Source organism: Tiliqua scincoides, chromosome 4 (assembly GCF_035046505.1).
Source record: "Tiliqua scincoides isolate rTilSci1 chromosome 4, rTilSci1.hap2, whole genome shotgun sequence".
Classification (NCBI taxonomy): domain Eukaryota; kingdom Metazoa; phylum Chordata; class Lepidosauria; order Squamata; family Scincidae; genus Tiliqua; species Tiliqua scincoides.
Genome location: NC_089824.1, coordinates 82,792,285 through 83,369,000, shown reverse-complemented (window position 1 = coordinate 83,369,000; position 576,716 = coordinate 82,792,285). Strand labels below are relative to the sequence as shown.

Here is a 576,716-nt window from a genome sequence, read left to right as displayed (position 1 = left end):
TTCAATGTATTTCAGTTCACTAGCACTAGCAGTTCATGCACCAAGATTTATCTCCATAGTAAGAAATTAGTAGTTGTTTAAAAAATGAAGAAAAACATATAAAATGTGTACTCATCTATAACTAGATGACACGGGGCGTTTGACACAGTCCCTCACCAAAGACTACTGAAAAAAACTCCACAGTCAGGGAATTAGAGGACAGGTCCTCTTGTGGATTGAGAACTGGTTGAAGGCCAGGAAGCAGAGAGTGGGTATCAATGGGCAATTTTCACAATGGAGAGAGGTGAAAAGCGGTGTGCCCCAAGGATCTGTCCTGGAACCGGTGCTTTTCAACCTCTTCATAAATGACCTGGAGACAGGGTTGAGCAGTGAAGTGGCTAAGTTTGCAGACGACACCAAACTTTTCCGAGGGGGGAAGACCAGAAGTGATTGTGAGGAGCTCCAGAAGGATCTCTCCAGACTGGCAGAATGGGCAGCAAAATGGCAGATGCGCTTCAATGTCAGTAAGTGTAAAGTCATGCACATTGGGGCAAAAAATCAAAACTTTAGATATAGACTGATGGGTTCTGAGCTGTCTGTGACAGATCAGGAGAGAGATCTTGGGGTGGTGGTGGACAGGTCGATGAAAGTGTCGACCCAATGTGCGGCGGCAGTGAAGAAGGCCAATTCTATGCTTGGGATCATTAGGAAGGGTATTGAGAACAAAACGGCTAGTATTATAATGCCGTTGTACAAATCGATGGTAAGGCCACACCTGGAGTATTGTGTCCAGTTCTGGTCACCGCATCTCAAAAAAGACATAGTGGAAATGGAAAAGGTGCAAAATAGAGCGACTAAGATGATTACAGGGCTGGGGCACCTTCCTTATGAGGAAAGGCTATGGCGTTTGGGCCTCTTCAGCCTAGAAAAGAGACGCCTGAGGGGGGACATGATTGAGACATACAAAATTATGCAGGGGATGGACAGAGTGGATAGGGAGATGCTCTTTACACTCTCACATAATACCAGAACCAGGGGTCATCCACTAAAATTGAGTGTTGGGCGGGTTAGGACAGACAGAAGAAAATATTTCTTGACTCAGCGTGTGGTCGGTCTGTGGAACTCCTTGCCACAGGATGTGGTGCTGGCATCTAGCCTAGACGCCTTTAAAAGGGGATTGGACAAGTTTCTGGAGGAAAAATCCATTATGGGGTACAAGCCATGATGTGTATGCGCAACCTCCTGATTTTAGAAATGGGTTATGTCAGAATGCCAGATGCAAGGGAGGGCACCAGGATGAGGTCTCTTGTTATCTGGTGTGCTCCCTGGGGCATTTGGTGGGCCGCTGTGAGATACAGGAAGCTGGACTAGATGGGCCTATGGCCTGATCCAGTGGGGCTGTTCTTATGTTCTTAACTACCAAAAACAAATTATCCTCTGCAACCTTCTGTTTCAACAGAGGGTGTTGTGAATGTGGAAGTTGGCACCACAAGATGTATTCAAACTACCCACAAATCTGTATTAAAAAAATCCTAAACATTCCCTTTCAGGGTTGATTGATTACACTGGAGAGTATCTAATCACTTGATTCTATGGTTTGGTTTTAGTTGTAGTGACAAAAGCATGTTATGCAGTTTTAGGCTGATTTGAGGAGGACACCTGGAGATCAGAAAGCTAATAGAAAATGTCAAAAACCATTATGAAGGAACTTGAAACACATTTTCTTGAGGAAATTGTTTTTGTTCTTAATCATAAAGCAAAACAAACAACCTGATCCCCAATCACTGGAATGTGTTACTATGAATTATCTCCCAACATTCCCTAGAAAATATTGGCAACATCAGCTAATTCTGGTTACATGTGATAAGGTTTCATTAAAAGTAACAAGTTAACATTCCCTTAACATATAAACTTGAGATGTGGGTGGGTCAGGTTCTTCTCCCAGGTATTCATTGACTGTTTTTGTAAAAGTTGGTTTGATATCACTATGCAGTACATTGCTTCCATGTGTAATGCACATATTAGAAGGTGTTCCACGTGGAAAAGGTGAGGTGTAAAAGAATATTTGAATGAACGTAGATAGAAGAGGTAGCCAAAAGGAAATCATCAGTATGCTTTGCTACTGTAAATGTTCTTCATGTTAATAAAAAGAAATACATTTTTCAAAGTACAGGTAAAATTAGTAAATATTAATCCTTTAAAAATGTGTGTGAATCCTTTATGATGAGCATTGCATGTACCTGTTCACTTTCACAACATAATCAAGATACAAGAAACCTTTATTGGCTTATTTAAAAATTAAACAGTACGAAACAAGAGATTGGATGGAGGGATACATGAATCAGACAGTTCACCTCCAACCATGACCAACCAGGCCTTGCTGCCACGTATTAACCATTTGTGACCTTCATAGAAATACGTCTCTTAATTATCATATTTATATATTTGATGCATCATGATGCTGTTTGTGTAATTTCTTTCCTACGTTTGATTTTTGTTGCTGTGTTGTGTTAACCACAGTGGTATGATCCATGCCTGACCTTTAGAATGCTTTCTTTGTGACATATAAGACATCCCCTCTGTATGTGCCTATTACCATTTAGTCTGTACTTACTGTGGTATCTATAGTTACATGTGATACTAGTTTCTTCCAGGCTAAAAAGTTGTCAGGATAGTGTATCCTGCAGATGCTCTCTCCTGCTAGATTGATACAAGTTTTTCCTTGTTGTGGCTGCAGTTTAGATAATGTGCAACTTCTTCATTACACTACAAAAATTGTGCACCAAATCTGCAAAGAGCATGTCTTTTAGTGCATGCGTGTACAAGAGAGAAATTCCCCTCACTCCTGTAGCCTCTGAAGAAGCCCCTTCACAGGAGGTGTGACACTGACAATCATTTTTTCCAATCAATCACTTGCTTCTATTGACATTCAGGCATTCAATTTCATCTCTACACTGAGTAATTTCCAGAGGAGAAAGGTCTTGTTAGTTTCACTCCCTGCAGTTTTTAACATTTGTGTTCAATTCTTGGAGCTCAAACAGGTTGCAGCTTATCTACTTTCTGTTGTAAAAGCTGCAAACAGCAGGAGGTGAAGCTGACAAGACTTAGGGCCCAATCCTATCCAACTTTCCAGCACTGGTGCAGCCACAATGCAGCTCTCAGGTAAGGGGACAAATGTTCCCATACCTTGAGGAGGCCTCTGTGACTTGCTGCCCCACCACAAAATGCAGCACACACCCCATTGGCATGGCTGCACTGACATTGGAAAATTGGATAGGATTGGGCCCTTACCCCTCACCTCTGCAATAGTGGGGTGAGTCTTGTCAGTTTCTTTGCAGTTTCTTTGCAGCATTTGTGGACAGTTCTCAGAGCTTAAGCAAGATGTTGCTCATCCAGTCATATTCTCTCTCTCTCTCTCTCTCTCTCTAACCATTAAACATAAGATTTATGCATCTAGCTCTTGGTATTTTTTTTCCTTAGGAATTCAAGCAAATAGTGATAAATCTATGTATCATAAGAGTTCCTAGACTGCAGGTCCAAAAATGCATGTATTCTACAGTGAAAATGTGTCTTTAAGATGCCACAGGTGGTCTTGTTCTTTTTGCTGCTATGAGCTAACACAGCTATGCCTCTAGAACACCCAGGACCATAATATGACAATGCCATCATTGTACTGGCTCAGCCTCAACAAGATATTACAGAAACAAACAATCACAAGGGCCCTTTAGAAGTGTTGACAGACAAGAAGTAGGAATCGACCACAAGTGATGACTGACAAGAAAAAAGAAAGGAGCTGGACACAGTTTATGATGATAGCAAGCCAGAAAGAAAATCTGAAAGTGCACTGCTATGTCAGAAAGATCCACCTTGAAATGGAATACAAATATGCACATGGAAACATACATCTGATTCATTCGACATGCTACAGGTGAACATACATTGTTGTCCTGGGAACTCAAATTAAATTACTGCACAGTAGAAATCAATTACTTCACAAGTGGTCTGTTTATGCCAACAAATCTGCCATTTTGCATTTATCTTCTCGTAGTTTGTGTTTTTGAGGTCAAAAACAAAACACAATTTTCTGTACTTCTTGTGTCAGACCAAGTTCAAGCTGGTATGAGTGTGTCAGAGATCCAAACTGTCCATCAAGAAAAAAATTGAATAATAAGTTCCAAGTAGAACGCAGAAAGATGAATTGTGTAATATGAACCTAGAATAATCCAAACTACCCTAAGGAGATACAATATTTTTACAATTCCATAGCTCAGGCAGGGTACTCAGGCCTCTACATCTGTGGAAACAATGGAGCTGCCTGTCTTCTGGATACACAGAAAGCCTGTTCTTGGAGTACTATAGCATTTTGTGACCATATGCCACAAAATCATGGAATTGCATGTATAAGGCTAAAGTCATAGATTAGCAAGTTCACGCATATACTACTCTACATGTTAGCACTTAGAAGATTCAGGTGGATGAACCAATGTGACTACTGCAAGAAAGGCAATTCACACATTTTCATCATCGAAAGGTCTCAAGGCCATCTTAGTCCAAATAAAAAGAGGGCAGCACCAGATAATCAAGGAACAAAGAGAAAGAGATGCATAGCTTCACACTGGTGCTTAAAAAAAAAAGGTACTGAATCATTTCAATGAATGAATCTAATTTCAGATTAAACCAAATGGGAACTTTATTTTTAACATCATTCCACATCAAAAGTCAAGAAGAAGCAACCCTCTGGTTTTTCAGTTTTAACTGGCATACTGATGAGAAGGAATGTTGTTTTAAAAAAATAACTGATATATCCTCCTTTATATATGTACCTATCCACATAGTGTTCCTCATCACACAGAAAAAAAGTGGATCCTTGCATCCCATGAGAAGAAAAAAAAAAGGCAAAAAATAGATGAATATATTTAAGTTAGCCTATAAATATTTCATTAAGCAGGTATTTTATCCATGTGATGCACATTTAATAAATAGAAAATTTACATCCCACCCTTCAATTCTTTTTACAAAAATTCACAAACAAGCTAGCATTAAAATCAAATATAAAACAGAAAAATAAAAATGAGCAACTGAAAACTTCAAAGTAGCAACAAGCTACATCACAGTAGTGAAAAACCCAACATACGATTGAGTTGCATCACACACAAGTGTTGGGTTCCAAAATCAGCAGGTAAGGCAAAAATCACATCTATTCAAAATTACCCTTGAAAACCCCTTAAACCTGACAGATACATATAGTTTCTTTAAAAACTATAATCACACTACAAGAGGCATGTGGGAACAGAGACCAACAGGCAACCACAGATTTGTATCTCCAGTCTCATACTTGCTCTGGGGCATGCACTCATTATGTAGAACGGTGGGTAGAATAAACCTGTGCATTGTTCTCTCTCTCTTTTTGGGAGCATGTAGTTGAATTCACCCAAGTTAAATGCATATGATGTAAATGGACTGTACTTCACATTCAAATATCATGCCAATGCAAGATCCCATGAAAGTTATATGGTCATGACTAGCCACACAAGAAAAGATGCAAAGCTTGTATCTCTGAAGAAGTCACCACCACTGAAAAGGCCCTATTACACATGGTAAACTTAAGATGGGATGAACTTACAGAACAGGTCCACAGAGGAAGAGCTTAATGGGTAGAGAGGATCATACTGGAGAAGGCAGTCCTTTAAGTATCCAGGACCTTATTTAAGGTCAATAACAAATTGGTCTTGAAAACTAATTGGGAGCCTCTGTAACAGCTGTAAAAGTGGTGTTAACAACCTACCAACAGGGTATGGCTATGGGCAGGGTGACAAGGTACGGTGGAGGTATCTTTAAACACTATATAGAAGAGGGAAATTTGGCAGGTGCAGTTTTTTTAACCCTTCCATGTTGAGCTGCACTAGCCAAAATTCCCTCTCCTATACAATGGTTAAAGGGCCAGGTAATGTATCTTCATTGTATCTGGTCACCCTGGCTATGGGGCAAGTGTCATGAAAAGTTATTGTGCTTTAAAATGGCATTATTCCACTGTGCAATGCAGTATTCAAATCTGGATGAAACCAAAGGCCAGGGCATTCTCTCCTTTTGGCAGTCAGGTCACTCCCAGCAGAATGCATTAATATGGAGGATGTGGATGGGGAAGGGAAGCTACAATGTGTGACCCTGAACAGGGATCAAGCACTCAAGTGGCCTGTTGTCTTCACTTGGCCCTCCAGCAACTAGAAACATACATTTTGTGAGCCAAAATTTGGGAATTGTGGAAAAAGGCACCCTTTGGCATAGTTTCAAGAGGACTTTGAAACTGACACTTGCAAATGTTGCACTTGTATGTTACTCATTTCCATTTTGCTTTGCACTCCCTACTCAGTTGGGCCTCTCTTTGTTCTTCCACTGAAGAAACCTGTCTGTGGAGAGCAAAAGTAAACTATGCAAAGTCTGGGGCCAGTGGCAAGGCGAGGCAAGGCAGGCCTTCCAAAAACCTGCTGCAAGCATTTCCCTTGCTGTTTTGCTGGAATGGCTTAAAGCGTCAGCCAACTGGCAAACACTCATGCCCTTTTTTTCTTTTTTTTTTAAATCAGCCGAGAATGAAACAAGAACATTTTTATAAGACTGTTTTGAAAATTATATGCAAAGGAAGCAATTAAAACATGTGCAATCATTTTTGTGATGGTGAAGACATGTCGCAGTTGACATCCGCTTCAAATTTTCCCCAGTGAGTTTTATGCGGCAAAGGCTGCCAAGCAGACAAAAAAGATAAGCCGCACGACACACCATTTTAATTTAAGAATAATGGCACAAATAGGTCAGCAAGTTTATAGTGCATGGACTTATGCTATGCTGTGTTCTCTCCAGGCCTTCTAATACAAAAAGGAGGATTTTGTGCAATGTACAAAAAAAAAAAAAAAGGTTGCAGTGTGTTTGATCAGCTTTAAATCCTTCAAACTTCATTAGGGCCTGAGCATTCAAATTGAACCTCTTGGGGACAGGGTTTATTTACATGCATAATTCCAAAGTACAGCTCTATTTGGCAATCAGCATTGATTCAACCAGTATTCCACTTATTTGAGAGCTATCATTTGAGAGCTATGGTTATATTTGCTTCACAAAATGCACAAATCATTCTCCACCAGGGGATCATGACCCAAGTTTTGGTGGATTGTGAAACTGACAAGGCAGATTAAGCTATGTGCATCAAGAGTTAAACAATATGCTACTGGGGGAGGGGGGAAGCACTGCTGCCCAATCACCGTTATAGCCATAGAGACTTGAACGGCTTGTAAAGTGAAACTTTTTTTTTTTAGGTGGGTCCCAGTGCTAAAACATTTGGGAACCACTGCACTAAAGCATTTTGGATGGATTTTGCATACTCAGGTCTCCCTTGGAAAGCTCAGAGTAGTTTCTCTGGGGTTCTCAGAAGTGCTCAGTTCAGTAGTTCTGTGGTACCAGGTGCCCTCCTATCAGGCTATTGATACGGTGAAAATGGTAGGATGGGTTTGTGGAGAAAGCACCATCTCCAAAATATCTTTCTGATATTACTACATGCCAGACATTCTTCTGGTACATTTCAGTTTTCCCAGTCGGAAAGGAGGTGAGTAAACTGACAGCATTTCAAGGAGTATTTATTTTTATTTCTAAAAAAATTTTTCCTAAATGTGCAGGAATGCTGTTCAGAGAGACTGCAGTAAATGCACTTAAGCCCTATTGAGATCACCACACTTATATGCACAGTGAAACAATTAGATCTCGTTGATGTCAATCAGATGTAGGCATTTTTAATTTGCCCTGTGTTGTGTACCTTATTTGTATGTTTTTCTTCCATACACCCATACTCATTTATCAGAAAATTAAAGCCAAGTCACACATCTACCTCCAGCATGGTAATTGCTGCATATGTCAGCTGGAACCACAAGCTGAGCCAGTTGTATGACTCATGCACACAGAACTCTGTGTGGGTCTATTTTCTACACATCACTATGAGAAGAGTTGGTCAAGCCCTCACAGAAGATTCAGAAACCAAATCCGCACCAATTTCTGTGTTGCTTTTCAGCAGCCACATGATTGTTTCAGTGGATAGTACTGTTGGGCACACACACCAATCATAACACAAAAAATGGTCATATGACTCAGGGCGCAATCCTAACACTGACTTGGGCCGGCCTGGGAGGGTCGCAAACATGCTGTAAAGTACGTTTGCACCTCCTGACGAGGAAACCGCGTCGGTGCATCTAGATGCGCTAACGTGCGGAGGCTGACGTAAGCTTCTGCACCGGCTTCCCAGCAGCCGCTTGTGTCGGTGTACCCATACTGTCACAAGTGGCAAAGGTAGGCATGGGGGGGCGGGGAGGAGGAGGGAGAGAGGCATTCCTGGGCAGAGGGAGGGCCGGGGGAGAGAGGGCGGGGGAGAGAGGGCGATGGGTGGCCCTGGGGGTGGGCGCATGGGGAGCTGGAGGCAGGGCTGGAATCCGGCAGTTATGCCAGATCCCATCTCTATGGAGAATGGAGCGGCTTCAAGTCGCTCCGCTCTCCTCTGACTTGCATTACTCCAGAGGTGGCGCAGGTCTGAGGAGACCCATTGGGGCCAGCAGCCCTTAGCCAGGGGTAAGGGGAAGAGTTTCCCCTTACCTCTGGCTGAGCATGGATTACAAGGCATGGGGCAAACAGGCCTCCAATTGATGCTACCACTGAGAAGACCCTGCTTCTGATAGACTCCTGCTATAAATCCACCAGCAAGGGCACCTACAGCATGGCCTCCAATGATAATTGAAATGTATAGAATTAGACATATAGCATTCCTATGGCCCAGTCCTAGTCTGCACTGGCACAGCTGGGCCTTTGCTGTATCCAGCACTAGTTGGGAGGCAGCTGGAGGTCTCCATGCCCCAGCTTTCCCTATGGGGCTATTCAGATCTCCACCAGCTTGTCAAAGTCCAAACAACCCAGTGTAAGGCTGCCAGCCCTAGGAGGGAGGATAGGAAATGGTGGAGAAGTGCCCTTCTGAGCTACTGCCACAAGCAGGTACAACAGTGCATATGGCACTGGCTCCTCGAGCTCTGCTGCGCTAGGTAAGTAAGGGCATTGTGGACAGTGAGGGAGAGGGCAGGGAAAATTTTGAGGGGGTGGGTGGGGCCGGAAGGGCAGGAGATGGGTCCCAGTGGAAGTAGCTTGCACCAGGATCCCATCCTGCCCCTTTACTCTCCTCAGACCAACTATATAGGCTGATCGAAGGAGATCCAAAGGCCACAAGGAGGCCTATGCAAAGGTAAGTAGAAAATATATTTGACCACCCCCCCTCCCATGCTGGATGCAGCATGCACCCCATAAGTGCAGCTACATTGTTAATAATGGTGGGAGAAAGGATTGGGCCATTAGAGTATTGCTACTTTGTTACTAATTAGCTACAGGGACACTGGTTTAAGAAAAACAGTTATATGCATATGTATTCTCAGCTCTTCTCTAAACATTTACTTCCCCTGCTACTTGTTATGAATTGGGGACACCCTAATGTGTTTTGAGGACCTGTTTTTATGAAAACACAAACAAGGGCTAGAAATTTCTAATTCCAGAAGTAAAATTCTAAACAATGGAAACAAGAGGGAGGATGAAGGACTGTGGGTGGCAGAAAAGGAAAGCACCTTTTCCAGAAAAAGTAAAGTTCTAAAAGTGGCTAGGCGGACAAAGGAGAAAAGTGAACCTGATGCCAATGCAAAATGAAGAGTTCATCAAAAGATAATATTGTTATCATGAAAATTATTACACAACTGCAATAACACACTTCTATCTCCGAAAGTCAGTGGAAGCTTTTATACAACTAACTATGGTGTCCACGGGTGCAGGTGTTTGTGGTCAGAACTGTGATCAGGGCTAGGAGTAAAATCCTCCATATCCCCTGCCACAGTTTCAGACCATTACACCTTCCCCAGTTCTTGTTCAAAAGGGAAAAAAGGCAAAGTAAAATGAACTATAATGTATAGTTCGACTCTTCCTGTGAAGCAATACTTCAGGCAGCTGATTTGAGACAGGGCTCAATTTCTTACCTCTAATCTCCAGTTGTGAAGATCATTTTAAAAATGAGCTCCAATTCAAAACAGAAGTGCATGATTTTCATGCGTGGCCTCATTTCACTGAAGAGAACTGGACATATTGTTAGAAACAATGATTAACAAATACTGTAGAAAGTAGATGCAACAAGAATTTTTTTAAAAATCCACACAAATCCAAGTCTTATACTGTGACCCACTTTCTATAAAACAAATTCATTGGTACTACAGGTTGTTACAGAGTTAGACTACACTTCCCAAAGAAAATGGCACTAATGGAATTCCATTGACTTAGGGCCCAAACCTATCCAATTTTCCAGCACTGGTGTAGTTGCAATGTAGCCCCAAGGAAAAGGAACAAATGTTCCTATACATTGAGGAGGCCTCCGTGACTGCCTCCCCACCACAGGATGTAGTACATGCCCCATTGGCACAGCAGTACCAGTACTGAAAAATTGGATAGGATTGGGCCCTGGATCACCATGCATTTGACCTTTCAATTGGATCTTGACAAAGAAGCAATAATGTAATTAGGCTGTAATCCTATAGCACTTTCCTGGCAGTAAGACCACTGCATTCAAAGAGACTTATTTTTGAGCAGATATACATAGGCTTGTGCTCAAAATCTTCCATTCATAAGTTACATAGAATAGAATATTCATTTGGTAAAACAATGTTCAGATTAACATGATCACTCATCTAGACACTATGACATTGTAGTAATATTGTAAATAGTAGAAATCTCCACTATTTATTTGTAGGCCAGTACTAAACCAACAGATGGGAAGTGATCTGAATATCTCAGTATAAGCTGATATGAAAATCCTTCCTTCTAACCATGTTTTCCATACTTTCAGCGATAACTCAGATGGCCTTTCCTAGGTTGTGTGAATGGTTCTGAATCCCAGAAGGGGCTTTTCAATGAATCAATTCCCTGATATCACTGAGCTTGAGAATCAGCAGCCCCTCTGCAACTAATTTACAGGGGCACAAGAAGATACGTGACAGCCAGGGTCATAAAAAGTTCACCTCTTCATATATATGAACACATGCAGAGAAATATCTGATTGCACTAATAGCTTTTATTACTCTTAACATGTACTCACTTAAGCCAAACAGGTGAAACTGATTTATGCCAGATTTTTTATGAGCCCAAGGGCCAAGCAAGTGAACCAGAATTTTGTACAATGTGTGACAAGGCCCCAGTTTCTTCTGGTTCTCATCCCAGTTTGAAATTTGTGAGAAAATTCAATTTGAGCGAGCACCTTTCCCCCCCCCATCCCCAACTCCAAGGCAAGCTCACGGCCACCTGAATCAAAACCAGATGTGCTTATCAGGCCTAAAGATAACAAATTGCAGCTTGAGATCCTGTCGATGGCAGACCACCAGAGCACGGGTTACAAAACTCACTCGACGCGTGAAATTCTAGTCCGATGCATGTTAATGCTCGGCAGATCTCAAGCCAGGTCTCCTCTAATTTGTGTGTGTGTCAATTCTGCAAAACATTCCTGCATTATAAACTGGTCATTTGAGACTGTTTAAGTAAAAACCAAAGGCTCCATTACCCTCCAAGTCCCCCATTCCTTTTTACCCCTGAGCTGACAAAGATTGGTCTTTTCAAGCCTGCCTGTAACAGGGGATGGCTTGTTTTGGCAAGGAAAGCAGGTGCCTTCCAAGCTTGGAGATCTGGAGTGTCAGCAGTGACCCAAGGTCTTGGGTGGCCAGCTTCACGCTTACATTTCCCCTGTGTCAGCTGATACACCTACCACCCACGCACTGAAAGCTTCCAGCGAGTTCAGAAATGTTCAAAGGGAGCTGACCTTTTCCTCCTCCCTCATCTGCCCTTGCCAGCCCATTCCTCCAGTCCCTTTGGAGCAGCCTGGGCATATTAAGAATCTCAGGCTTTTGCTTCTTATAAACAGCAAGTTAGGGGAAGTATTTGAAAACCCAGAATCTGTAACATTAGCTTTGTGAAGATTATTAAAATATGGCCGTGTAAACAAATGATGCCTTGAATCCCTAGAAGGTTCTTCTGTGCCCTGGTCCTAAGAGAGGGTTGGGAGGGATTAATGGAATATTTTTCCAAGCCAATGTTACTTGGTGTTGCCAAGCAAATGGTGTCAGTTTCACTGCAATAGTGACCTATTAGTTTGTTACCTTTTCAACATTGTCTTTTGTCTTTGGGAAGGGAGGGTGTGTGCCATGATGGGTATGTGCAACCTCCTGGTTTTAGAAGTAGGCTACTTTAGGATGCCAGAATCAAGGGAGCAGCAACAGGATGCAGGTATCTTATTGTCTTCTGTGCTCTCTGAGGCACCTGGTGGGCCGCAGTGAGATACAGGAAACAGGACTAGCTTGGCCTGATCCAACAGTGCTCTTTTTATGCTCTTATGTATCAGTACTAGTCAGATTTTCAGTGACACTTTCATTCTTTTCCATAACAGGGAAGGCTCATTTATGAAGTAGAAACAGACCTTAATCTACTGTCTCTAGTCAGTTTGATAGCACCAAATCCTGATACTAAACATATTTACTCATAATGAAATCTTACTGCCTTCAGTGTCATGAGATTTCCTTCCAAGTACCTACCCTTGGGATGACAGCCTAATGTTGCTGCTGTCCTAAACATACTCAATGAAACATATGTCCCATTGAATGATCACTGTAGGACTTTATCCTGAGTTAACAGATCCCTTGCATTTGGAGCTGGGTTGAAGATGACCTTGGTTGCCCAGACTGATAACCTATACTAGAGAAAGAAGAGCAACCATGTTGGAGATACCCAGGTATAAATCAATCTCACAGATAAATCAAGGGCAAGTTTTGAGCCCAAATCATGGAATTTTCTATGATTCTTGGATAAGTTGGGGGAGGGTTTAAAACTTAGGGGGGGTGTCTGACTAAGGGCGCAATCCTAACATCGACTTGGGCCGGCCCAAGTCCCATGGGCTGGCCCGGGAGGGTCGCAAACCCGCCATAAAGCTAATTCTGCCAATAGAAGTGCTGCTGTGATGGCATGCATGACAAAACTACCAGTGCATATGGCTGGCAGCCACATGTGTGACCAGTGGAGAGACCTCCTACCACCAGGGTTGGTACGTTGTTGGTGGGGGTGGGTGCTGGGAAGAAAAGGGCAGATACAGGGGTGTGGGGTGTGTCTGGGCCAGGAGGGAAATGAAACAGGGGAAGGAGGGGTGGATCCTGCACTGGTGTCCTAATCCCATTCTTTCCCTTGTTCCCCTATTCCCTCTGCCTTACTCTCCTCAATTCTATGCTAGCAAAATGGCTGGTGCAGCTCTGAGGAGACCCATTGAGTTAACAGAGGTTCACCCAAGGTAAGGGAATGAAAGTTCCCTTACTTTCGGTCTTCCCTCCCTGGATGCAGCGTGCTCTCTGTTGGTGCAGCTGCACCAGGAGGAAGGGATTTGGTTAGCATTGGGCTGTTATGTTGCAACTCTATACACACTTACCTGGGAGGAGACATACCTAGGACTGTGCTCTGAGGCTCAGATCCTGCATATAAGTAGGCTTAACTGGGGCTGCAATGGGACTTACTTCTTAGTAAACATGCACCGGATTGAGCTCTGGGAGTAGTTTTCATTTAAATTCAATGGAACTTGCTTCTGAATAGATATGCATCAGATTGGCCTGTAAACCAAGCTGAAACAACTTGTGATTTGCCAAGGCAAACACACATTGCCAGCCTTGTATTCTGGTCTGTCAGATGTTTGACACCTCTTCCCTATTATTGCAGTCCCAGGCAGATATCAAAAGCAGGTTTATTGAGTCCCTTGTGACTACATCCATTTGACATGTCAGAAGTTGTGCAGGTTTTCTCTACATTCAAAATGTGAACTCCATGTATGATGGGAATAGATTCTAAGGGAATAATATGAAGATGCATATATAACAACAACAGCATATTGTACATGTTCTGCTAATATTCAGGAGATTGAAAAAGCAACCATTATTATTTGAATATAAAATTTTAATAGTACATTCCATGCTCCCAGCCAAATCATTATTGGGGGTTGTCATTATTGGGGGCACTGCCCACAACAGACTTCAGATGTTACCCCATCCATATCCAGTTTGCTGATGAGAGGCTTCTACCTAAGGTGGCATGGTACCTAAGGAGGTTCTACCTGGGGTGCCCTGGTACATTTGAAGGGGGGGCTACAGTTTGAAAAATGTATCTGTCCTTCTTGTAAGAAGAGCTCCTAAGAGACCCCCCCCTCCGCAAAAAAGGTTGAGAATGGCTACCTAGATGCTCCCATGCCAACAGGTTTCATTGGCAACAGCCAGGAAAGCAGGGGAAGAAAGGACTCCTTTCACTTTTCTATAACCCTGATAGCTTAGGGCTGTGGTTGCCAAACTTTTTCGACTGACAGCTCCCTTGACCTACTGGGCCATTGGCTGTGGCTCCCCATTAGGGCTACAATCCCATACATTGCATAGGGTGGCAGGTTTTTTGCAAGGATTCCGTGGCTCCCTTGGCTGGTTTCTGCAGCTCCCTAGGGAGCCACAGCTCACAGTTTAGGAACCACTGGTTTAGGGAATTATCAAAGAATCCCGAATTCTTGAAAACTCTGGGTGGCATGGTGTGTGAGAAAACACTGCAGTGAATGGTGTGTATGCGAGAATGAGAATCTTCCTTTTTTGGCACACTTGGGTTATGTCTTCAGACATTTGCATGGAAGGCCAACATTGTGTGTGTGTGTGTGTGTGCGTGCGGTGAGCATGCACACATGCAGCCCATCCATAATACCAACTGAAGCAGTTGACTCAGGCAGAAGATTCATAAGGGGTGCCAACCTCTGTCTCCCCAACTTGCCTCTACTGCACTTCCTCCTCTTTGTCCTCCCTCTCCCTGTATTGGAAAAGGAAGAGGGGAACAGAGAGGAAGAGGAAATGTGGAGGGGAGGACTGAGCTAGAACATTGGCAAATGGGAGGAGCAGAGGTAAGTACATCATCAGGTAAGAGGATGTCAAGAGCATGTGGCAAGCCACCAAGGTGTCAGGACATCTTGGGCCAGTCCTATGTGCATGCACCTATTGCTCCATCCAGGAAAGAACTGGCTGAATGGTGAACATCTGAACTGGCTTAGGGTTGCCACCTGTTGACAGAAGAAAGCCCATCTGCCTTTCATGGCATTTCCTGGAGAAGTTTAGCAGGTGCAGCGTCTTCCATTACAGCTCCCCGCCTTAGTGAGAACAAACACTTGCCAAACCTCTCCTTGACATGCCATTATTAAAAGGACAGGAACGCCCAGCAAGACTAAGCTTCGGCTAGACTCATTTAGCAAAAAATACAGCTTTCCAACATTTGGGTGGAAAGAAAACCAGTAATTGCAAGTGAAATCTAAAATGCGTCCTGATGATAAATGGAGCACGACAACTGGCGTCAACTATGCTGGTGAGGAGGAAATAACATTTGCAGGGATGCAAACCTATTCCCTCAGCTTTTTTAATTGACCAAGAAAAAAAGCCTCTCATAAAATCCTAAGAAAATTATACTTTGGCTCCTCATGCTTTGCCACTAATGATAGCCTCAGACAACCTTTGGAGGGAGCAAACCAAATTTCCGGCCTCACATTTAACTGAGTCCTTGTCGAACAAGCAAACATGGACTAGTAGTCCATAAAGGAAGAGGAAGATATACAGGGTGTCCACAAAACACTCCCTGATTTCAAACAGGTATAACATGCAACTTTATTGTAATAATCTTTCACAGTTAGTAGCTTCAGATGCAGGATTTCATTCAGTTTCATGTGGTATAGGGTAGCATTAAAGGCACTCAATGTGCGCCCCTCTGGTTGCTCGGCAAACATCGATGCGATAGTCCAGTTCGGTCCAGACGCTCTGCAGTATATCTGGAGTTATCATGCGAACTGCTTAAGTGATTGAAACCTTCAGCTCCTCCAGGGCTGCAGGTAGTGGTGGTACATAAACTGTGCTCTTCACGTACCCCCAAAGAAAGAAGTCACAAACAGTTAGGTTCGGTGACCTCGCAGGCCACTTGCAGAACACCTGATCATCTCGTCCAGCACAACCAATTCATCTGTTTGGCAGGTGCTCATTGAGAAATCTCCTGACAGCAAGATGCCAGTGCGGCGGAGTACCATCTTGCTGGAAAAGGTAGTCATCACCCTCAGCAGCTTGTTGTGGAAACATCCAATTGGTCAGTATCTCCAGGTAACTTTGACCAGTAACAGTTCCTCCCTCAAAGAAGAAAGGGCCATACACTGTCCTCTCTGATACGGCAGAAATGAAATAACTGTTGTTAGAGAATTGGTTCACAACATGTTTATCAATATATTTGAATTAGTTTAGATATCATAGCATCGTGAAATCAGGGAGTGTTTTTGTGGACACCCTGTATTCAGCAGCTGCTTAAAGGAATGCAAAGCAGGAAAGTTGGACTAAAGGGATCCAGAACATTTCCTTACTGTCTGCTTGGCTACCCAGTTGATGTGATTGCTGTAGTAACCGGTGTTAGAAAGGCTAACTCCCTCATGTTTAGCAATGTTGGAAAATCCACACCACTTCCTTTGTGAAATGTGAAGCAGTAGATTCCCTGTGCTATTCCAAACAGATGCTGACATCTAAGCTGTGGAGGATGAGAAACTGAACCCATCCTAACACTAACCAATGAGAAATGGTCCCGATTCCCTTAAAGCCAGTGCCTCAAAAAGGCTTTGCTCCAATGCCATTTTTCTCAAACATGCAGTTCTATCCATCTATCCATCACATTTTTATACCACACTTCCTCCAAGGAGGTCAGGGTGGGGCACATAGTTCCTCTCCTTCTTATGTCCTCACAACAATCCTGTGAGGTAGCAGAGGCTGAGAGATAGTGATTGGGCCAAAATAACCCAGGAATTTTCATGGCTGAGCTGGTGTTCGAACCTAGAACTTCCAGGTTTAAGTTCAGCTTTGAGTGAGGGGTCAGCAGGATAATGCCTCTGGTGTTGCATCTGTACCAGGGCTCATATATGGACCAAGGCACATGGTAAAAAGGAGCACATGTATCTGAGCATGTTCAGAGTGCCTTCAGGGATGAAAAACCATCAGCAGCTCTCACATACCTGGGACCAATCGGGGAGAGCTTCCAGGATAAATGGTGTGGTTTCACTTTTAAAAATTTAACACTACTCAAACATGACTGCAACCTTACGAATCCTACCAAATTCCCTGAGCAGAGTTCTTGGTTGGCAACCTTCAGTCTCGAAAGACTATGGTATAAGCCTACAGCACCCGGTATTCCCAGGCAGTCTCCCATCCAAGTACTAACCAGGCCTGACCCTGCTTAGCTTCCGAGATCATGGTATAAGCCTACAGCACCCTTCAGAAAAATTGATATTGGTAGTACTGGAAATTAAACTAATGAGAAAGAACAAGCTACAATCTCCAAGTATTTCTCCATGTGCACATGTTCAAAACATAGTGGGGTACTTCATTATGATAATAATGATAATCCTATTCACTGCATTACCTCTGGAGGAGGGCTCTGACCACAATATCATGGATTGCATCAGGAGCACCATCCCAGGGCCCACACCTGTCAGAAGAGCCACCTGGCCTGGCCAATTCTTGAAACCTCAGCACAATGCCCAGTTTATTATGGGGCTGGGGGCTGGGGGGTGGGGTGGAGGGAAGTGGCCAAGAGCAGGACTTTCCCTCAGGGGCCTCAACAATCTGACACTGAATCAAAGGCCAGGACCACTTTCCAAGGTGCAGAAACTGACCTGCCCTTTTAGGATCTGTTTGCCTTCTGAAGATCGATGAGTTGACAAAAGTAGCCATTAAGGTCAAACTGTTAACTGCAATGTTTTGATTTGTATGTATGTTTCTTTCTTATGCACAAATACTTGTCACTGCCTCCACCTACCACTTATATTTTACTGAGGAACAGAGATGAATCCTAAATACAATCCCTGGTTTGAAGTTTTTGCTGAGATATTTTTGTCTGGATAATAAACCGTCAAATGGAAGGACCGTTTCAGAGCTCTGACAAAGTTAAATGGTGGACACAAATCTGAATTCTGGAACTTCGATGCATCCATAACTTAGTAACCAGAGATTCTATAGAAACCAAATAATACGTTGCATTCCTTCTCACACTTCCTCTTCCTTCTCCACCTCCCATTTTCTTCCCTCTAGCCATTTTTTAATCTATTTCTCTAAGCCTCACAATGATCTCATGCCTGGTTTTTGGCCTCTAGGGGCAGAGAAGAAACTGCTGCTGATTTCTTATTTCTCCCTGGTCCCAATGACTTGGTAACGTCCAAGTCTCTAATAGTTTCTTAATGATGGCTGTGATTCAGTTGGGAAATGATTGGCTAGTCTGCACAGGGGAAAAAAAAAAGATGAGGATTATTTCTTTCTTAGGAAAAGTTTTCCCATAATGCCAAGAAAGACTGTGGGGGGGGGGTGTACAAAGGCTATAATCACACATCTAATTTGTAGGAAATATGAATGATCATTGCAGGCTAACCAACTGTTATGAAAAAAGGTGTACACCAGAAACAATTGCTCTCAGAACTGGATTTTATATCTATAGATTTGTTGTCGGTGGCTTGAAGGACTCGGTCTTGGACAGTATGCTAAATAAATGTAACATTGTGACAAGATTAATTTCTTGTCTCTGGATAAGTATCAGAGATGCTCCAGTCCATACATTTTCCTTATAAGGGTGTACACCGCTGATGGGAGACACACAACAGGATGCATTTTCCTTTGTGAAGATCATGCAGTATCTATTATACTGCATCCTGTACACTAAATTCATTGGAGACCAATGACTTTCTAAAGAATACAGGTAGCATCCACACCTAGCTCTTGTGCAATGTGGGTAAGCTCAAGCCACCTTCCCCGTCCTTTCTGTCCAAAGTACCTGCAAAACTACTGTGAAAGGTCAGCAGCAACCTTCCACTGTGGCAGGGGATGTGGCATGGAAGGAGGCTTCAGGAGGTGAAAAAAATCACGGTTTTGGAATATTAGCAGTTCCCACCCCTATATTCCAGTTATTCTCCCATCCCCTTGCAGTGTTTCACCATGCCACATCCCATCCATAGCTGAGGATTCTCCAACCCCTAGTGGTGGCTTTTCAGGGATATTGGGACTTTTGGTTTCAAGGGGTGAGGTGGGATAGAGAAGATGGCATGTGTTCACTAACATTACTGAAAATCATGCTTTATATATCCAGTAAACGATTATGTATCCAGTAAAATTGTTTATTTGCTGTTTTCATATTCCTGGGTTTTCATTTTCAAAACGAGTCCACTTCTTTTTATTTTATTATTTTGTATTTGAGTGATAGCCCAGCCACTTTCAGGGTGAACGATAGAATTGCAGCAGAAAAACATCCTGCACACAAACTAGAACAGTTAAACCCACTGAATTCTCCTTGATTTCAATGGGAAAGTTCAACATGTGATCATTTTCTCCATCCCCTTCGTTCTTCTTCTTTTCCTCCTCCCCTCCCCCCTCTCTCTGCCTGACAGTACTTAACAGTTAGAGCAGAACATCTGATGAGCAACCTCTTCCATCCAGTAACTTGGCCAGCTAAAGAAATAACAGCCCATTTTGTCTGTCTAATATGGTGACACGAAGATAAATAATGTGGTGAAAGACGGAGTGTGGAATTACCCAAAAGTGAAGGACTAGGACAGGGTAGATCATCAGCATCCCAGTTTTTACTAAATTTAGGCCAGGGAAAGGAAATAGCTTTCACAAAAATAATGTGAACTGTTGGCCAAGATCTTGGGGAGGGAGGGAGGGAGAGAGTGAGAGAGTGAGAGAGAGTGAGAGAGTGAGAGAGTGAGAGAGAGAGAGAGAAAGAAAGAAAGAAAGAAAGAAAGAAAGAAAGAAAGAAAGAAAGAAAGAAAGAAAGAAAGAAAGAAAGAAAGAAAGAAAGAAAGAAAGAAATGGAGGGTCAGAATAACTGAATAATTTTTTGTAACAGAACCAGCCCTAAAAAATATTTAAGGAAATGGATATAAATTCATAAGAACTTTGAAAAGCCCATTAATTCTGTACACTCGAATCATTCATGTATGATCAGGAAAGGTAGGTTCAGGAAAATTGCATAAATCTAATCCACACTCTTGAGTGCTGGAATGTACATACATAGTTCTTATGTGAGCAGGTTTCCCATTCACTTCAGTGGAAAAAACAGCTTCACATGAATATATAGTCGGCCCCAGGTATCTGCAGGTGATCTGTTCATGAACCCCCTGTGGATACTGACTTCCATGGATATTGGAATCCACTGAAAGAGTCTTCCAGTTGTGTCCAGGAAGTATAGTGAGGATGTGGGTCGGGACCTGCATTGAGTGAAATCTGGGGATCCCGGACCTGTGGATAAGGAGGGCCCCCTGTACTATTGCTCAAGGGGAGCTTTCCCAATACACATCCCTTTGCCAAGGATACGGAACCCCTTATAGGTAGGACAGCTTTGTTCATGCTTCAGAGTTTTTGCTTTTACACAACATGAGTAAATCAGAAGAAAATAATGGAAAACAAATAGATTGTCCTGTTGCTTTCTTGGTTCTTCGCTATGTTTCCACCCAGAATTATGAAAATATCCATGAGCAAAAGGAAGAAACAATGACATGTATATTATATTAAATACTGTTGTTGTTGTTGTTGTTGTTGTTGTTGTTGTTGTTGTTGTTGTTGTTGTTAATAATAATAATAATAATAATAATAATAATAATAATAATAATAATAATAATAATAAAAGTTCTGATTTGACTAAAGGCTATGGCGTTTGGGCCTCCTCAGCCTAGAAGAGAGACGCTTGAGGGGGGACATGATTGAGACATACAAAATTATGCAGGGGATGGACAGAGTGGATAGGGAGATGCTCTTTACACTCTCACATAACACCAGAACCAGGGGACATGCACTAAAATTGAGTGTTGGAAGAGTTAGGACAGACAAAAGAAAATATTTCTTTACTCAGCGTGTGGTTGGTCTGTGGAACTCCTTGCCACAGGATGTGGTGATGGCGTCTAGCCTGGACGCCTTTAAAAGGGGATTGGACAAGTTTCTGGAGGAAAAATCCATTATGGGTTACAAGCCATGATGCGTATGTGCAATCTCCTGATTTTAGAAATGAAATAGGTCAGAATGCCAATGCAAGGGAGGGCACCAGGATGCAGGTCTCTTGTGATCTGGTGTGCTCCCTGGGGCATTTGGTGGGCCACTGTGAGATGCAGGAAGCTGGACTAGATGGGCCTATGGCCTGATCCAGTGGGGCTGTTCTTATGTTCTTATGACTCCAAGTGTGTGTGTGTGTGACAAAGCTTCCATTTAGGGAGCAGTAGTAGAGGCCAGAAGCCAGATACAGATTTTTTAAAATTTTTGGGTTGATATTGTAATCTTTATGAGTTCAGTTTCAGTTTCTATATACCACACTGAAAAGATGGAAGATGTAAAATAAAGCTGAAAAAGGGCTTACAATAATATTATGGCCTGTCTTCATTGCTATGTTCTCTGGAAGGGGTTGTCTTATGCAGCTTTAGGAGGAACACATTAGTGTGCAGTAGTTCTGCATAGTAGAAATACTGCAGACCCAGAACTTTTAAAGGTCAAAGTAAATTAGCAATCACTGAATTTCATTTAAACCATTAACATTCAAATTCAGAGCCCTACATGCTCCCTGGCATTCCTTTGCTTGTGTGCATACGGACTGCCACATGGTGGAAGCTACACACGCATATTCCTTTGAATGTCTTGAGTTGTCCCCACATCAAAATAGATAGGGCAGCAGCAGTCACATAGGAGCATTCAAACCAGCAAGAAATGGCTGGATCAGGGTGCTGGGGTGCAAGGGATTCACTGTAAAGTATGTCACACATCATGAGCTGTCCATTTTGGTTTATCATTTTAAGCAGGGACTTGAGCCATAAGCAGCCCAATCATATACAGAGCTTATGCTGATGGATCTCATGATCCATCAGCGTTAAGTCCCAGACCAATGGCAGGAATGCTGTTCCACCATTCTGTGGGCCGCAGCCAGGAAGGGAAACAGGTGGAAGCCACGCATGGGTGACAGTGGCCCACTGAAAGCCCACTTCAATCAAAAATAAACTCCCTTTAACATAGTTTTTTCTCAGGTTAAATAATCAGCGTACAGGTACTCATTTTTGAGAATTTCGTTGCAAGCAAAAAAGTTCAGTATTGTTCTGCATGAAATACTGTATACCTAAGCTGGTTCAAAACTGGTTCAAAGTATCTGAACTGGTTGCTGAATCACTTTGTAAATCATTTTTACTGAATTACTTTTACTCTGAACTAGATTAGAGAGTTTAAAAATACTGATCCACCTGAACCAGAACTGAACCAAATATTTTAATAGTTTGACTGCTAACTTAAAATTAAAGATATTTTCTTGATAATCCTAAAGAAATAGCAAATCCCCCATGGACTTTAATGAAGCTTAAGCAACTCGCCCAAGCAAAGCCAGAGTACTTGGGTTATAAATGAGTAGGCTGTAATCCTGTGTCCACTTAAATAGCTCAGGGGCTTAAAATATGCATAGGACCAAGCTGGCTCAAATTCAGGCATCCATGCTCATGGATCATGCTGCATGCGTGTATTAAACTCCAATTTAAATAGCAACATACATTTACCTCACAGCCCACTTCTCAGCAAACTGCCTTGCAATTTTTTAAGTATGAAGTGAGACGGTGTGGTTGAGATTGCGGCAATAAATTATTACGAGTTAAAAACTCACATTGCATTCTGAATGCAGTAAAATGAACATTAAATCTGTGGTTTTCGTACCAGTAAATAGTTCCTCTTATATTACAAAATAACGATTCTTTGTTCAAGCTCCGAAAGTAGAAATTAAAAATATATGTGCACATATAAACATAAATGTACAATTTAGTTCTTATAATAAGGTTGCATTATACTATAAAACAATTTAATATATAAATTCAACCCTGTCCCCATTTTTAGAAATTAATGTGAAGTATGATGAAGCCAGAGAGGTGCCCCGGCATCACATTGAAAGCAGTAAAATATTATTTGCCTCCCTACCTCTTGCTAATTATTTTCCAGTAACAGAAATATAGTAATAGGCTCTTGCATTTGCCAACTAAATGAAAGTACAAAGTATAACTTGTACGAGACCATCAGGCCTGGGAGCACCTGCATATTCCAGCAGAATCAAGGGGCCCTTCCTAAGAACAATTATATTCATTAGAATTGCTATATTCAAGGGTTTTTGTGAGAGATTTGCCTGGTATTCTTCCCCTGATGTGCATGTCAAAACGGATCACAGCATGATCACTGATCCCCAGCTGTAATATTGACATCTCTAAAACTTCATCATATATTTGATATATCTCCCTTCTAGCCTGTAGATTGCCTGCCTGCTTGTCTAGTTATAAGCTTTCTGCTTACACTGTTTGGTTAAAATAAGACACTTTATGTTGTATGGATGCTTCTGCATGTGTGAACTGGCCTTCAGCATCACTCCTCATCTGGAAAAGAAAAATGATGGGTTTTCTATAAAGATTAATGAGACTTTAAAGTATTCCAAAGGGAGAATTGCAAAACATTTTGTACACCAGAGCCCATACATTTGATAAGAATGTGTGGGATTTCTTTCCTGGCTATCCCAGCTGTGGGCACACCAAGCAGATGACAGGTTGATTTATGCAGCAAGCAGATTTATAAGAATGGTATATCTATTGGGATACAAATATTATAGACCGATGTCCCTAATAGACTAGTAACATAGCAGGAAAGGAACATAGATGATTTCACAATATGTGTAAAAGCTGCATGAATGAGCATCTGGAGAAGTGAAAATGACAGCTTGGTGTGATATATGTACCTTAAAATGTTTGATACATTTTGCAAATGGCTTGTCAACATGGATTTTCTTTAAATCCCTATATGGTAATTTTCAGCTAAGACTAGATCTTGATTTAAAAAAAAATTGGGCCAGACTCCTAAAAGCAGATTGGAATCAATCATGCTTGGCAATATTACTGACTAAATAGCCTGATTATAGTACAAGTATGAGTGAAGACTGGCATTGCCTCATAATATACCTGGCCGGCCAAGTTCTATCTTCAACTGCATCAACACAACGTGCAGTGTTCTTAAAATGGGCACAATTATTTTATGCTCATTCCACTGCTTTCTATATTGTATTCCATATTCAGAAATGTCTTCTTTTTATGACAGCTGGACCTTGCTCAAATGCCAAAAGGTTGCAAATTAATGCAAGGCATTATGGACAGTTTTTCATCATGAGCAAAGGGGTTAATTTTTTATGCATGTGTTCATTTTACTTCTATTTTTGTTCTTCTGTTTTACGATTTCCAGATTTATCTAAAGTTAAATTCCTGGTTTTAATATATGTTAAGTTCACTATTCTATCATGTTCCCATAAAAGTTCACTTGCAGGGCCCTTGAGAGGGAGTAAAGGGAGTAATTTGTACTTGGGCCCAGGGTCAAAAAGGTGGGCCAGGAGACAAAGAAATTTCCTGGGATCCTATATTTTTTCTATCTCACCTGGACTCACGGCCCATGTGGGATGCTGGGTTCACAGCTGCTGTGGCTACAGAAAGCCATATGTGCTGGGCCAAGGAATGCATACATGACACTCCATGCATAGTGTCAAATCTGGGAGGAAACTGGCCTGCTACAGTAGCTCTTTGGCATGTACATCCCCTTGCCATGATGAAGTGTATAGGAGCTCAGGGACACAGCTACAGGGCTGCATCTGCTGCAGAAATTTGTTTAGGTGCTAACACGATACTTTCCATTCTAGTGTGAGCCTAAATATGATGATAATTCTCTGCAAGGATTTTCTATATTTAAAAGATTTTAGAGAGGCTTAGGAGTGCATTTGGTTTTCCATATTACTGTATCTAGATGTAACGCTGCATGGGCTGGTGGACCTGGGCTCTGCATTGGGAAGCCCAGTAGACCTGGGCTTCAGAGATTTTTCCGCTGTTGCCACCTTCTCCCTGCCCTGTTTTGCCTCCTTCCCATCCCTGTTCTCCCGGCCCTTGTCATCAAACTCCCCCTGCTTTGTTTCATCCTCTCCCCCTTTGGGAAGGGGCCCAAAAGACACTTGTACCCCCTGATAAAAATTCCTCTCAGAGGTCCTGGGCACACACATCCTTTATTTCTGCTCCAAACCCTTCATAGAAAAAGCATCTGTCATAGAAAAGCCCTTCAAAACTACTTCATTTATTGTTGGTTTGTTAAGGCAGAGCTTCAGGTTAGCTTTTGTGAGTATTGCTAAGCATGAAAACAAACAGGAGAAATGAAAAAGGGGGGGGGGAATCATGATGAGCCAAACGTGCCTTGCCACAAATGAATAACAGCATGACCAAGCTCCCAGTTCCAAAACCAAACAGAAAGGAAAACTGTCTCCATCATACATTTCTAGAACCCTTGGGAATTAATTTATGCTTCGATAACCATGATCACCTGGTACACAAAGGATGCAATGCTGCCCTTGACTTAGGCCAGCACAAGTCCCTTGCACCAGCCCAGAAGGGTTGCAAACGGGCCGTAAGGCATGTTTGCACCTCTTCAGGAGGAAGCCGGGCCAGCGCTCCGAGAAGCGCCGGCCTGCAGAGGCTGACAGAAGCCTCCGCACTGGCTTCCTCCCAGTGCCTCGCATTGGTTTGGATGTGCTGATGCAAGGATGAAAGGTGGGTGGGGGAGGGGGGATGAGGCAGAGGGAGATGTTCCTGGGTGGGGGGAGGGCAGGTGGTGGGCAGCCCCAGGGGCAGGCAGGTGGGGAGTGGGAGGCGGGGCTGGGATCCAGTAGTTATGCTGGATCCCAACCCCTTTCCCAGGGAGAACAGAGCAGCTTCAAGCCACTTTGCTCTCCTCAGACTTGTGCCACCTCAAGAGGTGGTGCAAGTCAGAGGAGACTCATAGGTGCCAGTGGCCCTTATCCAGAGGTAAGGGGAAATGTTTCCCCTTGCCTCTGGCTGAGCCGCCTGTGGCCACAGTCCTGCGCTGGATACAGCGCAAGCCTCTTGGTTTGCCTGTTCCAGCGGAGGATAGGATTGCACCCATATTGTGTTTGTGCCCTTAAAAGTATACCTGACAACTCTTCATGTGGAAGAAAAATGTATCATGTGAACTAGCTCATAGATAGGAAAATAAGTTCAAAGTGTCATTGGGGAACTTGCTGAGTTCTACCAGATGGGACAGACTGAGAGTATAGGAATTTGGAAAAGCAACAGTTGGAGACAGAAGTGGATGGCAGAGGATATTTACAGCCCAATCATCTGTGAGATGACAAGCTGCACCTGCTGAAATTCCTCCCCTCTACAGAATTTTTAAAAGTTCAGGAGCCCTAAAATTGAAAGGCTGGCCACCCCTGATCTAAATAGAAAATACCATTTATTAAGGGTGTGGCAAGGCAGTTCATCCAAACCTTCCATTTTATATGTGCTGATAAACCTACTGTTTTTCTGGAGGAAAATTCCATTATGGGTTACAAGCCATGATGCGTATGTGCAACCTCTTGATTTTAGAAATGGGCTATGTCAGAATGCCAGATGCAAGGGAGGGCACCAGGATGCAGGTCTCTTGTTATCTGGTGTGCTCCCTGGGGCATTTGGTGGACCGCTGTGAGATACAGGAAGCTGGACTAGATGGGCCTATGGCTTGATCCAGTGGGGCTGTTCTTATGTTTAGCAAATCCACCTTTTGTTCCACTAGGCAATTCTTTTCATTTTCTGGGTAATTGGCCATAACTTTTGATAGAATACAGATATTCCAGTGCAGTTTGTTGCATTGCATTCTGCATTAAATTACCTTTCCAATGATATATAACATGATTGTATTATTCATACATACCAAGATTTTCACAATTTTGTTCATTAGTGTCAAGCTTAGCTTGTTTGCCCCCTAAAGCTTGATGCCCGGTGCAGTTGCTACCCCCTACACCCCCTTAGCTATGCCACTGCCAGGTTGTGACACAGTGAGTATGTATTGTCATGTGTTGCCAATTTCAATTTTGAAAGTTGTGATGAATTAACTGCATTCCACAATTTTGTGTCTTCTTCTTCTTCTTCTTCTTCTTCTTCGTCTTCTTCTTCTTCTAACTGAACCTTCCTTAATGCATTTGTAATTCCGACAGATGTTTGGCAGAAAGTACCCAAGGACAAAAATTTGGCCAATATGTTCAGGAAATTAGGACATTCTATTCTGCAGTTGCCATCAGGGATTTTCCAGGAGATGATGCATCCTCTGCCATCAACCTCCCTTTTTAGACTTACACCCCCATCCACACACACACCCTATTCTTGCTGTCTGATTTTATATGCACATAGACAAAAATATCCCTATTGAAAAAGGATATAGCCTTTATTTATATATGCGCTATATATAAATACAGGCTATATCCTATTATAATATATACAGGCTATATCCTTTTATAATATATATATATATATATATATATATATATATATATATATATATATATATATATATATATATATATATATATGGAAAATGGAAATGGAAAAGGTGCAAAAGAGAGCGACTAAGATGATTACGGGGCTGGGGCACCTTCCTTATGAGGAAAGGCTACGGCGTTTGGGCCTCTTCAGCCTAGAAAAGAGACGCTTGAGGGGGGACATGATTGAGACATACAAAATTATGCAGGGAATGGACAGAGTGGATAGGGAGATGCTCTTTACACTCTCACATAATACCAGAACCAGGGGACATCCACTAAAATTGAGTTTTGGGCGGGTTAGGACAGACAAAAGAAAATATTTCTTTACTCAGCATGTGGTCGGTCTGTGGAACTCCTTGCCACAGGATGTGGTGCTGGCGTCTAGCCTAGACGCCTTTAAAAGGGGATTGGACAAGTTTCTGGAGGAAAAATCCACTATGGGGTACAAGCCATGATGTGTATGCGCAACCTCCTGATTTTAGGAATGGGTTAAGTCAGACTGCCAGATGTAGGGGAGGGCACCAGGATGAGGTCTCTTGTTATCTGGTGTGCTCCCTGGGGCATTTGGTGGGCTGCTGTGAGATACAGGAAGCTGGACTAGATGGGCCTATGGCCTGATCCAGTGGGGCTGTTCTTATGTTCTTATATATATATATATATATATATATATATATATATATATATATATATGCCTTTTATAATATATGCTTTCCTCCTAGAGCAAGGGTGCCCAAACCCCGGTCTGGGGGCCACTTGTGGCCCTTGGAGGCTCCCAATCAGGCCCTCAGAGAGCCCCCAGTCTCCAATGAGCCTCTGTCCCTCTGGAGACTTGTCCCTCTGGAGACAGTGCTGGCCCGACGCACTGCTCTCAGCATGAGGGCGACTGTTCGACCTCTCATCTGAGCTGTGGGATGAGGACTCCCTCCACTACTTTCTGTTTCACGTCTGTGATATTGCTGTGGCAGTGAAGGAAAGGCTGGCCTTGCTTTGTGCCAGGCCTTTTATAGGCATTGAGCTATTCCAAGACCTTCATTCATTCATATATGTTACATCTCTAATATATTCATTTATGTAAATTTATTCAAATTGTAAATTGTAAATTAATCCTTTCTTTTTTGGCCCCTGACACAGTGTCAGAGATGATGTGGCCCTCCTGCCAAAATGTTTGGACACCCCTATCCTAGAGAGAAAAAAGACCCTTGCTGCTGACATTGACACCATCTCCTCCTCCTTACCTACTTAACAGCGAAGGTGGGCAAGGAGAAGCAGAGCAGAGCAGAACTCCCTCCAAAGCAAAGCCCTCCACTTCCTTGAGCTCCAGCACCACCTTCTTTCTCTGTTATGTCCTACTGAAATAAACAGGACAAACAGAGCATACTGGAAGGCCAGCATGGTGGACAGAAGTAAGCCTTGCTTGTGGGCTTCCCACAGGTAGCTGGTGGACCACTGTGGGAAACAGAATGCTGGACTAGATGGGCCTGATCCAGTAGGGTTTTTATTATGTTTTTATGTAAGGAGCCTGTTTGTTAGTCTTCTCCTCCTTGTGACATTTCTGTTGGCCTCTGAAAAACTGTACAAATAATGTATTTTGTTTTAGGTGTTTAATAATAGGGGTCTACCTATTTCTACATAAAATTTCATTTTAGACTGTCAAGAATTATGCAGGGACAATTTAATTTATTTGAAACCTAATTCATATTTATTGGTCTTACAAAAGATGTAGGACCCACACTTACACAACTGGTAAATGTTCTATCTCATAAACTTTCAGCAGTGATTTAGATGCCATAATGAAGTCTGAAAGGTATTTTTTGTGCATTTACAGTGGGGGGTCATATAATATAAAGAAGAAAATTAGGGGCCATTTCATAGCTACAAATATGTCCAAGTGATTTACGGTATTTGCAGGACTCAACTTTTTATGATTTTCTATTTTTCAGTATAGTAATTTCACACATTTTTTAAAAGTACAGTCAAATGTCAACAGCTCTGCACTTTAAAAATATAACAAACACTTCGTTGAATAGAAAGTGTTCTACATACAGAATGGCACTCTTGATCATTATGGTGTCTTCTTTGATGTGGCTTGGAACCAGAATACCAACATACTGAGGAATGGTTTGACACAGGGCTGTATACTTCAACTCTTTGGTTCTCTCACCAAACTCACTTTGAAGATGTGGTTGACTGGCCTTACATATGCACAATATAGCCTGGTCTTTTCTGTCATAGTAAGAAGTGTTAATAGGATCAAGGGCACAAAAGTTTCAGGAATGGATAGAGTTCACTTTGGGTAGTGCTGTGATATGGAAGGAATTAATGATACCATGAACTGTGCCTTCTCCTCCCCCATCCAAAGCAAACTTGCAGCATCTCATTTAGGCCTTGACATATCCCTGCCCTTCTTCTCCTAATGAAATGTAACCAAAACATTCACAACACAGAGCACACAAAACCTCAAATTAATTCAGCTTTCTGTAAGTTGTGTCATGCTTTGCTAATGACTGGCTAATGGCTGAATAACAGGGAAAGCAGGGTTGGTACACTCAATTTAAAAATGTTATCAGACCTAACTGCATCATCTTCAAAGTCTTTTTTTCTCTTTATATTGCACCAACTATGTATGTTAAACCCATTTTTGCCTAGCCCACAGGCGCACACATTTGAACCCTGTTGCGTATATACAACACTGGGCAGAAACGGTTTTAGCCCAGTCCTCAGCTGCCCAGAACACAGGGCTGCCATGGCACCGAAACGGCTGCTGTGGCGTCCAACACACAACTGGGCAGCCCACGTCAGCTCCTGCAGCGCTGGCCAGCAGTGAGTATTTTTGGGATGGGGGAAGGCAGGGAGTGGGTGGAACAGGACAGGTGAAGGCGGGAGGAGGAACCAGCCGGGGAGGGGGGTGGGACCAGCAGAGCTAAGCTCCGCCGTATCCTATCTATCCTATCTTTCGTGTTGGGCTGCAAAGCCTGACACGAAGGCTCTCAAGACTGCACCGGCAAAATAGCCAGCGCAGACTTGAGAAGCCCCATAAGAAGACCTCCAGCAGCCACAGTGCTGCTACTGGATGCAGTGGTAGCCATTTTGGTACTGCTGCACCCAGTGCACCCACCAGGGAGAGGATCGGACTGCCCATTTGTTACTATTGATGTTTGAAGGTATCGTGAAGTCAGTTTTGTTTACTTCAAGGTTTAGAGAAGAGGAATGGTTAAAATATGGGAGAATTAGGGTCCAATCTTATCAGTGCTAGTGCTGCTGTACCAATGGGGTATGCACTGCTTCCTGTGTTGGGGAGGCAGGCACAGAGGCCTCCTCAAGCTATGGGAACGTTTGTTCCCTTACCTCGGGGCTGCATTGCAGCTGCACCGGTACTGGAAAGTTGGATAGGATTGGGTCCTTAGTTTTTAAATATACATCTAGGGAACAAAATCAAACAAGTGCAGGCAACATGAAAATAAATAACAGAGGGCATTAAACATTGCAGTAAAAGATATACTGTCTCAGGTGCTTTGGTGGTTGTGCGTCATTCAGACTTCTCTTGAGACTGTTTAAACTTAGCTGCTGCCTAAATATCCTCTAGAAACCATTAGTCTATATGAAATGTAAAGCCATGACATTCTTTCCTAATGACAAAGTCATTTAAATGGATAGTTTCAAAGACTTATAACTAGTCTTGTGCCAGAGATATTTTATAGAGAAACTAGCCTTGAACTATACCTTCCTTAAGTATAGCTTCCAATAACTAAAATAAAGGTGTCTCAAACCCTTAGGACTGGAAAAAATAAATGCTATGGAGAAAAGGTAAAATAGTTGACTTGATTTAAATAGTTGACTCATATTTAATTTTAAATATTCATGACATGTTATATCTGGTGGGCCACTATGAGATACAGGAAGCTGGACTAGATGGGCCCTTCCCTTGATCCAGCAAGGATTTCTTTGGATGTGAAAGTACTGAAGTTTAACTAACACAAACTACTATTATGATAGCACAATTTCCTTTCTTTTGGGGCACAAAAGCAGTCAAATGTATGACACTGCAATATAACTATGAAATTGCTACTGAAAGCATTACTAACAAATCGCAATAAATGCTGACTTGTTGGATAAGGCAGCAGAATTCAATAAGCTCAGAAGAGCCTGTGAGGTATTTCTTGACCTTGTAACCCAAAGTTCTAACCAAAACATTTAATAACAGAAAATAGCGATAGTCCTAGTTGCCGCATCTCCATAGAAAGCAACCAGCCAATCCCACGTGATTGAAATCAAACACCAACATTCCAGTCTGCTCTTGGAATCTGAGAATAAACCTGTGGGAAATGAAAATAATAATGTAACTATCTTTTTTAAAAAAAATATACTATTGCCTAAACAGAGTCAGTCAGCAGGGACACCAGTTTCCACACTTTAACTCATTTTAAGCAGATGCCTGTTTAAATGTGCTGCAGTACGGAAATGCTTAAATGTGAACAGATTATGTGAAGCATGTATTTCAAATACACTAATGCCGTGGTTCCATTTCAGAGGTTTGTTGGAATGTACATAGGTTGAAAAAAGCTAGTGCCTGCGCAAATGCATCACAATGGACACACTGCACCTGTGAGGAAGTGTTGATGCAGACATCCGTAACTCAAGATGCCTGCAACTCAGATGTCTGTAACTTGGGGACCCAGTGTACATTTTCCTCTCTATAGTCAATGAAACACAGTCCAATGTGCTTTACTGCAGGGCCATCCAAGCCTTTGTGGAACATTGATAATGACGGAACTTGGAAGACCAGTGGAGACTTGTCGAAACTATCTTGTTTGCATAAAAATCCATCTAAATTTGTTCAGAAGCCAAATAAAATACAGTTGGGTAATGGGTTTGCCTCAAACATAAAACCCCATAACAGCTCCAAGTTTATTAGTGCCCATTTACTGAACAAACCTTGGCAGTCAAGCTGATTTTCCATTGGCATTAGGAGAGTTAAAGCAACTACTTGGCAGTCCAACTTTCAGCAAGCCTGAATCTAATTCGAAGGCTCTACGAATCTCTGTTTGGCTAGATCTTTGTTTAAAGTTCAACAGCTTCATTGAGTGGAGATATTGAAAGAGACAGAAGGGAGGGGTGAATGGGGGAAAATGCAGCTATATTTTATGGCACAGATACCAACTTCTAGGTTCTGCAGTCAGGATCAGTGTTGGGTGGACAAATCCCTCCATCCATTTTGGAACAGAGTCATTTACATCAGATTAATTTGGAGAAGTCTGCCAGACGCCCTAGATTAATCTAATTTAAAATCAGCCCCCATCCACAACTGGCAAGGTTTCTAGGCCCCATTATGCTCTTGGTGATATCCTCAGGAGTATGACAGGGCCTAGGGGCTTCCCTGCCACCCCATCCCTTTCCACAAGATCTCTTCCCCCCCCCCCTTTCAAAACTTCCCTAGGCAAAAGGGAATTGCAAGGGGGAGACAACAGAAACCACTGAAACAAGTTTAGGCCCAGATGCTGTTGAAAGCATGCATAGCCATGTCTAGGCACCATGCATCTCAGTCCCTCATTGCTGCAACACTTGTGGCAGTGGTTTCCAATTATTCCTGTGAGTAGGGTTGCCAACTCTCACTGTTGCTATATTTTTTTCCCAATATGAGGGTAAAGGCAAGTATGGAGAGAGCACTCACAAGGACTGACATGGATCAATGTAGAATCAGCCCAGACTGAGGACTGGGTCCAAACCTAAGCTGATCTGTGGGCATCTCAAGAAACGCAATGCCTGAAGTGCTTCCCCAACTTCAGAGTCTACCCTTTTACTACTGGGTAGATGCTTCCACTGAGCCTGACACAACATCTAACTGCTGATTGCATATAAACTAGATGTGTATCTGCAGCTGATTATTCTGAATCCTTTTAGGAAATTCATCCCTCCTCCAGCTTCACTTTCTTGGCTAATGATTCCCTTTCTGATGCACAATACTTGAGGCTGCCACTATCTTGACAGTTTTTCCACTCAAAATTAAATATTTTACCCTGGAGTTAGGCTTTTCCCCAGTGCAAGCCAACATTCGCTTACCTCATAGTAGCTGCATTGGTCATCAGCATTTTGTGGCCTGGTCTTTTCTCCACCAAGAAAATTGTACAGGTGCAGCCTGTTTATCCACAGATTTTACATCCATGGATCTGGCTCAATAAGGGTCCCGAGACTTGCGCTGGACCAGACTAGGCCCCACCTGAACCCTCCAAAAGGGGCCGGAGCTATGCTCTGGTCCCCTCTGGAGGGCTTTCTGAAGCCTGCAGCGCATGTCTGCCCAGAGGCATAGCTAGGTCATTTGACACCCGGGGCCCATAAATTTTTGTCACCCCATATGACGTAATTATTTGATTATTTATTATTAATAACAACAACAATAATTTATTATATTATATTATTAATTAATTCACATTTTTATACCACCATTCCTCTAAGCAGCTCAGAAGGGTGTACAAGGTTCCTCCCCTTATTTTGTCCTCACAACAACCTTGTGAGGTAGGTGATACAGAGATAGTAATAGTCATGACATGAAATGAATAATAATAATGGCCAGAAAATAAATGCAGTAAATATTTCCCCACAAGCAATAGATGAAATTCTGCATCAAATGGTATATAACATGATGGTATTATTCCTAAAAGATTTCCAGAATTTTGGTCACTAGCGTGTCACACCCTCCCCCCCACCCCGATGTCTCATTGGCCTGTTCTGAGTTAAGGCAGTGGTTCTCAAACTTTTAACACTGGGGCCCACTTTTTAGAATGACAATCTGTCCAGGACCCACTGGAAGTGATGTCATGGCTGGAAGTGACATCATCAAGCAAAATAAAATAATTATAAATAATTAAATTAAAGAAAAACAGGTAATTAAATAAGGGGAAGCCAGACCTTTTTCACCAAGTGAATTTTCTCTGTAGCCTGCCTGCAATAATACCCCACCCCCCAAAATCAGTGAGATTTTCAGCCCTCCCCAGTGCCCACCTTACCATTTCAAGCCTCTGTTTCATTCTGGGGGGGGGGGGGGGTGCTGCCTTTTGGACCATTGGTTGAGCTCCACATTCATCAGATTGGGACCATGCAGCTAGCCTTGCATTCCCCTTTGCCTGACTTGACCAGTAGCCAAGGCAGGTTTGCTTACTCGCGAGTAAACACGACCGTGTGGCTTACTTTCACTTTCCATAGGGCTGAATACATTCCTCAGCTTGGAGGGAGGGACTTCCTTCTTGGGTGTTTTTTGGGGGCTGCTTTCATTGGATAGGAACCATTCTGGTGTCATTGGATTCCTCTCAGCCTGCCCTTTCCGTCACACTAAGGCATGTCACCCTGCTCACGAGTAAACGGGTGATATGGCTCGGTTTCACTTTCCATAAGGTTCCATGCATTTTTTGGTTTCCGGTTTTTTGGCTATAACTTTTGATCAAAAGGAGATATTTTACCCCAGTTTTGCATTGCATTCAGCTGGAAATTCCGCATCCAACTATGGGTGCAATCCTAACCCATTATGTCAGTGCCACTCATCTGCAGTGATGAGATGCAGTTAGGACTGCAGTTAGGACTGGTGATGAGATGATACACCAATGATGCATAGACATAACATTGATGATGCACAGACATTGCACTGATGTTGTGCTATTGATGCGCTGATGTCATGATGCTGCTGTGTTGGTGATGAATGTGTCAGGGTTTCCAGGGATGCCATTGGCATTGCTGGGCAAGACTAAAGCAGCATTACTGGGAGGGCTGTGCTGGGATAGCGTTGCCTGTGGATGGATTTTGGTTATGAAGGATGTCACACCAGCATCTGTGCAAAGTTGGTGCAATGTTCAAATATGATTGGGCTGCTATTTTCTTTCTAGTTGAGCTCTCTGACAGAGAGTAATTGGGTGTTACAAGATTCAACTGAAACGCAGGCTGTTTGTGTTTTCTACAGACTTTTCAAAGGATGCTGGGCAACTCCTACTCTTTCTCGTGCTACATTCCTGCAGTATTCACTGCAAACAACATATTGTCACATGTTGCTAATTGGGGAAAGAGGCACCTTCCCAAATTGTGCCCTCTTATATTCATTAGGGGGAGAGCAATTGCCCTTCTTCGCCCCACTATGGCATCTTTTCCAGTGGCCGTTGCCTTTTCTGTATTTGTTTTTAGATTGTGAGCCCTTTGGGGACAGGGAACAATTTATTGATTTAGAGCCCAATCCTATGCATGTCTACTCAGAAGTAAGTCCCATTAGAGTCAATGGGGCTTACTCCCAGGAAAGTATGGATAGGATTGGGCTGTTATTTTACTATGTAAACCACTTTGTGAAAAGCAGTATATATATCACTATACTTAGTAGTAGTAGTAGTAGTAGTAGTAGTAGTAGTAGTAGAGGAAGAAAAAAGAGGCCTTGAAGAATATATAAAGCATAGCCAAGAGGACACACAAAATGGTAACAATGAGAAATTATTAATATCAATGAAACAAAGCAGGCTTATAAAAAAGAGCAATAAACAACCAAGTGGAAAAGTGGAAAAATAAGCCACTGCATGGACACCTATTGCACAATACACCAGACATAACTATAGTCAACAAGAAAGAAACACAAGTTAAAATAATTGATAGCAACACCAGGGGATAGCAGAGTGGAAGAAAAAGAGCTGGAAAAAATAACAAAATACAAAGATTTACAAGTAGAATTGAGAGGCTGTGTCAGAAGAAGACCAAAGTGATCCCAGTGGTGATTGGTGCACTCAGTGCTATTCCTAAATACCTTGAAGAACACTTGAACAGCAGAGGGGCCATAGAAGTTACCATCCACCAACTACAAAAAGCAGCTTTACTGGGAACAGCTTACATCTTGCGACAATATTCATAACAGCAAAATAGGACAAAAACCAGGCATCCCAGGTCCTTGGGAAGAACTCAATGTCTGGATCAAACTAACCAGTCAATACATCTACCTGATTGTGCAAAAATCTAATAATAATAATAGTAAAAAGAACTGGAGAAAATCACCAAGCATAAAGACCTACAAATAGAAATTGAAAGACTGACACAAGAAAGGAAGAGTAATCCCAATAGTCATAGGGGTCTTGGGTGCTATCCCGCAACACCTGGAAAAGCACTTGGACACCACTGGATGAGCACCAGCACCATCAGTCCATTATAAAAGGCCACCTTACTAGGGACAGCACATATACTGCAGCGATATTTGTAATGCAATATCATGAAGACAAAAAATAGTTACCTACCCTAGGTCCTTGGGAAGGACTCAATAAGTGAATATATAGAAAATCCAGTAAAAAACGTGACTGTTAAAATTTAATAATAATAATAATAATAATAATAATAATAATAATGTTCTAGGACTGCAATCCTATCCACTCTTACCTGGGAGTCAATCATATTGACTATAATGGGACTTACTTCTGAGTTGACATGCATAGGCTTGGGCTGCAAGTATATAATGTATGTTTCCTATAGTCAGCTGTTTAAACGAAGCAAAAGTTTTGGAAATTTGCCATTTGCAACTTTGACAATGGGAGAGGTCTGATTGCCAGATGCAGGGGAAGGCACTGGGATGCAGATTGTGTCTGTTGTCTTGTGTGCTCCCTGGAGCATTTGGTGGGCCACTGTGAAATACAGGAAGCTAGACTAGATGGGTCTTTGGCCTGATCCAGCAGGGCTCTTCTTATGACACTGTTTTTTCATGTGATAAATGCAGGTACAACTGGTTGTTTCTAGAAATTCTATAATGTACCAGCTTTCACATGCAAATTCCTGTCATCCTGTGCAGAAAATACCCGTCAACAAGAAAGGAAATTAGGGGCGGATAAATATGTCACTTAATTATTGCATAAGCCAGCTGTGTTCGTAATTTAACCCTCGAGCTAATATAAATTATATTGCCTAATTCACCTGCATCTTAGTGAGATTTTACCACTGATTTAAACACTAACAGGAAAAAGGAATATTAATGCCATTGTTACTGCTCATCATAGCCATTGTGCTTTTCATACATTGCAGTTGTGAGTTCTTTCATTCTTACCCCTAAATATAATTGCCTTGGTCAAGTATTGCAGTGGAGGGTGGGAACAAAACCTGAAAGTTCATTTATTTATATACTATGATTTGCTATCCCATAAGGCAGTGGAACTTTTCCGGCTTGCGCCTCCCCTGATCCTTTTAGCCATTGGCCACAGCTCCCCATTACAACACCTCACCTCAGTTACCCCCCAAATGGGGATGAAGGTGTTATAATTATACACTAGAAACAAAAAAACAGCTGCCAGGACTCTGAGGCTGCAATCTAACCACACTTACCTGAGAGTAAGCCCCAGTGAACAAAATAGGACTTACTTCTGAGTAGACCTGGTTAGGATTATGCCCTGAGTTTGTTAGCAGTACACCTGGAGGGTTTGGGAAAGGGAGGGGGGAAGTGATGAATTTGCTGGGGAAGGGGAAGACTTTGTTTTGTGTGCATCTGCTAATTGCAAACTGATGCAAACTGAGACCTAGAGACTGTTTGGCTGCAATCCTAACCCCACTTTCCTGGGAGTAAGTCCCATTGAACATAATAGGACTAGACCTAGCTAGGATTGTGCCTAGCTAGTAGACCTAGCTGAGTAGGTCTAGCTAGACCTAGCTAGTAGACCTTGAAGGTCTAGACCTAGTAGAGTAGACCTAGCTAGGATTGTGCCTTTTGTCTTACAATAGCAGCCAACAGAGTACCCCCCCCCAAAAAAAAAGGAGGCAGGAGGAAAAAGGGATGGATGAAAAGAAATGGGGATTTTTATTTTTAATCAATTTTTGGAGACAAAGTCATCAAGAGTAGCTTTTTTTCTTTTTTGAAGGGGGAGGAAAGGTGAGGATCCTGGGTTAAGAGAAAGGTGAGGATCCTGGGTTAAGCTGACACAGACCCCACACCTATGTAGGTCTACTCAGAAGTAAGCCCCATTTGAGTCAATTGGGCTTACTCCCAGGAAAGTGTGGAAAGTATTGCTGCCACAGACAGCAAGATTACAACTCACCCCAAAGCAGATGGGGGCATGCTCACACCCAGCATGCAGGTGCCACCCCTGTTTCCCCTAGGCAAACGGAGGGATGCAGGCAGGGGCATTTAGACACGCCCACCCCACTAGGGCTGGCTCCCTCCTTCGCTGAGCTGCAAACTCTACCCTCCCAGTTTGAAGCCTCTTCTCTTCTCCTCCAGCCTTGACCAATCCCAGAATGCCCAGGGCGAGGGGCACACTGGGAAATGTAGTCCTTGGGGCAAGGTTGCACATGGAGAGAGCTCCATGATGAGATGCGGCACCTCTGCCTGCCCAGCCAGCCTTCTCTCCCGCTTCCCCCCCCCATGTTTCACACGCCCTCCCAGCCTCATGCTGCCCTACCCACCTTGTTCACAGCTGCAGAAAAGCAGCAAGGCAGCAGAGCAGCCCTTCCCTCCCAGATGCCTGGGGATGCTCCTGGAAGCTAGCCACACCTCACCAGGGAGGTGGGACGCACAGATTGAATACTCAGCCATAAGATGTAGCATATGCCTGGTAAAAGAAACGCAATTGTTATACTCATCTGTTAAACCAAAAGGCCTATTGGATTGTTCTTAGTGTTTTATAACACAACATCAAGTTGTATTTGATACAGAGTTATTGATAGTCGTAAAATTTAACTGCAAAATTACATAATTGCCATAATATACATTTTATGAGGGAGAAAGTATTCATTAAAAAGACTTTATGAACAAGTAAAATCATGATTTTTTTTTTTTTAGAAAGACAGTATCTCCAGGAGGATATTTTGAATCAACTATCATTCCAATGAATGAATCAGTTCCAACTGAGGTAATAATTCTTAATTCTTTCTGGAATGTCACAGGCAGCCCAAGCCTGAGTTGTACTGAAATAGGCAGGCCCACTGGCCTGCACCATATATAGCGCATGTTAGGAGGTGGCTGCCAAACAACTTGGAGTAAATATTTCCCCTTACCCCGTGTCATGTGGCAGCCACCCCTATGGGGCTACTCAGATCTGCACCAGCAAAATTGCTGACACAGATCCGAGCAGCCAGGGTAATGCCAGGCTCACCTGGAGGGGGGTTAGGATCCAACTAAGTTGCTGAGGCTGGTCCACCCTCCTCTAGGGCCTGTCCACCCACTGGCTTGCCCTCCCCTGCCCCAAAACATCCCCATTCCACCCTCTTGTCACCTCCACCACCATGCAGGCCGCCCTTGGTCGATGCAAACTTACCTTGTTCCAGGACCACAGATTTTGTATTCTACCTCCATGAGCCAGCCCACATCAATGTGCTGGCTCAGCCAACTGGAAAGGAGGCCAAACATGCTTTATGGCTTGTTCATGACACTCCCAGTGCAACACAAGGAACCTGTGCGGCCTATCTACAAGGTAGGATAGTGCTCTAATGTGTGAGTTTCCCAAAGGTGAACCTTGCATCTTTTTCAGTTTACTATCTCTATTCTTACCGTTATGACAAGTTCTTTATTATTGTTATTACTATTCTTATTTAATCTGCTTGGATCTAAACTTTTGTTCTACTGACTGAATGGAATTCCATTGGCAGACAGGGATGCTTCTGCCTCCCCCTTCCCTTTGCTCTTTCCACTAGAACAGCCATTTTCAGCCACTTTGCTGTGGGTCACTGGTGTGACGTGAATGGTGTGCAGATATGCCATAGGAGTTTGGGGGAGGTCATTTATTAGTAGGGCCATTGAGGATGTGAGCCCCTCCACCAACAGCATGGTGTGCCAGTGTCTTGACAATTTTAGTACCTTGACAGTGTGCCGTGAGATGAAAAAGGTTGAAAATCATTGCTCAAGAAAATCTGCTTGAGAGTTGGGAGGGTTTGCAGAATAGAATGGGAGGGTTTGCAGAACAGGATGGCATGCTGCATGAAGGGCTGCAGCAGGAAGGATGGTTGGTGAACACCCACACAATCAGAAGTGTCTTCTGTTTTCAAAAGAACAACTTGTTTATTTTGTTTACAGAATCTTTGAGATATAGTATATCAAGGTATCATACAGAAATGAAAGCAGCCAAGAAATAAATAATCAAGCACAGATACAAAACAAGATAGCAAAATGTATTTTACCCTTGCAAATACAATTAGGCATTGAGGGCGCAATCCTAACCCACTTTCCAGCACCTGCATAAGGTCAATGCAACTCCGAGGGAAGGGAACAATCATTCTCTTACTTTGAGGAGGGCTGCATGAGTGCCACTCATCTGCAGGATGAAGCACACGTCCCAATGGCACAGCTATGCCAATGTGGGAAAGTTGGTTAGCATTTGGGCCTAAATCATCTATAAACTCTAAAAGCAGCCTCAAAGGAGATAAAGATTGTGGAAGAAAGAAAAGGGCTTTGCTGAAATTTTCCTGATCAGCCCCTTATTCTGTTACCTGCCTGTTGAGAGTATTTTGATACATTGCTAGCTGTTATGACATTAAAGAATGGACAATCCAAGTTCCTGCTTCTGATCATCTATCTGACTGGGCTTATTTTTGGTGGCAAGCTAGGTGAATGGCTGGGTGGCAGAAAATGTGAGCCTCTCAAACAGTGTCATTAATTATTTTATGAGCATATCTGAAAAATCTATTCCACATTGTGAGGACTAAGCCTGAAATGTCGTATTTCTTCAGATCAATCCCTTTCTCCGCTTTCTGTCTCTCGCAAATAGTATCAGAGAAGAATGCCTTTTCTTAAGTCAGGGATTTCCAAGTTGACTGATGTCAACTCCCTCCCTACAGAATTCCCTTTTGGAGATCAGAGACAGTGAAAAGGAGATGAGCTTTGTGAGTCTTTTCTCGCAGCACGATGCCATCAACTAGATTTTGCTGTTGGCCAGGACATGATAGATGGTGATTCGTCTCAAGTTCACAGCAAAGATTGCTTTAGCCTGTGTCCACCCGGCTAGCAAAACAGTGGTCCTTGCCAAGATAAACAACTCAAGGTACAAACAGTAACAGTAAGCAATAACTGTGGTGTGAAACATTCTCAGGAAAGTCCAGACATCAAGGATGCTGCTTGGAATATCTTGAATGTCCTGAATTCTTTTCCAGTGAAAAAAGGGCTGCCCAACAGCAGTGTGGGAGACAGCAGCCAATGAGAAGTACATGAGCCCTGGAGAGCATGCCATCAATTTTGGGACTGTGGCTGATGGAGGGGAAACGGGAATGTATATTACAATGACTTCTGACGCCAACTGCTGTTATGCACAGAATAGGTTGCTAAAAAAACAAAGCCTGCTATTAATAGACGTTTTTTTAAAAAAGAAAGAAAAGAACAGGACAAAACAGTTCCTTGTACTTTTTAATCCTTTTCATCTGAGATGGCAAGCGGCCCATAACAAATTTGGTATGGCTATTGCATGGGTCATTGAAATAAGCTCATATGCTGAAACAGTAGATTAGGAGGAGGAAAATTCATGACTTTTACTTTGTTTCTTGATGTATAGATTACTTTCATGCTTGCTCACATCGCTAAACGTCTAAACACTACAGCCCAATCCTATCAGGCTAGTTATGACAGCAAAACAGAGTTCTGAGCATAGTACACCAGCAGCAGCCATTTTTGAGCCACTATCACAAATAATGGTGACAGTCAGCAACCTGTTCCAGAGCAGGTAAACCAGCATGGGGACTGAGAGGGAGAGAATCTGGGGGTAGGGTGAGAGAGGGTTGGATCCAGTGGCAATGGCGCCTGCTGGATCTTATCCCCTCTTTTCAAAAACCTCCCCACACCTTTCCCTTCCATACATCACCAAAATAGGTTTGAGGAGACACATAGGTAAGATACCTTTTTATGTACCTTCCGTTTGCCTCCAGTTCCCCCCTTCCACCATAACATACAGCCTGTGCCTTTTTGCCATGGCTATAGCCCTAAGGATAGTGTAGAGATTAAAATTGATGCAGCAGGTGAAATGGTGCAGTGATCTGAGGCTCTCTTTAAAATGGATGAATTTAGACTCCATGGAAACTAACAACCCAACCCTATTGAAAAAACCTCATTGCCAATGCAATTGTACCACCAGAGCACACACAGCATACTGTGAGGGCAGCAGGCCCAGAGGTCTCCTCTGGGTAAGGGAACAAATCTTTCCTAGGGATAAGCCCTGCATTTCTGCCCCCCTGGGTCTATTTGGATCTGCACCAACTACATAGCTGGCAGAAGTCCAAGTGGATCAAGGCTGGCTAGGAGGGTAGGATATCAGCGGTGCCACTACCTCTGATACCACTCCCTTCCGGACTCCACCCACCCTTCTCCCCACCCCAGTATCCCCCCTTTCCCCTTCCCACATTGTTCCACCCTCCCCTGCTTTCCTGCAGTCACCAGAGGATTTTTGATGAGCTGTTGACACATGCCCTTTGTCACTTGCTGCTTGCAGTGGCGACCCAGCTGCACTAAATGGTGTGTCACATTTTACAACAGCTGTAAAGGACCTTATGCTGCCAGAATGCTAGTTCCAGCAGTGCAAGGACCTCATAGGATTGGGCTGTGAAAGAGTCAATGAACACGTGGATATTCACATATCTTCATCACATCTTAGAGAATTGCCAGAATCAGTTATCATTGTCCTCAATGGCTAGTAATCTCAATTTGTGCCAAACAGGAAACCCTGCTTCAGTTAAATTCTAATTCAAATGCCATTTAGATTTAAATGATGATGAGCAGCAGAGCTTTCTCAGCAGTGGCATCTTCACCATAGAATTCTCTCCTTAGGGAAGCCTTTCAGAACAACTCTATGTTAACACGCAAAACACTGGCTAAAATTTTTGATTATACAGTTTGGGGGGCTTGAGGGGTCCTCCTTAAATGGGTTTTGCACCTTTTCTGTTTTCCCTTGTAAATTTTAATATCATGTTTATTGCCTGCTACTTTTATTTGACTTTAATATTTTATTTGTTGTAAGCCATCTTATGGGCCCTGACTTGGGTTAAAAGGCAGGCTAGACATATTAAAATACAGAGATATTCTATTCCTATGGAAAAAATGCCATAACATAGACCAGTATGCAAAAGCAAAACAAATTAGAATTGATTCTAATTAACTGCTTTCAACAGGGCTATTTCTGGACAGTGGAAAACTGATCCAAATGTTTTACCTCTACAACAGTCATTAGGTGTTTTGCTACTTCAGCATTTCAATACTCTACTATTCAGCATTTTGCCTTTTAATATGATTTGAAAATAACAAAACAACAAATAACATAACATTCTTTGTGAATAATAAAAAATAATAATATAGTACAAACAATGTGTGTGGTTCATATATGGTTGTCATTTGTGGAGAAACTAAGGGCACAATCCTAACCCACTTTCCAGCACTGACATAAGAATAATACAACTTCAAGGTAAGAGAACAAACAATGCCTTACCTTGAGGAGGCCCCCATGCCTGCCCCCCAACTGCAGGATGCAGCACATGCCCCACTGGCACAGCTATGCCAGTGCTTTAAAGTTAGTTAGGACTGCGCCCTTAGGGTCCAATCCTATCCCCGGCCATTACATAGCACTCAGTGCCACTGCAGGAGCATATGCTGCATGCTATGGGGGAGCCACCCCACCCCATCCCCCATGTTCAAGAAAAAAGGCAAAAAAAGTCGTTGGCCACTCAGAGCAGCTGCAACCACGCTGAACGCACAGTAACCCAGAAGTATTTGGTGATGGTATGGAAAAACATTAGAGACAAGCTGTGTCATGGGGGGAGGGGGACATGGGGAGAGTTCTGCATCTTGGGGAGAGTTCACACACACACACACACACACACACACACACACACACACACACACACGATTAGGTCACCCTGCAATCTGTGATAGATTATGATGTGAGAGTGCGTGTGCACCTATCCCTGCATTTCTAAAATGAATTTTCTCATGTGGATTTCCCTGTTTGGGAACACAGAAATGCATGAATACAATCTATAGAAGATCTGGAGGAAGGAAGATCAACACTTGTCTGTTTGTGCAGTTGTATCTCACTATGTAGGCATTCCATAAAAGGGGTTACCATAGGAGGGAGTATGAATGGGAATATTGTTTCAAGGCTTATTTGTAACGTGTGTTAGACTGATCAAATTTGCAGTTTCTCAACCTGGGGTTAGGCTTATGAGACGGAGGTGGTCCTCTTTGAAACACTTACATCACATGTGTCGTGTGGGACTTTCCTCATTCATGGCCCCAGGCAGCAAATACCAGCTTGTGTTCACAGGATTGCCGGGTAGTTAATCAGAAACTGATAAAAATAGGACATATGGACATCTTAGGAGAGGTTTAACAAGCTTACTGAAAAATCTGTACAATGTTTTGATGGAAATCAGCTGCAAAAACAGTGAAATGATTTAGGAGACGGGCTTTTTGTGTGTGTCTTACAGTTTATGAAAACAAGTATCATCTTGTGACAGTAATTTTATTTAATTTGGAATGAGTGCATATTTGTGTGTGTAACATACCACATTCAGCCAACAGACAACAACACAAGATATTGCAGTCAATCGGATTCTGTCTTGTGCAAAAATCAAGGTGACCTCGCACAGTTAATGGGTAAGATATTTGCCCTATGGCTCAGCATTCTGCCATAGACATCTGTTGTTACCAGGCCCCACGTGATTATTTTACTAAATATGAAAACTGAAGGACTGGCGTATTGCCAGCCCCAAATCATAATAATAGTGACTAATTACGTCCTTACACAGCCTTTTATTTTTCTGGTATTATTTATAGCCACCTCTAGCTTTTGGAAAGGTGGGGTATAAGTGTTTTAAATAAATAAGTAGCTGTCATTTTTGTCAGCTTTTGGAAAGGAAGTGACAGTAGAACAGGTTAAAACAAAGGGCAATGAAGGGTAGTGCTGGATCAGGTATGAAGAGGGAGCGGGTAATTCTGGCTCATATCCAGATCAGTGCGTTATAGTCATAATAAAAAGGTACTAAAATATACTGCATTAAAGTTTCTGTTATACCTTTGAAATAATTTGTTGTGTCTGGCATATACAAACTGCTTTAAATCATAACCAGGAATCCACTGTAACAAATAACCAGCTAAGCGGATAGATGATCAAAACCAATAATTGCCAAAAAATAATTCTGAAACCACTTTTAGAAAAAGATTTATACTGGAATGGCTTGGATTTAAAGACCAATATTGCAGAAATGTTTACCTTTTCTGCAGTGTTGGGAAAACCCAGCAGGGCTTGACTCAAGTTGAGTTGCAGAGTCACTGCCCCCCATGACTCAACTCGAAAAAGAGTCCTAACGGGGGCACTTTAGAGTTTCCAACTCTAATGGACTTGTCGAGTCACCCCCACCCCAGCTGCGGAAAAAATGGGACTGCTGCAGGGGAGTGTGTGTGTTGGAGCTCTCTTTTTCTCACTCCCCTGCTATCCCTGCCCATCTGTAAAGAGGGCAGGAGGGGTGGAGGGATGCCAAGAAAGCGGGGACAGAAGTGGTAAGAGGATGGTCATGAGCAGCAGCTGGGAGGCTTACCAGGACGAATCGATCCTTGGCAGACCTACTCAGAAGTAGTCCCAATGTAGCTGGTCGTTCAATGAAGGTCCCTCCCCCAAGTAACAATGGAGTCAAGAAGCCGCCATGGGGTTGGAAAGCAGAATTGGGCAAAAGAGTTTTATCCCATCTCCCTGGGTTTCTGACAAGAAACTCCTTGGACTCCTCCTCCAGCTCTCCCTCAGCCAATAAAAATATCCAAATGCCCATAGTTTGTCCAATGATCATTGGTTCCTTCCTTCCTATCAGAGATGGGGAAAAAGAGCCCACTCCTGCCTCCCCACCTCCCACTGGATGCATTAACCCTTTCCTGCCTCCTGACTAGAACTTCCTGCTGCTCACTGTTGGAATGCTTGCCCCACAAATTTTTCCATGCCACAAAAACAGTAAGCAAGCATCCCCAGACACAGGCAGACTTGAGTCAGCATGTGTGGGGATGAGTGCCAAGTCAGGCACAGTGCAGACACAGGTTTTCCATGCAACAAAGGCACGTTTACGAGGCCCTAGCACTGGCAGAGCACCAGTGCTAACATCACCGGCCATCCCTGGTCTAGCACCGGTGGATCACTGGTGCTCTACCGCTTGGCGGTCACATGGACTACCAAATGGCGGAGAGGTAGGTAAGCACATGGGGGGGAGGCAGGGAGGAAGCATTCCAGGATGGGCAGAGGGTGGGGAGAGGGGGGAGGAGGTGTGCCGGGGAGAGGGAGCAAGGCGGGAGGGAGGTGGAACTGGCCGCTGGCCCAACCCGGAGGCTCTTGATTCTACCGCGACCCAAGGGTTGCCGTAGAATTGAGTAGCCCTATTGTGGGGCTACATGCCTTCCCCCAGGAGCTGGCGGAACTGCCCAGAGAGTACTTAGGATGCTGTGGCAGCCATTTTCAGCACCATGGTAGCCCCATGCACCAGGCAGCTCAGGATTGGGCTGCTTGATGGTGAGTGGGGGGGGCCACTTACACAGTGCATTGCATTGCCTGTAATACTTACTGCACCACCCACCCATAGCTACCCTATTGCAATACAATACAGGAAAGCTGGGTTCAAGTCACCCATTTAAACAATAGGTTTATTATACCATGGCACCAATTACTTCTCTTAAGTTATAAACTTTTATAGTTTTACAAGCATTTTTTATAGATGTTATTTTTGTCATTTCCAGGCTGCATTTCAGAAACCAGATTTCTATACTTATTATACTTCTGTTGGCTGGATAAGAAGACAAGACCTAAGTCATGCAGTGTGCATGAACTGGGCAAGCTGTCCTTTTATAGTCATAAAGAAAGTTGGACCGCAGTTTGAGAAAGAGACAATTTGTAATCCTGCTGCAATGCAACATTCCAGACAAGCCCTTGGAGAGTTTCAAAGCTCACAGTGCTGGCAGTTCTCTCGCTCCAAGAATTTGAATGCTTAATGCTGGTGCTTTGCAAAGTGACCTGGTAAAGAAAGCATGGCAAAGGGGAAGGATTAGCAGTCAATGGGAAGGCAAACCAGGCAAACTCCCTCTCTGCCTAGGCTAAGTGTGAGCTCTTGAAAGGAGAAGACACGCAGAAATCGCACTTTGCAGACTCTCACTTTCCTCTTCAATGAATCTATTTCAAGTACTTTTCCGTTTAATAAAAATAATAGAAAACAAAACCCTGGTGGAGTATCCATCATTACTGGCAGGGGATTGTAGAAGGAGAGAGTATATATATGGGAGTTCCAAGGGAACCCGGAAGTAGCATGCAGTAATATACCTATGTAGACAGCAGGGCCACCTTTAAGCCAATTGGACCAATTGCTTCCAATTGGGTCCTGTGCCTAAGGGGCCCTGCTGGTAGGGTAATCTACTCTAGTCTTGTCAAAAACACACAAGAACACATTGCAATGGGCATTTTGAATTTTTTTTCTAAATAAAACGTAAAATCAATATTTTTGCTAGATCATTTCATAGTCACTAAAACAAGTGGTTTGTCCTATTTCTTTTTTAAAGGTACTCTACACATTTTCTTTGTTTACTTGTAGGCTTACATGGGAACAGAAACCCCACATGTGCCAAGACACAACCTGTACATCACAGCAGCTGCTTCCACTCAGTCTGCAATCTTATACGTGCTTTCCTGGGAGTAAGCTCCACTGAACACAATTGGGCATACTTCTGAGAAGATGTGCTCAGGGCGTCTGTAAGATTGCAATGTAGGAGACAGTAAGATTCAAAAGACTACTAAATGCATTTTTTCCTCTCTCTTTTTTTTTTTTACATGATCCTCCCACAAATCGTTTGTAGTGTTATACATATGGGATGGGACATCAATTGACATCAGAAAGCAAAAAATGAAATTTTCCTCTTTGATTATATGTTGTAGATGCAGACTAGAACATCTTCCAATAAACTTTTTTTAAAGAAAAAAAGAAGAGTATAAAATGAGTACTGCACAGCTTTGGGGGACAAGTAACTTTTAGATTGGTTAAATTAGAGTAAATTAAATTAGATTAGCTTAGACACTTGTGGATGAAGCTTTGTTGAATGATATAACAGCAGAGTTGTTATGGCCTTATCCTATCCAACTTTCCAGCACTGATACAGCCATGTCAGCTCATTCTGCAGTTGGGGGGGGGGGGGTAGTCACAGAGGCTTCCTCAAGGTAGGGAAAGGTTTGTTACCTTGGGACTGCACTGCAGCTGCATTGGTGCTGGAAAGTTGGGTAGGATTGGGCCCTCTGCCTCTAAAGATTAGGGCCAGGAGGGAATCACAATTCATACAATGAGATGTGTGTGTGACAACACTTCTGAGCAAACTGTACAGTACATGTTGAAATACACACAAGATGATGTGAAGATGTAGGGAAAGGATTTGTGACACACATCACTCACAAATGATGTGATGGCCTCTATCCAATAGATGTCAATGATGTAAAGTCCACAAGATACTCACAATAGCAATTGATGTTGCTGAGGTTACATCATGGATAGCAGCAGTATGTTGTGAGAGATTGCTGAGAAAATGTGATTTCTTCAAACAGAACAACCACCTGGAGGAAAAATTCCTGGACCACCCACAGCAGCCTAATGACCATGGCAGCATAAGGGGAAAAGATATTGGAATGAAACCTACAAACTCAGGCATGAGTAAAGGCAATATGCCAATATAAGCACACATTGGCTATAATTTGTGTGCACGAGAGCACATGCTAAAAACAGTAGGTTGGATCTAGAGCAGTGCTTCCCAAACTCCTACAAGGGAGCTGGGAGCACTGTAAGTTGTTGCGGGGGAGGGGGGAAGGCAGCAACATGATCCCAGGATCATATCTCCTGTGGGGATATGGGGGGGGGGGTCAAGGGGATGCGTAAAAGTGTAAAAAAGTGTTTAAAAAGAGAAAAATGGCACTCCTGGTTTTGTCATGAAAACTGGAGGTGCCTGGTTTTTTTTGTTTTTTTTTAGACTTTCGAAGGCATGGTGACTCCTGCAGAGGCTCCTTGCACCCCCCAGAACTGCAGCACTGGCTGCAGGTAAATAGAAACCCCCCTCCTGTCCCCGGCAGCAGCACGATCCTAGGGATCACATTGCTGCCTTCCCCCCTCCCTGCCTCTTAAAGACGCATTGGCCAGTGCTTCCCAGTTTGAGAACCACTGCTCTATAAAAATGTAAGGTGAATTATGCTTAAGTAATTTGGCTTTCTTGCCTCCTTCCCCATAGCAGCCACCTGTGCCTCCCTCCCAAATCCATTCTTGAGGGTTGGGTTGAGGATTTACTTCTGGTTTCATGAAAGTGTCTTCTGGTTGTTTCCATTGGCCTGTGGAGGTCAGCAGTTGCCTGGCCCTAAAGAAGGAGGTGGGTAGCAGTGCCTATTGCCACTGAACAGGCGGATTGCAGGAGGAGGACCCCTGATAGCCCATCACTCATTTCTCCTGCTTTGTCCCCTTTTTCCTTTTTCAATCTGGGGTTTGGGAGAAGGAGGAGGATCCATGGACGTGAAAAGATGGGACAGAAGTGGAAACCCCCTGCCAATCTACTGCTTTGGGCAACAAGCTGGCCTCATGGATGGATCAGTCCTAGGATGGGTCACAGAGGAATGCAGAAGGTGAGAACTGGGAGGACTACATTACAGGAGTGCAGGTGTCTTTCTGCTTACGGCAGGCACCTTTGAGCCCAACCCAACAATAGGAATGGTCCCATTATTTCAGATTTATTAGGTAGCCCAATCCTAACTAGAATTGGGCTGACCTTTACATCAGCATAACACAGTTCTGCCATCATAAATGACCATATGGTGGCACAAGCATCACACTGGTGGGGGCCATTTTGATTCTGCTGCTGCCAAAGGTGGCAGTTTCTGGGTTTGGCTGTCACTGCCAGCTACCTCCAGAAGTGAAGGTAAGCCAGTGGTGGGGGTGAAGAGGGCTGGGGGTGAGCGGAATGGGGTGGGGATGGGGGTGAAGGGGAGTTTCTGGGTGGGTAGGGGGCAAACAGGAGGTGGAACAGGAGAGGGAGGAGCAGATTTTGGCAGCACCAGCATGCACCAGATCCTAACCCCATTCCCTGTTGCCTTCCCTCTTCAGCTGGCACAGATCCCAAGGAGAAAGGATTGGGCTCAAAATTAGGTAATTTCAGACATTTCTGTTCTTCTCTTGTAGATATCATGATTTGCAACAGCACATGCTGTTGCTTAAGCAATTTGGCTTTCTTGCCCTCCTTCCCCATAGCAGCCACCTGTGCCTCCCGCACACACACATACACACACTTTAGAAGAGTTCTCTTTTGCAATAGTGGCAAAAAGGAGAATATCCATCCACTACAGCTGCTGCTTTTCTCATTCCCATCTCCTGGTAAATGCCCCTGTAGCTTACGGAGTGATGATGGAGGAAGCCAAAGGTATAGTGGTCCTTCTTTGGTGGGGCTCTAAAATTCTGAGGCCCAACATTGCTTGTCTGTGGAATTTTAAAATGACACCCAGCTGAAGGAAGGGCCACTGATTTTCCCCCTCCTTCTGTTCAATGGTGGAGATGTTTACCAGGGAGTGGGGGAAAGTAGTGACATGGAGGAGAAATCTCCACCATCTGCTTCCCAAGTCAGAGGAGAGCGTTCCTTCATATCACAACCAGATGAGCTCTGAGGGAGACCTCATCCCTCAGTCAGTGAATGCTTGGGCAACCATTTATCCCAGCCCTAACAAGAAAGAGAGAATCACCAAGCACTAAACAATTACTGCACTTAAACAATTGATGTGGCAAAGAGACACTCAAATATTCTATGAGATAAGAAAACACACATGCTAACATGTGTTTATTCTAAAGAAAATGCCCATTACCTCTTTAATTTCTGTATGTATAGTTTGGGCCTAAGTCAGACAAGGTAGGAGAAATTTGGGAAGCATCAATTCACAATGTGTTCTTTTTTAAAGTTGAATAAACAACAGAATGGGCATATAAAGACGAATTCAGAAAAGATAACATAAAAACATGCCAGTGCCTAACTGAAAAATCAGTTATCACATTTTTCTGTTGTTCTGTAGCAGAGAGAAGTGAGTGGAGATGTATAACAGACAGCCCTGTGACACTTTTAACCACTGTGGTGTTTTTTCCCCCAGGTGTCAGCCACATTCTTCCTCTTTCTAAGGCTCTTAAGAAAAACACCTGATTTTTATTTTCTGGGATATTTCAAACTCTGTTATAATTGCAGTTTTGAGAGAAAATTCAAAAAAGCATTACATTGTCAGAATTCCCTTAGAGTAAAATAGATGTGGTGGAATAATCATTTCTCTGGAGACACTGAACCTTTCTGTATATCATTATCATGATTACTCAGATAAATCGCCAAAAGTCTGTTCACATTAGCTTGTCCTAATGCATGTTCTTAACAGCTAGTAATTGACCATAATAATAATAATAAATACAGGTATTTATCTACCGCCTTTCTTGGTCATCAGATTTCTTCTCAGACTTTAATTCAAGGCGATTTACATAGGCAGGCTGTTCTAAATCCCTGTAGGGATTTTTACAATTCAAAAAAGGTTTTATCTTTCAAGAACCACAACATTTCAGATGGATCTTTTATGATGTGGTATCACATTCTGGCCTCTAGTTTCCTCCCATGCAGGCTGACAAGCAGCTCCTTCATCTCTCACTTGAAGGGCGGCCAACGAGCAGGTGGAATAACTCGGCTCAGCTTGTCCGCTGCTTCAAGGTCTCGCCATTCACAGTGCTGTTGGCGATCTTTCGATGTTATCTTCAGGCAAACGGAGGCTCTACCCTCTAGACCAGACCTCCTGCCCTAATTAGAATGATCTTCTGTGGCTGGGCTATGTCATTCCCTCTAAAAAGAAAAATATCCTAGGATTTCCTTTTGCCTTGAATGGACATTAGGGGGTGCTATTGTACTGGATGTCTCAAGTACCCAAACAATCAAAAATCTGAGTAGGGCAGCTCTATTATCTCCACAGTACTGTGCTCTGTAGTCCCATAAAATGTAAAAACATGAGTTTCTCTTATAAAATCAGTGATTAGTTCAAGATGTAAAAGCTTCTGTTCAGCTAGCAGTGCCATTGCACAAGATGTATATATTGCTGGTATCTTATCACTTCTAATGATAGATTATGAAAGATTTTCAGTGTATTAGGAGACTATAGGAAAGAAAAATTTTGAACCTGAGTTTGTATGGTTGTAACAATTTACGACATATAATATAATAATAATATAATATACAGTATTTATATACCGCCTTTCTTGGTCTTTATTCAAGACTTTATTCAAGGCGGTTTATACAGGCAGGCTTATTAAATCCACGCAGGGATTTTTACATATTGAAAGAAGGTTCTCTCTTTCAAGAACCACCACATTCAAGATGTTACACTCCGATCTGGTTTTAACATTCTGGCCTCCATCCTCCCACACTCCGAGCAGATGGAACAGCTCAGCTGCAGCTTGCCGGCTGCTTCAAGGTCGCACGGTGCCGGTGGCCTCGAACTGGCGACCTTGTGGATGTTAATCTTCAGGCAAATGAAGGCTCTACCCTCTAGACCAGACCTCCTGGTCTATTTATGACATATTTGATTGTTCATTATTTTTCAAGGATCTTAATGCTCAGATTCTTTGGTCTGATGTTCAGAACTTATCCCCCACATCACATATGGTTTTTCTTTTACTGCTTTATCCAGGAATACATGCCACTTGTATTACTTGCTTTGACGTAACTTTTTCTGCAGAACATTGAATCAGTGCAGTGGGATGGATGGCCTAAATAACTTCAGTGTTGCTTTATGTTTTTTGTTTTGCTATGCTGCTTTGAAATGTTTTTAACTGAAAAGGATGATATACATTTTAGAAATAATTAAATAAATTTAAGAAACTTTGTATAACACACAATTCTTTTAAAGTTCATTTTTCTGCTTTTTTGCTGAAGCAGGTATCAACATACCCGTACAATTTGGAGCAGCCAGCAAACCTGCACCTGGGTTTCATAAGCTCTCTGCTTCTATTGTCCTAAGTCAGTCCTCCCCAAACCTTGGCTGGCAGTCCCAAGCTTAAAATGTTTGCAGTCAAGCATAACCCAAATGCTTATTATAATCTCTTTAAGATGTTACTATAATGTATTTCTTTCAAGAATGTCACATATCTGAAGGCAGTCTTTTCCTGGATGGATAAGAGCTAGGAAAATTCATACAAGACAGGTGCTGTTGGCTGGAAATTCATCAGTTTGAAGAGGCTTACATGTTACCAAAAGGGCTGTTTTGTTTAGGGGAATTAGTACACTACCCTTACTGGAACCTCAGGATCGCAGGCTGGATAACAAGACGGCATAATGCAGAGAAATTCTCTTTAGCTTAAAGAGGAGACTGGGAGAAAGATAACTTTTAATAAAAGATTATAGCTTTATTACTAAAACACAAAGGTAAACATAATGCACATGGAAAAATGATAGGTATATGTTCCTTGGTCCTAGTACTTGAATCTAGTGTACCTAGCTTTCATGGTGGTTGCGTGTAAATGTATTTGGTGCATCCGAGGAAATTAGAAAAGGAAAAGGTTGTAGGGAAGGATTTTAGGGGTCCCTGGTCTGCCAAACCCAGTTGCTAACTAAGGATGGGGAGAGAAGGGGAGAAAGGGGGGGAAGAAGGAAAGAGTTTCAGGCGCTAGTTTTAATATGGACTGATTGTGTCCAGGCTTGACTACTGCAGTGCACTTTATGTGGGGATGACCTTGAAAACAGTACAGAAGCTTCAACTCATACAATGGAGTTCTCTAGCTATTAACCTGAGTGCATTGTTATGAACCAGTATTGTAGCATCTGCAAATTTGCTGTTGAGCCTAATTCAAGGTGCTGGTTATTACCTTTAAAGCCCTAAACAGTCTAGGCCTGAGTTGTCTGAAGGATCACTTTCACCTACATATTCCTGTTCTTCACATCATCCCAGTTTTCTTCTCTGGTTCACCATCAACACAAGGTTTGTTAGCATCACCCAGGAACATGGCTCTTTTGGTGGTATTACTGTGTCTATGGAACACAGTGCCAGAGGAGGTCCATTAGATCTCCATATTGACAGATCTCCATATATGACAGGTCCATATCTCCATATTGACAGATCTCTTAATCATGTCCATTAAAAAGTAAGTTCCACTGTGTTCAATGGAGTTTACTCCCAGCGAAGTATGTATATGATTGTGGCCGCCTTGGTCATGTGCTACAGCATGAGAAGGGATGGATATAAACGAATGCTTTAAGCACTCTCAGAAATCCTTCCTTTTTCCATATTCCTTTTAATTGATTTGTTCTATTCTTGCTCAACTGTTTTATTGTTTGAATTTTAGTGTTGCCGGAAGTTTTGAATTTTTGGATGTTGCATTTTTATTGCAAACCACTTTATGCAAATTTTTCTTAGGAAAGTGGTATTAAAAACAATGAAATAATAATACATGATAAGAACATTAGTTCCAATTCCTAAAGAACACTTATAGTGGTTAGTCTTTTGCAGTAAAAACAACAATGAAGAGTTCTGTGGCTCTGGATGAATCAATGTATTGTGACATAAGTTCCTTTAATTCCCATCAGAATTAACTTATAGGCCCCTATTTATTTTTTTAGCTATTATATTTATTTGAAAAATGAAAAGTAAAGAGCAATACAGTTCAGGTCACAGCATGTTTCTCCTTGGTTCATATCTGTACACTTGATTCCCTACTGACAGGAAATCTTAAGAGGCCTGATCCCAAGAAGAATGAGGCCTCTTCAAAACCTTCTCAGATGACATGCACCCACATGGTTTCTCAACCAGAATATTTCTTAATGGGATAAGATAGCACTTTCACCACATTCTGACTACACTATCAAGGCTCTCTTAAAGCATTACACATAACATTGGTCCCCATGAGTTCTATAGTCAATTTTTAAAACATGCCTTTGCAAACCCAGCCAACTTCTCCAACTCCTGCCCCAATCTACAAAATATTCAACTCCAATAAAACTCTTCTTGAAAATATGTCTCTAAAAGCCCTACAATTTTGGTAAAAGTTATTTCTGACTAACTGCCTATGGTCTGAATTTTGTAGATCAATCAGAGATGTAAACATATTTGAGGCAGGAGAATGAGCTTTACGTAAAAAGAGCCTAGTTGGTTGAGTTCTCGCTCTGTGTTTCTCCGTCATTACATTTTCTTTCGTTTCATTCTTCTCAATTTCATTCAGTAAAGGCGGCTGTATTTACATCTGGGCTTCCTTTCCAGATGGGACATTATTAATAGATATACAGATTGCATGCATACACAAACAGTGTTATGGGCTTGGTTTCTTTCAATCTGGACTGTATCAGTTTTGTTACATTTTATTATGCTTCTGGTTTTCATTAATTTTTTAAAGTCAAAAGTGGAACATTGGACATCTCTCTTTCCCTTCTTTATGCAACGTTCCCTCATTCCATACCTAATGGCTTCTATGCCACTGCAACGTAGGTCTTTGAAGGGTAGGGGGGTTGTGAATAGGAGGTGAGACAAGGGAGTGGGGCCGTGGGGAGACTTGTTTGCCTCAGGCTTGTTAACTTGAGCATACTCTCTCTTTCTCAAATTTGTTTTCTCAGCTGGTGGCACACTGCACTACTGCCCCAATGCCATCAGTCCTGTGGAGAACAGTTTCATATGGGATCTGAAGTAGTTTTTAAAACAGAGGTGGAGGCCGAAGAAAAAGAGAATTTAATAACAGCTTGGAGGCTGAATCTCTATATTTGCTTAGCATGTTGAAATATGCGCTGTGTAAACATTGCACATTCCACCTGCTGAAACATTTGCCAAACAACTCACAAAAAGGACTTGCTTCTTTTACAAAATAGTTCACATTTTCCTTGCTTTGCTTTATGAGCCGTTGACTTAATATGCCATCCCACTGCCTCTGCCCTTCAACTGACATGCCTCAACTATTATAGATCAGTACTTTCTGAACCTAGACTGTGTTTTTGGAAAATATATTCCACCCATGTTCTGGGAAAGATCAAGATGGCATACCCATCACTCCCATGAAAACTTCCAGCCAGGCAGTGACCAGACCCGTACCTACTTAGCTTTGGCAAGTTTGCTAGAATCTAGATCATTTGGCCTTGCACCATGTCCTGGTTGGCAACCTTCAGTCTCGAAAGACTATGGTATAAGCCTATAGCACCTGGTATTCCCAGGCGGTCTCCCATCCAAGTACTAACCAGGCCTAACCCTGCTTAGCTTCCGAGATCAGATGAGATCAGGCATGTGCAGGGTAACAGTTGAAAGAAAGATTCTTTTTCATTCTGGAACACATTTGTGTTCATCTGCATGACTGCATTGCAAATTCCTGTCATTGTAGTATTTGGGCACTATTTGGGGGGGGGCGAGATCCTAATTTTTTTCCTAGAAGACACATGTATATAAATCATTTGCCTCTTTTGCCCACACATGAGAGTGCAGTGTCTCCCATGGATGGGGTATATCGTCAACGGAGAAACAAAGAGGGAAGTGCAAACCACATTGGACTTCTTCTACCCTCCTCCTTACATTCCCCCCAAACTTCTGAAGTGTGACCCTCAGGGCCCAATTCTATGCTGTCCACCACCTTGTGCTACAGCAATGCCAAAATGGCCTCTGCTGTATCCTGCAGGGCAGGAGAAGCAGCCACAGATCTCATCAGGGTAAGGGAACATCAGTTCCCCACAGCCCTTATGGGTTTACTTGGATCTGCACCAACAAAATGCTCGTGCAGATTTGAGAAGCCCATGTTGGGCTTTCAGGTGCAGGAGGGGGGATAGGATCCAACAGCAGCCTTTGTCACCATCCCCACGCCCTCCCAGGCCTGAACTGCCCCACAGGTTGCCCTCCCCTGCCCAGAAACAGCCTCTCCACGTCCTTCCCCACCCAGTTATGCCTTCCTGCCAAGAGGCTGAGAACTTACTGTTCACGGGTACCCAGCATCCTGACAAATGGCACTAGCCTTCCTGCTGGCACCTCTCCCTTCCTGGCTACCGCAATGTGCCTTATGGCACATTTGCAACATCCATTGCCTGGGCAGCACGCATGCGAGTGGCACTGCTCAGGCAGAGGATTGGGCTGTAAATGATCAAAACTAGCCCACACCTTGAGAGTTAGGCTTTCAGATAGACTCCTAATGTCACAGGGTAGTGGGGGGGGGGATATCTCAGCTACTAGACCTCTCTTTTTGAAATGATGCAAAGTTTGCAAGGAGGAAATTATTTTTTTAGTTGTTAAAATGTATGGGTTTCTCCTGACCTTGACAGAATTAAGAATCTTTGCTGGATAGTTTGATCACTAATTGTGTTCTTATCTTTATTTTGTGCAGTAAACTCAAAGATTATCTACACTGATGAAACAGATAATGTTTGTACCCTGATAGTTAATACGGTATAGTGTTTGATGGACATTGAGCAGAAGAAACCAGTGGGGTATAGTGGTTAGAACATATTGAATTTACACAGCACAGGTTTGGGTTCAAATCCCTGCTCAGCCACAAATCTTACAGAGTGACTTTAAGTACAGTACCTGTTAACCAAACCAACCTCTAAGGAATGTAGCAAGCATAAAGGGAGAGAAAGAGCCATGCATACTTTCTAGTGGAATAAAAATGTGGCAAATAACTAGGAGCGAGCAGCATAGACTCTTCCCCAAGGTTAAGTTACAGTTAAGTAAGATGCAACTGATTTTTACCGCCCGCCCCCCCCCCCCCCAAAAAAAAATTGCCCAGGTGCTAATGTTGGGTATCACAAAACTGCAATTTATAGTTCTTTAACAAATAGCCAAGGCGGAAGGATGTGAAGGCTACATGGATACATGATTCTGCCCACCTGTTACCTTGACCATCAATGAATGGATGATTTTAGGCAAAAAAAACTATTTCTCAAGCTCACCTACAGTATGTGTATAATACTACTGGCTTAATTTTGGGGTTTTGTCAGGATTGTAAAGATTACCAAGGAATATGCAATGTGCTTTGAACACTTGGAAAAGTACTACATAAACCCTAGGTATTATGATGGGCTACCGCTACCTTTCTCCTTTGAATTTTCATAAAGAACCACTGCCCCGCATCTCTGAAGAAAACCACAATTTGCCCTAGTAGAAACGTCTGCCCTCCTCAATTACAAAGCCAAGCCATGTGCAATGGATTCTTTGCCTCCTTGCAGCAAGTACGTTTCCTTTAAAGCATTTCATCCCTTTTTATCATAATTTGCTAATGCCTGAAACCTGAATCATGCAAAAATATCTCCAGCTCTTAAAACACTCTTCCCCTTTCTTCCCAGCAGGGCAACTCTGCCTCAGAACTAAATGTGAAGAAAGAGAGGGAGGAGGTAAAGGAAATAAATAATTCACTACACCCTTCCAGGCAGAAAGAGACATTCTAGTAATCAGTCAGATGCAAGAAGGTCAAATTAACAATAACAAAAGGCGCAGCATAATGAAGTTGAGGGCGTAGTCCTGACTGGGATGCCAGTTTCTCTTGCCAGCAGAAACAAGAATGAAAAGCAAGGTAAAGTGATGTCATCAAGAGATGAGTTTTAATCCCCTCAAGGCAGGTGATTTTTTTGCTTGGAAAATGCTCTGACATATTAACAATTGAACTCAAATTCTGTCCAGTTCTACAGTTGTCAGAACCTATCTTACTGAGGCATTACCCCCTCGACTGAGCATATGCATAGCGAATATTACAGGCACAGCCCTATCTCTGGATATAGTTAGGTGGGTGAGTATGAGGCAGAGGTAAAGGCGCACTTATGTATATGTATTAATTCCACAAGAGGGGTCATGAAACGGGAACATTCAGTATGCTTTTGAAGGGATAGCATTTCATCAGAAACAGCCAGGAATAAGATATGATTTGGTAACTTTGCTAATCCATTAAGTATACATCAGGCAAACAAGTTATTATTTGGAACATTCTTCTAACAAGGAAACAATATCCCACTGAGTTTAGGTGTGGTGGATTCCAAAACAGAGTATGACTTTCAGTGGTTTTATGCCATGCTGATTTTGATTTGAAAGTATACGAACCATAAAACAAGAATAACCAGAAAGCAACTTGTAATCCTAATAGCATTATTATGGCCTACAAAGATTCTAATCATGGCACACCATCAAATTTAAGGTAAATTAACTTGTAGTTCAGCTGAATCCACGTCATCTACAACTATTTTAAGCCTATAATCACTGGCCGTCCAACTGTGAAGCAAAGTGAAGTGGATTGCATCAGCAACAGATTGTGAGAGGCCCACGGGAGTGACAGATTCAGAGTATGTGTCACTAGGGCCCCACGAGAGGGGGTGCCCAATGCTATTGTTTCCCACCACTGATGCATCAGCACCAAAATGGCTAGCACTGCATCCTGTAGAGGGGGGCAGTTGCACAGGTCTCCTCTGGGTAAAAAAACAATCATTCCCTTACTTCAGGACTTTTCAAACTGGGGTGTCGCAATGCCCCAGCCTGTGGGCCCTGGCCCCTGCCCCCTTAAGAGGCGGGGGCAGCCTGGAAGCAGGGAGGAGGCAGCGCCACTCGAGGGGCTGCAGGGGCTTGGGTACATGTACCCAAGTCCCTGCAGCCTCCTGGGGGTGCCGGGAGCCCGGCGCAACCTGCAGCAGGGCTCCCCGCAGCAGTGAAAGTAGATGTGGAGCAATCGCACTCCACTTCCGCTTTAGTGGAGGCGGGGCACGTAGTGAAAGTAGATGTGGAGCGATCACACTCCACTTCCGCTTTAGCGGAGGCGGGGCACGATTGCTCTGCATCTACTTTCACTGCTGCGGGGAGCCCTGCTGCAGATTGTGCTGGGCTCCCTGCACCCCCGGGAGGCTGCAGGGGCTGTACCCAAGCCCCTGCAGCCCCCCTGAGCGGCGTGATCCTGGGGATCGCCGCTGCCTTCCCCTGCCCCTGCTGCCTCCTCCCACCCACCCACGCAAGAACTTAGTGCCCATGCAACCCACGCAAGAACCACCGCCTTACTTGGAGCTAAGCCTCCACAGTGCATGGGGGTCTAGTTGGATCTGCTCTAGCGGAAGCATTGTAGCAGGCCCATGTGAATCCACACCATGGGATCGGGAAGGAGGTAAGGATTGAATGGGTTCTGCTTCCTCCACACTCACCTCCATGCTGAACCCAATCTGCCCATCCCGTGCCCCGTTGCCACTCTGTTTGGGCCTCCCCCCACCCTGTCTGTCCGTGGCTTTTTCTGACACATAATCTGCCTTTAGAAGCGTATGCTTTCTAACGAAGAATGTACCATATGCCATAGAATCATATATGGAATTCTGACAGCTCAGTTCTATAAATGTTTACTTGCAATTAAGTTTCACTGTGTTCAATAGGACTTACTTTTTGTAAGTGTGTATAGGATTGTAGCCTTACTCACCCATTAAGAATACAAAACGTGATAGAATAACTGAGGGCAGACTTGAGATTACTTAAGTCACCTCACTGACCTGATAGCAAAACATGCCATTACCATAATATTTTTCTATATTCTATTATTGGTATACTACAATGAGTGCCATTGATGCCATTTTTCTCAAATCCCAGTGAGCATAGTATTGTAGAAGCAAGATGAAAATCTGTACAGTTATTCATTATATAAAACATAGCTTAGAACCATGGCTATTTTGAGGGTTATTCACATGAGGTAACATACTGGAAAAATGATAGCACAAAATAATTTACTGTAGAGTGACTGCAGACACTATGAAATAAATGAGACATCTTGGGGGTCTTTGCTTCACTGACCACTCATTGCTTGGCATCTGCTTTCAAATATGACAGTTATTCATCACATTACAATTATGTCACCAGTGTAGTTTTGGAAACTGTTCATATGTGATGTGAAGCGTTTTCAGTATAGGATGTAAGTAGGCAAATTCATTTACTGCTTTAAATATAGCTTCCTTCCTTGAGGCATGCTGAAATTTATTTATCCAAATTTACCTGCTGGCAAATCCAGGTATCAAGAGTCTGCCAGCCCAACCCACCACCACTGCACAGCGATACAGCAGCACCAATGTGGCTTCAGCTGTATCCTGCAGGGGAGTTTTGGCATGTTGAGGCCTCCTCCCTGCAATAAGGAAAAATTTGTTCCCTTGCCTGGGGAAGGCCCATGCCAGCCTACTGGGTCTATTCAGATCTGTACCAGTGCTATTGCTGGTACAAGTCCATAATGACCCATGAAGGCGAATCAGGCCTGGGAAGAAGGTTAGGATTTGGCAGTCAATGCTGCTAACTAACCTGCCATTTCCTAGGCCTGTTCCAGCCTCAGTGGCATCACTAGGATTCACGTCACCCAGAGCGGTAGGCCTGCGCGGCACCCCATGCAGTGAGCAGGGCAATGCCCCAGGTGGTGGGCGTGGTGATGTACAATTGCCCCACCCCCATTGGTTTTTTGGCTCTACCTTTTCTTAGAACACAGATATTTCAATGTGGTTTGTTCATTGCATTCTGCATAAAATTACACATTGATTGATATATAACATGATGACATTATTCTTCCAAATTCTGATTTTAGTGATTTTGAAAACTTGCAGAGTTACACACACACACACACACCCCTGTGTCAACTTACTAACAACTTATTGCAGCGGTTCTCAAACTTTTAGCACTGGGACCCACTTTTTCGAATGACAATCTGTCCAGGACCCATTGGAAGTGATGTCATGGCCAGAAGTGACATCATCAAGCAAATTAAAATAAATAATTATAAATAATTACATTAAAATAAAATAAATAAATAAATAAGGGAGGAGCCAGGTCTGTTCCACCAAGTGAATCTACTCTGAAGTAAGTCCTATTGTGGTTAATAGGGCTTACTCTCAGGAAAGTGTGGGTAGGATTGCAGCCTGTGAGCCCAATCCTATGCATATCTACTCCAAAGTAAGTCCCATAGTGCTCAATGGAGCTTACTCTCAGGAAAGTGTGGGTAGAATTGCAGCCTGTGAGCCCAATCCTATGCATATCTACTCAGAAGTAAGTCCCATAGTGTTCAATGGAGCTTACTCTGTAGTCTGCCTGCAATAACAACCCCCCCCAAAAAGAATCATTGAGATTTCCAGCCCTCCCCATTGCCCAATTTAAAGTTCTTCTATTTCAGGCATATCAGGATAAAGACCCACTTGGCTTTACAAGTGCAAAATAGAGAACATTCCCCTTACCAGTTCAAGCCTCTTTTTTTGTCCTTTTTGGTGGGGGGGTGGAGGCTGCTGTCTGTGCACTCCAGCTCCATCGGATCAGGACCATTCTGGTGTCCTCACATTCCCCTTTGCCTGGCCTGACCACCAGCCAAGGCACGTCTGCCTACTCGCAGGTAAACGTGACCATGTGGCTGCTTCACTTTCCATAGGGCTCAATAGACTGCAGCTGGGAGGGAAGCAGGGACCTCCTCCCTTTTGTGTTTTTGGGGGCTGCATTCATTGGATCAGGACCATTCTGACGTCCTTGGAGTCCTCTCAGCCTGCCCTTTCCGACGGACTATGGCAAGTACACCTACTCGCGAGTAAACGCGCAATACGGCTCACTTTCACTTTCCATAGGGATTCATTCATTTTTTATTTCCAGTTTTTTGGCCATAATTTTTGAAGGAAAGGAGCTATTTCAATTCCGTTTTTTGCATTGTACTCTGCTGGGAATTCTGCATCTGACAGTGTATGGCATGTCATGGTAGCTCCTAAAGCTGCAAGTTTAGTGCATCCTCCCCCAGGACGCGTCACCCCCCATCGCGTACCCCAGTGCGGCCCACACACTCCGCACCCCCCTAGTGATGCTACTGTCCAGCCTGCTCCCTGCTGCATCACCCTGTTTGCTCACTCTGGTGATGTTGCATGTGCAACAGCTGTAAAGCACATCAAGCTGCCAAAACACATGTTCTGGCAGCATAACCTGCCATTAGGAGCAGGCTGTGAATTTCGTGGTTCTCAGCACACCAATACATGTTTGTATGTTCCCAAAATTTCACTAACAGTAAGTGTGGTTTGTGTCTTTGTTTTTCACATAAAAATAGAAATGTGTTCATCACTTTTTGTTAACCTGAGACACAAATAACTCACTGAAGGGAAGCTTAAGGGCACTGCTGACCCACATCTATCTATCTATCTATCTATCACATCCCCCCTTTTTGTCAACTACCCATTGCTAGGAAAACACAGGTTGGAAGTGCTGACATGTCTCTCAAAATATGTTTGGGTCTGACTGTTACCTATACCATGGTTTATAGCAGTTGAATATGGAAGTCACAAGTGAATTTGGCAGGGATCAGAGGAACCACTTGAACATTGCCTTCAGATAAAGAGCCATGCATGCGACCTTACTAAAAGACCAGGAAGAGGGAAAGAGATAGTCATCCATTTCCTTAAATTACAAAATTCAGGCTGCAAATCTATAAACACTTTCCTGGGAGTAAACCCTATTGAACACAGTGGCACTTACTTCTGAGTAAACATGAATAGGCTTGCGATGTAAAATATAGACAATAGGATCCATTAGTACGCCTGTGGATGTAGGCTCAGAATCAAATCCCCTTGATGCATCTTGTACATGTATTTACTATTTAATTCACTGCAAACACTATTTCTCTTCAATGAATGTAGGATCAAACACACTGAAATCTACAGCCCACTCCAAACCTGTGGAATCAATGGGATGTTCTTTTTTTCCTCAGAACTGTTATATCACACTTGCTCTTACATCCAGCATCAGACTTTTTGCCTTGGGACTAAAGAATGGAAAATGTGTTATCAGAAAAAATCGTCACACATTAGTCAGCAACAAAAATGTACTGATAGAAGTTAAGCTACAAACCAGAAGCAAAAAAGAAGAGCATTACATTTCAGCTATGTCTTCAGTTCTGGAAAGATTGTACAGAACTGGCGTTGGTGTACAAACATGATAGAGAAAGGAAGTCTGCAAAACTTCAATTAAAAAGAATAGGTCATTTAATTCAAACCACATATATATACTTTGTTCCCTCTCCAAATGTCCTCTGACAGTAAAAAAAAAAGTATCTGTGCTTTTAAACACACACACACACACACACACACACTCTGAGTAACATATTTTAATAAAATTGCTCATGATCATATAACTAGCACGCTAGCATAGAACAAACATACACATAAATGCTACAATGATCATTCATTATTTAGGTTTGAATCAGGATGCGTATACTGTACAGCAGTGTTTCTCAAACTGTGGGTCGGGACCCGTTAGGTGGGTCGCGAGCCAATATCAGGTGGGTCCCTACTCATTTCAATATTTTATTTTTAATATATTTGACTTGATGTTACTATGGTATGTGACTGCATTTGAGGGAATGTGACTCATCTTTACTTTTAACAGGCTACCATGTATATGCTTTAACAATGATAGTAAATGGAACTTATTCCTGGGTAAGTGTGGATAGGATTGCAGCCTTGAATTGTTAAAAATTTTCCTGCTTGATGATGTCACTTCTGGTCATGACATCACTTCTAGTGGGTCCTGACAGATTCTCATTCTAAAAAGTGGGTCCCAGTGCTAAATGTGTGAGAACCACTACTCTACAGTATATATTTAAGGTTAACATTGTCATGTAACATAAAATTGTCACAAGCTGTACTTCTCACATTTCATGGCCAGAAGATCCTAGGTGGACATTTTTTCTGTATACCTCAGTGTGTGTGTGTTTGCACATGGCTGCAAACATTCACCTACTGAAGATACCATGCATCTGATGAATGCTTCTAGTTGAGGAGAGCTTATACTACCATAAATGTGTGAGCCTTCGAGGGTTGCAAGACCCTTTTTTCTGCAACAGAGGCATTCCTTATCATTTCCACAGTTTCAACAACTTGTTTAAGTTCCTATAGCCAAATGGCATGTTGGGTATGTAGCTTGAATAGATCCATGCAGTGTGGCACACACTGAAACGGTTGTGTAATTACTTCTGCACGTGCCCAGCTTGCAACTGAATTCAGCTTTGTTGGGCCATGGTGACGCTGCCAAAACTTGGAAAATCTGAGTTGAATAGAGAGTTGGGTGCATGTTGAAGCAATTATAGGTCTGCTTTACCACATGCCAGATGTTATACCCATGATCCATTCAATGTACATTTTTAGCATGCCAGTTGGGTGCTGTGAATTGACCCTCTGTCAATCCAGACAAAGAGCTGTGTGTGCTAAATGCAGTGTTGCCTCTCCATTTCAACAACACAAAAGAAAAAAGGTGCAACAGCACCCAAGCAGAAATCTATTCTAATTCCTTACCTCCTTCATATCAACTCTTTTTATTATACGTACAGAAAATAAAAAGGTGGGAACCAGTATTTTATTACAAGGTTGCAAAAATAGCATTTGGATTGTCATATTTATCATTCCAATATAGAATTTTAAAAAGTAATTTAATTTTCAATAAATCTTTTGGTTTGCTGTCTTCCTTCAAAAACTATTCATTAATGTGTTATTTATTTTTTAAAAAATCTATTGACCATATTCTTTGAAACCATTCCAACAAAATTGAGCATTCATCTTTTTCTAACTTGCTCCACACAATTTTGCTGCTGTATGTAAGCTCAATTTTAGTCCTTTGGCAACTTGCTCCTCTGATAGCCCAACAATATTACTTTTGCATCAAAGGGAAGGAATATTCCCCAGTGAATCCTATGATCTGCTTCCAAAATGCAGATATAATTGAAAACTTCCATCATATATGAATAAAATCAACATGCGCAACATGAGATTGCCAAAGGTATCATATGTCAAATTATAAACACACACATTTCAGTTGGGAAAGGGGTCAGATACCACTGTAATTAAACTTTAAGAAAGTTTTATTTAAGAATAGAACTGATGAAATCAAAATCTCAAAAATCTCAACATTATTCTAAAAAAATATTTCAATATTATTCAAAATCTCATGTTTTAAAACTCTTTATCCTATGTCTCTAACCTTTTTTTTAAGTAATGAGACAATGGAGTGGATATTTTGTATAACGATATTCTTTCTAGAATTCCTTAGCTTTAAATGTACTGTTTACTGAGGAACAGTATGTACTGATGTACTAAGGAGAAGAATGTACAAATTTGATGGAGCAATTCTCTGCATGTTCACTCAGAAGTAAGATCTGTGTGCCCAATGGGACTGTGTTTATTATTGCAACCTAAATTTTAAAAAAACAAAACTAGTTAACTGCAGAACACATGGGTTATGCTGTGAAATTCTACCATTAATTTAGGGTCAGATGGTATTCCAGGACCCATCAAGGACCCATGGTTCATCTTTGGCTTGACTAAATCCATTTGGTGGAAACAGACATTTTGATAAAAGATGTGGAAATAGTACTATTGGCATGATGAGTAGATATTGCACAATGTATCTTTCTCAGCTGCATAATCCAGAAATTGACCTGAAGCTAAGCAGGTCTAGAGCCCCGCAAATTGCAGCTCTCAATGGGAGATGTCTATTAAAACTGGGTTTTAGAGGAAGAGCAGAGTACAACAGCAATAAATGAATATTATTGAAATGTTTCTTTTTATGGATAGAAAAGTATTTACTATGGATAAGTTTAACAGAAAGAGTCACGCTAATGCACCTCAAATGGTTACGCATTACAACTATCAGTTAAAACATTACAGCTTAACAGTTCCATTGTATCATGTGACTGGATGTAGTAGTGCAACAAAGGAGGGGTGGGGGAAATGGGTAGCACAGTACTGACTTCTAAAAATTCACTAGAACTGGGGAAAGTGGGGGGGGGGGAGGAAAACACATAATATATCTTGGGAGAGGTAATGTCCTGTTATTGTTAAAAACTGCTGGGACCTCATTAGTGACTATGAAAACATCATCTGCAAGTTCTGTGAGGTAATAAATCTATAGTGGCCAAGGAAGGGGGGACAGAAGAAAACAAGAGCAAAGAAAGTTCTGGTCCACTTTTTTCTTCTTACACAGCTGTAAGTTAGGACTTTCCGTGTCTGCGAGCCAAGCAGCTTCCAGAAACTATTACTGATTATGTGAATTCAATGGTCTTCTGAGGAATGATAAGATAATGGGTTTCTTTCTTTCCAGGACTCTAGATGACAGACAATTCCTGACAAATCTGTAGTCCTTCCTCTCTTAGCCCCTCTGTTTCTTTGGCCCGCTTGCCTGACAGCGAAGAGCTGGAAGACACCTGAAGGGTCAATTACCTCAACCCTTGTACTTGTGCCAAGATGCCTTATAAAAGGCTTATTGAGACACAGTCTACCTTTATAAATATATTTCAAGGCTGGATATGACCAGGAATTTCTGTTAATAGTATCTTATTTTTAATATAAGAGGGTGTGAAGTTTGAACAAAACCAAAAATCATGACTCCTTGCAATCTATTCTGTAATCTGAAGACATTGTGCCAATTAAATATGTGTGCACAACCTGCAGGATTTATTGGGTGGATTTTTACAGGCTTCAGAAAGGTTTGGATAACATATTAGATTGTGGATGTCAAGATGGATGGGTTGGAAGAATAGTCAAAGCAGCAACAACTGGATCAGATGCCTTAAGAAGAGACATAGGGCATGCTATCCACGAGAAAGAAGTGTCATTCCTCAGTTCTTTGGAAGTAGGACTAGCCCACAACCTCCTGACATTTTACATGGCATGCCAAATGCTGCCCCCTTTACCTGATGTGCCAGCTTCTACTCCTCCAGCTCTTCAGTATTCTTGCCCAGCACTCTCCTCACTTCCACTTCCTCTCTGTTTCCCTCTTCTTTCTCCAATCCAGGAAGTGGAAAGAGAAAGATGAATAGAGGAGAAAAGTAGGCCAATAGAAATAGTCTCCACCAATCTGCTGCCTGAGGTGACCGTTTCATTTGGCTTCATGAATTGAATGGCCCTCACCAGGGCCTCTGAGACAAATTTTAACAGGGGGTACAAAGTTTCTTTTGGGCTCCTTCCCAAAGAGGGAGGGGATGAAACAGAGTGGGGGGGTGGCAATGGTGGTGGGCAGAATGGGGGCAAAACAGGCTGGGGAAAGTGGCAACACCCAGAATAGTCTGGAGCCCAGGTCAACCAGTCTTCTCAATGTAGAACTCAGGTCCACCTGCCCGCCCAGTGTAGGCAGCTAGATACATTAATATGGAAAACCAAACACACTCCTAAGTCTCTCTAAAATCTTTCAAATACAGAAAATCATTGCAGGAAATTAGGATAATTGTATTTAGGCTCACACTAGACCAGGGGTGTCCAAACCCTGGCCCGGGAGCCACTTGCGGCCTTCAGGGGCTTCCAATCCATCCCGCGGGGAGCCCCCAGTCTCCAATGAGCCTCTGGACCTCCAGAGACTTGCTGGAGCCCATGCTGGCCAGACCCAACTGCTGTCAGTGTGAGGATGACTGTTTGACCTCTCACCTAAGCTGTGGGACGAGGGCTCCCTCCACTACTTGTTGTTTCACGTCTGTGATGCAGCAGTGGCAGTGAAAGAAAGGCTGGCCTTGCTTTGTGCAAGGCCTTTTATAGGTCTTGAGCTACTGCAAGACCTTCATTCGTTCAAATTAGTTGTATCTCTAATATATTCATTTATGTAAATTTATGCAAATTTCAAATGTAAATTAAGTCTTTTTTTCCCTGGCCCCCAACACAGTGTCAGAGAGATTATGTGACCCTCCTGCCAAAATGTTTGGACACACCTGCACTAGACTAAAAAGTGTCCCACATACACCAAAACTTACTTCTGCAGCAGCTGTAGCCCTGCAGCTGTGTCACTGAGCTCCTCTATACTCCTTCATGGTAAGTGGATCCACAAGCCAAAGAGCTATTGTAGCAGGTCAGTTTCCTCCCAGATGTGACACTGTTAAGAAATATTCCTTAATTCCTTAATTCCTGGGCCTGATGTATATGGATTATGGCAGTAGTCACTGCCATGTGCCCACGGTAATGCCCCCAGCATTCCACGTGGGCAGTGAGTCTGGGTGAGACTGGAAAATGTCAGATCCCAGGAAATTTCTGGGCCCCCTCCTTTGACTCCTGTGGCCCCTTTCTGACCCTGGGCCCAGGTACAAATTACCCCTTTAACCCCCTCTTCAAGGCCCTGGCCCTGACTGGAAGGTCTACCAAAGGCATATTTTGTTTTTTTCAGCTTCTAGGAGATTGTGTCTGCACTCCTAACCTTTTGCTCACAACGTTACGACCAGATTATTTTGCTTTCCAGATGGAACTGAAATACTCAAGAATCTGAATATTGTTGTCGAGATTCTGCACGGTGTGGATACATAAAAGCCTAAAGACAAGGAAAAAATGATAGTTGAAGCTTCCAGGTGCTGGTGTGTTTTAAAATATCAGAACACCAAACATCTCAATTATTCCAGTCAGCTTGGCAATGAAAATAATCACAGATAATGCCTTTGATAGATATTGTTATCCATGCCAACAGTTAATTTTATCCATATTTTTGTGCATAGAATTCTGCTTCCTGTGTGATACATTCAAATACAGACAGTGAGCAATCTAGAATGAAATGAAGGCAGATCAGTGACTGTCAAGTATGTGTTTAGCCTTGTGCTGTCTACAAGCTATGTGTCAAAAATTATCGTGTTGCAAATGGTTGCCAAGAAAATAACCAAATAAAGTCCTGCAATTAAACATCTCTTTCCAGTAAGATTAGACATGTAAAGTCCAGTAAACTGGACTGATTAATACTGATAAATAATGGGTAAACTGATTAATAATACTATCAGTCAGTCTACACCAGGGGTGTCCAAAGTTTTTCGCAGGAGGGCCACATCGTCTCTCTGACACTGTGTCAGGGGCTGGGGAAAAAAGAAATTAATTTAAATTTGAAATTTGAATAAATTTACACAAGTTTACATAAATGGATATATTAAAGATGAACTTATATGAATGAATGAAGGTCTTGCAATAGCTCAAGGCCTATAAAAGGCCTTGCACAAAGCAAGGCTGGCCTTTCCTTTGCCACTACTGCATCACAGACGTGAAACAGCAAGCAATGGAATGAGCCCTCACCCCACAGTTTATGTAAGAGGTCAAACAATCGCCCTCACGCTGAGAGCAGTTGTGTTGGGCCAGTGTGGGCTCCAGCAAGTCTCTGGAGGGCCAGAGGTTCATTGGGGACTAGGGCCTCCCTGAGGACTGCATTGGGAGTCCTTGAGGGCCGCAAGTAGCCCCAGGGCCGGGGTTTGGGCACCCCTGGTCTACACAGACAAAGGAAATGCCTTCTAAAAACACATTTAAGGAACCATTCTAAGAGCCCAATCTTATCTTCCTCCCCCTATTGGTGCAGCTATACCAAAAAAGGTCATGTTATGGGGGGGGGGTCAGGAAGCTTCAGAGGTGAAAAGGAATTTAAATCTCCTTACACCTCTGTAAACTTCCCACTCCACAATGTGTCTTGCCAGCGCTATAACCCAATAAGTTCAACATTCATTTAGGCAGCAAACTTAAACACACTTACTTGTGAGTCAGCCCCACTGAAAACAGTGAGATTGACTTCTGAATAAGCAGCCTTAGGAATGCACTGCTCAACTGAATCCCTTCAAAATGATGCTTCAGTTTTTTGCAGGTTTTTTTTTTTTACTTCATTTATGAATTCAGAAGAGCCTGAAACTTTTGATTGTGGTCCTCTTCCACAAGTTCACTGTGCTTTAGGAACTGCTTTCTCATGGTGAAATTCTATGTCACTGGTGAGTATGTAAGAATGTATCAATTTTGACACATGTGTGAGTCACAAGAGGTGAGTATTTCTCATCCAATGCACACCTCAACTGGAGAGATCCACTAGACCAGTGCTTCCCAAACTCATGCAAGTGTCTGCAGGGGAGCGACTATGGCAGCAATGAGATCCCTAGGATTGTGCTGTTGCCGGGGGGGGGTGTGTGTTTTCACTTCACCTAAGTATTTTCACTTTTCACCGAAGGGAATGCCGGCCTCCAGAAGGGTGTGGGGAACCCCACAGACACCTCTGCGAGGCTCTCCACGCCTCCAAAACATTAAAAAAAAAAAAGACAGAGATTGAAACCACTTCCACTTTTCAATTCTGAAGTGGTTTTCAATTGAAGTTTTTTTACTGTTTGGAGGCTTGGGGAGCCCTGCAGAGGTGTCTGCAGGGCTCCCCGCACCCCTTGGAAGTTGGCACTCACTTAGGTAAGTGAAAAACCCTGGGGATCCTGGGGATCACGTTGCTGCCTTCCCTTAAGAGGCAGAGACAAATGCTTCCCTGGTTTTGACCCACCAGTTTGAGAATCACTGTACTAGGCATATGTGTGAGTATGTCCTCAGAGCAAATCCTTACTGTTGTTTTATTCCCATTTTACAGACAGATACTCAGGCAAAAAGATAGGAAATTGCCCTACAAGTTTATTTATAGGAATAATAGGTGCTATTTATTGGAACATGGACTCATGACAGCAGTCTGCTTCCCATACAATGCATCCAGTTGGCTGCTGGTCACTTGGAGGAAAGCATTTGAAACTGGTCACTAATAACACTTCGGAGCAAATTCCATCCAATTTTATAGTGCCAGGGCAAATCCGAGGTAAGGGAACAAACATCTCCTTAACTTGAGAAGGCCTCCATGACTGCCCTCTCCCACAGTTGGATGCAGCGCATACCCATTGCCATGGCTGCATTGGTGCTGGAAAAGTTGGATAGGATTGGGCCCTTTGTTACTCAGGCAAGATGTCTGGAACATGAACTTTAAAGAAACTGAAGTCAATGTGATGATCAGAAAGAAACCGAGGAGGGAAAAAAAAAACAGCTTCCATAACAGCAGGCACTGGCATATCAGTACTTAAGTGTTTCATCCATTTGACAGCTGAATTCTTATGTCTTCTAGTTGCAGCATTTTTAATACCCAGTGAAAGGATGGGTTTCATTTACTTGAATTTGTTAAACACTCCTCTTAATTTCAGTAAAGCCAAACATTTATTCCTTTCACTGTAATGCTGGTCAGGTAATTCACAAACCTTTATTACAAATATTCTCCACAGAAAAAGTTAATAAACTGTGGTAGAAGGTGCTGCCAAAGATCTTTTGCAAATCCATCAAAATGGGCTGGAAAAAAAGTCAAACTGAAGATGAAAAAATAGTAATTGGGCTCATGTGCCAGTTAGTAAGTCCATCCATAATGTGAGTATTTGGAGAAAATGAGCACTCTTAATGACTGCCAGAAGTTTCAGCCCACCCTGCGGCTCATCGACGGGTGCTGCTGAGTCCCTGCCAAGTCTGTGACTATGAGCCCATTTTGAGCTCATATTCAATAGTCTTAAAATGTTCCTGCTATGTCAATTATTGCTGTTTTGAACTGTAGACAATGTTGAATCTTTGGGGTCTGATAACGCTTTTGCTAGTGCACTGGAAGAGGATTTCTAATAAAGTGAGACATCTCACCTTGAAGGACATCTGAAAATACCTAGATTGTGAATCACTGACATGGAAAGCCATGCATGACACTCTCTCTCTCTCTCTCTCTCTCTCTCTCTCTCTCTCTCAAAACAACAATATTGTGACCTTTGGCAACCTCTGAGATGACTCACACAAACTGTTTAACTTTCACAAGTACTTGGGTAATAGTGCCCAAAAGTTCATGAAAGAACATGTTAAATCAAGTCATTACTTTCGGCAACAGAGCTCATGTTCCTGGTTGTTTGCATTTGCACATGGAAATGACACAGAGCTTTCTCTCATTGAGAGGTTTTACTACTGAAATCCTAGCTGTCATTCCCACAGAGTCACTAAGGATAAGCCATGGCAGCTCTCTGACAGACAAGCCTTATTTGTTGGTGACAAGGGCCTAGTTGCATAGCCTTCCCAGTCTGAAAAACCTCCACAGAGTTAATGCGATCTATATACTGTAGTCCCAAATATTTCCAAGATTTTCATTTTGAAAATGATTTTTCATTTTATCTTTAAAAGGATCTTTGCATTTTTTTTTTACCATTAAAGCAGTGTTACTTTGTTGGAACTTCTTGTGCTAGATACAGACATCTGTTAAATATAATATTGTTCAGGGAAGAAGAAACCAGATGGTATCTAATATACTGTATGCTTTATGCAAAACTGATCCATTTTTTTCTCCTGGATTCCTATCCTTCTGTAATCCTCTTTGAAACACAGAAATCCCAGAGAAACTCTCTCTCTCTCTCTCTCTCTCTCTCTCTCTCTCTCTCTCTCTCCTTGTTTTTTTTTTTTTTAACAAAACAAAAGCCATCCAAACAAGAATCAGTGGCATAGCTAATGATCATGTAGCCTGGTGCCAAGCTCAAAATGTTGCCCCAGAAGTGATGTCACAACCGGAAGTGACGTCAAGCCAGGGCTTTTTTTATAAATGAAAATTGGGAGGAACCCACCTCCTCCCCCCCAGCAGCTTGCCACCTACTTGCTCTGCTGCCTCTCCCTAGTCAGTGGCATAGCTAAGGCATCTATCTGCAATCTAGGGTCAAAGAAGATTTGTAGCCCCCCCCCCAGACAAAATCAAATTGATTAAGTAAATAAATAAAAAATGTGCCCCTGATAGGTTCAAGACACTGTGCTGGGGTGAAGAGGGATGGTTATTCTCCCCTTGCTAAATATAAGAGAGGCACCACTTGAAAAAGTGACTTTTACCCAGTTAGCAGGGATAACTGTATTATGATACATGGAAATGAGAGCTGACTCATATTAACACCTTATTGGTTTCATGCTGTATCATGATAACATGTCATTGCAACATGTCAATAACATGATAATATGTCACTGGCTCTCAGAACAAACAGTCTCAGGTCAGTTTTGAGTTAAGGAAATCTACTTTTGTTCCATAAGACAATTGTATTTTCATTTTCTGCTTAATTGGCCATAACTTTTGATAGAATACAGATATATCAATGCAGTTTGTTTCATTGCATTCTGCATTAAATTACCTTTCCAATGATATACAACATGATGGTATTATTCATAATAACAAGATTTTCACAATTTTGGTCACTAGTGTCAAGATCAACTTGTTGCTCCCCTAAAGCTTGATACCCAGTGCAACTGCTACCCCCTGCACCCTCTTAGTTACGCCACTGACAAGAATGAATAAAATGAAATATAATAATCAAAATATCATAGTCATGATTGTACAGTAGAATTCCATGAGAGTGTTGTCTCTCCTCAACAGCTTGATGCAGACCTAATGTTTTTCATGGTCAAACCTAAAGGTTTGCACAATTGTCTTCCCAAGTGCTCCCCTCTCACCTAAACTTATCATCCTTCCTTTGAGTTTCAGAGTTGGCTGTGTTAGCATTATTTCTTTGTGGGCATTTTTTTTATTACCATGGTTAGTCCAAGTCACAGTTTGCAAATCCATTTCTAATCATGGTGGTAAATCATGGTTAGCTTTAATCCTGGTGTACATGTAGCACTATAGTTCACTCCAAAAGTGGGGATGCATGCCTATCAGAAAGGGAAGGGATAAGACTTTACAATCCCTTGGAGTGCTCCTGATTTCATAACCAGCTACATTATTGAGCAGTATCTGTACCAAGTTAATTGGACTGGTGCTGAACAGGCTTCAATTTTAATCTTTCTCAGTGGAAGTAAGATGCGATATTATTTTTCCATGAGAGAGAATTATTTGTGGTCTCTCTCTCTCTCTCTCTCTCTCTCATATCTCTTTTTAAAAGCAATAAAATAAATAATACTGGGGGAAGTAACCACACCACAATGTCGACACTATACCAATAACAGGTGGAATCTAAGGGCGCAATCCTAGCTTGCCCTTGGGCCAGCGCAAGTCCCTTGTGCCGGCCCAGGAGCGTCACAAACATGCCGTCAAGCACGTTTGCACCTCCTCTAGAGTCGGCTGGGCAGGCAACACAGGGACACGCGCAGACTCATGGAGGCTGAATCCAGCCTCTGTGCTGACTCTGACAGGGAGCCTTGTGTTGGTCAAGTTCAGCCAACGCAAGGCTCTGGGGTTTGTAGGGAAGAGGCAGGGAAGAGGCAGGAGGGAGATGTTCTGGGGCGGGGGAGGGTGGGCAGAAGGTGGTCCCGGGGGCAGGCAGATGGAGCGGGAGGTGAAGCTGGGACCCAGCAAATATGCCAGATCTTAGCCCCTGTTTCTGAGCATGTGGAGTGGCTACAGGCTGCTCCACTCTCTTCAGACTTATGTCACCTCCAGAGGTAGCGCAAGTCCAAGGAGACCCAGTGGGGCTGCAATGACTCACCCAGAGGTAAGGGTAAGAGTTTCCCCTTACCTCCGGCTGAGCCATTTTGGACCATTTTGAGCCATTTTGGGCAGGCCTCTTGACCTGCCTGTTCCAGCGCAAGATAGGATTGTGCTGCACAATGTATAAGATTCATAGGGGAGCCAAAAGGTAACATTTGAATTGGGACTAACAAAATATGTGAAGTTTGGAATAAATCACTTGTATTTACCTTTAATCAGTGTTCGTTTAGCACACAATGTGACATGAACAGAAGTACCTAGTTTCCAATATAGTGGAATGTGTTTCTTGATCTAGCCTTCTTCCTGATATGCTAACTGTGTACTTGCAAGATTTGTTTTTTAACACATTTAAATTTGATTGTCCCCTTGCTGTCTGAAGTGGTACAGCCCCCTTTGCCAACTCATTACTCTCTCAGTCCACTATATGTGTAGCCTAGGTGTGATCCTTCAACGTACCTTATTAATTTGCAAAGGGATCTGAATACCTTTGACAGAGTATCAAAATTGTGTAGACAGAGTACAGTTTTACTGTTTCAAACTTAGAAGTGAAAGAGTGAGCAAATCTAGGAAGAACACTGAATTACTCTGGTAATTTTTATTATGGTTGTTGCTACGTGCCCAAACACACAATTGATGAGTCACCTTACTACAAATAGAATAAAAGACAGAAGCATTGCAGATTAACGGTGGCCTACATCCTGTAAGGAGATTTCTAGTGGCGAGAGCAAGATAAATTCAACAAGAATGTTTCCATGTGCTACTGGTGAAACACACTGCATATTTTGTTTCAGTTTACGAGGAAGGAGAAAGATGAATTGATTAGCTCTGTATGTTCGTTACAAAGAATTTAGCAAAGCATTAAGATTTGATTCAACAGACTGGGAAGGAAGGCAGGGGATACAACAAGGAATACACATTTCCACAGTGTCACATACCACCTGTTCCTGAGGGTCCCCCATTAGTTGCTCAGGAGCAACTTTTCATAGGGCACATCGGGCTGAAATAGGATGGACAGGGTGGGAAAACTCCCTTCATTAAGCTTCTTTCAGCTCATGCTAGTTGAGGTACAATCCATTGTCCTTAGCCTGGTCATTTAAAAAGAACCCTTATTCCACTCAGTGAAATGATATTCTGTATATGAGGAGCAGCACAAACCCTGAGGAGTCGGGATTTTTTGTTTTAAAAGGTGACATTCCTAACTGCACAAAGGGAATATGGACTCACGCACCACTGAGTCAGAAGGATGTTCCCAAAAGATGCAACCTGACACCAGAGTTATTAAAGCGACAGGAAATATGCAGTTCTGCTAAAAACAAGACAGACATTTTGGGAAGAAGCTACTGTCAATTACTCTGTCATTCCCGCAGAAGTGACAGCTTTCAAAAAAGCAGCTTCTGGGAATTGTGCCATCACAAGCTATTTTGGACACCTGAATGTACGTATAATGAATATTTATGGAGTTCTCATTGTAAATAGTTAGCTTTTGATATTTTAGTGAGAGAGAATCTTGTGTTTGTGGATTATGTGGAAAATTATTGCATTCAATGTCACAAGTTGTCATCTGCTTTTTTTTTTTTTTGCCAAGAGCAATTCCATTATCCAACTTTATTCTTTGACACATCCGATATTTTGGGCAACAAGTGCTTGGGCAACAAGATTTATGAGCCTGCTGAATATGAGAAAAACCTTCTGTCCAGATGCCGTAACTGCTCTGTAATTCAAATCTCAGTTTGCTTCAACACACAATTTATATATGTGTATTTTGAGGGAACAACTTCACAATAAGGGTATTTAGAGCTGCTGCACCCTGAGAATCTTGTCAGATTTATAGGCACACACAAAGTTTCTGTCACTTGTAAATCGGGGTCAAGAACCTGTCTGGGTGGAGGAGGCACAGCCAACACTTTCCTGAAATCTTTCCCTGTGCCAGGAAACTCTCACCACACCCACGACTCCTACAACTGAGCCAAGGTGGTCCAGGGACATAGGCTGCAATACAAGGCACGCCTGTGGAAAATAGTTTTATTAAGCATATCCCGTTCTTTCAACCTTCCATTTCACATTGCTAAATGAGATTTCTTTAAAAACATTAAGGTAGTTCAAGTTTCTGTTCAGTGTCCAGTACAAAAGAAACCAAATTAAAACAAAACAAAGTACTAAGAAAAGTTTGAATATTACAGATTGATCAAAACAGGCTTTATTGGGGTAAATAAAAGATGAGGGCAAGATCCAGCTTAATTTGAACATTTTAAACCCTGCTGATTTTAGCCAGAGAGTTTTAAACATATTGTTACTTTCTTATTACGCATACACAAGAAATTTATACTACCTGCATTCTAGCTACTCTGCTATATCTTCTCCCAGAGAACCCTGGGAATTGTAGTTTGATTAGAGTTCTGAGAATTATTTCTTAGAGATCTCAAACTTTTCTCACCGAACTATAGCATCAAATGTCAGGAAATTACTATTAAATGAGTGTAAGACTATGGTGTAGATATATATTCATTGAGATAATAGGACAATTTCTCTTACAGCCCAGTCTTACCTAACTACTTGTGTGGTGATACAGTAGTGCCAACATGGTGTCCACTGCATCTTGCAGGGGAGTTTTGGCCTCCAGAGGCCTCCTTCGGGAAGAAAGCATTTGTTCCCTTCCCCCAGGGTAAGCCCCTGCTGTCGCCAACTTGGACATGTGCCAGTGATATTGTTAGTGCAAGCCTGCATATAGGTTGGGCCCAGGAAGGGGGGTTAGGATTCTTTTTGGGCCTGATCCACCTTCCTCCCCATCCCCTATTCTGCTCACACTCTGTCCTGTTCCACCCACCCCCCTCCATCTCCCTACTGCCCCTAGCACAGTCTTACCTGTGGTGGCAGGCATTCCTGGTTTGTCACAACATGGACCCAGTTGCTCACTTCCAGAGCAACTTCTACATATTTAAATTGACAACTTTGGTAAAGGGCAAAGTTTTCCCCTGAGGGCTGGGGATAAGAATAGGCCCTCAGTTTGGCTGTACTTGTCGTAAGAGGCGACTAAACAGCCACCGGGCAGATGGGACTCGTCAGCCTGGGAAGGCAGCTCATCTGAGAGAAGGAAAACTCTGATCCCAAACCTCCACTGCCTTGTGGCTACATCCAGTTATGGAAAAGGCTTCAGGAGTCAACCTCGAGGCAAAATCCGGAGCTGGAGTCCCTGAGGCAGTTCAAGGCTGAACACAGTCACGTTCTGGCAACTCCTGCGACGCCGCTGGAACCAACCGTATTGGCTTCTGCCTTTCCATTGGACCATTTCAGCGATGTGGAGAGGGGGGATTTGCTGCATGGGAAACAGTCTATCCTCCATATCTACTTTACCCAGGCTTCGCGCACTGGAGAGGACACTCTGTTCCAGAACACTATTCAGAGCGCGATACCATAGTCTTCCGAGACTGAAGGATGCCAACAAGAGGTAAAGGGCAAGAATATAAAGGGCAAGAAATAGAAATTGCAAATATTTCCAAATCAATAGCATGATAAATAATAATAATACAGGTATTTCTATACCACCTTTCTTGGTCCTCAGATTTCTCCTTAGACTTTATTCAAGACGGTTTACATAGGCAGGCAAATTTAAATCCCCATAGGGATTTTTACAATTTGAAAGAAGGTTTCTATCTTTCAAGAAACCACAACATTCAGATGTTTCTTTCTTGATCTGGTCGCACATTCTGGCCTCCATCCTCCCATGCTCAGAGCAGATGGAATAGCTCGGCTCAGCTTGTCAGCTGCTTCAAGGTCGCACGGTGCCAGTGGCCTCGAACCAGCGACTTTCGGATGTTATCTTCAGGCAAATGGAGGCTCAACCCTCTAGACCAGACCTCCTGCCCTCCTGCCCAGACATGATCCTGTGCATGTCTACTCAGAAGTGTCTCTCTGAGTTCCAAAGTGTGTAACAGATTGCAGCCCAAGTGTACTTTGCATAATTTGTTTGGACACCATGTGTGACTATTTTTACATGCATTTTTGCACTTATTTCCAATAAATAGCTTTACTGGAGTTGGCTTCCAAACAATAGACAGGATAGAAGGATACTTACCAGGCTGACCCCTTTGTGTGGTTGCTCTGTGCTCCCTTCTCTTCCTGGCATGCAGGGGCTTTCAGTTTAATCACATGAACTACCCCTCTACATGTGCTGCTAATACTACTTTAGATGTAGAGAATGAACTGTGCCCCCCCTCCCCACACAATTAAGCTAAAAAGACCTGGAATGCCAAGACATAACAGTAGTGTGAGCAACAGAAATGTGTGCAGAGCTGTTAGTTCAATAAGCATGATCCAAACCAGCCCTCTGAGATACTTAAGTAAAAAGTGAAGGGGCTCTCAAATGTTGCCAAAGGAGACTTCCCAAGTCAGGCACATTAGTAATTAGTCAATTTTTCCTAAATATAAAATGAACAGAAAAAGTTCTAATACTTGGTGAAAAAGTATTTCAGTGAAATACAGGTGAAAAAACAGGTCAAATTGTTTTGGTGCCTGATGCAGAAAATTCTGATGATACCCCTCCCCAACCAGGACATTAAAAGTATCATAATCAAACTATTGACCATTTACTCTTCTTTATGGTTTTTCAATGCCTCAGCCCACTTAGGGCCCAATGCAAACGGGCCTGCGCCAGCCCAGCACCATCACACAGCGTTGCAAATGGCATGCCTGTGACATTCTGTGCCAGTCTGGTGCCGGCTGAACCAGTGCTGGGCAGAAGATAGGGGACCACTGCTCATAGCTCCAGGCAAGTGCTGGGCGATGGAATGGTAACTCAGGGCAGAGAGGGAGGCATTTTGGGGTGGGGGGAGGGAGGGGAAAGATGGGGCAGGGGGTGGGAGGGGGCAGAAACAGCAGCAGGCCCTGCCACTATTTCCTAACACTACTTTCACCCCTTCCTATCATAACACTCCTTCCAGGGAGGCTTGACATGGGTCTCTTCGAATCGGTGCCTGCTCAATTGTGGGTGCAGTTCCAAGGAGACCCATCGGGGCTGCCTGTGGATTACACAAGGTGTAAGGGAGCATAAGTTCCCTTACCCTGAGTAGCCCCGGCACTGCTTCCTGGCCCCATGTGATGCAGTGGTAGCCATTTTGGAGCCATTGCAGCCCTGGGTGCTGGGAAGCATAGGATTGGGCTGCCCATGGCTAGGCAGGGATGGGCTTGCCCTAAAATATATATATTTTAGGCTGCAGTTTTCTGTCTCATTTATAAAGTTTATTTAATCATACTTTTTAATGTGTTTAAATGTAGGAATTTTATTTTATAAAAGCAATATGCAAATAGATTTCACAAAGTTTTGATAAGCACTAATTTTGGAGGAGTGTTTTGGTTCTTGCAGAAGCTGCATACTCTGAATCAGGAGGCTCCCCCACAAAACTTACTATTGAAATGGATGTGTGTGACTGCTAAAGGAAGCTGGGTATGGCAGTCTCAGGGCCTTTTGCAACCACAATGTACTTTTTTGCACATTCCTAAGGAATGGTTTGAAACAATGTACATGTAGACAGTGGGAAGTGTACTGTGAAAAGGTAAAGATGGATATTAGTGACACATGCTCCATAATTTAGCTCACTCAGAAGGGGTACGTCTGTCTAGTGAATGGTACCAGTAGATATATAGGTGTTCAAAGCACTTCATGTACATTACCCGAGTATTACATGTTAGGACAACTGTGATTTCCAAAGGCCACCTAATGAGTCTGTGAATCAGATCAGAACTAGAGATTTCCCAGCCTGCAACTCACTGACTTTTGAAAATAAGAATTCAAGTGTTCTCTGAAGATACTGACTGAAGGCCTTTGCCTGGCTATATCTGACTGAAGCATTTGTCCTTCTTTAGAACTTAATCCTTCTATCAATTCCACAGGGTGGATCCCAGCAAAGTGGCAAAAATTAAGTTTTCTCTTGGCAGCAATGCAAAAATAATGCTGATATGTTTGATGTGTCCAAACTTCATAATAGTGTTTTGCATCAGCTGCACGCTGTGTCCTTATTATTGCAGAGCAAGGTCTTGAAAGGGTAACATTTGGCCATTAAAAGGGCACTGCTAGCCAACTCACCATGACAAGGCTTTATGTTCTGCTGTCCAAACACTTGCTGAAATTAAAACCACATGAGGTACAAAAGTTTATTCCACCCCCTTAGGTGGAATAACTATGCACAGTATCCTCTCCTACTTGGGAGCCGCAAGGGACGTTTCACATGTACTGTGAGTCTCCACAATCTCTAGATCTGCCAATGTAAAGTTCCAAATGAAAACAATAGCATTCAAAATCCCAGCATGGCTTTAGGACCACCCTCATCCAATTAAAATGGCCTTGGCAATTATAACTTTGTTCCCACATGCTTCATCATAAAGGAAGAAAGAAAGAAAAGAAACTGTGCAGGTCAGTGCTTCAAAGTCACCAAAAGAGTTTGAGTCCCTCCTATCAGGGATTCAAATCAGACAGAAAAAACATTCATACAGTTACTGTATTGAATAATGTATGTCCTTTTGCTGATGTTAAACACCAGCATTTCATAAGAAACTCTGACTGAAAAACAGCTGAGGTGTGATGTGAGAAGCACATTAATCTTTGAACTGTTGGTTTAGTGTTAACCCTAGTCTTCTATTCTGAGGAAGTTTGCTACCCCAGAGGCAAATCTCTTGCAAAAACCTGAAAGTTAGTTGTTCTGCTTTACCCTTTAAAACATGGTCTGCAGTACATTGGTGCATAACATATCCAACCTATACCTAGGTTCCACAAACCATATCTTTCCTGTTAGTAAAAATACGACTGTGACTAGAAATGTATCCAATATGCAATTGATATGCAGTGTTTCTCAAACTGTGGTTCAGGACCCACTAGGTGGGTTGAGAACCAGTTTCAGGTGGGTCTCCATTCATTCAATATTTTATTTTTAATATATTAGACTTGCTATTACCATGTTTTGTGACTGTATTTGGGGAAATGTTACAGACCTGTACTTTAACAGGCTACTATGTATATGCTTTTAACAATGATAGTCGATGAGGCTAGTCCCAGGTAAGTGTGGGTAGGATTACAGACTAGGATTGTTAAAACTTTTCCTGCTTGATGATGTCACTTTTGGTCATGACATCACTTCTGGTGGGTCCTGACAGATTCTCATTCTAAAAAGTGGGTCCTAGTGCTAAATGTGTGAGAACCACTGGTATATGGGATACATCCGTATCCTGGGCAATGTAAGAAAATTGGGGACCCAATCCTAGCGTTCTGACAGTATAAGGCCCTTTATGGTGGTGCAAATGCTGGGCTGCCATAATACATTTCTGGGCTGCTGCCACAAACAGGCAGCAGCATGCACAGCAGCGGCTCCAGGAGCCTCTGTTGGCACTGGTAAGTTGGTGGTGGAGGTTGTCATGAACAGGGAGGGAGAGGGCAATGGGAGTTTTGCATTTGGGGGAGGGGTTGGATGGGGAGGGGCGGGTCTTGGAGTTAATGACATATACCAGATCCTATCCTCTCTTTTTCCCAAGCTGACTTTCCCCACTCTCTTCTCTGACAAATCCCAGAAAATGGCTGGCATAGATCTCAGGAGACCCATAATCTATCAGGCAGCCTACCAGGGGATAAATAAAAAATATTTTTACTTACCTCCTGCTAGCCATCCAGTTACCCTCCACCCACCTGAATCTGTGCCAATGGTAGGGGATATGACTGGGCAGTGGAATACACAAATTTCTCAACTTATTTTCAAGGGTTTTTGCAAATTAAGGTGACCCTAAAAGGTGTTGTAAATGACAACTCTTACTATAAATGATTAACCACAACGGATAGCCTGAAGAAGATGCAGATCAACTACTCTCAAGCAGGCAACCATTTCAGCAACAAGCAAGCTTGCTTCAAGAAGAAATAAAATATCTCACCTTTAGAAACAAGTGGAAATGGAACAATGTTCCAGTGTAATGCTGTACAGTTATCCTATGCCTATTTACCTAGGAATAAGAGCCATTGAAATCACTAGTATATACAGGACTTCTGAGCAGACATTTATAGCATTGTACTAGTATTGGCAACCTTCAGTCTCGAAAGACTATGGCATCACGCTCTGAAAGGTGGTTCTGGCACAACGTCTAGTGTGGCTGAAAAGGCCAAACCGGGAGTGACAATCCCTTCCACACCAGGAGCAAGTGCAGTCTGTCCCTGGTCTGTCTCCCTGGCTGTGGGCCTTCCTTCTTTGCCTCTTAGCCTCAGACTGTTGGCAAAGTGTCTCTTCAAACTGGGAAAGGCCATGCTGCACAGCCTGCCTCCAAGCGGGCCGCTCAGAGGCCAGGGTTTCCCACTTGTTGAGGTCCATCCCTAAGACCTTCAGATCCCTCTTGCAGATGTCCTTGTATCGCAGCTGTGGTCTACCTGTAGGGCGCTTTCCTTGCACGAGTTCTCCATAGAGGAGATCCTTTGGGATCCGGCCATCATCCATTCTCACGACATGACCAAGCCAACGCAGGCGTCTCTGTTTCAGCAGTGAATACATGCTAGGGATTCCAGCACGTTCCAGGACTGTGTTGTTTGGAACTTTGTCCTGCCAGGTGATGCCGAGGATGCGTCGGAGGCAGCGCATGTGGAAAGCGCTCAGTTTCCTCTCCTGTTGTGAGCGAAGAGTCCATGACTCGCTGCAGTACAGAAGTGTACTCAGGACGCAAGCTCTGTAGACCTGGATCTTGGTATGTTCCATCAGCTTCTTGTTGGACCAGACTCTCTTTGTGAGTCTGGAAAACGTGGTAGCTGCTTTACCGACGCGCTTGTTTAGCTCGGTATCGAGAGAAAGAGTGTTGGAGATCGTTGAGACAAGGTACACAAAGTCATGGACAACCTCCAGTTCATGCTCAGAGATTGTAATGCAGGGAGGTGAGTCCACATCCTGAACCATGACCTGTGTTTTCTTCAGGCTGATTGATTGTACTATAAATTGTACTATAAATATCTGATCTACCCCTTTGACACTCAATATACCTAATGAAAGAGAGGAGGGTGAAATGCTGTGTTAGTTTTCCTCTTTTTTGCTATGCGTATCTAAGTAATGATGACTTTTTCTCAGCAAAGGTGGGAAGGCTTGTGCTAGAAAACTCTGGTCAAAGGATGAGCATTAATATTTGCTGCTCAGTAAACAAGGTTGTTTATATGTTATGCAGAGACAGTAAGTTAACTCTAAAACACTGTGTTCTTTCAGATACAAGTGGGACACTGGTATCCACTGATTCGGTATCCACTGATTTGACTCACCACTGATACCGAGATCCACATTTAAATGACTTGTAACAAGGAAAAAAGCACCAAAATCCAATCCTTTGTACTGTTAAATAATTATAATTATTTCCATTAGATTCCATTATTCTCCCCATCTAGTGACTGAATGGAGTATAGTGTCTATATTTGTGCATTCTGGGGTGACAACAGAGGAGCAAGAAACCTGGAAGTGAGTCTTTAAAGCTATTTTTCCACTTTGGCATCCACTGATTTTTTTTTAAATCAAAAAATTTGTTAGTAGATTTTTTAGTAGATAATGAGGCACAACCTGTACTTACAGTTTAAATGACATTCTTTATAATTGTAAAGTAACAGGTTCTATCACATTTGTGAGTTTGTATTTGTCTCATCTTTACAAGATATGGAGTGAAATGTTTCTGTATACTTTTATTTTTTGAGAATGCAGTGAAATACTTTTATTGGGCCAGTTACTATCTCTCAGCCTCACAGGGCTTGTTATGAGGACAAAAGAAAGAAGGGAGCCATGTATACCACCCTGAGCTCCTTGGAGGAAGAATGGCACAAAGGTGTGAAAAATAAAAATAAATGTGAAAAATCTCCTATGCAAAAGTCTTCTCAGGGTAAAGTTGAGGGATGGGAAGGCTTTGCAAACTGAATTCCAAGATTCATAGGTAAGTTTTTATTTTAAAAAAAATTTATATATATTTCCTTTACAATACAACATGGTCTCCAGGCACCATGATTTTTGAATGATACCTTGTTGATCAAGTGATTTCCGAGATAAAATAGGTTTCAGAGGAAAATAGGAATGAACACTTGCTGCTTATAACATATAATATCCTTTATTGAGTGAACTCCAGTTGCATATATGAAACAAAAGAAGCCTTCACAGTTCAGAAATACCTCATTCAAAAATCAGAGCAAAACTAAAAACCTTTTGAGTTCCTAAGAGCCAGAGGTGATAGTATCACAGATGGTTCTGAGAGTGAAAGATCTGTGAATAGATCATGCATTGTAACAGAATGGGTCTGGTACACAACTAATGGTAACATTATTTAAAATTTCTTTCTGACATGTGAATAAGGTTTGTTGAAAAATCCATAATTTTGTATTTGTGTATTTTTCACAATGCCTATTCATGATTAATTATTTAATTACAGTTCCTATGTATTCTTAGAGATGGCATTTCGGTACTTGTCAAATGAGTGGTATAATGTTCTCATATTTGTTCTAATTTAATTCATCAGTCACATTGAAGTGATCTGGAAAAGGAGAAGTCAAACTAGAAGTTTACTTTCAGTCCCCCTCCCCCAAGAGAAACTTTCTTGTTTGAAATGCTTTGAAAATCAGATTTGCAACAAACTATTTTTAATATTTGATAGTGCATGCCATTTATATCTCCTTGTAGTTTGGTGCAGTCAGCCCTTTGGTGTGCAGGTCACGTGGATGTTGAAAATGAAGCAATGGCAATACTGAATTCTTCCAACCCCCCTCTCTTGACAGACACTGATGACATCATCATCTGGCTCCATAGTCAGGAGGCCCTCAAAAAATTCTACCAGGACTTCCACAACCAGGACTTCCAGTCTGCGATCAGCTTGATCTGGATCAATCAGTGCTGCTGGTTCATTTTCTGAACAGTGCACATATAAAGGACCAACCTAATACTGGAGTCCCTGCTTCAAGGGGCTTACAATCTCAATATTGACATGAGAAAGACAACAGTGGGAAAGATGGAGGCAGAGGAGAACAACTTCTCAAGGCAGGTGGAAGGGGGAAGAATGGGGTGAAAGGAGGGCCAAAGGGCAGAGTGGGCCTGGAAAGGGGATGGAGATGGTGGTAGAGGCTGTCACTGGATCCTATCCCCCTTTGGAGCTGTGGTGGCCCTACATGGGCCTCCTCAGTTCTGCACCAGCTCAAGAGCTTGTGTAGCTCCCAGGAAACCCATCAAGCCCACTCACTCTACATGGGGTAAGGAAACAGATGTTCCCTTACCCTGAGGAGAACTCCAGCAGGTCCCTAGCCCCACAGGATGCAGTGGTGGCCACTTTGGCACTGCTGTACTGCTGGGTGCCATGGAAGCTCAGTGAAGACTTTTAATGTCAGACTGGCACCCACATACTGGTGCCTTCTACAGGACAAACATCACAAAGAAAACAGAACATAATTGGTTGTCACTTGCAGCTCCCACCTAAAACCACTCCAACATATTGCCAACCATGTACAGCTCATCCTGAACAACAGGACATTCCTTTATCACTAGACCTGGGTGGTAGACCTATCCAGGTCATGCCACTCCTGGATATAGGAGGAGTGCAAATTTTTAACTTTGCAAAAGACACAAAGGTGGTGCAAGGGATCTTCATACCCCCTTTGTGCCACCATGCAGCATCTGCTGGGAGCCAGGGAAGTCTGGGGAAGGAGATGGGATGGAGCAATCACGCTCCACTTCTGGTTTAGCGGAAGTGGTGTGCAATTGCTCCACTTTCACTTGTGAAGCTTTGGGGAGCCCTGCGGACAGCTGCGCAGGGCTCCCCATACCCCTGGGAGGCTGCAGGAGGCTCTGGTAAATGTACCCAAGCCCCTGCAGCCCCCCTGAGCGGCACAATCCTGGGGATTGCGTCGCTGACTCCTCTCTGCCTCCTGGCTGCCCTCGCCCCTTAAGGGAAAACAGGCTACAGCCCACAGGTTGTCTGAAAAGCCCTGGAGTACAAGATCACCTTAAGAAAAGCTAATCAGACATATGGTCTCACAGTTTAGAGATTCAGATGTACACGTGGTTGGTCCTCTTTTGTATATGGTTTTCCCTCCTCTATTTCAGTGGGGGGTACAGTATCTATATGTGCCAAAGAATGCATATGTGGGTTGGACCCCTCCACTGAAATAAATGAAAACATTTTTGAAATTGGTAGTACTTTGTGTGCACTTCAGAGTTCTTGTGAGCATACAGTTTCTACAGCCTGAAACAGATACCTGGACAGGAAGGAGGATTGCTCACAGTTATGCCTAGGAATAGATACAGTATTTGGCTTTTGCAGAAGTAAAATATAAGGGCTTCTAGATATGTTAAAGTGATCAGTGACATCATGCATCAGGCTTCCCTGCTCTTTTTGTTATGAGACCCAGGCTGACCGGATAACTGTCACATTGAGCTTACTACAGCAGTATTATATTCTTTTGCATTTGTCTGGGAATTAAAGTTTGAGCCTAGCTAATGAGCCTTCATACAGCATTCCATGTCAAGAACAAGAAGAACTAGAAAATCCTTCAGCCGATGCTTTGTTCACATTAGATAGTAGCATATTTATGACTTGAACATACTATGGAAGACAGTATTTTGGCATAGAGAAAAGCTAGAATTTGGCTTCCAGAAAAGCTGCAAGGATAAGGTGGAGTCTGAAGTCATATCACAATATAAATATTTGTAAGAGCTGGTTTTCCAAGTCACTATTAACATAGAGCCAGTGGCGTAGCTAGCAGGGGGTGGGGGCGGTCCGCCCTAGGTACCAGCCTGGGAGGGATGATACCACAAATGACCAAAATCATTAAAATCGTGGTTTTTAGAAATAATACCAACATGCTATATACCATTGGATGCAGAATTTACAGCAGAATGCAAAGAAAAAAAATGGAGTGAAATATCTTTCTATCAAAAGTTATAGTAAAAAAACCAGAAAACAAAAATGCATGGAGCCATATGGAAAGTGAAACTGAGATATATCATGGGTTTGCCTACTCATGAGCAGGCCTTAGTTCATTGGAAATGGCAGGCTGAGAGGAATCCAAAGACACCAGAATGGTCCCAAACTGATAACGCAGCCCCCCAAAAACACTCAAGAAGGAAGTCCCTCCCTCCAAGCTGATGAATGTATTGAGCCCTATGGAAAGCAAAACTAAGCATTTACTTGCAAGTAAGCATCTATGCCTTGGCTCCTGGTTACATCAGGCAAAAGGGAATGTGAAGCTACCAGAATGGTCCCAATCTGATGAACATGGAGCTCAGCAAATATTCCAGAAGACACCCCTCCCTGCATAAAAAGAAAAAAGCAGAGGCTTGAGCTGGTAAGGTAAATTTTTTTCTATTTTATAATTGTAAAGCTAGGTGGGTCCTGATAGTGATATGCTTGAAATATAAGAACTTAAATTGAACTGGGCCCTGGGTAGGGCTGAAAATCTCACTGAAGCTTTTGTGTGTGTGGGGGTTTGTATTGCAGGAAGGTTACATTCACTTGGGCTACATTCACAAAAATTCACTTGGTGGAACAGGACTGTCTTCCTCTTATTTAATTATTTGTTTTTCTTTAAGTTAATTATTTTAAAGGTGTTATTATGACACAGTATGGAACAAATGAAATGTTAATGAGTCATCTCCCTTTTCCATGTATCAGAGTTAATACTCAAACTCCTATTCAGTTGTGCAAGTGTCATCAAGTTGACCACTTTTTTTGTTGGTTACTGTTTGGTTTGTAACCTATACTATTCTACAGTAAAATAAATAAATGGGGTTGACACCCCATGGCTGACACAATGAGTTACCAGTGACACCAACCCTAGTGATGCCACTGGTGTGAAGGTTGGGTGTTGGTGGTCACTGGCTTACTTGACTTTTAAAGTGGATTATAAACATTCATGGTGGACTATAGTCTATCAGTGGTTATTGAACATGATGGTTATATTGAACCTTCAGATGCAGGGACATTATGTTGCTGAGTTAGGGACAGATCCAGAGTTTGTGTTTGGTGGGGCAGGGATGAGCATTCTTAACTCCATTCTTAACTCCAGAGCCCAGGTCAACCAGGTGAGTAAACCTGGGCTCCCAGCTGAACTTTGGCCTCTGTGGCTGAGTAAACCCAGGCTCCTGTCTGGACATGGAGCCCAGATCTACCTGCTGGGTAGACCTGGGCTCCCATTCTGACCACCCTCTTGAGCCATCTTTTCCAGGTGGGTATACCGGGGCTCCTGCACCAAGAGCATCAGCCAACCCAGATATTGCAGCACATCAGCAACAAAGATATTATGAATTTGGGCTCTGTAACGTTAGTATGGAGTAACATTATTACCATTGCAGAATACTTTTTTCCCCTCATAGCATCCTGAATCAATGGCAAAACTTACATTCTCAACCCTCCCTTATCCCATTACATCAGCAATTTTCAACTTTTTTCATCTCACAGTACACTCACAAGGCACTCAAATTCTTAGGACACACTATTGGCTTTTTGACAATTGGCAAGTTCTTTCACCATTCACCACCTCTGTTTGCTTGGATTTTTTCTTTATATCAGGGTTCCCAACCTAGTGTCACAGAAATTCTGAGAAGGGATGGCAGGTGCCACCACAAAACAGCTGTCACAGTGAATGTCCTGATGATGGTATTTCCACCCAGCTGGGCCACCTGGATTTTGCTGATCTCATCAGCCATCTCTGCTTGGCCCTGCTCAGTCCCTGCCATCTTCTACAGCCCAGGCCTTCTTGGGTAAGTGAGTGACCACCAGTTAGTGGAATGCTACTCTCTAGCATCCGTCCTATTGACTTTCTATCTCTTGTCCTTCATTCTTTTCCCACCTTTCTCTGTTTTCCAGCAAGAGCAAATCAAGCAGAGTAGGTGTGGCCACCCTGAGTATGCCACCTGCAGAGTTAGAAACATTAGGTCATGCTGTGTAAGGAGCAGCAAAGAAATCAAGCAAACCGTAAACTGCTGTGGAGCCTTCTTTGTTATTTAAATGCTTTACAAAAATGTACAAGGCAACTTTGTGTGTGCCATGTTTGTTCCCTTACCCTAGGGCTGCATTGCAGCTGCATCGGTACTGGAAATTTGAATAGGATTGGGCCAATAATCAAATAACATAACCAAATAACTTGCCAAGATGCAACTTGGTGATATCCTACTGGAAGGAGGGGAACAGTGAGTGGGAAAGGACTGGGAAATGCAACAACTGCTTCCTTAATTTAACAACAGATTTGAAGACTAAGCCCTATGATCTGGCTACTTCTCCAGCCTTCTGTTAGAAAGAGGATAACAGAGGTCCTACACAGCAAGAAGTCAAGGAGGACTGAATAAGAGGACTGAATAAGAAAATGGGCAGGAAAAGCTGTATCAACTGCACCTGCTGATTTAGATTTTAAAATAAAGGGGAAATCTCCAAAGGGTGGCTCTACGTGGCAAATCATCTTATTCCAGTTTCACACACGCAGCAACTCATGTCACTGTGTGGGATAAGCCATTCCCTCACATGAGAAGTGCTTGCTAATCAAGGGCTAGTTTACAACAATGCACTAAATACACATTCTTGAGATGGCTACAATTAAATTGTACCCATTAACTCATCAGTGCTTTTAGCCCTAAAATAGAGAGAGTGGGGTTCAGAGCTGTCATTTCTTGGCTTGCAAGCTTACCATTTTATACCTTTTTCATAATGACTTCTCATAGCTCCTTCATAGGTGGGTGGACAGATGTTTGCAATTATGTCCCTATATGTGGTCCACAGGTATTCCAGAACTAAAGGGTCTGGCTCTTTTTAAAAATATTTTCAAGAAACCAGCTGCCACATGGCTTCTTACCGCCAAACCACACCAAGTGGAAATATACTAAAAAGATGGGTAGAGTGAAGTACTTCTTTAAAAACAGAAAAATGACTCATGCTCATAAAATATAATTACTGTAGTAATTTCTTTTAAATATACTGGCTGACGAAAGGGGGGAGAATTTCAATTGCCTGTTCATTAGAGGGAATTTTTCCTTTCCATAGTTCTGTGTCCATAACTGGCACCACTCGCAAAACTTCTGATCCCAAAAGAGACTTCCCAGATCTGGACACTTGCTGGAATAGCCTAACTTCAGTCCTATGCTGTTCTCTTAAAAGACATCCAACTGAAACCAGTGGGGTTATGCTAGCCATGGTATAACTGGTTTGAGAATTGCAGACCCTAAATGAAATATCATATTGTACCAAAGTGTGCCATCGGGTATGAAGACAAGCCAGGCTTGGAATTTAAAAATGCACTTTAATAGCTTGTGATGTTTAATATCGGAATCATGAATATGCTCCAAAAACCATACTGACAGAGCAAAAGTATTTTTTTTAATCAGGGATGGGAAACTCCACCAATTAAAAAAATATATCATGCATGTCATGGCGAGGTGTCTTCTGGTATTACAAGGTGATTCCCTTCCTGCTCCCGCTCCAATTTTACAATATAGCATTATTTCCTTGTGTTTTTTCCCTTGAGATGTGAATGATTCCAAATGATCCTCCCTATCCATTAAGGCAGGGGTGGTCAATAGGTAGATCGCGATCTACCGGTAGATCGCAAGGCAAAATGAGTAGATCGCGGAGTGCCGACCCCCCCTTCAGGTGCCTCTGGGAGGAAACGCCGGGAGTAAGGCCCATTGTACTCAATGGGGCTTACTCCCAGGTAAGTGTGGCTAGGATTGCAGCCTCACAGCCTAATCCTAGGCATGTCTACTCAGGAGTAAGTCCTGTTATACTCAGTGGGGCTCAAGGTACACCAACATACATTGTACACATAAATGTTATATGTTATGATGGCGCGAACATTGTAAAAAAACTCTGGTAGATCTCTGGGCCTTGCTGGGTTTCAAAGTAGCTCTCGAGCCAAAAAAGTGTGAGCACCCCTGCATTAAGGTCTTCTGCAGGGGTCTTGCTCTGTATCCCACTTCTTAATTTCTTCCATTTTTATCCCACCTTTCCTCCAAGAAGCTCAGGGTAGCAGTCTCTACTCTCCCAATTCCACTTTTATCATCATTGGCATCCTTCAGTCTCAGAAGACTATGGTATTGTGCTCTGAATGGTGGTTCTGGAACATTGTCTAGTGTGGCTGAAAATGCCGATTCAGGAGTGACAATTCCTTCCACACTGAGAGCAAATGTAGTCTGTCCCTGGTCTGTCTCCCTGGCTGTGGGCCTTCCTTCTTTGCCTCTTTGCCTAGGTCTGTTGGACAAGTGTCTCTTCAAACTGGGGGAGGACATGCTGCACATCCCTCCAAGTGGGATGCTCAGAGGCCAAGGTTACCCATCTGTTGAGATCCATTCCTAAGGTCTTCAGATCTCTCTTGCAGATATCCTTGTATCGCAGCTGTGGTCTACCTGTAGGGCGCTTTCCCTGAACGAGTTCTCCACAGAGGAGGTCCTTTGGGATCCAGCCATTGTCCATTCTCATGACATGACCAAGCCAGCACAGGCATCAGTTTTAGTAGTGTATACATGCTACGGATTCCAGCTCGTTCCAGGACTGTGTTTGGAACTTTGTCCTGCCAGGTGATACTGAGGATGTGTCAGAGGCAGCGCATTTGGAAAGCGTTCAGCTTCCTCTCCTGTTGTGTGCGAAGAGTCCAGGACTCACTGCAGTAGTAGTAGTAGTAGTAGTAGTAGTAGTAGTAGTAGTAGTAGTAGTAGTACAGGTATTTATATACTACCTTTCTTGGTCCTCAGATTTCTCCTCAGACTTTATTCAAGGCGGTTTACATAGGCAGGCTATTTAAATCCCCGTAGGGATTTTTACAATTGAAAGAAGGTTCTGTCTTTCAAGAATCACAACATTCAGATGTTTCTTTCTGACCTGGTATCGCATTCTGGCCTCCATCTTCCCACACTCAGAGCAGATGGAATAACTCGGCTCAGCTTTGTCAGCTGCTTCAAGGTCGCACGGTGCTGGTACAGAAGTTTACTCAAGACGCTTTACTCAAGACGGCTTTTTTTTTTTTTTAGCTCAGTGTCAAGAGAAAGAGTGTCAGAGATAGTTGAGCCGAAGTACGCAAAGTCATGGACAACCTCCAGTTCATGCGCAGAGATTGCAATACAGGGAGGTGAGTCCACATCCTGAACCATGACCTGTGTTTTCTTCAGGCTGATTGTCAGTCCAAAATCTTGGCAGGCCTTGATCCATGAGCTGCTGGAGATCTTTGGCAGAGTGGGCAGTGACAGCTGCATCATTGGCAAAGAGGAAGTCACGCAGACATTTCAGCTGGACTTTGCTCTCAGTCTGGAGAGGTTGAAGAGCTCTCCGTCTGATCTGGTCCAGAGATACATGCCTTCTGTTGCCGTTCCAAATGCATGCTTCAGCAGGATAGCTAAGAAAATCCCAAACAAGGTTGGCACAAAAACATAGCCCTGCTTCACTCCACTTCGGACATCAAAGGGGTCTGATGATGAGCCATCAAAGACTACATTGCCCTTCATGTCCTCATGGAAAGACCTGATGATGCTGAGGAGCCTGGGTGGACATCCGATCTTGGGGAGAATCTTGAAAAGGCCGTCCCTACTGACCAGGTTGAAAGCCTTTGTGAGGTCTATGGAGGCTACAAAGAGTGGCTGTCGTTCCCTGCATTTCTCCTGTAGCTGTCTAAGGGAGAATACCATATCAGTGGTGGATCTGTTGGCTCAGAATCCACACTGCGATTCTGGGTATATGCTCTCTGCAAGTACCTGGAACCTCTTCAAAATTCCACTTTACCCTTCCAATAACCCTATGAGATACATTAAGCTGAAAGGTAGAGAGTTGGTGGCTCAAGACCAAAATGGCTGCTGCTGCATCATATGGATGCTGGGCAACCGCCAATGAATAAACATTCATCCCCTACTGCCAGTAAGGTAAGAAGCATCGCAATGGGGCTACTTGACTCTCCGCCAGCTATTCAGCCAGTGCAGGGTAAAGTAGACCCATGTCTGACCAGGAGGCGGTCCTGCCCCTTGAAGTAATGTCATGGCCAGAAGTGTCATGAGTGGATATCATTAACCTTGAAGTGATGTCATTGAAGTGACATCAAACAGGAAACATTTTTAACACTCCCATATAGCCAAAGCAAATCAAATCAATTAATTAAATAAATTGAAAGTTTACAAGAATGAGTTCAAGAATTTATTTAAAATAAAGAACACTCCTAATCTCCCAAGCTGTTGCTGATCTGATTTAAAAAATTCTCCAAACATCCCAAAGGCTGCAATCCTAGTCACACTTGAATAGAATAAGACCCATTGATTATCATTGTTAAAAACATATACATAGTAGCCTGTTAAAAGTATAGATTTGTAACATTTCCCCCAATGCAGTCACATATCAAGGTAGCAACATATCTAATATATTAAAAATAAAATATACATTGAAATGAATGGGGACCCACCTGAAATTGGTTTGTGACCCACCTAGTGGTCCCAACCCACAGTCTGAGAAACACTGATGTAGTTTAACTAGTTTCTTTAGTTAGTTAGCTTCTTATATAGCTATTACAGCCAACCTGGAAAACTTGTCTCTCAGCACTCTTAACATTCAATTCTTTGAACTTACTGAAAAGCAGTCTATAAAACACTAAATAAAATAAGAAAAAAATGGGAGACCATATTCCTTGTAGGAGTTTGATGATTGAAAGTATGTGTGGGTGGTTGTAAAACATCCAAAATTCATGTTTTGGGTTTATCTGTGAGTTATTGGCCATCTGAGATGTGAAAGGAACATCTTGATAAATCAATAGTCATTGTTTTCTGAAATTAAAATGCTACAAAAAATGTAACAGCAAGAATAGGGGACTCCAATTTAAAAAAAAACAACAACACTGGTGAAATGAAGGAAGGCAGCTTGTAATGTCCATGGCGGGTGGAAACCCCACCCCTTGGGGTGCGACCGAGCGCAGGGGGCTTACCCTGTCGATGAGAGTTGGTCGGTGGCAGAAAAAAGGACAGGAGGCATACACAGCTGTTTTGCACAGACAGTTTACTTGCGTCAACCTCTTGACATTCATGGGGCCTGTTACGGCACAGGCCCCTTTGCCTTACACAGACTCATGCCATCAGCGCATGATAGGCTCTTTCCCCATTCCTCCCTGGCCCCTTGAGGTCTCGGGCTGGGCTCTCTGGCTGGTGCCTGTTGGCCAGGGGAATGGGTTCCCGATGGCCGCCGTGTTGTTGTCCGGGGTCAGCTTAGCTGTCCTCAGGGTGACCCCTGGTACCTCCGGGCTTGCCCCCTGATCAGCCAGCCTCCAGTGGAAGTAGTTGGCTCCAAGTCCTCGGGTCTGTACCTTCGCTTCTCCTGATGTCACCCCCAGGGCCTGGGCAGGTCTGGGATCAGGGAGCTCCCAGCCCCTCTTTCCAGGGCTGAGGTAAGCAAAGTTCCTTTCGGGGCCTGGATCATCTGAATAAGGCCGGGGTTGCTACCCCCTCTGGCCTTCCCCTGGACCATGCTCCCACCTGGAGAGGAGTGCCCTCTCTCTAGGCTGCCCAGCCTCCTTATGAGGCCAGTCTGGGGCTGGGCCAGCCCCACCCCTTCTGGCCACGTGGCTGCTTGCTGCTCCCAGGAGGCACTAGGCCCTACTCCCAGGGAGGTGTCCTGCCTGGGACCCCAGTCCTGATAGTGCTTACGCCCTTCCTCCCCAAGTCCCTCCTAGGTCTTACTCCTGAGGAGTTCCTGGCCACCTGGGCTGGACCCAGGTTACACAGCTGTATTCAATTTTCTTGATCAATCTTTATTTGAAGATCAAGACTAGGAGTGCTTACAGGGGTTTATTTGTCTCTATCGTGCTCTATTCGTATATTTGGAAATAAAGTAAATATTACAAAAAGTCATAAGTGTTTAGTATTCTTTCATCCAAAGGAAACCAAATCCTGCAGGACTGCCCCAGAACTTCTTACTACTTGGCAGAATTCATTACAATATTTTTGACAACACAGAAAAAATGTTAAGTGTAGATATCACGGTCCCTTCACACCTTTGCAATATTTATGTTCATTATAAGTTTTAAAAGACTCAGCGTCCTTGCAATTGATAGCTCATTATATATTTCCGGTATGACCAATATGTGGTTGCTTAAAACAGTGAATGTAAACTTTGAGTGCCAAAATACATGCCTACCTCTTTTGCAGTCTTGATCATGGTTTTATAAACCATGTTCATCTGTTACATAAAGATCTTTCCCTTCAGAGGGAAAAGGTGACCTAGATACTGAGTGGGAACAGTATAGCAGGTCTCCTAAGCCTGTTTTGATGTAACAGATACATGTTCATGAACAGATACAGGTCTGATACAGGCCTATCACCTTATGAGAACTAGGACCCAAACTACATGTTGGGTGGGTGAAATCAGAATTGGTATTCTGTTACGCCCACCTTACTGCTCAACTCTCTCCCTGCCTGAACTGGCTGGGGTGATTGCTCTGTGTTATGACTGTTCCTTTTTAGATCCACTGGACCTCTCAGCAGCATTCAACATCATCAGCCATTGTTTCCTTCTGGGTTGTGTGGCTGGGTTGGGCCTGAATCACAGTTTTGCAGTGGTTCTGGTCCTTCCTGGCTGACAGATCCCAGAAGGTGATGCTGATGGACACTTGTTCAGTATCCTGGACCTTGCACGTGGGATGCTGCAGGATTCCATGTCCCCTGAGTTGCTTAACATCTACATGAAAGTGCTAAGAGAAGTCACTAAGGGAAGATCCAACTCCAGACCCAAATACACCATCCTGCCTCTCATGTGGATGACATCCAGTTCTCTTTTTCATAAAATCCTGGAGATGCTGTTGAGATTCTGATGAGTTGGTCGAGGTGGCAGTGGACTGGATCTGAACCAACAAGCTCAAATTATATCTGGACAAAACAGAGATTGTCTTATTTCAGAGATCCATGATGCAGGTGCTGGACTATCAACTGGTTCTGAATGGGAATGATGCATTCCTTCTGCAAGAGCATGTTTGCAGCTTGGGGGTTCTTCTGGATTTGTTGCTACTCCTGGATTTCCAAGTGATGCCAGTAGGCAGAGCGGCCTTTGTGCAGCTTAGGCTGATGTGCCAATTGTGGCCCTATCTGACTTGGTCAGACCTAACCACAATGGTCCTTGCGCTAGTGGCATCAAGACTTGATATACAATACTGTAGCATGCTCTACATGAGCTGCAAACCTGGCTGGAAACTGCCAATTAGAACAGAATCAGGTGGCCTGTGTGGCCATGCAAGGGCATGGCAGCTTGACTCTGTTGGACCATTTTGTCTGTAGCTATACTGGTTGCCAGTTCATTTCCAGGCAAAATTCAAAGTGCTGGTTTTGAACTTTAAAGCCCTTCGTAGCTTGGGATTGGGGTACTTGAGGAAAGTCTTCCTTTTATATGAACCAGCTCATTTCTGAAGGGTACCGGAAGGCTTCCTCCTACACGTGCTGTCCTTGATCAAGGTCAGGTTGTTGGTAACAAGGGGCAGGCCTTGTCTGTGGCAGCACCACAGTTATGGAATTCCCTCCCTTTTGAGTTAAAATCTACACCCACCCTGTGATTCTTCTGGAGGGGGCTAAACTTTTTGTTTGGCTTTTCCTCCATAATTTGTTAGTTTCGGTTTAAGTTTTGTTTATTTTCTTAGATATGGTTTGCATTTTCTGTTCTTGCTAGTGTTTTTCACTGCATACAGCTTTATCAGTGTTAATTTCTTTTTTTATTGTTCATTAATCGTATTTTACCACACATTTTGCCTCGTATTTTATTATTTTTGTAAGCCACTTTGGCACCCCATTCTGAGGAGAAAGGCAGGATAAAAACTTTTTCATATATTGACTCTATGAGCTTCATTTACATACCCAAAGCATCGTATTGGTCAGAACCTTCATCTTCATTAGTCCTGAAACTCCCAACTTCCATCTGAAGGGCAAAAAAACAAAAACAAAAAGGCCTTTTAAAAATCAGTGTTTGTTGATTTCTCTTTTATATTCCCTTCACTTTTGTCTCATAAAACAGTCCAAGGTACTGGGCACACTGATTAAGGAGTTTCTGCGGCTGTGAAAATTGGACTGATGTTGCTGTGAAGTTTCTGCTGCCTGTTAATTTTCTTTTATATCAGTGCATTTTTCTTTCACTTTTGCTCAAGAGGCAACCACCACATCTGCTGCAATAGCATTTTGGTAACCACCAGAAACAGAGAGCTACTGCCTGCAGGATGATCTTAATCAGATTGTATTTTCCCTGTAAAAGTGTGACTGAGTAATGGGAATGGTTTCTAATCATGCAGAATGTCCCATTTTAATCTTTTCTTCTTGGCCACTTAAATACCATTTCTCCAGAATGCGTGGGCACTTCTGCCATGACAACTTTGCAAACAGGTTGGCTTGCACTGCCAGCAGCCTCACAGTTGTAGCACTCATGACTGCTGTTATGGTGAAGAGTCAAGCGTGGGTGGAGGAAGGATTTAAATAGGAAAAACTAATGGTCCCAAGAAAGGAGTAAAATTCATGCTTCAATCAAGTCTGTTGGAGCTACTCTGGGGGCTGCCTTTAGGGGCTATACCTTCTCTTGGCATATTCCCTTTGGCCTAGGGCAGCTGGGTGAGGAAAAACACACACTGACATGACTTGATCTCCTCTTGCCAAAGAAAAAAAAACACAATTTTTGGACAGGATTTTGGAAAGCAATAAAATCAAATTCAGTTCATAACACATGCTGTTTGATCAAGCAGAGCCTCCCCTTTGCCTGCCAGTACTCTGCCCAGGGACTGAGAGATATGTTTTAGAAAATGCCTAGCTTTCATCTACATTGAAATGGATTATTTCATTTTGCATGAAAGTAGAGGCTGAATACAAGGCCAGATATTAATGGCTTATATCATGGAGCCCTTATTCACTGTACACCTGGGTACTGGGCAGTGCAACACCAGGCATGTTTATGCAGAAGTAAGACTCATTGAGTTCATTGGGGTTTACTCCCATATCAATGTGCACAGAATAGCTAAGGCAGCAGTGCTGCTTGTAGAAAATAAGGGTGGAAATCAGTGGGACTTACTTCTGAGCAAATGTGTTTAGGATTGCACTGTATATACACTGGTAATTATTTAAGCAAGCTTCTTTAGGAGTCTGGTTTAATGTTTGCTGCTGCTATGTTTAAGTGTTTTAAACTGCTATGACTTACCCAGTTTGATGTTGTATTTTATCTTTTTTGCTGTGTTGTTATAAATCTTGATACTTATTGGATTGGTAATTTTTGTGGGTTGCCTTGTTTAAAAAAGCCAGGGTGATGGTAGCATTAGGAATATCTTCAAGTTATGCAACTTCCTCCATTTCATTCTATATAATCAAAACACAAGCACTCCTAATTTGAATCCTGTGGTTTTTAACAGCCTGCTCTGCAAGATATGAGAGCTGGCATGGTGCAGTCAATAGTGAATTGGGTAAGGGAGCCAGAGGTTCAGATCTCTGATCAGTCATGGAGACTGCTGGATGTAAAGGTTTCTATCCATATGGTTTGTGCCAATGCCATGTCTATTTACTATGCAAGTGACTGACCTCTCAACGAATTGGCTGTCTCATGCATGGTTAAAGTGATTCAAAATGAAGCATACAGGCAGAAACATCTACATCAGGGGTGCCCAAACTTTTTGGCAGGAGGGCCACATCATCTCTCTGACACTGTGTTGGGGGCCGGGGGAAAAAATAATTTACATTTCAAATTTGAATAAATTTACATAAATGAATATATTAGAGATGGAACTTATATGAATGAATGAAGGTCTTGCAATAGCTCAAAGCCTATAAAAGGCCTTGCACAAAGCAAGACTGGCCTTTCCTTCTCTGCCACTGCTGCATCACAGATGTAAACAGCAAGCAGTGGAGGGAGCCCTTGACCCACAGCTCACACAAGAGGTTGAACAGTTGGTCGTCATGCTGAGAGCAGTTGTGTCGGGCCAGCGTGGGCTCCAGCAAGTCTCTGGAGGGCCAGAGGCTCATTGGAAACTGGGGGCCCCCTGCGGGCCGGATTGGGAGTCCTTGAGGGCCTAAAGTGGCTCCAGGTCCAGGGTTTGGGCACCCCTGATCTACATGTATCTGCACTGGTATAGGAGCAAGTGCAGAAACAGGGTCACTGACAAAGTAAAATGTCAGTCCAATGCTAACCAGGATCAGACTAGTGTGCACAGGCATTTACGGTCATAAAATGACTTCCAAAGGCATGTGCAATACTTCACTGACAGCCATTTTGCATGTGCTGCTGCAAAAGGTGGTGGTGCAACAGTACCTCTTACTTTCAGCCCCTCTAGATGTCCCAGAATAAAACCATGGTTGATGGTATTGAAGGCCCCTGAGAGGTCTGGAAGAATCAACAGGGGTATGCTCCTCTGACTGTTCCCCAGCATAGGTCATCTACTAGGGTTCCAAGGCAGTTTCATTTCCAAACTCAGGGTGAAAGCAGGATTGGAAAGAATCCAAATAATCTCACTCAGAACAACCTAGAATTGCGAGGCCATCGCTGACTCCAAAGTTTTATTTTGTCATTTAATTAGACAGTGGGCAATAGGTTTTCAGATTGCCCAGGTCCAACGAAGGCCTTTTTAAAACTTGGGGTGCACCACTGCTTCTACAACAGGTGGGGGAAGAACACTATCCCTCAAGGAGGTATTTACACCCTCTGCCTCCTACTTCTCCAACCTATGCTAGGCAGATTTCAGCAACCACAGTGAGCGAGGTAAATGAGCCCAAATGGAAGACATCAACCCTCCCAGTGCTTTGTCCATATACTCAAGCAACAAAAACTGAAGGGTATCTATCTGAACATGACAAGTTTGTGCTTGCCATAAGGCACTTTTGCAGGCCATAGTGCTGGTGGAGCACTGGTGCTAGTCCAGTGCTGGCCGGCATAGGATTAGCACCGATGGAGCACCAGAGCTAACCAGTGGAGAGGTAGGTGGGGTGTGGGAGGAGGTGGGGAGGAGGCATTCTGGGGTGGGGGGGTCAGGAAGAGGGCAGGGAGGGAGGGTTGTTCTGGGGGAGAGAGCAGGGCAGGAGGGAGGTGGGACCCACGGAGCTTTGCTCCACTGGATCCTGAGCCTCTGTGTTGGGCTGTCTGATTCTACACCGACTCTCAGGTCACTGTATAATTGAGTAGCCCCATTACGGGGCTCCTCCCTTTCCCCGGGGGAAAGGGACAAAAGTTTCCTTCTCCCCATGAGATGGTGGTAGCTGCCTGGGATGCACTGAATGCAGGAGCAGCCATTTTGAGCACCGCAGCAGCCCTGTGCGCTGGGCAGGTCATGCTTGGGCTGTAAGTTGGTGTAGATATCTGCAAAATACTTAGCAAATTGGCCATTGAGGGCTCCATATCTTGTTCACCTGGGCCAGAATGAACTAACAGCACAATCCTAGGCATGTCTACTCAGAAGTAAATTTTCTCAACTTCAATAGGCCTGACTCCCAGTCACATGCATATAGGATTGCAGCCTAAAGGCCTAACCCTATCCAACTTTCCCATGCTGATGAAGCCACAATGCAGCCCTTAGGTAAGGAAGCAATGTTCCCTTACTTTGAGGAGGCCTCTAGGACTACCCCCCTCCACCTCTAGATGCAGCATGTACATGCCATCGGCATAGCTATACCAGCACTGGAAAGTTGGATAGGATTGAGCCCTGTGTCCCTTACTGCTCTGCAATCTGGCACAGCACAGACGCAGTGGTGGTGAAGTATAATTTCTTTGCTGCCACAGAGTAGGCCGTAAAATGGACCTCAAATTTCTGGAAAACAATTCATGTTATTTTTGTTTTTAAGATAATGTAAAAAGATATTTTTAAAACCACTGGATTTTTTTAAAGTTTAAAAAGCTACCCACTAGCATAACTAATTAATCTGCCAGATCTTCCAGTGCCTTTAAAAATATTTCTCATGTTTGAAAACTATCCAGAATGCTGTGTGTGTACCTAAAATGTCTTACGGAGCCAAATGTAAATGCTGCGGTATGGCCAGTTTAAATCTAACTGCTGAAATATCTTGTAAGGAGCTATAACATATATCTGCAGCAAATCAATCAAACATTCTTAATTCAACTAAGTAATGAGTATCTCATTCATGGGTCATTTGGATAACAAATTGAGGCCCCTTCCATGAGAAACAAGTTTCTCAGGTCGAACATCCTGTCCAGACAGCAAATACAATGGGAAAACAAGACTACTGTAAAAGCTGCAATGAGACTCAGGAAACGCAGCATCCGGTGTGTCCATGAAAATATGTTGATGACCTGGAAAGCCCTGACCAAAAAAAGTGCTATGAAGCAATTAAGCAATTTGTCAAGAGTCCATTTGGCTTTATCATTCAGTCTAATCTAAGATTGTTTATAATGCAAGTAAACCAAATTATTTGAGTGACTAACCTTTGAAGCCATTCCACCATGACAATAAAAATGAAAATTTAGGAGGTCATTAAAAGTTTTTGCATCTTGGACACTTTTGCAAATAAATTCTCACATATATTGATGTGTGCAAACTGTAAAGCATCCTATCTAGAAACCATTTTCTTAGATAGTGCATAGAAAATGGTGGGCAAACATTGTCCTGCGCAAAGTCAAACAAATTCTCATGGCTCATTCCAAATCAGTGTGGCTGCAATCCTATACACACTTTCTTGCAAGTAAACCCTACTGGAAACAATGGAACTTCTGAGTAGACAGGAATAGGATTGGGCTTTGTGTTTTTTCCCAGCTGTGTAAATTTTCATGAATACTGAGACGGAGTCAAAATCTGCCATGCATTCTTACAATGTTTTGCAACAGTGGTATAGCCATCCCACAGGGAAGCATATCACACCACAAGATTTATCTGGTGTGATATGCTTTCTAAGTGCTCATTAATATGTGAGCAGTTTTGATATTTTTAAATTAAAAACAGGATACTAACAAATTAAACCAAACTAACAAACAAACTGGACAGGTGACCTCACCAGATAGGAGGGCTTGGGGAGCAATTAGAAGGAAGTGAACAGACTTAAGAGGGAAGAAGGAGACAGAAGTGAAAGGTGAGAACTTAGGAAAAGAGAAGTGAGCAGGAAATAGTGGGCTTTCCAGTCCAGACCATTAGTAGGAACCCTGGGGCAAGAGAAGGCACCTGAGGATGACAGCCTAAGTCAATCACAGCCCAATCCTAAGGTGCACTGGTGCAGCAGGGGCGCATGGCCTCTGTGGCATCCAGCACAGCTTAGAAGCAGGCTGGAGGTTTCCTCGGGGTAAGGGGATATTTCCCCCTTATTGTAAGTAACACCCCAGCCTGCTTGAGGTTACACAGATCTCCACCAGCTATTTAGCTGACAGAGGTTTGAGCAGGCTGATGTAATGACCTGGGAAGAGAGTTATGATATGGCAGAGGGCTGCTCTGCCAATCCTACCCCCTCCTGGGTCCAATCTGCTCCCGTTCCACTCTCCCCTTGCCCCCAAACACTTCCTCCTTGCCACTCCCCCACACTGCTCCGCTGCCCAGTGCAAACTTTATCTCTGGCAGTGGCCGGGCCTGTGGATACTGTGCTGGTGGGACAGCTCAGGCCTCCCCACCAGTGCTGCCAACTTACGCGGTGCTGCAAATGTGCTTTACAGCATGGTCATGATACCCTTAGCTGGTGCAGCAGTACTGGCACAGCATTGCACAGATCAGTCAAGGCTGCAGATTACTTAAGAAGTGAATGTGAGCTGTCAATTTGTTCCAACAATGCCTGGAGCAAAACTGACACCTTATTTCCTGCTTGGGTCAGAATACCCTTCCTGCTCACTCCCCTTTCCTGAAGGAAGGGAAGACATACGTGGGGGGGGGGGGTGTCCTTCCTCTTGGTGAATTGCCTGCATAGGGTAGTGGATGCTGGGGAAAAGGATACCCTTCATAGGGATAGAATCAGTCACTTGGGAAAACTGGGTCAATGTATGTTGCCTCTGAGTACCAGTTAGGAGTGTCTACCACAAAGGGCACCAGATTTTGACAAGCTGAGGCTCTGTAACAGGGCATAGTGCCTGAAATGTAAGAGGGAATCACTGAAGATGTGGAAGTTTACAATGCGCTTACAGCTATTCAGCTCCTTATTAACAGTATTTATATACCGCTTTTCAACAAAAAGTTCACAAAGCAGATTACAGAGAAAAATCAAATAACTAATGGCTCACTGTCCCAACAGGGCTTACAATCTAAAAAGATGCAAAAGAGCACCAGCAGACAGCCACTAGAAAAGACACTGCTGGGGTGAGGAGGGCCAGTTACTCTCCCCCTGCTAAATAAAAGAGGAGCACCCACTTGAAAAAGTGCCTCTTACTCAGTTAGCAGGGGTATTTACAACAGGTAATCTACATTAATCTAAAATTAATCCTGCAAAGAGAAAGAACTACTGTATATGAAAGCAAAATCCACTACCCCTTTCTACACTACTAAAGGCAAAACTTTCTGCAATATGGACAGGACAAACTTTGAAAATCTGGTGGGTCCATTACTGCAGAAGCCAACAACAGTTTGTTCTCATTCCCATTAGTAAATGCTCACTCTGCCAGACACACAAATCTCAACTGTAGATTCCTATGGAGAATAAAAATGGGGTGGAAGGGAATACAACTTGCCAGTGGGCCAATGCTAGGGGACTGACATCCAACACCCAAATACAGTATATCCCAATTAGTTTCTCCCAATTACCTGACTTTGGGGAGCCAGACTACAACCCACCTTCAGGCACCGGCTGAACTTTAAAAGTACTTGCATTTAAAGAAACAGAGCTACAATTCTATTCATATCAAAGTCTAAAACTTACAACACTTTCTACAGCCAAAGTTTGTGGAATTTGTCCTCCAAAAGTAGCAAAGGACAGGTAAACAAAATTTCCTACTTCAAAAAATTACACACCTCTGAAAACTGGCTCTTGCCACATGAATCTAGAACTTCAAAAAGCCACAGATTTGCTGTGTAATCATACTCAAACACCTTATGGCTGGAGCTCAAACCACATTACATGATATCACAAGCTGATTGCCTGTGCAAGGGGCTGGTAGTGACAGTGGACTGCTGCCACCTCCACCATTTGTGGCAGTGGTTCCAAAATTGCCAGTGGCGGTGCATTGTGTGTGCTGCCACATGGCCATGTACCACAGCAGGCTCTGTTCCACTGTCATAACCCTTAGTTAGGATAGCAATTTGGCATTCAGTAAAACAAGAGGGGGCATAATCCATTGAGATGTCTCCCATTTTCAGGTTGGAAAGGAACAAGACAGAAGAAGATAAAAGACACAGGAAGGAGCAAAGGATTGTGTGTCAGATGACCATGGATTCAAATTAGCAGGTTATTATTCTTTCTGATATTGGAAAGTTTCCCTTGTGCTTCAGAACTATCTATAATCCTTATTCACATAAAAATAAATGAGATTTAGCCAGAACACTGAAAGGCTATGTATTCATTTGACTGTCTGGAAATATCATTTGACTACTTGCAAAGTAGTCATGCTGTTTATTATATGTAGAACCTTCATTAATGATGTGTAAAACTTCAGTTCACAAGAACAGGGTTTTGAGCTATTGGTCCTTAAAGAGCAAATTGATAATCTTGCAGACAAGAGCAGCTGTCAAGAGAAGCACAAATCCTTGACATTGGGCATTTGTCTCTGGCATTTTGGGGGAAAGGCAAAGGGGTTAGTGCCAGTCTGACCTCAGATTACTTTCTCCTTTTTTTTTTTTTTTGGATGGAAAGTGCATTTGCTACACATGTTCATTAAGATGACAATAGTTCTATTGTTGCAGTGATGAGTTCAATCCACATTCTATTCAAATCAATGGCAAATTGCCCATTCAATTAGGAATTGTCAAGTCACATCTAGATATATATCATAACAAAGTTACATCTCCAAAACCAATGTTCTGCACTACGTTAAGGATTTGGGCTCTATTATGGTTTTTATTAAACTCATTTTGAGAAAAAAGGAACATGTAACCTTAAACTTTTCATTCCTCTCTCAAAGGAGACCAGTAGGTGGGAGTATTGACTCTTCTAGAAATTTTAAAAATCTGACAAGACAGAAGAATTACAAATGTGTAAATTAACCATAGCTGTGTTTGGGGACACCCAGATATCACCCTTCATATCAAACTCTGCTGGCATTTTATTTCAAAAGCCCTGCAGTGGACATATATTGCTTTTGGCATCAGGTCTTGAAAAAGAAATGAAAAAAAGAACAGTTTCTGTTTTGTCAACCTTTAGTTAAAACATTCTGATATAGCTTATCAGTTCTATGGGCAGGCAGAGCAACCTATTATCCTATTACATAAAGGCTTTCTGGAGCATTTCCGAATGCGGTTTGCATGCATTTCCAATGCAGCTTTCAAGTTCAAATGTTTAATCAGACACGTATTTTACTGCTGTTATTTTATATTGCATCTGACCTGGGTTTTTGAGGAAGGATGCAATATGGCTGTCTAAAATAAATACAGTGTAATATGAATATTCATGTCCGAGCACTGAATAGGAATGTTTTGTTTTCTAGTTTAGTTTCATAACAAATATTCACAGAGAGAAATTAGGCTTAGAGGAAGTACCTCCTGTGGGACCAACCAACCCCCCATGACCCTTTAAGGCAGGGGTCTCCAAATCCCAGCCCAGGGACCAGATGCGGCCCACAACAAGCCTCTATCCAGCCCACAACAAGCCTCTGTCCTGCTCAACCGAATGTGAACAGAGCTGAGGTCCAGCTGCTTCTGGAGAGCATTCTGAAGACCAGAGAGCCCATGCATTTCCCCGCAGAATGCCTTCTAAAGGCCTAAAAACATCACTTCCAGGTTTTCCTGAAAAACCAGAAAAGACATTTTTGGGCTTTGAAAGCTGAGCGCCCCAGGAGGCCTACTATGTCTTGTGAGGCAGCGGCCGCAGCATGGTCCCAGAGGTGCTCCAGCTTCTGTGGCAATCAGCTGGCCCCAGGTTGCCTCAGAAGGCTATGTGGGGAAAGGGGGTTGCTCTACCTGGCTTCTTTTCCCCACAGGTAGAAGCTTCTAGCCACTAGCTTCCCTGCAGTAGTCTACCTCTCCTCTCATCCCTGGCTGGGCCAGCTTTTATGCTTGGAACTGGTCCCATTCCTTCCTTCCCCAGGATGTTAAAGAAGCAGTCCCCAGCCCTTCCCTCCCTCCTACCTGGTTCTGGAGACCGTGGGTCTGCAAGCCAATCTGTTCAAGCCTCCCCAAAGAGGGTTGCTGCTTGTCCCTTCAGGGCCTACACCCCCTGAGCCTCCAGCAGGTAAGTCAGGGGGTTCCTGACAAAGGCCTTAGGCTTTTGAATGTATTTATTTAAATTTTATATTTAAAATTTATTTTGCTGGCTCTAAATACTGTGCCCAATATTTGATGTGACCCCCAAGCCTAAAAGTTTAGAGACCTCTGTTTTAAGGAGTGAATGGCCCTGTCCTATCCTCACTTTCTTCCAGCAGAACATGCATTCTGCCTGTGTAAATGAGAAGCCAGACTAAGTGACATTCTGCCACCCAGCACTACAAGATAGTCATATGTTTTGCCAAACTCCTGTTCTGAGCTCTGCCTAAAGAACTTATGCCCACTTTTGACTACTTAGTTCTACCAGCTTAACCACAGCTAGATCTAGCAGACTGCAAAAACTACTACTGTACCCCCCACCAGCAGGAAGGAAACTAGTAGGTAGCCGGCTTGCCTGCAATTCTGCAGGGTCCCTCCTCCAAGCAGCAGGCCGTACAGCAGTGCCACCTCAGCTCTCTACCACTCTGCAGTCTCTGTTGGATTAGTCCATCAGTTTGTGGTTCATCCCCCAATCTGTTAGTTAGGGTGCCAGTTCACTGTTTCTTTGCCAGTTCATGAATTAGTGTGCCAGAAAGTCTGTTAGCCAGAGAGTCAGTCCAATAAGTAGAGCCACAAGTTAGTCTATCAGTCAACAGGCAGTTTAGCCACAGGCAGCCCATTTAGCCAGCAAGACTACAACCCACACATTCTCCCTGCATCAGGTGGTGCTTATAACCCTGAAGACCTGGTTGCCTTTAGTGGCTGCAGCTGTGCAGTAAACACCCTGCTGAAAGCCCAGCCTCATGTCTCCCAGATTCGCCAGAGCAAAGGGCTACTGCAGACACCACTGTCTATCTCCCTGCAATGCTAATGCACTATGTGGTGGCTGCACAGATGGGTGTCTTTGTTCTCTGGTGCCAGTGAGGTGGTAATGGGATGAGTTGTTGGAGAAACAGAATAGGGAGGGGGAGGAATGGCAGGAGAGTTGGGACAGGGAGGGGAAGAGTGGGAGGTGGGTGGAACGGGATAGGAGGGGGTACTTTTTGGCACTACTTTAGTGTGCCAGTATCCTATGTGCTGCCTCTCCCTTACTCACCTCAGGTCTTACCATTACCATGGCTGCATTGGGCAGAGAGGGTTCAACAGGATTGGGCTGCAAGTCTCCCTTGCCTCTGAAATGATATTGGAGGAGAAGGAAAATTGACTTCAAAGGATGCATGCTCTATAATGCATGCCTTTCAAGGGCAATTCCCTCTCCTCACACAGTTCTTTAAGTGGGAAATTTCCTAAAAATATCCTTTGGGGGGGGGCATGGGAGAACTAGGCTTGGAAGCCACACACTCTCCAATAAGACAAGTTCCCCCCTCCCTTTCAGCCCTAATATGAAAGGATGCTCACTCTTCCCATTGGGTATGGTTTCATTTTATTCTCTCCTATTCCTGAGTTGGGTCCAATGGATGTGGCGGTATCACACTAGAAATGTAGACAGTATTTTTAAAAAATTAATTACTAGTTAATTGAAAACAAGTGAAGAGCTCTCTGCATTTTATTATTAATTATTATTATTATTATTATTATTATTATTATTATTAATACCCTAACAGAAAGAGCATAGAAATTATCAGGGTTGTGCCAGAGCAAGAGCACTGAGTCTCAAGTCAAGTTCTGAGTCTCCTTGACTTGCGTTGCTCATGAGTCATAATGGCAGCCATTGCAACTCATCCAGAGCCTTTTTTTTTTTTTAGTCATTTTGACTTGAAACCAAGTCTTTTTGAAAGCAAATCAAGCCCTGGAAGTAGTAAGGTGAAAAAATTAAAAAATAAGCACGAACCCACAAAAGCAAGTTTGAGTCTTTTCATTTTAGGGTTAAACCCCTAAGTCTCTAGTCAGTGCCCGAGATTTGACATGCATGACTCAAGTGTTTTCATGGCTTGAGTCCGAGTCATCTGTCTTGGGCCATCCCTGCAAATTATATGGATACTTAGAATGAGAATGAAATTGGAGAGCCACAAATTGTTCAAAAAAGGTAAACAAAGGAATTTCTTTTCCAGGGTTTACAGAAGGATCATTGTAGCAAACAGCAGAAGCAGAATCATTTGTTATATTGCTCAAATACTCTGATCTATAAGTCCATGACTACTACAGTACTGATGGACCTCCTCCTCACACAGATGTCATGGACAACTAGTGGGAGAAATGAAAGATGTGCCTTTGCTGAGCATCCCTAGCCAATGAACATACAGGAGAAGAAAGCTTATTAAGGAACAGACACATAACTTGTCCTGCATACACTGGACTGGAGCCTCCTCTGTGTAGCAGCTGAATGCACGAAACTGTACCCTCCGGTTGCCTGTTGCATGTAAAGAGGACCTGATGTTGTTTAAAAACACACCAATTGTTCCCTACTGGTTCAAGGCCAAAGTGTTCTGTAGCTGGGTTCTTTTTAAAGAAGATATCAAATATAGACAATGAGAACAAATGGCCATAACAAGCTGCACATGTTCCAAGTTCTCCCTTTTCCCCTGTATCCCACCATTCACCTTGAAAGCCTTCTGTTTTAGGGTTTTCATCTATTTATCACTGTAGTATTTTAACAACTCTCACATAATTAGATTGACAAAGTGAGGTCCCTATTCATACCAGATGTACCATCTGGTTTTAAAGCATCCATCAGCTACTCCTTCCATGGCAATTTATTCTGACTCTTAAAAATTTATTAATCCCAAGCTTCACGTCTACATCTGCAATATCATTATCTGTGTTTGTTCTATCATTCACGTCAGTATTTTTGCAAACTACAGGCAAGTGACAATTTGGAAAATTATGAGAGGGTTAATGTTGCATGACTGACCAACCCATATCCTGAAGTTAAAAAAGGAAAAGAATGTATCTTTAAATGTGATGCAAGATGCTTGTTTTAAAAAGTAAGTTTCCTGACTGAATAGTTCATTATAAGAACATATGAGCAGTTCACCCAGCATGCATTTTGAGAGAAAGGGAAAAAAAGATCATGCTCAGGCAACAGGCATTTATACAGAAAGGTACATGAAATTGCCTTCCCAATTTAAAGGGATTATGAAAGTGTGATGTTATAACTCACTGTCTGAGAGTAGTTCAGTAGCCCCCAGGCTTACACCCACCAAGCCCCACAGGAAGAGTTGGGCATGCCCTAGGCATGACCATTTAGTCCATGGAGTGGCCACCTGGGTGACCAAGTTGTGAACTACCAACAAACAGGCCGCCAACTCTACAACTAGCATGATAGCTGCCAAAGAAGCTGCAGTTAGGTCCTGTGACTACACATCCCCTCCCCCTAGGCTTCTAAAGTAGGTTCCCTGGTGCTCAGGCAACAAGAAATCTGGAGGCAAGATCTGAGCTGAAGAGGGTGTACAGCCACAAAGGCAAGCTTCAGTATGATAGCTTCAGCCAGTACAGGTAATGAGGCTGTGGCAGGATACAAGCCGAGTGCTCTGTAATTACAACCACACACAGCCTATTGAAGCTGTCCTGTGGAGATAAAACTTTTTAGTCCAGATCTGCAGGAGCCTCCTCAGATGGAGCGGGATAACCCTGAAACCCAGTAAGGTGAGCACAGGCAGAACCCTCAGACTTGGCCGAGGAGTGTGTATGTGCATGCATACACACTTTTACATATGCACATTAGATGTCTGTAGAGGATCAAGGGTCACAGCTTCTTGTCCCTGCTAAATAACAATTTCTGTGCCCAGAACCTACGTAACCTAGGCCCCTAAGAATGTGAATCTTTGGAAGGAGACCTCAGCCGAGGCCAGTGTTATTCAAACTGTGAGGCATGGCTCTTTAGGGAGGCACCAGGAACTCAAAGAGGAGTCTCGGGATGTCCTCTCAAAGTGATACAGTCACACCCCTGGGCAGAATATGCACTTTTTTTTTTAAAGCAGAAGAAACTGGAGTTGTTCAGCTGAGAGAGTGGCTGCTGCCGCCCCACCCTCTTCTCCCTCCACTCCAGGCTGCTGCCTTCTGTGTTCACCGCATGTTGTTTCCAAACAGTCCTTAACCCTCGCTGATCCTTGTCTGGTTGGTTCCTAGTTCCTAGTTGGTTCCTAGTTCCCAGCCTGGGATTGCTTCTCATCAAAGTGAAATCTCTCTTTTCAACCCCTTTTCTCCCACTCCCCCCTTTCGATCTCCAAACCTTCCCGCTTTCCCCCCTCCCCAAATAAAACACTTCCTATTTTACCAGTCACCAGGGGGTCTTAAAATTGTTTCCATGCAGTTGGCAAAGGGGGAGGGAAGAGACAAGCACACACTTTACTTGGCCAGAAGCAGAAAAAGTGTACTGTTTTTAAAGTGATTTATTAATCTTGTTGTTTGACTGAAGAGGAAAGGCTGTATTTTTAAAGTGATGAATCTTGCTATTTGAAGGGAATACTTATCAGCCATTGATGAAGTGATTGCCAGCCCAATCCTATCCACACTTTCCTGGGAGTAAGCCCCATTGATTTTAATGGGACTTACTTCTGAGTAGACATGCATAGGCTTGAGCTGTGCATCTCCTAGTATAGGAGCCTCTGAACCAAACCCTTATCAGCTCTGATATATTTTCATGGTCTATTTTTGTTTTCCCCACCAGCTGCTGGAAAAATTTAATTTCATTAAATTAATAAAGGGTTCAATCCTATCCAAGGAGAATTGGAGAAATGACTAGTTGGATTGGGGTCCACAGGGGTGTTTGTGTGTAATGTTTGTCAGACTGGTTGTTCATAAAGTTCATTTGATAAAACAATTATATTGGTATGCTTACAAAATTAAAAAAAATGAGTCCTCCTGGACCAGACAAAATCTACCTACTCCAGCATCCTGTCTCCAACAGTGATCAGCAGCTGATCATTTATAAAGCATGTATATTGCTGTTATTAATAATATATTTTAATATCTGCATTTAATTAGATATGATTAATATAATTAATATTAATATAGTTAATATAATATTAAATATTAAATATTATATTATAATAAATATATTATAATATCATATTTAATATATTTAATATAGTTAATATTTCTGGCCACTTCCTGTTTAATGATGTCACTTCCAGCCCTCAGGAACATGATGGGGAGTCATGACCAACAGCCTTGGGGGTCAAGGGAGCCACTGGCCAGAAAAAATTGAGTATCACTGGCCTAGGCTGTTATCCTACCCACACTTATTTATTACATTTTTATCCCACCCTTTCTTCAAAGAGCTTGATGTAGTAGACAACGTTCTCCCCCCTTCCCCAGATAGGTTAGGCTGAGAGGAAGTGACTGGTCCAATGTAACCCAGTGAATTGCATAGGGATTTCATACTGTTGCTTTCCTGGTCTTGTAACCTATTCTAACTACTATACCACACTGGTTCTCATTGAGTCAGCTTCATTTCCAGGGGCTGCAGTCCTGCATAGTTAGCCTGCTTCAATTCCATGGAAGTCAAATGTTCTAATCAGTTCAATTGTTTATAATGCTGCACCCACTGACTTCAACAGAGCTCTAGTGGCCTATTGTACACAGAGCGGAAGCCTTGGGAATTATATAACAGCTGTATGATTTGAGGTGATGTAAAAGTCAACAGTGTCTTCTTGAGATTCTTTCTTTATAGTAGTGCATGCTCCACCTAACAAAGGATCTTTTCTTTTTTATGACTTCCTGTAACACCAAGCTGCTCTGCCCATAACCCACTAAACCAAATCCACCCAACCAGCCACCTGTTGCAGCCTACCAGGTACTTGCTGCCTACCTTGTTTTCATAGTCCCAGGCAAGGACTATGGGTTTACCAAGTCCTTAGTGAGTTACCAGGAGAGCTAGTGGGTTGCACACATGTGTAATCATAAATTGGTCACCACAAGCAGCAGTTTGGTGGGAGGGCACCCATCACTGTCTGCCTACTCACCTCTTCAGCCTGCTCACCTTCTTTTTTCATTCCCTTACTTGGAAATGGGAACAGAGAGGAAGAGGAAATATGTAGGGGAGGGCTGAGGTAGAACATTGGAGTGTGGCAGGAGCAGAGGCTAGTACATTATTAGGTATAGAGCATTTGGCATGCCTCTTCAGGTGTTAGGAGGTCTTGAGCTGGCACTGCTTACTATACTGGATATAAATCTCTCCTGTTTAAGATAAATCTTGGCCTGCAGCACCACTACTTGTGCATTACTTGAAGGTTCTGTGAAGACAAAATCAATATACTTTAGAAATAAATGACAAAACTGTCTTAAACTCCCTACATTGAACCAGCTATCTGCATGCTCAGTTATTTCCCAGAGACCACCATATACTACCCAAAATTATTATGCAAGACAGCCAAGAGCAAGGCCTTTGGACACACATGGTGCATTAGACAATAATTTTGGTGAAGCTACTCTATGCTCCTTGTACCAGAAAACACCTCAAACTCTGAATTGGGCACTTTGACAGGTGTAATTGCTCTCACTCCTGAAGAAGTACAACATGAACAGCTGCATCTGTTCAAATGACTTCATCTACACAACTGCTAAAGCTACAGGAGCAATTTATCTTGAGCAGCTGGGTTCAGAAACCAAGAGCAAAGGAAGGCTTGCTAAGGGAAAGATGGTGGCCTTGCTTCATAGCAAGATGTACCAATCTTGATCATTATGGGAGGTTGGTCAAAATATTTTTCTGGCTGACTAAGTACCCTCCATAACCACAACACTGAAGACTGTTTTGCTTGAAATACTGGCCATTTTGTGGCATACAGCAGGCTGATAGAACATTGGAGCTTTGGAAGTATCTTGCATTCCTCATTCATTCAAACAATGAGGTTATGTTTTTACATAGTATAATCAGATTGGCTGCTAACGACAATCTGTCAATGACAGCCTCATGGAGAGACACCAGGCCTACTAATGCTGTAGAAGAGATAGTACAACAAGACCATGTTAAAACAAGACCATAATAGGAACTGCTAATGAAAACTTCCAGGTTTAATATTGTTGCTGCTCTAAAATGATGCATGCTGCAGTTGCTTATCTATGCAACTCTATAATAATTAAGTACAACTTTGAACATTAAGAAGTTCTAGATTAACAGGGTTTGTTCTTTTAATGCAGTGAATAGCGTATCTTCTTGAAAGAACATAGTGAAAAACAAACCCAAGTAAAAACAAAAGGGAACAATACAACAAAGCAAGTCTGCTTTACAATTTCCAAGTTTTATTTCTCAGGGCTTTAAGTTTTACCATTCTTTTGGCAATACTTACCAAATGCAACCTATCACTGGAAAGAAACTCTTACAGCCCAATCTAATGGTTCTAACATGGTGGGCTGATGTCTGAAGTTCTCCAGTACTTATATTAAAAACAGTACTGGTACTATTAAAATAAAATGTTGCCTAATTAGACCTGAATGTGTGTCACTGAATATTAATTAAAGCTTGCATCTCCATTACATGTTATGCCATGTCAGTGTCAGAAATAGGTATGCTGGCTTTAGTGTATATGAACTCCATTATCTTTCAGCTAAATATGCTTCTTAACAATTGCCAAACCTATGCTATGACAACCTTAACGCAATACATATTCTGCAGATATGACACTGACCTAAATTTCAGTGGTTGACAATGAAATGCTATGTATGTTTACTCAGAACTAAGGGCCTAATCCTAGCCAACTATCCAGCCACAATGCACCCCTGAGGAGGCCTCCATGACTGCCCCTGCAGGACGCAGTGCATGCACCATTGGCACAGCTGCATCAGTTCTTGAAAGTTGAATAAGATTGGGTACTAAGCCCTGTTAAATTCAATGGAACTTACTCTCAGGCAAGTGCGTATACGATTTCAGCATTAATTGGTTTGCAGATCACAGACCTATGATCCAACAAACTGAATTTGGGTGCAGAAGATGGCTCAACTGAACAGTTTGAAACCATGTGAGTTCTTCTGAGGTCGAACTGACCTTAATCAGGGTCTGAAGAAAGAACAAATAGGAGCAATGTATAATTCTTTGATCAGCATTCATGTCCCAGACTGCAGCAACAATCTTTGAGTGCTTCTCCAGCCATATTGCTGGGTCAAAGAATGAATCTCACAGGTTGTAAGTCATAAAACAACATCAAACACTAAAAATTAATATGTAACTACCTGTAGTGCTCTTTTGTCAGGATTACACTAAGAATTTTTAAATCCCCTTACCCCTGCGTAAGCCTCCCAATGTGCAATGGTTCTCTTTGGACCTGAACCAGCAAGTTTGCCAGTTCAAGTCCGAGGAGAAAAATGGGGTGGGGAGGCTGCTGTTGGAGGGGATAAGAGCTGGTGCAATCTCCACAACAGATCCTCCCCCTCCCGCTGCCTCCCCCTCCCTGTTACCCCCTCCCCCCTCCATTCTGCCCTCCCAACATCCGCTCCTGCCTCTCCCATCATCTTACCTGCTCCAGTGAGCAGAAACATTGACGATGGCGGAGGTGAGAAGGTGCAGGCCTTTCCACCGGTGCTTCCAGAAGTGTACTAACTCTCATGCTGTTGAATGACAGGCGCTGACTGCCTTTGTGACAGTCACTGACTGCTTATTGCAGTCAGTGCTGCCATAGAAGTCTCACCACCATTGGGTGGCGAGGAGAAGATTATGCCCTAAATTTTGTGATGCAGCAGCATGTGGGTCATGATGTGGGCATGATACACTTGATTACATTGCAAGTGACCATCTTTTTGTTGACTATTGAGATAATATACCAGTTCCCCCAGAGATGTGAATTCTTATTCTGTATAACTGTAAAACGTTTTGTTAAGAACCACTGGGACCAGAAACAAGTTTGGTGCATGACAAGCCACCAGGCTGCACTGAGCATCTCTGAAGATAATAAAGCAGTGATTTCAACCTTTTTTACCTCATGGTGGAAGGCTCACTTACTGCATTGGCCCTACTAATAAATGATTCTCCCCCAAACTCCTGTGGCACACCTATAGACCATTTGCAGCACATCAATATGCTGTGGCACACTGTTGAACTTGAAAGTCACTGTAATAAAGGCTTTTAGCTTTTGTGCTAACCCTATTAAGAAGAGAGCGTTTATGCTCGCGAGATTTAATATCTTCCCCTCAGCTGTTCACTCTGGCAGATTCTCCAGTATCCCGCGCGATCGCAGATTATGTCTTTTTTGTCCCCTAGAACCGGACTCAGTGGACCATATATTACTCTGTTGCCCGGCCCACCAATCTCTCCGAGATACACACTTGAAACCCTTGCTGTCCTCTTTTTCTGGTACTTTTACTGACCCCTTACTTGTCCTCTTGAGTGACAATTCTGTGGTCACTACCAACGCAGTAGCAGAATTTCTCTCCGCAGTTATTAAGCTAAAACCCCCACCTTGATCCTATTCCCCTCCTAGTTTTCCCCCTTTTTATCCTTACCAGTCCCCTGTTGTGACTTTCCCTCTTGGCAACATGGCCACTGTGCTGGCTACTGTTACTGCTATTTATTGTTTTAATGCCAATAAAGGTTTATAGTATAAATGACAATGTGTTGGGACCCACCAGAAGTGATGTCATTAACCTGGAAGTGATGTCATGTCTGGAAGTGACATCAGAAATCTGATGCTTTTGCAGCTTCAGGGAGCCCTGCAGACAGTCACGCAGGGCTCCCTGCAGCCCTGGGAGGCTGAAGGAGGCTCTGGTAAGTGCACCAAAGCCCCTGCAGCCCCCTGAGTGGCTCAATCCTGGGGATTGCGCCGTTGCCTCCCCCACACCCGCAAGGACTTACAGCGGTTTTCAAACTCCCTGACAGTTTGAAAACCCACTGCCTTAGGGCTCTGTTGTCTTCAAGTGGCTGCAGCTGTGCAGTACACTCAGTGCATTCCAAGGCCCTGGTGTAAACCCCATTTTTCCCAGACTTGTCAGAGCAATGAGCCACTGATGGCACTACATCCTCCCTAGCTCCTTGAGGGATCTTTCCCATTCCCCCTATACTTGGTCACACTGAACTTTCTATAAATGCACCTCCACTGGGGGAAGAAGTTGGTTTGAGAAGACACAGTGCCCAGTTACTTCTTAAGCAGCCTTTTCAAAGGCTGCTTAGGAAGTAGCTGCCATCACTTGCTTAAAGAACCAAAATTGGGGAATTGGTGGTCTTATTCTCCTAGTTCTTCAGGCAAAAAGTTGCCAAAATGGCCAGGTGTTGCTCCCTTGGGGGTGGGATTCTCTTAAGAAAACAAGTTCTCTATATACTGCATTTTCAAAATTAAACAACTGGGAATTCCTGAGAATACCTGAGATTTATAGTCTTTCCCCAAGATGAAGCAAAATAGAAAACTGTACTGTGCAAGTTGCCTCTTCCCCTTGCTGTCAGAGGCATTCCAGGCAGCAAGAGCAATGTGGAGGAGAAGCCTCCTCTTGCAATAAGCACCAATTAGCACAGTGGGACATTTTCAAGGAAACATGCATAGGGTTACATGGTAGGAAAAGTATAGAAATAAAACTGATTCACTATTACAAAAATTGCAGAACAATATATTTTTATGTCCTGACTAATAAATGTAGCTTTTTCTTTTATTCATGTGCCTCACCCACCTCCTACAAATATTGTTTTCAAAGTGTTGAACTGATAACTGCCAAGAAACTGGGTTGAACCCAACTACATTAATGTAGGAAGTTAAAAATTAAACAAAATAATCTACTAGGCAAATGTGGAAGATAACCTGACTAGAGGAAGTGTCTATCTCTCCCTTTATCATAGGCATTAAAATAATGAAACATGTAATAGATACTTTTAGAAGGTCTCCCTTTCAGAAGCAACCCAGTCCACAATCTCTGTATAGGAAGTCTGATATAATCTTGCCAATAATTATCACTGAGGAGGTGGACGAACAACTTGAATACGTCTAGACTAAACCATAAGCATTTCTTGGAACACTAACAGAATATCTTGGTTTGGATTCAGAGCATTAATTTGCTTCTTGCAGAAGTAATCTGAGACATCTGAAAATTAGTTTAGAGCCAGAGAACTCCAACGTTGAGGTATCTATAAGCCAAAGACATTTTTGGTTTTACGACATGTATATGGAATATACATAAGATGTTACTTCAGAGTAGAAATGAGAATGTGTTAATTTTACTCATGAGATAACAAACACTTGTGTATGATCTGAGAAAAACCCCCGCTTTTTAATATTAAATGGTTGTAACATTGTTTTAGTCATCTAAGGCTGAAATACTATACACACTTTCCTGGGAGACAGGGCTTAATCCTATCCATCTTTCCAGCGCTGATGTGGCTGCAATGCAGCTCCAAAGTAGGGAATCAAATATTTGTTTACCTTGGGGAGGCCTCAATGACTGCCCCCCTCCACTGGAGGATGCAGCACTTGCCCCACTGGCATGGCTGCACCAGGACTGGAAAATTGAATAGGATTGTGCCCTAACTTAGTCCTGAATTCAGGACTGAGTCCTGAGTAGAGAGGCTCAGAATTGGCTGTAAGAAATTCCAATGGTATATTGATCCTGACCTAGTTTTGTGTTCTTGGATGAATGAGGCTAGCACAGCTGCAAGGCTCATCATGGGAAATCAGTGAACAGGCAAGAATACAGGTCGGCCCTGGAATTCCCATGGATGCTGAAAATGGAGGATAATGAAATCTGTGACCTGAACTGTGTTCTTCCCCTTGCCTCAGAAGGCCTGCTGGAGCCTTGTGACAGGCACTTCCAGCTTTCCCTAAACCGGACGTGCCTGCTAGAAGGTTCTGACAAGCCTTCTGAGGCACAGAGAGGCTCTGCATGGCCTCCCTGTGCCTCAGAAGGCCTCCCCACATCTGGGATGTTCTCTGTGCGCCTACCCAACACATGTTCAGAACCTGCATTGGGTCAAATCCATGGGTTCTGAACCCACAGATTAGTTGGACTCACTGTAAAATGGTTAGGCTGCAGTAGCTATGCCAAGAGCAAGACAGCTGGCCAAAAGAGCTTTCTCTCTGCCCATACCTGCCAGTGCCAACAGAGGATAAGCTTACTGATGGAATGTATTCCATGAAAGCGGAGATTACAAATACATCTGTTAAGATCGCCTCCAAATCTCCATTGTTTTTGTCCGCAACTTAGGGCCCAGTCCTATCCAGTTTTCCAGTGCTGGTTCAGCCTTGCCAATGGGGCATGCGCTGCATCCTGTGGTGGGGAGGCAGTCACAGAGGCCTCCTCAAGATAAGGGAATGTTTGTTCCCTTACCTTGGAGTCCCATTGTGGCTGCACCTGCGTTGGAAAGTTGGATAGGATTGAGCCTTTAGGCATGAAGGTACCAGATCAAGCATCCTTCCTCACAGCTCAGACCTATGTGTCTACTCAGAAGCAAGTGCCATTGTGTCCAATGCGGCTTACTCCCAGGAAAGTGTGCGGAGCAGCTTGCGCACCTCTTGGCAGCCCACTTCCATCTATTTCACCCCTGGGGGTACGCGCACCCCAGGCTGGGAGCCACTGGTGCAGGCAGGATTGCAGTTGGGCAGCACAATCCTATGCACTGTGTTCAGCTGGGCTCACTCCCAGGAAAGCGGGCTTGGGGCTGCAGCCTTGCTCCCTCTCGCCCTCCTCCCGGCTCAGCAGGCTGCACTTCGTTCCTCCGCTCGCAGGCGCCGCTCGGCCTCAGCTGCTGCTGCAGCAGGCGCGGGCGCCTTCCCGGGCTCTGCCCCCAGCGCACGCGCCCCGCGCACTGTCTCGCCGTGACGCAGGCGATGCACCAACCAGGAAGCCCAGCGCAGCCCCTGCAACCGGTTTCGCAGCAGCACCACCCACTGCGCCACATCACCCGGCAGCTGCAAGCTTGCGGCGCTGTCTCTTTAAATGGCAAGCAGGGCGGGGGGAGAAGGCAGGTGACGCCTCTTGCCATTGGCTGGTGCAAGTCGCTGCCGCTGTTTTTCAAGAAGCGGAAAGACAGAGAGAGAAGTGTAGGGCCGGCTGGGCGCTTTGCGCCCCTGGGAGCGCGCCTTAGTGCGCCCCTGCTTGTGGCAGGCTCAGTAGCAGCCGCCTGGTCCCCAAAGCAGCCAGGCTGCAAGCACCTTGCAGGCTCTGCACCCTCCTTGGCGCTGCCACCCTTCTGCCTCCAGGGCTTGTGCAGCTCTGTCCCAGCCCCTCTGCCAGAGCACCTCTAGCGACACACCCTCTTCCAGCGCTGCTCAAGCAGCCACTCGCTGCCTTGGTTTCTTTTTCCCTCCCCCGCCAGGTGCATGGCACATTCGCGGCAGCCACAGCAGGAAGGCTCTTGCCCTGGCACTGACGTGGCGGTGGGGAACTGTGGAGACATGAGTACCAGGAAGGTGGCTCTCATCACTGGCATCACTGGCCAGGTAAGTCCTGCCCTGCCCACCTCCCTTAGAGAGACCCTTTAAAGCAGAAGTTGGGTGAAGGAAGTGTGCCCCAGGAAGTTAGATGGGGGCAGTACACGTGTATTCTTGGCTCCTGAGCCCAGTTTGAAGCACACTTAGGAGAGCCTTGAGCACACTTGTACTGTTGGACTTACTTAGTATGTATGTATGTATGTATGTTTGTATGTATGTATGTATGTTCTGTCTGGAGACAGCAGGAATTGTTTGCAAAGTATGTGCTTCCCCCAGTGAGGGATGGTTCCCTCTCATAAAAATCTAGTATCTAATGCTGCACATATGGTGCAAGCTGCCTAACAACTGCTACATGTAAGTACCTGTTGCAGGTAGGAATATGCAAAACAACTTTTGGATGTGTAGTACTTAGGATTACCACCAGGTCTACTGCAGCACAGCTCTTGTGTTCTTTTAATAGCTATTGAAAGGAAAAACTTGTTGCATCCTTTTTTTAGCATAGTATATGCAATGATTACTTTCCAGAAAAAGGTGCTAAGACTTTCCAGAATCCACGTTCCCAAAACAGGCCTCCTGGTTGCTTGCCTGAGAGTGGGAACAGTCTCTGTCTGTTCAGTGGTGAAGAGAATGAATGTTCTGTTGCTCCTTATCACTAAGTAATTCACATATCCCAGGTTTAAACTTGATAACAGGACATCACGTCACAGATTCGGGCCTCAGCCATTAGTGTATGCAGTGAAGCTGCACCTGTCAACAGGGTTCCTTTTCTTCAACTACTAAATGTACAGAAGTTTTGGCCTGTGTTCTTTCTGGCATTAGCACTCTACAGTAGGGGTGTCTTCCCACCTTCTTGATCTTCCCATGTATGAACACATCTACTTGCCTAATTTTTTCCTTTCCATACAATGACCGGTTGTAAGTGCACTACTTCCAAATTTGCTATGCAGGCCAAGTCACAAAAGGGATTTTAAAAAAACAAGCTAACCTTTTCTCCTGTTTGATAATGATTTGGGGAGTACCAGAGGCTGGTAAGAGTGTTTCAGAAACAGTGTACACTTTCGAGCACTGCAGGAACAACCAGACCCAGATCATGATTTATAGCATCTCAACCAGTGGTAGCACCCACTGCCCGGCAGTGGGATCATGACAGGAGCTTCCAATGGCAACAAGAAGGTAGAGCTGGTGGGCAGAGTTCTAGCGCATGCTTTCAAGAGCAAGGAAAAGCTCTCCTGCTGACCCTGAGCCTCTCACTGACCTTGGAAGCTCCCGTTGCGGTCTCCAAACCCAGAAGTAACCAGTGATGACATCATTGCCAATTACTTCTGTTGGTACCTCTGAGGACAGCGCGATAGCAGGTGGGAGAGCGGCGTTGAGAAATGCTGGATTATAACAAGAAAAAGAAATATACAATGTTGCAAGATGTGAAAGAACAACGCTTTGTATTTGAACAAAGCGTCATTGTCCTTGCTTGTACTTTTCAATATCTTTAATACTTAAGAACAGCCGCACTGGATCAGGCCATAGGCCCATTTAGTCCTGTATCTCGGGGAGCACACAGGTTAACAAGAGACCTGCATCCTGGTGCCCTCCCTTTCACCTGGCATTCTGACATAGCCCATTTCTAAAAACAGGAGGTTGCACATATGCAACATGGCTTGTAACCCGTAATGGATTTTTCCTCCAGAAATTTGTCCAATCCCTTTTAAAGGCATCTAGGCCAGATGCCATCACTACATCGTGTGGCAAGGAGTTCCACAGACCAACCACACGCTGAGTAAAGAAATATTTTCTTTTGTCTGTCCATCTCTCCCAACACTCAATTTTAGTGGATGTCCCCTGGTTCTGGTGTTTTGTGAGAGTGTAAAGAGCATCTCTCTATCCACTCTGTCCATCCCATGCATAATTTTGTATGTCTCAATCATGTCCCCCCTCAGGTGCCTCTTTTCTAGGCTGAAGAGGCCCAAATGCTGTAGCTTTTCCTCATAAGGAAGGTGCCCCAGCCCCGTAATCATCTTAGTCGCTCTCTTTTGCACCTTTTCCATTTCCACTATGTCCTTTTTGAGATGTGGCAACCATAACTGGACGCAATATTCCAGGTGTGTCCTTACCATTGATTTGTACAACAGCATTATAATATTAACTATTTTGTTCTCAATACCTTTTCTAATGATTCCAAGCATAGAACTGGCCTTCTTCACTGTCGCCACACATTGGGTCGAAACTTTCATCAACCTGTCCACCACCATCCCAAGATCTCTCCCCTGATCTGTCACAGACAGCTCAGAACCCATTAGCCTATATGTGAAGTTTTTGATTTTTTTTGTCCCAATATGCATTACTTTACACTTACTTACATTGAAACGCATCTGCCGTTTTGCTGCCCATTCTGCCAGTTTGGAGAGATCCGTCTGGAGCTCCTCACAATCACTTCTGGTCTTCATCACTCGAAAAAGTTTGGTGTTGTCTGCAAACTTAGCCACCTCACTGCTCAACCCTGTCTCCAAGTCACTTATGAAGAGGTTGAAGAGCACGGGTCCCAGGACAGATCCTTGGGGCACACCACTTTTCACCTCTCTCCATTGTGAAAATTGTCCATTGACGCCCACTCTCTGTTTCCTGGTCTTCAACCAGGTCTCAATCCAGGAGAGGACCTGCTCTCTAATTCCCTGACTGTGGAGTTTTTTCAGTTGCCTTTGGTGAGGGACCATGTCAAACGCCTACTGAGTTGAACTTGACTGGGTGGGAAGAAATACTTTCTCCTTGCCACCTGATTGTAATGTAATATACTATAACAGATAAGAGGATGTAAGATGTTTATTTCTTTTCAGTAGCACATAGAACTCCACTTGCATGGCTCACAGAGATTTAGGCTAAGGGCCCAATCCTATCCAGTTTTCCACTGCTGGTGCAACCCTGCCAGTGAGGTGTGTGCTGCATTCCGTGGTGGGGAGGCAGTCACAGAGGCCTCCACAAGGTAAGAGAACATTTGTTCCCTTTCCTCAGAGCTGCATTGCGACAGCACCAGTGCTGGAAATTTGGATAGGACTGGGCCCTAAGACTCTGTTCTGATGGAAGGTGAAGCTCCTTGGAGTTGCCTTGTGATGAAATACACAAGCTAGCCACACGGAAATATCAGCCTTTTGTTCTCACTTGACATAATGGCTTGGCTTATTTATTGCAATGTTGACTTGGCTACTTTGGGTACTCAAATATTTACAGTTACTGGCATTGTGTACTTGGCATTTACAGTTATTTGACAATGTGTTAACACCTGCAATGTTTAAATTGAACAGGAAATGTACATTACTTTGTTGCTGGGCATCCGGATACAAGTTCCTAATCAGCATTACAAATGGGCAGCTAAGTCCTACCCTAAATTCTCCCCCTGCCAATTCTGCCATCCCACCAGAGTGCATGCTGCAACTGGGGGGGGGCAGTCCCAGAGTTGTCCTCCAGGTAAGGAAACATTTCCTGTGCTGCCATTGCTTATACTGCCCCCTTCCCAGCCTCAGTCCAACCCCCCTTTCTGTCCTGGTCTGTCTTCATCTGACTTACTGGCACCAGGGATTACTGATGGGCCACTGGCATGTGGCCACATGTGACTGTGGCCTGGCCATGCTGAATGGCATGTTATCATTTGCAACAGCCATAAAGGACCTTGCTCTGCTGCAACACTAGTTCCAGATGCACAAAGTCTCCATAGGATTGGGCTGTTGTCATATATTATTGGTTGGCAACCTTCAGTCTCGAAAGACTATGGTATAAGCCTACAGCACCCAGTATTCCCAGGCGGTCTCCCATCCAAGTACTAACCAGGCCTGACCCTGCTTAGCTTAAATGACAGTATCCCCCACCCCAATCCACAGATCTCATAGCTATGGTTTTAGTTATCTGTGGTTTGAAAATATTTTTAAAATTACAGGATGTTTTTCCTTCCTCCTTAAAAATGGATCACAGCACCTCAGTTGATGGTTCCCTCTCGCCCAGAGATGCTTCAGCAGCTATGAACATGGAAGAAGCCAACCAGCCCATCACTCAGGCAGGATGCCTCTAGATCTTAAAGACCGCCAACTGCAGATACTGTACTGCAGTGGTTCTCAAAATTTTAGAGGCCCTAGACTGGCTGCTGCCTGATTTATAAATGCCAAGGGGTGTGGCTATAATGGGGATTGGGCACCAGTGCTCTTTAAGTAGCAGCTTATTTAACCTTGATACCTTGTCAGTTTAGTGACCCAACAAAAATTGGGTGTTGGACCCACAGTTTGGAAATTGCTGTTATACTGCAATCCACAGTTTCAGGCATCCATGGTAGATCTTTGAACTTATCCCCCATGAATACAAGGGGGTCCTGTATATATTTATTCAAAATGCCTTAGATGTGAAGTTAAATTTTGTGTCTATGGGTCTGTCATATTTTTCAGCTGTATACCTAAGGGTGAATCTGAAGATGGATTTTGTGAGTGGAGAGGCAATTCTGCTCATGTGTTGGGGTGTACAGCTGCTGTGGGCATCCCCTCTGTCAATAGCTCTGTGTACCATCACATACATACACTATTTTTGAGGATCTTCTGACATTTGCAGTTGTTTCTAGCAGCATAGAGGAAGTGCCTGGGGGCTGGGGATAAGAATAGGCCCCCAGTTTGGCTGTACTTGCTGTAAGGGGCGACTAAACAGCCACCGGGTAGATGGGACTCGTTAGCCTGGGAAGGCAGCTCATCTGAGAGAAGGAAAACTCTGATCCCAAACCTCCACTGCCTTGTGGCTACATCCAGTTATGGAAAAGGCTTCAGGAGTCAACCTTGAGGCCAAATCCGGAGGCGGAGTCCCTGAGGTAGTTCATGGCTGAACACAGTCACGTTCTGGCAACTCCTGCGACGCTGCTGGAACCAACCGTATTGGCTTCTGCCTTTCCATTGGACCGTTTCAGTGACGTGGAGAGGGGGGATTTGCTGCATGGGAAACAGTCTATCCTCCATAACTACTTTACCCAGGCTTCGCACACTGGAGAGGACACTCTGTTCCAGAACCACCATTCAGAGCGCGATACCATAGTCTTCCGAGACTGAAGGATGCCAACAACAACAGAGGAAGTGGTGAGAAATCCCTGGATTTCATCTTGGTACTCTGGTTCTGATTTAAGTTTGTTTAACTGTATATCCACGAATGTAAAATGTAACTAAATGACCAGGCCTTTGAAAATGTTTGTGCTTTTCTGGTGCATTCACTGCAGAGCTACTCTTACCTGTTACAAAGCTGAGACTATTGGGAGCAGTCACTTTGAGGCAGAAATCAGGTAGTGAAGAGCTTGGGGAGCTTGGTACACCTTCTGCTGCCATCTCTCTGTTGTGTCCATCTTCCTCATTGCTGCCTGGCAGAAGCACTGTGGGTCTTCCTTCTCTGCATGTTGGATTTGAAAAAGGAGGAAGATGGAGAAAATGCTCTGCTGTTATAATCCTTGTCAAATCCAACCCCCAGAGGAAAAGTTCTTAATGCTGCTGAGTGGCAGTGGGAGAGGGGGAGGTAAGTGGGTACAGGGGCTTCATTTGGCACCCCACTTTGACAATCATAAATCCTGGGCTGCTCTGTAATGTCTTTGCTGAAAGGAGTTGGACGATACCCTATTTTAGATACTTCAGGCAGCAGTTTTGTGTGCTTTTACCTGGGAATGAGCTCCGTTAAACACGATGGAAATCATGTTCATATAATATGGATTGCGTTGTTTAGAGTTGTGTCTTTGTAATTGTAGTTTCTGTTTCGTTTCTTCACTATGCTTGAGTGTTTAGAAGATGCACAATTACTTGCCATTCTGGAAGCCAGAATGTTTCAGTTGGCACAGACAAAACAGATGTGGTACAATGATGTAAAATATATTTAGCAAGATATTACTTTAATATAGTGTTTTGTATATGAATTGGATTTGCATAAAATCTGGAAGTTTGTGAAGAGGTGAGCTAGTACATACTGTATGTGCTGAAGATGTTTGGCATGTAATAGGTATGTAAATATGTTTCCTGACCAAACTGGCGCTTCAATTCCAAGAACGCTCTGCAACATTATTTAGCAAATGTCAGTGCTCTTACCCTGGCTGTTATATCAAAGGTTTTTTGGCTATTTGTGAATTTGTAATTAAGCTACTGCTTTGAAAACCATAGGCCAGGCATATTACTTGTTGGATGTTATATGGCAGGTGTTAAAAAATTGTTTTAATATTTTAATAAAATATTTTCAGGCTGTATTCATCTATATTTGTAGAATAGTTGCAAAATATGTTCTTTGAAAAAGCCATTTACGTGTAAGGTTTGTTGCAAGGTATTAATAACACAATTTCTCAATGAAACACTGTTACCTAAGGTGAACACAAGGCTTGAGGGGACCTTTGGCAAACACATTCCAGTGGGGCCCTTGGTTCATGGGGAGGCTTACCTTGGTGGCGGTGGTGCTTCTTTGGAAGGCTGCAGTTCCCCCCCTCCCCATAATGCCCCACTGGTAGCCACCATTTACCCCCTACAATGCTCCAGAATAATGATATGCATAATGGCTAAGCTATTCATTGCATGGAGTGTACAATATAGATCTCTGATTTTTGGGGGGTCTTTTTTTGTAGTTAAATCTTGAGAGAATAGAGATAGGATGAGATGACACAATGGGCTGAAACTGCTGGTGGTGGTGGAGAGTTGTAGACAGTGACAAACTAGATAGACCAGTGGTCTGATTGGCTTGAGGGAGCTTCATATAATCAGTTAATTTGGGTAAGTTTTTAAGCTTAACTTAAAAGTTATGTTTTCATTCAGGAGAAATGGTTTTACTTTTCACTGCATCATGATGCAGGGAAGAACCAAGACAAATTAATGTATTTTTTTAAGCCAAAAGGTCACAATAATTGAAATGCATACAAACCATAGCAAAGTAGTAGAATACTATGCAGACATAGTCTAGAACAGTATTTCTCAACGTTTGTTTTCCGCTTTACCACTTCACCTGGTCCATGTATTGGAAGTAACTGGCAATTATGTCATTGCCTATTGCTTCCAAATTGGAAGGCCAGGCGCAATGTGACAAACACTGGTAAGAGGCTTGGCGCAGATGGGAGGACTTTTTTGAGCATGCAAAAGGTACAAAAACTGCATGTGGGAGCTCTGCCCACTTATCTGAGCCTTCTATTTACTTGTTGTATTGCTGGTCTCGTCACATGGCGAGGGTCTGAGGATTTTGCACCTACCACCGGACAGCACTCAAGCACCTCCAGTGGTATGAGTGAAATACTGGTTGTGAAATACTGGTCTAGAACAAATGTGTCAAACTTGTTTCATACAGCGGGCTGAATAGCATTCATGGCAGCTGCTGAGGGCCAGAAGTGACTTCATTGATTGGTTACTTTTATTGGCATAGAATAAGTTACAAAAAAATTATTTGTAAAATAATTAAAAACTGTTGCGAACCAACTTGCAGAAAAGCAGAAGTACAATAAATAAAATATTTAGCTACATTTTGTGTGCAGCTCTCATTTCTCCCATCCAACAAAGAACAGATAGTATCAAAACAGATCCTCAAGGATTTGATAGAAGGGAGAGTAAAAATTTTTAACGCAGATCATTATAATGAGAACAATGAAATAACATCTGCGATAAAGTCTCAGCTGTGATCAGATCACATGAACAAGCCTGAGAGCTTTCCAATGACTTATTGAATCTAGGACTCAAAACATTTGAGGGCATGACCTTAAACCTGGCCAATCTAAAGGCTCTGAGCACCTGAGGAGTAAATAAAATGTAAAGCTAGCTTGACCCAGAATCAGAGGGCTGTGAGAGCCCAAGATATAACAGAGAGCATGAGTTAAGGGCTGCAGCATGAAGATCTGTTTTTCAGTATCAAATAAATGGGTCCAAATGAGTTTAAAGGCAGCAGGAAAAGGTAACCCACCAATCAGGTCAAGCGATAGGCCAAGTATCTAATTTTTTGTAAAAAAGAATTAGGCCCACAAAAAGAATAGCATTAGCTAGAATATTTCTGAGCACAATATTCTGTTCCATCTCCTAGCAAATCCTTATCTAGAACTTCAAAAAGTTAAGCCAGGTCAGGGATTCAATCTTCTGCAGGCCTGCTTCAAGGTACAGTGCTGCATAAGGGCTGCAATGAGGTACCGTAAAGATCTTGTAATGGAATCTGGATACCAAATAACAATCGTGCCGGGAACAATCGTGTCAGATGTAAGAATCTGCACCACAGCTGAGATATAAGAATTACGCCAGGGATTAAAAAAACCACAAGGTAGCTTGTGCCAATAAATTACTAGAGTGAGATGTCCAGTTGTGGCTATAATGGAACAGAATGCCAAGATGTTTGAATTCTTTAACTTGTTGGATTGCCTTCCCCCCAAAAGTCCAAGAAGTTTGTTTCCATTGAGAACCAAAAACCATAATTTTGGATTTCCCAAAATTCAGTTGCAGTTTGTTAGAGTTTAAATATTCTATACAAGAATTAGATGCTTCAAACCAATTTTTGTATGGGACATTAATAGCATGTTGTCTGCATACAACAAGAGGGGGAGTAGTAAATTGCCTAATTTGGGAGGATGAGCATCTATCATTTGAGGACAAATGAACAACCAGGTCATTAACAAATTAAACAATGTAGGGGTCAGGACACATCCCTATTTAACTCCTAAATTGTTATTGAGTCTGAAATCTTCCTGTATGATAATTTAACACAGCAGCTAGTCTCCGAGTAGAGCCTCCTGATTCAAAGTTGCTTGTCTAGGCCTAAATTCTTGTCTAGGCCTAAATTCCCTGTCAATAGTGTCAAATGCACCTTTCAAATCCAGAAGGGCAATATAAAGATGGTAACTTTTATCTGTATTTTGTCTTGTTTTTATTTTTAATGTTTGTTTGTATTTTACTATGTATTGTTTGATTGTTAACCACCTTGGGTGCCCTTTAGGGAGAAAGGCAGAATATAGGTCTAATAAATAAATAATTTTTTAGACCTAGCATACTTGCATAGGTCTAGCATAGATTAAGTGGGATAAGGCTAAGCAGTTGTCCAAAATGGACTTACCAGTTATAAAGCCAGCTTGTCCTGGACCAAAGACATTGTTTTCCGTCAACCACACAGATTGCTTTTCCAAGAGATATTTTGCATATATCTTGCCCAAAGTAGATAGCTCCCAGGAAGCTTCTTACCACCTTTTTTTTTTTTTTTTTTTTTTGTAAATGGGCATAATGATTGACTGAGACCAAGAACTTGGCATAATACATGAGTTATTATGACTGTGAACAGGTCTGCCAGAAGCAGAGCCCACCAATCTGGATCAACTTTAAATATATCAGAGCAGTGGTTCTCAAACTTTTAGGGCTGGGACCCACTTTTTAGAATGAGAATCTGTCAGGACCCACCAGAAGTGATGTCATGATCGAAAGTGAGATCATCAAGCAGGAAAATTTTTAACACTCCTAGGCTGCAATTCTACCCACACTTACTCAGGAATAAGTCCCATTGACTATAATTGTTAAAAGCGTCTTCATAGTTAAAAGTACATAGCCTGTTAAAAGTACAGATCTGTGACATTTCTTCAAACGCAGTCGCATGAAACTGCATTCTCCCCTTCTTTTTAAAACCCATATTCTGAGGGTGGGGGAGATCAGTAAATCCTGAAGGGCTTCAAAGATGGCAGTGGCGTCAGAAGGGGCCTTAGGCAAGAAAAAAGTAGATTGAGCAGATACTACTGAATCCAAACACTGTTTTAAAAACTCCTTAATGAACTTTCATCCTAAACAATTTTGGGAAGAAAAGCACTGGTAAAATATGACACATCCTGAGATAAGGTAGGAAAAGAGGTTCTCAAGAGCAAAAAGGTACACTTAAGGGAAGGTGATCACTAAGAAAAGGTTCTTCCACTACAAGTTCTCTTACAAATAGCAGCATGGGGGTGAGATCAAAATATAATCAATTACACCAGTAATTTTCAACCAGTGTGCCTTGGCACACTGGTGTGCTGTAAATGGTCTGTAGGTGTGCCACGGGGTTGGGGGGGGCATTTATTATTAGGTCTGTTGAGGAACATTAGCCCCTGCCAGCAGCTTGGTGTGTTAATTATCAAAAAGCTGATGGTGTGCCTTGACAATTTTAGCATCTTGTCAGTGTGTCCTGAGATGAAAAAGGTTGAAAATTGCTGAATTACACTGTTGGCTTGTCTACATATAAAAGTAAAACCTCCTTGATCACCCACTTCTCTTAGGCTGTTAAGCCAAATCAAACCCCACCGCATGGTAAATTTAGTTAAGACAATGCCAGTCTCATTAAGCACTTGGTCCTTTGAATTGCATTCGAACAGGCAGTAATAAGGAAGTTCTGAATCTTCAGTAGAATTGTACGATTAAAAAAAATGTCATGGTCAGAACCAATTCTCACATTAAGGTCCCCAAAAACAAAAATGTAAACTCCTTTAAATCTGTGTTCAAGATCTCCCGTGATCTAATTAAAATAGTTCCATTATGGTTTGAGTTGAAAGGATATATACTGTATGTTAACTACTAAAACATCCCAGGGCAACGTCATCAGTTTAACAACCTGTATCTTACAGTGACTATGAGACATAAAAATAAGACCCACTGAAAAATGTGACAAAAGACAAAATGGCCAACCCACCAGAGGAACAGCTCTTAGTTACAGAGACTTAGTTGTAGGTAAGGAAACAACATTGTACCCTTCCAAAGAATGGAATATTTTTCCAGGAAAGGTGTATATGGAGCCCTAAGTTTGGGAGTCCAACCCACAACATTCCAGGAAAGAAATCTAATCAAATCAGAATCTGTTAAAACAGCAGAAGGGACTGTGAGTCAATCCACATGATCGATGGGATACAAGCTGTTGGTCAGGTCCAGTTCTAAAGAATCAGATTGTATAGGATCCACACGTCTAAGTGTCTGTGACAGAATTGGGGGAACTCCAGCCAACAAATCTAGATCTTGCTTTGGGTGAACTTAATTAGAAGGTGGTTTTCATTGTCATTGCTGGTAAATGGAAATGGTTGCATTAACACCTGTGTCATTATTTCTGAGTATGGGGCATTATGCCCTTCCTGGACCTTTATGTTTTTATATTGACTTTGATCCAAATAAGTTAAATGTGTGGGTCAGAATTGTGCACAACATAGAAGCTTTTTTTGATTGTCTTTAACTGCTGTTAGCAGTCACTTATGATCCTGCCATTGGGTTGCTGTCTTAGAACTAGTAGTCATTTGGCTGGAAAGGCAGAAGGCTTTCTGTTCTTTGTATGAAATTATCTTTTATGTAGGTTGTATAACTGAACTCTTAATTTTTTTCAGTTTGATTATATCTCCTTGGTAATGTAAGTGTTGTGAAGACCCCTTCACAACTACTGTAGAGGTAGATATACAGTAAAGATTTAGAGCTCAATCCTGAGCTTGCTGGCGTCCGTGTGCACTGTCACAAATATGTTGTAAGGTACGTCAGTGACAGTTACTGCCGGGCTACTGCCTGTGCTAGCCCAGTGGCACCTGGTGCTGGCCTAGTGCCCAGCTAGTGCGGGGCAGGCGCCCAGCCTGACAAGCCGCGGCATGGTAAGTGGACGCAGGAGGGAGGCAGCGAGGAGACATTCTGGGGAGGTGGGAGGCTGGTGGTGGGTGGGGAGAGCGCGGGCAGGAGGAAGGAGCGGGGAGGCAGGAGGTGGGTCCAGTGGAGATCTGCTTGTCCATTCGTGCAGGGCTTGGTGCCCTACACAAACGTCTTTACTTTGAGTAGTCCCATTGCAGGGCTGCTTCCCTTACCCGGGAGAAGGGGATGAAACTCTCCTTCTCCCGAGGCGCCTCCTGCAGCAGGCTGAGGCATGCAGGATGCGGCGGCAGCTGTTCTCAGCGCCTCTGCAGCCGCGCGCCCCAGGCAGCTCAAGACTGGGCTGTCCGGCTGTATTGTCTTCTGTATGTTATGTAGGTAGACTATGCATTGTTTTCCACTCTGGTTGACACTGTCTTCCTGATCTCTGTGTTAACCCTGTGCTCTCCATGTTTCCCCTTTGTGATCTATTCATATCCAGCTTTTTCCATGTGGTTCACTGAAAGAGTACTTTGGCTGGATCATGTCCTAAAGTTGGAATATCTTTTGCTTCCTGGAATATCTGAAACAATTGGATAATCAAGTATGTGAAGTTGGCAGATTTCTTAAAAAAAATGAATTGGGCAAGGAAACTTTTTCTTGATAAATAAAAACAATTCTGCGTAAGTGACTTTAAAGCCGAATAGTGGAGATTTTGCTAAATCAGTAATTGCCACATGGTTGCTATATTGTACAGGCATGCCCTGGTATCTTTGGGGGAGATGTTCCTGCTCTCCCCCATGGATACTAGAAATGAATATGGGGGATACCTGTCTCTGTGACCCCTCACCCCCCCACATGCCCATTTTATTCCTTTAAGTAAATCAAAGTTAACAGGAAGTTAACCATGACCATTTGTTTGTTCCAAGCAACCAGGCTGTCAAGAGGCAGCATGAAGATCGCTATGAGCTTGTAAGCTTATAGCGACCTGGCTTAAACAAGACCTTTCAGCCATGGTAAGTCTTTAAACAAGTGAATGGTCGTGTGGAGGGGGTGGGGTACCCACTACATCAGCAGTTAAGTGAAACTGTGGATATGGAGTAGTAACTGTGACCCTGCACAGGGCTGATCTCGTCTGATCTCGGAAGCTAAGCAGGGTCAGGCCTGGTTAGTACTTGGATGGGAGACCGCTGGGGAATACCAGGTGCTGTAGGCTTATACCATAGTCTTTCGAGACTGAAGGTTGCCAACCAACCAATGGATATGGAGTCTGCAGATAGCGCCCCCCCCCGGTATTCTTTTATCTCTTTCTTTGACGTATGGGGTATCCTATTTGGGTTGTATCCTATCTGGATTGTATCCAAAGAACTACTTTTGTTGTAAACAAGGAGGAGCAGGGCAATTTTTGCTGATTCTCAGGTTGCCTTCTGAAAATTAAGACTCTCAGAAGCTGATTCTTGGAAGCACAGGGTATTGTAGAGGGATGTATTGTAGAGGGAAGCACAGGGTATTGTGGTTGTGCAAGGGGGGCAGCTTTTGTAAAACAGAATATCTTCCACAAGTGGAGGAGTACATACAAACTGATGCAGCTTCCTTTGAAATTAAGTAAAGATGAGTAAATGTTAAGATGAAATTATGTAAAGATGCCTTGAAATATGTAGATTTCTGCTGTAATGACTGTCATTTGGAAATGGAAAGTTCTATGCATTTCATGTACATGTGCTTTGTTATACGTACAATCCTGAGGCTGAGTAATGAGCCATTTGAGAATGCATGTTTTGTCTTTGTGTGTCTTAAGCTTAAAAGCTGCCATGGGAGGGCAGTCATAATTGGAACTGTAGTGTACAGGAAGGGAAAACTGTACATAACCTTTTCATGCCACACTGTGGACCTGAAAATATCACTCCCAAAGCTGATAGTTTCTGAAAGGATGCTTCTGAAAGTAGTGGTGGGTACAATTTTTGCTCAGGTTGTGGGTTAAATATTCAGGTCAGAGTTAAATATTTTCTCTCCATGTACCACAGACCCAATCCTGGGATTGGCACCTCCTACATGGCTGCTAATTAGCTTAACAGAGCCAGTTAGTCTTTTTCATGATGTGTAGTTTGACCCTGGTAGTAGTTTTAAATTCGTAATCTCGCAAAGCATGTGGTAACTTTTAGTGAAGCAGTTCTTTTAATGTAGTTAATTATGCACAGCTATTTAACCAATAACAAATAAAAATGCATGCTGTTTACTTGAAGGACAATGATTTGCGCTGGGTTCTTTGGGTAATTTCCCAAAATAAGAGTCAGCCCTGCTTTGGAAGGGGATCAATGACTGAAGGATGCAGTATTTCTGAAATAGCTGCTCTTCATTATAATTACTATATTTGTGCCAGCTGTTGTTTTCTATTTGTATACCCTTGCTTCAGTATCGTTAATTGCAGAGGTTTGCTGTATGAGCCGGAAACCAGAGCTTTTATGCCTGACTTCCCGTAATTGAGTTACTCTAGACAAATTTCCACAGATATTGTACAGTAGGAATACTGCTTGAATTGTGTGTATTTTGAGACTGGTATTAATTGATCTCCTCACTTCATAACTGTAGTATTTATATAATCTGTTTTTAAGTTGAACAAATTGTGTTTAAGGATCTTCATAGCATCATGTAGCGATGGCACACTTCTAAACATCTTGTGCCTTTGTTCCCTCCCACCTGTTTTTTTCCCCAAGCACCTTTCAAATTATGTTTAGTTTTGCTAACAAAGAGTACTCTGCTCTGTTAGTTTAGAATTAGCTGTTGCTTGCATAGATAGCTTGATCTGTATTCTAGTTGAACATCTACAGCAGAATCCTGTCCAACCTTTTATTAAAAACATCCATGGAAGGAGATTCTAAAACCTCACAGAACAGCTTATACCACTGCAAGTATAATTAAGGCTATAGTCATATAATTGCTACTTAAATTAAGTAACTGCAAATTTTTCAGTGGATTTTGGCATGGAGAATCTTTTTTGCAAGTGCACCTACATCTATCTAGAGTGTGAATTACCATGTCCTGGAAAGCTTTTAAAATCTGTTCATGTTCTGGTCTTGACCTGGGTCAGTGTATAGACTAAGCTGATTCACCAGACTCAAAACCCCTCTGGAAAAGTCAGCTTTGGCAAATTTTGTGTATAGAAGTGGTTATAAGAATCTACCTTAATACAACCTGAAAAAGGCTTTTTTGGCTATTGAGGTACCATGAACAATGTCCTGTTACTTTGTCTTAGCTGAAATTAAGGCCTCTGCAACTTATATCCTAGCTACTTCCTTCTTTCACACTCTCATCTACCACACCATTTTGTTTCCTCACTGTCTCTTTCTGTAAACCATGTCACACAAGCTCCTTCCTACGCGAATGAAAGTTCCAAATAATGATAGTACTTATCAGCTTGCTAAAACAATAGCATTGGGATTGGAATTAGATGATAAATCTATCTAGATTTATATTTAGATGATATAAATTTAGATGATAAATTTATCTAGATTATCAAACCACTTTGTGGAAAGTAGCAATTCACAGGTTTGTATTCTTTTTAGACTTATTAGTAATGTTGCTTTGTGAACTTTTGGTGGAAATACATAGATAGATAAATGGTTCTCTCTCCCAAAAGGATTCACCATCTAAACGACACAGAGGAAATGCCTGCCATTGGAAGAGCGAAATGTGTGGGTGAATAGAGAAAATTGCTCTCCCCCTGTTAAATATTAGAGAAGGATCGCTTGCTTGGTTAGCAGGGGTGTGATTTGTAAATTAATGCTGTAATGTTATTTCGGAAGTGTGATTGGGGAAAAGAGTGTGAAGTCGGAAAAGCTTTGAGAGTCAATTTTATTGACACCCCTGTAGCATCTTTTCTAGTGGCTGACTGCTGATGTTCTCTTGTATCTTTTTGTTTGTGAGCCCTTTTGGGACAGGGAAACATTAGCTTTTTGTTTTTCTCTGTAAACCACTTTGTGAACTTTTTGTTGAAAAGCAATCTATAAATACTGTTAATAGCTATTGCTCTTAGCCATTTTGAATTGCATTTGGATTTCTGTGAAATGTTGAGTCAGTTTTTATAATGAAGGACAAAGTTCAGGGGTGTGACCCTGTACACAGTACTGCTGCTTGACTCTTAGTGACGTACATGAGATTTAAGCGGCTTAACTGGATAGTTGGCATTTCTAAACAAATAGAACATATTGGGTTTCCTGTTTCACCAAAAAGTAGAAGGATAGGGTTAATTCTTTATTTTTTTAAAATGATGTAGCATTTCAGCATTTTGTGGGGTCTTGCTGTGTAACATCTTTTTCTATTAGTCATTTTTTTCTGTTAGTATATTGTGCATTAAAACCAACTTTGAGAAATCAGCACTTGCTGGAACTGATGAGTTCATGCTGACTTACTGCTGCTAGAAAATGGAATTCTTCATATCATTTGGTAGCATGCTGTTAACGAGCAGACAGTAAGGCTGCAATTCTAACCACACTTTCCTGAGAGTAAGCCCCATTGAACAAAATAGGACTTACTTTGAGTAGACCTGGTTAGGATTGTGCCCTAAATTGGATCTAATGTATATCCAGATGAGCAACAAGAATTCTACAGTGTAGGATTATTTCAAATATTGGGTGAAATAAGAAATAACATCTATTGTACTGTAACAAATGAAGGAAAATAAATGCTTGGTTCATGATTATATTAGTTTCTTACATGAAACTACGTGTATTTTCTGTGTGTTAAATACAACTATTTCTGATTTGTATGTTGTTGGAGAGAAATGAGGGGGAACATGTTCTTTAAATTGGATGTCTAGACTGGAGAAGTGCACTTCCTATTAGCAGATTTCTCTAAAACTGGGCTAGAATTGTTCAGGTGTACTGGATACAGATCAGTTGTGGCTACTTCAGAAACATTTCCTGGACTGCTAAGCAACCTAGATGTGTTTAATGGGAATGTTTAAATGGTGAATGAATCATATATGCTGCATAAAATCCTCCAGATCTTGACACACTGGTGAGGTGGCAGTTGAGATGCAAGTCGAAAGTGAGTTCCTTGTTAATTTTTTATAAGGCTGGCATAATACATGATAATGCTTGTACAGTATCTGAATTTTGTTTTTATATTTTGGAAAGTTCAGATTCATATAGATGGATCCGTACTAGCCTGGAAATGAAAACCAGCCTGCCAGAATTTGGAAGGTGACTGCCGCCCTTTTTGATCTTCAATATTCTAAATGTTAATGTTTTGAAAGTTCTACCAAAGGGCACATTAACATTCCATTTAAAAAAAGGTATAGGCAGCTTAGAGTAGACCAAAAATTTTTTCTATAGACTTGTTGCATGTAAAGCTTCTGCTAACTTCTGTTAATGGAAGGAACACTGTATTTTTTACTTGTTTTCTATACAGTATTCTCATATTTGTTTCAAACTTTTTTCAAACAGTAGTCAAGCAACAAGTGCTATTAAAAATATTATAGACCACCCTGTCATTCTAGAACACTTACAGAAGATAATATTAGAGCTGATAGAACTGTATAAACCTAACTTTAAACTTTAAGCAATAATTTTAAATTACGTATTTGTGCATTCCAAATGTATTCCAAATGTATTTGTGCATTCCAAATGTATTTGTGCATACCAAATGATATGGTATTTGTGCATTTGGGCAGGAGGTCTGGTCTAGAGGGTAGAGCCTCCATTTGCCTGAAGATTAACATCCACAAGGTCGCCAGTTCGAGGCCACCGGCACCGTGCGACCTTGAAGCAGCTGGCAAGCTGCAGCTGAGCTTTTTCCATCTGCTCGGAGCGTGGGAGGATGGAGGCCAGAATGTTAAACCAGATCGGAGCGTAACATCTTGTATGTAGTGGTTCTTGAAAGAAAGAACCTTCTTTCAATTTGTAAAAATCCCTGCGTGGATTTAATAAGCCTGCCTATGTAAACCGCCTTGAATAAAGTCTTGAATAAAGACCAAGAAAGGCGGTATATAAATACTGTATATTATATATTATTATTATTATTCCCACTAGGATTAGTTTGGTGTTGTTTTTTACAAGAAAATGCATTAAGATTTGGACACAATAAATCTTGCTAACAAAGAGTCATGCTATTTCATGCTGTTCATGTCTTGATTTATTTCTCTACATTTTAGCTCTTTTTTTTTTTTTAAACAAAGGATGTCACTAAGCTATGATTATCTTTATCCCCTTAATATATCAGTAAAAATAAGTGCTAAAGATAATTCTTGAATAAAGTATTCTATGTTGATTTTGTTTAGGGCTTAGAAAATAATGCATTCATTGCAGTTTTTGATGGTAGAGTTAATAGTAGTTTTTGCTCTGTTTGTGTTTTGTTCCATACTCAACCAGAGCAGGTATGGGTTATATTTGAAGCCTATGAAAACTTTAAAGTAAAATCTAAAAAATTATCTCTTTGATCTGATCCTAAGGTGACGAAAGCTCAAATATTTGCTTAGTTTAACATTCTGTTCAACATTGTTCTTCAGTCTGCCCATGTGTGTTTTAATGCTTACTGCAAATTGCCCCCTCCCCCCAATTTCTTTCTTTAAGACATCTAGGGCATTGTTCTCTGTGCCTGTCTGTTTGTGAATCAAAAATTCTGAGCCCAGGGGGAGCTTGTTTTGGCTTGTTCCAATGTGTATCTCCAAAACAGGTGGATTTAGTGACATCTTTCAAGTTTCATTGAGATCATAAAGCAACTTCAGAGCTTTCTCCTGTGGTTGAAAACAGAGGGAAGGGGGCAGTCCATTTTGGTGAAGTCATAACAATTATAATTAGTTTTGTGCAAAGGGGTCAGGTCTGACTCCTGTAGCTTTTGACAATTTGAAGAAAAATTGCATTGGATGCAAATTTTGTTACTATAGTTATGCTACTGAGAGAGAAGGTATCTGGTGAAATTTTTCATTGCAACCCCTAAATATCTCTCCCCTCTCCTCTCTGTTAATACTGGACAGTTCCAGTTGTCTGAAGTTAGATAACCTTTTCAGATGTCTTCCTGGCCGAGTGGAGAATGAGAGGAATAATGGGGAAACGGCACTCCTTTCAAACTTTTCCAAGTCAACTTGCCCAAGTGGCAGCAAGTTATATTGTGATCAGTGGCACTTCTGAGTAAATATATGCATAGGACTATGCTGTGAAATCATTTGTACTCTGAAGCTTGCTCCACAATATAGTAACAATTTTATGCAAATTTTCGTGGGAATAAGACTCACTGAGCACAGTTTGGTTACTTTTAAGTAGGCATGCTGAGGTTTGCACTATTAGTTTTGTGTCTGTGATTTTAGGTGGGCATGAAAAGGGGGGAAATGGCATATGATGTGAGTACAGAGCTACATCTGAAAGCAGCAGGAGACCATATATGAGTTAGGCTTGTGGTGTCATTCAGGTGCCCATAAAGTAATTTGATACGTTGTGCAACTTAGGATATGAGAGTTCCTGTTTTTCAATATTGAATCACTAATATTTCTGTTTAGTTGGAAATATTATTGGAGACTGAGGAGAAGGGTTTATGTTGAGATCACACAAACTGTTAAAAGTGGTAATTCTCTGCTTAATGTGAAACGCATAGGTTCACAATGTAGCTTTTGAAACAGTCCATCTGTGGTATATGCAGTATCCTACAGCAGGTTTCCAGAAGCGAATGAAATGTTGCTTTATTGCCACAGTATTGCTGAGTTTTACTATGTGTGACTTCTGTAATGTCAAATTGGCACTTGGAAGGGTAGAGGTGAGATCCTGTTTGAGAAGGTAGGCCTTTTATGTATTGTATTGAACTGCTATGTAACAAATATGCCAGCAGGTGACTCAAGAATATGCTGTGGATTGGAAAGTGATGGAAAATGCCTTTTTCATTAAATATATCTGCATTCTTCCATAATAGGTGAATGATTATGGAAGCTGTTTTGTATAATGTGCTTTTATGACACAATATTAACTTTGAAAACAAAAATCGTTTGACTCTTTTCTTCTCATCAGTAATTTTTTTTATTATACAAGGTATAATAAAAAAATTTGAAAAGCTTAAAGAAATTTTAAGCTTTTCAAAAATTTGAAGAAAAATTTGAAAAGCTTAAAGAAATTTCAACTTCATTTAAAAAAACAAATGTGAAAGGTGTCGTAAATAACACAGGATAAAATTTTTGCAGATGCTTAAGCAAAGATTAGCCGTACAATTTATAATACAGTGTTTTGTATCTTCCCCTGAAACCCATTACATTATTCTCTAGAACAGTGTAATTCTCTATTTTGAAATAGGCATTTACCCAATTTATGTTCTAATACAATGATTGATTGATTGATTGATTGGATTTGTATTCCGCCTTTCTCCCCGAAGGGCACCCAAGGCGGCTAACAATCAGGTTACAATGTTTATTGCAAAATATGATTGAAAATTATAAGCTTAGTTCTAAAATAATTCACTTCATTGTTTAAGGACCTTTTGGATGTATAGACAGATACTTTTTCAATAGGCATTCAAACAATAAAATTAAGCTAAATCTAGTAGGTTTCGTTGAAAAGGAAACCTTGGTAGTTTTCTTTTCCTTGGTAGTTTTCTTCACCATAGTACTCATCTGTTAGCCTATAAAGCAGTGCTTCTCAAACGGTGGGTTGGGACCCACTGGGTGAGTCACAAGCCAATTCCAAGTGGGTCCCCATTCATTTTTATATTTTATTTTTAATATGTTAGACGATACTACCATAGTATGTGACTACATTTGGGGAAATGATACAGACCTGTACTTTTAACAAGCTACTATGTATATTCTTTTAACAATGATAGCCAAGTCTTTTAACAGTGATAGCCTGAGTAAGTGTGGGTAGGGTTGCTAAAAATTCTCCTGCTTGATGTTGTCACTTCTGGTCATGACATCATTTCTGGTGGGTCCTTTTTTTCATTCTAAAAAGTGGGTCCCAGTGATAAATGTGTGAGAACCATTGCTATAAAGCATCTTGAATTTCATTTTGACTCTGTCTTGGCTCCATCTGACATTATTAATCAGTTTAATGCAGCAGTTTTTAATGTTTTTGTTCTTTTGGTACACTGACTTCTATAGTCTTCTCCTTTTGTAATGTCACTTCTGGCTTCCAGGAGTCTCTTCTGGGTTCTGTGACTGTTTTTAGGGCAACATCTGTACTGACAACTTCTGTAGGGCACCTTCTCTCCCTCTTCTGTCACCGTCTCCTTAAAGGGGCAAACAGTTCGTTATTACAGACACTTGCCCTGAAAGCAGAGCTGCCGAACGCTGAAGACTTTTTTCCAGCTATTTTCAACCACTTCGGTCCAAAATCACTTGGCACATCTGTGGACCTTTGTGGCCCACTGATTCCAAATCACTGCTGTCACAGAAGCACCGCAGACATCTGCCTATAAGTCAATCTCACCAATAAGTCGAGGGCAGATTTTGAGCCGAAAAAATCATGGAATGTTCTATGACCATTTGATAAGTCGAGGGAGGGTTTAAAACTTAGGTGGGGGTCTGACTATAGTTATGTCTGATTTAACCCAGGGTCAGATCCTGAAAAATAACCTATCAGTAATCATTAACTTTTTTAATCCTGGTCTTCACAACCTTTTTGTAAGCACTATCAGAGTAAGTGCACTATAAACCACATAACAAACATCACTGTAAACAACATTCAAATTTAAAATTTGAATAAACTTTCAGTCTCTAATTTAAAAAAAAATATTGTAAAAGATCATCAGATACTGGAATAAATTTACATAAATGAATATATTAGAGATGGAATTTACATGAATGAATGAATGCGTCCAGCTGGAGCCTGCACTGGCCTGACGCAACAGCTCTCAGCGTGAGGGCGACTGTTCAGCCTCTCGTGTGACCTGTGGGATGAGGGCTTCCTCCATTGCTTGCTGTTTCACATCTGTGATGCAGCAGCAGCAGCGAAGGAAAGGCTGACCTCGCTCTCTGCAAGGCCCTTCTTAGGCCTTGAGCTATCACAAGACCTTCATTCATTCATGTAAGTTCCATCTCTAATATGACAGTGGTACAAATTTCATTGTATACAGTTTAGTGCATGGGGCATGTGTGTATCTTTTCCCTCTATCTTCCAGTTCATTAAAATTTTATTTATTATGCTGCTGTTCAGCCAGCTTTTTGAGGAGGAGATAATAGGTTTCAAATCTTTTTTAATCGGATCAGTAGAAATTCTGAAGCAGTTTGCAATGTGTGTAGACATGCAAAGTGCAGACACTCACGTACAGTAAAGAGACCTCTAGTTTAATCAGTATTGCATGCTACATAGATGGGGTTATAGTTTGCTATTTTAGTGGATGAAATAACTTTATAAGCTCATTTAATAGACATACAATAAAAAGGGTTTCTTAAGATAACTTGATAGCAGACTAACATTGTTATTTGAACAAGAAATTTATATTCAAAGTAGGCTTCTGTACTTAGAATTCTTTTTAAAACTGACATTAGGGGAATTCAGCAGAGGGAAATTAATCTTCAGCATTCTCCGGTAATAGTACTGTACTGTATTCATTCAAATTCCTGTTGACTTTGGAGACTTGGGTCATGACCTATTAGGGCTTTTTTAAGCTGACATTTTTTTCACTTGACAGTAGATGCAAAGGTTGGAATAAGGGGGGAAAAATAAGAACAATATTTAAATTTTGTAGAGCAGAAGTATATTTTTCTTCAAATTTATTCTTAGGGTGGACTACATATTGTTCTATATATTGTTTTGTGCAGTTTGCTAGCAAGAATTTGTTCTTTAACTTGACAGTATTCTGTTTCCTTGTGCATATTTGTTACAAAAGTTGGCCAAAATAAAATGCAATAGCAGTTTTTATTTTGTTATCCATAACACAGTGTTGAGCAATTTCAGAAAAATAAGCTATTTTATAACTATTTAACAGAGGGGGTCTTCAAACACCAGCCTGCGGGCACATCCAGCCCTTGACACTATGTTAAGATATGTGAGGTGGCTCTGGGGCTGAAAAGTTTGGAGACCCACTGGGTTAAATAGTTATAAAACTTTAAACTTAAACCCATCATGTCAGTAAATACTATATCTCTCCCCCCCCCACTTCTGGTGGTAGATACTAAATACTAGAAAACCTTGCAGTAGGAGAAACTATGGTTACATAATCGCTGCTTCTTTGGGAAAGATGGGGTTAGGCTCCCATGGACTATCTCTACTATGCACTATGAACCTGAATCTTACCTTGAATGGTGAGTAATAGTGCTGGGGGAGGGGCGTTGTAATATAGTAAACCTCTCAGTCTCCAAAAGAACCAAGGGAGAGGTTCTTGCCACTCTATTGGCTGGGTGATGGAGGCTTCAAACAAAGGTGTGGGTTGACTCCTTTAAGGGGAGATATTGGGCTTCTAGTGACCTCTCCATACTCAAACACCTTCCTGGTTGCCATAGCTACTGGTGTCCAAAAACGGCATCCCTCCTCCCAGATATTATATTTTATTTGATTTACAAGGATACTGTGCTCCTAGCAAATACTTCTACCAAGTTTTTGCCATTTGGAAGGATGTAAGTAAAGTCTGACTGTGAATGGCTGCAAAGAGACTGTGCATGTAGCAAAATGGGTTACACTTTAATGAAAGAGAATTTTTGAATCCGTGTGGTTGGAGTTACTATTTTCCAGCACAAAGCATATGTTTGCTTTTATAGTTTTTGCTCCTTTTTTATATTGGGTGAGATCCTGAGAAGCATGAGCTCAATCAGACTTTCCTGCTGCTTTCCTCTACAGCCCTTATGTCCTTTGCAAAGCTACTCTTATGGGTCAGTGGTCCATCTGGAATGGCATGGGATATAGTGGTTGGCAGTGGCGTCACTAGGGTTTGTGACACCCGGTGCGGGAGGCCAGCGCATCACCCCCCTGCAGTGGGTGGGGCAACACTCTAGATGGCGGGCATGGTGATCTACCATCGCCCCGCCCCCACTGGTTTTTTTGGCTGTACCTTTTGATAGAATAAAGATATTTCAATGTAGTTTGTTTCTTCACATTCTGCATGAAATTACACATTGATTGATATATAACATGATGGTATTATTCCTCCAGACTCTGATTTTAGTGATTTTGGTCACTAGTGGTGTCGCCTCCCCCAGGGTGTCAACACCTTATTGGAGCAGTTCTCAAACTTTTAGCACTGGGATCCACTTCTTAGAATGACAACCTGTCCAGGACCCATCATAAAGCAAATTAAAATAAATAATTATAAATAAATTAAAGTAAAATAAATAAATAAATAAGGGAAAGCCAGCCCTTTTCCACCAAGTGAATTTTCTCTGGAACCTGCCTGCAATAACACCCCCCCCCCCCAAAAAAAAAAGAATCAGTAAGATTTTCACCCCTACCCAGTTCAATTTAAGTTCTTATATTTCAAGCATATCACTATCAGGACCCACCTGGCTTTGTAAGTCTGAGAGCCCAATCCTATGCCTGTCTACTCAAAAGTAAGTCCCATTGTAAAAAAATCAGTCCCAAAAGTGGGGCTTACTCCCAGGATAGGACTGCAGCCTAAAACAGAAAAAAATTTCACCTTACCCTGTCAATCCTGTTTCATTCTTTTTATGGGGGTGGGGGCTGCCCTCTGGAGCATTTGTTGAGCTCCAGTTGCATCAAATCAGGACCATTCTGGTGGCCATACATTTCCCTTTGCCTGACCTGCCCAGGAACCAAGGCACGTTTGCTTATTCATGAATAAACGTGACCATGTGGCTTAGTTTTGCTTTCCATAGGGCTCAATACATTCGCCAGCTTGGAGGGAGGAACCTCCTTCTCGGGTGTTCTTGGGGGCTACATTCTTTGGATCAGGACCATTCTGGTGTTGTTGGATTCCTCTCAACCTGCCCCTTCAGATGGACTAAGGCATGTTCACCTACTCATGAGTAAACGCGCGATACCCCTTAGTTTCTTTTTCCATTGGGCTCCATGCATTTTTTATTTTCTGGTTTTTTGCCAATAACTTTTGATAGAAAGGAGATATTTCACTCCCGTTTTTTGCATTGCATTCTGCTCGAAATTCCGCATCCAACAGTATATAACATGATGATATTTTTCTTAACCACCACAATTTTAGCACGTCACCCCCCTCCTGCGCGTATCCTGGTGCGGCACGCACCCCCCTAGCGATGCCACTTGTGGTTGGTGAAGGAATTGGCAGAAATAGGAGAGATGCACTCCCTTTCATGAACAGAAGATCCTCTTCGCTTAAAGAACATTCTGGATTCCGGGAAACATCGGAAGGCTTCTAGCATTAAGTGTATAGTATTTTCAGATCCCTGCTTCATGTAACTTTCTTGCTTGTTCCCCATTTGACATAATTTCCATGAAGTGACTTGAGTCAATAATAGTTTATTATATAATAATTTCAAACAGTGGCAATGAGGTACTGTAAGCTCTTTATCAAAAACAAACATTTTGTGTTCTACCATATTACATGAAAAATATGAGTATTTTTAAGGGCACTCTGTCATGTCAGAATTTGCCTTTGCTAATGATTTAGAATTTATTTGATTTAGGATTTCAAGAGTTGTGCTTTCATCAGTAAATATGTTTGTAGTAAATAACATTTTTTGATATTGGTCTTTTGTGACAAAGATGGCAGAGGTCAGAATGGGCACATTTGATCAGAGGATGTACTGATTTTATCTATTTAAACTGCTGAGTGCATTACTGGGTAAAAAATAAAAAAATGTAGATCTCTGTGTAGTTCAGTGTTTCTCAAACTGTGGGTCAGGACCCACTAGGTGGGTTGCGAGCCAATTTCAGGTGGGTCCCCATTCATTTCAATATTTTATTTTTATTATGTTAGACTTGATGCTACCATGATATGCGACTGCATTTGGAGAAATGTTACAGATCTGTTCTTTTAACAGGCTATGGTGTATATGATAGTAAATGGGCCTTACTCCTGGGTAAGTGTAGGTAGGATTGCAGCCTAGACTTGTTAAAAATTTTCCTGCTTGATGATGTCACTTCTGGTCATGACATCACTTCTGGTGGGTCCTGAAAGATTTTCATTCTAAAAACTGAGTCCCTATGCAAAAAGTGTGAGAACCACTGGTGTAGTTGGTGGTAAGCTGTGCAGATGGGGTGTTGTGGAACCAAAGCAAATCAACCCAATGTAGATTACCATAATTACTTTCTTTACTGCTACTATTTCACCTATTATGACTTCTGTGTTCTGCTGTGTACAGTTGCTTGGAGAAACAAATAAATGGTGTAATTGAAGCATGCCTCCATGACACAACACGAAACATCCTGCTTCGCTTAAAGCTTGTGAATGGTCCCAGGGGTTTATGCAAGAGACATATGCCAAAAATATTTTGCTAAATTGCTGTGACAGTCTGCTTCAATTACCTTTGAGATGTGGAGTTGGTGGAAAGACATTGATGTAAGTGCGTGGAAAAGTGTAGTTTGGTTTTGTCATCAGATATTAGAGGATTTACACTTTTCAGTGTCGGCAGACGTGACAAGTCTTGTTGCTGTCTGGCTAGCTCGCAAGTCTGGGTAGATTATTCAGAGGACTGCAGAAAGGTTGACTTGGAAATGATTGTGGTCCTAGTTACTTTGAGGTTTTCCGTTAATATCCTAAACTGGTGCAGTAGTTAGTCATAAATGTAATTTTAAATTCATCTTTGGTTGGCAGAAAGCTAAGGAGTTGTTGGCGCATATTCTGTTTACAGCTGTCTCCAGCCTCCTTGCAGTATACTAAATCTTTTTAACCATAGCAGGCTAGAAATGTTGTTTCCTTGCTATATCACCTTGCTAAAGAGCAAAAGAAAGGACAGGGGTAGAAGGAACTTAATTGTAAAATAACAATGCTGTTGTGTCATGTCATTAAGTTGTATTCAGCTGTTTTACCAAATTTTCCTCCAAAATGCCTTTTGACATTTTAATAGCTGTAAAGGACCTGGAATTCTGAGCTTAAAATAGTGTATGTGATAGAATGTTTGCTTAAAGTTTATTATTGCATTTTAGGAATACTTATTTTTATAAATATGTTTGAGGTTTAATGATAAGACCTGTTGCCTTAACTGTTTTTCAGCAGAATTATGAAACGGAGATTAAGAGATCTCGGATTCAGTAATGTAGAGCAGAACTAGTAGATGCAATGTAAAAAAACTTCAGATCTGGCATTTTTCCAAACTCAACTACAATCATATGGTGAATAAAATTAGCTCCTTGTACAATTCAGTCAAGGATTTTTAGAACTTCATTACTTTGAGTTTTTCCCCCCTACTAAGTAAACTTAATAGTCTCAGAGGTTGCTATTGTTTGCTATTTGAACAATTTGTGCTTCATTTTTGAGAAACTATATATCTGCTGTGCCTTCTTTATGATTGAAGAGGTTCACTGATAGAATTTATTTATGGTATTCCAGATGGTAAGCAAGTGGATGGGAGAGCAAGAGGTTGGGCTTGTAAAACAGTTTATTACCAAGCAAAGGGTGGTCTTTTGTTGAGGTTAAGGAAATCTAACTTGTTAAACCATATGAGTGAGTAACAGGGAATCTAAAATTATATAGTTTAAACAGAGTCCCTGTCAGTAAATTTCAGTATAAACTTTCCCTAGGTAGAGAACAACACATGTCTTCTATGCTACATTGGGGAATTCTGGTCTGCAGCTGCTTAGCCCAAATTCTGGTATAGTAGATGTTGTTCTTAAGTTCAAGTTCCTTTTGTGGTCTGAAAAGACTTTGCAGGTTTTTAGCTCTGTGGGCCAAGTACATTGACGGGGAGCCCTTTAGGCACACGGACGTACTTCTGCATGTGCTGTTGGGTTTTTTCATTAATTTTGACAGCAGCTTCTCATACTTTGTCAGCAGTTTCTAAATATCTCCTGTGTTTGGGGAGCAGCTTCTTGGATAACTCAGGTGACTTGCAGTCAACTGGAACTTCAGTAGTCCTGCTGTGCAGTAGCTCCTATCTACATAATCCATGATCCATGTTGCTGCTGTGCACTTTCAGAAGCTCTTCGGAATTAAACCATGTTTGCCTGGTGCTGAAAGGTCAACGGAGATGAAGCAGAGCAAACCTCTCAGGGGAAGCGAGTTCGATTTTTCTTGGTTTGATTGCTGAGAAGGCTTTGTCCCCAAAAAGTACCCACTGTACCTCAGGTAGCAAGATAATATAATTTTATTTATTTAGTTAAAAGATTTTTATACTGCTTTTCTAAACATTCAAAGCGGTTTACAATAAGACATAAATACATAAAAAGGCAAAACAATTATTAAAATAAAAAAACCATTAAAAACCATAAAACAATTTAAGCAACAGCAATAAAAGAGTAGATAGGAAATAAATATATGGCAGCAAAGAAGTTTAAAAGTTAAGGGATCGCTAAAGAGTACCTGATGTACTGAAGAAGCTGCTCTTATATCTTCTGGTAGCTGGTCCTTGAGGCATGGTGCCACAACAGAGAAGGCCATACACCTTTCAGCCACCCCTCTGGCTTTAGATGGTGGTAGTATCCTGAGAAGAGCCCTTTCTAATGACCACAGGAGATACGAAGGAATGTATGGGGAAAGGCGGTCCCTGAGGTATCCTGGTTCTATGCCATATAGGACTTTAAAGGTCAACACCAACACCAATATGATGTATAGAACTTCCAGGCAAGATCCTAAGTTATGGAAAGGTTTGTACAAAGCTGACTTTTATTTTCTGAGCCCAAAATACTGGAACTTCAAAGACCCAGAATGGCATAGTCCAGTGTTTCTCAAACAGTGGGTCAGGATCTACTAGGTGGGTTGTGAACCTATTTCAGGTTTGTCCCCATTCATTTCAATATTTTTTAATATATTAGACTTGATGTTACCGCAGTGTGCCTGCATTTGGCGAAATGTTACAAATCTGTTCTTTTAGCAGGCTACTATGTATATGCTTTTAACAATAATAGTAAATGAGACTTACCCCTGGGTAATTGTGGGTAGGATTGCAGCCTAGGGTTGTCAAAACTCTTCCAGCCTTATGATGTCACTTCCGGACTTGACATCACTTCCGGTGGGCCCTAACAGATTCGCATTCTAAAAAGTGGGTCTTGGTGTTAAAAGTTTGAAAACCACTGGCATAGTACAATGGTAGTGATAGACTTTTACTTCCAGATTGAATTCTCCGGCAGTTAGTGTGTTTAGAGGTATGCTGAACGTCAAGCTCATTTATTGGGATTGAGGAAATAAGGTGTTTTTTTTTAAATGCTGAGGGAGTGATTTGTGAGATTCTTCAAAATGGATCCTAGACTGCTAATTGAATTTGGGAGCACAGGACAGCCATGTACCTTTTAACTTGTTCTTAGACTAAAGCTAAGGAAGCTTTTTTCCCCCTCTAAATTCAAACCAGTGGACAAACTGAATGAGTTCACTAATACAATTTTTCACCTCTTTTGGTTATCTTTCTGCTGGGTTGATGTTAGAATGGTATCTTCACATGCATGCAAGAGATTTGATTAATCTTGACTGTTTATGCATATGTTGGGTAGTTATCCAACTACTGAGACAGTGTAAGTGTTGTATGAAACCAGATTTAAACTTCAGTAGAGGAACTGTTGTATTTAGTAACCAGGATGATGATTTTTTTTAAAAAAAAAATTAAGCCTTTTTGTATTAAAATGTTAACTGCGCTTCTGGCTTTCAAATTTCTTCCATTTCAGATTGATGAGGTTATTGAGAAAGTGTTACTTTGTTTCAAAAACAAAGGTGTCACATTAACTTACAGCCAATTTTTTTCCTAAGGGACGCATCAATAAATGCCTTGTTAGGTGTAATAAGATACATTCCAGGCCCTGATCTACAGTGCGTGAAGAAAAGCAGTATGAAAAAACCTGCAAACATTGACACCTTTTTATATGTGTTTTTTTTTCCTATATTGGGAAGATGTTAATTTGTGCAAATAGGGTTGCATGGTGAATACAAATCTTATCCTCTCTCATTAATTATACAGGGTGACCCAAAAGTAGGTGGACAGTAAATGATAACATTTATTCCACCTACTGTCCACCTACTTTTGGGTCATCCTGTATATTGAAATGGCCGATTGTGGAAAAAGATGCATGTGCCTCTTGGCTGAGATAATACTGCAGCAATCACTTTATACTTCAAAATTGAGCTCTACGACCTTCATACATATTTTCTAAGTGCTGGTTTATGTGTAACGTAAATGATGCGGGAGCCTCTTTGCACCTGCTTCCCACATTGATTTTTATAACTTCTGCATAATACTACCTTAACCAATAATAGCTCCTATCCTTTTGTAGTTGCAGCGTTATACAAACAGCTGATGAAACCGTTCTGTAAGTGAAACGTAGCTATGTCCAATGGCTTTGCCGTGGCTCATGAATGCAAGGATGTTATGTCTGAATTGGATCAACGTCTTCAAAAGTGTTTGGTTAGATTTAGCTAGATATCCTCTACCTGGATCAAGGGAGTTATAATCTGACAAGAGGTATGATTATTCTCACTCTTTGGTGAGCTGGAAAATTTTATGTACCTTAGAACCTGCCAACTTCACCCTTGCTCTGCTCCAAAGTGCCATTGAGCTATAAGCAGTTAAAGTAAGTAGAAGGTATGCTATAGTGTAAGGCTGCTGCCATTCATATTCTAATCTGGTATGGGACTTGGAAGCTAAACTTAAGTGGCCACTTTGCACCTTCAGTGTTTAGAATCTGGGCAAATGAGTCAAGGAAATGACTGGAGGAAAAAATTCAACTTCCCATACTGCATAGTTTACTGATCATTTAAGTAGAGGGTTTTTCCCATCACTGCTTATGCAAGCATATGCTTGACCCTCTGTCTTGGAAATAAATTGAAATTTGATATAATTTGACTAGATTGTGCCTTCACACACCATTCATAAAAATGTATAGGAAAAAAGGCATGGTATTTTGTTCATTTCTAACTGCAAGACACAATTAATAGTCTGAATTGCATTTTTGAATTGCAGATATTTCTAAGCTAGCCTGGAACTATCACAGAATTTGTGGTTCAGAGTAAATCAAAGCTCTTCAGTCAGATTGTTTTACTTTCTCCTATGTGTGAAATTCATAAAGGCTGTATTATGAGCTTTTTAGATGGAAATGATTCTGACTGTCCTGCAGAAAGTCATTTTGAGTGATAAGCTGCTGAGGATCACATTGTATATAGCTGATACATCAATAAACGTAAATAAATAACATCAAAAAAGACATAACTTTTGCTGGTTCTGTCTGTAATGTTATAAATAACAGGAATGATTAAAAACTGTAAATGGTGGTTGTTTTTGTGTCCTAATTTAAAGATTTTAAATAAGATTTGCAGACTAGATTTTTGTGGGTTTGGCTATAAGACGATGATACATTTGAGTTGCAGTGATGCCAGGTTTGTAGCATGGAAGGCATAACTAAAAACATGCCAAGTTATAATACCGGGCAAATACTGCTGCCCGAACGGCCCCTCCTGACCAAGGAATTAAGTCAGATAGAGGTTGAAAGAGAAGATGTTTCAGACCTCATTGAAAAATTAAAGATCAATAAGTCACCGGGCCCAGATGGCATCTACCCAAGAGTTATTAAGGAATTGAAGAATGAAGTTGCTGATCTCTTGACTAAAATATGCAACTTGTCCCTCAAAACGGCCACGGTGCCAGAGGATTGGAGGATAGCAAATGTCACGCCGAGCTTTAAAAAGGGAAAGAGGGGGGACCCGGGAAACTATAGGCCAGTCAGCCTAACATCTATATGGGGTAAGATGATGGAATGCCTCATCAAAGATAGAACCTCAAAACACATAGATGAACAGGCCTTGCTGAGGGAGAATCAGCATGGCTTCTGTAAGGGTAAGTCTTGCCTCACAAACCTTTTAGAATTCTTTGAAAAGGTCAATAGGCATGTGGATGCGGGAGAACCCGTGGACATTATATATCTGGACTTTCAGAAGGCGTTCGACACGGTCCCTCACCAAAGGCTACTGAAAAAACTCCACAGTCAGGGAATTAGAGGGCAGGTCCTCTCCTGGACTGAGACCTGGTTGAAGACCAGGAAACAGAGAGTGGGTGTCAATGGGCAATTTTCACAATGGAGAGAAGTGAAAAGCGGTGTGCCCCAAGGATCTGTCCTGGGACCAGTGCTTTTTAACCTCTTCATAAATGACCTGGAGACAGGGGTGAGGAGTGAGGTGGCAAAGTTTGCAGACAACACCAAACTTTTCCAAGTGGTGAAGACCAGACGTGATTGTGAGGAGCTCCAGAAGGATCTCTCCAAACTGGCAGAATGGGAAGCAAAATGGCAGATGAGTTTCAATGTAAGTAAGTGTAAGATCATGCACATTGGGGCAAAAAATCAAAACTTCACATATAGGCTAATGGGTTCTGAGCTGTCTGTGACAGATCAGGAGAGAGATCTTGATGTGGTGGTGGACAGCTCGATGAAAGTGTCGACCCAATGTGTGGCGACAGTAAAGAAGGCCAGTTCTATGCTTGGGTTCATTAGAAAAGGTATTGAGAACAAAACGGCTAATATTATAATGCCGTTGTACAAATCGATGGTAAGGACTCACCTGGAGTATTGTGTCCAGTTCTGGTCGCCACATCTCAAAAAGGACATAGTGGAAATGGAAAAGGTGCAAAAGAGAGCGACTAAGATGATTACTGGGTTGGGGCACCTTCCTTATGAGGAAAGGCTACAGCGTTTGGGCCTCTTCAGCCTAGAAAAGAGACGCCTGAGGGGGGACATGATTGAGACATACAAAATTATGCAGGGCATGGACAGAGTGGATAGAGAGATGCTCTTTACACTCTCACATAACACCAGAACCAAGGGACATCCACTAAAATTGAGTGTTGGGCGGGTTAGGACAGAGAAAAGAAAATATTTCTTTACTCAGCGTGTGGTTGGTCTGTGGAACTCCTTGCCACAGGATGTGGTGCTGGCGTCTACCCTAGATGCCTTTAAAAGGGGATTGGACAAGCTTCTGGAGGAAAAATCCATTATGGGTTACAAGCTATGATGTGTATGTGCAATCTCCTGATTTTAGAAATGGGCTGTCAGAATGCCAGGTGCAAGGGAGGGCACCAGGATGCCGGTCTCTTGTTATCTGGTGTGCTCCCTGGGGCATTTGGTGCGGCCGTTGTGAGATACAGGAAGCTGGACTAGATGGTCCTATGGCTGTTCTTATGTTCTTTAAAGCTTCAAGACTGCTAACAAACTTTATAAAAATGTTTGCTTCTCAGTCTCCAGTGGGCATTCCCTATTATTAACTATGCATCAAAATTATTTGCGCTTATGATTTGATTTTAATTTAAGAATCAGATCTTTGTACTTGACTGTAACTTGATTTAACAGAAGGCATATTATTTGTATTCTTTTCTAGTGCTGTAACCTCTCACCTTTACATCCTCTACTGCTAATTGTCTCTGTTGAAAAACCATATGTAGCATATTATTATGGACAGAGAAAAGAAAATATTTTACTCAGCATGTGGTTGGTCTGTGGAACTCCTTGCCACAGGATGTGGTGACGGCATCTGGCCTGGATGCTTTTAAAAGGGGATTGGACAAGTTTCTGGAGGAAAAATCCATTATGGGTTACAAGCCATGTTGTGCATGTGCAACCTTCTGATTTTAGAAATGCCAATGTCAGAATGCCATGCAAGGGCTATGTCAGAATGCCAATGCAAGGGAGGGCACCAGGATGCAGGACTCTTGTTATCTGGTGTGCTCCTTGGGGCATTTGGTGGGCCGCTGTGAGATATAGGAAGCTGGACTAGATGGGCCTATGGCCTGATCCAGTGGGGCTGTTCTTATGTTCTTATACGATTCAAATCAGTGGTTACAATCTGCATGAAGTAATTCTGCCACAACATGCTAGCACAGCAGTGGGTCTAGGACCCACCAGTGGATTGTGACCCAATTTTTGGTGGTTTGAGAAACTGACAGGACAGATTAGACTATGTGTATCAAGGGTTAAACAAGCTGCTACTGGAGAGGAAAGCAATGCTGTCCAGTCACCATTATAGCCACACCCCTTGATATTTATAAATCAGGCCTCTAGTGCCTTTTAAAGGTTTGAGAACCACTCTAGCATACATTTGTTTTGCATCCTGGAGTTGTGAAATTGCTATGTCTTTCCTTGTATTTTTTTTCAGATTTATGTAGTCGTCTGTAATACTTTCTTATCTAACAACTGGATAACATATTCATGATTTGCAAAATGGAAGGTTTCTGTAGTTGCATCTCGACTTAAAAGAAGTTATGTGATAGTCATATGTTTTCTGTTCTTTTAAGGAAACAAAATAAAGGAGTTGGTAGTTGTACTGTGAGTGTCTAAGTATAAAACATGTAATTTTTTGTAACAATTAATTAATTGTAATTAATTAATTAATTGTAACAATTACTGAGTGCTGAAATGATAATATAGGTAATTTGTTTAAGGTTAACCTCATGGGTCAGGGGTCTGTACACTCATTCGCTGTAAAATGTCACGTACGTTAATGGCACAATATCTGGCAACCCGATCATAAGGGTACAATCCTATGCCCACTTTTGTGGGAGTAAGCTGCATTGGGCGCAGTGGAACTTACTTCTGAGTAGACATGATTGGATTGGGGAGTAAATTTTATAGGATGCCAAAAGCAAAATGGCATTCTGTCCAATGGGGCTTACTCCCAAGACAGTGTGTTTAGGATTTCCACCTTATACCTGGCTTGCCAGATGTCTTCCCAAGATGTCTACCCTTCTTTTAGGCATTCCCTAACAGAGTCTGAAGAGATAACTCATCCATCTCAGGGCTTCGTACAGGGCATGGTCAGGGTCAGTACTTTTCAACTTCCAAAGACTTTATATGCACAATTTTGTGCAGGAATATATATTTTACCATGTATTTTATCTAAAACTGCTGTCTGTATCTGGTATATGGGTACTTGGGGCTGATTCCAACATTCCTCCTCTATGGAATACACATGAAAAATATTGTGACTCAATGTGAAACTTATGTGGATTTTGCAGGAAAGGTTGGTGAGCAGAAGTCTATCTTCCTGCTTCATTTGAATTTTGTGTTCCAACATTTTAAATACAGGTTCTTGCACTGGTACAAAGCCGCCCTGGGTCCCTTTGGGGAGAAGGGCGGGATAAAAATAAAGTTTATTATTATGATTATGATTATGATTATTGCTCTAAGGAAGAAAGTGTCATAATATGGTCAACGCCTGTATGTCTAGCTACTAGCAACAAGTGAAAATTTCATTAGAACTGCATAGGCTGTGTGCTGCAGCCTGGATCATGTTTCTTCTTTCCTCTTCTTCCCTTTTACTCTCCTGTGGCTGCTACTGACACTTAAAACCAATGAGCTCACAAGGCCATAGTGGGTATTTAATGGATCCTGTAGTTTGGCCCTCACTAATTTATTAAAGGACTAGCAAATTTATTGTAGATAAGTTTCAATATCATTTCATGACAGTTTATATGAAATTTTGTCTCATAAGATTCCTCAAGACTCTTGCTGCTGCAGATCCTCAGTGCAGTATCTACAGGACAGCAGGCAGGAAATCTCATCCTGAAATTTTGACACTCATTTTGAGTGAGTGAAATATCAGTCTTGCAGGGTATAATGTTGGAGAGATGATAAATTCAGGAAAAAGATATAAATAAAAGGCAAAACAAATAAAAATAGCATATATAATAGGGCACAATCCTAACCAGGTCTACTCAGAAGTAAGTCCTATTTTGTTTAATTTCCTAAACCTCATTTGTATCTGGTATCAGTTTCAGATGGGTGGGAGAAATGCTGTTAATAAGAGTAGGAGACAAGAGCCTTTCCTTCTGTCACTGTGAGAATTTAATTTTAACTTGTGCTAGATTGCTTAGCTGGTCTGGCTTCCCAATTACCACAAATTATTATTAAGAATATTTATATGCAGCTTTTTCAACAAAACGTACAAGGGAACCACTTATCTGCAGATCCCATATCCGCTAATTCACTTATTTGCAGACCCCTCAGCATGCACATCCCTGTGCCTACTCCCTTTCCCAGGCGTCCCAATCCCTTATAAGGCATTAAAAAGTCACATCTGGTTTCTCTGTGAAACCGGAAGTCACTTTTTTACCTACAGAGCAAAGAGGCCCTTCCGGAGGTGAGGGGAGCAGAGCTGGGAGTCCCCAGCTGGGACTTCGGGATAGGTGTGCGCCCTTATCTACGGTTTCAGCTATCCACGAGCCGGGGGGGGGGTTCCAGAATGTAACTCTGCAGATAAGGGGGCATGCCTGTAGTTCACAAAGCGATTTCCATAGCTATCCAAAATAAACAAATGTTATTTATGTAATTTCCTTATCCTTTCTTCATTTTATTTTCCCATATTCATGCATGTGTTCAGTAAATATTTTATCCTTTCATTTCCTACTAGCCATAATGCTTTGAGTTTCATTGCTGCAAACTTGTTATTTTGGAGCTCTTTATCCTCCCTCTCAACCTCCAAAGAAGCAACAAGACAATTTATATAAATTAATGCATACAATATAATGGTGATAACATAACTCTTCTTTCCTTTTCCTTGCAAGACAGCAAATGATCATGGTCCTTATGGGGGAGCACAATTTAAACACTTTTAAAGTGATGATTCTTCACTCACTGCCTCTGTTTTCCTGAAATCTTCTTTTATACTATCCCAGTCAGCATTCTGGCATGGGATTATGATTTCTAGGAAATGTGGATACCTCTGGTTTTCCCCAACAACTGTCACCTTCAGTATACCAAGGGGACTCTTCTGCAGGATGAAGTAGGGTGTCTCAGGAAGTAGACTCTGGGAAGTGTTGATATTTTTAATTATTTGCTTGTTGGATATAATCTACCATTCAGACCCTTCCCTTCCGATACTTATTACTGCTTCCTTGATCTTCTTTGAGTGCAAAGCATTTAATGATGTATTCCACTTTGTGAACTAGTTTTGTTGAAAAGCAGTATGTAAATATTCTTACAGGTGAATCCTGTCCTGGGCCTACAGCAGGGATTTTGTAATCTGCTGCCATAAATCCAGCTATGGTGATGTGAAAGGTGAATTGCTCTAGGGTGCTATAGAGCTGTTGGCACAAATTGGGCTGTGCAGTGATGCAGAATCTCACCAAGGCTGGGAGAAAAGGCAAAATAAGGCTGCCTTTACTCTCCATATTGGAGCTCAGACATTGAGAATCATGTTCAGAACACTAGACTTCTTGCTTCCCTCTTTCTGTGGCATTGGCAGCTTTGCCTTTGGGAACATTCAGCTGCTTTGATGGTGGATGAGATGAAGTGGGTGGATGGGTGGCTGTGCTCCCAACGCTTTCCTTTGTAGCTCTCACTCACTCATGGCTTTAGACCTTTAGTGATTGCTGACGGTGAATGGAAACCTATACTTCACAAAGCACAAGACAAATTCAACGTAGCCGTTTGGTGGTAAATATCTCCTACCTATGGCAAATTTCTAAAACTGTGGAGCTATAAATTTTACTTTGTAGACTGCTCAGTCTGAAAGCATTTGGGATGGATAATAGTGTCTTAAAATCAGAATGCTCTCTACAGTTGTTAAAAACAATGTTACCTCCCTTACTCTGTAATGGACCATCGAAAGCCAACTGAATTTAAGATGTATTACAGTCAGTTGTGGGGAGTGTAAACAGACAACGCTTTTGTCCAAGTGTGACCTTTAACTATGTGAATTTTCCCAGTGGCCTTGTCTCATTCAGATATGCTTGCCTAAGAGTATAACTTTTCTGAACCCTTCTTTGTCCCTTGCCACCGGAGGTTTGGATGAATAGAAAAGAGGAGTTTTTGTGAGGTGCCCATAATTTGAAGCCGTTTCCCTAGAGCTGTGGTTTTCAAACTCCCCGGGAGTTTGAAAAGCACAGTAAGTCCTTGCGGGGGTGGGGGAGGCAGCGGGGGCAGGGGGAAGGCAGTGACGCGATCCCCTGGATCACACTGCTCAGGGGGATGCATTCACCAGACCCTGAGCATCGTCCTGGGGATGCGGGGAGCAAAACCGGAAGTGGAGCGCGATCACTCTACTTTCACTTCAAAGCGACTGGGGAGCCCTGCAGGTGTCGCGCAGTGCTCCCCATACCCCGGGAAAGCTGCTGCAGGGACTGGTGAGTACATCCCAGTTCCTGCAGCCCCGTTAGCGATGCAATCTTGGGGATTGTGTCACTGCCTTCCACCCTGCCTCCGCACCTTAAGGGGGCAGAGGCTAGGGCCCTCAGGCTGGGGTGTTGCGACACTCCAGTCTTAATACCACTGCCCTAGAGAGAAACACCTGACAATTTCACTACTTGCCTTTAGATGACAAATGAAGATGGTATTGGACAGGAGGTCTTTTCAGAATATTGTTTTTAACTGGCAGTGTTGTTACAACAGATTTAGAAGCAGTTGTATTTTGTATATACTTGAATCAGTTTATTACTATGCATATGGTTTTAGTGAGCCACCTTGATCATCTTTTACACAGAAAGGCAGGACAAGCATTCACACACGGGGATTAAGATTGGGAAGAGATTATGATCCTTCAGTAGGGAAAAATTCAGACATATTGAAGCACAGTGAATTGCAAATGTGAACTAACAATTTAGTCTAAGATTGTGATGTTAATCAATACATTACTGAAATGGAGAAGAGAAATGGTACAAACTGGCTATGATAATGTATCTGGAAGCAGGCTGTCATGGGTGTGCATTATGTGAGATTACTAGACAGCCAATCAGTGATACTGTGCTTGAATCAGAAGCTATGAGCTTATTTCCCACTCATTGTCATGTCATGTCCTATCACTCGATAGACCTGGAAAGGAAATACAAAGGAAGTGAATGCCAGTTCAAAATGTTCAAAGTTCAGAATGTTCCAGTTTGGTTGGAAAATCTGAGAAACAACCTTGGTGAGAAGAACAAGACCTTATTGACAGGGTTCAGTTACACTCAGGCCTGTTTCACATCAACATTCTAAATAATCAGTATTCTTCCGCTCCCCCACCCCCCAATCTGCACCTCTCTGTGTAACCCCCCTACTTTGAACTCTGATTTTAACAGGTTATATAACCAAGGCAGGGTAGTAGCACTTTCCTTTTGTAAATGATAAATGGTTTAATATTTTAAGAAACTATAAATGGTATCATATTTGTAAATTATTGTTTAAACCACAATTAAACCAGGTTTGCAATAGAATTTCTTTCTGGCTTTGGGCATTTTAAGACCATGAGAATGCTTGTGTGGTACAGATAGATTATCCCTTATCCAGACAACTTCCATTTGGACTATTGAGAAATCTAGACATTTTTGTCCAACACTCTTTTTAAGTGTAGGAAGCATGCAGAAAGTGATAAACTGAAGCCGAGCAGGCAGCACATTGCAGATTGCAGAAGGAGTAATTGTGAACAGAGGAAGTATGAATACAGTGTGAATACAAGGAGCACTTGTACAGGTGAAGCCAATTTATCCACGTTAATTCTGTTCCGTGACTGGCGTGATTAACAAAAAACACATTATGCTAATAGTTATGCAAATACACTGCAGCCTGACACTTCCTGATGGAAGGAAACTAAGGCAGCTGTTATCAGTTCCCTCCCCTCCGTACTCAGCCCTCCCCGTTATCAGCTGCCCGGCTTCTTTCACATGGGATGCCGATCTTTTAAGAGTCCAGCCCTATGCATTTCTACTCAGAAGTAAGCCCCATTGTAGTCAAAGGGGCTTACTTCCAGGAAAGTGTGAAGAGGATTGTAGGCTAAATCTCATGCTTTGCTTGGTGGGAAGGCTTGCTTGTGTCCGTGATTCCCTGCACCATAGTGGGGGGGGGGAGGAATTCAGCAAACACTCCTGTCAGGGGCTCGCTGCCTTGCCAGCCCCTGCCTTACCTGGAGGTGCAGGGGGGGCGGAGGACAGGCGGGGGAAAGCCATGGGAGGCGGAGGGCAGACCCTACCAGTCACCCTGTGGCAGGGAGCCGTGGGTGGGAGGAGGAGCAGCTCCCAGAGAGGCACTCCTCCCTGAAGTGCAGGGGTTCCGGGGGACGGACGGGGGAGAGCTCTGGCCAGCAGTGGGCGCAAACCCCCGGCAACCCCTGCAGATGACCAGGCACTGCGGGGAGCCGGGGGCGGGGGGAACAGCAACCCTCTGGGAGGCACCCGGCCCCTGCCTGCAGCAACATGGTTCCGGCAATGGCCACGCCTCGCCCCACCCGCTGCCACCTTGGAGGCAGGGAAGGGAGCCCCGTGGCTCGGTCCAGTGGGGGAGGACGAGTGGGGAAGCACACCGGCCTGCAAGCGGCACCCCCATGGAGGGTGCCTCCCCCCATGGACGCTGCTGGGTCTTCTCGCCCCACAGGGGGCTCAGCCAGGAGCAGGGTGGCGGGGAGACAGGCGGGGAGGAGGAGCAAGAGGCAGGCCGGGGCGCAGAGCCGCTCAGCTGGTGAGCAAGCCTCCTCACAGACTCAGACAGCAGGGTGGGGTTGGCTCCAGGACCAGGTGCACAGGCTGACTGGGTGAGAGGGGTGGAGCTGGGAACTCCATAAAGGCCAGGGAGGCCAATGATGAGGAGGAAGCTGGGCAAGACTAACAGCCAGGAGGAAGACTGCATGCCCATGAGACCGAGGCTACCTTAGAAGCCAAAGAGGGGGACCTGGGTGGATCTAACCCCCCCTTTTGGACCTGAGGCCACTCAGCCTCACCCCAGGGACCCACCACAGGGTGAGTCTGAACCCCTTTTTGGCCGGAGGACCCTCAACCCCTTCCCCTGGATCTGACAACTCCCTGGGATTTTTTAAGCAATTGTCCTTAAAAATAAAATAAGGTGTGCGCGTGGTATTCTAGCATGTTACTAGTCTTGTTTAGATCTTCTGGTTCTTTGAATTATCTATACAAGTAGTTGCTCTCATTTTACAATTATGCAATTTAATCATGTTTACTTTGCAGTTAGTCTAACTTTTGGGTAGACATGCTTAAAGTTGTGCTGAAAGTCATATAGAATTTTGTTGACCAGTTTTGTTTAGTTACATACTTTGGGTTACATACAAAAACTCAACATCCTGTTGACACATTTTATGTATTGGCTTGGAATTTATTGGTGATTTTATAACATTGTGTATATTAATGAAAAATTAGTAGGATTTGTAAGGAGGAAGTGCTTAGTGAAAATAACTTTTGAGGTTTGAATTCTTCAGATTATGTAACAGTGCTCCATATTTGAACTTTTGTGAACTTAAAATGTGTATACACACATGAAATGTGATGTATATAAGGATGCTATATAATTACCATGAGAGAATTGTCTAAACAGAAAATTAAAAGCAGTGGGTGAAGAGGCGGGAAAAACAGTCTTTCTGTAAGGCATAGAAACTGTGGGTTTTGGGAGGGAAAGCGGGGGTAAAAGGTAAGTAAAACATGAAGCATGGGGGAATGATTGATGAGTTGAAATATTCCATTGCTTTCTCCTGGTTGATACTATGTCAAGGATTTATATATATATTTGCTTGTGTTAACTGGTTGTTAAATATATGCTGTTACCAGTTGCCACTGATTTACTGTATTCTTAAGGCTCTGGGGAGCCTACAACCTCTACACAGATGCTAAGTTTCTAACATTTTCCTATCTTACTCTTTTTAGGATGGCTCATACTTGGCAGAGTTCCTGCTGGAAAAGGGCTATGAGGTGAGTGAGCAGTCTTGGTGACTGACTGCAGACTCATGGAATAATTTGAAAAGAGTTTCCTTGCTGCTGTCCCCCCTTCTGCATATGTTTTCCACTCAGTCTTAGATAACAAATCAAAACTTTAGAAAAGAATGTAGAGCTTGCCTGTAATCATGCCAGCTTATTGTACTATTTATCATGGAGTGTCCAGTAGTGGAATCCCTTCAATCCTCAGGGTATAGCTGTTTTTGCACACTTCCTGCTTGTGCCGATAAACAGCAACCTATGTGAGAAAAGCTACCAAAAAAAAGTTCGTTTTCATACAGTGTGCAACATTTTTTAAAAAAAAAGATGGAAAAAACTTGCTCATTTGGAAATCGCTACTGAAAACTTTAACCCAAAACATATTTTGAGAGGAACAATGTTGAGCTCAGATTCGTTCACTTTTTCATCTGTGTAAAATTATCTGCTAAATTAGTGGTCTTCAGCTTGTCAAGAGCTGGTTCCCAGCTTCCAATTCAGGACCCACATCCAGTGGGCAAATGGCGGTCTAGTTTCTCTTTTTCTGCCTGGCGTGGGACAGTAATGTGCACTGCTCCAGTGCCTTTCTGCCCTTTTTGTTTAGCCTGAACGAAGAGGAGGGCAGAGTGGCATGGTGATAGTGTGCGCTTGATTTTGAAAGGTGATGGAAGAGAAAGAGGAAGCAAGACCAGGCAGTGCTATGACAGAGGAAAGCAGGTAGATGGGTAGGGAGAATGGGTGAGCACAGTGAAGATTATGGGCTGTTTGGCCAAAGCAGACTCTCCAAAGCCAAAATCTCTGGTGTGTTTAACTCTGTTTAGGAATTCTAGGCTGGATCATTTTTCAACCTGTGCAGAACTTAATCTCAAAACAAAATTGCAGTGGTGGCACCACCACACTCTTATCCATTCCTTAAAATTCTTCTTAATCTGAGGTGTCCCCATTACCCTGTTGAAAACTTCTGTACTAAACAAACTGAAAAAATTATTCAAATTATTGGGCACAGACTACTGGAATTGGATTGTATTTTGAGTTTGGAGGAAAGTAAAGAGGATTTGGGGGTCCTGTGGCACTACTTTTGCATTGTCACCTTGTGATGTACAATGTAAATTTGCACTATTATGTACAGAGCTGTTAGGTTGTACAGGTATGCATCACTTAGCAATGTTCCAACCAACAATGTACTGCATATACAATGGCTTGTAGTTGGTTTACTGTAAAGCACTTCAAACTCTGTGTTGGTGATGTCGTTGGGGGAGGCCCCAGAGGCCTCCTCTGGGTTGTGCTGAGCCTCCATGGGCCTCAGAATGGCCCACAGAAGCCTCCAGAAGCTACTTCTGGTTTTTGGTAAACTACTTCCAGTTTGCTTCTGAAAAGCAGAAGTAGCTCCCAGATGCTTCTGCAGGCCGTTCTGAGGCCCACGGAGACCTGGCATGTCCCGGAAGAAGCCTCTGGGGCCTCCTAAGGACAACACCAACACCACACAAGGTAAGATCACATAATGACAAAATCACTTCGTGATGGGTTTCAGAGAGTGTAATTTAAGCGATGCATACCAGTACTTAACTTGCACTCATTCCTATAATCGTGCTTTTGGGAAATATTGTGTAGTTTGTACACACTATTTCAAAACATGCAAATGTCTGACTATGCAGCCATTGTAGCCATGCTGTCTTCCCTTCCTGGAAGATCCACTTCTACTTTTTCATGTCAGTTTCCTCTCCTCCTCTGAGTTCCTTCTTAAACTCTTCAGCATAGTTTTCTTGAACTGTTGGTGCATGTACACCTTTGCCTGCTGTGCCTGCTGTGACTTTTCCTTAATAAATTCACTTCAGCCCTAACCTTCCCCAGTATCTTCATTGCTGCTCTTAACACCAAACTAGTTGTGAAAGTGGCAGTTTGCTAGTTTAAGGCAGAACTGCTTGAATTGCATAGAAAGAGGGTGGCAATTTTGGCCAGCGAAGTTTGTGTGCACAGGTGAAAAATGCAGAAGCTTCTCGCTGATCTTACTACATCACATCCCTTCTCCATAAATGCTTTTCTGACAGCGAAGGTCAATTATAGTATCTTAGCTCAGCAGAGGATAAAAATGCTTGGAAAGGAAGGACTGTGGGAAAGTAAGTTGTGGAGGGGAAGAGGCTTCATCTATTTCATCCACAGGACCTTTTGCTATAAAAATGAGCATCCCACTTCCTTCTTTCTATGTAATTTGGGTAGTTCTTTGTTTAAACACAATCTACCTTGACACTAAAATAAAAGTTAATCTATAAGTATCACAGAGTCCTTGTTTTTGTAAGAGACTGATACTCTTTGGAACATTGGTGTTGCATGGGCAGTAAATTGAAGACTTTTTGAAACGGCTTTTTCACCATAGATCAGCCATTTTCAACCACTGTTCCGTGGAACACTGGTGTGCGTGAATGGTCCCCAGGTGTGCTGTGGGAATTTGGGTCATTTATTGGTAGGGTCATTGGGGGTTGTGAGCCCCCCATTGGCAGCGCTGTTTGCCTTGTCAATTGTCAAAAACCGATGGTGTGCCTTGACCATTTTAGTGCCTTGCCAGTGTGCTGTGAGATGAGAACGATTAAAAGTCACTGCCATGGACTGACAAAAGCATCAAACATTTATCTTACGTTTCTTTAAATTCCAGGTCCATGGAATTGTTCGTAGATCAAGTTCTTTTAACACAGGGCGGATTGAACATCTCTACAAGAATCCTCAAGCTCACATAGAAGGAAGTAAGGTTTTGTAGTGAGTAGGGTGCAGTTCAAGAGGGTTAAGTAGTGCATTTTGGGAAACCCAGGAAATTTCCTTTTATACTGAGTCATATCATTGGTCAAATACCATCTAGATCAGTATTATCAACATACAGCATTATCAAATGCTACCTATGAAGGACTGGGCTGCTGGGCAGAGCATGTTACAATATTGGAAGTGACTTCTACTGTCACAAAATGGCTGCATTTCTGCATGCACTACTACAAGAAGCAAAGGTGTCATAGCTCTGCTGCAAGACCCCACCTCATCTACCAGACTCACTAAATCGGTGATGCGCGGGTGGGGAGGGGGAGAACTGGAGGCATAACTGGGCAGGGAGAGAAGGAATGCGGGTGGACAGACAATAGGAGAAGTGCATCTAGCTGCAATGGCTCAAACTAGATCTTATCCCCTCCATTGTAAACCTCTCTGACCCTTTTCTCTTGGACATATGCAAAACAGGTGGTGCATCTCTGAGGAAACCTTTAGGCCACCCCATAAATGTTTGTACTTGCCTGCCATTTACCCTTGGGTCTGACCCCCCCAACCGCTGGATGCAGGGTGTGCTTTTTTGGCACAGCTGCGTCAGCTTGGCTGGCAGTAGCTCTCCAGGGTTTCAGAGAGTTTTCAGAGTCCTACTTGAAAAGGCCAGGTATTGAAACTGGAATCTTCTGCATGCCAAGCAGATGTTTTTCTACTGATCCACTGTTGTTCCCCCACAATCCTAATTTTCTGTTAGTATATTGCCCAGTAATCTTTATACTTGACTAAGGATGAGTGGAGATATTCTTCCTTGGTTATGCAAGTTACCTTCAGGTGCCTTTTGCATGATCAAATGGGATTAATAGTACTGGTGACATATTTGGTTGTTATGGACACATGAAAGTAATGGCATCTTAGCCATTTCAACAAAATAGTGAGCCAATAAATTAACTAGTTGCTAATATCTGCCATACAACTTAAAGGCTGACAAAATATTTATGTCTCATCCGAATTGCCCCAAATGCATGTTCACCTGTGCAGTTGTAATATGCAAACCAAGGCTATCTTGGTTATTGGCCAATAATGACAATGATTTTAGAAGAATTTGTATAACAAATAACTTTAATGAAATTGGATCAGGGCAACCTATTTAATAGTAGAATGTTCAGAATATTGCCATGTAATTTGAGGCAAGATTGGTGTCCTTGGTAAGAAGTGTGTATTTGTGTGTTTCATTATTTTAAATGTAATTTTGAATGGTTGGGAATCTGTCCCTCCTATGTAATATAGCTTGCAAATATAACTAGTAGTGTTGCTTATTGACTCTGTTATTAGCATTTGCTTAAAAGTGAGTGCAGGTTTCTTGCATATTGTACAAATGCTACTTAATTTAAGTGGCAACACGTATATTTTCCTTGGTTATGCGTAGAGAGCATCTGGAGACAGTATAACTTGCATGACCAAGAAAAGAGTAGCTGAACTGTTCCTTTGTTCAATATTAAGGTTGTTGTGGGACAGATTATTTGAAGGCAGAGATCTGCTTCTGTTACATTTATTATCTAGCTGTACTGTACTTGCAAACTGATTTATTTTTAAATGGGTAGATAATTATCAGTAGAAATATCAATGGTATGTGACAAGAAAAAATATTAAGTGAACCTTTAAGATTATGGGAGTTTAATATGTGATGCCTAATATTGTTTTGAAAAAGTCACTGTCAAGTCTCCATGATTTTAATCCGTTGTTCTTTGTCATCTGAAGATATGAAGCTGCATTATGGTGATCTCACTGATAGTACTTGCCTGGTGAAGATAATTAATGAAGTGAAACCCACTGAAATTTACAACCTTGGGGCTCAGAGTCATGTTAAAGTAAGTAGTATTGATCAACAAGGATTTTTACAATGGTAGTAAACCAGTGGACAGATTGGGGGGGGGGGTTGTGATGTGTGTGCCTTGCTGTTCTGAGGAGCAGGCTGGAGAAGCCTGCAAACTAATGAGGATGTGCCTTGCACCCTGTTCCTACCCACTCCTTCCAAATGACCACTTTACCTTGCTGCCACCCCAATCCTCTTTTAGCTCACGCAAGTGGAAAGGTAGTTGGGGCAACAGAACTGTTGTGGGTTTTTTCAGTGCCATTTTTGTGATCACAGCAGTGTTGAAGAAATTGATGGGGTCATTGTGATCCTATTTCATTCTCTCTTCTGAGTTACTGGAACAGGATTGCACCCTTCATCCTTATTGCTGCCTCTGTTTTCTCTAGCATCTGGCTATTCTTAAACCAGGCCAGGCAGAAGGTTTCTCTCTCTCCCAATATCCTCCAGCATCTTCCTCCTTTGAAGAAACAGCTGGACTGTGGAGGAAGCAGTGACCAGTAAGCGGGGGGGGGGGGGAATTGGAGTGCATGCACATTAGCATGTGCCCTTCAGAAAAAGAGTGGTGGTGGTGGACATTTGGGTATTGTTTCAGATGCTGGTCCTGCTTCTGACAAACCAGGATGCTTCTCTTTAGTCACCTTTTATTTGTTGTTTTCTTACATCTTACTACTGCTAGTGACTACTCACTATTGATAGTTTGAACTGTTTTTTATAATTGATAACCTAAACTGAGATTCAGCATTGTTGTATTCTTGTCAGTGCCTCTCCTGCAAGTAAACATTTGAAAGGGGGAGGGGGGAGAAACAGGGCAGGTGAGACCCTTGTGTTTACTGTTTTAGGTTTTCTATCAGTTCCTTATATATAAAATTTTTTCTCTTACTGAGTTTGTTCTATTAACTTTGGTACCTGTTGATTTGCTGGAATGTAGTCACTCACTTTTGTCAGCCTTCATTTCCTGAACAGCATTTTGGTAATCAAGCATGTTTTTTCTTTAATTTTTATATAAATTCTTTTTCACTGTATGTATTTTATTCATTTTTAAATTACTAACTCTTTATTGAATTATTTGTTACATTTTTATCCAGCCATTTTTTTTGGAGGAATGTAAAGCAGCATAGTTATCTTCTCTGACTTTTCCAATTCTGTGAAGTAGGTTGGGTAAGAGATGGCCAACATCCTGAGTTTGCCCAGAGAACATTATGGCCAAATTGGGACTTGTATCTTCCTAATCCTAGTAGATATTATTTTTTTTTCACCACAGTGGATTGCTTGCATTACTTTTTTTCTGTTAGCATTCACGTTCATACCTTTGTCTTGTATTCTAGTTTCTTTTTCTGACCATGAAAAACTCATCCTTTCACTCAAGGGGAGGTGATTTTAGGTGATCTCCCCTTACCTCTGCAGTTCTCTGCACCCCATATGAGGAACCTCCAAGGTCCTTAATCTTCTGGAGTGGATTTCTGTCAGATGCAGAGAACTGCTGTACCAAGGAGGCAGTGGGAAAGTTTGCTTCCTAAGCTTTCTATGGCATACAACCTGTTGAGTTTTCTAATTTAAGTTTCTACCATTAATTTTCAGGCTGTTATAATTGAAAAATTTATCTTTGGTTTTCTACTGGCCATTTCCTTGTTTTCTTCCCTTTTTCTTTTTTTCATGGGTATAATCAACTGCCTTCTATGGTTTTTCACCCTTTAACTTTCTCTGATAAGGAAAAATCTTATGTCTCTTGCCTGTCAAATCACTCTTTTACTCCCCTCTATCAGTCATGTGCCTTTTCTTCAGTTTATAACCATCTTCTTACAATGACTACAACAGCTTTTAAATTCAGCTGTATATTCATTGCCATTTTATCAATGTGGTATCCGTATTTCCACCCCCCCCTCCACTTGCCTACGATTATTTACCCTTCAGTGTGTGTTTTCCTTCTCTGTTCCAAAACTATCAACTTGGTTTTTTTACTTGGTACCTCTTTGGAAGTGCCATTCTAGACATGCTTACCTTCAGCAAGGTGGTATCATACCCTCAGACCATGCTCCCGGATGCTGTGTAATATACATTAAATTTACGGCCCAATCCTAATTAGGTTTTATGATAGCAGAACAGTGGTTCTGCTGTCGTAAATGGTCATATGGCTCTGCTCACCATTGGCAGCTGTTTTGGAACTGCCACTGTAAGCAGAAGTGGTGTTGGCAGCTAGCTGCTGCAGTTGGCTACTGGCAGGAGCACAGTGTGGTGGGCAGGGAGGGGGAGGAATAGGTGGATAGTAGGTCTGTGAGGCGGGATGGGGTGGATCCCAGTGGTAACGACATGTACCAGGATCCTATTCCTGTTACCTCTCTCTTAATCTTCTTGGATCTGTGCCAGCAAAATGGCTGGTGCAGATCTGAGGAGACCCATTGGGGTAGTGCAGGCTTGCTCCCAGGTATGGAATGTAAGTTCTTTCCCTTGAGGAGACCACTGTGACTGGTGCTTTGCATGTGCGGCTGTTTCTGTTGGCATGGCTGCATTGGCATGGTAGTTTTAGTTGGGATTGGGCTGTTACAACTCTGTTATAGCTTTGATGGGATCTGTTCCTATGTAATAAGTGTGCCTTTGTAGGGTATCCCCAATTTCTAGACCTCATGGACCACTTCTCCTGCAACTCTGTGATATTGAACTAGATCAAACTAGGCTACAGCAGAGTAAGTTGGAACATCACCCTTTTTTTCTACATAGCATCATTGTACACGGTTAATATATTCAACTCTAATTCTATTGTTTACTTCAAATCTGTGAGCATTTCAGAGAGTGCTGTGTGGCAAATAATTATAATGTTATGCCATTTTATTGTTGATTCCTAATTGTTATAGTCTGCTTTGGTAATCTCATGAAAAGCAGGGCAGAAAACTTGTAAATTACACCAGAAACAGTTACTTGCTTTGTTTGTATGTTACTGAATGCAAGACAAATTCAGAAAAGAGAAAAAAATCATTGACATTTATTACAGTAGATGTTAAAACATATGCCCAGATATTTTTCTGGATCAGTATTAGCATATTTGATACTTTGCTAGATAGAACTTGAATATAACAGAAGTCACACAGCAAAAATGTGACACTTAAATCAAGGTTGTGCAACTTTTGTTACATGCAATTCCTTTATACTGTGTAAGTATTTTATGTGGAGAAAGCAGTCCATGAAAGTCCAGTGATACCTGTCTAAACAGGTTGTTTTATTAGATCTAAGAGGAGCTGTAACATTGATGGCAGCTAATAACGTATGGAATTTCTCTTTAAAATTAGTGGACCACACAAAAGTGAGGTTGTTTACATTGCACAATAATCTGAGCAATTGCTAGAACAGTGCATATTGTCTAACTTGAATTGAATGTAAATAATGTTTTATTAGGGCAATATAAGTTTCTTATATTGAAACAATATAATTACTAGTTGACTTTTTAAATACGTGCACATGGGTGATAAATAATGGACATGGGATAAATAATTGCACATGGAACTAGGAATATGTTCATTTACAGGGAATCGAGTCTCAATGACATCAGTGTTTTGAATCTGAAATATGCTCTATTTTATCCAGGAAACAAGTTTTGTACAGTTAAAGTCTAGTTGGTAACACTGTGTTTGCATGTCCTAGTATTGCTACCTGTTTTATCCGGTTATTTAGGATGATATTTTAAATTATTCTTTGCTTTTCATTCTATATGTACAATTGAAATACATTCATTTATAATTCAACTAATGTTCTTATTATAAAGATGGAGATCTGAGGCTATGAAATGAAGACTTGTCCAAAGTCAAGGCATGCCCTACCACTTATTTTTATTTAGTTAACAAAATTTTATCCTGCTTTTGCACAGCTCAAAGTGGTTTACAATAAAAATATAATTTAAAATAAAATTCTAAAATTAAAAACAGTTGTATAAAATATGATAGAATAATAGGTACTTAAAACCAGCAACAGCAATACCATATGAACAGATTAATAACAAAACCATAAAAGAAGCATTAAGTAAAACAAACTCATAAATAATAACTAGAAAGATCATTTGGGGAATCAACCCTTATCAAAGGCTAAGCAAAATAGCTATGCTTTTAAACTATGCCACAAACTGTTTAAAGAGGGGGCTGTTCTGGGAGCTTGTTCCACAGGTATGGTGCCATAACAGAGAAGTCCCTGCACCTTATACCTTTAGCTTCAGATGTCAGAGGTATCCTAAAGTAAGGCCCTACCTATCTTAAGGTGGGCAGGATTATATGGAAGAAGGCAGTCCTTTAAGATACCTCAGCCCCATGCTGTAAGGCAGCAATTTTCAACCTTCTTCATCTCATGGCACACTGACAAGGCACAAAAATTGTCAAGGCACACCATCAGGTTTTTGGCAATTGACAAGGCACAAGGCACACAATTGACAAGGCACACCACGGCACAGTGGTTGAAAATGGCTGCTGTAAGGCTTTAAAGGTTATCACCTACACCTTGAATTGGGCTTGGAATGGAAATAGGCAGCCAGTCAACCATTGGCGCAGTAGAATCAAACTGCTGTGTCTCAGTGACCACTTGGCCGTCTCATTCTGCACTAATGAAGTAGAATGGCAGTGGTCTGCTTCAGATGGTAAATTTTGCGCCATTTCTCAAGTACCATGCAGCACTCCTCCCAGCACTCTCCTTAGAAAGAAGAGCAGTCATTTTGCCTCTTATTTTTAACTTCCCTTCTTTTTCTGTTAGAAAGGTAGAAAGATTTGGAGGAAAGAAAGGTTGGAGGGTTGTGATTTTAACAGAATAAAGAGAGAGCCAGAGAAAGGGAGGGAGATGCCATTTAGCGTACTACAGCAAAATGTCATGAACCAACAAGGATCACTCAGAGTCATTTGCAAAGAGGACCCTTGAATTACAGTGTTTAGAAATGACTAGGACTCAAATCCTTGATTCTTAAATTCTGTGAATGGTAACTTTGAATAATGTATACGTTCTTCTGTTTTCAAAATGCGAGTTGTCTATGTGTATGTGAGGGGTAAATGGCCCTGTGTATTTTCTTGAAATAGTAACAACCCAGTCCTAAGATTTGCTGAGTCAATTCCCCAAATTCTTTGGGTTTGATGTGCCCGTAGATGTGCCAATATAATGCCACCAAGAAATTAGATAACAATTATATTGAAGGGTATTTCTCTGCATTACCCATATGCTGTGGCACATATTTAGGTACAAGGTACCAAGGAAAATTCTTTTATATATTTTGACTTGTGTTTCAGTAGAAAAATACATTTTTTAAAGTGTAGTAAAATGTTATTTGCTTTCTGTCAAATAGATGGCAGCAGAGTGTCACAGACAATAGACAGTTCAGATCCTGTAACTGTAATGCAAGAAACATGACAGACACTACCAGTGGATTTCTATCAACCACAACCTTGTAGAAGTTTCAGTTATACATTAAATAAGAGAGATTGCTACTATTGATAATGTGCAAGAATAGAAGATGGCAAGAGTTATGCAGTGGTATATATTCATGACTAGATCCAGGTGGGAGGACGTGATCTTTTAAGGTATGACACTGGCTCATACAGTGTGAGTGAAGTCAGTTAAGATAATATAATCATCCAAATAAATAGGGAGAAAAATAGTGTGTTCATAAATTTTGTGTTGATTTACTTCTGCCTTGCGGTACTGTGGGACTAAATATACATGCTAGTTGGAGAAAGGAAATGTCAAGTACCTAGACTGGGTTGGTGTTCTATAAAAGCATTGCTCAAGGATAAGGAATTATTTATGGCGAAATTGATTTTTCTCATCCAAGATGTAGTTCATAATTTTAACGGTGTCCAAAAAGTTATTGTGTGTGCTCAGAATAATTTAATAAAAGCAAGTTATCTTGAGATGATTTTTTAGTTAATGAAACCTAACTTAAGAGGGTTAATCATTAACTTTAATGCATGATACAGATGTGAATAACTGGAATTTTGAGAGTAGAGATTCTATGAGAATATGCCAGTGTGATAGTCTGTGCAACAGTTTAGGTCATGGAGAAGGATCTGTGGTTCAGATTCACTGTACAGTTTAAATGTTGACAACTCAGTTAAGTTTTGTAATAGTTTTAAATCTGACAAATGCTTATCAGTATATTGTATGAATATGAAAAAGTCAAAGTTTCAATTGTACAATTCAGGTTAAACACTAATTGTATTCATATAACTGTACTGTGGGCACAATCCAGCCAAAGATAGCAAAGCTATATGAATAAATTCACATTCAGTGTATATATACACATGGAGAAAAATAAATCTGGTGTCATTGGTTTAGATCATGTTCATATTTACACAAAACATTGACTGAACAGGTTTAATCATTACTATAATAAAGTATAACTGAGTTCTCAATGTCTGTATTTGTAACCTTATTGTAGCTTAGCAAATGTAATATTTAGCAGTTAGTTATTTTTAAATATTGGCCAGCTCTTCTTCTAACAAGTTCATTTTAATAAAAGAACTAATGTCAAATTTTCTCATTATGTTTATCTTCAGTGTATACTATGACATAATTTTTGAAAAGTAGTAATGCTCTCTGTTGAATTCTTGCTTAACTTTTTGATAAAATTATTGTTGATAATTAAAACGTGTGTGGAAAACTGACATTTATAACACCGATCTTGAAAGGTTTACATGGTAAATCTATTTCCCAATACAGCATTGCTTTTGGTAATTAACTGGCATTTACAATCAACGCACTGGCAAACAAACATGGATTCTATAAGAGAACCAGTCAATTATATTGTAGGCCTAAGAACTGCAGATCTTTAATTTCACTAAGAAACCAAAAATAAGTCATAAGAGCTAACATGAGTAAGCTAATTTTTTTCTAAAATGCAGTGCTTAATTTTGTCAATTTTATAATACCTCTTTGAATTAGAATAGTAGTTTTTTTTTCTTTTAATAGAAGTTATTTTTGTGAGCAATTCGTGAATCGTCTCTTTCCCCACTATGTGGAGATGTTTGTGGTGTGCTTTGAAAAGCTAGTGTTGCGTGTGCTCAGGTTTTCAGTTTGCTTCATCTCCTCATTTGGCTTCTTTTTATAAGAGATCACTAGGACAGAGTTTAACATGACTTTACAGAGGTCTGTCTTCAATGTAGAAAATGAAACTGATTTGATAAAATAGGTTGGTGTGACATCTTTAAGTTATTACGAGTCTGTCAAGGTGAAACACCGGAGAAGACAGGATTAACAAATTTTCAGGTGATTACATTATAACCAAACCTGTAAGAGTGTAGAGAAAATTATGGTGTATCATTCTCAATTGTGTTTCAAGCAGCTGTAGATTTTAATGTTCAATCATGTTCACAAAGATTGTGTGCAAATGAAATTGGGTGCAAAAGTGTTGCTATTCTTCATGTTGGTTTACAGAAGGTGAACACAGACTGTTGCAAAACTGACACATGGAACGCTCTGGGTTTTTCTGCCTATGTAAGCAAATTTAAGGTATAGTTGTTGGTTTGGATATCATTCAAATAGCTTAGCTGGAGACACAAATCAAGGTTAAAGAGGTTACTATTCTGCAATAGTAAGTAATAAATCAGTACAAAAATTTTGACACATTTAGCATAGCATTAGTAGTACAAGAGAAGTGTTTCACTGCAACAATGTTAGAAACACTTGTTCTCTTTTCCACTTGTTATCTTTTCAAAAATATATTCTTCAACTGAAACTCAAAATCTTGTTTTGAAAGGAATGTTGAAAGATAAACTGAGGTCTTTCTGTATCCTTCCAATCTGCAAATATATATGAAAGTTGACTGCCTATCTCTAAGTAAATTCTCATATTTTGTGCATTCCTAGTAGTGTCTTACAGTGCAAGCCTGAATATATTTACTCAGAAGTAAGTCTATTCAGTTTCAGTTGGGCCTACTCTCAGGAAAGTGGGTATAGGATTGTAGCCCTAATCTGTATACCTTGTACAATGTGAGTACACTTAAAGGATAATATGCTACATATGGTTTTTCAACAGAGACAATTAGCAGTAGAGGATGTAAAGGTGAGAGGTTACAGCATTAGAAAAGAATACAAATAATATGCCTTTTGTTAAATCAAGTTACAGTCAAGTACAAAGATCTGATTCTTAAATTAAAATCAAATCATAAGCGCAAATAATTTTGATGCATAGTTAATAATAGGAAATGCCCACTGGAGATTGAGAAGCAAACATTTTTATAAAGGTTTGTTAGCAGTCTTGAAGCTTTAAAGAACATCCAGCTTCCTGTATCTCACAGCGGCCCACCAAATGCCCCAGGAAGCACACCAGATAACAAGAGACCTGCATCCTGGTGCCCTCCCTTGCATCTGGCATTCTGACAGCCCATTTCTAAAATCAGGAGATTGCACATACACATCATAGCTTGTAACCCATAATGGATTTTTCCTCCAGAAACTTGTCCAATCCCCTTTTAAAGGTGTCCAGGCCAGATGCCGTCACCACATCCTGTGGCAAGGAGTTTCACAGACCAACCACACGCTGAGTAAAGAAATATTTTCTTTTCTCTGTCCTAACCCGCCCAACAGTCAATTTTAGTGGATGTCCCTTGGTTCTGGTGTTATGTGAGAGTGTAAAGAGCATCTCTCTATCCACTCTGTCCATCCCCTGCATAATTTTGTATGTCTCAATCATGCCCCCCCTCAGGCATCTCTTTTCTAGGCTGAAGAGGCCCAAACGCCATAGCCTTTCCTCATAAGGAAGGTGCCCCAGCCCCATAATCATCTTAGTCACTCTCTTTTGCACCTTTTCCATTTCCACTATGTCTTTTTTGAGATGTGGCGACCAGAACTGGACACAATACTCCAGGTGTGGTCTTACCATCGATTTGTACAACGGCGTTATAATATTAGCCGTTTTGTTCTCAATACATTTTCTAATGATCCCAAGCATAGAATTGGCCTTCTTTACTGCTGCCGTACACTGGGTCGACACTTTCATCGACCTGTACACCACCACCCCAAGATCTCTCTCCTGATCTGTCACAGACAGCTCAGAACCCATCAGCCTATATGTGAAGTTTTGATTTTTTGCCCCAATGTGCATGACCTTACACTTACTTACATTGAAACTCATCTGCCATTTTGCTGCCCATTCTGCCAGTCTGGAGAGATCCTTCTGGAGTTCCTCACAATCACTTCTGGTCTTCACCACTTGGAAAAGTTTGGTGTTGTCTGCAAACTTTGCCACCTCACTGCTCACCCCTGTCTCCAGGTCGTTTATGAAGAGGTTGAAAAGCACAGGTCCCAGGACAGATCCTTGGGGCACACCGCTTTTAACCTTTCTCCATTGTGAAAATTTCCCATTGATACCCACTCTCTGTTTCCTGGTCTTCAACCAGTTCTCAATCCATGAGAGGACCTGCCCTCTAATTCCCTGACTGTGGAGTTTATTCATTTGCCTTTGGTGAGGGACCGTGTTGAACACCTTCTGAAAGTCCAGATATATAATGTCCACGGGTTCTCCCGCATCCACATGCCTGTTGACCTTTTCAAAGAATTCTAAAAGGTTTGTGAGGCAAGACTTACCCTTACAGAAGCCATGCTGATTCTCCCTCAGCAAGGCCTGTTCGTCTATGTGTTTTGAGATTCTATCTTTGATAAGGCATCATCAAATCTCATCTTCTTGAGATCCCATGAGATCAAATCTCATATTTTAAATCTCATGTTGGAGTAATGGTTGCTTGCTGAACGCAACAATATTGTTAGGCATAATCAGTTCATAATCATAGTCATGGCTGCTGAGGAATTAAAATTTCACAGGGACTGCAACAGCTCTTTTTCGGATAAGTCGTTAGTTATTTGTAGAGCAAGTACCGGTATTAAATACGCCAAGTTGAAAGATATGTAAATGTTAACATGAGTCCTTGAATCCTGTAGTATAGGATTTGTGTGTCAATGCTTAACCTCATCTATAGTAGTGCCATATATTGTACCTATACATTTAATGGAATGTCTGTAGCTTGGTCTTGCAGCAAACAATGAACACTAAATTATCACCATACAATGAATTTATGGCCTCATATATTATAGCTTTTATAACAATAACTTACAATTTTATATCTTAATTTTTGCAAAGTATTTTAGATTCTTCCCCCAGTACAGACTAAAAGTCACTCTATGTAAATATTTTCACTTCTCTTATGTTCTGATTTAAGCAATTTTTTTCTTAGCTGGGGAATAAGAATGGAAGTATGAACATGTAACATTTTAGCAAACAGATTTAAAGGAGTTTGACTAGAGCCATCTGTTTCACTGTTTAATCATCCAGCAGCTCTAGAAAAATAGTCCAAATGTCCCAAGAGAACTTGCAGATACAAGTAGTTTTATAGAAGAACAAAAGGTAATGAGAAAATATGCGATTATCAAGAGTGAGTGATATAACAACCTTTCCTTTGCTGCTGCATATACTTCTGCTTCAAACTTACTAAAATCCTAATGTTAACAAGCTTAAGATAAGCTTTCTTGGTTATGTGGAGACCATGGATCTGAGAAACCTTAGCTTGTGGGATTATGAACTTGACCTTTACAAGCACCATCCCTGCTTCATTTTTCTACTTCACCTTGTTTGCTTGGCTATGAAAGAGGAATTATAGTTTGTCAAAAGGCTTCCCATAAATCTGAACCTGGGAGCAGGGGTTTAATTGTGGCTTGCAAACCATGATCAAACTTCTTAGTTCGCAAGCCACAGTTAAACCACAGCTCCTGGGTTTGGACAACACGTTTAGCTGTGGTTTAACAAGCTGGAATTCTTATGTCTGTACCTGAGGTGAAGAAGAACAGGCATAGGTGACACATGGTCATCCCAACATGGTCAAGGGACCTATGTACTCCTCTTGGCATATAATTAACCTCTGATATCCCCAAATCTGAAAACATAGTGCCATATTCTCACTTTGAACTCTTGTATGCAAGTTGTACTATATAATAGTCAAAATGCAGGCAGGGAGCAAAGAGCCTCCCTCCCCCAGCCAGGGGAAGACAGGACAACCAGAGATGTGTCTTCTTCCAGTAGGAAGCATCCAGATGGTCTCTGGGTCTCACTCCTCAGAGGTCATTGTGGCTGAATGGACAGGGAAGGGTGGTTGGATTGTGAGGAACATTGATCTGCTGGCCTTCCAGATGAATCACTTCCACTATATTGTTATCCTAGATAAATGAAGGGGAACAGTGAAACCAGCCCTCTGAAATATGAAGGGTTAGGTACATATAATGGGCTTGTGCAGTCCTACTTCCCTTCACATGCCAGTCTCTTCTCCACTTTCTGGTGTCCTTTAAACATTGTCTAATATGGTTGAGTTGGTAAACTCTGTCTAATGTTGTGTCCAAACCATGGTTTGGGAACCCATGTTAAACCATGATTTCAGATACTGATTTATAAGTAATCATAGTTTGCTGATTTGGAGAGCAAATTGAATAGAGCAGCATTTCTTAAACTGTGGGTCAGGACCCACTAGGTGGGTCGCGAGCCAATTTCAGGTGGGTCCCTATTCGTTTCAATATTTTATTTTTAATATATTAGACTTAATGCTACCAGGTGATGTGACTGCCTTTGGGGAAATTACACATCTGTACTTTTAACAGGTTACCATGTATATGCTTTTAACAATGATAGTAAATGGGACTTACTCCTGGGTAGGTGGGGGTAGGATTGCAGCCTAGGATTGTTAAAATTTCCTGCTTTATGATGTCACTTCCAGTTGTGACATCACTTCTGGTGGGCCTTGACAGATTCTTATTCTGAAAAGTGGGTCCCGGTGCTAAAAGTTTGAGAACCACTTGAGTAGAGAATACCAGGAAGCTGAGGAAACACACATATGTAGGACTGGAGGGAGGGAGTGAACCAGCTTTTTTTTGTTTTATTTTTGTTTGTCTGTAAGCCATAATTTTGTAGAATGGGTGCATAATACCTCAACTTAATTGTGGCTTGCAAACCATGATACCATGATCAAACTTCTTAGTTCGCAAGCCACAGTTAAACCACAGCTCCTGGGTTTGGACAACACGTTACGCTGTGGTTTAACAAGCTGGGATTCTTATGTCTGTACCTGAGGTGAAGAAGAACAGGCATAGGTGACACATGGTCATCCCAGCATGGTCAAGGGCCTATGTACTCCTCTTGGCATATTTCTGCGCTGACAAATTCTGTACTTGGACAGTCTTCCCCATCCCCACCATGGTTGAGAATGCTGCTGCCCAGTGCTCTTGATCATGTGGGATCTCTATGTACAGCTTTTGTCAATGCAATCAAATGCTGTAGGCATGGAATGGTTCAGTCTTGGTCCTGCTCCATCATGTGTGCAGCACCTGTGTGAACATTAAATATGAACAAGGTTTTAGTCATAAGAGCATAGGAAGAGCCCTTCTGGATTAGGCCAAAGTCCCATCTAGTCCTGTATCTCACAGTGGCCCACCAGATGTCTCTGGTGGGAGTGCACAAGACAACAAGACACCTGTATCCTGTTTCCATTCCCTTGCATCTGGCATTCAGAGAGAGGCTGTCTCTAAAACCCAGAGGTTTCATATAGTCTTCATGGCTTGTAACTTGTGATAGACTTTTTCTCCCCCTTTTCAAGGCCAGGTGCATCATAACATCCTATGGCAAGGAGTTCCTCAGATTGATTATGTGCAGGGTAAAGAAATATTTTCTTTGCAATCATGCAATGGCCGATCCATAACTGACACATTCTGTGTCAGTTGTTTAGAATAGTCTTTGTATTGCATTAAATGTGTATCAACATGTAAATTTACAGTTCTCAGAGTATGGACGTAATAGCGAATTATGACTAGTTTAAATATTAAAGCTAGCAAAGGAGAGATGGGAAGGATGGTCCAAGGCTTATACAGTCTTGTTCAAGTAACAGCAGTGATCTGTCATTGCATCTGACCTGGGCTGTTGTCCACTTTTTTTGATGTTAAGAAACTGGGTTGATTTCTAGATGTAGTTGCTGTATGAGAGACCTATATTCGCAAGAATATGTGTACTTTTGTGTGTAAAATCTATGACTATGTCTTTAAACTGGCTTATATGTTGACATTGTGTATTCAAGTATAAAACTACAGTAAATGGTTTTGAAATTGTTTCTCTTGTGAAAAGTTACAATGGAATGCAAATAAAATTCTTAGTAATGGAACAAATAAGGCACTGACTTCCAGGTGTGTCATTGTGGGCCAGCTTTGTAAATTGCATATCATCTTACAAAGTGATAGGACACTTTCCAGCTACAGTGTAATCTGTTATACAAATTTATTCACAGTGTGAAAGGATAACTATAGTTGCCATTCTATTTTTGAGCAATAAACAGAGGTGGCAAGAGTGACTGTTACAGGCAGGTCTTTTCACCTTTTGAGAACTCCATTCTACTATCCATCCTTTTTTTTTTCCTTTTTGCTCAGAGCACTTGACACACAAACAAAAGTCACTTTGTCTTACAGTGGAAACGCGCCAAGCCATTTGACATAATGACAGGTGGGATATTCTTTAACGTTGCTGAAATATTGGCTGTATGGATGCTTTGTTCATACTAGATTGTGTTGTGACTTGCATGTTTTTGGCTGCCATATAGGATTCACCTTTATTGAATTTGGAACTTGCCTTGAAGAATAAGTGTTTTTCCTATTATCTAACTTTCCAGTTGCAACTTGCCCATTGTGCATGTACATACATGCTTCTCCTTTCAATGTGAGCGTTAAAAGTGTTAATTAAACATTAATTCCATTCATCTTGACAGTATTAGAAATAAACATCACACATGTATAACCTTAATAGGTTGAATGAACACAGGGTCCAGTCATATCATCAAGCAAAAATCGTTGTCAGCTGTCTATGGTATTGTCATGTTGGAGAGGTCTCCTATGAAGGCTGTATTAGCTAAAGAAATACTAGGGTAACTTCCTGAATACTTTGAAAATGTGCGGTAATATACAAACTATATGAGTTTGATTGAGAGTTGCAGTTTCAGTCTTCTGTGTTTAAAAAAAAAAAGTGTTTTCTTGGGTGTGGCCTAATTGTATTGATGGCAGAATTCTTGCTTCCATCTTCATTGTACAGAATATCATATTCTTGCTACCTCTTCAGTCTCAGCTTAGGTACAGCTATCTAGAGAAGGTGGTGCTAATTTTTTCACCACTAAGATCCAGATTAATCATGGATTAATTCTCTCCTTTTTGGCAATATCTTTGCCTCTCATCAGGAAGAAGTTGGAAAGCCAGCCCTGTCTTGTCATTTAAAATAGCTGACATTAGACTGCTTACCCTTATCAATTCAATCTTGCATTTTTATCAAGTTACACGACAAATCATGATTGGAAAGGAATAGGTTGCACACAGCCTTTGTGCAGTCAGTTAATTTAAACCATTCTTAAGCATCAGAGGCATAGCCAGGGCTTTTGGTACCCAGGGCAACACCATGACATCATGATGTCACACAGTGTGATGTCGTTAAGGCACATGCGCTCCAATTGCTTCCCCAGTCCGGAAGCAATTGGAGCGCGAGTGCATGTTTTGCAACCGGCTGAGTGATTTCTCCCAACCGGCTTCTGAGAAGGCACATGTACTCCAATTGCTTCCTGACAGAGGAAGCAATTGGAGCGGATGCTCTGGCACTCCCTCCAGTTGGTGCCCAGGGCATGCACCCTGTTTGCCCCAGGGGCAGTATGCCACTGTTAAACATAGTAAATATCAACCTCTCTGGCTGTATGAGATGTAACCATGTGGGATGGCTGAATAAAGGAAATTGCACTTCAGGAAAATTCATATTAATTTTATACTGAAACTCTGTTATCAGATATAGCTCTTTAATCTGAACTATAAAACAATATTGGTTTCCTAATATTTATATATGATAATTTTTTTTTAAATTTGAGCATCTGTCTTAATTTCTTAGCGCTATAGTAATGAACTGGATGTCACTTTGGGTGGATGATGGAATGCGTTTTATTTATTTTTCATCATTTACAAATATCTTTAAAGCAAATGAAAATGATTTCTTGAAAATCCTAGTCCCACTGTGTCAAAAAATGGAAGTAAGTCTTATGTGAATAATTTCTAAATATCCCAGGTTAATGTTGGCGTGGATTGTATACATGCAGGTTTGATAATGTTTGAAATCATGGAAAAGAAAAATGCTGAATAAAGATATCTGCCTTTACAACATAAAGATATGCGTTTCCTTACTGACTCCCAAACATTTAACTTCACTAACCTGAGAACAGAACATTTAGTCAATTCTGGAGGGCAATCCAATCCATTTCCTACAATCAACACACATGGACAGATAGTGGAAGGACTTGGTAAGCAATAGTGGGATCCTGTGCCCATGCAATCATGCAGCACAGGGTGGGAAGAATGCAGCTTAAGTTATTAACATTAAAGCGAATGTAATTTTAAATTTAAAGCAAATTTGAAATTGCAGTGCTTTAATATGTGTGCTGCTTGATGAACTCTTTCCAGGGCCAGTTGCCTAAGTACTGTGGTTTAGGGGTATAATTTAGGTACTTGTTTTGAGAATAACTGATATTTTAAATATAAATATAAATTCTTGGAAACTATCCAGCTGCAAGAAAAAAACAGCAGTTTAGTCAGTTTTCAATACCAGTAACTCCTACATGTGAATAAAATACCTAGTAAAAAGGCCAATTTCCTCCACAAAGTGGTTTCTCCAAGGAGTATTGTCCTTCAGGAATAGAAGGGAAATGTCTTTCATTCATGAGTCTGAAGGATGAATGCCAATCTTCTCTTCAGCTATGGAAAGTTGGTTAAGAAGGCCCTTTTAGGGACCTAAAACAACCACAGACTAGGACTCATTATTTTGTGGCCAAACGCTATATATAGTTTATATAGAGTCTGTTCCTTTTCATGCTAAAAACATAACTTTAGTCTTTGCAATCTGTTGCTTACTTTTGAATGGCTTTTGCCAGTACAACATGTATGCCTTATATATGTAATTTGGAAAACATTAAATGCTTTAATACAGGGTTACAATTTATCTGCATTGCATTTTGTTTTTTGGAAATGTTCTTAAGTTGACTGTTCCGAGCATCTTTTAAGTTATGCCACAAATGCAGAATAACAGTTTTACTAGAACTAAGATAATTCTGCATGGTTTGTATTTAGAGGGAAAATTGTGTTGAGATTTTCTTTCTTCTTGAGGCTTGACTTCCTTTGTTTTTCAGTCATGAGACCCCTCTGCATTTAGTTTCCAGCCTACTATTCTTTGCAAATGAAGTATTAATTTAATAATTCCTTCACATATATTCCTACTTTCCTGTATGTAATTCCTGTATGTAAACACATACAGGTCTTTTAGAAGGCACCTGAGATGTTGGAACATTAGGACACTCATACAATTGTATATAATTTCATGAACGAACCTGCTGTGGTAGGGAACTGGTCGTTTCACTTACCTCTCTACCCAAATCAAGCTCCAAAGAAGCCTCCTTTTCTTATTTTGAGCAGAAGCTACATTTGCACGGTGCTTATAGGTTGGCCCTTGTATCAGTCATCAGACCAGCTCCCCTGGTCCTTTCAGAGCAGATTTCAAAGAATGTACACACACAAAAAAACACCTTTTTAAAACAAGCTCAGAGAATTTGATCTGATACCTCTGCAAGCACTTGGAGAAACAGAAAGCAGACAGCCAACCTGAAACATGTGGGACAGATGGCAATTGCCTTTCAATCTGGAACCAACTGTGTGTGACAGTGTAGGAGCAATAATGGGGGGAATAGGAACTCTTTTGTGGTTCAATAAAAATCAAACCACCCTCCTTCCACTCATATTTATACGTAACCTTAATGCCCCAGCAAAAACATCTTTCATTTTACAAAATAAAAGTGACTGTTTACTTTATAACATACTATCTCTTCCTCTTTGGATTGTACAGTCCCCAATAATTTGTGAAGGGAAGAATGTTGGAGTTCATGACCAATTCCAATATGGAGTTCATAGGACCAATTCTATGCATATTTCCTTAGAAGTAAGTCCCACTGAATTCAGTGGCACTCAATACTGGGTTAGTGTGCTTACAATTGTAGCTTTGGTTTGTCCTTTGAGGAAACAAAGAAATGCATTTCCACAGTAATAACGAGTTATTAGGATTAGTGCATATGCTCTAAGATTGCTAGGGCAGGAGGTCTGGTCTAGAGGGTAGAGCCTCCATTTGCCTGAAGATAACATCCACAAGGTTGCCAGTTCGAGGCCATAGGCACTGTGTGACCTTGAAGCAGCTGACAAGCTGAGCCGAGCTATTTCCATCTGCTCTGAGCATGGGACGATGGAGGCCAGGATGGAGGCCAGATCAGAACGAAACATCTGAATTTGTTGTGGCTCTTGAAAGATAGAGCCTTCTTTCAATTGTAAAAATCCCTCCAGGGATTTAAATTAGCCTGCCTATGTAAACCGCCTTGAATAAAGTCTTGAATAAAGACCAAGAAAGGCGGTATATAAATACCTGTATTACTATTATAGGGATAAGATGTCATGTGATAGAAGGAAGTGGTCAGTTTCCATTGGCATATGCTTCAACTGTTAGTGTTAATGTTCCTTGTGTTTCATCATCTAGTTTGACTACGAGAATTAAGAAATTTTGACAGCTCACTGGGCTGATATTAAAGACAAGATTTGTAGTGCATTTGCTTTTCTGATCCCCACATTTATTTCTCAAAATTCTTTTTTGGGAATTATGCATGGGCTTCAGTCAGTGAAACATCAGTGGTTTAGAAATCATGAAGGATGGTTGTGTTTTGCTTTTGATTTTTTTTTAAACTAATAGTTCTTGTTATCTGCTAGGGTTAGGTCCCTGGAAACCCTAGTGGATAGTGAATTCACAGACAAACCATTGGTCCTATGGGATCAATGGGATTAGGTATAAGGCCTAACCAGGGGGAGGAGAAGGAGTACCATTAGAAGAATCCAGCAGAAACCCTTAGGAGGCCAGCAGAGTGCAGCAGGAAGTGCCCAAATATCTCTGAATGCTGCAGAGACCTTCTGGAGGCTGCAGGGACCTTCAGAATGGCACCTGCAACCAGCACAAACCCCTTTAAAATGACCGGCAGAAGCTTCCAACATCCATTTTAAAGCAGTCTGTTCTGATCACAGGCACCATTCTGAAGGCCCTTGCAGCCTCCAGAAGGGCTCTGCATAGCAGTTAACAAAAACAGAAGCTCAGATAATGAGAGAAGGTAGCAATTCTGCCCCTCACAGATAGCAAATTCGCATATAAAGAGAACTGACTGTAAGTAGTAGCATCCACTGTCTTGTTTCATTTCAATGCAATTTATAGCATCTTTGAATGTTCAGCCTTTGTATCTGTGCCAGTCTCTAACTCATGGTTTCATCTTTGAAGGATGAGGCTTTAGATATTTACTTCCTTTAATGCCTTCAATTTCAGTACCTGGTCTTAAGATAATAGCAAAATAAATATTTATTTTTCTGAAATTGTAGCCTACATTTCCCTATGAAAACAAGGGACAACATGTCTTACAATAACAAAGTAGCATTAAAAACAGACAATAAAAAGAAATATATAAACGCGTCAGCCAAGAGCAAAAGTCTGGCAGAACCAGTAAGTCTTCCATTTTTGCTTAAGACCCACAAAGCAGAGGGCCTGATGTATCTCCCAAGGAAAGGAAATTTCATATATATGGCACCACCACCAAAAGGCCCTGCTCCTAGTGCACCTAGTATGTCAATTAGAGACAAACCAGCAAGCAGGGCCTCTGAAATTAGATCAAAAGGTGTGGGCAGGTTTATATGGGTAGTTTCTAAGATAGCTTAATCACAGACCCTTTAGGACTTTAAGACTGAGGCCAGAATTGTCCTGAAGCAAATAGGCAGTCAGTCTAGCTCAGATAATCGCAGTGTAATGTGACCTGCTCCTGTGGCTCCCAGCAACATTTTGGCTGTTGTAATTGGAACTTCTGAACCATCTTCATGGGCAATCCCCTATAGCAGTGTTTCTCAGACTGCAGGTTGGTATCCATTAGATGGCTTGCAAGACAATTTTGGGTGGGTCGCATAGTATCTAGCTTAGCTGCCATTGAAAATGAGTTGAAAATATGAGATGCAGATCTGCTGGGCAGGGCAAGTTCCCAGAGGGAGAGAGGCATGATGCTTTGCCATGAATAGTTGGGAAGATGGGGTGCTGGAAAGGGGGAAGGGCTGTGTAGTTGGAGAAGGATCCAAGTCTGCATTCTGCTTTGATTTCTGAGCTGGAATGTTTGAATTCTGAGCTATCAAAATAACAGCACGCGTGTGTGCTGTGTCATGGGACCTATGACTGATCACAGTTTAGGTTTGAAGCCTAAATTGATGGTGTCACTTCTGGCCATAACATCACGTCCAGGTTCATGACATTACTTCCAGAGGGTCCCAACATATTGGCATTCTAAAAAGTTGGTCTTAATACTTAAAAGGTTTGAGAACCACTGTTCTAAAGTATGTTACTGTCATCAAGTCTAGATGTAACCAGAGCATGGTGGCCCAATCCTATGCAGGTCTTGTGCTGATGAACCCCACATGCTGTAAGTGTAAGCATCAGGTTGCTGGGTCTGCAGCTGCTACAGCAGTACATGCCAATGACCTCTGGAGTCCTCACTTGAGCAGGCAAAGGGGGCCTTGGGAGGGGAAGATTGGGGTTTGGATGGGAGCGTCTGGGGTGTGTGTGGGCCATGTCAAGGGTGGGGTGGGGGCATAGGATGGCTTTAACATGCCTCCCCCCCTGGACCCACTTGTATTTACGCTAGCCAAAGAGCTGGCACAGATCTGGTTAAGCCCATTGGGAACAAGGCAGTGGCAAAGTAAAAAGTTTTTTACTTACTTTTCTATGTACCCTGGTCTTGGTCAGCTTGTAGCATGCAGCAGAGGCTGCACCAGCACCACTTTGTGCTCTGAGCTAGGATAGGATTGTGCTGTGAGTCACTGAGCTATGTTCAGAGACAAGGGGTCAAATTGTGTTAATTGCATAACATTGAGTTGTTTGCTTTCTTAAATAGCAGCCTTGCAACTGTGAAATGAAGTGGAATTGTCCTTGGGAGATTAGGAGGCTTTATCGCGTCCCTATCCCAAGCTATTTTAAACAGAGGAAATAATTCCAATGACTTTCAGTGAATTATTTTTTCTATTTTAATCATAGACCATGATCAAGAGTGAAACTGTGGCAGGTGTAAAGCTCCTTAATCCTTCCCCCATAGTTCAGGTTTAATTGTGATCCTTCTAAACTGCTATTTGGATAATTTGAATACATAAATTTACATAAATGAATACATTAGAGATGGAACTTATATGATTGAATTTTACTCAGTTTATTTATAGTACACATGAGAACTATAATACAGACATGTTTGCCATACTCCTTTTGCACAGTGAAAACATACAGACCAAGTCAGAAACACATGTAGACATAAGTTGTTCAGATGGGGTTTAAAGGGGGGGGGGGTTTAAAATAATGCCCAGGGAAAAGCAGAAAACATATGGAGACCATAAAAGGCCTTGTTCTAACTCAGTTCACAGCTCACATCTGATGGTCGCAATCAGCAGTTGCAGGCCAGCTTGGGCTCCAATAGTCTTTGAGGGGCCAGAGGCTCACTGGAAACTGGGGGTTCCCTGTGGGCTGTATTGGGGGACCCCAAAACCGTGGTTTGTTGGATCATCTGAACCTGCCTTATGTGTGTAATTGTGAAATCAATCTGGAAGATTTTAAGTGACAAGGTTGAAAATATGGAGATTTGGTATTGGACCCGTATTACTCCTTATCCATTCAGTTTTAAAGAAAAAGTAAAACAGAACAGTTTTGTTGATTTTCTGCTTCTGTTTCAACTATTAATGTACATAAACTTGGTATACATGCCTAGCAATATGACCTATGAGCAAGCTACAGAAACTTCCCATGAACTGCAACCATTCGACCAATAAAATGTGAGCAAAAGAGGAATTGCAAGCAAGGCAGTCGTGGCTCCCAAGGACCCATGACCTTCTGATGGGTAAATAAATGAATGTTTTTTGAGCTAGCACATGTGCCAAAGATGTGTGTTTGCCTTACAGGCTTTAAGTGTATCACATAAACTAGCTGAATCCTACTGGATAAAAATCATATATGTCCTAAACCAAAAGCAAGTTTAAATAAATAAGTATGCACTTAAATGCAACTTGATGCTTTATTGAAGCAACTTCACACACAACACATATTTACACAGATATGTGTAGCTGTTGAGGTGGCTCAGTAAGCAAGCAATTAGAAACAAGACAAGGAGTTCTAAGACAGGATTTGAATATTTTATGGCCACTTTTCAGTCAACTCCCTTAGCTGTCAAATCCTTTTCAAGCCTTATATTCATACAGTCAACACCTCAGCAGCTGAACACATGTGCACACACAGAGTAGCTACAGATGTTCAAATCCCTCAGGGTTCTAAATGTTGTCACATCTTTCAAGTGTTCTGCATTTTACAGGCTTCCTGTTTTTAAACCATTTTTCTGGCCTTCTCCCACCTTATTTCTGAACTTTGCTTACAGAGCTCCTGTATTGCCAGGTCTCAGCTCCTTTAGCTAATGCTAACACTCTCTCTTTCTTTCCTGTTAACTGGAATTGGGGAAAGGGAAGGAAAGATTGTAGGGAGAAAATACAGAAATTGCTATAAGAACATCTGGGAACAAAAGCTGGGGAAGATGTGGGCCAGAGAGCAAGGAAGCGGATAGAAATCTACAGGTGTCAGAGAGGCACAGAAAAAGACTATGCAACAAGAATGACAAGATGAAAATGACTGGAGATTGAAAATATGCTTGATATGTAAGGAATTTGCATCCTACAGTTGTAGAGTTTATTCCTGCTACATAATTGGGAAATGAAGAATGTGTTTGAAACTCTGATCTAAAAGTAAAACTTCATCGTATGCCAGCCACCATTTAAATTTTAGCTTTAACAACAGTTTCTTTGAGCATTTGAAATTATTTTGACTGCTATGAAAAATATGGGCCCAACCCTATCCAACTTTCCAGCACTCATGCAGCTGTACTGCACCCTATGCTGGGATGGGGGCAGTCACATAAGGCCTCCTCACTATAAGGGAACTTTTGTTCCCTTACCTCGTGGCTGCATTGGTGCTGGAAAGTTGGATATGAAGATTATGGTAGTTATAGCATTGCAAGTACCCCTAGAGTCACAATAAATATGCCAGTTTTGCTATGTAGTATTTTTATAAATTACTGTATTTGGGCAAAACAAGCTCTTCCACAGAAGTTGCAGAAAAGAGGTACATGTTATAAGTGTCCAAAACAAATAGAAAAGGTTGGTCTCTCTGCTTGGTATGACACATTGTTTTAAATTACATAAATGATGACAGAAGGTATTTTGTGCAAGGAAATTGTTAGAGCTTTACTAGGGAAAAAGAGAGTCTGAGGCTGTCAGAATGGGTCAAGTCTTGAACAAGACATTCATTGAGAAACTGGAGCAAGGATTTCTTCTGCTCCCAACTATTTGGAGAGCACTTCCTAAAGGGAAGTGAACAAAGTTTGCTTCATTAAACAGCATTTATTTTTAAAATAATTTGGTGTTGAATAAAGGATTCCTTTTTTATATGTGCAGGTACAATAACTTGGATATAACAATAACATAATGATTCTTGTATAGATGGCATCCAAGTTAATAACTATTAAAAATGTTTGTTTGGATAAATTATATTCTTATGCCAGTTCAGGAAAAGAAATTATATATTTAACCCTGAAATGTTTGAGACAGATTATGCTTTCATAGGAGTGTGTTAACCCTTGCCCCTTGCCATGGCCCCAGTTGAAACTGCCAGAACTGCTATTTACTGGAGATGGGAAAACAAGCTGCTTTTTGCAAAAATTGTATGTTAGAGACACACATCTGTGGTGTTGTCTAAATTGACCCTTGATGTGAACACCTTTTAAAGCTGTTGACAGTCATAGCATTTTGTGTAGGTAGTGTCATATGGCAGGATGCAAAAATCAAAAAGCTTATGTAAAGCAAGCAAGATTTACTTGGATCAATCTCTTCTTCCATTAGTAAGTCAAAAGGTCACATGTTGAATTTATGGTGTCAGTGTCTCTTTCACCCCACCTATTTGATATGTAAAAGAAGACAGAATAAATTTTAACAAAGTTGGAATTGAATCTGGGTAAACTTCTGTTTCTGCCTTGAATTCACTGCATGGCATCAAATAAGCTACTTATAATAATGGAAATGATAGTTATCTACCTTTTAAAAGTTTATTGAGGACAAATGCAATAAAGGTGCTGTATTGGAATCTTGCAAGATCTGGCGAGGAGATAGTATGTGGTGTCCGCATTGGCCCCTTTAAGAGTTAAGGCCTGGACTTTCAGCAAAGGGTGTGCTGCACAGCGGCAGCCACTAGAGGCAATGAGGTCCCTAGAGATATAAGGAGCACCTGAGGCAGGAAGGGTTTGTAGGTTGTAGTGTAGAGAGAGTGGTGGAGGAAAGAGGAGGCTGACTGGCTAATGGACCTACTGAACTGCTGACTTACAGCTTTGCCTTGTGAACTAACCTTCTGGCTAATTGACCAACTGGCTATTAACTCATGGACTGACCCATGACTCTGTTGACCAACCAAGGCACTGGCTAATGACTTACTGGACTTTTGGACTGATTATCTGGCTAATGGACTACTCGAACAGGCTGCAGAGCGCTGGAGAACTGCGGCGTGCTGCTGTACCTGGAAGGACTGCTGTCTTAGGAACTGGGAGGAGGAACCCTGCAGGTTAAACAGGCAAGCTACCGTGGTGGTGGAGTCTAGCAGTACTGCAGTAGAGAACTGGGGCCATTCTTGGGGAGTGAAAGGGGGGATAATTAGCTTAGAGTGGGCATAAGTTCTCTAAGTGAGGCTTGGATTGGGAGTCTGGCGGAACAGGTGCTAGAATGCTTTGCAAGCACTGGATTCAGTTATCCATGGATCCAGTCATGCCCCACCCCACCCCCATTACAGTAGCTTTGTTTTCTGTAGTAGGGCCTGCAGCAAGGGTGTTTTTTACTTAACATTATTGCTTAACTAAAGAACACAACATGCAGGCAACCAGCCTGTATGCTACATGGAGAAGTTCCCTCGATCTGGTCTCCATCTGGCATGCATGCTGGTTGCCTGTATGTCATGTTCTTCTGTAAGAGGTGCAGGGACAGCCACTTACTTAGGGGTTCCCTGTATCTGCGGTTTCCATATCTGCCGGGGGGGGGGGGGCAGAACAGAACTCTCATGGATACCTGTATAGCATTTTTACTATATAAAAATGTACAGTAGTACTTGCAAACAAACCCCATTTTCATAACTTGTTGTGTCATCATCCTGAATATTTAGGTATCCCCAAATGTGTCTACTTCACTAGTCACTGCTTACTTAGATCAGGGATGTCAAACTCATTTCATATAGTGGACTGAATAGTATTCATGGTGCTTGTAGAGGGCCAGTAGTGACACTATTAAGCGGGAAGTGATGTCATTAAGCAGATGGTGGCCAGAAATAAGCCCTTTTATCAAATAGAAACTCATTAGCTGCAAATGAAAGAAGATAAAAAGTGCAAGTCTTTATCATATTTTCAAGATATGGGAGAGAGATCCCAACTAACATGATGGCCGTATATTCAGCAGTACAGCTTCTGGTGAGGTGTCACTTTGCAGGTCAGCAACTGAGAGGTAGTTTGAAGTGGCACCTTGGCAGAAGCGGCACTGCTGAAATGGCAGCTCACATGATAATTGGGCTCTCCCAATACCTTAGCAGCATCTTTCTCATTCCTCTTGGTCTGCCCCTTCCCCATAGCATTCCTTGCCTTCTCAGGCCTTCTTCAGTCTCTTCCTAGAAACTCGGGAGAAGTGGTGCTGCTGAAAGGGTGACTCTGGAGAACTCAGTTATAACAGGGGTCAGATAAAGAGCTTCTGGGGGCCGTATTTGGCCCATAGACCTTATGTTTGATACCCCTGCTCAAGATTATGTGTAACAAATGATAACATTTATAAGTAGACACAGAAGAGTGTCTAGCTGCTCTTGATGAACCTTTGAATTTACTGTTTCTGAAACAGGCATACAGGTTGGTCTGGTGACATTGAAGGTCCCCCTTAAAATATTAGAAGCTCTGAGTAACGCTTGGCTTCTTTCCCCTTGTGGATTAAAGTAAACCAATCCCAAACATGAACAAACTTCATAATACAATGCTGTTCTTGTCAGAAGCTCAGAGTTAGCTCTGCCGCACAAAGTGTACATATTGAAAAACAGCTGTTTGGTGACAGGCTGCTAGCTGGGAAGTTAAAGCTGAGTGAAGTGGTTAACCCACATCCCTTTGCCACTGATAAAGTGCTTTGATAAGCAGACTGTAGTGGTGAAAACTGGCAAAAGAGCCAAAGATTATGATTCTTTAGAATGAATGTAGGTCTTGTTTGACAAAGGCAGCCTTCATCTCTTGTTCCCTTCTTGTGCTTTGCCTCTTCCGTCCTTCATTTTCAGTGTCTGCTTAGATTTACTAGTCAACCCAATCCTGCATGCAGAAGTGGAAGCAATTTGGTATGTTATAAAGAAATACCTTGCAAGAGAAACAAAACTAAAAAATTCTCCAAAATAATTAAACCTTACTAGTGTAATCCCTTGTGTAGTCCATTTATGTCACCACCAGAGGGGAGGGGGAATGGAAGAAGAAGGGAAAGGGAGGGGTACTTTTAAAAGAAGTCTTTCGTTAAAAATTGCTTGTCGGGTTTAACCATAAGCCAGCAACACATGGGCATATATTTCTGCCTAATTCTATTTTAAAAGAAATTCATAATAAAAACATTCTTTGTGATTAATTTCTGAACTTCATTTTGAGCACTTTTTTTTGAAATAACTCGGTACAGATGTTCTACATTTACTTCCACAAAATGTCCCCACAGTTTTTCAAATCTTATGAATAAGGTTAGTTTAGTACACGGATAGATCAATAGCTAAATTCTAATAGTTAATAATTTAGGCTGCTCCCCTTAAACACACAGATTTGGAAATAAGTTTCATGAAAATCCTTGGCTTTTGAATTTCTTGTAAAAGAGCTGAAACATTGCAGTATTTGTGTTTTGCATTTAGGGCCACTTCAAATGCAAAACATCAACTGAGGAACTGCTTCTGTGGGTTGGTAACTGTCCTATCAGCTAGCTTCTAAATCCATCTGCAGCTCCTTCTACCCCTTGCCTTTTTGAGGAAAGGGGAACACAGGAATCTGTCTTATGTGGTCCTAGACCATTTGTCCATCTATCTTACTATTGTTGCTGCTTGACTGGCAGTGGCTTTCTGAGGTTTCAGTTAGAAAACAGCCTGGAACCTGGACTGTATCACCAAATATCAGGACAAAAATATACTCTCTCGACATGCCTACACACACCTAACTTTGCACTAAACCTTATATAATTTTAATTGCAAGCCTCTTTGGGAGAAGGTCTTGGCTAAGAAGCATAGTATCAGTACAATAAATAAGGGCATAATTCAGAAAAGGAGATGGGCCAGCACAAGTACAGCACATAAGGCACATTTGCATCACCGAGTGAGGAGATGTGAGCTGGCCTCCAGAAGCTGACTCAAGCTGGTGCAAAAGGTAAGTGCAAAAGGTAAGCTCATGCTGGCTGGGTCAAGTTGGCCTGTGGGTCTTCAGGGGTGGGGGTGAGAGGGAGGGCAGGAAGGAGACATTCCAGGACAGGGAGAGGACGGGTGGCAGGCAGGCTAGTGGGTGGGCCATGGTTGAGGGGGCGTTGGGGCCAGGATCTGGCACTTGTGCCGGATCCTAACCCCAGTCCCGGGCTGCTCAGATTAGCTCTGGGCTAAAGAGGTGGCGCAGATCCGAGTAGCCCCATTGTGGCTGTTGCGGCATTACCAAGGATAAGGGGAATGAATTCCCTTTGCAACAGACTGAGCTGTCGGCAGCGCCAACCTGGCTGTGGATGCTGCACAGCCCAACCAGCCTGCCTGCTCCAGGGCAGATGAGGATTGTGCTGCCTGTGTTATAGTGTTGTAAACATTATCATGTCACATCAAAAGGAGGTGGACTTATCTCCTTCATAACATAAGGTAAACTTGCTTCTCATGTAACATTTTATATGATGCAGTCTCTGCCTGAGAACTGTAACCAAATGTCCACTTTTGTAAGTGGAATCTAGGATTCCACTTGTTGGATTATTCTTGGGAGAGCTGCATTCAGATATTATTCACTGATCATGGTAGCTCCATATGATTGCCACAGGAGTATTAGGAGGTTGCCATATAATTTGTAGTTAAGTACTTCTCTTGTACAGGTGCTTACATATAAACCAATGTCTCTGTGCTAGTTCTTTTTACACACAGCTACCATGATTGCTGTTCTGGTGGCTTTTTTTGGTGGTAATATCAGACACAGGTGCCATGTGATAGTGTGGTCCAGTTTCAAACCAGATTGCATTCTTGACATTTGCAAGGACCATTCAATGCATATGGATCGACCCATAGATTCCATAGCTTATATTGTTTGTGGAAGAAAATGAATCCTGGCTAAGCAGTATTTAAATAAATAAAAGAGGCTTAAATTATCTGTAATTATGTCTCATTGATTTTAGTGGTGACTGATCAGGCTGTACCTGTGTTAACTGTGAAATAAATATGGAATTGCTATCCATAATATTATTGAGAGATGCATCTTTGATTCCTAAGCAACTTCTTAAGGTTTAAAATTGGTGTGGTGTAGTTGTTTAAGTATTTTTGCCTTCTCTGACCAGTAAGAGAGACAACTTTCAACTCTTCTTGAGTTCCTAGAATTTGTTTCTTTGGATTTGACACGCAATCCGGTAAAGGATCAAGTAGATGTTCTTTGGGATTAGTGTACAGAGAACAAAAAATGTTAATCATGTGGAAAATCCTCCACAGTAGATAACCCCGAATACAGAATCTGATTTTCATATTGTATCTTCTGGTTTCTATTGCCATTGTTTGCACAAGTGATGTTGTAAACTGAAATGGAATAATGTCCAACAATAATAACAATTGAACTTTTGTGATCAGTGGGTAATAAATATTGTAAATGGAATGTAGAATACAGTGAAAATTTTCTGGATAAATTTTTCTTGTAAATAATGTTCCCCTCTATAGCTTTATAGGTAAGCCCTTAAGATTGATTTCCTAAAATAAAAGGGGGTCTATTGCTTTTCTTTTTGTAAAAGTTGCTTATTCTTAATAGAAAGCAGCATGTGTACATCCTGCAAACTCATTTCCTTATTTAAAGTGAGCATCCTTCCTTTACTGAGATAGGCTTCCTTTTATAATACAGGAGTTAGGAGCAGGCCTTTGTAAGCTCTTAAAGGCACATCCCTTCCAAATGACCTTTGTCCTGTGCTACTAAATTATATTGTTGAGTTCAACTGTCTTGTTCCATGTAGTTACATAATGTAACTATTAACTCAAAGAAACTATCAACTCAATTGAAACCTAGGTAATGTCATATTTTCCTATTATAATGCATAAATAATAGCTCAGGAAGGGATTGTAATAGATAATTAGTTTCTATTTTGGGAGATGTTATAAACTTGCTATGACATCCAAAATAAAATACTCTGGCTAAAACTCATTTTGGGGGGGTGGGGTAAATATTTTGTTGTACACACTTTAAAAATCAGGTAGAAACACAACTCTGTACTTGAAAAGTCACGAAGTTAAAAATCAAGTCTGAAATCCTGTACATAATTACTTTGGAGTAAGCCCCATTGAGTGTAAAAGGGCTTCCTTCTGAGTTAGGCATGTATATGATTGCACAATAAATCACCAAGAAAAGTCATACACATTTTATAGTAGAGACTCACTTATTCTTATTATTGATACAGTCTTCCAATTAAAGCTATTTCCCTTCTCACCACCTATGAGAATTGGTTACTACCAGGGCAAAAGCCCATCTGAACTTGCAGTGCAATCATATGCATATTGACTTAGGAGTAAGACCCATTGTCTTACATGGGACCTGCTCCTCAGAAAGTGTGCGTAGGACTACAGCTTAAGTTTGTTGCTGTTGAACTGTCACTGTCATAGCCATTAAAATGGGGTGTGTGTGTTTTCTTGAACTCTAATAGAAGAAATATGTTGGTGGTGATAAGGAGACTGTGTGTGTGTGTGTGTGTGTGTTACATGTTATGATTATGTTAAACTTATCCCTTCTGTACTTTCACCAATTAAAGTAAAATTTTAAGTTGGTGTGACTGTAAGAGCTGCTCTTTTAGTCATTATGGACCATGACTAAAAAACTACAGTCATTACCTTAAGAAGATTTTCATCAGACTATGAACCAGAACACAATAAATAAAATATGCGTAATATATATGCCTCCCCAGCCTTGGACCGCACCACATGTAACTGCTGTGTAAAAGTTAAGGATGATTTTCAATAAACTGCAGAAAGATGCAGACTAAGGACATGATCCTATGCTGGGCCAGTGCCAGCAGCCACTGCACTGCTCCAACAATCACTGTCACAGAAGTGCCACTATGCTGGCGGTAAGCACACTGGGCCAGCGCTGAAGCCAGCATCACTTGGCACTGACCTTAGTACTCAGAAGACAATGCTGGAGCAGCTCCAGAGGTAAGTCCTCCTACCAGGTGACAGTGAGGCTTTTCAGGATGGATATGGAGCAGAACTGGATGGGGGAAGGGTGGACCGGAGGAAGGATTGGGCCCAGGAAGCGGTGGCAGACTTCTGTCATATCCTGTGCCCCCTCCCAGGCTGGAAAGCCCGACACAGGCTTTTCCAGTTCTCCGAGGAGACCCGCAGCTCTTAGCTAGGCACTGCTGCTCTTTGGATTAGTTTACGATTGTGCTGCCCAGCTGCAATCCTATGCACACTTTCCTGGGAGTTGACCTCATTGTATACAGTTGATCTTACTTTGAGTAGACCTGCCTAGAATTGGGCTGAGATTCTCTGAAGTCCTAGCTTTTAGCTACTGACCGTACTCAAAGTATTCTGCTGCAAGAAATCTAAATATTAATGATTAACAGTATTTGTATACTGCTTTTCAACAAAAAGTTCACAAAGCGGTTTACAGAAAAAAATCAAATAACTAATGGCTCCATGTCCCAAATCTAATGGCTCACAATCTAAAAAGATGCAAAAGAACACCAGCAGACAGCCACTAGAAAATAATAATAATAATAATAATAATAATAATAATTAATACAGGTATTTATATACTGCCTTTCTTGGTCTTTATTCAAGATTTTATTCAAGGCGGTTTACATAGGCAGGCTATTTAAATCCCCATAGAACCTTCTTTCAATTGTAAAAATCCCTATCTTTCAAGAACCACAACATTCAGATGTTTCTTTCTGATCTGGTTTCACATTCTGGTCTCCATCCTCCCACGCTCAGAGCAGATGGAATAACTCAGCTTGGCAGCTCAGCTTGTCAGCTGCTTTAAGGTCACACAGTGCTGGTGGCCTCGAACTGGCAACCTTGTGGATGTTATCTTCAAGCAAATGGAGGCTCTACCCTCTAGACCAGACCTCCTGCCCACTGCTGGGGTGGAAAAGACACTGATGGGGTGAGGAGGGCCAGTTACTCTCCCCCTGCTAAATAAAAGAGGAGCACCCACTTGAAAAAGTGCCTCTTAATCAGTTAGCAGGGGTGACTAATCTTTTAAATATTAAAAAGGTTTAGGTTTGTAATAAAAACCAGTATCTAAGTATTCAGTAATATATCCAAAAATGCAAGGAACTTTGATTAACCTACAGAAGAGCATTGCTTGTTTCTTATCTAAGCTTTATCAAACAAACATAAGATGGTAATACCTAAAAACCTTTCTAACTATTTTCAGTAAATAAAAGTAAAATCTATCAAAGGCTTCTCCTCTGGTATGTCTCCATATTTGTTGATAAGCAGGCAGCAAACATTATATCCAACTAGCTTCACACAATACATGTTGCACTCCTGGGAGCAAAATGCATTGTAAACTATTTGTATTTGATATATAATGATCTTCTGGTGTTTGTGATTGTGTGATTGTGATTGTGAGGAGCTCCAGAAGGATCTCTCCAGACTGGCAGAATGGGCAGCAAAATGGCAGATGCGCTTCAATGTCAGTAAGTGTAAAGTCATGCACATTGGGGCAAAAAATCAAAACTTCACATATAGGCTGATGGGTTCTGAGCTGTCTGTGACAGATCGGGAGAGAGATCTTGGGGTGGTGGTGGACAGATCGATGAAAGTGTCGACCCAATGTGCGGCGGCAGTGAAGAAGGCCAATTCTATGCTTGGGATCATTAGGAAGGGTATTGAGAACAAAACGGCTAGTATTATAATGCCGTTGTACAAATCTATGGTAAGGCCACACCTGGAGTATTGTGTCCAGTTCTGGTCGCCGTATCTCAAAAAAGACATAGTGGAAATGGAAAAGGTGCAAAAGAGAGCGACTAAGATGATTACGGGGCTGGGGCACCTTCCTTATGAGGAAAGGCTACGGCGTTTGGGCCTCTTCAGCCTAGAAAAGAGACGCCTGAGGGGAGACATGACTGAGACATACAAAATTATGCAGGGAATGGACAGAGTGGATAGGGAGATGCTCTTTACACTCTCACATAATACCAGAACCAGGGGACATCCACTAAAATTGAGTGTTGGGCGGGTTAGGACAGACAAAAGAAAATATTTCTTTACTCAGCATGTGGTCGGTCTGTGGAACTCCTTGCCACAGGATGTGGTGCTGGCGTCTACCCTAGATGCCTTTAAAAGGGGATTGGACAAGCTTCTGGAGGAAAAATCCATTATGGGATACAAGCCATGATGTGTATGCGCAACCTCCTGATTTTAGAAATGGGTTATGTCAGAATGCCAGATGCAAGGGAGGGCACCAGGATGAGGTCTCTTGTTATCTGGTGTGCTCCCTGGGGCATTTGGTGGGCTGCTATGAGATACAGGAAGCTGGACTAGATGGGCCTGTGGCTTGATCCAGTGGGGCTGTTCTTATGTTCTTATGTTCTTTTTTGGTGTTCTGGTGTTCTTTTTGGTGCTAAAAAGCTGACTTTTGGAAACTTTTATATCCAAAAATGCTATTAGTTCATGAGTTCCCTAGAGCAATGTTTCTCAAGCTGTCAGGGACCCACTAGGTGGGTCACGAGCCAATTTCAGATGGGTCCCCATTCATTTCAGTGTTTTATTTTTAATATATTAGGCTTGATGCTCCCATGGTATGTGACTGCATTTAGGGAAATGTTACAGACCTGTACTTTGAACATGCTACTAAGTATATTCTTTTGATAGTAAATGGATCTTACTCCTGGGTAAGTGAGGGTATGATTGCAGCCTAGGATTATTAAAAAAAATTTTTCCTGCTTGATGATGTCACTTCCAGTTATGACATCTGGTGGGTCCTGACAGATTCTCATTCTAAAAAGTGGGTCCCAATGCTAGAGATGTGAGAACAACTACCTTAGAGGTTTTGCAAGTATGAGTAAATGAATCACTGACCTTGAATGAAACCATTGGTCCATCTAGTTTGATATTTGCTACTCTGACTGCCAGCCACTTCTCAGTTTTTTAGCCAGAGCTCTTCCTTCCCTCTAGCTAACTGAGGGTACAATCCTATCCACACTTTCCCCGGGGTAAGCCCCGCTGATTCTCATGGGACTTACTTCTGAGTAGACATGCCTAGGATGGGGCTCTGAGATGCTTTTAACTGGAGATCCCAAAGAGCGAGTCAGGCCCATGCACTCTCTGTGCTCTAAGGATTATCTCTAGAGAGTTACTTTATTGGTCATTGACCAATGATCAGCCCTCCTCAGATAATTGCATAGCACTGATGTGAGTTCTGCTGAAATTACTAGGACTTGCAGCAGCAAAGCTTTGATCTGTTGAGTTAACGTTAGTTTTTTTGGTTCCCTTTTTATGGCATCTCTTAGATTGGCGGTTATGGTAGTCAGCAGATTTTTCTACAACCTAATTTTTCTGTGGCATTAATTGAGGAGGACTGTTAAAATATTGGTTTTATGGAGGTGAAAATGATCTGCATTCTTGTCAGTAAGTTTGGTTATAAATAGACTTGAAAATGGTAACAAGCTGGGCCTGCCGCTCCTCTAATGTTCCTTTTGAAATACTTTTAAAACAAATGATTCATCAAATAAGCAAGCATAAAGGAAGAAATCTGCCAAGATGTAGAATTTGACTCCTCCTAATCAGAGCACGGCTGCAGGATGTTGAGTTCCTGTCCTCCACCTGATTAAAGCCAAATGCACTATGAAATGGCTGGGACTAAGAGGAAGCGCCAAACACTTCACAGTTGGGGGTAGGACAGCAAAAGAATAGAAAAGAGCCCCTATACCTTTGTTGTTTCTCTGGCTCGCACAGATAAGCACTTATTTCCTGTGGTATTTGGACCTTTAAGAAACTGTGCAGTGTAAGACAGAGTTTTAAATGCCTGATCTTGGCAAATTTTTTATTTTCCCTGATATTATAGAAGTTTTCTGGATAGCCAAATTATTTCTTTGACTGTGGTCACAGCTTATGCCAGGTTTTCAGAATCCTGCCCACCCACCTTTTTGCAAGTCATAAATTTTATAGGACTAAGAAGCAGATTCAGATGTATTTGCCATCTGGGTCATTTGTGATGACTTCCATACCATTGTAGTGTTCTTTACAAGTTCTCATGTTTATGTTTTTCTTTACATTGAAAGCCCACAGCTGAGTCAAATGATTGCTAGTGTTATCCTTTGTGGGTTCTTTGTAACTGGGTGAGCTGAAAAATTCCAGCATAAGCGTTGTCTTGTTTGCAAGTGAACACAGAAAATGTTTACTTGGGAGAATCTGACGACTTGCCTTTCCCTACACAGTGATTTGGATCCAGCTGTTGTATCAGCCTTAAAAGTAGACTTCAAAAATTTGTTTCTCACCTACAGCTTTTGAGCACATGCTATATAAAAATAGTTATGTGGTAAATCTATTTTGTTTTCATGCATTGGTTTAGAATTATTTCGGAGGCCTAGCACAGGGTAAATTCACCTTCACAGACCATTGTAATGAATGAATTCTTGTATGAGATGCTGATTTTTGGGAATCAGCCAGGTCCAAAGCTCCACTGGGCACATGGAGCTAATTGTACAGTTCTTTGTTACTCCTCTTGGAGAATCATAGCTAAATGATAAAACATTGGTGGGTTTATACTGAATATGATACTGTATTTAAAGGCTATTATTTTACACCTGACTGATACAATTTAGTTTTGTTTGATACTGACTTTATAACAAGAAATTAAAATATTTATATCCTGTCTCTTTGTCCCATTATAGGGATTATCAAGGCATCTAACTGCATATAAAAAACCATATTCATAAAATATAATTAATATGAATTGAAAACCAAACTTAATGCAGGAATTATTTGTTGGCTCAGAGCAGGGGTGCCCAAACCCCGGCCCACGGGGCTCCCAATCCGGCCCACGGGTAGCCCCCAGTCTCCAATGGGCCTCTGGCCCTCTGAAGACTTGCTGGAGCCCTGCTGGCCTGATGCAGCTGTTCTCAATGTTCGGGCAACTGTTTGATCTCTCACATGAGCTGTGGGACGAGGGCTTCCTCCACTGCTTCCTGTTTCACATCTGTTATGCAGCAGCGGCAGTGAAGGAAAGGCTGGTCTTGCTTGTGTAAGGCCTTTTATAGGCCTTGAGCTATTGCAAGACCTTTATGCATTCATAGAAGTTCCATCTCTAATATATTCATTTATGTAAATGTATGTAAGTTTATTCAAATTTGAAATGTAAATTCTTTTTTTATTCTTGGCCCCTGACACAGTGTCAGAGAGAGGATGTGGCCCTCCTGCCAAAAAGTTTGAACACCCCTGGCTCGGAGGAAAAAAATGTTTTCTAAAGTGTCAGACCCTGCTTATTTAGGTTCCTTTGAATTCACTGAGCCTTAGTTCTAAGTAAACATGCATAGGATCGTAAGATAACCATCCTGGTGGGTGACAAAAGAGTGAAATCAATTAACCAATGCTGTGAAGGAATACATACTTTTGTTTGATTCAAAAACTAAAACCATGTACTAGTAAGAACAAAATAACTTTGAAATGTAAGTTACTGGGTAGAATAGCTACTTCAAATGTGTCCAGACGTTTAGTAACAACTTCAAAATTTGCAGTATTTTGTTTTGAATATTTTGTTTTCGGTATTATGGAAAATCTATTTTTTTTGCACAAAGCTTTATTTTCAACTTATTAAGACCAGGAGGAACATTTTCAATGGTTTTTCAAAGCAGCAAGTTTAAACACTTGTAAACACTCAGTTTAAGGAAAAAATTATGCTCCCAATCATAGCAAATGCCATTGTGCTTAATACAGGTGTTGATACTTATGGTTACACATCAAATGATGTTTTCTCCATATGCTATTGTATACTCTTGAATGCCTATTAATTCATAATGCAGTTGCTTTATATAGCTCCTTTATAAATTGTGCATGGTCTATATAACAATGCAATAGTGTGTTAAATCGATTGGAGTGTCACCAATATGTAATTGCCCTCATATTTGTTACTAGGAAAGGTTTTTTTAAGGTGTCCAAATATATTGAGAGATATTCTAATTTTGTCTGACTCAATGGAACTTGCCTGCTTGCTATTTTGGAACACATGATAATTATGTGTGCTTAGATGTGTCTATATTTAAAACTGAAAGCAGATGTATATTGAAATGTGTGGAAATTTCTCTTTACTTCGGTAATTTTAGATTGTGTTGCTGCAAAACAAAGCACTACAAAGTCATTGATTTTTGTACTAAACTTAAGAGATGTGGTGATGATTAATTGGTTCTACATTATCATAAAACAGTTGTTTTTTAAATACACATTGCCTGTTATAAAAGTTCATCGCCTAGCTTACCTAAATTCAAAACATTGTAACGCAATTCTTCAGATGTTCTGGAGAGAATAATACCTGAGCAATTATTTATCTGGTCATTCCTGTGTCAGTTAAAAATAAGGTGCTTATTAGATGTTAAATTTTGCATAATTTTGCAAAGGTTGAGCATTAATCAGCACAGATCTGTGCAGTGACAGAAGGGTTGCCTCACTTTCAAGTGAATCTTAAGGGGAGTGGATTTGCCCCACCCAATCTCTGTTGACTGCATAAGTTATGGGGAAAAGGGTTCCTGGTATATTTGTGGGCGCAGACTCCTGAAACAACAGTTCATTCCAGTGTTCTTCTGCAGCCTACCCACCTACCCTAGGGAGTAATATCGGTTCAACCAGTTGCTTTGTTAGGGACTTAAGCTGTAATTTTATACTCCGCTACTGATTGACTTTTGGTTGAGGGGTGGGTCATTTATACTACACAAAAGCTTTTGTTATAAATGGGAGTAGCGTTGGTCACAGCTTGCAGCTATGGTGCCAATAACAATCTCAGTCTAGGACGGTTTTATGAGAATCCAGTGGAAGAGTATGGAGGAGGGCTGCCCCACCAATCCCTTGAGACCAGGGAACACAAGGAAATTGGATGGTACCTCCCCTAAGTGCAAGTGTTTGGCTGGGGGAGGAGCATTGATATCATGGGCCTCCTTGCCTCTTCATTAGGAGCAGCAGAGACTATCAGGGAGCAGACATTGTCAGAATCTGCTGCTTGGAATCTAGATGGCATTATCTTGAGAAATGGGGAGGCAAGGCCTTCGTGGTTTCTGAGGTTAGTGTCCTTACTGCTGGGGTGGGTGGTTAATATATTATACTGCTACAGATAAAGTTATGGTCTGAATAAAACTGGAACTCAAAGATTTGACTCATGTCTTGTTTGATGTGTGAACAAGCAGCAACAGCTGGCATTGGTCAGAACTTAATATTGTTTTGTAATCACAATTTCAGCTTGTTGACATTCATACAGGGGTGGGCGCTCTGCATTATGGGGAATTGTGAATGATTGTGTGGTCCCACCATGCATGCCATGTAAGTAGTAAAGTAGGCTGCAGGTGTGCATATTTTGCATTATTTCCTTTGCTTTTTCATTTGGAAGGATTAAGCACAAAATGGCTCACACCATATTTTCAGAGTACCAGTGCATGTATGAAGGGTCTATACCGTAAGTGTGTGAAATGGTCTTTATTTCAGAGTAAGTTTTTATTTAACTATGTCCAACTAATACCACTTTCTTAAGGCACACATTTTTGTAAGTTAAGGCTGCAGTCTTATAAATTCTTTCCTGGGAGTAAGACCCATTGGGCATAATAGGACTTACTTATCAGTAGACCAATGCATGGTATTGGGCTGTAAGTGTCAGAGCACATACGGAATATATTTCAATACCTGACTCTATTCATGCATCATTTATCCAGAGAAAAATCTGGAGGGGGAAAAAAATCAGCCATGCGTAGTTCTCCTACCCTCACTTTCTCTGTACTCTGAAAAGGTAGAGTATCATGTTAACTGGTCTCAAGAATATAATTCATGGGATTTCTCACACCCTACAGTCTATCTGCCTTTCAAACCATGGTGATTGAGGGCTTTCAAAGATTAGATAACATGGTAACAGCCCAGTCCATGCAGAACTTTCTCTTCCTGCTAAGGGGATGAAAGAGAAACAAGTGGATATAGCAAAGGAGACCATATTTCTAAATGGGTTGTTTTCTCCCTGGAAAGCTGACTGAATAGGACTTGTGTGAGAAAACAATTTAGGGTAGAAGAGGCACACAATTAATTATGGAACTTTGTGAATTTGGTGGCTTTCTCAAATGAGTGCATAGTCAAGGTATTATTTTACTTTAGTATCTTAAAGGTTCTTCACTTCCTCCTGGGGAGGAGAAGATGGAGGGCCAGTTAGGCAAAACTAGCTATTGTCTTTTCCACTTACTGTGCTTTTAAAGATACACTGTGCCCCTCATCCCCTGAGAAACATGAGCTGCCTCTGAGGGGAAAAGTGAGAAGTGAAACACGTAGAAACATATTGTAACCTGCTCTGGTTCCATGCAGCAGGATATAGGTAGAAATAATAATTGTTGTGAGCTGGTGTGGCCACCATGAGGTCAGAAGGGTGGGATAAAGATTTTTTTAAAATAATGTTTCAGCAAATGGGAAAAAAATGATCTCATAGCTTAATCTGAACTGAGAAGGAGGTAATCATTAGTTAGTTAATCCAACAGAAGAAAATGCATTCAACTCAAAGACTCACATACGACAAAAGTGCAAAATATCAATTATATGGTGGTACCACTAAATTCTATACATGATAATGTTCAGGGCCAGCCCAAGACCTCCTGCTGCCTGAGCAGTGTGACAGATGCTGCCCCTCCTTATCTGGTGATGTGCTAGCCTCTGCTCCCTGACACTCTGGCCCACTGCTTTTCTCTACCCCAGGGGTGCTCAGACTTTTTTGGCTTGAGAGCTACTTGGAAACTCAGCAAGGCCTGGAGATCTACCAGAGTTTTTTTACAATAATAGCATTTGCCATAGCAGAATTAGACATATTGGGGTCAACCTTATGCATGTCTACTCAGAAGTAAGTCCCATTAGAGTCAGTGGGGCTTACTCCTGTGTAAATGTGGACAGAATTGCAACCTCAGAGCCCAACCCTATGGTGTCTCCTCAGAAGTAAGTCCCATGCTAGTCAATGGGGCTTAATCCCAGGTAAGTGAGGAGAGGACTGCAGCCTCAGAGGCAGATCTACTCAGAAGCAAGCCCCATCCGAGTCAACGGGGCTACTCCCAGGTAAGGAGTAGCGGCCAGGACTGCAGCTGCAGCCACCCCGGCGCGCCAGGACCGCCCTCCCTGCCCTGCGCCGTGTCACGCCTCCTCCCGGGCTCCCCTTACCTGTCCTCTGGCGGCGCTCGCCCTCCCACCGGCCATAGCCTCGCAGCGCCCGGCGCCCGAGGAGAGCGAGATGCAGCTGGGGGCTAGGAAGGGAGCGAGGCTGCCTGCGGATGCTGGGCGGGAGGGGAACGGAGATGGCGGCGAGGGGAGGAGGGGGCCCAATGCCCCCCGCCTGGCTTACCGGCCTCAGCAGCAGCGCCACCTCCTTGGGGGCCCCCCTGCCGGGCTCACGGGGTGCCGCCGCACGGGAGTCTCCTCCTCCGCCTCCCTCGCAGAGCGCTGCCTGCATCCTAGGGGGGAGCGGGACGGAGGCTCCTCAGTAGAAAGCCATCTCCGGGGGGGGCTGCGGGGAGGGCCGGGGCTCCGTCGCCGAGGCGGGCAGGCAGCCCCTCCTCCTCCCCTCCCTCCTCCTCCACGGCCGCCCGCCCGTCCCTCCCTCCCTCCCTCCCTCCCCCCTGCCCGGCTGCCACTGCCGCTTGGCTCTGCCGCCCGCCAGCCAGCTGGCCAGCCAGCTAGCTAGCTCTCCTCCTCCTGCCTTGCTCACCAAGCCCGCATCAGCGGCCACATCAGTGGGGCGGGAGGGAGCTGGGCGGGAGGGAGCTGGGCAGGGGGAGCTACGGTGGCAGTGCGGGGCTGGGGGGCGCTCCGGGGCTCTTTCCTGCTCTTCATTGAAGTTCATTGGCCCGCCATGTTGAAAGGGGCGGGAAAGAGCCCCGGAGCTTCCTGATTGGCCCGGCGCCGCCGAGTGTCCCGGATGCGATGGCGGGCCAATCGGGAAGCTCCTGGGCTCTTTCCCGCCCCTTTCAACATGGCGGACGGGAGGCTTGGCACGCGATCGACTGGATTTTGCTTCGTGAGCTACCGGTCGATCGCGATCGACGTTTTGAGCACGCCTGCTCTACCCTTTTGTTTGGTTCCCTTATTCTTTATCCAATCCAGGGAGTTTGGGGGGAGGAGTAGGAGGTGAAAGAGGATCAGTGAAGGTTAGGATTTGGATGGAAGTGGATGTCCCCCCACCAGTCTGCTGCTTGAGGTGGATACCACTTGGCCTCATGGATGGGCCAGTCCTGATAATGTTAGGGGGTTTTCCTATGAGGTAGATGCCCAAAATGATGTGATTTCATATGATGTCCCACTTCCACTGAATCTAGCTTTTATGGGGAGTGTGTGTTAGGTTCACAGAGGTGATTGTTTTTGCACCCAAAAAGAACAGCGGTAGCATTCTTGCTAGTTCATTGTTTAAGAAATTCTCGGAGCTTTGGTTTTTGGTTTAATTAAACATATTTGAAAACATGGTGGTAGTGTACAGAATTGCTATGGTGCAGCATATTAAAAAGTTATTAATCACAACTTATTAACAGTATAGTTTCTTTAAATAGATAATACATTCCAATTGGATTTATTTAGCCATGTAAAAATTGATAACCAAACACTAAGTAACTTTCATGGTTGTCTTTCATCTCCCATATGTTGTTCAAAATTATTGATTCCCATGGCTCGTATGAAACAAAATGAATTGGCTATCCTTTTACAACTCCCTCGCTAAAGTTCTCTAGTGACTCTGCAAGACTCTCCTTTTGAATTTCTAAGAGAAATTATGTTTTTAGAGCTTTTAGCACAGCTGGATTTCACTGTGTAAGAAAACTTTCAGAGCATTATAGTGTCACTAATCATTGGAGTTGCAACATTTCAAACTGTAAATCCTTTTCTGGCTCTACTGAAGATTTTGTGTGTGAGAGAGCATGGGGAGCCAAATAAGTAGACTTATTTGAAAAATGATGTTTAAAAAAATATTAACAATTTGTCCTACTATTAAAGTATTTCTATAATTTGAGATTATAAACAATTTGTTCTAAATGGTTTGTCTTGTATAACCCTGACTACTACTTAGTTCTATTAATTAATAGGTGGAAAATTAAATTTAAAAGTTTTTTAAAAAACAAAAAAAACTAAGAGCCCAATCCTAACCAACTTTCCAGCACTGATGCAGTGGAAAGGCATTGGGGCGTGCACCGCATCCTGAGGTGAGGGGACAGTTGTTTTCTTACCATGGGGCTGCATTGGCGCTGGACAGTTGGCTAGGATAGGATTGGCCCCTAAAACAGTAAACCTGAGCAATGTTTACTTCATAGAAAGTAGGCTTAACACAGTAGGGCTTTCCTCTGAGTTAACACATTTAGAATCGTGATGTATGTATGAATACACTTTGTGATAAAGGCATATGGCCATTCTGAAATCTCATATTGGTTAGTGCAATCCTCTTCCTGTTTTTCCTTGTTGCCACTTCCAGCCAGTGTTTAATTACTGTGACCCAGGTGTGATGAAACGGTTGTGGCCATTGTGGAGGATTTTCCTTCCAGTTCTGAGGTGCTTCAGGTTCCAAAGTGGAGCTTGGCTGTTAGAGAACTGGGAAGGTGGGACCAAAAGAAGGACACCGGGCCTGAGGGGATTTTCTCTCTCTCTTCTGTGTGCTTCTGACTGGGCAAGACAGAGAGAGCCCACTCTCTGGGATGAGAGTGGAAGGCTGCTGGGCAGAGCCCCAGGGGCATAGAAAGGACCAAGAGTGAGAGCATTTTAACAACCCCAAATAGCATACTTGGGAGGGGTTTTGCCCAGGGAACCCTTCTGGGAACCGGGGAGGTGGTCCTCCTCCCGAACGCCTCAGATCTGAGGCATTTTGGAGCATGCGGTCACACGAGGCCTGCTGGCCAAATTGGAGGATTAAAGCCCTGTGTCAAGGTGGGCAGGTCACCGTGAGCGCCTGTGCATCCCTCACAGTCAGCCAAGGCATGCAGTGGGGTGCAGGCAGGCTGAAGGTGGCGAGAAGGCAGGACCTCCCTCAGCAGGCTCCTGCCTTAACAAAGCCACAAGGAGTGACAGAGGAGTGAGTAACAGTCCTCTCAGTCCACTCCTCATGGCCCAGTGACAGCCTTGGCAGCTAATGAGCTGCCCAGGAATTCCCACCTCTGCCCCGCACCTTATCGGGGAACCAGGGCAGTTGACTGCGGTGTGGTAACCACCCCACAGCCTTTCTCATTTAACACTCCCCTGATGTCCCCATCCCATCTGTAAACAAAAGCTCTGCTGTTCTTTGAGTGAGTGAAGAAAGTGCAGATTGGTTCTTTATGAACCCCAGCAATCATTTATTCCTGAGCAAAAGTCCCAAGTCACTTCTGGTTTCCAAACATCTGTCTTGAGTCTGCAGGAGTCTGGGAAATGTGTGTTTGGCGACTCAAGTCTGAGTCTTACAAGTCGAGTTGCCCATCCCTGCTGTAACCCCACTTTGCCTATGATGCTAAGAGCCCAATCATAACCAACTTTCCCGTGCTGATACAGCCTCAGTACAGTTCTGAGGTAAGAGAGAGTTTGTTCCCTTACTTTGAGGAGACCTCCCTGACAGTCCACCCACCACAGAGCGCAGCACGTACCCTGTTGGCATGGCTCTATCGGCACTGGAAAGTTGGTTAGGATTAGGTTGTAAGAGCTCAGTCCCCTCCCCTTCACTTAACACCATGAAGCCATGCTGCTGAAGTGTGCACTGTGTGCTATGGTGTGTGGTTCTTCAAGGTCTGATGACCTCAAAGTTCTTTCAGACTTATTAGTCTTCTAACTTCTTATTCACAAACTGTTCCTACCAATACTCCCACAGGCAAAACATTATATTTGTAATTTTAACCCATCCCAACTGTGTTTCTGGTTTAATCTTATTACACAGGCAGCATTCCCATTTTTGAATGGCTTTGTGCTGAGTGAGTGAAAATATATGTCCAGAGGGTCCTTCCCAAGCTCTCTCCAGGCTAACCCTGCAACTCTCACTACTGGTGACAGTGGTAGTGTAAACTTAATGTGTCATCAGGTGGTGGGCAAAGGGTATAATGGAGGATCCAATACAGGACTTTGTACCAGGGCCCCCTATCATAAACACTGAACATATAAGTATATATACTACACCCAGTGAGTTTGATAAAGGAGAATATTGTAAATTTTAAAACATCATGTTTTAGGGTATCTTATTTTGCAAATTGCCTTAGATCATTTCTTGAATGTTTGTTTATCCTTTCCTTAGATATCTTTCGATTTAGCAGAATATACTGCTGATGTGGATGGAATTGGTACTCTACGACTCCTAGATGCTATCAAGACCTGTGGTCTTATAAATTCTGTGAAGTTCTACCAAGCCTCAACAAGTGAACTTTTTGGGAAAGTGCAGGAAATTCCACAAAAAGAGACTACTCCTTTTTATCCCAGATCACCATATGGTAAGTTTATTTGTGTGTGTCTGGCTCACATACTGCATCCTTATACCACAGGTACATCCTGATACTACATTGCATCCAGGTACTATAGATCTCACTCGCATATTGCATCCTGATACTACAGGTATGCATAACTGTAATGAAACACAAAGTGGCTTGTACTAACAGAAGTAGAGTAGCATCCCATACATGGCAAATGGCAGTGCAACATCACGTCTTCCTGTTGCAACTATTACTAAACCTTAGCTGAACCATACATTTTATAGGTTTGACTGAAGTGAAGCCATTTGTACAGAAAGTTCAAATGAAAGCATTACAATGACATCTGTTCTTCATTCTGCTGCCCACTTTAATTTTTTTGTGCCCACAAATCTGACATCAGCTCTCTTTATTTCTTCAATTGCAAATATAGTCATTATCTTTTACCAGTTGTCCAGTGCCTGATTTTATTTGCAAACTTAATAATAATTTTTTTTACTGAAATGGCAGTTTGGAGCTTGACCTTTTTTATCTAATATAAGTGCTGAAAATAAAGAAAATCTACTGTCATTTCTTGATGGATATATATTGCTATCTTTGTTCTTTGACTTGTTTAGATTCAAAATAAGAAATCACCCACCCACCCGCTGACCTGTTTTTCTTTCTCTTAAAAGATTGTAAGAGAATATTGATAAGCAAGTTCCATGATTTTTTTTGTCCAAGAGAGAAATCTCTCAACAGCTCACCTCTGTTATGAAACTTTGTTCAGTAATCCACACTGAATATTGTAGAGCTACTGTTTCAACCAATTTGGGATTTAGTCTACAGAATTTTCTTATTTTCTGCTTCCAGTAAAACTTTTTGCCCAAAGGTTGCTTAAGTGTAATTCACCTGCATTTCGAACTGCAAACTGCATAGGTTTTTTTTAAATGCTATATCTAAATATTAACTGTGGCAAGGCTGTGAGAAGAAATGAATGAGTGGAGTCTCCAAACACTGACTGGTTCCCATTTTGGTTTCAAACCTTTAGACAAAGGCTTAAATAAATAGAGAAGCATGATATACAAAGGTCAGTGATTAAACTCTAATTGGTTCCTGTGATGGTATTCTTTTCTGGCTGTGTGTGTGTGTAGATACGCACACTCACCTTTGTAAATGTCTCAATAAATATGTTTGCAATTACTGTTTCAGGAGCAGCGAAACTATATGCTTATTGGATTGTGGTGAACTTCAGGGAGGCCTATAATCTCTTTGCTGTGAATGGTATTCTCTTCAACCATGAGAGTCCCAGGAGAGGTTAGAAAAGCATTCATTTATATTTATTGGTTTATTTTATTTTAAAGGACTTTATCTCACTTCTCTTGCAAATTGCACTCCCAAGCAGCTTACAATAAAATACAGTGCAATAACATGATAAAAAGAACACCTATGAAACTAAGAATAATACAATGGAAGCACCATCACATAAAGTTGTTGGAACTAGTGAAATTTGTTGCCAAAATGGCATAACCAAAAAGTTGGCCATCTCCAAAAAAAAAACCTGATCTTAACTTGATATCTGAGGAGTGTCAATAGGAGTTAAAAGTTTTCCAGTGGAAAAGCATTTTATCATGTTCATATCTTTTCAGTATTTGTACATTTCTATTCTTTCTCTGGTGTATGGCTGAACAGGAATGCAATAAACAGCTTTTAGGATAACGTATACTCCCAGAGTTTGCCGGTTTGTAGAAAAAAGAATTCAAGCTGATGTTTTCATTTAATAAAGTGTGCGCACCCATCCTATAAAACCTATTGTATTAAGTCCAAATGCATGGGTGTAGCCACAGGGGTCCTTCCTCCATTTGGGCTGCTGAACATGGAGTCTTTTCCACTGTCTGCCTTGAAGCTTCTAAGTTCGCATTTAGATCCTCTCTCACTACAGCTTCAAATGTGGAGAATATCATTTCAAATTTCTTTTTTTCTTGTGTATCTCTTCTTGGGAATGACTTTATTAATAATTTTAATGATCATTTTTCACAGTATGTGAACGAAGTTGTACAGGCAGTTCTCTTACATTCAAATTTGCTATCTTTGAATTTGCTTATCTGCAGAATTGCCACCTGCCTCTCATTATCTGTAACTCTGTTCTTGTTATCTGCAATTATTTGCTGGTGCAGTGTGGGGGAGGGCTCAGTGTAGCTATGAGCAAGTAGATAGGTGGGGGCAAGAAAAGTTGCAGGAGGAGAAGAGACAGTGACCTCCTCATGAGCCTAAGGTAGTGTTGTGCCATTCAGGGGGAAGAGGAAGAGACAGTATACAGTATATGACTGATGTGGGAGGGGGTTAATTGTGTCCAGTCTTACTAGTTTTTTATAAAGTTACCTGCATTGAATGGGCATTGAGATTGGCCCATGAAGAATCATTGAACACACTTGTGTCCACTTGCAGACTTGCCCCACCATCTTGGGGACTCCAGCTGAACCTTCACAACCCTGGTGATGATGAGAGGTCTCTGGAAGGCCCCAGAGATCTGCTCTGGGGCTGGGGCAAGCCCAGGGAAGGAACCAAAAGACAGGTGGAGAAGGATAAAGCAACCTCCTTGCTTCTGCTGAACTATGAGGCCTCATTGTTGGGCTAGCAACCTTCAACTAGTTGAGGGATGGATAACATGGAGGAGGAAGCATCAGATGTTGATGAGCTTTTGCTTAGCCAGCCTGTAGAACTTCAAGATATGATTGAGATTAATAAAGTTCATAGAGTATATGGGGAAGAGGGTCACCTGGAACCTAACCCCATTTTTCCCATAGCCTCAATGATTCTGTATCCAGTAATTCAGTATCCATTAAGTTTTCCAGGAAAACACTAGAGGATAACGGACTATATATTAAATGATTAAAAGATGCTATGTTGGATAAGAATAGATGAACTGATTATTTTAACAAGATAATTTGTGCTTGTAGGCAGAAGTCATATTAGGAACACAAGATAAATTCTGCTGGATCAAGCCAAAGGCCTGCCTAGAATGTGGTGGCTTGGAACACTATCATTTCCTCTCCTGGAGTGGGCTGCATTGAAACTCTGTAGAGAACCACTGTTCAACCCCCGTGGCAATAGTGCAGAGCTGAAAAACAAAAGAGATTCAGATGAGTGTTTGGTCAGCCATACAACAGAGTCCCTGACATTCCCCAATAGAGAGCAGACACTCCCTTTGCTCTTTCAAAAGGATTAGACACCACAGTTATAGCAAATACATATATTTGGTACCATTTGATCAGAGCGCGATACCATAGTCTTTTGAGACTGAAGGTTGCCAATACAGTATTTGATAATCCTGAAAGGTGTGTGTGTGTGGGGGGGGGGGGTTTAGAAATACGAGAATGTGAGAGATACAACATCAATACATTGCAGCATATGGTTTCTCCCTTTGCTTTCCCATATTGGGTATATGGTTCTTCCCTGTTTGGGTGCTGAAGTAGAGGTAACTGTTGTGTGTTGTGTGTAGAGATCTCCTGGGACATATTACCTGCAATAATTCTTAGGAGAAAAATTTTAATCAAATGTCTTGTTATACACGTTGTGAGGGACAAGAGGTTATTTGTGCAAAAGGCTCAATTTTTGCAGCAACTACCCTTTCGCCATGGTTGCTGTCGCAGAAGTTTGCCTTTGAGATGCCAAAGAGGAATTTTCCCTTGCTGCAAGTCTTTGAGAGGCTAAAGAGACATTGCCCCTTGCTGCATGTCTTTTCATCTGAGCTGTAGTTTTCTTAGCAGAGGCTCTAGTGCTGTGGTTGGTGTGCTGCATTTGGCTGCCAAATGTATTCTGTATCCTATGCTTCATTGTAGGGAAGCGGGTTGAGCAGAGGGATGGCAGGAGGTGCAATTTTCAGATCAGGGTGCCTTTTAAAGAAGTGTGTTTTGGTTTCAGGAGAGGAGAAAGATTTCAGTATTCATCACGGTTTTTGATCTGTAAGGCTTCATTGACATTCTACCCAGCTCAGAGACCATTTCCAGCTGAGTTTCCAGTCTTGTACATCTCTCTGATACATTTATTATCCCTCTGGATATTGTGAGCCTGCGATTTCAAACTGCAGATTTCAAATTGCAGACATATATATATGCGCCACTTTCCCATGAACAGGAAAGTTCTGTGAAGGGAAAAATGTATGTACTTCTGCTCCCATTAGAACAGGAACAAAAGCAGTCAAAAGAACGTTTTGGGTTCAGACTGGTGCAATTGTGCTAGAGAGTTAATGTGAAATGTCTGCAAATTTGTAGCCCTGGAAAAGTTAGGGAATTGAATAAACCTTTTTCTTAGTCACCTAAGAGCTGTTCATCAGTTCTATAACTTGATCAATGCTAAAAAAGCTTCTGTGTTGTGGGAGGTGAAAGTGCAAATTGTGATAACATGATTCCTGAAAACTGTGAAGTGCTCTTTGTGCACACTTTGTCATTCAGGCACTTTTCAGGAGCTAGGGGAAACTGGGGTTTTACTAAATAGTAAACTTTTCTTTCCTATTGTAAAGAACAGTTTGTTTTTGTTTATTTGTTGAAGTATGTGGTATTTATAAGTAATATATAATGGTTACTAGAGAGAAAAACACAGTTCTGACAAAAGGGAGCTTAACTTTTTTGAGGGAATGCAAATCTCATCACTCCCATAGCATATTTTGAGAGTAATTTCCCTTACAACTGTTGTTATGGCTTGTTGTTATGGCTTGTTATGCTGGCTGGATTATTGTTATTGGCTGTCAAAAGTGAGGTGAGATAGAATTGGCAGAAAATGAGAACAGAGTGTGAAAAGTAAAAAGATGGAGGGACAGAAAGAACTGAGGGGGGAGAAATTATGAAAAAGGGAAGTGAGATCCAGGCAGTGGCGTAGCATGGGTTGCCAGCATCTGGGGCAAGGCATGTATTGCACCCCCTAACCCATAGACCTTTGTAAATAAACTAAAATGAATTTAATGCTAGTATACACAAATTTATTTAAAATTACCTGGTTTTAATCTATGCAAATTTTTCAATAACAGTATTGAAATCTACATTCAGATTTCTGTCAATTGACAGTACAGGCATATGCCCATATCTGCAGAAATTCTGTCTGGAACCCCCTGCAGTTAAGTGGAACTGTGGATATGGGCAAACATTCCCCCCCCCCACCCTTCAGAGCCAAACTCAGCTCCCCTCACCTCTGGAGGGTACTCTGAGTAATACCTCTGTTTTACCTCTGAGGTAAAAAAAAGTGACTTCTAGTTTCTCCATGAAACCAGAAGTGATTTTTTAATTCCTTATATGGCATTGGAAGGCCCAGGGAAGCTCCAAAGCCCTGGTTTTCATGGAGAAACCGGAAGTGGCTTTTTTTTTTTTTTTTTTTTACTTCTAGGGCTCAGTATGAGCCTGGCAGAGGCCACGGACAGACATCTGCAGCCTCTGCTGGGCTCAGAGGACCCTCTGGAGGCAAGGGGAGCAGAGCTCCCCTTGTCTCCAGAGGGGGCACATGTGAGGGGGCCTCATGGACTCAACCTGTGGATAACGGAATCTGCAGATTCCCCCATATTGGATCTTGAAGAATGTGAATCTTGGAAGCCAAAGTTGGTCAGGCCTGCCTGATGGGTTGACAAAGACCCTGTTATTCCCCAACAAAGCCTCTCTTTTATCCACACGTCCCCTCGGAATGCTGGCCACACTGGCCAGCTCACCGGTTTCAGAGTTCTGTGTCGGCTCTCCCTCCTCTGCCATCCCTTTGGGCTTGTAGGTGCCACAGCACCTCCTGCATATAGCTTCCTGACAGGAGTCGGCTTTTTGCTGCTGCCATGGAGTTTAGGAAGGGCACCTTCTCTTCATCCTTCTCTTTGTCTGAGAAGCAGTAGCCCAAGAGGCAAGGGCAGCAGCAGGGAAGGGCGTTTTGAGGAGATCCCCAGGAACTGCTGCTCTAGCTTGAGGATGTGCTTGACGAAGAAGCTGGGCTAAGTGGTGTCCATGCAAATGTTCTGCCTTTGCTCACAGCCTCTGTGCAGTCCAGCTGTTGGCTCTGGACTTTGAGCTGCCTCTGTGGCTAGGGTGGGCACATCATGGCAAGGAGGGGCCAGGTTGAGGATGTGCCCCCATTGGAAGGTGGGGAAGCTTGAGCCAGCCCCTGAGCTAGAGAGGGAGAGCTGGGTATTAGAAAGTTCAGAAGAACTGAAAGAAAGGAGGGAAAGGGGATGGAAAGAAAGGTAGCCCACTATGGAAAAGGACTATTTTTTTATTTATTATTACTACATTTTTTCTTCTGAAATTTTGTGCCCCTAAGTTGCCCCGGGCAACTGTCCCTGTGGCAACTGCCCCCTCCCCAAGCTATGTCATTAGATCTGGTAGTGACTTGAGAGATAACATAGGCTACCCAAAGAAGAATTAAGTAAAGGTGAATAATGCATAAGGACAGTGGTTCTCAATCTGTGGGTCATGACCTGATTTTTGGCGGGTTTTGTACCAGCACTACTCAGAAGCTGCAAGGCATTCTGGGTAGCAACATAGTCGCCATGGCTGATGAAGTAGGTTGCCTTGGTAAAAAAATTTGAGAAGCACTGTATTAGGGCAAGAATTGTATTTACTTATTACAATGGGTTCTTTAAAATGTTCTTCAGTCCCTCTGTTGCTTATACAAATAGTTAAAGTTTCCTTTTTCAGTACAGCTTTAAAGTCGATCCCCATTTTAGAGTAGTGGCCAGCCATAGTCCTGCACACTTGTAATACAAGAGGAGAAAGTGAAGGTTCTAGTCTTGAAGTGTTAAACATAAGACCCATGGGGCGAATATTGTCTCTGGAAGCTATTTGTCTTGTCCCCATTATAATTGGGCTTTCCTAACCCAATTATAATTGGGCTCTCATCTCCTGAAATTATGAACAAGATTTGCACATTTTTGTCTTCTGTCATTTGCAGGTAACAAGTTTCAGTGTGAGGACAAAGTGCTTATTTCTGGCCATCATCTCTTTAATGATGTCACTTTCTTCTTACTGATGTCACTTCCGGCCCACAGTAGATGCTAACTTTGGCCCACTTTATGAAACGAGTTTGACATCCCTGTTCTAGTCTGTTGGGATCTCTTTGACTGGAGAGAGAGAAAGTACAACTGTAGCTGAGGTATTCAGTCTGTGCATTGGGCTTCCCTAGTGAGGCCTGGGTAGCCTCCAGGGGCCTCCCCAGCCATCTAGGGGAGAGAGGTGGCCACAGCTGCTCTGCTCTGCTCAGCTCAGCTGCAGGTGCTGCCTCCTGACTTGCTGCTTTTCTGTGGCTGAGTATGAGGTGGGTGGGGCAATGTGAGGTGGGGAGGGTGTGGGAAACATGGTGGGGGGAGGTGGGAGAGAAGACTGGCTGGGCAGCAGCAGTGGTGCTGCATCTCATCTGCACAGGGCTCGCTCCTGGCAGGCTTCAAACTGGGAGGGATGCCTGACCTAGAGAGAGCACTTTCCTCCGCTTGGGAAAGAGGGAGCCCAGCCTGCTCTGGGGGGGTGTGTCCAAATGCCCCAGCCTGCATCCCTCCATCTTGCCTGGGGGGAATAGGGGTGGCATCTGCATGTTGGGGTGTATGTATGTGAGCAGCCCCCATCTACTTTGGAGGTGATTTGTAATTTTGCTGCAATCCTATCCACACTTTCCTGGGAGTAAGCCCCATTGTCTCAAATGGAACTTCTGAGTAGACCTACATAGGCTTGGGGTCTGTGTCAGGTTAACCAAGGATCTTCACCATTCTTTTTCCTTCCCCTTCAAAAAAGAAAAAAAAAAGCCACTCTTGATGACTTTGTCTTCAAAAATTGATTAAAAAATAAAAATGCCCATTCCTTTTCAGCCACCCCCTTTTCCTCCTGCCTCCTTTTGAAGGGGGGGGGCATTATTTCCTATGTTAGCTGCTATTGTAAGAGAAAAGGCACAATCCTAGCTAGGTCTACTCAGAAGTAAGTCCTATTGTGTTCAGTGGGACTTACTCCCAGGAAAGTGAGGTTAGAATTGCAGCCAAACAGTCTCTGGGTCTCAGTTTGTAATTAGCAGACACACAAAACAAAGTTTTTCCCTCCCCCAGCAAATTCATCACTTCTGTCCCCCACTTTCCAAAAACCTCCAGGTGTATTGCTAACAAACTCAGGGCACAATCCTAACCAGGTCTACTCAGAAGTAAGTCCTATTTTGTTCACTGGGGCTTACTCTCAGGTAAGTGTGGTTAGGATTGCAGCCTCAGAGTGCTGGCAGCTGTTTTTTTGTTTCTTGTGTATAACTATAACACCTTCATCCCCATTTTGGGGGTAACTGAGTTGAGGTGTTGTAATGGGAGCCGTGGCCAACAACCGCAAGGATCAGGGGAGCTGCGGGTTGGAAAAGTTCGAGCCACTGGACTACAGTATTCTATTGTATTTATGTGTCTCCTCCAGGCTTTGAAACAATTTTTTTTTGAAACTGGAATGCATAATAAATTCAAATGCAGAAAATGGAGACTTGTTCATTTCTTTGGAAACAGAACTTGACTTACAAAAACATTTGTTGGGCTCCCAGACTATTTACAGTGCATAAATTTCCTGGGAGACACTGTATGAATTGCACTGTAATGTTCCCATGTACTATCAGATCCGTGTGCTTCTTTGTAAATAATACTCTTGATTATCTGAATGATTTGGATATCTGAGGATATTCTGATGGATGTTTCAGAGGTGGGTGATTCTCTTCTGCTGTTGTCAACAAGACAGAGACAGGATATCTCTTTGAAAGGCCTTAGTGAAATTATTTTCACCTTTTCCAGACTCACAAAGAGAGTCTGGTCCAACAAGAAGCTGACGGAACATACCAAGTTCCAGGCCTACAGAGCTTGCGTCCTGAGTACACTTCTGTACTGCAGTGAGTCATGAACTCTTCGCTCACAACAGGAGAGGAAACTGAACACTGTCCACATGCGCTGCCTCCGACGCATCCTCGGCATCACCTGGCAGGACAAAGTTCCAAACCACACAGTCCTGGAACGAGCTGGAATCCCTAGCATGTATGCACTGCTGAAACAGAGACGCCTGTGTTGGCTCGGTCATGTCGTGAGAATGGATGGCCGGATCCCAAAGGATCTCCTCTATGGAGAACTCGTGCAAGGAAAGCGCCCTACAGGTAGACCACAGCCGCGATACAAGGACATCTGCAAGAGGGATCTGAAGGCCTTAGGAGTGGACCTCAACAAGTGGGAAACCCTGGCCTCTGAGCGTCCCGCTTGGAGGCAGGCTATGCAGCATGGCCTTTCCCAGTTTGAAGAGACACTTGGCCAACAGACTGAGGCAAAGAAGGAAGGCCCATAGCCAGGGAGACAGACCAGGGACAGACTGCACTTGCTCCCAGTGTGGAAGGGATTGTCACTCCTGAATCGGCTTTTTCAGCCACACTAGATGCTGTTCCAGAACCACCATTCAGAGCGTGATACCATAGTCTTTCGAGACTGAAGGTTGCCAACTAAGTGAAATTATGGTGTCACACATTGTTTTTTTTTCTCTGAACTGCAGTTGTATCTCTAGTAACTACTTCCATAACTCCTCCCACATATGCACTTGTATGGGATAATGATGATAAATCCAGGCAGTTTACTTAAGTAGTCTTGTCTGCCTACTGCAATTAGTTAATTTAAAAAATAATGTATGGGGCCTTGGTATTTGTGTAGGATCCGTTCTCAGACACACACACACACACACACACACCCCACTGATACAGAAAATTGCAGATAAGCAATTCCACGATTTGCTGCACCTTATGCCCTCCAAGGGGCTTTCTGAAGCCCAGAGAGGCAATGGGGGTCTCCCTACTCCCTCTGCGGGCTACAGGAAGGCCCACAGAGAAGAAAAAATGCCACTTCCCCTTTCCCTCTGGGCATTGAGCCAGATCTGTGGATACAGGATCTGCTGATACATAGGCCTCCACCTGTATATCTAGTACTATAGGACGAGACTCATTATTCGTGAGGGTTCCATTCCAAGAACTCACGTGGATGGCAAAAATGCACTATAGCAAATCAATTTAAAAAACGAAGTTTCTTTGCTCTGGTGATCTGGCAAAACAACTTACTGACCTTTTGAAATGCACATAGAGGCAATCTGTCTCCAAGCGCTTAGGATTCGCTAGGAGGCAGGAATCTCTCCCTTCACCAGGAGCCCCAGTGAGGAGGAAAGAATCACTGCCATTTAGCCTTTTTTCAGGGGGAAGGGAGGAGTGAAGCCTGCAGAGAGAATGATTGATGGATTGTCAGCCTGCTGCTCTCTCTGGCATTATTAAATGACTGTTTTCCTTTAATTTAAAGGGCCCTTCTCAACAACTTTGAGAGAAAAATCTGTGGATACTTAAGTTATATCTGTAATAACTTGTATGACTGTCTCTCTGCAACAGTAAAAAGCAGTTTTTTAAACTGTGATGTTAAAGGAGTGCATTTTTTCCCTTCTCCAGGGATCAGCACGTTCCTTCTCATTTGCAGGGGCCATTTGTGTTGAGTCAAATCCTTGTATAAAAAATCAGTGTATAACAAGGTTGGACCTGTAATTTTCATTTTCAAGTGGAATATTCAGAGTGGTCAGTCATGAGGAAAAACTATTTCCAAGTTCAGCATTTGTCAAGGAAAAATAGTAGGTGGAGATAGCTGATGCATCATCAGTGGTTGGAGCATGATTAGTTAATACTACTCCCTTCTTGTGTTTGCTCTCCACAGAAAGCATGATCTTCTGAATTGGGCTAGGAATGTGGTTCTCAAACTTTTAGCACTGTAAATCATTTTTTAGAATGATAATATGTCTGGGACCTGCCAAAAGTGACATTAAGCAGAGTTAAATAAATAATGATAAATAATTAAAGAAAAACAAATAATTAAAGGAGAAACCAACCCTGTTCCTCCAAGTGAATTTTCTCTGTAGCCTGCCTGCAATAATTCCCCCCCCAGAAAAATAATAATTAAGATTTTCAGCCCCAGTACCCAGTTCAATTTAAGTTCTTATATTTAAACTATATCACTATCAACACCCACCTAGTTTAGCAAGTATAAAAAAGAAAAATAATTGACCTTACCAGCTCAAGCCTGTTCTGTTCTTTTTATGGAGGGAGCTGCCTTATGGAGCTATGTTAAACTCTAGTTTCATCAGATTGGGACCATTCTGGTGACCTTGCATTCCTCTTCACCTGACATGTCCCCGAGCCATGAACATGAACATATAGCTTAGTTTAGCTTTCCAAAGAGCTCAGTACATTCATCAGCTTGGAGGGAGGGACTTTCTTCTTGAGTCTTTTTTTGAGGCTGCATTCATTGGATCAAGACCATTTTGGTGTTGTTGGATTCCTCTCAGCCTGCCTTTTCCAATGGACTGAAGCAAGTTTGCTTACTTGCAAGTAAATGCATGATATGGCTCAGTTTCATTTTCCATAGTGTTCATTGTTTTCTCAGTTATCAGCTTATCAGCTAAAAGTTTGCGATACATCTGCAATCAGGTTGTGACCTACCAAGTGGGTTACGACCCACAGTTTGAGAAACCCTGGACTAGGATGTATAGTTTCTCCCCAAACTCTCACTTTTGTGCTTTTTTCTCTTCAGTTAGCAACCTCTTTATTCAGTTTTTTTTTAAATTCGTATGTTGCCATTGCACAATTATACCCATAGTGTAGAGTTTGTCATTAGATTTCTGACAATGTTTAGGTATTTCCCTGGTTTGGTTTTACAATGATGTCATCTGGTTTACCTGTGCATTTGTTGACTATGAGAATTGACCATTAGTATTCCTAGTAGGATAACTCAAAGAAGTCTGATTCAGTAATTCTGCCATTTAAAATTAAAATAGGTTGGAGGGCAAGGGTGAGAAGCATGGGTGTCATTTCTCGAACCTGAAAGGCATTTGGTGTATTTGTTAAAACACTTCTATAACTTCTGAATTGATTCATTTCCTATGTTACACAGTTTAGTATTTGTTTATTTTTTTCCTACTTCACAGATGTTGTCTTACTTAAATTGAAATGTTAATTTGCAGGAAGATCTCTTGTTGCAAGAGATTGCGACAGTCTTTTTTTATAGTAATGTTAATATAAAATTTTTATTGTAAATATGTATAGAAGTGTACTGACATGAATTTCTATCATGCAGATTTAAGATGGAATCCAAGGAAGGGTGGGCTTGTGAGGGTGCTAAAACTCACTATATGTTATGGGAGGAGAATTGTATACATATACCATTTTTGGTTTAAGTTAATGTTGTACATGTGCTCTTTATAGCAAATCTGGAAATAGTAAGCAAAATCTATTTGCTTGCATTTATGCTTTAAGCCAACTTTCTGATTCACTGTCTTACTTTACACGCTTCCATGTTTTCATTTGATTATTGGGAATGCAAGAAAAGACACATTCAAACCTATTACAGTTCAACTCTGTAGTACTTCTAGACCAGGGGTGTCAAACATTTGACCTGCAGGCCAAATGCAGCCCCCAGAAGCAATTTATTGACGAACTGTTGTAATTGGGCTCTCCCAGTGTGATAATTGGGCTCTCTCATATCTTGAAAATATGAACATGCACATTTTCTCTGTCATTTGCAACTAATCAGTTTCTATGTGAGAACAAAATGTTTATTTCTGGCATCATCTTATCTTACCTCTGGCTTATTTCTGAATATCTTATGATGTCGTTTTCTGCTTAATGGTGTCACTTCTGGCCCTCAACAGGCACCATGAATGCTAACTTACACCCTCTGTATGAAACGGATTTGACACCCCTAATCTAGACTATGAATTCTTTGTAATGAGTCTCAATCCCTGCAAAAAACATTACAGATTTCATGAATGACATACTACTTGTGCAGGGGGTAAGAGCTTGTCCAAAAACCTGCTCCTTTGGTTTGGAGCAATCATAGAACAGTGTTTCTCAAACTATGGGTTGGGACCCACTAGGTGGGTCATGAACCAATTTCAGGTGCGTCCCCATTCATTTAAATATTTTATTTTTAATGTATTAGACTTGATGCTGCCATGGTATGTGGTTGCATTTGGGGAAATGTTCCAGACTGTACTTTTAACAAGCTACTATGTATATCCTTTTAACAACACCTGAGTAAGTGTGGGTAGGATTGCAGAATAGGTTTGTTAAAAATTTTCCTGTTTGATGATGTTACTTCTCGTCATGACATCACTTGGGGCAAAAAATCAAAACTTCACATATAGGCTGATGGGTTCTGAGCTGTCTGTGGCAGATCAGGAGAGAGATCTTGGGGTGGTGGTGGACAGGTCGATAAAAGTGTCGACCCAATGTGCGGCGGCAGTGAAGAAGGCCAATTCTATGCTTGGGATCATTAGGAAGGGTATTGAGAACAAAACAGCTAGTATTATAATGCCATTGTACAAATCGATGGTAAGGCCACACCTGGAGTATTGTGTCCAGTTCTGGTCGCCGCATCTCAAAAAAGACATAGTGGAAATGGAAAAGGTGCAAAAGAGCGACTAAGATGATTCGGGGCTGGGGCACCTTCCTTATGAGGAAAGGCTACGGCGTTTGGGCCTCTTCAGCCTAGAAAAGAGACGCCTGAGGGGGGACATGATTGAGACATACAAAATTATGCAGGGGATGGACAGAGTGGATAGGGAGATGCTCTTTACACTCTCACATAATACCAGAACCAGGGGACATCCACTAAAATTGAGTGTTGGGCGGGTTAGGACAGACAAAAGAAAATATTTCTTTACTCAGCGTGTGGTTGGTCTGTGGAACTCCTTGCCACAGGATGTGGTGCTGGTGTCTGACCTGGACGCCTTTAAAAGGGGATTGGACAAGTTTCTGGAGGAAAAATCCATTATGGGGTACAAGCCATGATGTGTATGCGCAACCTCCTGATTTTAGAAATGGGTTATGTCAGAATGCCAGATGCCAGGGAGGGCACCAGGATGAGGTCTCTTGTTATCTGGTGTGCTCCCTGGGACATTTGGTGGGCCGCTGTGAGATACAGGAAGCTGGACTAGATGGGCCTATGGCCTGATCCAGTGGGGCTGTTCTTATGTTCTTATGTTCACTTCCGGTGGGTCCTGAAAGATTCTCATTCTAAAAAGTGAGTCCCATTGCTAATTGTGTGAGAACCACTGATCTAGAACACTATGGCTTGCAGCACAACAGGGAAGTGGAGACAGAATGGCATGCAGCATCAAGAGTCAGAGATCAGCAAAAAATTTTCTCTCCTCTTGCGCAAATGGAACTTTTTTGTTCACAGATCACATAGTTGTAGAGGTGTTTGTTTTTTTAATAATGCATAAAAATACAAAACACCACATTTTGGTGTTTAAGAGATTTTCTAGAAATTAAAATAGATTTACTTTTCCAGTTAGAAATAATACCGTGGCTACATCTGCTGCCCCTATATTACATATATCACCAACCTGGTACACTTTTAAAGCATTTAAAATTAATAAAATGAAAACTTGGAATGAGAACATAGAATAAAAACACATAACACCGCTGTCTGCCTTGTTCATTTTTTTCAAATCATGAAACTTGTGAAAAAATAAAAATTTTCAAACACCCCTACATATTGGGAATAAAACCTTGAATCTCTGTCCGTGCATTCAGCTGCACAAGGAAATGAATGCAAGAGATCCCTATGAGTGCACCTTCTTAGCCCCATGTATCCTTATGTTAGCCTAGCCTTCTCTGTGATTGTCACTCTGGAATGTTTCATTTGCTTTTGGAATGACTGGTGTTCAGTACTTGGATGTCTTGAACACTCAGATCATCATACAAAAGTTCTTCACAGGCCTCATAGTGAATTTCAAAGAGATGCAAAATAATGAATACTTGAAGGGAAATGATCAATAGTACAAGACCATGCACATCAAAGTAAGAAAGTCGAACTCCCAGTTGATATATAATAGCAATTCCTACACTATTTGTAAAATACAAAGTACTACCATAGCCTCCTTAATCTTTAATAATAATTGCTCCCCGAGCCTGACCTTTCTTAAGTTTGGATAAACTATTTAAAGAATGAATGAAGTTTTAGAAACAGTTATTATAGGGGAGGCAAAGCTATTTGCTTTCCTTTTGTGAAAAGATATCATTTATAAGGGACTGATTACACTCATCTGTTTCTGGGTAGTCCATAAGTTTACTTTACCATGGCAAGAATGAATAACAGAAAAATTGTGTCTTGGGAGTCAAGTAAGACATTGTAGAGGTAGAAAATCCAATTGCCTTGTTTTACAGTCATTTGTCTTGTCCCCATTCCCTGACAAATGACAACTTGGATCAAAAGCCTTTAAGAGGCTTTCCTGCTTTATAGTAATGAGAACAACAGAAACACTCAAACTACAGTTGGTTCATAACTATGCCTTTTCTTCTCTGACATGGCAACTTGCCAGCAATTTTGTATAGAAGCTGCTTTGTACAATACATTATATAAATTGACTTGGCGTAGCTTCTTGATTGTCACTAAACTTATGAAAATAGAAGCCCTAAAGAATTTTCTCTAAAGATGACTATAGTGACAAATATGGCAGATGAAAAATAGATGTTAAGATGGTAATTCACATATGCATTTACACATATGTAGAGGCATTTACATATGCTTTTTCACCTTAGCTTTGTGTAATACAATTTACTAGCAAATTCAGGTTCTGTAGTGATGACCTGAACATGTCAAGTGCTTTTGGGTTCTTGAAAGTAGCATGACATGGTTAACTGTTCCTCTGTGATAAGACATTCCTCTTTCTCTTCTGCACACTGTGTTTTTGCAAGGGAGGAGTTGAGATTGCTGTTGAAAATGTTCTGGAAACTCTGCTGTGTTAGAATTAGCCCATACAAATAATGAATTTCACACACATTAGCAGTTGATGTGTGGTAAAGTCTCTACCAGTGGTTCTCAAACTTTTTAGCCCCGGGACCCATGTTTTAAAATGAAAATCTGCCTGGGACCCACTGGAAGTGATATCATTAACCTGGAAGAGATCTGAAGTGACATCATCAAGCAGGACATGCCTTCATTGTGATGCCAGAGCCGCCTTCTTTCCTGAGAATACAGCAATAAATTGGGTTATTCCTCAGCTATTTTCCAATAGCAAAGTGAATCATGTTGGCATCCTTCAGTCTCGGAAGTCTATGGTATCGCGCTCTGAATGGTGGTTCTGGAACAGTGTCTCCAGTGTGCGAAGCCTGGGTAAGGTAGATATGGAGGATAGACTGTTTCCCATGCAGCAAATCCCCCATCTCCACATCGCTGAAATGGTCCAATGGAAAGGCAGAAGCCAATACGGTTGGTTCCAGCGGCTTCGCCACAAGGCAATGGAGGTTTGGGATCAGAGTTTTCCTTTTCTCAGATGAGCTGCCTTCCCAGGCTGTCGAGTCCCATCTACCCGATGGCTGTTTAGCTGCCTCTTATGACAAGTACAGCCAAACTGAGGGCCTATTCTTATCCCCAGCCCCCAGGGGTAGTGAATCAAGCAAAGTGAATCAGAAAGAAAAAAAACACCTATTTAAACCTTGTCACAATCAAAATAACCACACAGCCCTCCCCTTTTCCAGCATCCCATCTTCCCATATTTTCAGTGGTGGCTGCGCTGGGTGCTACGCAACTCACCTGATATTAGCTCATGACCCACCTAGTGGGTCCTGACCCACCGTTTGAGAAACATTGCTCTATCCTATTTGATAGAATGATGCAAGTACACATTGAGTGGGAAGGTTCATTCCATTGTTCATGAATATGCTCTCAATAGTCTATGCACATGGATGACAAGTTAGGTTCTTGAAGGGGCTGATGTAGCGTTTGCGGGCATGCTGGCAAATCTCTTTGCTTGATTCAGATTTCATGAGCTGGGTTGGATTTTCTTATATTGAAATTAATAGCCTGTTTATGCATGTCCACATGGTAAAATTGGAACACAAAGTACAAGGCAGGTCTAGCCTTAGGGCAGATTGGCCAAATTGGGCTCCATACCTGGAAGGGACCTGCACTGGAGCAGCAAGCAGAGTGCCTGTGGCCAGCACCTCTCTCTGTAACTGGTGCTCTGGCATGAACTCTTATGTGCCAAGGCAACACCAGAAGAGCACAGTGAGCAGAGCATTGCTGCTGGATGGCCCTCCCTCCTGTCCACCCTGGGTCCGATTGTTTTGAAATTGGCTTTCCCTGGAAGTAGTTTGGTGGTGACATTGCTGCAAGATGTGCATAGGGGGGCCCTGCAAAAATGTTTTGCATTGTGCCCCACAGCTCGTAAGGTCAGCCTTGGTGCAAGAACAAACAGACTTGTCCATGCCTGCAGTTTCCCTTTGCAACTTCTTCCTACTTCCATCATATTTTTTTTAAAAATATCAATCTCTTCGGAACTCTCGCAGCTCCTATAAGAAAGGAAAATGTCTTCCTTGTATAGTGAATCAGTAATGCCAAACTTGAGTGATTACTCCTGATATATATGTGTGTGCTAAAAAGTCTCATCTAGTTCTTGGAGTTGTGGGGGGGATCATCTTCAGGTGTACATGACACCATTCCTTTTCTCAGTGCTGTTTCTGTCACCTACTCCTCCTATAGGTCCCAGATAAAATGAATTTTGGGATGCAGGAGAAGATGTGGTGAGGAAAGTTTGTACAGTCTGCACTTCTGACAGCTAAGCTCTTCCATGTGTTGCTTTCTATCCCCCTTTACAGGAATTGAAGCAGATACAAAAAGATCTTGAAGCAGATGAGAAGGGGAAAAACTCAGCAGCTGTTGCCTCTAGGGAGAAGTCTCCCCTTCTTAGTCAGTGGAGAGACTCTGGGCACAATCCTAACCCCTTATGTCAGTGCTTTCCAGCACTAGCATAGCGATGCCAATGGGACATGTGCTGCTTCCTGCAGTTGGGTATCACTCACAGAGTCCTCTTCAAAGTAAGGGAATGTGTGTTCCCTTACCTCAGAGCTGCATTGCCCTTATGTCAGTGCTGGAAAGGACTAGTGCTGGTTAGTACTGTGCCCTCTGTGTCACAGATAGCACACTTTTTTCTGTGAAGGCTTTTATAATATAGGTATTTTGTAAGTGTCACTTGCAAAGTACCATTCATAACAGAGATACACAAGTGAGGCAGAAAACAGGGAAAGCTCTGCTGAGCCAGTATAATGTACTGGGCTTTCTTTTGGAATCATGTAAGTACAGTATGCTTGGCTTAGTTAGACTGTTATCATCATTGGGTGTACCTTTTCATAGTACAAATTTAACTTCCTAAGAGTATGTAGTTTTTTTTGTATATAATTTGAGTCATTTTTCTTCCTCCTCAGAGATGTCCAGCAATTTTCCCATTCTATAAATCTCTGTTTACAAATTGAGTATACTATAAATAATATCTATGGGAAAATATATTGAGAGGTAGTTGTAATAAACTTGTGTTAAAGGTCTGCTGTTGAGCGGTTGCCAAAATAGTTATAGCTGCAGTGTTCCCAGAAAATGCATGATGCAAATAATCAGATTTATAAAAGAATAAAATTCCCTTCAACTTGCCTGTTGAGTTTTGAGTACCTGCAATTTAAGGAGTGTTGTTTTTGGCAGAAGGTGATGAGCAAATAAGGCAGACTCTCTCTGATCTGGGTGATATGGTCAATCAGGCATACTATTTTTCTCAGTGTCTTGTCCTGCTGCGCTATGCTTGAGGAGAGCTTCAACCCCAGCAGCTCACAAAAATTACCACAGGGTAAGCGGCGGGGGGGGGGGGATATGCAGTCCCTGAGGCAAGGTTCAAGTTCAAAGAGGAAATTACTCTTTTACTTCCAGAACTGATTGCAAGCATTGGCTTTCAACTGCAAGGCAGTGCCACTGCAAGGCAGTGTATAGTGAATACAGGATCACTATAGGAAATCTAATCTAAACCCTAGATTAGTCTTTATATTTTTAAGCAATATTTACTGTATGAATTTCATGAGTCTAAAATTATTGCCTGTTTGCATTTTTTGCAATTACTTTTTTGTGATGAGATAGGATAAAAGAAACATTTGCTTGAAACTTTTAAGGAGCTGGAATGTATTAAATTTCTGAATTGCATTGACTTTCTGTTGGAATTCTGAATCTCATGCACTTCACACTTGCTATTTTCTTCTGGGCATTTGGATGATGGAAGGACTCATATCCTTATTTTGTCCTTATTTTGGTATACAAGTTTTTGTTTTTTTAAAAAGTAATTAGTGTAGCATATTATGGGCCCAATCCTATCCAACTTTCCAACTCCAGTGTAGCCACAATGCAACCTCATGGTAAGGGAACACATGTCCCCATACCTTGAGAAGGTCCCAGTGGCTGCCCCTCCACCAAAGGATACAGCACACATCCCACTGGCACAACTATACCAGCACTGGAAAATTGGATAGGATTGGGCCCTATATCTGTTACCTTTCTTTTTGCATCAGCAACATTTATGTTGGATACCCCCACAGTTAATGCAACCAGATCTCCATGCCACAAACCAGGTCTTTGTAAGTGTGCTCATTCAGAATCAAGTCCTGGAGGTCTATAGATTTTTCCATTCACTGATTTTTCCATTCGAGGAATAGGTAATAGGATACCTCCTGAGAATTCAGAAGTGACAAAAATGCTCAGTGTGGACACCTCCAAGGAACTGAGAAGTGGCAACATTCTTTTTCCAGAACAGGGTCAGTTATAGGACTTTGCACAAATAAACATTTATTAATCAGATAAGATCCTATGAGATGAAAGGCATCACAGTGTGTGTGCTAGGGATGGGCGATTCAGGTTTTTTGCAACTCATGGGAAACTTGAGTTGCATGTGCCAATGACTCAGGGTTGATTCAGGACTCATGGTAGTGACTCAGAAAAGACTCACGACTCAAATAGACTTGAGTCAAGACTCACTTTTGTGTGTACTTGCTTTTTCTTTTTTTGCTGCTTGACTCATTTTTTGGAAAGATTTGGACTCGAGACAGAATGACTTGAAGAACAGCTCTGGACAAGTCACAACAGCTTCCCATTTTGACTCATTTGTGATTCAGTTCAAGGAGGACAGAGACTTGGAACTCAAGGCACTATGAATCTGGCACATCCCTGGCATGTGCTGCACCTAGGCTCCAATTGTTTATGGGGAAGGCTTCTTCTCATAGGTGGCCTGGCCAATTTGAACACTTAGTTAATTATGCAACTGGACTTTTTCTGGCAGCAATAAACTATCTGGACAGGGCACCCAAATTTTCAAGACCTTGGAGGAAAAGAGACACACAAATTCTCAGTACTACAGCCTTCCTTCCCTTAATGGCCCTTAATTGGCATGACCTTTCCTAAGATTTCAGCAGGACATAACCCCCTTGCAGGATGTGGTTCTCCCAGAAATGCCAGCCAGAAACCAAAATGGAGTTAGGTTAGACTGCACACGTGTTTGGGGGAGGGGGAGGATGTTTTAGCTCACAACTGCATGAACCGAAAAAACGTTCCTTTTCTTTTGCCAGAAACATACATAGAGAGGAATTAGCCTATAAAATGGACTCCCATCACCACAACTAAATATTAAATTATTGAACTAGCTTGTGTTGCGAAAAACCCGAGTCTCCCATCCCTAGCATGCTGTGATGCCTTTCATCTCATAGGAACATATCTGATTAATAAATGTGTATTTCTTTGTGCAAAGTCCTATAACTGACCCTGTTCTGGAAAAAGAACTTTGTCACTTCCTTGGAGGTGCCCACACAGAGTATTTTTGTCACTTCTAAATTCTCTGGAGGTGTCCTCACTGCGTGCCTTTTTTCTTGTTTGCCTAAGATGATGCGCTGCTGCCCGGGGAAAGTGCAACTGCTAGGCAGCAGTGCGGCCTCTGGGGGCGGGGGGAGGGTGGAACAAACTAGTTGTGCTGGAAATTGTCTTGCACTAATATAGCCTTCTAAGGTCTACTTACTTCTTTGACCTATATATATGAAGTTTTTTTTCTTGTCCATAATATCTAAACTAATGTTGACTAGATTACACAAGTTTCTGATCCTACAAATTTCAGTTTAATTAATTTAACAGGATCTAGTGGGGTATGGGATCCAAAGCACCACACAATTGCTGCCACAGACTCGCTGTGATTTTTCTGGTTTTGTGCCTCACAGAATATCTCACCTCTTTCTTGAAAGATGAGGGATGGGAAGTTGCTGTGCTCCACCCAGCATAAACTGTAGCTGGAGAAAAAAACTAAACAAGGCACCAGTTCCATCCAAGTTCCTGGAGCTGATGCAGCTGCAATGCCCCCCCCCCCCCAATGTTCCCTTACCTTGAGGAGGCCTCCATGACTGCCCTTCCTGCCTCAGGATGCAGCTTACAGCCTGTTGGCATGGCTGCATCAGCACTGGAAAGTTGGATCGGATTGGGCCCAAAATATCAGGTACACTTGGAAATACATGTGAAGGTTTTCATTCTCTAAACTCAGATATTACTGATTGGAAAACATGCTATTGTGGATGAATTTTGAATTACACCAGCTGTTAATATCAGGATGTCATGAACCAAACCATTCAGACAACTGGTGCCACAGTTCTTTATTCTAGATTATTTGTTGTTTTAGCATAGTTTTAATTTTGTAAATTAAAAAAATTTCATTTTTTATGAAGGTTATAGAGCAAATATATATATTCACACATACACACCTAAACTTAGAATAGTAACCAGTACAAAACTAACTGCGTAATGCAAATGAGAAATAAACACATTTGTAAGTAGGAGGTGGTATTGACAGAAGATCATCATAACATACAGTCTGGTAGGAAATTTCCATTGTATTGTTGTTGGATTGCTAACTTTGAGTTGTTCATAAACATATATTCATACAGTCCCAAAAATTCTCAATTGAGTGAGTTCCATCAGTGAGTTGTTGAGCTGTTTTTCACAACCTAGCAATACAAATCTCAGCAGCTGTGTAAAGGTGTTACTGCAGTGATTAATGTAGGTGGATGGACTTGGGGTAAACATTAGGTCTCACATGCAATGTCTGCTGACAGAAATCATCCATCCTGTTCCAGAATTGCTGAACAGTAGGACATTCCGACCAAAGATGGGAAAGAAGAGCCTTTCTGGCTAAATCTCTTTCAATGTACTGTACAATCATTTGAATGAATTAAAAGAGATTTGGCTAGAGTCCTGTATCATCTTATACACATAAAAATTGCCTCTTTCTTTCTGTAACTTTGTGAGATGACTTTTCCATTACAGGATCTTAGTGGAGGTTTCCATTTACATGCTAGAATTGCTAGAATTTTCCAATTGACCTAAGCATTCAATGGTAGTGAGACAAAGTATGAAATAATATGGATGTTTGAAGGTATTACGAAGAAGTGATATTTGCGCATATCTCTTTCCCTTATCGGTTGAGAATCAGATTTTTTTTAACGGCTGAAATGTAACTATACTTAGGTTCATGACCACCTCTATTGTGTGTTTACAGAAAAAACTGAAAAAATTTTTTGCTAATATTTCACTCTGACAGATTTTTTTTCTAATATCCTTATTTTTTAATTACACTGTTGGGGTAGAAACCAGGAATGTTTGTGATCATGTAAATTTCTGTTAGTGCTGTAAAGTGGCACTTTTTCACCTGGGGAGATATCACTGTTTGGAACTGATACTTGACCCCACCACCAGGGTATCCATGTCTCACCGCCCTACCTGATTCAACTCCACTGGAAGTGGAAGTGGCTTGGGCAGTGTTGCACTAGATGTTTGGGGAAGTAGGGTGCAGAGTGAAGCCCCAAAGTGGGCAGGTTGCCCACTTTAATGCAGAGCTGCACCTCTAGTGGCAGAACATGCAGAAGCAGCTTTCCAAAAGAAAAAATGGTTGATGTATAAGTCTTGCTGAGTCTGTTGGCAACCTTCAGTCTCGAAAGACTATGGTATCGCACTCTGAATGGTGGTTCTGGAACAGCGTCTAGTGTGGCTGGAAAGGCCAATTCGGGAGTGACAATCCCTTCCACACTGGGAGCAAGTGCAGTCTGTCCCTGGCCTGTCTCCCTGGATATGGGCCTGCCTTCTTTGCCTCTTTGCCTCAGTCTGTTGGCCAAGTGTCTCTTCAAACTGGGAAAGGCCATGCTGCACAGCCTGCCTCCAAGCAGACCGCTCAGAGGCCAGGGTTTCCCACTCGTTGAGGTCCACTCCTAAGGCCTTCAGATCCCTCTTGCAGATGTCCTTGTATCGCAGCTGTGGTCTACCTGTAGGGCGCTTTCCTTGCACGAGTTCTCCATAGAGGAGATCCTTTGGGATCCGGCCATCATCCATTCTCACGACATGACCGAGCCAACGCAGGCGTCTCTGTTTCAGCAGTGCATACATGCTAGGGATTCCAGCACGTTCCAGGACTGTGTAGTTTGGAACTTTGTCCTGCCAGGTGATGCCGAGGATGCGTCGGAGGCAGCACATGTGGAAAGCATTCAGTTTCCTCTCCTGTTGTGAGCGAAGAGTCCATGACTTGCTGCAGTACAAAAGTGTACTCAGGACGCAAGCTCTGTAGACCTGGATCTTGGTATGTTCCGTCAGCTTCTTGTTGGACCAGACTCTCTTTGTGAGTCTGGAAAATGTGGTAGCTGCTTTACCGATGCATTTGTTTAGCTTGGTATTGAGAGAAAGAGTGTTGGAGATCGTTGAGCCAAGGTACACAAAGTCATGGACAACCTCCAGTTCATGCGCAGAGATTGTAATTCAGGGAGGTGAATCCACATCCTGAACCATCACCTGTGTTTTGCTGTGTAAGGAAGGTCCTTTAAATGCTCTACAGCGACCAATAAATCTCATCCTTAGTAAATTGCGATGTGGATCTCGCCTGTACGATTTGCTATTCTTTGAATCTGTGTGGAGTTGCTAGTTTTGAAAAGTTCTTCCAGCCATTTTTAATGCTCCCTGAAGAGTTAATCATTGCAAAATGGAAGCTTTCATGATTGAGCCTAGTAGGTCAAGCTTGCTACAATCTACATGATGATTACAGAACTCATTGCTGATGCAAAGAATGAGAAAGTGGTGCTGAAAGCTATTAGGTTCATGCTAGTTTCTTGCAGGCTGAAACCCAAGACTGTGTATTTTTTTACTCTCCTTAGGAAGAAAAAGAAAAAAAAGAATACAGCTGCTGAAAGCATTTCTGCTCTTGTAACTTGATGTGTAATTGAGTTGCACTAGACGAAGTTTCCAAATGGCAAGAAAGCCAATGCAAGACTAAGAGCTGGCAACAATGGTACAGAAACATTGTAGCGTAATGTAATTCGAAACATTTTTTACAAACCAATTATGATCTTAGCTTACAACAAACTTGCAGTAGCTCAAGGCTGATTTTTTCTTTTAAAAAATTAGCACTGTTTCAGGGTGAATCAACTAAATGTTGTCCCTTAGAAATAATCAAGGCCAGCTTGCCTGTTGAGGCTTCTTTGTGTGCAAGACCTAAAAGAACTGAAAATTGCAAGATGAATCAGTCCACTGTATTCTTTCCATTTCATGCACATGTGCATGTTGTGAAAGAGTTTTGTTGGGATAACTTTTGGAAAGAGTTCATGCCGTAGGCCTCAAAGATGCTTTAACCCATTTTTGCCAGGCCTACAGGTTACACATTTGGTCCCTGTTGCGTATATGCAATGTTGGGCAGAAATAGCTTAATATCATGTATATACTTATCCATCTTTATCATGAATGGATCCTCACGTTATATTCTTGAGGCAGGCTGCTTCTGTGGTCTAACCATCAGTGAGCCCTGAATTGCTCAGCACAAGCTCCTTCATATCAGTATGCTTAAACTTCAAGCAGCAGTTCTAATATCCTGTTTCACCCTGCAGACCAAAGTGGATCAACTAGTTACTAACAGTTGCTAACTAGTTACTAACCAGTCACTAACCAGTAACAAGTACCAATAACTAGTTACTAACCAGTTACTAACTAGTTGACTAGTACTAACAGTTACTAAAGTATTCTCACTTTGTCTTTCATCTGTTTGGTGAGCGTGTATGTCGGGGCCTAGGAGAGCGTGGTAAAGGGGGTAATTTGTAATTGGACCCAGGGTCAGAAAGGGGGTCCAGGAGCCAAAGGAAGGGGGCCCAGAAAATTCCTCAGATTTTATATTTTCCAATCTCATTCAGACTCACAACCCACAGCGATGCTGGGGGCATTACCATGGGCACATGGCAGTGACTACTGCCACAAGCCATACACTCCAGACCCAGGAATGCATACGTTCCTTAACACTGTTGATGGAAGATGGTGGCTGAGTAACCCTCTCTGCTGGCAGCTCTTGCCCAAGGTCGGTTCTAATCTTATTGTAAACATGATAAATAGGAACCGAATGCCTGGCAAAGGGAAGAAAAGATCGCGGAGAAGCCTTGGCACAGAATGCTGTTAAGAGGAGGGAAGTTTGAGAAAGAAGGGAAAAGAAACAACAGAGAATCGCAAGCTTCCTCCCCTCCCCCATCATTGGCCCAGAGCACGTTAGTCAATCTTACAGTGGGGAACAACAGCTCTGTGAATCAACCCTGTGGTGCCATTTTTTCCAAGAAGCCCATTGAAAACAACTTCTTGTACTTGTTAAGAACTAATTGGCCCTGATTAGGCCACGGCATGGCAGAAAAGACACTATCTCCGATTGGGAAGAAATGACTGCAGAGAAGCCCTTGTACAGGCAGCTGTGAGGTAGAAGGAGCAGTCAAAAAAAGGAGAAAGCAGAAACAGTTGAAACTTGAAAGCTTCCTCTCGCCCCCCCCCCAGAACTTGCAAGGTGCTGTGAGTACTAAAAATAAATCTGTTTCACCTGCTAGAGCGGCTGTAAGAGAACCTGTTGATAAAACAATTATGCAAGAGACTGAAAGCATCTTACCCGCAGTAAAGTGGCCTGAAGGGAGAAAGCTTCATTCTCTAAAGAGGAAGGCAGACAACCAAAAGGAGTGTTGTGCCCTTCCAACACAACCTGAATTTAACCTTGTGCTCCAACAACTTAGTGAAATATGTGTTACCTCAGCTGAGACCCTGCTGTTGATACTGGGAAGACTGAATGGCGTGGAGAAACAACTTGAATCTGTAATACAAGCTTTTGCTCAATTAGATATTAAGTGGCAGACTTGGACGAAAAAAAATTGAGGATGCCATGACTGAGTCATCTTCTTTAGCACAAGTCCATAATCATGATATTCAGCCGAAGGCGCCACAGAAAATTCAAAGAGTACTGCAAACTAACCGGTTTTTAATAAATCTGCCTAGAGACCATATTTTTCGCTGGTCTAATAAGGAAAAGATCCTAACTTCCCTCACCAAACTTTTGAACTGTTCCGTAAGTCCATCAGAATTAGACTTACCACTTTCTGCCAACACAGCTGGATTGGATGAGATTGTTATTGGATTTCAAAACAGCAAGTATACCTTCTCAATTATTTCACATGGTACAGCGTTTGAGCAAACTTGATATTATCCCTCAACGTGTCTTTCAGGAGTTTGGAAATAAGAAGTTATTTAAAAGTAAAGGATGTAGCCAAGATGATATTAGGAAAACTGAGGCCTGGAAGGCCAAGAGGGCATCCAACTCTACAAGGCATTATAAGCTCTCACCAGTCCAATGCAAAAAATTGGAAAGTATTCAAACCACTGAAAAGGAGGGGCTGGCAACATTGATAAATAAACTGGATAAATTTCTGGATGATAGGAGAAATAAATTGGACAGAACCAAACTAAAATTAAGGAAAGGAAGTGATATCATAGATTTGGAAAGCCCCACTCAACAAGCTCCATCTTTTAGAACTTACATAAATGCTAACCTAGATGTTCCAGATCTGGACAGTGAAATCAATAAAGAGATTGGAAGAGTAGCTGAATTTATTACCGAGCCCTCTCCCTCTCAGGTGTTTAGAGAGGAAGTAAATAAGACAATGGTCATGCACCCTGGGTCTGTGTTGGCAGCTGATCCACACTTCAACACCATTACTGCCATACTTGCCCCAGATCTGCTGCACTCACTTTGTCCCTCTTAGTCTGATTTGGATTCTACCAAGGAAATGATGATGGAGATACCAGTAGAGTCAGAACAGAAGAAGAAGGCTTCACCTAGACTTCATCAAGTGCTCACAAATTTACAACATGGCCATATGGACATAAATCAGAATTCACTTACAGATCCTGAACAGACACCTGACTCTGCCTCATTCCAGATGGCACAGATTCACCAACAAAAAGTTGATGAGCACCTGGATGTTTCTTTAAACCCAACAGGCCTTCTGACCTCTACTGCCATTGTGGCATCTCCTGGAGCTGACCGTCAGACCAACGCTGGAGCCCAGGTCGATGGCCCCACTGTAATAGTAAATCCTAATGGTTCAATTTATGTTTTGGAACCAAATTTACAGGGAGATCAATGGATAAATAAGAATACTCAGAGTTCTCATGTTCTGTCATCTGAGACAAGTATAGATTCAACAATTAAGGAGATGGAAGTGAGTGAGAACATCCAGCTACCCAAGACTGCACCTATAAATTCTCAATGACATTTAATAGGCCAGTGTAGAAGTAAGGCTAAATTCATAACATGGAATGTAAATGGTTGGTTTGGTTCTTCTGGTACCCTTCCATAAGAGAATTTTTAGCTAGCAAGGATGTTATAATGCTATAAGAAACTTGGATTGTTGGAGAGTTGTCATATAATGGTTTTCATGCATACTTTGAGGGGGCTTTGCCCAGTTCTGGGCGTGGCAGGAACAAAGGGGGACTGTGTGTGGTGATTGCAACCTCATTATGTGCTTCGGTTAGGAAGTTGCATTCATATAAGAACTATGCTATGGCCGTTTTGATTCAATTTTCTCAGTATGAACTATTAATAATCAATGCATATCTGCCCCCTATGCCCCTTGCATATCTAGCAAGGCCTGCCAAGATTTTGGACTGACGATCAGCCTTAAGAAAACATAGGTCATGGTTCAGGATGTGGACTCACCTCCCTGCATTACAATCTCTGCACATGAACTGGAGGTTGTCCATGACTTTGTGTACCTTGGCTCAACGATCACAGACACTCTTTCTCTCGATACCGAGCTAAACAAACGTATCAGTAAAGTGGCTTCCACGTTCTCCAGACTCACAAAGAGAGTCTGGTCCAACAAGAAGCTGACGGAACATACCAAGATCCAGGTCTACAGAGCTTGCGTCCTGAGTACACTTTTGTACTGCAGCAAGTCATGGACTCTTCGCTCACAACAGGAGAGGAAACTGAACGCTTTCCACATGCGCTGCCTCCGATGCATCCTTGGCATCACCTGGCAGGACAAAGTTCCAAACAACACAGTCCTGGAACGAACTGGAATCCCTAGCATGTATGCACTGCTGAAACAGTGACGCCTACGTTGTCTCAGTCATGTCGTGAGAATGGATGATGGCCGGATCCCAAAGGATCTCCTCTATGGAGAACTCGTGCAAGGAAAGCGCCCTACAGGTAGACCACAGCTGTGATACAAGGACATCTGCAAGAGGGACCTGAAGGCCTTAGGAGTGGACCTCAACAAGTGGGAAACCCTGGCCTCTGAGCGTCCCGCTTGGAGGCAGGCTGTGCAGTTTGAAGAGACACTTGGCCAACAGACTGAGGCAAAGAGGCAAAGAAGGCAGGCCCATAGCCAGGGAGACAGACCAGGGACAGACTGCACTTGCTCCCGGTGTGGAAGGGATTGTGACTCCCGAATTGGCCTTTTCAGCCACACTAGACGCTGTTCCAGAAACACCATTCAGAGCGCGATACCATAGTCTTTCGAGACTTAAGGTTGCCAAGGTTGCCAACAACTTACTTACTACTTAACACTGTCACATCTGGGAGGAAACTGGCCTGCTGCAATAGTTCTTTGGCTTGTGAATCCACTTACCATGAAGGAGTATATAGTAGCTCAGCAACACAGCTGCGGGACTGCAAGTGCTGCAGAAGTCTGTTTTGTTGTACACAGGACACTTTTCATTCTAGTGTGTTTACATTGCTACTGATACATTGCTACTGATCTCCTGCAACAATTTTCTATATTTGAAAGATTTTAGAGAGACTTAGGAGTGTGTCTGGTTTTCTGTATTACTGTATCTAGCTGCCAACGCCAGGCAGTCAGGTAGACCTGAGCTCTGCATTGGGAAGACTGGTAGACCAGGCTCCAAGGCTATTCCAGCTGTTGCCACCTTCCTCCTGCCTGTTTTATCCCCATTCTGCCCACCCCCATTGCCGCCCCCTAACTGTCACCCCCTCCCTCTTTGGGAAGGGGTCCAAAAGAAACTTCTTACCCCCTGATAAAATTCCTCCCAGAGGCCCTGGTGTATGTGGGGGACAAATAGCACTAGCTGGCCCCATTCCCCACCAGCACGTATCTATTAGTTCCATTCTCCAACCTCCATAGGCCCCCCCCCCAAGCTGTAAACACATAGGATCTGTAAATCTATTTGGGAACCCTGCTGCAACCTTCAACTTATGCAGAGGTTGTGAGTGGAGCAACTCTCACTCCCATTCCTGTGTTGACCAAATGTGTGGAATTGAAAAAGGGATTAGGTTCTGCAGGCTTCCTTTGGCTATTAAGAGTAACTAAGAATTGGGGAAATCCAATCCAGGCAAACCCAGATTTCCACAATTAAGTTACTCAGCAACCAATCAACCAATTAAGTTACTTTCAGCCAATCTTTGATCAATAGTGGTTGCTGCAAGAAGACATGCTTGTTACTTTATAGCTATAAATACAAGTCCATATCAGCCCATGTTCTGTGACTTTCTTCTTTATCATTACATCAACTAGATAGGCAAGCAGACTCTGAACACTGCACTTTGACTTTGAGCTCCTTTGCTCTCATACGGAGGAGGTTGTGCTCCATCCAAGAATAAACATTGGCCCCAAAGTAATTTCAGACTTGCTCCTGTATCTTCTGCCTCATTTGTCAAGGTGACAAAGGGAAAACTGAAAATGTTCTTAATGCCCCAGTCTTCCATCTTGTTGTAGCATAGCAGTCTAATCATATTACACAAGCTTTTCAAGTAACTAATCACTGCTACTTTGTTTTACTGTGAACTGGCAGGCCACTGTTGAGTAACTGGATTAAGGCAGGGATGTGCCGATCTACCAAGGTGAAATTTGAGTCGAGTTCCAAGTCCCCGCCTCCTTTGACTCCACTCATGCATCCCCATCCCATCTGTGAACAAAAGCGTTGCTGTTCGTTGAGTGAGTGCAGCAGCAGAGTTTGAGTCTACACTTGTTCCTGAGAAGAACTCTTGCGTCCTGAGTCACTTCCAGTTTCAAAAAAACATATCACTTGAGTCTGCATGACTCTGGGAAAATGCATGTTTGGTGTCTCAAGTCCAAGTCTTATGAGTCGAGTCGTGCATCCCTGGATTAAGGCATGTTCTCGCAGAATGATATATAGGTGTACATTATTCCACAGGAGCCTTAGGCCAGCAGTGCTGTGTAGGTCATATGGTGACTCTATTTCTTTCCCATCTTGTATGGTGACGGTCTGGGTAGAAGCTTCCTTTAAAAGCCAGTTGTGGCATAATCTCTCTCCTCTTGAGCACATATGAACACATCCAGACAAGAGAGCCTGCTAGTTTCCAATATGGGGAACTGCTCAGAGTCAAACTGCATTTAACAGGTTAAATGCGGCAACCTGTATTTAACCTGTAACTCTTGTTTTCAAATGGTCACCTAGGCAAACTGCTCTCCTGTGTTCCCAGCTGGAAAGTTTCATAATAACTCTTGTCTAGGCCATATGCTCATTGGGAAAGAAATGAGTGACAAAAAGGTGCTTGCCTACCAGGTACTGGCAAATTAGATCTTATGTGTCTTGTAAAGGTTTTAGTATGCAAATTTATCTAAAATAATATAACCTCAATGTACAGAAAAACCCAAGCATGTCCTTTTAATGTCTGGATTGTCATCTGCTTGTTTTGTCATCTGGTTGTTTTCAATTCTTTGTTTTCAGAAACCTTTATTCTAGTTTCTTTTTCTTGGCCTCATGCCTACATTGAATACTGAAGCTGCCAATTAGGGATGCTTAGGTTTTCAAAGAAAGATACTTGATGAGAAGTACTGTATAGCTAAAGTGACAGGTGTGCTGGTGCTCCTTGACTTGGAGAAGTGATAAATGATGACAGAGTTTTGGTGATTGATTCAAGCAGGAGGAAGGCTGAAATAAATGGTTATAAGCTGAATGTCTTGGGTTCAACTATAACAGTTACCAGGCAGTTTTTAATCCCCTCATGCTATCATTCTCTATTTATTTTAGGGGCTAACTTTGTAACTCGAAAAATTAGCCGTTCAGTCGCTAAGATCCACCTGGGACAACTGGAATCTTTCAGTTTGGGCAATCTGGATGCCAAGAGAGACTGGGGTCATGCCAAGGACTATGTTGAGGTATGTTGCTGATGAAATGTCATCTTTAAAACAGTGCTTATCTGTGTCTTATCATTTTGGAGAAAATATATGGCCTGCAGGGGGTACACCTATAAGTATTGCTCTCAACATGTCTCGGTAATATAGGAAGCTACCCGTTGCATCACCTGAATGTAACAGACAGATCTTTAGAATGATTTTCCTTCCTGAATTCCAGTTCATATCACTCCCTCTTTTGGGGGCACTAATCATGTTTCCTGTTGATTGTTTCTGCCTTTACCCATCCCAGTCCTTCCTCTTCTGGAGTGTTTTAAACATAAAATTATGTATGTTTGTTATATATCTCCTGGATTTAACTTTTCGTGCCAATCTTAGCTTTATTGGAAATGAAGAGTGGAGTTTATTTAGCAATACCAGTTTGTTTTCAAGTGTGTTGGCTACCCTATAGAATGTACTCAGCTGAGGTCTCTTCCAAAAATGCATGTTGCTGATATAAGTAATATTATAGATACTTCACATGTTCTGTGGCTGTTCCAAAATTGTTCTGAAACAATTCCTATGCTGAGGGACCGCTTTCTCCCATTCTGGCCCACCCTCTTAGGTCATCTGAGGGGGCTTTCCTGCAAGTGCTGCCTTTCTCCCAAATTAAGGGGATGGCAGAACAGGGGTGAGCCTTCTCAGTAGTGGCACCACAATTACGGAACTCTCTTCTGGAGGAACTGAGATCTACTCCCTCACTCACGGCATTTCGGTGATGGCTCCAAACATTTTTGTTCTGTATGGCATTTGGAGGTTGTCTGCCTCCTGTGCCTCTGTAGCAGTTCCTTGAGTGTAAGTAGTTTGCCCTTTTCCAATTTGGTTTTATTTATTTTTTGTGATTTTACTTTTTTTATATTGTACATTTTTAGTTATTAATTGAAAGCCATCTTGGGCATCTGCTTCAGCAGAGGAAAGGCAGGATAGAAATTTTTTAAATAAATAAATAGAGGCAGTCTTGACTGTCTCGCTCCCTAGAGATTAACCCTTCTGCATAATAGCATCTTGTTAATTCCTAGAAAACTAGAATATGTGAAATTCCTAAAAGACAATCTAAAAATGGAAATAAACTATTGTTGCAGGATTTAACGGATTGGGAAACAAAATGTCAAAGTTTAACATTGTAGTGTAACTGCTGTGGAATGCAGGAAATGTGAATAGTTTTGTGAGCTTTTTAGAAACTTTATTGTCTCTTATTACAAAGCATGGAAAGACTTTTCAGCATCTTTTTCATTCCTATATTTAAGTCTTTCTAATACACGGCAGAGGCTTGCTGGTTTTGGCTGACTTTGGTAAATATGCCAAATATGGCATACATATATATATATTTGTATAGGCTTTTCTGTAGAACAGTGTATGCTAACCTAGGGCCAAGTTAGATGTGTACTACATTGTGTTAATAAGAGGCATTCTAATTACAGCAAATGTCTCTTTAAAAAAAGAGTGTGTGAGAGAGATGGGAGAATACTAATTGGGACCATGATGCTCATGGAGGAATTGGTTTTCTGTCATAAGAACATAAGAACAGCCCCACTGGATCAGGCCATAGGCCCATCTAGTCCAACTTCCTGTATCTCACAGCAGCCCCACCAAATGCCCCAGGGAGCAAACCTGATAACAAGAGACCTCATCCCGGTGCCCTCCCTTGCATCTGACATAGCCCATTTCTAAAATCAGGAAGTTGCACATATACATCATGGCTTGTAACCCGTAATGGATTTTTCCTCCAGAAACTTGTCCAATCCCCTTTTAAAGGTGTCCAGGCCAGATGCCGTCACCACATCCTGTGGCAAGGAGTTCCACAGACCAACCACACACTGAATAAAGAAATATTTTCTTTTGTCTGTCCTAACTCTCCCAACACTCAATTTTAGTGGATGTCCCCTGGTTCTGGTGTTATGTGAGAGTGTAAAGAGCATCTCTCTATCCACTTTATCCTTCCCATGCATAATTTTGTATGTCTCAGTCATGTCTCCCCTCAGGCGTCTCTTTTTTAGGCTGAAGAGGCCCAAACGCCGTAGCCTTTCCTCATAAGGAAGGTGCCCCAGCCCAGTAATCATCTTAGTTGCCCTCTTTGCACCTTTTCCATTTCCACTATATCCTTTTTGAGATGCGGTGACCAGAACTGGACACAATACTCCAGGTGTGGCCTTACCATCGATTTGTACAACAGCATTATAATATTAGCTGTTTTGTTCTCAATACCTTTTCTAATGATCCCAAGCATAGAATTGGCCTTCTTTACTGCCGCCACATATTGGGTTGACACTTTCATCGACTTGTCCACCACCACCCCAAGATCTTTCTCCTGATCTGTCACAGACAGCTCAGAACCCATCAACCTATATGTGAAGTTCTGATTTTTTGCCCCAATGTGCATGACTTCACACTTACTTACATTGAAACGCATCTGCCATTTTGCTGCCCATTCTGCCAGTTTGGAGAGATCCTTCTGGAGCTTCTCACAATCACTTCTGGTCTTCACCACTTGGTAAAGTTTGGTGTCATCTGCAAACTTTGCCACCTGACTGATCACCCCTGTCTCCAGGTCATTTATGAAGAGGTTGAAGAGCACCGGTCCCAGGACAGATCCTTGGGGCACACCGCTTTTCACCTCTCTCCATTGTGAAAATTTCCCATTGATACCCACTCTCTGTTTCCTGGTCTTCAGCCAGTTCTCAATCCATGAGAGGACCTGTCCTCTAATTCCCTGACTGTGGAGTTTTTTCAGTAGCCTTTGGTGAGGGACCATGTCGAACGCCTTCTGAAAGTCCAGATATATAATGTCCATGGGTTCTCCCGTATCCACATGCCTGTTGACCTTTTCAAAGAATTCTAAAAGGTTTGTGAGGCAAGACTTACCCTTACAGAAGCCATGCTGATTCTCCCTCAGTAAGGCTTGTTTGTCTATGTGTTTTGAGATTCTATCTTTGATGAGGCATTCCACCATCTTACCCAGTATAGATGTTAGGCTGACTGGCCTATAGTTTCCTGGGTCCCCCCTCTTTCCCTTTTTAAAGATCATCGTGACATTTGCTATCCTCCAATCCTCTGGCACTGCGGCTGTTTTGAGGGACAAGTTGCATATTTTAGTCAAGAGATCAGCAACTTCATTCATAATTTGGGACACCAGTCTATCCCCTTAAATTAACTATGTGTTATAAGTAGCTGTTTTTGAGACATAGAGCAGATTTGGGGTTGATTTTCTGTGGAGATAGTGGTGTAATACGAACCTTTCCCACACCACTCATTGTTGTTCCAATTAGAATCCACATACACAGATTTTTTTGGGGGGGAAAAATAGGCATTTCTGGTAATAAGCACACCCGTTGCCAACATAAGCTGTCCTGTGTCTGCTAGGGCCCCTGAACAGTAATCACAAAAGCATGTTTCTTGATCATCGTAGGTATATGTCTGAGAAGCAAATTCTATAGTAATGATGAATAGCTTGCATATATTTAAAAGTGATTAATTCAAAGTACATTGGTATAGGAGGCAGCTTTTGATCCTTATAAGACATTGCATCTGGCTTTAACAGTAAACCTTAAAAACACAGATGAAAATAGCTGATATATTTGTATCGTTATCTGAATGAGTAACATTGAATAGTAAATTTGCTTGTTAAACCTAATTAATAGCAATGTGTATCCGTTACAAAACTTTTGATGTTAAAATATTTGGTGCCAGCAGGTAAATAGCATGATTGTATGAAAATGTAGTTAGGTTATACAGGTGCAGCCTATTTATCCACGGATTTTTTATCTGCGGATTTGTCTCGATGGGGTGGAGTGGGGTGGGGGTACTAAAAGTCACACACACCTTTGCCTCCTTGGCCCTGCACTGGCATCTCCTTCCAGGTGGCCCAAAACACTGCAAAAAGTCTCTGCCTCACCCAGGCAGGGAAATAGCCCTGGAGCCCTGGAAGAGGTTCTGTTTGCAAGGAACAGTAACATTCCTGGAACACCTGAGCCAGCAAAGAGGCTGAAAAGGGGAGGGGGGGGCGGAAAACCTCTGTAGCCAGAACACATGCAGCAAGATGGAGCTCGCTCTATCTCTCTCACTCACACACACACACACACACACACACACACACACACACATATATACAGGGGCAGGTGTGGTAGCAACAGAGGGGATTGCTTTAAAAAACCCAGGGAGTGTTTGCCGAATTGCCCCCCATGGTGCAGGCAATCACCGACACAGGCAAGCCTTCCCAGCAAGCAAAGCATGTGATTTAGCCTACAATCCTCTCCACACTTTCCTGGGAGTAAGCCCCATTGACTACAATGGGGCTTACTTCTGAGTAGAAACGCATAGGGCTGGACTCTTAAAAGCTCAGCGGGGCAGCTGGCAATGGGGAGGGCTGAGCACGGAGGGGAGGGGATTGATAACAGCTGCCTTAGTTTCTTTCCCTCCGGAAGTGTCAGGCTGCAGTGTATTTGCAGAACTCTATGGAATTTAGCACAACACGTTTTTGTTAATCACGCAGAGTCATGGAACGGAACTAACACGGATAAATAGGCTCCATCTGTATTTTGAATGGCAGCCAATTCCACTGTGGGTGGGAATGGATGGAATAAGTAGTATATCAGTGGTGCTGATATATGAATCTTCTGTGTCTTGTATTGTTCTGTGAAGATAATTTATCACTTTTTATTTGGTACACCACAATAAACCATCTGGTAGATATGTTCTAATACAAGTACAACAGTAAGCACTTAGCAGTCAATGATTCATTCCTGTACAATGTAAAAAAAAAATACCAGGACGTCATACAAATATCCTCACACACACCCAGGAGAGCCCTATTTCAAATTAATATAGATTCCCACAAACATTTAACTTGGAGCAAGGAGAAAGTACTTATCAATCTATTATCAACTTCTTATTTCTCAGCATTTAAATACTAATATCAAAATAATGAAGGAATATAATTTGAAGACAAGTTGTAACAAGATAGTTTGCAAATATGCAGCTTATTAAAAAGTTGATGTGGGAACAACATTAAAAGTGGTTCACATAAAACTAATTGCCAGAGTATCCATGTGATATTGCCTTATGTGGTCACAGTCTACCTTTTTTGTAAGAAGTGAGGCTAAGTTGATTCTGAACATCTTCTGAGTTCTCGGGCAGTTTCTATGCTTAGTCAACTATATGTATAATATAGCCACCGTGGTTGTATTTCCTTATAGTTTTATGTATTTCCTTTGGAACAGTGTATGTTCCACATACAACGTGTTGGCTGTATGTGAAATAATTTCAGTGGTTAGCTGGATGATTCCCCCATGACTATCATGCTATATTTTTATTTTTGTTTTGAATACTGTTACTTCCTCTTGTAGATTATCTACTATTGTTTCTACTTTCTTATTTTTATTATCAATTTGCCTTCAAGAAATCTGTCCAGCTTCTTGCGTTCTTATAATACAGTACAGTATCCTCACTATTATTTCTTTTCCTATTCTTCCTATAATTAATAATAATAATAACAACTAGGTATTTATATACCGCCTTTCTGTCATCAGATTACTCCTCTGACTTTATTCAAGGCGGTTTACATAGGCAGGCGTTTCTAAATCCCTCAAGGGGATTTTTACAATCATAGAGGTTCTCTCTTTCAAGAACCAACAACATTTCAGAATGGATCTTCCTGGTTTGGTCTCACTTCTGGCCTCCAGTTCTCCCAGGCAGGCTGACAAGCAGCTCCATCTCTCACATGGAGGGCAGCCAAGACGCTTCTTGCTCACACCAAGAGCAGGTGGAATCACTCAGCTGGGCTTGTCAGCTGCTTCAAGGTCTCACCATTCTCAGCGGTTCAGGGAGCTGCCAGTGTCCTCGAACTGGCGACCTTCTGATGTTATCTTCTGGCTGACAGAGGCTCTGGCTAGACCAGACCTCCTGCCCAGACCACTTATTGCTATCAATTAAAATATACAATGTAGTTTTATTATTAGTTGCCTTAGAGCCCAATCCTGTGGGCCGCGGCATGGTTACATGCCGTAGACCACATTGCAAATGTGCCGTAAGACACGTTTGTGGGGCTCACCACTGGGCTCCCGTTGGAGCTAGCCCAGCGCTGGCCGCAACTGAGCTAGCGTGTGGCGGTCGCCTGGGTTCCGCGGCTCGGCGGTCTCCCGGACCGCCAGGCTGCAGAATGGGAGGCAGGGGCATGGCTGGGGGCGTGGGGGAGGCATTCTGGGGAGGGCGGAGGCATGACAGGGGGCGGGCAGGAGGTGTGTCGGCGGGAGGGAGAGAGGCGGATCCGCAGAGCTGAGCTCCACAGAATCCAGGTCGCTCATGGAGGGCTGCACGCCCTACACAAGTGCCTTTAGCACCGACCTTTTGGTTGGCGCTAAAGAGAGTAGCCCCATTGCGGGGCTGCTTCCCTTACTTGGGGGAAGGGGACGAACGTCCCCTTCTCCCGAGGTGCCTCCCACAGTAGCACGGGAGGCACAGGATCCAGCGGCAGCCCTCCAAGGAGCCGCCGAGCCTGGGTGCTGCGGGCAGCTCAGGATTGGGCTGCCCCATGGGAGTTTGCTTAGGGCCCAATCCTATCCAATTTTCCAGTGCCAGTGCAGCTGTGTCAATGGGGCATGTACTGCGTCCTGTGGTGGGGAGGCAGTCACAGAGGCCTCCTCAAGGTATGGGAACATTTGTTCCCTTACCCTGGGTCTGCATTGCAGCTGCACAGGTACTGGAAAGTTGGATAGGATTGGGCCCTTATTGTGCCCTTAGAACTCTTTGAATTCAAAATTAGAAGTATTAGATATTTATAATATTTAAAATTATAAATATTAGAAAAGAAAATTGAGGTGTCTTTAGCCCCTTAAATGTTTTGCACGTTTTGCCAATGTTCATGATAAGGTTCTAAACAGAATTCCTGATTATACAGGTATAGCTATCTTAATACATGAGCATAAATTCACTTTGGTGAACAGGAATGCTTATTTGAATTTTTCTTGCGTTGCTTCATGGAGTAATATCTATAATATTATTTACATCATACATAACACTGTGTAACAGAATTTAAACAATTTTGTCTTTATCTTTTTTTTCTCCTATTCTTTATTAATTTTGATGCAAAGATTTCAGAAATGCCACTATTTTGGGCATAGCATCAATTGTTTATCCACGATGAATGATATGCAGTTGTATAATATGGTGTGTATTACAATACATTAAGCAATAGGTTAGATTAAAACAAAAAAATTATTATAACTAAAAAAGTTTTGATGATTAAAAAGAACTGTATAAGAAACATTAAAAATTAAATACAGTATAAACAATTTTTATGTTACACAGTATAATAAAAGGCAGTATCAATGAAAGATATGAGCTTAACCAAAAGCTTGAGTAAACAAAAAAGTCTTCATCAAATATCAGAAGGATACCAGAGGGGACCAACAATTTCCATGAAATGGGAACTAGGGGGTCATATCCCTGCCATTCTCTGTCTCATATCCCTGCCGATCACACCTTTCGAAGGAGGGGGAATGAGGAGCAGGGACCTAGCTGATGGCTGGGTGGGCAGATTCATGTTGGGAGAGGTGGTCCTTCAATATCTTTGTCTAGGCTGCTTATGACTTAACAACCAGCAAAACAGATGTTGGATGGGAGTAATGTGATCCCATGCACAAGCCTCCACTAGGGCCCATGCTTCAACATTTTGGGCCTGCTGTAGTTTCTGAATGAAGCAGCTGTTCATTGGCTAGAGTCAGAACTGAGGTATCCGAGGGATGCAAAAGGATAACAGAAGGAAAATTAGCTGACTTGAGGGCAGAAAAGCCAGACAGATAATGCCAAAATTAGGTTGATTCGCAGCATGCAGACTAGCAGGTTCACATTTTATTTCAGCTATTTGGGGCACATTGACAGAATATAGTTAACAAACATTGGTGTAGCAATTAAACTCTGACTTAAATGTTGTATCAATGATTTTCTCCTTCTTTCACTGCAGAATACAATTTTGTCGTTCATGTTCACATAAATACATTGATTGAGACACATATGTGATTTCTGGCTTTGTGCCACCAGAGAAAGTTATGTTGTGTGAGGGAATGAAAGTAATTTGGAGGATACGAGTTCAGATTCCTGTCAGTAGACTATAAAGAAAACCATTTTCTTGCTTGTTGTGGCCACTTTCTTGTATATGGAATATGTGTGAGTGATTGGCCATAAGAGAGGAAAAGAAGAATAATGTAGGCCATACTTACTTTAGACATGAATAAGTTCTGTATTTGGAAGTGCATAATTGAGGCAAGAAAGTGGCTTTAATGATAATACATGGATCTCTGTCTAATGCAAATCATATGGCATTGATTTACAATGCACTAGAGTTGTGTCTTCAAGTAAGTGTTGCTAATAACCTCTTTCTTCAAGAAAATTATCTTCATCTGTTTCATAGCTACTGTAGCACGTTGCCTTTGTGCAGCTCTACTCCCAAATTTGAATAATGGAGTTGTAAACAAAATCAGATATCTGTTTCTGCAGAGCTCTCTTCAGCTTTCTGTTTCATTACATTTGGGGTGTGTGTGTGTGTGTCTGTCTGAGGGAGAGTGAGAGAGTGGGGCAGTTGGGTGAATTATAAAGTTAAAAACATGCTTTCCTCAGCAAAAGCCATCTGGTTTAGTTTCCTGTGCCTCAACAACTGTACATCTATTATCAAGGCTACTCCCTAATTTCCTAATGGTTTGGTAATACTGGTGATCTTAAAACATTGTTGAAATGGTTAGACTGAGGATTTCTTTGAAGTATAAAGTTTCCCAATTGAGAAATTAAGAATTATTGACATATTTTGAAGACTGATGAATTATTTCATTATTAACCAGAATGCATTATCTTGAAAATATACCAAGTATAGGTATGTTCTTATAAGAGGCTTCTTCCTTATACTATCCAAAACTGAGTTTCATGGGACAGCATTATATATTGTACTTGAACATATTTAAAATAGTTTGTTTAGCTGTCATTGTATTATATTTTTACTTTGTATTTTATTTGGGTAAAGGATTGAAATATCTGAAAATCAGTTAAGTAAAGCTAATCAGAGTTTGATTATGGTTTTGCCTTTTTGTTTGTTAGATAGTTGATGGTAGGTTTGTCAGAACATTTTCTCTTCTGTGCTTTCTTTAGTACTGAGCTAGTGCAGCATACTGGCTAAGACAGGGGTCGGCAACCTTAAATACTCAAAGAGCCATTTGGACCTGTTTTCCGGAGGAAAAAAAACTTCAGGAGCCACAAAACCCTTTTGACATCTAAAATGAAGATAACACTGCATATATAGTTTTGTTTTTTTACCTTTATGCTCATTTTTATAATATAGCCCCCTCTTGTAGCTTTTAGTTAGTTTTGTCATACATTCTTGTCCTGTGTTTTCAGACGCCTGGTCCTCTATGGTGTTTTGCCTGATTCCAAGGCCATTCTCTGCCTGGAGAATTATGCCCACTTTAAGCAAATTAGCTCCCCTTCTTCCCCCCAACAAATGACCCTGGTTCTGCCCTGCACTCCTGCTGGACCCCACCTCCAGGGTAGCTTGCCTGTTCAACCTGCAGAGGTCCTCTCTCCTGCCAGCAGCCTCCCACCACTACAGCAGACCCTTGGTCCTCAGCAGGTCTTGGGCACAGCAGCCACACACCAAAGTCCAGTGTCTCCAGCAGTCCTTTAGTCACAAAGTCAGTCAAAGTATCCAGGGCAGAGTCCAAAGTCAATAAGCAAAGTCACAGTCCAAGGTCAGATTCCAAAGTAAGACAGTCAAATCAGAGTATCCAAGTCAATAAGGCAAGTCAGTCTCCTCTTCAACCTGCACTCCTTCTCCAACCCACACCCACCTTCCTGCCTTGCGTGCTCCTTATATCCCTGAGGGCCCTATTGCCTTCAAGTGGCTGCAGCTGTGCAGCACACTCTGCTGTATGCCCAGGCCTTACCCTTAAAGGGGCCACTGTTGACACCACATCTACCTCCTCACCAGATCTTCCAGGATTCTAATACATATGTCGGTTATGACATCTGCTTATCTTACATGGATACTAAAGAACTCCCCCCACCTTCCAGAGGCACCCTGCTGGAAGGAAAAAAAGGACACAGACTCCAGAGGTGGGGAAGAGAAGAAGCCAGAGCAGGGGGGGAGGTGGGGGGAAGCCACAGGCCAGCTTCTGCCCTGCCTGCCTGCCTGTCCTCCCTCACTCAGGCTGCAACCCTCTCCACACTATCCTGGGAGTAAGCCCCATTGACTACAATGGGACTTCTGAGCAGACAAGTTGGTTGGAGCTCTCAGGTTGCAGTCCTCTCCACACTTTCCTGGGAGGAAGCCCCACTGACTACTTGTGAGTAGACCTGCACAGGAGGGGGCTGAGGCTACAGCCCTCCACACCTTCCTGGGAGTAGCCCAGGGACTACAGCAGGGCTTGCTCGAGAACAGACCTGCCGGGCGCGGCTCCAAGGCTGCCATCCCAGGCACCCTTTCCTGGGAGTAAGCTTCATCCGCAGTAATGGGGCTTACTACTGAGTAGACACACAGGATGTCTCCTCAGCTGTGGAGGAAAAGCCTCTCCTTGCACTGAGTGGGAACCTGCTCAGGGAAAGGCGGGCTGCAAGGGCTCGCAATGGCTGAGGAGGAGGGCGTCCTGCTGGAGAGTTGGGGAAGGGAAAAACAGGGAGCTTAAGCCTGCAGAGTGGGCAAAATTGAAAAGGGAAACCAATGTGGGGCAGGTGGGGGTGAAGGGAGAGGAGGGCAGTGAGCTCAGGGGGCAGAGGGAAGCAGCCTGCCCTCCCAACACAGGTGCCTCCTGTTACCCCCTTTGCCACTTTCACCGGGAGAAGCCGCAGCAGACAGCTGAAAGAGCCGCATGCGGCTCTAGAGCCGCAGGTTGCCAACCCCTGGGCTAAGAGGTTGAGCTGCAAATCTGGTCATCCCTGTTTTGGAATTCACTAGGTAGCTTTAGATCAGGCATCTTCTCTCAGCCTCAGCTCCCCAGCTGCAATATGATGATAGTACTACCTACGTGCCTTTCAGGGTCTTTGCAAGGATTATGTTAACATGATACAAGTGAAGTACTTTGCACATTCAAAAATGCACATTTTGTGCTGCTGAGAGCTGGCACTGGGTTCAGGGCAATGTGCCTGATTCCCTTCCTCCCTCCTAAAGTTTCCTACAAACCAGATGTTTATTTTGTATGACTGGACCTCCTGGAAGCCTGGGTCCTGGGGATTTTGCCCCGTCCCCCCACTCCACAGGCCTGTGCACACTATACAAATGCTAAGTATTAGTAGTATTAATTATCTGATCTAGCTAAGGAGATCCACACTTGCAGGAAGCCTCTGCAGGTACATTAACCTGGTAGACTAGAAACAACAGCCAAGAAGCTGGTTTCTGTCGAATGTACATATTGTCTGTCCACATTGTGTTGCTTTCAGTGAGTGCTTTCCTTACAGGAGAAGAAAGGTAGAATACAAATAACAAATATGAAGAATGCAAATAAATGGAGTAGAGATTTGAGGTCATGTCCTCATATATATTTTGGCAAAACTGGCCATGCATAAATACTTTTTAGAACACAACTAGAGTTGGTTTTGTTGGACATTTGAAGCCGCTTGACAGTCAGTGAAGAAAATGGAAAATACATTTTAATGGACTGAATTATGGTGTCAAAGCCCCTTCTGTTGTATAATATTGCATATTATAGTAGATAAGAAAATCTCTCAACAAAATAACCCATTTTTCAACATTGTACATGAAACATATGATTCTTCAGTGTCAGGGAACATTCCCCAAATCTACAGGGTATACTTAATATGCCACTTCTAGTTTAAATACTTGCATTTTCAGATGTAGGTGTTCTGGGATGTGGCTTGACCTAACAAATAATCTTAATGATCCAAAGATAGAGCAGCTGAACTTTCCAACTGGACTACTTTGGCAAGTTTTAAACTTATCTCAGGGGACCAGAAGCTCTGGTTACCAGGATAAGTATGTGAAGAAATTTTATTGCTGTCAAGCATATTACTGCATTTTGTTCTTACTTTCTAGAAGTCCATCTATTCCTCCTCTCTCCCTGTTCTCTCCTCCCATATCAGATTACAAATTTTACAGAAACATTGCACACAAATGAAGTATGTACGCAAATAACCTTCATGCAAAACAAAGCAAATAACATCTTCATGCGAACATGGAACACATGACTTATCCATAGGTAGAGCCATCTGTGTGTGTAGTGGTTTACACAGGGTAAAAGACAAGTCCCTGCCCTTAGGTACAATTTATTTTTTAAAATTTAAATTATGTCCTGCCTTTTTCCCCATACTTCAGAAGCACACTAGGCGGCTTACAACAGAAATACACAATAAAAAAATGGAAGATTAGAAACTGACTCAAGGGAGATGGCAGAGGGAGAGAAAATGAATACAAACATTTCAGTTAAGGGCCCAATCCTATGCTTCCTCGTGTAGAGCCCTGGAAGCTTCAATGGGTCTACTCAGATTTGGCCAAGCTCTTTACCTGGTGCAGAATTGAGAAGGGTTGGGCTCCATGGCTAAGGAGGGCTATAGGATTTGGCAGCAGCTTCTCCTGCCATCCTCACCCACTCCTAGACCCGAACCACCTTCTGGCCCTCCCACTTTTCCTCTCCCTCATTCCACCAGAGCCCAATTCATTCAGCGCTGCATTTAATGTATTGTTTTCACTGTTGTCCTTTTTGTATTTATAAATGATTGGAACTGATTCTCTGGACTATTAGGAATGAAAAACTGCCCTCGCAAACATCCACAATTCCTTTGGAAGGCCCATCTGTCCCTCTGATAGTCTGATAACTGCTCTGATACACTCAGCAGTGAGAAACTGAAGGTTTACAAACTCTGTATTCAGTTGTAAATGCAGATGGCTAGAATATTCAATTTTTTTAATTAAGATAATGAAAATTAACAAACAAACCCAGAAAAACTTGAACATACAATAACACAGTTACCAAGTCTAAAACATATAACAAACCAACAAGAAAAAGCAAACAAAAAATAAAAATAAAGACAGATATTGAAAGTTATGTAACTAATATGGAGTCCTAAATCCAAATTGTTCTTTGTTCTTCTGAAAAATCATATTAAGTATCACATCTTAAACAGTCTGTTGCAGTGTTTCTCAAATTGTGGGTTGGGACCCACTAGGTGGGTCACAAGCCAATTTCAGGTGGGTCCCCATTCATTTCAATATTTTATTTTTAATATATTAGACTTGATGCTATCTTGGTATGTGACTACATTTGGGGAATGTTGCAGACCTGTATTTTTAATGAGCTACTATGTATATTCTTTTAACAATGATAGTCAATGGGACTTACTCCTGGGTAAGTGTGCATAGAATTGCATCCTAGGATTGCCAAAAAAATTTCTGCTTGAGGATGTCACTTCTGGTGACATCACTTCCAGTGGGTTCTGACAGATTCTCATTCCAAAAAGTGGGTTCCAGTGCTTAATGTATGGGAACCACTGGTCTATTGGTTATTTCTGAAAGACTTTCTCAGATTGCTCTAAAAACCCAATTTTTTCCTGTTTTGCTCTATATCAATTATTTAATTATCCATTCTTTATTTTATTTTCAACAAAAAAATTTATCTTATTATTATTATTAATAGTATTTATATACCGCTTTTCAACAAAAGGTCACAAAGTGGTTTACAGAGAAAAATCAAATAACTAGTGACTCCCTGTCCCAAAAGGGCTCACAATCTAAAATCAAATACAATCTATATCAAATATCATCATCAAATCCATAATTCATTAAACCAATTTTCCCCTTCATGCACAGGAAGTCCATGAATGGTTTTGTTACCAAAAGGGCTGTTTTGTTTAGGGGGGAATTATTACACTACCCTTTTTGGAATCTCAGGATCGCAGGCTGGATAACAAGATGGCGTAATGCAGAGAAATTCCCTTTAGCTTAAAGAGAAGACTGGAAGAAAGATAACTTTTAATAAAAGATTATAGCTTTATTACAAAAGCACAAAGGTAAACATAATGCACATGTTAAAAGTGGTAAATATATGTTCCTTTGTTCTAGTACTTGAATCCAGTGTACCTAGCTTTCATGGTGGTTGCGTGTGGAGAGTATTTGGTGCATCCGAGGAAATTAGAAAAAGGGAAGGTTGTAGGGAAGGATTTTAGTGGTCCCTGGTCTGCCAAACCCAGTTGCTGACTAAAGATGGGGAGAGAAGGGGAGAAAAAAGGGAAAGAGTTCCAGACACGAGATAGTTGCCTGTCTTGTAGAACAGTTGGATGGGGGGGAGAGTCCTGTGTGGAGGACCCTTTGATATAACACTGCATGTTGGTCCTTGGAGGGGGAGTAGAGAGAGAGCATGTGGCAGAAGCCCTCTCTTAAAAAGGGGTTTGCTGGCTGTCTGAGCCCAGCAGCTGTCTGAGCCAGGCAGCTCAGGCAGCTTGCTTACTACCACCAGCAGGGTGTTTGGAGTCAGGATGTCCCTTATCAGCAAAATTCAGTGGGGTCTAATGGCTGGCTTCCTAGCTGGGGGAACTCAAACAATACCATGAATGGGCAACCTGGGAAGGCAGTTCAAATTTTGCATATGATACTTAAGCAGTGATTGAGTTTAAACAATACAATGAATAGGAGACACTTAAACAATGCTTTACTATGCCAGACTTCTTCCTATAATATGTGAATTTTGTAACCATGAGCTTGTGACTTGACCAGAGTTTTTTGGAAAAGTGTGCTGGGAGAAGTGTGGCCTGCATGAAGTTTTAGTAACATAACCAGATATAAAATCACAACTGAGGAAAAAGGGGATTTTTATGTAACAGTTTCCAATTGTCCATATAAGTACTTTACGAAGAAAAATTGTAAGTTTATCCATTTCAGCTAAGTCCAATATCTTTACCCACCATTCCAGATGTCTAGAATATTCATATACTGTCCATATTTCTGTCTTGCTCGTTCTCAAGTGGTACATTTGATGGTGCATATGATGTATGCATACCATTTTTTTCTCAAGTAGCAAAGCAAATAGTATGGAAGCATTTTTAGAGAAGGTACAAAATACAAGCCATTTTAATAATTTTTTTTGGTCAACTGGATCATACAGGAGTCCTGTTTTGAGAAGAGATTATGCAAATAATTGTATTTAGTTTGTCTTTTATACATGTTAACTTTAAAGAGTTTAAATTCAGCCAGAGTTTGGAAGTATAGATTACTTTATTTAAACTTGCTCAACAGAGCCAGATGGTATGTTTAAAGCAGTCGCCTGCCTTGAGGGCATTGTGTCACTGCATTACATCAGGATACGTTCCAGCAGTACCTGAAGCCCAGGAAATGAAAACTCTGCAAACTTTCCAATGTTTGGAGGAAATGTTCATTCTTACTACATTGCTCTACTGTGCACAAAACTTCAGTTGTGTAGATCTGGCATTAGCAGTGAGTGGGTGGGAGGAGACCATTTGCAGGTTACCAGATCATGGGAGAACAACACAGTGAGCTCCAAGCAGTACCAATATAAGAAGGCAACCAATGACACCAGCTTGCTCTCATTAAAAGCTCTATGACATTCAAACCAGCTCTAAATGGTGGCAGGTTTTCTTTTCTACAACATTTCAGATGTCATAGAACTCTAAATGCATTTTTAGAATGAATTACCTAGAATTTAAGTGATTGACTGATCGCTCAATTAACCAATTTACATATTGTTAAACCTTTGTGAAGTTGCTTTGAGTGAACTATTTTCCAGTTTTTCATACCAATGAGAAGGGAAAGCCATGCTTATTTTTTTCCCCCAAGATATTTTGCTCAAGAAGGATGGTGCCAGTGTATCTGTGTTACCTTTGTGGTGGTAAACTTTCAGAAGCTCAAGGCCTGGGAATTTGCTAGCCATTTATTTATTTCCTACCTTTTCCATGCTGAAGACAATGTCTAAGGCGACTTAGAAAGCTTCATAGTAGAGTACAAATGAGTTTTTACAATAATTGTTCTAAGGGAAGCTCGTAGAACCCTTTTCTTCAAGATGGAATTCATCACAGAATGGTTGTCACATCTGACATCTGGGTATGCTTTCTGAGCTTCTAGCAGGAGCAGTTGCAGGTTGGACAAGCTGAAAACTGCAACTCCTCTTGGCTCTGTCTCTTAACAGCTTTATTAGCTTTCAGTCTCCTGTCCAAAATTCAACCAGGACTGTTCCTGCTCAGCATTCTTCCTGCAGCCTTCTGCTCAATCACCAGATCACACCTGCTTTTGAATGATAGTCAGTGGAAATCATGACCAGTTTGAACCTGCAACTAAAGCTTTAGCAGCCATGTACCTCAAGGGGCAAGGGGTGCAAATGACCCAGGTGCCAGGTTTGGGGGATCGGCACTGCCATTTACTCCCCCGTGCAGTGCGCTCTGTGGCACTCAGTCAGCCACTGATATCGGCTCACAGATCTGAGGGCCATCCCTGAGGGCCACCCTCCAAAGTTGTTCTGAGTTCCGGAAAGACATGTGTGGTCTCCCCCACCCTCAGAGGACCTGAGAGGAAGGCAGTGGACACAAAGGTTGGCACTTCTGAGTGGGGTTCAGCACCCCTGAAGATGTGCCCTGGGCAGTGCAGTGGCCAGGAACGCCACTGAGCTTTAGTTTAAAATTGTACTGATTAGTATACTTAAGTTTGCATATGCAGTTTTATAATCTCTAACTTCTGTCTCATCTGTAACCTTAGTAGATCTTGCATATAAGATGAAACTGAATGTAGACTTTTCAGAATTGGTTTTCAGTGAATTTATGTTTTGTCTCCTTAACATTATTAATTGTTGTGGCATTACTATTTGATTGGGGTCAAATATTGAACGGGGTTGCACTTCCTTTACAGGTGCGCAGCTTAGGAGTTCTCCTGGACTCACAGCTCTCCCTGGAAAATCAGGTAGCAGCAGTGTCTACAAGTGTGTTCACCCACCTTAAGCTGGTGTGCCAACTCAAACCACACTTGAGCTGTTCGGACCTGGCTACGGTGACTCTTGCTTTAGTAACCTCAACACTGGACTACTGTAATTCTACTGCAAAACTACTGTGGGGCTGCTTGCTAAAACAAATCAGAAACTGCAATTAGTGCAGAAAGTGGTGGCCTGGGTGGTAATGGGGGCCAGATGTTTTGACTCTGCTGGACCACTGCTTCGCAGTTATACTGGCTGCCCATACACTTCCAGTCCCAATTCAAAGTGCTAGTTATAACCTTTAAGGCCCTCCATGACTTGGGTCCAGGCTACCTGAAATATTACCTCTTTCTATACATTCCACCCTGCCTTCTTAGGTCAAACGAAGGGGCTCTTTTACAAGTGCTGCCTTTGTCCCAAGTGACAAGCAGCTCGGGGACAAGCCTTCCCTGTGGTGGTACCACAACTGTGGAATGCCCTTCCAGAGGAACTGAGAATGGCCCTCTCTCATGGCTTTTTGGTGAAGCCTCAAAATACTCCTGTTTCAGCAGGCATTTAGCAGCTGGGTGGATTATTGCCCTCTGTATGCCTGATATACTTGTGATGACTTGACTGCCTCCCTGGACTCATTGGTTCCCCATTGACTCAATGGCTTTTCTCTTCTTCCTTAAACTTTTTTTTTATTGGTTTTTATATTGTTTTTCACCATACAATGTTAAAATTAATGTTTTAATGCCGTATTTGAATTTTTTTTTTTTTTACTTTTCGTAACATTTTGTTCTTGATTATAAAGCTCTGTAAGCTGCCTTGGGCATTTGCTTCAGCATAGGAAAGGCAGGGTATAAATTTCTTAAATAAATAATATAATATTTGCATGTAATATTACAACTGTGTTTTGAAAGCACCATGCAATACGAAGCTAACTACAACTGGTATTTCATTTTTCATATGGTGTTATTTTATAGTGACTAAAATTGAGAAATTCGTTACTCCTTGGCTGTTAACTGCATTATTCATATTAGCTGAGTGTTTAAGTTCACATTTAAAAATAAACAATTTAACGATAATTTTTCTTAAGGAATTTTTTCTTAATTTTCCTACAGCTTGTAAACATGGAAGAAACATTCCCCACCCCTAGACTGTGGCTGAAAGATAAATGTTTATTCCATAGTAATCACAGTAATGAAGCAATAACATGGTCAATGACCTATGGAAGAGATTTTAGAAATGATAGGTTTTCTTAAAACTTGTTTTTAAAAGTGTGTCTTTATAATACAGTTGGCTCTCATCATCTGCAGGTTTGACTCAATTGATGCGTATTTGACTCAATGCGAATTGCAAGCCTGCACTCGGGGGCATCAGAGGATCTCTTGAGTGCAACCAGAAGTCATGTCCAGGAGGTCCTCTGAGGCATGTGGAGGTCCCAAGCGGCCTCCCCGCATCTCAGAAGGCCTGACAGAGCCTTTTGAAAGGCACTTCTGTTTCTCTGCTGGGCTCCTCTGCAGATTCTATTATCTGCAGAAATCAGTATCCATGGGAAGGGGGGTCTGGGAACGGATCCCCCACAGATACTGAGGGGCCACTGAACTCTGTACTTCTCTCAAAAGATTATGCAGTTTACTTATATATTCTTATGTCAATAGCTTGCTCTTCAGAAGGAGTGGGAGGAAAGGAGTTTGTTTCTGAATGTCTGAAGTTTTGGACTGTGTTTCATTTTTAATTCAGCAAAGAGTCATACAGCACCTTAGAGACCAACTAATTAATTTCCATACAAATTTTCATAGACTAGAGTCTCCTTCATCAGGTACTTGAAGTAAAAATCTGAATAGGCAGATGAACACACACAAATATTTTATAGAGAAAACAGTTGTGGAGTCAGAAGATGATGGGATAGGACAGATGAAGTTGGTGACCATTAGTATGCAATATTGACATTGTATTTTACATAAAATTTATTCAAGATGATAGAAGGATGACTTGAGAATAAGCAACCCAGTTATCCATTATTTGTATTTGGTATAATATACCCAATGGCTTTGTTCTACTGCAAATGAGTAACAACTGTGCACACATGACTGTAGGGATGGAATTCAAAATGGTTTCTCTACAAAGAGTAGTTCCCATCTCATTGCAGCATCTGCAAGTGCATTGCTTACTAGAGTTGCGCATTGCTGGCCACCAAAAAGTGTACTACTTCCAGAATGCTTTAGTTATTTCAAGTCTAGGTGTAGTACTTGGAAATGTTTCTTGAAAAGCAGAATGGCTATTCAGACTCTTGTTCTCAGAATGATTCTTTCTTTGAATGATAAGTTTTGTGCTACAGTTAACATAACTTCAAAAATAGAATGATAAATTCTTCTGGCCCTTTTAAAAAGCCTTATATCTTATACCTCCCAGAAGCCATTACCTGCTGTGAAATGTCCACCTCGATGATTGATTCATATTCCTCACAGTTGGCTATAAGAGTAGAATGGCTCCAGTCCTATAACTTCCCTCATCATCTCAGCCTTACTATGGTTAAACACTATTCTAGTCTGATTTACTTGGCCATTTTGTATGATGAACTCAGTACAACTTATATTTTCTAAAGAATTTGCACAAGCTGATTGATCTTCTGTGTTGTAGCCTGCACATTTTGAAAAACCTAATTCAGTAGCTTAGTTTTTATAGGGTATGCTGAGTAAAAATTGGGACATTTATGTTGAACTGCTCAGAAGGTTAGTTTAATAAGTGTAAGTGTACTGAACCTTTTCACTGTTTATTTCAACAACTAAAAAATAGTTGTGCAGCTGACATTTGGCTGACCTTTCTCATCCTTTGTATTTCTCTTGTGCCCAGAATTTCTGTTACACACTCCTATTTCCTACCGGCTTACCTTCTCCTCTCTTAGCCTTTATCGGCAGCATCCTACATACTGTGTCTTGAACAATATAGGTCCTCAGGCTAGTTTCTCACACTATAGGGCAGGATCAGAACAATATGTATAAGCTAACGTGAGTGCCACCTGGTGCTGCTTTTTCGTTTGTTATTAGATTGCAGTCAAATCTCACAACACACAGTTTAGTGTTATGACAGCTACCGAGTCCAAGAGTCACTTAATACATTACAATATAGTACATAATCGGCATCACCTAGCTTACAGTGTGTACAACACACTTTCTTACTGCTTTGTTGCTTTTTAAAAAATGATCATTTAGATTCTTCTATTATGTTTTGGATTGTTTGCATACTGTACAGTTCTGAAATATAACCATTGCACTTGGAGGTCTCAGCATATGCCCACTACGTAATGGAGGCAAGCATGCTTTAGTGGAGGACTTCCAGAAATTTACACCACCTATTCTAGAGTGAATTTTCAGAAGGCGTGACGTGCTGTGGGTGAGAAAGGAAGGTCTCAAAAGCCCATATGAGCACTCTTCCCTCAGCTAGTTGCATCCTGCCTTGCAGTGACACAGCTAAAGGGGTGCAGAGGGTAGCAGTTGCACCAGGCAACAAGCTTTAGGGAGGCAACAAGCTGAGCTTGACACTAGCATGGAACCAATAAGTTGTTAATATGAATCAGCTCTCATTTCCATAATGTATCATAGCAGTTACTCCTGCTAATTGGGTAACGAGACACTTTTCAAGTAGTACTCCTTATATTTAGCAGTTGGAGAATAACTATCCCTCTTCACCCCAGCACAGTGTCTCTAACCAATAAGGGGCACACTGTATTTACTTAATTAAATTTGATTTTTGTGGGGGGGGGAGGTGCTACAAAATCTTCTTTGACCATGTGTAGCAGATGCGTTAGCTACGCCACTGCTGACTTGTGTTTTGAACTGTTTGGTTAGCTATATTATGTTCTCCCCTTCCTCTGTAAAGTTACTGAAATGTTGCTTCAGCCATTGCCACAGTGGCTTTCTGATTGAACAAGCAGAGAGAAAATTGAGAGGAATTGGTAATAGTAAAGAGCATTAAAATTCAAACTACAGAGAAAAAGTTCATTTGCCTCCTTTTAATCTGTTTACATGCCTTTTAAGTTCTGTGTAGCTATTTTAAAATAATACACAGAAAAGAACTGCAGAGTTATTTGTCCAGAGATAGTTGCAGAGAAAAAATTATTTGTTTACTCAAAAGTGAGTTCCACTATGTTTGGTGATGCTTACACTCAGGAAGTGTGCTCCCTGGGGCATTTGGTGGGCCGCTGTGAGATACAGGAAGCTGGACTAGATGGGCCTATGGCCTGATCCAGTGGGGCTGTTCTTATGTTCTTATGTGCATTGGCTTGCAGCTTAACAGTATTTCACCTGAAAAACTTTGAATCCTCTTTGCAAACCCGTCTATTTAATACTACTTTAACTGATTAGGTTAGTTTTTGTTTCACTATTGTTTGTACACATAAAGAGTTGGCAGATAGCTTATTTGCTTAATCATCAAAAGACATCTTAACTGGATTGAAAGAAAACTGACAGGAGGACATCCATCCAGCCTTGATTGGCAGACAATAGAACATCCTCTCTAACGAAAGCAACTCATCAGGGAAAGCATCAACTGTTTCTCTGCATTTTGCTGAATATAGATGATAGTCACGATTAGCCCAAATGAGTGACTGGGGATTTCTTGTTTGCTTAGAGATAAGACATGGATTTCCTTCATTGGTACTTCTGGCAGATAGCTTAGATTTTGTTAAATGTGTGCAGCAGTGTCCTGATTCTTTACCAATTAATATTGTAAGATCTTTTTTAAATGCACATAGCTTTTTGTTACAAACTGTATGAACTGTTTGTCATTTGGGCCACAAGAATTTGGAGGTCCTTTCTTTGCATCATGTGTTCTGCATCCAACAGTGCTTTTTCTGTTCAGCGCTTGCCCTTCTTCCCAAAGCTGAAATAAATCAAAGTTGGTTGAGACTCGGTCGCAATAAATCAAGACCTGTCCAAAACTGGAGCCTGCCCAGTCAAAATGTCATAGCTTGGCTTTCACTGAGGATTAATTAAAGGGCTGATATAAAGCCCAGATGTGCTTCAAGAGAGTAACAAAATGCTTGGTGGTGGCCATACTAAAAACCAAAGCTTCCCATGAATCTGCCCACCCAAGTACATGAAGGAGGGTAAGACTGGGAAGGAGGAAAGGTAAAAGAAAATGGAATCAAGTATATTCTCAGATTTTAACAGCATCTAGTTGAATAGAAAGCAAGTTATATATTACAGTCCTTCTGGGGGAAAAAAGTGTGTATATGTAACTGAAGCAGCAACAAACATAATTGTTAAGAGTTACATTAATCAAGGGGGAGGAGAAAGCTGACATAATGAATAAACTTCTGCACTTTTATGGCCAAACCCCCCCCCGACCCAACAGTGTTTTATCCGTACCTGTTTTGTATTAACTTCCTGAAATCACTGAGATTAAAATAATTCAGCGAAAGATTTCTGAAACTCTGACACAATTGACTGTTAAGGAATATTTATTTTCATTTTGAAGATCTTCAGTGCAATAATTCAAAAATGCCAATTGTAAATGACAAATAGTGTTTAAAGTGCACTAAGCAACAGGTGTATTAGATCAGAGTGCTTGTTTGTTTAAAAAAAAAGTGAAATTAGTATATTATTACGCTCATGCAGTGTATCGGCATTTGCTTGAGGTGCATTTATTATTTTTTAGCAATCCAAACTGCAAATAATTTAAAAGTTGCTGCTGCAGTTAAAATCTGACATAGTATATTAGTCAGCTCCTTAGTATTGCTGTTTGGGGTTTGTTTGTTTTGAGATAAAGTTCTCAGCATTCTTCTAGGCTTCTAGATGTCTATCAACGCAATAGAAATGTAACTGAAAGTCTGAGGGATGCCTGATGCAGAAAGGTAATTGGAGCAAAATGTTGTTGAATAATTTCATGGAAGGAATATTCGTCATAGATGTTCTGTTGAGTGATAGTGAAATGTACCATTCCAAATGCTCTCAGGTGTTGATGACTTGTTAGCATGATCAGGCATATGAGTGAAGCGACAGAAGCTTTATCTGACATCAGAGCTGACAGATGGCTAGCATTTCTAACCTGTCATCAGATGATTCTCTCTTTGGGGTTGCCTTGTTGTTCTCCCTCTCCCTCTATATTTCAGTAGATGTAGTTTTTGTCTAGAGGAAGATTTTTGTCTAGAGGTGGCAGTGATTCTGGTGCCTGTATTTGAATATGTTCAAATTGGTATACAACATGACATTAAAAAAAATAGAAAGCAACATGTATATTAAAAGTTATATAAATGAATAGTAGTACGGTCAAGCACTGTATGACTGGCCATATATTTGTTTCAAAGGTATTGATCTATGTTACAGGTTAAAAGAAATTTGTGTCTAATACAAGTATTGAAAACTCTTTGTATTGAATTGGTATTGAATTTGTATTGAAAATTTCAATACAAGTATTGAAAACTGCCTTTTCCTTTTGTTAAAACCCTCAAGGCCACTTGCAACATATAAATATTACCACAGTCAACAATAAAGCACAAAATCACAAATACATAAAAACAGTGCAGATCAGTAGCAGCAGGTGACCAAAATCATAATGGCAGTCAAATAGTATACATGCTTGTCCCTGTATCCATGTGGGTTCTGTTCTGGATCCCCCTGCGGTTAAGTGAAACCATGGATAAGAGGGAACGCCCCCCCCCACCCTCAGGAGGCAAGGAGAGCTGAGCCCCCCATACCTCTGGAGGGTCTTCCGAGCTCAGCACAGGCCATGCATGTCTGCCTGCGGTCTCTTATGGGCTCAGAATGACGCTTAGAGGCTGAAAAACACAACTTCCGGTTTTCGGCTGAAAACTGGAAGTGACATTTTAAGTCTTTAAATGGCATTAGGAGGGCAGGAGAAGCTCTCCAGTGAGGCTCCCCTCGCCTTCAGATGGAATGGAAGTGGAGAGGCATGAAACCAATCCTTAGATAAGTGAAACTGCGGATATGGAATCTGTGGATATGGGGCCCCTGTATAAGTTAAAAACCTAGTAGGAATGAAAAGGCTTAACCTGCTGGCAAAAAGCTGCCAAAGAAGTTATGTATTCCTCATAAGGAAATTCCACAGGCTGGACACAGACATGGCCCTCTCTTGTGTTCTGACTAAGCAAACATTGGGTGTTGGTAGACCATGGAAGAGTGCCTTTGCAGGATCATATTGGCAGGAGTAGCCCTTGCTCAGGATTAGGTCCAAGATGTCCAAGTTTAATATTAAGTCCAAGAGCTCTCCTGAATTTTGCACTTGTGTCTTCCAGGGGAGTTCCACCTCAGACAAAATAGCTTGTACCCCAATTCTCAGACTGAGAGTTTTTAAAGCTTCCTGTTTTGTTGAGTGTGTTTGGGGAAGAAAATGAACAAGAAAATAAACTCATAGCTCTCTTGGCCCCCCTGCCCCCCAATCATTGGTGTTCACTCATTGAAAATCTTGCCTGAATTAAGCTCTGATTGTTTTGCCCTCATTCAGTCCATTACTGACCCAGATTGATCTAAAAACAATGGTAATAGCCTCACTTGGGGATGTGCATATTTCACTCAAATTTTGTAATTCAACAGAACCAGATTAATTCATGCATTCCCAGAAGTGAATTGTTTTTATAAAGGGGCAAAGTAGATAAGCAAGTAGTATTAGTGCTACTTTTAAGTAGTCAACTTTCCTATTAGTTTCATTATCATGTGCTATGTCATTCTTTGCTGCAGAATTCCTGTCTTTTCCCTCCATAAAACTGGTTTTTTCTCTACCTGATAATTTCTATAACTTTAATCAAGAATAAGATTTCACAGTAGGGTCTGGTCCCTAGCCCTGTTCAGGAGTTATAAAATGTATGAATGCTATGCCTAACATTCCTGATCATGGAAAGTATGTCTTCCTGAAAACAGCATTTTTCTCTTCAAAAAAAAATGGTGAGCAGGGACAAGGCTGGGATAACTGGGTTCAGCATGGGTGCAGTATCCATCTTTTCTATATACTCTGAACTGGGCTTATATTAGAATAGGCCTTCTGTAAACTCAGAACTTTTGAAGTTCTGTTTATTTATGCCAGTGTTTCTCAACCAGTGGCACTTGAAGTGGTGTCAGCTGGTACACGCGTGCCCCCTGAACACCTGCTGTCTGGCAGTGAGATCAGCAATGCAACATGACAGACAGCAGTAGGAGGCTCAGCTCAGCAGACAAAGCTCCAAAGGATGCTCTTTGGGCACTTGAAGAAGTTGACAGAAAGTTATGTCATTAAGCAGATGATTGCCAGAAATAAACACTTGGTTTTTCACATAAGAATTTATTAGTTTCAAATGATAGAAGAGGAAATATGTAAATCTTGATAATATTTTCAAGATATGGGCAAGCCCAATTATCACTCTAGGCCAATTATCATGCAGGCCGTCCTTTTCAGTCATGCTGCTTCTGACAAGGCATCATTTCACAGCTCAGCAGCTAAGACCGCGGTTTTAAAACTCTCTAGGAGAGTTGGAACTGCAGTAAGTTCTTGCGGGGGAGGCAGCTAAGGAGGCTGCAGGGACTGGGATGCACTCACCAGTCCCTGCAGCAGCCTGTTGGGGGTGCAGGGAGCCCTGCACGACCTTCTGCAGTGCTCCCCAGGACTTAAAAAGTGAAAGTGGAGCGATCACACCCCACACCTGCAAAACCGGAAGTGGAGCGCAATTGCTGTGCTTTCACTTTTTAAGCTGCGGAGAGCCCTACACACACTCACGCAGGGTTCCCTGCACCCCGACAGGCTGCTGCAGGGACTGGTAAGTACATCCCAGTCCCTGCAGCCCCCTTAGCAACGCGATCCTGGGGATCTCGTCGCTGCCTCCCCCCTGCCCCTGCCCCTGAAGGGGAAAGACGCCCTCTCTGGTTGGGGCGTCATGATGCCCCAGTTTGAAAAACCCTGAGCTAAGAGGTCTTCTGAGAAGTGACACTGTGGCAGAAGTGGTGCTACTGCAAGGGCAGACTGCATTATATTTAGGCCGTGGATGTCTGTAAAATTGGGGGTGACAGTTTTAATGCCAGCTTCCCAGGGCCTCCTAATGCCGTATAAGGCATTAAAAACTTCACTTTCTACGGAAAAACAGGAAGTTGAGTTTTTTTCTTTGTAAGGCTCAGCTCAGACTAATCCTAGTCTGATCCCAGCAGAGGCCACGGATGGAGCCTGGCAGAGGACCTTTGTAGGAAAGGGGAGCACAAGGGGCACGTGTGGGGGGGAGGTTGCAGATAAGTGAATCTGTGGATACAGGATCCATGGATACAGGGCCATCCCTGTATTATATTGTATTATATTGTAGGCAGTTGGTGTTGGTGTCATCAAGTATGTGATTATTCTGTTTTTTAATACAGCAGCAATTATCTTCTGAATAACTAAAATATCTTCTCACTTTTTAAACTGCCGTATCATTTTCCAATTGTAATTTATAAACTTGGTTGAAGCAAGATGTCATTTCGAAATCTCCTGTTGTAACTCTTAACTATTTCTGACAGAGTTTAATTTGTGATTTTGGACAGTGCAAAGCTGATGCAACCCTGTATTAAATATATAAACCAGCACTAATTGAGAAAGCTTTTGCAGACTGTTAGTCCTGGAAATGAATTAAGCTCTTCATCTGTGGGGGAGAAAAAAAGATGTAAAGCACTTGCCCAGTTAAAACTGGACAATTAGCCACTATACATGCTCAAAAGATTTTTTTTTTTTTTGGTATTTTTCTTTTCTTCTGGGTGGTCTTGCAGCATCTCTGATTCTTTAAAGACTACTTCCTCTTCTCCACTCCCCTCTTCTATTTGTCCTCTTTCCTTTGTTGGAGGTCCTCTTTCCCCAGACACCGTCCTTCCTGATCGACCTATGATCCCCTTGGGCACTAGGCAGTAATGCTATATTTTTAATTTAGAAATATTTTATTCAGATTTCACACTGGCAAACAAAAGACAAATTATCTAGGCAGAGCATAAGAGGACAAAATAATTCAAAGTGGCTTTGAGTGTTATTTCTCAAACCGTGGATGGATGAAGCTGTATGGAATTTGGTTCTCATCTGTGACAAGATACTAGCCTGTTTGTATTAACTGAACTTTTGCTTGTTGTACCTGGAAAGGTGGCTGGGTTGTTTCTGTTTATCATCTAGAGCAGTGGTTCCCAACATTTTTTCACTTGCATACTCCCTGGCAGCCCATTTCCATAAATTGCACCCCTCATATTAGCTATGCAAGGCATTCTAATGCTAGCCCCGCAAGGCATTCTAATACAGACCTGCCTTTTCGGCCATTATTCAATTCTTTTTCAAGTACCTCTAAAGGTCTTGGCAAGTACCCCTGGGGGTACATGTACCCAAGGTTGGAAACCACTGATCTAGAGTGATTTTTTTCTTGATGAAAGTGAAACCCGAATGGGTACAAATCACAGTGTCTTGGGAAGAGCCAGAGGACACATTTCAGTTTCCTTCTACCTCAGCTGTTTCCCCATTGCAGGCTCTTTAATTTTCTTCCAGTCAACAGCTATCACTGTATGAGAAAGTCAATTTAGCCCAGTCTTATGGGCAGAAAGGTGATTTGTATTACAGTTCGGCTTCCAGAGAGGAAGCCATGTTAGTCTTTTGAAGCAAAAACAACGGAGAGTCTTATAACACTTTCGAGACTAACATCTTTATTTTAGCATAAGCTTATATGCACTACAGTCAAATTAATCAGATGTGTGAAGTTTTTGAGATGCTACAAAACATGAAACTTTGCCCCCTAGAAATCTACTGCAGAGACTCGCCCATAAGTCGATCCCACAGATAAGTTGGGGGGGGGGAAACGTTTTGAGCCAACAATCATGGAATTTTCTATGACCCTCAGATAAGTCAGGGGTTAAACTTAGGGGGCTGTCTGACTATAGTTTTGTCTGATTTCACCCGAGGCCAGATCCTGAAAAATAATCTACCACTAATTGTTACCTAAGAACTGTAGTCTCTAATTTATTAAAAACATAATAAAAGATCATACGATACATTTTTATTCTTTTTTAAATTCTGGTCTTCACCACCTTTTTCTAAACACTGTCAGAGTAAGTGCACTGTAAACAACATACCAGTAAAACAGGGGTTCCCAACCTGGTATTCATGTGCTCCCAGGGACACTCAACAGGACCTGTAGGGGTACTTGAAAAATAATGGAATAATGGCAGAAAAAGGCAGGTCGTGCTCCAGAATGCTTTGCAGGGCCAGCAAAGCAGGAAGGAAGGTAGCTAGTTGACTGTGAAAACCCCACCAATAGTTAGTTTTTGGTCATCAATTCATGTTTGCACCAGTGATTGAAAACCAGCACAGTAAAAAAGCTGAAACATAATATGGAAAGTGATCAATCAGCCAGAATTTCTCAGCACACTTCTGGTGCAAAACAGTGCAAAGGCAGAGTCTTCTGTTCTTCAGACAGATGAAAAGAGAAAACACTGATAAATACATGAAGTCTGGGTTTTCATATGGGGGAGATGAGGGCTTGTATTATTAATTACAAACATTTTGCTAATAGGAAGGGTACAATTTATGAAAATGGGCTGCCAAGGGATATGCAAGTGAAGAAGGTTGAACCATGAATCAAATCCACCTTTAAGGTGTCTGGTGTGTTAAGCCAGAAGCTCTGCATACAGCATACAACACATAACTGGGAGTGTGCAATTCAATTCACAGCAGAGAGATGCAGCTGCATATATTTGCAGCCCTTTTTACTCAGAAGTAGACCCACTGCTTTCCATGGGTGTTATTCTCAAGTAATGGTACACTGAATTGTAGCCTGGGAAGGAGGGTCCCATCCTGGTGTTTCAAAAAACAGACCTGCTTTGCAAGCATTTGCAAAGCAGAATCAGGCTGCAGCAGAAGGAAGGAGAATAAAAGGTTAACTTTGGCTGGAATTTCCCAGTTGCCGTAGAAACTATCTCTGCCCTGCCCTGCCTGCCTTGGTGTCTGCCTGCTGCTTGAGAAACTGGGTGTGTGACTGCCAAAACTCTTCAGAGTTGAAAGGCTCTGCCCTCTGATTGACCCGGAGATCAGGTGAAGTGAGAATTTGAGCTTGATTACCTGGCAAAAATTTCAGGTACTACAGTAAATCTACGGAGTATCTACGGTAAATGCTTTCTAACTGTATGGAGAGAAGAAGACTAACTCCATGGTGAGAAATAATATACTTGAGCCCCTTCATGGGTTATTAGCTTCATTTGCACAAATAGCATTTCATACAGGTGACCACCTGATGGGCAAACTAACTTGAGAGGTTTTGTGAATCATATTAAATATGTAGAATGCTCCCCCAAAGAAGCTTGCATGTCAGTTCTTTGGTTATCTTTTGGTGCCAAAGATTTTTTTTAATACTCCCAGGACATTTTTAGTAAGGAATTTTAGTTTCTCTGCTTACTATTTTTATGCTGCGTTCATCTGCTATCTTCCTGTAATTTGTTTATTTTGAAATTGACTGAACTTTCTTGTTAGTGTTTTGATTGTAAACCATGCTGGAAATTTTTATTTGAAGGAGAGGGTGTAAATTGGTTAAATAAGCAAATGATCCTGAGCAGGGATTTCCTCATTCCCAGCTTGTAGGAGTCAGGAATTTTTGCTGCCTCACATACCCTTTTCCCTCCATGGCTCATGTAACTAGACCCGTTCACATGAGTTGGTGTTAGTCATGCAAATCAGGACTGATTCATGACCTGTGAAAGGACCATACATAAGGATTTCTCATATGCAAACACACTCATGACCATATACAGAGATTGATTCATAGCATTGAATTGCATTGGATAGATGAAAAATTGTACCATATACAATACCTTGGTTTCAAAATTTTGAAAACGTTTGTCAACTACGTGATCTTTTGAAACAGATCAACTAAAATAGTGAGACTCCTCCATTTACAGAGAACATTGAAATGTTGTCTGTTCTTCAGGGGTGGCAAAAGTAAGCTTTTCTACCTGCCCATTCTAGTCAGGTATGACACTATAGAAGTAATACTGAAAAAGAATGTGTGTAAAATAATGTTTTCAAAAGTTCATCATTATGGCAAATACTGTGAACTCTCTTTTGAACTGGGGTAAGTTATAATTCTTCCAATTTTAGTAGAGGATGTATTGACAGAAAGTATAAAAGGCATGCTTATGTTTTCTGTAAGTATCTGCTGATTAATATTTTCATCACAATGATCATAGTTAATCTTGCTTTACCTCATGTTGTTACTTTCAGCTGGACTGACTTTGTTTCTGAGAAACAAAACTTTGCATAGTGACATTAAGCCAAATTTCAAACCATGTTTGCGAGAAGTTGTCCTTCCTTGTTTTCATCTTTTGGCAGACCATGGCACAAGACCTAACAATGTCTGGTAGCCTAAAGATTTGTGCTTCATTAAAAAGTTCATAGCAGGTCAAGCATTTTTTCAGTACATTTTTTAAAAGACTTGACTGAGCTAATTTAATTTCTCTTCATTAATTCTTTCCCTTACACTCCCTTGAAAATAAATGGCCCCTTCACACGAATCCAATTTAGTTTCAATATACCTTATTTACGCTGTCTTTTATTACAAGCTGCTGTTCTTCTAATTATAAGATTTCCCAGCTGCCTCGAGTTTCTGAGTTGAGCACTGCAAATGATTTCAGCACGGCAAAATCTTTTTACTACCCAATATGGAAACAAGCACCAATTTGTGAAAATTTTCCAAGATTTGATTTTTTTCCCCCATGGGTAGGGGCAAAAGGTGAATTAACAGCAGCAGCAGCAGCAGCAGCAGCAACAGCAACAGCAACAATGTTTTTATATACCGCCTTTCTGGTCATCGGATTACTCCTCTGACTTTATTCAAGACGGTTTACATAGGCAGGCATTTCTAAATCCCTCAAGGGTTTTTTTTTTTACAAACATAGAGGTTCTCTTCCTGGTTTGGTCTCACTTTTGGCCTCCAGTTCTCCCAGGCAGGCTGACAAGCAGCTCCATCTCTCACATGGAGGGCAGCCAAGATGCTTCTGGCTCACACCCAGAGCAGGTGGAATCACTCAGCTCCGCCTGTCAGCTGCTTCAAGGTCTCGCCATTCTCAGCCGTTCAGGGAGCTGCCGGTGTCCTCGAACTGGCGACCTTCTGATGTTATTTTCAGGTTAACGGAGGCTCTACCCTCTAGGCCAGACCTCCTGCCCATTCTTTATCTTATCTAATTATTTAAGAATTCTTTATTTTATCTATTTTTGGAGGAGTTTTTGCATTATTTTATTTACATTCTGCCTCCCAAAGCTTAGGGTGACTAGCAGTACAATGATCAGAAATTGCAGATCACTTCTTTGTCTTGTACTTTTGCCACCCTCTTGGGGACTAGTCCGCTTGCCCTGAGCTTAAGAGCACTGTTGATATAAACAAGGAATGTAGTGTGAAACTCTGTACAGGCAGCTGGAGGCAAACTGGCAGTGAAGACCTGAATAGAGTTTAGCAGTGAGGCTAAACAGCATTGTTCAGCATTGAGAGCAAGAACAGGAAGGAGAAAAGTTGTGCATGCACCTGAGTGGTGAGTATGCATGTCTAATCAAGTAGACCAAGGCCTCAAATGTCCATATTTATTTGGCTGCAGGTAAAAAATAATAATTCTTCCATGTCTCAGACATCAACAAATGGTTTTGAAAATGCTCCATTTAGGATCCAGAGATTTAGGCTTGAGGCTGTTTTTTTTATCATAAGTATTTGTAACCCACCTTTCTATATTACTTAAAATGCTCAAGACAATAAACAGTATAAAAAAGTAAAACCAACTAGATCAGTGCTAAAATCAAGCAACCAACAGCACATACAACACTGAAAAAGCAGAAGGTAAAACAATCAATAAAACATTAGCATAACCCGAAACAAGACACAAAAAATAGAGTGTAGATAAAACAGCAGGGAAAAGAATGTTCCAATAACATCAGAACAGCAGTGACTTGCTAAGATGCTGAAGACCTGGAGAAAAGAGGTCATTTCAAGTCAATGAATCTGTTCTTGAAAGGAAACGTAAATTTAGGACAAGGGCAAACACGTTTATGATGATGTCCAGAGCCGCATTTTATACAGCACTCTTCACTCTTTGCTCTGTCTAAATAATAGGGTTAGCTCCAAGACTGGACCACCACCCGCCAACCTTTACACATATATTTAAAATCATGACATCAGGGGAGAAGTCTTGATACATTATTGTTAATTTTTAAAAATCAGGCCTTAATCATTGTTTTCAGTTCAATCCTATGGATTGGTGTGCAAACATAGTGGTACTCATAAGAAGCAGTGACTGCTGCCCAACCATATTATAATTACTATTTGCATTAAGCTAGCTTCTTCAGGCAAACCTAGATTCTGTTGTGCCTGCAGTAGCTGCACAGTCACCAAATGAAAATGAGGAGCAAGTTGACTACAACAAACCTTAGCTGATCAGTGCAACTACATCTGTATCTGAGATGTAGTAGGTTTGTGGCTATATCACTGTGATTCACTCTGTGCAGTATAACACACCTATGTTAGAGAAATGACTGAAACTTGCCAATCCTGCTCTGACTAGGTGGCTTCTGCTAGTCACTGTACTTCACACGGGCATGCATAGCCAGAGTTGCAATGTCATAGGTTCTCACACTTTTAGCACCAGGGCCCACTTTTTAGAATGAGAATCTTTCAGGGCCCACCAGAACTGATGTCATGACCAGAAGTGACATCATCAAGCAGGAACATTTTAGCAATCCTAGGCTAGAATCCTACTCACACTTACCCAGGAGTAAGTCCCATTTACTATCATTGTTAAAAGCATGTACATAGTAGCCCTGTTCAAAGTACAGATCTGTAACATTTCCTCAAATGCAGTCACATACCATGGGAACATTAACTCTAATATATTAAAAATAAAATATTGAAATGAACGGGGACCCACCTGAAATTGGCTTGTGACCCACCTAGTGGGTCCCGACTCACAGTTTGAGAAACGCTGTATAGAAGCCTATAAAATTGAACTGAATTCTAGTAAGTCACCAGTCCATCTCAGTATGTCTGTCTCAGTATGTCTCAGACACCTGCACTTTCACAACTCTCTAAATACCTTCTACATATACTTTTCTGATTAGGTTGTCCCTTTCTATAAATGTGACTTGTAAATAAGATGTTAAGGCAAATAAGCTGTACTTGTGCTAGAATCCCAAGGAAAGTTCCTTTTAATAGTGAATTGTTCTACTTCTTGCTCTGTGTCTCATGGACTATCATCCTGGGTTAGGAAAGGAATGTTCCCCAATATCCCTTCAAATGCAGACCTGAGCTAATCATTCCCTACACTACAGCAAGTAGTGAGGATCATTTTCCTGATGCATATGAGGTTAGGATGCATTTAGGTCTATGGGCAGTATCACCTTTCCTCCAACATTCTGGATTTGGCATGCAATTTAATTGGGATGATGAAGGTTAACACATGGAAGATCCTGTCTTTGAGGTCACCTCTGTCTCTGGGTTCTGTGAACAGAATTTAGGCACCTGCTTTTTCCCTACAAGTGCCATCTGTCTTTTAATCTAAAGATTCTGAAAAAACTTTGACTTCCTTCTTTGTATCGAGTTTAAGGAACTTAGGCCCAAATACTAACCAACTTTCCAGCACTGGCATAGCTGTGCCAAAGGGGTGTGTGCTGCATCGTGCAGTTGGGTTGCAATCATGGAAGCCTCCTCAAAGCAAGGGAATGTTTGTTCCCTTACCTCGGAGCTGCATTACCCTTACGTCGGTGGTGGAAAGTGGGTTAGGATTGTGCCCTTAAGGAGTTTTCAGTACAGAACAGGTATGGGTTACAGACATATACTGTATATGACAAAAGTGTTATTATTGTTGTTGTTATTATTTTTAACAGTATTTATATACTACTTTTCAACAAAAAGTTCACAAAGTGGTTTACAGAGAAAAATCAAATATTTGATTTTTAAGAACCTCCTGGCCGGCTCAGACAATCCCAGCCCTTCCAGCTGAGAATTTGGCCTGAGATCTTGGATCTCTGGCCAACCCATCTCCCATGGTGCTGGCCACACCGCAGGACGGGGCAGCTGGTTGGGGGCTGACTCGGCAGCACCCTACCCCTTGGGTGTGTACCCAGTGGCAAGGCTTGGCTCACGGCTTTGAGGCAGCTGGCTCTGCCAACCCCTCTTGTCTGTGGCTGCTCTGGGGGCTCCAAAGGTGGTGGGCGGATACTCCCTTGTGAGGAGACCCCTAACACAACACCTGGCTTGCCCCTCATTCCTCCATATTCCCCCTCCTCCAGTGGGGAGCATCACTGTGGGCCCTGTCCTGAGGTGACACTGCTGTAGATGAAGCAGCTTCCTGCGCTATCTCCTGTGCTGTTTGCAGCCCTCCAACCTGCTCCCCATCTGTCTCTATTTGCAGCCTTCCAGCCTGCTTTCTGTCTGTCTTTGTTGGCAGTGACACAGTAAGGGGGGTTCACTACTATCCGTGGTTTTGGGTATCTGCAGTGGCAATGAGAAGTATACCCTGTAGTGGCAATGAGAAGTATACCCTGCAGATACTAGGGGACCTGTACTGCATATAAAACACTTTTTTTGCAATTTTACTTCTTCCTGCTCCATTTTTATTTTACAAATATGAAAAGTGCATGCATTTCACAAAGTATGTTTCAAAATGTAAATAGCTGTCATATGTTCTAATATATTTACTAAGAAGCAATGTTTTGTTTATTAAAATTGTATTCTAGCATACATGCAGCTAGTCTGAATAAATATGGTAGACAGTTTCATAAAACTTTTTAAAAGCTACACGAGAATTCTTACAAAAAATTTTATTTGTAGATAGGCAGCTAATGGTAGCAAACAAGGTTGAGTGAAACTGCTAGGAATGTGATAATGTGTTGTACTTTCCCCCCCAGCAGTTAATGCAATCTATTGGAGAAAGTGGGATGTAGTACAAATAGCCATTTATTAAAAATAAAGTCTGTTTTAGGCGTCCACAATTAAGTTTACATAGTCTACTGTGGCATTTAAATCTAATCTCTGCATACAGTAACCAGACGGTGTGACCTTTTACATGAGAACTCCATTGCGTTCTTTTTCACATTGATATTAGTACTAAAAATAAACACAGGACAGGGTTTCAAGGGCTTTATGTTCTTGATTAAAATGGGCTGTGATTAATTAAACTGAGGTGCTTAAAGCTGTGGGAGACTGTTCAGTAAGATCCCTGGAACTCGACCCACCTTGAAGACACTGACATAACTGTTTTGCATTTTGAGAGCATATGCTCCTGAACTTCCTCCTGCTGAATGGTATATACTGTACAAACAATACAGTTGTTTGCATTGTTGGTATGGCTTTATGAAGTCACATAATTTGCTAACACTTGGTCAAGCGTTCTTGCAGAATGCTATGTTAAGCAGCTGTTGTTTCAGATTAGGCTCTTGAGTAGTTACTTACGCCCCAATCCAGCTCTAGTCCTACTTAACAAAGGTATGATGTGTGACTAAATTGAGCCAGAATGTGGATAGAAGATGAAAGAACATTCAAATGCACATCAAAATGAAAACGATACAGTGCAGAAGACTATATCAACACTTGAATTTGCAAAGTGATACACACTGATCAGATTTATGTCCATGATTCCTGATCCAACAAATGGTATGCATGTGAAAGCCTGCCTATACACTTGGCTCTTGTTAGTTGCATTGGACTGATAATAGTTAGACTGTTGGTAAATAAGAAGTTGCTTCAATAGATAAATCTTCAGTAATTGCCAGTGGTAATTGTCGTTAACTGCTCTGATAAGTGCTATTGAAGGGTAGTGTAAGCATGGCTTTTTTCAATTGCATTTTGAAGTGGTTAGGTTGTGCTGTGTGGAGGCAGCTGCTATTTAGAGGAGTCTGTTTTGGGTTATTTTAAGAAGGCTGATAGGCTTTTTATTATTTTATTGTACTGCCTAATTATGTGGTGTGGGTGTATTGTGTTTTTTATGAGAAGATCCTCCTTTGGAGATCCTCCTTTAAAAGAAAATAAAAAGCTGGTTTATCCATGTTTTGTAACATGTGTATTTAAATCATTTGATCAATTTTAATTAAAAACCAGTTAATTGATTTTTATAATCACTGTATCACCACAGCCACCTCTGCTCTTGGATCAAGTCTGAGATCTCCAGGACCTCCTACAGGCTGTGCAAACAAGCCTTGCAGGCTGATTGTTGCCCACCCATGATGTAGAATATTGTAATATGTCCACACATAGGTCACTTTTTAAATATGCATTTAACCCTATAGTCTATTCCAGTTTGATATTTTTAAAAATCTCTCGTGTTATATTAGCTTATGCATGCTTGCAGATGTTTTTGTTAAAAACGCGTTCCTTTTGCTTTTCCATCATCTCTCCCACTAGAAGGCTCACTACACCATGCTGGTTACAGATTCATTTGTTAAAACTTGAGTGATGTCTCTTGCCTCATCCTGCTGTGTCTGAGATGAAAGCAGATGCTATTCATTATATAGTGTAATCTGAATCCTTAGATTTCAGTTTGACCTGGCAGGATTTATGTCGGTAGTCTGTGATGTTGTTCCTGTTGCACAACTGTAGAAAACAATACAGAGGCTTTTCTGCAAGTGGCTTTCAAAATGCATAACATTGTTTCAGTGACTCATTTTGTTGAGACCAAACCTTTCAGGTTTTCAGTGTTCCAGCCAGACAGTTTTATTCACTTCTGTGGTGGTATTCAGCTTCTACTATGCTTCCATTCATTCATTCATTCATTCATTCACTTCTAAATAAAAGATACACATGGCAGTTTATAATTTAAAACACACACACACACCACGATTAAAATAATAAATGATATTACAATCAGTAGTTAAAAAATACAAAGCAGTAAAACAGAAGGGCTAGGATAAAATCAATCAATCAAAAGCTCAATTTTAAAATGCAGTCTCGAGTCTGTCTGTGTCTGGGTATGCTTGCTTAATATTTTGCGGCATGAAAGACCTTGTGGGGTCATCATTCAGACCAGACAAGCAGCAGGGAAGTTCTACCCAGGATGCAGGAAAGGGTTAATGTTTTGGTTTTGCATCAAGCAGGAGGCAGGGAGGGAGGCAGGATCAGGCTGTCTTGTCCATCACTGAAGGAACCGATAATCATTGAATGAAGGTTTGTTTTCCTGGACGAGTGAGGGGAGAAAGCGGGGGGGGGGGAGGTGGTTCCTAGCCATTGAAGAGAAACTCATGGCATGGCTCCAGCATGCTCACTGAATGACTGGCCACAACGGAACTACTTCTGAGTAGAGCTGCAAAGGATTAGGTCACACTGGTAAGCCTCCCAGCTGCTGCGCATGACCCTCATCCCTCTTACTGCTTCTGTCCTCACTCTCAAGCAGTTGGTCCCACCCTCTCCCACCTTGTTTACAAATGGGATGGGATCATTGGGGGAATATTAAATGAGAACTCTAACTCACACTCATGCACACTGACAGCAGCTTTGTATTTTCCCATGGAGCCACGGCTGACTTTTTTACCAAAAGGTCTCGGGACTCGAATCTTTTAAAGTCTCCCAAATGTTCTGGGTGACTCAGAAAGTCTGCCAGTTAGGACTCATTTTCAAATCAAATTAAAAGAGGCAGAGACTCATGACTCCACTTGAATCAAGCTATGCTGGATTTGCCCATCTCTGCCAAGTTGATGTTCTTGGCGTCTGGCACAAATAGTAATGTAAGTGGTATTCTTTAATAAACCTATTTATAGCATTATCAGAATGTTTAGTGCAGTGGTTCTCTAACGTTTTCGCACGGGATCCACTTTAGAGAAGGACAAGCTGTCTGGGAACCACTGGACAATCTGTCCGGGACCTGGAAGTGATGTCATGGGAAGAAGTGACATCATCAAACAGGAAATGCCCTCATTGTGATGCCAGAGCCAGTCAACACCACGTTCATTAAACTGTATTAAAGGGAGAGTATCTCATAGCATTTTATTAGCTTTTATTGGGTTATTTCTTAGCCTTTTTCCAATAGGAAAATGTAAGAAAAAGCTTATTTTTAACCTTGACACAAGAAGATAATACTCTGGACTGCAGGGTTGCCAGAGCAAATATTATACAAAGGTCAACTTGGAAGAATGTCAGCATCTCAGCGTATCAGAGCCACAGTAAGCCAAAATTTCATGGACTGGAACCTCAGAAAAATGAAAGCAATTGTAGCCAGCTTATTAGAGCCACACTAGCAAGCAAGGGCTTCCTACTGCATCAATCCCAAGTCAGGTTTACAAAACTGTGTCTTATGCACACACCAGCAAAGCTGTAAAAGAGACCACAGGCAGATTTCTGCCTTGCATTTCAGAGATCATTCCTTGCACAAGATCAACAGATGCACCTTCCCACCTCCAGCTCTAAACAATTTCAAGTGGTTTCTAGGTAGATGTAAGACTTTCTTCCTCTACTTTTCAAGGGAAAGGAGGTGTGTATTGGTGTAAGCAAGGAGGGGAACAGGATAGGAAATCTGACGGTTACCCAGAGGACTTATGGTTGGAACAAACTTCTTCTCTCCCCCCCCCAACACCCTACCTAAACCTAAAATACTTTCAAATTTTTTAAATTTTGGTTAGTGTCTCATTTAAATTCAATAGATTTGTATCCTGCCATTGCACCACTTGGGTCTTCAAGGTGGCTTACAAATGTATTTGAATCAAATTGGTTTTGGTCTTGGTACAACTGGGCTTCCATATGCAGGTCTGCCATCCTAGGACAAACCAACCTTTTCCTTTACACTATGCCCTCTTTTGGGCATAGTGATCCTTCTAGTGATGCCTCAACAGGGCAAAGAGCAAGCCTTCTCTGGAAGCACTCGGCTACCTAACTAGAGAACAGTGTCCAAAGCCAGGAAGTTCAGACTTCTGCACAGTTGACACAATAGACACCTAGCCTGATGACACTTCATCCACAGAACTGCAAGTGGAACTGCGAGCACTGTTCTTCAAATGCTTGTTCAACTGCTTGCACAGGAGGTGGCATGGTGCTTTTTTATTACAATAGGCTCTATGGCAGTTTTCACTATCTTGCTTGTTCAATAGTTTATGTTCTACATTTATGCTTTTGCACAAACATAAATGCACTTTTTGGATTTATGTTTCATTTTTCTTGGGTAGCATTTTAGTGCAAGCTGGAAAACAGCCATTCTGTGAGTAAAAAATACATTCCATGCGTGGTTGGATCCAACCCAATAATTACTGTTATCTGTTATGGAAACATCTATTTTATTTGCAGCACAATCCTATGCATGTTTACTCAAAAGTCCCATTGTAAGACCCATCAGTGGTGTTTCCACGCAGGAAGGTATGTACAGGTGGGGCCTCAGTACCTGCGCGGGTTCTGTTCTTGGACCCCCATGGATACCAAAAATTGCTGATAAGTGAAGGCCCAATCCTATGCCATGTGTACTGACTCATCACCAGCGTGCACTGTCACAAACATGCCGTAAGGCACATTTGCGGGAGTTAGCACTGGCCCAGCGTGAGCCCGCACTGGGACAGCACCTGTCAGAGGTGGTGGTCTGCCACCAGGTGCTCTGTGTGAAGCACCTGGTGCAGAAAGGTAAGTCAGGGCGGTGGGGGGAGGCATTAAGGAGGCGTTCTGGGGCGGGGGGAAGGTGTTGAGGGGAGGTGGCGGAGAGGGAGGAGACAGGACCGGCAGAGCTCTGCTCTGCTGAATACGGAGCCTCGTGTCGGGCGTTGCAGCCTAACAAAACTTCTTCTTGATTCTGTGCCAGCAAAATAGCTGATGCAGAGTCGAGTAGCCCAATTGTGGGACTGCTTCCCTTACTTGGGAAAAGGAGACAAATGTTCCTTTTCTTTGAGGAACTGCTGCTGGCTGCCTGGTTGCACTCAGCATACCACAGTAGCCCCAAGTGCCAAGCAGCTCAGAATTGGGCTCTAAATTCGCTGTTTTTGGCCCTTTAAACCCTTCAAAGGTGACTGAAGCCCTCAGTGCCTTCTTTGGCCTTCATAATGCCTTTTAAAGGCATAAAAACATCACTTCTGAAAACTGGAAGTCATGTTTTTGCCTCTAGGAGGAGTTCTGAAGCCCGCAGAGGCTGCTGGCAGACACGAATGGCCTCTGTGGGCTTCAGATAGCCCTTCGCACTCCATTCACCTTCAGAGGGTTCATGCTGGGCTTACTCAATGTGGGTCTGGGGTACCCACATTGAGCCAGATCTGTGGATAGAAAATCCATGTAGGCTCAACCTGTACAGGATTTTAGCCTTATTATCATACTGACGGCAGAGGGTGAGATGGTTAGATAGTGTCATTGAGGCAATGAACATGAATTTGGACAAACTCGGAAAGTTAGTAGTAGACAGGGAGGCCATGCTGTGGTCCATGGGGTCATGAAGAGTGGGACATGACTTAATGACTGAACAACAAACAATTATATTGAAAGCTCCAATACTAATAAAATGCCCAGTCAGTTGCTAAGAAGAATACAGTCATGCCAATTACCTAATTACCAGCCAAAGGTGGCAGTCCCCCTCCCCACTTCTACACCTAATTGATAAGAGTATGCTCTGTCTGTAATATATGTAGAAGGGCCAATGGCTCTTAGATTATTTTAGCAATTCATTGTGGCTCAGGAAGAGAGCAGTCTCACCACAGGGACTGGAAGATGTGCATGAAGTTTGCTCTTTATAGATGTGCTTTGGCTATTTATAGGATTCAAGGGTTCAGGAAATTGTGCGTTTTCAATTTTTAGTTTGTGGGTGGGACTAGATATCAAAAAAGAGTTCAAGTTATTTAAGAGTAATTAACAAAAGTAATTAACAAAAGTTGTTCCAATTACTAAAATGTAGTAGCAGTGGTAATTAAAACTACTTTTAAGGTAGTAGTAAGCAGCAGTAAACTTATTTTAAAAGTAGGTTTGCACCTTAGTACTTTTCAGAAAGTTGGAAACAGCATTGTAGAGCTGTTAATGCCTGCACTGTACATGTTCAATTTTTATTTCATTTATTTTTCTCTTCCCATGACTTCTGTCCACTAATTATTTAATAAGCATTTTATTTCCTTCATAGTGTATCCAGTGTTTCATCCCTCATGTGCGTAATTTCATGCTAACCTGTACTGGTCAGTGACCGTAATAAAAGATTCTTCTTCATGCTAACCATGAGAAAAATTTCTGATGGCATCTTGTTTCTTCCAAGCAAAGGCCAAGATGTTGCAGACCCCAATTTATTCAGGGCACTTCAAGATTTATCTATTTCTAATGGTTATCACATTTGGAGGAGATAAAGCTATTGTTAGACATGAGGCTTGCAAAGAAGCCTGAAGCTATTGCAGGCAATGAGAGCTTTGGCATGAGTTCCATTAAAATCCTAGGGTTTAGCATTGGCACTTCAAAGAGTGCCAGTAATGAGAATGTCTAATATTACAGGTGGGATTTTAAGTCTCATTTTTAGCAGAAGAATGTTAAACAGTGTCATTCATCCCTTTCCCACATGCAAAGAACGGATATGAATGAAAAGGCTGAATTTTTTTCCTGCTGATTTGCTAATCTTATAAAGCAGGATATGGTCACTGAGTTTTAAAAAGAACAGTTTCTGATTTAGCCTAGGTACATACTTTCTGGTAACTGAGTGCAGAGTTTTGTGTGTATGTTGTGGCGGAGTTCGTTACTGCTGAACTTGATCCTAGCTGCTTCCATTTCCTGTCAAGAGACTTCCTTCTCTTCACCTTGCTTTGCTCTTGGGTAGATGCTGGGGAGATCCATCCTTAATGCATAGTAAGTGTTCTTCCAGTACTCCCTGCTGTTAAATTGTCATGAAGCATCTGGAACTGGCAGCCATTGATGGAGACAGGATATTGTACTGTGTGGGCAATGTGTTTGAACCAAAATAGCTGCTCTTACATGGCAAGCTGCTTCTCATGGAACCTGAAACCTTGAGTAATTTCCACTATCCTGGTATTTCTATAGATAACTTCCCTTCAGGCTATACGTATCTTCAACAGTTGGAACTACAGCACAGTTAACTTTCCAATATATGATGGAAATGATAAACATTTTACAGGATGAATTTAGCCATGTTGCTCACACACTCAACTAGCAATGTGATGGATCAGGTAATTCCTGGCCATTCTACTATTGCAAATCTCTAAACTGAGATTATTGGAAAGTTTGTTGTAATTTTTCTTTGCATGTACATATTGTACAACAATTAATTTAGTTTTAAGAATGCTTAGAATAAGAACCAATCTCCCCATACAGAGTAATTTCTTATTACAGACTGCTAGGGCTATACCAGCAGTTCTCCAACTCTTTGGGAGTTTGATTCTGGCTGCAAATTCTGGGAGAGGGGTGAATGGAGTGAAGCAATTATCTGGATCATGCTGCTTTTGAGGGGCGCAGGGGCTTTTTTGCACTCACCAGAGGCTACAGCAGGCTCCTGGGGCTGTGGGGAACCCTGCGCAAGTCTCTGCAGGTCTCCCCAAAGTATGCAAACTATCAAAATAATGATCGTGACCTACTTCGGGTTTTTTGACTGAAATTCAAAAAAGGAATGGGTATTTTTATTTTTAATCAATTTTTGGAGACAAAGCCATCAAGAGTGGCTTTTTTTTCTTTTTTGAAGGGGGAGGAAAAAGAAAGGTGAAGATCCTTGGTTAAGCGGACACAGACCCCCAAGCCTTTGTAGGTCTACTCAGAAGTAAGTCCCATTTGAGTCAATGGGGCTTACTCCCAGGAAAGTGTGGAAAGTATTGCAGCACTGAGCAAGATTACAACTCACCCCAAAGTAGATGGGGGCATGCTCACACACGTGCACCCCAACATGTAGATGCTATCCCTATTCCCCCCCCCAGGCAAGACAGAGGAATGCAGGCTGTGGCATTTGGACATCCCCCTCCCACTAAGAGCAGGCTGGGCTCCCTCCTTCCCAAGCGGAGGAAAGCGCTTCGCTACTCTCTAGATCAGGCTTCCCTCCCAGTTTGAAGCCTGCCAGGAGCGTGCCCTGAGCTGATGAGATGCATCATGTCTGCCACTGCCCAGCCAGCCTTCTCTCCCAGCTCCTCCCACCATGTTTCACATGCCCTCCCAGCCTCACACTGCCCCACCCACCCTGTTCACAGCTGCAGAAAAGCAGCAAGTCAGCAGGCAGCAGGTGCAGCTGAGCAGAGCAGAACGTGCACTGCTGAGCTGAGCGCGCAGCTATGGCCACCTCTCTCCCCAGATGCCTCATGATGCTCCTGTCAGCTAGCCACCCCTCCCTAGGGAGGCGGGATGCAAAGATTGAATACCTCAGGCCTAGAGAGAGAGAGAGAGAGAGAGATTGTCTGACTGCTGCTAGCTCTCTCCCATTAAAATGGGAGGCTATTTTTGCTATTTTTTATTATTTTTGTGCACACATAGCTGCACTTACAGATATTGCAAAACACCAAAAGTATTGCAGCAGTTATGCAAAGTGGAGGTGATGGTCACTTCTGCTTTCCATTTTCACTTACTCCAGGGAGAAGGGAGTGGACGCTCGACTAGGAGTGAAGCTTTTCCTGGAGAGAGAGAGAGAGAGAGAGAGAGAGAGATTGTCTGACTGCTGCTAGCTCTCTCCCATTACAATGGGAGGCTATTTTTAAAAGGGACATTTTTCCTTTAATTTCCCGTGAGATAAAACTGCAGGTGAAAAATCCCTGGATAATTGGGTTATACCTGTATTCATAATGTGTAATTCTTATATGTTTGTTTGGGCGCAGAACACATTATTTCTTATAAACGCAATTATAATTATAATCTAATTATGATTTTTGATTAAGAAAGAGCTGTGTTTCACCCCTTGTATTAAGTACCAGATCTAGGCAGTCACATGGCTACGATCACAAAACAAGTACTAGAATCATCACTGCAATACAAAACTTGGGTGGTCTTGTGCCTGCTAGTGTGGTTGAAAAACAGGGCCACTTACAAACGAGGTAGTTGTTTTTGCATACTGGGGTGCTTCCTAGGCATGCAGAAAAATATTACTTTGGGGAAAGAGAGATGGAAGAAGAAAAATCCTGCCAGTCATGTGTATGGGACTGTTCATCCCAAAGAACATTTCATTAGAAACAATTTGAAGACCTGACAGGAATTGGGGCCAATTTTTCCAACTATGTCCTACACCAAGAAGAGGAAAAAAGAATTCTCATATATTATAGAGAGGATGTGACACCCATTCCCATTCTGTAGTGCCCAAGCAGGGACTGGCTGAGCAAACTGGAATGTAGCTAGATTTGGAATGTAGCAAACTGGAATGTAGCTGGAATTTATCCTACTTTAGCCCTATACTGCTCTGGACCAGGGTATCTTAGAGATCGCCTGCTCCCGTACAATCCGGCTCGTCCTCTTAGGTCATCAGAGAAGGCCTTTTTACAAGTGCCGCCGCCTAGGGAGGTACATGGGGCGGCTGCAAGAAATAGGGCCTTCTCAGTAGTGGCACCAACACTATGGAACTCCCTTCCCCTTGACTTAAGGATGGCTCCCTCTCTTGAGACCTTTCGGCGAGGCCTGAAGACCCTTCTGTTTAAACAGGCCTTCTGAGTTCTTGGCCTTTTAACATCTTTTTAACATCTTTTAATATTTTTTACAGGCCTGATTCTTTTATGACTTGCTGCTGCTCTATGCTCTTTTTACCTTTTTTTTTTTACTCTGACTGCTGTTTTTTATGATGTGTTAATATGTTTTTATTTGTTTTTAAATTATGTTTTTAATATGTTGTAAGCCATCTTGAGTCCCTTCAGGGAGAAAGGCGGGGTAAAAATAAAGTTGTTGTTGTTGTTGTTGTTGTTATTATTTATTTCCTCAGAGCACTATGCTGTTCACTTTCGCCATGTCAACTATCCTTCTCCTCTTAACAATATTTCAGGGACAAAAGGATGCTAAATCCCTATAGGGGTTCTCACAAGTTCCCCATGCCTATGACCTTTATCTACTGTCATATGAAACAGCAGCTAACAGCAGGTGTGATAACCTTCCAAAATTTGAACCTGGTTTGTAATCAATTTCAAAGGCTCTTATCTGCAGTTGGAACCACACACTTAGCTGCACTTACAGATATTGCAAAACACCAAAAGTATTGCAGCAGTTATGCCATCGATACCAACTTCACACCAAACGGGGTGAAATTGTAGGTAATAGATTGGCAACACAAGCTGCAAACCTTTAATATGAGTTCAGAATTCTTGTACAAACAAAAAATGCTATAGTTGACCTTATGTTGACTTATTTCCAATTTTATACTCATTATATCACTTGCAGAATTAGATCATAGGACAGAATTCTAAAACAGAACTTCTCAAGGTATAAACTGTGTGTTGAATGTCATATGAGGAATCCAGATGAGGACTATGATGGAGCTAAAGGGTTAAATCACCCATTTACCCACTCTACAGTTCCTGGGGGGGAGGGAGGTGGGTGACCTGACTGCAATTCAATTAATAAAAAAATAAACACGTGAGCGCCAATCAAGTGCAAATAACAAAGTAGTATCTAGTTTAACCCCAAGACCTACTGAAAGCTATGTTAAGTTTGTCACAACCAACTTGTCTCACTGATTTCTCTGGATTGGGGTCAGTTGCGAAAGCTTTTCAGGATACATATTTTTTTCCTTAAGCTTCCTAGGACTACCTCTACAATACGGTGTGGCTATTTTTAAAATGTCAACAATGTCAGGACTAAACCCTGACAGGCAGCTGTCAGAATGAAGCTGAGAGCCTGAAGAAGGGACAAGGAAAGGGACAGGGGCAGGAGGTCAAGGAATAAGTGAAAATGAGCAAACCAGAATCCCTCCCCCCCACCAAGCATGGAAGACCATTGTTTCTACATAAAGTTCCATCCCAAAAGGAAACATTTAGAGCCCCTTCTCGTCTAGAAGGGACAGAGCTGATCCAGACCTTCAGAATCCTTTACTGCCCTGGATGATGTTGAAATTGCAGTCTTGGTGACTTACTGCAAAAAGCAACTGTACACAGAGTCCTGGATTTCTGAATCTTGCTCCTTACTTCTTAATACCTTGTGTGTTGCATAAAGAAAATCTAATTACTCCTATTATGTGTTTTCACTATTGGAGAAATTGTGAGTAGATGACAAGGACAGGTCATTATCAAAATGCAGTGATAAATAATGAAAAGGAACAGACTTTTTTTCTTGTCTGTGTCCACTGATTGTGTCTTATAGTTTTAAACTTTTCCTGGATATGTATTTAAAATTAAGAATTTCCTTAACAGCTCGTGAAGTCAAGTTTCCTATTCAGATTCCTGCTACTGGTCATCTGTCTCTTTTGCCTATTGACATATCTAAGCAATAATTATCTCTGTCTTTAATGGCACTTACTCATCACTCTTCTAATTTAGCATAGTTGTGAATCTGCTTAACGTCAGCAAGCTGGTACTGCTTGTCAGCACACTTCTCTTAATTTCTACACCTTCTGTTTACCCTCATTCTTAGAAGATGCTTGGATTTCCGTGACTTGGCAATCTTCTTTTTTCTTTCTCAGAATTAAGTAGCTCAGAATTAAGTAGCAATGCATATGTGCTGTTTTAGCAAGGAATCTAGTTTGGAAATAGTGCGTAGTGTTGAATGCATAATCCCCAAAATCTTCAGGAATATTGAGTAGCAAGCATGTGAAAGACTCCTCCATAAGCACATGGGAGTTGCCACCTGTTAAGATCAACCCTATCTGGCTGAAATTAACTAGTGGTCTGTGTCAGTATAAGTCAGTTCCTTAGATCCTATAGTATAATATGCATAAGAGCATAATGTGGCAATGGCATTCTATCACTTTCTTGAGCTATCAGTAATGAATAGGATGTTGAATGGGAAATTATGACAAACTGTCACAGATTTTTTTTAAATTAACCGTTAACATAACTATAAAATGAAACTGCTAGGGCATAAAACAATATCTAATGATGTTCAAACTAGACAAGGCACAATTCTGTCTATATACACTGATTCGTAGTAAGTCCCACTGAGCTCACCAAGACCTAAGATGAGTGTAGGAACTTACCAAACTCACATGGCTCCAGGATGCCCCCAGCACTGCAGAAGCTTCCTGCTTCTCTATTAGTTTCCCTCCGATAATGTTCCATATGGCTGCTGATAGTGTTCTATAACAGGCTGCAATGGGAGAGACATGAGTGCTTGGCGATTTCATCTCCATAGCTGCTACTCAGTTAAAACAAATAAAACATTCAGAGGAAGAATAATGGAACTGTCTATTGTGTAGTTTCACACAAATCTGAATTTTTGAACAGTCTCAATTTATGTCGCTTCCAACCATATTCTAGTTGGATACTTTCCATGCCAGAACTTTTTGTGAATTTCATTTGCCTGTTCTGATAGTTGAAGAAAAAGTCTGTGAATCCACCTTCACTAGTAATGGCTCCAAACAGAAACAAAAGGGTAGCAGATTATGCAGCTTGTCATATCAGAATTTTTCCAAATTGTAACTGCTATATGAGGACTTACATCACAGATGCTAATGTGTGATACATAGCTAAACTTCCAGTCCCTCCTTTTTTCTTCTTTTGTATGTTATGCTTTGTATTTCACCAGGGCTAGCAGTTTGTGCTGCAAACAAATAAACAGCTGCTGAAGAGGGAGAAAAGAGTTGTGTAACTGAATAGGCTGCCTAAAGCATCCCTACCATTTGTACTGTGTAATACTTGTCATCTCAAGTGACTCATTAAAAGGTTTCCCCCAATGGTTCTTTGAAGTGCTGTGACAGCTTGAGAGCATCTATAAATTGTCACAAACAGCCCTCATACTGAGTTAGCTAATTGCTTGCTCTTTGACTTATTAGGAGTCACTGAGTTAAATAATTTGTCACATGTGTGGCTCTTAATAAATAATGTGAATAGCCAGTTTGTTAGCTGTTTTTGTGATATATAGATACCATTTTGGATATTGTCACATACAGCTAGCAAATAAGTACTCCTTCTGACCCTAGTATTGTCAGAAATTTGTGATAATAAAAAGCCTTGACATAGCAAACCGTAGTGGGGGGAAAAAAGTACTCGTAAAGTCAATGAGGGACTTTTTTTTGTAAAATTAAAGTAACTAGCTTTCTTTGTGAAATAGTTGAGCTTGTAGTCTCTCTCTTGATATAGCTATAACTTAAAAAAAATACTTATCTACCATTACCTTGTCATTTTATTCAGCGAGTTAGTATCAACAAGTTGCAAAAACTTTATAAGATCTTAAAGAAATACAACAAACGTATTTGGTGAATTTTCAAATATTTGTTCCTGAAAACATAATACATACTGCTTACATGGATGGGTGGCTTAGTCATAACTGGGAAGTCAGAGAGACTCAGGCTCACATACTTCTCCCTCCTCTTCTATGGCATGGTTCCCTCTTTCTTTTCCTGGTTTGAGACAAACCATAGTCTGCGATTTTGTCTAAACTGTGGTTTGCACTTGTCATACAAACCAGGATCAGAAACCAGTTTTTGTTTGCAGGGCAATCATGTTTGCTGGTTCAGATGCAATAACAAAGGAAGGAGTGAAGGAGATTCTCTGTCTGAGAGCAGGGAGAAGTGTGAGTCTCTTTGGGGCTGCTGTTTTACATAGTACCAAGCCTTGGTTTGGCATTATACCTGAATCATAGTACTATTATTCAGTTCTGCACAAAATAAATAAGATATTCATCTGATCTGTCAGGAATGGAGCCCTAATCATGTTCACAATTAATGTAGATGGCAAACTTTATGGCAATGACACTCTATGTATTTCCCCCATAACATATGCTCCTGTTTTGTTGTCCTTCAGTTTATATGTACTCTCATTCGTTTTCTTTTAATTTAATACATCTCTATACTTGCACATTATCACTGGAACAACAGGCAATAAAAATGTCAGAAAGCCTAACATGAGGCAGCGAAGTCACAAATAGCTCCCAGCTGGAATGTTTTAAACTTATTTGGGGTGTGGTGGGGGTTGGTTTACCTTTGGACTGCAGCATATCTTACTTCAGTTTAAATGGATGCAGTAATTAAATGATTGTTTAAATTAGCTTTTAGTGCAGACAAGTACTTTCCCTATTTAAAGTTTACAGTGCTACTTAATCAAGTGCCATTTGGCCTTGGATGCTGCCATAGAAGAGAGGAAGGCATGCCTGAGGTTAGGATGATAAGTTCAGTAAAGAACACAGTCCCATACACTATGCTTGCTTTTATTTATGTAGTTTATATTTGTTTGTTTTTGTTGAGGTGGGTATTCTAGGTTATGAGTGACTTTAGTGGAACCTACTCATGGAATGGTTCAAGATTGAAGGTAAATGCAAGTTTTGTGGACTTTTTTGTGCAGTTAAACATTTGTCCACACAGATCACACTGACAAGAAATGGCTGAAACCAGCTGTAATCCACAGCATTTCCCTGGAAATTAGTTTCCATTGGGGGATGGCTTCTTATTCTGCTCTCTGGAGGGCGATTCATCTTGATGGCCTGACAGCTAAGTGCAGATAACTCTGCGTGCAGTCAGGTAAAGCCAAGGCCAGATCTCTGCTCAACCATGATTTGTCACTGGTTGATATGGGTCAGTTATTATGTCTCAACCTAAGCTGCCACACAAACTTGTTAGAATAAAATAGGATAATCCTATGCACAGTGTCCTGAGTGTTAGGAAGAAGGGCATGATACAAGTTTGATAAATAAAAAAATATAATGATAATAGGACAACTATTATAGGAATATATATATATATATATATATATATATAAAATAGGAGGACATCTTCATGTTATTCTGTTTAGGACCAAAGTCTAGATCAGCTTCTAAGAAACCAGGGCTAGCAAATGGACAGTGCAATCCTATGACTTCTTGGAAGTAAGTCATAGTCTGTTCCATGGGGCTTACTCCCAGGAAAGTGTGTAAAGGATTGTAACTGGAGTCTTGATTCTGTTCCTCCTAGCCCCTCTGTGATATCTGCAGCATCAACATCAGTACTCTTTCACCAACTTTCAGTGTCCACAACACTGATATTGACATGCCATCATTAGTTTCCAATGCCTATTGGAGTTAATATTGTGATTCCAACACCATCTACCTATGCCCACAGTATTAAAACTGTACATCTATAACATCTCTGAATGCCACTGACTTAGACATTCCCCAAATCAAGGTATGCCAATTTAAGTAGGCACGGGATTCCATCACATTAGACCAGTGAGTGACCACCATAATCAGAATTGTCTCTGCCATTGCATTTAAACATGATCCACCATTGCCATTATCCCAGTTAATGACAAGCTGTTTGAGTCTATTGCTATGGTGATCTTATGCCCAATCTCCATCAAGTTGGTATTTTTAATCGCCATAAAATCAGTGCAGAGGGCCACCGAACTATGTGCTTTGTGTTCTGACCTTCCATTCATCAGATTCCATTCAGACAAAGTGATGTGGAGACCGGACATGGTCTTTTTGCCTGAGGTGTCCTCAACATTCCTCATTAATCAAGGCTTGACATTGTCTGGGTTCTTTCAAAACCTGGCTTCAGAAGGACAAATAATTACATGTGTTGGACATTGACTCGATCCCTTCTACGTGCATAGAATTGTATCATTCCATGCAGATAAAAGGTTATCTGCTAATCAAGGATTAAAATGTTTTTCTGCAGAATCTAGCTTACCTAGCTAAGAATCTCTTTGGTTTAGCAGTTGCCTAATAAATAGCCACCAGTTTCTTTGAGAGTACACTCCACCAAAGTGGTTTGATTCTCTGCCTTGAGCCTGAGATGTGTTCTGCTCTTTAGTCTCTGCAGAGCAACAACATGTTCTATGCCATTAACCTTTATTGAGCACAATGACCTTGACGGAAGGTTGAAAATTGATGCCTTGCTTGGGCTCATTGTTCTGCATAACATCACCTCCTGATTGACCTGTACCCACCTCCACAGAAGGGGCAAACTAGCTGGTCACTACCATCTTCAGAGATCCTGAAGAAGAATGGCATGCTAATTATCTGTCACTATAGTTCTTTGAGTGGTCATCTGTACAACCTACATGACTGTGCAAATCTGGCTCTAGCTGTTGAATCTCTCTTCAGATGCTACAATTTAAGCTTACAGGTTATCTTCAACTGAGGAACAGGGCATTCATCCTGCCCTGAAGGCACATAATGTACAGGCTGACACAGCCATGAAGCTGGTTGAAGGTAATGGATTGGGGAAGGCAGCTAGATGGAAGTGCCAGCAGTGATTGTCTCATTGTTCACTGCAAAAGAAAAAATTAGTTAATGGACCAAGGGGGATTGGCAGAAGAGCCCTGCTATGCAAAAAGCTTCTTGGATTTTTCTAATCTCCATTTAGAATGCTTGAAAAAATAAACCATTAAGTTCACTCAGGCATTCCATAGGAACATTCAAAAAGTCCAAATAGTTTTGAGGCAATGTTTCCTGTGTGGAATTGCATATTATTCCCTGGGGAATCCCAAGCATCCCAAGCAAGGAATATGTTCAACCAGCAGCAGCCCTCCCCAGTCCTACGCCCAGGGACAAAGGTATGTGTTAGCACCTCCCGGGTTTTCGTCACCCACCATGCCCAGATCTGCCTCCCCAATCACCTGAGGCTCATGGAGCCTTGCATGATCTGAACCTGTGTCAGGGAAGCCTCTCTGACTGGAAGCACAGTTTCCGACCCCATCGGGAGCTTCAGAGGCTTCCTTGGGGTCCTAGAGCAAGGGTGTCAAACATAAGGCCCTGGGACCGAATACAGCCCACGGAAGTTTTCTGTCCGGCCCTAAGGCTTCAGCGGCTGAGCAGTGCTGAGATGCTACTGCTGTGAGGGCAGCCCACATGAAAATTGGCTCTCCCATATCTTGAATAATGACATCACTTTCAGCCTAATGACATTACTTCCTGCCCTCAGCGGGCATAATAAATGCTGTTCGGCCCTTGGTATGAAACGAGTTTGACACCCTGTCCTAGAGGCTCGCGCTCAGGACATTTGCCTCATACACTTCAATGGTAGGCCCACAACTGTGTTCAACCTGTGTGTGGGGGAGAGGGGGAGAGGTAGGGAAGAAGATTCAGCCTTTGACTGAGGCTTCTATCAGTTTCTTCACCATTATAAAGCAGGCTTCCCTAGTTCAGGGGATGCTCTAAGTTGCACCCAGTTGCCTTTTCTGGTATCTGCTTAGCAGGCAAATTCTAACTAACTTTCCAACACCAATGCAGCCCTGGAGTAAAGGAACAAATGTCCTCTTACACAGTGAGGAGGCCTCTGTTACTCTCCCTCCACCACAGTGCACAACCTGTTGGCACAACAGGCACAACGACCTGATGCCAACAGTGTTGGCATCAAACACTGGAAAGTTGGTTAGGTTTAGGCTGAACGCTGGGCCAAACACAGGCCAAGGAAAGATAGCAGGCAGGCCTCCCCAGGTTGCCTTCTTGTAGCTCCCAAAGAAGCAACCTCCCTCCTTAGCAGCCTGGTTCCTTATGAGTCTGACCACTGGGTTGGAGAGCCCCGCCCCTTCTGGCTACATGGCCCGGCTGAGGTCTCATGAGACCTTGGACCAGCCAGAGCGTCAGCTGGGCACAATCTTGCTGCTAATGCCCTGCCCAGTGGGCATTCCCCTGGTGCTTGATTTTGCTCCACATCCTGGCAGGTTCTATTTCCCACTTGCATAAAAGAATTTGGGGAGCCACGTACCCATTACCCCCTCTAGTATATGCCTCCTCCTCCAGGAGGAGAAGACACCTAGGATGGTTCTCCATAATAATGCATCATAAAAACACTTGATACCACAAACTTATTTCTAAAGCATTTCCAAACCAATTGGAAATCCAGCCCTGAAAAACCTCAAGAAATGATATACAGGTTGAGTCTCATTATTTGAAATGGTTCTGTTTCCAGAATTTTTTTGAATGGTAAAAATTGCATTAAAGCAAATCTATTTAAAAAACAATGTCCCTTTACTAGGCATTTTAAAAACAGCCTTGTTGACTTTTGTGATGTAAAATAGAGACATTAGGCAGACAATTCATCAATCTGTCTCTTTCCAAATGCTTAGAAAGGCTTCACTCTGAGCCAGCCACCTCTCCCTTCACCAATGCAAAGTGATTATCTTCCTTCCATGTGCTCAGGGGGCTGGGAAGGGGGGGAGGTACCTTGGAGTGAAGCTGAAGTTGCCTGGAGAGAGAATGGATTGTCAGCCAGCTGCCCTCTCTTGAATTAATGAGGCTGTTGTTAAAAGACTGTTTTCCTTTAATTTAAAGGTCCCTTTTCATCCTGCTGAGATAGAAAAATCCGTGGATCTAAGGTTATACCTGTAATTGCTTGCCTGACTGTCTCTCTACAACAGGGGTTCCCTAACCCCGGCCCGGGGGCCACTTGCAACCCTCAGGGACTCCCAATCAGGCCCACGGGGAGCCCCCAGTCTCCAGTGAGCCTCTGGCCCTCCGGATACTTGCTGCAGCCCATGCTGGCCCAACACAACTGCTCTCAGCGTGAGGGTGACTGTTCAACTTCTTGTGTGAGCTGCGGGCTGAGGGTTCCCTCCACTGCTTACTGTTTCACGAGTGTGATACAGCAGTGGCAGCAAAGGAAATGCCAGACTTGCTTTGTGCAAGGCCTTTTATAGGCCATCAGCTATTGCAAGACCTTCATTCATTCATAAAAATTTCGCCTCTAATGTATTCATTTGTGTAAATTTATTCAAATTTGAAATGTAAATTAATTCTTTTTTCTCCCCCCCCCCCCCACAGTGACAGAAATGGTGTGGCTCTCCTGCCAAAAAGTTTAGACACCCCTGCTCTACAACAGTATGAAAAGCAGTTTTTAAAACTGTGGTTTTAAAGGGATGTTTTTTTCCCCTTCTCAAGGGATCAGCACATTTCTTCTCATTTGCAGTGACTTTTTGTGTTGAGTCAAATCCGTGTATAAAAAATCCATGCAAGGTTGGACCTGTATGGTAAAATCTCATAAAACATACTAAAATACTTTTATAAATTTAATACTCTTTTTTATATTGTCATATTTTTCTAAAGAAAAGTTAAGCGTGGACTTCTGAATTTCTGTCTCTGTTTTGAAAAACTTGGTCATGCTAAGTTGTTCTGTTGTCTGAATTTGCCAGGCTATTGATCTCCCCAAAAGAGTTATACTATTTTTATATTTTTCATAGTAAAAGATAATTAGCTGTTTTAACTTACGCATTGTCAGAAGAACATTTCTGCCTATCATTCATTAGGAGAAATTGCTGGGTTGGTGGTTCTAGACACGTGCATTTTGTGGAAGTATATTTTTTTCTCACTTCATTATCACTGTATTATCTTGAACTAGATTGTTTACTTCCATGAGTTTCTCTGTAGTTAGATCTTCTTTCCCAGTCAATACATTTTACCCAGAAATGTGATACTAACAGAGTCATGAATCAATTTCTGACAAGCAGTGCAGGGAGCAGTGTCTTCCCTTCTGGCTGTCAGGGTTTGCTATTTCATCATGACTTCTCCCTTCCTGTTAAGTCCTCCAAAGAATTTTAGAAAATTCCATAATTTGTTGGATAAAGAATTTTGTTTTTGAATCTCACGGTGTGTCATCTTTTATTTTCTGAGCTTCCCTAATAGAGGGAAGGTGCATGCCTGTATCTATCAATGAGCAGGGGGTGGCTTATAGTCTATGGCAGAACCACCTAGACCGGGGGTGTCAAACATAAGGCCAGGGGGGCGGAGGTGGCCCGTGGAAGCTTTTTATCCAGCCCTCAGGCTCTCAGCTGCTAAGCAGTGCTGAGGAGTTACTGCTATAAGGACAGCCCACATGAAAATTGGGCTCTCCCATATCTTAAAATATGATCAAGATTTGCATGTTTTCTCTTCTGTCATTTGCAGCTAATGAGTTGCTAAGTGAGAAAAAGTGCTTATTTTTAGTTATGACCTATTTAATGACATCCTGCCTAATGACATCACTTCTGGCCCTCAGCAGGCACCATGAATGCTGTTTGGCCCTTGGTATGAAACGAGTTTGACACCCCTGACCTAGACTGTGCTGGTTTGGGGAGGGGGGTGTCCTGCAAAGAATGCTCATTTAGGCAGATCAATGCAACTTCCTCAAACAAGTCTGCATACTCTGAAACCTTTAACACTGGTTAATTCTGTCTTAACTTTTAACTGATCTTGTGTGCTGTCAGAGAGTAGCATCTTGTTATTTTTGAGGCTGAAGAATCTGTTAATGTTGAAATTCATTGTAAGCAAAGCACAAGTACTGTACATTTATTGGCTTCAACTTACTAAAATAATGGGACGCTAAAACAAATTTTCATTCAAGCAAATAGTTTTACAAGAATAGCTTGTAAAGAAATATATTAAAGGTACAATTAGATTGCAACTTCTTAGGTGAGGATAAACTGTGCAGTAATTACAGCAGTTCTATACATTTACTCAAGCACATGCGTACACTGAATACTTCAAATCAATAGTATTCTACTCTATTTTTTAAGTGAAGAATCCTGCTGCTGCTGCTTCGTGCAGGTGGCTCCAATCAGTGAAGTTTGTACATTTCTGCTACCTTGTAGGCAGTTATCTGCAATAGTTACCACCTGTCCTGAACATATGTAATGTTCACAGCAAAGGCCCAAGCAGCTAACATAATTCAGTTTTGTTTATGGAATTCCTTGTAAAATCCTGTTATTTCTTGGAATAACATAGTCAGGAAGTACCTGCCTCTGGTCCCAGCACCTCTTTGCTCTGTTGTATGTCCCTTAATGTGTAATATCTGTCCCATAGAAAGTCAATTGACAGAGAAGTTATTTTCACAGTGTAAGGTTAAAAAAGAGTCAGAGTGGCAGTTGTTGAATGCCTGTGATGTAAGTGATCTGAAAATATAAGTGCTGCTCTGTCTTATGCTGTGGAGTTGTAGGATCTCAAGGAGTTATGATGACTGTGGTCATATGTTGCCTTCAAAAATTGTTCCAACTTTGGCATTGACTTGTGACAGCAGAGTCATCTGTCAACAGATAGTTAGGATGTATATTTATTACTGTTCTTCTTGCCTGGAGTAAGGAAATTCTATGGTTGCATTTCAGCAATTTCAATGTCTGAAATGACCTTGCTGCAAATGAATACAAGGTCTTGATGAATTTCCGTGAATGAATTGTCATGCTGTCTGGAGCTGTCCCTCAATGCACACTTTTTTCATGAACTAAACTTGGAATGAGTTGCCACTGATTATGGTGGTGATGGGAATTTTCTTCTTATTTACTGTTTGCATCAAACTCCTCAATTAGTTGACCATACATGGTCTAATACTGAAGGAATCTCTGTCGTCCCTGCTGCTCCATTCATCAGTTTGGACTATAGCATTATCTTACCCATGCATGTAGTTTAAACTTATTGCTGAGAAGAGGTGACTTGTTTTATGAACAACAGCCTGTTCTGAGTGCGTTATGCTTAAAATTATTACTGTATTGTAATAATATTTCATGTTTGCAAATTGATTGCTTGATTTAAAAACGATAGAAACAATACCATGCACTTTCTTATACATGCTATTATATGACAAGCTAATATTGAAATAAAATGCTACCATTTTTATGTGGCTGCCATATTGGAATCTGTGCATTTTTCAAAATGGCTCTACCTCTGAAAATGTAAAAGTGATATATAATCATGCAAAAGCAGACCACCATATTACAGCTTGCTGACTTTTTAGAAACCATCTGGCATCCCAAGTATATGGAAATTCCTGCATATGCACATAGGTGATCCATTCTGAACCGCAGTGAGGGATTTACAGGTTTGGCAACCCGTCTGAGTCAAACTGTCATCGCTGTTCTTGTGAAAAACTTGCGATGAAGTGTATTTTATTTCCGAAATGATCAGTAAATAACCACTAGAAAAATCTTTCTTCCTATTAGCTTCAATAATTCTTGCTTCTGCCTTGTTAACATCTTTAATATTCCATATGCAATATAATTATCTTTGGCATAGGATTCTGAAGTGAATTTCAGAATCATAAGAAGTTTGATAACAGTGAAATCTTTGTGACTGATAATGTGTTTGTGTGTGTGTGTGTACAGCGTGTGTTTATTTGGTCTGAAGTATGTATTAATCTTTAATTACAATACAAACATTTTAAACAGGTGTGCAATAACGGCACTTTCAAAAACGCAATGTTTATCTGCTTGGTTCAACGGGTGCCAAAATTCTGCTCTTAGAACAGCTTCACCTTACTATGCCCAAGGCAGAATGTTGAGGGCAGAAAAATGCCCCAAATCCCACATAAATCAGAAGTTTCCAGTTATAAATTGCATACCATCAAAACATCCTTTACCACAGTTCACATGCCAGTAGTGGGGGCTTGAAGGTAGTTTATAGCGGAAAAATGGTTTCTGAATGGATAGAACACCCTTGCTCAACTTCTCCTCCTAGGACTTTTGCACAAGGTTTGTGGTGCGAGGAAATATAAAGCAGCATTTTCCTAGCTGCTTCTTGAAAACAAAGAATTCTCTGTTACTACCAGCACAAACTTCTGTCTTGCCTGCCTCACAAAGTTGGAATGGCTAGTTAAACGCAGGTTCAAAGCTCCTGGCTTCCAAGTACTTTTAATACAGCACTATTTTTGCTTCTCTAACCTCTTTTTTTTCTACTTAAGCCTCTAAGGTCTCCTTGTTTTTCAGGGAACTAAGCAGTAACTTTTTATAATTAGATTAAAGATAATCAAATGAACCTTCTGGATATTTTTAAAATGTCATTTAATCCTTCTCTTCCCCCCCCCCCCACAAACTGCCTTCTTTTGACATTGCCTAGTTTCTTATAAATTTACACTTTGTTTGTTGTTTACCTCTATTTCAAGTTCCTAGTTATAAACAAATACATTTGATTTTGTGTGTTGAAACTTTTTAATTTGTATTATTATTTAGGACTGTGAAATTTATTTCTGCCACAAATATATGTTAATATATAGAGAGAACATAGGCATTACTCTTAGTGGTTTTGTGTCAACAAAATAAAACAAATGGATATCAGAATAACAAAGAATTGGTCAAAAAGGGTACTTAAAATTAATATGACTTCAGAATTTTTTCTGATTGCTGTCTTCAGTATGATGAGTGTATGCGTTTGTTTTCCTAGTTTTATTTCTCCTTCACTAAAAATTCGATGAAGACGAACAGTGAACTGTAAAAACAATGAAACAATTAAAATAATTTAAAAATCAATTAATAAAACTAATCTTTCAGCAAAGCAACTGCAAACTCCCACAGCAGACATAGACCACTCCTAGGCTAACTTCTCCCCTCAAAGGCCGTGCACAAATACAGTAAATGTATTTTTAAAATTAAGATGGGGATATCACAGACACCCTGACATAGAGACTTTCACTTTGAGGAGTATCTCAAAGAAAACTCTGTCCTGAGTGCATGACAGTCAAACCTCAGTCATTGTTGGCGCACAACAGAGCAAAGCTGCCCACAACAGACAGATGCATATGTCAGAAGGTGTCCTTTCATATCTTTCACATGTGGAAGACATCTCTTGTTCATGGCAGATTTACAATTCACTCTAAAACATTGCATGAAAAAAAATGAAACTAACCATCTTCAATTGTGGATTCGCTTCCACAGGCAAAAGCATGAGACATGGCTTAGAACCTACTCATTATAGGAATGCCAGTCACAGTTGTCCTTCTGCTCATAGTCTGTGTGTATGTGCGCGTTCATGTTTTTAATCCATCCTGAAATTTGGAAAGTGCTAGAAAAATAATTTGTAATTTTGTGTGAAGATGAAGTTGCATCATGTAGCTTTTATCAGTATTTACAAATCTATCCTAGAGTACTTCTGAAAATTTATTGTGGGTTTTCTATACTATAATTCAAAATCATTATCTCTTTTTGAATGAGAGAGACTCTGTTACATTGCATAAAGTATTTTTAATACACAATATTATCACTTTTTTGTCACTGACACTCTAAATAAACCATCATAAAGCAATGAATTGCCTAAATTGAGTTTGTAGCATGCTTGAGACGCTTGGATAGTCCCAATCCAAATGGGTTATAGCTATTAGTGTTTCACTTACATTGTTTTTTTCCCTTATCAATATCTCTAAAAGTTTACATATATTTTCATAAAATCCCTTCTTTCTTAAAATATGCCTGGCACATCACCCTTTTGCAGTTCTCTCCCCCTTCTCAGACTTGTGACAGTGATAACCTGATTCAGATCTTGACAAGCCCATCCTTTACATTGACTGCAGTCATATCTGAAGAGGCCAAGGCAGAGATCAGGTTTCCAGTTTGTTACATGAGGTGGTACAGGGCAAGTGGGTTGATAAATGTGTTTCTCATTTTAAAGGTGATAGCTTAGAAGGTCACAATATATTATGAACATCAGCTGTCTTTTAACTTATTTGTGTGCATAGCAGCTTTGCAATGTCCTTGAAATGTAAATATATGTATACTAGAAATTAAGTTTTAGATTAGTCCTATCTAGATTTATAAATTATGGAGCTGAAAAGGTAACTAGTCAAAAAATATATTTAAATTTGGTTTATAAAAGTTGTAGCATTCATTTTTTCTCCACATGAGATGTAAATGAGATGACCGTGTTCCCATTTTTCCATTTGTAAAAGAAGATTTGCAGGCACTTGCCTTAGTTGAGAAAGCCCTAGTTAATCCATGCATCATGGGGCTGTTGCCTGATTCAAAGGCTGACTTGAACAGCAATCAAAGACTGCATGGATGTATCCAAAGAGGTATGTGGAATAAAGCTTGAAAAAAGGGATGTTTTCTCCCCACTACAGCTCTTGACACTCCATCAAAAGCCGTTCCTGGGAGTTGGGAAACTCTTGGGAACAGCATGGTGTGCCTGGGAAGGGAATTTGCAAAACTCCATCAGACTTTGCATGAGTGTAGAAGACCCCTTCCTCAAACTTCTTTCTGCTTTTAATCTTTGCGTATAAAACATCTGATAATTAGAAAGCTTTAATGTTTAGGTTTTGCTTTTGTTTTACTATTAGTCTCAAGATACAAAGTGAAAAATGAAAATAACTTTGGATACTACTGTCACCTTCTCTAATGACAATAATGTTGCATTTGCCTTTTTCTCTTTCAGTCATTGCATCATTAATTGCAAATGGTGCTCTTGCAGCTGCATTAGTGCTGAAATAATGTTGAATGTTATGAAATGCATTTTTTTTGTAAACTTAAGAATTATGAAGAGAATTGATAAAAATTCTAGCATATGGGAATGGAAATAAAACTGTTTTGCATGCTTTCTAAATAATGAAAGTTTATTTTTGTCATAAGGTTGTAATGTAAATGTTAAGAAAGCATGCTAATGTTAAGAAAGTATTATAGTGAAAGCAGCAGTCTTATAGTGGAAGTATAATCAGTGGGTCCTCAATATCTGTAAGGAAACCAATCTTGGACCAGATTCAGTCTGGAGCACAGCTCTGGTTGCCTTCAGAAGATACAAGTGAGGCCAAGCCCGGTTTAATGCACGTCCAAGGGACCTGCATTGAGTCAGACCCACGGATAGGAAATCCGTGGATAAACGGGCTCCAACTGTATTCCATAGTGGAACCTCCTCCCTACCACTCCCTAGACCTCTTTGGCATTCAGGAAAACCACAGTGTCCTTGATCATCCCACGAAGGTTCCCACCTTTATAGAATAGGGTGAAAGAATTAATTTGATCTTAACTACTCGGTTTGTAATTTTACTAATACCATAGATTCTCGCCTATAGTACATGAAATTTTTGCCAAGTAATCAAGCTCAAATTAGTGCTTCGCCTTATCTCCGGGTCAATCAGAGGGCAAAGCCTTTCAACTCTGAAAAGTTTCATTTTTCAAGTGGCAGACAGGCACCAAGTTTCTCAAGCAGCAGGCAGGCAAAGCTCCTTAGAAGCAATTTGTTTCTACAGCAACTGGGAAATTCCAGCCAAAGTTAACCTTTTATTCTCCTTCCTTCTGCTGCAGCCTGATTCTGCTTTGCAAATGCTTGCAAAGCAGGTCTGTTTTTTGAAACACCAGGATGGGACCCTCCTTCCCAGGCTACAATTTAGTGCACCATTACTTAAGAATCACACCCATGGAAAGCAGTGGGTCTACTTCTGAGTAAAAAGGGTTGCAAATACTGTATATGCAACTGCATCTCTCTGCTGTGAATCGAATTGCACACTCCCAGTTATGTGTTGTATGTTGTACGTAGAGCTTCTGGCTTAACACACCAGACACCTTAAAGGTGGATTTGATTCATGGTTCAACCTTTTTTATTTGCATATCCCTTGGCAGCCCATTTCCATAAATTGTATCCTTCCTATTAGCAAAATGTTTGTAATTAATAATACAAGCCCTCATCTCCCCCATATGAAAACCCAGACTTCATGTATTTATCACAGTGTTTTCTCTTTTCATCTCTTTGAAGAACAGAAGACTCTGCCTTTGCACTGTTTTGCAACAGAAGTGTCCTGAGAAATTCTGGGTGATTGATTACTTTCCATATTATGTTTCAGCTTTTTTACTGTGCTGGTTTTCAGTCACTGGTTCATACATGAATTGATGACCAAAAACTAGCTATTGGTGGGGCTTTCACAGTCAACTAGCTACCTCCCTTCCTGCCTTGCTGGTCCTTGCAAGGCATTCTGGAGCATGACCTGTCTTTTTCTGCAATTATTCCATTCTTTTTCAAGTAGCCCTAAAGGTCGTGTTGAATGTCCTTGGGAGCACATGAATACCAGGTTGGGAACCATTGTTTTACTGGTATGTTGTTTACAATGCACTTACTCTGACAGTGCTTACAAAAAGGTGATGAAGACCAGAATTTAAAAAGAATAAAAATGTATCTTATGATCTTTTACTATGTTTTTAAAAATTAGAGACTACAGTTCTTAGGTAACAATTGGTGGTAGGTTATTTTTCAGGATCTGGCCTCGAGTAAAATCAGACAAAACTATAGTCAGACAGCCCCCTAAGTTTAACCCCTGACTTATCTGAGGGTCACAGAAAATTCAATGGCTGTTGGCTCAAAACCTGCCCTCGACTTATCTGAGGGATCGGCTTATGGGCAGTGGTTGGTCAATTGACTGAGGCTGCAGAAAAAATGCAACATAATGGTACAGCAGAATTTTACATTTTAGTTGCACAAACAAATATGTAGTGTCTGTTTCTGGTTAGCATCAATAGAATTGACTTCCTCTGTTCTTCCAGAAGACATTTCTCCTAAAATACTATCTAAATAAATAACTAATTAATGTGGCTGTTACCATTGAGAGGGATCAGTAGATGGGAGGAGAGCCAAATTTGTTGAGTGCAGTCTAGGAAATACTTACTACTGAAAAGCTCCTAAACAGACTTGTTTGTATGGCCTTTAAGAACATAAGAACAGCCCTTTTAGCTAGTCTGTTATACTGATAGGGTCCAAAGAACCACAGAACTATTTCTGATCTCTGAAAGGGTTTTTGGTTGTGTTTCTCTTAAAGAACACTCCCATGCCAATCAGTAAATTGTTTTTGAAACCGATATATTTCAAAGCAATTTGTGATTAGGCATCAGAAGTAAAAAGAAAAAAAAAGCCTTTACTGTTCAAAGGAGAAAGTCAGGAATTCCACTAGACATGCCTGAAGCTGTTCTTTGGATTCAGTCAAAATAATAAGGTGTGCAATTGGCAATATTTTTCTTTGAAATCACATGTCAGTAGTTGCATGCACTATTACTGTGCATTGAGTGCTGGTTACAGTCAATCCTTATTATTTGGGCCCCTTTCTTTTGGCGACTTTCATCCATAACTCTTTGCAATTTCCCTTCAATCTTTTTTAAAATATTAAGTTCTTCTGACAACTTCTTTGTCCTTTATCTCTCTTCCTCAAGGGCTCCAGCATTCCACAGCCATTAAAGGGGGATGAGGAGGCAGCAGCACTGGATGCTGAGGAAAGGGAGTAAGCTATCCCCATCATCCTCTCACATATTACAACTTGTGAAGAGGCTGGTACTGGTCTGGACTGCATGGAGGCAAAAGGCTGGGGCAGGTGGCAGATGTCACTCTCTACTGTCCCTACCCTTACTTTATCCTGCTGTTTGTTATCAGCGAAAGATAAGATTTCTTATCTTATTCCCCTTTGATTCCAATGAAGGGCCAAGATATCCTTGCTTGCCTCCATTAACCCCATTAATGTTATTTCTTATCTAGATATTCCCCTTTATAAATTGTTTTGCTCTAAGAATCAAGCTTTCTGGTTCCTAACCCCAACTTGTAAAGGGGACCCCTATACAACAGATTCACTCTGGGAACTGATTTGTATATTGTGACTTAATTCGAGTAGCGTAATGTGGGACAAGCATTTTCATGGAAGAGTTAGCAGCAGCTTGAATGACTGGGAATTCAGCATGCTGGGAATGCTGAAATCCATTCTTCTTAAAGTTCACACTGGGTGCTTTGCAAGTACTCTTTTCTCATATTTCACTTTCATACAAGTGAATGTTTATCTCACAAGCTGTTGTGTGGGCATTCTGTTCTGTGGGCCAGGGCCCATTCTGTAATGAATCAGTCATTGTCTGCATACATGAGAGGAGAATTCAACCACTAATATTAGCGCAATTGGTTGCTGCAGCTCTAGGTGCCATTCTCCCCCAGTGTTTATTTTCTTGTAGGTGAACTTGAAATAGTTGCCTTTTTCTTTCCTTCGAACGTCAGGTACAAAATTGTTTACACTTTACAAGGATGTTCTGCATGGTTTGACATAGCCCAGCACCTTCTCTTCCTTGCCAGCAATACACCATGGGAAATATCATCAGCAAATGAACAGAACATCCAGCTGACCTTGTAGCTAAGATTTAGGATATTACTTCGTCAAAATAAGTAATAAGTATTTATGTAGTATAGGAAGATTTTATAGACTTCCGATTCAGTTATATTGAATGACAATCATATTCAACTTCACTCTCTCTCTCTTTCTTCAATCTGGTTTGTCTCCAACAAGGTATATTCAACTTCAATCTGGTTTGTCTCCAACAATCTTTCAAGAGTTGTCTTCAACTCTTTCTTCAATCTGGTTTGTCTCCAACAATCATATTCAACTTCACTGTCTCTCTTTCTTCAATCTGGTTTGTCTCCAACAAGGTATATTGGTGGGGGCATATCCACGGATCCCATATCTGCAGATTCACTTATCTATGAATCAGATCCAGGGCCTCCCTAGTGCGTGCACTTGCTCCAAAGGTGAGGGGAGTGGAGCTCCAGACAGCCTCTGAACTCTGCAGAGTCTGAGGACCTCTGTCCCTGGCATCTGCTGAGTTCAGACTGAGCTCTGCAGCTTAAAAAGAAATTTTTTTTAAAGCTACGGAGAAACAGAAGTGACATTTTTAATGCCTTATAAGGCATTGGGAGGTCCGGGGACAAATATCCCCTCCTCTTGCCTCCCCAGTCCTCCCAATGCCTTATAAGGCATTACAAACATCACTTCTCGTTTCTCCATGAAGAAACTCGGCAGCCCCCAAATAACGGGGATGGGCATTTGCCCGTATCCACAGTTTCAGCTATCCGTGGGGGTTCTGGAATGGAACCCTTGCAGATAAGGGGGCATACCTGTATTGCATTGTACAATAAAACAGAAAAATAATTTTATGAAGTATGTGCTTTTAAGTTGAGTAATGGAAACTTGAGCATAGTTAATCAACTTTAACTATGATTTACAGTTGTAATTCAATTTTAATTGAAGATCCATCCATATGTTTGTTTTTGTATTTAATACAGATGCTTCTAGGGCTTCTGCAATTGGATTTTAGAATTTTTTGTTTACTACATTGCTAATACCAGCAGGTTGTGGGTTGGTTGACTTGTATCTATGGCAGCTCCTTTGTGCAGTTATGCAACCTCATGTTTCAGTGGGAGGTGTGGGAAAAGGCTTTGGTGGAGTTTCATGGTAAGATCCAAAAGTCTGCATTTGAGTGTTTTCAAGACTAATATGCCAAAAAGCAGTGTATATTAAAATAATTTGTTGTAGTTAATTTGTACATCATAAGAATCAGAGATTTTGTGGAAGGGGTAAGAAATATGGTAACTGGGAGGAGGCTACCACTCCTACCCTTCATAAATGATGCCCTTGCTTTTGTGAAACTTTTAATTTCTTGAAACATATTTTCCTTTAGGATAACTTTCCCATTTGTTTCAACTTTAATTTTCTATTTTGAAACCTAGTAAATTTTCACTGACCCTAGAAAAGGTTGGTAGTTGCTCCAGCAGCAAATATGTACCTGTGATGGCATGTGTATTACCACTGCTGCATATTTTGTAAAAACATTATGAGCTTATTGCAGGTAGATAGTCCAGAGTTTAGATCAGAATAAATTTCCTTCTGAAAACTTTGGGGGCATTTCTGGCTATGGAACTCAAAATATCCTTTAAAATGTTGTATGGGATGGAGATGAATGCTGTGCCTCAGTGTCAAAATGTAAGTATATCAGTGAATTAATCAGTGCCAATGAGCCGTAACTTGTCAAAGCAGCATTTCGTGCAGACCTCCTCATGATGTTTGTATAATCAGAACCAGCAGACCAGGCAGCCTCTCATATTGACCACACTGTTTGCTTCTTTAAGCTGCAGTCCGAAAACACTTACCTGGGAGTAAATTCTACTGGACTCAGTGTGGCTTACTTCTGAGTAGTCAAACAAAGGCTTGTGCAGCAAGTTATTTTTGAGCAAAATATATCTGAAATGCTGTGGACTTAATTTCAGTACCTTGATGCTGGACATTTCCACCTAATGGGCGAGGTATAGAACGCTTACTTTAAACACTCTTACTGAATTTTGCCACCTAATGTGGTTTGGGTGCCATGTTATACAATTCCTTGACTTTTGTCACTTTGCTGTTTTGGCTGTTTTCAATTATAACCACTTTTTAAATTTTGTTCACATGCGTTCCTCCTTTATCCAATTTCATCCGCAAAGAAAAAGAAACTGGATCAGTCATAATATACAAGAAGTTAATTGGCAGCCCAGGGAAAGACAATGTGGGGGGAATCTATCTCTGGATATGCCTGAATGGAGGGATGGATTGCACCTGCCTGGTGGCAGAAGACCAATAGAGTACGGGGCCTGAGTCTAGGTGAGTGTGTGCTTCTACCAATATGTCCCTGAGGCTGAGTTAGGTGGTCTCATGCTGCCTGGAGACCACCTTCATTCTGTGCATCTGTGTGAGTACTTACTCTCAGCTTTCATAATGGAGTCTGGTAGAAACTTGTTCAGGAGGGATTCCATCAGGCTCTGAGTATGTGTAGGCATTACACTGAACTGCTTCTCTTTCTGCACATAAGTTACTCCTTAGCACAGACAGCCTAGACCAGGGCAGTCCAATATTCAGTAGCTGGTGACCCCCGACTGTGCTGACCTGGAAATAATTGGTGGTGAGGTGGTGACATGCCAATTATTCCTATGTTCAGAACACAGACAGAAGAGAGAGGTAGGTGCAGTGGTGCTTCTTGATCTTCCTTCTACACTGTTCCAGCTTCTCCTCTAAAGGAGGAGCTGGAACAGCACGACAGGGAGACCAAAAAGCTTCTGAAGTGGAAGAAGGCATGAGGGGAGCTTTGGCTATGCTTTGGGGGCTGCCAGAAAAGGGCCCTGTAGACCACATGCAACCCATGGGCCTTGTGTTTGACCACCATAGCCTACAGCAGGGCTTTTCAGACTGGGGTGTCATGACGCCCTAACCTGTGGGCTCTGGCCTCTGCCCCCTTAACGGGCAGGGGCAGCCAGGAGGCAGGGAGGAAGCAGCAGCGTGATCCCCAGGATCACGCTGCTCAGGGGGCTGCAGGGGCTTGGCTACACTTAACAAAGCCTCCTGCAGCATCCCGGAGGTGCGGGGAGCCCTGTGTGACCTTCTGCTGAGCTCCCCACAGCTTTGAAAGCGAAAGACGAGTGATCGCTCCCCGCTTCCGCTAAAGCAGAAGTGGAGCGTGTTCGCCCCACTTTCACTTCTGAAGCTGTGGGGAGCCCTGCAGAAGGTTGCGCAGGTCTCCCCACATCCCTGAGAAGCTGCAGGAGGCTCAGGCATGTGCAGCCAAGCCCCTGCAGCCCCCCTGAGCGGCACAATCCTGCATATCATGCCGCTACCTTCCCCCTGCCCCTACAAGAACTTAGAGCGGTTCAAACTCTTCCCGAGAGTTTAAAAACCGCTGGCCTAGAGGTTTTTTAATTTTCTAGGGCCTAGGCTACTTTGACATTCGTCCGTTTTTTATTTTTGTTCGTGATCTGGTCCCTAATCAGACGAAGGTGCAAAATATTACTGTAATGGATACTAGAATAGATAATGGCAAACTTCTGTTTCCAAGTGGGCAGTTAAAAACGAATATTGAGTTGATCCAGAAGATTTGTCTGAAGTATTCTGCATCCCTTAGCACCTATTCAGTGAAACAAGTGATATTAAATACAGTCGTGCGTCGCTGAGCAACATTATGACCAACAACAGCCCGCATATGTGACAACCACTGCTTGTTCATGTTTGCCCCCCCTCCAGACTCCGATGCCAAGGGGAGCTGCACTCCCCTTGACTCTGGAGGCTTTTCTGAGCCTCGCAGAGGCAGCACGCATCTGTGTGCTGCTTCTGCGAGGCTCAGACTAGCCTTTTCAGCCGTAAGCATGCGACTTCCTGTTTCCTGGGAAACTAGAAGCCACGTCTTTTCAGAATAGCCTCTGGAGGCAAAGAGCACAGTTCCCCTCACCTTTCAGAGGCTCCCCGTAACATCAAGCTTTGCTTGATGAAGAAGGTGCCGGTCCATATCCTTGTCTTTAAGCGACACACTACTGTATTGATAACTGTAATGCAGGTAACAATTAATAAAATGACATTTGATTAATAATGGTTTTTTAATTAATCAAAATGACATTTGATTAATAATGAGGCAAAGAGAAGTATTCATGTATAATGCAATTTCTCATTTTGGCTTATCTGTTTCTCATTCTCTTCCTTTCTGTTCTCTCGCCCCTGCCCCCACGCACAGCTAAAGTAACTGAGGTCACAGTATATTTTGACAAACTAGGAAAATTTAAAATCTTTTGACAAGCAAAGCATTGTGTTACTGGTGGAAGGAGGTGCAGGAAGAAAATCACTTTTACTTTGCTGGCCCACTTAGGAGGTTTTGTCACTGGTACAAAGCCATGCAGCTGCACATAACATAAAGTAGGTTTAACTGCATATTTGGTGAGTTTATAACCTCCCCTGGGTGTTTTAACATTAAAAGTAGTGATTGTTAACAGAGTCCATCTGAACTTAAATATGAACTTATTTGTAAGAAATTGAGAAGAACATCTCAGACCTGTGGTCAAAACAAATATAGCAACTCCCAGTGTTACGTCTTGAATATACGTATACCAGTGGCATAGCTAAGAGGGTGCAGGGGGTAGCAGTTTTACTGGGCACCAAACTTTAGGGGGCAACAAGCTGAGCTTGACACTAGTGACCAAAATTGTGAAAATCTTGGTATGTATGAATAATACATGTTATATATCATTGGAAAGATAATTTTGTGCTGAATGCAATGAAACAAACTGAATTGAAATAGCTTTATTCTACCAAAAGCTATGGCCAATTAACCAGAAAATTAAAACATAGCTGTCTTATGGAACAAAATGTGGATTTTCTTAACTTAAAACTGACTTATGAAACTAATTGTTCTGAGAGGCAATGACATGTTATTATGTCATTGACATGTTGCAATGACATGTTATCATGATACCGCATGAAACCAATAAGGTGTTAATATGAGTCAGCTCTCACTTCCATGTATCATAATACAAAGGCACTTTTTCAAGTGGTGCCCCTCTTGTGTTTAGCAAGGGGAAAATAACCATTCCTCTTCACCCCTGCACAGTATCTCTGACCGATAAGCAGCATACTTTTTTATTTATTTTACTTAATGAAATTTGATTTTGTCTTGGGAAGTCTACAAATCTTCTTTGACCCCAGGTAGCAGATAGATGCCTTAGCTATGCCACTGACTGAGGGGAGGCAGCAGAGCAAGTGGGTGGCAAGGTGCTGGGGGGAGGAGGTGAGTTCCTCCCAATTTTCACTTTTTTAAAAGCCCAGGCGTCACTTCCTGATGTCACTTCCTGTTGTGACATCACTTCCGGAGCAACATTTGGAGCTTGGCACTGGACTACATGGTCATTAGCTACGCCACTGACATATACTATGCTTCAGTAGTGGTACAATAAACCAGTGGTTCTCAAACTTTTTAGTACCAGGACCCACTTTTTAGAATGACAATCTGTTGGGACCCAACAGAAGTGATGTTAATAACCTGGAAGTGATGTCATGGCCAGAAATGAAACCATGAAGCAGGAAAATTAACACCCCCATACAGCAAAATCAAATCAATCAATTAAGTAAATTAAAAGTTTATAGTAAGTACAAGTTAAAAAATTTATTTAAAATAAGGAATAATTCTCCCAAGCAGTTACTGATCTGTTTTTTTAAAAATCCCCAAACATCCCAAAGGCTGAAATCCTATCCACACTTACCTGGGAGTAAGCTCAATTGACTATCATTTTTAAGAGCATGTACATAGTAGCCTGTTATAAGTACAGATCTGCAACATTTCCCCCAAATGCAGTCACTTACCACGGTAGCATCAAGTCTAATATATATATTTAAAAAAACAACAACATTGAAATGAACGGGGACCCACCTGAATTTAGTTTGGGACTCACCTAGTGGGTCTTGACCCACAGTTTTAGAGACACTGCAATAAACGATACAATGGCATTTATTGTTATTATATTTTAGATTGTGATGATAAGCTTTGCTTTGATAAGCTTTGTTTTGATTTCTGGTTACATTGTGCTACAGAATTTAATTGTGGAGTATCACAGATACAAATGTGGTCTGCATATGGTAAACCGATGCACATCTTGATGTACATTACAGGTTGGTCCTTGTAATCCATTCCAGCATCCTTCTGCGGATTAAAAAAAAATTAATTTTTTTTAAAGTTCCCTTTAAACACGTTCAAAGAAATAAAAAAAAGTCAAAAAAGAAAGAAAAAAAACTTCCTCTATTTTACCACAGCAAGCTGGAGGCCTGCAGGACAGTCTATGGTGTTCTCATAAGCAATTTCTGGGTTGTGCCTAGGCCTCCTCCCTTGGCCCTTCATCATGGCAGAATACATCAAGAATGTGTTTCCCAATAATTTCTGAGAGTGCCTAGACTGCCCTGCAGCCCTCCAGCTGGCTGCCATAAGGTAAAGGAAGCTTTTTCTTATTTCTTCAAATGTGTTTAAAGGGACCAGAATTTTTTTTCTAGTGACTCAACGTGGACAACCATGGCAATCTACATTTAGTCTAATCTAAATCCAAAATCCACAGATAAACTGGTCGGACTGTACTATACATTATCCTAAACACCCAAGCAGTTTCTATAGTACATTGTCTCCTTAGACATTTGTCTGCCACTGAATGTGACAGATTTAAGTCCTAATACTGTATGGCATGTTTAAGCATACTTCCACATCCTCTCCTGTTGTTTGAATGGATTATCTGGTGTCATGCAGGTACTCTTTTACTCAACTTTTAGATTTACAAGCTTTAAGTTGAGTATCAGGAGAGCTTTTTCCCATTTCATAAAACTGGACTTGAGCGGAGGTATTCCTTTGTTTACATGAGTAAGATCAGCATAAAGGCCATAATCCGTGCTTAGGGACTCTTTAAAAAAAGTAAGCTATGTGCCAGTTTATTGTAAGGGTTTGGGAGCCCCCCGTTGGCTGTTTTAAAATTGTATTTATAGAGCTCTGTGTGGTTTCTTCTTGGCTTAAAATCCTTATTATCATGATTTCATGTGCTGTGTGTAAGAAAGCCTGAATTTTGTAGGTCACAAAAACTTCTATACACCCTAACTTTCTTATTAGTGGAAATTCTGTGCATGTAGTCTACAAATATATGCCTATATAAAGATTAACTTAATTGGTTCTGCACAGGAGACCAGTATGGGCTTTGGAAAGAACACCCACTTAGAGGTAGAGTGCAAGGTACCGGCATTCCAATCCTATTGTTAAATTCCAGGAATAGTGGCTATAAACCGCTACAGCCCAGCTGTAAGGATTCCAAACATAGATACTTGCAAGGCTCAACAATAGCATAAAGTGGTTGACCGTGGTAATGTCATTGACTCTACAATAGTTCCACCTCAAATACTCCTCTAATGTTTCCATGTGAAACTCAGGGACATCTGTTTAATTTGCATTCTTGCGCATGCTACACAAGAAACTTTGTCCACTTCTCTAGGCCTGTGGGAGATTGTGGGAGGATGTCAGAGGACCTATATTATGTACTTTGTTGGCTAACTCCCAATTGTTGTAATTTTTTATCGCTAAACTGGTGTTTGATTTGAATTTGGCAGACATAGTCAAGTCAACAGACACCTGGATTAAATATTGTGTGGGAGAAAAGAGCACCTCGTATCCATGCTAGTTGCTCCCAGCCGAGTTTCCTTGGCCTGACAATCCTGTGTTGTTGAAGCAGGGAGCATATACTGGAAGCATATAGTTTTTAAGGCTTGCAATAAGAGGGGCAGCTGATATATACAGTATAATATAATATTATGTATGACTTTATTGCATTTTCTTGGTTTATATGTCCATAAGAGCTAGTACATATTGTCTCCAGCAGGTTTTGCTCCCACGTTATTCCCCTTTTCTTTAGGTAACCATTATTGGGAATGACATATACTTTGCCTGCAAAGTGCAACCTGTTTCTTCTCATCTGCTGTGTATATAATAATAATAATAATAATAATAATAAATAATAATAATAATAATAATAGTAATAATAATAGTAATAATAGTAATAGTACTAGTAGTAGTAGTACAGGTATTTCTATACTGCCTTTCTTGGTCCTCAGATTTCTCCTTAGACTTTATTCAAGGCGGTTTACATAGGCAGGCAATTTAAATCCCCGTAGGGATTTTTAGAATTTGAAAGAAGGTTTCTATCTTTCAAGAAACTGCAATATTCAGATGTTTCTTTCTTGATCTGATCGCACATTCTGGCCTCCATCCTCCCACGCTCAGAGCAGATGGAATAGCTCGGCTCAGCTTGTCAGCTGCTTCAAGGTTGCACGATGCCGGTGGCCTCGAACTGGCGGCCTTCGGATGTTATCTTCAGGCAAATGGAGGCTCAACCCTCTAGACCAGACCTCCTGCCTGTATGCACTTTCGGTGACCACTAAGCAACCAAACTGGCTTGAACATTTATGCTTGCTGCTTATAGCTTCCAAGTTCCTTCTCTCACCTGTCAGGCAGCTGATAGGAAGCTTTGCATTAAGCAATGCCTTTACCTCTTGATCTGGGAAGTATCTGTGTTTGCCACCTCCTTCCATTGATATGATTAAAGTAACCTCAAGCAGCCCCACTGGGCTCTGCTTCATCTTTGTTAATCAGGTAATGTACTATAAATATCCTAGCTCTGCCCAGACTCCTAGAAGGTGTTAAAGACTGGGATGGTGCCTCACTCAAGAATAGTAGGTCCAGGAGAAGGACTGCCCTGTCATATCCGATCAGCAGAATGGTAGGTCTTCTGTAGACCTTCAAAGAGTTCTGCTTTTCTATTTCTCCTTCAACACTACACTAGGCATATCATAGTCAGGAACTGAGGGACCTACACAGGACAAGGGGCTGGGGTAGCATGAGGAAGGATCTGAGGCTAAGACAATCTGCTTTTGTGGCAGAAAGGCTTGGTCTAGAAAGCTGAGGGAAGGGACTTTCCCCAGATGTGTCTGCACAAGTCCCTGGTTAGTGCTGGGCTAACCAGGAAGCTCATCGGCCTACCTGCAGGCAAGTCTCAGCACTTGTCTCTCTTCCCGACTCCATATAGGGCAGACAGGAGACAGCATCTTGAGATCCACTGACCTCCCTCTTCATGGTATAGGGTCCCTATCCAAGCAGACACAGCATGACGGGAAGAGTAGTACAGTGAGTTTTCCCCAGAGTAAGGGAGGGGAAGGGGACCAACCCTGGGAAAAGTTTGTGGCATCATCAAAAGAATGCCACAAGATTCCATGAAAAGAAACTTTTGGATGCCAAATTCTGGCACAGTGCAGAATAGCCTGGGCATGAATACCTTTTCTGTCTTTCCATGTTCCTAACCTAATTTCCGCAGTATGGGGCACATCCCTAATTATGATACTGGGTTAAATCCGTGTTCACACAAGTCATCAAGGAATTCTTGCCTTTGTGGAGGGATGGAGAGGACCTGCCAAACCTGTTACTGTTCTTTTTTTCTGAATTTTTTTGACTGAGAGTTGAAGGTAGAATTGGCTGCCTAATCGCCAGTGATTCTCTTGGACATATGCCATGTCCAAGGAGGGAAAAGGGTTGTGGAGGTTTTAAAAAGAGGGGATCTGTCATGTACCATTGCTACCAGATCCACTCCTCCTGCCTTCTCCCTTCTTCTAGTTATTCTCCCCTCCTAACCCAGAAACACCCCTGTTCGTCCTGCTCTCTCACTCATCCCTCCCACTGCTCATCCCCACCTCTGCCTTTCCTGATGCCAGCAGATGTCTTCATTGCCAGTGAACGTGTGTAGCCACCAACTACTGTACTGGTGACCTTGTGACTGGCAGCACTGGCAAATGCAATAATGTTGTGCAACACACACTGGATCCAGATGCTTCCTCCTGTATCCCAGCATTTCTGCCAGTGAAACCTGACAGATAGGATTGGGCTGTAAGCCATGTTCATTGCATTGGCTGGCCAACAAGCTTTATTCTTTCATTCACTGTTTAGAATTTCCTCAAAGTTCTAGTAGTGTCCTTTCAGAACTGTTCCTTAAGGACCAAGGTTTCTACAACCACCCATTTCCAGGTAACTTTAGGAATGTATTGTCTCACTAGTTGGAATTATGTCTTACTCTTTACGGGCCGTTTGTATGTGTGTGGCCATTTTCCTCTTGTAGGCAACGTTAGATCAGCCACATGGACCTCTGTTTGTACTATTTTCCCGCACTATAAAATCAACATTGTGTTTTCTTTGGATGCAGACTTTGTAGGCAGGTGCAGCAGAATATTCGTATGAGGTAATCTACTGACCTTTATACGTAGTTACCCACACCAGGAAAGCACTATTTTTTTATATCCCCATCTTTTTGGAATGCCCTCTGGGAGTCAGGGGAGAAAATGAAATTTCTTACTTTGAATGCCTCTTCTCCAAGTCTCTCATGGGACATTCTACCCAACATATCTGTTGTTTCCATGGCCCAGGTGCTTCAATGCAAGTTATAAAACTTCTTTCTTCACTGACTTGTGGGGGTGGTAGACAGGGCCACCTGGGATCAGTTTCCTCTTTCCTATCCTTCATTTTTTAATTTCATCTTTTTCATAGGATCTCTGTCTTTTCTTGTTTTTCTTTTCTTGTTTTTTCTCCTCAGCACTGTTCTACATTTTGCCATTCATTTGAGGTTGAGTGATACCTTAACTCTCAAACCTGGGAGGGCAGGTTGACTCTATATGTCTTCATTTAGTATACCATGTCACTAGGCAAATCAGTTTAACTATTTCTTTGGAATTTATTAAGTAGAAGTAATTCAGCTGTAGCAAAAGCAGTGTTCAAAAACATAAATGCATATATTTCAACAATATGTGATTCAAAAGATAATATTTATATGTATGGTTCTGAACATTTCTCTATTTAAAAGGTTTTGCTGAAAGTCTCAAGTCCATGATGACTACTAAGAGATCATCTCCTGTACATATTTTCATATATACCCCTGCTAACTGGTTAAGAAACACTTTTTCAAGTGGGTGCTCCTCTTTTATTTAGCAAGGGGAGAGTAACCGGCCCACCTCATCCCAGCAGTGTCTTTTCTAGCGGCTGTCTGCTGGTGTTGCATCTTTTTAAATTGTGAGCCCTTTTGGGACAGGGAGCCATTAGTCATTTGATTTTTTTCTGTAAACCACTTTGTGAACTTTTTGTTGAAAAGTGGTATATAAATACTGTTAATAATAATAATAATAATAATAATAATAATAATAATAATAATAATAATATACAGGTGCTTGCATGCAGAGTTTACAAAATAATTTAAAAGTCATATTAATATATTCATTAGCCCTAAAAAAGATTCTTGTCTGGAACATTGTAGGTCCATGTATTGAAAGGAATAAATTTTTCCAGTTATCTATTGACGTCTGAGAATGGGTTTTATATCGGAAGTGATTACATAACACCGGACCACAAACGCTATCATTACATTACTCCTTGCTCATGTTCATGCTTGGGAAATAATGCTGTTGTTGTCTGCTGCTAACATTGCTAAGTAACTGGGGAGAGCTGGCATGAGTATTAGGAAAAGAAAATAGCTTTACAGTATTTTTTTTATTGGATCACTTGATGTGAGTTGCAAAACTCGAAGGATTAAAAATAAATTACTTGGATTGGAGCCATGCGGGTCTTTTTATTCAATATTCATGTTTATGCAATATGGTCAAATCAATATATGTTTTTTGCTACGTATAGTATTTTCTTAAGCTACATAATAAGTTTTAGATTTTTGAAATGTATAGCAAACTACAACTAATTTGTTAAAAAAAGTCAAGCATGTTTATCTGGGTTAATGTGGAAGCTCTTAAATATCCACACTGGAGAGACTCAGTCAGTGCATATGGAATTCTTCTTGCATGGTGTTGCACGGCACCCTGGACAAAGTCCTGTACTTGGACCCCAAATGATGCCCTGCACTTGAATGGCACATTGGTATAGGCACTGGTATTTGCAGCTTCAAGGGTTGGCATGGTCAATAGGCCCTCTAATAGATGTGAGTCCTTGGCCGAGCCTAATCCAGATAACACCTAATGCCGCCTCTGCACTCACACTTTTTTTAATTGTACCAACCAGAAGGCCAAAATTGTGAACGCCACCTAGACCAGTAAAAAGGGTGTTTTCAGCTTCTGTAAGGGGCAGGTTTAGATAGTGATTCCATATGGAAAAGAAATGTAATCGCTCAGTCAGTGTAATGATATACACAGATGAGTATTAGATCAGTTTGCATTTTGACAGATTACTCAACACACATAAATAGTTTGAGCAGGTTTTTCAGTCTTTCTCAAATATGCATGCCCATAAACATTGTCTTTCATTTATAAGGCAATCCTGTCAGACATGCTCAATCCTAGTAAGGCTAAAATCCTATCCACACTTACCTGGGAGTAAGTCCCTTTGGCTATAATGGGATTTACTTCTGAGTAGACATGCATAGAATTGGGCTTTTGATTGTATTGCCTTCAGTGGAATCAACTCCCAAGTAACTGTGACATCATCAAGCAAATTGAAATAATTATAAATAAAGTAAAGCAAATAATTAAATAAGGGAAGATGAGATGGGGAAGCCTGAATTCTTTCTGTAGCCTGCCTGCAATAACCTTAAAACAGTGGTTTTCAAACCCTCAGGGAGAGTTTGAGAGCCACTTTGTTGTAGGCAGCAGGGGTGGGGGCAAGGTAGTGATGCTCAGCATCACGCCTCTGATCTGGGCGCAAGGGCATGCTGCCACTCACCACCACCTGCAGGAATCTGTCGGGGGAGCCCGGCATCAGCCTCAGCACGGTTCCCTATGCAGTGCAGAGCCCTCTGCAGTGCAGAGCCCAGAAGGCAATCACGACCACTTCAGCATGGCTTCTGTAAGGGTAAGTCTTGCCTCACGAACCTTATAGAATTCTTTGAAAAGGTCAACAGGCATGTGGATGCAGGAGAACCCGTGGACATTATATATCTGGACTTTCAGAAGGCGTTTGACACGGTCCCCCACCAAAGGCTACTAAAAAACTCCACAGTCAGGGAATTAGAAGGCAGGTCCTCTCATGGATTGAGAACTGGTTGAAGACCAGGAAACAAAGAGTGGATGTCAATGGGCAATGTTCACAGTGGAGAGAGGTGAAAAGCAGTGTGCCTCAAGGATCTGTCCTGGGACCGGTGCTTTCCAACCTCTTCATAAATGACCTGGAGACAGGGGTGAGCAGTGAGGTGGCAAAGTTTGCAGACAACACCAAACTTTTCCGAATGGTGAAGACCAGAAGTGATTGTGAGGAGCTCCAGAAGGATCTCTCCAAACTGGCAGAATGGGCAGCAAAATGGCAGATGCATTTCAATGTAAGTAAGTGTTAAGTAATGCACATTGGGACAAAAAAATGTGGTGGGAGAGAAGGCTGGCTGGGCAGGCAGGCAGAGGTGCTGCATCTCATCATGGAGCTCTCTCCATGTGCAACCTCGTCCCAAGGACTACATTTCCCAGTGTGCCACTCACCCTGGGCATCCTGGGATTGGTCAAGGCTGCTTGGGAAGGAAGGAACCAGCCTGCTCCTAGTGGGGGGGGGGTGTCTAGATGCCCCAGCCTGCATCCCTCTGTCTTGCCTGGGGGGGTGGCATCTGCATGTTGGGTATGTGTGTGTCAGCAGCCCCCATCTACTTTGGGGTGAGTTGTAATCTTGCTAGGTGTGGCTGCAATCCTTTCCACTTTCCTGGGAATAAGCCCCATTGACTCAAATGGGGCTTACTTCTGAGGAGACCTACATAGGCTTGGGGTCTGTGTCAGCTTAACCCAGGATCCTCATCTTTCTCTTTTTCCTCCCCCTTAAAAAAAGAAAAAAAGCCACTCTTGATGACTTTGTCTCCAAAAATTGATTAAAAATAAGAATCCCCATTCCTTTTCAGCCACCCCCTTTTTTCCTCCTGCCTCCTTTTGGGAGGGGAGTACTCTGCTGGCTGCTATTGTAAGACAAAAGGCACAATCCTAGCTAGGTCTACTCAGAAGTAAGTCCTATTGTGTTCAATGGGACTTACTCCCAGGAAAGTGGGGTTAGGATTCCAGCCAAACAGTCTCTAGGTCTCAGTTTGCATCAGTTTGCAATTAGCAGATACACACAAAACAAAGTCTTCCCCTCCTGCAAATTCATCACTTCCCCTCTCCCTTTCCCAAACCCTCCAGGTGTGCTGCTAACAAACTCAGGGCACAATCCTAACCAGTTCTGCTCAGAAGTAAGTCCTATTTTGTTCAGTGGGGCTTATTCTCAGGTAAGTGTGGTTAGGATTGCAGCCTTGTTTCTAGTGTATAATTAGAACACCTTCATCCCCATTTGGGGGGTAACTGAGGTGAGGTGATGTAATGGGGAGCTGTGGCCAATGGCTACAAGGATCAGGGGATGTGCGAGCCGGAAAAGTTTGAGAACCACTGGATTAGGCTATAACTAGACAATGATAATTTAATACATGGTTTAAAACTTGCCATCAAACATTAGTCCTATGCATGTACCCCATAGGAAAAATTCAATATTTTTCACTACCTATTAACTAGAAGTTTTCTCATTCATGCAAATTTTGTACAAATTTTGTTAAAAAAAATTATACGCCATCTCCACCCACTTACCTCAAAGTGAATTACTATGATGCACTCCCCCCCCCTTTTAAAATGCCAAGGCAATTTGCTTTACTTTTATGGAAACTTGTGGGCTGCACAAAGTACTGTTATGTTCACCAGTTCCAGGATTTTTCTTTTTTACACCACACAGCTCTAATATTTTTTTCCCAAGGCTTGCATACCTTGGTTACTACATAATCCAATATACTTAACCTTAAACACTGAAAAAAGTGCTATCATAAGAATGTTCCTTTGTGGTCTTGATTTTTAGACACATCAATCATAATTAAATTGTAAGGAGACAGAATAAATTACAGTAAACCATTTGACCTTTATTCTTCTGTTCAAAGAAATCGTGCAATGCTCAAAATTTCCTTCTATGCATTTCTATGAGATGTTCTATTATTTTTGTTCCTTTAAATTGTAAGAATGAGGCTTTGATTGAAGCCACATTGTAAATCTCTCAAAAGTCTTTGCCACTTTGCCACTTACTTGGTATAGTATTTGCTGTTTATAATAGGCTGTTAGTGGATTGGTTTTCTGTGTAATAAAACTGCTCAAAATCGTATAGAGTTGAATCAACTTGGGTGTTCTGCAGTTAACATGGTGGTGGTTATGCCTAATTCCCACAGCAGAGAGGGGGAATTAGGAGGAGCATCACAAAGAACAAAAGTTAGTAGACTGCCAGCTGAGTAAAGCCCTTGCTGTGAACAGGTTTGAGTAATAGCAATATTTCTAAAGAAGGGAGGGCAATGACACTTAAGTGAGGTTGGTCTTTGTGTAAGCAGTTGCAGGTCTGTATCCAATAATGTATCATTTACTGCGTCTGGAATAGATCACTTGGATAAATTAACTGAACTCTTACCCTGCTGTGAGCTCTTTTGCTGTGTTCTCTGTGCTTGTTAGCCTCCTAGCCTCTAGGTTGACCCTGTTCCTTTCCTTAATTAATGCATCTCCAATTCCCTAATCTGGACATTTAAAAAAAATTCTCATATTTCTTTGTTTCCACCTAACTTAAGGAAATAGTTGAAGAGTTTTCAACAGTTTACCCAGAGGCAAAATTAGCAGGTGCATCCAGGGTTATTGTAAAACCAATCAAAATGTGCTGAGAGCTTGGCCCATTTCCAGTTCTGATAAACAAAATAGCATTGAAATTAACTGAAAACTGGCAGGTAAAAACGTTAATTGTTATGAATTTCAATGTGTAGCCATAAAAAGTTATATCAGAGCAGTTAAGGCAATGATCAGCAATCATGTTGGGCCTGATTTGTGGTGGAGCAAGAACTTCTCCTTCCCTCCTTTTATCCTTCCTGTTGAAGTGAAGTGTGGTGCAACTCATCAGCCCCCAGATACTTGAAATGTGGCTCTGTCCCTGAGTATGTGCACATGCACACCATTGCTTTAGGTGTGGTAGCTGTGTGCTATACATTTGACACAGTGTATGGTAGCTTTCTCCAGCCAGTATGTGGACCTGTGGCCTGATGGACCATCATTTGCTAGCTGAATCTATCTCGGGGGCCACCGACAGAATAATACATTGGAATATCATTAATTAAACCTTACCTGTCTAAGGGCCCAATCCTGAACTCAGCCAGTGGTGGTGCTGAGCCCTTGCGCTGGCACTGGGTGCTGTAAACATGCTGTAAAGCACATTTATGGCACCTGGTGAGTAAGAAGCGCAAGTGCTGTGCTTGCACCAGTCAGGTGCTGGGCCCAGCACCAGCAGGAAGAGGGCGCACCACTGCCAGGGGTAAATGCAACTGCCAGACAGCAGTGCAGCCTCTGGGGGGAGCAGGATCAGCAGAGCTCTGCTTCACCATATTCTGAACTCCATGTTGGGCCTAAAGACCCAACCTGGAGTCTCTCAAGTCTGCGCTTGTACAATAGTTGGCACAGACTTGAGAAGCTCCATTATAGGGCTTGGGACTTTCCATGGGGGAAGGGGACAAAAGTCCCCTTCCCCCAGGGAGACCTCTGGCTGCTTCCCAGCACCCACTGGATGTACTGGTAGCCACTTTGTCATATCTGCTCCAGCCGTCTTCGAGAAGCTCAGGATTGGACTGTGAGTCTGCAATCCTATGCACACTTTCCTGGGCGTAAGCTTCATTGAGCACAATGGGACCGACTTCTGAGTAGCGTATAGGATTGTGTTCTAAATCTGTAAATAACCAAATTAATAGTTGCACATTGTAAATGTCCATATGGAACTTTACAATTGATTGAGCTTCTGACAGCATGTAACAATAAAAACCCAAAAGACTTTACTGATCAAATTTTGAAAGTCTTCTGAGGATGTGTCTGTCCCAAATGCCAGGAGTAGCAACTTGGATAACTTTGTGCTACTCCTGTCCCAAATGCCAGGAGTAGCAACTTGGATAACTTTGTGCTACTGTTTGCACAGTATGGCTATGCACCTGCCTCAGCGTTCCATGTCAAATGTAGGTGGATCTAGGAGCCTGTTCAAAGTTTGTTATGTGAGTCAAATATGTTCTCATTAAGCGTGATGGTATGATGCAGGGACCATTTTATTTAATGCTCGGTCTGTCAGCATGTGGCAAAATTAGTATGTAGTAGATACTAGCTTCTTAACTCACCACATTATGCACCTATCAGGAAGCTAAGCCAGGGTTCGTCAAATGCTGGCCTGTGGGCCAGATTTGGTGTTTGCCCAAATCCCTCCCTTCTGTGAGCAGCTCTTACCGTTCCACTGCTCTGCTACTTCGTTCTCTAGCCCCGTGGGCAATCGTGTCTATGGGCTGACATCCCAGCAGGTTTTGCACCAGGATGTCAGGGCCATAGATGCAACTACCTAGAGCAACCATTTTCAACCAGTGTGCCGTGGCACATTGTGTGCTGCGAATAGTCCACAGGTGTGCCGCAGGAATTTGGGAGAAGGTCATTTATTAGTAGGGCCAATGGGAGTGTGAGCCCCCCCCACTGGTAGCATGGTGTGCCTTGGCAATTATCAAAAACCTGATGCTATGCCTTGACAATTTTAGTGCCTTGTCAGTGTGCCATGAGATGAAAAAGGTTGAAAATCACTGGCCTAGAGGGTCCCTAGGCCCACATGGCTGGAGAACGAAGCAGCAGAGCAGTGGAATGGTAAGAGCTGCTTGGGATGGGAAGGTGTTTTTGTTGCTCAGCGGTCTCCAGTTTGGAGATCTCTGAGCTAAACAATGAAAGTACAGATTGAGTGTCCCTTATCTGGACTGCTTGGGATGAAAAAATGTCTGCATTTCGGATTTGTCTGGATTTCAGAATAATTGCATTAATATGAGAAATGCTTCCTCTAGCTCTTTTCACTGTTACCCATATGAGTGTCTGCTGGCCTCTGACATTTTCCAACAACGCCTATACAGGTACACACTAGATAGCAGAGGATAGAACAGCAGTGCCTGTACCTGCACTGTATGTGGGAATGAGCACAAGGCCTGCTAGTGTTCACACTACAGAATGTTTTTCAAAGAGACTTGGACAAAAATGTCTGGATTTTGGAATAGTCTAGATTTCAGATGTCTGGATAAAGGGTAATCTACCTGTATGACAGTGTGACAGATGTCCAGCTTTGTAAGGATCCACTCAGTCTTCATAAAAATCTGCTTGTCATGTTACTACATCCTAACTCATTTTGTATTAACATGTATTCTGATTCTTGATAACTGCTGTTTGCAAATTTAAGTACAGGTTGTGTCTCATTATCCACTGGGGTTCTGTTCCAGAACCGCTAGTGGATTTAAAAAAATCCATGGATTAAAAAACAGTGAAAAAATAGATATAAAGACCCACTTCCAGGTTTCTTGCCCCTCCATTGCTCCAAATAATGTCGTATCTCGACATTCACAGGGGTTTGATTCTGGGACTCCCTGCTGATACCATAAAATGTGTTAAATAAAAGGACCCCATGCCTTTGCCTAGCTCAGCTGAAGAATGGAATGATCACTTGCATGACTCTCTCTCTACGACAGTAAGAAAAGCAGTTTATAAAACTGCAATTTTAAAGAGATGCATTTTCCCCTTCTCCAGGGATCAGCACATTCCTTCTCATTTGCAGTGGCCATTCTTGTTGAGTCAAATCCGTGTATAACAAGGCTGGACCTGTAATGGGTTTCTAACAGACATCTTGTATTTTTAAAAATATCACTTTCTTGCTTAAAATATCACTTTAAAATATCATGAACTTTCACAGTTCATTAAACTATGTTCAGCTGTGTGTTGTACGTTTGCCAGTGATTCACCTTTACATCTAAAAGCTTTTAAAATGTTCCTATGAGACATGGTGATAATACTAGAGAGACAGTGGGGTGTTATGGACCAAAAATCTACTATTAGATTTGGACAGGAAAAGCCTAGATTCAGATCTTTACATAGTTATGAATCTTACTGCATAGCAGTCGGTCTCTCTCTCTCTCTCTCTCTCTCTCTCAGTTTAACTATTACAGGGTTGTTGTGAGTATAAAATGGAATAACTTTCCCATGTATGCCACCCTTAACTCATTTAGGGGAAGGCAAAATGACAGTGAAATAAATGTATATGATGCTCTAAGAGATCATTTACTTGCAGCCTTCAATAAATGTTTGATTATGTGAGAGAACAATCTAAACAGGTACAAAAGGTCTTTAATAGTTGACTACCTCATTGTGAAAACTGAACCTTCAATTTAGTACGGAAATCTTAACTCCTTCCAGCTACTCCCAGTAATTAACATGAACAGCATTTAAAAGCTCTTTGTTAGAGGAGATTGTGAAACTGGGAGTCTGTCACAATATTTGATAGTATAATGTGTTTTATAAAACATCATGGAACTTCAATATCAACTGGCCTTGCATAACAGACATGGCATTTAGAAGACAAATTAAAATGGTTCCTAATTCTTTGTGTTGGCATTTTTCCCTCCTCTTAAATGTGAGATGTGGTGCCTTTTGGTATTTGGATTCCTGGTGTGAAAATATATTAAAGGTATATTGCTACACCTTGCGTGCATGGAAGTAAAAATTTCAATATATGTCTCTGCACTGAAAAGAGTGTACAAATTTATCACACTCTGCTGTGCATGGCTGGTAAATTTAAGACTAATGTTGATGGTAGAAACAACAAATCCAATCCGTTTCTGTGTGAATCTTTGCATTTTAATGTCACATTTAGTGTGGCTGTGGTATGACACAGTAGTGTCACATGGGGGTGTAGGCTGCACTAGATGTCACCATCAGACGTGTCACCCACCACACCGCCCAATACTCTGTTCTGCACTCCTTGACCTGATCCAAGCCCAGCCACCTCACACACTTGCCGATAATAATCTTTTTGCCAATCACTGGCAAGAATACAAAGTGAATGGGCTCAGAGCGGGCCAAAGACTGCCGAATGGAGGCAGCCTGAGGGTAGGCTTTAACATCCATACTGGGTAAGATGGTGGAATGCCTCATCAAAGATAGGATCTCAAAATACATAGACGAACAGGCCTTGCTGAGGGACAGTCAGCATGGCTTCTGTAAGGGTAAGTCTTGCCTCACGAACCTTATAGAATTCTTTGAAAAGGTCAGCAGGCATGTGGATGTGGGAGAACCCATGGACATATATCTGGACTTTCAGAAGGCGTTTGACACGGTCCCTCACCAAAGGCTACTGAAAAAACTCCACGGTCAGGGAATTAGAGGACAGGTCCTCTCATGGATTGAGAACTGGTTGGAGGCCAGGAAACAGAGAGTGGGTGTCAATGGGCAATTTTCACAGTGGAGAGAGGTGAAAAGCGGTGTGCCCCAAGGATCTGTCCCGGGACCGGTGCTTTTCAACCTCTTCATAAATGACCTGGAGACAGGGTTGAGCAGTGAGGTTGCAAAGTTTGCAGATGACACCAAACTTTTCCGAGTGGTGAAGACCAGAAGTGATTGTGAGGAGCTCCAGAAGGATCTCTCCAGACTGGTAGAATGGGCAGCAAAATGGCAGATGCGCTTCAGTGTCAGTAAGTGTAAAGTCATGCACATTGGGGCAAAAAATCAAAACTTCACATATAGGCTGATGGGTTCTGAGCTGTCTGTGACAGATCAGGAGAGAGATCTTGGGGTGGTGGTGGACAGGTCGATGAAAGTGTTGACCCAATGTGCGGCGGCAGTGAAGAAGGCCAATTCTATGCTTGGGATCATTAGGAAGGGTATTGAGAACAAAACGGCTAGTATTATAATGCCGTTGTACAAATCTATGGTAAGGCCACACCTGGAGTATTGTGTCCAGTTCTGGTCACAGCATCTCAAAAAAGACATAGTGGAAATGGAAAAGGTGCAAAAGAGAGCAACTAAGATGATTACGGGGCTGGGGCACCTTCCTTATGAGGAAAGGCTACGGCGTTTGGGCCTCTTCAGCCTAGAAAAGAGACGCTTGAGGGGGGACATGATTGAGACATACAAAATTATGCAGGGAATGGACAGAGTGGATAGGGAGATGCTGTTTACACTCTCACATAATACCAGAACCAGGGGACATCCACTAAAATTGAGTGTTGGGCGGGTTAGGACAGACAAAAGAAAATATTTCTTTACTCAGCGTGTGGTCGGTCTGTGGAACTCCTTGCCACAGGATGTGGTGCTGGCGTCTAGCCTAGACGCCTTTAAAAGGGGATTGGACAAGTTTCTGGAGGAAAAATCCATTATGGGGTACAAGCCATGATGTGTATGTGCAACCTCCTGATTTTAGAAATGGGTTAAGTCAGAATGCCAGATGTAGGGGAGGGCACCAGGATGAGGTCTCTTGTTATCTGGTGTGCTCCCTGGGGCATTTGGTGGGCCGCTGTGAGATACAGGAAGCTGGACTAGATGGGCCTATGGCCTGATCCAGTGGGGCTGTTCTTATGAGACATACAAAATTATGCAGGGGATGGACAGAGTGGATAGGGAGATGCTCTTTACACTCTCACATAATACCAGAACCAGGGGACATCCACTAAAATTGAATGTTGGGCGGGTTAGGACAGACAAAAGAAAATATTTCTTTACTCAGCGTGTGGTTGGTCTGTGGAACTCCTTGCCACAGGATGTGGTGCTGGCGTCTAGCCTAGGCACCTTTAAAAGGGGATTGGACAAGTTTCTGGAGGAAAAATGCATTATGGGGTACAAGCCATGATGTGTATGCGCAACCTCCTGATTTTAGAAATGGGCTATGTCAGAAGGCCAGATGCAGGGGAGGGCACCATGATGAGGTCTCTTGTTATCTGGTGTGCTCCCTGGGGCATTTTGTGGGCTGCTATGAGATACAGGAAGCTGGACTAGATGGGCCTATGGCCTGATCCAGTGGGGCTGTTCTTATGTTCTTATGCGTTTAAAGCATTGTGATAGCCTAGAAGGTTGGGGGTGACATGATTACATCATTACTTCTGGACCGCCGAGCTTATCCAGGTAAGCGCCACACTGGGTGACACCCACCTCAGAGACAACACTGGTATGACTTGTTCATCCAGTAATTCTCACATCAAGGCAAATATTGTAATACTAAGCTACAGAACCATCTGAGAAAATGTTGTTCAGTTTTGTAATACTGTTGCAAATTAATAGGGCTACTCTGTTAAACCAAGCAGCAACATTGTTGGGGCTAATTCTAGCCCATCTCTCTCAGGCATGCTAAAGAACAAGTGGCTGTACCCTCCCTTTCAGTTTCAGCTCCATAGCAGTAATTGAACTGAACATGGTGGAACTGCTTGGTTTTTTGTGCAGCTGCCCCACTGATCAGAGCTCAGATATAGCCCAGTAATCTTTCATAGGTATCAGCATCAGATCACAGCATAGAGTAAGAGCGCAGTCCCAACCAACTTTCCAGCACTGACGTAGCCACATTGAAGCCCCAAGGTAAGGTAAAAAACATGCCTTTACCTTGAGGAGGCCCTCCTGATTGCTTCCCCACTGCAGGATGCAGTGCATACCACACTGACACAGCTATGTCAGTGCTGGAAAGTTGGCTAGGATTGCGCCCTAAATAAGATTCTTTCCTCAGCTTAAGTTAGATGGAATGCTCATTACAGCCATCAAGACTTTTTGAGTTTTGTTTCTCCAGCACAAGGTTCAGCTTCTAGTATTTCAACCTACAAAGATTGCAAGAGTTGGCACAAAGCACATTTACTCTAGCAACTATACTTTAACTGTCAGAATAATCCACAAGAAGCCTTGGCTTTCCCAGGTCTTACACACCAAAACAACAAATCCACATTTTTGAAGTAGATAAGAGTATTGGTGACCAGGGTGTGGGTGCACACGGGAGGGAAGGGTAACATGGGAGTACTTCTAGCAACTTATGCAGAAACTCATCTAGCTTTAGGTCACACTACATTCGTTTATCATGTACAAGGCATCCAGAGGAATTGTCTTCATAGACCTTACTTCCATATTTACTATTAACAATGGGAAAAGTATGTCGAGAGAGGTTGTCAGAAAGAAATAAGGAACTTCCAGCGACCACTTGCTAATCTGGAGCAGTGATGCCTACTACTATACACTCACTACTTTCCCGTCCCCCACTCTTCCAATCAGTTTAACATGCAGCTTGGTGGGACAAAATCTGGTAGATCTAGTCCGCTGCCACCAGCCCAAGAGATCCAGTTCCCAGTGGGGTTCCCTGGGCAAAACCTCTCCCCAAGAATGCTGTGTAGAGTTGTTGAAATGTTCTCACTCTGCTAGTAGCAGCTGCAGAGTGGGGAGGCTGACATATCCACTGATTCCAGAACAGGTAGAGGTTTTAAGCAAAAAGGTTTTACTCGTAGAAGGGAGGCAGGGTGTACAACTATGCCTCTCTCACATGAAAGGTTTGGCTAGTGGGGTAACATTTGAACTGAGGCAGAGTGAAACTTACAAAAGTGCTAAGATTAAAGTGTTGAGCTCCGGATTCCGCATGGCCATTCCAAAATACTTCTCATATTATCAGAATTAATCATGGAGGCATTGTAACTTCTGTGCGCTTCATGTATCTAAATGACATGAAATGGAGATGACTGAAGGAAGAGGGAATGAATTATTAAACTGTAATTCAATGATCTTGTCTTACAAATTGTATACATTACGTTACTCATGAGGTAGAATTTATTTTTTAAAAGTGCAATAGCTTGAGGGAAGAACAAAGTGTCAGACTGAACAATGAACACTTTGATTTTTGTCAGTTTGCCTCATATTCTGGTATTACTTCAGGGTAATTCTGTAATTACTTTGCTTTGTTTTCAAAAAATAAATGTATAAAGACTGTGGAACACAGTTTATTGCATGACAGCATGAATCCAAGTAGGAACACCACATTGCTCAGAATCAAATAGAAATGCTGTCTTAAATGAACTCGTGTGGAAAAGAATTGTAAACTGGATTTTCTGTGATTGAAGTAGGGTGAGGATTGAAGTGTGGATTGTTAACATACCTGACTAAATGGACAAGAATACCAAACAATGCAGATGTGAAATGCCTGGGAAACTTTTCAAGACTTAGACATGGAATTCACTTCTACATACCCTTGGGTTGGAGAGAGTGACAAGACCATGGAAAAGACAGTAGACATGACCCTCATTAGTGCAGAAATTTGCACTTAGGTTTTGCACTTTCTGTTGTTCCTGTTCTTGCCCATTTTTTTTTCTCCAAAGCCTAATTTCTCTTTTACCCACTTTATTAGGTGACTTTACCCCATCACATGTAGTTAAATCAGTTAAATCAGTTAAATGTAGTTCCCAAACCAACCAGCACTTGTCCCTGGCCCATTAAGGGGTGGGGAGGGGGGAAGGCAGCAGTGTGATCCCCAGGATCACGCTGCTGCTGGGAACAGAGGGGGGTTTCACTTCTCCGCCTATCCTGGCCTCCAGGGGATGCAGATACCTCTGCAGGGCTCCCCAAGCCTTAGAAAAGTTAAAAATAACAATCCAAAACCTCTTCCAGTTTCACAAACAAAAACCTGGTTTCCAATTGGGGAACTTTTCTACAGCTTGGGGAGCCCTGTGGAGGTATCTGAAAACCCTCCCCCTGTCCCTGGCAGCAGTGCAGTCCTGGGGATCGCATTGTTACCTTTTCCCCACCTGCACAAGACTTAGTGCTTTCCAAACCTCCGAGGAGAACTTTGGGAACCACTGAATTAGATGCTACTCGTATATTAACTGCACCAAAGGAACCCACTGGGATTGTCTATTTGCTGTTCATTTAATAAGTATTGATGCTTCAGCAGTATGTGTTCACATAAACATAACAGGAGCAGAGCCTGTAGTTTGCTTTTTCCATCACTCTGTGCATGATATCTTGTGTACAGGAAAGACACTCGAGAAGAAATTGAAGGTGTTCTTGTGTGACTTCATTTAACATTATCCCCTTTGATTAAAAAATGCTGTTATGTTTTCCTCTTAAAACACTGGTGAACAGTATAATAGCAAGGTGCACCCTACAGAATTATTCAGTGCTGTTGGTTTATGCACATATGTATGCAGATTATGGAGGTTTCATAAACTTGTGTGCCGTGACAAGCATCCCTCTTTCCTTTGGCATGCATGGCATCTCTTTCTTCCAAGCTTGGGAAGAGGACAATAATCAGGATAGTCTAGGCATACTTTTCTTTGTAGGTGCTATGATTGATTGAAGCTCAGTACAATATAGGGGAAGTTTCCATCTTCCTGATCTTGGAACTGGGATTAGGAGGATTATCCCTGGCTTTGTTCTCATTTTGGAGGCATTTGGAGCACCTGTGAAGTTCAGATGGACATGGATGATTTACTACTCTCCTCCTGAGCTCAGAAGAGGGGAGAGCAACAGAGGATCATCTCTTATCTCATGTGGCTCATTGAAATTGCTCAAAGAGAAGCTCAGTATGATGATAAAGACAAAGCATCACAACCTAAGGCTGCAATCCTAACCACACTTTCCTGAGAGTAAGCCCCATTGAACAAAATAGAACTTACTTCTGAGTAGACCTGGTTAGGATTGTGCCCATAATTGGGTGGTGATAGGATCATGGGGCATCATAAAGTGTATAGCCTTGCACAGCCATCATAGCTACAAGATGATTTTATGGACATGGCTTCTTCTTCCTCCTGTCCATTTCTCAATTTCAGAAAACAAGGAATGGCTTAAGTCAGTAGTTCCCAAACTGTGAGCCCACAAAAAACACAAAAAAACTTTTGCTCTAAACAGTGTATAGGATTGTAGTCCTAATGAGGAACCATGGCCAATGACTAGTAGGTCAAGGGAGCCACCAGTTGAAAAAGTTTGGGAACCACTGGCTTAAGTGAATGATCAAACACCATTGCAGCCTTGTTGAATCTGAACTTTCCTTTGTGTTCGGAGTGGAATACTCTGATTGTAATAAATAATGTACAGTGGTGTCTCGCAAGATGAATGCCTCACGCAACGAAAAACTCGCAAGACGAAAGCGTTTTGCGATTTTTTTGGTGACTTGCAAGACGAATTTTTCTATGGCCGTGCTTCGCAAGACAAATTTTTTTTTTTTTTGCAGTTTGCAGTGATGCCTCGCAAGATGAAAATTTCGCAATACAAAACGACTTGCGGAACGAATTAATTTTGTCTTGCGAGGCACCACTGTAAATGCCACCATGAGCATATGTTACTAAAACTGTACCAAATTCACTTTATCATCTCTTTTTGACAGGATACCTTTTTACAATGCTGTTTTCAAGTGCTGTGAACAGATGCTGATCAATTACACAATCACTAAAAAGCAGTGAATTTCCTCAGTGTAAAAATTCACTCTACATTTTTGCCATCCAATCAGGGGATCTGATTAGGATTGCCTGGACATGTAACATGGAAGAATGATAGATCTAAGATACACTTGAAGGGATAATTGTATACAATCAGTTTAAAAGCTGGTAAATATTTAAGGGTCAAGGGTTAAATGTCACAGCCACAGTACTTGGGCTCAGGTCCATAAAGTATCAAGAATGGTAATTAAATCCAGGGTATATTTCACCAAAGGGAAATAAATTTGACAGCTAACAACCAATACTGGATTACCACCTTTCAGAGGTTAGGGATCATGCTAGTAATTGTAGGTGGTTTACAGTTGTTAACATAATAAGTGGAATGATTACTTACTTTGTGTAACTTTGTGTGCAACAATAGTAAATCTTCTCTCTTTTCTTTTACAAAACGTGTGTGAAAATAGTTTGACTTTTTTTTAACCAGTTTATACTTTCTAAGACACATTCTGTTTATATAAAGCATCATTAAAGTGCAGGCATATGGATGTCTACTCAGAAGTAAGTCCTACTGAGTTCAGTGGGGTTTGCTGAAGAGTGTATAGGATTGCAATCTCAGGCTGTTTAGTTTGAACTGCATAAATAATAATTAGCTATCAGATGGGAAGTCCAATCCAATTGGGATGTCCCAGTGGTGGAACAAGTGTTCCAGCAGCGCTGACTACCTTTTGGCAGTTGTAAAAACATTCTGGCAGCACATGGAGCAACATTCAGAAGGCCGAAGCCTTCCTGAGCATGCCAGTAATTCCCCTGGACCAACCAAGGCAGGTAGGTTGGTGGAGGAGGGTGGAACGTGGCCAGGAGAGGACAGAATGAATTGGCGACAGAAGAGGAGGTGGAATAGGAGGCAGTGGGAGCAGGGGTGGGTGGATTGGGTCTGGGAAGGTGGCAGCAGAGGCTGCTGCCGAATCCTCATTCCCTTCCTGGACCCAGTCCTGCAGCATGGGTCCACGCAGACCTGCGCCAGTGTATTCGCTAGCACAGTAGAGCTCTCTGCACTGTGGAGGCTTACATCTGGGTAAAGGAACAAATTTTCCTTATCCAAGGTTAACAAACCCAGAGGAGACCTCCACAACCCCCCCCCCCCCCATGCAGCAGTAGCCATTTTGGTACTGCTGCAGGGGGGAGGAGGTGATAATACAATTGGACTTCAAATGCTAAGATATTTTTAGTTTTTAAAAACTATTTTAATAAAACTCCAAACAAGACTGAGTATTCATGTTTGGACAGTTGATCTGGATTTAGGAGTTCAGCCTGTCTTGGATGAGGCTTCTCTTGAAAACTCAGGTTTGCTGCTTGAACCTGCCCCTAAGTCCTAGCCTTAAATCTGAATGCTTAGGTGACCAGAAATGTCTTTGTCCAACAAAGGACAGCTTTGGCAGTCACTTGATTTACTGACCTGCTAAGTTTTTTTTTTTTCCCCTTTCCGGGCACAAGTGTGCCCCCTTATCTGCGGGGGTTCCATTCTAGAACTCCTCACAGATAGCTGAAACCATGGTTATGGGCAAATGCTCATCCCCACAGTCCCTGGGGAGCCACGTTACCTCCAGAGGCAAGAGGAGTAGAGCCTCTGTCGAAATCAGACTGATCTCAGAAGCTAAAACAACACAATTTCTGGTCTCACCGTGAAACCAAAAGTTGCTTTAAAAAAAACAAACAAAAAACAACTTCTGAGCTCAGTCTGAACGTGGCAGATACTAGAGACTGATGCCTGCAACCTTTGCTGAGCTCAGAGGTGCCTCAGGAGGGAGTGCATGCTGGGGTGCACGCAGGTGGGCCCAGTTTCAATCCATTGATAAGTGTTTATCTGCTGTTGTATTTTTGTGCAGTTTGTACATCTCTGATATTTAAGTTGTAAGCCACCTTGGGCATTTGAATGGAAGCATTGAGTTCACAATTATAGAAAACTGCAGTTAATATGAATATTCCTTCTGTATTATTAAACAATTGTTTTCCTGTTATTTTCAAATAGTAGTCTAGATCTCTATATCTGGGAGAGGTCATCCGGGGGTTTGGAGTGGGGTGCCATCAATATGCTGATGACACCCAGCTCTATCTCTCCTTTCCTCCAGACTCCAGGGTGGCGGTTGAGGACCTGGAGCGCTGTCTGGAGGCAGTGAGGATCTGGATGGGGCTAACAAGCTGAAATTAAATCCGGATAAGACAGAGGCTCTCCTGGTTCAGAAGTCCTCGATGCAGGTGCTGGACTATCGGCTTGCGCTGAATGGGATTGCACTCCCTCTGAAGGAGCAGGTCCGCAGCTTGGGGGTCCACCTGGACTCGCAGCTGCTCCTGGATTCCCAGGTGGTGGCTGTGGCAAGGGGGGCCTTCGCTCAGCTTCGGCTGGTGCGCCAGCTGCGGCCGTACTTGGATCGTGCAGAACTGGCCACGGTGATCCATGCCTCGGTGACATCGAGATTAGATTACTGTAACGCGCTCTATGTGGGGCTGCCCTTGAAGACGGTTCGGAAACTGCAACTAGTGCAGAATGCGGCGGCCCGTGTGGTTACTGGAGGTAGGCGGTTCGACTCTGTCAGTCCGCTTCTCCAGCGGCTGCACTGGCTGCCCATTCGTTTCCGGGCCCAATTCAAGGTGCTGGTATTGACCTTTAAAGCCCTATACTGCTCTGGACCAGGGTATCTTAGAGATCGCCTGCTCCCGTACAATCCGGCTCGCCCTCTCAGGTCATCAGAGAAGGCCTTTTTACAAGTGCCGCCACCTAGGGAGGTACGTGGGGCGGCTGCAAGAAATAGGGCCTTCTCAGTAGTGGCACCAACGCTATGGAACTCCCTTCCCCTTGACTTAAGAATGGCTCCCTCTCTTGAGACCTTTCGGCAAGGCCTGAAGACCCTTCTGTTTAAACAGGCCTTCTGAGTTCGTGGCCTTTTAACATCTTTTTAAACATCTTTTAATATTTTTTACAGGCCTGATTCTTTTATGACTTGCTGCTGCTCTATGCTCTTTTTACCTATTTTTTTTTACTCTGACTGCTGTTTTTAGTATGTGTTAATATGTTTTTATTTGTTTTTAAATTGTTTTTAATATGTTGTAAGCCGCCTTGAGTCCCTTGGGGGAGAAAGGCGGGGTAGAAATAAAGTTATTATTATTATTATTATTATTATATCTTGTGATTTTGGACAAATATAATTTCTATCATAACATTTACAAAAATTAGATACTAAAAAAAATTAGGTAAAACATTTACAAAAATTAGGTAGGGGTGTGTGTGTATGTAAAATCTTTGTTTTATTAAACTAGTAATAAATTTGAATTCCTGGTGGGGAAAGTGATGTGAATTTCAGAATCACTGTAACCAGAGGCACAGATTTCACTGCAACTAGTTATATTTTTTTATTTGCCTGAAGATAATTGGAGGTTTGAATAGCCAAGAATGATTATTTTGGTGTAAATTAGTTAGAAGAGATGAAGTATAAAGATAAATCTTTTCCAAAGTGTGCAGATTTCCTGCTGGAACAGAATATTCCCCTTGATTCAGCATGAAGGAAGTCTTGTACGAGCAGCATAAAAGCAACAGATACCTATTCTTGACCTCAGCATGGATTTTTCCTATAGAGTCTTTTTAGAATTCAGTATGGACAATCATCATGTGTGGTGCTGCTTTGGGTTGTCTCCTAAGTCCTCCTGTTTCCTCTGTGTGGGGCCCATAGTTTCCAATGTCTGGCTGTAGACTTGGGTCTTCCTTTCAGAGGCAAAAGTTGATCTGCAGATCCTGTTCAGGCCTGTGGGAAAGTGCAGCAAAGAAATAGCTATTAATACTGTTCCTTTCCCACTTAATGTGAAAGGAACTCTCAACAGGAAGGTTGAATCATTTGTAGAGTAGAATTCCTTGCTTTAACTCTTTGACTCCAATGCCATTTTAAAACTGCTTGAACTGGGAGGAGGGAAGCTAGGTATGTAAATGTTTGACTGGATTGCATACTTCTCCACTTAGAGGTATTGGAGGACATATTTTGTGCTTTTATCAGTAAGCGCTATTGCCTTTTAAAGTCTTTTAAAGTTTCTTTTACAGAAACATTTACAGGTGCTATAGAAACTAGTATCAACAATTTGCACCTTTTCTTACTAATAAATGGCCCTAAACTTTTAGTGAACTTTTAGTTGAAAAGCGGTATATAAATACTGTTAATAATAATAATAATATAATAATAATATAAATAAATAAATAAAAAACTGCAGTGTGTTGGAACTGTGATTTTAACTGCATTCATTTCAAATTGTGTTCTGAACTCAAAATCACTATGTAGCTCCAAATGACACAATTTATACGCACAATCTCTAGTTCCTTTACCAGATTTCCAACTGGGAAAGAAGAAGATTGGGTTGTCAGAGCTGAGGAGCAACACATTTCCATAAATATTTTAGAGCAGACTGTGGCACTAATCCACTGCAAATTGAGTGTGCTTCAATACCGTTGATGTCAGTGGGTCTTGAAAAGGCATAATCACCTTTATTTACTCACATCTATGTCCCACCAACTTGCAGTCTGAGTATGGCTTAAAAGCAGTACCTGCCTCTGATTTCGGACTGCCAATCTATTAGATTCTGGATTGCTTGAGGAAACCAAAGGAGAGCAACTAAAATAATTACTGTACTGCTTTCCTCCCAACATTTTTCTATCCCTTTTTTCCTCTTTTTCCCAAAATGTAGCACTCTTGCAGCATACACTTTGGCATTTGCCATAATTAGAACTAGAACGGAATTTAAGTAGCACTCAAGTAACCTGTGCTTCCTCATGTTGATGTCCAATTCACTTATTCTCTGTGCCCTTTGAGTTTTAACATATTATAATGGTCAAAGCACAAATGTTGTTCATGGTATATATGGAAATTCTACCCTTTCCATCAACCAAAAGGAACATTTTTTTTCTAAAAGATTTTCTTTAAACATTACCAAGTTTTCATTAATTTAAAATTGCTATTCGGATGCAAGATGAACATAAATATTTTTATTCTCGTTATGCTAAAACTAAATATTATCTTGGGAGAAATCTAGATAAAATATGGAGTGATGACTTTGAATTTTATTGTATTTGGATGTTAATCTTTTCCAAATTTTCTACAATGTAAAGCTGAAAGAACTATCTTACAAAGAGATAACATACGTTAGCAACTGGATATCATTAGACACCTCTGTAGAAAACATTCCTTTTCATTATCTGTTTCAAGGCAGCTCTTACTTTTTACAGAAAATGTTATTTGGGGTAGGAGTTTTGTTATTGAGATGTTTTCTATTCTAAATTAAAGGATGACTGTAGTAGGAATGAGTGGTTTTCTAGTGGTGCCAATAGACATCTTTGGTGGGAAAAGTTATGCTATTAAAAAGTTCCATGTTTCTACTCTGATCTTTGCAAAACGTACTTCAGCTCTTCAATATGTACTCATATGCAGGAAGAATAGAGGGATATTTGCTTCAATCTGTTGTTAATAAACAATTACCTATTAATTCCAATTGTTCAGTGGGGTTTTTTTAGCTGAGTCCTTACAATTGAATATACTACTTTAAGAAAAAAGGAAGCTGAAGAGTTCACACTTTTTCTGCCCATTGTGTTAGGCATCATGTGGACACAGCCAATTCATTGGGGGAAATAAGACCATGCAGTTTAGCCCCCCCCCCCATTCCCACTCACTTCTAAAGCCAAGGCTGGCTGAAGTGGCTGGGCTCAGTAGTGGTGTCGTCCTTGCTTCCACTGCCTCATCATCTCCCCCTTTCCCACCTACAAACCCTTCACTTTGTCCTGTCCTCTGTGTAGGCTTTAAAACAAGAAATGCACATGGTTCTGGGAACAATCCCAGTGTTTTGTGCATTTCCTGATTTATTCTTATCTGTTTGCTGCTCCCGCCAATTTACTGCCTGATATGAATGTCCTTGTTAGCATCATGGACAGGCCAGCTATTGGTGGGAACAGCAAACAGACAAGAATAAAGTGGGAAATGCAGAATACACTGGGGATTGCTCCCAGCACCAGCCATTCCCAAAGCAGTTTCCTTCCATGATCAGTGTTTGTGTGCAGTGACACACTTAAAGTGGGGGTGGGGGGGGGGTTGGGAGCGTATCGACAGGGAGGCAAGGTTAAGCAGCAGCACTTGTGCCCATACCCATTGCATGGATTACATCTGTATGGGGTCTTATCTGAACAGGGCTCTTGAACTGCTTGTGTTTGAAAGTGCTCTCATGTTCTATTCAGCCTGAATTCAGCACAAAAAATTATAGGGACAAGCATAGGGTGTGAGAAAGTTGCTAACTTTGTTCCAAATTCGTAATGCTGCACTGAGAATTCATTTTGGTTTTTTTAATCTATACAGGTAAGAAATCCATGTTTACTTTAAAAACCTTTGTTTACCTTGACCTCCATGGCACAGTAAGTGTGGAAAAAATAAAAATTTGGGGGACTGCTAGTTATCCCATGCTAGTCACCATAATTCCTTACCGACTGCACCTCCTTGACTCGTACATGGGTAATTAAACAAAGATTCAAACTATATGATTTCATAAAACAAGAGGCTTCTTTAAGGCTTGCTTTTGTGGCGATAATAATTTGTAGCATTTTAAAATGTTAGAATTATTTTTTTTAAATAGCCAACAGCATAGTCCTATGAAGTTTGCCTTCTTGATCCGTGGGTTTGGCACCCACAGATTTGACTCAATATGGGTGCTGACCCCGCATCTGGCGGGCTTCAAGGACTTTTCAGACATGACTGGAAGGGTCTTCTGGTTGCGTCCATGAGGTCCTTGAGGCCATCCCTGCGGATACCATTATCCGTGGATATTTGTATGGGGGGGGGGGTCTGGAGATGATTCCCCTGCAGACACGAAGGGTCAACTGTACATGTTGGGAGTACATTCCACTGTGTTCGGTGGAGCTTGCTCTCAGGGAAATATGTATAGAAGTAGAACCCAAGTTTATCAGAACTGTAAACTGATATTGCGAACAGTAATTTGTGGAATACGTTTCTGCTGCTGAAATAAAGATGGGGTATAATAGCAGGACAAAAATGCAAGGAAATGCCATAACTTAAAAGTATTTGTAGGACTCATTTCCTATGCTCAAATTGGTCTATAATTTGTGAATGTTATGTACATACACTTGTTTATTATCTCAAGACATTGGCTCTCTAGAAAAGCATGTTTCCTATTTGTTACTACCTTGAAATTCTGAACAGGTGATGCCAAGTTCTCAAACAGAACCTTTTTAATAGAGTTTATTTTAGAAGTTTAGACGAAGTTCATAGGATGGCATTATGTGGGATAAGAAAACTGTATCCTACTTTTAAGATAAACAAATTGTATTTGAAGTGAAATGTTCTAAAGGAATATACAACAAATAGATAAGACTTTGCTTGCATTAATTTCTGGTTAATTTAGTGTCTGAATTCATTCTGACTTCTTAGAACAAATATGTAATGTTCACGTTCGTTCTCTCTCTCTCTCTCGCACACACACACTGCTTTAGAGATTTTTGTTTGTAAAAAAAAATCTGTGTTTTTAGTTTCTCTTAGCCTTTCTCTTCGGAAAACAGGTCAACAAAAATGTGTGCTGAATTCTTTTTCATAAAGCTGCTCTCTCATGAGTCTAATGTCTCTCTTTATTTTAAGTAATTTACAGTTTAATTAGAACGCTTTCTGGGTCCTTGTGGAATAAAGAGAGGGGAGGACAGAAAGGGCTTTGTAATCTTGTGCTGCTTTCAGGGTATAGATCTCACCTTGTAAAAAATTTTATTGCACCCTCCTCCTCCACTTGTGCCATGAAATAGTGAATCACTCCTCCTTGTCTCTAAGTACAACTGCAGCACTCATGTTTTATCTTGACATTTCAAGATGAGCTTTCCATGCCTGAAAGGGGGGGGGACATTTGATGCTTCTAATGCTATTTTGCTGCCTTCTCTTCTCAGAGGAGTCAACTTCACTAGCAACCATTGGCCGTTAAATCCATCATGAGACTCTTGACTCTGATGATTAATGTATGCAAAGGCTCAAGTCACCCCCTCATCCTATTCTAATTCATTCCTTCTCATGGCATAACATTTCATATGTTCAGCTGTAGGGTGACCTTAGCAGAGGCTTAGTGGCGCCGACAATTTCCCGTCCTTTGTGCTGGCATCCAGAGAGAGCAGTGTGAAGAAACTGACAGTGACTTCACTCATCACTGCTAATGTTCTTCAGTGGCTTAAGACTTCCTTCCTTGTGTGGCCTTAACACTTGGGAAGATGTGTGGTTTGAGAATGGGAAACAGAAAGTTATTATGTGGTGTTTACTACAAAGGTTTTTATTTGGATTATTTCAAGGAAAATAGTACTGACATGGTTCACTTCACCATAGTGCCAGAAAGGTGATGCAGCATTCTTCCACATGAAGCTGCTGGGGGCTTTCCAGAGACTCACCTCAAGGAGCTACAGTGTATGTGCCATTTTCTGTGGTACATTCTGCCACAAAACCCTTTCTGCCTTTTGCCCTCTTTATTGCACAAGGGACCAGAAAATGTTTTAATTAAAAAAAAAAAAATAAGAGACAGAGATGTGCGGTTATGCTCATGACAGAGCAACTTTATGAAAAAAGAATTTATGTGTGTTGTGTGCCATTTTCTGACCGTTATTTGCATGATGACCATGGTGTGTGTTCCCCACATGTTCTCCACCAACCTTTTGTCAGTGACCACTGGTTCGACTCAGGCTATTACTTAATACTTAGGGAAAGCAGAATGGGAATTATACCACTTATCCTTCTGCCGCTGTCACCTCTTCCTTCCTAGTTCTCTTGTACATTGCTACATCTTCTTATTACACATGCAGTTTGGCCCCTGTGCATTTATGTTTTAAATTGTAAATTGCAGCTCTAGGGAACTGATTAGCATTTGGGACCTCAGAGAGGGGAGTTAACCCTTCCCTGTGTGCTGAAAAAAAAATACCCTCCCAAAAGCTGCTGTTTGCCTCTGATGGGAAGCTGCAATTGACATCAATGGCAGCTTCTCTCTCAAATGAAATAGTAGCTTCAAGAGGTGGAGGTGGATTAAAAATAATAATTAAAACATTAAAATCTGATCCAGTATGAAGATTATATGCAGAGCTGTTTTAGAGCCTGATCCTATTGGGCTCTAGTGCCATCGCTGCAGCCCAGCAGTGACACATTTGTGCCACCCTATGAGCAACAGCACTGACACTGCAGAAGAGACCCTGGCCAACGGTGGCAATAAGGTAAGTGCCAGGTAGTGTGGGGGCACAAGGAGGGTGGGGGGAGGTGTTCCTGGGTGGGGGAGGATGTACTAAAGGAGGGACCAGACTGCGAGGGGGAAGGGACCAGCAAAGGCTTCCTCCGTTGAATACTATGCACTGTGTCAAGCTCAGAAGCCTGACAGAGGGCTTCTCAAGTTTGCGCCAGCGATTTAGCCCGCAAGAAGTCCTGTTGCGGAAACTGGGGCTTTACTCTGGGTTTATGACTGTTCCCTTCCCCTGAGGAGACCTCCAGCAACTTCCCAGGCCTCACAGGACACAGTGGCTGCCATTTCAGTGCCATTGTAGCCCGCTGCACAAGAAAGCATAGGATTGGACTGTTAGTCTGCTTACTTTTTTCTATGTATAAACTGTATATAAGCGTATTATATGTAGATTACTAATATGTTCAACAAAAATATTGATAGCATCAAAAATGAAACCATCTATAAATAGATTAACTCTTTTTCAATCTGATTTTTTTCTCAAGATTCCTTGGACAGAACATTTTATGCCAATTGTTTATATGCATATATGTTTTACAAATCCAAACACATGGCATGAATTGCTATAGTTATCTACAGGTTTGCACCAATATGAAAAATGAGTAAGTTTTCAGAACTATCTCTCTCTCAGGGTAGTTTTTGTAGCTGAAAGAAACATGAGAAGAGGATTTGAAAGAAAACAAAGAGCTTCACATTATTTTTCTTTTCTTTTCAAGAAAATTCACAGAAGCTAAATTTAGCTCCTTGATCAAATTGACCCAGTCTTTAACCCTGACAAACGTTACCACAACACATTTCCAATAGACAATAGTTTGCATACCAACATCACACTGGAAACAGATGTGCACGCAGAGCAGGCTTTTTTGGGCAGTTCTCTGCGAGTCTACTGGAGCAAAACCCTGAAAGTGCTTTTTTCCTAATTGGGATATAAACAGCATCTCCTTACAGACTACAGACATTTCTGAATCTCTCTCTCTCTCTCTCTCTCTCTCTCTCTCACACACACACACACACACAGTCTCTCAAATTTATTATGTCACAACTATCTTTTGACCAATGTTACTGGAAAACCATTGCTTGGCATGAAGGTTGATTATTATCTTTAAAAAAAAATTGTTCATAGCTGGGTGATGGTTGCACAGTTTGTATATAAAAATGTTTGTAATGTGAACAGTTATCTCTTTTACTTTCTCACTAAGTCACCCATAGTTCTATAAACTATGTTCTGTCCTTCCTAAAAATACCTAGTTCTCCCATTGCTGCCTTTCATTCCTTTTAAGCCTTTGCCTCTGGCTGTAAGCACTGTTGCCTTATTCACTTCTTTTTGCTTTCCCCCTTGTGTTCTGAGAGTGTGAGTATGTGAAAGTCTTGGCTATGTCTGTCACCTTATGATATTGGTAGCCTTCAAACTTACTTGCATATTTCCTTTGAGGCGTCTTTGTGTATGTGTATTTGCAGACACGGACAAGTAAGTGAAGTAGGATATTATGGTTTTTAAAGAGAGTCACACTTCTTGTGTTCGATATCAGGGAGAAGTAGCAATGAAGCCACTTTTTGCTGACAGTGAATGGAAATATGTGAGTTAAAAGATGTGATATTTTGCTTGGTTTTTCATCTCTTGAAGTCAAAAGGAAGCACATGAATAAGCTAAGGTAAATAAGGGTACAGCTGCATTTCTCTAGATTGGGAAGGAAAGTTCCAAATGCTTAAATATGCTTGTGCAGCTAGAGTCTTTGTAATTGCTGAAAGAAACCAAATTTTAAAAGATTGTTATAGAAAGCAAAAGCAAAATTGATCAAAAGCAGTGGAAATGCATGTCCTAAAACAAAGTCATTCAAGTTTTTAAAGAAATTCTAGTATGTTTGCTGAGACACAGGACTCCAAAATAATTATTCTGTTTCAAAATACACAAATCAGTGGACCTGCTCTTGTAAAGTGAAGTAGGTGAGGCTGATGTATCCATCTGATGAAATGTGTTTTTGTGTTTATTACAAAATAAAGTTGTAGCTGGGCTTGAGCTAGAGCTAGAAGTGCAGTTCACAGAAGTTACTGCTTAGTTAACTAGGAAAAGGTGAGGAAGGTCTTGTGCTTTCACCAGCACCTGGCAATCATGAGTCTTCATGTTGTCTGCCAATCAAAATATTGTATAGCCTTATTCTCTCATTGCCTGGCAATACTCAGTCCTGCCTCATTTCTCTCTGTCCCTGGGGTTCTGCAGCCAGTTGTAAGGCAATAACCTCTTTGGGCTCTTCCTCCTGCGTCTAATGATCATCTGTTCCTTCCATGCTGTCAGAGACCTGCTCCTACCTCCCCCATCCATTCACTGCAACAGGAAAATATTAACCCTTCCGTGCCTCCCCGGCTGAAATTCCCTGCTGCTCGCCCAGTCTGAATACTGGCCCCACAAGGTTTTTCACTCTTGAGAAAACAGTAAGCAAGCATACCCAGACATAGGCAGACTTGAGTCTGCACATGTGGGGATGAGTGCCGAGTCAGGGGGCCCCTGACTCGAGTGTCTTTCAGAGTCTTCCATGCATGTGCCTAATGGGTTAACGAGTTGCCAAAAAGTTGCAACTCGAGTCGGAGTCACTGATTTTGAGTTCCCATCCCTGACACTGCCTCTCAGCCTGTTTATAGGATTGTGGCATACATTTTACACTTTATGATAGTTCAGTAAAATGCATACATTGAATTGTGTGCTGTGCTGCATGACAGAACTATTGTCATGTACTTCACCTTTGCAACCTGAGCAGCATTACAACCTTTACTTTCTGTGGTGTGGGGGCTGAAATAGATTTTCTAGCTCCCACTCATTATCCCCTTTTCCCTTTTCACTCTCCCTTAACATTTGGGGCAGGTGCACCAGTCAGCCACCCACTGCTTTTCCTTTTTTGTGTGCTGATTCTTCCTTTCTGAAGGAAGAAACCCAAAAAAGATGACTGCTTGTTGCTGGGTCAGCCGTGAGCTCACCTGCCCTTGACCACCTCTGTTCCTCCCTTTGCCATTCCCAGCTAGCTGCACAAGCAGTGGAGATGTTGTATGGGGTAAAGGGGGAGAGAGAAAAGGGACAAGTCTTGTAGGAAGCAGGGTTGTTGTATGCTGGAGGAGCTTAGACCTGAGCATCCATGAATTTTGGTATCCACAAGGGGTCCCAGAATCAATTTCCAGTGGATACTGAGGGACTGCTGTACTGTTTCCCACTTAAGAGTGATCATGGGTGCCTTAATAACATTTTTCTCTGAGTGTTAGAAAAGATGAGAGAGTTTTTGAAAACATGAAATGAAGTGTTCCCAGTAGTTCTACAGTTATAAAATTCCCTGTAAGCCTCCAGCAACTACTGTGTCTCTAATCAAGGTTACTACCTCCATTCCATCTATGATGCCTCTCCTTCCATACTACTGGTGCTCTATGTCAATGGCAGGCCTGACAGATCAAGCTTTATGCTTCAGAGGGTACCACCTAGACTGGGATCTCTAAAGTTTTAGGCCAGAGGGCCACATCAAATATCTGGCATGGTGTCTAGAGCCGGAAAAATAAATTTTAAATATAAAATTTAAATAAATACATTAGAAATCTCAGAAAGCCTAAGGCCTTCAGACAGCTCAAAAAAAAATCACTTCTGGTTTTTCAGGAAAACCAGGAAGTGATGTTTTTAGGCCTTTAGAAGGCATTTTGAGGGAGGTGCATGGCCTCCCCACCCTCTGAACACCCTCCAGGCACAACTGGAGCACAGCTCTGGTCACATTCAGTTGAGTAGAAGTCTGCAGGGGATCAGAGGCTTGCCGTGGGCTGCATCTGGCCCTTGGGTTGGGGTTTGGAGACCCCTGACCTAGACTGTAGCTCCATCATGTTACATGGTTGAGGGCTGCATTACTTGATTCTGCATGTAATCACTGTCCACCAAGCCCTATAAGGCCCTAAGCCCAGTGGTTTTCAAACTGTGGCATCGGAACGCCCCAGCCTGAAAGCCCTGTGCTGTTTTTCTTTAAGGGGCGGGGAGGTGGGAAGGCAGAGACGCAGTGCCCAGCATCATGCCTCTGATCGGGGTGCAGGGGCGTGCTGCCACTCACCGCTACCTGCAGGAGCCTCCCGGGGGTCAGGGGAGCCCGGTGTCAGCCTCAGCAGGGCTGCCCATGCAGCGCAGACCCCTCCAGAAGGCAGTCGCGGCCACTTCCTGTTTCTCGATCGCAAAGTCGGAAGTGGTCACGATTGCTCCTGCAGGTGGCAGTGAGTGGCAGCGCGCCCCTATGCCCTGATCAGAGGCATGATGCTGGGCATTGCGTCTCTGCCTTCCCCCTGCCCCCTGCCTTCTGAGGCAAAGACTTTGTGGCTCTCAAATTCTCCCTGAGTTTGAGAACCACTGACCTAGCCTCAGAACTTCGCATCATAGGAATTTGTGCTACCAGAGAAGACCTTGTCTGTCCTCTTGCTCCCTCTTTTTCTGTACCACCCCCTCCTCGCCTGTCTTGGATTAGCCTTTGATCCTTAGTACCTGTAACTACTGCCTCTGGAACTTGACATGCACCCATCCTGGCCTGTACTACTTTTGACTCTTTAGGCCGGGGTGCCCAAACCCCAGCCCGGTGGCCATTAGCAACCTTCAAGGACTCCCAATCTGGCCCTCTGCAGCTTCTGGTCCTCTGGAGATTTACCCGCACTGGCTCAACGGATCTGCTCTCATTGTGAGGGCAACTGTTCAGCCTTTTGTGTGAACTACAGACCAAGGGCTTCCTCCACTGCTTGCTGTTTCACATCTGTGATACAGCAGCGGCAGCGCAGAAAAGGCCGGTCTTGCTTTGCGCAAGGCCTTTTATAGACCTTGAGCTATTGCAAGACCTTCATTCATTCTTATAAGTTTCATCTCTAATATACTAACTGATGTACATTTATTCAAATTTGAAATGTAAATTAGTTCTTTTTCCCCCAACCCCCAACACAGTGTCAGAGAGGTGATGTGGCCTTCCTGTCAAAAAGTTTGAACAGCCCTGCTTTAAGCTGACAACCATTGCTGGGGAGGGGGGGGGAGGAGGCTGGCGCTCCCTCCCAAGGAAGGTCTATCATGAGTCAAATTTGCAGGATTTTTGGTGTACAACATAATATAGGTTGCAATTCTAACTACACTTTTCTGAAAGTAAGCCCCACTGAACAAAATAGGACTTACTTCTGAGTAGACCTGGTTAGGATTGTGCCCATAGTCTGTCTAGGAAGGCTTTCATTGGTGGGGGTGAGGTACTTGTGAAGTACATTTTTCTGGAATAATTTGCAGTTGATTTTGTATTGTATTTTTATGATGGGTTTAAATGTTTTATAAGATTTTGTTTATATGTGAAATGTCTTCCAGGATATTGGATGATGCTCTGTATTGTGTGTTTATGTCAGTTGTGAGCTGCTTCAGTCTATTGGGAGATGGGTGGGATAATGTAAATGTCATTTTGGCTTGGCCTCTTTGTCTAAAAATCATGAGATGTGCCTAAGTCAGAAATGGAAGTTTGCCACACTGTTTAATACACTTCTGAGTTCATATGCCTCATTTTTCCATCTGTATTTGTTTGGCATTCCCTGTGGGCCTAATGCTTAGCTGCCAGATTTCTCTGCCAATGCTTCTGTTCTCCTGCGTATATGTGTTCATCAGTGGTTGTGTGTCCCGTCGTTGTCGCTCCGGGCCCCCCTGGAATGTCCATAGTCTGGGACAATGGATAATACTTTAAAGAAAAAAAAAGTTGCTTGTCACTTGTATTTTTTTGTTGCTGACTCTGCAGGCTCACTGAAGAAAGCCAGCTGGCAACCGCACTACTCATAGTTTAGACTTGGTGGCCACAGTGTTTGAAAAGACAGCTCACATAGCTAATTCCTGGAGCTAAGGAATTATAATTTCTGTTGTAATTGTCGATTTGTGGCTATGTTTTCTTCTCCTTTATGATAGGCATTGCCAAAAGGAAAATTAATATGAATGACAGGAAATGGGGTTCCCCTCCAAAAACCTAAAATTGTTGGCTCTCTCTTTAGGCTAACTAAAGTTGGATATAGTTTCCTTTCTATAGAGCAGTATGTTAGACTATGAATCTAAGGAAACTCAGATGGAGAACCAGCCTTCTCAGCAAAAGGATGTAAACATCCCCATGGGGCTGGGCTTATGATGCACGTTTGCTCTCAAGTTTTGTCAAATTGTGCTACGCTTTCTCAGATCAGATGTACTTAGATATCTAAACAGATGCAAACAGCTAACCAAAAGGTTAATTATCATTAAAGATTATTTTTACTGTTAAAAAAATCCATCTTGTTGATATATTTTAATCTATATCTTGTTGTATCCTCGAGGGCTTAAAGTGGTTAACTGTCACTTTAAAATATCACTACAGTACAAAATATCGCATATTGAGATCTTGGCCCCTGTTGGCTTATTTCTTGGCTGAAGAACATCTAAGTACACATTTTACAATATTGAAAAGCGTTTGTAGGCCACTGTTACAACATCAAAACAAAACCTGCAAAAAAGCAATACTACTAAGAAATTAAAACTATATTGATAACAAAACAGATAACAAAACAGGGCAACAATACAAAATCAACAAGAACAAAGCAGCATCTGATTCTTATTCATTGACTGTGTGCAGTTGCTTATCATGGAGTTCTACACGTGTGCAGAATCAGCTGTGGAAGCTTCCAGAGGTTGTTGAATTTTACCCCTCCATTTGCCTGGGCAAATCACACACAAAACCATGTGTCTCGAGAATGGGTAGAATGCTCAGTTCTTCAGTCCCTTTTAAAGTACTGTTGAAGCAGGATTGTGAGCAACACTTTTATTTGTCCCTGAATCACTCTCACTAAAAACTAATAACAAAATACTTACATGTTAAAAATTTATTGTAAATTAATATTAGTTTAAAAAAAAAAGATTTTACAGTTCTTTAAAAAAAAGATTTCACAATTCTTTAAGTTGTTTTTACTAGTTAGAATAATTTTTACCTCAGGGTAAAATAATCAGGGTGGTCTTCAAAGAAATTCTTTAAAGCATGAAGCTCCATCAAGTTATGGGTCATTTCAGTCATCCATTCTGTCTATTGGCTATTTAGCCAGCATTTTTTTTTTAAAAACTTCATAGAAGACAAATGAGGAGGGGGTGGCAATGAGTCGCAAAAGGAAAAAAAAGACAACCTTATCAGTATTACTATTTAGTGGTGTACTTATTTGTTCAGCATTTATTATTTATTATTATTAACAGTATTTATATACCGCTTTTCAACTAAAAGTTCACGAAGCGATTTACAGAGAAAAATCAATTGATGAATGGTTCCCTGCCCTAAAACGGTGCACAATCTAAAAAGATGCAAAAGAACAGCAGCAGACAACCACTAGAAAAGACACTGCTGGGGTGAGGTGGGCCAGTTACTCTCCCCCTGCTAAAAAGAGGAGCACCCACTTGAAAAAGTGCCTCTTACCCAGTTAGCAGGGGTTAACAGTACTATGTGCATGGAAGCTTAACCAACCAAGAAAATGGAAGCTTAACCAACAGGTGTTTGTTGAAATAATAAATGTGTAGGTTTAGAGCTGATGTGGCTAATGTAATAGGACCAGGATTCAACTTCATCTGTAAAGTTCATGGGGAGCCCTTGGTCCAGTCACTATCTCTCTGCTTAAGGTACCTCATGTGATGGTGGTGGGTTTCTAAGGATAAAAGAGATGGTGTAAGGAGATAACCATGTGTGCTACCCTCCTTGAGCGCCTTGCATTTTGGAGTGCAACATTCTAGAACAAGGTGTAAAACAATTATTATGTAGGTGAAGATGCCTTCCACATGCTGCAAGTCACCTGTGGACCCAACACAATAATAATTAAATTAATGTTAAATATTAGGATCACTTTGAATTGATTATTACAGTTTAAATTGTTTTCATTTACATAACTAGTGTTAATTTTAAGCAAGCTCTTTCTTGACTTTTTCCTTTACAACAAGCTGACATTTGCTGTACTTAATTCTTATCTATTTGTACCTTTGTAATTTTGGGATTGTTGCAGAACGCCCACACATTGCACTAACTCTGATTTATATGCTTGGCTTTGCTGTGGCCCTCACCCTGCCTACAGATTTATCCCATGTCATCTCCTTATAGCAATTTATAACCTCTATAAAATGTCATCTAGAGTTCCTTTTTATGTTTTCTGAGTAATGGCTAGAAAGAATTGCATAGGGAATCAAAAATCTAATGAGTTGTACATTATTTGACTATTTATAACCAGAAAGCAGTCACTGACAAATTCTGGCAATTTTACAACTAAAAGCCCAGGCTATTGTGCTTTTGAATATAATTTATTAAGCAAATAAAACTCCTTACTGGTAATGGATCCTGTTAAACCTGTGGCACTGCATGAGCTCCAGATTTCTACATCTGTGGAGGCTTCATAATACCTGCATACATCTTGCATGTCTGGACACTAATATTTTACACTTACATCATAGTTTCATTTATTCAGTTGCCTTGCTCATGATTGGGCTGTAACTAAACGTTTAGAGTGAAAGCCTTAGGTGGTAGGAGGAGCTGAGAAAGAAATGAACTTCATTTATTCTGTGAAGATTTAAATCCCTCTTTTATGAGGCATGGCATTTCGTAAAGTCAAGCAGTGGAGAAAATGTTAATGGCTCCAATAATACAAAAATAACCTCCAGAAAATTATGGGGGGAGGGGCTGTGTAATGCTTTAGTATTATTTCTGTACTATTATCTTACTACTAGCAAGTTGTTGTAAAATTTTGGATTTTACTACTTCTTACCCATTGTATTATTAAGGGCGCATTGTATTATTGAGAGGCACTCATTGGCCAGCGGAAGTCCCTTGCGCAGGCCAAGGAGGGTCATAAGCTTGCCATAAATCACATTTGCGCGTCTTCGGAAGTAAGCTGCGTCAGCACACGGAGATGCACTGGCCCACGGGGGCTGAATCCAGCCTCTGTGGGGGCTTACTCTGTGAGCCTTGCGGATCCCAACACTCTGTGACTCTGTGAGTTATGCCGGATAACTCATAATTCTGTGAGTTATGCCAGATCCCAACCCTCGTTCCCGGGGAGATCGGAGCGACTTCAAACCGCTTTGCTCTCCTCGGACTTGCGCCACCTCAGGAAGTGGCACAAGTCCAAGAGGATCCATAGGGGCCAGCGTGCTTTACCCGGAAGTAAGGGGATCTCGGCATCACCTGGCAGGACAAAGTTTCAAACAACACAGTCCTGGAACGTGCTGGAATCCCTAGCATGTATGCACTACTGAAACAGAGACGCCTGCGTTGGCTCGGTCATGTCGTGAGAATGGATGATGGCCGGATCCCAAAGGATCTCCTCTATGGAGAACTCGTGCAAGGAAAGCGCCCTACAGGTAGACCACAGCTGCGATACAAGGACATCTGCAAGAGGGATCTGAAGGCCTTAGGAGTGGACCTCAACAAGTGGGAAACCCTGGCCTCTGAGCAGTCCGCTTGGAGGCAGGCTGTGCAACATGGCCTTTCCCAGTTTGAAGAGACACTTGGCCAACAGTCTGAGGCTAAGAGGCAAAGAAGGAAGGCCCATAGCCAGGGAGACAGGCCAGGGACAGACTGCACTTGCTCCCAGTGTGGAAGGGATTGTCACTCCCGAATCGGCCTTTTCAGCCACACTAGACGCTGTTCCAGAACCACCTTTCAGAGCGCGATACCATAGTCTTTCGAGACTGAAGGTTGCCAACTAGTAAGGGGAAAAGATTCCCTTTGCCTCTGGCTGAGCTACTTTGGGCCCCTATCCTGCGCTGGATACAGTGCAAGCCTCCTGGCTTGCCTATTCCAGCGCGGGGTAGGATTGTGCCCTTAGTAAAATAATGTAGTTGATGTTGAAAACTATTTCTTTACAACCCATATTCTCCAAGTGCAAGCTAAGGCTACAATCCTATCCACATTTACCTGGGAGTAAGCCCCACTGATTATGATGGGACTTTCTTCTGCGTAAATATGCATAGAATTGAAATCAAAATTTCTTTAGGAAGGCTGTCACTTGCTGGAAACTGAAAACTGTGTCAATTGCAAGAAGCCATTGGGCAAGTCCTACATTGGGTCTCCTAATAGTGGCATGTTGGGTACTGCAACTGGTGCTGAGGATTCTGTGAATGGACCAGAAACATGGATCTTTTGATACCAAGTAGCCCCAACCAATGCCCAGCCTGGTGAACCCCTGCTAGAAAAAGTGAACTGTTCCACATGACACCCACATGGGTACTTTTGTCACTGTTCATTTCTTAACAACCACGATGCACAATCTCCCAATATACTGAACAATACAACATGAATGTAACTTGTAATGTATGAATATAGCATGAATGCACTCTGTGCCAGGTTTGTATTTCTGCTGTGAAGTCATGAAGTACAGACCGCCCTGCTCTGAGTCTAGAACATTAATTTGGCTCATGACACGCAATAGTCCTAGAAGTCAATAGTACAGGTATATGGTCATTTTTCTTTGGGAATTGGTTCTAGCAAGGAAAACGTACATTTGTTCTGTTATAATAGAAATATATTTTAATCCTCTTATTTCTCCTTGTTGGAGAAGTAACTCCCTTGCAACCATTCTGGGTATGTATTTAAGGCAGTTTCTCAAAGTGAACTCCTAGCAGCTCTGGGGCTCCCTGAGACCCCTTTAGGGACTGACTCCATGAGCACACCATAAGTGGCTGTCATCTGCTAGGTGCTGTGCTGCTCTGTGTATGCGTTGGCACTAAGGGGCTCTTCAAGACACCGCGCATTACCAGTGGGATTCCCCAAAACTACATTTTGAAGCATAAAGAGTTCTGGAGACTGAAAAGTTTGAAAACTGCTATATTAAGAGATTTGTATCTGACCTTTCAGTCCCCAAAAGGGCTACCAGGGCAGCATTCAAAATAGAAACAACATAGTAGGATTTTAAAAATAATTAAACAAGGCATCTAAAATAAATAAAAATATGTATAGCAAGTGTGACAGGACAGTCACGTGGCATCCCATAGTACAATCCTATGCATGTCTACTCAGAAGTCGGTACCATTGTGTTCAATAGGAAAGCATGTATAGCAGTGATTCTCGATATTTGTCCTCCACCGTACCACTTTACATGGTCCACCTATTCAAAGTATCACCAGAAGTAACTGACAATGACATCATCACCACTTACTTCTGAACTAAGAGGCCAGGTGCAACATGACAAACACCAGTAAGAGATACCAGTAATTTTCTGCCTTACAGAACTAGACACATTACAGGAAAATGTTCTTGTGTATCAATTTGGTTTTCATTCATTAACCTCCATTACCATCTTTCTTTTCCCCCAAGATAACCAGATGCTACCTACATTTGCGGTCTTGTAAGTTGTCATTAATCTTAAAGTCTTTGTATAATGTACTTTATACTTAAGAGTCTATGAGGTGGAACGTTGATCAACACCACTGTCCTGTTTCTTTAATCTTAAAGTAGTGTCTCTGGAGTCTGATAAACTGCTGCTCATCTTACTGAGTAATAAAATAACAAAATTCTTCTCCCGACTATTTTCCACCCTTCCTGAAAAGAGCCCCTGCCATCTATAGTAAATTGTAGCTCTAGTCTTGATAATACATTGCTTGGACAATGAGGTCTCAAGGGGTGCTTACTGAAAGAGATTAAACTGTAATTAAACTGCCCTGTGAGTAAGAGGGAAGGAAAGAAAAGATTTGTGGTTTTTATAAAGCAGAAAAAAATACATGGGCTGGTGTTTACAGCTTGGAAACTTTTTTGCCGTCTTGTCACACAACAATTTTATTTTTAGCAGCCCATGGTTTTGCAATGGTACCTTATCAATCCCACAATCCTATTCAATGAAATAATTGGTCTGAGGTAGTCCCAAATCAGCAGTAACTGCCTGAAGTTCATGAAAGAAGCCTCAGATAGCCATGTGTGGAAAAGATATTCACTGTGGAAGAATGGATATGTAAGCATTTTGCAATTCAGTTTTTTAAAAAAAAAAAGATCTTATTTGAACATACAGCACTATAATATCCTTTTTGTTTTGCTTCAAAAATTGTGTGTGTGTGTGTGTGTGTGTGTGTGTGTGTGTGTGTGTGTGTGTGTGTGTGTGTGTAAAACCCTTCTTCTTATCAGTTAAGCTATTAAATATTGTGGCTTACCAGCTATCAGTCTCCGATCAGCACAGTTAGTGCATTTTACCTTCCAAGGAAGTGCACTTTGAGCCAGCTGGAGCACGAAAAATGTAGGAGCTGGAGAAAGTCATAATTGAAACAGGCGACTGCTCCAGTACAGACAGGAAATAAAAGGAAGACTGGACCCTTCAGTGGATTAAATTAGATGTTTCAAATTCAGACAGTATCAGGGGAAAAAAGAAGACTTATTTAGAATAAAAAAAGGTAACAGTAAGTTCATTCAGATGAATGTCGCCCCTTCATGCACCCCCCTCTTCAACACATGCTTTTGCTGAAGTCTCTCTGTGATGCACGGTGGGGTAGAAATTGCATAGGCCCTTCCTAGCCAAACGAGTAGCAGGTTCCATTAGGAAAGCAAACTTCTATTTTTCTTACCCTGCATGCTCATGACCTTGGAATACTCCTTTCTGAGCATTTTTATTTCAAATTATGCAAGAGAAGAAACACACATTTTTTGCAATACAGTTAACAGAAGAAAAACAATCTGAGACTATAACAGCCAAAAAAAGCATGCATCTGCATGTGGCTTGAAGATATGTCATATGTACAGGTATGCATATTTCAAAACATTTGAATTCTTTCTTTCTTTGCAAACTCACTTCTCTTAGTTATCTTAGTTTGCACCTTTTGAAATGTTTCCTTAGGTCATTGAGGGTTTTAGTCTAGCACTTTGATCATAAATTTGTTTCTCTGTGTTGCCTCATTTTAGCATTGTCATAGTATCCTTCTGAAGATGATTTACTTAGTACTGCACAGAGAGCTCATTGCAACGTCTCCACATGACAGCAACACTGCTGTGGTCACTGGAGGCCTACAGTGTCAGGAAGCTGCAGCATTTTCCTTTGTGACCTCACAGTGATTCAAAAATGTGTGTCAAATGAAATGAGAGATCAGTGTGTTAAAGTCTTGCTTCTGTTGAAGAGTGTTAGTCTTCTGGTTTTGGTTCTACTTACAATGACTGAATAAATTATGTAGGTTCAAGGACGCATAGCAGTTATTCTGTCCTGTTCAGATCAGAGGATAGGATCAAGCTGTGAAGCTGTATTCTAAAGCTCATGTAGATCCAACTAAGGCATTATGTGTTTGTCAGGGGCTTCACTCCTGCAATTGACCAAATACACATGAAAATACAACCAGTATTCAAAAGCAAGTTACTTCTTGTTCTATGAAACATATTAGAAAAGTAAGTTGCATGCATATTAAGCCACAATAAACAAATTCGTTTGATATTGTTGCTAATGTTGATAATTATGTAAGATTTGAGTAACAACCATCTCTTCTCCAGCTTCCTTTGCATTCATTATTAAGTGTTTAATCCAAAATTAATTGGACATTAAGGATGCTAATCCCTCCAAGCCATTCTCCCTTTTCCTTCTATGGGTAATTCCAAAGTATTGAATTGGCTTGGAAAATTAAAAAAATAAAAACTTTTCCGAACCAGCTCAACATGAATAGCAAAGAATTTGCCTTTGTCTAATTTGGAGTGGAAGTCAAAATTCAAAAGTACAGTCAGTTTTCTATATGTGCAAATTCACTATCTGTAAATTCACTTATCCACTAGAGTCAGAATTGCCACCTACTTCTCGTTATCTGCAACTCTGTTCTCATTGTCCCTGAATTCTACGCCTGTGCCCTTGGGATGGGGGCTCAGCACAGCTATGAGCAGGCAGGTACGCAGGATGAGACAGGTTTCGGGAGGCTGCAACAAAGAGAAAGTAACCTCCTCATGAACAGAAGACTGCACAGGTGCCATGCAGGGAGAAAGAAAGATAAGCCTATACAGCAGTGGTTCACAAACTGGTGGGTCACGACCCACCAGTTCATGTAACACTTCCTCCATCCCTTTAACTTTGAGAGAGCTTTAAGGGATGGGGGAAGAAGAGAAACAGGGAAGCGATCCCCAGGATTGCGTCCCTAAGGTGGGAGTGAATAGGGGGTGCTTTCACTTTAACATTGGTAGGGCTGCTGGAGGCTGCAGGAGTTGCGGGGCACTCAGTTCAGCCCTCCACAGGGCTCCCCAAGGCTTGGAATCTTGAAACGGAGCAATCGCAAAGCACTTGCTGTTTGAGGGAGGTGCATTGCAATTGCTCCGTTTCAAGATTCCAAGCCTCGGAGAGCCCTGCAGAGGGCTACGCTGGGCTTCCCGCACCTCCTGGAGCCTCCAGTAGCCCTACCAATTTTAAAGTAAGTGAAAGCACCCCCCTTCATCCCCCTTAGGGACGTGATCCTGGGGATCGCTTTCCTACCCTTACCCCTCCCCTACCAAGACTTACTGAGGGAGTAAAGCTCCCTCAAAGTTTGAGAACCACTGCACCAGTATATGACTAACAGGAGAGGGGGTAGCGGTAATTGTGTTCAGCCAATTATACTCCTCATTTTTAAGAAAGTTGTCTGGATTGGGTCAGTTTTCTGCATCAAACAGGCAAACGTACCATGGAGAACCGTTGGACACATTTATGTCTGCTTCCAGACTTGTCTCATCATCTTGAGCACCATCTCGGTAACTCCAGCTGAATCTTCAAAACCCTGGCTATGATGGTAAGTCTCTGGAAGGCTACTTGAGGGTGGCTCTCAGTCTGGGGCAAGCCCAGGGAAGGAACTGAGAGACAAGTGGAGAACGGTTGAAGCAACCCCCTTTCCACTACTGAACTCTGAGGTCTCATCATTGAGCCAGCAACTTCCAAAGAGTCAGGGGATAGCCAGCACATATGAGGAAGCATCAGAAGTTGGAGATGTTGATGAGCCCTTTCCTATCACCTAGCCCCATAGACTTCAAGGGAAGATTCAGGTTCATAATTCATAGAATTTATGGTGAAGAGGGTATCCTGGAACCTAACCCCATTTTTTTCCTCTAGGCTCAATGATTCAGTATCTGCTAATTAGGTATCAACTAGGTTTTCCAGGAACCTAACCCTAGTGGATAACAAGAACTGACTATAACTTCAGTTCTACATCTTCTATGTTGTTTGCATGGATTTTCAGTAGTTTGCATGGATATTCACTCATAAAAGTGAGATTAGAATGTGCCCCACTATTTGTAATAAAAACCTTTTATTACAGTTTATGTGAATGAACTGCTGTCACAATAAGCACATCTGTTTACATTCATATCCATTAAAGCTGTATACACACTCTTCATATGAATCCTTTAATGGGAATGACATTTCAGGTCATTGCCAAAATATAGCTTTCTGTCACATTTGTGACAAGACACTCTTTTGCTAATGCTCTGAATCTCATGCAATGAAAGTAGTACACAGGAAGCTGGCTCAGTGTACTTGCAGTGTATTTTGGCATTCAGAGACAGTGTGTAATAAGCAGCCAGTGCTCATTTTGTACCAAATAAATACAATTTTGTGCCAAGCAATTCAACTTTGGATATCTGTATATTTCCATATTTACTATGAAACTCTACCATAGATCAGTAATAGAGCACATGTGTGGCATGCAGAAGGGCCCAGAGCTAAAGGAGATCCACAGCAAACTTGACTTTTGTTAGAACTTTGATGGAACGAAGAAAGAACTGCAGCCATTTTTACACACAGGAAGAGACGACAAGAGAGAAAAAGTAATCAAAGGAGAGGCCTAGTAACAATAGGAGAGAGCAATCTACAAGCCTTAAACTAAACTACAGACTTCCCCTACTGGTGGAGGCCAACATTTACATCCATGCCCACTGTCACTGTATGAGTCTTGCTCACACGCTGTTGCTCTTTCAACACCAGGTTCCATCCCTGGCATCACCAGGTAGGACTGAAAAAGACCTGTGTTTGAAACCACAGAGAGCTGCTTCTGGTCATGTAGATAGTACTGAGCTAAATGGCCACAACCTATATTTTGTGTAATTTTGCATTTAAAATCCAAGTTTTCCATTTCAGGCTGGAATTCCTTTGGCAAAGACTAAGCAATGGAAGGCAGAAAATGTGAAAGCACAATTAAAGCATGATTCTGCATTGTTAGCACAAGCCCTGCTAACACGATAGGGAGGCAGTCTTCAAAGTGGCTGTTTCCTAAATTTGGCAGGACAGGTGAACTGTCTCTATTTCTCTCAGCATAATATCCCTTTCCAGAGGCTGCTTTGCTGGTGTTGTCTTTTTTTCCTTTAAATTGTGAACCCCTTTGGGCTAGATCAGGGGTGCCCAAACCCTGGCCTTGGGGCCACTTGCGGCTCTTGAGGACTCTCAGTGTAGCCCTCAGGGGGTTTCCAGTCTCTAATGAGCCTCTGGCCCTCTGGAGATTTGTTGGAGCTCGCACCGGCCCAACGCAACTGCTCTTAGCGTGTGGGCAACTGTTTGAACTCTCGCGTGAGCTGTGGGATGAGGGCTCCCTCCACTGCTTGCTGTTTCACATCTGAGAGGCAGCAAAGGAAAGGCCAACCTTGCTTTGTACAAGGCCTTTTATAGGCCTTGAGCTATTGCAAGCCCTTCATTCATTCATATAAGTTCATCTTTAATATATTCATTTATGTAAACTTACGTAAATTTATTCAAATTTTAAATGTAAATTCTTTTTTCCCTGGCCCCCGACACAGTGTCAGAGAGATGATGTGGCCCTCCTGCCCAAAACTTTGAACACCCCTGGGCTAGATAGTCTTTAATTACAGGCATGCCCCGTTTTCTGACGGTTCATGTTTCAATGATCCACTCTTTCAGTACATTTCAGTTATACCTGGAAGTCATTCATTCAACACATGCTGTGCTCTTTCAACCTCTCTGCTGTTCTAAAGGCTAAAATTGCCCTCCCCCCATATTGATTTGCATAAGACATGGTGATTCAAACTGTTTTGGGGTGTGTGTGTAAGAGAGAGTGTGCACCAACTTTAGTTCCATGTCTATTCCCATTCCTGAAGGCATTCCCATTCCGTTTGCAGAAATCGTTGTGTGACAGCAGAAATTTGCAAGATAAAAAGACATTTGCAATTTGCTAGCTGAAATAGCATTGGAAGCAACATTTGTAAACTAAAAAAAGATTGGGTTTTGCTTTTCAACCATTTCCGCTTTTCACCACAGTTATTCACATCCACTCGCAGACAGCACCGGGGGGGAGGGGAAGCATACACACTCAGTGTGCACTGGAATTGAGCAGGCTGAAGGTCTCCTTGGAGAAAGGGAATGTTTGTTTCCTTACTGCAGGGGTTCTCAAACTCCTTGGGAGTAAAACTCTCGAGGTAAGTCTTGGCAGAGGAGGGGGAATGCAGTGATGCAATCCCCAGGATCATGCCACTGTGGGGGGGGGGAAGCAAGAGCTTTCCTTTACTTACACAATGAAGCAGCAGCATCCTGGGTATGTGGAGTGTCCTGTGGATGCTTCCACAGAGCTCCCCACACCCCTGACGCTTCTGCTACATTGTGTAAGTAAAAGAAAACCCCTGCCCCCCCTCGACAGTGGCACTATCCTGGAAGTGTTGCTGCATTCCCCCCTCCCCAGCATCGCAATGCCCGTTTGATAACCTCTGCCTTACCCTGTGTCAAGCCCCAGCCTGTCCAATGGGGGTACTTGAATCTGCACCAATGAAATCTCTGGCTCAAGTCCCAGAAGCCCTATGTTTTGGGAAAACACTGGGAGAATGGGATATAGTGGAAGCCTCCTTCACCAGTCCTAGTCCCATCCCGGGCCTTATCTGCCCAGCTTCATCCTGCCCCTGCTCTGCTTAGAGCAGCTTTACCTGCTTCTTCAGCGCAGCTTTAGATCAGATGCTGGCAGGATGGTGCCAGCTTTCCTACCACTGCTCATTACTCCCAGGATGCTGCAAACATGCTTTATGACATGTTTGTGACACCCTAGGCCGGCGCAATAGTCACTGCACCAGAGGAAGGTAAGCTTAGAATTGGGCCATCGGTCAATTAGTTCACCCCTTCCCCATACCTATAGCAGCAACTGTTACCCTGCACATGCCCGATCTCGTCTGATCTCGGAAGCTAAGCAGAGTCAGGCTTGGTTAGTACTTGGATGGGAGACCACCTGGGAATACCGGGTGCTGTAGGCTTATACCATAGTCTTTCGAGACTGAAGGTTGCCAACCATTTTCCCCATACCTGAATCATAGACTGAAAATGTAAATAAGTTTGCAGTCCTAAGTATGCTTACTTGAAACTCCTTAAGAATTTCACAAGAAGTAAGTTTAGACTGGAAGCTTAATACAACGTATAAAGTTATTTTTCTTTCAGAAATCTAAACTGTGGGACAAAGCTTGCCTCTCCTGAGAAATACACATTGTTCTTTTGTGTCCCATCCCCCAACATTTTTGTTGTTGTTGGGCAGCGACTGCATGCAGTACTTACATGCTTCGACACTTAACATGACCAAATTGTGTAGGCATATTTTAATTTGAAAAATGTGTTTAAGGAAGTGATTTTATTGGTTTTTATCTCATAGATTGTAACTAAGTTGAATACTTTCGTGGAGAGGTGGTTTAGAAATTTTAATAATACAAAACAGCAGAGCTTTTCAGCCAGAGATTTGGCTGGTAAGTGCAACTCAATATGAGAAACATTGGCATATGCTGGAAAATAACTCAAGACATGCATTAGGGTTGAAAATTGAGATTTACTTTTTTTTTGTTTCCTAGTATAGATTGAGATAAAACTGCAATACATCATGAAAAGCAGGAATGGATTTCTATCCTTTCTTAGTAGGGCAGTGGGAGGGGAGGCCAGAGGCCAGCTGGTTGCAGGGACAGTTGGCCTCAAGAATCAAGAAATCTTGGGAACATATACAAGATACTGCTTCCTCAACAAATTTTGCCTCTTCCCATCTTAAAAATAAAAGATAAGTTGAATTTCTAGGATGAGAAACTGAGGCAAATCCTATCCAACTTTCCAGGACTGATGCAGCTGTGCCAACAGAGCATGCACTACATCCTGCAGTGGGTGGGGGGAGGTCTCCTCAATATAAAGGGATGTTTGTTTCCTTTCCTCAGGATTGCACTGTGGCTGCATTGGCCCTGGAAAGCTGGATAGGATTGGGTCCTAGGACTGCCATCCTCTATACACTTACCTAGGTGTATGATCCACTGAACTAATGAACTTACTACTGCGTGTGTGTCTGTGACTGGCCCAAGGTCACCCAGGAAGCTTCATGACTGGATTTGAAATTGGATCTTCCAGGTCTAAGTTTATCTCCTGAACCGCTAAACCAGTGCTTCCCAAACTCATGGTGCTTCCACAGCCTTTTCTTCCTGGATCAGCCAGGCTTTGCCATCTTGGATCTCACAAAATCTTGTAAGATGGCGACACCCAGGATAACAGGTAGGAAACGCAACAAGGGACATTCTGCTGCACCCCTATGAGTGTGCTACAACACCCTAAAGCAGGGCTTTTCAAACTGGGGCGTCGTGACGCCCCAACCAGAGAGCCCTGGCCACTTCCCCTTAAGGGGCGGGGGCGGGGGGAGGCAGCGACACGATCCCCAGGATCGCATCGCTAAGGGGGCTGCAGGAACTGGGATGCACTCACCAGTCCCTGCAGCAGCCTGTTGGGGGTGCGGGAAGTCCTGCGCAAGTGGCTACAGGGCTCCCCACAACTTAAAAAGTGAAAGCACAGTGACCATGCCCTACTTTTGGTTTTGCAAAAGTGAAGCGCAATCGCTCCACTTTCACTTTTTGAGGTGTGGGGAGCCCTGCAGACACTTGCACAGAGCTCCCTGAGTACTTCCCAGTCCCTGCAGCCCCCTTAGCGATGCGATCCTGGGGATTGCGTCGCTGCCTCCCCCCGCAAGAACTTACTGTAGTTCAAACTCTCTTAGAGAGTTTGAAAACCGCAACCCAAAAGAGAGTTTGAAAACCGCAACCGCAACCCATTATGACACATATTTTGGGAACTCCTGCACTTACAGCAACCTGGTTCTCAAGGGATATGCACAGGATTGCTCTGTAAATCTCTTTCCCATCACTTCTTCCCCTTGCTGTGTTGCTTTTTTGACTCACTAATACCTAATACAACTAAGGGTGCAATCCTATCTTGCACTGGAACAGGTAAGCCAGGAGGCTTGCGCTGTATCCAGTGTGAGGTAGGGCTGTAAACTGACTCAGCTGAAGGTAAGAGGAAACTCTTCCCTTGCCCCCAGGCAGCCCCTATGGGTCTCCCTTGGACTTGTGCCATCTCAGCGGCATAACAGCTGGATCCCAGCGCTGCCTCCCACTCACCGCCTGCCCGCCCCAGGGCTGCCTACTACATGCCCTCCCCCGCCCCAGAATACCTCCCTCCTGCCTCCTCCCCACGTCCTCTCTGCTCACCCCAGAGCCTTGTGTGGTAGGGAAAATAAAATCTAACTTTATAACTTCAGTCAGAGTTTGTATCTGTAGATACAACAAACTGGTTTTGAAAGGCCAGAATTCAGCACTGAGCTCATATGCTTTTTAATAGTTCCATGTTACATACAAATCATGCAATTCTTGAATAACTACTTCATACAAGCCAGGACATCAAAGCACATTTTGATCTTGGTTGTTATCACAGTTTGTATGTCATGCTTTAACCACAGTTCCATGATTAAAAGCAATTTAGAACTTAAACTAAGTTTAAGAATCCAGGATTCCTTCTTTTAACCTGATTGTACAATGGAAGGAGAGAGGGGAGTGTGTGGGTTTGGTACTCTCACAGCCCACCCAAGCAGCTCAACTGGGATCATGACATCTGCATTCAACCTTTATTTCCCTAAGAGAAACACTACTGTCAGTCAGCATTCAGGGCCCTTTAATGCATGAAATGTAGGTTTCTCCACCACCACCACTCTCTATGTGGAAATGTTATCTGCAAAGGAAAGTGTGTTGTTTGTCTCTGCCATTGGGGCTGGAGTGAGGCGAAGCATGCAGGCAATAGCCAATTTGAGTCTATTATATGTATATAAAAGATTTATTCTCCAATAATGTTCAGACTCATATCACAGACACTTGATATAAATCTCACAAGAGGATTATGGTCTGTTAAGGAAACAATTATGGCTTTTTTTCTAATATAAGCATTCTAAAGCAATTATAATGTTTATAGTGAAAAGTTGCAGCTTTTCACTTCATGACAATAATATGTTCCTGTATAATTGCCTGCTTACTGGACACACTGATGTTAGAAAAGTCTCATGAAATTCACTTTCCTTATTAGTTGCTGATCATACAGAATATGCTCCTAAAGAGTGTATATTGAATTGTTGTGAGTCTTGTTTATAAACACAGAGAAGGGAAGACATTTAGTTAAAAAATAGACTTGCCTGATTATAGGGTTTTAGTACTCAAGTAGATCACCTAGGTCCAAACTGCATGTTACGGGGAGATATATAGGCCTAGATAATGGACTTTTCCATCATCTCCCCCCACCTCAGTCTTTTATACATCAGTATTGCTGTTAAAAAAAATAAAAATAAATCAAAACTACTGGTACTTCAGTATGGCTTAGATGGTTTTTTTTTATAGAAAGCTAGGACATAAATATATTAAATAAAAAATTTTCTGATAACACGTAGTGGAAAAAATGCATAATATGACATCAACACGTTGGCATTTCCCTATTCATTACAAGTGATAGCTAAATGAAGGCGAGAAAAGGGTGGGGAAATGGTAACATGTTATGCCTTGTATTTTTTTTAACCATTTCTCCCCATTGTAGGAGAGACCCTGATGGGCAGCACTTCATAACATGTACTTATGAGGTAGTTATAAAGAAAGAATCCTTTGGACACAGTTAATTTAGAGTGAATGTGGACAGTACAAATATTCCAAGAGCAGAAGCACAAAATAAATTGCACTTCCGCTTGAAGAACGAAGTCTTCTGCATCTTCCCTGGAGTGGCATCTGTGACTTCCAGGGAGTCCACTTTTTTTTTTTCAGAAGAGATTCCTGCTTCACATGTTGTTCTGGAAGCTTGAGAAAAGAAAGTATGAGTCACATTTCTCATTGAATTTGGGAACATGCAAGGACATCCATTTGATGTCAAGAAGGAGTTTTGGCTTAGCAGACCTGTCGGCCCCTTAAACCAAAATAATGTATAGCCAAAATTACCTTTAATCTGAAAAATATGTACTGTCTCTTTAAGAACTATAATCACTTTATGAGGGAACTGAGGCAATTGAGAGAACAACAGCTTCATTCTTCCATTTCAGGCTCACTTTGCGGCATAGACTAAGCAAGTGGAATAGCAGGTGCAATCGCTTCCACTATTTAAATCACCTATTTTATTAAAGAGCTTAGTTATAAGCTACCCTAATTAGGATCTGCCATTGCTAACAATCAGGGCCTACTTATGTAGCTTCTCAGAGATATCTGACCAGCTGCTGTTGGAAGTAGGTTGCTGGACTAGATGGGAATCTGGTCTGATCCAAGATTGCCGTTCTGGTATTCTTATTAGTAATTACACTCACGAACTTTCGTGTTCAGAAGCAGTCTACCTCTGAATACCCAGTGCTGGGAATGGGTTTCAGACCCTTCTTTTGTATGTCACAGGGACATCTATCTGACTGTTGAAAGCAAAATAAGAGATTCCATTGACCCTGGGTCTGATCAGATGGATTAATACAGTGGTTTTCAAACTGGTGGATCGTGACCCACCAGCTTGTGTAAAGCTTCCCCTGTCCCTTTAAGGGGCAGGGGAAGGGGGAGAGGTAGTGATGCGATCCCCAGGATCACGTCCAGGGTGAAAGGGGGCTATTTTTACTTACTGAGGGCTGCTGGCAGCTGCAGGAGTTGTGCTGAGCCCTGAGCAGCCCTCCACAGGGCTTCCTGATGCTTAGAATGTTAATGTATGTTAATGCTGAGGAAAAAACAGTCACCAAGCAACGAGGAAGTGCTTAGCAACCGGTTTTTCTCAATATTCTAACATTCTGCATCAACATTCTAAGCTTTGGGGAGCCCAGCGGAGGGCTGCTCGGGGCTCACCGCAACTCCTGCAGCTGCTAGCAGCCCTCAGTAAATAAAAATAGCCCCTTTTCACCCCCATTAGCGAAGCAATTCTGGGGATTGTGTCACTGCCCTAGTCCCTCCCCCGCAAAGACTTACTTAGGGAGTAAAACTCACCCTGAGAACCACTGGATTAATGAGAGATGCCCATTTATTTAACTTGGGGCGCAATCCTACCCTGCGCTGCAACAGGCAAGCCAGGAGGCTTGCGATGTATCCAGCACAAGAATAGGGGCCAAAAGCGACTCTGCCAGAGACAAGGGAAAACTTTTCCCCTTACCTCTGGGAAAGGCACCCTTTCCCCTATGGGTCTTGAGGTGGCGCAAGTTGGAGGAGAGCGGAGCATCTTGAAGCCGCTGCGTTCTCTCTGGGAATGGGGGTTGGGATCCGGCATAATTGCTGGATCCAAGCCCACCTCCCGCTCCCCACCAGCCCGCCCCCAGGGCCACCCACAGCCCATCCTTGCACTGGCCCAAGTCAAGAGCAGGACTGTGCCCTTATTTAATTTTGACAATCACTTTTAAGGTTGTGTTAAGGAGTAAAACTCACTTCTGTGCATGTTTGGTTATAAGATACTGTAGGTGAAGTTGCCTGAGCACCCTAAAGTGATATGTAAATAGGTATTTATTATTGTTACACGTATACAGAAAGAATCAAACATTGTCCATTTTCTTCCTGAAGAAGAAAAGTTCTGTGGTTGCAACATTTGGGTTACATGACCAGAGCTTTTGGTTTGTGCCCAAACTGAGATTTGTTTTCTTAGAACAATCAATGGTTATGCATGCTTATTCAGGAAATAAAAGAGGTAGACAATTGGATTCTTGCATAAAATTGGTTATTTTCAGTGCATGTTTCAGTGCATGCATGTTTACTCAGAAATATCCCATTATATTCAGTGGAACTTACTTCTTGGTAAGTATGCATAGGACTTTATACTTTTAATTGTCTCTCTTTATTGTAGGTTTAAATCAATTATTTTAAGTCTCCTTGATTCAAATCAGTCCACCCTGACAGAACTCTACATAAGAGAGTCCTTAGCAAATGTACAACTTGAACCCAGTTCTCCCAAATCCAAGCCCAATTCTATTTGCTAAAATTAGTACAGAGCCTAAATCTACTTCCTTTTGCCAAATGTTGGCAGATGTGTTCCATCCTAGTTTCTCCAAAACCCTGTTTCTTTACATGTATTTTCTATTTTCCTGTGTTTTGAGCATTTCCTCCCCCCAAGCTTCTGTGCGTTCAGATGATGGGATTCACAGACAGCTTGATTTTCCTTTTGTTTTGCAAAACATCATTAGCCATTAGCAGGGAGAAAAGCCTTTCTCTTTTTCCAGAGTCAGGAATGAGCTTGCTGTTTGACTCATAATCACACCAATCCTCCTCCTGTGAGAAGGGTGGCAGCAGTGGCATAGCTAAGGAGGTGCAGGGGGTAGCTGTCGCACCGGGCAGCAAGCTTTAGGGGGTTATCAAGCTGAGCTTGACACCAGTGGCCAAAATTGTGAAAAAATTGGTATGTACGAATAATACCATCATGTTATATATCATTGGAAAGGTAATTTAAAGCAGAATGCAATGAAACAAACCCCATTTGCATATCTGTATTCTATCAAAAGTTATGGCTAATTAACCAGAAAACAAAAACGCAACTGCCTTATGGAACAAAAAGTGGATTTTCTTAACTCAAAACCGACCCATGGGACTGATTATTCTGAGAGCCAATGAGATGTTGTTATGATACAGCATGGAACCACAAAGGTGTTAATATGAGTCAGCTCTCATTTCCATGTATCATAACACAGCTACTCCTGCTAACTGATAAAGAGGCACTTTTTCAAGTGGTGCTCTTCTTATATTTAGCAGGGTGAGAATTACCATCCCTCTTCACACCAACACAGTGTCTCTAACCAATAAGGGGCACACTTTTTTATTTATTTACTTAATTAAATTTGATTTTGTCATGGAGGGGGGCTACCTAATCTTCTTTGATCCCAGGTAGCACATAGATGTTTTAGCTATGCCACTGGCTGGGAGAGATGGCAGATCAAGTGTGTGGTGAACTGCTGGCGGGGGAGGCAGGTTTCCCCCCAATTTGCACTTTTTAAAAAGCCCAAGTGTGACGACACTTCCAGTTGTGAAATCACTTCTGGGGCATCATTTTGAGCTCTGCACCAGGCTACATGTTAATTAGCTATGCCACTGGGTGGCAGATACTCACCTGGGCTGCCTCCCCCAATCAAGTAGACAGATTACATCATTATAGCTCGGTGACAAAACTTCCAAGCCAGAAAAAAGGGGCAGTTCTTTACTTCAGCTGCCCAAAGCTTACCAGTGAGATCCGGGTAGAAGAGACCCTCTCACAGGGTGTAGTGGAAATGTGCAAGATGCCTCAGGGAGACAGGGTGTGGTGTCAACAGTGGTCCCTTGCTCTGACAGGTCTGGGAAGCATGGAGTTAACACCAGAGCCATAGATTGTAGTGAGCGTGCTGCTCAGCAACAACAGGTCCTCAGGGATAAAAGCAGCACCTGGAGAATTTTGTGGGTAGCAGGAGGAGGAAAAGTTGGAAGAAGGATTGAGGACTGTCCGACAGAGGGACTAACGGATTGGCTGTGGACTACTGGACCTTTGACTAGCCAATAGACTGACTGACTGGTTGACTGAGGAACAGATGAGCAGACAAGAGAACAAACTACTGAGAATTGCTGGAACAGGGATGGCTGGAGACTGCTGGGAGGTCGAGTGCTGACGGGGTGCTGCTATACCCAGTGGAGCTGTGGCTTTGAGAATCAAGAGGAGGGACCCTGCAAACCCACAGGCAAGCTGCCTACTGGTTACCTTCCCGTTAGCGCTGAGGGTCAATAGTAGTTTTGTACACTGCTAGAACAAACTGGGTTTGAGCCAAGGGAACTAAGAGGGCATTCCTAACCCGTTATGTCAGTGCTTTCCAACACTGGCATAGCGGTGCCAGTGGAACATGTGCTGCATCCTGCAGTTGGGTGTCACTCACGGAGGCCTCCTCAAAGTAAAGGAATGTTTCTTCCCTTTCCTCAGAGCTGCATTGCCCTTATGTCAGTGCTGGAAAGCACTGACGTAAGGGGTTAGGATTGCGCCCTATCTACATAAAAGTGGCCATAAGTTCTGTAGGTAAAACTTGGAATGGGAATTTGGCAAAATGCAGGGAAGCAAGGGAAAAGGTCTGGAGATCTAATTAATCTCCAGGGAATTAAGACGGGAATAAGTCTAGCTGGCAATCCCTGTCGTTAAGTGGTGCACCCCTGTATTTTCCTGGGAAGGTTTATTTGTCCAGATCGTCCTCTTCTGTCTGGCTTTATTACCTGGGCTGATGGCAGTAGATACATTCTACCAAAGCGTTTCCCCATTCAGCTGCGTGTCCAAACGGGAAAGAGAGGAGCAAGAAGGGAGAGAGCAAACTAATCACCATGTGCTATTGCCCTGGACTTCAGACACTGAGAGCCCCTCCCTCTACTGTGACAGCAGGTATATAGAAATTAAAGATCAGTGTTGGCGCACAAGTGGTTACCAAACAAAGGGAGATGGTGGTTTGAAAGAATATTCTAATCCTGACTCTACCTCTACCTTCCCACTATAATAGTAATTGCACCCTCTAGTAATGTCTGTATACAAAAGTATCATTTCATTTCAGAAGAACGGAATTCTCACCAACTCTTCAGTTGTATAGCGTTCCTCAATTAGTATAACAAAATTTAGCAATAGCAAGATTTAATTCTGTTGGGGGGTAGGATTAAATAATCCAACCGCAAATGCTTGTCCTTTTTCTTATACAGGCAAACCCCTGTATCAGTGAGGGTTCGTTTCCTGAACCCCCTGCGATTAACTGCACATACCATGGCAATCCCCCCCACCTCCCAGAGGCTAGGGTAGCTCCATTCCCCTTGCCTCGAGCAAGTCCTCTGAGCCCAACAGAGGCTGCACACGTCCGTCCGCAGCCTCTGCCAGGGTCAAACTGAGCCTTACAATGAATAACTGTAACTTCATTTTTTTTCTGTAAAACCAGAAGTGATGTTTTTAATGTCTTATAATGTATTAAGCCCCTCTGGGGCTTCCCCGGGCCTCTTAATGCCTTTTAAGGCATTAAAAACGTTACTTCCAGTTTTACAAAAACATCCAGAAATAGCGTTTTTTAGCAACTCAGTAAGGCTCTTTCTGAGCCTGGCACAGGCCACATAAGGATGTGCGTGGCCTCTGCTGGGCTCAGAGGACCCTTCAGAGGACTCGCCTCTGGCGTGCACTAGGTGACCCCTCAGACCCAAGTCATGGATATGGGGGGAAACTCCCTGTATGGACCATTATTGTAGGACACATTCCTAGAATTGTATTTAATAAAAATACTAGTCAAATGGAGTACTATACCAAAAAAGAGTGAGTCTGGAAGAGGGAGTGCTAGTTTATTTTACACACACACACACACACACACACACACACACACACACACACACACACTTTCTTTGCCCTATGATTACTGCTTAGATTATTTCATGTTCTTTTGTTGTAATTTCTCTTTTAAGTGACAACTAATACTACTAAATAATTTGGTAATCAGTTTCTAATAAGAGCTGTTAATAAGCTGTATGGTTACTGCTTTTTATCTAGAACATCTTTAAGTTGTGAAAAAGTATTGAAGTATGTGAAAAAGTATGCTGATTTAGTTGTGTGCTTGGTGAATACAGCCAGTTTTGGGTCTTGGTGAATTGTCTCTTGAATTCTGCTCTGACCCCTAATAGAACACACCAAGTAAGGTCAAATGGAAGTTGTCCCCATACACCATCCAAATAATAGGACCCCTTGTTTCTGAGATGGACTTATCACATGTTTAGCAGCTGGAATTTATATGGAGACTTATTAAATAAAACAGCAGTAGCCAGCTACCTCCTACTGCAGCATACTTGGAAGTAGAGTACCTGAACTTGTCCAAATGTGCTTGGCCTTTTGTACTGCAGTCTGCATCTCTGTATTTCATCTTACTCGTGTTTGACAGTTTTTTGACCTCACAGTAATTTATTATTCTTTTTATAACTACTTAGGATCCTGATAATTGAAAGGCTTTATTTATATGATTACAAGTTAGTAAAGAGAAGATTATGACACACCCAGAGAGCATGCCATAAAACCAAAGCCTCTAACTTTAGCTTCTATTTTATTAAGTTGTGAACTTTCTGGGATTTTTGTCTGGTAAGAACATGTGTCATAATTTGTTCAGAGCAGGAATACAAATGGAAATAATACTGTCCCGTACTTAATAGTACTATTTTATGCAAACAATTTCATTACATTTATAAATGGTAAGTTACACTGGCCAGGGAGAAACATGGAATTTTGGAATGCTATGTTATTTTTAATCATTCTCAACATTGCAAATGTAATCTTCTAGACAATAATCATCTCGGCACATGGGCAGCCCAATCCTGAGCTGCCTGGGGCGTGCGGCTGCAGCGGCACCAAGAATGACTGCTGCCGCATCCTGCATGCCTCAGCCTGCTGCGGGCGGCACCTTGGAGGAAGGGGACAAAAGTCAGCCCCGCAATGAAGCAGCCCCGCAATGAAGTAGCCCCGCAATGGGGCTACCCACTTTACCACTTTACAGGGGCTACTCACTTTAGGTAAAGGCGTTCGTGTGGGACGCTGAGCCCTACACGAACAGTCAGGATTTGGTGGAGCTGAGCTACACTGGACCCGCCTCCTGCCTCCCCGCTCCCTCCCCCGGCACACCTCCCACCCGCCCTCTCTCCGCCCTCCCCACACCTCCCCCCTCACCAGAACGCCTCCTCCCCGCCCTCACTTACTGTGCTGCGGCTCAGCGGTCTGTGAGACCGCTGAGCAGCGGAAGACGGGCGCCCACCCTGCACTAGGTCAGCACCGGCCAGCGCTGGGCTAGCATGGGCACTGGCCAGGCGGTAAGCCTCGCAGATGTGCCTTGTGGCACATTTGCGACAGTGCACACCGGCGGGAAGCTGGAGTGCCTAGCTCAGGATTGGGCTCTAAGTCATTGCAGTGGGAAGGAAAAAGCCACCCAGTGCTGCTTTATCCCCTGGTTATGCTGTTTTTGGTACTTAATATCCTTCTTTTGTGTAGATACTTGTGGAGAAGGTGCAAAGGATAGGAAACTGGAGAACAGAGTGCATCATGCATTGAATCTTGTCAGGGTTTCACTGATTTTGTTCTCTCCCAGGGCAGATCAGGACCAAGGTAGAACAAAGGGTTACAGTCCCCCACTCTCATGCCATAGTCTGGATCACTACCACGACTCCATAGCTGAAATAGGCAAAATAAATTGCAAGCTTGCTAGAACCAAATTATGCAATTAACGTAATGTGTAGCTTGGCTCTCGGTTTATGTGTGATTTCCAGGGGCTCTCTGCACTGTTTCCCATACAGGTTGTGACTTCACTAGCACTTTCAGTGTGGTGTTTAGTCAGGCTGCTTGATATTGCAGGTAAAGAGAGGTTATTTTTTTTAAGTTGTTTTTATTTTTGCACCCAGTGGACTTAATGCTGAAAACTCTACATTGCAGTTCCTAGATTATCTAGGTCAGCAGCTAAGATTTATAAAACTCTGATTTTTGTGGTACCAATCTTTCTTCCCTTTCAATAAGATAATACTATTTTCTCTATTTCTTGCCTGGTGGCTGGAGCGGATGATGGTGTCTCTAAAGAGAAAGGTAATGATGAGCGTCTGGAAAGGCAGGAGGTCTGGTCTAGAGGGTAGAGCCTCCATTTGCCTGAAGATAACATCCACAAGGTCGCCAGTTCGAGGCCACCAGCACCGTGCGACCTTGAAGCAGCTGACAAGCTGAGCCGAGCTATTTCCATCTGCTCTGAGCGTGGAAGGATGGAGGCCAGGATGGAGGCCATATCAGAATGAAATATCTGAATTGTTGTGGCTCTTGAAAGATAGAGCCTTCTTTCAATTGTAAAAATCCCTATGGGGATTTAAATTAGCCTGCCTATGTAAACCGCCTTGAATAAAGTCTTGAATAGACCAAGAAAGGCAGTATATAAATACCTGTATGTATGAGCGAAGAGGAACCCTACTAATGCTGGTGGTGGTACAAAGTCTGGTAGTAGCAAAATCTGTTATTATTTTCCTGAATAAGCCTGTCTGCATATTCCATTCTACCAAGGTGATCTTTTGCTTCCCCTACATTCTAAAATATGGTGTAGGTGTGCAAGAAATAAGGTGGTAGTTTCATTCTAAAACCTAGTTACAGAATAACCTCCAAGAGTAGAATGGCCCCTTCACTGTGTTTAGAAGGGCAGGTCTATATTTTGTTTTCAATGGGTCTTTTATAAGTAGTTTTAGTGATATTGGCCCTTATATAAATTTTAATATTTTACTATTAAAATAGTTTTGATGCTATTTTATGCTGCATAATTGTGTGGTATGTGTTCTTGTGAGGCTCCTTGAAATGTACAGAATGGTAGGATGTACATTATAGTAATACATGAAGTAAAAAAGAGATCAAATTGTCCCATGGGGGAGGGGAATCTCTAGAAGGAAAGGGAACGAAGTGCAAAGACTCTCAGCATATGACCCACCCAACATACCTGGAAAAAACATTCTAATGATGCAAAACAGTGGCAAACTCTTTTTCCACTGCGTTATCAAAGTGCTGGGGAAATTAGCTTTTCAGTAATGAAATAATCTACTAGAAATTAACTGGATGGGTTGCTAACAAGCTTAGTTGAAATAAGAAGAGCAAAGAAATAGGCTGTCTGCTCTTTTGTCTTCTCGATTTCATCCTATCTGAACAAAACATAAACAACAGAGATGCAACACAGAAATGAGTCACTGGAGGACAGTGTCCATCTATCCCCAAGTTGCTGTGGAACTCTTCTAGATCAAAGGAGATGTTCCTCTCATTTACTTTATCTTCTTTACTGAAAATAACGTCCTTGCTCTACTCTGGGTCCCATTATGTATTTGAGATTCTCAGTCAAGTGTTCCTGAGTAGCACAGCATAGTTGCTGACATTGGAGAACAGCTGGGCTGCATCCTTCCAGAAGCAGCTGGAGGTGAAAACCAACTAGAAGCAGCTGCACTGGGTCAAAGTCATTTAAGATTTTAATTAAATTCCTTGCATGGTAGTGTAGTAATGTTACAACATTTATATTAACCAATGGAAATTTAGGGGGGAAAACCAATTAGTAGCCCAATTCATGTTAAAATAGCCATTTTATTACCCATATATACTCATTTTGTTTTAAATAAAAGGGAACTAACTTGAGACTTTGGCTAACGTAGATGGGTTTTGGTAGTGGGTCTCCCCATAGAAGGCACATTGCATGAATGCACATCTTTGGTATATATTATGGTAAGTGGCATATTTTATACTAAAACAGCTGATGGATAACAGCATAAAGTATAGGTAGTTTTATGGTTGTCGTAATTGTTTTTGAGGGGAAAATACCCTGAAGGAGCTTCACTTCAAACTTAGAGGGAATGGGTGGAACTCAAAGCAGGCACCAACAAGGCAGGAGGATACAAATACCTATTTAAAATAAATAATTGGGCATCCTGGCAAGACATTTTATCCCACAGTTTAGAGCAGTTGGACTGAATTTATCATCACTGGCTGGAGTCAGAGGCTTGCATATTTTACATCTTGGCAACCATTCAGTTTTAGTGGTTCAGCTCAGGAAACACGCTTCTCTGCTCTCCAAGGCAGGAGTCCATGCTCTGCATTATTCACCCTGGCATGGTGCACGCAGACAGCCTTCCCTGTTTGCTATCTTTCTGTTGAGCCTTTCACATCAGCTCATTTATCTTTCAGGTGTTATAATCATGGACCCTCAATCAGTATTACATTATCCAAAACAGGCAATTATCCACATTGTCACTTTTGCGTTTGCTCTTTTGACCTTGAGGTCATGGAGGCCTAGTGTAACTGAATCCCACAAAATTATTCCCTTACCTGTCATATAAATAGTCATCCTGGCAAAATGAGGCCCATGGGGGCTTTTGCGGAGGTGTTGAGAAGGCCAGTCTAACTCGATCCTTTATTCTGCTCTTTAAGGAATGCAGTACTGTTTTGGCACTCCATCAAAATAAAACAAAGTTCCATTTTTTGAGCCTTTTTTTTTAATTGAGCACCCCTGTGCTTACAAATGCTTCTTTGTGGCCGACTTTATTGAAATTTCCATTCAGCTCTTCCATCTGTTAGCTGTGTTTGCCACTATTCCTAGGGCTAGAATTCTACCTTTCACCTTCATTTTGGGGGTATAAGGTCATAAAACTGTCTGGATTATTTCTGCTGTATTTATATCTAAATTAATATTACTTCTCTAACAGATTTAAAGCTTTTTAATTCCCCAGCTCATTATTCATGGTTAATTTATCCACTGAAGAGAATAACATTTGTGTTCCATAGAAGAGAAAGTAATTTTACATTTAAACAATTGTTGTTCAAAAGTTGTTGACATCAAAAGAGCATATGAATAAGCAAACCATTTTTGTTTTTTAACTTTTCTGTAATTATAACCATTTTGACTATTCATATCTATGGGGATGGGGGGAGATGCGTACTTGTTTTTTAAAATATGAAAATTTCCTCAGAACATTTTTAAAGTTATTTTTCTCAGTTATAAGTTTATTCAATGCTTGACTTCTGTAACAATAGTGGCTGCCACTGGAAATTGCACTCTATTCCATCACAGTGTAACTTGTCCCATTCATAGAGTTTTTCTGGCTGCCATCACAAATCCCTCTTTCCCCTTATCTGAGATTAGTTCATGAGCTATTCATATCTATGGGGATGAATCCACACCTGAATTCTGCACATCTGTGACTTTGCTTCCTCTGTACAGTCTTCATACCTCATCAACACAACTCAGAAATGTTTATTCAGAATACTATATCCAGAAACATTCTTAGAGATTCTGATGGGCTCATAATCTAGCACAGGAGTCTCAAAACGTTTTGGCCAGAGGGCTGCATCAAATATCTGGCATGGTGTTGAGGGCTGGAAAAAAAATTTAAATATAAAATTTAAATAAATAAATTAGAGATGGAACTTACATGAGTGAATGAATGAATGAATGAATGAATGAATGAATGAATGAATGAATGGGCTCATTCATTCAACCTCTCTGGCCCTCAGAACACCCTCCAGACACAACCAGAGCACAGCTCTGGTTGTGTTCAGTTGAGTGGGCCAGAGGCTTTCAGGGGACAAGAGCCTGGCTGAGGGCCGGATAGAGGCTTGCTGCAGACTGCATCTGGCCCTCAGGCCGGGGTTTAGAGACCCCTGATCTAGCATAATAACCTTGTGAGAGGTTGCAAAATATTTTGTTTTAATAATAATAATAATAATAAAACTTTTTTTCTATCCTGCCCTTCTCCCCAAAGGGACCCAGAGATAGCCCCCGTGGGCTTTTTGTTGAGAAATAGCCCTCTTAAGTCAATTCCCCTTATGAAAGAGTTGGTATGATGTCAGATTAGAAGGCAAATTCAAGTTCCCACACAGCCATGAGCACAGTGGGTGACCATAGACCAGCAATAGTTTCTCAACCTACTTCACAGGGTTGTTGTGAAGATAAAATGGGGGGAGAAGTAAGAGTAAAACGGTAGGGGGCTTGTATACCGCCCCAGGCTTCCAGGGAGAAGGGCAGGATAGAAATGCAGATGCTAATAATAATCTGAGGTTTTACTTCACAATCCACCCCACCCCAGTCCTGGTACAGGTTGGTCCCAGGACCAGGGAATGACCTGAAGGCACATGGTGCAGCCACCCTTCTGCAGATAAGTAGGTGGCTCTGGTCAGTACCTGGATGGATGACTACCTGGGAATCCTGAGTACACTGCCTTGAGCTTCATGATGGAAGAACAGGCTATAAATAAAGAACAGTATAACCATATGATCTTCATGTTGGATCATAGATGCATGTGAAACTTTTATCCCAAGTAAGGGCACAATCCTAACCCCTTATATCAGTTCTTTCCAGTACTGGCATAGCAATGCCAATGGGACATGTGCTGCATCCTGCAGTTGGGTGTCACTCATGGAGGCCTCCTCAAAGTAAGGGAATGTTTCTTCCCTTACCTCAGAGCTGCATTGCCCTTATGTCAGTGCTGGTAAGCACTGACATAAGGGGTTAGGATTGTGTCCTAAGTTTTAGAATTATTTTTTAATTTCCAGACTACATTGTCAGTTGAAAGTGCACAAGGCAGTTTATAACTAAACTAAAAATATATTAAATGCTATCATCGAAATAAATCAATAAAAATAAGATAAGACAGGGTGATTTATGACTCTACCCTACACTGAAGTATATTGTTGCACTGGCACTTTTCCTTTTAAACACTGAAAAGGAATAGGCTGTCACATTTTCCTAATGATGTTGTTTTGAATTAATTTGTATAGCTTGAAATCCTTGTGGACTAAAATGGAAGACAGACAGAAAAGAAAACCAATCTGTTTGATTTCAATAAATTCAAAATTGCTGTAAATTCAAACTCAGCTCAGGTCTACAGGGCTTGTGACCCATCAAGCCAAATGCAGCCTACTGAAGATGTATTGCATCCTGTGACTGCTTGACAATTTCCCTTCTTTTTGCATTCTCAGGCAATAACAATCTCAGGATATTTATGGAACTGCTGGTAGGTTTCCCTGCATAGCTAGTGGGCAACATTCTGTATGGTGGATCACAAACTGTGTGGTCTAGGGCAGGGTCTTCAAACTATGACCTGGGGCCACATTTGGCCTGCCACAAGATTTTATCTGACCTGCAGCAACTTTTTTTGTCAGAGCATTTGCTAACATTAGTTTTAGCACAGCATTGTTTCTTTGTAAATGTCACATTTGTCTTTTGTTCTGAGTCATATCATGCTTGATTACAAAAAAAAAAATCCAAGGAAAACTTATTCAGAGTGCAATCCTATCCTGCGCTGGAACAGGCAAGCCAAGAGTCTTGTGCTGTATCCAGCACAGGATTGTGGTCAGAAGCGGCTTAGCCAGAGGGAAGGAGAAACTCTTCCCCTTCCCCCTAGGTAAGGGCTGCTGGTGCCAACGGGTCTCCTCGGACTTGCACCATCTCTGGAGGTGGCACAAGTCTGAGGAGAGCGGAGCAACTTGAAGCCACTCCTTTCTTCCCAGGAATGTGGGTTGGGATCCGGCATAACTGCCAGATCCCAGCCCCGCCTCCAGCTCCCTGCCTGCCTGCCCCCTGTCAGCTCATCCAAGCCGTGCAAGGAGCTGGGGGAAGCTGACACGGAGGCTTATATCAGCCTCCGCAGGCCGGTGCTTTTCGGAGCACCAGCCCGGCTTCCCCTCAAGGAAGTGCAATTGTGCTTTATGGCGAACCTTCCAGGCTGGCCCAAGGGACTTTGGCCGGCATAGGGCACAGTTAGGATTGCGTCTTCATTCATTTAAATCGGGGGTGTCCAAACCTTTTGGCAGGAGGGCCACATTTTTCTGACACTGTTGGGGATCAGGAAAAAAAAATGTAAATTTGAATAAATTTACATAAATGATTATATTAGAGATGGAACTTATGTGAATGAAGGTCTTGCAATAGCTCAAGGCCTATAAAAGGTCTTGGCCAAAGCAAGGGCAGCTTTTCCTTCACTGCCACTGCTGCATCACAGACATGAAACAACAAGCAGTGGAGGGAACCCTCGTCCCACAGCTCACAGGAGAGATCGAACAGTTGCCCTCATGCTGAAAGCAGTTGTGCAGGGGCTCCAGCAAGTCTCTGGAGGGCCAGAATCTCATTGGAGACTGAGGGCTCTCTGTGGGCCGGATTGGGAGTCCTCGAGGGCCGCAAGCAGCCCCCAGGCTGGGGTTTGGGCACCCCTGATTTAAATTTGATTCATTCATTTGTAAACTGCATTTTTTCAGTCTGCAAAAATATGTAAAATATACAATGTGGCCCTTAAACTAAAAGGTTTGGAGACCCATGTTCTAGGGCAGGGGTGTCAAACTTGTTTTATATAGAGGGCCGAAGTTAGCATTCAGGGTACCTGCTAAGGGCCGGAAGTGATGTCATTAAGCAGAAAGTGACATCATTAAGCAGCTGATGGCCAGAAATCAGCACTTTGTTCTCACAAAAAAACTCAGAAAATACCAAATCTTGATCATATTTCAAGATACAGGGGTCCCCAATTTTCATGTAGACTGCTTTTCAGTAGTGACGCCTTTGTACTACTCAGCAGCTGAGACCCTGAGGGCCGGATAAAAGGTTTCTAGGGGCCACATCCGGCCCCTGGGCCTTATGTTTGAGAAATAAGCGAGCACAAAGCATTTCCTGCTCACAATGGAAAGAGGAAGTGCTTTGTGCTTGCTTATTTCTCAATGTTCCAAACATCGGGGAGCCCTGCAGAGGACTGGGGGCTCCCTGCACCTCCTGGAGCCTCCAGCAACCCTGCATTGGTGAAAGTGAAAACACCCTCCCTCGTCCTGCCTTAGCAGTGCAATCCTGGGTATCGTGTCATTGCCCTTGCCCCTCCCCCACAAACACTTACTTAGGGAGTAACGGCCCAATCCTATCCACACTTCCCTTGGAGTAAGCCCCATTGACTATAATGGAACTTACTTCTGAGTAAACAGGCATAGGCTTGGGCTGTTAATCTCCCTAAAAGTATGAAAACCACTGCTCTATGTAATTTCTTCTATAAATATAATGGTTTTAACTGATACAAGTTAAATGTTGCATCACGTGTATTTAAAATTCCAGACTATCTACATATATATTTGAAGAAACAGTTCAGTGGTAAAACAATCCATGCAATTACATGACTCCACTTACAAAATCCTTTGCTATTTTGACAGCATGATATACCCAAAGACACTAGCAATGTTGTCAAAGGTTTCTCTACTACTGTTTCTAATTGAGCTGTAATTTCTGAGCAATTATAGGATTGTATGTCCAAGTTTTATTGATCTTTTTTCTTTTTGTTATCACGGAAGAAAAATGCATGATAGAGCACATTGGAGTTACATAAAGGAAAAGAGGGTTAGCAGAACAGCAGCATATTGGAGACATTATTTCTTCAGCTAATAAATGAATTTGGTTGGAATATGTAAAAGGAATTTATATTAATTCCATTCATGTGATGCCTGCTGGTGAGAGCTGAGCTGATCAAAGTCAAGTAGCCTTGATGACAACTTACTCAGGGCAGATTTTGATGTTCTTCTAACTGTGTGAAAGACTTAATAGACTGTATTTTGTCTCTCCATGTAGCAATGACACAGCAATAAATCAGACCTTTAAAATCATGTTGCTTGTCATGAAGAGCTTCATTCAGATCTGCTGAGAAAAAGTTTTGAACATATTTTTTTACAGAATGAAAGAAAAACAATGGTTAAAATAATATTTAAATTTTTCTGTATTTTTCTATTATCTCTATTTGCAATCAGCATTATAAAGATTCAAAATATCTAATCATATGCATTAATTACCATTGCTTGGTATGGCAAATTGTGCTCAAACTTTTAAAATAATAATTTGTGTTAGACATATTATTTTAATTAATAAAAACAGATGTTCTACTGCCCTTGTGGAAAGCTGGGGTTATTTGTAAACTGAAACAATTAGGTTTTTGTTCCCTATATAGTCTGGGGGAAGTTGCTTAACGAATTATTCAAGTTATGCTGCATTAGTTGACATGCTAGGCACAATAGGATGAAGACTCCATTATTCTATCCTGCTAGATAGGTTTTGGAGAGGGAACAACAGCTCTTCCATGCAAGAGATTGTATAAAACTGAACAGCAGCATTTAAAACTGTCATATTAATTGGACCATTCAAGTAAAGTACTTGCTGTCCCTGCCTGCATTTTAAGCATAAGAAGAGCCCTGTTGGATCAGGCCAAGCATCTAATCCAGCTTCCTGTATCTCACAGTGGCCCACTAAATGTCTTAGGGAGCATTCAAGACAGCCAGATACCTGTATCCTAGTATTTCTCCCTTGTAGCTGTCATTCAGAGATAGATTCTAAAATCTATATGTGGCATATAACCATCCATAAACCTGCCTAATCCCATTTTAAAGACCTCAAGTCCAGGTGCCACCACAACACTTTGTGGCAAGGAGTTCCACAGATGAATTACATAAAGAAATATTTCATTTTGTCTGTTCTCCTACTAGTCAATTTGTGAATGACCCCTGATTCTGGTGTTGTGAAGAGGGAAAAGAACTTCCCTCTATCCACCCTATTCATTCCATGCATAATTTTATATGTCTCAATTATATCCAGTGGCGTCACTAGGGTTCGTGTTACCCAGTGCAGGATGCCAGTGTATCACTCCCACGCAGTGGGTGGGACAATACCCCAGGTGGTGGGCATGGACTCCGCCCCCACTGGTTTTTTGGCTGTAGCTTTTGATGGAACAAAGATAGAACACATTCTGCATGAAATTACGCATTGATTGATATAACATGATGGTATTATTCTTCCAAATTATGATTTTAGTTATTTTGGTCACTAGCAGTGTCACCACCACCACCACCCTCCCTGGGTGCCAACTTGCTAACACCTTATTGCAGCAGTTCTCAAACTTTTAGCACTGGGACCCACTTTTTAGAATGACAGTCTGTCCAAGACCCACCAGAAGTGATGTCATGGTGGAAGTGACATCATCAGGCAAACTAAAATAAATCAGTATAAATAATTAAAGTAAAACAAATAATTAAATAAGCAGAAGCCAGCCCTGTTCCACCAAGTGAATTTCCTCTGTAGCCTGCCTGCAATAACACCCCCCCCTTCCAAAACCAGTAAGGTTTTCAGCCCTACCCAGTGCCCAGTTCAATTTAAGAACTTCTGTTTAAACCAGATCACTGTCAGGATCCACCTGGCTTTGCAAGTCTCAAAAAAATTCACCTTCTCAGCTGAAGCCTTTGTTTTGATCCTTTTTAGTGGGGGGGGGGAATGCCTTCTGGAGCACTTGTTGAGCTCCAGTTCCATCGGATCAGGACCATTCTGGTGGCTTCACATTCCCTTTTGCCTGGCCTGACGACCAGCCAAGGCACGTTTGCTTACTCTTGAGTAAACACGACATGAGGCTTAGTTTCGCTTTCTATAGGGCTCAAAACATTCATCTGCTTGGAGGGAGGGACTTCCTTCTCAGGTGTTTTTGGGGGCTGCATTCATTGGATCAGGACCATTCTGGTGTCGTTGGATTCCTCTCAGCCTGCCCTTTCCTACGGACTAAGGCAAGTTCACCCACTGGTGAGTAAACACGCAATACAGCTCAGTTTCACTTTCCATAGGGCTCCATGCATTTTTTGTTCTCCAGTTTTTTGGCCATAATGTTTGAAAAAAAGGAGATATTTCACTCTGGTTTTTTGCATTGTATTCTGCTCGAAATTCCGTATCCAAGAGTATATAACATCATCGGGTTACTCCTAACCACCGTGATTTTAGCATGTCATCCTGTGCACGTCACCCCCCCAGTGCACGTCACCTGGTGCAGCCCGCACCCCCCGCACACCCCTAGTGACGCTCCTGATTATATCCCCCCCTCAGGTGCCTTCTTTAGATTGACAAGCCCCACTTGCTGTTGCCTTTCTACATATGGGAGTTTCCTCACCCAGTAGTGATTTTGGTTGCTCTCTTTTGCATCTTTTCCAGTTCCATGTAACAATTTTAAGACAGGGTGACTATAACTATAGACAAATTACTCCAGATGTGGCCTTACTATAAATTTTTACAATGGTGTAATAATACGGGCAGCTTTATTCTCAGTCCTTTTTTTTTAAATGATACCAAGCATGGAATTGGTCTTCATCACAGCAGCCATATGATAGGTCAAAACTTTCATCAGGCTGTCCATAGCAACACAAGATCTCTCTCCTGATTAATCACAGACATCTCAAAACCCATCAGCATAGACACTCTTTCCTTTTTATCAGGACATTCACTTTAAGGATTTTCGTTTATCTGTACTGTGGTTATTAAGTCCATCCCTCTTTATCCATACCAAGATTTTCTTTCTAAGGTCCAGGAACAGTGGAGTGGGGGAGAATCAAGTTCCTCATGGAGGAAAGGTTTACCTCCCATTTTACCTCATGGGTAGACCAGGGGTGTCAAACTCATTTCATCCTGGGGGCCACATTGGATTCATGGCGCCTGCTGAGGGCCGGTATTGCACATCATATCTGTATAACAGACACTGACTGTAGAGCGGGTGATCACTATTCACAACCATTGTATGTTATTAGCTATATCCACCTACCCCTATAGTGATGTTACTCACAAAAGAACAATTTTGAAACTATAGAAATAAATAAAAAAGCATCTCTGTTATACCATGATGTGATTGCTGTTTATTTATATTGCTGCTTGCAAGTGACTGCAACCTTCAAGACAGCATTCAAACAGAGCTGAGAACAATACTTTGGCTTGTTCATATGAATACAGAAAGCCGCCACAGTGGCGCTGCTAGGAGGGTGCGGGGGTGCAGTCCACACCGGGTGATGCACTGGGGGGGTGACATGCCCTGGGGGTGACGCATTAATATCGCACCGTTAGGAGCTACCATGTCGTGCCATACACCGTTGGATGCGGAATTTCCAGTGGAACACAATGCAAAAAACCCCGCTGAGTTTGCTCCTTTCCTTCAAACGTTATGGCCAAAACACCGGTAGGAAAAAATGCATGGAGCCCTATGGAAAGTGAAAGTGAGCTGTATCGCGCGTTTACTCGCGAGTAGGCGAACCTGCCCTAGTGCATTGGAAAGGGTAGGCTGAGAGGAATCTAACGACACCTGAATGGTCCCGATCCAGTAAATGCAGCCCCCAAAAAACACCCAAGAAGGAGGTCCCTATTCAGCCCTATGGAAAGCAAGAGAAACCATGTGGCTGCGTTTACTCGTGAGAAGGCACACTTGCCTTAGTCCGTCGGAAAGGGCAGACTAAGAGGACTCCAAGGATGTCAGAATGGTCCTGATCCAATTAGTACAGCCCCCCAAAAACACCAGAGAAGGAGGTTCCCCCTCCCAGATGCCAGTGTATTCAGCTCTGTGGGAAGGGAAAGGAAGCCACGTGGCCATGTTTACTCGTGAGTAGGCGACCTTGCCTTGCTCGGTCAAAAAGGGCAGACTGAGAGGACTCCAACTCAGAATGGTCCTGATCCAATGAATGCAGCCCCCAAAACCACCCGAGGAGGAGGTCCCTCCCCCCCAGCTGTGAGTGTATGGAGCCCTATGGGAAGCTAAGCAGCCTCACGGTAGCGTTTACCCACGAGTAGGCAGACGTGCCTTGGCCGGTGGTCAGGCCAGGCAAAGGGGAATGTGAGGACACCAGAATGGTCCTGATCCGATGGGATTGGAGCACAACAAAAGCCCCAGAAGGCAGCCTCCCCCCCCCCCACTAGAAAGGACCAACAAAGAGGCTTGAACTGGTAAGGGGGATGTTTTCTATTTTGCACTTGCCGTTTCCCTCACAGCCCAATCCTACCCACACTTTCCTGGGAGTAAGTCCAACTGACTCTAATGGGACTTACTTCTGAGTAGACATGCATAGGATTGGGCTCTCAGACTTGTAAAGCCAGGTGGGTATTTGTATTGATGTGCTTGAAATAGAAAGACTTTAAACTGGGCACTGGGGAGGGCTGAAGATCTCACTGATTCTTTGGGGGGGGGGGTGTTACTGCAGGCAGACTACAGAGAAAACTTGCTTGGTGGAACAGGGCTAGCCTCCCCCTTATTTAATTATTTCTTTCATTTTAATTTAACTATTTATAATTATTTATTTTAATTTGCTTGATGATGTCATTTCTGGCCATGACATCACTTCCAGTGGGTACTGGAAAGATTGTCATTCTAAAAAGTGGGTACAGGTGCTAAAAGTATGAGAACTGCTGCAATAAGGTGTTAGTAAGTTGACACAGGTTGTGTGTGACCCTACAAGTTTTCAAAATCACTAAAATCAGAGTCTGGAGGAATAATACCATCATGTTATATATCAATCAATGCATAATTTCATGCAGAATGCAATGAAACGAACCACATTGAAATATCTGTGTTCTATCAAAAGGTACTGCCAAAAAACCAGTGGGGGCGGGGTGATGGTACATCGCCCCGCCCACTGCATGGGGTGACGCGCAGGCCTCCTGCACTGGGTGATGTGAATCCTAGTGATGCCACTGAATAGCAGTTAACAAGAGTAAGGGCACAATCCTAACCAGGTCTACTCGGAAGTAAGTCCTATTTTGTTCAATGGGGTTTACTCTCAGGAAAGTGTGGTTAGAAGAAATTTATTTTGCAGAAACTGGGGCAGACACATGTACGTGGCTAAGAAAGTTATTTTGCAGTAAAAAGAGCAGGGGAAAAACAGCAGGTAGCTTCTGGCAGGTTCACCTTTTTCTCCTTAATGAAGTAGCAGAGAGTACTTGGAGGCAACCCAAACGTCTGAAGCACAAGGTGTGCTGGCTGATGGGTGCAGGAACTCCAAGAGGAGTGAGGTTGGAGCACTTGCTGGTGACTGCAAAGCCCCAAGAGGAGTGAGGCAGGAGCACTGGTGTGTGGGGGGGGGGAGAAGCCCCAAGGAAGAGCACCTGCTGGTGGCTGCAAAGCCCGGATGCAGGAGCGCTGGTGCGGGGGCGAAGCCCCAAGAGGAGCGATGCAGGACTGCAGATCAGCACACCCTCACACCTCAGCTGCAGCACAGGAAAGCCTGCTTGCACAAGGCATTTTATAGGCCTTGAGCTGAAAGCCTATAAAAGCCCTTGCACAAATACCAGCGAGGATGGTATTCCTTCGCTGTTGGAAGCTGGAAGCAGCAGCAAAGGAAGGGGGTGATGTTAAGGCCTTCCAAGACCTCAGAACGTCATTCTGAGGGTGGGGATGCAGTGCACAGCTTCTGTGGCCCTCAGAATTCTCCTCTGGACATGGCAGAGTACTGGTCACGGTCGAAGCGAGTGGGGGCGTGGGGGCCCTGGAACTCGCCCAGGAGCACGCGGGCCACCCATAAAGGCTCCATGGGCCTTATGTTTGATACCCCTGGGTTAGACCATCCCTGCGGTTTGAGCTCTGGTGACAGAGAAGGGGACAATTTTGCCTTGCATGCCCAGGTAAGAGTTCCAGGAGATCAAATCAAAGTTTGGATTTCTCCCCTGGTAAGACAGAGGTTCAGAAAGGCCCAGTTTCTTGGGTGGCCCCTGTGGGCTTTAGGGGATGCACTTTTCAGGACCCTTAGAGGACACAGCTCAGCTTGGTAAGTGGTACCCTCTTTCATGTGAGACACATTGCCTGATGGGTAGTGTGTCCCCAGACTTTAAAGGCACATGCATTACATGTTCCCTCTTCCAGTGTATCTGTTTTTGTGCTGTGTTTCTACAAATTACTGAGAATATGGGTCCCATTTCCTTGAACCTGGAGAGCAAAGGGCCAAATCTGTACAATGGCTATTAGGACTATTGTCATGAGACTACCAATCCTCTGCCCAGGATCCATACTTCTGAAGAAAAGGCCAGGAAGGCCACATTTCTAATCTTGAGTCATATAATCAATCCCCCTCCCCTTAATTAAACTTGGAATTCAGTGCTTGGAAAGGAGTTTGTTTATAGGTTGAATGTTGATGTCGTTTTCATATCTCCAAAATGAAACTTTCCAGCTCTAAATTCTCCTGGAACAACAAGAATTTAATGGTTTATAACCCTAGCCTGGATTTCTGAGTTGGAAAAAACACCCTTTTGAAAGATAAAAGAAAGGTTTCACACATCCAAGGTCCTCAACACCTTCATGACGAAGATTAATGTAGAAGATATCCAACAGCAATCCAACCAGATACTGCACCCTCATCTGAGTGGGTGAGACAAAAGCAGAATTCATCATGGATCTTATAAAAACCCTGCATCACCTAAGAATCTCATAGGATTCTATAAGGTGAAAAATCTATAAAAACGTTTGGCTTTAGAGCCCTGTGTACTTTGTTTTTTTGCTCCAGGTTACACATTCATTGCTCTTCGATCCATTCATATCCTGTTCTGCTGTACATGAGACATAAGAGGAACATTAACCTGCTGGTGCTATGACAAGTCACTTCAACTCCATCTCCCTCCCCAAATAACCACCTGCCAGCTAGCACACAGGATAATGCCCCACAACCCGCTTTCTTTCCCTGTCTCTCTCTCCCTCTCCCCCCTTCCCTACTTCTTCTGAACACTACTAACTTGCTGAAGCCAGCATAGCTTCCCCTTCCACTGATAGACAACCTACAAAATACCCACCTACTGCAATTTCACAAGCCAGAGGGTAAAATTGAACAGGGGGTGTTTAGGAACACTACAATTGCAATGAGGGTTGACAACGGCTTTAAAAACATGTAAGACTGACTCCCCCTGTTCCTGCTGTCATTTTAGACCAAGTGTCTCCAAACCTTTTGGCCAGAGGGCTGCATCAAATATCTGGAGGGCCGGAAAAAATTTATATAAAATGTAAATAAATAAATTAAGAGATGGAACTAAGATGAGTGAATAAATGAATGAATGGGCTCATTCATTCAACCTCTCTGGCCCTCAGAACACTCTCCAGACACAATCAGATCACAGTTCTGGTCTTGTTCAGTTGAGCGGGCCAGAGGCTTTCAGGGGACAAGAGGTTGGCTGCGAGCCAGAAAGAGGCTTGCTGCGGGCCACATCTGGCCCCTGGGCAGGGATTTGGAGACCCCTGTTTTAGACCATTGGGTTTCTGGTGTGCATGTGTGTGTGTGTGCATGTAATCCTGATCTTTATTGAAAAACATTCTTTTTATTTTTGCTTTATAATCCCACATGTACAAAGGCACATTTTATAATTTATGTGTATTATGACCATAATCCACCTTCTTCCTTTTGAATATAGTATTGAAAGAAAGCAGCGGTTAAACCTGCAAAGAACAAGTACCAAAAACCTATTCTAAGTAACTGGAAATGATACACTGTCAAGTGGAGTATAGGGTTGTTGTTTTTCCCCCAGCAGTAGATGCTGCAGTTCCACAGTTGTGTTCCCCCTGCTGAGCTGGCAGCTGCTGCTGTAAGTTCACAAAGGTTACCATGATTTCTTTCCTGTTGCTCCTCCAGGCACTGAATTTCTGGAGAAGGAGCTAGATATAAGATAGCACCACTTGTTTTTCAGCAGCAATGAAGATTAAAAATAAAGACTTTGCTTTTCCTATCTTCTCATAATGAGAACAGTTTGCATTCTTGATGCAGTGTATATTCTGAACTTATCTTGAAACAGCCTTCAGATAGATAACCACTTTGTATACTGTATCACTTGTTTGGCGTTTAATACCCATTGTGTTCATTTATGGTACGTTTACAAATCTATCCCGTACCAAGAAAACTGCTTTTCTTGTTTAATAGAATTTCTCTGCAAAAGATTAAAAGTAAAACGTACTGACATTGGGTTGTGTCTTAAGGAGCATGTGCAGAAGGAAGCTCATGGAAGCAAACTTTCCTTCTTCCTTAGTAGCCCTGCCAAAAATCTCCTTTGGAGATTTGGAAAACCTCTCTGAACAGGTATGTAAGGGTTGCAGAGGACTGCCGAATTAAGGCATAGTAAACAAAAAACTCTACTCCCCCCAACTTGTACAAATGGTAGTGACTCCTCCTAAGAAGAATTTCATATGCAAGCCATTGTTTACACCTACAATTAAAGGATACATCTCCGCTGTTAATCTTTCAGTTTAGCCCTTATTCTTTTAGATTTCATCAAGCAATTGAGGAAATCCTAAACCTAGGTGCCTGAGGGCCAGATCCCACAAAGCCTCAGTACGTATGTTGTATGTGTAACGAAATTCTAAAGCCAGCTTCAGGGTTCCCTCCTAATGCAGCAACACATCAAACTTTTCAACCTGGATTTGATGATCATCTAAGCAGCGTTTTTCAACCTCTAGCACCACTAATGGTACTTCACAGTATGGCAGTTGTTATTTGGCTCCATTGTCATGGTGACCACATGGCACGGCCTTGTCTGGCTGGACCCCACTGGGAATGGAGATGGGGGCATGCAACGGTGAGCAAGAACTTCCTTGCCCTTCAAAAGTGGCACAGTTTTTGAGAAGGATTTAGTCTTGGATTTAATGGCTGCTAAGATATTGATTGCCAAGAAGTAGAGAGCTTCAGCTCCCCTTTCTTTGAGTGAATAGTTGACAAATAGTCTGAAAAATTGCAGAGATGTCCAAGTTGACAGAGTAGGATAGGTTGAGAGACAGAAAGCAGTAAGTGAGACATTTCATAGATTATTTGACAGACAGAAGAAAATATTTCTTTACCCAGCGTGTAATTAGTCTGTGGAACTCTTTGTCACAGGAAATAGTGATGGCATCTGGCCTAGATGCCTTTAAGAGGGGACTAGACAAATTTCTGGAGAAAAAGTTCATTATGGGTTACAAATCATAGTAGGTATGTGCAAGCTCTTGGTTTTAGAGGCAGGCTGCCTCTGATTGCCAGATGCAGGAGAGGGCAGGTTGTGTCTGTGGTCTTGTGTGCTCCCTGAAGCCTTTGGTGGGCCACTGTGAGATACAGGAAGCTGGACTAGATGGGCCTTTGGCCTGATCCTGTGGTGCTCTTCTTATATTTATTGAAAGAAGATATGACTTTAATTTTTATTAACCAATATGGTACCCAATCCTAGGATACTTGAATGTTTTATGGAAATATAATTTCAATAATGTCCCTAAGATGGTATGGTAAATTTAAAAATTATGGTAATGGAGTTTCACTGAAAGGTTGCTTGCAAAGTATGACCCAGCAGCATTTTAGGCAAACGGGGGGGGGGGGGGGACGGGACGGGACAACGACGACAACACAGCATTCATCACAATGTGCATGATTCCTGACATAGACCAAAGACAGAGAAAGAAGGGAAGTAGATGCACAGAAAGACTGAGGAAAGAATAAGAGGTTTACATTATACTTAGGCTTACGTACAGTACAGTATAGCGATGGAGGGAGGATGGGCCAAATAATTCACACCAAAGGTGGCCTTGAGGGTGAATTGAAAGGTGGTATCTTGGGCATTGTGGGAAGTCATTGCAGATATAACTGACATAAAGAAAGAGTGAGCAAAAACATTTGCAAGAGCAAAACATCTTCAGACTGCAGATAATGGCACTGAACAAGTCAGCCACGGACCTCCGCAGCCCCGCGCCCGGGGCAAAGCTCTGTGACGGCGCCCCACACGGGCTATCGCCTCCCCCCGGGCTATCGCTGCCCCCCTAGGGCAGAAATCTGCCCCCCCCCACTTACCAGAGGCTCACGGAGCCTCATGCAACCTCCTCCCATGCTGGGGAAACCTCTGTGAGGTTCCCCGGTGCTATAAACTGTGCTTCCAGCAAACCGGAAGCACAGTTTCCGCCCCTGTCGAGAGCCTCAGAGAGGCTTCCACGGGGCCCTAGAGGCTGGCACTCAGGGCATTTGCCCCAGGTCATCCTATGGCAGGCATGCAACTGGGACAAGTGAAAGTCAGAAGGGATGTGTTGGAATATGAGAGCAGAAAGCTAAAGTTGGGACTAAGGATTTTGATGGTAAGGATGAGAAACATGTGCGGGAAACATGTCCAGGTGCGAACAGAAAGCCGGTACAGGGAATAAGGAAGGGAACAACATTGTTGAAGTGATGATGACCAGAGAAGGTGACAATAACTGAGGCAACAGCTGATCAGAATTTACATAAGACTTTTTGCTGATGGGATAGAGGGGAGGGCTTGTATTTTTCTAAGATTGTGAAGGGGAAAGTAGCATGATTTTGTGACTGCTGAATGGGGGAAAAGATACAAAGGAGAGAAGAGAAAACCAAGACTACAGTTGTCTGATCTGTGGGCACCACTCTTTTTATTTTGAGTCATCCATGGTAATTTCTAGTTGTGTACCACCTCCCACCATTTTTGCACAGCAGCTTTCCCTTGCCCACTATGGTGAGTGGCACTTCCTGTTTAAAGTGGGACCTGGTCAAAGTCACATGCTTATGTAACAAGGAATGGCATGTGCAACAGCAGTAGCAGGAGAAATGGACAGGCAGTCTAGAAGAACCTCCTCCCTCCCCCCCCCCACACACACCCATAAAGGTCTCCCTGCTCTCAGTTGCGGATTTATTTGTTTATTTTCTTTATCAGGAGTGAAAAGATGCTGCTATTTGTTTTCAGGGTGCTATCCTTTTGTGGATACTTTAGCAGTAATTTTCATATTACATGTATAAACCCATGGGGTGTGTGGGCGTGTGCTTTTGAATCCAGTTGTTTACTGTGTTCTGCTCTACAAGCCCTTACAGTGTCCCATGCTAAAGAGGTTGGAAGGCAGTCAGTCTTTTCAGGCTTACAAGGTCTGACTTATTTTTCACTGATAGGACATAAAAGTGCCTGTTTGAATTGTGCATGTGTATTTTGGAGGTATACTGTATTTGCTTTACTAATGAACACTGAAATTTGAAATTGTATATATGAGTTCCAATAGACCCACATATTAAACTGCTCATGTTTCCTGTTTAAAAAGCTCGTATAAAATGGAAGCACTGAAATGTTTATCTTTTGCTATTGGATCTCAGCACTCCACAGAGTGACACACAAACAGGCTGAGCAGCTACTCTTTAATGCCGCCAAACTCACTTTTTGTCTTTATTACGAAACTAAGATTTGGTCAACTGAGGTCAAGTTGTGCACTTAACACAGCTTTCCATTATAGGCAGTGAACTCTGCAGCACAGAGTAAAGTCATATATAAACACAGAACTTTGCTGGTGCTGCTCAGGGCTGGGATTAAGTTGGATCACCTAGTCTTCTGCTTTTAATGAAATTCTCTCCCTTCTATTTTCTTGTTTGGAAGACAGTCCAAAGTTATCTCATGCTAATTTAGTTAGGCAGTGCCCTCCAGGGATGTCATAGGCCTCCATGACCCCTCCAGAGAGACTCCAGAAGGGATGAGGAGAATTAAACATTCCTGAGAAATTGCTAAGCGAGAGCCCCCAGAGATTTTGTCGAAAAACTAGCTCCAGACTATCTGCCAGAGACCCAAGTCACCTTTTCAGCACTTCCTTGACATCTCTCCACCAATCCCATCTGGCTTGACTCAGGGGGTCAACGTGGGGACTGGAAAGAGGTGGCTGCGAGAGAGTGTGGAATTCAGGGGAGGTCTGATTTACGCTGTTTGTGTGGGATACATCAGATAAATGGAAAGAGCAGTGCAAGAAAATAGTAGATCTTATTTCACTCCTGTACTGTTTCTCAGTGGCTGGCAGGGTAGGGAAGAGGGATTGTTTTCACTTAAAGAAACTGACTAAGGAGATTTAACAGTTCATTAGCAGTTGGATAATTGGATGTAAGCTTTGTGTCTTTGGACTTGTATGGCAAATGTGTTTAAGATTTGTTCCTCGGAGCCTAATCTTGCAAACACTTATTTCTGTGAGTTCATTTCAATGGCATTACTCATAGTAAGGCTTATAAGCATGTCCTTATTCCCTCTGAGATCAAGCTGTTTTAACTGTTTAAGGTTATTAAATGGCACTGGAATGCTGCAGCATTATATGAAATCTTGTTAAAATGTAACCTGTGAGTATTGAAACTTGCATCTACCTTTGGCAAACAGATATGGTGAGGTTCCAGAAGCTTTCTAATGTACAAAGGAATAAATTTTTGCAGGGAAAAAGTAAGGTTTGAGACAGTCAATGTTGTTCAGGCTTCGTAGTAGAACATTTTAAAATTTGCTTCATCGTTGGCATCCTTCAGTCTCAGGAGACTATGGTATCGTGCTCTGAAAAGTGGTTCTGGAGCAGCGTCTAGTGTGGCTGAAGAGGCCAATTCGGGAGTGACAATCCTTTCCACACTGGGAGCAAATGTAGTCTGTCCCTGGTGTGTCTCCCTGGCTGTGGGCCTTCCTTCTTTGCCTCAGTCTGTTGGGCAAGTGTCTCTTTAAACTGGGAGAGGACATGCTGCACAGTGTGCCTCCAAGCGGGATGCTCAGAGGCCAAGGTTTCCCATCTGTTGAGGTCCATTCCTAAGGCCTTCAGATCCCTCTTGCAGATGTCCTTGTATCGCAGCTGTGGTCTACCTGTAGGGCGCTTTCCCTGCATGAGTTCTCCATAGAGGAGATCCCTTGGGATCCGGCCATTGCCCATTCTCACATGACCAAGCCAATGCAGGCATCTCAGCAGTGCATAAATGCTAGGGATTCCAGCTCGTTCTAGGACTGTGTTGTTTGGAACTTTGTCCTGCCAGGTGATACCGAGGAGGCATCAGAGGCAGCACATGTGGAAAGTGTTCAGTTTCCTCTCCTGTTGTGAGTGAAGAGTCCATGACTCGCTGCAGTACAAGTGTACTCAGGATGCAAGCTCTGTAGACCTGGATCTTGGTATGTTCTGTCAGCTTCTTGTTGGACCAGACTCTCTTTGTAAGTCTGAAAAACGTGGTAGCTGCTTTACCGATGCATTTGTTCTGCCGGGACAAATCAAGAGAAAGTGTCGGAGATCGTTGAGCCAAGGTACACAAAGTCATGGACAACCTCCAGTTCATGTGCAGAGTTTATAACACTTATTTTTAGATTTCTCTTGCAGCATCTGTGATTAAACGGAGAAGCAAGTCTTTCTTCACAACGTGTTCATTTACATATGGGAGGAGGGAATAAAAAAAGGTTCCCAGCAAAACCCTACAAGCCTATCTGGAGCTTGTAGAAATGTATTCATAAAATAATATTCAAGATAGAAATGTATTCATAAAATAATATTCAAGGTTATTTCCATGTAACAAAATTCACTTTCATGAAACACATCCTAACCCACTTTCCAGCACTGACATAAGGGCAATGCAACCCCTAAGTAAGGAAATAAGCATTCCCTTACTTTGAGGAGGTCTCCATGAGTGCCTACCAACTGCAGGATGCAGCACACGTCCCACTGGCACAGCTATGCCAGTGCTGGAAAGTGGGTTAGGATTTGGCCCATAGTCACATAAATGAAGAAGAGTGTTAAATGTTGTCCATTCCATATGGGATTATAATTGCCTTGTTCCATTCCTGAAGGGTTCCTAGGAGCACATTTTGCAGAACGCTGACTTAGAACATGTTATGCATTGACCCTTGGCTTCAGGATGTTTTTTTCAATGGTTACTTCTGTGAGAGGGTTAGACTATTGTGTCCACTTTTGCAGATTGGGAGTCAACATGCATCCAAAATCATAAGGGAGTCTCAGTCTGAACTACAGGCATGTCTTCTAAACTGAGGATCTCATGCCAAGGTCTAAAATCATCATCTTTTTTTCTCTGTGGCAGATTGTCAGAAAATAAAAGGGAATCATAATTAGCGCTTATACTTGTGAACAGTTTAGTTCCATTTTCAAGCTTGGGTGTGTGAGGAGTAATATTATCCAACCATTCACAGATGATTTCCACTATTAACTGAGACATAAGTAGAAAAGCACAGCATCTGAGAACTGTTGGTGACTTCTAACTCTCTTGAACATGGGTGCAGAATAGAGCCTGTGCTGGAACATACAGTATAATGTGTAACTGTTTCCTGAATGTGAACACAATCTTTAATTCTGAAATCTCTCTCGTCAAGGGGACTGTTCAGATATCATTCAAAACCTGGACTGAATTCTAGCTTCACATGACATACCCTAGCCTCAAGAATGTGTGCTCCCCCCCCCCCCGAACCTTGCAGGGAGGAATAGTTCTACTTCTAATGTTGACTAAGAACAGCAGTTCTCAAACTTAGTTCTCTGGAGCCCTTTACCCTCCTAAACTGAATCTTGGGGAGCCATGCCAGTGCATGTACAAAGTCACAGGGAGCCCCAGAGTGCTAGTGCATGTGTATGTGTGCAGAGCACTGAGCAGGCCAGCCACTTATGACATGCTCAGGGAGCCTCGGAAGGGGTCTCAGGGAGCCCCAGGCTTCCTAGGAGCACATTTTGCGGAACGCTGACTTAGAACATGTTATGCGTTGACCCATTTACTATTCTCTGTGTGGAATGGAGTTGAGATTTATCACTGAAATGCAGGTTGTTGTTTGGAATATGTGCATCACATTTTTATTCCAATATCTCTGTCTTTAAAACAGGTATTGTAATATGTTCTGTTTTCCATATTTGCTTCCCAGCTTGAAAATGGGTGCAAGGATTGATGGTTGTTTTCCTTTCCCTCATAAATAACAGCTGTAGAAAGAGCTGTTCAGGGTCTGGACCATGAGGAAATAGCCTTTAATCCTTTCCTCTTGCACAATTTTCCTGATGAAAATCCCTTTACCCTGTGGTATCTGAGTTAATTTTTATTTTTTATTTGTTTTTTGAGTTATTTTTGGCTGTTATGATATTCTTTGGGGGCCAAAAGGCAGGATATACATTCTTAAATAAATAAATAAATATTTGCCTTTGGAAAGCTGGTACAAGACAAAGAAAGATAAACTTTTCTCAAGGGAAAAAGTGGCTTAATGATGAAAGAGACGTCATGACTGTCTGATGTCAATCCATGGGGGGATCCCTGAATCCATGGGTGAATTTGAACCTGTTGCCCTTATCCAAATATAAAGACTTTTGCCAGTGACACAGCAGCTGCTTAAGACATTCATACTGCATTTGTTAACAATGAAAAACTTGTATGGACTTGAATGTAGATTTAACTTTAACGTGGCTATCTTGTGCTTTTGACCTGATATTAATATTTACTCATGACAGATTCCAAACTGAAAGGTGTTTTCTAATACTATATACTAGACCAGACAGGCTCCCTGTACATAATAGCAATGTTGCCACATTTAATCCTACTGCTCCTTAGTGTCTGTGTGGTTGTTGTTCTCTTGCCATTGATGTGTATAGGCAGAATAGTTGTTTTCTAGGGGATATTTTACAAAGCTTTTAGGAAACAGGTAATAGTAATTCTTCCTTGTATTAAGTAGATGAAGTTGTGCACCATACAGTTGATGGATTTGATACTATCTGTACCTGTAAAGACTAGAAAAGGTGTGACTAGCTGGTAGGTTATTCATTGATGAAATGACAAAATACTACCGTATTTTTCGCTCCATAAGACGCACCTAGTTTTTAGAGGAGGAAAATATTCTGAACCAAATAGTGTAATAAAATATTTAATAAATGTTTTTATTTATTTAATAAATATTTAATAAATGTTTCACTCCATAAGACGCACCTAGTTTTTAGAGGAGGAAAATATTCTGAACCAAATAGTGTAATAAAATATTTAATAAATATTTAATAATGTTTTTAGAGGAGGAAAATATTCTGAACCAAATAGTGTAATAAAATATTTAATAAACTATAACAGAACAACATTTGAACCATGTAAAGTGAACAGCAGTCAACAGTGGCATTAAGAACCATTATCACTATCATTAACAAATGGAGAGACTTAAAGGTTTGAGTACTCTAGTTTTCTGGAAACCCCAAGAACTCATCATAGCTAGAGTCAGAATTTATGAAGCTTGCAAAAGCAGGTGCACACAAATAGGGGATCACATTATCTTTCTGCTACAATGATGTTCTGCCAAATTCCAATCCACTGGGCCTCTTAAGGCTGATCAGTCCCCCCTTGTGCAACTCACCAGTGCAGCAAGCAAAAGTGAGTCCAGTTTCAGTCCACAGATGCCAAGTACAAATCAGTCCCATCAATCAGAGTTGCCAAATCAGAGTCCAGAGCCAATAAGCCAAATTACAGTCCAAGGTCAGGTTCCAGGTAGGTCAGTCAAATAGTCTGTGATGCTCCAGGCTTGGGGGGGGGGAAGAGAGAAGCTGTGATGCTCCAGGCTTGGGGGGGGAGAGAGAGAGGCTGTGATGCTCCAGGCTTTGGGGGGGGGAGAGGCTGTGATGCTCCAGGTTTGGGGGGCGGAAGAGAGAAGCTGTGATGCTCCAGGCTTGGGGGGACAGAGGATGTGATGCTCCAGGCTTGGGGTGGGGGGAAAGAGAGGCTGTGATGCTCCAGGCTTGGGGGGGAGAGAAGCTTTCCTGGGAGTGAGCCCCACTGACTCTAATGGGACTTACTTCAGAGTAGGCATGCACAGGATTGGGCAGCGAGACTGCCACCTGACCCACACTTTCCTGGGAGTGAGACCCACTGACTCTGAGACTTACTTCTGAGTAGACACGCGGGCTTGCGCAGCAAGACTGCCACCCCACCCACACTTTCCTGGGAAGCCGAGCAGAGCGGGCAGGGGGCGGGGCTGGGGGTGGAGGTTTTTTTTGTTTTTTTGTTTTTTGCAGTATTCGCTCCATAAGACGCACACACTTTCCCCCCCACTTTTTTTGGGGGGGAAAGTGCGTCTTATGGAGCGAAAAATACGTTAATTATCATGCACATGGACAATGCACTGGAAATTTTTGTACAAGCTCAGTTGAAATGAATGGGCATTGCACGTTTTAGTGAACTGTGTAATGTGTGTGTTTTGGACAAATGGAAAAAAATGTGTGTAGATATTTTTGTTTTCCCATCAGAGTAGCAATTCTGCTAACCTTTTGTATCTTTCATTCTGGCTTGTGCGAGTGAGTATGCTTTTAGTCTCACACCAGTAATTCTGTGTCTTCAAACAGTGTTGCTCCTTAGATGAATAAAATGTGTGACTGTTCAGCAAGGAGTTATCTATATGGCTGGGTGTGTATGTTGATGGAAAGAAGATAAATATAACTGTTATATTGACCATTATCAAAGGGAATTTATAGTCAATTTAATGCCAATTGGATTGAACCTCCAGGCCCCTTTCACTTAGGCCTCTGTCAAATACTGTCAACTCTGGTTACCACTGACCTATATTTGAACTTAAAAAATAAAATGAAAGATGCCATTCTTTCTGCCCTTCTCCACCCCATGTTTCATTATACAATTCCTAGTTTGTAGTCTTATTTATGAACTCAAGACTTAATTCGTGCCAGGACTCACTAGGGCTCAGCCTCAGCACCTATTTTAAACGCAAGTTTTCAACCCACAACAGTATGGAGTAAGAATCAATTAAAGTACTCTGACCAGATGCAGACTTCCCCTACTACTGAGTAACTATAGAGAGTGCCAGCAGATTAGGGAGTCACAGGGAAGGGCTTCCAACCCAAGAGCTATTGTGTCAAAAACGGTTTGTCCCAGCATCTTTTTCTCTAGAAAAAACGTACTGAATTAAGTTCTCTTGCAAATAAAAATACTTTTAACTTATGGTGGGAATAAGATTCCTCTTGATACTCCCCTGCTTTTGAACTGTGTATTTTACTTAACAAAACTTAGTTGGAACTGCAACTATCTACTATCAATTGAAGGACTAAGATTATGATTCTCAGCAAAAATACTGTGATGTAACCAGTACTGAAATAGTAAACAAATCACTTCTGCTGCTCTTTTTCGTCTTTTTTCTCCACATTGTATTGTGAACCAGAAATGAGACTGCATCTCATATTCTGGAAAGGCTACCTCTCAACTGTTCAGCCAGGTGGTGCCTCAAACACCTGGGGGTGCCGCGTTCCATCCTGCAAAGCCACTCCCACCATGCTTTCCTACAATTCCACACTCTCTAAATGATATCACTTAATGCCACTCATGAAAACCCATCTTATCAGCTATGATAACTAGAAGAAATCTCCAGTTCAGACACAGAATGCTTCTGAATATCAGATGCTGTGAACCAAGAGTAGGAGACTTATTATTTTCATTCTCTGCTTGTGAAACATGCAAGAAGCAGCCAGCTGACTACTGTTGGAAACAGAATGCTGATCTAGTTGGAGATTAGCAACTAGTGAAACAACTAGAGGAATAAACAGCTGTAAAAAAAAATGTACAGGAAAAGACAGTGTTCCTTATTCCTCAAAACTACAGTGTACACAGTCCAGTATGCCTGCATGCCTTTGCAGCCTCAACTCCACAGGCATCTGTTTGAAGGAAATTGTGCTTTATATTATTATTATTATTAACAACAGTATTTATATACCGCTTTTCAACTACAAGTTCACAAAGTGGTTTACAGAGAAGAATCAAATAACTAAATGGCTCCCTGTCCCAAAAGGGCTCACAATCTAAAAAGATGCAAATGAATACCAGCAGACAGCCACTAGAACAGACAGTGCTGGGGTGAGGTGGGCCAGTAACTCTGGCATACTCTGGCATGCCTGAAACACTGTAATTTAATTAGGCTCTACACATTTTTTTCCTTGAGTTTCTAAAGGATGGTCATGCAGTGATCTGCACAATCAGTATATAAGATGAAAACATAATCAGTACTGACAGCCAGCATGGAGAATTGTATGCATGTTTACGTGCTAACCTTAAACCTTTTAGGGATCAGGGAATTTTTTAGCCCTGAATAAAGTGTATTTCAGGAATGGTTAAACTATGGTTGCTGCTTACACGCTCTTAAAGGACGGTTGCTGATCATTCAGGAAAATAAGTAAAATTAATGAAGAAACCCTCTATGTGTGTACACATGAGAAAGGTGTCGTAGAGACTTGCACTTGTGGCTTCTTATTTTGACGGCATGTTGGTACACAAGAAACCTGGAAGCAGAAGTAGGGTCTAGGGAGAGAAGTGTTGGGTGAGAAGTTGTTACAAAGAAGGAGAAAGACTGATGGGACCAGGGATAGAACTCAAGATATGTCTGTCTCTGTGTGTACAGATATGCATCGTTTAACGATGGGAATGCATTCTGTGAAATGCATCATTAGGTGATTCATCATTGTATGATCTTCAGCGACCAGGTTGCACCCTGAATGCCTTGCAACACCATAGCCAGTGCTGGCCTGTGACCCACCAAAAATTGGGTTGTGGCCCACTGGTCACAGCTACACACAAGACCCACAAAGTTTTTCAGCTCCATTATAATCTTAAGGGAGCCCTGTCATATATACTGTCAGTCATTAACCAAAACTTCATTATATGGTGCATACCTGTAGTATAATATGCTTCAGCCAAACTTTTTCCTGCCTTTTTATTTCCCATATACCAGCATGTTCCCTTGTGCTTTTGGCTTCTGTGTATCTCAAATCTTAATCAAACATACATTCATATCCTGCCTCCTTCCATCATGAAGCTCAAGGCAGTATGAGCGGTGGTCTCAGACAGTCACCAATTCAGTCAGTTACCATACCCACCTGCTTAGCTGCAGCAAAGTGGTTGTACAGGTCCAGCCTTGTTATACACAGATTTTTTATACACGGATTTGACTCAGCACGAATGGCCACTGCAAATGAGAAGGAATATGCTGATCCCTAGAGAAAGGGAAAAATGCATCCCTTTAAAATCAGTTTAAAAAACTGAACAGTCCTTTAACAATAGTCTCCTTAATGAGAGAGCGAGAGGGCAGCTGGCTGACAATCCATCAATCTTTCTCTCTCCAGTGGGCCCCTCCCTTCCCCCTGAGCAGGTGAAAGAGAGGTGATCACTTTGCATTGATGAAGGGACTGAGTGAAGCGCCTTTGTAAGCGCTTGGAGGAGGACTGATTGATGGATTGTCTTCTTAAGACTCTTACCTTACATCACAAAGGTCAGCAAGGCTGTTTTTAAATCACCGGAGCAAGGGAACTTTGTTTATTAAATGGATTTGCTTTAGTGCATTGTTGTTTTTTTTGCCATCCACAAGAGTTCTGGTAACGGAACCCACACGAATAATGAGGCTCAACCTGTAGACTGGGCCTTAGCCCTGGGCCTAACATGGGTTCCCAGGCATTGACCAGAACTAGACCAGCTTAACTTCAGGAAGAACGGTATCATGTGTTCTTTTGAAATCTCTTGGAGAGTCCATATACTTGCAGGTGATAGTGAACACAGCTGCTTTCTTTTCTTGCTTTGTCATAACAGTAATTTCTCCTGGTTCCAAACTGGGAAGATGGTCTTTTATGTAAGTTACATGGTTAATCCTATTGTCTTGGAGAATAGAGACGGAAGTGCATAAGTAACTTCATCTGATGCCAACAACCCTTCTAGCCAGTTCTTGCATCATGGTGATCAATACACCCAGTGTGATGAATAATTTTAAAGGGATTAAGTTGTTATAGCAACAAACCAACACTTGACTTGAAAGCCTACTCAGGTTTTTTATTATAAGAACATGGCCTTGCCTAGTTCTTTCCTAGCATTCCTTCTGAGTATGCACAAACCTGACCACATTCTGGGTACCACCCTTTACACTTGCAGTGATTATGCCTGTTAGATAGGGTAGCTGTTTTTTCTAAAATAGACATTTTGAGCTTCATTAGTACACTTTTTTTAATTGCCAAGGTTTGGACAAATTTAGGATATTTTGGGAGTTTTGGGGTGTTGAATCCTAAAATGGCATCTGTTTTGCCAGATTGAATCAGCATATAAGGTGGCTATGCTGCACCCCCAAAACTGCAGCCAAACAGCTTCCTTGTGAGGTAACACAATGGCTTCCTCACAAGGAATCTACCTGAATCAGGATATATACAATATCCTCAAAACCAGAGCCAACTGAGCAAAACCGATGCAATGTTTGGATTCACTACCCCAAATATACCCAAGCATGGGTATAACTTTTAAGATAGCAAAAGGTTTGTAGGCCTATGTAAAAGTTCCCTTACAAAGCTGTTGTTAGGACTATTGTAAAATAATATATGTGAAGTGCTCTGAACACTCACAATTGAAATACCTGTACATACAAATGCTATTATATTAAGTATAATAAGTGTTATTAAGCAAAATAATGTTAGTCAATGATTTATTTGTATATTTGATTTTGATAATGAAGATTATCAATTCGTCTTATTGTTCAAGATTTTAAAAATCTTATATCCAGGCTCTTTGGAACTGATTTTAGATTAATAGTGCTGGATGTTAATTTTTGCTTTCTGCCCCCCCTTCATTAGTTCTCTAGTATTTCCCCTCCTCCTGACACAGAAAGGGACCTTCTCCAAATAAGCCTTCATCTGGAAGGAAGGTGCTGTATATTCCTAAACCATTTTCATCAAGTTTTTGTGGAGCTCCTAGTAAAGTTAATTACGATTCCCGCCCCCCCCCCCCGCAAAAAAAACCCTAGAAAAATAATTTTCTCAGGTTTTTCCCTCACAGCAACCCCATCTAGAACAGGTTTATGCCCATAGATCAGGGGTGCCCAGACCCCACCCAGGGGCCATTTATAGCCCTCAGGGACCCTCAATCTGCCCCATGTGGCGCCCCCAGTCTCCAATGAGTCTCTGGCCAACTGGAGACTTGCTAGAGCCTGCGCTATCCTGATGCAATTGCTCTCAGAATGAGGGCCGACTGTTTGGCCTGTTGCGTGAGCTGCAGGACAAGGGCTCCCTCCACTGCTTGCTGTGGAAGCAAAGTAAGGCCTTGAACTATTGCAAGACCTTCAGATCTTGTGGAAGTTCATGCCTTGAGCTAACGCGAGACCTGAAGGTTCTTCCCCCCCCTTTTTTCTAGCTTGGTCTGTATGTTCCTGCGCATCCCTGATTGTTCCATGTGCCTCATTGCCGCTGAACAGGTTATGTCTCCATGTGTTTTGTACTTTTTCTTGGGCAGTAGGTGTGTGGTCATGAGTTTTTTTTACCTTTCCCCCTTTACTGAGATTTGAGACAACAACTCCACCATTCACATGGAATTACAAAGTTCATAGTTCTCATTTGTTTTTATCAACACTTGCCTTTATTACAGTTCTCATGTGTGTGTCACACCCCGGTCTGCTAGCAGTGAGCACCCCGGCTGGTGGAGTATTCAAACACCTGTACAGCTTGGTGGGTTCAAGGTGGGGTTGCCTTTGTGTTTCCCCTCCTGGGGCTGGTCCAGCAGAGTAGGGCCTCAGACTGCCACTGCGGGAGGGGGTTTCACATCACCCTGTTCCTCCTCCTCAGTGTCGGAGTAGAGCTTCTAGCTCTTAGGTGGTTTTCCCCTTCTACAAGCACACCTCTCTCTCCTGTCATCACAGGCCCTCTCCCTTTTGAGGAAGCCAGGCTGCCCCTCCCTGGCAGGCTCAAGAGGGGGTGGAACCTTTAGCCCATCCTCCCATTCCTTTGTAACTCTAGAGCCCTGACCCTGTGGCCAGTCTCTCCTTGGGGCCTCAGCCCTGTCTGGGAGCTTGCCAAGACACCCCCTGGGCTAACCTGCTGCACCCCTTGGGCACGTCTGGAGCAGTAAGTCGGAGGTTGGGGGTGGGTGGCTGGGCCCAACCCCGACAGTGTATTATAAATAAGCTCAGAAAAATTCATTCGTTCATATAAATAATCTCTCTAGTGTATTCATTGATGTAAATTTATTCAAATTTTTAAGGTAAATTAATTCTTTTTTTCCCTGGTCCCCAACAGTGTCAGAGAGATGATGTGGCCCTCCTGCTAAAAAGTGTAGACACCCCTGCCATAGATCAAGCTACCCTTTTCATTGCACTAGTGAGACACAAAACCATATAAAAGCCTTCCACCATCACTCCTACCTTATTTGAGACGCACTGTCGCTTTGGTGCATTCAACTCAACTCCTTTTCCTCAGTGGCAGACACAGGCTTGTTGTTCTTCCTCTTTGGGTTTGCTGATTCAGCGGAGAGTTGGACCCCTGGAACTTTTCCCCTGCTTTCAGTCCCACCTGGACCATCATGCATCTGGCAGCTGCTGTCTTCAGAGACTAATTGAGAAGAGTCAAGTTCTCAGTTCCAAGGCAGGGGTTTATACTGATCCAAGAAACAGGAGGATTGGGAAGGCTCTAAGTCAGTGGTTCCCAAACTTCTATGGAGGAGTTGGGAACCACTTGTGTGTTTCCTGGGGCGGGGCAGGGTGTTGGCAGCACACGATCCCCAAGATTGTGCCACTGCTGGGGTCAGAAGGTGGTGGTTTACTTCCAAAAGTCATTGCTGGGTTTCACAACTGAAAATCAGAAGTGATTTCTAATTGTTATTTTTCCACAATTGGAGGTTATTTTTCCTGTGGAGGCATCTGCGGGGCTCCCTGCACACCCAGGAGCCTGGCAATGACTTTTGTAAGTAAAACCCCCTTCTGACCCCGGCAGCAGTGCAAACCTGAGGTTCATGTTGCTGCCACTGTCCTCCTTCCGCCCCTTAAGGAGCTAGAGAGAAGTGCTTCCCTGGCTGGTGGGTCACAACCCACAAGTTTGGAAACCACTGCTCTAGGTAAAGGATGGTATGATTTCTTGGCAGCCTAGAATCTCAGAAAAGTTGAGTAAAATTATTTTAGATATATAATGTTGAATTTGGAAGATCAGATTTCATATCTTGCACAACTGTGTACTTTCCATTTCTTTAGATCGGTGACATTTTCTCAGCCTCACATTCTCCTCTGTGAAATGGAATTTAAAAGACCAGAGTGCCAGGCCTTTCTTGGAAAGATAAATAAAATAGAAACTGTAAAGCATTTGGCACATTTTAAATGGTAATAATGGATGAAAAGCAACTCTGGACTTATACATTTCCTTTTTCTTTCTTTCTTTTTTTAAAGAGTGAAATATTTAAAAGTTTATTTAAATGTCATTGTTAGTAAGATTTCCCAACAAGCAGCTTTTCTGTTCCATTTTGCCTGTGGCAAATATCTGAAGATCAGTAAGAAAGCCTTATACAAATATATTGAAAGAACAGCGTTTTGACACTCAGTGACACAAGGAAAAGGACAACGCTAAATTAGCATTTGACAACACAGTAAGAGCATTGTGTATTCGTCTAAAGGAAATGGTGAAAATTGTTGACTGAATTAAGGCAAAAGCTTCTCTGAATTCATCTCTTAAAGTTTATCTTGACAGCGGTGTTGTTTTCAAGTGCAGTCTCTCTTATTGTCTCATAATTCCTCATCAGGTGTTGTAAAACAGTTGAAGCATACAAATGCAAAGGAAAAATTGCACTGCTGGATGTCAGTTTATTATTATTCTTCCCAGGCATCCCAGCATGCCAAAAGATACAACAGATTTCTTTTACTATAACCGACCAGTGAAAAATGATGACACTAGTATAGGAGAATTTCAGTTCTATTCCTTGGGGGAGGTGGGGGTAACTAAAGAAATAATTGCCACCATTTACCAAGTTTGTTGCTCTTGTAACCATTGGCCTGACTGATAGAAAGTAGTTGGTAGTTTAACTAAGGGGCCATAGCTCAGTGGTGGAATGTATATTTTGCATGCAGAAGGTCCCAGGTTTAGTCCCAACTACCTCCAGGTAAGAAAGAGGGGGGAAATAAACACTCCAGTCTAAAACCTTAGAAAATTGCTGCCCATCATTGTCAACGATAGACCAAGGATCCCATTCAGTATAAGGTGGCCTCATATGTACTCTCGGACATGAACGTTTCAATTAAAAAAGTATATATTAATAGCACGGGCAGTCCAATCCTGAGCTGCCCGCAGCTCCCAGGTTCAGCGGCTCCATGGTGGGCTCCTGCCGGATCCTGCACCTCCCACACTACTGCGGGAGGCTCCTCTGGAGAAGGGGGCATTTGTCCCCTTCCCCCGAGTAAGGTAAGCACCCCCGCAATGGGGCTACTCACTTTCAGCGCTAAAGTAAAGGTGCTCATGTAGGGCAAGCAGCCCTGCCCGAACACCTTGGATCCTGTGGAGCTCAGCTCCGTCGATCCACCTCTCCCACGCCCCGGCCATGCCTCCCCTCCCTGGAATGCCTCCCCCACACCCCCGGCCTCACCTCCACCTCCCATTCCGCAGCCTAGCAGTCTGAAAGAGCTGAGCTAGCTCTGGCAGGAGCACAGCAGTAAGCCCCACAAACATGCCTTACAGCACGTTTGCAACCACAGGATCAGGCTCTGAGTGTGGTGTTTTTTCCATACCTCATCATCAGAACCAGAAGTATAGATATAAAAGAAGAATAATCACACATGTTGTAAAACACAGGGATTAGGTTCCCCCCCCCCCCCCAAGAATCACCCTTGCTCTTGTTAGGTTGCATTTTTCTGTGTCATATTGACAGATTTCTCAGTCAATTAAAATTGGTACTATGTTAATCTACGAGCAATACATTGTATTTTGTAAAACTGCGGTAGACTGCTTTAAAAAATGTCTTAGCAGACTACTTTCTGTATTTATTAAAAAGATTTCTGCATTGCTTTTCTGACCCATTAAAAAGACCATCAAGGAAGCTTACAGATTTAAATTCTCAGCAAAACCAGTCAAATTTTTGCAATCTAAAGATAATAAATAAAACACAAGGCAGAAAACCAGTAGCATATAAAATAAGTGGCCTCAGGGGATGGGTGGGTTGCTAAACAAAACAGAAATGTCATCATTGACTGCCTGAAGGCAGGCAGCATTCAGGTGCTTGTTGGGTCTGATGGGGAAAGGAATTCCACAGCTTGGGGGGAGGGGCTGTGTTGTGACCATAATGTGCTCATAGCATCTTGGCTGCTGCATATTGCACCATTTGAGGCATTTTGAAGGACAACTCCAAGTAGTGTGTTGCAAAATTCTAACCAAGGTGTCACTAAAACTTTGATTACTCCAGCCAGATTGATTTGATTACTGCCTTCCTCAGCAAAGGACTATGCACTGGGGTATGCAAAAACATTCCTGCTTGCAGCTGTCAGCTGTCCCTCCTGAAGCAAAGCAAAGTCCCAAGACCCCTCCCAGATTGTGGGCAAGCCTGATCCTTCAAAGGGAGTGCCACCAAATGTAGAGCAGGTTATAAACTCATTCCAGAACTGTTTTCTGTGGACTATCAGCATCTCTGTCTTGCTTGGATTAAGTCTTAATTTACTGGTCCTCCACAACTTTTGGAGTCCAGGTCAGAATCTTCCTGGCCTCCCTGGTCCTGGATGAAAATGAGACACTGCATTCTAATCCCCAGACAACATCTCCTGGTGACCTCATATTGATGTTAAAGATGTTAAAAGAGTAGAGCGTACAAGATGGTAAAGGGGTCATGCTCCAGTTCCCCAGTCATGCTCTTGACCAACCAGGCAGGTACGAGTAGAGCGACTGTAATACAGTATCTCCCAACCCCATCCCGGCCTTGCAATTCAGAAGGGCATCATGATCAATGTTATCAAAAACCAGTGATAAGTCCAGGAAAACCAACAAGGTCTGAAAGAGGAAGAAGCACTTAAAATACAACTTAGATAGTCACGTGGAAGAAGCCAATAAATTTTACCATATTTGGAATTTTGGAAAATACAAGTACTGCTATCAAATTAATAGAAAGTAGACTTTTAATGTATCATTCTTTTAGTATAAATGTTTCATTTTTTTTATTTCATTTGCCACTGTTCATTTAACATAGTAAACTTGAATATAGGTGGTATTAAAATTCTAGTATTATTTTTAGAATATTTAAGTTTATGTGGGGGAAGGGAGGGGGCCAAAGAAACAGGATACTTGTAGGATAGTGTCCAACAGTGCAGTGGTATTGCTATTGCAAGCCCTCAAATGCATGGTTTAAAGAAAGGAGCCAAATAACGTAGTTAAAGTCGGCCTTGATTAACAAGACTTGTATTTAAGGATGACAGCGCAGTTAATAAGTTCTTTTGGTTGCACTACTGGCTTGCTGAGACACAACTATAGTTGCTTCAGATTCTCAGCATAGTCACACACGCAATAAAAACAACATAAGAGGGCATGCATAGATTTATCATGCTTTGACTATCATTGTCCAATTGAGACTTTTTCTTCACTAATCCCAGTGCGAACAGACAACAAGCTAGTTCTGAAGGGTGTTGGCCAGCTTTAATATTGACTTGACACCCAGTATCAAAACATGTGAACTGCCAAAGCTTGTCTGCAGTGCCAGCACAATATGTTTGGCATAACATCCTCTTCTATGATGTTAGAATAAGTCAACAGTGAATACCGATTGTCATCCTCCACCCCAGTTATTTGTTTACAAAGCAAAGCAAAGATCATATGTTAAGTTTAGGAATTTTGCTTGCAATCATCACTGAAGGGTTAATACTGGCAATCAGAACTAGTGTAATTGTGATGTCACTTGAATATAAGTCTGAGTTGAATCAGATTATGAAAGTACTCTCTCCCAGATGGCTAGACTTAATAGGTTTCCTTCTGTCTGCAGGAAGTTTTGTGTTTAGAATTGCTGTGAGTCACTAGAGGAGAGTTTAATGAATTCACATATGAAAAATGTGGTCATGGACTTCATGCTCTTTCAGACTGCAGACCCCATATAGGAATGTACGTTGCCAAGCCGCAGACTTTGAGTCTTCCAGAAATCTCCAGCCATTAAAGAGGCACTTTTAATTTTAAAAACTGTCACCAGCTTATTTCTTGATTGGATTTTTTTTCTCTCCAGGAATGAGCAGAAATCTATCACCAACATTTGGTTACTGGTGGTACTATTGGTGAGAGAAGTACTTAGGAGCCCATTGTAATAATAAGTAAATGTCTGTCACCCCATTAGGTCATCCTGACAGAAAACTGAAGAAAGCTATGGCTCTTCCTTCACCTCCACAGTAATTCCACAAATATGTGATCTCATGATGGTTAAAAGATAGCCAAAGTCAGGCAGTGATTTTATCGCAGATTGAGCCCTAGCCATGTCACGGGTCATGGGATTCAGCATGTGAACAGGAAGGTGGGAATGGCTGAACTTTTGCCTCAGTGGTGCAACCCCATCAGAGAATAAATGGACCAAATCATTGTACAGCTGTATAAAGAGATGAATGGCTGAATACCTACCACACAGGGGCCTTTGTGTTCTGGACATGATCTAGCATTATGATGGGATGCACTAAGCTGAGGCTTTGTTGCAATTACTAAGCCATTATCACACAAGAACACAGGATCATTTATCTTCTAATTCAGAATGTCACCTGTTCTTCATTTGCAAGTCAATAACCATTAATTATGCTCAGTGGAAGTTTAAACAAAGATTTTCCCCTCTGTTAAAACCAGTAAACCATTCAGTAATGGCAAATAAATCTAGAACTGCAATATTTTCTCTCTCTCGCTTTTCTTCTGAGGTTCAGGCTAGTACAATATAAACCTAGAAAATGGCAGATCAAGAACTTTATTTACTTTGATGGGGGAGAAAGTGGACATTCTTGGGATTTTGACTGTTCAGATGTGGAGCAACTTAAGTGATGATGAGGTATTTACTGAATGAATGAATGGTGTAGCTCACTTCTTATCCTCATTAATCCTGCCAACTGGGCAAAGAAGCATCTTGTAAATTTGTGATTCAAAGGAGGATAGCAACTGTCACTATTCATCCCAGCATAACATCTTTTCCAGTAGCTGTTGATGGTGTCTCCCTTGTGTTGTTCTCAGATTGTGAGGTCTTTGGGACAGAGTGCCATTTTTTTGTGGTGGTGGTGATTTTTTTTTTCCTGTAGTATCTTCTTTGAAAACTATTTTCTTGAAAAGCAATATATCAATAATATTTTATTGATGATTATGAGCCCAAGCCTATACTTGTCTACTCAGAAGTGCCATTATAGTCAATATGGCTTACTCCCAGGAAAATGTGGATAGAATTGGAACCTATAATGTATAAAGAAATGAATTATCCAAGTATGTGTATATGATCAACCCAGCTAAACAACTGTCAAAGCACATAAAAGGATTGTTGGATTTTCTTAAAACAAATCATCTCCAGAACAAGACACTCTTTTTAATACTTAAGAATAAGAATATTTATTTAACACATTTCAACAAAGATTTCACAAAGTGGTTTATACAGCTAATTAAGAGCCTAATGTACTTGCCCCCACTGGTGTACTTGCCCTCCCAAAAAAGTAGTTACTGTATCCAGGCGAGAATGTGGATCAGGAGGGGTAAAGTGATTTAAATTGCCTTACACAGTTGCCTTAACCCTTGCTAATTGGGTAAACCCTTGCTAATTGGGTAAGAGGCACTTTTTCAAGTGGGTGCTCCTTTTTTAGCAAGGGGAGAGTAACTGGCCCACCTCACCCCAGCACTGTCTGTTCTAGTGGCTGTCTGCTGGTATTCCTTGGCATCTTTTTAGATTGTGAGCCCTTTTGGGACAGGGAGCCATTTAGTTATTTGATTTTTCTCTGTAAACCGCTTTGTGAACTTTTAGTTGTAAAGCGGTATATAAATACTGTTAATAATAATAATAATAATAATTACACGTTTGTATGCCTCCCACTCCACAATCAGTCTTCTTGAACCTGCATCAGTAATTTCACTGGCCAAATGACTGGTGCAATAATTTGGAGGCAGGAAGGCTTGAAAAAGAGGGGATAAGATCTGGTACGCATCATTGCCACCAGATCAACCCCTTCCCATAGCGTCCCCATTCCACTTCCCTCCTTGCCCCATTTTGCCCCCTCCCGCCTCTGCCTTACCTGTTCCAGTAGGTGCTGGGCTGTCTATTGGGGAGCATTGCTGCCTCATGCAGCCACACACCCAAAACGGCTATTGATGCTTTGCACTTCATTGGCAGCCATTTTATGACAGCAGAACTGTATTCTAGGCCCTAGTCAGCCCAGTGTGCGCTGACCCAATCCTAGAAAGAATTGGGCCGTAAATATATAAGTGGTTCTCTATCCCAAAAGGGCAGAGTGGTTCTTTGTTCCCCAAAAAAAAGTCTTTAAAAAAAGATGTATAAGAAATACCAGGAAATGGCCATTGGTAAGATGCTATGCTGGGGAATAAAGACAGCCTTCCTGAGCATCACTAAAAGCTTGTACAAGCAAGAACAATTGCCCTGGTAAGCCTGTCAGCAACACTAATGGGATCAGGGGGGTGAGCCCCCAATCTACGGATAACTGAATCTGCAGATTCGGGCCCTGGTATTACCAGGGTGGCTCCGTGTGCCTGCACTAGCTCTTTAGTTGGTGCAAGTCCAAGAAGACAAATGGGCATGTTGGCTGGCTTTAGAGGGGATAGTATCTGGCACAAGCATCTGGCTTGTGCTGGGTGCCAACCCCTCCCACCTCCAACACACCCCTGATCTTTCCACCTTGCCCCATTCCACCCACCCTGCTGACTCTCCCATGTTGGTGGGTCTTCTCTGCCTCTGTCACTCTGTCACCTTGCTGTCTGAGGCAGTGGTCCAGAAGCATGTGGTTGTGTGCTCTTCTAAATCAGTATTTATGACAATGTAAAGCATGTACTGCCATCAGAACACTAGTTCCAGTGGCAGTGGCACCGGATAGGATCGGGCCATTAAAGTAGGAATTCATGGCAAACACAAAAGCTGACAATATAGGGGCGCAATCCTAAAGGTGACTTGGGCCAGCCCAAGTGCCTTGGGCAGCCCAGGAGTGTTGCGAACGTACCGTAAAGCACGTTTGCGCCTCCGTGGGAGGAAGCCGCAACGGCGCATCTAGATGCGCCTATGCGCGGAGGCTGACATAAGCCTCTGCGGCGGCTTCCCCGCAGCTGCTTGTGTGGGCGCACCCGTGCCAACACAAGTGGCAATAGTAGGAGTGGGGGGGGGGCGGGGAGGAGGAGGGAAGGAGGCATTTCTGGGCAGGGGGAGGGCAGGTGATGGGCGGCCCTGGGGGTGGGTGTGTGGGGAGCCAGAGGCGGGGCTGAGACCCAGCAGTTATGCCGGATCCCAACCCCTGTCCCCGCGACTTCAAGCTGCTCCGCTCTCCTCGGACTTGCGCTACCTCCAGAGGTGGTGCAGGTCCAAGGAGACCCATTGGGGCCAGCAGTCCTTACCTTGCCTCTGGCTGAGCTGCTGCTGCCAACGAACCTGCGTTGGATGCAGCACAAGCCTCCTAGCTTGCCTGCTCCAGCGCAGGTTTGGATTGCGCCCTAGGTTTAATATATAGGTTTAATATAGTTTAATATTAATTAAACTAATATTTTTAACTTTATTCAGTAAAGCTTTGAGGAAGTGACAAAAAAACCAGAATTGTGTAGAATTATTGTGCGAATCATACAAAAATATCATTGAGTATTCTCTATATGCTGCAGTCCTTTACACAACTACATAAACCCACATCTCATGGATATCTTCCAGAATTGCAAACATATTTTATGAACAATATTTTATTGTTGAAAGCCACATAGAATAGTTGATAGAAAGTTGCAGTGGAGATAATAGAATTAAATATTAGGTGTTGTGAATGAACTTTATGCCACAAAAGATGTTAACTGTAATAAGCAATAGCCTTATACAGTGAGTACAGACCAGTGAAGCCAAATGAGCATAGGCTTTTCCAATCTCCCTATTGCACAAGAGAACACTCTATCCAGATGGAAATTCCCTTGCATACACCCTTTGTAGAAGAGAGATTTCCTGGATGCCTTCAGCTTTGCTAATTGCGTTAAATCATTGGGACGTACTGAGCAGTTTAAGGCTGGATGCCTGTCTCTACTGTCTGTGGCATATCTTTATTACTGCTTGATCTGCTGTCAGCATATGTGATGGAAATGAATGGAAGGAATGAGGTGACTGCACAAACTGGAAATATATGTGTAGTGAGTGTGCCTAATGTTCCAGGGGGCATAAAGCTACCAGATAAAAGTCCTGTTTCTGATCTTACCAATACGTGTAAATTGAGGAAAGTGTACTAATTTCCATATATGGGTTTGTGACATGAATTATTCTAATATATTATGTGCTTGTTCTGTAACTTCTATGGCATTAATGGAAAATTACATTCAGGATCTTACATCAATAGACCACAAATGAATCACACTGTGTAAGTAACTCTGAAGAAGTTACTAGAAGAAGACTGAACTGGAGGACAGCATAGCCCAGTGGATGGAATGATTTTTTTAAAAATTCCTTTTTTATTCAACCTTGGGTGCCTCTAAGAAGGAAAGATCTGTGTGCAAGTGATGAGTTCTAGCTTCCTGAGTCAAAAAGACATAATAAGAGCTAGGAATTAAGACACTCTTTCAAAGAAGGATTTAATCAGGAGGCTGGACTGGAATGTCTGAGGATTAAAAAAATCCAGAATTCTTTCCTGTCTGCAACAGGCTGATGCATCACAACTGAGATGAGATAGCAGAATAGAAATCAGAAGACAGTGTTCCTAAGTTTACCCAACTGTTGAGCATACTCTGTTCCAAGTTACTATTCCAGGTGCAGACATGGAGCCTGCTAGTGAAAACATTGCCTTTGTATTTTACATGCAAAAATATCTTACATTCACAACAGTTCTGAATGTGCCTGTAGTATTCTGTGCCTATTCTTCACTGAAGGGTGGGAAAAATACAATTCTGAACTTTTCAGGTGGTATTTACTAAAAGAAACTGAGCTGTCCCAGAGCTTTTATTTAATCTGATTTGCAGAGTATCCACTAGCATCTGGGGACCTACTAAAGTTGTTTTCTTTGAATGTGATGTGAAGAGGTCAATGCAAATAGCATTGTGGATTACCCTACAAGATAGCAGTTACCTTTATACCATATGGAGACAGTTTGAATTATTGTGTTTGCATGCTGATTATTTATTAAACAAGGGCTCAGTTTTTCAGGTAGCTCTCTGTTCCACCCTCCATCAAAGAATTAAAGTATTTCAGTCATTTTAGACTGACTTATGGTGGTAAGTTTTTCTCCAGATCATTTCAGCATAGCAGTGTGGTCTAACTGATTGAGTACTAGACTGGGAGTTGGAAAACCCCAAGTCCTATTTCTGTCTCAGCTGCTGATCCAGTGTGGGATGTTGAAGGCATTTGCTGTTCATTATTTTCCCTCCTTGCCCTTAACTATTTAGTACTGCAGTCTCTTTGAGGCCATGGCCTAGCTGTGGCATCAGATTTAGTTATAGAATTCTGCCACACAGGGTCTCCACTTTGAAAGAAAAATATGTAGGCAGTGTGCACATTCACATTTTGCCCTTGATAAAAATCTTTTTGCTACGTGTCTTATTTTACTTTAGTTAAATTAATGTAGGTACTTCTTAGAAAATGCTATGAAATTCATTTTATTTATATTTATTGCTTTTTTAACAATATTTAAATAGTCAATAAGATATTTGGCTAGTGGTAGGGAAATGTGATTGTCTGAAGATGAAGAAATATTTAAATAAGGAACATATGCAATACTTCATTTTCTTAATGTTCTCAATGGCAAAAAGGGTTTTGCAATGCAGGGATATCACATGACCATTTTTAACATGGCAATAAACTTGCAGTACAGCATTCTATGCATACCTACTCAGAGAAGTCCTATTGAGATCACATCAATTCCCCATGTTACCGCCATGTCTGAGCCACTGTAGTAGTTTTGTCAGCTGAAGGGTGAGATACCCTGCTTTAAATAAGTCAAGTCAAGTCAACCTTTATTAGGCATAAACATTTAGTAGGTGAAGACTCTGTACGGGAACCGTAGAGAGAATATAAACCTAAGTAATACACAGATATATGTATATGTGCACACCTACGTGTACACACAGATACAAACGTACAATACATTTTACATACAAACATGTAATATTTAAAAACAAAACAAAACAATCAGTTACTCTGCAGATACTGCCAAATATGTAGTGTACTCAGTGATTAACTTTAAATAATAATAAACTGGTTCCATGTGTCAGACGTTAAGACTAGCCATATTGTATTTTTTAATAGTATAAACTAATTCTGTAAGGCTGATACTCTGTTGTGAATGGTGCTAATTTTTCTAGAAGTACAATCTTGTTATCTGGATCTTTTTACAAACGTGATGGAACAATATCATGAATCAAAGGTGTTCACTAACTGACATACCTAATCAATATTTACTTATCTTTCTGCAGGCTATGTGGCTAATGTTGCAGATAGATGAGCCAGAAGACTTTGTGATAGCTACTGGGGAGGTCCACAGTGTCCGTGAATTTGTGGAGAAGGCATTTGAGCATATTGGAAAAACTATTGTGTAAGTAGGAACGAGCAATCACAATGATTTGGGTGTCAGTTATCTACTCACTTCCTTTCATTTGATTATATGAAATTATACTTACTGTTTATCTCACCTAATATTTGGGATGACTCCTGTAAACCCACTTTCCTTCACTCACCAACATTGCTCCACCAGCAGGGTCCATAGGTCTCACTCTGTATTCCAACAGTTCTCATCCTGAGCAGCACAGCATTGAGGCTTGGGTGCATAACGTTTACAGTGAGTATTCCACATAGTTCCACTGCAAATGCAATAGTCTTGTGTATTCATTGTGTTCTCTTCTCTTACTTTGCCCCAGGAGTCCTTCTAACAACTATTCAAATGAATGGGGGGGGGGGGAAACGTTATTTTGAAGATATCCAAACACCCATTACAAAAGGGCCAAAAAATCCCAACATAATTTTGTCTTTTCTTAGAACAAGATTACAATACCTTAGATCAGTGATCCCTGTAATCTTTGGAGAGACTGCATGGAACCCAAGTAGAGAGCTGTGTGGGGACAGCTCCAAACTGTTAGGCAATATCCTTATCATCATGGAGCTCCAGAGCATTGTGACAGAAGGTGCATAGGTCCCCAATTTCAAGCTTTGCAATCATGCATTATAGAGGGAATGCAGCCATAGAAGTATGCTTGTGGAAGTCTTTGATAAAGATTATTTGATTTGTACAGGGTAACAGTTGCTGCAGCTACTTGGAAGCTAAGCAGGGTCAGGCCTGGTTAGTACTTGGATGGGAGACCGCCAGGAAATACTGGGTGCTGCAGGCTTATACCATAGTCTTTCGAGACTGAAGGTTGCCAACCATTTGATTTTCATTTGGGTTTTGGATGACATGTGTGACAGTATTTCATTTTTCTCACCCAAAACTTTTAACCCAGATAACGCTTGCAGTATTTTTGCAAATAGTGCTACAGTTTTAGCAAGTTTCTCAAGGAAGGGAGTTTGATAATTGTGGAGCAGCTACCAAGTATGCTTCTGTGTCTTCAGATATTCTGTACAGTGAAATAATGTGTAGGGCTTGTGTGAACAAATGAAGTTGTCTTATGCTCAGTAAGACCATTGCCCTGTCTTGTCTTTTTGGACTGACAGCAGCTGTTCAAGAACTTCCTCAGAGGTGTTTTCCAGCACTTACTACTTGACCCTGAAACTGGAGAGGTTGAACAAAAGACCCCCTACATCCAAAGCTTATAGTTTCCTCTTTTTCACTCTAACAAACAGGTTTGTTGTTTTTCATTTCAGACAAACTTTATTCTGAGAGATTAAAGCAAAAAAAAAAAAATGGAAATACATTAAAAGATAGTACCACATATATAACTACACAGTCTCTCCATACCTTATCATCCCACACATTGAAAACCAGCCCAACCCAGAGGATCTTACACAATGTCTTATAAGGTATTATGCAGGAATGGCTCAGGCTCAGATTAAGAACATAAGAACAGCCCCACTGGATCAGGCCATAGGCCCATCTAGTCCAGCTTCCTGTATCTCACAGCGGCCCACCAAATGCCCCAGGGAGCACACCAGATAACAAGAGACCTCATCCTGGTGCCCTCCCTTGCATTGGCATTCTGACATAGCCCATTTCTAAAATCAGGAGGTTGCACATACACATCATGGCTTGTAACCCATAATGGATTTTTCCTCCAGAAACTTGTCCAATCCCCTTTTAAAGGCGTCTAGGCTAGATGCCAGCACCACATCCTGTGGCAAGGAGTTCCACAGACCGACCACACGTTGAGTCAAGAAATATTTTCTTTTGTCTGTCCTAACCCTCCCAACACTCAATTTTAGTGGATGTCCCCTGGTTCTGGTGTTATGTGAGAGTGTAAAGAGCATCTCTCTATCCACTTCATCCTTCCCATGCATAATTTGGTATGTCTCAATCATGTCCCCCCTCAGGCATCTCTTTTCTAGGCTGAAGAGGCCCAAACGCCGTAGCCTTTCCTCATAAGGAAGGTGACCAAGCCCAGTAATCATCTTAGTCACTCTCTTTTGCACGTTCTCCATTTCCACTATGTCCTTTTTGGGATGCGGTGACCAGAACTGGACACAATACTCCAGGTGTGGCCTTACCATCGATTTGTACAACGGCATTATTATATTAGCTGTTTTGTTCTCAATACCTTTTCTAATGATCCCAAGCATAGAACTGGCCTTCTTTACTGCCGCCGCACATTGGGTCGACACTTTCATCAACCTGTCCACCACCACCCCAAGATCTCTCTCCTGATCTGTCACAGACAGCTCAGAAGCCATTAACCGATATGTGAAGTTTTGATTTTTTGCTCCAATGTGCATGACTTTACACTTACTTACATTGAAACACATCTGCCATTTTGCTGCCCATTCTGCCAGTTTGGAAAGATCCTTCTGGAGCTCCTCACAGTCACTTCTGGTCTTCACCACTCTGAAAAGTTTAGTGTCATCTGCAAACTTAGCCACCTGACTGCTCCACCCTGTCTCCAGGTCATTTATGAAGAGGTTGAAGAGCACTGCTCCCAGGACAGATCTTTGGGGCACACTGCTTTTCACCTCTCTCCATTGTGAAAATTGCCCATTGACACCCACTCTCTGTTTCCTGTTCTTCAACCCGGTCTCAATCCAGGAGAGGACCTGCCCTCTAATTCTCTGACTGTGGAGTTTTTTCAGTAGCCTTTGGTGAGGGACCGTGTGGAACACCTTCTGAAAGTCCAGATATATAATGTCCATGGGTTCTCCCGCATCCACATGCCTGTTGACCTTTTCAAAGAATTCTAAAAGGTTTGTGAGGCAACACTGACCCTTACAGAAGTCATGCTGATTCTCCCTCAGCAAGGCCTGTTCGTCTATGTGTTTTGAGATTCTATCTTTGATGAGGCATTCCACCATCTTACCCGATATAGATGTTAGGCTGACCGGCCTATAGTTTCCCGGATCCCCCCTCTTTCCCTTTTTAAAGATTGGTATGACATTTGCTATCCTCCAGTCCTCTGGCACCGTGGCCGTTTTGAGGGACAAGTTGCATATTTTAGTCAAGAGGTCAGCAACTTCATTCTTTAATTCCTTAATAACTCTTGGGTGGATGCCATCAGGGCCCAGTGACTTATTGATCTTTAATTTATCAATGAGGTCTGAAACATCTTCTCTTTCAACCTCTATCTGACTTAATTCCCTGGTCAGGAGGGGCCGTTCGGGCAGCGGTATCTGCCCAAGGTCTTCTGCCGTGAAGACAGATGCAAAGAACTCATTTAATTTTTCTGCCATCTCTACGTCTCCTTTTTTCTCCCCTTTCCCTCCCTCACCATCCAGAGGGCCAACCCCTTCTCTGGTGGGTTTCCTGCTCGGATTTGTAAACATTGCTCCTAGGAACCTGATACGGTGGCTCACATCCTCTGCCACTGCCCTGCCTTTCGAACACTCCGTGATACCTTGCTAGAGCCAATTTTGTCAGCTTTTTCTGGTTCACCTGATGATTCCTTACATTTCCTTCTGGAAGATCATTTTGTGGCAATTACTGATTTGGTCGCTGATTATTTGTTAGCCGTTATAAGGAAAATCCCTCCATGTGTTTCTCTTATTTGATCCCCATGCTTTGAACATAATTCTGGTTGTAGATTGTATTTATTTTGATCTCTGTGTTCTGTTCATATTGTTTTAATGCCAATAAAGGTTTCGAACTTGGGTTTCCTGCTTCTAACATATTTGAAGAAGCTTTTATTATTCCCCTTAATGTTGCTGGCCATGCGTTCCTCATAGTCTCGCTTGGCCTCCCGTATCACCTTCTTACATTTCTTTTGCTACAGTTTATGTTCCTTTTTATTCTCCTCATTAGGGCAAGACTTCCATTTATGGAAGGAAGCTTCCTTGCCCTTTACAGCCTCTCTAACTTGGCTGGTTAGCCATGCGGGCACCCTTCTGGACTTAGTGGAGCCCTTCTTCCTTTGCAGTATACACTTCCGTTGGGCCTCTATTACTGTTGTTTTAAGCAGCCTCCATGCACTCTGGAGAGATTGGACTCTTTTTACCCTCCCTTTCAACCTCCTTCTAACCAGCCTCCTCATTTGAGGGAAGTCCGCCCGTCGGAAGTCAAGGGTTTTTGTGAGAGATTTGCCCGGTATTCTTCCCCTGAAGTGCATGTCGAAACGGATTGCAGCATGATCACTGTTCCCCAACGGCTCCGTAACATTGACATCTCTAACCAGGTCCTGAGTACCGCACAATATTAAATCCAGAGTCACCTGTCCTCTGGTGGGCTCCATGACTAGCTGTTCTAAGGCACAGTCATTTAACATGTCAAGGAATCTGGTCTCCTTTTCATGACCAGAACACAAATTGACCCAGTCTATATGAGGGTAATTGAAGTCCCCCATGATTACAACGCTGTCCCTCCTTGTCACCTCCCTGATCTGTTTCCTCATTTCAAGGTCCCCTTCCAGTTTCTGGTCTGGAGGACAATAGTATGCCCCCAGTATTACTTCGCTCCTGAGGCCTGGTAATTTAACCCACAGAGATTCTATGGTGGAGTCGGACGCGCCTTCAATCTCTACTTTGCTGGATTCTATCCCTTCTTTAACATAAATGGCCACCCCACCTCCAGCCCGCCCCTCCCTGTCCCTCCTGTAGAGTTCATAGCCCGGGATTGCAGTATCCCACTGATTTTCCGCATTCCACCAGGTTTCTGTTATGTCCACTGTGTCAATGTCTTCCCTTGTCACCAGACATTCCAGTTCTCCCATCTTTGCTCGGAGACTTTGGGCATTTGCATAAAAGCATTTGTACATGGAATGCCCTAGGATGAGCTGCTTATTAGCTCCTTTGTCCCCGCATCCTCTCATTGTGCCAAAGCGTCTATCACATCCTGTCACATTTTGACAAGCGTTTAGGGTACGGGAGCCCTATAGTAGTGAGGCAACAACCAAGAATGCTTCCATACATCCTTACTGTTTCAGTGTGGTGAACAGATAGGATATTCAAGAAATTATAGCCTGGTCTGGTGTTACAGATAGTGTAATAGTTAGAGGCAGACTTGGTGGTGTGTAAGATGAGGGTTTGATTTATTTTCCATTCAAATATCTAGAACAGTGATTTTCAACATTTTTCATCTCAGGGCACAATGGCAAGGCACTATAATTGTCAAGGCTCACCATCAGTTTTTTGACAATTGACAAGGCACACTGCACTGGTAGTAGGGGCTCATATCCCCCAATGGCCCTACTAATAAATGGCCCTCCCTGAAACCCCCACAGCACACCTGTGAACCATTCATAACATACAAATTGGCTTTGTGATTATAGTGCTGTACTATTTTAAACTTCCAGTTGATCAATATTTAAGTACATATTATCATTTGTGTTTTTTCTTCACTGCGACAACACTCCCAAATACAGAATTTTTTTGAGCAAGTTTCTAGATCATCTACTGTTTGACGTGACTTCTGTAAACCCACTTACTTTCACTCAACAGCTTTGTCCCACCAGCATTGTCCATAGGATGCTCTCCCAGTCTCACTCTGTATTTCCAACAGTTCTCATTCTGAGCAGAACAGCATTGAGGCGTGTGTACAGAGTGTTTACAGTGCATATTCCACATAGTTTCACTGCAAATGCAAAATTCCTTCTCAAGGTCAGATAATAAAATCAGGATGGCTTTGTGAATGCTTTCTGTAATTTATATTTTTATTGTTTGTTATTTTTTCAATTTTCTTCCTTCTGTATCTTCTCTGGGCCCCATGCATCAGCATACCAATCTCAGCTGGAGGACAGAAAGGAAAGCCACAGGTTTTTCCATCACGACAGCCTGAGGGTTGTTCTTCAGGCCATCAAAGTCACTGGTGCAGCTAGTGAACTTTTGACAGGGCTAGCAAGTTTGGCTTGGGAACCTAACCTGACAGATTCAATAAACACATAGAAATACCCAGCTACATACCATATTATTATAACAGTGTGTGGGTGGAGAAGGAAAAACATTTTTTGCATTTGCTCTGAATCTCCCTCCCTCCCTCCCTCCCTCCCTCACACACACACACACACACACACACACACACACACAAGGAAAATTCAGTAGCAAATACATGTCTATTCTAGAAATACACAGTAAAGGTTATTTTATCAATATGCTAATCACAGATCTGTTCACACTGTGTGTTTGCTTGCTAAATACAATAATATGGATTTTATTGGAGACAGTGTTTGTTCCCTCCTCACTGAACTCAAGCAATATTTTCACACCTTGGTAAAGAATGGCTGCTAAGAGCAAATGAAAATAACTTTTTTGTCATATTTGTTCTTGTCTTTATGTGTTACTTCACCTCTATCATTATCGCATTAAAGAGGAAGGATTGTGTTTAAAATAATAAGTAGGTAGGAGAATTATTACTCTATATTGTGTGTCTTCAGTGTTTTAAAATATTATTTTATTGGCTTCAATCACAAACCTTGATAAGTGTTTTCATGCGCTACCCTTTTGAGAAGAATGAGTTGCCAAGGTGGTTTTATTAGAAATAATTATGTTTGCGTAATGTTGTTCCAAAAGTTTGACAGTTTTGTTTACAACTTCAGTGGTGTGTAGATATGGGATTTTAGTTCATTGTATGCCAATATAGTGTTGTTGTTTTTCTTAAGGCATTAGAAACAGTCGTTCCACAGCTTTTGGCCACTATGATGTTTTAGTGTTTGATTGTACAATATTTTGTTGCAAAGTTGAAGTCAGGTTTAGATAATCTTTTTCAAGTACTTACTATAATTTCAGAAATTATATGTAAAATTAAATTATATGGTACATCAAATTTTTCAGCTTACCTAAAATATCAGATAATCTTTGGAAAGGAAAAAAAATCTCATGTAAAAATGAGCTACAGCCTTTGAAATCTCCATGTAGGAGCTGTGATTATATTTAATTAAAATGGGCCCTCTATAACTATTGGCTCAACTGCTGTGATATTATGGACTGTGTGTGAACATTTCAAGTCAAGTCACGTCAACCTTTATTAGGCATAAACATTTGGTAGGTGAAGACTCTGTACGGAAACCGTAGAGAGAATATAAACCTAAGTAGTACACAAATATATGTATATGTGCACACCTACATGTACACACAGATACAAACGTGCAATCCATTTTACATACAAACATGTATTGTGTGAACATTTCATACACACCTTGACTTACAGCTTAGAGGCAGATCAAGCTATGTGCCATTGGTCAGAATCAATTCAGAGCAGCTCAGAATCAATTCAGAATCAATTCTCCAGCGGCTGCATTGGCTGCCCATTCGTTTCCGGGCCCAATTCAAGGTGCTGGTATTGACCTTTAAAGCCCTATACTGCTCTGGACCAGGGTATCTTAGAGATCGCCTACTCCCGTACAATCCGGCTCGTCCTCTTAGGTCATCAGAGAAGGCCTTTTTACAAGTGCCGCCGCCTAGGGAGGTACGTGGGGCGGCTGCAAGAAATAGGGCCTTCTCAGTAGTGGCACCAACGCTATGGAACTCCCTTCCCCTTGACTTAAGAATGGCTCCCTCTCTTGAGACCTTTCGGCGAGGCCTGAAGACCCTTCTGTTTAAACAAGCCTTCTGAGTTCTCGGCCTTTTAACATCTTTTTAACATCTTTTAATATTTTTACAGGCCTGATTCTTTTATGACTTGCTGCTGCTCTATGCTCTTTTTACCTAGTTTTTATTCTGACTGCTGTTTTTTATGATGTGTTAATATGTTTTTATTTGTTTTTAAATTATGTTTTTTAATATGTTGTAAGCCGCCTTGAGTCCCTTTGGGGAGAAAGGCGGGGTAAAAATAAAGTTGTTGTTGTTGTTATTATTCAAAGAATGGAATAGACAGTTCTCTCAAGCATTGAACTGTTGTGTGTGCATGTGAAGAGTATGAATGATGCATGCACAGGAGTGGCATGAGGGATCAGCCATGTCAAGCATTAGCCATTCTTATCAGAGAAATCACCTGACTGGGCACACCTCTGACCTTCAGTACTAGTAGCAGTGGTTATGCCCAATGCACTATAGTGCACTGGCAAGTGGGTGAGGACTTTGTTCACTAGCAACCTGGCACTAGCACTGTTGTGAATGAATAACACTATTGTGGGACAGAATAGGAACATGTATGACAGAGTGAAGAGAGAAAGGGCATAGCGAAAGTATTGCACACTAAAACCAGGAATGCACACATTTCCACTTGTGTTTAAATATTCTCCATCATTAGACTGAAATGCCTGAGATCCATTATATCATTTTTAAGTTCAATTTGATGGTATTAACATATAACGATCCTTGGCATTGAAATATAGTCAACATTAAGTTAACATTATGTCTTCAAAAATAACATGGTTTCATTGCTTTCTTGGTGTGAACCAATGAAGAAAAGAAAATTCTTACAAATGACATGATAGCAATTTTATCAATTAGACTTTTATCTTTAACGACACGTTTAATATACAGAGCAGTTTAATGTACAGAGCTACATTTAGCACCAGGACCCACTTTTTAGAATGAGAATCTGTCAGAACCCACCGGAAGTGATGTCATGACTGGAAGTGACATCATCAAGCAGGAAAATTTTTAACAATCCTAGGCTGCAATCCTACCCGCACTTCTCCAGGAGTAAGTCCCATTGACTGTCATTGTTAAAAGAATATACATAGTAGCTTGTTAAAAGTATAGGTCTGTAACATTTCCCTAAATGCAGTCACATACCATGGTAGCATCAAGTCTAATATATTAAAAATAAAATATTGAAATGAATGGGGACCCACCTGAAATTGGCTCATGACCCACCTAGTGGGTCCCGACCCACAGTTTGAGAAACACTGATACAGAGAAAAGAGTTGTTCATTCTGCCTCCCCCCCCTTTTTTGGTCTTTTAACACTGTTAGTGCCAAGGAACGTTTTAGAATGATAAGACACAAAGTGAGTCTGATTCATTTCTCTGCACTGACAGGAAGCCTCTGAGCTACAAATATTTTTCCCCAGTAACCATTACATTTTTTCTTTTTCTTTTCTTTCTGCCTATTACTAATTAAGTAATAGGATGGGGAAACACTTCCCTCCTCTAGTTTTAACTCTAATAAGATAAACCAAACAGGCAAACACTTGTCTTGACTAATTTTCTGTCATTAATCTTATTAAATCACAGCAAGATTGTAAGAATAGCCTCAAACCACTACAGTGCTCCAGAGTTCTCTGCAGACTGCTGTCTGTGGATAAATGAGGAAAAACCCCTATTCAAGCAGTGGAAAGATTTATGAATTCTTTTTTAATCTAAACCTGTGTTTGAATTTGCAGCAGAAGTGTGCATGACATGAAGGCTTTGGATTGACAAAGAAAAGCAATACACATATTGTCATGGTCACTTTGCTCTGTGTTTTTACTATCACGTGCAGTTTCCATAATTTATACCAGTGTTATTCAAACTGTGCGGCGCGGCTCTTTAGGGAACTGAAAGGGGAGGTGCAGGATGTCCTCTCGCAGTGATACAGTCACACCTCTGGGCAGAATATGAGCCCGTCTTCTGCCTGTCGTCTGCGCTTTTTTTTAAAGCAGGAGAAACGGGAGTTGCTCAGCTGCGAGAGTGGCTGCTGCCACCCCGCCCTCTTCCACTCCCCCCTTTCGATATCCAAACCTTCCCGCTTTCCCCCCTCCCAAAATAAAATGCTTCCTATTTTACCAGTCACCAAGGGTCTTAAAGTTGTTTCCATGCAGTTGGCAAGGGGGGGGGGGAGAGAAGCACACACTTTACTTGGCCAGGAGCAGGAAAAGGGTACTGTTTTTAAAGTGATTTATTAATCTTGTTGTTTGACTGAAGAGGAAAGGCTGTATTTTTTAAGTGATGAATCTTGCTATTTGAAGCGAATATTTATCAGCCATTGATGATTGCCAGCCCAATCCTATCCACACTTTCCTGGGAGTAAGCCCCATTGACTCTAATGGAACTTACTTCTGAGTAGACATGCATAGGCTTGAGCTGTGCGTCTCCTAGTATAGGAGACAAATCAGCTTCCTAACCAAACCCTTATCAACTCTGATATATTTTCATGGTCTATTTTTGTTTTCCCCACCAGCTGCTGGAAAAATTTAATTTCATTAAATTAATAAAGGGTTCAATCCTATCCAAGGAGAATGGGAGAAATGACTAGTTGGATTGGGGTCCACAGGGGTGTGTGTGTGTCAGACTGGTTGTTCACAAAGTTCATTTGATAAAGTTTAAAAAAATGAGTCCTCCTGGACCAGAGAAAATCTACCTACTCCAGTATCCTGACTCCAACAGTGATCAGCAGCTGATCATTTATAAAGCATGTATATTGCTGTGTATTAATAATATATTTTTAATATCTGCATTTAATTAATGATATAATTAATAGCATCTCTCTATCCACTTTATCCTTCCCATGCATAATTTTGTATGTCTCAATCATGTCCCCCCTCAGGCGTCTCTTTTCTAGGCTGAAGAGGCCCAAATGTCGTAGCCTTTCCTCATAATAAGGAAGGTGCCCCAGCCCAGCAATCATCTTAGTTGCCCTCTTTTGCACCTTTTCCATTTCCGCTATATCCTTTTTGAGATGTGGCGACCAGAACTGGACACAATACTCCAGGTGTGGCCTTACCATAGATTTGTACAACTGCATTATAATATTAACTGTTTTGTTCTCAATATTATAATATTTAATATATTTAATATAGTTAATATTTCTGGCCACTTCCCGTTTAATGATGTCACTTTCAGCCCTCAGGGACATGATGGGGAGTCATGGCCAACAGCCATGGGGGTCAAGGGAGCCACTGGCTGGAAAAGTTTGAATGCCATTGATTTATACTATTTATTGCAGAGTAAGAGTATGTATGCTTAGTATATACTACTCAGACTGTGTTTCTGAACAAGCAATCAAGAAATGTTTTAAATAAAGAGTCCTGTCTTCAGGAATGTGCAACACTGTACATCACTGGTTCCCAGCCTGTGGTCCGCGAGACCCTGAGAAGTGGCCCGTGAGGTCTTAGGAAAAGATAGTTTTTGATCACTTCCAGCATCTCACTGAGCAAGCAGTCTCCCATGGACCACCAGAGAGGGTGGAGATCGGGCTCCCAGCTGGCAGCAAAAGCAGCAAACCACAAATCTTCTCTATAAGTTATAAATCTCTTATAAATCTTTTCTAATTACAAATCTTTTCTAATTCCTGAATCCATGGTGCAGGCAAACCTGGTGCCCCTGGGGTGAAGGGAGCTGTGCTCTTCTTGCCTCCGGAGACTCTTCTGAAGCCCACAAAGGCCATACATATCCGCCCATGGCCTCTGCGGGCTTCAGAATGAAGTCCAGAATCATTTAAAGGTGACTTTCCAGTTTTTGTTGAAAACCAAAAGTCATCTTAAGCGAGTTCAGGCTTCTTTCTGCAGTCCACAGAGGCCATGAGTGGATGCGTATGGCCTCTGTGGGCTTCAGAAGAACCTCAAGACCAACTAGAGCTCAGCTCTGGTCAGGTTCGGGGAGGGGTGAAAACCATGGGTTTCGAATACCTGTGGTTTTTGTTATCTGTGGGGGTTCTGAGAACAAAACCCCTGTGGATAATGGGGCCTCCTGTATTACAATTTTAAATGTATTTTTTGAGTGTGGGATCGTATGTGGTCCTCAACAATTCCAATTTTTGCCTCAATGGTCTCCTGAAGATTGGAAACCACTGCTGCACATGAAAGAGAAGGCTGAGATAATTTCTTTTAGAAAGAAAAGACAGAGGTGTCTGGTAGTCTCCCAAAATAGTGACAACATTCTGTTCATGGTAGGCAGTCTGAGTCCAGTGGTGTAGCTATGTCATTTGACCCCTGGGGCCCATAAATTTTGGTCACCCCCCCAATATGACAAAATTAATTTATCAGCAGATGAGGGTGCCCACCTGGATGGGGAGAGAAATTGGGTGCCAGTCAGAATGGGAACACAGGTCTACCCACCTGGAAGTAGTGGCTCCAGGTGGGCTCCAGTGTCACCTTGCTAATACCTTATTGGTTCCATGCAGTGTCATAATAATATCTCAATGGCTGTTTGAACAATCAGTTTCATTGGTCCATTTTAAGTTAAGGAAATTGTCCTTTTTGTTACAGATAAGACAGTTGCACTTTTGTTTTCTGGGTGTTTTGGCCATAACTTTTGATAGAAGGGAGATATTTCACTCTGGTGTGTTTCATTGCATTCCTCTGTAAATTACACATCCAGTGGTATATAACATGATGGTATTATTGCTAACAACCGTGATTTTGGTCACTAGTGGTGTCACCCCCCCCCCGAGGGCAGCACCCAGGGCATACCACCTCCCCCACCCCCACTGGCTACAGCATTGCCTGAGTCCTGTCCCGGTGCAACCAAACTGCTCCTATTAACCTAACTCCCAGGTCCTCAGCCTGCCTTATCTGTAAGAATATGGTATAGTTATATTCTTTGGGCCACTTAGCTTTAGGCTGCAATCCTATATTCCAGTGGTTGCCAAATGTACCATGATCACAGCACCCTTCCTTCATGGCGGCCTCTTCCCAGCCCTCTTGGGCACTGCCATCTGGGATCATGTGATCCACAATGGCAGCATCCCAGACAGCCAGGAAGAAGAGGTCGCTGGGTGCCCCTGTGAATTCACAGTGCCACACAGTTTGGGAACCACTGCTAAATGCAGTTTCCTGGGAGTAAGTCCCATTGAACACGTTCAGAGTAGACGTGCATAAGATTGCGCTGTTAATGTACCATAAACTTGCCAATGATAAAAAAAAATGCTTTGGAAATAATTTTTTTAAAGCTTTAAAGGGCTTCTCTAAGTACAGACTTCTGTATCAGTGTTTGGGGAAAAAATATCAATTTGAAAGTTTACCGGATTATAACTGAGTGAGTTATAGCCCAATTCTAACCTGCACTGAAACGGGGAGACCAGTTGGCCTTCCCGTATCCAGAGCGGGGTTGGGACTGCTCAGCTCAATTTTTTTATTAAAAAAAATAAATCCTTGATTTTGAAACTTAATGTACAGTCTAAACAACACATTGGCTAGAAACAGTGGCACTGAGTTACAGTGCCATTTATCACACAATTAGGGCTGACAGAATCTCATGACATTACCTTTCAGAATTACAGCCCTTGGATTTAAAGTCAACAGCTTCATTTTGATGCTTGAAAATTCCCATGCAATTTGTGGCCTGCATTAATATTCTGTTCTGCATGCTTCCGGCAAGCTCCAGTGGAGTGACTAACCTGACTGACAATGGATGACAAACTCAGTAGCCTGAAAAACTACTTCCTACTCAAGCTAATGTTCCCCCGACCTGTGACAATAAACTTTTTATTTTTCAAATGTTTGCTAGCAAATCTTTTATTGTATTGCTTTCCCACCAAATGTGCACATTACACTGAAGTGTACAATTTGTAGTTCATTTTTTAAAAAGAGTGATGCTGAACATTTACAAAATCATCAGTCCCAGCATGCATTCTTAAAGCAGTTTTGAGGGAGGGGGGAAACTTTTTGCAATGAAACACTGAAGTTTGCTTCAGGGATTTTTGTGCTCTGTGATAATCCCTAGGTAAAGTTTTGAAAAGAGCAGTTCTAAAACATTATGTTTAGTCCCTTGGGGATTTATGAGACAGAACTGGAGTAAATATTTTTAGTCCTAAATGTCATTTACGGTGTATGGACATATATTGTTGTGCTCCTCTTGCTTTAAACTATTAAAACTTCATTTTAACATTAATGCTTGGAGCAAACCCTTATTTCCCCTGGGTGGATTTCTGCATTAGACGGGCATATCCTCGGTTTTCCATAAACTTTTTAATTTTCTCTCGTGTGGCTTTTTATTTTTTTTTAAGTAATCTTAGTTTGCATTATCAGTCTTGGATCAGGACTCCTGCAGAGAAGATCCTCCTGCTCTCTCAACACAGTCTGAGCGTATGAGTAGACAAAACTTAACCACTGATGCGTGCACATAACCCACTTTCAATCAATGTTGATCCTTACTGGATATTGAAAGAGTTGTATTCTGATTTGTATGAAAGTGTCTGCAGAATACATTATCATTAATACATTCCTCTAATAAATTCATCAGCAGGATCTCCATTTTTACATCCAAATAACAAACTACATCTTGAAGACTAAAAGCAAAAGATGGCTGTGCTGTTTCAAAAAGTAATGACCCTTTCTAGCCTGGACTGGCCACATTTTTCTTGTTCTTGTAGCATTTGAGGTAGTTTCCTATTCACCATTTTTCTAGTGGTGTTTGTGAAAATGGTTAGATATAAGCACATCACAGTTCTCTAGAAACCTTGGCATATGATCCCAACCGTTTCCAAATCAATCAGAAGTTAACACATTCTGCAGTTGTTAATGCATCAGCAATGGCTTTCTTTATGCCCTTCCCCCATAAGCAAGGTGGCATGGTTCACATGGTGCCTCCTTTTGCCCTGCCCCACTGAGCAGGCTTGAGGCAGAGGTGCAAAATTTGGGAGACCTGATTGGTCTTTTTAAACCAGCTGCACTCAAAGTTGCGACTGCTGTGTTACAAAAATGTGGTCCCCGTTCAGACCGCATTTTATTGTTCCGCCCAGGCATCATGCAAAGTCCTCCATGCTCGGGGGACAGGGATGTTCTGGGCAGTTGTGTCTGCTGCCCGGCATACCAGAAGGCTGCACAGCAGGACATCCAGGCAGACATGACTACACAGAGTGTCCCTTTCCCCCAAACATGGAGGACTTTGCATGACTCCAGAGTGGAATGGTAAGGTCCACTCTCTGGGCGGACAGATTTGCCAAGACCCTGGATCCAGCCCCCAAACCAGGACTTGAGCGGCCCTGCTTTAAACCACGCTAGGGGAGGGCTAGGCACATGAGGGGCTGGCTTTACTCACCCTCAGTCGCACCGTGTCACTTAACCCACACACCCGCCCTGCTTTCAGTCTGAGATTAGTTGATTGCATTTTTAGAGTCAGGTAGGAATGTTTTTCTGCCAGCCAGTTTGACTTTTGGTTGGTGGCTTTTCACCTATCCCGAACTATAGTTATGGTGTAGTTTTGTCCCTGATTGTAGTTTAGATAAGGTTTTTGGTTGCTTTTGTCAGGAGTTGTGCAAGTGGTTATGCAGGTATTTGACCTCGGCGTCCATTCTTAGGCAGCAAGGTCAAGGGGGAAGTCAGGACCACTCACACATTGCTGGTCTGGCTCAGTTAGGTTGGCTGGCTGGCAACCCCCTTGACTGGCAGTAGCTTGGACTAATCCATGATTTGCCAGGGGCAATAAAAGCTGACCTGCTGCTTCAACCCCTTTGGGGTCGCCCATCATAAGCCTCCTCCATACTTAACAGGTCAGAACTTTGAGTCAGATGGCACACCCATTTGATATACAGGGGGTTAAAGTAGGTTTCCATTCCCCCCCCCCCAGTTCCTGCATGGCGGGCGGTGGAGTTCTATTCCCTGCTGCAGTTCTCTGTATTTAGTCAATAAAGTGGCCCATTCCTCCAATATCTCTGTCTTGAATATTTATTTGGATGGTGCATGGGTAATCCGCAACACAGCAACTAGGGTTTGGAAATGATGCTATTATTGGTGTCTCATATTTCTGCCACCATTACATCTAGATGCAACCCATGCCATAGGATGTGGTGATGGCATCTGGCCTGGATGCCTTTAAAAGGGAATTGGACAAATTTTTGGAGGAAAAGTCAATCACAGATTATAAACTGTGATGGGTATGTGCAACCTCCTATTTTAGAAAAGCTACCTCAGAATGCCAGATGCAAGGAAGGGCACCAGGATGCAGGTCTGTTGTTGACTTGTGTGCTCCCTGGGGCATCTGGTGGGCCATTGTGAGATACAGGATCCTGGAGTAGATGGTTTTTGGGCCTGATCCAGCCAGGCTTTTCTTATGTTCTTATCTAATGAGGAAAGGCCAAGGTAAGATCAGTTATTAGGATACTGTCAGCACACACTCATGTACCAGCCACATCCTGCCCCATGTGCCAGGGAGAACAGAATTCTTCCCCAGTCTACATTTTCTTTCAATTTTTGGAATGTTTTTTATAACTTGGACCCTTTGAATTATAGGGACATTCCTTATAGCAAATACTTAGTCACACATTCTCTCTAAAATACTCTGGGAACTGAAATGTTTTTAGACATTCATGAACTCTTCAGGAAAACAAAATCTACCCATACTTCCCATTCTAGCTTCCGAACTATGGGCCTGCATAGCATATGGTTGTGGGTGGTAATGTTTGATGTTCTGAGAAGTGGTCTGTGAGACACAATCTGTATAGGAACCTTTGAGTTCAAGCCTGGGAGAGAGAGTTCAACCTTGTGCAAACATATGCACACCATTTGTTCATTCTGGTTGTAATTCAGCCCATGTATATAAGGTCTCCTCACCTCCTTTGTTCCATTTCAACATTTTTAAAAGGACAAGCTATAAGTAAGAGTGATTGCGTGAAGAGGCCACATGCGGGTCCACTATGATGAGTCAAATGTTCCCCCTTGTGAATTACGTCATGTGGCTTTCAGGAAGTATTTAATTACATTACAAAATGATAGGCCATGCTTTAAAAAAAAAAAAAGGTTTGCTTAAAAATAGTTAGCTAAAGTATGATGAAAGCTATTGCTCCAGTATAAGTAGAACATAATGAGATGCCTGCATTCTGTCAGATCTTCAAAATGATTGCTATGCAGCATAAACCTATGCATGTTCAGTCCAAAGCAAGTCCTACTATTCTCAGTGGAGTTTAGTCCCTAGTTAAGTGTGTTTAGGTTTAAGATTCATAGTACACCTTAAAAGATAAACACATTTATTTTGTCATAAAGTTTTGTGGACTAGAATGCCTGCAGTATCTCCAGTTGGAAGATAATACAAACATATGACATTGATTCAAAGTGCTATTGCTGTGAACTCATATGTATCTTCCAACTGAGGAAGACATCTCCTGTTTCTGACAAAATGAACTCCGGTTCATGAATGCTTATGCCACAATTCAAGTACAGGATTTAAAACACACAAAGAAAGTGGACCTTAAAAGCCATTGTGCCTTCAGTCTGTTCAAACATCTATTGATGCATTGTTTACATTGTCTTGTAGAGGGAAGTCCCTAGGCCAGTTGAGCCTTAGTACCCTTAAGTCAAATGTTCATTTGCTTAGAGCAATAAAGTAATTAAGGAGTGCTTAAACATTTGTTGTCTTTGCAGGTGGGAAGGCAAGAATGAAAATGAAGTTGGTAAATGCAGAGAAACTGGCAAGATCCATGTGACAGTTAATCACAAATACTACAGGCCAACTGAAGTGGTAAGCAAAGGCATTTTCACAGCTTTACCAATGAACGATCCAATCATTCTGTCACCAGATTGCTTTATTTGGGCAGCTGTTTGCAGGAGGGTTCTAATTGCACTAATGTTGCAAGCTTTTAATCTTTGCAAATAGTCACTTAGCCACATGCTCCTTTAAATTATCTGGAAAAAACAGAGGTGAAAGTTGGCAATCAGGATTACCACAAATTTGGTGCTCTGTTTGACTCAGTTCTGATGTGGACAGTTTTAAACAGTAATTTAGTTTACTAAATTATTGATGGAAAATAAGTATCTGATAAAGAAGAACCAAATGGATATGTAATAGAGACAGGGTATTGCATATTTAATTTCCTCTGTGTGATATTTGATTTAATTAACACTATATGAAGAATTAATAAGTGTATATGTATTCATCTGATTGTTTGTACCTTTTCTACAATGTACATTACTATAATGATTCTAGACAAAGAAAAGAAGGGTAAGAAGAAAATTCAAAAATAATTCCAGGCTATAGTATTTTATTTTTGTTCTCATCAACAGACAAAAACTGCTTTTTAAAGTGAAAGTTAATGGAAGGTCATTGAAAACTCATAATCTAAAATGTTTCCTTTCATGCATTGACAGAAAATGAACGCTCATAATTTGCTCATTTGGATTTGCTGCTAATCTATCATTGCAGTTTGGAAGTAATTGAAAAGAACACAACTGTGTAAAATGCAGAGAAAACAAAACATGTACTTGTCATTTGTAGTCCTGATTCACAGTGATTATTTCCCATGAACTCAATAAGATACTAAGATGAATATGATCAGTTCTATCTATGTTGACAAATGAGGCAGTTACATAATGTGAGCATTTTCATAGCTTCTGATGCATTTGGGGACTTCAGAGGGGCAATTGCACAGAGGACACAAAGTCTGTGCAATTCTTTTCAGGGTTCCAGTTCTGGTCCATAAAACCCTTAAGTATGTCTTAGAAAACCTGTGAGTTGTATGCTGTTGTCAGATGTTGGAGACAAACCACTGGAGAAGCAAGCATAGAGAAGGCTATCATGTCATGCTCTGCTTACTGTGAGGTTATGTGAACATCTGGCTGGCCACTGCTGCTGACTTAATGTTGGACTATATGGACTTTTGATCTGATCCAGCAGGGCAGTTCCCAGGCTCTTAGCAAGTTGCACAGTAATACCAGTGTTTAGCCAGAAGCAGTTCTCTGGAATGGGAAGGGGGGCATTCTTCACTGTGTGGGTATGCCCCTCCCACCATATGAGACAGGGCCAGATTTGATTGATGCTTCCTCCTCAGGTGGGAGGGCATCCCAATCCAGTTCGGTCCTGGCTCCCATAGGGACAGGTTGGGTTTTCGCAGAGCTCCAGAGAGCTCTGCTAGTTTGCTTCTCCTACTCTACTCTAGGCCTCTCTGGGGAAAAAAACTACATTTTTATATGTCTTGTGTCATTTAGGGTGCAATCCTAACCCCTTATGTCAATGCTTTCCAGCACTGGCATAGCGGTGTCAGTGGGACATGTGCTGCATCCTGCAGTTGGGTGTCACTCATGGAGGCCTCCTCAAAGTAAGGGAATATTTGTTCCCTTATTTCAGAGCTGCATTGCCGTTATGTCAGTGCTGGAAAGCACTGACACAAGGGGTTAGGATTGCGCCCTTAGAGATTTTCTCTTGAATATTATAAAATGTCCTAAGTGAACCAGAACAAGAAATAGTGGGCCTTTGTTTGAGAGGGCCGGAGTTATTTTGTCAACATGGGGTACTTTAGAAAAGGGATTTTTACCCACTGTGTTTTTAAAACTCCTTTTGTGGCTGATGGAATTGACCATTGGGTTTTCTTTGCCAAATTATTGACAAAAATAATGATGTGTATGAGTAGAAAAATATTCTTTCAGTTCCAACTAGTGCTTAGGTTTATGTCATGAATAAACTCTTTACCAATTTGATTGTAGCTCTGTTCAGCCTGCCTGCATAATCTGACCAAAGTCTTCTCTGTTAAGGTCCACAACATCCATCAAGTACAAGATTTCTTAGGTTTTTCCTGTTGCCTATTGATTTCTCCTTTTCTGTATTCAGTTTTTTCAACCTAACCTCTAATAATTTTCTGAAGTTCAGTTCTCTACTCACCAAACTAAAATTTTTGTGTACATTACTTTATGAGTAGCATTTCAGCATTAGTAGCATTATGGAACATTTCAGGATTGGCAAGCATCAGAAACGTAAAATATTGCATTATTTTCCTTGCAGAGAAATAATGGGATTAATAAAAAGGAAGAGTGTGCAATCGATGTATGGCAAAAGCTTTTCAAGTCTCTTATGATAAATATATAGAGATAAGGAAGCAGCTGGAGAATGTCTACAGTCATGAAAAAAAAAACATCAGGAGGTATTTATCTGCTGCAGCAATCTGTGGCTACCTGGGGTGCTTCCACATGGGAGTCTTTTAGTACTGCTAAGACATCATTATTCCTTAATTAGCTGGAAGCAAAAAATCAAACAGATAATAGTGGTTCCCTAAAGTATTTGAGAACTTTCCCATGCTCATGATCCTTCTGTAAATGTTAACTCAGAAGTAAGTTCTCTTCCATAGGGGTTCTTTCTGGTTTTTCCGTGTTCAGGTTCAGATGGTTTTATTGCTTCTCTGTTCAGTGCAAGTGGAGAGCTGAATTGCCCCTCTTGGCCCCATGAATAGTCTTGCTGATGTCCATTTTTTTTTCTCCATAGGAATTAAACTAAATTTGAATTACTTAATTAAGTGCCCACATTGGGGAATGAGTGAAACTAAGTCAAGTCTTGCTAGGTTAGACCAAAGTTTAGCATCCTGTTTCTTATCTAGTTCACATCTTGTTTCCTATAAAAGCCAACAAGATGCCTTCAGGATGTTAGAAGAGCAACAGCATACCAGCTAGACCTGTACAATATCAGTGGGTGGGAATATATCCCATATTCATATTCTTGTCCGCCAGCAGAGCGGTCCAGTCACCTACTTTTAGAGATTTGTGGATTGTGGTCTCCTACTTTAACTAGATGTTGCTTCTTAAGATGCAAGCTCTTATTTTACAGTATGTATATAATGCTCTTTGTGTATTCAGCTCTGTTGTGAATGCTATTCCCCCCCCCCCCGCCCCACTGCTCTGCTAACAGAAGAAGCCCTTTGGCAGGGCATGAAGGCAATAGCCCTCTCCCTCTGAATATCCTCTGATTTGCTGCTCAAGTAACCTCTCAAATTAGCCTAGTTTCCAAAGTTCCCAAACTTTTTACAGGCCCTAGAGACTTCTGCCTGATTTATAAATGCCAATCAGTGTGGCTATAATGGCAATTGGACAGCAGTTTTCCACCTCCAAGTAGCAGCTTGTTTAACCCTTGATGCACATAATCTAATCTGCCCTGTCAGTTTCACAGCCCAACAAAAATTTGGTTACAATCTGATGGTGGATCCTGGACCCACAGTTTGGGAACAAATTGCCTTGTAGTTTCTTTTCATGGGGGGAGAGCTTTAATTGCTTATTATCACTCATTTTTTTTATTTTCTGAGTAGCGCAATGCAACTTATAGTGATATTTTGTTACTAAAACTGAAATGGAATTAGCAGAGGACTGAGACCAGGAGCTTGGTCCTTACTCCACCACAATATAGTTTTATAGTTTGTTACATTGGCTGATTGTCAGAACATAAATAGCCCACGCTTTACAGGTTTAAACTACATTTCAAATGCATTCTGAAAAGTAGCGAGCCTCATTCCTTGTATGTCTCTGTCTCATCAGAGCTTTTCAAGAAAATTGTCACCATGCCAAAAAAACATGAACTTGTAGTAGCCTCATCATCCCAGAGTGGTCATGTTTGTCTACTATAAAGTTACTGTTGCTTTGTTGAAGCATGTGTCCATCAGGGACATGCACTCTCAAGCCAGTAAACGTTATGTTTACAGCCTCAAAAAGGCTCAAATATACTTCTTCCTTTTCTTACATGGCCTGTTTAGAGTTCAAGCTTCCCCCCTCCCTCTTGTTTGGAGAGGACCTGTTGCTGTTGGAATGTTTGTGACAGTTGAGACTTTGTCTCACCCTGAAATTATGTTTTTAGGCTTTCCTGGCTTTTGCAGAGCTAAATAAAGAGGCAGACACAACTGAGAGAATGAAACAGATCACGGCTTTATTAAATAACGCACATATGACCTAAAGACCTAGGGAGGGTAGAGATGTAACCCTCTGTCTAATTTGGTTCCCAAGGAGGGAATGGCATAGCAACACATCTGCACTGTCCCCCCAGGCTCTGCTTCAGCTTATCTGAACTACCACACTTATAGCTACCACCACATGTCATAGGAGTTAAAACAGGCATCCCAGCAGCCACACTGATCTACTGACAACCCCTGTCCCTATGTCTACCAGCTGCTATAGTCCCTGAAAGAATTTCAATTTTGTTACTTGGGAAGATGCTGAAGGGCCTCAAACTACACAGTGATGTAAACTCACCCTTCGCACTGATCCACAAATCTGCAATGAGGAAGACAACATTTGCTTGCTATTTTCTCTCCCCCAAAACCTTAGGAATGCAACTACCTTAGGAATGCAACTACCACTATCTGATGCCAAATTATTCAAATAACAGCTACATCCCTTTTCCAAAAGGTAATTTGCATCACCCCCCCAAAAGATCAACTCATTCAAAGGATAATTCAGGCGATTGTGACCATCTCCACGACTTCTCTGAAGTAGCTTTCTTGGAGCTCAGTCCTATCCCCTACACACCCACAGAATTCAGCAGCACTGGCAGAGTACACACTGCATATTGTGGTGGAGGAGGGGGCAATCAGACATCCTGGGAAAGGTATGGCCATGAGGTATGGGTGTGGGTCTCCCCTCACCAACGCTAGCTATTTAGCTGGTATATGTCTGAGGAGAGTCAGAGAGCATGTCAGCCCAGGAAAGGGGGACAGGATCTCACTGTGCACTGCTGCCGCCAAGATCTTCTCCTCTCTGGGAGGAGGCCCCGCCAACACCAAAAAGCCTTGAAGCAAGTTGTGCTAGGGTGTTTCCTTTTACAAGACACACATATGTGTTCAGATTTATACTTACCCAATGCATTATACTCCCCACAAAGTTGCTAAGGGGCTTCTTTAATCACCACTTGAGTTGCCAGAAAGTCCCTGTTAGGACGTAACATTAGCACATGACCACTTTCAGCAAAGTTGCCCAAAGTGGCCTTATCCAGGGACATTCCATCACAGTTTTGTTCTCCTTGTCCTGTTGAAGTGAGTTGAATGAGGCGCTCATCTGGAAACATTCATCATACTGAAGCCCAACTGGCCCCACAAAGAAATTTTCTTAATATCTAGATACTTGACAAAAGCAGGGCCTATGGGCCTCATGCCCTCTCAGACTCATTCCACGGGGGGGGGGGGGGTGGCACTGGCTTAAGGTAGGAGTGCAGAACAGACAGAGGTTTCAGTAATTGGGTTATGTTACACATTAAAGGGCTCTCAACCCACAGAGTCCAGGTAGTCTTTGAATACTTTCTTACTTCACTCCAGGTCCACCCTGTTTTTTCACTGGGAAAAGTGGCAATATCTGAGCTTGTCAGTCAGGTGTAAGAAAGAGTCTCAGTTTCTTGCCCAGATTGTTGGGGTTGCTCATCATGTCAAGCTGATCTAAGTTTAAGTAGGGAGTGAAGAATAGACAGATAAGGCTCATGCCCTGAGCTTTCTCCTGTTTTTCCTGCGTGTGCCTTTGCTGCTTTCTATTTTTCTGCCACCTCTCCCCTTTCCCCCCTTTCTCCCACTGGTTCTCCACTGGTTCTCCACTCTCTTTTTCATTCCTCATGGGCACCTGTCTCTTCTTCTTTCTCTACTCCATTTGGGGATGAATTGTACTGTTCTCTGCTCCAAATGTCAATGGGCCCCAGGCCAAATCACAACTTCCGTGTCAAAGCCACACTCCTGTCTCCTTCACAATCATTATTTGACCACAACAAATTTGTCCCATGCAGCGCACAGATACATGAGTACTCCTAGCAATGGAACATCAACCCTTGATTACCTCCCAACCCTTATATGACCCTTCTTCTCACTTATCACCAAACTATGCAAGACCCACTCAAGTTCTGTCCAACAACACAGCTGCAATCCCCTTGACCAGTAACTGGCTTACAATACTTATCCTGCAACAAACCCCAACCCCTGCAGGACTGATGAGGGTCTCTATGTGTGCAGATCCCTCTGTTTCTCTTTGCCTGCTTGTTTATATTTGTAATTATTTTTTTCATTCTTTAAAATCCATCTCCTCCTTATGTTATTGTTATTGTTATTAATTGTTATTTATTGTTATTGTTATCTTTTTATTAACAATATTTATATACCGCTTTTCAACAAAAAATTCACAAATTCAGCCCAAAAGGCTAAAAAGATGCAACACCAGCAGACAGCCACTAGAAAAGACACTGCTGGGGTGAGGAGGACCAGTTACTCTCCCCCTGCTAAATAAAAGAGGAGCACCCACTTGAAAAAGTGCCTCTTAACCAGTTATCAAGGTTACATTAAAGCTCTACATCCCTACTTAACCATACTTGGCCTCAGTTGCCCTTTTTGTTCTTTGAGAGTCACTGGAAGTTTTTAGCCTCAAGCAAAAGAAAAAAATGTTTTTTAATACTCAACTCTACATTTCCCAGACTTCACAAGATTCCAGTAAAAATTCCTTGGGGTGTATCATATTCTCCCAAAGTCAGCTCCCCTGAAGTCCAAAGCATTTCTGGTAGTTCATACTCTGAAGAGTTACGGCTCTTCATAATATAATGAAATTGATCACAAAATCCCTGTTCCCTTCTCTTTCTTTTCTGTGTATATATCTTGTTTCCTACTTTTATATATCAAATGGGCTGTGAGTATGAACATTGTTCAAACAGCTGTGGAAGAAATATAGTTTCTCTTCCTTCAAGGTTCATTTTCCTATTGCAGCATCTGCATCCCACATTATCAGTAGGATTTTTACATCCTACCACAGAAGCAAGGAGAACTCTTAGTTTCATTTTTTTAAAAATTTGTGACTATTAACATCACATTCACAATTTTAATCTTCTGGCAAATCTTTCTTATCTATAGGGGAAAAGATCTTGATAACTTTCTTCTCCCAAACCAGAGTTTTATGTCAACATCTGAAAATCACTACTTTTGTAAATTATTACCCTTATTGTCTCTCTGAACTGAATCACCATGCCAGCCAAAATATTTATATCATTACTTACTTTAGACTCAACATGAACCCTCAGCTATGGTTACTATCCAGGCAACTGCAAACCAACCTTTTCTTCAAACTCTGTATAATCAATGTGCCTATTTTAAATGTGTATCCCTTTCAATAGATTTGCATATGCAAACGGTAGTATTTTATAGAAATTTTTTGGGAGAAATAACAACTCCCCATTGTTCTCAGCTCCCACCCTTCCTTGATTCATGTTGATTCTCTGTTGGTTGAACATTAAAACATTTAATGTTGGTGGCATTAAAACATCCCAATTATTGTGTAATTTCAGCTCATGTTACCACAATGTTTGTTATATTAGCATTAACTACAGCAGTGTTTTGTAGAACATTATTTTATTATTTACATGTAGAACATTATTCACTTATGTAGAACATTATTTTACTTATTTACATTTTTATACCACCCTTCCTCCAAGGAGCTCAGGGTGGTGTGTGTGGTTCCTTCCCTCATTTTGTTCTCACAACAACCCTGTGAGGTATGTAAAGCTGAGAAAAAAGAAAGGGGGGTATCCCATCATTTAAACATTTCCAGAAATTTTACATCTTTAATTACATCTTCTCTTGCTGGATGGCAAATTAATTTGTTAATTGCTTGCTTAATTCATTAAGTCATGAATGATGTTCCCTGACTGGTAACTAATTACTTAAAATCTGTCTGTCGTGCCTCTGGAAAGTGACACTTTTTGGTTAAGAGAAGCAGCTGCAGATTTATGTTGCTGTTTGAATTGGGTGATGGAGAGTCAGAGAGAGAGCTGGAAATTTTCAACTTTAGTGCAGCTGGACTAGAACATAAGAACATAAGAACAGCCCCACTGGATCAGGCCATAGGCCCATCTAGTCCAGCTTCCTGTATCTCACAGCGGCCCACCAAATGCCCCAGGGAGCACACCAGATAACAAGAGACCTCATCCTGGTGCCCTCCCTTGCATCTGGCATTCTGACATAACCCATTTCTAAAATCAGGAGGTTGCGCATACACATCATGGCTTGTACCCCATAATGGATTCTTCCTCCAGAAACTTGTCCAATCCCCTTTTAAAGGCGTCTAGGCTAGATGCCAGCACCACATCCTGTGGCAAGGAGTTCCACAGAACAACCACACGCTGAGTAAAGAAATATTTTCTTTTGTCTGTCCTAACCCGCCCAACACTCAATTTTAGCGGATGTCCCCTGGTTCTGGTATTATGTGAGAGTGTAAAGAGCATCTCCCTATCCACTCTGTCCATCCCCTGCATAATTTTGTATGTCTCAATCATGTCCCCCCTCAGGCGTCTCTTTTCTAGGCTGAAGAGGCCCAAACGCCATAGCCTTTCCTCATAAGGAAGGTGCCCCAGCCCCGTAATCATCTTAGTCGCTCTCTTTTGCACCTTTTCCATTTCCACTATGTCTTTTTTGAGATGCGGCGACCAGAACTGGACACAATACTCCAGGTGTGGCCTTACCATCAATTTGTACAACGGCATTATAATACTAGCCGTTTTGTTCTCAATACCCTTCCTAATTATCCCAAGCATAGAATTGGCCTTCTTCACTGCCGCCACACATTGGGTCGATATTTTCATCAACCTGTCCACCACCACCCCAAGATCTCTCTCCTGATCTGTCACAGACAGCTCAGAACTCATCAGCCTATATCTAAAGTTTTGATTTTTTGCCCCAATGTGCATGACTTTACACTTACTTACATTGAAGCGCATCTGCCATTTTGCTGCCCATTCTGCCAGTCTGGAGAGATCCTTCTGGAGCTCCTCACAATTACTTCTGGTCTTCACCACTCAGAAAAGTTTGGTGTCATCTGCAAACTTAGCCACTTCACTGCTCAACCCTGTCTCCAGGTCATTTATGAAGAGGTTGAAAAGCACCAGTCCCAGGACAGATCCTTGGGGCACACCGCTTTTCACCTCTCTCCATTGTGAAAATTGCCCATTGACACCCACTCTCTGCTTCCTGGCCTCCAACCAGTTCTCAATCCATGAGAGGACCTGTCCTCTAATTCCCTGACTGTGGAGTTTTTTCAGTAGCCTTTGGTGAGGGACCGTGTCAAACACCTTCTGAAAGTCCAGATATATAATGTCCATGGGTTCTCCCGCATCCACATGCCTGTTGTCCTTTTCAAAGAATTCTATACGGTTCGTGAGGCAAGACTTACCCTTACAGAAGCCATGCTGACTCTCCCTCAGCAAGGCCTGAGCAAGGCCAGAAGCAGGGAGTGCAGGAGTCCAAGCAGTACTGTCTTGGGGAAATTTGATGTAGTGTCCTCAGTTTGTCTGCTAGAGCAGGGGTGCCCAAACCCCGGCCCTGGGGTCACTTGCAGCCCTCAAGGCCTCTCAATGCAGCCCTCAGGGAACCCCCAGTCTCCAATGAGCCTCTGGCCCTCCGGAGATTTGTTGGAGCCCACACTGGTCCGACTGCTCTTAGCATGAGGGCGACTGTTTGACCTCTCGCGTTAGCTGTGGGATGAGGGCTCCCTCCACTGCTTGCTGTTTCACGTCTGTGATGCAGTGGCGGCAGCAAAGGAAAGGCCAGCCTTGCTTTGTGCAAGGCCTTTTATAGGCCATGAGCTATTGCAAGACCTTCATTCATTCGTATAAGTTCATCTTTAATATATTCATTTATGTAAACTTATGTAAATTTATTCAAATTTTAAATGTAAATTAATTGTGTGTCCCCCGGCCCCTGACACAGTGTTAGAGAGACAGTGTGGCCCTCCTACCAAAAACTGTGGACACGCCTGTGCTAGAGGGATCTAGTGTTTCCAAAATGCTCTGCTTGTATGTTTATAAAAAAATAAAAAAATAAAAATTACAAAGGTGCCAGAAGTTCTTTCATCTAAAGGAAGCTAAACTCCATTGTATGACTGCTGGAATGTCTCACTGCTCAGGAAAGCGTAGAATTCTTGATAATATATCCCTTTGACCTTTCCTTGTTACTGAAAGACTTGACTTCTGTCCTGAAGTTTCCTCCTTTATGTACAGAAGCAGCTAGTGATATACTTCATAACTTTCCCCTTACATCAGTTTCTACATTTTTAGCCTGCCTTGGTGATATCCAATACTGCAAATCCAGAGAGATGCCACAGCTATAATCATCTTGCACTATGCTATACCGTTAACCAGTTGTTGCCCTTTGTGTCATCCTATTTCACCTCCACATTTTTCCAGCCACTTGTACTGTTGACCTTGCCTCTCACCCTAATACTCTTCACTACCCCCACTCCTGTCATTCCTGAGCTTTTAAAACCAGCCATGTGTCATCTGTGAACACCAGGTATTCATTGATCTTCCTGAGAACATTGGCCTGTCTCTCTAAATCTGCTATCTGATCCCTTCTAACTGTCAGCTTTCAGTCCGAAAAGGTATATTCTTACTTCCTCAGATCTAAGTGAAAACTGCCATGCCCAACAACTTGCTTCCCATAGAATTTTTTACCTTTTACCTTATCTCAAGAAAACTGACTGAAGACACTGTTGTCACCTTCTTCATTAAAAAAAAGAAAGGAAGAAAGAAAATTGGAAGCAGGAGGGATAGAGAACAGATGACCAGTCTGTTTACAAGGAAATAGTGAGAGAGGCTGGTAATCTGTCCAGCAAGACCTTTTATTTTCATTGCTCATTCCTGGAACAATTCAGAGCCAACAGGACACTGGCCAAGAAACACTTCCAAGAGACACCCTACCATTCTGTTACAGCTAATGATGGCACAGAGGGCATTGGTTGATTGGTTGTTGTTTTTAAGAGATCTATTAAAAAGATCTATTATCTTGCATATGACATACTAAATGTGATCATAGTGACAGATATTTTTCTGTATAGTTAAGGCAGAGGTTCTCAAACCGGGGTGTCACAACGGCCCAACCTGAGGACTTCTGCTTTTGCACCTTTTAGAGGCAGGGAAGGAGGAATGCAGTAAACCGATCCCCAAGATCATGCCGCCGTTGGGGGTGTCAGTGCTGTCTTAAGAAGTTACAGCAGGCTCCCAGGGGTGCAGGAAACTCCACAGAAGCCCCCACAGTGCTCCCCAAAGCACAGAGACTGTAAAAATAACAATCGCAACCCACTTCCAGTTTTTGCAATCTCTGCAATTGCAATCTCTGTGCTTTGGGGAGCCCTGTGGAGGCTTCCACGGGGCTCCCCACAACCTTGGGAGCCTGCTGCCGCCTCTTGTAAGTAAAAGACAGCCCCTAACAACCCCAACAGCAGCACGATCCTGGGGATTTCATTGCTACATTACCCCGTCCCCCACAAGAACTTACCTCGAGAGTTTTACTCCTGAGAAGTTTTGAGAACCTCTGAGTTTGGGTATTGAAAAGACAAGCAGTCATTTTAATTGGTACATGGACAGGACAGATTTATAGGACTGTGAAGTATAGATCAATAATGTTGACCAAGAAATGCTGAGGATAATATGCTTAAAATAGAAATTTTAGGAAATGGAATGATTTGATTAAAATAAGCAGTATTGGACCCTATTTTTGTATTATATTGGAATGGTATGAATAGTTGTATTGTCTGTTCTCCTTGGTTTGGATTGATTTTAGTGTTGGCCATGTGGAACTTGTAAAGATGGGGGCATTTCAGCAATGATGGTTAGCTGGTAGATTTGTCTGATCACTTCTGAAATTCAGCAGTGCGATTCCTTTCATTGAGGTGGCAGTGTCTCCAGTTCTGAAAAGAAATTCTTCTTTTTGCAAAATAAAACCAAAATTTGAAATTGCTTTCCTCAAAGGAGTTGAACAATCATGTAGATTCACAAATTAATACTTAGAATTTTCTCATATGGTAGAATCTGTGATTCAGGCTATTTCTTGAAATAAATATCTAGCTATTATCTATTCATATGCTTATTCAGGAATAACCTGCCTTCAGTATGTCTGTTCTGAAATTGGCCAACAAAATTACAACTAAACACTAAAATCAGAGAATTAATACAGCGGTGAAAACAACGAAATAGCAAATATCAGTCATATAAAGAATGCCAGGATTTTCTAAGACCAGTGAGGATGGGATGAAAACAGAGTGGCAGATATGTTTGCTCATTGAATTTAACTTTCTTTCCTTTGGGGAAAGAATTTGTAGAACCATGTATTGGTAGAACCTCATTTGTAGAACCATGATGATAAAACATGAAAAGATGGGTAGGTGAGAGAGAGAGAGAGAGGGAGAGAGAGAGAAAAAGAGATTTGTAATTTGTTGGGCATTTTGTCAGTTATTCATTTTGTCAGTCATGTGCATATTCTCTCATCTGATCAGCTGAAGGCACAATTAGAAATGGGAGAAGCCTTTCTTTCAAATGACACAAATGTATTTTCATATAATATTTATGTAATTTCATCCATAAAAGAGCTTTTCACTTAACTGACCTGGGGGGGAATCCTAATCAACTTTCCAGCACTGAGGTAAGGGCAATACCACTCCAAGATAAGGGAACAAACATTGCTTTACCTTGGGGAGGCATCCATGACTGCCACCCAACTGCAGGATGCAACACATGCCCCACTGGCACAGCTATGCCAGTGCTAGAAAGCTGGGTAGGATTGCACTCCTAGTTTTCAAAGCTGTTTGAGCTGTACTGCATAACATAAGGAACTGACTTCTTCCATATGGACATACCCACAAGTTGTACTCATCCTCAAGTGTCCTTCTCTGCATGTTCCACTACAGATGGTCTTTGCTGTAGTGTCACCCAAACTTTCCTAGGCATGTTTATCTGGTACATTGATTGCTATATTTTGAATATCAAGCAATATTTGTGCTATTTTTATGAGCTTTTAGTGGTATTTAAGATTATTTTTTTATTTTGCTTTTTAATTTTGCTGCGCATTTGCTCAATTTTTGTAGTTTTTAATGGTGCATTTTTATTTTATGTCATTTTATTTCATTTTTATATGCATTTGTTTTGTAAGCTGCCTTGAAGGCACTTGTAAAAAGTTACGGTATTAATCCTGTCAGTCAGTCAATAAGGATTACTCATTTTATCAGTCTGAAACATCTAATCAGGTCTCCTTTAGATGTCTTTTTGTATGGAACTTGGTGTTAGGGTGCAAATGGATTTTTCAAACACGTTTGCCTCCTAGTAGAGTTGCAAGGCCTGCTTGGCAGAGAAAATTGGTGGTGGAGAGGGTTAACTATTCTCTTGTCTGCTGATTATATCTCACACCACCTTTTTCTGGACCACTCCCCGGCCCCCAAAAAATCTGGGCTTTTTTCTAGTCTCTGAGCTAGTGGGGAGGGAACATCCCCAGAGGAGGATTTGCAGGAAGGAATTGTTTACGGGAGGAAGGACTGAACAAGAGTCCATACACATGGCTACTCTGCAGTAGCATTATGAATCTGGTGTAGAGCTGGAAGCACCATGTCTGAAATGTACTTCCATCCTTTCTCAATATATTCCAGTTGTTTGGACAGAATGCTAAACCAAGTGTAGAGTTTTATCTTTGACTGATTTTTCATTTTTGTAAAGTTTTAGTTAAGCACAAAGCAAAACAAAAATGTTTGCTCAGCTGTCAGCAAATGTGGTGACATTTTAATCTGGTGTGCAGATGCAGAAATCATTTCTTGGAATCCAAAATAAGTCACTTGACTGCATACCAAGGCATTACTTTCAGAATCAGGCTTCTTTCTACAGGCTAATTCATTGTACCCAATTTCAGTTGTATGTAAAAGTAAAACACATGAGAAAACTTAGGCAAGTGATGAAATAAAAGAAAATTGTATTTTAAGTGGAATGACTGAACATTTTCATTAAGAGAAGTTCTGCACATATTCATTCTTATAATTCACAGCACTTGTTCAACCAATATTTTCCAAACTAGATAAACAGCCCAATCCGGAGCGGCCTGGGGCGCCCAGCTTCGGCGGCTATAGGGCTACTCACTTTACCATCAACCGAAAGGTCGGCGGTAAAGTAAAGATGTAGGGCGCCGAGCCCTGCACGAATGGACAAGATCCAGTGAGACTGGAGAGCAGTGGAGGCACCGGCCGGTGCTGGGCTAGCATGGGCTGTAGCCCGGCAGTGAAGTACACAAACGTGCCTTATGGCACGTTTGCGACAGTGTGCGGTGGCATGAAGTCAGGACTGGGCTCTAAGAGGTTTCAGTTGGAAAGAATAAAAGAAAAATGAATCATATTTTTTTTCTTTCCAATTGGTTCTCAAAAATACCTCCTATATTTTTCCTTTTCTGAAGAATACTTTTTGGCAGATACACTTCCTTCAGATAGAAATGTCTCTGATCAAAATTATTATATATACTGCTTTTTAAAATGTAACTTTTAAATCCCTGCATTCTCTGTCTGTGTTTCTCTTGATCCTGCAGTCTGTTTCCATGTGTTGGGAGGATTAGAACATTGACTGTGACGTTTGGATTTTTAAAACGGAAATGTGACGTTTTAGCAAAGCCTCAGGTGAATTGTATGACCAAGTTTATTTTGTGTGGTATGTTGGTAACTATGCAACAAAGCTTGCCAAGCCCTCTTGATACAGTTTGTGTCACTGCTGAGTGCCTGTTGTGACATTTACTCTTCACTCAAAATAGTCTTCCTGTAGTACTAATCCTGTGTAGTTAGCGCAGCCTTTTCTCCTGCACATAGTAAGGTTAAAGAGGCTACATTTTTCTACTCAAGTATGGTCAGGATTTTTTTTTCCCCCTCTCTTCTCTTTAAAATCACAAAAAAAGTTGTTTGTGTTAGGCAGCACATTGATTTGGGTCCAAAGAAAGATGAGTGGAAGCAAATTAGCCACTAGCAATATTCCACAAATTTATAAAAGTTTAGGCAGTATGACAATAGGGTCAATTGTGCTGCTGTTCTCATCTGCTTGTGCAAGAGGTTACTCAAGCAGTTGCACAAGTAGAATAGATTCTGAATTGATATGGTCTTTTCTCACACAACACTCTAATAAAGGGGTGCCCAAATCCCGGCCCTGGGGCCACTTGCAGCCCTCAAGGACTCCCAATCCGGCCCTCTGAGAGTCCGCAATCTCCAATAAATTATAAATTTATAAATTTGTGAAACATCGCTAGTGGCTATTTGTGGAACAACCAGGGGTGGAACAACATCAAACACTGAATAATTCGTTAACCATGGTCATGTCTATGGCTGCATTCTACCATACAGCTGGGCAAATCTGCATTCTACCACACATCTATGATACTGGGCATTTTTATTTTTTCCCATAAATGGGGTGTGTGTGTGTGAGAGAGAGAGTGAGAGAGAGTGAGAATGAGGGGAGGAGGGACTGGAATTACTGCAGTTGTTGTCTAGTTATAACTATGGAGTGAAGACCTTTTTTCTACCCATCACTCCATCCCTTGTTTTACGGCTTGATCCCTATTTCCTGGTTCTCTGTTTAGGGAAGTAGATGGTTGCCCTGTTCTGTGTTCTTCATTTTAAAAAGAAGGTTTTCTTGTTTGTATAACTAGTAAACTAAAGAGAGTGGCAAATTCTCCCATGTTCCCACCATATCGGAGAAGCAAAAACTCATTCAAGCATCTGTAACATGGCATTTGCTAAAAAATGAAGTGAAAATTGGAAAGTTTCCCATGAAGGTGCATTTCCATACCTCCTTTGCAGTGATCCTGGTTATAAACTTTAATGAGTGTATACAGTCAGAGGAATGCAAGAGCTACATACAATTCACTGGCTCAGGAACCAGGCATCTTTTCAGTGCCTTCAGTATTGGGGAATTCATCCTCTTGCCAGGAATTTCCCTGGATGTCACATTAAAGAAGTTGAACTTTGTTTCTATAGTTGCCAGTCATATGTGACTCAATAGGAAGTCTGTTCCAAAAGCCAAACCCTTGTTTCTTTGTGTTAGTGGGATGTGTAAACTCCTAATTAATGGTTCAAAACTATAAACATAGATCTATAGTGACTGACATGTATTTAATATATGAGGATGTGTGTGTGTAGTTAAAAAGGTGTGAAATGTACACATGCATTGAAGATTGATTTGCATGTACTCTTACAATGTTGTCATCCAGAATATTTTTGTTCACGTTATGCTTTCTGATGCTTATAAATACAGATATGAATTGTTTGTTTTCTAGAGCAGTGGTTCTCAAACTGGTGGGTCCCTTTAAGGGGCAGGGAAAGGAAGGGAGGCAGTGATGCAGTCCCCAGGATCCTGGGGTCACTAAGGGGGATGGAGGGTGCTTTGCACTTACTTTTTACAATGTAGGGCTGCAGCAGGCTGCAGGAGGTGCAGGGAGCCCTGCGTAGCCGTCCGCAGTGCTCCCCAGTGTTTGAAACCTGCAATAGAAGCAGGCGCAAAGCACTTCCGAATGTGACCTTGGCTTCGCCATCAACTGTTGCTGAGTAGCTAATTTTGATTTAAGTTCTTTGAGCTTCAGTTTACGAATTTCACTTTTGGGAAGAAAGTCAGCATCAAACTTATTGCTATGCAGAGCCTTATAATGACGTTCCAGATTACCCTTTTTGGGCAAGGATCCTGGCGCATTACAAATCAGACAACACTTGTCTTTCACCATGTTGAAGAAGTAGTCCATTTCCCATTCATCATGAAAGTTTTGCTCTTCTTTGGAACACTCATCATCGTTATACTGGGGTGACTGGATGTAAGAAGGCCAAATCTTAAGTTAGTATAAACACTGGCTGAATCTGGTCCAAAACGGTCACTGTCCCAAAGTATTAAAGATCAACCGGAACTGAAGACCTCTGGATGATGTGCAATACAAGGACTGGAGATGCCAAAACCACACATGCAGTTCTAAAAGTAAAAATAAGAATTCATCATACTGGCACCAATAACCAAATACCACCAAACAATCATCAAAAAAACTCAAACACCTGTCCAGCAAACCAGATAAAATCAAATACCGCCAAACAAGTTCAAATATCACCACATGCGATTTAATAAATTCTGCACACAGTGTAGAATCAATGCAAAGGCAAGGCGAAATAAAATTGCAGTGTAGAATCAACGCAAAGCCTAGGCAAAATAAAATGGTTTGAACCAATTTGAAGGCAAGGCATAGGCAAGTTAGAACAAAATTGGAAAAGCCCGCCAAAATCACCAAATTCTTGACACTTTGTTGTGTCTGCCCAAAAACATTTAATGAAAGCGAAATATAAAGTGACCAACGACCAGCACACGACACAGCTAATACGGTAAGTGTATTCAGTTACAGCCCGGGCGAATGGATAAGGGGTGTTGGGGCGGGGGGCAGGAATCGGTGATTCTGAGAGGCAGGAGACCAGGTATGATGCCGGGCCTGTGGCGTCTCGTCGCGGGGCGCGGGCGGCAGCCCCCTAGGGTGCCCACAAACTATTGGCACGAAAACAACAAGAGCCCCCAATGCACCCGCAAGCATGATTCCCGCAGGCAGGGGAAAAAGACAGGCAAAGGATCAGCAGCGGCGGCAAGTCCTCGGCAGACGACCTGCCGGCACAAGCTCTCTCCTAGCGACGGGACGAGCTGCTGGAGAGATGGAGCCAAGTGGGGCTGGCGATCTACCTCTGACCCCTCCGCGGTCTACAGGTAGATCGTGATTTACCTGTTGGACATGCCTGACATAGGGGATTGCCAGATACTGTCGCTTGTAAAGGTTGAAAAAAAAATCAATGCACAAGCCTATGCAGCATTTGGGGTCTGACCCACTCTCTGAGACCCAGACCTAGGAGCAGCTCTCACTCCCCTATTGCACTCAAGCATCACTCAACCCTTGAATGTGAGAGGGTTCTCCAGTGTTCCTTTAATGCTTCTTCCATTTCTTTTGAGGGTAAACTGATTGAAAAGGAGCTGAGTAAGACTGGTAATGAAAACAGGTTGCTTCTCATTGATATTTTCTTCAAGTTATGACCCAAGGATTTTAGGGTTCTAGAACTGTCTAAGGTCAGCAAGAAGAAGCAGCATTCTCCTCAGGCTGGCTCCAAAGGCACCAAGGCCATCTTTTCTCAAGATAATTCTAAGACTTTACTTATTCCTCTTCCAGAACTTTTCAATGAGGTTGTTGAGAATGGGCAAGACTTGCTCATAATATTTACACTCACAGATTTGCTAATAAATCTTATTCCTTGGCCCTTAATGTTTTTGAAAAGTTTAAATCCACTCATGGATGCCCTAGTGGCAGCATTAGCACAACTTCTGCTAATTTATTCCTTCAAATTCTGATGGTTGACCTAGGGATCCTAGCAATAGAGGGTTGAGTTGACTTTAAGAAAAATGTTTAGGCCTAATTAGTGGCACTATGTGCTTCCACCAGAGATCTCTGAGCACCAGAGATTTACCTGTGGGCCAGTAACCTAGATTTCCCTAAGGCCTGCTTTCCAAAAGAAACTAAGGATGAATTACACAAGAATACTTTGGCTGCAGCCTTTCTGGCACTTTCTTCTCTATATTCTCTTCCATTGGGCCCTAGTGGCCAGTGTTTCTGCAAGTGGAAATACCTGGCTTCCTGACTGGGAGTTCAACACAGGCTCTCACAGTGGCCTACCTAGACCAATGGTTCTCAAACATTTTAGCACCAGGGCCCACTTTTTAGAATGATAATCTGTCAAGACCTAACAACAGAAGTGATGTCATTAACCTGGAAGTGATGGAAGTGACATCATCAGTTTCGACTTCAAACCTAAGCTGAGAGGTCCACTTACACAGTGCACTCATGCTGTTCTTTTGCATAGCTTAGAAGTCAGACATTCCAGCTCAGAAAGCAGAATGTAAACTTGGATTCTTCTCCAGCCACACAACCCTTCCCCCTTTCCGGCATCCCCTCCTATTCAGGACAAAGCACCATGCCTCTCTCCCACTGGGAACCCACCCTGCCCAGCAGCTCTGTACCCTGTATTTTAAGCTCTGTATTTTCAATGGCAGCTGAGCTAGGTGCTAGGCGACCCACTGGAATTGGCTTGCAACCCACCTAGTAGGTCCCAACCCACAGTTTGAGAAACAGTGCCCTAGACACTCTCCCATTCTTGAGTACTAAATTGTTTGGGGAATTCCTTGGGCTAGTATGGGTCAATAGTAAAGACCAGAAAAAATGCTTTTCCACCTTAAGCCATCTCTGCCGAATGTTTCATATGCAGCAGGGATCAAATGTGTACACCTGTGGGCTGGGTAGAAATGGGTTGAAGATGAAAGACAAACCTGTCCTTAAGTCTTGCACTTTTTGTGACTCAAAGAATCATAGTTGATGTAGACCCTGTAGAACCTATCAGCCTGAATGGCAACTACCAAGCCTTCAGCTACACCCCAACCCACCTTTAATAAGAGATCCTTCAGAAGGAAGGTTACAACCTTGTTACACATGACTCAAATTCAGCTCTCATGCCAGCCCAAATAGGGGTCCTTCTCTTTGCTTCAACTTAGGGGAAGTTGACAACTGATCTCTGGGTCCTGGAGATCACATCCAAGGGCTATGCCCTGGAGTTTACCACGGGGACTGGTTCATAGTTTTTCTCCAAAGATTTTCTCAGCTGCCAAGAACAAGGTAATTCTCTCAGCGATTTGTCATCTGCTTGCCTCAAGGGCAATAAAGCATGTTCCAGGAAACCTTGATGTATTTTTAAATGGTTCAGAATTTTATATTCTGGTTCAATATCTAAACTACTGACCATCTTTCTTCTTTATTTTCTTTGGAGAGGGGAACTAGTCAAAGATGTCCTCTTTTGCCTCTTATTTTTATTTTTACTTGGAACCTCTGGTTTGTGCTATTAGACCAAATAAAAATATATGTGGATTTATATATAACTTTAATGAATTTAAAATTATTTTTATGCAGATATTTTACTATTTCTTTCTGAACTTCAAAGGCCTATTCCAGAATTCATGAAAGTGATAAATGTCTTTGGAGATTTATCTGGGTGTTCAATAAACTGGTTTAAATCTGAACTGATACCATCTGGGATGATAATGCACAGAGTGTATTTACTGTTTGGTAATTTGTATGGTGTCCTTGCGTCATTAAATATTTAGGAATTTTAATTCCTAAATTAAACACATTTAACACGAATGCCAGTTTTAAATTTAATAGATTGATGTATGACATACTTTTGGATTTGGCTAGTTGGGCCCCTTTAATATTTTGAAGTAAGTTTAATAGACTTACAGCCCAATCCTGAGCTGCCCACAGCGCCCAGGTCCGGCGGCTCCATGGTGGGCTCCTGCCGAATCTTACACCTCCCGCACTAATGCGGGAAGCTCCTCGGGAGAAGGGGATGTTCGTCCCCTTCCCCAAGTAAGGGAAGCAGCCCAGCAATGGGGCTACTCACTTTAGCGGCAACCTTCTGGTCGCCGCTAAAGTAAAGGCACTCATGTAGGGCCAGCAGCCCTACCCGAGCGCCTTGGATCCTGCGGAACTTGACTCTGTGGATCTTCCTCTCCCCCGCCCCCAACACGCCTCCCCCCCGCTCCCGGCCACGCCACCACCTCCCCGGAACGCCTCCCCCACACCCCTGGCCATGCCCCCACCTCCCATTCTTCAGCCTGGAGGTCCAGGAGACCGCCGAGCCACGGAACTCAGGTGCCCGCCACACGCCAGCCCAGCTCCGGCTGGCACTGGACTAGCTCCGGTGGGAGCCCGGCGGTAAGCCCCGCAAACATGTCTTACGGCATGTTTGCGACTGTGGTCCACGGCGCAGAGGCACACCGCAGACCACAGGATCAGGGTCTTAGGCTGCAATCCTAGCCTCACTTTCCTGGGAGTAAGTCCCATTGAACACAATAGGACTTACTTTTGAGTAGACTTGGTTAGGATTGTGCCCTTAAATGTTATACCTCATTTTACTTTGATCCATATTCACAAGCTAAATTAACACTGCGGGTTACTCCAGAAATGAAGGTTGGGAAGGAATTCTTTTTCTGGAAGACTTGGACCAGTAGAGTGGTTTTTCTCTGGACCAGGGGTGGGCAAACATTTTGGCAGGAGGGTCACATCATATCTCTGACACTGTGTTGGGGGCTGGGAAAAAAAGAATTAACATTTCAGATTTGACTCAATTTACATAAATGAATATATTGAAGATGGAACTTATGTGAAGGAATTTTTCCAAGCTTATTTATAATACGCATGAGAACTATAATACAGTACAGCCATGTAGAACCACATGAGAACTATGAACTGTTTGCCACACACCTCCTGCGCAGTGAAAATTTACAGACCAAGTCAGACCAGGCCAGAAACACATGGAAACAAAAGTTGTTCAGACACAATGGGGGGGGGGGTTATAATAATTCCCAGCGAAAGCAGAAAAAATTTGGAAACTATGAAAGGTCTTGCTCTAAGTCAACCTGCAACTCGTGTCTGGTGGCTGCGACCCACAATTGTGGTCCAGTGTGGGCTCCAAGAGTCTCTGATGGACCAGAGGCTCATTGAAGAGTGGGGCTCCCTGCGGGTTAGAATCCTGGATCCTGAGGGCTGCAAATGGCCCCTGGGCCAAGGTTTGCCCACCTGCTCTGGACCAATTAATTGGCAAAGATCAGGAGTTTTGTTTTTGAGGCTAAAGGCCAAATATGAACTCCCATTATTGATTGAATGGCAATATTTACAATTATGACGTTTGTTAGAGTTGGGCAGCCCTGTTCTACCTAACTCCCCCTGCACCAATGCAGCATTTACAATGGAGCACATAATTCCATGCTGTGAGGGAATTTCAGGCCCCCAAGGTCTCCTTCGGGAAAGGAAACATTTGTTCACTTGTCTAGGGTTAAATCCTTGCTGCCGCACTTGTTCTACTTGGATCTGCACCAGCTACTTTGCTGGCACAAGTCTGAGAGAAAAGGTGAATCGAGGAAAGGAAGGGGTGATAGGATAACGGTGGCGGGACTGCTGCTGATACCGCCTTCTTCTCGACCTCAGTCCAAATCCTCAGTATTGATGTCAGTGGTAGTGTCAACATAGAGTGAGCAGGCACATCTTGGCGCTTCAGTGCAGAGCTCCCAGCAACCTGGTACCGACACTGAGTATGAGCCTTCAATAAGTGTGCTTCGTGGCTGACTGCTGACACCATCCCTGGCCCTTGCTATTGAAAATAAAGACTTATTCTCACAACCTTTTAAGTCTATAGTGCTTACTGGAATGGGAGAAGGCCCTTTTCATTTGGGAAATCACTGAATGTAAGCAGTGTTACAAAGAAATTTATTTGCTCAGGGGAGGAGGCTTAGAAAGAGCTGTGATTTAGTACAAGCATCTCATTTAACACCTCAAATTGTCTTTGCATATGTGGGCTAGATTCCAACAGCATGAGGAAATAAATCTTTGGTGGATAATAATCTGAAGTGCAAAAGTCAGCAGCTGTAATTCAACACAATTGATAATCGCTGCTTTGTACAGTTTTCAAGCTAAATGATCAGGGAGAGTAATTAACTTTTTGACAGAGACAGCACTTCCCTCCAGAGGAAGAGTAAAGTCACTGGCAGGGTACAGTGAAGTGTGAGTTATGCTCTGCTCATTGTGTTTGGGGATTTTGCCTGGTGATCCTGAAAATTCATAAGTTTTATATAGATAAAAACAGTGAAACTCATATCACATTTTGCTCGGTCTCTTTATGTGATTGGTTGATTTATTTTCCTTCTGTCTCCCTAGGTGCTTTCCAGGAAAGTTAATTTTATTGAGTTGTAATAAAATATTTTGGATCTTCTTGGAATTGGGATGAAGATATGTAGTGTAAAAATGTTTACTTCCAATAATTTTATGTTGAGGAAATTGTCTTTATTTTTAGTAGAGTTGGACCTTTAGTTTAGTATAACTGGAGTTTCCATGGGACCCCTCCCCAAGCAGATGCCGAAACCAGCAGAAGCAAATTCATGGGTCCAGTTCATAGTACCTCAGGATAGTACATAGTGCCTTTCTGGCATCTCTGGAGGCCTTTCTGATGCCAGCAGAGGCCATGTACAGCCTCTGCAGGTCCCAGGAATGCTCCCAGACACGGCCAGAGGACTGCTCTGGTCATGTCTAGGAGCTCAGGTCCAGCCCTCCACCGTGGGTTTAGAACCTGTGGTGAGTGGAATCTATGGGTCCTGAATCTGTAGATTAAAAGGCTGGATTTTGCACATCATGCTGAATTTGCCATCTACAAGAGTTTGGTTTTACATTTTTCAGTATGCTGCCTTTACAGTGCAATCCTATACATGTTTACTCAGAAGTAAGTCCCACTGTGATCAGTGCAGCTTACTCTTACTCTCTGTGTGCATAGGATTACAGTCTTGCTCTGCTGACTTCTCTGTCTACAAAAATTGCACCTTCAGTGAATCATTCGACAGATGTTGTCTGACCAGAAATCAAGGTGTGCAGAATCTTATGTTTTCTGGAACACAAGCAAATTCAAAGCTACATTCTCAGTGCAAAAAACAGGATTCTTTGGCAATGTAACTTATTAACATTTTCAGCAGAATCTTTTGCCGTTTGACTGACTCTAGTACAGGAAGGAGCTATATCAGCATTCCAGTCCAATTCAGGATTTGACAGTGCCCAAGGGGATGGATGCATCAGTTTTAAGGAATCCCCCTCACACCCTACGAATCTTGGAAATCTTATCATATATAACATCATGTCTGCCTTTAAGAAGCAAGCAGTGTTCTCAGGTTCAACTTTCAGACCGCGGAAATTCTTGCTTTTTAGAGAGCCAGTATGACTTAAAATTCAGGTTGGCTGATGTTCCATGTCAGTCATCGGTATGAAATTGAATTAGCAATGTGTGATTAGCAGTGTGTAAATAGATGGTACTGAAAAGTGGTAGAAGGTAATATTCCCAAGACACTTGGATCCTCCGGAGGTATAAATTAGTGTAGCTTCATTTACTTTTCTTTTTATTGTCATTTTTTTCCTCCTTCACTGAGACATTGAGTAACATTCTTGGCATTATCAACAGTTTTCAGAGGTTTTACATTCCTTAGAAAGTAAGTTAGATTGAAACTTTTTTTTCTTTTCATTCTGGAGCAGGAAAAATGTCCCCAAGCAGAGCCTCTTTCTAGAAGAATGTGAAAGCTTCCTCATGTGCCCCAGGACTTCTGAGTGATCTCTTCCTGCTAGAATAGTTTCTCCCTCACCTTTCCCCAAAGCCATTGTAAAAATCTCAGAGGATATCTGGAGAGCAAATTCTTTGCATGCTGTTGTACCTGTGGTGCATGGCCAGCCCAGCAATGAGGTGACCTGATGCAGCTTGCTTCAGCAGGGGCTAGTGGATTTGTGATTGCCTTCACTCTGAGTCTACTACTGTCTCCCTCCAGGCCACTGCAGATGCACAGTCTCCCTCCAGGCCACTACACTGTCTCCCTCCAGGCCACTGCACATTGATCCGCTTCCTGCTCTTTTGAGCAGGGAACAGATCATTTGCTTTCTTACCATGCACAGTCACAGGAGGTTTGCAAACCTTGCTTGCTTAACTAAAGAGCTGAACGTACAGGCAACCAGCCTGCACACTAAAGGGCAACTAACAGGAAGCTGGAGTTCCTGTTTCCTATTAGTTTCTGTAGTATGCAGGCTTGTTGCACATTCTGCTCCTTAGTTAAGCAAGACTATTAAACAAGAAACACACTGCAAAGGCTTCTACAATAAAACACAAGAATGTAATGGGTGCGCAGGAGGCACTATTCATACAGGCGTCCCCCATATCTGCAGCTTCCATATCCGGGGGAGGCCAGAATAGAACCCACACAGATAAGGAGGCCTGCCCATAGAGCAAGAGCTCCTTGTGCAGGAGTATAGGAAACTGCAGATATCGCAGTTATGTGTGAACATGCCAGTAATGTGTGAACATGCAACTTGCATTCTTATGAAAGGTAAACACCAGATTTCTGGTATGTTCATTAAGAAAACTAACGACACGTATCTACACCAGAAGACATTTCACTTTTGTAGATATCCTACCCATGCATGAGAATAACACACCAGTATGACCCTCATATATAACATACATACTTTTAATGCATGGAAGTTATCTTCTGATTGAAAACATCACATTTGAATTCATCCCCTGTGCAAAGATTAAACCTGTATGAATTGTATTATGTTTTCCCCATTATATTCTTATAAAGAATTGACTTAAATAATCTTACAAGGAAGTGTGTACACTTGGGAGCCAGTGCAGATCTTTCAGCAAAGATTAAAGGAGCTCATTATGACAAATGCCTGTCACAGGTTGGAGTCCATATTCTGAATGAGTGGAAATTCCTGAATTGTCTTATAGGGCAACCCCATATGTCACGTCGCAATTATCAAGTATAGATTTTATCAGTGCTCAGAAAATTGTAACTAGGTGTTCTTTCAAAAGAAAAGAAAAGGAAAAAAAAAAGGAAAACACAGTTGGCACACTGGCTGAAATGGACAAAAGTGGCTTCATGCTACAGAACCTGCTTGGGCTTTCACTGATAAGACAGGATCTAAGAGGATGCCCAAACTGTGAAGCTGTTGTTTAAAGGAGAATGCAACTCTCATCCAACATAGGAATGCTGTTATGTTATGATCCAACCATCACTTTCTTCTATTCTTGACTTGAGCAGAACCTTTCTTTAGTGCCCATGATTCACGTTGTAAGGAAATGGTTCTGTACATAATGTGTGTGTGAACATTACAGAAAGCACACTTTACAAACAACTAAGGCTGTGGTTTTCAAACTCTCCGGAAGTTTGGAAACCACAGTAAGTCCTTACAGGGGAGGGCAGGGAGACAGCTGGGGCAGGGGGAAGGCAGAAGGCAGTGGCCTGGAGGGAGACAGTAGCAGACTCAGAGTGAAGGCAATCACAAATCCACTAGCCCCTGCTGAAGCAAGCTGCATCAGGTCACCTCATTGCTGGGCTGGTCATGCACCACAGGTACAACAGCATGCAAAGAATTTGCTCTCCCCGGGCTTCTAAAAGTGAAAGTGGAACGATCACGCTCCACTTCTGGTTTTGAAGAGGTGGAACACAGTTGATCCACTTTCACTTTTGTAAGGCTGGGGAGCCCTGCACATGCTTATGCAGGGCTCACTGCACCCTGGGAAGGCTGTTGCAGGGACTGGTGAGTACATCCCAGTCCCTGCAGCCCCCTAAGCAACGCAATCCTGGGGATCACGTCACTACCTTCCCTCCTGCCCCTACCCTTTAAGGCAGGATGTGTCTTAAGGTGTGTGTGTCCTAAACCCTTAAGGTGGGGTGTTGCAATGCCTCAGTTTGAATACCACTGAAGTAAGGAGACATTAAAATACGATAACTTTTGGAATATAACTGCATTGACCAATCAATTACAGTCATACGTAGGAATGAAAGCCACAGAGGTCATCAAAATAGAACTGTGTTTCATTCATAATGTAGTGAATTTCACACATCTACTCCTTTCTAAAGTTTACAGAAGATCTTTTGAACTCTTTATTGGCTCTTGCAGGCAACAGCTGTCTGTCAGGTCTGTCCCCTCCCCACAGGTCCTCTGCACCTCTTTGGAGTTCTGCTGTTCTTAACCAGTTAATATCCTAAATACACAGTAAGCTCAGGTTTCCAGAACTGAGACTCATCAAGACAAAATCAGCTGGAGACATTTATGTGATTCTCTGCTGCTTGAAGGATATCAGTTTTAATAGACTTCTTTGTAAAGCTCCTTAAGGGACAGAAGGAATGAGAGTTAATATTTAAAGATAGAAATATGCCACTTACCACTGTAACAACATAGCACTAAATTAGGCAGCCTGTCCTTTTAGTGAATTAAATATTCACCATTTGTAAAGCACAAGGCTACCATGTACCAAAGAGAAGCGTTTTTGCCTCCAAGTCATTCTCCTCTGAGTATTCCTCCTGCATTTCAGTGGGTTCACGATGTCTGTAATTTATCTCCTTTCTGTCTTTCATAGGAATTTTAAATATGATTCAGTATCTCTCCTAATGCAGTCTCTAACCTTGGCATGTCAAATGAATGACTTGAAGCCTAAAAATGTCCAAGTTGTTCATTCTGTGAGAACATTTGCCTGGAGATTAGTACAAAGATTGCTAGGTAGAAGCCTGTGGCTTGCTCTTCCGGTTATGTAAGTGAGTAGGAATAGGACCTGCAAAGGGCATACTTAACCGACACTGTTTAGGTGTCTGGGGTGCCTTATCACATGTACGTATGATAGACCTTACTTCTAGAGATCAAGACTTGATATGGGATCCAACCAATTTTAAGTGAAACCAGCCAATTTAATATATCAGTATAAAACTGATATTAGTAACAGAGATTGTGTTAAGAGTACTATGAATGGACTAAGAATAGGACTGATTGATGTGTCTGTTTTTGCCCCTGCAAGCATGATGCAAATCCTAATGGATCCAAGTCCTGTGTATAGCTTCAGGTACAGAAAGCTTCAGGTACAGAAAGGTACAGAAAGGCACAGAAAGTAAAGAAAGCTTCAGGGGACAGTGATTTGCAAAGGAAGTGTTAAGCCCTCACTTCCCAATGACTTCCTCCCAAGGATGCTTTGTAACAGAGATGCTACAGGTGAACGTAGTATAATGCAGCAATTTTCAAACGCTATGCAGTGGCACATTGGTGTTCCACAAATGGTCCACAGATGTGCCATGGGAGTTTGAGGGAGCAGTGGCGTACCTAGAGGGGTGTGAGTGGGGCAAACCTTAGGCACAGTTCCCGGCCGCATCTCAGGCCACCCCCTCTCCTTCTTTTTAACAAAAGGGGAGGAAAGAAGGGGAGGGGCGGTCCTCAGGGTGATGGGAAGTGGCACGCTCCTCTTCTGATGTCAGAGGAGATGCACGCTGCTTCTCTGGCTCCATCAAAGTGCTTTGGGGCCACTTTTGGCACCGCCTATCTCCTGGAAGTGGCGTTCACTTGTCCTGGGCACCACTTCCAGTGGCCCCAAAATGCTCTGACAGAGCCATTTGCACCCTCAGAAATGGCACAAAAGGCTCCATCGGAGCTTGGGCTGCCCGTTTTCTGTAAAGGGGGAATGGAGGAAGCTGCCCCACGGAAGTAATTGCAGTGACGATGACAGGCAGGGCAGTAAAGGCAGAGGTGGCCACAGGCACCAGAAAGCCCAGTATCGCCTCTGTAGGGGAGGGCCATTTATTAGTAAGGCCATTGTGGGATCTGAGCCATGCACCAGCAGCATGGTGTGCCTTGTCAATTGTCAAAAAACTGATGGTGAACCTTGACAATTTTAGTGCCTTGTCAGTGTGCCATAAGGTGAAAAAGGTTGAAAATAGTTGATATAATGCTGTGGTTCTTAAACTGAGGCATCATTAGGCCCCAGCCAGAGAGCCTTCGCCTCTGCCCCCTTAAAGGGCGGGGAGTGAGGAAGACAGCACTGTGATCCACTAGATTGTGCCACTTTGGAGGGGAGCAGGGGCTTGCTGCCACTTACCAGAACCTGCAGAAGCTTCCTAAGGGTGTGGAGAGGCCCCGCGCCAGAATCTGCAGGGCTCCCCATCATGCTGAGTCAGTAAAAATTGTGATCACGACCACTTCTGGTTTTGCAAATGCGAAACTGGAAGTGGTTGTGATTGCGATTTTGAGGATCTCTGCAGCATGGGGAGCCCTGCAGAGGCTAGCGTGGGGGCTCCCCACACTCCTGGGAGGCTGCTGCAGGCTCTGGTAAGTGGCAGCAAGACACTGTGTCCCTCCAAAGTGGCGTGATCCAGTGGATCACATCGCTGCCTTCGCCCTGTCCACATATACACTTACTGCAGCTCAAACTCTCCCTGAGAGTTTGAGAACTACTGGTGTAATGTGTAGTTACCCTTTATAAGATCATTCTTGAATGTGTGCTTGCATATTTGGTTTCCAATGTGGATTAAATGAATTGTGAATTCCTAAGGTCCTTATCAAACAGGCAGCCCAATCCTGAGTGGTGCTGCTGCATCAGGGCCATATGGCCTTTCCTACTTCCAATGCAGCTTAGAAGAAGGATGGAAATTGCCTCAGGGTAAGGGGATTTTATTCCCTTACGTTCCCACCTGCCATATGGGGCTATTGGGATCACCGCCAGTTATTTAGCTGGCAGAAGGACAAGCAGCCCCATGTAAGACCACCTGGCCTGGAATGGGGGTTAGGATATGGCAGAGGAGACCTCCGCCAATCCTGTCCCCATCCCAGGCTTGATCCTATCCCTATTCCGCACTTTCCTGCCCAGAAATGTCCCTCCCTGCCACCCTGCCCATGCCTGACTGTGACTTGAGGAAAGACTTCTTGGGGTCAAGAATGATAGATCAATAACAATGTTAATTCAATGTGTGACAGTGGTGAAGAGGCATGTTCCATGTTAGGTATTATTAGGAAAGGGATTGACAATAAAATGGATAGTATCCTAATGCCCGTGTATGAATCTGTAGTGCAGCCACATCTGCATTGTAGACATTTTTTTTTCCTCCCTCTCTCATGTTACTAGAACTCAAAGTTGTTCAATGAAATGTATTGACAATGGATTTGTGGCTAACTAAAGAAAATCCTCCTTCACACAGTGTGTAGTTAACTTACAGAATTTGCTGATGCAATATGTTGTAATGGCAACTGGTTTATGTGGTTTTAAAGGGAAATTGGGCAAATCCATGAAAGAGAGGTCTAGTGATTGCTACTACAGCCTCAACAACTAGATCTTTGAACAGTATACCTGAGGCAATATACCTGAAATGCCTCTGAATGACATTTGCTGAGGAACAAGCAACAGAGGAAGGTTTTTCATCCTTTTTATGGGCTCCTGGAGGGATCTGGTTAGCTGTGGTTAGAAAAAGGATTCTAGACATTTTGCCTGTTCTATCAGGGCTTCTCTACTTACTCCATTACAATTACAAATGAAATGCATGGCAAGATCACAGTCAATATGATACAGAGCAAGACCAGGCCTCATGTATTTGAAGAAGGATTAGAAACTGCATGCTAGAAACCATTTTTAAAGTGGCATACAGCAGAAATAATCTCTGCAGGGTTTTTGGCTGTTCCTTAATTTTTAAACAATTTTTCCTTTCCTGCTTGGAGGTACTGTACTTAACTCAGAATTTGTCTGAGCTATTCTCAGAATAGATGGCTACCTTTGTATACTCCAAAATTGTACACATGCATATGTAGGTGTTTAGTTTATAAACAACCATTGCCATCTTTATAAAACGCAAAGGCAGATGTTTTTGCACCAAGGCCTTCTAATGATATGGTATTTTGCTTTGCTATAAGAATCTGAGCTGTTTACGTCTAACCATTCCAGGAGGGAGAGGGCAGGGGAGCACTTGTTTATGTTATAGTACTTACATATCGAATACCATAGACTTGTACTAGAAGAACAATTAAACAAACTCATTTCTAATGGTCAGTATGATGCAGTGAATTGCCATTGAATGCAGGAGCCCCACCAAGTGGCTGTTCAGTCATTAGGCTCAAATTGAAGCATGCAATTGGAGAATAATGTCTCACAACTTTTGCTAGGCTGTACCATTTCAGACTAGGTAGGTATACCTACAGGTAGGGGTTCACATGGTATAATGTTTTCTTATTAAAAAGAAAGAAATATCCCTGTATATGATGAAATTAACATGTTCTGAGAAAGGGTCTAGTCTCACCTTCTTGATATAGGAATCATCTTTATAAAGTAGTGTTTGAATATTGTGCACCCTACTTGGAGTCTAGATAGAGAAGTACTGGGCAAATTATACTACATCTATCTTCTGGCCGTGTGTTTCAGTTCTGACGGGAACCTGCAAGCCACTTTCTTAACTAAATCCTAGATCAGGGGTGTCCAAAGTTTTTGGCAGGAGGGCCACATCGTCTCTCTGACACTGTGTCAGGGGCTGAGGGGGAAAAAGAATTAATTCACAAAATTTGAACAAATTTACATAAATCTACATAAATGAATATATTAAAGATGAACTTATATGAATGAATGAAGGTCTTGCAAAAGCTCAAGGCCTATAAAAGGCCCTTCACAAAAGGCCTTTGCTGCTGCTAGTGCATCACAGACATGAAACAACAAGCAATGGAGGGAGTCCTCATCCCACAGCTCATGCGAGAGGTCAAACAGTCGTCCTCACGCTGAGAGCAGTTGCGTCGGGCCAGTGTGGGCTCCAACAAATCTCTGGAGGGCCTGAGGCTCATTGGAGACTAGGGGCTCCCTGAGGGCTGCATTGAGAGGCCTCGGGGGCCTCAAGTGACCCCAGGGCTGGGGTTTGGGCACCCCTGCCCTAGATGATAATGACTCATCTCAGTACTATATGGTCTCTTACCTGATGTTTCTGTTCAAAGAGGAAAAACAAACAGACTGAAGTTTACTAGATGATTTCTACTCACTGATAGAAGACTGCTTCTCCAGAAATATTTATTTTATATAATATTGATAAATGTATGCAACAAACTGCGTGCCTATCTCTGGATATTATATACACATCTGTGTGTGTGTGTATCTAAATGCATGTATATATTCTACACAGAACTCTAAAGTGTACATTAATCAAGATAAGATGTGTTTGTCAGTGCTTTCATCTCAGTGGGAGACAGTTATTACTGGAGTCAGAGTCTCGAGGACCAGCTGAGGATAGGAAACTGGATTCTGATTTGCAGAGTGCATGACGAATATCTTTTTCACTATCCTCCATCTTCCAGGATACATATACAAATAATATATGTGGCCCTGAATGATGTAATGCATGTAGCAGATTGCAAAAACCCTATCCTTGTGAAGTCAGCCTTTTAAACGAAACTAACATTTTTTTAAGTCTGCTATTTTAGAATGTCACTTTCTCATGGAAGGATTATTTTAAAAATAGAACACGGAGGATGAGACAGAGAAATAAACCTGTTTCTGCCCCATCCCATTTTTAAGTGCAGTTACCATCCAATAAAAGCCAAGGGATTCTGCCAATGACTTTGTCTGTCATTTGATCAGGAATCCAACGGTAGATTCACATTACTGAGTCTTGCTTCTGCCCTGCTTGCACCATAGAGAGGAGTTGGGTAACCATGGGCTGGTTCACAAACATTCATATTCAGCACTTGTGAACTTGCGTAAGTGAAAGAGCCAACACAGATCATATGCTAGAGAGATGTTCATGTCATCCAATGGCATAACATTTTAGTCATTTTTGGTGGAGTCAGTTTACATGTTCAATTGACAGTCATCACATGCCATGTAATCAAGTGAAATGCATACATGCATGAACCTGTGTGCAGTGGCGTAGCTAGGTCATTTGACACTGGAGATCACAAATTTTTGTCACCCCATAGGACATAATTAATTCTTCAGATGATGTCATGGCTGGAAGTGACATCATCAAGCAAATTAAAATAAATAATTATTATAATTATGTAATTATAAATAATTAAATAAAATAAATGCAAATAATTAAAAAAGGGAAAGCCAGCCCTGATCCAAGTGAATTTTCTCTGTAGCTTTGCTGTAATAACACCCACCCCCATACTCAGTGGGGGTGTGGGGGGTGTTATTACACCCTACCCAGTGCCCAGTTCAATTTCTTATACATTTCAAGCATATCACTATCAGGACCCACCTGTCTTTACAAGTCTAAAATAGAAAAAATTCACCTTACCAGATGTAGCCTCTGTTTTATTCTTTTGGGGGGGGGGGCCTGCCTTCTGGAGCATTTGTTGAGCTTCGGTTCCATCAGATTGGGACCATTCTTGTGGCCTCACAATCCCCTTTCCCCATTTGCCTACTCGTGGGTAAATGCTTAGTTTTGCTTTCCATAGAGCTCAATACATTCATCAGCTTGGAGGGAAGGATTTCCTTCTTGAGTGTTTTTTGGGGGCTGTGTTTATTGGTTCGGGACCATTCTGGTGCTGTTGGATTCCTCTCAACCTGCCCTTTCCAATGGATTAAGGCAAGATCACCTATTCACAAGTAAACACATGATATAGCTCAAGTTTCACTTTCTATAGGGCTCCATGCATTTTTTGTTTTCTGGTTTTTCTGCTGTAACGTTTGATAGAATGAAGATATTTCACTCTGGTTTTTTTATTGTATTCTTCTGTAAATTCCGCATCCAATGGTATATAGCATGATGGTATTATTCTTAACCACCTCAATTTTAGCGATTTTGGTTTCTTGTGGTGTCACCCCCCCCCCCAAAGGCTGGTACCTAGGGTGGACCGCCCCTCTCGCCTCTCACTAGCTATGCCACTGCCGGTGTGCTATGCATTCACTTTTCAGTGAACATCCGTGTGCTTACAGATTTTGTAAATGGTGTGATCAGGTGTGAGCCTTCCACAAGGCCACAGTCTATGGAGTTCTACAGTACAAAGCTACAGGTGAATGCTTCATGCTTCTTAGCAAAAAAGCAGTGATGTGAATGCAGACTCATTCATGAGTCACATTTTCTCAGCACTGAATTTGGCTGAAGCAGATGAACTACTTCAGTGCTACCTGATTCCAAACAAAATAGCCATGCATAAAATAAACCTGCATGTGCTAGCAACTGTCATCTAGCACCAGAAAGTTTTTGTCATTTTTCCCCCCAAACCGCTCCCATGCTTAACACCTACACACCACTTTTCAAATTTGAGGGGATTGTACAGTACAGTTTGGAGGCTCCCATGGAAGAGTGCTTGAATAGAAAATGAGCAAAACCTCCCTCTGGAGTGTTTTTAAGAAGTGACTACAGCTGGAGCCTATTCATCCGTGTTAGTTCCGTTCCGTGACTTGTCGCGATTAACAAAAAACGTGTTGTGCTAAATGCCATAGAGTTACGCAAACACGCTGCAGCCTGACACTTCCGGATAGAAGGAAACTAAGGCAGCTGTACTCAGCCCTCCTGTTGCCAGCTGTCCTGCTTCTTTCACAGTTGGAATGGTGAGCTTGCTTGGGAAGTCTCATCCTTTGTGTCCCAGACGGCCTCCCAACAGTGCTGCAGGTTCTCCTCCTCCTCTTCACTGCTGCCACCCCTGCAGCCCTCCCTGGCCACCGCCATCATGGAAGCTCCTCTGCCCCGGAGCATTCTGGGACATAGTCCGCCTCCCTGCTCACCCTCATCTGTCTCTCCAAGGCTTCCCAAGGCTTGCTTGGGAAGGCTTGCTGGAGCAGGAGGGCCTGCATCATCTTAGGGGGGAGGGGAATTCAGAAAACACTTCCTGGGTTTTTTTAAAGCAATCCCCTCTCCTCCCCCTCCTGCCTCCCCCACCTGAGCCCTCTCCTTTGCCAGCTGTTCCGCTTCTTTCACAGGTGGGATGCTGAACTTTTCAGAGTCCAGCCCTATGCGTTTCTACTCAGAAGTAAGCCCCATTTTAATCAATGGGCCTTACTCCCAGGAAAGTGTGGAGAGGATCATAAGCTATATCTCATGCTTTGCTTGGTGGGAAGGCTTGCATCATGGGGGGGGGGAATTCAGCAAACACTCTCTGGGTTTTTTAAAGCAATCCCCTCTGGTGCTACCACACCTGCCCCTGTGTGTGTGTGTGTGAGTGAGTGAGTGAGTGAGACAGAGAGAGAGCTCCACCTTGCTGCACATGTTCTGGTTACACAGGGTTTTCTGCCCCCCCCCCCTTCAGCCTCTTTGCTGGCTCAGGGGCTCCAGGAATGTTACTATTCCTTTGAAAGGGGAATCTCTTCCTTGGCTCCAGGGCTATTCCCTGCCTACGCGAGGCAGAGCCTTTTTGCAGTGTTTTGGGCTGCCTGGAAATGGAGTGAGAAGCCAGCACAGGGCAAAGGAGGCAAAGATGTGTGTGACTTTCGGTACCCCCACCCAATTCGCATTGAGACAAATCCGCAGATAAAAAATCCATGGATAAATAGGCTGCAGCTGTATTTCAAGCTTGTGCCATTGAGTAGAACAGGGGAGTCAAACTCATTTCATACCAAGGGCCAAGTGGCATTCATGATGCCTACTGAGGGCCAGAAGTGATGTCGTTAGGCAGGAAGCGATGTCATTAAACAACTCATAACCAAAAATAAGTACTTTTTCTCACTTAGGAATCCATTAACTACAAATAGCAGAAAACATGCAAATCTTTATCGTATTTCAAGATATGGGAGAGCCCAATTTTTATGCAGGCTGTGCACCCTCTCAGCAGTAACACCTCAGCACTGCTCAGCAGCTGAGAGCCTGAGGGCCAGATAAAAAGCTTCCGCAGGCCACATCCGGCCCCCGGGCCTTATGTTTGACACCCCTGGAGTAGAACACCCCTGGGCAGGAGGTCTGGTCTAGAGGGTAGAGCCTCCGTTAGCCCGAAGATAACATCGGAAGGTCACCAGTTCGAGGCCACCAGCAGCTCCATAAATGGTGAGACCTTGAAGCTGCTGACAAGCCAAGCTGAGGTATTCCACCTGCTCTTTGGTGTGAGCAAAGAAGTATCTTGGCTGCTCTTCATATGATAGATGAAGGTGCTGCTTGTCAGCCTGTGTGGGAGGCAACTGGAGGCCAGAAGTGATACCAGACCAGAAAGATCCATTTGAAATGTTGTGTGGTTCTTGAAAAAAAGAACCTTTCTATGATTGTAAAAATCCCCTCAAGGAATTTAGAAATGGCCTGCCTTTGTAAACTGCCTTGAATAAAGTCAGAGGAGTCATCCAATGACCAGAAAGGCGGTATATAAATACCCAGTTGTTGCTGTTGTTGTTGTTGTTGTTGTTATTAAAATAGGTTATATTGCTTTTGGTGCTGTTCCTGTTCTATTCTGGTAAGGCTGAGTCTTTAATCTCATTTCATTACAACTTTGAGTAAAGAGCAAGCCAGTTAGCTTATTTTGAAGAACACTGCAGGTGGTCAGAAAAGTATTGTGCAGGATGCCTGCAGAATATCACAGTGATGCAGCACTTCTCTTTGAAAAGTCCAAGGTGGTTCTGTAATATCATAATAGAATAACAATGGTCATACTGTATGTTGTTGCTTTTTTTATGATGAACAAATGGAAACCAGAGCTGTTCATTCTCACCTCTTTAAGAGGAATGTGAATGCATGAAAAGGGTCCTTTTTTACAAGGTGCAATTCCATTGCAAATGCCATGTTCTAAGGTGCTTGCTAGGCTTTATTGTTCCTACATTCTGGAATCACCAATCACATGGTGCATAGCTTTGTCAGGTCATTATGCACTGATAGTGTGACTGTGAGCAAAAGTCAACTAATCCTTCTTTTGTATTGTAACCTCTTACTTTTGTAGGAGAATCCTTACAGACTCTTCAAGCCCCAAATTGTCTTGTCAGCACCTAATTTGGCTGACTAACCAGTCATGACTCATGGCTGACAATGATCAGCTGTGTTTGCCTAGAGAGGTGTTGAAGAAGACATTACCATAAAATCTGCTTCTGTTATAGCTCAAATGGTGCCATAAATTTGCACTGTACTTTTCATGCAAAGATAAGCCTTATTTTCCATCAAAACTAGCAGCTGAGGCAACATTGTTGAAGCTGCTAGTCTGGATTTCTGCTTGCATATGAAACCTAATAGTCACAAAATTTTCACAAAAGTTATACTATATACTGTACAAACTCATTTTTTAACAATTATAACAATTGTAGTGTAAACATCAGTGGTGTTTCTTCCTGTGGACACTTTCTATGTGGACACCTATGTGGACACTTAGAGCCCAATCCTGAGCTTGCAAACGTGCTTTGCAAGGCTTACCACCAGGCCAGCACCCGTGCTAACCCAGTGCTGGCCAGTGCTGGGCTAGCGTCGGGCAGGTGCCCATCCTCCACTGCTCTGCGGTTGCATGGACCACTGAGCCGCAGCACGGTAAGCGGGGGTGGGGAGGAGGATGGGGAGGAGGCGTTCCAGGGAGGGGGGAGGCAGGCAGAGGGCTGAGAGAGGGAGGGGGAGGCGGGAGGTAGGGAAAGGGCGGGCATGAGGTGTGCAGGGGAGGGAGCAGGGAGGCAGAGAGACAGGTCCATTGGAGCTCTGCTCCACCGGATCCTGTCCGTTTGTGTAGGGCTCAGCGCCCTACACAAACAGCTTTACCTTACCATTACCTTGAGTAGCCTCATTGCAGGACTACTCCCTTTCCTGGGACAAGGGGACAAAAGTCCCCTTCTCCCAAGGTGCCGCCTGCAGTAGCCCGAGGCACACAGGATCCAGCGGCAGTTCTTTTCGGTGCTGCTGAAGCTGCATGCCCCGGGCAGCTCAGGATTGGGCTGCCCGGCAATGAAGGGGTTCTTAACAGCAGTTGTACCTACTGAGTAAGACTACCAGATACCATAGAGAGTATGGCTCTCAGTAACTGATTTTGCTCTGCCTTGTAGTCATTCCTACTTGTGTGTCATAGGATCATTGATTTTTTTTTTTTCATGAATTATGCCTGAGGGGAGTGTTAGTTACCCTTTTAGTGAATCAGCTGATACTTCTTGCCTGATTTTATGAATATAAGAGTTGGAGTTTACTGAAAGGATTATAGTTCTAATATAGAACTATGTAGTTCTAACTGCACAGACTGCTAGTAGTTGTCACTGGTTAAAGAATTGATAACCCAAATTCAGGATCGCTTGGACAGCGGTGGACCTCCCCAGCCCTGTGCCCAGGGCAAAGGCCTGCAGTGGTGCCCCCCATGGACTATTGCCACCCCACCCCCAGGCAAAAATCCAACCTACTCGCCTGAGGCTCATGGAGCCTCGCAAGACCCAGGACTGCATCAGGGAAGCCTCTCTGAGGCTATAAAGTGTGTTTCTGCCCCCATCAGGAGCCTCAGAGAGGCTTCCGTGAGGTCCTAGCGACTCACGCCTGGGGCTTTTGCCCCATGGAGCCCAATGGTAGGTCCGTAACTCCGCTTGGGATAGAAGCTTCAAAGTAATCTTTATTGGAACACCCAAAATGAGGTGTTTTGAAGAAACGTTTAAAGGACTAAGGCAGCTTGTCTCAACCAGTGGTACTTGAGGTGGTGTCTAATGGTACACGCAGGACCCCCAGATCCCCACCGCCAGGCAGCGAGACCAGCAATGCAACGTGACAAGCATGGAATTAGAGGACAGGTCCTCTCGTGGATTGAGAACTGGTTGGAGGCCAGGAAGCAGACAGTGGGTGTCAATGGGCAATTTTCACACTGGAGAGAGGTGAAAAGCGGTGTGCCCCAAGGATCTGTCCTGGGACCGGTGCTTTTCAACCTCTTCATAAATGACCTGGAGACAGGGTTGAGCAGTGAAGTGGCTAAGTTTGCAGACGACACCAAACTTTTCCGAGTGGCAAAGACCAGAAGTGATTGTGAGGAGCTCCAGAAGGATCTCTCCAGACTGGCAGAATGGGCAGCAAAATGGCAGATGCGCTTCAATGTCAGTAAGTGTAAAGTCATGCACATTGGGGCAAAAAATCAAAACTTTAGATATAGGCTGATGGGTTCTGAGCTGTCTGTGACAGATCAGGAGAGAGATCTTGGGGTGGTGGTGGACAGGTCGATGAAAGTGTTGACCCAATGTGCGGCGGCAGTGAAGAAGGCCAGTTCTATGCTTGGGATCATTAGGAAGGGTATTGAGAACAAAACGGTTAGTAATATAATGCCGTTGTACAAATTGATGGTAAGGCCACACCTGGAGTATTGTGTCCAGTTCTGGTCGCCGCATCTCAAAAAAGACATAGTGGAAATGGAAAAGGTGCAAAAGAGAGCGACTAAGATGATTACGGGGCTGGGGCACCTTCCTTATGAGGAAAGGCTACGGCGTTTGGGCCTCTTCAGCCTAGAAAAGAGACACTTGAGGGGGGACATGATTGAGACATACAAAATTATGCAGGGGATGGACAGAGTGGATAGGGAGATGCTCTTTACACTCTCACATAATACCAGAACCAGGGGACATCCACTAAAATTGAGTGTTGGGCGGGTTAGGACAGACAAAAGAAAATATTTCTTTACTCAGCGCGTGGTCGGTCTGTGGAACTCCTTGCCACAGGATGTGGTGCTGGCGTCTAGCCTAGATGCCTTTAAAAGGGGATTGGACGAGTTTCTGGAGGAAAAATCCATTATGGGGTACAAGCCATGATGTGTATGCGCAACCTCCTGATTTTAGGAATGGGTTAAGTCAGAATGCCAGATGTAGGGGAGGGCACCAGGATGAGGTCTCTTGTTATCTGGTGTGCTCCCTGGGGCATTTGGTGGGCCGCTGTGAGATACAGGAAGCTGGACTAGATGGGCCTATGGCCTGATCCAGTGGGGCTGTTCTTATGTTCTTATGTTCTTATGTTCTTATGTTCTTAGTAGGAGGCATGGCTTGGTGGGCAGAGCTCCAGCCCTTGTTTTTCACATGCTCCAAAAAGCCCTCCCGTCTGCCCTGAGCTTCTTATCAGTTTTCACATTGTGTCTTGCCTCTCAATCTGGAAGTAACTGGCGATGAGATCAATATCAGTTACTTCCACTAATACATCCAATAGGTGGACCATGCAATTGTGGGGGACAGTTGTTGAGAAATGCAGGTCTAAAGCATTCTTGCCTGCACCAGGTTTACCTGAATAAAAGCTTCTTTTAAAAAAACAGAAACCTGCAACTGAGCAATTAAGACACAGTCTCGTGAAAGTGATCAAACCTTTTAATACCCAGTGGCAAAATATTATGAAGCATTTTTCATGAGGAAAATATACAAGGCATAGAATAAAAATGAATTATATTTCTATCTAGGATGGAAACCACATGGTTTTCACTGAACATAGATCACATGTGCACAGAATCTCATTTTACATTTCAAGCTTAAAAGAACTTTTGTGAAAATCAGCGTGCAATTATAGTAAAGCATGGAAGCTGGAGAAATTCAGGTAGTTATGAACTATGGTAGTTCATACCATACTACAACTACAAACCCAGGTAGTTATGAACTATGGTGACAAATGTAGTTTTTTTTTTAAAGTATAAATATGAATAGAATAAACTTAATATATAAACTTAAGCTACAGAATATCTGATAAAACATATTATCCTTTTGCATTATTGCACACTGAATTAGGAGGTATATAACAAGGTATTTCCCTGGTGTCATAGCTCTTGTTCATGTACAGAAGGCCTGAATTAGACCTTCATCAATTGTGGTTTTAGATCCTGATTTGTTAAATAAACTCAGATGGAATAAACCATAGTTTTCTAAATTGGGATGTTACAGACACTACATTTTATTGAAAACCAATAATGAAAGAAATAATGAAAACCAATAATGAATCACCAATCTTCATGCACAAAGGAGGAAGCAAGGAAAAGCAGATAAGATCCCTGCAGCTTGTTTATGATAATCTTAGTCATAATTTAGATCAGCAGTCTCCAAACTTAAGATCACTGAGCAACAAAAACTCCTTCCCCATTCCAAGCAGTGCTTACTGTTCCGCAGCTCTGCCGCTTGTTCATCAGCCCATCTGGGCATAGGGGCTCTCTGGGAGGTCTGGTGCAAAGCCTGCTGGGTTGGCAGACCATAGATGCGAATGCCCTGAGCATCCCTATACCCAGATTGGGTGAAGAGCAAGTGGCAGAGCAGCAGAACAGTAAGTACTTCTTATGGAGAGGAAGGATTTTGGCAAACACCAGATCTGGCTCATAGGCCAGGGTTTGGCAAGCCCTGGTTTACATTATAATTTGAAGCAAGCCATTATGTTCATATAGAATGCTGTTAATTGAAATATTTAATATTTATGTATTAAGGCAAGTAAATAAAATATTCATCTGAAATAAGAAACCTAGTTTGGAAGACAAATATATATCACCCAGTGTTGAATCTAGAATAGGCGAGATAAGGTAATCCACAATTTTTTCCCCAATTAATGATGATAAAGTGTGAATGAAGAAGCATGAAGCTCTTAGGCATTTAAGATTAAAGTTAAAAACATGGTAATGATACCTTGATAATTGAGTGTCTGCCAAACTTCCTCAGGGACTTGAGTAATATGAAGGCAATATATTATTTGAAGTGTTGAACACTGTGTCTGACACATTTAAATTTATGTATCACATTCCTGTAAAATAACAACTGGTAAAAGAGTAAAAAATCAGAAAATATGTATGAGTATATATGTGATATTTGTACATGTGATATTTTGAATTGCTGGTGCCAAATGAAAGCATGCAGAATTACTGGATCGTGTAAAAAGAATTTAGCATAACTCAGGAATGTTTTAGCAATATATTAAAATGTGTAATTGATAATTACTAATTGCGCAATCATCAGAGTGGTGGAATCATCAGTCACCTGACTTGGCATAGCATCTCTAATGATGGTGGGAATGATATTGTGATTACACGTACATTTACTTGATTGTAAATTCCATTGGAACTTAACTAACATGTAAACTACTTGGCTTACTGTATTGCATTCTTTGCTTTAATACTGGTGAGATCTTTTTTTTAAGACCCTAAGGCAGCAATTTTCAACTTTTTTTTCATTTCATGGCACACTAACAAGGCACTAAAATTGTCAAAGTACACCATCAATTTTTTTGACAGTTGACTTGGAAAATTGCACTGCTGACCAGGGGCTAACATCCCCAATGGGCCTACTAATAAATGTTCTTCCCATCCCCACCCTGAACTCCCATGGCACACCAGCATTCGTGTGCCATGGCATACTAGTTGAAAATGACTACCTTAAGGCGAAAGAAGTCCTCCCCACATTTTTTTGAAATAAATAGGATTTTATCCTTCAATGGTTTGTGGATCTAAAGTTACATACTACAGCCACTGGATCCTGAGGGGCAACCCAATCCTGAACTGCCCGGGGCATGTGGCTGCAGCGGTGCCGAGAACGGCTCCTGCCACATCCTGTGTGCCTCAGCTTGCCGCAGGCGGCACCTCAGGAAAAGGGGATTTTCGTCTCCTTCTCCCAGGTAAGGGAAGCAGCCCCACAATGGGGCTACTCACTTTACTGCTGACCAAAAGTTCAGCAGTAAGGTAAAGGCGCTCGTGTAGGGCGCTGAGCCCCACATGAACGCCACCTCCCTCCTTCCCCCGGCACGCCTCCTCCCCACCCTCTATTCACCCTCCGCTTGCCTCCCCCCTCCCCGGAATGCCTCCTTTCTGCCCCGCTTACCGTGCTGCAGCTCGGCGGTCCGTGAGACCGCCAAGCAGCAGAGGACAGGCACCCGCCCGGCGCTACCCAGTGTCAGCCAGCGCTGGGCTAGCATGGGTGCTAGCCCGGCGGTAAGCCTTGCAGTCATGCCTTATGGCACGTTTACAACAGTGTGCTCCTGCGGAAAACCGGAGTGCCGAGCTCAGAATTCGGCTCTAATTCATCTAAAATTAATCCAGGTACTCTATAGTTTGGGAAAGTATGCAGTGTCAGCAGGGACTAGTTTCACCTAATTCAACATTCTGCCCTGATGCAGAACATTGTGTATCTTGCCCTGATCCTGAAAACAGTGCTTCTTGATGATGCAGCTACAAACAGAACGGAGCTTCTGAGCCACCTAGCAAGCAGATGATGGTAATTCGTGGTTTGTAATGTCTCTTCACCCTGCAGGCATTACTGTGGATGTGATTGTTAATAAGAACCTATGGGATTCAGTGCTCTCCTGGGAGGGAGGTTTTTCCCATATGACTTTTCTTTCTCTTTAGCCTTGGATGGTGGCAGCAGATATAAATTGCCATGATTTTTCCTTGTTCAGCTGCTGGTCCAGTAAAGAGAAATTAGAGGCAGGATCGGGTACATGTGCGCAAATCACTACTCTGCTTGATCAGCCTATTTCTCCCATTATCTCTTCCCTGACAGTGTTGAATTGTGTGTGACCCTCTGGATCCCAGCCTCAAAAGTTTAAGAAATCTAAAATTGCCACTCATCTAAGGAAACGTAGGCTAAGAAACGAGAAGACTGCAGAACATAAGGTTTCTGCAGATGAAATATTATCGTCCTTAAGAACTATGATCCCTCCCCAGAAATATAGGGGGATTCAGATCAAATTGTAACTGTGCTCCATCTCTTCTCTCCCCACCACCCCCATGTTGGTTTTAACTGTTATGTTCCACCATTCAGGATTTAGACTTTGAAATAACAAAAAGTGGATAGGGGCTCTCATCAGGGTGTGTATTTGTGAATGACAGTGGCAGCAGGTTTCCTCATTTTGAACAAAGCAAATTAAAATACCACCTTTGAACATTTATACGATATTTAGCAACAAAGTGGAAGCATTTCAAGCCTCGTCAGTCTACACAGTCTGGATGATTTCATGATATGGTGACATAGATCAGTCTGAAAACAACCCGTTCATGTGCCGGCTGTTGCTTTTTCCAGTTAGAGACTTCCAGATTGTTGTGTGTATGTGTTTTAAGCAGTCAACCCACTGTTTGTTATAACAGGGTACAGTTCCAGGGTACTGTACCAGGGTACAGAAGTACAGTTCCATGTACTTCTGAAATCACCCTTTGTCTTTTTACTTAATAATAGCAAGAATACCGTTCAATGGTCATAAGAAACTGCCCTGTACCGAGTCAAACCAATGGTCCGTCCTAGCTGTTTGACACTGACTGGCAGTGTGACTCTCCAGAGTTTCAAACTAGACCATTTCTCTTCCCTGTCTGGAGAAACTGAGAATTGAACCTGGGACTTCCTGCATTCAAAACATGTGTGTTACCCCAGAAACGAGCTTAAAGAGAGTATTGAATGTTTGATGTTCTCGTACTATGTTCCCTGAGCATGCGAGATATTGGTTCTCTAAGTAGAATTATTAGTAGGATTATTAATTTGTGTTTGTAGTATAAAATATGAGGATCATTTTCAGTGGTTTGAGGGAGACGAGACAGGAAGGGGTCATCTCTTTGCAATCAACTAGAGTAACGACTTGAAAGAGCTCCCTCCAGGATCAAGGGATCCCTGTGTCTCTAAATGATCTCCTCCAATGACTTTGCACTTGGAATACAGCAGTGTAAAGTTTGACAAATCCTATACAAGTGTTTCTCAAACTTTTTAGCAGTGACCCACTTTTTAGAATGACAGTCTGTTGGAACACATAGGAAGTGATGTCATTAACCTGGAAGGGACGTCATAGCCAGAAGTGACATCAATTTAGGACTCGAATCTTAGTTACAATCGACCAAAGGTCCTGTTACACAGTGAGTAAGTGTGGTTGTTTTGCATAGCTTGGAATTCAAATATTCTGGCTTGGAAGTCAAAGCAGAATGCAGACTTGGATCTTTCTCCAACCACTCAGCTCCCTCCCCCTTTCCAGCATTTCATCTTCCCACATATTCAGGGCAAAGTACCATGCCTCTTTCCCATTGGCAGCCTGTTCTGCACCCAATATTTTCAGCTCTGTATTTTCATTGGTGGCTGAGCTAGGCACTACATGACTCACGTGAAATTGGCTCGCAACTCACCTAGTGGGTCCCAACCCATAGTTTGAGAAACACTGCTACAAAACTAATAACCCAATCCTATTTAAACCATACCAATGCAACCTCACCATCAGATTATGGTGGATACACATCTGTACCACAGGCATACTTTGTGTTTACTTCATCCAGTGTAATGCAGTCAGATGTGTAAGAAATTAATTATGTTTGTCCTGATTGCATGTAATATGACTGGTGCTACTATATAAAAATATATAATTCATTGTCAATCTTTTTTGTGGGAAACAGTTATGCAAAAGTCCAGTTAATTGTTCAAATGTAAAATTTGAAAGAGTAATCTTGTGAGTAGGTTTATGTTGACTCCCTCCCTGATCCATTATGTTCATGCTAACAATAAACTCTACAGTTGTTTTGCAATGAAAATTCCAAAATAAGCAAGATTCCTTTTGAAGTGTCTGCCCTTTTGTTGTAAAACAAATTCAGTAGCACAGTTCAGCTAAGCCCTCGACTGGGGTTCTTATGCTCCCAGGACTGGCATTCCGGCAGCACAAAGGTCCTTTACAATGGTATGAACGCTAGGCTGTTGCTGCAAACAGCAAGAGGTATAACATGACTATGTAGCTGGTGTGGGTCCGAAGAGACCCATAGGCCATCAGGGTCTTGGGCAGAAGTAAAAAATACTGAATGCTTTCCACATGCACTGCCTCCGACGCATCCTCGGCATCACCTGGCAGGACAGAGTTCTAAACAACACAGTCCTGGAACGAGCTGGAATCCCTAGCATGGTATGCACTGCTGAAACAGAGATGCCTGCGTTGGCTCGGTCATGTCGTGAGAATGGATGATGGCCGGATCCCAAAGGATCTCCTCTATGGAGAACTCGTGCAAGGAAAGCACCCTACAGGTAGACCACAGCTGCGATACAAGGACATCTGCAAGAGGGATCTGAAGGCCTTAGGAGTGGACCTCAACAGGTGGGAAACCCTGGCCTCTGAGTGGCCCGCTTGGAGGTAGGATGTGCAGCATGGCCTCTCCCAGTTTGAAGAGACACTTGGCCAACAGACCGAGGCAAAGAGGCAAAGAAGGAAGGCCCATAGCCAGGGAGACAGACCAGGGACAGACTACATTTGCTCCCAGTGTGGAAGGGATTGTTACTCCCGAATCGGCCTTTTCAGCCACACTAGATGCTGTTCCAGAACCACCATTCAGAGCGCAATACCATAGTCTTTTGAGACTGAAGGTTGCCAACTAAGAAGATATCTGGCAGACCTACTGAATCAGTGGTGTAGCTAAGGGATGACCAGGGAGTCAGCTGCCCCAAGAGCCACACCTGGCGGGGTTTCAAGGGGGTGTCTTTTAGAGGCCTTCAGAGGCCTGGAGAGGCCAGAGTCCTGATTCATACAAACACCCTGGTGTCATCGAATGCAGCACAAACTGCAACAGCTCAGCTGCATCAGCACCAGTGGTGGGGTGTAGGAGTGGGCAGTGCATTCCTTTTACAGAAGCAAAAGAATGAGAGCCATTCATTGTAGGATTAGTTTGCATACTGCCCAGTCCTATTCTTGAGATTTATGTGTGCATCTTCATGTATGCCAGTGCAGCAACAGTCTTTGCCAACATACAAGTTCACCCACCAATCAACACACCATGGATGCTGAGACTATGCCAGAAAAATGCCAGACTGACGTAAATCACCCACTGGCACCACTCCACTTGTGGAGGGCTAAGATAGAGAAGAGATCAGGGTATGACAAAGGAAGGACATGGGCCGGATGACAAAACGTTGACATACGCGATATCCTAACCTACTTCAGATGATGAACACATACCGATGCTGGAAAAATGCTCCACTAGTGACAGAGCTGGCACGGGTAGGAATAACCCAACAGGGCGGTGTTTCTCAAACTGGGGGTTGGGACCAACTAGGTGGGTTGCAAGCCAATTTCAGGTGGGTCCCCATTCATTTCAATGTGTATTTTAAATATATTAGACTTGATGCTACCAGGTGATGTGACTGCAATTGTGGAAATGTTACAGATCTGTATGTTTAACAGGCTATGTATATGCTTTTAACAATGATAATGGGGCTTACTCCTGAGTTAGCATGGATAAGATTACAGTCTTTGGGGATTTTTTAAAAACAGTTCAGCAACTGCTTGGGGAGTGTTAGGAGTGTTCTTTATTTTAAATAAATGTTATTTAAACTTATACAAGTTATATTTATTGTAAACTTTTGATTGACTTAATTTAAATTACATTAAATTAAAAAAATTCCTGCTTTATGATGTCACTTCCGACTATGACATCACTTCCAGGTTAATGACATCAATTCTGGTGGGCCCTGAAAGATTGTCATTCTAAAATGTGGGTCCTGGTGCTAAAATGTTTGAGAACCAGTGCAATAGAGAATCATGGGAATGGGAAAACTCAGCTCCCACTACTCCTCCCATCCCACCCACTTCTCTATAGTGGAACATAAAATACAGTCTACATTTGGCAGCCAGTCATAGTGTGCCAACCCCAGTATCTAACCCCTGCCAGAGAGACTGTTCAAATGATAGGGCACAATAGCATGGGACTATCCCTCTCTGGCCTCCCAGAACATTAGTGATAGGTACCATGGTGAAAGGACACTTGGCACACTTTGCCTGTCTCCTTCTGTGGTTGGGTGGTTTGAGAATAGTCTTGTGGAATCATTGTTGCAGATTTTAAACCTGTCTCCCCCTCTTCTTTTTATCTTTACCATGGGTGTTTCTGGCCAGGCATACTGAAGGTGAGTGCCTTGCTGGTTATGGCATGTCTCTTGGCTGGGCTCAAAACTCACCTTGCCTTTTTCCTAGCCTGTGCCTTTGTACAGTGAGCTACCAGACTCTGCTTCGCTCTACTGCTGTTGCAGCTCCCCTTTTGACTCATCCCAGTCCCTCCCCTGGCATAAAAGCGCCATCTAGCTGATGGATGTTCCCACACAAACCCTTGCCATGGAGAGACTTGTCTGTTTGTTTCACATGGCTGCCTTCTTTTAGGAGAGCAATCTTTTTACCTTTGCTCTGCTCAAAAAAGTATTCCTTGGTGTGTTTTTGTGTGAGTGGGATAAGGTGACTGGAACCTTGAGTGTATTCTAGTAGTTCTTAGCTTTTGCTTCTTCTGTTGCTACAGTAGCTCCTGTAGGGCGTGGGAGTGCTGTGGCATCCTTGTGCCCAGTGCCGTCACTAGGATTGGTGTCACCCTGTGCAGCCATTGTGTCACCCCCACAGACCTCCAGCAATGCGGGGTGGAGACACAAGAGGCACAACATTTTGATTTGGAGGTGATGCATTGAAACGGCAGCAGCCTGAGAGTTACCTGACAATGCCATGTGAATATACAAAGATAGAGGGGCTGGCCAAAAGCCAAGTATTGCTGGTTGTGGCCTGCAAATGGTCTCTTACTGGCCACACAAATGACAGTACTGAGTGGGTGCACTCAAATTGTGACAGTATGCCAGATACATAGGTGGTTGAAAGTCATTTTTGTGTCACCCTTCCACTGTGTTACTTAAAATCAAGTAAAAACAAGAAGCAGGACAAAGACGAATTGATGCATTTGAAAAGTGGTGCTGGAGAAGGATGTTATCGCTACCATGGACAACGAGAAGGACGAGCAAATCGATTTTGGAACAAATTAAGCTGGAAATGTCACTTGAGTCAAGAATCACCAAGCTACGACTCACCTACTTTGGACACATCATTCCGAGAGAACGAACAATAGAGAAAGAAATCATGGTTGGAAGAACAGAAGGAACAAGACCAAGAGGAAGACCAGCAACCCAGTGGCTCATGACGATCACAACAAAAACGAAGAAGACCCTAGCGGACCTCTCTGGTCTTGCACATAATCAATCTTCCTATAGATTGTTCATCCATCAAGTTGCAATGGCTCGGGATCGAGCCAAAGGCTTCTCTAATATATATTCTATAATAGAATTTGTAGGTGACTGTTTTTAAATGTTCCCTTTTAAACAAACAGTTGGCATTCCCATATTGTTCATGTGCAAATTATTTCAAAATCAGATTTGTGTACTATGCATGCTGTTTCCAATACTCTAAGTTCTGAAACCTGGTTGCACATAGAGAAATCAATATTGTATCTACATAAGTGGGCTATTCATGTTCTATGTGCAGTTGGTCACTGGAATGAGGCAAGCACCATAAACAGCCCAGTCCTAACCTGCTCTGGAACAGGCAAGCCAGCAGGCCTACTCTGCATCCAAGTCAGGGTTGGGGCTGAAATTGGCGCAGCTTGGGGCAAGGAGAATCACTTCCTCTTACCCTGTGTCATGCTACAGCAGCCCCAATGGAGCTACTCAGATCTGCGCCACCTAAAGAGGCGCAGATAGGGAAAGGCAGGATAGGGAAGAAAGAGGTGGCGCAGGTCAGAGTAGTCCAGAGCTGCCCCAAGCTGCCTAGGAACAGGGATAGAATCCGGCATAGAATCCTCTTACCTCCCACATGCCCACACCTTCCCTATCCTGCCATTCCCATGTCCCTCCCAGACCTGCATGCTAGCCTAGCTCGGCTGTCATGGGCTTATCTTCCAGACCGGTCAAGCGGGTCCCGCATCGGCCTCCAGAGGTCGGCACATGTCCATGCTCTGACCTTCCTCCTCTTAAGTCAGCACAAAAGTACTTTACAGCACTTTACAGCACTTTTGAGACCACCTTGGGCTGGCGCAAGAGACTTGCGCAAGAGACAGGGTGCTGTTGGGATTGTGCCCTAAGTGATTTTTTTGAAAGGTTATTCATGGAAGAAAGCTGCATTGTGGTTAGTAGCCCTGAGAACTAACTGAAACTTCTGTGTACCATGGTAGAATAACTCTGAAGACCAGGTATTGGGGACCAGTGGTGTCACTAGGGGTGTGTGGGCTGCACTGGATGACGTGCACTGGGGGGGGGGGGAGAATGACAGCTCTACTAGTAGAGTGACACCTCTACTAGCCAAAATTTTCTGCATCTTGGTGTCTTTGAATAACACGATATATCATTCAATGCGTAATTTCATGCGGAATGCAATAAAACAAACTTTGTTGAAATATCTTTTCTATCAAATGTTATAGTCTAAAAAAAGGGGTGGCAGGGCAGTAGTACATCACCACGCTCACCATCCAGGGTGTTGCTCTGCCCACTGCATGGGAGGAGGTCCATCATGGGGGTGCTGCACTGGCCTTGCAGGTGACACAAAGCCTAGTGATGCCATTGTTGGGGATAAGCCACAGGGAAGGCCATAACTTTCATTGTCCTGCTGCATCTGATTGACGGCTGTTGGAAGTCAAATGCTGGACTGGAGGTACCCTTAACCTGATACAGCAAGGCAGTTCTTACATTTTCAAAACTCTTCAGTCTAGAGAGGGAGCTGTGCATGAGAAGTGACTTCCATAATTGGTGCAGAATTGATCAGTGTGTGCTAAACTCAGTAATATATTTGACAGTGAAATTGGCTTCAGTTAAGCATTCAGTGCAGAAGTAAAGCTATTATGTAAATAAAAAGCAGCAGTATCTGCAGGAAGGGCACATTTTCAAATATAATCCATGTATGTGTGTTAAGAAACAACAGATCAGGGTAAACAAAAAGAACTTGCAATCTAGTTTGACAGAAAATCAATTTGGCAGGAGCCTGGACCATATCCTTTCTCCCCAGTTTCACAGGAAAGTACTAGTACTGCCTGTTTAAATGTCTGTCTTACAGCCCAATTCTAACAACTTTATCTAGTGCTGATGCAACCATGTCAACAGGACGCACACTGAATTCGGGGGGGGGGGCAGGCATGGAGGTCCCCTTAAGGTCAGGGAATGTTTGTTCCCTTACCTTAAGGCTGCATTGCCTTGATGCATTGATGCTAGAAAGTTAATTAGGATTGCACTGTTAAATCTTCAATCTATTGTATCTTTTCTGGCATGTCATTTTCTGAGAGCCGTTATTCTTAGATGCGTCCCAGGAATTCCAGCCCCAGATGATAGGATTCAAATAAATTGGGTGGGAGAAGGGAGGAAGACGGGTTTTGCAGCAGTCACTTCTTAATGTCTTCTGCAGTAAGCAACGTTCTAGAAATGTGGAACCAAAGCCTCAGGAGCACCAAACCCCCTTACTGTGGCTAGGGGTTAATTTATCAAACCATCTACTCAGTAGAGCAGAGTTTGAAAGTGTGGAGAAAGACTGCCAATTCCAAAAGGAAGCTTCAAAGGCTGAGCAAAGGCAAAACATCTTTGAACCTCCTGCCAGTTCATAAAAATCACTGAGCGGAGCAGTACCTTTTATTAGTGATCTGCTAAAACTAGTGACTATACAACACCTACCCTGTTTGAGCAAGAGCCAATACTAGGGTTGGGAAAATACATTGCGACCCACCAGTTTGGGTACCACTGCAATAAGGAATATGACAAGTCATTCTTATTACTTTCTATATTAACTATGAGAGAGGATTAAAGCAAAAAGATTTTTATGTGCAGGTCTGTGACAAAATGCCTTTGAAAAATACAAGACACAATTTAGCAGAGATATGAAATGAGAGTCCTGAAAAGAAAAAGAAATGTTCTGATTATTTTTCTATAATAGTAGGACAAAGGAGTACAGTTCATTGTTTTGTATTTTAGTGCTAAGAACTTAGAGCTAAGAAGCATGAGAGGAGAGTGTTAGGAATCTGTTTTACTACATGGTTCCTGGTCAGTGATTCGTTTAGCTAGTGGAACTGTTTGAGCCAACAGGTTTCAGGGTGTGCTTTCTGACCCAACACAAGCGACTGTGTTTTAATTTGGGTCACAATACCCCACATATCCACTGGGGTGGAATCTTTGAGTGGGAAGGCAGTGATCTTTTCATACAGGACCCAAATAATAGTTACTATCAAAATAGAATTTGTGTTTGTTCTGCGTTAGAACTAGAGAGGCAGCAGGTATTTCTCAATGGCATTTTCTTCCCAGGTGTTGCCCCTTCTGTACAGTCCTGACAATTCTTATAAAAGTGTCCAATAGTGCATTAATCAAAATCACCCTAAAATAAACATTATTTTGCTTTCATTTTTAAAGAACAGGCATTCATTTATAAAGGCAAAAGTTTCTCTAACACAGTGAATCACAAACATTCCAGAACAGGACAAGTAGAAGTGGACAGGACTGCTGACCTATTAGATTTATAACAATTTGTTTTTCATCTAAAATCACAGTGACATCATAATCTCATTTCCATATCCTTTTAATTTCATTCAGACTCAGGCCTAGAGGGGCAGAACACTTATATAGAAGCATGTTTTTAACCACTTTGCCAAATTAACACCTGCATTTTCTAAGTTACATAAGGTATGGAAAATGTTCGGTTTGACATAGTACAAAATTGTGTTTAATTATACAAGTCTTTCCAAAGCGTTAGCTAATTAGCACAGTAGTTGTTTGTAAGAAATGTGAATTTTAAATTTTTAAACATTGTGTGACAGAGAAAGCACACTAATGTCAAATGGAGTGTAAGTCTAACATTCAGTGTAATCATGTAGAAGATGTCTCTTGACCTAAAGAAAAAGTCTAAATTAGTTTTGTTTTAAATAAAATTTCATAAGTTGAAAAGTTTTTTTTAAAAATATCTGTTTAGGAGCAACTGTTTGAAATGTACAGAAATCCATCCTATTCTTTAAAACTATATTAGGCTAGTTTCCAAGTTGTGCTGACATCCTACATACTGGTTTTTCAGAAAGGACTGTCACCATCAATTTTTCTTTTTTAAAGGACTTTAATTCTTTCAGCATGTTCATATGGTTTTATAAAGCCCCAGATACATGGCAAATCCCCTTGGTGTTGTAAGACAAGATTGCTGTTAAAAAATGTTTAGGCTTAGTCAGCTTCTTCTCACCACTGAAGTCATGAGGGACTCTGGGAAATGGTGTTTATACTAAGCTTAAATTGATAGGGCAAGTTTAATGCAATCAGGTCAAAGGTACAACTGCTTAGCTAGTCTCATCAACCACTCAGGTTTCAGCTTCAGTTTATAAGCAAAGGTCTGTAATGATAACATCTGGCTTCTAACTCATGGACTGCTTTTTTGCATGCCATGATTGAATGTAATTTGATGGTGGGGAGGAGCAAACCTTAGGGGCAGCTTAATTCCTGAATTATATGATTCCAAATAGATAAGATGGAAATGCCAGACTTCGAGCAATCTAGGTATTGTGACCAACTGTGAGGTGGTGTTTTTTTTTCTTTTTGAATGAAGCGCTTTCCTTCCGCATGCCCATGAGCACATGCATTCTTACAGAGTGTGAAGTGTGCAGTTTCTTCTCAGGCTTTGTGTTTTGAAAGGGAGGGCCAGGGAAATCAAGTCTTCACTTAATGTTTGTGTTCTTAGCATTTAGTTAACAGGATGAGTTCAGAGAAGTTTTGGTTCAAGCATTGAATTCACTGTGAATGAAATAGAATCAAGACAAAGATGTCTTTCCTCCATATCATGAATTGTTTCTTCAATTGCCTCAAACCATTTAACATTGAAGTACTACATACTTAAGACCATCTTTCAGAAACAAGCAAATGTCTTTTGCCAATGACTCATAAAGAGAATCTATAATATTGATACATTGGTTCATTACTGCACTTGAACTGCCTGGGACTTGCATGCAGTTTACAAACTGCCCCTTCTAAAAGGACAAACAATAATACTCTGTTTAATATATTTAAGTCATTTTTTTTAAATCTCAGACTTACTATCTATTAGATTTCTTAAGTAAAGAACACTAGTTCTCTTTTCAAAATCATTTCATTATCTCCTTGTCATTTTGTTATTCTTCTGTTTAGCATTTTTTTGAATTATATCATTTTGAGTTGATTTCATCATAGCTATTTGTGACCAACGGGTAAGATTCACCATGGTTATGCTGCACATTTTCCAAGTTATTTTTTTTTATCCTATTCTGCATGCTCCTTATTTCAAAACTGCTTTTGCATCCATCAATATATTTGGAAACCAAGATTGGGTGCAGAAGTAGGTTTGTCCTTTTATTAAGAAAATCTTGGTTGCTTTATCATATTAATTGTAATTAATTAATTAAAGCTAAATGTATTTGCATATGAATAAAAACAATTGCTCTGAAGAAAAAGTTGTAACTCCTTTGCTTTAATGTAGTGCACACATGTGTCACATCATAAGGCACAGTCTTAGTTGATGAGAAAGAATGATCACATTTTGCTTTGCATTTTGCTTGCTTAAAGTCAATTAAGCAGCCCCTAGGTTAAAGAAAAATATCTATTTCCACAAGATTAGAGAAGTTAGATCTACAACAACTAAACGCTATACAAAGTCATAGTTTTGGTAAGAACTGTACAGCACCAAAGAAATTTGCAGTGCATGCAGATTCTTGTATTCAAATCTATTCCTGACAGCACTGGAAGACTGGCTCATTATCTTCTGGCTCAGCCAAGTGCAAATCAAAACCATCAGCTTCAAAGGTGATAAGCATCAAGATCCATTTAAATCTGGTTTCCAATTAGGTTTGGGGACTGACAGCCCAATCCTGTGCTCCTGTGGCACGCAGCTGTTGCAGCACTGAAAACACCTGCTGCCGCATCCAACATGCCCATGGCAACCATGGGCGGCACCTCGGGAGTAGGGGACTTTCGTCCCCTTCTCTTGGCTAAGGGTAGTAGCCCCGTAATGGGAAGAGTGTTGGTGTAGGGCCCCACACAAATGCTCTGGATCCAGTGGAGCAGAGCTCCAATGGACCCACCTCCCTCCCTCCCCGCTCCCTCCCCCGGCAAGCCTCCTCCCTGCCTCCCCCCCACCCCCGCTTACCTTACTGCAGCTCAGCGGTTCATACAGCTGCCTGATGCTAGCACGGCATTAGGCCCTGCAAACATGGCTTACGGCACATTTGCAACAGTGCACACTGGCAGAAAGCCAGCGCGTCGAGCTCAGGATTGATCTCTGAGACAGCTCTGGCTGTATGATCTATGCCAGAAACTTGAGATCCATATTGTTTCTTTTGGCCCTCTGTGGCTTTCAGTACCATCACCGTGGCATCTTTTTGAACCACCTCGCCAGGCTGGGGCGGTTTTGTGTTGGCTTTTGTCCTTCGGGCTGAATAGCATTCATGGAAGCTACTGAAAGCCAGATGTGATATCTTTAAGCAGATGAAGATCAGAAATAAGTACTTTTTTCTCATGTAGGAATTCACTAGCTGCAAATGACAAAAGTGAAAATACACAAATCTTGATCATATTTTCAAGTTATGGGAGAGTCTACCTGGACACCCTTTCAGCCTCGCCACTTCTGCCATAGTGTCAATTTGCAGCTGTGCAGCTAAGAGGTGCCTCAGCAGAAACAACACTGACTTCAACAGGTTCACCAGTTGCACTCATTCCTAGATTGGGAAGACACTGCTGTCATTACCCACGCATACCAACATCTAAATTGGGCTATTTTATTGCACTGCCTTTGAACACTGCTTGGAAACGTCAGTTAATATAGAATGCAATGGCTAGTTTTCTTACTGGGGCTAGGGGTTGTGTCCATGTCATGCCCCTATTAATCCATCTACATTGGCTGCCTTTGGCTTCTGGCTCCAATAGTTTGGAGCCTGCACACTTGAGGGACCATCTCTCCCCACATGAATCAACTGTCTGACCCATGTAGTTATCCCAGGTGGCTGTTTCTGCAGGTCCAGGTGTTTTCAACTGTGGCACCTTATCTCTGGGCCTCTGCCCCCCAGAAGCTCAGGACCCTTCACCGCTGTAAGATGGTGAAGGCTGTAAGATGTTTCTGTTCAGTCTTGCTTTTAAGCAGTCTTGTTTTTGACTTGCTAGTTCTATTATTTTGTTAGATTGTGGGGTTTTTTTGGTTGTTTAATTGTATGTTTAACTGGTAGGTAACCCATCCTGAGTTTCCAGAAGGGTATGGTATAAATGTTTTTAAATGAAAAAGTGCATTCTGCAGCCACCTTTATTTTTCCCCATATCCTTTAATCATCAGCTCATACTCTCCTGCTTACACTTCATGATTTGTTTTGTTTTTAATTGATAATTTCCTCCAAAATTTGGCCCTGTGTATTCCCTTCTCTTGATTTGTGGTGTTCAAATTTTAATGCTTAAATTAGCATATTTACATTTCTTCATTCAGAGATGGCATGGGACCCTTTTAGAACAAAAGTGATTGTATACCTTGAACTGTTCAAAGTATAAACTGCCTTTGAGGTTATTAAAAAAGCTAAGCTACCAATTGTTAAGTAAATGAATCATACTCTACACAGGAGTGTTTCTTTTTTAATACTCTTAGGAAAATCCCAATGGGTATGTGTGTACCGCATGAGAAGGTATTTATACATCACATATGGAAGATCCCCTGGGGGCTGGGGATAAGAATAGGCCCTCAGTTTGGCTGTACTTGTTGTAAGAGGTGACTAAACAGCCACCGGGTAGATGGGACTTGATAGCCTGGGAAGGCAGGTCATCTGAGAGAAGGAAAACTCTGATCCCAAACCTCCACTGCCTTGTGGCTACATCCAGTTATGGAAAAGGCTTCAGGAGTCAACCTCAAGGCAAAATCCGGAGCCAGAGTCCCTGAGGCACTTCATGGCTGAACACAGTCACGTTCTGGCAACTCCTGCGATGCTGCTGGAACCAACCGTATTGGCCTCTGCCTTTCCATTGGACCATTTCAGCGACGTGGAGAGGGGGGATTTGCTGCATGGGAAACAGTCTATCCTCCATATCTACTTTACTCAGGCTTTGCACTCTGGAGAGGACACTCTGTTCCAGAACCACCATTCAGAGCGCGATACCATAGTCTTCCGAGACTGAAGGATGCCAACAAGTGGAAGATGCAAATGAAATGGGTGAATATTGTATTAACGCTATAGTTTGAACGATTCTTTCCAACTATTTTCAACTTTTTGTTGAAAAGTGGTATAGAAATATCCTTTTCTGTATTACAGGTGAATGTCAGTTAAGTACTTTAACTAAGGGCGCAATTCTATCCTGTGCTGGAACAGGCAAGCCAAGAGGCTTGTGCTATATCCAGCGCAGGACAGGGGCCAGAATTGGCTCAGCCAGAGGCACCCTGGCCCCTGTGGGTCTTCTCGAACCTGCACCACCTCCAGGTGTGAGTCCGAGAGGAGTGGAGCAGCTTCAAGCCGCTCCGAACTCCCCAGGAATGGGGGTTCAGATCCGGCATAACTGCCAGATCCCAGCCCCACCTCCTGCTCCCCGCCCACTGCCCGCCCTCCCCCTGACCAGGAACGCATTCTCCCCGCCCTCCCCAGAGCCTTGCGTTGTCCCAGCTGGGCTGACACAAGGCTCTCCACACAAGCCTCCATGTGCTCCATGAATTCAGCCTCCGTGTGTCAGTGCACCTTCATGCACCAGCACAACTTTCTCATTTTTTTCTAATGTTTTGCATTATTTACAGGGAAGGAATGGCAGTGGCAGGGGGTTCATAGACTTAATAATGCATCTTTTTCTTATTATTATATTGGCTAGATACATGAATTTTTTTATTTTTTGCAATGTACAGAACAGTTAGGGAGTATGGAAAGGGGACACTGTATATGACTATGTTTCCTTTAGGTTCCTAAAGAAGAGTAATGTGCAAATCGGAAACTGTTCCATGTTTTTCCACTCTTTCCATGTTTTTCCCACAGAACAGTTGGCTAAGAAAGCAGAAATATAAACGTTTTGTGTACTATTTGAAAAACGTTAATAGGGGCAAGTATATTAAATGAATTTGAGTCTATATTTTAAAACAGAAATATTCCATAATTCTATAGTGCTGCTATGGAATGGTGCCTCATTTGATCAAAAGAGTCTTTGATTCTGAATGTTTGCCATAGGACAAGACAAGAACACTAAGGAATCTGCAATGATAGTATGCTAGGAACCTGAGGCTGCACCCAATTAATGAAGCACATTGCAGCCACCTCCATCCCCAATGCAAGGTGTGCCCCATTGCCAGTTCAAACTTGCTATGATCCTTTTAAGCTAAGTACCCAGGATAGAATCTATATAATCACTGCAGCGTGCATTTCATATGGCAAACCACACTTTTCCTGCAGGCCTAATTCAGTCATCTTGGTGTAGGCTGCAGTTAATTATGTTGACTATATTAATTATTTTCTAGTAACTTTAACCTCTCAGAGGTTCAAAAGGAGATCCTATCCATTCTCACTGGGCAAAATAATGCCTTCACTGATATGACAGTTTTTTTCCAAGTAACTTGCCAAGGCCGGGAAAAATGGATTATAGACTGGACTGTTTTTAGAGCCATTTTGCCACCTTGTTGGAGAACAAGAAAAGGAATGAATGGTCATCGTACAGCAGCACTCTTGCTTCTAAAGGATTTTCTGTTTGCTGGCCTATTCAGATGATTACCGCTTCAGCTTGATTAACTGTGGGCCCAATCCAGGCAAACACAGATGCAGCACCTATATTTTGGAAAAAGTAAAGTCTCAAAGAAGGCTCTGGAAATTGTTTTTCCCTGTTCTTCTTCCCCTGGTGAATAGTAGGTCTGACCCCACCCCGCTCTTGACACCTTGGTTACTTACACTGAGAATACAAGTAACTTGCATGATTTAGGGCACAATCCTAACCAGGTCTACTCAGAAGTAAGTGCTATTTTGTTCAGTGGGGCTTACTCTCAGGAAAGCGTGGTTAGGATTGCAGCCTCAGAGAAGGAGGGCTGGACCTCCCATTTTCTACTATGTTCCCTTGCGCAACTTGTGAGCGCACAGACTTTAATACTTCATATTTGTAATATTCTCTATGTTTTGTATGCATAAAGGCAAAACACAATATCCCAGTACATAATGAGTTGATAAAATGTGACCCAAGCAACATCCAGGTTCTGTGTAAGAATGTTACAAGCTACTCTTCTGGAATTGTGACATCGCAGTAATTTGCAATCAAAATAGAATGTGAAAAGTTAAGAGCCCTGTGCCTGAACATATACTGTATATAGCAGATACAATTCTTTTTCTTTTTGTAAATAGTTTGGTTAGTATCATAGTAACACAGGCCATATACTTCCATTTTGTGAGCTGCCTTGAGTGTTCTTAATGGAATAGAAAGGTGGGATATAAATCTCTAAAATAAATAAATAATTTTTTTCTGGGCAATAAGAGCTTCTTTTGCCATAATAATAATAATAACTTTATTTATACCCCGCCTTTCTCCCCAAAGGGACGCAGGGCGGCTAATGCCATGCCAAGTTAATTCTATCACTGGAAAAGAGAAGATAGTCATTGTCTGTATTCATGGTCATCATTATTACCTTTTGCTAACTTCATCGCTAAGGAGAATTGTAGAGTAAGCATGCTATGGGTTACTGTTGCATGGATTTTGTTGGTATTCTTAGCCGCCAGTCCTGTTCCCTTTGGCTGAAATGCTGGAGAAATGACAACAGTCCACTTATTTAGTGCTTGATCTTATACAGCAGTGCCTGTGGTGAGCCTGGAACAAAGTTCAACCACATCAGTTATAGGAAATAATATATACATCGGTTAATAAATATTGTACATTTCTGTTAATGCCTCTCTTTGTTCTTTTGTTTGATAACTTTTTTGGCACTGCTATGTGTTTTTAATGTTTGAATTTTTATGTATTTTACTTCTGATTTTTTGGGGTGATTTGTTTATGATTTTAGCTGCCCTCGGTGCCCTGTTGTGGGGAGAGGGGATGGAAGGATGGGATGTAAATCTTTGAAATAAGTAAATAAAAAACTAACTTTCACAATATGAGGGGAAAAAATATTTGCAGTTGTGGGGCTACATGCTTGCTCTTTCTTTCTCTGTTGGGCTTTTAACAGGAGTGACCCAGTCCATGAGTCATTTCATCCAGCAGGAGGGTGAATGGTGGTGGGCAGGAGTGAGAGGAGGAAGTGAGGGGGCACACATAATTATAATGCTGCTGAACTCGGTGAGCCAGAAGGAATATGTCTATATTCTAGGCCCAATGTGACCTGTGGGCCATCATTTGGGGACCTCTGTTTTAGAGGCTAGCCAATGAAACCACTAGTAGCTTATCACTGGAAGAATATATTCTATGGGATTATATTTCCAGTTTTAAAATTTAAGACCTTGTCTCATCTCAGTACCTTTTCCTATGCAGTTGTCCATGGAACTAAGGGCGCAATCCTACCCGTGCTGGAACAGGCAAGCCAAGATGCTTGCACTGTATCCAGCACAGGATAGGGACCAGAATTGGCTCAGCCAGAGGCAAGGGGAAACTCTTCCCCTTACCCCTGGGTAAAGCACCTTGGCCCCTATGGGTTTCCTTGGACCCGTGCCACCTCTGGAGGTGGTGCAAGTTCAAGGAGAGCGAAGCAGCTTCAAGCCACTCTGAGCTCCCCGGGAATGGGGGTTCAGATCCAGCATAACTGCTGGATCCCAGCCCCACCTCCTGCCTGCCCATCCCCAGAGCCACCCACTGCCTGCCCTCCCCCCACCCAGGAACTGTTACAGTATGTGCCCCATACAGTAAGGCAATTTGGTGGCTGGATAAAGCAGGCCTACCAGACTGCTGATATGTCTGTGCTCAATGTAAGCATACCTGTCAGACAATGGGGCAAGGGCCAATCAGGGCAAAGTGCTGAGTCATTGCACAGAACAAGGAGAGATGAGAAAAGCTGATGCAATCCCTGCCCAGGATGATGCAATGAAATTCCTCAGTGATGAGGTCATGGTGTTTCCCATTGGCTGACAGGAGTATAAATGTCCAACAAGCACACTCCACTGTGTGGGTTGTAGGAGTGAGTTGCTGCATGAATCTCTGCTGGACTGACACCTGATTTGCTGACTACTTGAACTGTTTGCTGGACTGCCTTTGCTTGCCGATTTCTGGAACTGCCTTCTACTTGTAAATACTGCCTGTAAATAGACTCTGGTGCTGGGACTTCCCTGAGTCTTGCCTCCTTTTTTTGGCGTTCTTCCCTGTGCTCTGAGCACCACACACTGCAGCTGTCGGTTTGCACTTCTGCTATCTCTGTGTTTTGCACATTATCTCTAACAGGAACACCTCCCTCCCGCCACCTCCCTGCCCACCCCAGAGCCTTGCATTGGCCCAGCTGGGCAGACGCAAGGCTTGCTCGTCAGGAGAAGCAAATGTGTTTTATGGCACGTTTGCGACCCTCCTGGGCATGCAAACTTAGGCACGCAAACTGAATGCAGCTTAGGATTGCCCTACAAGTTACAGTTATAATGCTAAAGCTTTGTAATGGCTGATATTGGAGAAGCAAACATTTCGAATGTTTGTGTATGACACACTTGAAGTACACACTGATAGCTAATGAAAACTAAATATAATTTCATTGCATGAATTCAGCTTAATCTGCTTGAACTTTCAAAGTAGTGTGTTGATTATTGCATTTTAAATACAATTAAGAGTGCACTGGTATAGCCAGGCTTTGCTGTATCCTATGCAAATTAGTAAGTTGCTGCAAGTCACCTGGGGCTTTTTGGAGCAGTTCCAAGCAGCTCATGTAGGGCTCTGAGGCCCAGAAGTAGGGGTTAGGAAACTGTGTGTACTGCTGTACTAGACTCACATCGTCACTGCTTGTATACAATATTAAGTGAGAGCCAATGGTGTAGCTATTGAGAGTGGGCCACCCTGGGTGCCACCCTCAGGAGGGATGACACCACTAGTGAGCAAAATTGCTAAAATTGCAGTTGTTAGGAATCATATCAACTTGTTATATATCATTTGGTGTGTAATTTATAGCAGAATGCAGTGAAACAAACTGGAGTGGAATATCTGTGTTCTCTCAAAAATTTTGGCCAAAAAACCAGGAAACAAAAATACAACTGTCTTACATCACTCAACTCTATTTCCTTAACTCTAAATGGACCAATGAGACTGATTGTTCAGAGATCCAATGAGATATTATTATGACACAGTATGGAACCAATAAGGTGTTAGTAAGGTGATACCCTGGGGGAGTGACACCACTAGTGACCAAAATTGTGGAAATCGTTGTTTGTAGGACTAATATCATCATGTTATATATCATTCAAAGTTTAATGCAGAATGCAATGAAACAAACCGCATTGAAATATCTGTGTTCTATCAAAAGCTATAGCCAAATAACCAGAAAAAGAAAACACAACTGATTTACTAAGGGTGCAATCCTGATCTGCAGATAGGCCAGCGGAAGTCCTTTGTGCTGGCCCATCATTGTCGCAAAAGTGCTGTAAAGCACTTTCGCACCAACATAAGTGGGATTAGGTCAGCACACAGACTTGCACTGACCTCCCTGCGCCAACATGGGCCCTAGGGAAAGGGTAAGTTGAATTGGCCGAGCTCGACCGATGCAGGGGTCTGGGGACAGCAGGGAAGAGGTGGCAGGGGAGGGTGAGTGGTGGGCGTTTCCAGGGGTGGTTCGGGAGTGGGAGATGGGACCAGGATCCGGCAGTTGTGCCAGATCCTAACCCCATTCCTGGGTGACTCGAGGCAGTCCCAGGCTGCTCGGATTTCTGCCACCTCTTTAAGGTGGCGCAGTTCCGAGTAGCCCCATTGGGGTTGCTGTTGGGGTTGCTGTTAGGGTTGTTGGGTTTTGCCCGGGATAAGGCGAAGTGATTCCTTTTGCCCGGGCTGAGCTGCTTTCAGCCCCAGACCTGCCTTGATGCAGCGCAGGCCTTTCGGCCTGCCTGCTCCAAGGCAGGTTAGGATTGTCCTGCACCTAACTCAAAACTGACCAATAAGTCTGAGTGTTCTGAGAGCTAACAATGTGTTATTATGACATAGCAGGGAACCAATAAGGAGTTGTTATGAGTCAGCTCCCTTTTCTATGTATCAAATACTCAAACTCCTATTCAGTTTTGTGAGTTTCATCAAGTTAGCCACTGGTTTTTTGTTGGTTACTGTTTGGTTGGGTGACCTATACTGTTCTATAGTAAAATAAATCAAGTTAATGGGGGTGACTCCAACCCTAGTGATGCCACTAGGGAAGGTTGGGTGTTGTTGGTCACTGCCTAAGGATGCGATCCTAACCACTTATGTCAGTGCATTCCAGCACTGACATAAGGGTAATGCAGCTCTGAGGTAAGAGAACAAACATTCCCTTACTTTAAGGAGGCCTCCGTGAGTGACACCCAACTGAAGGCTGCAGCACACGTCCCATTGGCACCGCTATGCCTGTGCTGGAAAGCACTGACATAAGGGGTTAGGATTGCGCCATTAGATGACTTTTAAAGTGGATTCTAAACATTCATGGTGGACTACAGCCTATCAGTGGCTATTAACCTTGAGGGCTACATTGAACCGCCAGGTGCAGGGGCAGTATGTCACTGAGTACAATGTGCAGGGAGCAATAGCAGGAGAGGACACTGATGTTCATCCATTGCTTATGGGAGAATATTCAATGCATTTATTTTCTGGCCATTATTATTTATTTTATGTCATGAATGTTACTAGCTCTCAGTTTCACCTACCTCACAGGGTTGTTGTGAGGACAAAAGAAGAAAGGAAGAAACCATGCACACCACCCTGAGCTCCTTAGACGAAGGGTGGTATAAAAATGTGAAAAATAATAATTAATTCAATAATTTTGTTGTATGGGAGTGTCAAAAGTTTATGGGCCCCAGGTGTCAAATGACCTAGCTATGACACTGGTGAGAGCTATCATAGGTTTCATGCTAGAAAGAATGATGGATACAAGTGAACTGGAAGTCAGTTTAGTGTTCTGTAGTGGCTCGAGTGTTGAATTAAACCCAGAGAGACCCAGGTACAAACTTCCTCTGAGCCATGACCAGTGACTGGGCAACTTTGGACAGTCTCAGCCTTGTCCAGTGATTTTCAACCAGTGTGCTGCAACACATTGGTGTGCTGGTTTCAAATCACTGGCCCAATCTATCTCACTGGGGTGAGTGAGAAGCAACCTTGGTGAGGGGAAGAAAACTATGTGCACTGCTATAAGCTGTTTGGAGGTAAATGTTCCCTCAAGCCTAGTCATGTCCAACTCTAGGGGCGGTGCTCATCTGTGTTTCTCAGCCGAAGAGCCGACGTTTGTCCGTAGACAGTTTCCGTGGTCATGTGACTAGATGCCTAAGCACACGGAACGCCCTTACCTTCCCACCAAGGTGGTACCTATTTATCTACTCACATTTTTCCATGCTTTTGAACTGCTAGGTTGGCAGGAGCTGGAATAAGCAACAGGAGCTCATGCTGTCATGCAGATTCAAACTGCCATCCTTGTGGTCAACAGGTTCATTGACTCAGCAGTTTAACCCACTGTGCCGCCACCACTTCCCTTTTGGAGGTAGTGTAGCATAAAAGCTTGATACATAATGGCTAGTGTGGGGAGGGCAACCTTGTCTGTCTGAGCTCACTGATTCCCTCCCCTGTAGATCTGATGAAGAAGTATAAATCCTATACACATGAGGCATTCACTGGTTTAACAATGATCTTCTTCCACAGACGCTCCTCCCTGTGCAGATCAGTTGGAAACTGAAGCATCTGTCCCTTACCCACACCCACCAGGAACACTGAAGTCAGACCAAAAAAAGTGTTCTGTTTCAACCTGCCTGAAATTTTCCATGTGACCTTACCAGCAAGAGGAAGCTAAATCTAATCCTCTCCATTGTAGCATTACTGAACCTGGCCCACTTGTCTTCTCATTAAAATGCAACTCCTTTGTTTCTTGACTGTTTTTCAGTGCATTTTACTATGATGCAATTGTATTTAGACACCTAAGGGTGTGATCATTCTCTGAAAAGGTTACTCCTGGGCCAACTACGAGCAACTCGTAAATACGCTCTATGCAATTGTATCATAAACTATCCTAATGATGCAATGATCTTCATTACTTAAATACTGAAGGATATGTATACAATGTATTGTATGTTCTCTTGGGCAAATCTTACTCCTGAAGCCAATAAAGCATATTCTGGAGCTCAGACTATAAACTATCTCAGACATATTGCACACCGTAACTTTGGAGCATTTTAATGTGTCACAAAATTGACCTTAAAGTGCTTTATGGCTAGTTTACTTGAGTGAACATAGCAGTGCCATAACAGGGCAAATTAGAGCCTAGGGCAAGGAAAGGAAGAGTGCCCCTCTGCTCCCGTAAAAGCATTAAATAACTTTAAAATGTGACGCCACTTCTCCGTTTCATTTAAAATGGCACACTTTTTAACTTTAGCATTGAATTGCATATTTAGTATACGTTTGGTGTTTCAATTATTTTTAGCAGTAGTTGGTGTTTGCTAATTTGTCATTGGAGAAATAATCTTTTAAAGATTATTTCATTTATTGGAGTGGTATCTAATGTATGTGCAGAGTATTTCCAATGCATGTGATCCAGTTCAGTGCCTACAAATAACTCTGAATGAAGTGAAAGGTGAAACCCACTACTTTCAGAGAAATTAACTCTCTGGGTGGGTACAGATGGGTACAGTGCCTAGCAGTAAGCATTGACACTGTTTATGAAACTCTCCCATTTTCAGCTGGTGAAAGTGGGGTTAATAGGGAATTTGTAGTATTCTGTTGCCACCATCCAAGAAGCCCACATTAAAAGAGGCTGCCTTGGAAAAATCCCTCTTTCAGGGTAACAAAGGACCTCCTAAAATCCTTGGGGTCTCCCTTAAAATCAAAGGTAGCAAAACTAGGGTAAGGTGGTGTAATGGAAATGCGCAAGATCCCTTGAGGAGATAGGGTGTGGTGTCAACAGTGGCCCCTTGCTCTGGCAGGCAAGCATGGGGTTAACACCAGGGCCTTAGATTGCAGTGAGTGTGTTGCCCAGCTGCAGCCATTTGGAGGCAAAAAGGCCCTCAGTGTTAAAAAGCAGCACCTCCAGGAAGGAAAAGGGTGTAGGTCAGTGGTATTCAAACTGGGGCATCGCGACGCCCCAGCCTGTGGGTCCTGGCCTCTGCCCCCTCAAGGGGCGGGGGTAGCCAGGAGACAGGGGGAAGGCAGTGGATCGCGCCACTCAGGGGGGCTGCAGGGGCTTGGGTGCACTGGCCCAAGCCTTCTGCAGCCTCCCGGGAGGCGTGGGGAGCCCTGTGCAACCTTTGGCAGGGCTCCCCAGGTCAGGAAAAGTGAAAGCGGAGCGATCACACCGTACTCCACAAAACCGGAAGCGGAGCGATCCTTCTGACGGGGCTGCAGGGACTGGAGTGCACTCACCAGTCCCTGCAGCAGCCGTCCCAGTGTGCGGGGAGCCCTGCGCGAGCACCTGCATGGCTCCCCAGGTCAGGGAGAGGGAGAGTGGGGTGCTCGCGCTCCGCTTCCACTTTTGTGAAGGCAGAGCAGATCACTCCGCTCTCCCTTTCCCTGACCTGGGGCACCCTGCAGGTGCTCGCGCAGGGCTCCCAGCACACAGGGATGGCTGCTGCAGGGACAGGTAAGTGCATTCCAGTCCCTGCAGCCCCCTGAGCTGCCTTCCCCCTTGCCCCCACAAGGACATACTGCGGGATTCAAACTCCGAGAGGGTTTGAAAACCGCAGGTGTAGGTAATAATAGGAGGAAACCTTGGAGGGAGGGAGAGAACTAAACTGATGGATTAATGGACTGAGGAACTAATGGACTGACTGATGGACTATTGGACCTGGTAACTGACCAGTGGACTAACTGACTAACAGACAGATGGGCAAATGGACTTCTAAGGATTGATGGAATGGAGACTGCTGGAACAGAGACTGCTGAAGACACTGGAGATTGGTGTGTGGTTGCCACACCAAAGACCTGCTAAGGACCAAGGTGTTGCTGTAGTGGCTGGAGAAGCTGCTGGCAGGAGAGAGGAGGAAGGAGGACCTCTGCAGGTTGAACAAGTGAGCTACCCTGGTGGTGGGGTCCAGCAGTACTATAGTGCAGAACTAGGGCCATTGTTGGGGGCTAATTAACTTAAAACAGGCATAAGTTCTCTATGTGAAACTTGGAATGGGAATCTGGCAAAACAGGTGGTAAGCATGAGAACCTGCTTCTTAATGAACTGGGCCCAGGCAGGTAATCAGTACAAAACAGACAGACTTTATTAAAAAGGCTGAAGGACCAAAACATAAAAAGAAAGTGGAGGAGGTGAGAGGTTCAAAGTAAGATACAAATCAAAAACAGACAGGCAAAAGTCAAACAGCTTTGGTTCACTTGTATACAAAGTGAAAAATCAAATGTAATTAAGCTATAAGTGTTTTCCATTGTATTCATAGACCTATATGGGGGGGAGAGACAAGTTAATCGGATTGCAGCTGAAACGTACGCTTTCTGGATGGAGGCCATATTTTGTAAAAGCTTTCTATTTAATGTAAATAGCTGGCAAAATTCTGTTAGGAGTTTGGCTGTGGGCCATAGGGGTGTACACCAACTGACTAAAAAGAGGGAAGTACTTTGTGTGGGAAGAGTTTGGATTCCATTGTAATCCTCCCAAAAAGAAAGATGGGAACTACAATTGCACAATTCCTTTCTGATGCCACTTAGGAAAAGGGTGAGGTTAGGGTGAAGAGTTGATCAGATCGTTCAGGCAGATAAATGGTGAGGTGATCTCTAGGTAAATGGATAACCTGTTTATATTTCCCTAGAAATGCTACTGATTGTAACAGTAGCGGTTGAGGTGGATAAAAGCTATTTGCCTTGCATATCTCTCCCATTTCATGAAGCATGAACTTTGGAAATGGTTTACTTTCCTCAGACAAGATCCTTGTGCTATAAAATGCAACATGCTTACAACTGAACATGAAAACTTAAAATGAAAAGTTATATCCTCCATAGCTATAGTATCATGTCTGTTGAGTTGCACAAAAAGTTACATTGTTAGAATTCCTTCAGTGATGTTGTTGTACTTCTAACAAAAAGTACTTTACTGCTGCTGTTATATTGTTTTATATTCAGATTTTGGTATTCTGGATACATTATACTTTGTTCTATTTTTTTATTCATAATTTCAGATTCATTATTTTTCTATAGTAAATTAGCTCTCGTTCATTTTTTTAAAAACTGATGTAGTAATCGGGGGGGGGGGATTTACAGCCCAGTCCCTTGGTCTGTCGATGCCATATGGTACAGCAGTGCCGAAATTGCTGTATCCCATGGGGCCAGAGCAGCAGCCGGAATCTCCATGGGGTAAGAGAACATCGATTCCCTTACTCTGTGTAGACCTTCACTGGCCCCAATGGGTATCCTCAGATCTGCGCCATCTCCTGAGCTGGTTTCAGAACCAAGAAGGTCTGTGTCAGGCTTCACGGCTCTGAAGGGGCCATAGATTCCCTGCCCCCTTCCCTGGCCCAATCGACCCACCAGTCTGCCCTCCCTACACCCAATTTTGTCCCCTCCCTGCTCTTCCCACACCCTGAAAAGCCTCCCCACTGCTCCGCAGGGATACTTTCCCTGAAAGTATGGGAGCTCTTCACCAGAATCCTTCTGTTACTGAGGCACAGCTCCAACTGGTGCTAGCCTCTCTGCCAGCACGGGGTGTCTCCCGCCGGTGGGAAATTGCATTCTAACACTTGATTTGGTCTGTTAGTCAGCTAATTTGAATTGGAAGTAACTGTTTCTGAATTCAAGCATATCCCAAGTGACTATAGTATCATGCTTGAGAGCATTCCAGAATTAGCCAGTATCATAAAACAACAAAGAAAACGGACATTTTTATTACTTGTTAAAAAAATGAGCCATTATCATTTGGATAATCTGTTTTTCATGATTCAGAGTGAGAAGCATAGCTGTCATGTAAGGCATAGATTTCCTATCATGAAACCTGCCTCTGTAATGTCAGCACTTTACTGAGTGACATTTTCAATGCCTAGTAAACACCAGGTACAATCTACCATGTGCTGGTGTTGCATTACCAGGTTTCAGTGATGATTTTTGTGGAAAACCTTACCAGCCATGCAGAAATGAACTGAAGGATGTTCAGTGATATTATTTTGTAGGGCCCAATGAATGGTCTGAGAGTATCTGATAATACAGCATTGCCTGATCAGTCCCTTGAATGAGGGAGCACCAGGAGTGTTGTATAAGAGTAGGATATAAATTAAAAAACGAAACAAACTAGTTGAGCAAGACATTTGCTCTCAGTATCTGAAGACTAATTTAACTATGGCAACAGCCAAAATTGTCAAGTGGTGTGTTATCAGTCAGAGCTGCCACATAAGGTTGTGCACTGCACAAGAGCGTCACATGGTAGACAAGAGGAGGATGCTAGAGGAACATCACTTCTGCCAGCAAGCAGAGCAAGGAAGGGGCACTTTTTCTAATTTACACGAAGGCACTGAATGTGCTGGCACAGTGGGTATTCCCAATGGCATGGCAAGTGAGGAACAGCCCATCGCTGGTACCAGGCCAAAAGAGTGCCACATGGACACAGTGTGACCACACCTGTGCTCTGGAGTTTAAAATAGTCTCCAGCAAGCAAGACTCTTTAGAACTCCAGAGTGCTCACATAGTGTCGTTGCTTGCTGGTAGACACTTGCTGGAGACTCTATCAAATTGTCTGCTGGCAAGCGCTCTGGACTTCTAAAGCAGGGGAAATTCGGAAGTGATGTGATGATGTCATCTCCATCCTGGGTGCTACTGCTCCAGCAATGCTGATGGGTATTCCCATTGTCTTTTGCCTGGAGCAGGGGTGCTCAAACTTTCAACTTTGGGGACCCTGGACCTTTAAAATTGTGTAGGAGAGATAATTTCAGCAGGTGCAGCTTGTCATCTGTGGGATGACAAGTTGCACCTGCTGAAATTCTCTCTTCTATACACTTGTTAAAGGTCCAGCATCCCTAAAGTTGAAAGTTTGAGCACCCCTGGCCTGGAGCATGGAAAAGGATGATGATGACTGGAGAATGTCTGTGTAGATATATACATTTTTCCATGCTTCTTGTATTTGAGGGAGAGAGTTGTATTCAGAGTTGAATACAGTTGTATTGAGTTCAGTGAGTTGTATTCAATGACAGTCATGACTAAGTTTCATCTTACAATTGGTATACGCTCCATACACAACTCATGTATCAGAGCTGCAAAGGAAGATTGAGAAGAGCAGCATGTTGGTCTTACCTTGCAAATTTCCCTTGTAAACAAAAATTCCTTCTGTGGATATTTCTGGCGGTATTTCTGTTTTGATGGGGATGGTGGTGGTGGTGGTGGTTTCTTTCCTGAAAGAATGTGTTATGGGCTGTAAGCAGAAGTTCTGCTCAGAAAGAGTTCACATTTATTAATGATGCTTTTATTTAATTGCTGTAGGTTAATTTAAAAATTGTTCATTGTAAGATATGAACAAGAGATTATGACAAATGTGACTCCTACTGCCTGGAGAGGGTCATCCCATATGTTTTAGAACTACTGACCAGGAAAATCTGTAGAGAGTAGATTCATAATACATGATGTATTTGTTCTGTCTGCAAAGAGCTTGGTGGTATTCTCCCTGGAGTAAATAGTAGACAGTAAATTTACAACATGATGATTCATGTTTTCAATCTTCCTCTTAATTTCACACTTCAAGTCTTATGCATTTAGAAAACATTTTGAAGAGCTTGATAGTTTTTTATTTTTGTTAGAACACTGCTCTACTTCCATCCTAAAATTTGGATTATGGGTCCTATGTCATTGGTATTTATTCCCCAAAGGTATATTGTTTAGCTGTGAAGATGTACTTTTCTGCAAAACAAATTATTTCAATACTACCCTAAAAGAGATACTCTCGAGCTAATTTAGTGAACAGGAGTTGCAACTGGGCTTAAGCAACAATTTATATGCTTGAATTTCTTCAGATGTGCAGCCAAAGAGCTGTGTATGTTTTGACACATTTTTCAGCTAAATCAGAAATTGCGGTGTAGAATCTAGCCTATTTTTAAAAATTATGTAGATCTGTGACAGATCCAAAAGGACTGCATATTCATAAACTATTACCCTGCACATGCCCGATCTCGTCTGATCTCGGAAGCTAAGCAGGGTCAGGTCTGGTTAGTACTTGGATGGAAGACCACCTGGGAATACCGGGTGCTGTAGGCTTATACCATAGTCTTTCGAGACTGAAGGTTGCCAACCACTGAACTTGGGTTTTTTCATATACAGCAGTGTATAAAAATGAAAATAATCCTTATGACATGTACTTTCAGTTAAGATTCCCAAGTATTACTTGAGAAATAAGGATAGAAAGATAGCTTCCACCGAACTAGCCCCAGCCTTGTGACACACAAAGATAGCCCCCACGTTGTGACATACAAGCCTCTATGTGGCAAAGGTACTTGTCCGTGTGGGGGAAATCCATAACCTGGAATGAATCTTTTTGCATGGGAGAACTGGGACAGATTAAAAGGGGAGCTTCAACAAGATGCAGAATTCTGATCACTCACTGCACAAAGATGCAGGCTGGGAGCCAGATGAGATTTGAGCCTGGTCAAGGGATTTGCCCAAACCAGCAAGGCATTCACCTTTTGTAGGACTGACCAGAAATACCCATGCAGGGACAAGACACAAGAGGAGGCAGGTCTAGAACTCACACCAGCTGCTCCATAAAGCTACCCTAATCACTCAGCCACAGCAGAAGGCAAGCAATGAGTACCTCATTTGGCATCTATCAATCATGATATTTATATACCACCTCTCTCAGTAGGCTCAAAGTGTTTAGATAAGCAGACTGAACATACAGTAAATCCATTTTCAGTGAGATCTTTACAAGTATTCTCTGAATCAATCTCATAGAACCTCAATTCCTCCAGTAGTTTCCCTTCATAGTCATCATCTTTCATAGTTCACCGTCGTCATCCTGTTTGCTGGCCCTACTGCTTTCCGAGATCTTGTAGGCAGCCAGTGGTGTCACTAGGATTTGTGTCACCCAGTGTGGGAGGCCTGTGCATCACCCCATGTAGTGGGTGGGGCAATGCCCCAGGTGTACCATCGCCCCAGGTGTACCAGGTGTACTATAGATATGTACAATCGCCCTGCCCCCACTGGTTTTTTGGCTGTACCTTTTGTTAGAACACAGATATTTCAATATGATTTGTTTCATTGCATTCTGCATGAAATTACGCATTGATTGATATATAACATGATGGTGCTATTCCTCCAAACTCTGATTTTAGTGATTTTATAAACTTGTAGAGTCACACGCAAACCCACCCTGTGTCAACTTGCTAACACCTTATTGCAGCAGTTCTTAATCTTTTAGCACCAGGACCCACTTTTTAAAATGACAATCTGTCCAGGACCCATTGGAAGTGATATCATGGCCAGAAGTGACATCATCAAGCAAATTAAAATAAATAATTATAAATAATTAAATTAAAATAAAAGAAATAATTAAATAAGTGGAACAAGTGAATTTTCTCTGCAGTCTGCCTGGAAGAACATCCCCCCCCCCCAAAAAAAAAGAATCAGTGAGATCTTCAGCCCTCCCCAGTGCCCAGTTTAAAGTTCTTCTACTTCAAGCATATCAGGATAAAGACCCACTTGGCTTTACAAGTGCAAAATAGAAAACATTCCCCTTACCAGTTGAAGCCTCTTTTTTGTCCTTTTTGGGGGGGGGGGGAGAGGCTGCCTTCTGGAGCATTTGTTGCGCTCAAGTTCTATCGGATCAGGACCATTCTGGCGTCCTCACGTTCCCCTTTGCCTGGCCTGACCACCAGCCAAGGCACGTCTGCCTACTCGAAAGTAAACGTGACTGTGAGGCTGCTTAGCTTTCCATAGGGCTCAATAGACTCGCAGCTGGGAGGAAAGGACGTCCTTCTTGGGGGTTTTTGGGGGCTGCATTCATTGGATTGGGACCATTCTGGTGTCATTGGATCCTCTCAGCCTGCCCTTTCCTATGCACTGAGGTAAGTACACCTACTCACAAGTAAACACGCGATACGGCTCACTTTCACTTTCCATAGGGCCCCATGCATTTTTTTTCTTTCTGGCTTTTTGGCCATAACTTTTGAAGCAAAGGGGCTATTTCACTCTGGTTTTTTGCATTGCATTCCGCTGGACATTCCGCATCCAACAGTGTATAGCATGATGGGGTAGCTCCTAAAGCTGGGATTATAGTGCGTCATCCCCCCAGGGCACGTCACCCCTCCTGGCGCGTCACCCGGTGTGGCCCGCACCCCCCTAGTGACGCCACTGCAGGCAGCTACAACCAAACTTCAGACTGGCTTCTCAAGGATGCTGTAGTTTTTCGCCAGCTGACCTCTCCACACTCCACTCCTCTGCACAGACACCCCAGCAGCCTTGGTTTCCCATCCATCAACCAATCCTGCTTAGCTTTTTCAAGCAAGCTCAACCTCCTGACCACACGTCCTGCCCGTTTAACACATTGCATCATTGCACACAAGCATTCTTGGCTGGGAGGGTGTAGCACACAGAACTATCCAAGGGGAGCACTGCACAGGCCAATAACTGAGCTGCCATGTGATTCAGGGCACCTCCTGCAGCGTCTCACCTATCTGGTCACATTCACACACCACCCATTCCCTTTGCTTCCACCTGCCAGTGCAACTGTCAGTGTGCTGCCCTTTCTGTCTGCTTGCCACTATATGCCCCATTGACCGATGGCAGTAGAAAATAGGGAGCTCGTGACCACTTAGGAGCGCCACTATGAGAGTGAGTATGTTAGACTCGGAGAGCAGAGAGGCCCCTCCTTCTGTAGTGTCTTACACAGAGACTTGCTGAGATAAACAACAATGGGCGCAATCCTACCCTGTGCTGGAACAGGGAAGCCAAGAGGCTTGCGCTGTATCCAGCACAGGATAGGGGACAGAATCGGCTCAGCCAGAGGCAGCTTTTCCCCTTACCCTTGGTTAAGGTGCCCTGGCCCCCATGCGTCTCCTTGAACCCATGCCACCTCCGGAGGTGGCGCAAGTCCAACGAGAGCGGAGCGACTTCAAGCTAGGATATAGTGTATGTGCCCCAGCATCCGCGGGGCTTCTGTTCCCTGAACCTCCACGGATGCTGAAACCCCTAGATAAATCTGCAGGTCTTGGCACCCATTCCTCTGAACACAACAGGAGCCAAGATCTGTTTGCATCCAGAGGGCCGAAAACCAGAAGTGATTTTTTTAGGCCCTCAGAATGCATTCTGGTGGCCAGAGAGGTTGTGCATGACCTTCCCAGCCGTCAGAACATCTTCTGGATACGACCGGATCTGTGCTCCAGTCATGTTTGGAGGGTTCAGGTCAGGCCTGGTTGGGGCTCAGCATAGGTTGGGGGACCCACATTGAATCAGATCTGTGGATGAAAAATCTGTGGATGATCAGGCAGCACCTGTGCATCAACTCCTCCCTCACACATCGCATTCCCATCTCCTTCCCATTTTGTCCTCTCTGCCAGGGGAGTTGTGCTGTGTCCAAGTTATGTCTGCATAGCAGCTCTCCAATGTTGTGCCAGCGTCTGTGGTGCATTCATTGGCAGGAGGACTTCTACACCAACAGGACTATTGTTACACATGGTGGTTTGCCAGCTTATCTCAAGGGTAGGGTTGGACCTTTAGGGTGCAATCCTAACCCATTTTCCAGCACCGACATAAGAGCAATGTAGCTCCAAGGTAAGGGAACAAACATTCCCTTATTTTGAGGAGGACTCTGTGAGTGCCCCTCAACTTCAGGATGCAGCACATGTCCCATTGGCACAGCTATGCTGGTGCTGGAGAGTGGGTTAGGATTTGGGCCTTAGACTTCTAACAGCACAGTCCTATGCAAGTCTACTCAGAGGTAAGTCTCATTGTGTTCAATGGGAAAGTGTTTAAAGGATTGCTGCCTAAGATGTAGACTTGGGAATGGGGGTTAGAGCAATGGTACCCAAACTGTGTGCATGGCGATCTCACATAAGCACTGTGGGATATCCCTGGTGTCCCTTTCTTCCCAGCTCTCCTGGGTGCTGCCATCTTGAATTGTGCCAAATCTTATACGATCAAAGATGGCGATGACTAGGAGAGCCAGGAAGAAGAGGCTGCCGTGAAAGAAGGGCAACATGACCACAGTAAGTTTGGAAACTGCTAGGTTAGGGATTTCTGCCAAAGTCCTCAGGAAAAGATAAACTGCACCCTGAGGGCTGAGAGAGAGAGAGAGTGTGTGTGTTAAGATACAGCTATCTTAACTTGGATCTGGGAAGGTTTGTTTTGATATTTGTATCACAAAAGCAAGCACAGAGCTTGTGCTGAAAGAGGCTGAAATAGTGAGGCTGAAAGACAGAAAGTTTGCACTTCATACCTTGAAAATATTATACAGTGGAGAGTCATCTGCCATAAAAGAAGACTGTTGCTCTCATTTTTACTACTTTTACTCACCAGTGTCAATTTATAGAGGAAAGACAAAGGGAAGGACAAAAACCTTTGAAAAGAGGTAGTTGCAACTTTGCTGTAATACTTCTCCTGACTGCCTCTCAGTATACCTCTGACAGCTGGGGACACCCTGAATGATAATTGCTGCTGTTTTGACTGATGTAGCTGTAGACAGCACATTGTTATAGTCCAGAATCATGAAGAAGTCTAGTACTGTCAGCCTGGGATAAAAGAAAACTAATGTTGACTTGACAGATAGAAATTCCTTACTTCTATACATAGGTAGCTTCAACCAGAAAGCTTGAAGGAAAACATCTTTTTGCCCTAAGAAGTTAATTAAGAGACTATAGCCTGCAGGAGCAGAGAACAACTTAATTGCTGCTTTTCTGTTCCCGTCATTTCTCTCATCAGTTCTAACACTACTTTTGTTCCCCACCCCTACCCCACTCACTTTAAAAGGACTTGCAAAGTCAATAAGAATTGGAGAGTACACTCAGAAGAGTGAAGATAAAGGAGACAAATTCCAGTGTGATTAAGGGAGGTGTCCCAAACTGTCTTGGGTTTTTTTAACCCTGGCACTATGTGTGTTGAATTACCTCACGTTTTGCTAAGCGGTATAACAGGTAAGCAATGAGGAGGAATGTGAATGACCCTTGGAGGCATCAGTCATTGCATGCAGCCATAAGCCAACAGTATTACATAGCACCACAAAGTGTTCATGTTCCCCATAAGGATCTGGACTTTTTACATTTCTGGTAACATTTGACTTCGATTACCAAAATAAGCATCTCCAAAAGGCAGGTATTACTAGAAAATAAGCCCCTTTTGCTGGTCTGTTCTGCTTTTTGATTGCTGTTTACTGAGGATAGCTTAATGGTCTCAAATGTCTGCAAAGGACACAGCACAACCATCCTGTAATTGTTTTAAAAATTTTGGTGCTTAAACTATAATTCATGGAATACCTGAAAAAATTGGCAGCAAACCACAAAATGTACTGATGATTTCCTGTCTGGTGCTAGTGTATACTCTGGTAATCTACAGCTCATATTAAATGTTGGTTTGGGGTTTTCTTGTGTGAGAAAGTAATTATTTGAGTTGTTTTATGTGGTGTCATCTTCATCAAGGGCAACTGAATTGTTTACAGAACATTGTTATTAAAAAGACATCAAAACACAAAGCTTCTTTACAACTGTGAGCATTTGTTTGTTCTAGAAATTAGTAGCGTTCTGCATAATTAGACAACTTAGGGTGGAGCGATTATACTTTGTCTAGTGCATTTCTAAATTATGTTTTTAAAACGCCCTATGGTGGTCACTGATTAAATATGTCAAAGGATGAACATCAGAAAAGAGTTACTTGTGATGAAACGCACACAAAATGTTTGAGACTGTGACCCTGACCACCTTCCCAACTCCAAACTAAGTGCCAGCTCCCCTTCAAGAGCAAGACAGAGAATGATTTTAATGCAGCTATTTCTTCTGGATCTAAAGGATGTTTGGTAATTACGACAAACTTGTTTTAAAATGACAGCTTTTCCTTTTCTGAAATGTTCTTTCACATTTGCTGCAGGGTGAAAATCAGGATTTTTTTTTTTTTTTTTGGTAGTGGTTCAAAAATTCCTTTTTCAGTTTTTAAGCTAAGAGGTTCATAGAGAGGACAAATTGACATCAACACTATTTGCATTTGGCAGTGATGACCTGAAAAAGGAGAATAGCATACTGTTTAGGTATTTTTAATAACACATTGGTGAATGTGTAAATGGACTCCTAACGTTGTGGCAGCTAGGCCCCTGGAAAGCTTATTGATCATTACGGTAGCTGTAGCCCTGTGCACTCTTCTTCAAAACAAAGGTGGCAATTGTCACAATTTCTATACCAAATGTAAGTAAGGAGGAAAAAGTGTTTGAAGAGCTGTGCATGTGGTGCTATCCATAACCATCCTCTGTTTATTCCAGTGCAATCCATGTTGCAGGTTTCACTGAAACAGACTGAGGCTGCACCACAGCAGTGACCCCTTGGCAAAGATGTTTCATATAAGGCTACCATTAGGAATAGTAGGAGGAAGAAAGTGAAAAGAAAATGAAGTGGACAGGTATCCACAGTCTGCCCGTATTGGGAGGATATACTGTACTACAGGGTAGTAACTTGGATTATTTTTTAAGAGGAAAACTACACTGCAGAATCCCTTGGAACAAATTAGGATCAGTGAATTGCAGTTGGTCTGTGCAAAGCAACGCAGGTTGCATTTGGCTTGAGAAGAAAGAACAAGTAGCATAGTATTATATGAGACAGAGCAATGGAGAATATCAACATCCTTTGTAGAGCTGAACCATAGTCCATATAAACCTGCATCCTGTCTCCAGAAGTGTCCAATAAAGGATGCAACACAGGAAGAATAAAAGAACATAAGACAATAATGGGAGTAATCAGTTCCTTGTCATTCATCCTTCGCTTCTGGCATTCTGAGCTTTAGAAACACCCTGAACATGACTCCACATGTCTTGCTAATCCTGGTTGACTAACTGATATTCCTCTGCATCATGAATTTGTCTACCTCTTTTTGAACCCAGATAGAGATACTTTACAGACATTAAGAGTCGTGGAATTGCTTTTCTTAGTTACATCTCACAATGCTCAGTTATGTTGAAATGCATAGCAAATCACACAGAGATCACAATTAGGTACTACCTAATCACAGTTAGGTAGTAAGGATCCCTGCAATAATCCTCCTTAACCTATTTAAATATGACAGCAGTACTGTGGGTTGGACTCACAAAATAGCAGTTCCCATTATTTTGTTGTAATGTCTGAAGGGCACCCTAATGTTTGCTGTGTCCTCTATCAGCAGGGCAGGTTATCACCTGAAAAACTGCAGGAGGGAAAGACAAATGGAGAAAAAGAAGCTACTGGATTTTAGAAAGAAAAGAAACTAAGACCTGACCAGTGTCTCATTTCATAGCAGCATATATTATAGTGCTCTGCCTAATGCCGCCACCTGCTTTCTTTGTCTTTTGAGTGTAATTCAAGGTTAGTTTTCACCTATAAAGCTCTAAATAGCCTGGGATGCATGTACCAAAGCAACCAACTTCTCCCCTGTGAGATTGCCTAAGACCACCTTCTTGTTTGCCCCATCCGTTTGCTAAGCTTGAAGTATGAGGACCCACAGAGAAGCATTTTTAAATGCTGCTTGGAAGTTACAATCCTCCAATCTTCAGTTATAACAGCCTATATAGGCTGGCTTTTACTGGCTGGGTTAAATTCCTCTTGATAGTTTTTATAGGCATTTGTGTGCTGCTTTTCTAAATTCAGAACTGTTCACAATTTTAAAAAAACCACAATATTTTAAAATCAAATGAAATAACACAATAACTGATGATAATAAAATTATGCTTGTTTAGCTTCCAATATGCCTCCACCAGAAATTAGGCAATCATAGGCTGATTTGATTACATGTGCCATATAACATTGCCTACATTTTCTTGAAAGACTTTGAAGGAAGAATAAGATCCTGCGAACTCACATTCTTTCATCTTGATAATAGAAGACTGAGCAAAGTAGAGAAACAAACCGTCAGTGCTAGAAATAAAAGCAAAGGAAATTAGCAAGGGCAAGACAAGAATGTCAGAGTATGCTGTCAGGGGCTTATAGCTATCAAAAAGGGATTAACTGTTTACAGTTCTATCAAGTCCTTTACACATACTAATCGGAAAGGAATGGAGACAAACTACATGACACTGCTTTTAGCCCATCATTGGTTGCTTCCTAGTTGCTTGATCTAAGATTTAGGAGTTCCAAACTCAGTGCCAATTCTTATGACAAAGTACTGATGTGGTGGTTAAACTTAACATGTGCTGATAATTTTTTGAAGCGTCCAGTACAAATGCCCAACAAAAGTTAAGATTGTGGCATCGCATACTTATGTGATTATACTTTTGTGATGATGTGATTATTTAATCACATAATCGTTATCATCATAAATAACTACTCCAAGATATGGTGAGTTTGTGATTCCAGCATTTATTGGAGAGATCTTGGAGTTTTCCTAATTATTCACCCCACCAAAAAAAGGTAACTGCTGGTTTCCCTGCATTATGTTAGAAACGTCATATGAAATGTCTCTCACTTTTCACCAGTACTGCCAATTGGGCTAGAGTAGCTACAGTTCTACTGTCTGGCTTCATAATTCAATGAGGACCCAATCCTATCCAAATTTCCAGCAGCTACAATGCAGCCCCAAAGTAAGGGAACCAATCATTCCTTACCCTGAGGAGGCCTCTATAAGTGTTCCCCTACATCAGGATGCAGTGCATGCCCTATTTACATGGCTACATCACCACTGGAAAGTTATGTGGGATTGGGCCCTGTGGTGTTACTCTGGGCAGGAGGTCTGGTCTAGAGGGTAGAGCCTCCATTTGCCTGAAGATAACATCCACAAGGTCGCCAGTTCAAGGCCACCGGCACCGTGCGACCTTAAAGCAGCTGACAAGCTGAAGCAGAGCTATTCCATCTGCTCTGAGCGTGGGAGGATGGAGGCCAGAATGTGAAACCAGATCAGAATGAAACACCTGAATGTTGTGGTTCTTGAAAGAAAGAACCTTCTTTCAATTGTAAAAATCCCTATGGGGATTTAAATAAGCCTGCCTATGTAAACCGCCTTGAATAAAGTCTTGAATAAAGACCAAGAAAGGCGGTATATAAATACCTGTATTATTATTATTATTATTATTATTATTATTATTATTATTATTATTATTATTATTATTTTGTCCTTGAGTACATTGGGTTCAAAACCATTACAAGTTTGGCACTCTGTTACGAAATCATTCCTTTTGTACTGGGTGATTCTCCATATAACATTAAGTGGCGAACCTTAATCCTGCTTGTCCTGCTAGAATGCAAAGTGACTCTAAATGCAGAATATAGGGACCAACATAAAATACTAATTTGGAAAGATGTGTCTATAGAATGAAGATCAGGAAATGCTCCTGTTGAGTAATGAATTCAGCTTCAGACTAAAGACAGATTCTGCAAGAGCCTGCTTTGTTGTAAACAAGCACCTGCGAAGGGTTACTCTTTGTAGTGTCCTACTTGGACTCACGTACTAAAGCTGTCATCAAAGTAGATCTGATTATTTTGCACATGGCTTTCCTGAAAGGATGTTATGATTTTCTAAATGTTTGGTGGCTGGTGATAAATTAGGCTTTTATGATGTCATGTGAAAGGCCACTGCTTGGATTTCCTCTTGTGTTGAGCATGTTGAGGGATACGTTTTGGAGACCTGCTCTGAATACAAAACTGTCCCATTTTCTTTTACCTTAACCCTTTCATTAATCATGTGTGTTATAACTAGAAAGAAAATCGTGTAAAACATATTACAAGACATTTGGTGGTCTTGTAATTTTGCATATTTATCTGCTTATAAGTGGAAATCATACAAAAATTGCTGTTAAAGCACCTGCTTTTATTTTTGCTTTTTACTATTGCGGTGGTGGTGGTGGTGGTTTTTGGTGTTGTTAGTTTCAGTTGTAAGACTCCAAACCTACTGCCTTCTTTCCCACTTCCTAAATCCATAAAGGCACAGACTACAAGCCATCATGTTGTTCCCTCTGTGATTTTAGTAAGCACAACTAGTTCATGATTATTCCCCTAGAAAGAGACTGAGATATAAGTAAATCACAGCTTTGTAACTCTACATATTTTAGGTACTTCTGTCCTTCAAATACAGGCTATGTTATAGGTTTAAGTCTTCTAAGACACAGGGTTTTATGAATATCATGAGAACAATTCAGTGACATCATGTATCATTAATGAAAAGGACTGCAGAATCTGACATTTATCAGCTATTAAGTGCACTGTTGGGGAAATGACTCTATATATTATAGGTTCAGAACTGGAAAAGAGTGACAAGCCATGCTGCTGTGAATGTAGGACAATCCATCCATGCAGTCTGGACCATGATGGCTTTAAGCAGAGGGCAGATGCCTCATAGACATGAATGTATGTTGTGAAGATCTTTAGAATGCTTGCAGACCATCTGTTGTGGTACCTAGGGTATTGGACACTTGGAGTGGGCTATTTGAAACCATGGGTAGGCCTAGCCTCTGCCTCAAGATCCCGGGGGAATACCGGGTTACCCATTGAGTTGAGCAGCCAGTAGACCTGATCTCCAGCAGGGCATCCAGGTCTACCTTATGTTTCTGTAAGCCTCCTGCTTCACCACATGACCTCCTCGAACCTGGTGCAAGTCTGAGGAGAGAATGGGGGCAAGGAGGCTGCCCACATAGGATCTAGCGTGTGCCATTGCTGCTGGATCCACCCCGTTCCACCACCTTCCTGTCCAGTTTCACTCCTTCCTCACCTCTGTTTGCTCTTCCCACCCCACCTCCCCTACTGGCTTATCGGCTCTGGTAGGTGACCTGTGATTCCTATCAGCCTTCCTGACAGAGCACTACTCAGCATGCTGCTGGCGCACACCTTATGGCTGTTTTGCAGCAGTTTCTACCAGTGACATGCATGTTCTGCTGATAGTGGGGCTCAATAGGATTAGGCTGTAAATTAGGAAACACAGAAAGACCAAAGGCTGCAAGGTTGGCAGACATTCGGCATGCCTGGAACAATGGCTGCTGAACAAGAAAAGCATATAATGATAACATTGTTGCTTCTAACCACATATGGGTAGGTGTGTGTGAACAGGTTGAGATGTTTGCCCATCTAATTTATAGATGAAACTAAAACCATTCCTTTAATGGATGGAAATTCACTGAAATGAGTCTTGGCCTAATTTGAAATAACCTATCCCACTTTAAGCACTAGGTATGTATTGTGTATGGTAACCCGTTAGGCCATTCTGATTTGTAGAAAGGTAAATACCAAATTTTTATTTTAAATGTAAATTTCAAGTCCAGGTGTTATCTGTGAAATAGATGGAACATCTCCCAAATACAGAGAGGTAACATCCAGAATAGTGCTTCCATCATCAGAAGCTCCTTCTGTGAATGGAGACAGTATTTCACTTGTACAAGGGATCCTTCTATTCACAAACGGAACTTCTGACAACAGAAATGCTGTGGTGGATGCTGCCCTCAGAACACACACACACACACACACACACACACACACACACACACACACACACACTATTGTAAAAAATTGCACAATTCATAATTTCAAACCAGGCAGTAAAGTTTGGTATTAATACTACATTTGATGATCTGGTCCTTAGGATAGATTTAACCTGTAACTTTCTGATGCAGTGAGTAACCAACCACATGTTGATGTTATCCTGGCAGTTTCATGAAGAGATTATAGCAGGAGAGCTGATGTTTTCATGATGAGCAAATGTCAGTCTTCAGTGGTTTGTTGTGGTGTGTCAGCTATCATCATGTACCAGCCAGATCAAACAACACACTTAGTCACAAAACTGGCATAGTACTACCCCTTCATGGTGACTTTCCCATTCACGTTTTATTAATGGGGGAACTGTGAGCTTCCACAATTGTGATAAAACACACATGCATATGTACACCTCCCTGTCTCTTCTTACATTGATAATATAACATGATTTTTAACATACTGATGTTAGTGCTTTTCTCCCAGTAGACAGAGCCTAAGGGACTGATGAACCTTTTCGGCCAACTGAAATTAGTATTGACTTTAGGAGTCTTTTGATTAGCCTTCCCATGGGAAACATTTATCTAAGTAAAGAACATTTCTTTGGCAAGTGAAATAGTTGAATAATTTTGCCAGTACTTGCATTGCCAACCACGTAATTTGACTTTTTTAGTGGTTTGACATAAGCACAAAGATAACAGGCCGTAAGCTGAGGTTTGCATAGGCTCTCGGAAGAAATTGATAGGCCGTATGTCGTTGAGTTGATTAACTTGTGCAATGTTTCCATCAAAGCGATTAAACATTAGAGTGCACAACACACAGAGCCAACTCCCTCTGTTTTTCTCCATTTGCCATTTTATCTCTATTGTCGGTATGTTGTCAAAGCCTGTGCTGACTCTCCTTCCCTGTGGTTGAGCCGAAGCATTGTTTTAGTAATGACGGCATTCTCTTGGCCCCACTGATTGACTGACAATGCCACCAGTTCCCCACTTCCTGAACAAACCAGACAGTTTGCTGTTTTCTTCTCTCTCTTATCACTCTCTGTCACTAAAGGAGAGGTCTGGATTCAGCTTCAATTTGTGCTGATATACTGCAGTATTGTGGGAAACAAAATGCCAGGGCTATTCATTACCATTATCATGGATCTTGTGTTTATTACTGCTTAGGATTCATGTGCTTTCCAGACCTGTTTTTGAGTCATGAGGCTGAAGATTAACAGGCAGGTTATTGGTGAATGATGGAAGAGCATTGGCTGAAACTTTCTAATTTGTTATGTCTTGGCAGAATCGTGGAAACTTTTTGATGGAATTTAATCCTAAGACATACTGAGTGCTAACAAAGCCATGAAAGAAATGCAGGACTTATGTACACAGTGTTTTGCATAATGAGCCCTAAATGGAAGGCATTTCCACAGGGGGAAAAAACCCATTTTTACATTTTTAAAGCGTGAAATGCCTCTTTGTTCCTTAGTACTCCACCTTTAATTGCAATTGGAGCTACTGTATATATAACAAGAATTGCTGACACATTCCCTTCTCTTTGATGCTTCATGAATATTTTGCTTGAAAAAAGAAACGCCACTGAAAAAAGAAATGAGTGCAGGTCATCCAGCTCACATAACATTAAAAGACATTCAGATGATGAACCAAATTCACTAGCATTTTTCTGTTCCCGTGGTACTGATCTTGTTCCACCACTGTGGTTTTCTGAAAATAGTGGAAGGAACAATGAAAACTGAAAACACTTCATAGATGCCCTTTTCAGATTCCTAAAGATGTTTAGCATTTGTTTACCTTTTAGATCTTAAATCTTTACCACCATCCCTAAAATGTATGGATCTGTGCTCTTATTTTAATGGATTGTTGCTTTGTGAAGTTACAGTGGTTGTTTCACAGACACTACAAGTGTTCATTGTGGAGTAATGCATTCCCCACTTCTTTCTTTGGATGAGAGAGCACTGGAGCTAAATCAAATTAAAGGATTCTTAGGCTGCCATCCTATATGCACTTACCGGAGAGTAAGCCCCATTGAACACTGTAGGACTTCTGAGTAAACATGTAAACGATCAAGCTGTTTAGGTGTTTTTGTCATATTTTATTTTTTTTATTTACAAAAATACAAGCAGAACATCCCAGAAAAAAAGGGATGCTCATTTGACAGGCACTGAATCTGCCAGTGTGGCAGAAAGTTAGTTGTGTAGTCCTTTTATTCAAGCTGCACCTGAGGTTCAGCTAACTCCAGCTAGGAAGTCTCAATTCTCTGTCTAATGTCAAACTATGAAAACTCTCTTTGGTGGTATTCTCCCTTCTCTGTCTAGTTCTGATGGGTTTCCTATTCTGAACACTGGATTAGACATCATGGGGGGAAAAAACTCAAGTCACCGAGAAACAGTAACATTATTTTGTTAGGTCACTAATTTCCATCAGGCAACATTTCAAGTTGAAGAGTGGAGATAGACCCACTCAAAAATAATAAAGACAAGGCAAACACATAGCACCACATTGAAATGAGAGGTTTACAACATTCAAGATGTTACATCCAAACAGTTCATAAACAAACTTTACTAGATAGTACACAAACAAATGAATGTTATCCAATTTCCCATATTCAAAATTGTTAAAAATAAATGTGAATGACTTCAAGCCATCTTTGCCATCTGTGGGCCCAATCCTATCCAACTTTTGAGCTCCAGTGTAGCTACAATGCAGCCTGGTGATAAGGCAATACATGTTCCCAAACCTTGAGAAAGCTCCAATGACTGCCTCTCCACCACAGAATGTAGCACACACCCCACTGGCTCAACTACACCAGCACTGGAAAACTGTATAGGATTGGGCCCTTTGCCGCCTGCCGTATACCATTATAATATACTCCATTTCTAGATGGATGATTTTTTTTTTTTTAAGAACTGAAGACAAGAGACCTTCATCTGTGCAATTTTGGGATCTGAGGCTGATTAAAGGTATACAGTATTCTGTGATGTGCCATTTTTAGCAAATTGCATTGATTACAAAAGACTGAAAGCAAAATCCCTGCAGATAATTCTGCATTGAGTATCAGCAGCATCCACTGTAGCTCTGTCCAACTGTTGAGTTTCTTTGGTGAGATTTGTAATGGATGTGGACACAGGCACTTCATTTTAAAAGCTGCTCTTTAACCACCCAAACCTCCATATAGATAGAATTCTGAATGAATGCAGTTGTCTTCTCTTAACCTGCTACCGGTTTGGTGATGACTTAAATAAAATTATTCTGTTAAGGCAATCATATCAGCTGTTCATTTGGCATCGTGACTTTATATGTTTGTCTGTTATGCTCAGCAAAGCAGTGGTGTGGCATCTTTATCGTACCTTGAACTGGTGTGTTTCCTTATGTAGCTGCTTAGTTTTTTTGCATTTTCCAGCCATTGTAACAGTCTTGGAATTATATCAAACATCTTTTTAAGATACCTTCTGCTAGCCTCCTGGACTTGTGTGAGGCTCTCAAATACTTTACTAAAGAAAATCAAATTAGAAACTAATAAATTGCGTAGTGAAACTAGATCATTCACCTAATGAGCTAAAGTAAAAGCTGTGATGACACCCAAAACCAGAACTCGGGAAATGGGATATTTACATAGTTTGCATTTTTCCCCCACTGGTTTTCATTGCTTTATTTATTTTTTTAATCCAGATTATATTCTAACAACCAACTCTTTTATGATAAAGTATGCGCCCTTTTAAAGATTATAAAACTGAGCTGCCATAAGATCATATTTGAGAAATGTAATTGTGTTGCATTTGACACTTAAAACTGCAATTTCAAAAAGGAAGATGGTTTAAAAAAAAAAAAAAAGTCTTACTAGATAAACTTGTTCTTTTCCATGTCCTCTAGAGATCGTATCACAACTAAGTGAATTTAAATCTTTAGGGGGTTTGTACAGTAGTGTTAAAGAGCAACAATTTGGCTGTGGTCTTTCAGCCGCTTAGCCAAGTACAGTACTTGGTTTTCCATAGAACAGGTTATAACTCACATTGCCCTTTTAAAGCTGTATTTTCCCTTTCAGGGAACAAAAAGATTTTTGTGCATTTTGCTGCAAAATGTGTAGTTCAAAGCAAAACACTTTGCAGTTAAATAATTTGCAATATTTAAGTTCTGACAAATAACTGAAAGCAAGAACATTGCTGTTGTGGTTTCGTTGAACACATGCTCTCTCTCTCTCTCTCTCTCTCTCTCTCTCTCTCTCTCTCTGAACTGTACTGTGACTGATTCTTTAGAAAAGCATTCCCTGGGTCCCCACTATTGTTTATTTTTAAAGCTCAGTAGCAACAAAGGAAAACTTGTCAAAAATTTAGACCAGTATCAAGACTAGATTTTGAACTCAAATTCACTCTGATCTCCTCCTCCAGTAGAACCACAAGCAGGACTGTGTTTGAGTCTGTCAGTTGTCTTTTCTTAACCAGCTTTGCCTTTTAGGATATCGTTCTAGATGTTCCAATTTTTATGTGCCGTAAGAAAGCAAAGTACTGACAAAAAACTTCATTCTACTTCTGGGCTGGCATGTAGGCTGCATTTCAGACTCCTTCTTCTTCTTCTTCTTTAGCATTTGTCCCATGTGGTGGCGTGGTCCACTATTTTGGATCAGAGTCGCCATTTCTCTGGATTGTAGGCTTGGTCTGGGTATAGGCGGGTGATTTTCATGTCATTGTGCAGCATGTCAAGCCAACGCTACTTCAGCCAGCCCTTCGGTTGTTTGCCATTGACCTCCAACTGAAGGCCCTTCTGTGCCATCATTCAAACTAAATTTGGAAATTAAATTAGGTACATATCTCATTTCACTGAATCATTTTAATAATGCAGCTGAGCAGCGACTTTGCTCCAGCTTTTTTTAAAAAAATTGTCATTATTAGGTAATCACAACTGCTCTGTTGTTTTATACTCACAAAAATATAGACATTGGTATTTTATACAATATGTTAGCCAGCATGACTGCACTCTTCATGCACTGAAGACATCATTGAGACATCATCGTTGACTGAAGTTGAAAGACTTACGACACTGTGTAGTTTCTCTTTTTTAATCAACTGTTTCATTTGTTATATTGCATCTCTGTGAAGTCTGTCAACACTGTCTTGTGCAGATCTTGTGGATTTTATCTGAAGGAAAACATTATAGTGTCATGTTTGCTTTGTGATTTACTAATACAGTTTAATGGAAGAGAATGTGGGGAGGAAGCATTAATTTGTAACAGTCCTAACAGTGGCAAGACTTGGATGTAGGACAGCTTAAAACAAGGTGTTACCCATTAAAGAGTCACTATTACTTGATGTGTACAATGCATTCTAAATTGTCTGTACAATGATTCTTAAATGCCGCCTCCTGGAGATTTATAAGCTACAGCACTTTGACTGGAATTTCAAGACTTGGAGGAAGGAAAGTGGCTTGAATTTCTGAGAATCGTTAGCAATTTCCAGAAACTGCAAATGGTTAGAAGCAGTATGCAATGCAGTGGAGGCGAGGTGATGTCTATCAACACTTTGTAACCACCTCCTTGTCTTTCCCACCTCCATTGTAACCAGGAAAAAGAATCAAACTGAGGTTTCCTTAACTGAAACTGTATTTTCATTCTTTTAGAAACAAATTGTTAGCTGTGCATGGGAGACTGAGGCTGAAGTAGCTGTAGAGGTATAGTGGCTAAAACAAACAAATGAGAACACTGCAATTTCCCCCCTTTTAGGATTTCCTTCAAGGTGATTGCAGCAAAGCAAAGCAGAAACTCAACTGGAAATGCAGAGTCACTTTTGACGTAAGTTGTCTTTGGTCTTTTCTCCCTCCAATTCATCCAAGGGCCCATTTGGGAAACAAAAGGCAAGGGACACTTACAAAAAATGTGTAAACCCATTTACACTAAAAACCAAATGACATTTTACCACATTTAGGTTGCAGTCCTATGCACATTTACCTGGTAAGAAGCCTCACTGAAAGTAGACAACATGCATTGGATTATGCTGTTGACAGTCTTGTGTTCACTTTAAGTATTTTTGAAGGAGGAACCAACTATTACTGCAGTTCTCCAGGCATGTACTCCAGTGAGCTTATTTCCAGTGTAAAAAAAGCAAAGAATTGCACTGGCCACAGGAGTCAATATTTTTAACTGAAGAATTTTCATCTAGGTCTCAAATACACTTAGTTGTAATGGAGTCAAACACATTGCCACAAAACTTCCTTCCAAATAAGCATGTTTGGGATCTCATACTAGACATGTTTATATGAAAGCAAGACCCATTGATTTAAATGGGATTTATTTTCAAATGACTGTGGGCCAAAACCTATCCAGCTTTCTAGCCCTGGTGTAGCCATGCCAATGGGGTTTGTGCTGCATCTAGTGGTGGGAGGGTAGTTATGAAGTCCTCCACAAGGTGAGGGAACATTTGTTCCCTTTGTTCCCTTACCTAGGGACTGCACTGCAGCTGCACCAGGGCTGGAAAGTTGGGCCCCCAGGGTGCAATCCAGCCCAAGTTAAAATGCCAAAGCATTTTGAGGACCTGTTGATTTTAAATGGGAGAGAGTGGTGCATGTGTTTAACTCTCTCTTTGACATCAGAGGAACTTTAGGTACACTTTTTTTTGTAAACATGTATTAAATGGTGCAGGGACTGGGGAAAGGATTTATGTCACAGACACTGTTCGTTGAAGGCTGGTGATATTTACATGAGCACATATCACAAAACAATCATGACAGCAATTAATATTTTCTCAAAGAGGAAGTATTGAGTTGTCCTAAGCACTATCTTCTACAGATGGAATGCTCAGGCAGTGCAATGCAACAAGACAAACTCAGTTCTGAGGGCAAAAAGGAAGGTGCAAAGAATAAGGGTGCAACAAATGAAAAGCAAATGTGCATTCATTGGATCAGAAACAACTCCAAGACATTTTAATGCCTGGGGCAAAAAATTCAAACTATGTCCACCATGGTGGCATAAATATAATAAATAAAATGTTGCTGTCCCTTTAAGAGCATCCCAAAATTTCTGGAGCAGGCCACCACACCCTACCAAATGGTATGGTCCATTAGTCTTCAGCCTTTTTCATGCTATGACCCCAATATATAAATAAAGTATAAGATTGGGGACCCCATTGTCAGTCCCACCCCTCTTCCAGGACCCTATCTGCCCACCCCATCACCACGCACTCCCTGCCCCTGTAATACCCACCTAGCTCTGTAACCAAATATTGTTATTAGGGAGAACAGAAAAAGTTACCATGATGCCTAGCATTGATGAAAGGCTACATTAGCAAAATTGCTAAGAACCTGAGCAGGATTTGACAATGTCCTGGTGCCTGAAAGAGTATGCCAGATGTCTGCCCCTTTATCTGGTGGTGCTCTAGTTCAGTAGTCTTCAACCTTTTTCATTCCCATAAGTCGCTGTAACCCCACAACTGAGGCTTCGCAACCCCATTGGAGTCCCAAGCCCAATATGGAAGAACAGTGGTATGGTCTGTTGTGTAATAAATGAACTGTTGGAAAATCCTCAGAAGGTGTTTTGGATTGGGGTGTGAATTGAGAGAAACTAATTCAGTCATTACATACAGAAGGAGAGCTAGTATTCTGGGAATGGAACTTTTATTTCTAACTGAGAGCCTAACGTGTGCATCTCCCCTTCCTTCTGGCAGGAGCTGGTGAAGGAGATGGTGGAAGCAGATGTGGAACTCATGAGGAACAACCCCAACGCATGAGCCTGATCCTCTTCCTATACTTGCCTAGCTAGCCATGACTGAGGCCTTAAGAATTGAGGCTTGATGATGAATTGCACAGATGATCTTGGTGAGGGTGGGGGTAACAATCATTTCAATGAGGGTCAGATGATTTGCTGCCATTTTATTGTTCTGTACTTGTGTAATGGTTTGTTTTTTCTTTCCAAATCTCAACCATGCATTATGGCTTTAAACTCCTTGTAAAGAGGAGACTGAAGAAGTGGTGCTTTTCTTCCTTCTATGTAACCAAGAGACCGTACATTAAATCTGAAGTTGGAAGCTAGTTTGCCATTCCAGTTCATTTTCTTTTGATATTAAAAATACCTTTCCATAAACTGAAGTCAATGGTGCCTTTTTGATTAACTCTCGAATTGGCAAAGGGGGGAGAGTTGCTTCCTTCCTTGTATGTAGCCAAGATATCATACATTGAATCTGAATTTGAAACTCAAGCCTTGGGACTTATGGTTCCTACCACAGTTAGGATTTATGAAAGTTCTGGTTCTATTTCTCAGTATCATTGTGAAGTTCTAGACTTGAATTGTATCTCCCATTCAATATTTAAGTGGACAGTCAAAGATTTGGAATGTAACATATGTCACTTGTGATCTACATATAGGTCTCATATTATTTCCTTTACATGTAGGAAACATGAAATAGGAAGTGTTGTGAAATTTAGTGTCATTGAATTCACCTCCATCTGTATAGGTGCTTTTAGGACAATTATATGAATGTTGTGTGTTCAGTAACAAAAAAAATATACCTAGGGGTGGTGCTCTACTATCCCTCAGTTTTGTACTTGCCCTTCCATTATTTTATTGGCAACCTTCAGTCTCGAAAGACTATGGTATCGCGCTCTGAAAGGTGGTTCTGGCACAGCGTCTAGTGTGGCTGAAAAGGCCAATCCAGGAGTGACAATCCCTTCCACACTGGGAGCAAGTGCAGTCTGTCCCTGGTCTGTCTCCCTGGCTATGGGCCTTCCTTCTTTGCCTCTTTGCCTCAGACTGCTGGCAAAGTGTCTCTTCAAACTGTGAAAGGCCATGCTGCACAGCCTGCCTCTAAGCGGGCCGCTCAGAGGCCAGGGTTTCCCACTTGTTGAGGTCCATCCCTAAGGCCTTCAGATCCCTCTTGCAGATGTCCTTGTATTGCAGCTGTGGTCTACCTGTAGGGCGCTTTCCTTGCACGAGTTCTCCATAGAGGAGATCCTTTGGGATCCGGCCATCATCCATTCTCACGACATGACCAAGCCAACGCAGGTGTCTCTGTTTCAGCAGTGCATACATGCTAGGGATTCCAGCACGTTCCAGGACTGTGTTGTTTGGAACTTTGTCCTGCCAGGTGATGCTGAGAATGCGCCGGAGGCAGCGCATGTGGAAAGCGTTCAGTTTCCTCTCCTGTTGTGAGCGGAGAGTGCCCTTCCATTATTGCTTCCTTTAAAACAGTGGTTCCTAGACCCAGGGTTGCAAGGACCTACTGGAGGGTCACAGAGCCTTCTCCTCCCCAATGCAGGAAGTCAGTGACTGGCCCCATACTAAGTGTGTCCTCCTCTGCAGTGGTGCTCTTCCCCTTTCCCCTCTAGTATCCCAGGCGGAGCCAAGAATGAGAATGTGTTGATCTCCATCGACCTCCCTCCGCTGCATACCATGCCCACTACCTCTTTAAGGAGCAGACACAGTATGGGGAGGAGGGAAGGGCCAGAGGATGATGGAGATCAATGTGCTCCTTGTGTGGCCTCAGGCTGCTGGAGCAACAGAGTTTCACTGGAGAGGGGAACATATGGTGTGCCCTGACACGAAGCCAGCGATCCGCCCTTTCCTAGTGAGTGTGGAATGTGTCAGCAGGAGCAGTGAGCAGTGTGGGGCCTTAATGAGAGCTCCCTCCCATTCTGTGCCTACCCTGCACTTCATACTCCCCTGATCAAGCCTGGATTAAAAAAAAAAAAATTAGAATTTGCCTGTTTCTCGTTTGTTCCCCAACTCAGATCTGTAAGTGGGGGAGGGGGCGGAGTGAAAACGAGGGAGTGAGACCATTTTTTAAAATGACTTCAGTGAACATAGTCTTCTCCCCTGATCAAACTTGGATTAAAAAAAAATTAGAATTTCTCTTTTGCTCCCCATCTCAGTGTGTGTGTGTGTGTGTGTGTGTGTGTGTGTGTGTGTGTGTGTAAAAGAGGGAGAGAGACCTTTTTAGAGCTTCCCCACCAAATGAAGCAGCATCATGGCAGCTGCTGAAAAAAGTGGCGAGTTTCATTTTTATTTAATTAATTACCCAAATTAATTTTTTAAATTATTCTAACATGGACAAGATGACCAGAAAATTGGATTTAGGGTCATGGTCAAAAAAAGTCTAGGAACCACTGCTTTAAAAGGTTTGGATAACTTGCTGATCAGTGCCTCACACTGCCTTACAAAATTGAGGCATCTTTCCAAAGTATGTGGACTAGGGACCTTTTTGCCTCTCCAGCCCAGTATTGTGTGCTGAATGTATGCATGATGGGGAGATCTGTGACAATAAGCTTCTCTGTGCAGCACCCAATTCCTGCACACAACTGAGCTATTCACATCCCATCCTGTTTCTGCTTACTATAATTAGAGATCATATAGGAGCCTGAAGCAGCCACAAAGATGGTCTAAAGATTAAAAGGGGATGGGGGGATCCAAACTGCTAGGCAAGTAAATATTGTTGAAACATTTGGTGCCAGTGTTACCCAGGTTATCCTGGAGTCATGGATCTTTTAATATTTCCCTTCGATTTTGCTTCTCCACTCAATAATGGCTTTTTATTTATCTTAACTATATGTCTTGACACCAAAGGGGGGGGGGGATTGAAACTTTTAGCTAACCTTAACAAAGCCTGCAAATAATACACCGTGAATTTGTCTTGAAAGAAGACTGGAAGAAGAGCTGGAGCAATGCACACTCTTGATAGAAGTGTCGTTGGAGCTCAACCAATTTTAAACTAGCTGTGTTTAAATGGGAAGAGAGGGTTCATTTGCACCCCAGTCCTCTGATTTATTTTGCGGATTCGGCTCCAAGCTCCTCATTTATAGAATATTATTCTGCAGACGTGCAGAACAGTATTTTGTGGAAGAAAACAGAGTTAAAGGAAGGACCCAGCATTCAAGCTATGAGGAATTTGGGAGGAGGGAGACCGCCCTGAGACACCGCAATCTACTTTTCGGAGGTGTGTAATGGGGGGGGGGGCGTTGCTTTGCCCAGCTTGCAGGAGGGAAAGAAGCCTCTTTGTGTGGCTGCGTGTGCTGCGAGGGGAGGTGGGCTTGGGTTAGCCAGCCAGGCTTGGGGCCGAGCCGAGCTGTTGCTCACAGAGGGGCAACAGGAGCTGGCTGGCTGGCGGGGGCGGGGAGGCACTCCCCAATTGGGACCAGATGCTTCCTCCAGGCTGGCCCCGCAGCGCAGCTCCCCGCAGGTGCAAGGCAGGGCAGGGGAGCTCGCTGGGAGAACAAGGCGGGCTCTTGTTTGGCTCGGCCCAGGAGGGGCAGCCGCCTCTGCGCCTCGGCCCTGGGGCTGCAGCAAGCGCTCCCCAAAGGTGCGTCCCAAAGGGAGCTGCCCTGCCCCTTCCGCGGCTTGTCCCTCCCCGGGGAAGGAGGGCACTCCATTGACCCGCCCCGCCCGCCCCGCGGCCCCCCTTTTCTCCCACCCTTGTCGGCTCCAGCCCAGACTCCTTCCTGCCCGCAGCGCTTCCCGGGCTGGCCAGGCAGGAGAGGCGCGCGCCCTCAAATCAGCGATGCCATTTACATTCCGAGGAACGAAACCCGCCTCCTTCCGCGATGCATAAACATCCTCCGGAGAGAAGGCGGCTGCTTTGCGCTCCGGTTGCAGCCCTGGCACGCTGGCAGAGAAGCCACTCAATGCAGTGGGCTCCCCACAGAGGACGGATTTCAAAAGAATAACTCTGTATTTATATACCGCCTTTCTGGTCACCGGATTACTCCTCTGACTTTATTCAAGGCGGTTGACATAGGCAGGCGTTTCTAAATCCCTCAAGGGGATTTTTACAATCATAGAGGTTCTCTCTTTCAAGAACCAGCAACATTTCAGAATGGATCTTCCTGGTTTGGTCTCACTTCTGGCCTCCAGTTCTCCCAGGCAGGCTGACAAGCAGCTCCTTCATCTCTCACATGGAGGGCAGCCAAGAGGCTTCTTAGCTCACACCAAACATAAGAACAGCCCCACTGGATCAGGCCATAGGCCCATCTAGTCCCAGCTTCCTGTATCTCACAGCGGCCCACCAAATGCCCCAGGGAGCACACCAGATAACAAGAGACCTCATCTTGGTGCCCTCCCTTGCATCTGGCATTCTGACATAGCCCATTTCTAAAATCAGGAGGTTGCACATACACATCATGGCTTGTACCCCAAAGAGCAGGTGGAATCACTCAGCTCGGCTTGTCAGCTGCTTCAAGGTCTCACGGTTCAGGGAGCTGTGGGTGGCCTCGAACTGGTGACCTTCCAATGTTATCTTCTGGCTAAGGAGGCTCTACCTTCTAGACCAAATGCCTCCTGCATTTCATCAGTGAGACATCCCATCATGGTCGTCCCAGGCATGTCTGCTCCCATTGTGTACTCCCGTGCATGCTTACTTCCATGCATAGTAAGCCCCATCGTGATCCACGGGGCACTAGCATGCCTGGTTGGGGGTAGTGGCATCACTAGGGTTTGTGTTGCCTGGGGCGGGAGGCCAGCACTTAACTCCATGCAGTGGGCGGGGCAACACCCCAGGTGGTGGGCATGGTGATGTACCATCACTCTGTCCCCACTAGTTTTTTGGCTGTACCTTTTGATAGAAGAAAGATAGAACACATTCTGCATGAAATGACGTATTGTTTGATATAGGACATGATGGTTTTATTCCTCCAAATTGTGATTTTAGTGATTTTGGTCACTAGTAGTGTCACACACACACCCCCAGGGTGTCAACTTACTAACAACTTATGGCAGCAGTTCTCAAACTTTCAGCACTGGGACCCACTTTTTAGAATGACAATCTGTCCAAGACCCACCAGAAGTGATGTCATGGTGGGAGTGACATCATCAGGCAAATTTTAATAAATAAATATAAATAATTAAAGTAAAACAAATAATTAAATAAGCAAAGCCAGCCCTGTTCCACCAAGTTAATTTCCTCTGTAGCTTGCCTGCAATAATACCCCCCTCCAAAACCAGTAAGGTTTTCAGCCCTACCCAGTGCCCACTTCAATTTAAGAACTTCTGTTTAAACCAGATCACTGTCAGGATCCAACTGACTTTGAAAGTGTCAAAAAGAAAAAAAGTTCACCTTATCAGTTGAACCCTTTAGTGAGGGGCGGGGCTGCCTTCTGGAGCTCCAGTTCCATCAGATCAGGACCATTCTGGTGGCCTCTCATTCCCCTTTGCCTGGCCTGACCACCAGCCAAGGCACATTTGCTTACTCGCAAGTATACGTGACCCTTTGACTTAGTTTCGCTTTCCATAGGGCTCAATACATTCGCCAGCTTGGAGGGAGGGACCTCCTTCTCTGGTGTTTTTGGGGGGCTGCATTAATTAGATCAGGACCATTCTGGTTTGATTTGATTCCTCTCAGCCTGCCCTTTCTGAAGGCAAGCCTACCTACTCACGAGTAAATGCATGGTATGGCTCAGTTTCACTTTCCATAGGGCTCCATGCATGTTTTTGTTTCCGGTTTTTTGGCCATAACTTTTGATAGAAAGGAGATATTTCACTACGGATCTTTTTCATAGCATTCTGCTGGAAATTCCACATCCAACAGTATATAATATGATGGTATTATTCCTACCCACCACGATTTTAGTGTGTCACCCCAGTGCGCATCACCCCCCTTGCACATCACCCAGTGTGTCTCACACCACCCTAGCAATGCCACTGCCTGGGGAATGTCAGCGGAGGCAAGAGACCCTGGGCAGTATGCCTATGAGGCGGCTGCACCATCCACAACCCCCCTCACAGCCACTCAGAACAGTTGTGCATCATTCAGAGCAGCCACCCACTTCTTTCAAAGTGAATAAAAGCAGGCAGTTGCTGTGAGCAATACACAATTGCTAGGAACCTGCCAGAAGTAACTGTGGTGATGTCATCACATCACTGCAATTACTTCCAGGTTGGGCTAGGACAACCCCAGGAATACTGCTGCAATGGGACTTACCCCCAAGAAAGAGTGTACAGGATTGCAACCCATGTCACCTAGTGGCAGCATGTGAACAAGATTGAGGTAGTACCCTTGTGTGCTTGACTGAGAATGGGACTGAGGGGGGTGGGAGGATGCCTGCATTGGGCACAATCCACCCTGTGCATGCTGACCCAGAAAACAATGTATGTCAATGGCCAGAGCAGGAGGTATCCTGCCCTCAGAAGGGCAAATACTTTGGGGAAAGCTTCCACCCTTTTCAGCTGGTAAGTGCTGCTGGGATACATGCAGACACAGGAAGTCTGCCAAAGACTGTTTGGCAGCACAGGAGGAAGGACTCGAGGACTAGCATTGCTTTTGCCTTGAAGAAAGCCCTAGATTGCGGTGAAAGTGTAGTGTGGCTGCAAATCCCACATAAGTTGAGGATGTATTTTCTAGTGACGTATCAAGGGTGTGGCTACATGCCCTTCACAATCCTGAAGTTGCCACTGCCTCTTTGTGCTTCAGCACCTCCTTCAAGTGGGGTCTCACAGCCCTACCACCCCGGCTTCTCCTCTGGAGGTTGGCCTCCAAAGGAAAGGCCACAACAGCACAGCAGCAAGACCATCAAGCTGCTCTGTGCCAGCTCCTGTTTTAGCGAGTTGGTGATCCTGTCGCCATACCATTTCAACCTCTTCCTGGAGGCCAGTCTCCAAAGGAGACACTGGAATAGCATAGCAGCAAGACCACCAAGTCACCCATCACCAATCTGAGAATGAACCCGGAAATGACCTCATGGCATTGTGATGCCACAGCCCCATGTGCACTGACACCTAGATACGCCACTGGTATTTCCCCACAGAATAGCTGTATACAGCCTGGGAAGTTTGCAGACGACACCAAACTTTTCCGAGTGGTGAAGACCAGAAGTGATTGTGAGGAGCTCCAGAAGGATCTCTCCACACTGGCAGAATGGGCAGCAAAATGGCAGATGCGCTTCAATGTCAGTAAGTGTAAAGTCATGCACATTGGGGCAAAAAATCAAAACTTCACATATAGGCTGATGGGTTCTGAGCTGTCTGTGACAGATCAGGAGAGAGATCTTGGGGTGGTGGTGGACAGGTCGATGAAAGTGAAGAAGGCCAATTCTATGCTTGGGATCATTAGGAAGGGTATTGAGATCAAAACGGCTAGTATTATAATGCCGTTGTACAAATCGATGGTAAGGCCACACCTGGAGTATTGTGTCCAGTTCTGGTCGCAACATCTCAAAAAAGACATAGTGGAAATGGAAAAGGTGCAAAAGAGAGCGACTAAGATGATTACGGGGCTGGGGCACCTTCCTTATGAGGAAAGGCTACGGCGTTTGGGCCTCTTCAGCCTAGAAAAGAGACACTTGAGGGGGGACATGATTGAGACATACAAAATTATGCAGGGAATGGACAGAGTGGATAGGGAGATGCTCTTTACACTCTCACATAATACCAGAACCAGGGGACATCCACTAAAATTGAGTGTTGGGCGGGTTAGGACAGACAAAAGAAAATATTTCTTTACTCAGCGTGTGGTCGGTCGGTGTGGAACTCCTTGCCACAGGATGTGGTGCTGGCGTCTACCCTAGACGCCTTTAAAAGGGGATTGGACAAGTTTCTGGAGGAAAAATCCATTATGGGGTACAAGCCATGATGTGTATGCGCAACCTCCTGATTTTAGAAATGGGTTATGTCAGAATGCCAGATGCAGGGGAGGGCACCAGGATGAGGTCTCTTGTTATCTGGTGTGCTCCCTGGGGCATTTGGTGGGCCGCTGTGAGATACAGGAAGCTGGACTAGATGGGCCTATGGCCTGATCCAGTGGGGCTGTTCTTATGTTCTTATGTTCTAAGGCAGCACATCTGAGAGAAGGAAAACTCTGATCCCAAACCTCCACTGCCTTGTGGCTACATCCGTTTATGGAAAAGGCTTCAGGAGTCAACCTCGAGGCAAAATCTGGAGCCGGAGTCCCTGAGGCAGTTCATGGCTGAACACAGTCACATTCTGGCAACTCCTGTGACGCCGAACCAACCGTATTAGCCTCTGCCTTTCCATTGGACCATTTCAGCGACGTGGAGAGGGGGGATTTGCTGCATGGGTAACAGCCTATCCTCCATACCTACTTTACCCAGGCTTCGCACACTGGAGAGGACACCCTGTTCCAGAGCCACCATTCAGAGCGTGACACCATGGTCTTTCGAGACTGAAGGATGCCTACAACCTAAGTCCCATGACGAGAGGTGGATGCAAATGGTTTTCTGTTTTTATGAATTTTTCATCTGTGTTTTCCAAAATTAAAAGTACAGAAGGTTATGTGTTTTTAATCCAAGGGTACATTTTTATAAATTACAATTGCTTTAAAAGTGTAGTAGGTAGGTGATAGAGGTAGTATAATGTCAGTAGATGCAGCCATGTGCATGTAGAGGTGTTACCTAATTGTTTATTTTTTTTAACAGATTACGGGCACAATCCTAACCAGGTCTACTCAGAAGTAAGTCCTATTTTGTTCAGTGGGGCTTACTCTCAGGAAAGTGTGGTTAGGATTGCAGCCTATGAGGATTTTGTTTTTTACAAAAATGAGAAATGCAGAAAGCAGTGTTGTGTGTTTTTATTTTGTTATCACTGAAAAAACCCGCCTCTACCCATGACATAAACAGGATTTAAGTTAGTCATGATGCACTACAATTGCATTGTTTTCAATAACTTTGCTTTTCCATATTTTGTTCCTAACTGATTCTCAACCAGCAACATTTGGAAACCTTTGCATCTGTTTTAACTCGCAATTTTGGTGGGGGGCTCCTTTGCTGGCTTATTTGGTGTGTGTGTGTGTGTGTGTGTGTGTGTGTGTGTGTGTGTGTGTGTGTGTGTGTGTGTGAGAGAGAGAGAGAGAGAGAGAGAGAGAGAGAGAGAGAGAGAGAGAGAGAGATTAATCAAAATGAGTAGCTGTTAAATCATAATCATCCAGTAGTTTACTTTTAATTAACCCAGAAAATCCTGCTTGTGCTCATCTCATTCATTCTGCTCCTTTCCAAAAGTGAAGAAGGCTTTCAAACAACCACCTCCTCCCACATTTAGATGATGTCAAGACTGGCATCATACCTGCTATATTATTAAGGTTGCAGACTGATGTTGAGCATTGCAGATTGTTGCTGGGGGGTGTGGGCCTGCCTCCTTACTTGACCTCCAAGTCTTCAAGTTCTCTAGGTGGGAGTATGGGAGAGGCATCTTTGCTCTTGAAATATGTCAGAATAAGCAATTACTAACTTTCAGTGCTCAAATCAAGGAGCTGTGTTTTACTTTATCCATTTGTCTATCCATCATATCTCTCTCTGGGCTTGTGAGTGGGGATGGGAAGACGTGTACTTCCTTTTCTGGTCTCTACCAATTTATCCAGGACTGAGCGAAGGAAAACCCAATAGAAAAATCAGATTTAAGAAAGCTCTCAGCTCTGGTAGGGACATGTCTCATCTCTTGCGCCACACAGTGGGACAGTCACAGTGTGAAACCCAGAATTAGAAGCACATTCTGCATTGATTCTTGTATGACTGTGAGGTCTTAAGTGTTGCCATGGTAAAGGACACCTGCAAACACCTGTTACTTGGCCTGCAACCAGCCTAAGCATTGGCCTTTGTCTGCCTGTGCCTTGAGCCTTCCTCTTTCTCAAGTTACCCTCCCTGTCTGAATCCTTCACCTCCTTTCCATTGTTTAGAGTTGTCCAAACACCACAAGCCCCTTTTGAACAATTCTCTCAATTTACCACTTCTGTAGTGGTGTTAGTGCGTTGGGAGCTTAGAAGGACCTTGGCAGAACAAAAGAGTCTTTCATAGCCCAGTCCTATGCTTCCCTAGCACCCAGGGCTGCAGCAGCACTGAAATGGTGACCCCTGCATTCAGTGGAGCAGGGAAGCGGCACCAGGAAGCAGCGCATTCAGTGGGGCAGGGAAGCAGCACCAAGTAAGGGGACAAATGTTCCTTTCTCAGTGTAGTGGCCAGAGGGCCCCAATGGGTCTCCTCAGATCTGCACCCTGTATTGCGCGGGTGCAAAATCAAGGAGACTCATATCAAGTTTCCTGGCCCAGGAGGGGCATTAGAATATGGTGGCAGAGCCTGCCACTCTGTCTGCCCCCCTTCCAGGACCACTCCTGCCCTCCCCCATCCTCCCTCCATGCGGTTCTGCCCCCTCCCTGCCCCAAAAATGGCTGCCACTAGCCCGCAGTAGAACTTACTGCTGGGAGCCTTTGCTGTTCATCCTCCAACACCTCAGCCCTGTGCCAACTGATGCTAGGCACAGTGCTGGTGGTGTGCCAGTACCTCTGGTGCAAAAGTACCTTACGGCACTTTTTGTAACAGTTGGGCTGGCGCTGCAGCCCATAGGAATGGGACACTTAGAGCACAATCCTAACCAACTTTCCAGCACTGGAATAGCTTTGCCAGTAGGGCATGTGCTGCATCCTGCAGTTGGGGGGGGCAGTCATGGAGGCCTCCTCAAGGTAAGGCAGTGTTTGTTCCCTTACCTTGGAGTTCCATTGCCTTTACCTCCCATGCTGGAAAGTTGGTTAGGATTGTGCCCTAACAGCCCAATCGTATGCATGTCTACTCAGAAGTAAGTCCCATTAGAGTCAATGGGGCTTACTCTCAGGAAAGTGTGGATAGGATTGGGCTGTTAGTCACTTATCCTTCTGAGAGAAAACCCAAGTCAGTACCAATCCTACCTTGCTGCTTTCAAATCTCACAAGGTTTGAAAGAAAACAAGGTCTGTTGGAAGGCTGAGATGTTAGACAATCATCTCCTCTCACAAACATGGGCTAGAGCAGGGGTGCTCAATAGGTGGATCGCGATCTACCGGTAGATCGCGAAGCAAAATGAATAGATTGCGGAGTGCCGACCCCCCCCTTCAGGTGCCTCTGGGAGGAAACGCCAGGAGTAAGGCCCATTGTACTGGGCTTACGCCCAGGTAAGTGTGGCTAGGATTGCAGCCTCACAGCCGAATTCTAGGCATGTCTACTCAGGAGTAAGTCCTGTTATACTCAGTGGGGCTCAAGGTACACCAACATACATTGTACACATAAATGTTATATGTTATGATGGCGCGAACATTGTAAAAAAAACTCTGGTAGATCTCCGGGCCTTGCTGGGTTTCAAAGTAGCTCTCGAGCCAAAAAAGTGTGAGCACCCCTGGGCTAGAGACTACTCCCAGTGTGTGACCCCAGTGTACCAATATTTGGGAGCATACTTTCAGCGACATCCCTTCTCCTCTTATTAAAAAGAAAAGTTATAATGTGATAAACATGGAGATGAACAACTGACAATTTCCTCTTGACTTTCACCTGGCAATCTCTCTCTTGCTCACTTCTCCCAGTGCACAATAAGATTACTTCCCTGGCTTGACTGCAAGACTCCTGGTTTACAGGAGACTTACCATATCAATTAAAGGGTGATATATGATATGTGCCCTCTTGCCCTCAACCCCAAACTGAAACTAATAGGTGATTAGAAAGGAGTCTGAAGGCTCCCAGGATGGATGGGTGAAACGGATGGATTTTTGAAAGTATGAGATCAATCTTGGCAGTGGGAGAAGGAATCGCTTGCCTTCTCTGCATGAAAAAGACAACAACAGCTATGCTCCTGGGTTGCCCACTGGATTGGAAGGAAGGTCTTGTACTGGGAAACAATAGAACTTGCTTTTATGTAAAAAGACTTTGGATTGGGGCAGGGAGGAGGATGGGAATTTGTTCTAGAGATTGGTCAATACATCAGCTAAGAGTTATGGGCTTGTCTCCTGCCAACAGTGCAAATGCTTTTGCACATGTACATGTGTTCCAAAGTGTAGAGCTAAACTTGTATCCTCCTGTGCAGATAAAATCAAACCAAAATAACCATACCTTGCTTAAAGAACAGGTGAGAAAATGTACTCATCTATCCTTTTGTCACTCCTGCTATTGGGCACAGAGGCTAATGCAGGTTAAGGAAAAAATAAAAAGCCAGGTCAATTTCCAGTAGTGCCTCCTGTTTCACTGCTATCATTGTTGCCACTACATCATTGTTTGGGATGATCTCATTGGTATTAGACTGATTCTGCTGCTGGTTGTTCTAATCTGAGTGAAACCATCAGCAGAAAGGTTGAAATTCACTTCTTGAGGCTATTGATGGACCATTTGCCTCCAGACACAACAAACTTGCCAAACACACAAACAGTGCAGCATTTTGACTGGTGGAAGAAAGCAAAACAAAAACAACTACAGTTTGCAATGATTTGGGGAGGGAGCTGTACTATACCTGTAGATTCAAGAGGGCTTCACCTTTACCAAGGTTGAACTCTGACCTGAGGGCCCCCAAATGTGTTGTTTTTAGCTTTTTGTCCACAAGGACAAGGGGGGAGAGTGGAAGGTCAGCCATCAATTCAATTGAAAGACTGTTGGTACTCAGAAAGTCCTGATCTACTTATATTGTTCTTTTCACCTTTATGCTATACTCTTCGGTCTGCAAAATGTTGCTACAAAAAGCAATAATAATACTGTCCATTTTTTCAGGGAGTTAACACCCCAATCCTAAGCCCCTCCCCCCACTGGCTTAACTAGCATTACAGAGCAACCTCTGCCAACAACACTGACAGTCATGCAGACACCCAATGTAGTAGGTTAGCCCACACAGGGATTGGAGGGAGGCAGGGAAGGGGTTGAAAAGGGCAGGGGTGGGTGGAAGAGAGAGGTGATAGGGCAGCAGAGGGCAGATCCAACCCAGGAGGGGAATGGGATCAGTGGCAGCAGCAAATACTGAATCCTGAGCTCCGTGTGGAGCTCATTTGAAACATGTGCAAGATCTCCTTAAATCTACATGGAACTTCCTTCCAAGTTTAGGAGTGAGGCTGTAAGGAAGGCTGGCTTTGATCAACAAAACACTTAAGGCAGAGTACTGCTATTTAAGATTCAAACTAAACTGGCTTGCAGATCTGTTGGCGACTCCACCTTCCAGGTGGTTGCTCCCACTGGCTCTCAGGATCAGTCCTTGCACCAACCTTTCGATATACATTTGGGTTGGAATTACAGAGGCCTTCCCGCCACAGCTCCATATAATATGCTCAATATGCTTGTAAATCGCAAGTCGGTCACGGGAAAAGAACAGCTGAAGCCAAGTAAACACAAATGAAAATAAAACACCAAATGGTGGTGGTGGGGGGGGGGCTCCTCAGAGCAACCCAAAGGAAGAAAGGGAGGGTGGGGAAGAAAAAAGGTCTGGAAAACTGCAGAAAAAAGAGTATCTGCTCCTGATCCGAAACCCTGAGCTTATCCAACTAGGATAACTCTAGGCGAGCGAGGTGACTCCCGAGTACTGGCAGGTTTTGGATCAAGGTGTCAAAGGGGCATCATTTGCCTTTCTGGAAGGGCTCCTGGCCCCAACATACTGATCTAAATGTGCATCTTTGGAATGACAATTCTGGCGGGTTTCAAAAAAAAAAATGCCCAACAACCAGCAACCAAGGTTAGGGCCTAGCCTATAGGCAGCCCCATCAGAGAGCATTCGGGTAGGAAGTCCAACATTATGGGCAATTGTGTACACAGAATTGGGGCCTGCTGTCTTGTGCATGTTTCCTGGGGAATAAACCTTGTTTATTTGCATAAGATCGTGTCTAAGGACTTTTGGAAGCAGTATGAGGACTACTAACAGCAGACCACTGGCAGGAACTGGTTGAAAACACTTGTTTGGGCTGAGACTGTAGTCTGTTCAGTATGCTTCTTACTGCCAAGTAGCTTCTCCACTCTCACAAGAGTCCTACAGTCTTGGCTTCTGCTTTCTTTTTGCATTCTCAGCCACCTAGTTTGAAAACGTGTAAAATAATAATAATAATAATAATAATAATAATAATAATAATAATAATAATAATAATAATAATAATAATAAATTGAGGCCATTCTTTGTAGAAAAAGCCAGATACAAAAAATTTAGATGAGCCAAGTACAGCAAATTTAAGGGAGCAAATGGCATTAGGTCAGTTACTGAATTTACTGGAGTTTTGTTTTAGGGCTGCAGTTAGTGTGATTTAAGACTTACTTCACCTTACCTGGGTTTATGGACTGAGTGCAACATGTGTTAAGTGAAAGCATGATGGGCAGGCTGGAGACTTTTGGAATTAAACCTAAATACATTTACCCAGAAGTAAGTTCCATTTACCTCCATTCTGAGCACAACTGTTCAAGCTCTGGTGACATCTGCGACAAATCCCTTTCCTGTCATGTCCCTCTGCACTGCAACTGAGTCATTTCTTTAGTGGCTGGGATCAGTCCTTCACTCTGAGCATCCCACCCCACCCCCACCAATTACAGTCGTTATTCTTCTGCCCACCAACTTTCTTGCAGAGTGTGTTCTTCCCCACTGAACAAGGCACCAGCAATCAGCCAGGTACGTATTTGCTTCTCGGCTCTTTGTACTCAGCCCACTTGCTTGGAGGCTACTGGCAAAAGCACATGCTGGATCTCTTGCCTCTTACACATGATTTCCTACATGGTGAACTTATGCCTCTTCTTCCCATGAGGGGGCACTTGGCTATTGCTTCATTGAATCAGTTAATTAAAATAAAACACAGTCACTCATTAGACTGTTCCTGAGTCCTTCTCGGGTCCGAATGGGGACATCCTCTGGTTGGACCTTCACCTCCCTTTTGGTCCCCTGCGCTGATTGAATTTGACTCCTTCTTGGCCTGGCTCAGCCTGATTTGATAGCAAGAAGCACACTGTCAGTTCCCAGCCCCAAATCCTCTGTCTTCAAGAGAAGAATTGTGAGTAGTGGAAAGCTAACAATCATGTCTAACTATTTACAAAGCAAACACTGAACCAGCAAAAACTCAGCTTATGCTCTGGTTTCAATGCTTCCACTGCTTGAATTACAGTGAGGGCAGAGGGGGCAAGGTATGAGCCCCATACCTATTGGGCTGGCTTGCCCAGAAGGCTGTTTTTAGAAGGCCATAGGGATATGATTTGACTATAACTAGGGGTTTGCTGTGGGGTTCATTAAACCCCCACCATTCCCCCTGTAATTGCACTACTTCACAATACTGTTCTAGAATTTGTGGCTCTGAATCCTCCCTTGGGAGTCTGTCCTGCAAACTGATGCATGTTTACTCAGAAGTATATTCTACTAAGTTCAATGGGATTTACTTCTGGGCAAGTGGGCATAGGATCTCAGTATTGCGGATGAATAATTGGTAGTTGGAAAAAAACTTATTCAGGATCTTCTACTTTTGGGGTGTCCAGAAAAGGCAGACCTCTTTGAAATGTGTGGGGAAGGGCTAGGGCTTAGTGGATGATGGACATTCCCTAGAAATTTCAACACAAGAGTCACGGGTTCCAGTGCAAGTCACAGCCTATTTAAGCGCTTTTTAAAAAAAAAGTCTTTACTCACTTACAAAGACCAAACCCTGAGCAAATCAGATTTGAAAATGTGGTCATTCAAGACCACCCTCTCCAGCCTTTTGGTCTTTTCCTTCCTTGGCTGCTTTTACACTAGAGCAGGGGTCTCCAAACTTTTTGGCCAGAGGGCCGCATCAAATATCTGGCATGGTGTGGAGGGCGGGAAAAAAAATGTAAATATAAAATTTAAATAAATAAATTAGAAATTGAACTTAGATGAGTGAATGGAATGGGCTCATTCATTCAACCTCTCTGGCCCTCACAACACTCTCCAGACACAATCAGAGCACAGTTCTGGTCACATTCAGCTGAGTGGGCCAGAGGCTTTCAGCGGACAAGAGGTTGGCCGGCCGCAGGCGAAAAGAGGCTTGCTGCGGGCCGCATCTGGCCCTTGGGTCAGGGTTTGGAGACCCCTGCACTAGAGCTAAAGTTGAAAACATTCTAAGCCCACAAACTAACAGCCTCTCATATCTTTAGGATGGCATGAAAAATGCATTTTAGGATTGGATGTCAACCTTATCCTCCCTCAAGCACTCACAGTTGCTCAAGTTTCAAAATTTGGAGCGCCTCCTTAACGAATCTCCAAACTTCTGTAAAGATGAAAAGTGTCACAACAGTACGCCAAGTATATACCAAAATAGTTGGATTGACTGCAAAACTAACACTGGAGGATATTTTTAAAAGGAGAGAGTGAATGGGACTTGCAGTCACTACTGTCAAATCTTTCCTTTTAGAGAAAAACAAGAAGCTGTTGTTTCAAAAGATAGAACCAATAGGCTGGATAAAACTGGATCTGGTGTCATCCCTCAGTACACCGATAGGACAGTCACAACTCAGACCTTCAAATGTGCTCGTGTATATGTTACTCTGACTCACTTAAACGTTTTATATATAAAGTGATATTCTTTGCATACTTACCATATACACTTCCTGTGTGGCCTAGCTCTATGCAGCAATACAGCTCTAATCTCACCCAAAATGTTCTTCACATTTATGTGATAAAAATTATCTTGACAATTTTGTGTGTAACCATGTTAAATTTCAGCCCAATGAGATGCAGTCTGCAAATATACCTCAAAATATTAATGTTTGTCAAATACAGTATGCTTTTTATAAAAATGCCAAAGCCCATGGAATCATTAACAGGGGGGAACAATCTAAAAAAGCAACTAATGGATATCTTAGATGGAGGACAGAGAGTGAATGAATATAGCAGAGGCAGAGAGAGATTCTTGTTGAGGTTTAAAATAACAAAGGCAAGGAACATGATGGAAAACCACTAGAATTCTTATAACATACGCACTTTGGGGGAATTTCACTGCTTATGAAGAAATCTAAAAATACTTTTCGGACATTTATAATTATTCATAATAGTCATGTTACGATCAAGCAACATCCCAATCAAAATCTTATTCTCCTTCAAATAATTTTGTGATGTTTGATTTTAACACATCATGCAACCCAACCCTAAACTTGTTTTCCTCTGAAGCAGGCCCATAGTCAGGATTCTAGAGTTGGGTGAGCAACTATTTTTCAGGGTGGGCAATTATGTCAGGTATATACACTGGTATGCAAAATTAAATAAGTATGGCGAAACATCAAAGACCCATAAAAGTGAGGGTAGGCAAACTGCTGACTCAGAGTGGCAATGCCCACCCTGAACCCCCTCCAGCTATGGCCCTGCTCTGAAGACAGTCCCTTTAAAGTTCAATGGGGGTCTACTTCTTAATAAAGCTGTTGAAATTACTGTCTGAATTTTGCAGCAATACATGGTTTCTTTTTCCAAAATAAATACATAAATCTGAAGGATATGTTCATTGAGCAAAGATTACCAACTATAGCAATGCAATGTAGTACAGAGTTTTGTCCCCAGGAAAAATTTAGTTAACCAGAAGCACTTGCAGTTAAAGTGATTCGATAGCCGGACAGCCGGAAGAGAAACAGATCGAAATTCAAATGCTTCAATTTAATTTAAATGGTCTGTTTATCAATGTGTTGCTCACCTGAAATATCTGCAGGCATGAGAATGAGCAAGAAAGAAAGGACATCCCCCCCCCCCAAAAAAACCCCTCAATTTCATCATGGCTATGTGCAGCCTTTAGCTATCTTGTCCATACTGGCAAGAAGGCTCCTAGCCCGCAATTTAAAAGTTGGAAATTTATACTTTTTGAAGTATACAGTTGTAATATACAGTTGAAGTATACAGTTTAAAGTCTACAGTTGTAATAGAACAGAATAGAATAGATTTTCTCAGAGCCACCAATCAGCCTTATTCACAGCCTACAACATGGGCACTATCAGCCCAATCCTATGCATGTCAACTCAGAAGTAAGTATCATTGTGTGTAGTAGGATTTACTCCCAGGAAAGTGGGCTGCAATCCCATCCTCACCTGCCAGGAGTAAGCCCCATTGACTCTAATGCAATGCATAGGCTTGGGCTCCAAATCAAGTTAGTAGTGTCAGATTACTCCAGTTTATGTGGGTGGTGGATCTTGAGGGGGTGGTGGATGATGAGTGCGATAGAAGTGTCAATTTGATGGCCTTGACTTCATTGTTTGGTGGAGGAGAGTAGCCATGGAATGGAAATACACTTTTAGATTTTTTTCTTAGAAAGTTTGTTATACTATCTTTGTTTTAACTCTTGCACTTTAATTTATTTATTTATTTGGTAAAAGGATCCAGACATAAATTATCTCAGTCCAATTGAATGGTAATTTATTAATAAACAAACATTTCAATTACTTCAAGATAGCCTCAACTAGAAAAGGTAAAAAGATAAACGATAAAGTAAATTTAATACAGTTTCTCTTTTTCATCTATAATGAAAAAATCAACCTTTTAGGACATTGTAAAGTCAGCTTTGGGGGGGATGGGGGTAAAAAACACTTTCTGGTGTTTGGTCCAAAAGCTCCGAGTACAGACTGAAAAATAAATTACTGTGCATCTCCACCTCCACTTCAGACCAGTCCTGGAGCACGAAGGAGCGCGCGGACGCAGCCGGCGCCGCAGCGAAGTCCAGCGACTGCGGGGCGCCGCTTTGGTTCCGCGCGCTCCGCGGCGCAGAGGCTGCCTCGAGCGCACGGGCCTCTCCGCGCCTCCTCGGAAGCAAGCCCACTGCGCTCAACGGGGCTTACTCCCGGGAAGGCGCGCCCAGGACCGCAGCCGGGGCAGGTCGCTCTCCTCCCTCCGCAGCGGGAAAGACTTACGTGCGCGCGTCAGAACTTGCCGCAGTCGTAGACGAAGGCGCCCGCCGGCCGGTACAGGGGCTGGCCGCCGCCGCCGGGGAAGGCCGCCTGGCAGCCGCCGGCCGGGCGCTGCGGGGCCTCGAAGTGGAAGCCCTGCTGCGGGCCGGCGTAGGCGGCGGGGGGCGAGGGCGAGGCGGCGGCCGGGGCCGGGGCCGGGGCGGGCGCCAGGTGGGCGAGCTCCCCCGCGGCCGTGGCCTGGGCGAGGTACCAGGAGGCCAGGCGGCCGCCCGCGCCCTGCGGGAGCGCCTCCGGAGGGCTGAGGCTGAGCGAGGAGGCGCTGCTGCTGCTGCTGGCCGCCAGGCTGTACTCGGGCAGCGGGTCCTGCTCGGCGGGGCTGCCGCCCAGGTGGCCTCCCGCCGCCCGCTCCCCCCCTCCGGCTCCGGCGGCGGCGTAGAGGCTCATGGCCTGCAGGTTGCAGTGGTAGCCGCCGGCCGCGCTGCCCGTGGTGCTGGTGCCCTGGCTGCAGGGGGCGCTGTAGAGCGCGCCCTGGGAGGCGGCGGCGGGCGGCGAGTAGCAGCTGCTGAGGGCCAGCGAGGGGGGCGGCGGCGCGGTCCGGGGGGCGGGCGCGGAGGCGGGCGGGGGCAGCGCCAGCAGGTCCCCCGCGCCCTGCGGAGAGCCGCGCAGCGTCGTCAGGATGATGTTGTCCACGCTGAAGCCCCCCGCGCCCGGGGGCGCCGCGGGGTGGGCGTGGGGGTGCTGGTGGGGGTGGGCGTGTGCGTGGGGGTGCTGGTGGGGCAGGCGCGCGGGCTGCGGGTGCGGGTCCAGGCCCAGCGCCCTGCCGGGGCCGGGGCCGCCGTGCGGGCTGCCCCCGCGGCTGGAGAGGCTGCCGGCGCTGGAGGTGGCGGGGCTCTCGGTCTTGGGCGGCGAGCGGGCGGGCGGCGGCGAGGCGGCGCCGTTCTCGGTCTTGATGTCCTGGGGCCGCAGCGGGGGCGGCGGGGGCGGGGGCGGGCCGCCCTCGGGGGGCTGCTGCTGCTGCTGCTGCTGCTGCTCCTTGGGGCGCAGGCGCTCCTTCTCCTCGCGGTCCCTGGCCGCGTCCTTCTTCTTGAAGCGCCGGCGGCGGCGCAGGAAGGAGCCGTTCTCGAACATGTTGTAGGAGTCCGGGTCGAGCGTCCAGTAGCTGCCCTTGCCGGGCTTCTTGTCGTCGCGGGGCACCTTGACGAAGCACTCGTTCAGCGAGAGGTTGTGGCGGATGGAGTTCTGCCAGCCCTGCTTGTTGTCGCGGTAGAAGGGGAAGCGCTCCATGATGAACTGGTAGATGCCGTTCAGCGTGATGCGCTTGTCGGGCGCGTTCTGGATGGCCATGGTGATCAGCGCGATGTAGCTGTAGGGCGGCTTCACCAGGTCCTTGGGCTGCGGCGGCGGCGGCGGCGGGTACGGCCCGTAGGGCCTGGCGCCGGCGCCCGGGCCGCCCCCCGGGTACTGCTCATGCGGCGAGTACACGCTCAGCGGCGCCGGCACGGCCGCGTAGCCCCCCCCGGCCGCCGCCCGGTAGTAGCTCTGCTCGCCGCCCAGGTAGGGCACCACTCCCAGCGGGCTGGGGCTGGGCACCGAGTAGCGAGCCTGCATGGCCTCCCTTCCAGCCGCCCAGCAGAAGACCTTCCCCCCTCCGTAGTTCCAGCGCCAACCAAATATGAACCAGACGAGGCGACCAGAATCTTCCTTTTTTCCAACCAAAAGTGGGGTCAAAGGGGGTGTGTGAGTGATTGGAGAGGGTCTCCTCCTCCCCCACTCAAGTTCAGGAAAATATTGAGTCAAAGAATAGAAGGCGATCTGGGGAGGCAGGGAGCGGGTGATGTTGGGGATCCCGGTCTCCTTTTCCTCCTCCTCCTCTTCCCCCTCCTTAAAAGGAGACACCGGCACTCCATGGAAGCGATCGCAGGCGAGAGGAAAAGCAGGGTTCTTCCATGGAGCGTAAAAACGGAGACAGGCGCAGTTCCTTGCCCAGTTCCAAGCGTCCGGGTCGTCCTCTGCGGCGAGATCTGCAACAGGTTGGCTGCTGAAAGACCGAGGAGAAGTTGAAGACTGCGAAGGGGGAAGAAGATACTGAAATTAGAAAGCCTGGATATTCATGGTAGGAAAAAATAGCAAGCGATCCACCCTCCTCTCGCTGTGCTGGTTGTAAAGGCTGCCCCGTCTCTCCTTTCTCAGTCCCTCTTGCTGCGCCGCAGTCTACTCGGGGAGGCATTTGGAAAAACTTCTGAACTTTTGAGCATCTGTCACCAACTCCAGGATTTTTTTTTTTTACACTCTCACCGGATTCTTCCCCCCCCCCATACTACGAGGCTCCGCCCCGTTTGGGTCAATCAGCTAATGGGAAAGCGGAATCGAACTCCAAATGGGCGGGCAGAGACTGACTTGTGGACGAAGCTGCAGCTCTAGAATTGTAGTTCTGGGGCAGGCCACACACCCGCAAGTATCACTTTCCCGTGCCTCTTCTGCTAGTGCCCGGCACGTATAGATAGCTGGCCTGATTCAGCCAGCCTGCATTCTAGCCTTCCTTCGCATAGGATCAAATTACTGTACTATATATTCTGTCCAGAATGAAAAAAAAAATCCCACCCCACAGTCTTCTGCTCTCATCAACCGGCAAACAGAATCTGCTTCGCACAGAGCTGGCCCAAGACCTCCTGACGCCGGAGGCATCATGCCACATGCTGCCCACCCTTACCGCATCCTCTGTTCCTCCCGCTCTCCAAAGTTCTAGCTCAGCAATCTCCCCCCCCTCCTCGTTTCCTCTTCCTCTAGGTCCCTCTCTTCCTTTTCCAAACCAGGGGGTGGAAGGACAAGGAGTACATAAGGCTCTACTTGTGGAGGCAAGTAGACGAGGAGGCATGAGGACCCCCCACCCCCAAGAAATCTGCTACCTGAGGCAACCACTTCAGTTGGCCTCATGGATGAACCAACCCTGTCTCTTAGGACTAACTAAAAATCACGGTGTATTAGTTTCTGAGGGCCCAGTCCTATCTCGCTTTCCAGCATTGATGCAGTCATGCTAACTGCATCCTGGAGTGGGGAAGTGGATGGGCCTTCCTTACCTCAGGGCTGCATTGCAGCTTCATTGGCACTGGAAAGTTGGCTAGGATTGGGCCCTGAGTTTCTGAGAAGTCTTCTTCAGGTTTGAAAGGGGGGGGGGTGTTCCTGGTCGGATGATATAGTTTCTAAAGAGAGAGGGGAGAGAAAAAGATACCCTGTACCAGCCACACCGTTTTCTAGCACGTTTCTTGCTTTTCAATGTAATAAGGCAGCTGATGAAAAACTGTGTAAGTCACAAAGTACCTCACTGCTCCGGGGTTTTCTTTCCTGCTTGACAAGGATGAGGAAGGGTTCTGTGACATTTGAAAACTAGCCCACTCGGTCTTAAGAAAGGTATCGTGTTCCTGTTTGGATTTCTCACGATGGAAGTGCCTCCATTTGCGGGGGGAGGGGCCCTATAGATGTAGATACAAATGCCTTGCAACAATGTTACAGTGGACTAAATAGGAGCATGAACACTGAAATGCAGATAACAAGCTGCATTTTCTGTGGCAATAAATAGGCATCTCAAAAGAAAACCTGGAGTGCAGGATGCAGACAAGCTGATGTGCTCTTCATTTTATCGATTCGCAGAGATGATGCAATTGCTGTCAGATTCCCACTGAGCGGGCAGGGGGCTTTAGCTGCAGCGGAGTGCATTTATCTGATTCAAACGATTGCAACAGCATAGCGAAGGAAGCATGCAATCACATACACATTGGGCCCCACAACCCATTACAAATTCGAGAGTATAGGGAGTTGCAGGATACATGCATTGACAAGGCGTTTAACAATATCAGCTACGGATGTCATTTGTCCTTGTTTCTCTGTAGATGGCTGTCTGGCTGCACAGAGCATGTCGCGCATGTGCTCGCCCTCTTTGTCTCATGCCCTTGCAGGGTTCGTTTCTTTTCAGCAACTGTGCAGGTATCGTGGAGCACCCCTGTCGCTGAGCCTCAGGTGCAGTCCGGGGGGCCTCCAAGGCAAAGGCGCGGGGGGGGGCTTTCCTCGCCCTTCCTGGCAGCGTTGGTCGGCCTTCGCCCTCAGCGCTCCTCTTTCTGCCTCTCTGCCCTGCTTCACCCAGGACTTCCTTCTTCCACAGCCTTCTGCTGCGAGAACCTCCCCCAGCGGCTCTTCTTCACACCAGGCTGGATTAAGGGGGGGGGCACAAGTGACCCAGCCGCTGGCAGCCCCACCCGCCTCTCTCCAGCCGGCTCCCTTCAGGGGCTGCTTTCTCTGTCCCTGGGCAAGGCCTGGACGAGTCCCCCGAGCTCTGGCTTGTGCACCAGCCACGAGGGGCTTCTCCTGAAAGGCAGCGCTGGTGGCCCTTTATAGAAACGTCTCCGACCGGCTTCTCGAGGGCTCAAGTTCGGGTGGCGAACCGGTGAGCTTTCTTGTGCACGTGGGAAAGAGAGGGGATCGCGTGTTCCATTGAAAGCGCCCCGATTCTGAACACGGGGGCTTCTCCTGAAAGGCAGCGCTGGTGGCATCTTTTTGAGAGTGAACACAAGAATTGCTCAAGGGGCTGGGAACAGAAGCACAGCAGGAGTGGCAGAAGGATGGGAAAGGACTCCCATTAGCACCTCGGTGAGATGCCCCGTGCAATCAAGTGTGGATCGCAGCCTCCTCCCTCCCCGAGAATATTCGGGGGTAAGATGAGCAGGGGCTAATTTGGAAGGAACGCCCTCGTGCAGGCAAAGCCCAGTGATTTCAATACTTCAGCACGTGCTGTGCGGCGTCCGATAGAAACTAAGGCTGCGATCGTATCCACACTTGCTTAGGAGTAAGCCCCACTTCTGAGTAGGCATGCTTAGGATTTGGGCGTGAAGTTTCTTTAGTTGCTGAATTTTGGCTGGATCCTACACTCTGTGTGTGTGTGTGTGTGTGTGTGTGTGTGAGAGAGAGAGAGAGAGAGAGAGAGAGAGAGAGAGAGAGAGGAATTCCACCCACTTGCTGTTCTCAGTGACAAACGTTCGCTCCGAGCGTGAGGCGTCCCTTTTGGCTGCTCGGTCGCCAGTCAGTCCCGTCTCCCACCCCCGCGCCACGGTCTGCACCTCCCCCGGTGATGGATGGCTCCCGAAGTCACAGAAGGTCCAGGCGAGGCTGAGCGGCTCTTTTTTCCGCCTTCTTTTTGAATGTCCTCGCGGCTTTGGTTGTCACTAGATAGTCCACCCTTAGCAAGGGGCGAGAGATGGGAAAGGGACGGGGGTTGCAGGCAGTGCATCGCGTGCTCCCCTCGCGGCTCAGGCGTGGGGGTCAACAGCACATTCTGCTAGGGGTGAGCGGCCACATGCCCCGATTATCCTTCTTCCCATCCAGCCAGACGCCCGTCCTCGAGGGGCCCCCATTGGGCGATGGGAAGGTGAGCCGTCCTCAGCTCGGCTCATTTGAACACGGGCGCTGGTTTTGGTCAACAAGCTGCAAACCGTTCGAATGACAACCCGTGTCAAGTGTCACCACCAAGGCCTCCGAGAAGAATTTTGTCAGGGGGTACAGAGTCGCTTTTGGGCCCCTTCCCAAGGGTGGGGGCACAAAACAGGGCAGGGGGAAGTTTGTGACAGGCACTGGCACCATCAACTAGATACAGAAATATGGAAAGCCAAACATGCTCCTAAATCTCCCTGAAATCTTTTAAATATAGAAAATCATTGCAGAAAATTAGCATCATCATTTTTAGGCTCACACTGGAATAGAAAGTGTCGTGTGTGCTCTGAAAGTTCCTTCTGCGGCAGCTGTAGTCCCGCAGCTACGTCCCTGAGCTCCTACACCCTTTCATGGTAAATGAATTCACAAGCCAAAGAGCTACTTTAGCAGGCCAGTTTCCTCCCAGATTTAACACAATGTTAAGGAGTGTCATGAATGGCCCAGCAGGTAGGGGTTCACAGCCACACTCCCCCCCCCCCCGCATCCCACATGGGCACCGAGTCCAAGTGAGTTAGGAAAATGTAAGATCCGGGTACAAATTACCCCCATTACCCCCCTTCTCATGGGCCCTGGTCGCCGCTATTGATCCTGGTTTTTTTCAAGGCAAATTATTTTTATAATCATAGTCATTTATTTCCCGGTTGTGTGTGCAGTAATTTTGAACTGCCAAAGCTCATTGTTAAGATTGGGGGAGGGGCTGCAGTTGGCATTTCATCAAAGGGTCTAGTTTCAGGACTAGTTCGTATATTTGCATAGCTCGAATATTTTGGTAGTAATCCATTCTATGTGCTGTTTCGGATGTCCAAGAGAGATCGAGGTACTTGCATTCATCCTCAAGATCGTGACTTGAACGTACCTCCCATTGATCTCTGTGCAACTTTCTTCCAAGGAAGCCAAGTACAACCTATTAAGGGCCCAATCCTAACCAATTTTCCAGTGTGAGTGCAGCTGTGCCAATGGGGCATGTGTTGCATCTTGTGGTGGAGGGACAGTCCCAGAGACCTCCTCCAGGTATGGAAACATTTGTTCCTTTGCCTCAAGGCTGCATTGTGGCTGCACCAGGGCTGGAATGTTGGATAGGATTGGGCCCTAAGTAGGCTATATCCAAGCCCTCTACATACTTAGGGCCCAATCCTATCCAACTTTCCAGCACCGATGCAGCCTCATGCAGCCTCAACACAGCCCCAAAGTAAGGGAAAAGTGCCCTTGAAGAGGCCTCTGTTACTGTCTCTGCACACAGGACGCAGTACAAGCCCCCTTGGTAAGGCTGCATCAGCACTGGAAAGTTGAAAGTTAGGTTGAAATCCTATACACACATTCCTAGCAGTAACCCCATTAAACACAACGGTATTTGCTTCTGAGCAGACTTGCACGGGCTTAGTTTATTTCTACAGTCCTTCAACCCATGGGTCCAAATCCAGAGTAAGTCACAGCCTGACTCTCTCAAGACGTCAGCTGTGCCGAATCCTATGGGCCTGAATCATTAGGAAAGGAGCATGAATTTATAGCAGAAAACTGGGCTAATTTCTCCGGACTGGGGACATTGATGCCCTGTCCTTTCACCCGCCCACAGATGTCTGTGTTTACATAAAAGCGCAGCCTGATCCTAGGTGTCTCTCCTGAACCTGTTCCTCAGTCAGTGAGCGCAGAGCACCAGCTTTTTGATGCTGTTTGTGAAATGTGGGTTCTCCTCACTTCGGAGACAGCCGTGGCGATAGCGGAACAGGCAACCCGCTACCTGGCTTGAGAGGTGGTGGGTCGGGTGTTCCTGGAGCCGAGAAAGGCTGCGAAGGACGGGATTTTGGAGGCAGCCCAAGGAACCATGTCAGGAGCATTGGGGTGTCTTAGTGCACACTAGTCAGTTTCAGAGGGTTTGTGACATCAGGTGGCAACCTCGACCTGAATTTGGGCTGAGTTTAGTTTGCAGTCTAGTCTAAGTGCCTGCCTGAACATCACGTTGACGTCCATCCAGAGGTTTTGGCTTAAGGGAGACCTTCCGGTCCCAGTTTGTGCGCGTGGTTTGCAATTCGTGGCTGTCATGGAAGCAACGTCCCTAGCAATCTCACCTTCTCATTTCCTTGTCAAAAGAACTCGGGATCCAAGGAATGACTGTCACTAATCGCGCCCCAGATAAATATAACGCAAAGGGCGCTTCCAGAGCTGCTCCTTCTTTGTAATGTCAGTTCGTTGTTATTGGACTGAGACTCCTCTTCTTCTGAGGAGAAGGTATCAACATGTCAACCTTCCTAGTCCATTTGCAGTGCATGGCAAAGACCCAGAGGCGACCCTACCGCTCTGTCCACATAACTTAACCCGTTTTTGCCAGCTCCACTTTTGTTCCCTGTTACGTATATGCAACGTTGGGCAGAAATGGCTTTTGACTACGGAAGTCCATTCAGACCGAGGTTGCGCAGAATGGGTTTCAAGCTGAGCTTCAGCGCATTAACTTGGAACCCGCCTGTCCCCTGCAGCCCCTACCCCAGCCCCTGGCTTAACCCTGCCTTCAGTCCCAGGAGAGATCTTCCCTTGTTCCCTCCATGGGTTTCGGAGGACGTGGGGCGGGGATGGGCCACTTTCCTCCGTTGAGCAAAAGACCCCGGTGGACATTTCTGACCGTCGACCTCAGAAGAACCCCGTGTATTCCAGGGAGCTTGACCGCATTTCGGGAGGCATCAGCATTGGCCCCTCGTGGGGGAACCAGACCCTGAGACGAAGCGGCTGAATTTGGAAGGCAGCGGGGCGCTCCGTCGGGGCTGCCTCAGTGGCAGGCTGTTCCTCCGCACATCCGCGCCTCTCCCGGGCTGGCTCGCAACCTGATCTGTGCCCTCCGCAGTTTGGTGGGGCCACGTGCTGTTGGGCCGCTCAGGCCCCGAAAGGGGTCCACGTGGCCCTCCCTGGCCTGGATCGGACTCTTGCGCCTTTAAAAAAAGCTGGTCCCGGCTACAAACGTGCAAGTGGTGACGCAGAGTGGAGCCAAATCGCAGCCCGCTTGTCTCGACCCCCCCCCCCCCATGGCTGAAGCGTTAATAAGGAGAGAGGGCGAGAGATGGGGGGGCTTCTCTCGCCACTGAGCCCGTTTCGTCTGCTGATTTTCCCTCCCACTCCCCCCCCCCCCAGTTTGCCGAGTTTCCTTCCTTCTTTGCTATGGCTGCTTTTTCAGAAGCCTGAGGGGGAGGGGGGCATAGGCGAGGACAACATTTTGGGACCTCTTATCTGAACGAGTCTTCAGAGGGCCAAAAATTCCTTCTGTTCCTTCTTCTCCCCCTTCCCCCGTCTGCGGGTTTTAACCCTCCCTTCCTTGGCGAGCGTCTTCGTTCCTTTACTTAAACCTTTTTCTTTATGCTAGAAAGGATCACTCTTTGCTATCTGTAGACAGTAAGCAGCAGTGGGGGGGGGGGGAGGAGTACGTAGTTCAATCCCAGTCATGATCCTCCAGTATTTCTCAAACTGTGGGTCGAGACAACTAGGTGGGTCGTGAGTCGATTTCAGGTGGGTTCCCATTCATTTCAATATTTTATTTTTAATACGTTAGACTGGGTGCTCCCATGGTATGTGACTGCATTTGGGGAAATGTTACCGACCTGTACTTTTAACATGCTACTATGTATGTTCTTTTAACAATGATAATAAATGGGACTTACTCCTGGGTAAGGGTGGGTAGGATTGCTGCCTAGGGTGGTTAAAAATTTTCCTGCTTAATGATGTCACTTTCTGGGTCCTGACAGATTCTCATTCTAAAAAGTGGGTCACAGTGCTAAATGTGCGAGAACCACGGCTCCATAGCATCAGCTCAATCTACTTTCGAGTGGGATTGGTTGGGCTGGCAATGAGGGAGCAACGTTGTCAGCCCCCAAGGAAGGGCCTCTTCGGGCTCTCTTCCTTCTCACGGGTCATTTGTGCAAACCAATAAGCTGAAGTTAAGCATGGCAAATGAGAGAGGTGCCGGGGCTTGAGGTGGTCTGGAACGATGGCCCATAACGCTTGCCCTGTGGATGATTGGTTATGGTTGTTGGACAGGAAGGCATAGTCAGAGGCACTGTGGCATGAAATCTGGGTTTCGGCTTCGTCCCCACCAATGCCCTGATTATGGGGGCTGCTGATTTGGGTGGATGGGCACCCCTTTATTTTTTGCCCTGGGAGACTGTCAGTTTCTAACTAGAAGGATAGGTTTGAGCCTGTCTGCTTCCAAATCCATCTAAGAAGGAACCCCAGAATTACTGGAGAAAATGCGGGGGGAGGGGAATACAGTCCAATCCCAGCCATTAAGATAGCAAGACTAAGGGCCCAATCCTATCCAGATTTCCAGCTTCATTGTAGCCACAATGCAGCTCTGTGTTAAGGGAACACATGCTCCCATACCTTAAGAAAGCTCCAGTGACTCCCCCCCCCCACAGGTTGCAGTGCACACCCCGCTGGCACAACTGCACCAGCACTGGAAAATTGGGTAGGATTGGGCCCTAAGGCTGCAATCCGATCCACACTTACCTGGGAGTAACCCCCATTGAATATAATGGGAGTTACTTCTGAGTAGGCATGCATTGGATTGGGCTCTTAGGCGGCAATCACGTATGAGTAAAACCCATTGAACATAATGGGACTTGCTTCTGCGTAGTCAGACATAGGATTGTGAACAGGCTGCAGTCCTATGCACACTTTCCTAAAACCCATGGAACTTCTGGCTGGCCTGGCCAACATACGGGTGTGCTTGAAGCCCCACTGATTTCAGCTGGCTTTATTGCCGGACAAGCTCGGGTGAGGCGTCGTGACTTCTGTGCTCATCCTGCAACCACAGTGGTTTTCTAATACAAAGCAGCCCATCGCATTCTTGCGCCAAGCACTGAAATAGGTGGGGAAATGTATCACTTGGTCTCGCCTTTGTGTCACTGCCGCCTTGGGCTGATCTGGGTGCGCGGGGCTGATTCTGCCGCTGGCGAAGCAGTTCGCGTGACCCCGCCGAAGCAGTCGGCAGAAAGGTGGAAATGGCCTGCCATTGGCGGACGGCACGGCGGGCCTCCAGACACAACAAGCTCCGCGAACAGACAAACACTGCCGCGTTTGCACTGGTGGAGGAGAGCAAAACAAAAACAGCGACAGGCACTTCGCGGGGATGTGGGAGGGAGCCGCGCTGGAGGTGCTGACTTCACAAGGCAGCCACCCACCTGAAGCCTTGTGGCTGAGACAGCAATCCTAGCCACACTTACCTGGGAGGAAGCCCACTGACTACAGTGGGGCTTACTTCTGAGCAGACACGCATAGGATCGGGCCGTCTGTGCTTCAGAGGGGGCGTGGGAAGGGGCCCAGGGACGAGGGAGCGCTGGGGGCTTTGCAGTTGCCTTCGGGAGAGAACCTAAAAACTGCACCGTATTAAGGAAGAGAGAGTTCCCAAGTGCGAGATCCTGGTGGTTGAATAATCTCCTACGAACAGAGAATGTCATTTTTTTTTGCAGAAGATAAATCTTATTGAATTTTATTCTCTTATCTCTGCGTTTGTTTTTCCTTCCCCGACTCCCTTCTCAGCCTTTGATGGATTCTCACTGACTTCTAATTTTCCATAGGAGACCAAAATGCTGACTAAAGTTGACCTACAGAAGCCGAACTCTGCAGCTTCTATGGAGATCAACGCCTTTACAGCACAATCAGAATTAAGCTCCATTGTGTTCAGTGGGGCTGACTCCCAGGAAAGTGTGCAGCCACCCTATGCATGTCTACTCAGAGGTACGTTCCATTGAGTTCAATGGGGCTTACTCCCAGGAGAGTGCATAGGATTGCAGCCGTACAGCCCAACCCTGTGCATGTCTACTCAGAAGTAAGTTGCATTGAGTTCAACGGGGCTTACTGCCAGGAAAGTGTGCACAGGATTGCAGCCGTGTTGACCGGTGTAAAATGTGTTGACCGGTGTAAAATGCCCCGTTGCAGCCTTCTTTTTAGGCAAGAGCGGCACCATCGCTGATGTGCTGGGCTTTTAGAACTCAGTTGGTCTCTGTTCATAGTGACACTCGGTTTATGTCCCGTTCCCTTTTCTTTTCAAGAGCTGGCACTGATTGAACGTTCTCCACTTCGCATTTCAAGTTTAAAAAATAAAAACGAAACCCCCTTTTAGACTCAGTCCCGCCCCCTGAAACCGTTAATGACAAGCATTGATCTAGTAGCAGTCACTCTGGAGTTCCAGGGCGCTTGCTCCTCTCTTAGGGTCTTTGGGAGCTCCGCTAGAAAAAATGATGTGGCTTGAAAGCAAGACATTCTTTACAGATCTTGCTGTTTATAACGCTGGAGGAGGAGGGATGGTGGGGGTTCTTTTCTTCTTTCTTTCTTCTTTTGGTGGCACGAATCTTCTCCTCCTTGCTTACTTAAGCAGGCACAGCCCTGAGAACAGCAGGAGCAGGCACCCCCACCATCTCCTGCGCTCTCTGAAAAGTTAATGGCTCCAAATGTGTTGGTTTTCCTGCTTTCTCCCCAGGGGTGAGGGGGGAAGGGCGGAAGGAGGAGGGGGCCGGGAAGAGGGAGAATGGATTCTTGTCTATTTTTAAAAAATGTCTTGTCGAAAGAAAAGAAAGAGAGCTGGACTCTCCTCAGGGTTGTAATGTATCGAGCCACAATTCTCTGGCCATTCCGCCCCCCCCAAACACACACACACTCCTGAGCAAAAGGTCAGGTGAAAGTCTCTTGCAGGTAAGGCTAGCTCCTTCACTTGCAAATTGTTCCCTTTTGCCCACCCAGGTCGACTCAGATGTGTTTAGTTAGGGCGAAAAATAAGGGGGGGAAATGGTCTGCTCTCCATTCCATTGAAAGATGGCTGGTGATCAGAAAGGCCCTGATCTACCTATATTGTTCTTTTCTCCTTCTTGCCACACTCTTCCGGCTGCAAAATGTGGCAAGCAAAAGTAATAATACTATCCAATTTCTCAGGGAATGAAGTTTTATTTTAAAAAAATGTAGGAAGTGTCTCCTCCTCCATCCAGGCTGGTTCCAAGAAGGCTAACTTATGGAAAAGCATTGATCAGCAAACTCAAGGGCGCTTGTGGAATTGCTGCAGAAAGGGAGCTGGTAGCAAACTCAATAGTTGCTCATTGCAAGCAGGAAACCACCTAAGAAGCTGAGAAGGAATGTTCTGTATGTGTGGTTAGGCCTGAACCTACCATCCATCCACTGGTCTTCTGTGCCTGCTGGGTCAAATTGCTTTAAATTGAAGGCAAAACTGCTAGAAAAGGGATGTCAAACATAAGGACCATGGGCTGAATGGGGTCCCCAGAAGCAATTTATCTGGTTCCTGTTATAATTGGGCTCTCCCAGCTTGATAACTGGGCTCTCTCATATCTTGAAAATATGAACAAGATTTGCCCATTTTCTCTTCTGTCATTTGTAGTTAATGAGTTTTTATGAAAGAACAAAGTGCTTATTTCTGGCCATCATCTGTGCTAGAAGGAATGCCATCACCTTCCTTGAATTCACTCCCCAGTGCCCCAGTGAATCTGACTGCCACCCCAAACTTCCATTGCAGCTCTAAGGATTCTGACCCGATATATCCACTGCTAGGAACAAGGTCTCACTGATCTCAGAAGTTTCTACACATTATTATTATTATTATTATTATTATTATTATTATTATTATTATTATTATTATTATTATTATTAGTTTATAATAAGTTTATTTATAAGTTTATTATAAATAAACTTTATTTATATCCCGCCTTTCTCCCCGCAGGAACCCAAGGTGGCTTGCAACAATGGTTAAAAACATTAATTAAAAACATAATTTAAAAGCAAGATTAAAACATATTGGAAACTTGGATATTGGTCCATATTGGATCACTTGGAACATGTACAAGATCCTCTGAAATCCACACCGAACTTGCTTCCAAGTTTAAGAGTGAGGCTGTAAGGAAGGCAGGTTTGATAAACAAAGCACTTAAGGTGAAACATTTCGATTTAACAGCACAACCCTATTCATGTTTACTCAGAAGACCCACAGTGTCCAATGGAGCTTCCTCTGGGAAAGAGCATATAGAGTGTGGCCTAAGATTCCAAGCAAACGGACTTGCAGATTGCTGACGGCCTCACTTTCCAAGCAGTTGCTCCCACTGGCTCTCAGGATCAGTCCTTGCACCAGCCTTTCGATATACATTTGGGTTGGAATTACAGGGGTCTTCCCACCACAGCTCCATGTAATATGCTCAATATGCTAGTAAATTGCAAGTCGGTCACGGGAAAAGAACAGTTGAAGCCAAGTAAACACAAATGAAAATAAAACGCCAAATGGTGGTGGGGAGGAGGGGGGGAGGCTTCTCAGAGCAACTCAGGGGAAAACAGGGAGGGTGGGGAAGAGAAGAGGTCTGGAAAGCTGCAGAACAAAGAGCCAGGCCCAGACTTCTGCTGGGCTGACAAGGATAAACTCTAGGAGAGTGACTCCTGACAGGTTTTGGATTAAGGTCTCAAAGGGGCATCAGTTGCCTTTCTGGAAGTGCTCCTGGCCCCAACATACTGATCTAAATGTGTGTGTTTGGAATGGCAACTCTGGTGGGTTTCAAAGAAATACCCAACAACCAGCAGCCAAGGTTAGAGCATGGCCTACAGGCAGCAAGTCCAACATTATGGGCAATTGTGTACACTGAATCGGGGCCTGCTCTCTTGTGCGTGTTTCCTGGGGGGAAAAACCTTGTTTATTTCCATGAGATCAGGTCTAAGAACTTTTGGAAGCAGTATGAGGACTACTAACAGCAACACCAAATAGTTCCTTCACTTAAAAGCCAAACCAGTGATAGGGAACTATAGCAGGGTCACTTTTCCATGGGATCCTTGCTTGGTTCAGACCACTGGCAGGAACTGGTTGAAAACGCTTGTTTGGGCTGAGGCTGTAGTCTGTAAACACGTTTATTTGGACGTGAGCCCCATTCCACCTCCATTCTGAGCGCAAGTGTTCAGGATTGGCTAGCCATAGATGTCCTGCTGACTGACATCTGCAAGTACGAAGGGGCTTTTTCCTCTCATGTCCCTCTCTGCAGTGCAACTGAGTCATTTCTTTAGTGGCTGGGATCATTCCTGCACTCTGGCATCCCACCCACCGCCACCAATCACAGCCCTTATTCTTCAGCCCGCCGACTTTCTTGCGGAGTGTGTTGTTCTTCCCTACCGGACAAGGCACCAGCATCTGACTAGCTATTTGCTTCTCACTCCGCTCTTTGCACTCGGCCCGCTCGGAGGCTACTGGCAAAACCACAAGCTGGATCTCTTGCCTCTTACACATGATTTCCTATGTGGTGAACTTACGCCTCTTCCTCCCACAGGGGGCACTTGGCTATTGTTCGTTAAATGAGACGCCGGTTAATTAAAATAAAACACAATTGCCCATTAGACTGCTCCCGGGCCCTCCCCTGGAGTGCCCGAACTGGGACATCCTCTGCCTCCTTTTCGGCCCCCTGCTCTGATTGAATTGGATTCCTTCCTGGCCTGGCTCAGCCTGATTTGATGCCAGGGAGGACACTGTCAGTCCCAGCCCCAAAGTCTCCACCTTGAAGCTTGGGTGTGGGTGGGAGGGTGGGGGAGAGACGACAACCATCCTTTCTAATTACAAAGCGAACAAACTGAATCAGCCAAAACTCCACTCAGGACCAAATCCTCTCCAACTATCCAGCCCTGGTGTAGCCATGCCAATGGTGTGTGCACTGCATCTTGTGGTGGGAGGGTAGTTTTGGAGGCCTCCACAAGGTAAGGGAACATTTGTTCCCTTGCCAAGGGGCTTCATTGCAGCTGCACTGGGGCTGGAAAGATGGATAGGATTGGGCCCTCATGCTCTAGTTTCAATACTACCAGCACTCAAATGATGGTGAGGGCCTAGGGGACAAGGCTTGAGCCCCTTACCTATTGGGCTGGCCTGCCCAGAAGGCTGTTTTTAGAAGACTTCAGGGCATGATTTGATTATAACTAGGGGTTGGGCTATCATTACAACCACCATTCCACCTTCCACCAGTCCCTGTGTAATTTAAACATTGCACTACTTGACAATACTATAATTTGTTACTATGAATCTTTCTTTGTTACAAAGAATCCTTCTTTGGGATTCCCTCCTTTTTATCATGTCCTATAAGCTGATGCATGTAAATTCTACTGTGTCCAGTGGGGCTTACTCATAAGCAGACATGCATAGGATTTCAATTTTAGGGGATGTAATTAGAACAGCAAACATATTCAGGATCCAGAGGGTGGGTCTTTAATCTTTGGGTGTTTAGGGTGCTAAGGCAAGGCAGGCTTCTTTGAAATATTTTTGTGGAGTGGGGAGGGTAAAATGGCTAGGAGGAGGATGGACTTCCTGCAGAAATCAGGTACCAACACAAGCCACAGCCCATTTAAGCTAAAAACATCCTTCCTGCTTTAGAGAGGGACAGATCCCATCCTGAGCAATCATATTTTAAACTGTGGTCATTCAATCTCCCCTGAGAGCCTTTAGACTTTTCCTTCCTTGGCTGCTCTTCCACTAGAGCAAAGGGTGTCCAAACTTTTTGGCAGGAGGGCCACATCATCTCTCTGACACTGTGTTGGGGGCCAGGGGAAAAAATTAATTTAGGTTTAAAATTTGAATAAATGTACATAAATGAATTTATTAGAGATGGAACTTATATCAATGAATCAAGGTCTCATGATAGCTCAAGGCCTATAAAAGACCTTGTGCAAAGCAAGGCCGGCCTTTCCTTTGCTGTTGCTGCTGCTTCACAAACATGAAACAGCAAGCAGCGGAGGGGGCCCTCAAGCCTGCAGCTCGTGCAGCCTGAGAGTAGTCATGTTGGACCAGCAAGGCCTCCAGCAAATCTATGGAGGGCCAGAGACTCATTGGAGACTGGGGATTCCCCATGGGCCTGATTGGGGACCCCTGCCCTAGAGCTATAGGTGAAAATATCCTAAGTGACATCCTTTCACACCTATAGGATGGCATCTAAAACACATTTTGGCGTTGGAAGTCGCCCCCATTCTCCCTCATGCATTCATATTTGCTGAAGTTTCAAAATTTTGGAGCATTTTCAGAAAGAATCTCCAATGTCTGTAAAGATGAAAAGTGTCACAATTGTATCCCATGAATATACCAAAATAGCTGGATTTATTGTAAAACTGATACTGGAGGATATTTTAAAAGGAGAGAGTGATGGGACTTTCAGTCACTACTGTCAAATCTTTAAGAGAAAAACAAGAAGCTAGGATTGGAAGAAAGTTAGAACCAATGAGCTGGATAAAACTAGATCCAGTATCATCCTTCAGTACATAATGGGACAGCCACAACACATGCTTTTAAATGTGCCCATGTATATATTACACAGCAACCACGGACTGCACTCTCACATTTTATATATTATATAATATTCTTTGTGCACATACCATATACACTTCCTGTGTGGCCTAGCTCTATGCAGAGAACACTCTGGGATAATCTCACTCAGAAGTATTTATGCACTTCACATTTATGTGATAAAAATTATCTTGCCAACATTTTATGAAACCATTTCAAGTGAGCCAAATTTCAGCCACATATAATCCAGTCTGAGAATGTACCTCTGGAAACATAATGTTGCTTGGGTGTACTTCAAAAAATATATTAAAGCCCATGGAATCCCTAGTAGGGTGGGGGAAACCCCCTCAAAATTAATAGGTGGATGGAGGAGAAAGAATGAATGAGAATAGCAGAGAGAGAGAGAGAGAGAGAGAGAGAGAGAGAGAGAGAGAGAGAGAGAGAGAGAGAGATTCTTGTTGAGGTTTAAAACAACAAGAGGAAGGAACATGATGGGAAACCACCAGAATTCTTATAAGGTAGGCATGATGTCAATTCTGCACTTTGCGGGAGGGGGCGGGGGGTAAGGTTTTACTGGTCTTATGAGGAAATCCAAAATTATTTTTCTGCAGTTCGTCTTTATTCAGAATAGTCATGTGATTTCTAGTAGCAAACACACACACACACACACACACACACGAATATGAATGCAATGAAGCAACATCCTGTGCAAAATCCTGACCTGCCTCAAATGATTTTGTGCTGTAACACATTATACAACTCGGCCCTTAACTTGTTTTCCTCTGAAGTCGGTCCATTAAGTTCAGTGGGGGTCGACTTCTTAATAAGTCTGTCTAGAATTGCAGTCTTAATCCAGCAGCAATACAAGGTTTCTGATTTTTTTTTAAAAAACAACAACAACCCAGCAGACTATGTATTGTTCATTGAGCAAAGATTACATCAGCAACGTGACATAGAACAGAATTTTGTACCCATGCAGAAGATAGTTGACCAGAAGCACTTGCAGTTAAACTGATTTGATATCCCTAAGAGAAACCAATCTAAATTCAAATGCTTCAATTCAATTTAATTGGATTGTTTATCGAGGAGTTGCTCACCTGAAAGATCTGCAGGCATGAGAGTGATTAAGAAAACAAGAACCCCCTTTCATTTGGGATATGACTATGGTGGCAGCGTCGCTCTCTCTGCCTTACTTTCACGTCTTAGCCGCGGAAATTCATAGCCTTGAGCGCCAATGTCCTCTCAAACTTAAGACTTGTTTCTCGGACCCATCGACCAGCCAGCCTTATTCACATCCTAGTTGAAATCACAGGGCTTGGATTTAAATGTGGGCGCTAAATCACGTTAGCAGTGTCTGATTACTTCGATTTAAGTGGGTGGTGGATCGTGAGTTAAATTGGAGCTACTCAAATTTCGACGGAGAATAAGACCAGAGAACACACACGGGGGGGGGGGGAGGGAGAGAGAGAGAGCACCCCAGGTGACACGTGCTTTGAAAGCAACCCCAGGTAAACAAGCACGATCAGCGTGTCAATGGAAACTGCCCGGCCTAGTTAGAAAATCTGTGGACCTTTCTGTACATCTCTACCCTGATACAGTTCGTGGCTCTTCCAATCTTCAGGGTCGCCAGAATCAACTCAGAGCAGGGACTCTGACTTCCAAGAGGCAACCCAGTTCTTCTATCCAAGCTTACCTGGGAGCAAGCCCCATTGACTCGGATGGGATTTACTTCTGAGTAGACATGCCCAGAATTGGGCCTGTCAGTCTGCTTTGGACGGAGCGCAGCCTTGGGCAGGCGACCTCAATGACGTATTGGGACAGGCGGGCTTTTGCTTTCCCCCTCAAGCCAGGAACAAATCTGTGCCGCTGCCTGCAAGCAAGAAAGGCGAAGGTGGTGCAGGGACGTGCGGTGGGTGGGGAGGCAGGTGAGGCAGAGCCTCCCCACCGGAGTCTTTTGAAGAGCACTGCTGCCAGTGTGAGGCGCCCCAGCACCCACAAGCCAGGCGCGGAGCAGGGAGGGCAGAGGAGCAGGCAGGCCGCGCGTGGGCTGTGGGTGCTGGGGCGCCTCACACTGGCAGCAGTGCTCTTCAGACGACTCCGGTGGGGAGGCTCTGCCTCCCCTGTCTCCCGCGTCCCTGCCGTGGTGTCACTCTAGCACTCGGAGGTGGGTCTGTTTAGCCAACGAGCGAGCGGGGGCTGCTGCGGTGGCTCCTCGTCCCTGGATCAGCTGGGTGGCTCCCGAGGAGAGCAGAGCAGAGCAGAGCAGAGGGGGTGCCCGCAAGCGAACGGCGCCTGCTTCGGCATCTGCACGTCTGATCAGGCCGGCCTGCGGGGGAGAGAAGCCAAGAGCCGCGGAGCCCGCACCCACTGGAGCCGGGGCCAATTTGCCCTGATTCCCTGTCTAGCGACGGGCCTCCCCCTCGCCGCCGGGCCATTTGCTGCGCGAAACGGAGGCGGTCAGCAAAGGCCGGCTCGCTTGCGTCTCCCGGGACCACGTGCCGGCCAGAAGGGCTCGGCGTTTAGGCCTGGACTGCGTCAAAGAGCCGCCAGCACAAAGGCACCATTCATGGGCAGCCGCCGGCAGCCAGCCCGAGCCCCAGCGAGGTGAGACTCCTCGGGAGCGAGCCGGCCAGCGAGAGGCTCCGACCCGTGCAGGCTCACCTGCACGCCCGCCTCTCGCGTGGGCAAAAGTCCAGCCCAGAGGGCAAAAGTCACAGGGGTCTGAACCGGACGGGGCGCGAGGTGACTCACAGCACAAGCCTAGGCATGTCTACTCAGAAGTAAGTCCCACTGTGTCCAGGGAGGTTTACTCTCAGGAAAGTGTGGATAGGATTGTAGCCTCGAGGAGGGGGTCAAAGGAGGAGAAAAGCCCCCCCTGCTCTCAGCTCCATCCATCCATCCATCCATCCATCCATCCATGCTGCGGGGATCCTTGTCTCCCCTTTGCTTTTGTTCATTTCATGCCTGCTCCAAGGCTTTCTCCCAGGAGGGCCCGGACGTCAAAACTGAAGACTGATGTCAAAAACCTCCCAGTCTCCTTTTCAGGGGGACAAAAAAAATCTGGCTCTATTATTGGTACTTCCTGACTGTCTGAGGTGTGGGAAAGGGAGGAGAGAAAAGGCCCGCTGTCCAGATCCACCTGTGGCTGACTGACTGGCCTCCTCCTTCTCCCCTTCACATGAGTCTTCAAAACAGTAAGAGGGCGGGCAACCAAAGAGTAATAAACAATCTGGGAGTAGTCAAGAACAGGCAAAACAGAATGAGGGTGGCCTAATAGCAGTGACCCCTTTGGCTGCCTACCCAGAATAAGGCCTTAGAAGAGCAGGCTTGGGTGGGCTGCCGTCGGGAACCATGACGAGGCTGGAAGTTTGCTGGACGTTTCTTCTTAGCTCCGTGGAAACTGGGCACCAATCAATAATCATATCCAGAAACCAATTGGAAAGAGGGAACATTTGTAGGGTATGAGAGTTTTACGTGTGCTGAGCCTAGGAAGCAAGTCCTGCTATAATCAACACATTTCCAGTTACAAATTTTTAAGATCTGGGTGCTAACCAGCTGCCTCCAGCACAAACAAAAGGAAGACCTTCACAATCCCATCCGAAGCAAATGTTCTTAGAAGGTAGTCAGTCCACCAAGCTAAAAAGCAACTTTCTAGTCCTGGACAGTTTTCTTAGGATGGTACTGCGGCAGTGCATTCTGTGCAGGCTTTATTCACATGTGGTCAGTGGGGCTTGCCAACATGTAAGCACTGCATAGGATTGCAGCTTTACACAGCACCATGTTCAGACAGTCTATGTAGAATCAAGGATGCATTTCACCTATTTCAATTGCTTTAGTTTAACCCATTTTGCACCCCAATTTCCCTTAAACAGTGATCTAAAACATAAATATGAATGAGCATTACACTCTGCAAAAAATGCTGAAAAATATTTTCATCTCTCCATTTTACATTGAAAAAATTCTGGGGGCAGTTTTTTTAAGCCCCACCTCTTACAAATGTTGCAACTGCTGCTTGAGCTTGGGTATGCTTCATGCAGTCTGCAGTTCCATTCAAGCTGCTTTACTTTGATGGTAACTTTCAGCAATTTTTAATGCAACTTACTTGAGACTAAATATTTGCAGCCTGTCCCATTTAAGTCAAGGGATCTGAATCAGCTTAGATGCCAATGAACTCTGGTGGAAAATTTACCTTTCATTCTCCCCCTTCATTTTGCAGCCTAAATCTGTACTTGTTGAGGCTCCTGATCCCACAAAGTATCTAGCTATATATGCTTTGGGGAGGGCAGGAAGTCCTGCCAATGGCAGTTTTTGCCAATGGAAATAGAAGAGACCAACAATCAGCACCAAAGAAAGCCTTCCCCTTTCTCACCTTTCTGCCTTCTGTGATCAAGACAATGGGGGCAGGGGAGGAATGAAAGGCATGGCCAAAGAAACAAGCCTGTGGTAAGCATGGCACTTGAATTCCATATTTATATGCTTGTTGAATCAAGGTTGTCTCTCATTGACTTCAGTGAAGCTTGCATGGTACACAGGCTTAAGGGGGGGTCAGGGATCCCCCTCCGAAGGTTCTACAGTTATTTCTGCTATTATTTCTGAGCAGAAACAGCCTAATAAACTATACTAATGAAACAAAGGTTCCCCCATCGTTCTTCCAGTCATCCTCTCTCTACTCCTTTCAAGATACAAAGAATGTGAACTTAACTTGCAAAGGATACAAGAGCTGCAGTTAAAGCATGTTGAATTCCCACTAACTTTGATGGAAGAATTAAGTATAAACTGCTTAAATCTCCCCCATTGAAACTTCAGAATGTTTCCTTTCCTTATTATGCTTGTTTGCCCTACACCGACCCATGTATTCCCACGATTTGATACTTGAGTAATAGATGCAGTTATAAATACAATATATGCAAATATATATATAATAGAACCCAAAAAACCTAACAGATGCCTGGGGATTTACAGTCCAATCCTAAAGGCGGTGCAGCAGTGCCAAAGCAGCACTACCACTGCATCCTGCAGCACCTTGGAAGCCACTGAAGGTCTTCTTGGAGGAAGGGGACTATTGTCCCCTTTCCACAGGGCAAGCGCCCTAAGATTACTTAGGGCCAATTGAAAGATCTACAGTGCCATCTTAAGAATGATACCTCAAAAATAAATCCCAATTAGTTCACTGGGACTTTGGGCCCAATTCTATCCAGCTTTCCAGCACTGATGTCTGATGTGCCAACAGGGCATGCCCTACACTCTACAGTGGGGAGGCAGTCAGAGTGGCCTCCTCAAGATAAGGGAACATTTGTTCCCTTATCTTGGGGCTCCATCAGTGCTGGAAAGTTGGATAGGATTGGACTCTTATTTCATAGTGAGTGGCAATATTAAAAGAACACACAATTCAGTTCATAATTCTTAGTTATGTCATATTTTAGGTTTGACCAATATAATTCAATTAGACTTAATTCATTATGCCTAAATTGGCTCATATCAAACTACTTTAAATGAACTAAATTGTGGATCTGATTGATAGTCCCATTAAAACCCCCAAATTCATTTAAACGTTAGTACCAGCTGAACCCCAAAAGTACTGAACCCCACATTGCCGGAAGATAGGAGAGGAAGCACAGGAAGTTGCCCAAAATAGATTCTTGTTTATATTCCAACTGCTATGTTTCTATGCTTCCTCTATTGTAAATATCCTATCAGAGTCAGTACTGGGTGCCCAATCCTATCCAATTTTCCAGTGCCGGTGTAGTTGTGCCACTGGGGTGTGCGCTGTATCCTGTGGTGGAAGGGCAGTCACTGGGACCTTCTCAAGGTATGGGAACATGTGTTTCCTTACCGTGAGGTTGCATTGTGGCTACACTGGAGTTGGAAAGTTGGATAGGATTGGACCCTAAGACTTCAATCCTATATATGACATTTCTTCGGAACAAAGCCCATTGAACTCAGCGAGCTCACTTCTTCGTAAACATATTTAAGATAATTGTCAACAGCATTTGTCCTTAATCAAATCTACTTCTAACAGTTCAAAGCTGGGGGGGGACGGGACACACACAGACAAATGTCAATTTTTAAGAACAGTGAAATTGCATAAGGTTAAATTAAGTCCTAATGCAAATAAAAAAAAATGTGGACAATTAAAATCTCTAAGTGTTCCAGTCATTTCCTCATACTTTGGCAGCACGATTTACATGAGAAGGCAGCTAATCAGGTTTTAATTAAATTAGCCTGAATTTATTTTCTGTTTGTGGCCTTTAACAATTCAGGCTCAATTACTGCCAAGTGTTGGCTGAGATAAGAAGGCCTGATAGGAAACTGCCTTCTCTTGAAAATGCACACCGGAGGCAGGAGAAAGAAAACTGCAATCAAGCCAGCCTTCCCTCTTTTCTGACAGCAGGGCCGATCCCTTGCAGTCAGATAAAAAGGCGAGATTGCATTTTCCTGGCTGTTTACAGAGTAGGAAAGGTGTCCCCCCTCTGCCCCCCAAACCTTATTGAGAATTGACCTGAAGGCGAGTTCTTCAGCTGACAGATGTCTTACTACAGCCATCCCCAAAGGGTGTTTTTCTGAGTTAAGAAAGAGGGGGGGACGGACGAGGTGGGTGGGGAACCAAATCTGGGTAAGATTGCAGGGGAAAAAAAGTACTTCTAAATTCCTTCCAGTCATGATTACTGCCTCAAAAATCTGTTAAATATTTTAAGAAAGAGCCGTTTGTCCAGAAAGGAGAAAGAGAAAAAGAAAAGCACTCTATATTCCTTTCCTTTAAAACAGAACTTAACATTTTAGTACGGAGAGAGATTTCTATTTACTTTTAAATGCACATACTGTAATTTAAGCTGTCATTTCAGGAGGTAAAACTTCTATGATTTCATGGATGCCTGCACGACGACAAGCATTTAAGAATTATTTTATTGTAGAATGTGAAAGCACTGTATTTTAGAAGGCTGGCAAACCCATGAAAGAATAAGTGGCATGTATGCATACTTTTATGCAATAATTCGCACCAAAAATTCAGGTCATCTGTCTATGAATTTCATAACAGATTCTACTGGATCTGATATAGTTTCATATGGATCCTCTGCTGAACTACCATATTTGTTGGCTCTCAATATTTGTCCTCTATATTTATTGCCGAGCAACCCTGTGAGCTTCTTAAGTCAAATCTTCCTCTAATTTTGATCCTAGCAATGTATTCTTCTTATTATTATACACCTCCATCAATAAGCCAGTGGAGTCGATGTACTTGATTTCAGGTCAATTCCAACCTCATTCAAGTCAGTTGGACCACACACTTACTTCTAGGTAAATTTGACTGAAATAGGGACATTTACTTATAAGTTAATACACTGAAGACTGATGATACAAGCATCACTTCAATCACCCTGGCTTAAGGGTTTGGTGACCCAGGATGGCCATGGAAACAGAGTTTAAAAATGTTTTTGAAAATTTATTATACCATCCTTTTAACTGTTGGGATTTCATTGCTGTTGTTTTGAAAGATTAAAATATTCAGACATAAATTATCTCAGTCCAAAAGAATGGTAATTTATTAATAAGCAAACATGTCAATAACTTCAGAATATCGTCAACAAAAAAGGAAAAAAAGATAAACGATAAAGTAAATTTAATACAGTTTCTCTTTTTCATCTATAATGAAAAAATCAACCTTTTAGGACATTGTAAAGTCAGCTTTGGGGGGGGGATGGGGGGTAAAAAACACTTTCTGGTGTTTGGTCCAAAAGCTCCGAGTACAGACTGAAAAATAAATTACTGTGCATCTCCACCTCCACTTCAGACCAGTCCTGGAGCACGAAGGAGCGCGCGGACGCAGCCGGCGCCGCAGCGAAGTCCAGCGACTGCGGGGCGCCGCTTTGGTTCCGCGCGCTCCGCGGCGCAGAGGCTGCCTCGAGCGCACGGGCCTCTCCGCGCCTCCTCGGAAGCAAGCCCACTGCGCTCAACGGGGCTTACTCCCGGGAAGGCGCGCCCAGGACCGCAGCCGGGGCAGGTCGCTCTCCTCCCTCCGCAGCGGGAAAGACTTACGTGCGCGCGTCAGAACTTGCCGCAGTCGTAGACGAAGGCGCCCGCCGGCCGGTACAGGGGCTGGCCGCCGCCGCCGGGGAAGGCCGCCTGGCAGCCGCCGGCCGGGCGCTGCGGGGCCTCGAAGTGGAAGCCCTGCTGCGGGCCGGCGTAGGCGGCGGGGGGCGAGGGCGAGGCGGCGGCCGGGGCCGGGGCCGGGGCGGGCGCCAGGTGGGCGAGCTCCCCCGCGGCCGTGGCCTGGGCGAGGTACCAGGAGGCCAGGCGGCCGCCCGCGCCCTGCGGGAGCGCCTCCGGAGGGCTGAGGCTGAGCGAGGAGGCGCTGCTGCTGCTGCTGGCCGCCAGGCTGTACTCGGGCAGCGGGTCCTGCTCGGCGGGGCTGCCGCCCAGGTGGCCTCCCGCCGCCCGCTCCCCCCCTCCGGCTCCGGCGGCGGCGTAGAGGCTCATGGCCTGCAGGTTGCAGTGGTAGCCGCCGGCCGCGCTGCCCGTGGTGCTGGTGCCCTGGCTGCAGGGGGCGCTGTAGAGCGCGCCCTGGGAGGCGGCGGCGGGCGGCGAGTAGCAGCTGCTGAGGGCCAGCGAGGGGGGCGGCGGCGCGGTCCGGGGGGCGGGCGCGGAGGCGGGCGGGGGCAGCGCCAGCAGGTCCCCCGCGCCCTGCGGAGAGCCGCGCAGCGTCGTCAGGATGATGTTGTCCACGCTGAAGCCCCCCGCGCCCGGGGGCGCCGCGGGGTGGGCGTGGGGGTGCTGGTGGGGGTGGGCGTGTGCGTGGGGGTGCTGGTGGGGCAGGCGCGCGGGCTGCGGGTGCGGGTCCAGGCCCAGCGCCCTGCCGGGGCCGGGGCCGCCGTGCGGGCTGCCCCCGCGGCTGGAGAGGCTGCCGGCGCTGGAGGTGGCGGGGCTCTCGGTCTTGGGCGGCGAGCGGGCGGGCGGCGGCGAGGCGGCGCCGTTCTCGGTCTTGATGTCCTGGGGCCGCAGCGGGGGCGGCGGGGGCGGGGGCGGGCCGCCCTCGGGGGGCTGCTGCTGCTGCTCCTTGGGGCGCAGGCGCTCCTTCTCCTCGCGGTCCCTGGCCGCGTCCTTCTTCTTGAAGCGCCGGCGGCGGCGCAGGAAGGAGCCGTTCTCGAACATGTTGTAGGAGTCCGGGTCGAGCGTCCAGTAGCTGCCCTTGCCGGGCTTCTTGTCGTCGCGGGGCACCTTGACGAAGCACTCGTTCAGCGAGAGGTTGTGGCGGATGGAGTTCTGCCAGCCCTGCTTGTTGTCGCGGTAGAAGGGGAAGCGCTCCATGATGAACTGGTAGATGCCGTTCAGCGTGATGCGCTTGTCGGGCGCGTTCTGGATGGCCATGGTGATCAGCGCGATGTAGCTGTAGGGCGGCTTCACCAGGTCCTTGGGCTGCGGCGGCGGCGGCGGCGGGTACGGCCCGTAGGGCCTGGCGCCGGCGCCCGGGCCGCCCCCCGGGTACTGCTCATGCGGCGAGTACACGCTCAGCGGCGCCGGCACGGCCGCGTAGCCCCCCCCGGCCGCCGCCCGGTAGTAGCTCTGCTCGCCGCCCAGGTAGGGCACCACTCCCAGCGGGCTGGGGCTGGGCACCGAGTAGCGAGCCTGCATGGCCTCCCTTCCAGCCGCCCAGCCGGACCAAGCAGCGGCTGCAGCAGCAGACTGGCCTCCTCCGCCGCCGCCGCCGCCTCCTCCTCCTCCTCCTCCCCCTCCTCCGCCGCTTTTCCCCCTCCACCCCTCCGCAGCTCCAGCGCCAAAAAAGTATGAAGCAGAAGAGGCCACCAGAATCTTCTTTCTTTCCCAAGAAAAAGTAGAGGGAGAACAACTTGGGGGGCTTTTTCAGTCTTCTTCCTTCTCCACCCCCCCCCGTCAAGTGTGCAGAAGAATTAAATCAACAAGTAGAAAAACAATCGACCGAAGGGGGGGGTAATGCTGGGGGGATTAGTCTCCTTCTTTTCCTCCTCCTCCTCCTCCTCCTTCTCCTCCTTAAATCGAGGCACCGACACTCCTGGGCAGCGATCGCAGCCGAGGGGAAAAGTCAGGTCCATGTAGTTCCATGGGGCGCAAAGATGGGAAAAGGCGCAGAGCGTCTTGGCCTTCCTCTGCGGCGAGATCGGCAACAGGTTGGCTGCTGAAGGAGAGACGTAAACAGCAGGGAAGCAGAAGACGACAAAGGGGTTGAATCTGGAAGCCAGAAAGCCTGGATACTGGTGGTCCAAGGTAGGAAGAAGTAGCAAGCGATCCACCCTCCCCTCGCTGCAAGGCTGCCTCCGCCTCTGCCGCTTCAGCCTCTCGGTGTCAGGCGCCCTCTTCTACTCAGCGAAGCATTTCGAAAATCTTCTGAACTTTGGCGTCTCCCTCACCAAGTCAGGGACTTTTTTACGCACTCCCGGATTCTGTTTTTTTAAGGTTGCGAGGCCCCGCCCCGCTTTGATCAGGCAGCCAATGGGAAAGCGGAATCGCGCTCCAAATGGGCAGGCCGGAGAGAAACTTGTAGCAGAAGCTGGAGCAGCGGCAGCTCTAGGAATTGTAGTTCTGGGACGGGTCACACACACGCACGTATCACTTCCCCGCGTCTCCTCTCCTAAGGTCGCAGCGCGTACATACCCTGTAGCCTGGTCAGCCAGCCTGCCATCAGTCCTTCCCTCGCTAGCATCACAATATATTCGTCCAGAATGGAAAGAAAATCCCTTCCCACAGTTTGCTGCGTTCATCAACAGGCAAAAAGAATCTGCTTCACACGCACACGCACACACACAAGGGACAGACTGCATCTTCAGATGGAAGCCAAGGCTTCATGTCAAATTCTTCCCCCATAACCCATGATGCCCTTCCACTCCCCAAGGTTCTGACTCTGTACTTCCCTCCACGTTTCGTCTTCCTCTTGGAACCCGTCTACTTCCAGGGAGTGGAAAGAAGAGTAACTGTAGAGGCAAGTAGGGGGCAGATAAGCCCCCCCCCAACAATCTTCTACCTGAGGCAACTGAGTCAGGCTGCAATCCTGTCCAAACTTTCCTGGGAGGAAGCCCCATTGACTATAATGGGGCTTACATCTGAGGAGACATGCATAGGATTGGTCGTTGGCCTCATGGATGTACCAGTCTCTTTTAGGACGAAGTAAAAAGTATGAAGTAGTGTAGTGTGTCAGTTCCTGAATTTCTAAGGACTCTTCTTCAGGTAAGAAGGGGGGGGGGTATTCCTGGTGGGATTGTATAGTTTCTAGAGAGGGAGGGGAGACAAAAAGATGCCCTTCTCCCAGCAACACCTTTCTCCAGTCACTTTCCCCCTTTTCTATATACTAATATGGAAGCTGATGAAATACTCTGTGTCAATCAAAAAGCACCTCACTGTTTTGTGGTTTTCTTTCCTGTTTGACAAGCATGAGGAAGAGTTCTGTGAAATTTCAAAACTAACCCACATGGTCTTAAGAAAGATCTCGTGTTTCTGTCTGGATTCTCACAACAGAAGAATGTCCCACAGATGACAAGCAGCACCTGCTGAAATTCCCGCTTCTGCACAATTGTTCAAGAACCAGGAACCCTGAAGTTGAAATGCTGGCCACTCTTGAGATCAATGATGGCTCCGTGTTACAAGGAAATAAATAGGAGCGCGTAAATGTTTAAGTTCAGAGAACAAGCTGCATTTTCGGTGGAAACAGACAGTCCCAAAGAAAATATGGAGTGCAGGATGCAGATGACTTGATTTGTTTTTTTCACCTTTTTATTCCATTCTTCCTCCAAGGAGCTCAGGGGGTTGCTCCCCTGTTTTTCTTCCCACGACAACCCTGTGAGGTAGGTTAGGCTGTGAGCTAGTGATTGGCCCAGCGTCACCCAGGAAGTTTCATGGCCGACTGGGGATTTGAACCTGGCTCTTCCAGGTCTAACTCCCCGGCCATCCTCGTTGCTGCGCTTTCTCGGTTGTATTGCTTTCATTGGAAGAGATTTAAGCCAGGGCTGTTAAGACTCCCACTGAGCGCACAAGTTGCTTTGGATGGAGCAGATGCATTCGCCTAACACCATTCAAGCGATTCTAACAAGGCCGAACAGAGAGAAAGATACATGCAGTGATCTATACATTGGGCTCCGCAAATGCACAATCCATTACAAGTATGGGTGCAGATGGAGTCAACGGAGATGACCCATAGATGGCTGTCTGTCCGGCTGGATTGACTGGGACACACACGTGCTTGCCAGTTCACCTCTTTTCAGCACCCCTGCTGGTATCGTGGAGCACCCCTGTTGCTGAGCCTTATGTGCAGCCCGGGGTGCCTCCAAGGCGAAGGCGGGGGGGGGGCAGGGCCTCTGAGAGAAATTTTATCAGGGGGTACAAAGTTTCTTTTGGGCCCCTTTGCAAAGGGGGGGGGGTGAAACAGAGGAGGGGAGGGTTGTGATGGGTGATCAGAATAGGAACAGGGAGGGGCAAAGCAGGGTGAGGGGAGGGTAGAGACAGCTGGAAAAGTCTTTGGAGCCCAGGTCTACCCACCACTATGGCATCGGTAGTGTCCCCAGCATCCTGTACAGGCAACAAATCTGAGTAGATAGGAAAACTTCAGATCCCAGGAAACTTCTGGGCCCCTTCCTCTGGCTTCTTTTGACCCTTTTGACCCTGGGCCCGGGTACAAATTACCCCCTTTATCCCCCTCTCCTAGGCCCTGGTGCGGGGGCTTTCCTCGCCCTTCCTGGCAGCGTTGGTCGGCCTTCGCCCTCAGCGCTCCTCTTTCTGCCTCTCTGCCCTGCTTCACCCAGGACTTCCTTCTTCCACAGCCTTCTGCTGCGAGAACCTCCCCCAGAGGCTTCACACCAGGCCGGATTAAAGAGGTGGGGCACAAGCGACCCAGCGCCTGACAGTCCCACCGCCTCTCTCCAGCCAGCTCCCCTGCAGGGGCTGCTTTCTCTGCCCCTGGGCAAGGCCTGGATGAGCCCCCCGGGCTCTGGCTTGTGCACCAGCCACGAGGAGCTTCTCCTGAAAGGCACCACTTGTGGCTGGTGCCACAAGCCTAGAAACGTCTCCGACCGGCTTCTCGAGGGCTCGAGTCCCGGTGGCGAATCGGTGTACACGTGGGAAAGGGAGGGGATTGCGTGTTCCACTGAAAGCGCTCCGATTCTGGACACGCTTCCCTGCAAATATCCCTTTGCGATCAGAGGGAAGAAAGGGAACCTTTTGAGGAGTGGAGCGCAGCATGCATCGAATGGTGATGCCAGGCAGGGCCGAGGACTCTCCAGTCAGGAATGGAAACCTGTCTCCCGGTTCTGCTGCCTGCCACAGTTTGGAAAGCACCAGCAGCACGCAGGCACCAGGACTCGCTGAGCGGTCAAGGAAAGAGTCGCCCATAAGCCATTTACGGGGGAGAGGGAACCCCCGTGACATCTTTTTAGGAGATGTCCACCAGGATTTCTCAAGGGGCTGAGAACAGAAGTGCAGCGTGAGTGGCAGTGGGATGGGAAAGAACTGCTGGACTTCCAGCCACCCCCATAGTAGGTGCCTCTCCCGCTATGCTTCTCCAAAAGGTGCACTTTGCAGTGAAGGGTGGATCGCAGCCTCCTCCCTGCCCGAGAATATTCGGGGTGTGAGATGAGCAGGGATGAGATGGATGGAAGGAACGAGCTCGTCAACCCATTTCTGCCCAGCCCACTGGTGTACACATTAGACCCCTGTTGCGTATATGCAACGTTGGGCAGAACTTAAGGCAAAGCTCTGCTCTCATTGATTTCAGTACTTCAGCACCCCGATAGAAAGGGATCTGCAATCCTATATACACTTTCCTGGGAGTAAGTCCCATTGAACACACTACAACTTACTTCTGAGTAGACATGCATAGGATTTGGCTGGCTCACTCTGTGTGTGAGTGTGTAAGGGGGGGATTCCACCCACTTGCTGTTCTGGGAGTCGGTGACAAACGCTCTCTCCGAGCGTGACGCATCCCTTTTGACCGCTCGGTTGCCAGTCAGCCCCCCTCCTGCGCACGGTCTGCACCTCCCCCGGTGATGGATGGCTCCCGAAGTCACAGAAGGTCCAGGCGAGGCTGAGCGGCTCTTTTTTCCGCCTTCTTTTTGAATGTCCTCGCGGCTTTGGTTGTAACTAGATAGTCCACCCTTAGCAAGGGGCGAGAGATGGGAAAGGGACGGGGGTTGCAGGCAGTGCATCGCGTGCTCCCCTCGCGGCTCAGGCGTGGGGGTCAACAGCACATTCTGCTAGGGGTGAGCGGCCACATGCCCCGATTATCCTTCTTCCCATCCAGCCAGACGCCCGTCCTCGAGGGGCCCCCATTGGGCGATGGGAAGGTGAGCCGTCCTCAGCTCGGCTCATTTGAACACGGGCGCTGGTTTTGGTCAACAAGCTGCGGACAGGTTTAGACTTTGAAGGGTCGAGTGTGGCCGCTAGTGAACGTGTTTTTTTCAAGGCTTGTTCGGGTTTTTTTGGGTTTTTTTGCAAGGATCATGATCGTCATATTTATTGGGGAGGGGGGCGAGTCTTTCCTGGGTTTGTGTGCAGTAATCTTGAATGGCAAAAGCAGCATTGTTAAGACTTGGGGGGGAGGTGGGTTTCACTGGGAGCGCTTCACCCGAGGGCATCGCTTCAGGACACTTTTTGCATAGCCTGCGTGTGTTGGCAGAGACCCGTTCTATGTGCTGTTTGGGATGCCCTGTGACTGAGGTCGCTCACTAGGAAAGGGGCATCAATTTGCCGCAGAAAACTGAGCTAATTTCTCCGAATTGGGGACATTGGTGCCTTGTCCATTCACTGACATCTAAGGCTGCAATCCTGTCCTCACTTACCTGGGAGTAAGCCGCATTGACTTTAATGGGATTTACTTCTGTAGACATACAGAGGATTGGGCTCTAAGTTCGTGTGCGTAAAAGCTGGGCACCCTTCCTAGAACTGGGAGAAACCAGCAGCGCGTTTACTGGGACCCGCTCCTCAGTCAGTGAGCGCAGAGCGCCAGGGAAACGCGCTTTTTGTGAAATGTGGGTTCTCCTCACTTCGGAGACAGCCGTGGCGATAGCGGAACAGGCAACCCGCTACCTGGCTTGAGAGGTGGTGGGTCGGGTGTTCCTGGAGCCGAGAAAGGCTGCGAAGGACGCGATTTTGGAGGCAGCCCAAGGAACCATGTCAGGAGCATTGGGGTGTCGTAATGCACATGACACTACTGAGTTTCAGAGGGTTTGTGACATTGGATGGCAACCTCGATCAGAGTTTAGATTGCAGTTTAGTCTAAACCTGAATTTAGACTGAAGGTGCCTTCGGGGGATCACGTGGAAACTTCCATCCAAAACCAAATCCAGCCCCTACCCCAGCCCCCTGGCTTGACTCTGCCTTCAGTCCCAGGACAAGTCTTTCCTTGTTCCCTCCATAGGTTGTGCAGGACGTGGGGTGGGGATGGGCAGAGGGAAGGAAATCGCCTCCTCCGAGCAAAAGGCCCCCATTTCTGCTCCGTCGACCTCAGAAGGACCCGTGGATACCCCCCAGCGCCGCATTTCGGGAGGCATCAGCATTGGCCCCACGTGGGGGAACCAGACCCTGAGACGAGGCGGCTGAACTCGGAAGGCAGCGGGCGCTCCTTCGGTGCTGCCTCAGTGGCACTGGGAACGAGCAGGCTGTTCCTCCGCACCGGGAGATCTGTGGGCAGCGAGGCTCATCCGCACCTCTCCCGGGCTGGCTCGCAACCTGATCTGTGCCCTCCGCAGTTTGGTGGGGCCACGTGCTGTTGGGCCGCTCAGGCCCCGAAAGGGGTCCACGTGGCCCTCCCTGGCCTGGATCGGACTCTTGCGCTGGACGCTCAGAAGGCATGCCCGGACGCCAGATGAGATGACCGCACCGTCAAGTGTATTCTGCTATGGAGCTTTGTAAGCCGCCTTGAGCATTGCTCGGCATAGGAAAGGCGGACAGAAATCTCTCAAATAAAATAAATAAATAAACAGAATGAACGAAAGCAAGAAAAACCGGTCTCGGTTGCTAAACGTGCAAGTGGTGACTCCGAGGGCAACCAAACCGCAGCCCGCTTGTCTCGGTCACCCCCTCGATGGCTGAAGCGTTAGAAAGGAGAGAGGGAGAGAGATGGGGGGGTGGGGGCTTCTCTCGCCAGCGAGCCCGATTCGGCTGAGGAGGTTCTCTACCTTCAGGCGTCTTTCCGGGTTTCCTTCCTTCCTCCTTTGCTATCACTACTTCTGCAGAAGCCTGAGCGGGAGGGAGAAGAACAACAAAAATGAGACTAAAGATAGACGAGGACACAATCTGGGACTTCTTGTCTTCACTGGTCCTGCTGGTTTTTTGTTTAATTTTTAATTTTTTTAAAATTTAAACCTCTCTTTCTCTTTCTTCCAGGCAATAGCTGTAGGCAGTAAGAACATAAGAAGAGCCCCGCTGGATCAGGCCACAGGCCCATCTAGTCCAGCTTCCTGTATCTCACAGCGGCCCACCAAATGCCCCAGGGAGCACACAAGTCAACAGACACAATCTGCCTCCCGCTGCTCTCCCCCGCATCTGGCAATCAGAGGCAGCCTGCCTCTAAAAGCTTGCACATACCTACTATGACTTGTAACCCGTAATGAACTTTTCCTCCAGAAATTTGCCCAGTCCCCTCTTAAAGGCATATAGGCAGGATGCCATCACCACTTCCTGTGGCAAAGAGTTCCTACTTCCAGTAGGCAACGGGGGGGGGGGATATTCCAATCCCAATCCCAATCCCCCACAGCACCAGCAGGATCTACTTCCGAGAGGATTTGGTTGGGCTGGGAATGAAGGAGCAACGTAAGGGCCTCTTCAGGCTCTCTTCCTTCTCACGGGTCGTTTGTGCAAACCAATAAGCTGAAGTTAAGCATGGCAAATGAGAGAGGTGCCGGGGCTCGAGGTGGTCTGGAACCATGTTCCATAATGCTTGCCGTGTGGATGGCTGGTTATGGTTGTTGAACGCGAAGGCACAGAGCTCTGCCCATGCTCAGAAGCACTGGGGCATTTATTTTTGTCTTAAACGAAAATTGGGTTTCAGTCTGGGCTCCTCCTAAAACCCTTTAGTTTCTGCACTGGGATACTGCCAGTCCCTAACTGGAAAGACAGGCTCAGGAACTGGTCGCTTCCCCTCCAAGTCGTGTATGACAGATCTCCAGAACGGCTTCTTTCCAGGGCTGTTGCTCGACGCTGCTGTCCCGAGTCAGCCCCGAAGAACTCAAGCGAATGCTCACACCAGGAATCCTTCCGGATGTGCGTGGAGATGCTCTGCCTCCGGCATCAGCCTACCGCACACGAGGGCTCTGGAGAAGGTGAACCAGCTCTCAGTTTCGCTACCGGGTTTGCTCGGCCACATCCCAGCTACCAGGCGTGTGCTCCTTGCACATTTCACCTCCCCAGCTGCGACTCCAGACACATTTAGGGTGGGGAGGGGAAGGGGCTTGGAGGCATCCCCTGCAAACCACATGCAGTTCTACACCAAATAGCCACCTGTGCTCCGCTTGTCTCGCCTGTGTGCTTGGAGCGCCCCCTGATGGTTACAATTGTAACAGAGTTTGGAACGCAGCTGGACCCTCTCCCTCCAGCTGCCGAGGCCCCTGCAAAGGTGGGTAGCACTTACTCTGCTTAATTTTGAAAACCTGGGGTTGCCCACTCAAGCTCTCATTCCCTGTGCCTCGGAAGCCCTTTCCCAGGTGGTGATGTCACTATAATTTCAGCGAGAGACATTATGGTACACGGAGCAAAGTATGGTACATGGGTGTTGGTTCAATCCCTCTGATTAGCCGTAAGCATCCTGTATACCTTTGGCCAAACCTCTGCAGGTCAGGGTTGGTTCTCCCCTCCCCTTCCTGTTTGCAACAGTAGAAATTGAATTGGAGAAGCTTTCCATGATATAAAGATAGAGTGTTAAAGAAAGGGTAATGTGCTGAATCACTGCAGGCCACTCAGGGCCCGATCCTATCCAACTTTCCAGCACTGGTGCAGCTGCAATGCAGCCCCAAGGCAAGGAACAAATGTTACATATGAAATGTTCCCTTGCCTTGTGGAGGCTTCCATTAACTACCCTCTCACCACAAGATACAGTGCACACCCCATTGGCATAGCTACACCAGGGCTGAAAATTTGGATAGGCCCTCAACTAGTAAGGCAGAGGAGACCTGCCAGAGAAGAAGGTAGCAACCTCATTGTGGTGCAATCTCTAGAGGTGACAAGTCAATGGGAGTTATGCAAGAGATGTTTATCAGTGACAAATTGTATCCTGTGGCTCCACCTGCTCTGCCAAGCCAAGTTGACACCCACAACACAGGCACTGAAGTCACCTTCTTGTTTATGTTATGAGGCCAGGAAGAATGGGACCAAGTGGAGAAGAGTTTGTGAGACAGGGGACAGGACAGACGGTAGTGTGTGTATATGATACATATGAAATGAAAAGGGGGGGGGAAGCCACCCAAGTTTTACTACACAGATGTATTAATTTGTATTTTGTCCTTCCTTCAGAAGGGATGTCAGCAAACAAGACTCTGTAGCTGTGCCATTAACAGAAATTTTTTTTAAATTAAAAAAAAAGAATTTTTTAAAACCCATTGTGTAATTAGTCTGTGGAACTCCTTGCCACAAGATGTGCTGATGGCATCTGGTCTAGATGCCTTTAAAAGGAGATTGGACAGATTTCTAGAAAAAAAGTCCATCACAGGTTACAAGCTGTGATGGGTTTGTGCAATCTCCTGGTTTTAGAAATAGGCTACTTCAGAAGTCCAGGCGCAAGGGAGTGGCACCAGGGTGCAGCTATCTTGTCTTGTGTGCTCCTTGAGGCATCTGGTGGGCTGTCTAGACTAGGAAGCTAGTCTAGAGGGGCCTTTGGCCTGATCTAGCGAGTTCTTCTTAAGTTCTAGGAGCTTGACATGCAGGTGTTAGCAGATGTGTCATCATAGAGATATATAACATACCCTGCTAAATGCTCTCTGTCATGCTGATATGAGAGAGCAATTGAAGACCCTTGTGTTCCAAGAATCTATTTGCCAGTCTGGCATGCGACTTTTCATTGATGCCTCCTCTAGTGTTACAGTCTCAGCAAAGAACAGTAAGGCTGAAATGCTAAGCACTCTCTCTTGGGAGGGTGACTAATTGAAATAGGTGAGATTAACTTTAAAATAAATGAACATACACAAGGGCTGGATAGCATATGGATAGAAGGAATTGATTGTAACTCTTAGTTTAGGCTGGAAGAATTGTCTTAACTATATAAGAAGCCTTTAAGAGGGAAATATGTATTGGTAGCTATATTTAGAAGCCAACTGATGAGACTTATCAAAGGAATTAGAAAATCACTACCAACAATTAATATGAAGTTTGCATTCAGTGGAGGGTTAGCAGAGAATATATCTGACAAACTCTTCTTTAATTGAATACCTGGAAGCAGGGGTTACCCATAAGTCATATCCTACCACTTTCAAGTGATCACTGTTCCTTAGCCATATTTCAGTACTATTGTTGAGAAAGGCAGCAAAAGCCTAATGCAGTGGTTTTCAAATTCTCCAGGAGAGTTTCAGCCACTGTAAGTTCTTGCGGGGGTGGGGGGGAGGCAGCGGTGCGATCCCCAGGATTGTGCCGCTCAGAGGGTTGCAGGGGCTTGGGAGCACTTACCCAACCCTCCTGCAGCCTCCCCAGGGTGCAGGGAGCCCAGTGCGAACCTTTGTTAGAGCTCCCTGCAGCAGTGAATGTAAAAGCGGAGCGATCGCGCCCCACCTCTGCTAAAGTGGGAGTGGAGCATGATTGCTGCACTTTCACTGCTGTGGGGAGCCCTAACAAAGGTCCGCACCGGACTTCCGGCACCCTGGGGAGAATGCAGGAAGCTTGGGTAAGTGCTCCCAAGCCCCTGCCTCCTCCCTGCCTCCAGGCTGCCCCTGCCGGCAGAGGCCAGGGCCCACAGGCTGGGGTGTCGCGACGCCCCAGTTTGAAAAGCCCTGGCCTAGTGCCATAATAATTATGTGAGTGGTTTGTACTCCTGCAGGGTGTAGGTGAGGATTTGTATGATTGGCTACTCTATACAAAAACATTCCCTGCACACAGAGAATTCTGTGTCAAGAAAAAGGATTCCAGTCTAACCTCCTCCTGACATGTTTGTTTTCTATGTGCAGGGAATGTTCTTGTGTGGTGGACCAGTCAAATATGTAGACCCCCCACTATCACTCTGATGAGGAACAGTGGAGACCATAAGCCACCTTAGTGAGAATGAGGCCCAGGAGGAAATGTGATTGTGAGTGTATTGCTGTTACTTTGATCAACAGAGGAGGCTCCCCCCCCCCCCCGCCCGCCATTTAAAACCGGCAATTTGTGGTGAGTGAAAAGTGTTTGAATAATCTTATATGGGACACATTAGGAAAGGGCAAGAAAGCTGAGGAAAACTTTTTCCGAATCTGGAAACCATTTACACATACAGACTTGCTGAAATAGGTGAGATTGTAAGTAACTGGTTTCAGGCTTGTGAAAAACACTTAACAAAGTAGATGTTTGTCTCCAGCAGCATCATGCCTGAGCACAAGAGTGCATTTATATATATATGGTACTTGGACAGATAGGTACAAATAAAGATTATTTGAATTCATGATTGATACATGACAATGTAGTTTTTCTTGGAGTTTACTGTACCCAAGAGATTATGGGATGATAAAAAATTCCCCACAAGTACCACTCTGTACATTTTTTAAATTGACTTTGCTGAAAAATGAAAATGTAGGAATTGTTTTCTAGTGTTGAGATAATCAGTGGAAAAAGCTTTCCCTGTTTGTGTAAGGATGTTATAAAGGGACAGGGTGATTAAGAAGGTTGGCAGTCCTGCCCTTCTGATTAGAATTGCCAGTTTTTATTCTCATGGGCTTCTAGGCCTCTATTAAGTGATGGTGTTTGTCTCTATGCCATGCCAAATGGAGGTGAATAGGCCAGATCTGTGGTCAGTTAACAGCCCTAATTTAGAGCTGTGGTCTGGAAATACGGCAGCAGTCACTGTGACAGCTGTGAGGTGTCGGCTGTGGTGAGGTAATTTGAAGCACGCTGGGCCTGTGGCACACAATTGGGAAGAGATGCCAAGCTGTTAACAGCAGCATAGACAAACAACCCCCATCGTGCTTCTGAATTTGCTTAAAAAACAAAACAAAAACATCTCAGCAGCCAAATACGATTAAGAACCATTAAACTACCTGAAGGTATCTCAATTAAGGAGATTGTCATCTCCCTCCATGGTGCAGTCAATGCAACTAAGACTCATGGGTGCTTGGAGTGAGAGAGTTTAATTAGACAGATCTCTTGATAAAGTACGTTTAAATGAAGCAAGCTCAGCCTTCTTTGCCATAGCTCCCATTTGCAACCAGGTGTTACCTGTCTGTTTCTGCATGCTCCCTGCTCCTTGTAATTTCTTCAGTGCACAGGGTGTCTTTGTTTAGAGAGACTAACATAAAAGGGCTGCCTTTCTGCCTTGGTGGGGACAAAAGTTGTGATAAGGGCTGAAAACAACAAGGTATCATCAAGTAAATGGTCTTGGAATAAAGCATTTTCTTCCAAGAGAGGCTTGCTTAAGCTTCTCTGTATTAGGCATTTCTTTTTGTGGGTGGTTGATATGATTTTGCATTTATTATCTATCCCTCTGTAGTAGCAGTTCTCACTGTGGAACTCACCAGTGGGCAGTGACCCAGTTTTTGGTGGTTTGTGAAACTGACAGGGCAGATTAGGCTATGTGCATCAAGGGTTAAACAAGCTGCTACTTGGGGAGGGTGCAGTGCTGCTCAATCACCATTATAGCCATACCCCTTGGCATTTATAAATCAGGCAGCAGTCTCTAGAGCAGTGATTCCCAAACTGGTGGGTTGTAACCCACCAGCCAGGCAAAGCCATCTCACTGGGCCCTTCCAGGGCAGGGAGGAGTAGAGGCAGTGATGCCAGGGATGAAAGAGTTAAAAAAAAAAACTTATGGCTTGCAGCACTAGCCTCCTGGAGGGAGGAGTGGAGAGCCTATGGATGCTTCCACAGGGCTTTCCAAGTGTCTGAAAGTCTAAAAATAGAGATTGTGACCCCCTTATGATTTTGTGATGGCAACCCAGAACTGGGTTCTGTGATCTCTACTTTAAAACATTCACAACACAATCCTAATTTGTGCTGGAACAGGCAAGCCAGTGGGCCTGCACTGTATCCAGCACAAATTTGGGGCTGGCTGTGGCCTTGGCCTGAGGCAAGGGGAAATAATTCCCCTTACCCCATGTCGTGCTGCAGCAGCCCCAATGGGCCTACTTGAATCTGTGCCACCTAAATCAGTGGAGCAAATCTGAGCAGCCTGGAGCTGCCCTGGGCTGCCCAGGAAAGGGGCTAGCATCTGGCATAAGTGCTGGATCCTGCCTCTGCCTTCCGCTCTCTGCCCATTCTTCCATGGAACTGCCCACCGGCCACACTCGCCTCATCCTGAAATTCTTCCCTTCCACCCTCCCCCCAGACCTCTGCATTGGCCTGCAGGGCTGGCGCAAACTTACTGGCCCAGGCTCTGCGTTGGCACAGGGAGGCCAGCAAATGTCCTTGCACTGGCCTTCCCAACGGACAAGTTGGCGTAAATGTGCCTTACAGCCTTACATGCCTTATGACATGTTTGT

At 43.0% G+C, this 576,716-nt stretch overlaps 3 protein-coding genes and 3 pseudogenes across 3 annotated transcripts; 3 read left to right on the top strand and 3 right to left on the bottom strand.

Annotated features, from left to right (window-relative positions):
* Nucleotides 1-56,604: 56,604 nt before the first annotated feature.
* LOC136650429 (5S ribosomal RNA) lies at nt 56,605-56,721 on the bottom strand (annotated as a pseudogene).
* A 63,827-nt stretch (nt 56,722-120,548) lies between these two features.
* Nucleotides 120,549-518,898, top strand: GMDS (GDP-mannose 4,6-dehydratase). Its single transcript, XM_066624912.1, has 11 exons — nt 120,549-121,136; nt 162,258-162,302; nt 164,953-165,040; nt 166,803-166,912; nt 209,750-209,942; nt 211,110-211,214; nt 241,075-241,202; nt 411,872-411,990; nt 429,177-429,273; nt 516,599-516,667; nt 518,535-518,898. Exons 1-11 carry the CDS (start codon nt 121,017-121,019, stop codon nt 518,595-518,597), a joined length of 1,137 nt encoding a protein of 378 aa, XP_066481009.1. The 5' UTR covers nt 120,549-121,016; the 3' UTR covers nt 518,598-518,898.
* LOC136650591 (5S ribosomal RNA) lies at nt 358,373-358,495 on the top strand (annotated as a pseudogene).
* Nucleotides 499,408-499,529, top strand: LOC136650155 (5S ribosomal RNA; annotated as a pseudogene).
* A 17,968-nt stretch (nt 518,899-536,866) lies between the features above and the next one.
* On the bottom strand, nt 536,867-539,623 carry LOC136647858 (forkhead box C1-A-like). Its single transcript, XM_066623681.1, has one exon. The coding sequence runs from the start codon at nt 538,977-538,979 to the stop codon at nt 537,384-537,386; it is 1,596 nt and encodes a 531-aa protein (XP_066479778.1). The 5' UTR covers nt 538,980-539,623; the 3' UTR covers nt 536,867-537,383.
* A 22,012-nt stretch (nt 539,624-561,635) lies between these two features.
* Nucleotides 561,636-563,832, bottom strand: LOC136649333 (forkhead box C1-A-like). The gene has a single exon (XM_066625886.1). The coding sequence runs from the start codon at nt 563,746-563,748 to the stop codon at nt 562,165-562,167; it is 1,584 nt and encodes a 527-aa protein (XP_066481983.1). The 5' UTR covers nt 563,749-563,832; the 3' UTR covers nt 561,636-562,164.
* Between the last annotated feature and the right edge of the window lie 12,884 nt (nt 563,833-576,716).

What these genes read in the sequence shown, in the direction of transcription:
- LOC136647858 (XM_066623681.1), bottom strand. Translation starts at nt 538,979, where the DNA reads ATGCAGGCTCGCTACTCGGTGCCCAGCCCCAGCCCGCTGGGAGTGGTG.
- GMDS (XM_066624912.1), top strand. Translation starts at nt 121,017, where the DNA reads ATGGCACATTCGCGGCAGCCACAGCAGGAAGGCTCTTGCCCTGGCACT. An exon ending in CCATGAGAGTCCCAGGAGAG is followed by an intron (nt 211,215 to 241,074) that starts GTTAGAAAAGCA and finishes TATTTATTTTAG; the next exon opens with GGGCTAACTTTGTAACTCGA. An exon ending in AATGCAGAGTCACTTTTGAC is followed by an intron (nt 516,668 to 518,534) that starts GTAAGTTGTCTT and finishes TCCTTCTGGCAG; the next exon opens with GAGCTGGTGAAGGAGATGGT.
- LOC136649333 (XM_066625886.1), bottom strand. Translation starts at nt 563,748, where the DNA reads ATGCAGGCTCGCTACTCGGTGCCCAGCCCCAGCCCGCTGGGAGTGGTG.